The sequence below is a fragment of the Paramisgurnus dabryanus genome, chromosome 14 (genome assembly GCF_030506205.2).
Source record: "Paramisgurnus dabryanus chromosome 14, PD_genome_1.1, whole genome shotgun sequence".
Classification (NCBI taxonomy): domain Eukaryota; kingdom Metazoa; phylum Chordata; class Actinopteri; order Cypriniformes; family Cobitidae; genus Paramisgurnus; species Paramisgurnus dabryanus.
Window position 1 is genome coordinate 21,552,076 of NC_133350.1, and position 576,716 is coordinate 22,128,791.

The 576,716-nt window shown below is 37.7% G+C and overlaps 3 protein-coding genes and 1 long non-coding RNA gene across 7 annotated transcripts in view; 2 read left to right on the forward strand and 2 right to left on the reverse strand.

The window, feature by feature from the left end:
- Nucleotides 1-4,425: 4,425 nt before the first annotated feature.
- On the reverse strand, nucleotides 4,426-320,642 carry LOC135719047 (inactive N-acetylated-alpha-linked acidic dipeptidase-like protein 2). The gene is made up of 14 exons (XM_065241553.1): nucleotides 320,461-320,642; nucleotides 216,441-216,939; nucleotides 178,937-179,198; nucleotides 172,032-172,151; nucleotides 165,587-165,725; nucleotides 128,909-129,046; nucleotides 119,307-119,399; nucleotides 115,762-115,967; nucleotides 114,712-114,840; nucleotides 89,055-89,201; nucleotides 60,601-60,696; nucleotides 30,958-31,051; nucleotides 12,428-12,626; nucleotides 4,426-4,672 (listed from the first exon to the last, which is right to left on the reverse strand). The coding sequence occupies exons 1-14, from the start codon at nucleotides 320,501-320,503 to the stop codon at nucleotides 4,492-4,494; spliced, it is 2,346 nt and encodes a 781-aa protein (XP_065097625.1). The 5' UTR covers nucleotides 320,504-320,642; the 3' UTR covers nucleotides 4,426-4,491.
- On the forward strand, nucleotides 74,501-76,914 carry LOC135719048 (uncharacterized). Its single transcript, XR_010521004.2, has 5 exons — nucleotides 74,501-75,090; nucleotides 75,404-75,492; nucleotides 75,755-75,805; nucleotides 76,171-76,238; nucleotides 76,366-76,914. It is a non-coding gene; the product is annotated as an uncharacterized lncRNA (long non-coding RNA).
- Nucleotides 285,301-290,071, forward strand: LOC141280738 (uncharacterized). The gene is made up of 6 exons (XM_073811843.1): nucleotides 285,301-285,429; nucleotides 287,690-287,798; nucleotides 287,904-287,963; nucleotides 288,046-288,105; nucleotides 288,223-288,414; nucleotides 288,497-290,071. The coding sequence occupies exons 1-6, from the start codon at nucleotides 285,301-285,303 to the stop codon at nucleotides 289,078-289,080; spliced, it is 1,134 nt and encodes a 377-aa protein (XP_073667944.1). The 3' UTR covers nucleotides 289,081-290,071.
- A 42,083-nt stretch (nucleotides 320,643-362,725) lies between the features above and the next one.
- The window catches only part of nlgn1 (neuroligin 1), a 329,969-nt gene continuing 115,978 nt past the window's right edge, over nucleotides 362,726-576,716 (reverse strand). For 3 of the 4 annotated variants that reach the window (XM_065241555.2, XM_065241560.2, XM_065241554.2), the window contains 5 exons: nucleotides 524,297-524,356; nucleotides 517,857-518,009; nucleotides 372,322-372,534; nucleotides 367,925-368,714; nucleotides 362,726-367,217 (listed from right to left, as the gene is read on the reverse strand). In XM_065241555.2, the coding sequence (XP_065097627.1) occupies nucleotides 366,383-367,217; nucleotides 367,925-368,714; nucleotides 372,322-372,534; nucleotides 517,857-518,009; nucleotides 524,297-524,356 (2,051 nt within the window). In that variant the 3' untranslated portion in view covers nucleotides 362,726-366,382. The remainder of the gene's footprint in view (nucleotides 367,218-367,924; nucleotides 368,715-372,321; nucleotides 372,535-517,856; nucleotides 518,010-524,296; nucleotides 524,357-576,716) is intronic. The other variant, XM_065241562.2, reaches the window with a different exon arrangement.

Below are 576,716 nucleotides of genomic sequence, written 5' to 3' on the forward strand. Positions count from 1 at the left end.
CAACCTCTGAAGTCCATTGAGACAAAACATAAATGTCATTTTGCTGTAGCGTTAGGACAATTGATGCACTAAAATGTCATTTAGTATGTGTCATCAAACACACTGAAATGATTTATCATCCAGCACATAAGGTCTCCACACTGTGTGCTTTTCACATAGACATATAAAAGGAATGCTTTTAACATGCTTTGCATTCACATGAATTGGCCTACCCATTCAGTATAGTAAGCGCAGTATCCAAACAGTACTGCGATAAACAGTTTACAGATCAAGTATTTAAGATAATATAGCTGGGTCCCAATTTGAAGCCTGCATTCCAAGACCAGCTGCATTATAGCAGCACGACTAAAGGCCATGCAAATTCAAAAGGTTGTTTAAAATTCAGCCTCAAAATGCTCTATCTTTTCTCAAGCCGCAAGGATAGAACGAATGGATCCTTAACAGCCTCAGCTATCCTGAGATTCATTGCATGCATGACTGGATATTTTAAAATAAATTTTTAAAACTTTACTTTTATAAAAGTGTATTTTGCAGAAAAGGCCTTTGTTTTAGGGGTCCTTGGTCCAATGTTTTAGTATTAAAAATTATGTTTTGGTTGGAGCCAATGGTGTAGTCGGCAGTGCTCTGATATATGGTGCAGACACGGTCCTTTGCCGATCCCGTACTCCCAAAAAGCTAATAAAGTTTCTGGCTCATATTTGTTTACAAAGTCAGACATGTCTCTGTGGGCAGGAACAGCAGGTGTCACAAGTATGGATCCTTTATAGACCATCGCAAGTATGCATCGTCCGTTGTAGTCCTCGCCTTCAAATTGGGATGCAGCTTATATGTGTATCTTTGCTTGCATGTATTTTCTCAGCGTTTCTGTTGTGTTATCACACTGAGAAACAATTACTTGTGCACTTTTAGTCCAAAACTAAATCTATTCTATACATACTAAATCTAAAAGCTCAATCATTTCTATTCTAATCTGAAGAAAAAAACTTCATGCAACTTGGAGCTGCAGTTCACATGGTATAAAATGTATACAATCTATACAGTACAAATGCTCCACAATACAAAAGCTTGCAATTCAGAGATTTAACCTGAACATGGATCAGAAAAAGTCTGATTAAATTAACAGTATATACATATATTTAGGAAATACAATAAATAAATACATTTAAAACACATGGGCATTGTGAAATTCCAACGGTTCATACAGTGCAATGCAAAAAGAGTTGAAGTGGGTTTAGTGTAGTACGCTTGCAGGAGGGAGTCCACAGGATTCTGTTCAAGTGCAGTGTATTTGATGTAGTTTGTTAATTACTCAGTTGATGACTCAATAGGAATGACACAAAAACAGCATTCTGCTTTAAAGTCTGAAAATATGTCAAAGTGAGATAAATAAAAAAGCTCAACTATCCATCAAAAAGAAAGAAAGCCTTTTACAAAAGTTTGTTGTTTAACTTTGCAAACCTTTGAAATAACAACATACAACTTTCTACAGAAAGTTAAAAATATGTGTATACCAAAATAGAAAATGTTTTGGTAAATGTTTGTCTTTGAGTGCAAATTTCTGCTTTGATAGCATGTATGACTCACTGAAAGGCACATAAATAAATTAAAGCTCAAACTAGACTCCCTGAATCTTGCGTTCCTAATTGAGTTGTTTTCATATTTAAAAGGCAAGTGAAGTCTTTAGTATCTAGTGAAGTAAAAGGGAAGCTATTAAATGCAACTCCAAAACCCTTATTAAAAACTTACCAGAGAAACAACATTAGTGCAAATGCTGAACAAATACACTGCATGTTAGAATCAAATTCAAGATATTGTTCCTCAGCTGCAACGCAAACAATGCAAGTATATGACATCACAAACCTGTATGAGTTACTTAAAGCTGCAATCTGCTACTTTGGGGGCAAAAATGATTAAAAACTATTTATTAATCTTTGCCCGATTCACAACTGAAAGCTAATAATAATGTTTTGTAATTTCATCAGTTTTTTTGTGGGGGTTAATGAGCATTCCGCCTTTCATCGTTGCATCATTACGTCCCATCCTTAAACAGAAATAAGATATCCTGGCTACTATATCGCACATGGATGAGAAAGAAAAAACCCACTTTTTTGAAAATATGCTCATTTTCCAGCTCCCCTAGAGTTAAACATTTAATTTTACCATTTTGGAATCCAGTCAGCTGATCTCCAGGTCTGGCGTTACCACTTTGGGACACAGTTGCGTCCCAACTTTTAATTTTAAGTTGGTCTTAGTACACAATGTAACTACAGAAGAGTCAAGTTTTAAATAGGAAAAATATTGAAACTCTTTGGTCATTTTTAGCACAATGCTAATGGTCTAATCGGATTCAATTGATTATGCTAAGCTATGCTAAAAGATGTACCGTCAGACCCAGAGATCGGCTGAATAAATTCCAAAACGATAATAATCAATTGTTTGACTCTATCTTTTCCTTTGACATCAGCAAGATGATTTAAGTCGAAACATTTGGGTTTTCGTTTAGTCAGAACAAACGTGGCAAAGATGTTACTTGTTCAGATTATCTATAATTTTCTATAAATAGTTTTCTGTGTACTTTTTTGTTTAATTTTATGTATTGTTTTCTCACTCTTTTTTCCTGTTTCCTTATCATTGTCGCTCTGGGTTGGGGTTAGAATCACTTTCTGTTACATTTTTAGACATCCTAACCCAAACCCAAACTCTAACCCCAACTCCAGGCTAGAACAGTTTTAAAAGCGGAAGAAAAACATGTAGAAACCAATACATAAAGGTACATCCTAACCCAAAACCCAAATCTAACCCCAACCTCAAGCGAAAAAAAATAGGGGAAAAAATTAGAAAACAATGTCGGAGCAGATGGTGTAGTGGACGGTGCTCCGACACATGGTGCAGACGCACTTCTGGCGACCCGAGTTCGAATCCTGGCTCGAGGTTCTTTGCCAATCCCATACCCCTCTCTTCACCCTATAATTTCCTGTCGTTTCCTTAATTACTATCCAATAAAGGCAAAAATGAAGAAAAAAAGAGACAACAATACATAAAATGACACGAAAAAGAAAGTCGTGCCACGGACACAAGAAACTATATATAGAAATTTGTGCGAGTGTCACGAAAAAGACATATGTGCTTAAAGCACAAAAAAGCTTAATTGTGCGTAAATAACATAACTTTCCATGAGATCTTGTTGAAAAAATTGCTCTGCAAGCAATTGCAATTTTGTGTTTCAAACAGAGATGGCGATAGAGAGGCAAAAGTTACAGATTGCAGCTTTAAGGGAGCCCATCTATCCACATCTACAACTTTCTACTTCACCTCTCATTGGTGGAATGTCGCACATTTAAAACAGCAGACTAATTAGCAAATAATAATAATAATATATGTTACATTTATATAGTGCTTTTCTGCAGACCTCAAAACGCTTTACATATGAATGGGGGAATCTCCTCGACCACCACCAATGTGCAGCATCCACTTGGATGATGCGACGGCAGCCATATTGCGCCAGAACGCCCACAACACACCAGCTTATTAGTGGAGAGGAGACTGAGTGATATAGCCAATTAGTAGATATGTAACACCTCTTAAAGATTAACCCCCAATTTGCATTCACACTCTTGCCTTATAAACTAACCCTAACCCTGTTCTATGACTATATTTACTGTACTAATTAACTCTGCTGTATTGTCAGTACAGTCTTTTTTTTTGCAGAAAAAATTATAACTTGACCTGACTCAACCTGTTTTTTTATCTGTATGTATATATATTATAGGTTTTCCTATTCCAAGACTACAAATGTACCTATTTCACAACACAGAAATATTTCTTTCCATTTTATTATCATACAAATTTCTGAAACACAAGGCCCTGAGAGACTGGCACAGATGTGCTAGCTTTCTTTTCACTCAATCACCACTTTGAATAACTTGTGCATTATGAAGTCTGGCTCCATATTGATTGCAAGTCACAGGAAGACTAAAAAATTGAACCGCAATGAAATTTCATTTCCACTTATCCAAAGGTCATTGCTTGAGGTTGTCACCTAGAACTTATGTTAACCGGAAATGTCTTAGCTTTAAGATTAATTTTGCAATCCTAAAGATTGTGAACTTTTAGTATTGCTCAGCAAATAAAATCCGAAAAGTATTTTAAAATCTGTTCAAATGTTTCGTTTCACAAATCTTCATCACGAAACATTAGTTAAAAACCTGCTGATGTTTATATCCATGAAAAAATGTCTTGTATTGCTCCATGGCTCTTTTTTCTTTTCTTCCAGCTAGGTGTAAGGAACCAAAAGTGTTGAACCATTTTTGGAACATTGCCATTCTGCAGTAACTTTGCATTTACCTGATGAAACATACTTCAGATACCTTAGGTTGTGAGAACCTCAGGTTAATAGTGCACTTAAGTATGTGTCCACCAGAATATCCCAGAGGTTGTGCCATATTGAGACATCGAGATACCATGGGGTGAGGTTGGTTCAAGATGTTTTTCTTAAATTACATTGTCATTCTCGAAGAGGTCAAGTCCACTCTGTACAAGTTTCTCAGCTGAACTGATGGCACGGGACACCAGTGTCAGAGGCTGGTTGACACTGCCGTGCCAGGGTATGTCTTGAGCATCCTTTAGGATAGAGAATTGTGGAGTTTGTTTGTTGAAACCGTAGAGAATGTTCCTGTGAGAAATACATAAATATTTAGATTATAACATACGTAATATAAAGCAAAGGCAACATTATTCCTAAAGAGTCACCCACTAGATATGTTGTGCACTGTCCCATTGTGCTTAAAACACAGAGCATATACACCCAGGGTGCACTTGAGTCACAAAAATCAATACCACTGTGTCTTAGGGCAACCTCAAAAATGTTTTCAATGTTTGAAACTTCAATATCACCAGACTTTGGGACATTTCTGCATGGTTCAGGGTCATGCATTGATTTAGATTTTTGGAGCTTATGTGTTGTTCAAACCAGTTTCACTAACCTAAGCAAAATGAATGAGCCCATTCTTTATCTGTAAACAGGTCAGGTGAAGTTTACAATAAGCCTGTGACCTTCAGAAAGCCCTTTTTATATGAAATCGTATTTAATAAACTCTCTCCTTGTAACAGGGCCATAGCTAAACTTTACAGGGCCAAGGACCGACTTTTATGAGCGGACTCTCTCTCCACTAGGCCCAATAAGTTTAAACTCCTAAAAAGTGCTGCTTCAACCCATAAAAATATGGACAAACCCAACTGTTGGGTTAAATTAACTTAGAAAATGTCCATATTTGACAAGACCACAGGTTGAAACAACCAAGCATTTATAGAGCATTAGTGAGCCATCCCTTATCACTGATATAAAATCAGACACAATTTTATGCAATTAAATTAATATCAAATATTTTAAAATGAATAGCATTGATCACACTCATGCATTTCACTACACTAAAAATATAATTCACAGCATTTATACTTAGAAAATGGATTATTATCTGTGGTTTGAGCCTGTGAGTCAAGGCAAAAGTAATATCACATGAAAAGTGGCTCTACTGTATCATTGTTAGCACTGCTCTATCAACTCTAATGCCATAAAATCGAATCACACTTTGCCAAAAGCACAACCTCGCACATCACACTTTCCATTTTTAGATGCAAAGACCTGTAAAGCCAGTAAATCTGTCCAACTGTTGTGCAGTTGTGCAGGTTATTAAATCACATTCATTTTTTTCCACAAAGTGCCCCCTTTATATGATTCCAGTCTTTATGTGTGTTGTTGCTGGAGGTCATTTTATAGAAATCTCCAGGAAACCTTGATGTAGGATTCATGGTAAACCATTTAAACCATTAAAAGTGCTTGACCAATCAGAATCCAGCATTACGGAGAGACATGTAATGAAGCAATATCCTCCATCTGTGAGCATTCAGTGGCTGCAATTTCCTTTACTTTTCCAATCCATTATGATTATATAACGCCAATGCATTGGATAAAACTGATTATTAAATAGAGAGTCAAGTGTATACAACACTGAGTGAAAAAGTGCAAATCAATGGGATTTAATTCTGCCGGGCCAGGACCCAAAGAGAGATAATGAGCAGGTACCCGACAAGACTCTCAGCGTTTCATCTGTTCCCTTCCTCTTCTGTTAATTTAATAAAACCCACTCCAGGACTGCTGATTACTACTGATTACAATTGCATGTGGCTTTGATAATAACAGGGCCCTCTTTCAGTGCAGATTAACCAAACCAACAGTGCCACAAAGAGAGAAGGTTTTGTCAAAGCAAGTGGTCCTTGTGGATCGATGGAAGATCAAACTAGTATTCACCCAAACACAATGGGAAGAAATAATCGGAGGTACTGTATAAGGGGGCAGCATCTATTTTGAATGGACGTCGTCTAGCCGCTCCATTATAGATCCAGCTGTACCGCAGTTCTCATCAACAACGGAGGCACATCTGTAAATCCCTGCGGTTGAGTGGGAGTGTGTGAGGACACTTTGCTGAAAAGCTCTCAGCTTTATTCTGCTGAGCTGAGAACTGAATGACAGTCGGTTGAGGGATTTACAGCAGCTCTATTCCCTAAAAGCTGATGTATGTGCTTGTTAGTGTACCTGCAATAGTTTTATATCACATCATTCTGGCCAAAGTCCTATAGTTTTGAAATCGAAATCTCTTTTCTTGAGAAGGTCATAGGACGCAGGGAATATTATCTCTGTAATACTGTCATTCACTTTGTAATACAGTATTGAGCTTGAGCGTTTTCCAATAATGTGAATATAGGAGATGACATTTTTTTTAATTAAGTGTGCTATTCTTTAGAGGCTTTAGATACATGTGATGATTTCGGCTTCATGTTCTGCTGTGCATTATTGAAACATGCAACTCTTTCTCTCATAGGGCAAAAGGTGATGACATCAGCACAATTGCTTCGGTCAATCGACCTACAAACCCGCCTTAGGGAAACCACAGGACTATAGGCCAATAAATTCTTATAGACTCCTATTATCACCTTGTGATAATTATGTCATTTCACTATGAAATAAAATGTATCTTATTAACTTTTTATTAACTAATATGACTTGAAGGCATTTTTATAAAGTACTTTTTTGCAATACAAATATAAAAACTGAAATGACACAGCAGCCTTTTTATAAATGCAATTTGATTGTAAAATGAACAAAATTATCATTTCCACAATGCATATTGCTCTTAATATTTAATATTACATTTTTACCCCTTATATCAATTATAATTATTAAGAATTATATGTGGATATTTCCTGTCTTACAGAAAATCCTTGTGTGATCACATAACACATGCTCTTTCTGCTAATCTCAGGTTAATAGAGCACCTATATAGTAGTCTTTAGTTTTATCAGATTTATAAAATACAAATCAGCTGTAGGCTACTACTACTTTCCGAAAAAAGCCGAGCTCCTGGAGTCGTACAACGGGCAAAGCGGGCACAACCAAGTTACACACACAAAACATTATCCCAGTACTTCTGGATAACTTATGATTCACTACATGTTCATGTTGTTTACATTATATGCACTTAGGTGCTGATTGCCAACAAAACAGACATCTGATGCAGTTTTGCTTACCGCCTGCGACTCATGACCCGGTTGGGACCGCCCCATTTTAACGAAATCCACATGCACAACTCCACTGCTACGCCAAATAAACAAACTATATACATTGTTCTCATAATGCTGGGTTCTTTGGGAAGATGCACAAGCAAAAAATTTCCTCACAAACAACAACACACTTCTTTGATGATTTTCATTTTGTGTCGGCTTTTGGTTGGTGTAACAAATTCTGTCGATAATAAAATGTTCCGTAACAAACCCAGACCAAGTGCATTCAGCACAGAAATACTCTGTCATACGTCCAAATGTTTCTTTGAAGCCTAGCCCATGTTCAGCATGAGGATTCCAACTCTTTAATTGTGACCCGTCAAGGAAACCAGTGACACAAGTCGGCAGCACAACTTTCGAGATAAGGAGAAAGTTTTTTTTTGTAGTTTTTTCATTATTTTGCATAATCTGTTAGTTGAGATCACGAAGAAGCCTCTCCATGTTTGAGATAGCAGTTTTTATATATTTAAAAGCGTACATTTTGTGGTTGAAATCGGCTTCTCTGTTTTCTGGAGATTTTAGCGAGCAGCGAGGGGCGTCATTGTATGTGTTTATTTACATACTTGATAAGCGGCTTTTGTTTGTTTTGTTTTTGCCCCCGCCCCCAAAGGAAACAGTGCGGCTACTTAATAGGGATAGTTCAACCAAAAATGTAAATAATGTCATTAATGACTCGGAAGACCTCCGTTCATCTTCGGAACACAGTTTAAGAGGTTTTAACGTTAGATTTAGTCCGAGAACTTTGAAGGCAGGTTCATGTGTTTAACGGGACGTAAATTACCGGAGTGTAATCTCATATAGTGTTACGACGTAAATAGTCCTCAGATTGTATATTATATACTATTACCAGACGTTCATGCGAAATCTGATGTAAACAATAGACTATATATCTATATTTCACGGATTATACGCATTTATGGACAAAAATGGTCATTGGATGATTCACACATCTGAAACAGACTGGATTTGACTTGTGATCAACACAAAGGTAAAAAGTCCTGTTTATTTTTTGCATGTTGTCATCCGGACTTCTGTCACAAAATACTGCATATGATGCTAGAACATCTGTATTTCAAAATGGCTTTACAGGGGGTATGGCTTAAATGAGATGTAAATGAGCCCTATTGTCACTCTCAGCAGGAGAAAGGTGTAACTTCTAGAAATCTTATCAGATTTCCATGTGTTACACATCGTTGGAAAGCTTAGAGACTACACTTTCAGAATCTGTGAATAACACAAAATGCCCCAGATCCGACTTGTGTCCCTTCTTTCCGTGATAAGCAGTGTTGGGTGTAACTAGTTACAAAGTAACTAGTTACTGTAATAATATTACTTTTTTCAGTAACTAGTTGTCACGGTGATCTGTGTCATGTTTTGTGTCTGTTCTATATTATCATCACCTGGACACTTGTTAATTATCACATCATTCATTCCACCTGTGTGTCATTAGTCTTTGTGTATTTATACCAGTGTTTGTGTCACACTCATTGCCGGATGATTGTCATTACCACCTTGTCTGTTCCTGTGTCACATTTTGATGTTCCTGTGTTTTGCTACCTGTTACTCCTCGTATTATTATTTCCAGTTTTATCATTAAATGTTATTTATTTTCCGAACTCTGCGTTTGTGTCCTCCCTCCACTCCCGCGTAATGACAGAATCATCCGGCCAGCATTGGACACAGCGAGTTCACGGAGGGCGGCTCCCCCAGGAGTTTCGTCGAGGGGGAGTAGTGACATCGGGGTTCATTCCCCATCAGCCCCGATGTCTCTTGGGGACCACCGTGAGCGATCGCTCGCTCCTGCGGGAGGAGGATCGGCCCAGGCGGTCCCCCAACGGTTGAGTCGTCGTCGACGGTCCCTCGGAGGACCACCATCCTGCTCGCAGGGGGATCCGGAACGGACCACGCCCGATCATTTCCCCGGGGTGGCTACCGAGCGAGGGTCTCCATTTCCGCGAGGGGATGGGAGATGATTTCCGGGGGCATCTGATCGTCGACGATTCCCAGGAGGGGGGTAATTCGTCTGCCTCGGTTCTCGGAGCGATCGCTCCGGTTCTCCTGGCGCAGTCCGGCCAACCGTCCTGTTGGTCTCATCCCGGCGGCTGCCGGCTTCGCAAGGGTCCCCAAGCCCTCCACCCCTCCCTTGGACTCTCGCTACCAGACTTTGTTTTTGTTTTGTGTTTATGTGAGTGTCTGGTAGCCACTCGTAGAGGGAGGGGTTATGTCACGGTGATCCATGTCATGTTTTGTGTCTGTTCTATATTGTCATCACCTGGACACTTGTTAATTATCACATCATTCATTCCACCTGTGTGTCATTAGTCTTTGTGTATTTATACCAGTGTTTGTGTCACACTCATTGCCGGATCATTGTCATTACCACCTTGTCTGTTCCTGTGTCACATTTTGATGTTCCTGTGTTTTGCTACCTGTTACTCCTTGTATTATTATTTCCAGTTTTATCATTAAATGTTATTTATTTTCCAAACTCTGCGTTTGTGTCCTCCCTGCACTCCCGCGTCGTGACACTAGTAGTGTAAGGCATTACCCGTCTGAAAATGGTAATATTATTACAGTTTTCCCGAGCTAGTTACTTAAGTTACATTCGCCAGTAGCACCTTCATCACACAAGGCACAAAACACAGAGAACAAAAGGGAAGGGGAGGAGGGCGTGAATGGAACAGTGATTGGTCTAAGTTTGGCACGAGGTATCATTTACCATCATCGCTTGGTTAACACCCGGCAGCCAGCAGCACAGAGCGGCAGCGGCACACTCAAAGACAGATCGGGTAAATGGAAGCGTCAACAACGGCAAGCTCTTCTTCAGAGGAAGGTTCCCAGCAACAGAAAGCTTGTTTCAACGGGTGGAGATTCAAGTCATATTTTATTATGTTCAACGGAAGGAAAATAACTTGACGGTGAAGTGCACACTCTTTAATGTTTCTCCAAACGCTGTGCCCCGCGTCCAGTAGCGGGTAAGGAAGCCAGCATTTTCTTGGCCGTGGCTTGCCCAAATAAACATTCTTTTCCAGAAAAAAATGTAACTAGTAATATAACTAGTTACTTTCTCCAGGGAGTAATAAAGTAAAGTAAGGCATTACTATTTTTGAGAGTAATATGTAATACGTAATATATTACTTTTTTGAGTAACTAGCCCCAACACTGGTGATAAGTCACAATTGTAGTCAGAATGCATGAAATACAATTAGACCCCTCTCCTGTTAAGGTCAGTGGTAAAGCATTGCATTAGCAGTGCAAAACACCATGGGTTCGAACCCAGGGAACACACATACTTGTTATGCACTGTTAGTAACTTTTAATAAAAGCATCTGTCAAATGAATTAAGATGTATAAACAAAAATGCCAGCAGAATTTGGGGTGTTAAAAAACCATGTATCAATGTTTCAAAATGGTATTTCAATTACTTCCAATTTATTTGCAACAAAGAACAAAACGTTATGTTAAATGGCAGTGTCTGTGTAGCACAAAGCTAAGCTTTTTTGTCAAATCCTTATGGAAACTGTCAGAATCCTGCCAGATCCTTGTTGGTATTTAGATCTAGTTTAGCATGGCAGGGTTCTGACAGTACATATGTTCTATGTGGGAAATGTGTGGTTTTAGTATTGGTTTATTCTGACCACGCATTTCCCGGGTCTCGTCACTTTTTCCCCGATCCCTTACTTGTGATTATTTTCCAGGTGTATGTAATTTACTTTGTCCCTATTTATTGTCCACCTGTTTGCTGTTCTTTGCACGTTCGTATCCTGTTGGTTTGCTTGTAAGTAACTTGTGAAGTCTTAGTCTTAGTCTGTTTAATGTTTTGGAAAAGTTTATTGTTAGTTGTGTTAAGTTTAGTGTTAGTTTAGTGTTGTGTTTTCCTTGTCCTGTTTTGCCCCCTCGTGGGTTTTGTTTTTCTGTTTACCCTGTTTTGTTTAATAAATTCCTTTATCGTCTACGTCTGCATTTGGGTTCGTGTCTTGTGTATAAATCCTGACAGAAACAAGTAGGATAATCAATAACATATATTGAAGGAACAGGCCTTTGCGCATCATTTGCCACTTTAATGTTTTCATTAAACACTTCAACAAAGTGTCAAGTTTTCCACGTACCCTCCTATCTGTTCGCAATACAAGCCTTTAATTCAGTTTCTGTGCGCTTCACACACTTAATAATTGATATCCCTCTGTTTCCAAGTATATCAAAGTGCTCTTTACATTTTTCCCACCACTTTTTGCTCACTTTGAAGCATAAGGACTCATGAATATATCATGCTTTGTATGAAAGACAGGTGTCGATTCATCAAATGTTCAGCAGCTACGCTCATGAAGTTCCATATTTGTGATTTTTTTTAAAATGGGACATATCATGAAAATCTGACTTTTCATGATTAAGTGCTATAATTGGGTCCCCATGGCTTTTATCAACCTAGAAAATGTGATAAAGTCAAGCTAGCAACTTAGTTATGGTAAACCACTCTCCACAAACATGTGAAAAAATAGGTCATTGAAATTTGGCTCCCCCTGTGATGTCAGAAGGGGATAATACCGCCCCTTAATCTGCACTATCCAACCATATACTGCCATTAACTGCAGAGATCAGCTCATTTGCATTTTAAATGACACACCCAAAACAGCACATTTTTGCTCACACCTACCAAGTGGCAATTTTAACATGCTATTATAAATTCTCTGTGGGGTATTTTGAGTTAGAACCTCATATATGTACTATAGGGACACCAAAGATTTATTTGATATCTTAAAAAGTCTTGTGAAATGTCCTGTTTAAGGCACAGGTAAAGAGTCAGTGTTACCTGTACAAGCCAGGTGGTGGGTGTGGTATAAGGAAGCTCTTTTCTAGATCTCGGAGGACATCATTAAGCATTCGCACGTGGGCTGGATCTCTCTCTTTTGGGTCATTGGCAGGACGCATGACCTCCGATTGAAAGAATGCTGAGTTCTCCCTCAAAGAGGCGGCCACCGTCAGCAGATCTGGCTGGCTTAATGGGTCATCTGAATTGAAAAGGACATATAACATCGAAATGAAGTAATTTTTTACATTGTTAAAAACCTTCTGTAGTCTATAGCAGTATATATTTATATACACTTGTTATTGTCACATTCACTTGTTATTGAAATCCAGCCTGATCTCATGAGACTTCGTACATATTTTTTGAGTTTGCTAATTCGTATGAATTCAAACGAAGTTAATCGTGCAAAAGCGTAAGATTCTCAAGAAAAATACAACAATGAAACCGAACCCCTAACCCCGCACCTAACCCCAACGTCACCGAGGTCAAGGCAAACTGTACAAAAACGTATGAATGTGGTTGTATGAATTAATAAGAATTAGTCAACTCGTAAAATAAGTACAAATTCTCCTGAGATAGCGTTGGGATATCTGAACATTCAGACAGTTGAAAGCGTTTATATCTTTTGACTTGTATGTGTAAGTGTAACTGTGTGAGTAAATAATAACGTCATTGTTAGTTTATAATTTCATGTCTTGAATGTTTAACTTAAAAGATTTAAGTTAAGGTTACACTCCTCAATATTTAGGGTTGCTATGAGGTTTTTTATCGCTCCATAAACATCCACAAAATCTTTCTGTTGCTTAAAAGCTTTATAACAAAAAAGACAGTCTGTAAAAATGTAGGAACGGTAAGAAGTGGTATTTTTAAGAATCTTTGACTTAAAGCAACACTATGTAGTTTTTTTACCTTTAAATAATGTCTCTAAAATTATTTCAGTGATAGAACAACTTTTAACTGGACAAATTGTACTGTTGCTGCAACCTGAGCAGCCTCCTAGCTGCTACAAGCACACTCTGAAAATGGCGGTGGAGGGTAGGAAACACAGCCCCGCCCCTCCCCCTGCCTGCAGAAGAGTGTCTGATACCAGGCACTGTTGCGCTTTTCAACCACATGGGGGAGCTGTAAGTCATTTTTACATGGAAACTACATAGTGTTGCTTTAACCTTTGACTTTCTTTTATGGCATTACAGTACTGTGAGGAACCTATTTAGAAAATGTATTTTTAGGAATCTGACTATGTTTGGTAACTGCAACAAAGAAGGTTAATCCAAGAACACATCTAAAGTGATATTCCCCTTTAACCTTTATAATATTTGTACACAGTTTCTTTAGAAACACTGAACATTATAATTCATATCATTGAAAATTTGTAGCTGGCACAACGCAGTTGCCCAATATGGGCTTAATGCATTGCAACTACTATTGACCTTACCTACCTGCCACTCAAAGCAGCTATTAATACAATTTCACTTCATCCTCATGGTCCTAATCGTCTCAGACACACCTCCTTGGCAATGCAATTGACATGTTGGCTTGTAGTTAGCAGCAACTGTTTTGACAGCCTAAAAGCAACCCTCAAACTCAAGGAAAGCACCGGCCCTCAAAATTAAACAGTCGAGAATGCTGTGGGCTAAATAAAGATAAACCTACCTACAGTACATCTGCCAACAAATGCCCCAAATCTCATCCATTTTAGAAGGTAAGTGTTGAAAAGTGTGCTGTGACTGTGAATACAAATGAGTGAGTACAACATGAAATTCAACCACACCACTGTATGATGTAGTGGGTTCATTTGATCCTTCGTTTCATGATTTGAACACATGAAATGAGAACTTACAAAAGTGCTCACAGTTTTAAAATACTGTGTAAAAATACATTTATGACCGTCTGTGAAATCCAGGCTAAAGTCTGAGATTTGAAGCATCAAAGTTTAAATTCAGTCATAGATAAGGCCACAATATTAAAGATATCAAGGTTATATTTTGACACAATGTTCTTTACATTATGTAGGATGATCACAAAATGACTTCAGTTGTGTTTTTACAGGGAGGGTCACATTTGTGTTCTGACTGTTTACTTACAGTAGGTAGGGCTGAGATACAGTATGGCACCCACCTGACCTGTTACAGGTGGGTATTCATTTTCAAAGTCCAGCTCACTTTGTTTCACATGGCTTCAAACAGGACAGGAAATATGTGAAATTTTGTTGCCATCCAATTTTGAAAACCGTAACTTTATTGACAAATAGCAGTACTGCGGTTTTAGTGTTACACTATCACATGGAAAAAGACAGACATTTAGCTCCATTTCAAAACCTATTGAGCTGCCTTATGCTTCGTTTACAGCAGCCGTGGTAGAGGCGTCAAGCGCAAGTGATTTCAATGTTAAGACGCGTTGATGCACTTCTAGAGGTCTTGGGACGCGGATGAGGCATTTGGTGCAGTAGACGCAATTACGCCTCGTTCGCGCGAATTGAGCGTCTGGCGCGGTAGAGGGAATGGTGCTTTTTGTGCATTTTGTGTTAACCAATCAGGAGCCTGCTTGCTGCTGTGGCGGCAGCCCGCCCGGAGTCATGAAGGAACGCTTGATATTGTCCATAAGCAGTCACCCGGAGCTATACGACACAAGTTCTTGTTTCTATAGAGACAGGAATAAATAGGACCTCGCTAGGAAGAGTGTCAGTGAGGACATTGGGCAACCTGGTAAGTTGTAAATACACATTTCACTTTTGAGTCACATGACGTTTATTGACCCACGCCGTTTATTTTCCCCCTTTAGTAAGGTGACCAAATACAAACCGGTTACTCTCTCTAAAAATGCACAATCAACCTCAGCCATCTTGCAAACAGACAACTGCATAGCACTTGCCCCTCCCACAAGAAGTGGTTTTTGCCTCTGACGCGTGTCAAATGCTTGCTTTTTCCACGCGTTAGGCTCTAGACGCGCGAATGCATTCAAACTGTTCAAGCGGCAAACTAGGCGCGGTAGACACGATATTGACACATCAAACGTGGTTGGTGTAAACGCAGCATACAGGTACTACCTGTATGCTGCTTTTATTCTGAGGCTAGTTGTCATGCTAATGGTATAACAACACACACACACACACACACACACACACACACACACACACACACACACACACACACACACACACACACACACACACACACACACACACACACACACACACACACACACACACACATTCTGGTTTTCATGTTTTGTGGGGACATTCCATATACGTAATGCATTTTATACTGTACAAACTGTATATTCTATTCTCTTCCCCTAACCCCAGACATCACAGAAAACTTTCAGCTACTTTCTGCTACTTCAAGAAACCTCAAAATGTCCCCATAAGGCCAAAAAATACTGGTATTCCTATCTTTGTGGGGACAATTGGTCCGCAAGATTCTTCTATTTATTGAAATGATGTAAAATTCAAGACTCAAATTTGATCTGAACTTGAGGAACTCGTGTTACTTCACTTTCTGACTCAACAATAACAATTTCTATGAGATACTTCTAAAGCTTCAGGACTGAACGTTGCCCAGGGCTTTGAAAATGATAAATGTGCCCATGAGCATTGGGTATCATTGGAAATTATGCACTCAGTTCTGCCCTGGAGGACACACAGAACTTTTTGTAAACAAGAGAGAGTGATTAAGAGAGAGAGAGAGAAAGAGAAAGAGAGAAAGAGAGAGAGAGAGATTGTGCCACTTTTCTACACACTGTAAAAAATAAATTGTTGGCTCAATGAATTATTTTTTAGTAACTAGTTCCACAGAAATTTTACGTTGACTCAATTTCTGTCTCCAAAGTGTTACCTGGATTGATGTTTTTTAGTTGGCCCAAATTTGACTCAAATATAAAAAAGTATGTTGGCTCAATTAGCTTTATAGTTCATTCAACTAAAATGTTTTAATCAGTTGAATCTTTAAAAACTTACAGCAAAGACTCTGTCAATTAAAATTTAAGTATTCACTCAATGTTTTATGTGTTACTTCAATTAATATTTATTATTTTGGATTTTTTTAATAACATTTTTAAATTATTTATCAAATAATTTATGCTGGTGTTGTAAACAAAATAATTAACTTCAGTCACATAAAAACAAAAGCTTTTTATTCACTTATCATACAGACTGAACATACAGAATTAAGTCTTCATTAAATAGAGGGCATAAAACAGTCCAAAAAGCCTCCAAAGTCAGTCAGAACATCTCCAGGGCCATTTAGGAGACTTTTCTCAGCCAGTCCAAGCGGAGACTGTCTCGCTATGTATCCTTCTGGTCTGCCCCTCACATCATCTCCGCTCTGGTTTGATAAACAGAGGACTATAAACACACACACATACATAAATAACATGTTTAATATAATAAAGTTTGACGGTGAAAGACTTTATTCCCTAAATAACGTTAATGTTAGGCCAAATTTCCCTCAGACATCACACATAATTAAACACTATTGGGCGGTTTTCTCGGACAGGGCTTTTCACTGACTAAAATAACTTACTGACATCTCCTAAAATATGAGTGCTATTGTTGTTTTGTCTCAAAATGCACGCCAGTATTGTATTATATAAGGTTTGTTTGTAAAAATGTCCCAATTATAATAAAGACCGAGTTCTAAACTTTGTCCGGTAAACCAACTTTTCCAGGCTTTTTATCTTAACTAAAATAGCTCCACTTTACTTCGGTCACGTAACATAACACACTTCTAATGTATCTTTACAAAAATATAATTACAAAAACGTCGAGTATTTGCGTCTTTGCCAATTAATATATTCTAAAATTAACATTTAATTACAAACACTTACCTGACGTGAACTTCAGGAAACGGCTGACTTGTGTCCTCCCTTGTGTGAATCAGTAAGTGATTCCAGCTGTTGCGTGCGGATTGATCTCAGATGAAATGACCTGTGATCCAGAGATCCTTCCGAGTTAAAACATTTTAAATTCAAAATACACAGACGCACGCGCATACATACATACATACATGCACACGCGCGAGCACGCGCGCGCGCACACACGCACGCACACGGGTACACACACGGGTATATTTAGAACTTTTAAGATTGTTATGATATTGGGACTATTTCTCCACTCGCACCTTCAGCTCTGAAGTTCAAAATCGCAGGCAGTACGCAGCCCAGTTATAACAAATGTGAAAGATATGAAATATCATTCAACAGCGATATCATTTAAGTGCAATCCTAAAATATGATTTAAAACATACCGGTAAACCTTTTATTATTAAGTATAAGAAATTAAAATGAATTAAATCGCATGTTTAAACGCCACAGAGATATCAGAGCCAGCAGTCGGTTTCTGATGGGCTTGCCGAGGCGAGGCTGCGCTGGGCGGGGTGTGAGCGCTTAAGTGTCTGTGATTTTCTGGAGCTCTTCTGGAGCTCATCTCCGCCCGAAAGTGTCCGAGCACATTTTTAAATAGACGCTATCTATATTAACCGACCGCATATTTAAACTTAAAGCACATACATTCACGCCTGAACAACTCTTAAAATTACATTTTGTTACCAAATAACAGTAATATTATGAGCATTTTGTTGTCAGGAAACATAGCTGTCATAAGTCCACATATTGACCAGATTTGTCTTAATTAGTTCAGTCAACATAACCATTCTTGATGTTGACTGAATTTGGAAATAACCATTCACTTAATGTTTTAAACACAGATTTATCTAGACTTAAAATAATATGTCTACTCAACTAAGCCCAAACAAGAAAATTGGTTTAACTTATATATTTTTGCCCTTCCAACATTTCATTAATTGGATTTTTTACAGTGCAGTATTTCACAAACTTCTGTTATTTATCACTCATTGTGACAGAGACAGGAGAAGCCCAGTGATGCTGTCATGAAACAGAGAGAGGTATAGATCTGGGGCTCTTACGATTAATCGTGCAAATGCGCGTTTTCTCAATGAATAAATTTGAATGAATTACGGTGAAATGCCGCCACATCCAAAAGCCAGAGGGCGCTCTCGTGTAGAAACGCCATTTGTGCCACAGAAGAAGTAGCATAACAAACTCTATTCCAGCAAATGTCTATAGGGATATTTACATCCGTGTTCTTTAGATTATTTCAGGTATTTTCATGATAATAAAAATATTTTGAATGATTGTGTTTGACGAGTATTGCTTTTTTAAATTCACTTTATAAACGACTCAAACTCATAGTGATTTTAGATTGATAAGGACTTCCTACTGAGAAACACAGAATCGGAGCCTTGCGATTCAGAATCGATTTCAGGCAGGTCTTTTTAATGGGGAATGCGATGAATCGTCACAGCCCTATTTAGATAATTACAAATAAAAAGAAAACTTTGCATATCACATCATTAGAGTGTTCCTGTGTGTTTGTGCCTAAAGATGTACTGAATAGGTAAAGCAAGAGTTTACCATAAAAAAGTCATCAAATTCACCCTCTTACCTTAAAAGGTAGATTTTTAGGAGTCTTTTGGATATTCTTTTACAAATAATGAAAATAAATAGTGACTGAGACTGTCAAACTTCTAGTCTTCTGAAGTCATAATATAACTTTAGGTGATGAACAGTTTAATAAAAGAAAAACTGTCCTTGATACATGCAGAAACGTTAATGGGAGAAGTAGTGATGTATAGTTTATTAGCAGATGTTGTCAGATCTTTTCCAATGAATGGTTTAATCTTCTACACAAAACCTTTCAGATTATTTGTTTATAAATCAGATTGATCCGCTCCTCAAGTTCAACTCACCATTTAACTCTTTTAAAGGGATACTTCACCGATTTAGCATTCAGCTTTGTATCTGTAGAAACCCGGCAGTATTACTGAATGACCATGTTTCCCTCCCTCATTTCCCCCTGAGAGGAGAGATATCTGCACTGTAAAAAATTTCCCTGTAAAATAACAGTAAAGAGCTGGCAGCAGAGACGCCAGCAGTATACTGTTATTTTTACGGTATTTATACGTAAAATGACTTTACGGTAGTAGTCTGTAAACCAGAAAAACTGTATTGTTCTGTATTTATATAATTTACAGTAAAGAGCTGGCAGCAGAGACGCCAGCAGTATACCGTTATTTTTACAGTATTCATATGTAAAATTCATTTACGGTAGTAGTCTGTAAACCAGAAATACAGAATACTTCTGTAGTCACACTGTTAAATAATTTCACAGTCTAATACAGTAAAAAATAAATGCATTTTTCTGTGATTTATTTAGAAACTAAAATAATATTGTTTAGGTTTAAAGTAACAACCTAAACAATATTATTGTAATTTCCAAATAATCACAGAAATATGCAGCATTTTTGAAATAACATAAATTTAGTCTCTAAAAATTCTTCATTGATATTTAAAATATCAGTCTCCCATGAACTTGCCCAATGAATTCCCAGGGCTAAAGACAACTGCTTAAGATATGCATTATTGTGAATATTATGCAAAATAAGCAACAAAAACTTTCAAATCAAACACCTTTATTTCAAAGAGAAATGTCAATGTCAACATGAATACAAAAAAGGAAAGAAAATAAATCCTGTTGGACAATGCTGAAAAAGCTTTCTAGTAGTAAACAGAAACAGTAGTTTCTTGCTTTAGACTATGGCAATAAACGTACGTTCTTAAATTGCTTGTCAGAGACTGCCCCTAATCCTAACCAAATGTGAAGGGCATAACCTATAGTTTACTTTTTGAAAACATACCTAAGGCCATTTTGAAACTATTATAGTACAGTAGAACATTTTGTCAGGATGTATCAATAATAAGCATAAAAAACATTTAGGATGAAACCGTATAGGCACATGTGCCACTGCAAGCTAGACTTGCAGGTTACCTCTTAAAATTGTCCTGTGAGGTAGGTTTGTGTTTTTACATCTTAGTTCTTGTGGATCCAGAAGAGACGATCATCCCTTTAGTAGCCGCTGTTCCTCTCTGCAGCATTATTCCAGTGCTGCCACTGTCAAAGAACAAAAAACAATCATACTCATAAATAAACTAAACAATCACGAATGTAAAGTATAAACTCCAAGAGAATGCTTATGAAGTAAAAAATACCAGTATAATTGTTGCAATGCCAGACTGTCAAAAAAATGAGAGAAAGATTATATACTCACCGATCTATGAAGTTCCATTAAAAAGTCAAGGAGATTCTTCAGTATGGCCACGTGTGTATTTAACTGCAGAAGACGACTTCTGGACGATCACACCTTTCTTCTTAGAGACAATCTTGTCTGATGATTTTGGCATTTGTTCCTCTCTCTTGATTTATATCAATGAAGTGCCTAAATCAAAAGCAATTATTAATAACATAGTTTAATATGGCAAAAGGGTAGACTATTCCTTTAATGACATCAAATGGAATTATAATAAAGTCTATACCCTGTGTGTGTGTGTGTGTGTGTGTGTGTGTGTGTGTGTGTGTGTGTGTGTGTGTGTGTGTGTGTGTGTGTGTGTGTGTGTGTGTGTGTGTGTGTGTGTGTGTGTGTGTGTGTGTGTGTGTGTAGAGGCTTGAAATGTACAGTACTAATTCCATTTTATGCATAAAATACAAACACATTCATTTAATTGTATATATCTATATAATGATGGCAGGGATTGAAGGGGTTTACCTCTGAATGAATTCCAGAGGGCAGGCTGTCTCATCTTGATACTGAAGGCTGAAAATGTAGTAGGTTGCAAACATAGCAGCAAGTCCAATTGCAAATGTTGGTGTGATGCCCTCAGAGCCCTTAAAGGTGATCATCCAACCCTTAATTGTGACTTGCCTTGTTGCACTTGAAACTTAACAACATGGAAATACTTGTTACCTTGTGTAAACATTTGTAAACTCAAGATGAATGGATAAAATATACAATGTGTCTATCAATGATTCTAAATTAAATGTATATTACCAGGTATCAGGCGAGGACTTGCAGGAAGACTGAGAGATGTCTCAACGTCAGCTGCAGTGGCAGACACCTGAAGGGAACAAATACATTATCCTTACCATAATAAGATTTTTAAGAAGAAAATTTATAAAAAGGACAATAATTAGTAAACACTAGGTGGAATGTAACCAAGACGTGAACGAGGTATCTACAATCAAACTTCTAAATAGATTTGACATTCAAAATTTTAAGGGTAACAATTTATCTTTTTAACTCCATGTTGTCACACGTAGCTTACATGTAGCTTCCTTTGAGCCAAAAAAATATTTACACCTCTCTTTTTACATATGTAGTAGTACTCCCACAAACTAGTACACACATTGCATTCACAAAGAGTCCAGAAGGACAATATTTTCACACCAATTTGGCGTTTAAAAAGAAAAATGCAAAGCCTTGACTATTCAACTTTAACCAAACTACAATTAGCTTTATTTTCTTGTTAACTGTTTGTAAAACACTTTTCATTAAAAGTCGACACAAACAAAATAAAACTCACCAAAACCATCTTGGATAGTCGATGTTCAAATAATCCTATGGTTTGGATAAAGTACATTTTTTAATAAGTGTTGTTTCTCAAATTCAGAAGTAGCCTACGGCTAACTTTACCAAAATTAAATAAAATACCACTCAAAAGTAATATTGTTTTGGCTATTCAAATCTAAGCCTCACTGTTCAATGACATGTTTAAATCCCTAGCAAGAGAAGCTTCTATCAGTTGATATCAAGCATTTTTGGCAATATGAATAAGATTTGAATTACCGTTTCATTTGTAGATGCAAGACCCGATGAATTTGATGAAGAACACTTGAGAATGTGCAGCACGTCACCTAAATTGTACGTCCTCTTCTGGAAAATCTCCAATCCAAATAATGGTTCCCGAAATTCCATCCAGGGGTTAATGACAAATTACTTCTGTATTTTTTTTAAAGAAAATTGACCAAAAGCAAAAGGCTAGCCTCAATTTATAAAACTAATATTGCTTCTGACCGTGCTCCAAATTCCCCAGTCAACATGCATTTTCGAGAAAATACTGTATTGTCCTGTAATTTAAAACATCAACTTACTGTTGAGGGCCTCTGTCTTGTTGCTCCAATTTAAGCAGCCCACAATGCATTGCTAATTACAGTACTAAACTGTTTAACATGAAAACAGTATTTTAGTGTTGAAAATTGGCTGTAAATTTACGGCAATTGCTTACAGTGTGCATTTTGGTTCTGCAAAAAAGTCCTCCGATGATGTAATATGACGATTTTTGCATCATCGGAGGACTTTTTTGCAGAACCAAAATGCAGATATCTCTCCTCTCAGGGGGAAATGATGGAGGGAAACATGGTCATTCAGTAATACTGCCGGGTTTCTACAGATACAAAGCTGAATGCTAAATCGGTGAAGTATCCCTTTAAGTTGCACATGTAAATAATGTCAATTATTATTGTAAAATAATGTAATAATGTAAAAAATCACATTATTGTTCCACAGAAGAAAGTAAAATCGACATAAAGATGATTAAATGACGATGTTATAGTTATGTTTGAATACTTGACATAGATATTGACTGCATTTCTTTCTCTTCTCCCTTTTCAGTAAAAGGTACAGTATTGTTTCATAATAGTGAAAACTTGTATCTTGTTATAAGCACCTTTTGTACTATTGCTTTCCTGTGACACCTTGCTTTTATTGTTTCCTAATCTTTGTAAGTCGCTAAGGATAAAAGCGTCTGCTAAATGCCTAAATTAGTAAACTCCCCCTTTACCATAATGGGAATCTACAGGACACAAATGTAAGCATGAAATTGGTTTATTATAATAAAAAGTATTCTGTTCAACTAAACCTAATTTAAATGATTTACTGTAACTTTCTCTTGCAGTGACTAAGTAACTTTTAGATGTCTTTATTCTCACAGTGCTGAGCCTCTCTAAAATAATCTGAACATCAATGAGCTGTTTAAATCAGAAGGGAACACTTCTCTAAGGTTTCAATTAGACGTGACTCTTTGATCTCACACCATTCATTACATTTCTCATGAATGCTGTCATTTCCATGTGTCCCTGTAAAACTCAGCGAGAGAGTGAGAGCGTGTGAGAGAGAGAGAGACAGAGAGAGAGAGAGATTGTGAGATTGTGCCACATTAAAATTATTATAATGGGGCGGTTTCCCGGACAGGGATTAGACTAGTCCTGGACTAAAATAAATGTAAGAGCTGTCCAAACTGAAAACATCTTGCACTGACATATCTTTTTAATACATCAATGCTTTTTAGTAAGGCATGTTTGTTAAAGGTGTAGTGTGTTATTTTTAGAAGGATCTCTTGACAGAAATGCAAAATAATATACAAAACTATATTATCAGGGGTGTATAAAGACCTTTCATAATGAACTGTTACGTGTTTATTACCTTAGAATGAGACCTTTTTATCCACATACACCAATGGTCCCCTTACATGGAAGTCGCCATTTTGTGCTGCCATTTTTCTACAGAAGCCCTTAACAGACATTTTTTTTTCCGACGATGACATGTTTATCCGGTGCCGGCTACCTTAGCTTCTATATGTGTTTCAAAAGTGAGGGGTGGACTAAGCCGTTGGTTGCCATTCCCAACCTCACCACTAGATGCCGCTAAAATGTACACACTGCACCTTTAAAATTAACTACCATAATCATTTAGAAAAAAAAATACATTGAGTGGAGGGTTTTGAGATTTGAGCATTTGCTATTTCAATAAAAGTTACTGGTTGCATAAGGATTATAAAATAAATGTAAATAATTGTTTCAGTGGCATATTGAACTTCTTAAAGCTGCTCTAAGCGAATTCACCTGTTTTAGGCCATATTTTTTGTTTTGTTTCATACAGTAAACATCTGCTCACTATCTGCTAGCTGCCTGTCCTCTGAACACACTGTAAAAAAAAACGGCCAGGCTTCGCAAACTGCAACAAAAACAAAGTGGTCAAACCTACCACCACAAAACAAAATAATAAATGTGTTCCCGCCATGACTCGTTCAGAAATCACGGAAGGGAAGGGGTAGAAAGGAGTTAGCTACGCTCTGTTTTGTTTGACAACACTTTGAATGTCAACAAGAAGTGACACAGTCAAACAGATTCGCTTAGAGCGCCTTTAATTCAAATTATCCTAAAAAAAAAATCATACATTTGAACTATTTGTTATTATTTATATACTGGTATTGTCAGTTCCAGGATTTTGGATATAATTTTTATGTTGTACTATCCCTTTAAAACTAAAAGTTGGGCACTTAAAATGAGTCTAGGGGCCTTTTTACGCCTGGTCACTTCATAGGTTTTTTTCTGATTGGATAGCTATCTGATTTGTTACAACTGTTCCATTTACTTTTGGCCACATAACGGCAAACATTATGAATCCGATCTTCTACTCCCGCGCAAAATGTAAATACACTATTCATTACTCCCCCTTAAAAAACTTAAGACGACGTTTATGCAACAAAAGCCAGACCTTACTGTATGTTGGGCAGGTGAAGCGCGTCTCCTTGCTCGGCATTAACTGGAGCGTGCAGTACAGAGCAGCATAAAAGTTTTAATATATACATACCTATCTTTTTTCAATGCGTGCACTTTTAATCTTTGTACAGCACTTCTTAACTCTTTCACCGCCAGCGTTTAAAAAAAAAAGTTGCCAGCCAGCGCCAGCGTTTTTCATGATTTTCACCAAAGTTTAATGCCTTCCAGAAAATGTTCTCCTTTAAATATATAAACATACAATATACCAAATGAAAGAACAGACCCTCTGCTTTCAAACAAAAAACCGTTTCATCCTACCTTCAGTGGTTCTTTTGTAATCAGCTTTTGAATATGGGTAGGTTTCTGCAAAAACACTAGCCTAGAAATCTAGACGCACCCTAGCGGCCGCAAAATATATTTGCTGCCAGGGTTTAGTCTAGGCACTCACAATACACTTAACAGCTCCAAAAACCAAAATTTGGTCAGGCCAATCACATCGTGTGTAGCGTCTGTGGGGCGGGCTTAACATGATGACGACAGAGCTGCGACGGTTCCTACTTGAAAACTTCGTTCTTCGTTGCTCTGATTGGTCATAGCGCTATCCTATTGCGTGCAGAGGCATTTTGAGGGACAACCTTATATCCCGCCCCTTGCATTGAGCCGTTTGTGTGAAGAGTTGCCAGACCTTACATCTTGATGTAGGTCTGGCTAACCAGGCTACAAAAACACCACATTATGAGCAAAAAGCAGAGATAATTAAATTTTTGTGACGGACTTTTCATAGAGATCCCATTCAGAGCGATCTTTAAAACAGACACGGACATGCAGCCGCTTGCCATAGGGAAATACTTCCGGGTTTAAAAAGTTGCGGAACTGCGGAAAGACGGAAAATCTCGTCATTGGCGGGAAAGCGTTTTCTCTTAATTGAAGAGATATCTCGTCAATGGCAGTGAAAGAGTTAAATGTTTTAGCATTTAGCCTAGCCCCATTCATTCTTATGGCTACAAACAAAAGTTTTATTTGGTGCCATAATACTTACTCATGTAACTAGGGAAAACATGGAAGTGTTTGGGGGCTTCTAAATTCATCCCTGTTTGGAGCCATAGGAATTAATGGGGCTAGGCTAAATGCTAACGCATTCACAAGGCGCTTTACAAATATTAAAAGTGCACGCATTGATAAAAGACAGGTATGTATTCATTTGTCTAATTTGAGGTAAGAACATAGTAAAATATTGAAAAATTGTGCTGTTTTTCTTTAATGTCCTTCGAGTTTGTCATTGGACTCTTTTATTGGTTCTAGGAAGCGTTTTTACCCCCTGTCGTCGCTCCATAAAGCAATAAGCATTTCGTCTTTGTTTGTTTGCCTCTTTGCCGTCTAACTTCCGGGTGGCGTGTTTACTTTTGGGTGGAGTTATGCACTGACACGTGGTTTCATCAACCATATGTATTTACACTTTTCTAGTTTCGTCAGAAATGCATCCCAGACCACCTCCTGAAGTAGTTTGAGCGAATGGATTTAAATCCGTCTCAAAAACATTTCAGAGGGCATTTATGATCGGATAGCTATCTGATTAGAGAAAACGCATGAAGTGACCAGGTGTAAAAAGCCCCTAAGTTTGAATACTGAACACTGGCCATCAATATCAAGCCATCAAAGCTTTGTACCGTACATCAGTCTGCTACACCTGCACAAGCACTACATTTACCTGACAAATAAACAGATCAGAATGACAAAGTTCTGGTAGCGCACATGTTTTACCCTAACTGTGGCAATTTGAGCAGTATTCATTCCCTCTGTCTGAAAGCTTTCCATTCAAACTTTAAATTACACAGCACCGACTTCCCATAGGAGATATCTGTCAGGAAACAGCTGGGGATGCCAATCGCCAACACATGAACATAAGAGATCAGACATGTTTGGGACAGTTTCCTTTGCAAAAAGTGACAACAAAGTTACTTCGCGAAGCATTTGTAGGGATTTTCACATGGTCTTGCAAGGGAGGCATATCTGTGGGATATCTTTGAAGAAATATCACTACCATGCAGCATTACAGGTTTTGCTGTTTGTGTGCATTATGCAGGATTATATCGCAATTACATTTGTCACCTGTTCTGTTTCATGTCTTCATGAATATTTAAACACAAAGGGAATGTCGCTCCGACAATACTCCTGCTCGCTCCGCGGAATGAAGGGTGACAACTGGGTGTACCTGCAAGCCACTATGTAATAATTTAATGTTATTTGAACCTCTGAAATTCAATTCAGCAAGTCTTTGAAAATACAGAGAACATTTAGAAATGAAAGCTTGTCAAAAGCTCATTACTTCCCATGGGTTTCGTAACTACGATCAAGAGAAAAGAATAAACGGTTGCCTCTCACGAGAACATTCAGCCCCTGTCTAGCCCTCTACGGTTCGTTCTCTTCGTGAAAAGACCTAAAATGATGGCCAATTCCTTCTGAAGATAAAATCCCATTTGATCTAAGCACGGGTTGAGCCTGAGAAGTGGCTCGCACCGATCTGAATTTTACAAATGCAGAAATCAAGGTCATTCTCTCAGCGGCCCTGTACGGTGTGATGGAAAGATCAATACATCCACCCAAACAGATGATCTCTCCATAAATAATCTTTATGGGTGTAGGAGGGGCTGACACAGAGCCGATCCAGGCTGTAACGTTGAGTTACATCCTCAGACTCACAAACTTCCAGCAAAATCCTGCCCTATATTGTCATTTGCTATAAATTGATCAGCTTTTCTGTAGCTCTGGTAGACCTTGGGTTCAATTTCCAACAGATTTTCATTATTCATTAAATATACAGTTTCAGACAAAAAGGTAAAAAAATATCCCTAGCTGTCACTGGGCTGGCACCCTTTCTAAAAGTATACCTTTGCACCTACACTCTCAGAAATAAAGGTACAAACGTTGTCACTGGGACAGTAACCTTTTTAAAAAGTTACACCTTTGTACCCAAAGAGTGCATATTAGTACTTCAAAGGTACATATTGGCAGTTCAAAGATACATGTTTGTACCTAAATGGTACATATTAGGCCCTTTTTTTAAAGGGTACTGCCTCAGTGACAGCTTTGTACCTTTATTTTGACAGTGTAAAGAGTTCATATTGGTACCTCAGAGGTGCATATTGGTACCAAAGAGGTCATATTAGTACCTGAAAAGGCATATTGGTATCAAATGTATACTGTTTGTGTACCTAAATGGTACATATTTGAACCTTTTTAAAGAATACAGCCCCACTGACATTTAGGGACCATTTTTTGACAAAGGCAATTTATCTCACCGAAACGTTGGTAACTAATAAATTATGCTTCAGTGAGTGTGCAGTTAGACTCTCTCTTTATTTGTAGAGATCATTTTTTCTTACAGTGTACAGTTTGAATGCACTGTAGATTGCTTTGGATTAGGTATGCATGTATAGCCTGACGTTGCCATACTCAATTCTAGTCAGAATTTGAGTCTGATACCGCTCCATTGAGCTATAATTATGAGGCGTGTCTCAACCGAAAAATGCCTCTGCACTCAATTGGATAGACCTACGACCAATCAGAGCAACGGAGTGTGACGTATGTTGAAATTACGTCTTTGCAGCCTGACCGAACTGCTAGTTATTTCGCTACAATGACACTAACATTGTGATTATACTGAGTTAGCGAATGTACATCAACACCTATTATGTTTACAACATTTCGTTTATATCACAACATGAAGTATTTACTAAGTCAAGGAGTAAGACTATCTCTTACCATTTGTACGTTAGGTGCACTTCATCCACGACGATACCCATTACGTTGGCTTGAAAATATTAGAGCCTAGCATGTCCCTCCACTTATTCAGCAACTACGATTCCGAGCTTCCGAAAAGAAGCTGGCAACGATCGCTAATAATATCCATCTCGTCGTGCACGCTGAGTTGCATCGCCGTGATAACGTTACCCATTTCAGTTGCGACCAACTTTTGTCGAATAGGAAGGAGGGCAAAAACATCAACAAATGCCCTGCTCGCGTTTCTCTGTTCCTTTTTTAAAATCAATGCTCTGTCGATATCTTTTAGAACAGACTCAATGTCAGAATCCACACATCTGAACTCTACAGCGGCAGCCATTCAACACACGCGCTCTTTGGTGACGTGGTTCATTACGTTACTGTTGATTATCTGTCCATCATCGTATAAAGCCCGCCCTGACAATTTGATTGGTTCGAACAGCATTTGGTCTAGCATAGTAGCTCCTCAACGAAAAAACCCCAGACCGATCTTCCCGTTTTCAAAATCTTGTGGGCGGGGCTAAGATCGGCTGGCACCCAGGCTAATGCATGTACACCAAACTGTTTAAAAACGCGGCTGAAAACCCCAGGCGGATGCCAACTGTGGGCGATTGCCAGCATTTCAGCGCTTTGGTTGCTATGATACTTCTGTTTTGTTTATCAGTCGTTGTCAATGCGCAGGTTGGTCGTTGTGGTATTTGTCCCACCCCACCTCCACTGTTATTGGATGGTTGAGTGAAAAGTGACATTGAGAAGATAAGCACTTCACCCAAAGTAGAATTATTTTAACACTGGGCCCTCAGTGCTGGGTGTGGAAAAAACGCAGAGCGCCAGTGCTCAGCGCAGACAAAAAAACATCAGCTGCTGTCGTTTTTGAATAGCGCAGCATTTCAATTGGAAACAATTGAAACACGACTTGATGTACATGCCCCCTAACTCCTCTGCTGTAATAATTATCAAGTAGGCTACACTTTCTTTCAGTTTTTATATATATATATTTTCATTAAAATAGAAAGTCAAGCAGTCTAATTAGTTATTTTGCTGGTAAACGTCTTAGAGACCGGTTTAACCAGAGTCGGTTTTTGCATGGAGATTTAGGGGCCGATCACACCAAACACGTTCATGGCAGTTGCAGACACCTTTTTGAATAATTTTCTATGGGCAGTGAATGTTATGCGCATTGTTTATGAGCGCCGAATGCCTTGCGGTTTTTGCCACAGCGCTGACGGCCGATTCACACTGGATGCGTGGCGTGAGCGGTTCAGCTGCGTGGTGTGTCTGTTTATTTAGGGTCCCATGTTAGCAGGTTTGACCGTGCACACCGCCTGCGTGACACGCACATCTCAGGTGCTGCTCGTGCCGCGCCAAAAAAAGCGTTATATAAATAAAATTGAATTGAATTGAAAATTTGACACGACGTTAAGACATGTAAATAAAAAAAGATTAAAAATGATCTATTTCCAACTATTGAATCTGTCAACAGGCTACAGAACGAAAGTCTTTGTGTAATCAAATCAGTATAAGTATGTTTAACATTAAGTAGCCTATTGTAGGTAGTTCATTTCCACACGTCTCCCCATACGTCGAACAAGGGCGATCCAAATCACGTGACGTTTTTGTAGTTGAAACCGGAAACTTTCAGGTCAGTTTATCAATAGGAAACATACATGTATACAGAATAGGCTAGCAGCAGCAGCGCCGCGTCAAAAACACTTCTGGTAAGCAAGGGCATAGAAAACGCCACGCAGGCGCCATGCCACGCATCCGGTGTGAATCGGCCCTAAGAGCGGAAAAGAGCCCCACGTCATCCGCGTTCATTTTAATTCATTATTTTCTCTGACGCTTTTATCCAAAGCAACCAACAATTGCTATATATGTCAGAGGTCGCATGCCTCTGGAGCAAATAGGGGTTAAGTGTCTTGCTCAGGGACACATTGGTGAATTTGAACCCAGGTCTCTCACACCAAAGGCGTGTGTCTTATCCACTGCGCCATCCCATCCCCATCCCTGTTCATCAGTTGTCCTGTTGAATTAGGTGAGAGGCGGGCTTTCCGTTGTGGTGACGGAAGTTTACAGTTGCTTGTTTGTGCATCTTTCACCCTCGATTAAGGTCAGAACAAGCGTCCTCTTTTTTGAGGTTCCGGAAAATATAACTGTTAATAGCAAAAGAGCACTCGTACTTCGATATTTGATTGAAAGAAAAGCTGTATCGGTGGTTACCTAACAATATTAAAAACTGCCTTGCGTTTCCAAGCGTTTAAAACACGTTTAGTGTGACTGTCCCCTTACTGAGTCTTTTCACTTGGGTTATAACATGAACTGTCAATCAAACAGACATTCTTACCTTTGAGTTTGTTCTGCACATCCAGAGCAATATCCAAAGGGTAAAATGGAAGAACCGGATCAGTAGCGAGTCTCAGGATGACCTCGGCTGTTATCTACATAGATACAAACAAAAAATTCCATTAAAATTTTCAATCAAATTTGCGGGCACGTCGATTTCTTCTGTAACATTGAAGGGAATAAAAAACGTATGGCACTGAAACAAGGTTAACATCAATGACAGAGCACAACCAATTTTATTTTAACAAAAACAACTCCCATTTACAGTAACATTTATTCTTTGGCACACTTGCTCACAAATGCATACCTTACTTAGCCACAGTGGACATAGTGGATTTTTAAGAAAAGCTGCTGTTTAATGCTGAATATGTGCATCCAATGTGCTGCTTTTTGACTGACTCACATACTGTATTAAAGAGCACTTATTTTATTGCTAAAAACAACATTATTTTGTACATTTGGTATAATGAAACGTGTTCGCGTGGTTTATGGTTATAAAAACACATTATTTTCAACATACCATACATTTTTGTAGCTTCAGATTTTACTCTCTTCCTGAAACGTACGGATTTGAAAAGCTCTGTGTCCCTGATTGGCCAGCTAATCTGTACGTTGAGATTGGTCTGAATTCCTCTGACGTCAGCCGGAAACGTGACGCTCCATACAATGTTTGAAAGATTTGCGCGCAATGCTAACAGGAGTTAACTTACAGGCTATGAGTCCAAGCGGGAGGAATTATGATAATGTCGGTCTTTGCTACATCACCAATCCCAGGAAGTAAACTGTTGCCTACAATCCATGTGTTTGTTGCAGTCCAAGAAAAGAGATTTACGTTGGAGAAGATAACTCGCGTCATTGTTTACTTTGGGGTTTGTACCTTTTGCATATCGTTAACATGTACTAATACAAACTTACACACCAAAGGAAAGTTAAAAACGTAAATCGGCCAATCAGTGCTCTTTAAGTACTCTGTCAGGAAGCCAAACCTGAAACACTCTACTACAGTATATACGTTTGTTGGTTGTATTTAGTCATCTTATCTTTGCAAATCTTTTTTATTAACTTTTTTTTAATATAAAAGAGTTTTCCATCGCTATCTGCTGAGTGACCATAACCAAGCAGCTTGTAATATATGTGCTTATCCTTTATCCATAGCGCCCATGAAACACCACAGTCTGTTATATCACCCAGTGGGGCATCTTTCAGCACCTCTCATATCCTTGTTGCCCTTTCTTTCTCTGGTATTGCTGATCAAACACTATTGATTCACCTGAGGTCCCTTCAAATTCTGCATGAGGTTATTGTCCAGGCCAAGGGACTGCACAGCGTGAACTCTTATCGACTGCGGTTTTATTATATGGTAAGTGTCTTAATCTGCCTGACCTCTTCTGACTTCTGGAAACCGCAGTTTGCTGGCGATCCTGCTCTTGGGACGGGTGAAATCATGACCTGTGAGGGGGCACCGTGACACTTTCCCCAAAGGAGGATTTGGTGTTTGATCACTGACCCTACCTAAATGAATTAGACCCAGGGCTGGACGCTCACAATAGCTCTTTTTTATACGAAACAGTAAAGTGTACATTAAAGATTGAGCTCAGTTTTATTTATAATATTATATAAATATTTTTATAAGATCATGCAGTGCACAGAAAACAGGAAATGGTGGGAAAGAGGATGAAAAACATGAAGACTGACATTTCCCACATAAGATTAAGACCAAACTGAATTTTTTTTAAATATGCTTTTATCAAATGCAACTTTTAGTGCTTTCAAACTTTAAATATAATTTAATGAAAAAAATTTTTATTAAATCAAATAGCCTTCCTCAGTCCATATTAAAGATACCAAGGTGATATTTTCACCAAATGTTATTTATATAGAATTATTTTATTTATTTAAAAAAAACGAATAAATGACCAAATGACTTTAGCTGTGTTTTCACAGGCAGGGTCACATACAGTATATTATTTATAGCGTGTGTTTATACATTTTTATTTTTAAGATGATAAGTGGACCAAACTTATATGTTGTAAGCGCAACATCAGTGTAACAGTCTCTATCACTGTTTGAAATTAAGTATAGGTATATAAAACTTCCGATTTTAAAATAATATTATAGAATAAACAGTATACAGTGCAAATGATTTAGTATATAGCTTTCCATACAGCTAATATAAGTACTCTGCACAAATGCATACATTTATCTGCAATACATCAATGACTATTTCTTGTTGTCATATTGTTTTCTGCATCTATTTTTGGCTTCTTAATAAAACAATTATTGCAAAGTTGAGCAAGATGTGCCTTTAAAGATGGAGATATTGTAGCATTGTTTTAAGTAGTGAGCATTAAACAGCACCACTAAATGTGTCTGAACTGAAAAGTTGAATTTTTTATATATCACGGTTTCATCTGTTGCCAAAAGATGAGAGATGTACATGAAATCTGTTAGGAAACTAATCATCCACAACATCAACCACCTTCTGTCAACCCAGGTGACAAACATATGCATGATGAATGACATGTATTGTATGGTTGCTATCCGTGCGTTCATCTGACACAAGACAAGATGGTGCCATTCAGTTGAGTATTATTGACTAAATTCATTAAAATTATAAACTAAAACCATATGTTTTTTATCATGTCTGCACTAATATGCAGCTGATGAACATGAACAGTCACAAATCTTAAACAAATTCTTCTTAAAATACCACTAAAACATTATTTTTACCTTATCTAGTTTTGTTTTGCCTTCTGGCATTTACAAATAGGGTGGATGTGTGAGTACATATATGCATACTCTTGTTTTTCTTGACTTGTCTCATGCTCCAGGACATATGAGTACTGCAGGGTGTTGTTGTGGGGGAAATATATTTGTATATATTAGAGAAAAGAGGGTGCGTGGATGGGTGGGGTGTACTGACAGCAGAGGGCTCCCTCTGAGCGGCTCAAATGCCGAACACTGATTAAGACAGGCCTGCATGTGATCTCTAGACTAGAGGATATTCATGTCCTGTGATGCATTGTAGTGGGTTGAGTATTAGAAATTGGGTCAGGCATGTTGTGATTGCTATTTGGACATGTACTGTACTGTGGGATTTGAATCAGATTTGACTAGCTGATTGAAGCAGAAATGCACTCGGACTTGAAGAAATCACAAACAAGTACAGAACTTTGTAGAAGAACAGATTGCAGTCTGTGACATCAGCAAGGATCTTTGCACAACCAGATCCACATCTGAAGAAATGACTCAGTTTACTGCACACGTCATACACAAAAAAATAAAGGTGCTTCAAGATGCCATACAAGAACTATTTTTGGCTAAATGAGCCCTTGGCATTTAAAGAACCTTTCTGTTTTACTAAAAAGTTATTTTTTTGAAGGGGTTTTGAAACTTTTTACTCAGACGAACTCCCTTGACCTAAATTATCTACTTGAAGTACCCCCTGAGATTTTAGGTAAAATTTTATAAAATAAATAGTTGTGTAATAGTCACATAGCATACAGATTAAACAAATAATACATCATTTTTGTTAGTAATGGAGAGCAGGGCGAAAGTAAAATTTTAAAAGATAATGGGTCTTGTTCACTAATAACTGCATACGTTTTTCGTATTTATATGCACACTTGAACTTCTCAAAAAAACGTTCCGCCTAATTCACAACAAGTGCATACGCACATGAATTTATTTTTTATACTTGTTCTTACGTTAGTGAATTTGGAGTGTTCTACATGAGCGTTTGCGCGCACAAGGTTGGTAATTTGCATAAAACATACCCAAACCAGCTCCATATAAGGGCTTTCCACAGCGCAGCACTGGTCCAAAGAAAATTTTAGAAAAGTTTTTCTTAGAAGCAAAAGAGCTCAAAAAAGAAATGCATGATGGTTACGTCTTGCTTTGCATTTTTTATTTGGGAGGTTTTGCTGTCGCTGGAGGAAGCCAGTGCTGTCCACCGACAGGACTAATATTAAAGAAGTATTGGATGCGTTAACAAATATGACATTTAATTAATATAACAGAGACGCGCATCTGTATCTAAAATAAAACAGACAGGAGATCAAGTGATTGACGTTTGGAATTATCCGTACATTTACATGACGTTTACATTAGGCATTAAGAAGACGCTTTCATATAGAGATTTAAAAAGTGAGGAGGGAAAGCGTGTAATTTTGTCATTACTTGCATCTTCTTTATATGTGTAGAAAAAAATAAGTAGGCTATAATAATATATAATATAATGTATATAATATAGATCATGTATAATAATATAGAATACAGAAAATATTATAATATAAAATATTAAACACAAAAATTTGTAAGAAAAAAATGACGGCTTTAGGAATTTACTTATTATGATTTCACCTTTCTGGATCTACACATGGAAAACGATGAGTAATTAACTTGATATTTGTCAGCTGTGTCAAGGGTTGTGTGCTAAAGATGCTGTCATAGCGTGTGTCTCGATCAGCTCCCATGTTCAGTAGTCAGGGCACTGATCAGGGAGTCGGCCATTTTAAGGGCTGTCTCAATCGCAAAATCCATTCAGTGCACTGGAACGTTCGTTCCCTAAAAATTCCCACAATGCAACGCAAAAACCAGTGAGCATCGATGGTCCCTATGTTCCCTAACCGGAAATCACGTGACCTTTTTTGAAGCTCGCCAACCGAACATCACGTGATCCAACTCAATAAACTTTATGAAATGTTACAGAACTTTTATAAAGACAAACGTTTGTTTTAGTTGTAAATATAAACACACATTGCTTACACAGTAAGGGACCACAATCTACTCAATATTTAAAATAATAATATTTATTTAAAATTGTAAATATATTTATTACATTTAAAATGTAATTATATGCCTCCAATTTTATGCACAGACATCTAAGAGAATAATGACAGCATTTTTCACAATGTACTGTTTTTAAAATTAAGTCAGAGAGATGTTGGTTTTGCCGGTTATTGATGAGTAACAGCTGTGAGTGATTACAACGCGCTTAAGCAGCCACGTGACAGAAAAATAAGTGAACATTGTCCCAATGTGAAGTGAGCTAGGGTCCTTACCAGTGCCCGAACCTGTGTACACGATATACTGATTCACGACCTCGGGAGCTAGGGAACGAATTGAGACACACGGATAGTTTGGAATGCAAATGTTATCAGGGTTCTGAGAAAATCGATTTGTTACTTTTGTCCCAAGTTACTTTTGCACGGGTTCTCCATAAGTGTTCGTTCGTGAATCCCAGGAAAACCTGTTTTATGGCATCACCATTTTAACATTTTAAGCACCTAAAATTCTATCATCATTGCCTAAATTACTTTGTTCTGCTAATCACTAGTGTTGTAGTTCTCCAGACCGGTCTCAAGACCACTTTTTAAAGGCCTTGGTCTCGTCTCGGTCTCAGACAAAGAGGACTCGGAATTTTATTTCAAGACCGGTCAAGACCACAACTGATGGCACATCACAAATTTATTTTTTATCATTAATTTTATGCCGTTTATTCAGGTTTGGCATATGATGTTGGCATTGCTTATGCATTGTTTAAGTTTCTCCCAATGACAATTTTTCTAATTTTATTACTTATTGTGTTAAGTGGGTGGCAAGCCATGGAAAGACAGTTCAGAATAAATGGTTACGTTGATATAATTTAATAACAATTAATTTAATAACAATTTATTTGATATGGACATAGCAATTACATTGGACAAACCAGATGCATTGTTTAAGTGTTTTAGCACGAGTGCTAATTCGCAACACTTAGAGCAATTAAAGGAACAGTATGTAGGATTGTGGCCAAAACTGGTATTGCAATCACATAGCTGGTGGCCAATATACCAAACGACAACATAAACATCAGTTGAGGGCTGCAACTCCACTTTTTAAATGACAATATCCTGGCCGGACCGCTGTTGTGAGTGATAGAAGTATTTGAAATGAAAATGATTTCTTAATGTCTAGTGACATTTCAGGGCCATTTAATGATTAATTGATATAAATTTCTTACATACTGTTCCTTTAAAATACCAAAAAAGAAGACAAAGAGAGAGAAAATAAATAAAAATAAATGATAAATGCAAGCCTTTTCAATATAAATAACTCTTTCAATAAATTTCATCTCTTTAGTGTTTTTTCACTTTTATTTGCTTATAGACAAAGATAAATTCCCACATATCTGCAATGCCTTTGATAATTTTATCAACTTCTCTGATGGCACACACACACACACACACAAGCACACACACAGACAAGGGGCCCTATTTTAACGATCTGAAACGCAAGTGCGAAGCGCAAAGCGCAAGTGACTTTGTGGGCGGATTTTGGGCGCTGTTGCTATTTTCCCAGCGGGAGAAATAACTCTTTCGCCAGGCACAAATCAATAAGGGGTTGGTCTGAAGTAGGTTCATTATTCATAGGTGTGGTTTGGGCATAACGTCAAATAAACCAATCAGAACGTCATCCAACATTCCCTTTAAACGCAAGTGCGCAAGTTCCATGGCGGGTTACTATTATTATGACGGATTTACCAGTCGCACCCCAGGAGCGGTTCACAGCCGAGGAGACCGACGTTCTTGTAAGAGCAGTCAAAGACACAGAAGTTGTTTTGTATGGGGATAGGAGAAACCCGCCCAAATCAGCGTCGGTTAAACAGGCGTGGGAGAAAATAGCCACAACTGTCTCATCAGCTGGCATCCCCAGGACGTTGTGCCGCAAGCGCTACAATGATGTCAGTTCACCGCTGAAAGCCAAAAAACGCAAGCAGTCCAACCCCAAAGTACACTTACAAATCAAGTTCATATACATTAAGGTTTCTTATGAAAACATTTTAATTATTATTTACATAAAATAAACATAATACAGCCACACAACAAACTTATGAAAATATTTTAATTGTTATTTGCATGAGAATTTTTTAACGCAGCCACACAAAATAAATAAAAACTATCACCACAATGCTCAACACAATGCTCACCACAATTATCTCATGTGTTAATATTTTTTATTGTAACAATTTATGATTTCCAAAAATAACTGTTGCATCTGTGTAGATTAGATAAGCAAAGTGTGTGCGCGTTGTGCACGCTATACATTATGGTCAAGCATGCGCCCTTAAAATAGCATAATGAACAACGCGCCACTGACTTTAAACTTTTTTTTCTGGTCAGTGGCGCAATTGTTTTTTGAAACTGCAAAATAGCATCAGGGATGGTTTGCGCCGGAACACGCCTCCTTTTTTTGCGCTGAACTGCCCAGGGAGTGCAAGTTCATTCCCTAATTTGCCGACGTGCGTCTGTGGAGGGAAAAAACGTTGTGCGCCGGTGCAAAATACGAATGATACATGCGTCACTGACAAACTTAATTGCGCTGGGTGCAAGATAGGGCCAAAGAAGTGTCTAATCATATGCATATTCCACATTTTATCGTAAGTGTTTTAATGCAGTGACTTGCAATGGTCTTGGTCTTGACTTGGTCTCAGCTTGTCTTGGTCTTGACTTGGTCTCGACCCTTCAAAGTCTTGGTCTTGTCTCGGTCTCGGCCTGTCTTGGTCATGACTTGGTCTTGGTTTAGGTGGTCTTGACTACAACACTACTAATCACAAAGGTAGCTATTTTAAAGAATGTTTATAACCAAACAGAACAGGAGCACCATTCACTTTCATGGTATTATTTTTTCCTACCATAGAAAAAATGGTGCCCTTGATCTGCTTTGTTAGAAACATCCTTCAAAATATATTTCTCTGTGTTCAGCAAAACAAAGTCATTCATACAGATTTGGAACAACTTGAGGGTGAGAAAAAGATGACGGAATTATTATTTTAGGGTGAACTAACCCCTTAATCATACTTAGACTTACCTAAAGTACCAAAACTACTTTATAAAGCAATAATTATGAAGCAAAAGTCATAGTCTGAATAACAGTGGAAACAATTGTGAACTTTTAATATAGTGGACAGAAGATCTAGTAAATCTCAAAATCAAATCAGCTTTGGCTGATCAGTTTACAATCTGCTGGAGGAACTACATTATTTTAATAGCACTAGACTCTAATGACAGCCAAGTTAAGACATTATTTTAATTAGATTTATAAAGTATTTCAAGGTAAGATACCTCAAGGTAATGAGGTCACTAGGTTTGAATGTCTGATAAGTAAAGATCTGTCCAAGGTTCAATTAACGTGAAAACTAATTTTAGAAAAAATCCACTTGTTCATTTCATAAAACTCAAGGAAAGAAATGCAGCAAATTAATTTTAAATGAACGGCTATTCTTTGACATAACTGCAGTTACAAAGAGGCATCATTTTAATGAACACATTCATTAGCAAACAAGAATAAAATAAATCTATCATGAGAGATCCTTGTTCAGACTCGCTTTGAAAGAACTTTATACTGACATACAGAAGTGCACTGAGGTCCTCGAACACACGGCTGACCACATGGTGTTTAATGATTCAATGTCTTATTGACCACTGTCTGTCAAATGTATTCCTTCAATGTGTCAGGCAAGACAAATTTCTTGCCAAGCATCCTTCTGCCTCTGCCATTAAGCTTCCAGATGCTATTGTGAGTCAAGAGTTAACGGCAAAACATAAAACATAGATAAACAAAAAGGTAGGTCCCTAGTTAAAATATTATAATTAACATATAGTAACATTCTAAAAAGCAAATACAAAGGCTGTCACAAAAACACATTAAAGTTCATGTTAGTACCTCAAAGGTATTGGTACCAAATGTATACATTTCTGTGCTTAATTGGTTCATATAATGACCTTTTAAAGGGTACTGCCCCAGTAACCATGGTGGTGGCCACACAAAGGTCATGGGTTTTATTCAAGTGATTGCACATACTATTAAAAATGCATAGCTTGCAAGTACCATATAAGTTTAGATCAGAATTCACAAAATGCATAAATGTAAATTTAACAGTAAACACCATTTTGAGGAAAAATCATTAGTAAAAACAGAATATTTCAGTGTGTGTGTGTGTGTGTGTGTGTGTGTGTGTGTGTGTGTGTGTGTGTGCATGTGTGTGTGTTTATTGCTTGGGTGTAGATTAAATCACAGCAAACATCTGCCAAATGCTGTGACCAATTAAACTTCCAGCTTGGAAAGTTTCACTTAAACATACAAGCTGGCAATTTTCCCATTCTGCAAGCACGTTTCTCATTATTAAACATTAATTAGAGTCTTGCACATGCTCAGTGTGTGCTATGTTAGGATTCAGAGCATGTAAATGCAATAAATTTTGCTAATTCAGTGTGATCAATACACATTATGGGCACCGGCTATTAAAATTAACCTTTTTATGAACATTATGTCAATCCCAGAGGTGACTAAAAAGATCAGGAATAATAAAAGTTACTATACCAGAACTGACTCATTTGGGTTCATGATGTCTAATTGATGGTTGGCTGCAGCGGCATAACATCGGCAGTGTATACATGTGCATATGGGCTCGGGTTGAATGGGTCCCGTCACTCCCGTGTCCATAAAGGTTATGATGTCATGCACTTTAATTTATTGCGTGTTTAAAACAATTGGCGTCTAGTGCTCCCCTGGCTCTAAAGTTATATACTGTATCATTCTGTTGTTTAAAGCAATAAAAAAAAACAATTGGCGTCTTGTGTCAGCAATGATCCACAAGTTATTCACTTTTCGACAGTCACTTCGACTGGAACCGAGTCAATGTTTCTAGGTCCTATAATGAGCATTAGTGTTTCAAGCAGTACACATTTATGAGTAAAAAAGTTTTTCTAAAAAAATAAAACTTACTGTAAATTTGCATGGCACAACTGGCATTGCATGGTACAATTTGCATGGTACAACTTCATTAAAACTGCTCAGTCAAGACATTTACAAAAATTTTATATAGATATATACATATTTATATAGATTGCATTTTAAGCTGTTATGAACTTGATCATGGTTCCTGTTAAAGGTTATTTAAGACTTGTTCATTTAAGGCACTATTTAAATGTCAAGAAGGCATTACTGCAGCGCAAAAGTACTAAATATAATGCACGAGCATGAACGCGCATGAATCTCTGGTTGGCTGGCTCTGATCGCTGTCTGGGAAGCACACGTAGTTATATGTCTATGCATGTAAACATGCACTTAGCAGTGAAAATTTACAGTGTTAATGTAAACATAGTCTGTTATATCCTAATCACACGTAAATAGACAGGACCTCTGTGCTCATTTTAATTTGGCCTCAAGCCTGCCCTTTACTCTAACTGCATTAAATATGTCATGAATTATTATGCGTTGTAGACTAATAATAATTTGAAGTAGTTTAATTTTAAATGTATTCTGTTTTTAAATATTTTATTATTATTGATTATTCAAGCACTGCGTACTTTGTACTATGTACTCTGCCAGAAAACAAATGGTTAAAAAATGGTCCAAAGCTATCACTGGGGCAGTACCCTTTAAATAGTTTCTAATATGTACCATTTAGGTACAAAAATATATATTGGTACCAATATGTACCTTTGAGGTCCTAATATACATCTCTCAGGTACTAATATGCACTCTTTGGTACCAATATGTACCTCTGATTTACTAATATGAAGTGAATTTTTTCCAGTTTTTTTCTGACAGTGTACATCTTTGTTTTATTTCAAAACGTGTAAGTATACTGAAAAATGTAAAGCCATGTTAACTTACTTACATTTTTATTGTTATTTCGATTTTGGTATTGGAAATAGTGAAGTATTTTACTGATGTTCATACTGACTATTTTGATATACTGTAGCATTATAAACATATAATAGAATAAAATAATATTAAAAACTATACTTAAAAAAAAAAATGTAAACACAGTTGAATATCCTGGCATTCAGTTATCAGCAATAAAACTCTAAAGTAATGTAAGTGCATACATCAATAGAAAGTGGTGGTGAAACAATGTTTTCAGAGAATTGAAACCTCTGTTAAATGCTATGATGGCTCAAGAAAAGGCAATGGGTTTAATGCCAGAGCTGTGATTCAACTCTCATTTCTCTCTCTTCTAAAATGTAAAATAAAAAGGATAAAATGCACTTTGAGGTTTTCTGAGAAACATACGTTCAAGTTGCTTCTTGGAACAGAAAGACAAGGCTGCAATCCTGCAGGACAGATGACAGCACTGGGTCACAGCCACAGGCAGGTTAATGCCTCTGAATGCTGACAGAGGTGAATAAAAGGCACCACAGGCTTTAAAAATGAGACCCTTACGCTAAAGGCCACTGAAAATGACAGCAGTGAAATCGTGGCTTGGCTCTATTGTATCTGTAAGAGCTCCAACACTATAATAATGCAGCTATTAAACTGAATTGACAAAAATAATATTGTTCACTATTATTCAATCTTAAGTATTTATATTAATATTTCTCCCTCAAAGTTTGAGATTTTGGTTTTGTACTACAAAACGGTCTTCTTTAGCAAACTCTCTCAGATATGACTTTCTTTGTTGTGTGAAACAAAAGACATGCTATCTTCTATATAAGGAAATTGGATAAGGATTTGGGACAGACAAAGTCAACATTCAGTGTTATTTTATTGTGAAAAAAATGACTTTTTGAAACTATCAACTTTGATTTGAAAACTAATGAAGGTTGTGACTGACATTAGGTTGAATAAATGATAACAACACCCCAAGAAAATTATTGGGTTTAACTATTTAATTTTTGTCTGTACAACATAAACAAAATACTACAATATATTTGTCGATATTTAGGCAACATGTTAAGTTCATGTATCTGTTTCTCTGAGAAGTAATGCTGTAGCCAGTTATTCTCTTTTGGAAAGAATCTTTGCTTTTGTTTTGGTCTGTATGATCCTGCCCACAGCCAATTTACCCAATAGTGTCAACAACTCGATTGCCAGTTATCATGGTTGCTTAAAGGGATAGTTCACCCAAAAATGAAAATAATGTCATTAATGACACCCTCATGTCGTTCCAAACTCGTAAGACCTCTGTTCATCTTTGGAAACACCGTTTAAGATGTTTTAGATTTAGTCCGAGAGCTTTCTTGACCCTTCATTGAAAATCTATGTACGGTATACTGTCCATGTCCAGAAAGGTAATAAAAATATCATCAAAGTGTTCCATGTGACATCAGTGGGTCAGTTAGAATGTATTGAAGCATTGAAAATACATTTTGGTGCAAAAAGAACAAAAATTACGATAAAATAACAAAAAAAAATTTCAGCATTGTCTTCTCTTCCAGGGGTGCGTTTCCCAAAAGCATCGTTAGCCAACGAACATCGTAAGTTCCATCGTTACTAACATCGTTCAACGTTTTGAACCATCGTTCAAACGAACATTCGCAAACTGCATCGCTAACTTGTGTCATTGGAACGACAGCCTTTGACCTGTCGTTAGAAGCATAGTTCCTTGTTATTATCATATGTAAACTTACATTTATCATGCTTTTGAACAAAATAAGCAAAAAACATGTAGTACAGTCTATATCCATCAATCAAAATATATTACAATTTTATTTTACGTCTTTAAATTTGTAAACAGAATGAAAGCGCTGCATTTGAAAACTGCGCATGTGCGCAGCCCTACGAGCTTTAAGACCCTGGGGAATCCCTGGGAGGAGTGACGTAAGAGGGAACTTGCGCGTGAATTAAATATCTTAAAAATAAACAAGAGATAACTAAATCACAAAATTAGTCTTCTGATGCAATATATGTTATTTACAGCAATAATCTGATATTAAATCGATTTACACAGATTAATTAGTACTTCACCTCCCACGTGACATCATCAACTATTTTGTTAAACCAACATCATTCAAACGACGAATGTGCGAAAAAGTTACTATGCTTTCGGGAAAAAGTCATGACAAGGTAGCTCCAACGATGCATCGTACTATGGTCATTCAGCAACGAGTTACGTCGTTGTTTGGGAAACGCACCCCAGGTCTGTTGTGAACCGCGTGCACAGTGATGCTGCTGACGTACGACGCTGCTGACGTGTTATCTGGTGCGCCCCAGTTTTTTTTGCGCCCGATCTTCATTTACTGTTATTAAATCTTCATATTCAATTACTGAAGGAGATGCCCGTAAGTTTGACATTTTTTTCACAAACATGTCTGAAGATAACACATCAGCAGCGTCGTACGTCAGCAGTGTCACCGTGCATGTGCATTCGCAACAGACAATGCTTAAACTATTTTTCCAAAGATGGATTTGCAACAAAATTATGGTGAGTCATTAATGACATTATTTTCATTTTTGGGTGAACTATCCCTTTAAATGGCACATAAATGTGACCTCCAGTGGACAGATTGAGTTATACAAACCCACATGAGTGGGTTTGTTATTGGCAGATAACGTAAAACATTGCAAACATAAAAATGAGCAGATAAACATATGCTTCCCATTTTCAGTTGCGCTCCTGTACAGTATGTGCCTGGAAATACGAGTGGGGGCAGGGATTATTTTCCATATTTTCAATATTTAGACTGCGATACCAAGTTTAACTGCTGTTCTTTAAAGAACATACAACAAATTATTAGACCAACAAAACCAAAAGATAAAGCTACATGCCTGCAGTCTCCCAAGCAAAAAGCTTAGATCAATAGACATAAATATCGCAACAAGGTCAAAACTTTAATCATAAAATTTAATTGATTTCATCGTAAAAATATTATAAACTTAAATGGACCATTATCAAAAACACAGATGTAGGAACAATTAGTAAAGTGTATGGCGGCACACTAAGGCATATGGCTCTTAAACAACATATAATGCTCTTAATAATAATTTTCATAAAGTGAAACCCCAACCCCCTCGGTTATATGGATTTCTAAGCTCCTTTTTAAATCATTATATTTATAATGTATGAGATAGCATGCAAAGTACACAGTTGGAGCAGGGGCCTCAGCAGGCTAGAAAAGATAAACATGATAACCGTGACACCAAAAACAATAACTCCGATTTATGTAAGGTTACAAATGCACCGATTAAGTGACTTGGCGTGTTATGATGTGTTAATTTTTAATTACTGATGTTTTCAGAAACTGTGCATACCTCACAGCTGTGTAGACATTAAGAAAACACTTTCCCTACGGAGTACACAAATAGTCTATACTCATGACTGCATCTTAGATTTGCATTTGTTTCCTAACACTTTCACATTACATGCCATTTCCTTCATTATAGATGCACATCAAATACTTTTAATTGGTTTTTGTGGGACTTCAAAACAAAAACACTGCAGGGTCCATCTCAGAAATCACTAACAGAAAAGTAAAAACAGGACAGCAGGAAACATATCTGTAAAAGAGATTGCTTGGTTTAAAGAGTTTCCGTGCTCAGAAATTATTCATAAAGGACGAACAACATATTGTTAATCCTGAAATAAATACGAGATGCAGTGCCATGTGGTTTCATTCAAAATGAAAAAGTTAAAAATGACATTTAAAACAGAAATACTCGAACTGAAGGTCAAATGAGGTTTCCTAAGTATATTCTTGTAAACAGAGCTGAATCCGAACTTGCCTGTCAACAGCAATGAAATTATTATGCTAACAAATGTTGAGGTCCCTCTGGCCAGGACTGTACACCAACACTGCCTGCTATTGTTTGAATTGTTACTTTCTCCTAATGATGAAATGTCACTTTTCATTTTTCCTTCCAGTTTGGAAAATTTACTATAGACAGCAAATTATTATTAATAGAGGAAAATGTTCCAGTTATTTGCCACATTAGGTTTGTAGTTTCTCAAAGAAATCATGAAAACTATAAGAGAAGGGTGACTGTTATAACACCATCAGTTTAGACTTTGGCTACAGATGAGATGTTGCCAGAATGTTTAAGACCCTCCCAAGGTGACAGTGGAAGTTAATACGGAAGGAAATTAAATTTTTTCATAATAATTTTGATTTGCGGTTCTGTTGCGCAATTTGATTTACAACAAAATAGTTCAAGGTAGTATAACAAATAATAACAGGTTTTTAGGGTATTAGATACTGTGTTTTATATATGAAGAGGTCAGATGTCGCTAAACGCCAGAGATGGGACCAAGTCACAAATGTGCAAGTCTCAAGTAAGTCTCAAGTCTGAACCTTCAAGTCTCAAGTAAGTCCCAAGTTTTTTTTCTTGGGCAAGTCAAGTCGAGTCACAGGCTATGTCAAGTCAAGTCAAGTTAAGTCCTGTAGTAGGTTAAGTCAAGTCCAAGTCAAGTCACCTTATTATTGTAATTTTACCTGCAAAATCTGATCTTAATAAAGTGACCTGATATACAGTAAGTAACTATCAGTAAATTACAATAATTTGGATTTGCATTGTAAATTCTCATGTTCAGTAAAATACATCTTGGAATCAAACAAAATTGTAACTTCATAAATTATTTATTTTTCACTTCTGCCAACCGTGTTTGAAATTTTCCACATTGAGTCCATAAAACAAATAACAGCTTAACATCCATCAGACCCCTCTCTGAACACCTCCCTCTCTCTCAAACACAGTTTACTTACAACATTAAACTTTGTTACATTTCTCCCCTCGCTGTCTCTCTCTCTCTCATACATGTGCCCAGAAAAAACGAGCGCGTCGCACCTCTTCCGTTCGCGCGCATAAATTTGAAATAACAAACTTGAGCGCGCAAAAGACGCGACATGTGAACCGCCCCTAACATTGTAAAATCAAGTAATTTTTCTCTGTGTGTGTGTTCAGTTGGCAAACTTGAAAAAGAAGTATTCAAAAATAAAAATAAGTATTTTAAAAAATAAATCAAAATTATTTTGCCCACATTTGTCCCCAACACAGTGTGATGAGGGCTACATTAGCTATTATTACATTAGCTAACTACCAACTAAACAGATATTAACAAATTGACAAGCACTTACTGGGCATAATGGCTCTTTAAATGACGACCAAAATTAGAGGTTGCTGTCTGGCTGCCTGTGATTTTAATGTTGCATGTCTTGCAACGCAATGTTCGTCTTTTGCCATCTTGTTGAAGCCAAAAGCGATGACCCTCCGTACCCCTCCGGCTGAAATGTTAATATCTGATCTAAGTGGGCGTGGTGTGCGTAAGGTACGAGAGGGCATGGCAAATGATAGTGTCGTGATTCAGTCATGACAACGCCATTCTCAGCCTGCGCTCCAGCTGGGTCGACTTTATTTTTTAAAATAATTTATATATTTTATATTTAAACTGAAAACATGATGTGATTAACACTCAAGTCATTCAAGTCATCGTGTCTCAAGTCAAGTGAAGTCCCGAGTCTTTAACTTCCAAGTCCGAGTCAAGTCTCAAGTATTTTATTTTTTGTCAAGTCACAAGTCACAAAAATAGTGACTCGAGTCGACTCGAGTCCAAGTCACCAAGTCACAAGTCCCCATGTCTGCTAAACGCCACCTCTGTCAAAAATAAGATGATGATATTGACCAAATGTTTTGACATGTTCATTAAATACTTTCACTTTAAATCCACTTAATCCCGGTTTTAGTCCATTCAGAAATACAACTTTAGTGGCCGAATCTGTTAAACGCCACGTTGATTTTTCAGCAAAATGCACCGAAAAAATACTGAATGAACGAGTGCGCGTGCATCGAGTTGCAATAGTTTTGTAGGAGTTTATTTACTTATTTTATTTAAGTTTATTTGTATAGGGACATATACAATAAACATAGATGCACTGAAAAGACAGTCATCCTATGCATGCATCATAATGCTTGTAGCTTAAGCTAATTTGCAACACTTTTCCCTAGAAAGGCTTTTTAAACTATAATAATAACACGACAATCAAGAATAATTTAAAGGTAAAAGATTCATATCAGGACATACTTAAAGAAGATCATTATGGCTGCGTTTACATTTTGCATTAACATGCGATCTCGGTGATCCGTTCACGCAGATCCGATCATCCGTATATCAGGACACGGCGCGTTTACATTTGTCACATAAATGTGGCTTCTGTATCTGCATGTGTGATCGGATCCCGTGCGGGGAGACGCGCGCTGGGTGGATAGCTGTCAATCAAAATGGGTACAGCTGTCTTTAGCCACATGATTTAGGGTTTTCGCGCTAACCGCAATCCCGTATTGTACAGTGCTACTGAACAGCAGAGAATAACTAGCAACCCCAACAACCGTGATGTCCACATTTTAAGCGTTATATTTTTTTGCTTTAAAAGCCTTATCTTTAAAAGCCTTATAGCGTCCGCACCGCGGATGAATGTCCTGTTTAACTTTACCTGAACTTGACTTCCACCCGCATGCTTTAAATCAACAACAAAATCCGTGTGAAACATCACCGACTCCACTGTTTTATTCTGCCCTTATAACGGGCTTTTGCCTCTGCCTAAACTTATATGTATATTTATATTTTAACCATAAACTGTTGTTAGTTATGTTTCCTGGTAATTTTAATATGATTTAATTAAAAGAGCTAACAATTTCCTAAATTTCCTGTTCATAGTGCGTAAGAAGTAATGTAATTTACAAACACATATAAGTAACCTTGCATAAAACCAACACTGAATAAATGTATTTGGCTAATGTTATTATGGTTTGTACGTGTTTTAAAGTAACTTAAAATGTGTTAAATGAGAAAGAAACAGCCGATTGACCAGAAACAAGCGCAACATTCACGTTGATATGTCGCCATGGACACTCAAACATTATAACGATCCTGAATTCTGCTATTAAATCTCTCTATGAATAGGAACATATAACATATGCCTGAATAACTTAAATACAGTCAGCAGTGTTAAAATGCTTTTGAATATCGATTTATTAAGATACTTTTAAGCGTAGCTTTCATTGCTCCACAAATATGAATGTATGCGTCTCTCACCTGCGCTCCATGACCTAACGTCCTTTATTTTTGACAGTTGTCAGTGAGAGGAGATGATAGTGGGCGGGGTTTTTTGTGACGTTGACCTGTAAATGCAGATACGATGGCTGGATTGCGTTTACATTACACTGAGATCCGATCACAAAGCGTCCTCGACTACCTCTGCATCAGGACACACAGATCGGATAACATTCCGATCACAGACGCGTTTACACTTGTCTTTTCAATGTGTATGTGGACAACATCCGGATACAGGTCGCATGTTAATGCCAAGTGTAAACGCAGCCTAATATAAATACTAAAAAGGACAGGGCCCGGTTGCATAAAGCACCTTAAGTTTTTCCCTTAAGTATGACACTTAAGGGGTAAATTACCCTTAACTACTGTAAGAGAATAATTAAAGTGTTTTGCATATAATCCCTTAAATGGTTTTCTTAGGTAAAGGTAATCGTAAAGTGTTTCATGACAGCGACCCCGGTTTGTTGTTATAAAATACTACTGTTGCCATGGAGATGCAACAGAAAAAACTTAAGGGTTTTTCTGCAACACCCTTAATTTTAAGGGAAACATAAGGGTGAACTTAAGGGAAAATTACACTTAAGGTGCTTTATGCAACCGGGCCCAGGACCTAAGACGGTTCCCTGAGGGATTCCCATTTTATTTTTTTAGAGGATGACCTAATATTGTTAAAAACTAACTACACTGTAAAAAATTACAGTATTACTGGGTATTACTGGCATTTAGCTGCCAGTAACTTACTGTAGATTTTACATTTATGTTATTTACTGGCAACAGTTTGTTCAAAGTGTCAGGACTCTGCCTTGAAGTCTTATTATATTTGTATTTTGTCATGGTGGCAGAGTTCTGGCAGTCCCTGGCCTTGTGTGGAGGTTCATGCCTTGTTTTTGTGTTTGGCATGTGCCTCCGGTGTCTTGTCCTGTGACCCCGCCCCCTCGTTCTCCTGCTTATTAGTAATCATTGGTTTTCTCCCATCACCTTTTCCCGCTCGTTATCTTGTTTGCTTTCTTCTATTTAATGTCAGTGTATCTTTAGTTCTGTGCAGGATCATTGTGTTGTGTTGAGTTCTCGTGTTGCATGTAAGGGATAATGTAGAGGCAGCCGGTAGTTATGTAAGGGATAATGTAGAGGCAGCCGGTAGTTATCGGGAAATAAGCCCCGACAGTGTGATCAGGACCCGACGCGAAGCGGAGGGTCTTGTATCACACTGAAGGGGCTTATTTCCCGATAACTACCGGCTGACTCTACATTATCCCGCTTATTACACGGCTACTTGTCACATAAGAAAAAAAACTGGACATGAATATGAATTTGAAACATTTTATTGGCATATTTGTTTTAAATTAACATTTTTATCCTTCCGCGAAACTTTGCACAGATGCATAAAATGATCGTAATACCTTATTAAGATCCTCTGCTTCATACTTGTCTGTCTCCATTTTTTCTCTTTTAGCCAGTCTTTGAGAAGTTTTAATGCCCATTCTGTATTTTTTTGTGTGTTGGCTTCGTAGCTGTCATGCTCTATTTTGTCAAGTTCAGTCTCAGTAAGCTCTCTGTGTCTTGTCGTGGTTGTCGAGTGTTTGTCACAAGATGGCGCCAAACAGACAGTAATCTTTATTGATCTTTATTGGCGCGGAGCGATCTTACTCGTAAAGTAGTACCGGCTATGCGTTATTATTTTGGAGCGGTTATTATTCGAAAAGAACGAACCTGCAAATGTCTCAACTGACCAATCAGAATCAAGCATTCCAGAGAGCCGTGTAATAAAGTAGTTTAATTTTTAAAATATGACAACAACTTGGTTTCTCAGACTTTTAAGTAGCAGTAAATCGGTTTCGTGTCTGGCTTTGAAAAACTTTTTTAAAGCAAAATCTCTCAGTTTCATAAATTGACGTAGGGTGTGATTTATCCAAGAAAGTTGTATTTTTCTTTGTGATTATTTACTGCATTTAGTGAATAATCTACAATACGACCAATATAACCCATAAGTGCATCCCAACACTCATTTGCTTGATCATATTGTAAAACTTCATTCCAAATTTTTGCCATTAATTCCTTCTCAAATTCGCACTGGTCCTCACGAGGAATCTCAAACTTAACTGATCTATTGTGATTAATAGAATACCTTACTAAACGAGTTTTTGAAAGTTTTCTCTAACAATAAATATCAAGCTAAATTATAAATTTTTGTAAATCGATCCGGTTTGTTTGTAAATATCAATTCTATCAATGTTTGAGTAGATTTTTTTTACAGTGCTTATCTGACAAATTTATGTTTCAATCTCTGAAAACCAATACTTTGCAGTTACGCTTAAAACTCTTAAATAATTATTCTAAGTTATCATAAAATGTGACCGCACAGCCTGAAAGGGGGATAATACAGTACTACAACATTAAATTCCATACGTGGGAAAAGAGACACCTTTATACACAAACATTCGAATGAAACATTGTCAGCTAATGAGATTTCTGCCTTGACTGAAGTGCAACTAAAGAGCTAAATACCAATGAAATGACTAAAGTGACATGTATAAAAATAAGGCATTTTAATTGCTGCCTATTAACCTTTTCATTGCATTAATGTGAAAAAACACACTCTAAACTTAAGTAATATCTCATTTACAAAGAAACAAGTCAGTTTAGTTATAAAAGTTATTTATATAAAGCAATTTGAGAGAAATTTCTAAGGGAGCAAAACACTAAAACATAAACAGTAAGCCTGTGACCTAGTTAGTCATTAGTTAGTTATTAAATTTTTATGTAATCATTGACAACAACTCTGACTACATCAAAAGCATCCATAAGCCAATGTTTGGAAGTCAGAAGATGAGGACTACATGGGGGCAGTCAAGACAATATTATGCTCTGAAATGAGCAAATTTGTCCTAAAAAAAAGTGCTCGGCTGACTCCCAGATGTCATGTTTCCTCGTTTTTAAGTTTTCAACCTTAAAGCCAAAATGGCCTCGAACGTACAGAATTCAGTTTAATCACTAGCAGTGATGGATGAGGCATGAATCTTCACCACGCTTGAGATGAACCAGTGAACGTGAACCAGATTCCCGGACAGCCTTCGCTCTGTGGACAAATTACACGTCCTTGGTACAATGTGTGTCGAACGACACTCGTGTCAGCTCTCGTACAATGAGACGCCAATTGTGTTAGCCAGGTGATAAAGAAGAATTGCTGGGAGAGCTCCATCTAAACACTGACTTAAACCCAGGAGTGTCTGGGAAAATTACTCCTTGACGTCTCGTCATGTTATGTATTAGGCCCCAATAAATTCCTCCTGATATGCTGCCAGCACTGACGTAGAGCAGGTGAAAGAAACCCATCACACACCTCAGTTATATAAAGTGTTATATAAAGGAAATATAAAGTGGAAATATCTATGGTTTGCTAATTCTTTAGCTTAAAAAATTTAGATTTTTATGATTGTCTGAACTACTGTAAAACCACAGAGAGAATTTTATTTCTTGGCTTGGGGGGATGAGAAGCGCTGACAGAAGCAACATCTATCGAGGGGCAAAAATGACTTTTACTACACTTTACAATAACGGCTACATTGAAAAATTATTTCACTGTCTAAGTTAACTATAGATGCAATAGTTCGGCTATGCATAACCAACTTCTAGCAAAAATAAAACTTTAAATTGTTTACATGTCGTTTTTGCGTAAACAACTTGTGAAATATATGATATTCCACCATGTAAGCGAAGTCAACATTGATTAAAAAGTGTTCGGTTTCATTTATTTATTTACTTTATTTTAATTTACTGTTAAATATTCACCAACAGCACAGATTTTGCCTTGTTTTAGCCTAGATGGCTGTGTTTGGACAGCTATTAGACGTCTATTAAATGCAAATTTGCTTGCTGGGTTATTTCTTACTGGCCATTAAAGAAACAATATGTTCCATCATTTGTATTAAAATTGCTTAAATACTGTAGCTTTGTATTAAATATTTAAACCATGCATGTTGTTTTGTTTAAAGCTAACAAGCAAAATGTAACTTTGATGAATGTTTGCACCCTCGGCATATACAATGCTGCACACAGAGTTTTCAATGCACATATAGGTGACATGCACTTACACAATGGAAAGAAAATATAAAAAAAACAACACTAATTGAGAAGTGAAAAGTTATTCTGTGTACACATACAGTATAGGTAGATTACTGTTATTAATATAGTGTCACGTTTAAATGATGATAAAAATGAAAAATCCAAGGAAGAAATCTGTGTTCATAACCGAATGTTTAACACGTACTGTACACCTCATTTGCAGGTTAACACTTTCTTTGAATGCACTGAGGAGGGCAAAAGCACATCCAAGTGTGAAATTCACCCTGTGTTCAAACTACTTTTAGACAAAAAAAACTTTAAAATGTGCTCGGTTGTATGTTAACAGCATTAAAAAATACAACAAGTATAACGTATTTCACAGTCAGTGTGAAACTGAAAGTAAATTCATTTTGACAAAGCGATGATGATTTATTATTAAACAACCTGAAGATGATGTGAAAATAATTAGTTCCATACTCTGTCATACACAAATCTTTTGCCATTGTTTAGAAGTTGCTCATTTAAACGTAAATGTTTAACTAAAAAGGAAAAGTTATAATTATAATAATGTCAGTTCTGTCATCATTTACACCTTTATGTCAATTCAAAAGCTATTTGTCCTAAAAAACACAACTGCGGATGTTTGGCAGCATGCTACTTCATGGTGCTTTTAATACTTTTTTTGAGTGCCTCAGTACCCATTAGAAAAAAAACCCACTTTATATAAATGTTTTGAGGCGAACTCTCTTTAAAATTGAATCAATTACTCTCCCTACATAATTTATTTTATAAAACACTGTTGATATATGTATTCTAGAGGCTTAGACCTTTCCAACAATATATAGTTTGTTGTGATATACATCAAATTTATATGGAAAATATTGACGTAAACGTAGGTGTCCCGTGAGCGGGACAGCGCCACTTAAGGAGTGTTAAACATTCAGTTGGACTATCACTGTGTCCCAGTTTGCAAATTATTTATCCTAAATAGTATCTGAAATTAGAATTAGTGTGTCCCTTATCGTGCTATGTTATAATGAGTATCCCTAAAATACCCGATGGTTCACTATTTCTGGTTAAATTTCAAAGTGCGGATCGATGCAGACCTTAATGGATAATATTACTTACAACTGGATAAAGCATTTATACCGCAATTAACACATTGAACAGAAGCGACTTAAGGTGCATTTAAGATTTTATACATATTATCAATATATGTGTTTACTAGGATTCGAACACATACCATTTGTTCTGCTAACAACTTGGTCTACCAACTGAGCTACATACAGGTAATGACATTAAATATGCTCATTTTCCAGCTCCCCTAGAGTTAAACATTTGATTCTTACCACTTTGGAATCCATTCAGCTGATCTCTGGATCTTGTGCTAGCACTTTTAACATAGCTTAGCACAATCCATTGAATCTGATTAGACCATTAGCAATGCGCAAAAAATAACCAAAGTGTTTCGATATTTTCCCTATTTAAAACTTGACCCTTCTGTAATTACATCGTGTACTAAAACAGACAGAAAATTAAAAGTTGCTATTTTCTAGGCAGATATGGCTAAGAACTATACTCTCATTCTGGTGTAATAATCAAGGACTTTGCTGATGTAACACGGCTGCAGCAGGCGTAGTGATATTACGCACTGCCTGAAAATAGCCCCTTGGTTACTTTCAATAGCAGGGAACTATTTTCGGGCAGTATGACTATCACTACGCCTGCTGCAGCCGTGTTACATCAGCAAAGTCCTTGATTATAACACCAGAATGAGAGTATAGTTCCTAGCCATATCTGCCTAGAAAATCACAACTTTTAATTATCCGTCGGTCTTAGTACACGGTGGAACTACAGAAGAGTCAAATTTTAAATAAGAAAAATATTGAAACTCTTTGGTTATTTTTTAGCGCGATGCTAATGGTCTAATCAGATTCTATGGATTATGCTAAGCTGAATGGATTCCAAAATGGTAAAAATCAAATGTTTAACTCAAGGGGAGCTGGAAAATGAGCATATTTTCAAAAAGTGGAGTGTCCCTTTAATAAGAAAAACAACAGATCATCTCACCTTTTCTTCGTCTCAATGGACAAACAGTTACCTTGACACAGTGTTTGCAGCTTTAAGGCGGCAGCTTCATCGAGGCCTAATACAAAGAGCTGGTGTGTTATCCTTTGAGATTAAACCACCTGAGTGAGCTTTGACAAGTTATGTGCTGGAGAAGCTCTTTAAAGCATTATCTAGATAGTCTTCCTAAAAGCAATTCATCAAGTTCATCAAGTTTATAGAGAGAGAGAGAGAGAGAGAGAGAGAGAGAGAGAGAGAGAGAGACAGACAGACAGATGAACATCTATTTCTTTGTATTCTTTACTACTGATGTTAAATCTCACGAACACTTGGTAACTGCATTTTTATTCCGATTTTTTCTTTGTCCATCTATTGTTTTGCATTTTAATTGAAGCTCACTTCAAAATCTTTTACGAGTCTATTTCTATGCGATACGTCAAAGGCTGTAATTTCTGGGAAATTAGAGCTATCTTATCGGTTCAGACTTCATTTTAGGAAAATGGGAGCTTTCTCAAGCAATTCTTCTGCAATCCTTTATCCTCCAAATTGTGAATTCATATTAATACAACTGCTTTGAGCAGATGGTCCATTTAAGCAATTAAAAGACTAAAACATTAAGAACTCAAATGAGGGTGAATTTCAACAATGGACAGCCAGTGCTTTTGAGTAATCACATTAGCTCTGATGGAGACGGAACAATAATATCCGAACATCATTCCGAAATCAAATCTGCAATGGCCTGACACTCATTTATGTGAAAGCTCTCCGGACAGGAATCTTTTAATGAAGAAGCGAGTGTATATAAGGAAAGCAAATAGAGATGCTTCTCAGGTAGACGTTCCCAACGGAGTCCATCAGAAGATTCCAGCCCCTTCCAGTGCCATGTAAGCAGAGCTGGCAGAATCTTCCGTTCACGCTTCTTCTCCCGCCCGGCTAGCGTCACTCAGGCTGTCAGAGAACAATACAGACCTTTCACTCTTCCCCGCCACCACTGTTTCCATCTGACACATAACAATGGCTGTCCTGGGACATTCAATCACCACCGGCAGCTGCTCTCAACCTCACAGTCTCTCGAGCTGGCAGATCCCGATCTCTCAGGCTTCCAACTTCACCGCAGTTTCTGGCTGGCTGAGTCCCAGGGCAAGCGATGCATGGCAGGTTAATTTTGAAAGAACTTGGGGTGCGATAACTCTATCTCTCCGGTAAGTTCTGAGAGTTGAAAGCTGCCTAAAAAGACTCTTTCCACCTGCCAACGCTCCACTGGTTGCAATACTTGAAGGTATGTTCTAACACCAAACTTCCCTTGAGACACAATCGCGGGTGACATCATGCATTGCACACATATGAGCCTATCAATTACAGTATGACCCGGTGTCCTATTCTGAGATGGAAGCTTAAATCTTTCTCCATATCTTCTTTAGTCAGTCTAATTTCACTGAATCATCCGATCATGACAGTTTCTCATTACACTAAACGCTGATTTAGACTCTGATGGTGCCATTTGCATAGAGGTCACCGACTGTCAAGTTTAGTTGCAACAGTTATTAAAAATAAATGACCAGTTGCTTGGTTTGTTAAACAAATGTATATATTAAGTTGCCCTTGCACACTACAGTATGCAATCTCAAATAAGCAGTAGTGCTGTTATATTATCAGCAGGGCTGTGATTCACACTGCAGGTAATCATAGCTGTGCTGATATTCACCAGTACATAACTGCGATGTGATATTGCTTTCACAGTAGTTAATACTGAGCTAATAGTTTCTGTGAAATCCAAGATAAGGTTTCATGATCTAATTATGAGATTAGATGCTTAATTTCAATCACTGATTCCATTTTGACTTCAATCTTTGACATGACCTTACTCGGTCAATATTAAAGATTTCACCTGAACTGATATAGGATTATAATAAAAAAGCATCAACCTTAAGAAAATCCAAAACTAATTTCTCACTAGAAATGCAATTAAAAGGTGTAAAAAGTGACAATATAACTTTCTTTACACTAAATTAGTGCTCCAGCTGCTTTCTTTGCCGCCATTTTATTTTTTCGAACTCGACCAGGCTCCACCAATCACATTCTCCGTGCACACCCACGCACGGAATTGTGGGACAGGACAATAACGCTATCTCAGGAGACAGGAAGTAAACCTAACATTGGATTCGGATGTGCCTTCATGCCTCGGAATAAGGGCGTACTCACATTATCCAAACCAAACCATGCCCCAGCGCGATTGTCACGCCTCCCTACTCCCCCAGGTAAACACACTCACACTGTACTTTTATCGATCCGAGTCCGGGCGTGCTTTCGTCATTAAGATGCGATTGTTTTGAAAAAAAAAGCAGGAAGTAAAGCTCTCTCTTAACACTGAAACCCACCGTAATGATCAGTCTGTGTTTTTTATTCGGAGTCGTTTGGTGCGCGATTACAGACATCCCTCTCACATGTACTCATATTGCTTAGTTGATCCGTCACGTGTGCAGCTCGGACATTCACGTAACCCCGCTGCTCGCATAAAAAGGTTTTTACGAAGGCAGATGAAGGTGAGTGGTCGCGCAACTGACGTCTTCACCTTTTGAATCGCGCTCAGGCGCGATTGCGCTCACACCACAGCCTTCCGCGCCTGAGCCCAAGTGAACCGCGCTCCGGCCCACCTCTGCAACCCAGCCACGGCGCGATTAACCAATCCGCGCCCGGGCGCGGAACAGAGCGATCACACTAGTCCAACAAACCAGGCTTTGGGGGTCAAACGTGCCCGAGCGCGGTTTGGTTTGGATAGTGTGAGTGCGCCCTTAGAGCTTTCGGACACAGCCCTTGTGTCTTTTAGTGGTTAGCTGCTGTTTATACGTAGTAGAGCAATAATATTTTATAATATAGTATAAAACTGAAAAGCAGACCAATTATCCTGTAGGGAATAAGTGACTTTAGATGTAGATTTAAAAGCTAAGCATGGGAAACAGAGGCTTCAGAGTTGGTATGCCGCATACAACCCCGTGAGGGTGATGAAGTGTGCTTGTACCTGCGGCTCAAATGATCGATGCCAGCATCCTGTGCCAGGCTGAGTGGAACCAACTCACCTCGCACTGCTCGGCCCCTCTGTCCCCCCGTCAACCCACCCCAGCTGTGGTTGTAAAGGTGGGGTGAAAAATGAGCAGGGAGCGTTACAAGCCACGGTGACAGAACTCCCAAAGCACCTCAGCCCGCAGAAAAAGAGAGTTCGGCTCGGGCCTGAGATCCTCCGGGACCCGCAGGTGTAAGGAAGCCTGATGTTCACCGTAGCTAGACAGCAATGAGACTCAACTCTCCCACCCCCATCAATTCACGTCTGCCTCCGCCGATTTAAGCTGGCATCGAGGGGCTACTTGATTTTAGTTTCCCTAAGAAATCTAGATCACCAAGTTAACAACATCCACAGATGTTATTTTGGTCGGATGCTAAAGCGTACCGGAGCGGCAGCCTGCCGGTGACTACAGGTCATGTGATGTAGAAGAAATCCTCAGGAGGCATTAACATACATTAATATTGACTTTTATGGTCATAAAGTGCACACAGGCAGAAAATGGCAACCCTTACAGCATCATTACAGGGCCAGTGTGACTATAAACTTAGAAAGTAGGACATATTTACACAAGGCGACCCCTAGAGGTTACCGCAGGCGTGAAAAGTGGGTACTGAACATTGGGAGAATAAATCAAATTTTACGCTCCACAACATACACGACAAAGTTATGAATTACGAATGGTTCACAATCATGCATGAGGCACTTTTGTATTTATCAACGAACACTTGACTGCGTCAGCAAATCACGGCCTGTGGTTACACAATACTTCATTAAAGACACATAAGTGTAGGCGCACACATTGTGAGTAAATTATCAAAATCATGTCGACTTGAAAAATTATGCCACTTATTGATGAAGCACTAATTTTAAAGCACCAAACGTATGGGAGACCGGAGGCAACCCACATTTTCTTCATAACTGACAGACTTACAAATCTACCAACCATCTTTGGTAAACGAAGCATAAGCAGTGGTACCATTATTAGACTTATAATGAAACAAACTGGGTCATGACATCGAATTTAATACATTATAATTAGCATATTCATTATACGGTAATTAAGATAATTTACTGTATGAAGTCAGACAGATACAATATCAGTATGGAAGTATTTGGCACCGACATGCCTGGAAAAAAAGGTTGCCACGAATGTTTGCATGTCGAGACCATGCATGTCGCAAATTTGAGCGCCCTTGCCATGCATTTACATTTGAAATAATGTAATTGTGCCTGCAAAACATGCAAAATACGAATACTAATATTAACTAATATAAATGTACATTACACATCTATCAGTTTTGTAGCTTCCAGCTGTAATTCATATTTAGTTTTAACAGACATCAAATAATTTTAATATTTCTTTTAATACATTTTGGCATTGTCATTTTGCATTGTAAGTGTCAACGTTCATAATAACCCTTTCTGACAGCATATCCCATTCTGTCATCTCAATGGATTCAGGTCAATTCATGGTGGGAAAATACCCACTCCAGTGTGCGTGTTTGAACGTTCTTACAGCCCGAGATCTTACCCTCTATGTCTTGATTTATTATTCATGAAACTTTTCCAACCTTTTTGCCCATTGTGCTGAAAAATATGATATTTTGACACATGCAATTCTGCTCGGTGAATTCAAAACCACACTCAAGATTTGCCTCCTCAGCTTCTGCAGACTGTGGCTGTATCTAAAGTCTCTTGCATATAATGTTTGAGGAGACTGAACAATAAGGGGACAATTTGTAAGCATCTCATCTGCTGTATCGTTCGCTGTTGTTCCACGTGACTTTTTTGTCATTGCCAATCTGTCTTCAAGGGTCCTGAATATTTCATGGTGCAGAACAATATCTACTTGACTGTGATGAGGAACTTTAATGACCATCGTATTTCTTGTTGCAGTTAGGAGAGAAAAAGTAGTTTATTAAAGCTGCATCCTGTTTCATCTTTATTTCATAGCACTTATGCGGGGTTTGCGGTCTGAGCATGCCTGCTGCTCCTTAAAAGGCAACTGGTGTGAGAACATGCTGGCCGATGTCAGGTTCTGGCCAAGCAATCATTGTCGGTGGATTGCACATAGTGAGCCCTACTGTACATGTTTTGGATGACATTTCATTATTTTGACCAAAACTCTGCTGTACGTAAAACTGCATGCACATTATGACATAACTTAAATTATGTTAACTGTAAACTGAAATTGATATGGGAATTGATGGGACATGAGCCACTCCAACAAATATCCCATCTTTGCTCTACCAAAATCTGAACAGCAATCTCAGGTTGAAAAAAATTCTCATAAAACATGAGAACAGAATGCCTTAAATTACTCAATACCAACAATTTAGACATTTTAAAATAAGAAGAAAATAGAGGACTAAAAGAAGACTGAAAAGTTCAGCCATTACTGGCAAAACACTCAGCATTAATGAAGCCATTACTGTGAATATGAAGTTATTCACTTTCTTTCCTGCTTTGTGTACTGTAGTGCAATTAATTGTAAAAGGTGATTAAGAAAGCTACAGTATTCTTCCTTTTTTTTGATCAATTTACAGACATAAAAGATTCTGACAAACCAAGACCATCTGACAAACCAACAAACAAACAAAAAAATCCCCAATGCTGGACTGGATGGAAAGTTAGACTTTTACCTTGGCAACAGTCTCATGGAGTGTGAAAGCTGGATCCAAGGTCTCTCTTAATGAAGACTCGGGAGGGTAAAAGGCCTCAGAGAGAAAGTAACCTCCCTAGGGTCAAAAAAGAATACAAAATTAAACACACACCAAAACAATAGTTTCCAAAACTGGTGCAAATAATTCATTATTTAAAGGAAAAAACAAACAAAAATTGTCAAAATTTTACTATGTTCTTACCTCAATTTAGATGAATTAAAGCAACACCAAAGAGATTTTTTTACCTTAAAATAACAGTTCCAAAAAAGTTTCAGTGGTTCATCCACTCAAAACAGGGTGAATGGCACTTTCACATTCGCTTTGCAGCCCTCTATCAGCCAAAACCGCACTAAAAAAGTTTCCAACCGTAGGGTAGTGGTCCTGTAGTTCGAGTGAAAACGTCTCGGTTACGGATGTAACCCTCATTCCCTGAAGGAGGGAACGGAGACTTCACGTCGTGACCGACGAATTGGGAACTCGCTTAGAGAGACCAATCTGCTTCGAATACTACTAAAACGCCAATGAACTTGGCATTGAGATATTTGCATAATGCTGGCGCCGCCCCGCCAGGTGCGTATATAAGCAGCAGGTGCAAATAAGGAAATTAGCTTCTTTTTCGCTGAGAAAGCCGGAAAGTGTGACCGGCCGTAACAGCAGGTGGCAGCACCTGTGGCGACGGGACGTGACGTCTCCGTTCCCTCCTTCAGGGAACGAGGGTTACATCCGTAACCGAGACGTTCCCTTTCAGTCGGTCACTACGACGTCACGTCGTGACCGACGAATTGGGAATCCCTATCAAAACGCCACTAGGGGCTGACCTCTTCCAGTGACTGCGTAAAAGCCCTCCGGTTCCACTTAAGGAGGAGGAGGTAGGTTTTAAGGCAGAAGGCCGGGCACTAGATGTTCCTTTAACCCCACAGAAGTGCCAGCGACTGGGAAGCGCCCTACCTGAGCGGGATAGGAACGCTGCGGAAGCCACCACCCGTCTTAAGGGTTAATGGTGGGCGAAGTCAACCGTAGTTGAGGAATAAAGACAGCCGTGGCTGTGTAAGCAAAGCAGTGCTCTGCTAAGGGAAACGTGGGCTGGTAGGATTAACCCCACGGAAAAATACTCACAAAGGAACCCGGTGGGACACAATGTGGAGCCCGAGCCAGACACGTAGGTTCGCGAGGATACAGCTAGTGAAAGGCTGACAGCCAATGCTCCGCAACAAAGGCTGCCAGGGCAGCGGAGGAAGAACAATTCAAACCATTACGCATTTTTGTTCTGAAGGCCTTCCATACTGACACAGTTATGAAGCATCAGTTGGAGGCTGCAAGCCGACCTGTGAGACTGCTCTCCGTGCTCCCCCTGGTGAGGAAAGAACACGAGAGGATACAGGCTCAATACGAACACTGTAAAATCTAATGAACGTATTAGGTGTCGCCCAACCAGCAGCTCTACAGATGTCTGTTAGCGAGGAACCACGAGCTAGAGCCCAAGATGAGGCAACGCTCCGTGTGGAGTGCGCTCTCAAATTAAAGGGGCAAGGAATACCCTGAAGATTATAAGCCAGGGCGATAGTATCAACTATCCAATGAGACATCCTCTGCTTAGTGACAGCTTTCCCTTTCTGCTGGCCACCATAACAAACAAAGAGCTGGTCTGAGGTCCTGAGGCTTTGCGTGCGATCCACGTAGAGTCGCAGTGCGCGTACGGGGCACAACAAAGCCATGGTTGGGTCTGCGTCCTCCGGAGGCAGCGCTTGCAAGCTCACCACTTGATCTCTGAAAGGAGTAGTGGGAACTTTGGGCACGTAGCCTGGTCTGGGCCTCAATGTTACGCTTAAGGCAGCAGGACCAAACTGAAGGCACGAGTCGTCAACAGAGAATGCATGTAAATCCCCTACTCTCTTCACTGAGGCCAATGCTAGCAGGGTCAGAGCTTTCATTGATAAAAGCTTCAGACTCACAGACTGCAAAGGCTCGAACGGGGGGGCCTGAAGGGCTTTCAGCACCATGGACAGGTCCCAGGGAGGAATAGAAGGAGGGCGCGAGGGGTTTAGCCTACGAGCGCCTCTTAGAAATCTAACAACCAAATCATGCTGGCCAACTGTTCTGCCGTTAATAAGTGAGTGATGAGCAGAAATAGCAGCGATATCAACTTTAATGGTGGAGGGTGACAGCCTACCGTCTAACCTATGTTGAAGATATAAAAGCACGGTGTTAATAGGGCATTCTCTGGGGTCCTCGCGTTGCGAAGAGCACCAGGTGACGAAAAGGTTCCATTTAAACGCGTAAGCCCGTCTCGTAGACGGAGCTCGTGCCGCGTTGATTGTGTTAGATACCGCTTGCGGTAAATCACCTAAACCTTGCGCGCGCTCAACGACCACACATGGAGATCCCACAGGTCGGGGCGCGGGTGCCATAATGTGCCCCCTCCTTGAGAAAGAAGGTCCTTCCTCAGGGGAATCCGCCAGGGAGGGGCTGTCGCGAGGAGCATTAACTCTGGAAACCAATTCTTGCTCGTCCAATATGGGGCGATCAGTAAAAGGCTCTCCTCGTCCTGCCTGACCTTGCACAGTGTCTGTGCGATTAAGCTCACTGGGGGGAATGCGTATTTGCGCATCCCCCGAGGCCAGCTGTGTGCCAATGCGTCCACGCCGAGGCTGCCCTCGGTTAGTGAATAAAATAGGCGACAGTGGGTATCGTCCGGCGACGCAAAGAGATCTATCTGCGCACGACCGAACTTCTTCCAAATTAGCTGGACCGTCTGGGGGTGGAGTCGCCATTCGCCGGGGCGCGCAGCTCGAGAAAGCGCGTCCGCTGCTGTATTGAGCGAGCCCGGAATGTGAATGGCACGAAGGGACCTCAGATGCTTCTGACTCCAAAGGAGGAGATGACGAGCGAGATGCGACAGGTGACGGGAGCGCAAACCGCCTTGACGGTTGATATACGCAACGGTCGCAGTGTTGTCGGTGCGTACTAGTACATCCTTCCCTCGCAGCTCCGTAGCGAAGCGTACAAGTCCCAGATATACTGCCCACAACTCTCGGCAATTGATATGCCAGTGCAACTGGGGTGCTGTCCACACCCCTGAAGCCGTAAGCTCGTCGTACGTGGCACCCCAGCCCGTGTCGGACGCATCTGTGTGTACAACAGCATGCTGAGCGATCTGTCTCATGGACACACCGGACCTGAGAAACGCGGGGTCCGACCACGGGGGGAATGTTAGGCGACACGCAGGTGTAATGGTTACACGATGGATGCCGGCGCGCCACGCTCTCCTCGGGACTCGATCGTGAAGCCAACGCTGAAGCGGTCTCATATGGAGCAGTCCGAGCGGTGTCACGGCCGCTGCTGCAGCCATATGCCCCAGGAGCTTTTGAAATTGTTTCAGCGGGACCGCATTCTTCCCTCGGAATGAACCGAGGCAAGTCAGAATTGACTGGACGCGCTCTTCTGTCAAACGCGCCGATAAATCGATCGAGTCCAGTTCCATCCCGAGAAAAGAGATCCTCTGCGTGGGGCAGAGTTTGCTCTTTTCCCAGTTGACCCGAAGACCCAAACGGGCGAGATGCCGAAGCGTTAAATCTCTGTGCTCGCACAGCGTCCGTCGAGAATGCGCTATTATAAGCCAATCGTCGAGGTAAGCCAATATGCGAACGCCGCTCTCTCTGAGGGGTTTTAACGCCGCCTCCACTACTTTCGTGAACACACGGGGAGAGAGGGATAGCCCGAACGGTAAAACTTTGTACTGGTATGCCCGTCCCTCGAATGCAAACCGGAGAAACGGTCTGTGACGAGGGAGAATGGACTCATGGAAGTACGCGTCTTTCAGGTCTATTGCCGCAAACCAATCTTGGGGGCGAATTGAATTGAATATTTGCTTCGGTGTTATCATCCTGAAGGACCTCTTCTGCAGAGATTTGTTCAGAACGCGCAAATCCAAGATCGGTCGCAACCCACCGCCTTTTTTGGGTACTATAAAATACGGGCTGTAGAAGCCCGATCTCATCTCGGTTGGAGGGACCGGCTCGATCGCGTCCTTCGCCAGCAGGACTTCGACCTCTGCACGCAGTACGTGTGCATCGGACGCTTTCACCGTGGTGAAACGAATGCCCGAGAATTTGGGTGTGTGCCGGATGAATTGAATTTCGTAACCGAGGCGAACAGTGCGTAAAACCCAACGAGACGGGCTGGGAAGCTGAAGCCACGCCCCCAGGGACCGTACGAGGGGAATTAACGGCACTGTCGGGGTACCCGCGGTGGGGCGGCTGAGCGGGACAGGTGGTACTGCCGGTACGTCTGCTGGGACAGCATAAGTATTTACAGTATGTGTGTGTGTGACACTGACCTGAGCCCGCTGAGGGTGACGGTCGTCTGGTCTCCTCAGCGGAGAGCACAGACTCCGAGGAGGGTGCTGGTGGTCCCGTCTCCTCAGCGGAGAGCTGGAACTCCTCAGAACACCCGCTGGCGATAGAGGAGAGGGAGGAAGAGCATGTGAATGCCCGCTCACATCTCTCTCGATCCTCTGAAGACCTGGAGAAGGAATAGGAATGCACTCTTTTTGTGGTTTTGTGGGTGCCGGCTGAGAAGCCGGCGGAACAGAAACAAAAGGAAACCAAAGATTCTCCACCCGGCCCTCTACCGGTGGAGGGAGCGATGCCATCACCGTCTCCCGTAGAGTGATCCCATCCAAATCCAGGTCGCCCGTCTCAGGGCCGCTTCGATTTCCGTTTACCACGGGAAGCGGGTGGGGCGGGCGGGGCGGGCTGTCGACGGCTGTTCCCCCTCCGTGGCCTGGAAGATGTTCTAGTGGGGGGGGCGGAGGCAGCCGCCGCAGGGCGCCCTCGGCGAGGAGCAGACGGGCCCGCCGGCGCTGGAGGGCGAGATGCAGGTCGCTTGCGCCGGGGCATGATCTGTGCGATCGCCTCTGTCTGCTTCTGGGCGGCGGAGAACTGCTGGGCAAAAGACTCCACCGACTCACCGAAGAGGCCAGCCTGCGACACTGGAGCGTCCAAGAACTTGTTCTTCTCCGCATCCGACATGTCAGCCAGACATAGCCATAAGTGGCGTTCCTGGACCACCATCGTGGACATGGCACGACCAATCGCCTGCGCTGTCACCTTCGTAGCGCGAAGAGCCAGGTCAGTGGCAGCCCGGAGCTCCGAAAGGACAGGCGAGTCGTGTCCTCCCTCGTGCAGATCCCTCAAGGCTTTGGCTTGGTGAACCTGCAGCAACGCCATTGCGTGCAGGGCTGAGGCCGCCTCTCCACATGCCTGGTGGGCAGCGCCCGTTAAACCGGAGGACTGTCTGCAGGCACGAGAGGGGAGGGTTGGGCGGTCCTTCCAAGAGGGAGCGTGTGCCGGACACAGCTGCATCGCGACAGCACGCTCCACGGGAGGGATCCCCGTATAACCCTTAGCGGCTCCGCTGGTGAGGGAGGTGAGGGGGGAGGGCTGAAACGGCCGTAATCTCGTGGAAAACGGCGACTTCCAGGTTCTAGTCAGCTCCTCGTGCACCTCGGGGAAGAAAGGCACCGGTGGAGAGGGTTGTGAAACCCGGGCAGCTCCAAAGAACCAATCATCCAGGCGGGACGGTTCGGGCTGAGGGGGGGGACCCACTCTAACCCTACGGTCTCCGCCGCTCGAGCGAGCACGGCCACCATCTCTGGATCGAACTCCGGCGTCCCAACCCGACCAGAGGGAGGAAGGGCGTCGGGGTCCACGTCAGGGGGAGGAGGCCCACCCTCGGATGCTGCGGCGTCGGTGGACCCGGAGGGCGGCACGATGGATTCTAGAGACATCGTAGAACACGACGCTGAAGTCTCCATCGGCACATCAACCGGCTGTGGATGAGGAGGCTGAGAGCCTGAGGACGAATCCCCCGCTCGGCTCAGCACAGTGATGCGCAGGTCGTCCTTTGAGAGCTTCACAGCCGCACCGTGGCGGCGTTCAGCACTCGCATGACGAGGGTTGCGTTTTTCCCGGAGGAAAGACAACCGTCTGCGCAAATCCACAAGGGACATGTTCTCGCAGTGAGAACACTTACCCCCAGCGAACGCTGCCTCTGCGTGCTCGATGCCCAAACACGAAAGACAACGCTCGTGACCGTCCTTCGGACCCATGTATTTGCCGCACCCAAGATCGCACGGACGAAAAGCCATCCTGAAAAGGACGCTGATGTCCGGATATACGAGAGAGTGGCTGCCTTTAACAAGGCACAAAGCTCTCTCGTATCACTCTTTTAGGGAAATTCACTCAGATGCTTAGTTGATGAGCGCACAGGAAGGCAACGCACACACTAAGTCGTGGAATTAAGCGAAGCGTCCGCTGTGGTACTGCTAGTCCAACCAACTTCAGCAATCGAATCCCACCAGAGTAGAGTAGCTTCTCAGTAGCAGATACTGCCGGCTTTCGAAGCGATAAAAAGCTAATTTCCTTATTTGCACCTGCTGCTTATATACGCACCTGGCGGGGCGGCGCCAGCATTATGCAAATATCTCAATGCCAAGTTCATTGGCGTTTTAGTAGTATTCGAAGCAGATTGGTCTCTCTAAGCGAGTTCCCAATTCGTCGGTCACGACGTGACGTCGTAGTGACCGACTGAAAGGGAACTACAAAAACTTGCTTTACGGCAGACCTACAATCCAATCAGAGCCAGCTATGCTGCAGTATTTACGACAGTGCTAATGAACAATTACGCGTCTAACCTGTAGGGGGAGCAAAGAGCTATAACTCTTTAGTGTTGGTTTAATAGATCCCTATCTTTTTTCAATGCATGCACTTATTCTTTGTACAGCTCTTCGTGACTGTGTTAGCATTTAGCCTAGCTTTCATTCATTCCTTAGGATCCAAACAGGGATAAATTTACACTGTAGAAGCCACCAAACATTTCCATGTGTTCCTTATTTTAAGACTGTTACATGAGTAGTTACACGAGTAAGTGTGGTGGCACAAAATAAAATGTGGTGATTTTTTAAGCGGATAAAAAAATTTGAATTATATTGTATGGCGGAAGAGCACTTAGTTTGCAGCACTTCGACCTCGAGGGCAGTAATATTGATGGAAACATGAGTGAGAGGAGGAGTCTGATGATGTTACTGCGTGCTGAGGTTGAAGTGCTGCAAACTAAGTGCTCTTCCGCCATACAATATAGTTCTCATTTTTTTCTGCTTAAAAAATCGTCATGTTTTATTTTGTGCCACCATACTTACTCGTGTAACTACTCATGTAACAGTCTTTAAATAGTGAAAACATTTATGCCTGTTTGGATCCTAAGGAATAAATGGGGCTAGGCTAAATGCTAACACATTCAAGACGTGCCGTACAAAGATTAAGTGCATGCATTGAAAAAAGATAAGTATGTATTAATTTGTCTAAGTTGAGTTAAGAACATAGTAAAATATAAAAAAACAGTGGTGTTTTCCTTTAACAAGAAATACATGTATTGTAGAATTTTGGCATGTCTTGAGTATCACATGGGTGATTTTAAAACTCACAGGTGGTGTTATGCAACATCCTTGTTATGTGATGGGCACAATAATTTAAAGGTATTATGTGTGTAAATCTAAAAAAACACTATTTAACGGTAAAACTTTACAATTAGGTTGTATTAGTAAACATTACATGCATTAACTTAAATGTACAAACAATAAACAATATAGTTTTTTTGCCTGTATTAATTCTTCCTAATGTTAGTTAATTTGTTAGTTAATGTTAGTCATTATATTTATTCATGTTAGTTTATGGTGCATTAACTAATGTTAACAGTAACAACGCTTAATTTTATAAATGTATTAATAAATGCAGAAAATAACATGGCCTAAGATTAATAAATGCTGTAGAAGCATCGTCCATTGTTTGTTTATTTTCAGCTAATGCATTAAGTGTTACAGATTTAACTGTCTAAAAAAGTTTGCACAGTATTTTTATTTTTGGTATATTATATATTGGGGCCAAAAAGGTTAATCCAAAAATCTGTCAATTTTTTAATTAAAATGTATACTTAGTACAAAAGTTTGCCTGCTTATTCAGTCTAATAGTTAATTGTAACTTGCTTTTCTGTCTTCAAAGTGGGCTTGAACACGAGGCTCAGCTCGAGCTCCAAGCTCAAACCCCCCATGAAATTGCATGGAAGAAAAAGGACCAAAGATGGAGGAGATGGAGAGAAGGAATGCCGGAAGAACTGTCACTGGGAAAGCTGCTGCTTATATGCTTGTATTGATGATTGAATGTTTAGGCTCCTCCCAAACCTACATTTAGTACTATAAATAAAATTTAATATATTTCATTTATGTTTTATAAACTATATTTAGTAATGAGAAGACATGTCACCCCCTGCTTGTAAAAAGTGTGTCCTAAACTAAACGGACGTATAAACAGGAAGCCGCATTTATCACTGCTGGGCAAATGTTGTTTCACCTAATTAATATTCATGACCATATTCATAAATTTGTATAATGTGCAAACAATTCTGAAGGCTTTGATTGCTCTCCTTGCTGTTTTGTATAAATTCACAAAGCGTGGCTGAAGAAAAGAAGTTTAAGGGCATTGTGAAAAAATAAAACTGGGAAAAAATTATGCATGCATGGTTTTGGCATGACACTCGTCGAAATGAAGCATCTACAAGTTAATGGTCGCTGTTTGCATCATTCTCTTTGTAGTATCCATGCAGAGAGACACAACAAAGACTGATTCACATGGAAGATTAGAGGCATTAGACCCAGCGTCCATCTTCCCACACAGCTTTTCATCTCACTTGAGAGCAAACCTTGATGTTCTGAAGTACAGAAGCCTCGGCAGGGTTATTACTACCTTCATTGTGTAGCGACATGTTCGATAAGTTGGTTCAGGTGATCTCTCGCAAGCAAATGCAGTTTTCGGCTGTATCCCTCCACTCTTCACCAGCCTTACAAACGTAAGTTGTTTTCCTCACAAAGTGGGTGATAGGCTATGAGAGGAGGAGCCCGGCCCTTCAGAATGATTCGCTCCAAAGATCTGACAGGAGATTGGTGCTCAAGAAAAATAAACACACTGCACTCCGAAAAATAACCGAACCTCTGGATCATGGATACATGTGAGCAGGGCCGCGTTTGGGTTACTCAAGAATGATTTATTGGGCAGGTGAATTGGTTCCTCTTGACTGAGCAAGTAAAAGACCTCGAGGTTCAGCTCAGGGCTAAAGTGTGATCGTAGTCAGTCGCGGTCAAACCCCGACCAGCTGAAACTATGACGGGACAACAGTTCCTGTTTATTCTATGCACACAAAATTGCCTTGTTATGACTGGAGTGGCCAGTCTGCGGCAAACAATTAAAATTCAACAGCTGCATATTACTGTTTAGAGACCCAATAAAATGTAATTTGCAATACAAAATGCTTTTCTCACAAATAAGATAATAAAAAATCCTGGATATCTTTATTCAGTCGTTAAACCTAAACTGCTATAAATATGTAAACAGGATCTATTTTAATCTCCAGTAAAATACCAAAACCTCAAAAATAATGAGCATAGCTTTTCGTGGGCAGCATTAAATGTGCTTGAGTTAGATTTTGTTAGATCTTATTGCATTTCTAAACAAAGATAAAAACACTGTTCAAGCACTAAATTTATCATATTAGGACTACAGTATATAAAGTACAACAAAAAACTATACAATAACTGATATACTGATGAAATGAAAAAACTTCTGTTTATTTGTTGCTTATTTTCATTGATCTGTCCATCCATTGATTCATCCTATTGAAGTCTTTTAATTGAACTAGTTGCATGCAGGGTCACATCACAGCACTTAAACAACTACCAGCTTTTAAGCTATTTCAGCTTGAACCGCTTGTAAGGATGTAACACGATTAAACATAATTTCTGACCAAAAATTAACGTGCCCCTATTTCATTGCTAAAAATAAATAAAAGGTTATTTTGTGAATTTGGTATAAGACAATGTGTTCGCATGGTTTATGGTTCAAAAAACACATTATTTTCCAGATACCATACATTTTTGTCTCCCTGAAACACATGGATTTTTTACAAAACTCATCGATTTGAAAAGCGATGTGTCCCTGATTGGCCAGCTAACCTGTACACTAAAAAAAATAATACGCTGGATTTACAAAAAAAATCATAATTTTTGCATGCAAGTTTTAAAATTCCATGTAAAAAAAAGTGGATGCAAAAATGATGCACTAGATTTTTAAGTAAATACAGCCTTTTATTTTTAGTCCATTGCCTAGTTAGTTATATTTACTAAAATAACTCAAGTAGTTTCAACCAAAAATTATTCATTTAATTTCCTTCTTACAAATTTTACATGATCAAATTTAGTTGAATCTAATAAATAATGTGCTCATTTAGAATTACTCACATTTTTGTGTTATTTTTACTTTAATTTGGTTAAAACAAGAATTATTATTCTTTTATAGAATTTACTAATTTTATTTAGTTAAATTTACTAAGCCACAAACTCATTTTTTACACTGTACGTTGTGATTAGCCTGAATACCTCTAACGTCAGCCGGAAATTGTCACGGTCTTGTCAGACATCTGTGCTAGATGTAGGTCTGAGTGCATCTGACAGGACCGTGGCAGTATCATGTTCTGTGTGGGGACATGTGGAATCACATTCTGTGTGTGGCTTCCACATGTTCCCGGTGTCTTGTTGCTGTCGTGATCTTGCCAGGCTTTGGTTATAGTCCAGGTCGGATGTTGGCAAGATTATGGCAGCATTGTGTTTATGTGGGAACACGTGTGTTTTCACATCATGTATGTGTGACACGTGTTCCCAGTGTCTTGTCACTTTTAACCTACTCCCTTATGTACTCGTGTCTTAAGTGATTAATTATGTTCACCTGTTCCCCATTGATGTGCTGTCTATTTAATGCCCTCGTGTTCTCTGTGTGGTGTGCGTGCGTTGTTGTAAGTCAGAGTTTCATGTCCTTCGTGTGCTCTCATTACTAGTTTCAGTTTTTGTTCCAGTGTCTAGTTTATGTTCTGTTTTACCCCCTCGTGGGTATTTATGTTCCGTTCAAATAAAAATCATAGTTTATTTTTGTAGTTTGGGTCTGCGTTTGGGTTCTTCTTTGTTTTCCACTTCCCGGTATTTAACCGGTCGTGACAGAAATGTGATGCTCCTTACCATGTTTGAAAGATTCGCCTACAATCCAATGCTAACAAGAGTTCCAAAGCGGGAGGAATTACTGTATGATAATGTCGGTCTTGTCTACATCACCAATCCCAGGAAGTAAACTGTTGCCTATAAGCCGTGTGTTTGTTGTATTCCAAGAAAAGAGATTTACATTAAAGACGACAACTTGTGTCACAAACTTTGGGGTTTGTTCCTTTGCATATCGTTAGCATGTACTAATACACACCTATAGGTGGCCTTTAAACCTGACATGTACCATTACTTTTGTTTCTTAAGCTCAAATTGCGCAAAAAACACCTTTCTTCAAAGCCATTCATCTACTGTGCATGTGGACAGGCTGGGAAGTGCTTCATGCAACTCTGCACACAGCCCCTCTCCCAGAATTTCTTCAGTCATTATTCACTGATTATTGGTTCTTTAATCTGGAAGGTGGGACTTTTGAATTGAGCATTGCGTTGTTCCCCTATAGACGCTTTCTTTGTGCCTGGCCCCAAGTTAACTTCCAGTCTGTGCTTGTTTATCATTCTGGCTAGTGACAAAACTGACCTCTGGAATAAATACCTTGTTGAAAATAAAAATGTTTGGGTTTCCAAAAGACGAGGGGAGACGGTTAAAAGCTGTTTGTTTATGCTGTTGCCGCTGAAACCGCCTACAGTATACCAGTGCTCAATCTTGTTATTTTCAATATCTTTGAGTTTACTGAAAAAAATCATTTCAGTTTCAAAATATAAACAAACTAAATAATTCAAACAATATCTAAATGAAAGGACTAATCTGTTGTGAGTGAAAATACATCCACAACATAAACCACAAGTCATTCAAATTTTAGACAGAGCATTTTGCAATCAAATGCATCTAATCGTGTAAGCTATAAAGGATAGATGGAAGATCTGGCAACACTGTGATGTGTGCAGAAGCGTAAATGAGGAAACTCTCAGAGGAAAAGAGGAAGATTACCCCAACAAACGTGTTTGTGTGTTGCACTGAGATTGCTAAAGGCTTGCTAGAGGCTTTCTAAATTGAAATGGTTTAAAATCTGATAGATAACATTTGATCAGTTGCGATTAAGTTAACATGATACATTTTGAAACGCAGGAGGGTAAGAAAAAAAATTGACTGTATTCTCATTTTTGGGTGAACTAGCCCTTTATGAGCTCATTCAGAAAACTCATTCTCAACACTTTGCAATACGGATATTTGGTTGTGGTGACTTCATGACCCGACAGGTGCAAGTGAAAAGGCAGAGAAACTGAAATAATTAAATAATTCAACCACAGGAAGCCATCAAATATGACTATTAACTAATCAATAAAATCAAGAGTGTGTTTCTATTTCAGAGGATTTTAACCAATATACCAAACTGTCATTATTGAATAAACAAGGTTCGTACTTTAGATTCGTACATCTGATTCCAAATTAAATGGTGTTTGGTCACACTACTTGTATAAACAAGCTGCTACATGAACCTGATCCCATTTATTTTATGGGTAACTGTGCATTTAAACTTGTAATGTCAAGTGTGTAATACAATCAAGGTATTGACCCATGCTAAAAATTTATAAAAACCATCACAGAAATTCTAATGGTTTCTACTGTACTAGTGTGTTTTGAGCATTATTTCAGTAAGATTTAATGGTACCACCAATAAAACCCATAAAGACCCACAGAGACCATTAGTCTTCACAATATTAACAATAAACACAATAATATTTTAATCACGAAAGCCTGGATTCACATTACTGTATTTTTTGTTGTATCAAGTCAAGGTGGCACATAAAAGTTTATGAATCCTTTGAGGTTTATAGAATATTAAATTCATAGGTTTACTTTATTGTGTTTAGATCCAACATGTTTGACACCATTACACTTCTTTAACAGAGTAATGCATTTACCTAATTCAACATTATAATGGTTTTATTCTGTTCCATTAATGTTACACCGTATCTATTCATAATGATAATTCATCCGTTCAAAGAGAGCAAATCACTTAACTTTAATTAGTCCCATCTGGATTCAATTTTAAATACAGCTGCCGTGTTATAAAGGCCTTTCACTGGCATCATCTACTGAGTTTCAGAATTTAGCCAATTCCAACCAGCATAAAATGGACTCATAAAAACTACTTTTCTGAAGTTAAACATTATCCGAACTGTTAAGCTGATGTAATATGTCCATTTTGTATATTCCGGTGTCCATTCACAAGTCCAAGAATGTGCGTTTACACTTAAAGTGTGAATATGTGAATAGAAGCAAACTGGCTACATTGGATTTATGAGGTGAAAACCCAGATAGCAGACGGAGTCGGCCCGAATGTGGCCTCATGATGGCACTGCTGGCGTGCTGCCGGCAACGGCATGCAACATGTCAGCCAAGTATGGGCCAGGTGTGGCAATGATGGCACTGGATCCATGATGGCAGATACCATTTGGGCCAGTTGTGGGTGGGAGGTATGTGGCCCAGATCAGTGTAGTGATTGTATGCCACATTTGAAATACTGTGATTAACTAAGAATTGAAGGATTTTCAGGCTATCTTAATCTTAATGTTAATTTAAACTTTATTAAATAAAATGTTAGTTTTGTATTAAAAGAAGCTAATATATTTGGACATGTTTGTCTACATTTTAATCACATAAACATGCCTTCAGATCATGTCAAGATTATTTTGTTCAAATGACCCTGAACTTCCAGAATATTTTTTTTCTGAATTTAAAATTTTTGATAACGTTGCTTTGAGAAGCACGCCATGGATCGATTCGATTTAAACTTGCTTTTGCGCGAATTTCATTGTAGCAGGAGTTTATTCCTGCTGAAGATTTCTGACTTCAATGACTGAGTAAAACTATCATTGTGTACAATCAGATGTTAGAAATACACGATATGTTTCACTGTGCTTTTGCCTGCCGAAGTGTTAAAAAATATCAAATCATTGTGTCAGTTAAATTTCGCGTTACGTTAAGGATGCGCAGTTTATTTATGCAGTGCAACAACAACCTACACGTGGATGACATCAAAGTACTGCGAGAGCGACTCGAATGATCATGGGCAAGATTCTGATTTCAAATCGCTCTCGCGGTATTTTAACGTCATCTGTTTGTCAGTTCCTCCAACGCAGCATTATGTCGAACACCTTGTCAAAAATGATTGAGATGGCCAATCAAATCAAAAAAGGCGAGTGTCACTGGCCAATCACATAACAGAAGACGAGCTTTCCTGTTAACACAAGCAAAGCGGCGGCCAATCAAATTAACCAATAGGCGGGGTTAACCCCAGGAGCAGCAGTTACACCGCGTCAATCAATCATAACGGACACAGATTTCAAAGGCAGCAGGATGAGAGTTAACTAGTAAGTACCTGAACTTAAATATTTAAACTTTTTCAATCATAAAATTTTTTTTGTTTAAATGTCTAACAAACGTATAAAGGGATGCAAACGTTTACGTGATTCATGTGTAATGTAGTGCGTTACATTGTCCGTGTGACATAAATTGATATTAAATTAGCTGTTTTCTATAAAGTTAAGAATAACTGTGACCATATTATAATGAAGTAATCGAACTTGGTTATCTGGTCTTCCTGATGTTAGAAGAACATTTATTTAAAAAATATATATATTTAAAATGTATTTCTGTAATGTTTAATTGTATTTTTTGTGAAAGTGTATCAGGTCTGTGTTCATCAAGACATGAAGACTCTGGAGTGGGACAAGAGAAGGATGATGGGGTGTTATTCCAATAGACACATTAAGGTAAATTCAATGTTGAGGCTCATGTTTGCATCTTTGTGTTTATATATCAAAAGATTGTTCTGTGATTTCAATGAAAGCTGATAAATACAGAGGGCTGGACAGTGGTTTCATTGATTAAGTAAGAACTGACCATAGCCTAACATTAATTTAGTTACCCGAATTGCATTGTTGAATACAAAGGAAAATGGTAAAAATACAAATATTTTGAATATGGAATACTGTCTAATTATTTTCTGTTAATCATCTGCTTTGTTTGCTTCAGGTAAAGAGGTGGGACAATGATGCTGACAGGACAGGAGGAGGTGACATTCAGGTTAGTGACAGTACATCAGGGCCACCATTTAATTTAATGTTAATTTGTTTGCTTCCAAAATCAATACTTGACAAATCTTTAAAATTATATTTGCAAAGCTGAATTTCTCATAGGTGGATAAAGTATGACAGCAATTGTGAAGATCTTAGACGTGCAGTATATGGTTCTTCTCATAAATTGATGTTTACTCACTCCTCTTTCATTTATATTGATTTGACTTAATTTTCATGGTAAATAATAATGGGGATATTATTAATATAATATATATTAAGTACATGCTTAGAACGTATCTCATTTGCTCATTTGCTTTGTATCTAAATGAAAAGTACGTCTTTAAGGTCTAAGCTATGTTTAATTTTATTTAGACATTCAGCACAGACATTTTCATCCAAAGCAACTTGAGGAAGATAACAGAAGCAGTTCATCCTAAAAGGTTAATCTTCTAATTCTCTATCTAAATGTTTGTTTTAAAGTATACCATTATGCTTTTAATTACTTTATTATATGGCTTTTGCTTCATAACAATTATTGATTTGCATCTGTTTTCTTTTATATAACAGTGGGCTGCTGTAATGTTTACATCTATGGAAAGAGGAGCTGAGAAGAAAAGAGAGGCTGGAAAGCAGTACTTCTTGTTGAGGACAATCCTGAATAGGAACACTTTCTCATATACACATAGATTATTAGTAGTGTTTGATTAACTGGAACTTGTATCTTTGCGTGAAGCTGGCTGTAGAGTTGGTTTCACATACACATGAAGTTTCTAATTAACTAACTTTTAAGTTCAGTTTGGTTTAAACTTGTATTTACCCATGGTAATTCATTTAAATTTCAATTCATGCTAATATATTAATTTCAATGAAAACTTCTGTATTTGTGTATAGCTGGTAATTTGGGCAAACTACATTTCACACACCAATGTAACTGTCACAAAGTTTTTTTATTATCAGTTTGTTCTAAACTTTTGTATGTTTACTAAGGATGAAATTGCTTTTTAATTTAAGTTGTTGGTAGATTCATGCCAATAATGTATTTGAACAAACTAGTATTTTTGTTTATTGCTGGCAGTTTATACTAGAAGAGTTTTAACACATACAATATTGACTTGTGTGTTATTGATTAATAAAAGGCAAACAATTTGAAAGTAATTTTTCGTGTGATTTATTTATTAATATAATTTGGGCAATATTAGGCTGAGTTATGGCTCAGTTTTGGAAGTTCTGGTTAAATGCTGGTTTTAATATGGTTGACCTATGGCTGAGAACTGGTACCGATGTTAGAACCTGTTCTGGCCCAGGTTTGGGCCGATTATGGGCTATTATCTGGCAGAGACATGGGCCAGTTATGGCCCATGTGTGGCCCTTGTCTGTAATTCAGAACTGGGCCACTGTAGGGCCGTCATTCTTCGTTGTATGTGGGCCGAGGAAAAACTGGTTGTGTGGGCCGGAGCTGGGCCGGAACAAAATTGCTATCTGGGAAGGGAGTTAACTGAAGCACTGCAGGGAAGCACAAACCAAGTGAGAGTTCCACTTGGGACACACCACGATCCCAAGTCAACAGCATTCCGAAGCGATTAGCATCCAGCCAGGAGCGATTTTCCTCAGCAGATGTTTAAATGCAGTCTGGTAGGGGAAAGCAACAGCATTTTCTTTCTATCTAAACAGATGCCTGAGCTTCTGATGAGACTGGATCCAGTAGAAATGGATAACAGATTCAATGCCGGTCCACCAACAAGCTTACTTTATATATATATATATATATATATATATATATATATATATATATATATATATATATATATATATATATATATATATATATATATATATTAAAGGGGACATATCATGAAAATCTGATTTTTTCCATGTTTAGGTGCTATAATTGGGTCCCGGTGCTTCTATCAATGTAGATTTGAAAAATAATAACCCAGTAACTTAGTTTAGGTAAACCATTCTCTGCAAACATGTGAAAAAATAGGTCTTTGAAATTTGTCTCCCCTAGTGATGTCGGAAGGGGATAATACCGCCCCTTAATATGCACTTACCAACCACAGCACTGCCATTTAGTGCAGAGATCAGCTCATTTGCATATTAAAGGACGCACCCAAAACCGCACATTTTTGATCACACCTACAAAGTGGCAATTTTAACATGCTATAATAAATTATCTATATTGTGTTTTGAGCTAAAACTGTACATACGTGTTCAGGGGACACCAAATATTAATTTTTTATCTAAAAAAGTCTTGTGAAATGTCTCCTTGCAATGAGTTCTAGTCAACCTGTACGTTCTATCAATACCACAAAAACTAATTTTATTCAAAATAACCAACCTGATCTCACGAATTTCCGTGGCATAGTCACGGAATTTTGTGCTCATTTTTCCGTGGCATTCTCACGGATCTCCGCATTTTTCCGTGGCCCTGCTACGGACTGTCTTTTTCCATGGCATTCTCACGGATTGGTTACTCAACTGTTTTGTCCTATTTTCTTACCATTTTCGCTTCGGTTTAGGGTTAGATTTACATAAAATGACATCCCTACCCAAACCCAACTCTAACCCCAACGCCAGGCGACAATTGTTTAAAGTTTAGAAAATATTAAAGAATAAATCAGAAAAAATAGTATAAAAAAAAAATACTTAAAGTGACATACTAACGCAAACACCAAATTTAACCCTAAACCGAAGCGAAAATGGTTTGAAAATAGGAAAAAGCAGTTGAGTAACCAATCCGTGAGAATGCCACGGAAAAAGACAGTCCGTAGCAGGGCCACGGAAAAATGCGGAGATCCGTGAGAATGCCAAGGAAAAATGAGCACAAAATTCCGTGACTATCCCACGGAACTTTGTGAGAACATGTTGCAACAACCTGTACAAATGTATGTGAAGTCAAATTAAAGAACAATTTCCATTCTAGGTCTCTATATGAAGCGTGTTTTTCCACCATAATAAATAACCAATGTCCAACTTCTGATTATAACATGTTTGCATGTTTTTTTTTTATTACAACAGAGTCATCATCATTTGCAGTAAGCAGATGGAAGGCTGTTACAAGCTAAGACAAGCCTAACGTCGCTGTCAGTTGTCAGCAGTGAGCCACTATAGCTAGCAAAGGGAACTGCCATATGATTTTAAAGCGCAGAGACCCTACGGATCTAACACATGCAGCTGCCTCTGCGTCACACTGCTAATTAGATTACTTGTGCAGACACTAATACATCACCTCAGGCAAAATAACTTGCACATGCTGTCTGTTCACAGCCAACAAAACCTATGACTTTCTAGGATATGAGGAAAATGGCAATTCTAAGTGGGGAAGGGTCCAGATTTTTGCATGGTTAGAATGATTTTTGGGTTGGCTATCGTATTAAGCAAGGTTCAAAGACAGAATCAAGAAATGTAGACCATCTTAAGAAGTCACATTTGCATGGGAGATACTGTAGATTTGTCACTCTGTATTAAACTACAATCTTGGGTGTGAGAGACCAGAAGATGTGAAGCGTATAAATGAGATTTGTAGTAAGTGTGTGTTTTCTGCAGTTGATTCTATCTAAAATCTAAATTAGTCTACTTCTCTATTTAGGTCATCTTGACAGAATATGGATTTGTCTATTTGTCTATGACATCTCACACATTAAGCTTAATTTCAAATACTGTGGAAAAACAAATAAATCGTACAGTAAATTCCTGTCAGTACAATTCAACATCCTGTGGGGGGTGGCAAACCTATTCAAATTTCAATTCAAAGGGCACATATTATGTCAATTTTACAAGATGTAATTTAAGTCTCAGGTGTGCATAGAATGTGTCTATGAAGTTTCAGCTTAAAATATCCCACAGATCATTTGCTATAATCATGTCCAAAATGACCTTATTTGGGTGGGAGCAAAAACGTGCTGTTTTCATGTGTGTACCTTTAAATGCAAATTAGCTACTCACTCCCTAACCAACAGACAGTGAGTGTTTTCAGTTAAAATAGAACTGAACACTTTATTTTAGGGGTCCATAATTAGGCATTAATAAGGCAATAATTAACTCTTTCCCCGCCATTGACGAGATATCTCGTCAATTAAGAGAAAACGCTTCCCCGCCAATGACGAGATTTTCCGTCTTTCCGCAATACCGCTATTATCCACCAGGATAGTCCCTTCCGCAACTTTTTAAACCCGGAAGTATTGCCCTATGGCAAGCGGCTGCATGTCCGTCTCTGTTTTAAAGATCGCTCTGAATGGGATCTCTATGAAAAGTCAGTCACAAAAATGGAATTATCTCTGCTTTTTGCTCAAAATGTGGTGTTTTTGCAGAAACCTACCCATATTCAAAAGCTGATTGCAAAAGAACCACTGAAGGTAGGATGAAACGTTTTTTTTTTGTTTGAAAGCAGAGGGTCTGTTCTTTCTTTTGGTATATTGTATGTTTATATATTTAAAGAAAAACATTTTCTGGAAGGCATTAAACTTTGGTGAAAATCATGAAAAACGCTGGCGCTGGCTGGCAACTTTTTTTAAAAACGCTGGCGGTGAAAGAGTTAAGGATTAATTAAGCATAGTTATACTATTTTAACAATAAATGACAGCTAATTAACCATTAATAAGACAGTAATAAATGAATAACTGAAAATATAGTAAGACTTATTTCCCATTTCTAATTAACTTATAATAATTTATACCTTAAAAGAAAATTGTTCTATCTGAATAAATAGTATTGCTATGTTAGCAAATATTTACTAAATGAACTTAATAACAAATGTTTTAATTATGTCTACTAAGTAAAGTATATAATGCTATATTGGTGAAATTTTAGATTCAAAGGAATATTGAGAGCAATAATGGCTTCTTACTATTTGAACTGCCACCAATACATTACTAATATCTTTTAATAAAGACTATTTGACCCCCTGTTCTGAAGTAAATCTTTTACTTTCAATTATTGAGTGGTATTTACATTTATTGATCCTTATTAAGTCAACAATTATTTAAGATTTGTATCGCTTTGACAAAATTGTTAGTAATAAATGGCTAATAATCTTTAGGGCTTGACATTAACGCTAGTCCGCTTGTGAAGGTTTTCGATGGGTAAGTTCTAATAAGCCATAATTGCTCTCAATATTGCTAAAATCTCAAATTGTACTAATATAGCTGATTAGTTAGCTAGTAATGGTTAATATAGTCTAACTATATTTTCAGTTAATCAATAATTACTGTCTTTTTCATAGTTAATTAGCTGTAATTTATTGTTAATATAGTATAACTAGATAGTTAATTAATCCTTAATAAATGCTTTATTAAGGCATTATTATGTGCCCCTATAAGCCACATAAGAGCTACAATGTGCTAATAAACACATTTAGAAAAGCTTCTGGGTAAAATTAACTTACTGTGTCAGTCACTCGCTGTGGGCGGGGCTTTATCAGTGTGACATCACATTAACAAGATAATCAAAACAGCATGTCTAATGAAACTGCTTTGGTTTAACGGAGATTGATAAAGAAGGAGAGAGTGGATTTTTTCATTGTAGGGTTGATGTGTTCACACACTGCCAAGACCCATTTATGTCCAAACACACTGGATTTTGCATAATGTGTTCCCTTAAACATCTTTTTGGGCATGGTATAATAAACTCAAATTATGAGAGAACATCCAATGGGGTATGGTCAAAACAATTCATATTTCTATTCAACATCATGTTGGGCGTAGTCAAATCAATTCAATTCAGCATCCTCTGGGGTGTAGCTGAAACAATTCATATTTCAATTCGACATCCCGTGGGGTGGGATCTAATTCAACTTTTAATTCAATACACCATTTGCCCATCCATGAAACACACAAATGCTATACCCTAGTTCTACATCCACCACAACTCCTACAAGAGCAAACAAATACAAGAAAAAAGCTACAGCATACAGTATACAGGCTCGGAGGCAGTATGTCATTTTGATTTTGCTATGTGGGAAAGGGACGGCTCCTGGGGCACAAACACACGGCAGAAACCAGAAGCAGAGAGGCTGTGAGCTGTGTCACAGCACAGACAGCGCTGTTTCCCAACACAGCAGCCACCTACAGTGCTAATGCAGCCTGATGGCCTGAATGCCAGGAAAAGGTTACTCTCACAGTTTAAGACACACCAGTATTGCACCGCAAATGCTTAGCCAGGCATGAGTGCTGGATGAGACAGATGTACAAGCCAACATGCAGAAAGTGTCAAGCACAACAGTGGGGGAGAGAGAAACCGAGAGAGATGCCACAAGACCTGCAAAAAAGCAGTGACTTTGTGATATGTGTGAAATGTTTTAACTCCTGCATGTCCTACATTTTGAGTACATGCCATTCCTAATATACAGTACAGTATGGGTCCTATGACCATCCCTATATTGCCTGGCGAACCAATGAGGTCAGGAGGTCACGGCATGAACTTCTAGTCCCAACAAGGAAAATACATTTTTGAATAAAGTTGTAATTTTTGTTTTCTTTGCAAACAAAAGTGTTCTCGTCGCTTCATAATATTCTGATTGAACCACTGATGGCATATGGACTTTTTTGGCGATGTCCTATTGAATAGCGGGACAGTCACAAGCCTCCCTGTTTTCATCAAAATATCTTAAAATGTATTCCAGAAACGATCGACTTTGAATCGGTCTGGAACGACACGGTGGTAAGTGATTTATGATAACATTTTCATTTCAGAGTGAACTATTCCTTTAGGTATCATTTTTCCCTGATGTTTCTTTAAATGCGTTTAGGAGACATAAAAATATGCACATAATAGTGAGAGTGTAGAGCTGTAAAATTAATATTTATAAAATAACAAAATGGTCTGGCTTGCAGACAATACTTTCATTTTTGCATTTGGCTTTTGCTTTTATGCAAAGTGACTTACAGTGCATTCAAGCTATACACACTGCAAAAAAAAATATTTTCAAAAAAAGAAATTCTTAGTATTTTTGTCTTGTTTTCAGTAAAAAATATCTAAAAAATGTTCTTGATGAGCAAAACGACCCAAGCAAATAAGTCTAGTTTTCAGACCCAAAATAGAAAATATGATTTTGTGCATAAAACAAGCAAAACAATCTGCCAATGGGGTAAGCAAAAAAATCTTGAACATTTTTCTTAAACACTAAATTCACTAAATTTATGCACAAATTCATTTAAATTGTATAGTTTTTGTCTAAAAACTGGACTTATTTTCTTAGGGCATTTTGCTTATCAAGAAAATACATATTAATTTAAGAATTTTTAGATATTTTTACTCAAAACAAGACAAAATACTAAGTAAGAAAGTCATTTTTTGCAGTGTATGCATGTTATTTGGGATTTGAACCCATATCCTTTTGTGCTGCTAATGCACTGCTAATGCTATACCATTTGAGCTACAGAAACACTCCAAATGTTTAATATCACTGTACGCTGTACATTTTAAGATTTATGCTTTCTGGTTTACTGAGAGATGGTTTTAAGAGTAAAGAGATCTTTCTATAGAGGAGAGATTGAGGCAGTGTGACTGGTTTCTCCTGGGATACTCTTACACGGGTCATGTAAATGGACACCACAGATACAACACAATCATCAGGGCTGGGACAGATGGAATGCAATGTCGACTGCACTTGTGAAGGAGTCTTGGGGTTTGACTGTGCTACTGTGACTGGAGACTCAGTGGTACATGCAAGATGATTTGAAAAGACAGGAAACAGTTCCTTATGTTCCTCGTGTATCATAAAGAAGGAATGAGGACGCAGGGGATGTGACAGGCTGAGCTGAGCCGAAAAATTCACAGTGTATGAGGCACTTTACAAGGACAGGGTACAAAACATGAAGTAAATTCTTCAAAGTATTTTGTTCTTTTTTAACACACAATTTTACTTAGTGAAAGTTTATTGCTATTTACAGGAAGTTAAACTAAGTATTAATCTGTTTATTATTTGAAGTTTGCACTCTTAAAAATAAAGGTGCTTCACAATGTCATTGAAGAACTTTTTCTGTTTACAGTTCTTAAAAGCATTTTAAACATCTTCAGATTATAAAAAAATTATAAAAGTAATGGTTCTTAAAAAAAAACTTTTACTAAATGTTTTTTTTTTTTTTGTGGAACAAACAAAGGTCCTTAAAGCACCTAAATTTGCGAAATTTTCATAATTTCTACAAATAAAAAATTGGCCCATAATGGAAATATAGTTGAAAAATAGCTCACAATCAACTCTTGGCCTTGTTTTGTTAATGTTTTTTTTATCTCTGTCCTTGTACCTTACATTGTTTCTTTGCCTCTCCCACCTTGTTTCCCCCACTATTGGTTTTAGCAGACCTTTTCAGATTGATAGTTAAAGGAATATTCCATTTTCTTAAAAGAAAAATCCAGATAATTTACTCACCACCATGTCATCCAAAATGTTGATGTCTTTCTTTGTTCAGTCCAGAAGAAATTGTGTTTTTTGAGGAAAACATTGCAGGATTTTTCTAATTTTAATGGACTTTAATAGAGCCCAACATTTAATACTTAACTGAACACTTAACAGTTTTTTTCAACGGAGTTTCAAAGGTCTATAAATGATCCCAAACAAAGCATAAGGGTCTTATCTAGCAATACGATTGTCATTTTTGACAAAAAAAATAAAAAAATATGCTCTTTTAAACCACAACTTTTCGTCTAGGTGAAGTCCAGCGCGACCTAATGTAAATGCGTAGTGACGTAGGGAGGTCACGTGTTACATATATAAAACGCACATTTGCGGACCATTTTAAACAATAAACTGACACAAAGACATTAATTAGTATCAGTTGACATACAACAACGTAGGAACGGTCCTCTTTCAAGACGCTTGTAAACACTGGGGCGGAGTTTCGCGTTCGTCCTCTGTGACCTCTTGACGTCATGACATATTGCATGGGGTCACGCTGACGCATCACGACCGGATTTAAACGAGAAGTTGTGGTTTAAAAGTGTTGTGGTTTTTATTGTCAAAAATGACAATCGTTTTGCTAGATAAGACCCTTATGCCTCGTTTGGGATCGTTTATTGTCCTTTGAAACTCCGTTGAAAAAAACCGTTAAGTTTTGAGTTAAGTAAAATGTTGGGCTCTATTAAAGTCCATTAAAATTACAAAAATCCTGCAATGTTTTCCTCAAAAAACATAATTTCTTCTCGACTGAACAAAGAAAGACATCAACATTTTGGATGACATGGTGGTGAGTAAATTATATGTATAAATTATATGGATTTTTCTTTTAAGAAAATGGACTAATCCTTTAATGTTCCCACCTGTTCCCCATTGTCTTTAATAGTGATGCACCAAAATGAAAATTCAGGGTCGAAACAGATACCAAAAATTGTGGATGAACTTGGCTGAAAACCGAAACCCCAAAATTACTTTATTATATATTTAAATATATATATTTTGTGGGGGGCAAAAATTTATTGTGGTTAATGTGCATAATATGTGTGTGTTTTGTGTGTAATTATTATGTGTATACAATCACAAACACATACACATACATGTATACAGTTCAGAAATGTTAAACTTATATATAATATATAATATAATATAATATAAATAAATATAAATACACAGGTACAAGTTTCTTAAATTAACAAACCAATACCCACAAGTCAAATGAAATAATCAAACATCTTTGAAAGTAACACATCAAAATTGATTAAAAATATTCCTTATTAAAATATATGCAATAGAATCAAATTTTATCTACAAAAATGTAAAGTTCTAGAAAACTATATGCAAAATGAGTTACTGAAAGCTGTGCAGTTACTGACAAACCCGATGAACACTAACTACTATATTTGATAACCTGTTGTGTTTTAAAAAAGGACTTGAACTTGAAACTCGAATTTGTGTGATCTCTGACGCAAGAGACATATGATGGAACTTGTGTGTCAATTTATACATTTGCACACTGCTGCCACGATCGATTTGTTGTGTAGGGCTGTGATAACTGCACTGTAAAAAAATTCCGTAGAAATTGCAGCTGGGTTGCCGGTAATTTACCGTAGATTTACATTTATGTTACTTACTGGCAAGATTTTGTTCAAAGTTAAATGAACATTAAACATTTACAAGTCTTTGTCTTTACAGAGTAAAACTAAAAAAACAGTATCAAGCAAAACATTCTGGGAAACAAAATCTGAAGCAAAAAACAGAAAAAGCTTGATGATGATTTCTGGTTCCCAGAATGCTTTGCATGAGGCTGTAATTGTATAGTTTTATTCTGTAAAGATAAAGACTTGTTAATATAAAAAATTTATTTAACTTTGAACAAATTCTTGCCAGTAAATAACATAAATGTAAATCTACGGTAAATTACCGGCAACCCAGCTGCAATAACATTGAAATTTCTACGGATTTTTTTTGCAGTGTGTGAGAGCTTTGTTGAGAGACAGCGACGTTTATTTGAGGTTTATATTTTCTGCCGTTTTTTTCTTTAGGCTGAAAACCAATAATGCCATTTTCAGCCAATAGTGTTCAGTGGCCGAAATTTCAGTTCATCCCTATTCTTTAGTCAATTTCTACGTGCCCTATTTCTGTTGTTTCTTGTCTGCATTTTGCATTAGACCAGTGTTCGAATTGAAGGGGGTCTGGGGGGGTCCCGGACCTCCTATAAGCCTTAAGGGACCCCCCATAAAGCACAAAAATATAAATTAGGGGGGTCCCATGGTTTTTATTAAAATTAAAATACTACATAAATTTAAAATCCTCATTTTGCGTGTCACAAAGCGATACTGTCCATTATTTGTCCCAATTTCGCAATAAAATAATTCAAATGACTTCTGTCCGAAATAAAGAAACTCGCAAGTGCGCCTCATGCTGTTTTCTGGAGGAATTGACAGACGAGTGTCTCTATCTGCATGTGGAGTATTTTTTACCTCAGTTGCGGTGAGAATCTTAAGTAATCTTTAGGTTTAAGGGTTTTTTAAAAAATCTTCTCAAACAATTATTTCATAACAGTGGCAAAGCTATCCACTCAGACTGACGGCTGGTCAACCCAGTCACACAAAATATTTTATTAGGAAAGCAAAAGAAATCACGCTTAAATGATAATAAATGATAGCCTCTTAAATACTTAGCCTGTCACTCAACTACGCATCTTTCAGAAATAAATAATTATTTGTAGAAAGTATCTTTTGCATGTGTTTTTTAAACCTTGGAAAAATGTAACATGCAGGGCCGAAGTGGGACTCATTTTCAGCCCTGGGGTTTCATGTCTTAGACCGGCCCACTTCACCACTGACTATATTAAAATAATATAATTAAATCCTCACTGCACTATTCTTTGCAGCCTTGCAATTAATATATTTTCCAAAAATATCGTTTCCAATTCAATGCAAATAGTCTAAAAACAGTTATGTTTTTGCCATAATCATGCAGCCCTACCATAAGGTATTTTAATATTATTCAATTAAACTTATTCAAAAACTGCTGAAAAGGATCAAATGTTTTCCCCTATATTTTTTCCCCTAGCGTTTTGCATGAAATAGATGAAGAATAACTATTAATAGATTAATCATTGTTACATATATAACTTACCGGTAGATATAAAAAATACGACATTTACCTTTTATCAAGTTATCAACTGCTGAAAAGGAAAAAATGTTTTCCCCTATATTTTTTCCCCTAGCGTTTGCATGAAATAGATGAAGAATAACTATTAATAGATTAATCATTGTTACATATATAACTTACCGGTAGATTTTTACCTTTTTTTTTTACATTTACCTTTTATCAAGGTATCAAGTTGCGCTCAAGTTTATTTTAAATCTAAACGTGCAGCAAGTGCACTCAAATAGACGCGTCTAAAACAAAACTTGTGTTCACAGGCGACCGCTTTGAAAAGCAGAAGGCGGCGGCGCGTCATGCGTTGTACATGCGTTTTAAATGAATATGGACCCTAATTATGATTATGAACGCAAGAATTACTTCGTGGTCGGAAGTTGGGGCACAATCAACTTGGTCATAAAGCGGTGGGGACGTATACCACCCGCAAATTACGCGAATGGGGCTGCTGTGAGTGCTGGGGACAGAGACCTTCAACCTGGTGGCATGATTACTATCCTTAAAATTATGTATCTTTAAAAAGATTAATTATATGTAATTTATACAGTGAAGAAGACAGTGTTATTATTCATTTGATTCTATTTATGTACCTAAATACTACTGTTAGATCTTGCTTTATTTGTAACTTTGTTCTTTTCTATTTTTATATGCTCATACGTTTTGCTGATCCGAAAATTATTCAATCTATGACTCAAAAAACGCAATGTAATCATTCATTTTACCACTACTATATAGTAAAATTATGTAATTTAAGAATGAGTCCACCCTATTTCACCCCTATTCTGTTTTAAAGTTCTGCCCTTGCCAGTGTTTCACACTAATTTGAGGGGTAAACTTTTTTTAGAGTTTGAGTTAAGGGTAATTTGGGTTTTTTTGATTAAAACCAGGATCAGATGATTGTTGATCAAGGACGATCACATCTTACGTTGTGAAATCACAGCGACCCTATAATGAGGGGGGTGGAGCTTGGCCGGGGGGTGGGGCTTAGCTAGGGGACCCCCCATAAGCTTTGACATAATTCGAACACTGCATTAGACAGTTTATTCTGCAATAAACCTGATGAATATTTTTGGTTTCTGCATATGTGTGTTACTTTAAATTCAAATGGGCTGCACTGAACACTTGTACACTTTTAGCCTGAAGCCTTACAGAACTTTTTAAACCTACTGAATTTTATATTTTTTTTTTGCATTCAGCTGTGGTCTTGCGATTATAATTCTGCTTTGCTGAAGCACTTCATTCTCAGAGTCTGAAGTGAGAAAAAGAAGTGGAAAGAGGTAGACAATAGCAGCCAAGGAGAGAGAAAATAAGCAGGTAGAAGCTTTAAAGGCATATGCCAGAGCAACGGACCAGATCCATGTGGAACAGAAACATATGGTTGGGTTCTGACCGCCAAGACATTTTCTAGGAATCTGGGAAAGTGTCCATAAATGTCTTCAAATTGCATTTCTGATTTTTCTCTCTTGCTGTCACACAGTGCTTTGTGTAATGGTTGATTCTGATCGGCCAATGGTGAAACTAATAACACAGCCGCATTCGGGAATTGTGAGTAATCTTGACAGGTACAATATAATGCTTACAAATAAATTGAATATAAATATGCAGAATTAATAACACAAGCGTTTATTTCAAATAAATGGAACCCACCGCATGTTTGTCTCTTGGTAAAGAGCTTGATAATTGTGTTTGTGTGTACCTCTGTTTTGGGAATTTCCGAATATGTGAACTCCACTGTGGGGATACCGAGCTGGTTGGAGAAGAAAGCCGAATCTCCAGGTGTCTGCAGTGAGCTAACATCTGGCCCTGGACAACCACCACCTCTACTGCAACTCATTAAGTGTTTCTGAAATACAAACAAACAGAAAGGTGGAGACATTTTGACATTGCTACACATATAAAACATGCAGACTCTAAATGACAATAATTGGCTGGTTCTTGGTGAAATAAGTTGGACCTACAGTATATTCTATAGTGCTTCGTATTAAATACACTTTTCATATCATTCATAATTTTTTATGATACATTCCCCCAGTAACTGAAGAAATCTATCTTTGTACAACGCGTCTGTGTCAACGTCATCTCATGAGAATATTTGTATTTTTAAAGAATACATAGGTATTCCTATTCATAAATATTCAAATCATGGGCATTGGCGTTTTTTACTTGAAAGTTTACTCATTTACCTAATGAAATGTTCATGACTTTCAGAGAATTACATATTAAACAAAACCACACTTTAAAACTTAAAAATGTATAACATTTCGCTAATCATTTAACCATTTTGCAAATTTACTTTGTTTCTTGTGACACACAAAAGGCGTTTTTCCTATGCAACACGCATTACAAAAAAACATTTATTCCTTCGATGTAATACACATCTTAAACATGTATATGACGAAGAATAGATCCAAATTCAGCCCTTCATTCAACTATCCTGATCCCAGGTCTCATCAGCGACTGTAAACGTCAAATCTCAAGTCTGTTATGAATTTAAATTGAAATATTGCACTTCAAGAAGCTTTACGACACATTGCTTTACAGCAGTGATATCAAAAACTAATTTGCTCTTGCATGCCAAGTCACAGATTTGCGACCTTGCAGTCTTTCAACAATACTTTTGAAATTTGAAACGTGCACCTTTGCAGAGAGAAGCTGTATTAACGTTTTCGTGGATTAATAACTTTAATACGTCTCTGTATTTCATATACTCCAGAGAGGACTGTGGCTGCAGCACATCGTCATTTTACTTTACTGTTACTGTTTTTGGAATGTCACAATAAACAAATTACTGTGATTACACTTGACTGTTATGCTTTTTATTTCTAACAGTAAAGTTACATGATTTTAATAAATCGGTTTGGGTAGGTTAGGGGTAGGACTGTATACTGTAAGCGGCTTAAGAAATCTTTTAAATGCTATATTGTTACTAATGTTACAAAAATTCCTAGGCATCACAGTGCATAATATATAAAAAATAGATTTAATTTTTTGGTAAAAAAAAGGGCAGGGTTAGGGTGGTAACATACTCAATAAGATGGTTAAAGAGAAATAATACAGCAAACTTTATGGTATGAAAGATTTGTAAATGTTTTACGTTTTGTAGCTGTAAAAACTTCATAATGCTACGATTATACATTGTATGCTTTGGGATTTATTTAAAGGTACATAAAATATGTTTTGTGTTTTTGAAAGTTATGTATTAATACTACGTATTAATAATAAGACCTGGTTGCTGTGCTGCTGAAGGCTGGACCCCATGTGCATCATAATCATAATGAAAATGAGAGAAATTACAGTGTAATGTTTTACTGTTTACATCCAGTATTTGTATTGATGCCTCTTGAGATATATGCCATGCATTCAATTTACCAGTACTTAGATTTCTTGTGTTCTTATTGCTTTAAGGACTCTGCGCGTCAGGTTTACTGTTATATAAATAAAGGATATTGTTTCACTGCCCTGCAGAGATAAATGAGTAATGAAATGAAAACAATATTCTTCTAATGATCCATGCATTCTCACTGGGATAGTCTACAGTATGTTATTAGTATGAGAAATTCACTCCAAAATGCGCAGTGGGCCATTTTTCTGTGTGGTCCGCTGGACGGTGCTTTGTGACTACTGAAAAATAAATAGCTTTATTTATTTAACTATGCTTTTAAAGTATTAAAGAATTGTGTGTGGATTTTCTGCTTACCAGGAACCCGATCCCTTGAACAGTTTAAATTATTAATCGCTTGTTATTAATGGCCTCAATGTTTCAATGAAACACTAAATAGTGTTTTATAGCATAGTTCCTGTAATTGAAATGCATAAAATCTACACCATAAAATCTCCAGAAACCCTAATCCTAATATTGATTTTTCATTTAGTAATGGTTTTGAATTGCCTACAGCAAGTTGATAAACTACAGTTTTAACTGTATTGACTGTATAGCTGCTGGAAAATGAACATATTCTCCTATGCGGTACAGCTCCTCTAATATGACCTGATGTAATATTCGTCAAAACATACAGAAATATATGCAGCTACATAATCCTCAAACCAGTACTGTATACCAATGATCCTAGGAGGATCAATGTAGATCCAAAGAAGTATAGTTTGAAAGCAAAAACCTGATATTAAAAATAAATAAACACGGACTGCAGTGAATTGTGAATTGAAATCGGGCAGGCTCTGAAAAACAAATAATAACAAACCTCAGCTGTTTACTGATGACTAAAACACACACTTTTAACGTCTTTGAAAACGTCTTTGTTTTCATACTACAAATGATGAAAGTCAGAATTCAAAATATAAACATGAAGAAACTGAAGCACATATGGGGGCACAGTGATGCTTATGGCTGCCACATTCAGGTTGTATTCAGGTCCAATTGCTTACAAGGGACACAAGTTTAAATGTGATCTATGCTCATTTCACATTTGTCTTCCGAGCACTTTGCTGAAAAATCAATGTGGCGTTTAATAGATTCTGCCAACAAACCAGTAGTCTATTTCTGAATGGCCTGTGGCTGGATTAAACAGATTTGAAGTGAAACTATTTGATAAACATATTGTACAGTAGGTGCAGAGAGCATTCACCAAATATCATTATCTCATTTTTGACAAGACGCTTTTGCATCTGAGCTCTTTATTTTCAATCTAACTTTTGGCTAAACATCTACAAAACAAAAGCACACACTGGCATTGCTTTACACAAAGGTCAACTATATAACAAAAGATTTTGCAGATTACAACTTATATTTTAGATGAAACCTATTCATAAGTTGAAACAATGGTTTCACATGGTTTATGTTATACAATATCCTTTGGATATTTTTGAGGTAATTGTCTTCAAAAACATAAAAAATTAGCTTAGCACAGAAATAGTTAGTTATTAGACAAACATTTATGGGGTATTCAGCACAGCATTGTTACATTTTGCCCTTGTGGAGGCCAATTAGTTCAGCCTAAATAATCTAATCTGTTCATTATTTATAATTAATTTCTATAAACATTTCAATGGTTGGGTTACTCTACTGTGCAGAATGTGCCAACCCTCATATAATATTCATGCATAAGCATCATGCAATTATGAAGGAGTCTGATTGATATTATCCTAATGAAGAGTTTTCCCATCACTTTAGCATGCCTCATTAATAGTCAACAAACCACAAAAAATAAACAAACAAGCAAAATATTCTAACGGCAAGCAGAAAGGTATGAACACGCTGAGACAATCCAGTCATGTAGCTCTATTGTTCCAGGAAAAACAAAATACATTTAATACCGCTCTGTATTCAAACAATTTGTACATTTTATGAGCTCCCATCCTTGCAAATTAATAAGCATTTAAAATACATGGGCCATATGAAAAAAAAGTGTGTCCACACTAATCATCACAGCTTTTTAGTGTATATGAACATGAATTTTATTGTATAGGTAGCTCTCACACAGTAATTGCAGGCAAATTACTGATATACATTTTTAAACTAGCAGTATTGAAAAGTTGCTTATAATTGATATTTGCATCCATGCGCAAAGGTGGAGCAACACAGAAATGCAGCATTATGGTTAAAAATAAGCATAATTTTTAAGATCATCAAGGGCCCCTCACATGCCAGGGCCCACATGTACTTAGTCAACCATTTCAAAGCACTTAAAACACCCCTGAATTCCAGCATGAATCATAATATATACAGTACAAGCTTTCATGAAAGTGTTACACTGATAGGTAATTATGACAAAATTAATTTGGTCACAAAGTGTAGTTTTAAGATTAGTTCAGTTGAGAATATATATGTATATATCCAAATATGCAGTTGATTAGTAAAGATAACGCCTATTTGAACATTTGCTTAAATAGATTCAGATGTGAGAACCAGACGCATCAGCGGACGTCAGTGTTCGCTCACCCTGCTGATCAATGCCTGATCTGGGCTACATCCCTGACAGGGATTCCCTGGCTCTGATGTAGGCCTATCTGTGTTTGATGGTCAAAAATGAGATCAAACCAGAAGTATGTCTCTTTAAACTTTTACTTGGTTTTTTTTTTCATATTTTGTGTCTTTTGTGTTATTGTTTTGGCGCGGTGTAAAAGTTAATAAAACTATATTTATATACTGCTTTTCCATTTAATCTTAACGCGGTACGAGCACTCGCTTTATTGGACTTTGTTCTTCTCAGTACTACATAAATCAGTGGTGATGTCTCACAACATGTTTTAATAGTCACGTCACGCGAAAATAAATCATTACCCTTATGTGCAGTACGCTGATCTTCGACGGGCAGAGGTAACATTACACTTCCGATTCACGAGCTTGAGATACACGGAAAGTGTTTAAAAACAGTATTTTTTGTCCATATTGACCAGTCAGAACCCTTTGCAGAGTCTCATTTCTGTACGAACAACAACTTTACTAGAAAAAAACTGTGGCACCAGTATATGACAACGCTGCAACCAGAGTTTATGAAAATCTTTACCCTGCCAGGAGTTAACATAAAGGTTCGGTTTCAGTCACCTAATACTGCGTTTGGGTGTGGATGAACGACAAAAAAAGTTTACATGTTTTTTTATATAAAATTGTAACATGTATTAGAGTTGTATTAAATTATCTGTCTTACTATAGTTCGCTGGTTAGCTAACTTGGTGACGTATTGAAGGTCTCCTAAAGAGTGACATATGAAGAGGCATTGGGAGGTAGCTGAAAGAAGAGAAGGGTTTCCTCAAATAATCCTTATCTTGTTAATTGTTTTTTTTATAAAAATGCTATAGTATTTATAAGATATAATTTTAGGTCTACACTGTATAAAAACAAATAAATGTCACTCTTTGATTTGGATTTGCTGAAAGAACAAGAAAACTAAATAGTTGGGGTTAACAATACAAAAAGCAATATTCACAATGGTAATAATTTGCTTAATTTCATGTACATTAAATGATATTACATTAAGGATACCTCCACAAGCCAAATCAATACATTACACGCATTTACAATCATGATAAGGAATAATTGACGATGGGCCGTTGAATTATAAGAAATAATGCACACCCAAGATGGTAATGCGGCACGACCAGCCAAATATGTACATATTTTACAAGTTTGCTTATTCGTATGCATTCATACAAAGTTAATTGTGCAAAAACGTACGATTCCAATAAAAAACCATAAAGAAACCCAACCCCTAACCCAAACGTCACAGCGGTCAAGGCAAATCATACAAGAATCTACAAATGCAGTCGTATGAATTAATACGAATTAGCCAACTCATAAAATATGTACGAATTCTTGTGAGATAGCGTTGGCACGATGCAAAGTGCTCTGGTGCTATTTTTAAGACAGGTTAGGTGTGCGGTTTACAGAAAAATAATCAACACCCATCGAACGTTTCTCAGCCAATTAGAATAAAGCATTCAACAACCCTGTGGTATAAAAATTATAATTATCTAAGTTTTTGTGTTTTATATATATGAAAAGTTGGCAGATTCCCAATTTACTCGCATTGTGACGTATCACAGCAGCTGACCAAATCGGCCAACACGCGGCCTACTTATTTCTTTAAAGATGCAATTTGTATTTATGCGCCACTAGATGTCGCCAGATCAAATCAATAACAATGGCGTTGTTTAATGACGCCCTGAAGCAGCGTGGAATTATGGGATTTGTAGTCTTTAACTCAACCGCTGATGGCCATCAATCAGACGCGAACATGAAATCACGTTGATGGATGAGGTAATCAAGTCTTATAAATGTTGCGTTTGATGACATCGTTTATTTCATTATGTAAGTTTAAATGTGATGTTCAAAACGAAATTTGTAGTCATAGATGTTACACTATTAGTCCAAATTCGATGGTTAACACAGCACAGAATTAAGTTTTCAACTTACAATCTACAATGATTTTTCACATAATGTATTGACAGTACAAATCTTATTTTGAAGCGTCTTCAAATGACAATTTATATTGCTGTACAAATCTTGATGTGCATATCGTCCGCGGGAATACGCGCTGATTACAATCTACACACTAATGTTGTGATCAATATAATAGCATACGTTTTTTGAAGGGTTACGAATCAAAACAACTCACCCATCGCGTAAAACACAAGCAGGATCAGAATATCGGTCTAGTTAAATGTTGTCGTGAAGCTCTCTCCATCCAGATAATGCAACAACAAATTGATCCTCTCTCGTTTTGTTCCAAACTCTTCTTGGGTCGTTTGGTTGGCCCGTATGCTAACGGGAGCTGTCTTTGCTCACACAACGAGCGGCAGACGGTAAAAAGTAATCTATAAGTCCATAAGCAAGCGTGTAGCCCGACAGGCGCTAACGCATAGTTCCACATTTGTCCACGACACTGGCTCGCTGCGTCTGAAAACTCAAGGCAGTGACTTGTTGCCTCGCTGCCTCATGAGGCCATGACTTCGGAGGCATGAACGCAGCTCAGAGAAAGGCTTTCCGACGCACTTCAAAGGCAGCGTGTTTGAAATATAAACAGAGAGCGCCTTTGTGATAACTAATCACATATTTGAAAACTACAATACTAATTTCTCGCTAGAAATGCAATTAAAATGTGTAAAAAGTTAAAATATACGTTTATTTACACTAAATTTGTGCTCCAGTCGCTTCCCTTGGCCGCCATTTTATTTTTCGAACTCGACCACTGTTTTCATGTGGTTTTTACGTCAGTAAAGGCGGTGACAAAGGGTCACATGGATATTGACGTCATTGACAGGAGACTACACTGCCCCGTGTCAATGTTTTGAATGGAAATTTTCTCACGATTTACAAGTAGTTGAAAACATTTCAGATATTGATAGTAATCAGCTGGACAAAATATATAACACTGGCCTAGTGGTTTTTGGACATTTAACTGCAAATATTTTACAAATTGCACCTTTAATGTCTATGGTAACAAGCAGTACCAACTTCCCTTCAAAGTTACTATAAAAAAACTGTGCTTTACCCAGGGTTAAAAGCGATCTTAGCCTGAGGTTTATAAAGGTTTACAGGTTTAAAAAAGATGACAGGGCAGGGTTAAGTGCACTGTAAAAAGCCATTGTTTGTACTGTGCAAAGCTTACTATCTATGTATCTTTATCCTGAAAAAAGTGGACTGCTTTATCTTCATAGGCAGCAAAAGCCATTAAAGTCAAAATTAGCCACAAATTCCTGAGGTAAAATGTGACAGTGGAAACTGCTCTGTAGTGGAGAATGAGGGAGAATAGGTAATTTCTGCCCAGCAATTCCTTTTCCCCGTGAGGAGAATCAATATTTAATTTCTCTGTCTGCAATGATAACGAGATGGCAAATCATTGTTTATATATTTGAGCTTGAGTAGACCTGTGTGTAGTGAGGAGAGAGAAGGAGAGACTGGCAGACAGCCACACCAAATAAAGCTGGTCATCCACTCAGCTCATGCGAAACAATGCTACCTGCTGAAGACCATTAGCAAATGAGCAGCCTTTACTATTGTGATCAGTCTGATCATGTGACCCGAAAACTTTCACATCCTATTAAATATATCCTACAGGCTGAGCCAAGAGACTCTTTTAATCCTCAAAGCTTCTTATTATATAGTCAAGTTGTTTTATTATTGTCTCAGGTGGTGTTTACGAGACAATGGCATTTTGTGGTCCTGAAAATGCAAACTTTTGAAAACAGATTTTAAAGGATTAGTCAATTTTCTTAAAAAGAAAATCCAGATAATTTACTCACCGCCATGTCATCCAAAATGTTGATGTCTTTCTTTGTTCAGTCAAGAAGAAATAATATTTTTTTAGGAAAACATTTGAGGATTTTTCTCATTTTAAATGGACTTTAATGGACCCCAACACTTAATACTTAACTCAACACTTAACAGTTTTTTTCAACGGAGTTTCAAAAGATAAGATAAGACCCTTATGCCTCGTTTGAGATCGTTTAGAGTCCTTTGAAACTCAGTTGAAAAAAACTGTTAAGTGTTGAGTTAAGTATTAAATGTTGGGCTCTATTAAAGTCCATTAAAATGAGAAAAATCCTGCAAAAAACATAATTTCTTCTCGACTGAACAAAGAAAGACATCAACATTTTGGATGACATCAGTGCTCGTATTGAATCAAGTCTGATGGGGGGTCCCCCACCATGACATAGCAGCAAACCCCAAATGGCAACACATTACTACAGTACCTTTAAACACAAACTTATGATTTATGTAACATCGACACAAGGAAAAGCAATCAAAATTTACAGAGTTAACCTAGATCAGAATTTACCTTCACAACAAAAAAAAAAAATATGGGTTTGGTGGCATTATCTTTACTAAGATACCAATATCTAAGGGGATCCTCCATAAGTATAATTTTGAGTTCTTATAGGGGGTCCCTAATGCCTTATTGGGGGCTCCAGGATCCCCCAGCCCCCCCTCAATTCAAGCACTAGATGACATGGTGGTAAGTAAATTATCTGGAATTTTTTTTTTCCTGTTTCTTTCTGGCATGCACAAAACAGCTTTTTTTTTTTTGCGGATTCATGCAAATACACATCAAAACAGACAAATGAGACTTTGGTGTCTTGACAAATCTAGGCATTTTCTGAAAAGAAAAAATCTGGAAAATATACACTGGGATCTAGAAGGAACAATTAATGGTGCTTTTGCATTGCAGAGTAACCCACGGTTTGGTTTGGATCAGGTCGGGTCAGCTCACTTCACTTTGGCTTGGTTAGCTTTTCCATAGAGTTTAGTAACACTTTGGAGTGGGAGGGATTATAGGCGTGTCATTATATTTACGCTGCCTACTGCTGTGACATGATACAAGTGAGTGCGTTGTTGTACATTCCCATAAATGCATTTATTTCTCAGTCTGCCACAAAATTAAAATTGACCACCACAAATAAATGTTTGCACTTCGCATTTATCACTACCTCTGTCTCACATGACAGTTTCTATACAAACACCCATAGCATCAGTCGACGCGGTCCGCTGAGACTCATTTAAGTTGCATTTAGACATATATGTGAACGTGCGTGTCGCGAATGTGCCGCCACAAACTGCAAGTCTGGAAAAAAAACTAGTATGGTGTTTCTTATTCTTAACCTGTCAATGTTTCATCACTAAAAGGGAGTTTGGGAACTTAGTGCAAAGCACAGATGAACATGTTTGCGTAAGACAGCACAAGCTAACATAAAAGTATTTTTTACATTTTACATAATCTTTTACTACATACTGCACCCGGTGGAAAAGCCCCCAAAAGTAAATTGACCCAACCCGACTTAAACCAAACCGTGGGGTACTATGCAATGGAAAAGTGCCATAAGACAAAGATCTCAGCTGGATTATGGTTTGCCTGTGTAGAGAGCAATTTGAGAAAGCATATATAATATAATATTAAGATCAATCCTTGCCTCGCATTTCTCATTGTTCGTTGAATACGTGTACTTCTAGAGCTAAATTTATTTAGCAAAAAATTGGAAAATCTATTCAAACAGTTACAGGTACACAAGCTAATTCAGAGTTGGAAAATGAGTTTGATGAAAAATGCCATCAAGCTGAAAATTCACAGAGTACAAAGGGAACAGGATGTGAACAGAGTGGGTGCGTGGGAAAGAAAGAGAAGGGAAAAGAAGACCTGGCAAATCTCCGAACAAAACTGTTATCTGGTTGTGAATGCGCTGGAGACGGAAAATGACCTTGCATTGTGAAGATAATTTATTCTCACAGAAGGTGACCTTTGGAAATTACATTTGCAGAGAAATGGAATTGGAACTGCTGATACATTCATAAAAGAAAGAAAAAAATGTGTGAATACGGCTAAGATTATTTAAAAAACAACAAGAAGGGAGTCCCTTTGCATCGCTCGAAAAGGTCTGTCGCTGCACAGTTGGTGGCGCACCCGAGCCTTAGAAAATGAGGATGGACGCATGTCCTTGCTTGTCTAATGCAACCACTGGAACTGAAATACTGTAATCATGTGATGGTGTGTGTTAAAGGTGTGTTTTTATCAATGTGAAGTTTTGAAACGCTAGAACTGCGTCTAAAAAGCTAGTTATTAACTTTGAATAACACAAATTTAAATCATTGGTTTCAACGTGAAACCCACTCAGTAATTATTAGCTTTTAGCGTCCGCCTTGTTCCTCGCACAAAGCATGTTGTGCTCTCCGAAAGGACCTCCGAAACAATACAGTACCATTAAAAGGCCATCCATTTGACCGGTTTAAAGGGCTGCTCATACAACATTTAATTAAACACACGGATTCACACGGCTTAACTTTTCATTTTAAGTGCAGTGGAACAGGTTAGATTCCCCATGATAAAAAGTTCCCAGAATAAACAAGTGTGGTGCAAGCAAAGGGAGGCTGCTAATTTGTTGCCTGTTGGCCGGTGAGAGGCTATTGATTGGGAACTAACTGATTGCCAGCAGAGGTGATAAACCATGTGCTTGTGCAGACAGCATCACTAATACAAGGTGGGAGTGCCTGAAATCACATTGTGGCCTCCAGTGTGTGAGCGGATCTTGGCCGGTCCACACACGCAACGGTGATGAATGATCTCCAACATTTGTGATCGGAGTATGCGAGACCCTGCGCTGTGTGCTCTTTATTCGATCGATGAGATCGCTGTGCAGTTAAGCACAAATCTGAGACGAAGACGACACGTTAATACGAGGAAATGATTTAATCTTGTGAAAGGCACTGCAGTCTAGTGTGGGACGTTTGGCTGTAAAATGCTCCTTACCCGGTTGCATACAAATGTTTCTAGAATGCAGAAACTAAAAACTCATTACAGAAGTAAAGCGGGAGAATTTTTGTATGGCCATGATTACGGTGAAGCAATCATATCTGTGTGAATGCTTGACTGATGTGACACAATGTGAGATTTTTTTATGTTTTTCTGCCATTTCTACCAAGTTTTGCTACACTTTAAAAATGCTGGTTCATTCAAAAAGGGACGAACCCAGTTTTTGGGTTAAATGAACTCAGAAAATGTTTATATATTGACTTAAAGGGGACATTTTCCATGTTTAAGTGCTATAATTGGGTCCCCAGTGTTTATATCAACCTAGAAAATGTGGAAAAAGATCAACCCAGTAACTTAGTTTTGATAAACCATTCTCTGCCAGCATGTGAAGGTCATTGAAATTTGGCTCCCCTTGTGATGTCAGAAGGGGATATAATTTTATAATAATACCGCCCCTTAATCTGCACTATCCAACCACGGCACTGCCATTTAGTGCAGAGATCAGCTCGTTTGCATTTAAAAGGACACACACAAAAATGAAACATATTTGCTCAAACTTAAAAAGTGGCAATTTTAACATGTTATAATAAATTATCTATATGGTATTTTGTGGTAGAACTTCACATACGTACTCTGGGGACACCAAAGATTTATTTTATATCTTAAAAAATTCTTGTGAAATGTCCCTTTTAACAATGGGTCAAAACAACCCAACATTTTAGGTTGAAACAACCCAGTATTTTTAACTTGAATTAGTGTGTAATGTGGCTGTTTGGGCATAAACAACATCTTCAAAGTTACAATGCTCCAAGTTCAATGCAAAAGAAGATATTTCCTTTAACAGAAATCCAACATGATCTCACGGAAAGTCGTGTTATAGTCACGCAAAATTGTATTAATTTATTCATGTTCAAGGCACGAAATTCAGCTTTTTTTCGTGCCTTGAGCACGAATGTGTTTTTTGTGACACTCGCACAAATTTCTATAGATTTTTGTCCCCGTTGCATAACTTTCTTTTTCATGCCATTTTATGTAATGTTTTTACGAAAGAGGATTAGGGCCACTGGTGAAAAAAATATTTGAATTCTGACTTTAATCTCAGAATTCTGACTTTAATCTCAGAATTCTGAGATTAAAGTCAGAATTCTGAGAATAAAGTCAGAATTCTGAGTTTAAAGTCAGAATTCTGAGTTTAAAGTCAGAATTCTGAGATTAAAGTCAGAATTCTGAGTTTAAAGTCAGAATTCTGAGTTTAAAGTCAGAATTCTGAGATTAAAGTCAGAATTATGAGAATAAAGTCAGAATTCTGAGAATAAAGTCAGAATTCTGAATTCTGAGATTATAGTCAGAATTCTGAGATTAAAATCAGAATTCTGAGATTAAAGTCAGAATTCTGAGATTAAAGTCAGAATTCTGAATTCTGAGATTATAGTCAGAATTCTGAGATTAAAATCAGAATTCTGAGATTAAAGTCAGAATTCTGAGATTAAAGTCAGAATTCTGAGAATACAGTCAGAATTCTGAGAATAAAGTCAGAATTCTGAGATTAAAGTCAGAATTCTGAGAATAAAGTCAGAATTCTGAGATTAAAGTCAGAATTCAAATTCTGAGATTAAAGTCAGAATTATGAGAATAAAGTCAGAATTCTGAGATAAAAGTCAGAATTCTGAATTCTGAGATTATAGTCAGAATTCTGAGATTAAAATCAGAATTCTGAGATTAAAGTCAGAATTCTGAGAATACAGTCAGAATTCTGAGAATAAAGTCAGAATTCTGAGATTAAAGTCAGAATTCTGAGAATAAAGTCAGAATTCTGAGATTAAAGTCAGAATTCAAATTCTGAGATTAAAGTCAGAATTCTGAGATTAAAGTCAGAATTATGAGAATAAAGTCAGAATTCTGAGATAAAAGTCAGAATTCTGAGATTATAGTCAGAATTCTGAGATTAAAATCAGAATTCTGAGATTAAAGTCAGAATTCTGAGATTAAAGTCAGAATTCTGAGAATACAGTCAGAATTCTGAGAATAATGTCAGAATTCTGAGAATAAAGTCAGAATTCTGAGATTAAAGTCAGAATTCTGAGAATAAAGTCAGAATTCTGAGATTAAAGTCAGAATTCTGAGATTAAAGTCAGAATTCTGAGAATACAGTCAGAATTCTGAATTCTGAGATTATAGTCAGAATTCTGAGATTAAAATCAGAATTCTGAGATTAAAGTCAGAATTCTGAGATTAAAGTCAGAATTCTGAATTCTGAGATTATAGTCAGAATTCTGAGATTAAAGTCAGAATTCTGAGTTTAAAGTCAGAATTCTGAGTTTAAAGTCAGAATTCTGAGATTAAAGTCAGAATTCTGAGATTAAAGTCAGAATTCTGAGATTAAAGTCAAAATTCTGAATTCTGAGATTATAGTCAGAATTCTGAAATCTCGCTTGTGTTTTTGCCTCCGCCCCCACAGGGAACAGCGTGACTACTGAATAAGGATAGTTCGCCCAAAACTGAAAATAATGTCTTTAATGACTTACCCTTATGTCGTTCTAAACTCGGAAGACCTCCGTTCATCTTCGGAACACAGTTTAAGATGTTTTAACTTTAGATTTAGTCCGAGAGCTTCTGTTTCCTCCATTGAAAATCTATGTACGGTTTCCATGTCCAGAAAGGTAATAAAAACATCATCAAAGTAGTCCATGTGACATCAGTGGGTCAGTAAGATTGTGTTGAAGCATTGAAAATACAGTTTGGTCCAAAAATAGCAAGAATTACGACTTTATTCAGCATTGTCTTCTCTTCCGGCTCGAGAGTGAAGTCACGTGACTTGTAGTGACGCCGCTGCCCTGTTCCTCAGACATGTTTGCTTAGTTTTATTTATTTTTTTCAAACTTATAGTGTGCGTCTCCCCAGACTGTAAATGAAGCTCGGGCGCTCAAAACAAAAGAAAGATAAAAGAAGCTGGGGCGGAACAAATAACAGTCAGGCAACAGGCAGTTCTCAGCATTCTCCTTCTTGAATGTGTTACATTCAAATGGCCACAACTTCTCCAAATCTTATCAGATTTCCATGTGTTACACATCGTTAGAAAGCTTAGAAACTGCACTTTCAGAATCTATGAATAACTCAAAATGCCCCAGATCCGACTTGTGTCCCTACTTTCCGTGACTGGTCACAATTGTTAATGCATACTCCCTTATGCAAAATTAACATGGTTGCTGTAGTAAAACGATGGCTACCACAAAATAACCATGGTTTGTAAACCATTGTTTTCAAAAAACATAGTTAAACCATGGTTTTGCTATTAGTAATCAATGCACCAATAAAACATGGTTACTACACTTTTACAAAAAAATGCATGGTTAGTTTTCACAAGGGCTTAACAACAAAAGCCTACAAACAACTGCAAACCCACCAGTGAACCTTAAATGTTGGTGTTTGTGATCAGTGAGAATTTTTCTTTGATTAGAGCTTTTATGTAGTGTTTACTTACATGCTCCTGTAGCTACAGGCAGGCTAAGCATGGTTCTGTGTTTTGTTTGGCCACTGTAGTAAAGTCATGGTTTATTTTCGTAAAGGGCTCATACTGAAGTTCTAGCAAAAGAAATTTGGCTACACTCATTTAATAAAGACAAAACTAACGTTCCTATACAGTCAGTAGTGATCACTGAAGATACAATCTAAAAAAGTATGAGACAACTACAAACAAATACACATATCATTCTGAAACGTCCTATAAGATCCATGCTTGCACAGGTTCTGCTCGATCCTCCTCCGCAATATTAACGGCATTGTTAACAATACACCAAAGCACATGATGTAACTACCCGTAATGGTAAGGAGCGTGATATTTCTGGACAACGTGCGGTAGGTGGTTAGCGAATCACATCAAACTTGGCCAGCTAACCAATCAAGCATATTGCATTTTACATAGAATCAGGAACTCAACTGCTCGCTTGAGGAAAATGGGTAAAATATATGAAAAATAATGCATGTGAACACACGTTACAGTGCCTCCCATAAACACAATAAACCTTTATTACCAGCTGGTTTAAAATACAACCCAATGGGCTGGGCTTGTTCTTTTTGACCCAATGCTGGGTCGAAAATTACCCAACATTTTTTTTGAGTAAAGTCATGTTATTTTACCATACGCAAAAATAAATAAGATATTCTGTTACTTAATGTGAAATGGACACTGGATCGTGTTTGGACATAGAAAGGCATAAATGTTGCATATTGTTATAAATTATGCATCGACGTGGTTGATTTTTTTTTCCTGAGAAATACTCAAAAATACACAATTCCATTTGCCATGATGCCCTTTATTAACCACAAAAGAGTAATCCATGTCTATATTCAAAACTGAATGCACGGAAACACAATCATGGGTAAAATAAAGATTCATTTGTGCTGAAAAGAGCATGGTGACAATGAACTAACTGACACAGAAATCTAAGACTGTATGCAGAAGACGCATTCCTTCGAAGGCTGCCAAATGCTTTCACTAATGGCTTGCAATTAGCGTGTCACGGCACGCACACAAAACATGCATTATCTTGATGAAATCCCCGTGAAAAGGGTCTAATCTAGAGAATGGCAGATGATGTTATCGTGCTGCGGACCCAACCAGGCTTTTATGAAGTGCTGACTGACAGCTCTGCGGAGCCACGGGATGAAGAGTTACAACCCTTTAGGGGGCAACAGGGGCTTCACTTCTGCCACATGATTTCAATGGAAGAGGCTGCCCTTGGCGACCATACCTTCTGTTCATGAGTGTGCATGTGACCATCTATACTGGTTGATTTATTCAAGTGTGTGAGGAATTCTGGGTAATAGTATGTGTGACAAAAGGGTGCATTATCAGATGAAGGGGTTATCGCATGCGGATACAGCGCAACACCCACCTGCGTTCGGCTCTTTCAGTTCATTTTTACGGTATTGATCATGTTTCCGCTAAGGTCAGGAATCTATCATTCACAGGGCTTCCAAAAATGTCACATTTTCATGTTTTGTACAGGTTACTTATGCCGAGACTGAGGCAAAGCTGAACATTTTTAAACTGCTTCAAGCACGAGTGTGCCGTAAATGCACAATGTTTTCATCTTGATAGAAAGTCTTTTAGAGAGTATTTCATTAGTTGGAAAGCCAGCTGCAGAAACAAGGACAGAAAATAAAATGAAACTAGATGTGTTTAGAATTCTGTGGACGTAAAATGCGATTATATTGCTGGTGTATTACGACCGAGTCAGACAATTACTCTCTAAAACAGAAGAAATGTGAGGATTCAAGGGCATTTCACAAATTGGTGTTTTTTATTTTTTTAAATCTTTGTTTATTCAATACGAATAAAGGAACAGTAAGATGAATTTAAGGTACATTGAAAGAGCCAGGATAGTTTTCAGTCAAATGAGAATAATAACAATTTGGATTTACAGCTGCCTCTTAAAGGGGACGTTTCACAAGACTTTTTTAAGATGTCAAATAAATATTTGGTGTCCCCAGAGTACATATGCGAAGTTTTAGCTTAAATACCATATAGATAATTTATTATGGGATGTTAAAATTGGCACTTTGTAGGTGTGAGCAAAAATGTGCCGTGTTTAGATATGTCCTTTAAAATGCAAATGAGTTGATCTCTCCACTTAATGGCAGTGGCATGGTTGGATTGTGCAAATTAAGGGGCGGTATTATCCCCTTCTGACATCACAAGGGGAGCCATATTTCAATTATCTATTTTTTCACATGTTTGCAGAGAATGGTTTACCAAAACTAAGTTACCGGGTTGATCTTTTTCACATTTTCTAGGTTGATAGAAGCACTTGGGACCCAATTCTAGCACTTAAAAAGTAAGATTTTCATGATATGTCCCCTTAAATGGATGTGTTTATTTTTTAGTTGCAATTGAAAAGCTCAAATGCAAAACCCTCCAAGTGCATCTGACATGTTTTCTTGTAAATTAGCATTTTTTATTAGTCTCTTATATTCAGATTCACTTTAGTGAAAAGGTTATTAATCAGTAACTGACATGTCTTATACGTAGGTCACTTTAGTCATTTCATTGGTATTTAACAAATCTGCAAAACCAATCTCCACTTATAAAAAAGTCTCCAGTCACTATTCACTGTCATTTTTGAATTTGGATAAATAGCTCAAAAATCATTAATCATAATATATTTAATATAATAGATTCAATATCATAATATATTCGGTAAACCTTCTTTAATTGAGTAAAAACATACTGCACTGTAACGTACATGCCCCGTTTAATTCTTCTTTAGTGCACTTAAAAACAGTGTGCTTGGTGTTTAGCAGATTCTCTTCTCCCCAACAAAAATGTATTTCTGAATGGTCTTCAAATATGTATTTAGCTTTAGATAACATTTTAGTTTTTATCTTATCTTATAGATTTTAGTTGTATCTTTTACTTTAATTTGCATTCATGGTATACCTTAAATATTTTGCACAGTCTATAGAGCTGGACAGATTTAATTTCATTGCAAGTTGTATACTTCAATATATGGCTGAATGACAATTAAAAGTCTTAAATCTCTTGAATCTTGAATCTCATTGACACAGCATGAATAGTGTGCAGATGCCCTCAATCCCAAACCTCACTGGCGGTGCCTGGCATTGATAAACAGATTCAGATTGCTTGTGTAGCAATCTGCATTTGGTTTTAATCAAAATGGAATTATTTCTGAGAGGATTACATGTTACACTCATTTTCTTTACCTGTAAATGTTTTTTAAAAGAATACAATTCTTTCAGGTTTAATACAGGTCAGATGTCTGTGTGCACTAGTATGACATACAAATCTGCACAGGCACAAGCAAATCTGAAGGTTATTACTAAGAGCACAAGATGTAATGTTCTTTATCTGACAGAGATAAGAGTGTGTGTTGAAAAATAATGCTCAGGGCACTTCAGAAGAAAAACTTTGTAGCTCACCTTTTAGGTCATATTAAAACCTGATTTAATCTGAAGATAATAATATTTGAACAATGTTTTGCGGCTAACACTGTCAAAATGTGACCTACATTCAGAGTTTCACAAACCGTGCCATCTGCATAAATTATTCTATGAAAGCGCCTACTGTCTTAGTCGGGTGCAAGAGACATGGATTTTGGAAAGGATTACTAAAAGCTTAACAGGTTTTAAAACACCTAATCTAAAATGAAAAGCTTACATAAGGGTTGGTTATATGAGCGCTTTGGCAGGTCTGGGTACGAGATCAAATGAAATGATCACTAGTACTGTATGTTATATTGATATAATGCTTTATGAATTAAACAAACAAAGAACAAAGAAGATATTTTGATAAATTATGGTATAAGCACACCATATACTATGGAAATGGTGCAAATACTATGGAAGTTAATGGGTACCGTCAACTGTGTGCATCACTTAAAGGAAAACACCAACGTTTTTCAATATTTTACTATGTTTTTACCTATCTTTTTTCAATGTGTGTACTTTTGATATTTGTACAGCGCTTCTTGAATGTGTTAGCATTTAGCCTAGCCCCATTCATTCCTATGGCTCCAAACAAAAGTTTATTTTGTGCCACCATACTTACTCGTGTAACTACTCATGTAACAGTCTTAAACATTGAAGTGTTTAGTGGCTTCTAAATTCATCCCTGTTTGGAGCCATAGGAATAAATGGGGCTAGGCTAAATGCTAACACATTCACAAGGCGCTGTACAAAGATTAAAAATGCACACTTTGATAAAAGATAGGTATGTATTCATTCGTCTAAGTTGAGGTAAGAACATAGTAAAATATTGATTAACAATGGTGTTTTCCTTTAACATAATATCTGTTTTCATTATGTGTTCAACAAAATAAAGAAACAACATGAGATTAAAAGATGACAGAATTTTCATTAACTAATGATACACACTTCAATATCTTCAATATCAAGTTATGCCAATTCAAATCACACAAGCAAACCTATATAAAACAAAAAAACTTTATATTCTATACAGTTTGTTTAATTTCAGTCTTAAACAAACTAAATTACTCACATGAAAACCCAATTAAACAATGAGAAGTCTCTCAATTGAATTTGTATGTTTCACTTCATAATCCCAAAAGAAGTACTTGCGTTATCATAATTGGTTCCAGAGCACCCATTCAAACATCACTTCAATGGCATCTCTATTCCAAAGACAGCTGCAAAGCAAGATAAGTGGAGAGTATTACCTGCATAGCTGTAACGTGATTTATAGCGCTGTTAAAATGTCTCAAAATATTGATAATGTTAAGGATACCCGGTGCTTTCCTAAGAGCATATTCCGAAGATAAATTGCACAATTGCGACATTTTAAGACGAGTGCAAAAAACTAAATATACAATTAAAGCGAGTAACAAAAGCAAACAAGAGATTTCATGACACATCGGACCATTGGAGACGACTGCAATGAAAACACCTCACAGAATATATGTGGTCCCATCATCTATGAACTGCTAATAACACAGCTCTGAGACTCAGGGATTTAAAGTCCTCTGGTATTGATTTGGCGAGAATAAAAGCCGCAATAAAACGGTTTTAATAGTAACTATGTAATCAGTCAAAGTTCAACAAAGCAAACCAAAAAAAAAAAAACAAGAAGATTCATTTCATAAAAACTAAATGAACTTTCGGTTGAAGTTATCGCAGCGGATAATTTGAACTCATTCATCCAAGTCAAACCGCAAACAGACCTTCCTCTTTGATTGGATGCTATTTCATTCAATTAGCATGTTAATGAGGGCATCTTGTGTCTCATTGCATCCAAGTCTCTGACAGGACAACAGCAATTAGCATAAGCCATTATCAGTTTAGTGAGAGACAGAAAACCATTGGTGGAGGAGATGTGTAGAGCTGCGCTCTCTTGTTGTCAATGCAGACTAAAGTCGCAAAAAGTGCTGATGTTGAACCGTTTTTCTTCTTTGCTGTGATCACAATACAGGTAGGATAAGCACATTTTAAAGGCCTGAGCTTTCTGCTCAAACACATTCAACCAAATAAGCGTCTATAACACAGATGCAATCTGATTGAAGGTGTTTTCAACTACATCTGAATGTGGTCTAAAGTGGACAAGCTTAAAGTGTTTTAAGACAATGTTTACATCAGTATTTGCATCGTCAACGTGTGATCCGATCGACCAAAGTGCATCTAAATACCAGGTGTAAACTAGTCCTATAAAGGCCAAACTATGGTCCATTTTTTACACTTACACAAGGGTTCGCGTATCAGAGAGAGTTTAAAAACTCATTTTGGTTTAGATTTCACAGGTCACAAAATATAAATCATTACTATACGTTTACCGATGTAAATTAGAGTATGCTGAGAAGACATTTTTAAATGCTTTTGACATTGATATTTTATGTACTTGCTTAAAGCAGACATATCATGCTTTTAAATCTGTCCTTTTTACATATAAATCATCTATTTGTGGTCTATATAAAGCGAAACTGCAATGCTTGGGTCTGAATTCCTCATTATTATAGCCCCACAGGCCCCCTTTCTACCCCTTTTCTGATGTGCATCTGAGAGCAACTCGTTTTGGTACTGTCTTTTTAAATGCACGTCATACCCTGCCCCCTCTCCAGGTTGCAGAGGTGACACTCGGTTAAACTCCACCCCGTTCGGCCATTTTTGTAGTTTTATAGCAGAGATACGATTATCTAGCGGCACAGAAACTTTTTATTTAGTCGTTATTCACAAAATGTCAACAACGGAAGACTTGTCCATCCAGCCTTATATGTTCGCGCCAGAGTCGGAAATGGAGCGAGATGAAAATGAAGACGACGAACCTGCAGAACAACGTCTTCATATGGAGGTATCGCAATGGTGTGTTAATGCCGGCTGTCTTATTTCAGAATATTAACAATTATATAGTTGACTATCATTCTTAGTTAATTGTAAGTTGTTGTAATATGCTATAACTTAATCCCGGGTTGATGACCACATGCGACATCCGCAGGCTGCAGCCTTCGGATTGAGAAACAGCACTGCTAAACCATGACCACCGTGTACTTTACTGTTTTTAAAGTTATTTACAGCTTACCGAAGTGCTTTGCTCGTCGTCTCCAAAGATATAAGTAATTGACCCCTCAATCAGACGAAGTCTATCGGCAAATCCTACTTTATACTGGTGGAGGTTGGTGAAATAGTTTTCCTTGAAGTGCTTCGCGCACTAAAAAATGACATTTCCGTGAAACATAAAACTCAACCAGGCACAGGTTCAACAACCGAACATTTTGATTTACTCTCTCGTAACTTCTGCATCCTTGAGCTTGGACTACAATATCGCAGCGAGAAATAGAAAATGGCGGATTGCTCGTAGTGTTGGGCTGGAAGTCGATGTCCTTATTTAGCAGTTCCGCTTCAAATACTGTGACGTAATTGTTCAAAAAACGTAATAGATAATAGAAAAATCAGAACCGGTTGGAAAATATGACCAAAACAGAATATAAAGATATCAACAAAGCACCTGAAGAGACTAATTTCAACTTTTATGTACTTCTAAAGACTACAAATATACAACAAAATGCATTTAAGAGCCAAGAAAGTGGATTTAGCATGATATGTCTCCTTTAATATCTGATTTTTTTATCTGAAGAAGTTACAGAGTGCAGCTTTAAGAGCCAGGTCTGAATCTTGTACGAGCAACGAAAGGTAAAATAGTGAGGCTGAGAATACACTGTCCACCTATTCATTTGTTATGCACTTTCACATTTCACAATAAAGAACCTTAACCCTAAACCTCATCCCCCCATTTTATAATATACATGTTCCATCTCTAACTGTTCGGAGGTTTTTAAATACTTTTCAAATGTGTGCTCGATGTTATGCAAAGCGTACCGAACCCATTTGGCAAAACTCATTCCTGAATCTTCTCTGCCTATTCAAATCAAATCACAGCCTCATCAATTCTTCTCTTCCATCATAAACTACTTTACAAACATTATGCCCGGACTGCCGGTGATAAAAGGAAATAATTATTTCAGTGAACCCGCCGCATTTCCCTCCTAGAAGTTTTTACGAAGAGATTTAGATAGTGGCTGTAGTCTGGGTCACAGCTTTACTTTATTAGGCTGAAATGTCACAGGTGGACTGGCATTTAGGTTAATGAACAAAATGATTGTCTGGTTAAATATAATAGGGCACGCTGTCATTAGATCAGGGCCTGTGACGTACCTGCACAGTGTGCTTTGCAAACCAGGTTCTGGTCCGAATCCCTCAGGACTTTTGCTGTTAATCAACTCTTGTCAGGTAAAATTAACTGATGGCTGTCGGATTGAGTTCAAACTCATAAAAGTTATGATCAAATTAAAGCAAGTGTTAATAACTGTGGAGATTTGTTGTGATTTCAGATGTTTAACCACAGTTTATTTTCCTAAATCAAAAATGAACCTGTCAGCTTGAGTAAGTCATTCTATATGGAGATAAACACTGTATATTAGAGATGCTTCACATCAAATTACATGGGTAGTTTACTCCCAAATGAAGTTTAGACCATATTTTACTCACCTCAAACCATAGGTGTAACTTTCTTTTCCTAGTCGAACACAATCAGAGTTATATTAAATAATATTCTGGCTTTTTTAAACATTTTTAAAGGTTCATCTCAGAAGACATTCAGTAACTTTATGGATTAGTATTTGATGGATGGATGTGCTTTTTCAGGCTTTGAAAATGGGGAACTAGGGCTGGGCGATATGACTCAAAAAATTATCGAGAAAATGTTTTCCATATCAGTCGATATCGATAATTATCATGATAAATAACAAATCTTTACTCCTGTCAAATTTAAAGGCAGATTTTTGCTCCTGAATGAAAATTGTAAAGACCAGACAGTTAATAATGGTTTTAAACTACTTTTTATTCAGAACATGACAAATAAAAAAACTAAAATCTTGTTTTAATGCATCTGTATTAAATGTAAATCTATTTGTTATGAAATCAACACATTTCTGACACAAAAGCAGCAGACTACTGTCCCTTTAAGACCCAAGACAGACTGCTTTAAGTTTCAATATACTGAGTAACAGCTGTTTATGTTCACTTAAACAAGAAAGAAAACTTAGTTCAGTGATCACGCGTGTGTTATACATATACGAGCTATACACGCTGATAAATGGATGTCAAGGGTGTCACTTTGCTGTGGGAGCGCACATACCCAAACACTATATTCACTGCAGTGGTGGATCTGCTGCTTTTCCTCAGTTTCCTGAATTTGTGAATGTCCTGTAAATATACTTTTAAAGCTGGGCGGACGTGTGCGTGCGCAAGGCGGACGCTGAATGAAAGTAAAGTATACTGCACGCACCTGTGTCTGCTGTGTTTGACGAACCCTGTTTGCGCGTCCAACATTACACACAAGAAAATGTTTCCGCGCATTTGGATTCCGTGATTTCGTCCGCGTTATCCGCATCGCGAAAATCATAGGTCTCTACTAATAAATAAATAACTTGCCTCATCTTCCACTCCTTCAAGTCTGACTGTGATTGTAAACCAAGAGCGCGTGCCGCATCCGGAAGTGCTCGCGCAACATTACGCACAGTGCTTAAACATTATCGATCACTTATCGAACTGTCCTTATCGTTTTATCGAAAAGTTTATATCGGTAAAATTATCGTTATCGAATTATCGCCCAGCCCTATGGGGAACTATCCAATTATTTAATGACTCTGACTGTGTTTGGCTAAAAGAGTTAGATTTTTTTATTGTAGACAACACCCACAAAATCCATGATCCATTAACCATGATGTATTATAATATACTACCATGATCTCACAATCTAGATGGCACCTTTGGGGGGGGGGGGTTAACGGTATATAATGCATTCTGACTTATTAAGACAGTTTAAGAGTTGTAATCCTCATGCTAAACAAATGCAAAGTGTCAAGAAAGCAGTTGAGCTTATGATAAAGTATTTCTGGGCCGAGGGTCAACCTTATGATCTCTCTGATGAAGCCAATACGGAAGTGACTTAAACTACTAATCCATTGAATGACCGCTTGAGGCTGGCTCCAAAAGGGAGTCAATTCCCATAGACTCCCAGGTTAAAAATGCCCAACTTTACAGTAGAAAATATTATGCATACAGCCTGGTACAAAAAGTGTTTTTGGTCTATATAGCTACTTTTGCCCTTCATGACAACTGTGAGGGGGGTGAATTTTTTTGTAACTCGTTCGTTTAAATTAAATTAAGCCTTAAACTTCTGCATAATTAAGGGCGTGGCCGCTTGAGTGATGGTTGAACAGCCACTGCTGTCACTAGAATCAAGCTAGGTGGGCGCGGTTTCGGCAACCAGCTTCACCCATGTCTCGCCTCTTTACCCATTTTTGGTTAAATGATGCATGGTCAAGATGGCGATGGCAGGCAACGCCTACTTTAAGCTTAAAAAACACTCTTCACAAACCAATGGGTGTCGTCACGGACACTACGGCCATATTTTTTTACAGTCTATTTTCTGGACCAAACTCACGCCTCCAAGATTCAGAAAGTTTTTTCGGTCACACTTTATGTTACGGTATCACTGTTACAGTGTAATTATACATTTAAGTACTAAGTAATAATCATTAATAACATGTACTTACTATAGGGTTGGGGTTAGGATTAGGGTTTGGTTTAGGGTTAGTTGCGTGTAATTATGCATAATTAACTGTTATTACTATAATAATTAAATGTAACATGTGTAACAAAGACACCGTAAAATAAAGTGTTACCGTTTTTTCTAACATGGCTGCATTTTACGTATCATTGGTAGACGTTACATATCATATTCCTTTTTGGGCACTTCCCCCGGAAAATCACGCCCACACGTCAATCAGCGTGAGAGTGAGAACGAAGCTAGAAGTCACAGGCATCACTTCACCCGACAGCTTTGTTTTATATTTACGGTACATTCACACGGGGCATAAGCTTTAACGCTTGAAGGAAAGCTTATCTGAAGTGGCCAATCACAGTGGCCGCAACATATGCTCTGGTCTTCCATAAACGTAATTGGCTGGTTTTGCCTAGGTTAATTGCATAAGGCAAACAGATTGGCTGACGCATGCGTTGCTGCTTGAAATGTTAAGAAATGTTCAACTTCTGCCATGAGCGGTGCCGACGGATCCACAATTTAGTTTGGCAACGCTTGACGTCACCCATTAAAAGTGAATGGGAAGCGTTAACGTTTACGCCCTGTATGGACGTACCGTTAGCTTTCCAAGTAAGCCAGCCTTATGGAAACAATGTATTGCGTGTGTGTTTGTTTAACGCTGGATTTCGTTGAAAAGTCCCAAATGGGTAATGAATTGCATGCGGTAAGTAGTGTTTTAAATCGGTGCGTAAGTGCATATAATGTAAACCACACGAACGTTTAGTGGATCATAATCTCCTCCCGCTGTATGCCCAAGGAAGTTGTGTTTTCCAGAAACATTAATAAGAGCTGATCTGTCTAAAGACTCTTCTTTATGTATGAAGTATGTAATACTACTCTATACTACTCTAGGTAATCAAGATTAACATGAGATAAGCAGAAACAGCGTGTGTTATGGGAGCTTTGAAAAACTCTTTAACTTGCAGAAAGTCTGCTTGCATTTTTGCTCCAAAACTGCCAGTCAAATGTATTCAACTGTTTAATACATAACAGTGGTTAATAATAGGCAAGAAGCAGGTTTGTACCTTCTGGATGTCAGATGCCAGTTGTTGAAGGGAAGGTGATGCTATAGACTGCAAGGACCCGGAGGTTTTGACTGGACTATGGATGCTGACATAGCCCACCGCCCGGCTCTGAAGCACCACCGCATTCTCCTGTACAAACACACAGCACATCCGTCTGCTGCCAGTTGGCAAAGTAATGAAATGTCATAGCGTGGATTGATATTTTGGCATAAAAGCAAAAATAACCTCCAGGGAGACACTATTGTGGGAAATGAGCGACATGAATAATAAGAATGGTTATTGCTTTCTTTATGTTCAAAAGTAACAATTTATTTTGACATCATTGGGCTCCTTAAGACTGATGATGAAGTATGAATTAGTTATTAGGATAAACTGTTCAGTCAGAATAATTTCATTAACACTAAGTTAAAAATAAGTCTGAGTGAATCTTCATGGCTTGTTGATCATATTGCTTAAGGGTACTGTGTACTTTTTTTCATTTGCTTTTGTTATCAAAGTGAAGAAAACACAAGAAGAGGTTCTGACCCCCTACTACTGTAAATCTTCTCATGTTAGTTCACACAGCACTGATTTCCTACTCATTTTGTTTATGCACATGATTTACTGAAGCGATGTCATGTGTTAACAGGTTGATTTCCATGTTGATACTTGTTTGGGGAACATTTAAGTACCTGAGGGAGGAATAGTTTTTTATTCTTGTTATGTAGTACATTTTTATGCCTCCATTACACTCAATATGTCTAAATATACTGAATGAACTATAAAAATAACAAACTCAAAATTTTAATTGCTGTTGCGTATAATAAAAAAGGCTTTAAGTGTCTGAGTTTGACCAAAATGTATTTCAATAAGTTTTTGAAATATCCATAAACAACAGTTAGTTAGCAGAGGCTTTTATCCAAAGTGTTTTATCCAAAGTTGGATAACTGTACGTTATTGTATTTTTTGGGAATTAAACTCATGACACTGCCAAGCAATGCTCTACCAACTGAGCTACAAGATGTAGCTTAAAAAATACTGCACAACAGAAATAACCCTATAGCATATTACCTTTCCCCATTCAAATGAGCCGATGTTTCCCAATGAGGTTCCTCCCCAGGAGCAGAAGACGATGGTGCGGTCGGGCTGCCAGCCCGCTCGGGTCTGAGCCGTCATGGAGGCGATGATCTGTGTCAGGACTGCAGCGCCGTTCCCCCAATCCGCCAACGCACCATCGTACCAGCTGCCATGACGACTGCCAACCAGTACATATCGATCTGTAAGGAGAAACAAGAACAAGACTAAACAAGAAACAAAAACACAAACAAACATGTAACACATGCAGCGAACAAAATCTCTCCTCAGGCTTGCACTGTGAGTATATGAATAAATCTGCCCTGTGTTTTGGCTCTCTGTCAACTATTTGTTCAATACGAAGCAACTTTTTCGGTAACTACTGTTTTAGTACCTACTGTTTTATTACCTGTGCTACACTAAAATATGGTCACACATAAATGTGACCCTGAATGTGATATCAAAGATAAGGTCTCATAATCTTATAATTAGCAGCATCAAAGTTTGATTTCAATCATTGATTTTACATTCATTTCAATCTTTGACATGACCTTACTCAGTCAATATTAAAGGGACATTCCACTTTTTTGTAAAAAATATGCTTATTTTCCTGCTCCCCTAGAGTTAAATTTTTGATTCTTATAATTTTGGAATCCATTCAGCTGATCTCCGGGTCTGGCGCTGGCACTTTTAGCATAGCTTAGCACAATCCATTGAATCTGATTAGACCATTAGCATCGCGCAAAAATATAACCAAAGAGTTTTCATATTTTTTGTATTTAAAACTTGACCCGAAAATAGTCCTCTGCTATTGAAAGTAACCAAGGGGACTATTTTCGGGCACTACGTAATATCATTACGCCTGCTGCAGCCATGTTACAGCAGCAAACTCCTTGATTATTACGCCAGAATAAGAGTATAGTTCCTAGCCATATCTGCCTAGAAAATCACACATTTTAATTTTCCGTCGGTCTTAGTACACGATGTAACTACAGAAGATTCAAGTTTAAAATAGGAAAAATATCGAAACCCTTTGGTTATTTTTATCGCGATGCTAATGGTCTACTCAGATTCACTGCATTGTGCTAAGCTATGCTAAAAGTGCTAGCGCCAGACCCAGGGATCAGCTGAATGGATTCCAAAACGGTAAAAATAAAATGTTTAACTCTAGGGGAGCTGGAAAATGAACATATTTTCAAAAAAGTTGAATGTCCCTTTAAAGACCCTTTTTTCTGGATGGGTATACAAATCAACAAAACACTCATGTAATCAGCCGCAGGCTATATGCTTCACTTACGGCAGATGATGAACTCAGCATGGCATTGGGCCCCTTTTTTTACTGACAGCGAGAGACAAATAACGATAAATATTTTACCCACTCGGGTGGGCTGGTGCAGTATTTGAGGAAGTTATTAAAATGACATCAAATCATAAATAAGACTGCCAGAGAAATTAAAGGTAAACACACTATCAAAAAAAGCTAAAGTCAAGAGAAGAACACATCATATGATTTGTGATACATAATTAGTGACTGAACAACCATTCTGACAGATAAAGCACAGTAAATCATGAAGGTAAATCACAAAGGGCTAAAATACACATACGCGGTGACGTTTAGAGTCTCGGGGGCGGGGGTGAGAGATTAAACTCTTTCATTACATCAGACGTACGACTAAATCATTCTGAAGGTGAAAATAGAAGTCTGTAATTAAAAGCCTATTTTCGTCAGCCAAGTGACCTGCGTTTGGACAGTGGTGGCAGGTTTTGTTTTAGGAGATTAGTTTGTCATGGTGCAAAAAGAGCTGTTTCAGCACTCGGGGTCAAATTTGGCTTTATTCTCCTCTGGACTCTCACTACTTTTGATGTAAAGAATGCTTAGATTGCACTCTTGTTTCAGGTAACAATTGCTTTGGTATTATGAACACAATACAATACAATACAATACAGCGACCAAGTGCTATGTCTTTGTTACTGTACTATGTCACACCGAAGACCAGTGAGGTTTAATGGTCACGCATGGGAAATGTTCTCATTGCATGTGAGGTTAGTATGAATTCAAAGAAATATCTCTGCATTAATTACAACATGGATCTCATTATGTATTTGTTGAGTTCTCAGAACTGTACAAATAAATCATTCAGTCCATTTACTGTTAGGGGTGGGGGAAAATCCATGATTAGATGTATCGTGATGTGGACGTGCATGATTCTGAATCAATTGACAAATGTAAAAAAAAAAGAGTTTAAAAGTTAGTACAAAATAATACCGTAACATTATCAGAACCAAAAGAGGAAAACTGTGGGAGTGATGCAGCTCACCGAGAGTTAAGAGAGCGCATGCACACCTATGGTGAAGCTTACCCCAGCAGTAGAGAAAGAAAAAATAAAAACATCTAGCCCCATGTGACCGTTTTTTTTTTTTTTTAATGCATTTAAACTAAATACATTTTTGGGATGGTCATCCTCCGCCTTTACTCCGTTCAGTGAGCGTCTCCTGACGCTCACTGAACGGAGTAAAGGCGGAGGATGACCATTTTACTCTTCCCCCCCATTGACAAGTTATCTTGTCAATTAAGAAAAAAACATTTGCATAAAAAAACGTGTTCCTGGTGAGTTTTTATGTTAATCTGTAACACCGCGATATCTACTAGATTGCTAGAGTACATAATTTATTAAAATTAAGCAAAAAAAGACTAATTTTAAACTCTGTGTATGCTTTGATTATAATTCTGAATCTGATCTCTAACAAAATTCCTTCACAAAAATGCAATTATTTCAGCTTTTTGCTTTTTTTTTTTTTTTTAGGAAAAATACATTTTATTTTAAAAATATGTTTTGTTTTTTTATTGTTTGTTTGAAAGCATGGGGTCTGTTTTCTCATTTTATATATTTGTATGTTTATATATTTTTTAGAAGAAAATTTTCTTGGAAGGAATTTTGTGAAACTTTTGACAAAAATGCTGGCGGGGAATGAGTTCATTCAACGTACCGCAACTTGTCAATAAATCAGTAAAAATAACGTTGGCCAAAATCTGTCGCTGACTGTTTAGATATAAGAATATAAACATACATCTGTAAAATTAGGCACACGGTTTGTTATCCAGACGGAGGGTGCGCTGCATTAGCCAAATGCAGTTATGTTCCCAAAACACTTTTCATTAACATAGGTGTTAGCATAATGATTCTGAAGATCAGATGATGAAGCAGTTCATGGATGTTTAACATGTAACCAGTTAACATGTAGAATTGATGTGTCGCATTTAAATACTATTTTATACTTGTTTAAATGTCTGAAAAGAGAAACAGAACATTTGTGTAAATGCAAATGGCTTTATTGAGCTCTTAGTTGCATTCAAATACAGTATATGACAGTTTAGTAACTAGTAGCAAAAGTGCCAACACTAGCCTGACTTTGAGCTCAAATGTGACGCAATGATGTCACAAATATGCTAATTGGTGTGTCGAGAATCTATTCTGAATCGAATCATGACGATTCACACCCCTATTTCCTTTAACCTTTGTCTTGTTTTTGTGCAAACCTACCTGGATTGGTTTTGCCTTTGAGATATCCGATGACATTGTGCACTGTTTTGAAGGATGCTTGGTTTTCAATTGTGAGATTAATGATTTTTCTCGCTGAAGGGGAAACAGAAATTGAAAACAGAATTAGTCAGGGACATCTGCAGATAATACCTTAAGTTAAAACCACATCTAAGAAAACAGCACACAATGCAGTACACTGTCAGAATAAATGCTACAAATGCTGTCATTGAGATGGTGTACTTTTTAAAAGGGTACTGCCCCAGTGACAGCGTTTGTACCTTTATTTCTGAGAGTACAGGCTGTAAAATGTTAAAATCACTTATTTTAGTTTAACATGCAAATAAAAAAAAAGAGGGTCCGTCAATTCCGTACTGTAAATCGATTCCTGCGATAATATGTAAACACAATGGCGCCATCAAGCTTTTGCTCTATTTGTTTGTTTCTACCCAACCTGACCCAGCAACATTAACTGGTATCTGTCATCTCGGATATCAACCTCAATGTGATCACTGATCTACAATCATCTCAGAAGAGGCCCTCGCTTAACTTGGGTCCCTGAGGGAATACTATTTTTCCAGTGGCACCAATATAGCCTCCGCATGCAAACGAGAGCATTTTCTTAGCACACCGCCTCCCATTAAATCCTCTCCATCACATGCACAGAACTGAGAACAGAGAGCCTTCGTTCCAAGCGTCCGTTTGCATGTCACAAGGAAACAGGAGGTATGAAAACAAACGCTATCAGAGCTCTAGATTCGCAGCATCGCTACCGCTTGCTGACAGTCTTACCAATTACACATAAAGGCTCAGTGTGTTGGGATGAATTTAAATAAGGCTGATATCTCGGAAGATAAAAAGAGACACATGGTGCTGGAAGACGTCCCAGGCCTCTCCATCTCCTTGTCTCTCTCTTAAAGCATCACCACTGAACGAAAGTGGAGATGCAAAAATCCTGCAGTGGACATGGGGACTTTTTTTAAGAAAAGCCCTGAATCCTAGGCAGATGTGCTGGCCTTGGGGTATGGTGCAAGAGTTTTATATTAGATCCTGGAGATGTGAATATTAGAGGGAAATAAAGATGAGATTTGGTACCACAGATGCACTTAGACACAAACGCCACCAACGCCGGGACCGCGTGTACACAGCTCTCTAACGTACATTTTTTAACACTTTGAAAGTAATCAAATTCACTCTAAAAATGCAGCTGGCTTCACACTGCACACGGACCCCATTTATCACATCTGACAACGGCACAAATGACTTTGGGTAAGGAGCACAAGATGTATATGCAGTTCTAAGGGAGTGTTTAAAAGTGCTGGCGTGCACACGGGTCGCCGTGTGACAGATTTGCCCATTAATCACCTATGGGTATGAGAGGTTACTGTGTATTGAGAGAGGTGAGCCGAGCTCCCTGTGAGAAAGTAGAAAAGAATGAAATTGTAGACAACTCAGGTGTTTACAAATGATTCAGAATACGTTTTTTTTTTTTTTTAAGTAAATTAGTTTGAAGTATACAATAAAAACGTGATTTGACATATTAATAAACAAAAGTTAAGTTTTTGAAGGTAGAATTTCGAAACCGTCCTCCAAAATATAACTACCTCATATGTCGTTGGTGCATGGACCTTATTACCGTAAAGTGACGTATTAAGGGATTAGTGTTCTCTAGCGGCAGTAGCTTTTACAACCTGTCGTTACGTTTTAAGGTTTTTGCTTTATACATCAGATTAGACACATTTAATTGTATAAATTTGTAAATGTAGAAGCGGTTTCATAAACATTTATGGTTTTAAAAATATTTTGAAGCATCTAACCCCACCCTCACCCTTACCCTAAACCCAACCACTTCTGAACCATTTAAAACACAACACGCAAGTAAAAGTACAGTCAGGTATTTATTGCATAAAACAGTATAAAAGTATTACAAACCATTCGCTTTGCAAACCTTGCGAACTGAAGCCATACGATTACTTTATATGAAGAACGCACAGTCAGACCTCATTCAAACATAAACCAGCATGACGTAGTCGGTCACAAGAGCCAAAAGCGCTTCACATTCTTAGCTGACATAATGATGCGATTGGTCACGAGACACACGAGAGCCAGTGCTTTTTTACAATCATAAATGAAGTATCATCGCTTCTTCTGGCGGCGGTTTTTGAATCAGTCTACATCGGATCTGATATTTACAGCAGATTGTCATCACTTTTACATCTTTTCTTCAAATAAATCGATTGTTTGACCTCTGTGGACTTGGTATATTTTAACTACATTTTTTAAAAGTTGTGACTGTTTTGTGTGCTGTGTTTATATAATAAATAAATGGGTACTTTGTTTTCCCTTAATGCCTGAATAGTTTAATGTGTAATAAAATAAAATTAATCCTGGCGGTTTAAATTGAAAATCTTATACCTGTACATAGCAAAATGATACCCCAAAATATAATTTTATACCCTAATATATTAAGTTTCACCTGCTGCCGTAAGAGGCACTAATTTACTAAATGCATCTATTGGTCGTATTTGGTGAAATGGACAAATGACCAAAGCAAACGTATGGGTTGGAGGATATGTTGAAAATGTTTGCCCTACTACCGGTGTTGGGGAGTAGTTAACTACAAGTAGTTAGGCTACATACTTAACTAGCCTACATTTTTCCATAGCTTGACGGTAGTTCAGTTACTTTTAAAACAGTCTAGTTTTAATAGTAGTTAAAGGTGCAGTGTGTAACTTTTAGGAGGATTTCTTGACAGAAATGCAATAGAATATACATAACTATATTATCAGGGGTGTATAAAGACCTTTCATAATGAACCGTTATGTTTTTATTACCTTAGAATGAGACGTTTTTATCTACATACAGTGAAGGTCCGCTTACATGGACGTCGCCATTTTGTGCCGCCATGTTACTACAAAAGCCCTTGGCGGACAACCTTTTGTCTCCGACGATGACATGTTTGTCCTGTGGGGCTAGCTTAGCTTTTCTATGACTTTGAAAAGTGAGTGGTGAGCCGTGGACTGAAGCGTTAGTTGCGATTCGCAACCTCACCAATGCCGCTATAATTAACAAACTGCACCTTTAAATACTTTTGCCAACAAGTAGCGGTGCGTATTGCAAGTAAACCTGGGTTGAATAAAATAGTTGAACAATTATTCTAACAATGAAAAATCTGTAAAAAACATATTTTAATGCAGATGGGTATTTGAGGGATTAGCTTGCATTCTAACAGTATGTTATGACAAGTTTCATAAAATAACAGCGTAATTCAGAGTACAGGGCAATGTGCTGGGTTGTTTTATTTCCCATGTGGTTTAAAACGAGGTGTGAAAAGGAATGAAAGCGATACGGGACAGGTTACCTTCGCTCGCAATCAATATCATAATAATTAAAGGAGCGGGTGTGTTTCGATAAAGCTATTCCACACAGTTTTCTGCCAGCGAGCTGTAATTGCATAGAAATTTATTATAGTATGAGTTTTCATCCGAGCAGAGCAGAACAGAAGCCCAGAGCTGCACAGCGCAGACGTTCATAGAAAATACTAATGTATTTGGGCCCCATTCGTCCTCTTTCTCCATTACGTTCCTTTACGGTGAATAAATGGATGATGAATCTGACCGCCTGATCCACTGGCACAAAACACACACAAACACAATACCGTACAAATACCATTTAGGGCTATACAGGCACATACGTGCCCATTACAAAGCCATGGACAATAAACGATCAGCCTCCTAAACATGGGAGGCACAACGTGAGAGTGTTTAATACGTCCGTGAGGGAGAGTTTGTCTCCAGGCTTGATGGGCTCACATACTTTTTTGCGGCTAACGTCTCATTTCCCTGGGCAGGGAGACACGGGCGCAATTAGAGCACATCTGAGCGATACAGTGAGGTTTAATTGAAAGGGAATGGAATGAGAAAGAGGAGACAGATGGAAACAAATGATTTGAAACCTCAGAAGTGGTCAAAGCCCGGCACAATCAATAGTGCACAGATTACTAGCTTCGAAGCGTTTGATCCGGTTAATGGAAGAGATGTGCCGGCTTGGGACAGGGCCGGAGCGGTTCACGGCTGGGAGCTTTCAGAGCATGAGGGGAAAGGGGGTGAAGAGAGATTGTCGATGGAGGCTGCCCTCCCTCTCCACAGGATCGATGGCGTCTGTGTTGCCACTGCAGGTTTTGGCGGACATTGATTGCTGTACATTGGCAGTCAAGTCTCATCAAATTTCATGCTATAGTCACTTACATTTTTAAAAATTTAAAAATTATAACTGGTAATGCAGCCTAAGTTGCTTTATAAAAGCATCTGCCAAATGCATACTGTAAATGTAGTAAAAAAGGCAGCATTGCATGTATCCTTCATGGAAATGGCAATCCCAGAAGTACAGTTTAAAACACATCTAAGATGTATAAGAGAAAAATGCTATGTATATTTAAATTAATTTAAATTTCAAAATGTGTGTTTGTTTGGGAATCAAACCCAATACTTTTTGGATTGGTAGCACAATGTTAGCCAGTTGTGGTACAGCAACACAGTCACATGAAGAGTTGTGAGTCTATGTGAAGTGTACAGTTGCCGCCTCTGAGTTTCAAATCATCACCAGAGATTGTGAGATTGAAAGGCGGCCCAATCTTGCAAACCAAAACAGCGAGCTAATAGCCAGTAATAGCCTCAATATTGAGCCTCTTAAACAGCTGCATTTAAATTGTGGCTGAGGATTTTCTATAAAGCCTATTTCCTTTCGCTTTGTCACTGGGCCGTAAATCCTTGACTGCCTATCAAGCCAAGACGACTGCTCCGCCCCGGCAACGGGGTCTCCAAGACGACATGATAAAGATAAGAAGAGATTTTCACTCAATAGTGAGAATTAAACGCTAATAACCCCCATCAAAATCTGCAACAGGCATCTTCCCCCACACGCACAGCTGGGGAAGAGACCAAAAGCTGACTCAGAAGTCAGCGTGTTTATGTGTGAACACATGTGGGAGAGGGGGATGTCTGCTGTGCACATGTGCTTGTGTGCATATGCATGCTCCATATGGACAGAATGGCAGGTTTTTGACACCTATTAGCATGCACGATAAGCCTAACACACACACACACACACACACACACACACAAGCGACTGCTGTTGTAAACAAACATCAGGAAACATCGCAGGTGCACAACGGCTCGTGGCATGCAGGTAACTCATAACTCCAACAGTGACAAACACCAGTGGTGAGAAAACTTTTCTTTTATGACAGGACAGACAAAAACATCACCCTTTACCCGCTGCTGTGAAAAAGTGATGCAGTGTCAAGTTTACTTCAGTTTTCTTAGGTGACTTTATTTAATACATGATACAAATCAAACATGGTAAAATGGGAACTGATTTGCCCAGGATAATATGTAGGCAGAATTTGGGATCAAAAAGCTACATATTCCTAATTTTGGAAATAATGATTCTTTGTATTTTAAAAACAAACAAAAACTATATATTGCGTTTAATTAAACTTTTCCCAGGCCAATGGCCTCTTAATGGGCAGGGACCCCAGTACACACAATGGTGTACCTTTTAGCAGGGCTCAAAATTAACTATTTTATTTGGTAGCACTGCTGCTCCCAACTTTAAAGTTAGGAGCACCAGCAAAAATTTAGGCTCACTCATCCAAAAAGTATGAATCACCACAACTACAATGTTTAAGTTAATAGATATATTTTATTAAAAATTAAACACCACAACTGGGCTTTACACATCCTATGGCCAGGATTTGAAATTTGATCTTTTTTGCTGCATAGATTCCTAAAATAATGCTGTTTAAATAATATAACAGCAATAATAATTTTACAAATATTGGTAACGTAATTATGATTACAATGGAAAATCTAGCAAACACGTAAAACACTGATTAATTGTGAAATTACAAAAGTGACCTTAATATAGAAGGCTAATACATATTGGTATTGATAACTGCATTACCAGGATCCTATTACTACTAAATAGGCAATGTTTTTAAAAACATACCATGTCGTTTTTTACCTCAACATGGAATACAAGGATGTCTGTCGGATGTCCCTCAAGCAGGATGCGCACATACATCATCAAACACTATTTGATAGACAGGTCGGTGTCTCCATCAATAATGAACACATTTGTCACAACACTTCTTGTGTTTTTGGCACTTTCGCCATGTTTAAGCAAGGTCTCGCACTAAAAATGTGTGGATTCCACCACCAACGCCGTTTTACCTGCAACCTCCGTTTCACAGGATTTACAGTAAACACAGTAACATCGAGCCATTTTCATAGTGGAGCCACTCGTAATCTTTAAGCCACTCTCTCCGAAAGGTTTAACGTTAAGCCTTATTTTCCAGCGGTGAAGTTTAAATCAGGACCGTCATTATGAACTAATAAAGTAGTAACATTGGCTGTAGTCGGCTCGTTCTCTTCATGCTCGCGGTTCGTTTTTTCACATTTTCGCGCTTTATGTACCAACGTAGCATGGCAACAAGGAATGCTTGACATTCATATTAGCCAATCTGCGGTCTTCATTAAACGCAAAAACTTAATGGTGAAATTGAATTGGTTATGTAATGTTGGAGAGAACACTGAACCTGAAACAGCACACAGCATACACAATCTAAATCAAGTCACACCACAACAAAAAAAGCAGTCGCAAAAATGCTCCCAAATATATTTTAAGGTCGCACAGATTAAATTTCGTTCACATATGCGACCAAAACAGTCGCAATTTCAAACCCTGTATTGTCACGTAAATTTGTGAGTCTTTTCCGTGACACCCACACGTTTTTCCGCCTTTTTGCGCGAACATTTCACATTATTGTTACTCAACTTCTATTTTAAACCATTGATGTTTCAGTTTAGGGCTAGATTTGGTGTTTGCGTTAGTATGTCACTTTAAGTATTGGTTTATACCTTTTTCATGTTTTTTTTTTTTTAAATATTTTATGATTTTTAAACCATTGTCGCCTGGCATTAAGGGGATCGCACACCGGCCGCGCTGCTCAGCACCACGCAGCACCGCGCCATTCTAAAAAAATCAAACACATTGTTTTCCATGAGTATACGCACACCGGCGCCGCCAGGTGGCGCCTGTCCGGGCCGCCCAGCTGTGACTCAGGAAGTTGCTCAAATCCCTGTCGCGCCACACAGCGCCACTTACATAGTTTAACACTAAATAACATCATATTTGTCCCAAATCATTAACGATTAACATTGGCTGCTAACGTATATTTTGCATTTTTAAGTAGACGCTATCTGACGAAGCTCGCGCTATTTAATGTGCACTTCCGGTTTACAATACGTCCGAGTTGCCCTAGACACGACGCGACGCGACGCTGAGCTGCACGGCCGGTGTGCGATCCCCTGTAGGGTTAGAGTTGGGTTTGGATAAGGATGTAATTTTATGTAAAACCAAAGTGACAATGGTAAAAAAATAGGACAAAACAGTTGAGTAAAACATACGTGACAATGACACGTAAACAGAAATACGTGACATGTTCACGCAAAAAGGCAGAAAAACGTGTCAGTGTCATGGAAAAGACTCATTTCGGGATACTGGGTTGCAGTACATGCATCAAATTTTGACTGGATTTACATATTTTGTTATGATGTTTACAAGATATTAAAATAATAATTTAAGTAACAGTCACATACATTTAACATACTATATAACATTTTACATTTACTGAATAGATTTTAATGTTGAAACCTTATTTTTATTTTTTTATTTTTTTATTATTCCTAGTCTATTAATGCATTATTAAAAGAAAAAAAACATTTTGAATTCAAACAATATTTGGAGGACCCCCTGGCCTACTGTAAGAAAAAAAACTACACTGTCAGAAAAATGGTCAAAATATCTACCCAGCTGTCACTGGGGCTGTACCCTTTCAAAAAACAAAAGAGGTCAAATTTGTTCCCCAGAGATACATATTGGTATCTTAAAGGTACATATTTGTACCAAATGTACATATTAGGACCTTTTCAAAGGGTTTTGCCCCAGTGACAGTTGGGGTACACATTCTGACCATTTTTTTTCTAACGGTGTACAGTATGAACTACTTCCAGGTCACTACCCCTTTTGACAATGACCATGTTCCACGTTTCCAAGTAAAATAATGGAAGTAAACTAGAAAAATGCTGATTAGAAGAAACAGAAATAAACCGTAGAAATAAACTCTAATATGGTTACACACTTCATCGTTCATTCATAACATCTGCTCATTAGCCGAAAGGTCACTGTTGTAAAACATAACTGAATTAATTATTTGGTCATCCTTACATACTAAAACAAATTTTACAATACACCGAAGTCTTCCATGGACTAGGCCTACTTTATTATACAAAGGTCAATGTGCAAAACTACATTTTGTACATTGCATGTCAATCGATGAAAAACATCACACTGCACGGACCTTTCCCTGTGGGTCATCTTACTTAAATCAAATTACATCCCGATGCATGTCAGCTCCTCCTGTCTGTCATTTTAATATCGAACGTGGCTGCCCTGACCGCATTCTGTGTTGCATCTAAAAGCCCCCCGTGAGAGCGCCGTAAGGTGGCTGACCTCTAGAGGTTTCATTTAGGTCCCATAGGCCCCTCTGACTGTAATGGCCTTGGATATGGGCGACCGCAGTGATGGTCACTTTAAGATGATGTATAGACCCTGTGTAATTCACCAGCATTACACCACGTTCAATAGCTACACTCGCACCGCGGAGCATAATCTAGGTAGGCAATGCCTTCTTAACACATGACCCCGCTCGACAGTAATACAGGGTGTTATGCAATCTGCAGCCAGGAGGTGGACCGGTGCGGTAATGTGCACAGAAAGCTGCTTTTGATGGTTAAATCTCCAGTGGCGGCATGAGCTCGATATGACTAATGAAGATTTCAAACATAAAAGATTCAGTGTGACATCTCAGAGCAGATATAAGGATTAGCACAATGAAAATAGGAAAGGATAAACTGCTATGATTTCCTAAATATTATACACGTGGGGAACGTGCAGTCTGGTCTTTTACAGATAAGTCACTAACTTGAGTATTAACTTTCATAAATATGCCATTACCAAGCATTGAGAAAGATTAACACATTCATAGTGTATGCACATTTAAATATTAATGAAACATTAAATGTATACGTGGGATATGCACAGTCAGACGGTCATTATTGCAGCATTATTGCCGCATTATTGTGTCTGCTACTTACAAATACAAATAAAAAAGACATAAAATGTTGATTTAAGTAAAAATGATTCTATCATGTGACAAGAAAGAGTGTTATGAGAGGTATTAATACAGTGTAGGAGATCGTGGACAACAGATAAATATACCGTATAGTGGCCATTATACAGTACAAACAGATTTAAGCACCAACCAATCGGCATCAAGTATTTCAGGGAGCCATGTAATAAAATGTAGCAAAACTGAAGCATCCCTGAAACATTTAACGCTACATAGTCTTAATCTGCATTCATGGTTAGTTGAAAACAAAATGATCTACAGTAAAAGTCAAGAGCAGTGTTAATAGACAAGGAGAAGAGGTTGTCTTTTGACAGTTCAGGGCAACGGGAGTAGTTTCTGGCCTGGGGCTTACCTGAGGCTGAGTGCATGGCTATGGGGATGCAGGGTCTCCCCTGCCCCATGGCAGTATCAGAAAGCAGGAGTTTTGCTAAGGAGGCAGAGATGGGTTGAACCAGCAATGATGTCAGATTATGGCGCTTGTCTATTCCAGCTGTGGAGCAGAAATTGAAAAAAAAAATAGCACATATTATTTTCAAAGAGAAATCATCAGTGCTGTTATAAAACATTTGCCAGTTTTAAAAAGACTTAAAGGTGCCAAAGAATGCATTGAAATAATATGTTAAATTGTTCTTTGATATTTAAATAGAAGGTATGTGACTTTATTACTTGCAAAAATTATCCATAAACGTTTCACATGTTCATTTACAATTTCCTTTGAATAAAATTGTCATGACTGGTTACGGAAGTGAGGACGCAAGTGCAGAGTTCTGGATGAATAAATAACATTTAATGATATAAACAAGAAACAAAATGTGAGAAACTAAGTAGACACAGGAACACTAAAACTGAGAACAGGTACAAACAAGGAATCAGTGACGATGGCTGTTTCTCAATTCTAAGAACGCAAAGAACGGACTTGCGTTCTCGTGGAGACTGGTCTTGCAAGAATGAACTCAGAAGGTCGCGAGAACACAGAACGCACTTGTGAGAACTGAGATGTGTTCGATCTTCCTGCTGGTCACGTGACCTCCCCAGATTTTAACGCGCAAGTCTGCACTCGATGCATCCTCGATATCAAGAACACATCTGGGTATTTTCACGCGTCCTCTTTACTTGCGTTCTTGAGAATTGGAATTGAACTTCGACTGTTAATGATGACGTAGAGCGAGGACACAAGGACACAAGATCGCTTAAGAACGCATATTGAGAAACAGCCAATGATCCGGCGACGAGTGTAACACAGACAGGGGTATAAATATACACAGACTAAGTGATAACAGGAGTGATGTGACAAGGAATCAGTTAATGAATGTCCAGGTGACAACAATCGGAACAGACACAAAAACATGACACGGATCGACCTTGACATTACCTCCCCCTTGGAGCCTTGGGCTTGGATACCACGGCGGATAGGGCAGAACAAGAGGCAGGGTGAATCCTGACATCACCAGCACGGCAATCACAGGTACAGTCTGTGGTGAGTTAACCATCATAGGATCCAACTTAGAAAGTTCAACCATCCAGGAACTGACTCAGAAAGTTCAACCATCATGGGAATCGACTCAGAAGATTCAACCATCACAGGAATCGACTTAGAAGATTCAACCAATAAGGGAACCGACTCAGACGACTCGTCCCTCACAGGAACTGACGAGGATTCGAGCATCCCAGGAACCAACTCCACCCGTCTCTGGCCGATCCAAGAACCGCATCAACTCCAAAGATTCGACCATGAGAGGAACCACTACAGCAGACTCGAGCCTCCTAGAAACCGGCTCATATGTTGCGACAACCACCCCAGGGAATAAATCGAGTGTGGCTGCCGCTAACTTGGGCCAATCATGGAGACCTGATCGTTCCCTCTCCGATAGCTCCAGTGGGCGTCGAGACCCCCTCAAAACAATACTTCTCCTTGAACTCGCTGGCCGAATCATACTGTCCTTTACTGGCCGAATCATACTGTTGTTACTTCCATGTCTGTTTCTGTGTTGCTTGTATTTAGTGTTCCTGTGTGACTTACCTGCCGTTACTCCCCGTTCTTTTAATAAATGTTATCCTTTTTGTATGAACTCTGCGATTGCGTCCTTACTCCTGTATCCAGTCATGACAAAAATTATCTATTTTTGCCCTATTTGGAAGGGTCATGAATAATAATGTTGAGCTCTGCTCGGATTGCTCTGCGGCACATGCCAGTAGAGTTGTTCCGATTCCGATACCAGTATCGGAAATGCGGCCGATACCACAAAAAATTCTGGCATCGGAATCGGTGAGTACTTGAACCCATGTACCGATCCGATACCATTTTCCTAATAAACCTAGTTATGCCCGTTATAGCTAACACTAAAGCTAACGCTGCAAAGCGAAACTCATTTCTTCTCACTGCTCTAATGCGAACACCAGGAAGTTACCACACGTGTGACGCAACCATTGTTTACTTAGAGCGGCGAAGGAATGAAAGCATGCAGCCGTATGTCCGCTGTTTGTTAGTATTTCAGACTAATAAAACATCGACATGTCTCAACGGAATCCGCGCCCGCAGATTTCCACGGAAAACTCAGCAGATTTAATGCCCGTGATTGGCAAGCACACATACCCCGCGCTTGAGATTTGACATGTCATTGACAACAAGCACACATACCCTCGTGCGTTTGTGAGCAGCATTGACAAGTACATGAACCCTGCGCGTGCTGTTCGCTGTGATTGTTTTTAATGATAAGAGTATGAACCGTTTGATATATGAGATGAAATAAAACTTACCACTGAGTTTAACCGCAGATCTTACTTGTCTCTGTCGTCTAAGTGACGCGAAAGTCAGCACACATCATCATTTCAAATCAGTTTACAAGACGAATGCTCTTGTTATGTTTAATATAAAGTTTACATTGCGTTGTAAAAATTATGAAATTATCTTCATACGTGCTTAATTCATAATAAGAACGTAGTAACACAAGCTTTTATTTTGCTATAATATATATTAACAATAATATATGTCATTTTAGGCTACAAACTATAATTCTATATTGACAAGCACATTATCTGGTTCATGTTGGTCCAGTTTAATTCAGAGGACTCATTGGTTTGGTGTATTCATTTTAATTGTAAGCCTTTAAAAAGTAATTATTTTAGATGCAATTTTGTACTATTTAATAGCTTAAATTCTTTAATTTAAAACCATCCCGAAGAATTCCACAGATTTTTCCAATTATTCTAAAACTAAAACAGCCTTTCAGTTTACAGTGTTAGATTTGTGGCTGATTTTCTCATAAGAAAAATAAATATTACTGTTAAATGTCTTTCAGATAATACAAATACTGTAGTTCACTGTATGTATTTGTTAATGTTTTATAAAGGAATAAGTCTGAAGCACACCATAAAACAGTTATATCCATTCATACAGGGCTAGTAGTATGTACAGCTGTATATTATACAGAGACACACCCAGGTACTGTATCGGATCGGTACTCGGTATCGGCCGATACCCTGAGCCCATGTATCGGAATCGGTATCGGGAAGAGAAAAATGGTATCGGAACATCTCTACATGCCAGTAGCTCACATTAGTAAACAGACCTTTTATGTTTGAGCCTGTATCAGACGAAAATACAGATTTTTAGGAACAACTAATTGTCTGAGTGGTAAGTTTGTATTTTTTTCAGTATGGACCTGTAAAACGTAACTGTAATGTCAATAGTAGAACTTCAGCCTACACGTTAGCATATAGCATTTAATAGCATGTAACGCTAATTCAGCAGTCACAATTGTTTTTGGCATATCAACAACTTTGTAATTAATTAATATGTAATTTTGGGGACGTACATCTCAACTGTGACGTCACAGTTGGTGTTTTGATGAGATTGGCCTGTTTTCCTCTGGTCTTTTGTGTAAAAATGAGGAACAAACTTGTTGGAGGATCACAGCATGTCATTACCATGTACAGAGCTTTTATTATCCATCTATGCCTAGGTAAATGCATTTGTCTATTCTATGGCACCTTTAAAAAACAAACTGACAATTCATTTAGTAAATCATTTGCTGGCACAGACAGACAATAAGCGGCATTATCAATGGCTGCAATTTAATCTTAGTGAATTCTCCCCTAAGCTCTCTTAAAATCTTTTACAGAGTAATAAAAACACAGATAACTTTAAGATTTTTACCCTAGAGTGTCATCGGCATTGATCTTGATTTTCTGGGAGCATTAGAGCATATCAGAGGTCTCTTAACACCACATATAAGCAAACCAATTGAACATTAAATGAACATTACAGTTCAGTACCTGCTGTATAAATACAGTTATATATTGGAGCTGGGCAGAAACGCGTTTGGGTAGGTAGAGTGAGTGAGACGGAGAGGGTGAGAAGGGTCATAATGTGCTATAAATCAGACAGAGAAAATAAAATAACAGAGAAATCTGCACAACCAGGCAGGGATGTCTCGAAGCTGTTCCTCAGCACTGATTGCAGCTCTCGGGCGGCAGACTAATAGGCGCAAAGATTTTAAGTTTAAAGAAACGGTTTCTAGCAAGCCAGTGGGGATTTATACGGACGAAATGCTCCATTGATTCAGCCTCATTAAAACAGAAAAACGGTGGGTCTAATCCGGCTCTAGGAGCAAATTTATTTACGAGTCCTCATTTTCCAGCAAAGATTCTGCACCGGTGGAATATGAAAAACATTTTTAAACAACACTTTATTACCTTCCACGGATACACGTATTAACAAGGCAAAATTATTTTACAGCAGTTACTCGAGAAGAAGGTCCCCCTCAAAATTACCTTTCTTGTCCTGGTCACGAGGGGATATGGGAAGTGATTATTGGGTTTGGAGTAGGTCTCTTGAAGTACGCTGTACGTGCAATTATCCGCTCAGAAAGGTCATAGGGTCATAAGTTGTGTTTAGAGAGAGGAGATTATCTGAACTCATTATCTTTAACCTTCTAAATGTGATTCACCGTAATGATTATGTGTGTGACTCAACAAATCCACATTGACAAACCAAATTGCCTCAAATAAGTGTCTGGTGGGCTATGAACAGGGTTGCCAGGTTTTCACAGCATAACTAGTGGGCTAGCCAAAAGTGCATTGTGAGGGAAGTCCCCTGGTAAACATGTTCCAGGGGTAAAATCTGTGTTTTTGTCAGGGTCCATCTGCTAAAATTTGCAATTCCGGGGCTAAATATCACATTATTGGGGCCACTTTACACCGTGGACATGAAAAACAGCCTGCGGCAACAATGTTGAACAATTCAAATTCCGTGGGAAAAAAACAGACTTGGCAACCCTGGCTATAAAGTAGCATAATTTCAGTTAAAGCAACTGATACTAAAATTTAGAGTTTTCTGCATGACTTCAGAAAAAAATAAAAAGAATCCTACCAAGCAGGGCCGGGTTTCCCGATAACGATTGAACTTAGCTCTTAAGAGCGCTTTCTATGAGCTACTTAACGAACATTCGTTGTTCATTTACGTGCGTTTCCCAAAGATGCACGTTAAACGATCGCTCGCAGCTGGGTTTTAAGTGCTACTTACGAGTCGCTATCTCTTTGTCAAGTGCTGAAATGTCACATATAGAATGACTCAAATTTGTAGCAGAAGCTTGTTTAGGCTAATGATCTTCAGCTGATGTGCACTAATGTTTTTTTATAATATTTTTCATTATTGCTTAATGACTAAATATTTTAAAATTTAGTCATTAAACAATTATTTGTTAAAAATTATTTAAATGTTTTAATAATTTGTGCATAATGAAATATTATTTTCCGTATTTAGTTAGGACTCGTCCCACTGCGAAATGCCTTCTGCATTTTATGTAATAGTTTAGATTATTATTATTATTGATTTTTATTATCTATGTTTATTTATTATTATGGATTATTGCATTGTACCGTACATATTTATTTGGTTTCCTTAATCTAATAATTATTATTTTTAGATAATTATTTAAATAATTATTTTTACTGTAGATTAATTATAGAAGCAATTGGTAGGAACCATTTAAGAATAGAATAGAATAGAGAATAGAATAGAATAGATGTGTACCAAATATGTTTTCCTTCTTTATTAATTTATGTTTAGTAATTTAAATTTGATTTCTCATTTTAATTTTAAATATATTATATTAAAGTAATTTAAACAAATAAACAAAGAAGAACCCAATAAATATATACATTTAAAACATTACATTATCGTAATTTCTGGAGTGCAATTTGCTGATTGTCCTGCAGGTGACCTTGTAACTCTGTTGTCTTACGATGCACTTATGAATGAACGATTACCAGGGACGTGCACAGACATTTTGAAGGGCAGGGGCTCAAGTGAAATAAAGGGCAATTCTCATAATTATGTTTTTTTTTTTTTTTTTTAAACAAAAAAGTATATTAACGAAATTCTGACTTCCTTAAAATTTATTAAAAAAGTTAATTAATTTTATCTTCCTCAAACTCACGCAATCGTTTCATTTTCAAAAGAGGTCTACAAAATAATCAGTTCATACAGACACCATGGTCTCCTTAGTATTCTAGGTTTATAGAGCAGCAAAGGAAACCATTACACAATGTGCATGTTTTGAAAACATTAAATTACACATTAATTACAAATTTGTTAAAATGCTAAAAACAAAATTGTGACTGCTGAGTAGTGCTACATGCCAATAAATGCTATATCATATGCTAGCGTTTAGCTGAAGTTCTATTAGTTTGCAATTAGTTGTTAATCAAAATCTGTATTTTTGTCTGATAAGGGCTCAAAATATCTGTTTACTAATGTGAGCTTCTGGCATGAGCCTCAGAGGAGAGCTCAACATTATTATTCATGACCCTTTCAAATTGGGCAAAAATAGACCATTTCATTAAAATGACAAATTCTAGGCTTGTAAATGGACATGTAAAAACGTTTCTGGATAATTTTTGCACTTAATAAAGTGCCTTCTTTGTCAAAGAACAATTTAACATATTATGGCAACACCTCCTATGGCACCTTTAATCTTAGGTTTCATATTTATTAGGGTTACACATGTCAGAAACAACAAATATAGATTAGGCCTATTTTATATTTTACTTTTTGGTGATGTCAGTAAAAATTCAGACTGGGCAAGTAAAATACTGAACCATCAGATTTCTCCCCAATCTACTACATCACTCCAGTTTAACACATTATAGCCTACTTATTTAACAGCCATTACAAAAAACGCAAACAAAAAAAGCTTACTACTGTAGTTAGCAATTATTTTATTGTTTGTGCTTTCTTATTTTATGAGCAGTCTGTTTAAACTACATACATACTGTCAGAATCCTGCCGGATCCTGTTGGTATTTTAGTCTAGTTTAGCATGGCAGGGTTCTGACAGTACATATGTTCTATGTGGGAAGTGTGTGGTTGTAGTATTGGTTTATTTCGACCACGCATTTCCCGGGTCTCGTCACTTTTTCCCCGATCCCTTACTCGTGATTATTTTCAGCTGTATGTAATTTACTTTCTCCCTATTTAAGAGTCCTTGTGTTTGTTGTCCAGTGCACGTTCGTCTTGTTTCATGCCTTGTCCCATGCTTGTTTCTTGCCCTGTTGGTTCCAGTAAGTTTTGTATATATTTAAGTCTTGTTCTGTTTAATGTATTGAAAGTTATTGTTAGTTTTTGTTAAGTTTAGTGTTAGTTTAGTGTTGTCTTCCCTTGTCTTGTTTTGCCCCCTCGTGGGTTTTGTTTTCCTGGTATTTCCCCTGTTTTGTAATAAATTCCCTTTTTGTTACGTCCGCATCTGGGTTCGTGTTTTGTGTTACCCCGATTCCTGACACATACACTATACTGTTGCAAGTTTGCAACTCTTCAGGTTAATATGGGATTGTCGTGGAAAACAATGTCCCTGAATCGGTATGTGTAACAACGTGTCCCATATTTTGTGCATAAAATTGTTAATATAAGAATGCTTTCTTCCTCACACACTTACCGGTAGCTGCCTGCATAATCATGCACATCGCGTCTCGTTCAGGCTGAGATTTGGCGCTTCTTTACAAGCGCGAATGCAGCATACACGAGTAAAGACAAGACCAATCATAAAGCGAAGTAGGTTAGAGAGGCGGGACTTAGGAAAGGTAAAGCCAATCATATTAGCGATGTGCGTTTTGGAGGCGGGACTCATCGTTAACCGTTTGTGTACCACAAATAGCGCTATTTTTCTTTATATAAGAGTTTAAATCTCATTTAAATGATTCCTGAATAAATTAATGTTAAATTAAAACAATAAACAGACAGACATCAGTTGTTATATGAATAAAGATCATATTATTTAAAAAAAAAGCACCCCAAGCCCCCTTTGATGTCTATGTGTGCACGTGCTTGACGATTACTCCAGATCACTCGTAGATCTACGATGATTTTCAAGTGCTAGTTAAGTTAAGAAGCTTTTGGGAAATGCCCCGTAATTTTAAGATGATTCGTACGATCGTTTTTACGATCAACTTAGCCTTACAATGTTTTTGGGAAACCCGGCCCTGGTGAGTAAACTACAGTTTAAATTTAGCATTTTTTTTTAACTAAAATTAACATAACAAATTTTAATATTTTATTAATTTAAAAGTGTATGTATTTGCACCAGGAGAACAACAATAGTAAACAGAATTATTCACCTACATATATTTAAAAAAAACATGTTACCCCATACAGCAAAAAATATATAAAATATATTTTTAAATATATTTTTAAATATACAATTCAAAAAGCCGAAAAATATATTTGCTGAAATATATTTTGGAATATGTTTTCAAAAATATATTTTCCACTGATACATTTTTTGGCCATTTTTATATTTTAAAATATAAGCATTAAAAAATATATTTAGCCCTCCATATATTTCAATCCAAGGAAATATATTCACGTCGCATTGGAAGAAAAACTTTATGTTATGACCCTTTAAACATAACAGTTTTAGATTTTTTTTATTAAATATATTTTCAACTTCAAAAATATAATTTATATAATTAACTTTTATTTAGCATATATTTAAAATATATTTTTAGCAGGAGAAATGTATTTTTTTGCCATATGGGACTATAAGAAAGTATAGGGAAACTTTGGTAAACATAAGTAAATTAAGTGTTCATTGAAATGGACCCTTTGAAATCATCCAACAGTACATAATGTAAAGAACATTCTGTAAAAATATAACCTTGATATTTTTAATACTGACTAAGTAAAGTCATGCCAAAGATTAAAATCAAAGTGAAATCAATAAATTAAATAAAATTTTAATGGTCCTGATCCCATAATTAGGTTATGAGAGTAGCCTACAAACCTGCAACAACAAACTCACCAGGAAACTTAATGCCTATGACCAAAAACATTCATTATTACCTCAATTAAATAGATATTAATGTTTTACACCAGTCCTTTTAAATCTATGTAGATTTTCAATACATGGCCCAGATGCAAAGAGTTGGGTCACACACCTGGATCTGATAATGGCTGCTTAGTGAATTGAACGAAAATGGGGTTTTGTGAAACAAAGTAAACCCTTTCAGTCTAATACTTTGGGGACACGACTAAAGCATTCACTGATTCTTTTATAAGCCTAAGAGTATTTTCATTTGTCTTGATAAATAATATACAAACAGGGTTATGGCAAATAGCTCTCATCCTTTTCTTTTAGCACAGCTAAAAATGAACCAATACAAGTTTAAAAGTACACGCTGACCCCAAAAACCATCAGGTTGTGTTGCAGCTGAACATATGTACTGGAAGTAGTATGAACTTGATGAACTGTAACATAGAGCGTTGCAGTGAAATAGCTGTGTGTCTCCAATGTTTCTGTGCTGGAATCACTTACCGTAGATGTTTCACACAAGGAAATGTTGCTGTCTTTTATATATGTTAACATTTATGGTGTATGCACATCATGCTTAAACAGATGAACTGATAACATGTATACACTGAATCCATTGTAGAGTGCTTTGGATAAAAGCATTCCCCAGATGCATAATTGTGAAAGCTGCTAACACAATATAGTGTATAAAAATAAAAAATCCCTATTTTGCTGATATAAAGCTTTAAAATATGCATGGTACACACTGACTTAAATAAATCTCTTTAAGATGCTTCCAGATTTTTTTTTAAAGTAAAGTTTCAAGTGTCTTTCATGCTTTATTTCAGTCAGCACAAACTAAGCCTTATTTCCACAGGGAATTACTGACCTAAGCTCCTCGTGAACTTTGTGCAGTACACAGATTCACATTACACATCCAGTACTGTATTCACACAGAGTTATGTGCTATTGATGCACCCCTGCTGATGTAATGCAATGTTATTGCTATCTGATTATAAGACAAGATTAATACATATAAAGCTTAGACACACTTCACTGTCAAAACATAAAAACGTCCAAAAAATAACATTTACTGCAATATAATTCAAAATAATTCTCCGAACATCATTTTTTCAAGCAAACAAGCCCCACAGGAAGAGTTATTTGCTGAAGTGTGATTACCCACAGGGCTTAAATTCATTCCCTGCACACAGCGAAGCTCATGAGATATATATTACACGCCTGTGGTGGAGACATATGCGCACTCTTCGAGTCTTATGCATGTAGTGTTTATGTGTTACTAATGAAATCTGGGATAAAGGTTGCAACCATGTCACTTTAGTATGCAGTTTATAGTGTGCATATTATTAGGATGCAAGCTTGTGCCAAAGGAAAAATAAAAAATAATACTAAGAATTAAGAATGAAACTATCTTATTTTTTTGTGCTTAAAGATATGGCACACAAATAATAGACATGCAAATTAATTTTCAAATAATTTCCATACGAATAACAGCAGCAGTCTTCATGTTAGGAATTCATTCGTCTCTCTTGAGTTCAAGTGTTTATGCAGTCCGGTTTACATCACTTTAAGTCTTTCATCTGCTATGGTTACACAACTACATACAGTATAAATGTGATGCATATTGTTCTTAGCAGCACAATGCATCGAGTACAGCATCTCTGACAACAACACATCATACAAGCTCAAGATCATTGGCGATATTATACTGGATATACTTACAATCAGACACAACACTGCGTTGAAGCAGAGGGTGCTTAACACTTAATACCCATCCTATTTAGTTATTCTAAGGTTTTATTTAGTACATCAAAGATCTTTTATGGTAATGAACTGCAGACACAACCTACTTGTGTTTTTATTGATAATCTGAATATATTACTCATATCACAGCATAATTAGATCAGTGGGCATGTTTGTGGTCAACAGATGGTACACTCTTAAAAATAAAGTGGGTTCTTTACAGCGATGCAATAGAAGAACCATTCTAAATTTAAGGAAAAGTGCAACTGTGTTTATTCCTATGGCATTAACTATTGATAATAGTGCAATTAAACTTTTTAAATAAAGGGCTAAATGGGTTTTACAGCAATGCAAGATTTTTCCAAAAATGGTTCCCCAAATAAACTTTCAGTCTAAGGGAGCTGTCACATTAGATTTTGAGTATGCAAATATTTAGGGAAATTGCTGCTAATATAGTTGGGGAGCATTTAGTCTATAGCAGTGGTTCCCAAAGTAGAGATGATTATCGCAAGATAATTTTCAAAAGTCAAATAATTTTTTTATCATTAGAAATAGCATTTTTTTACAACAAATAAAAATAGTAGTTTAATTAAAAATGAAAGGCCATCAGTCTCTCTATTTACATACCCTCAATCATGACCCACATTTGCAGCAGATCAGTTTACATCACCATTACATTCCAACATGTGTGCTTAAGTCATATTTCTGCTTTAAGTTTCTGCTATTATTTTTGTTGAAATATAACGTTGGTTAATATCGACCAATAACAATGGAGGAAGGCCAGTAGAGAGGCCAGTGGGGGAGAGAGAAGCAGCAGCAGCATAGTCAGAAAGGCCATTTACGTGCCAAACTCAAGCCAATCTGCTTGTATTCATCAAATAAAGTTTGCTTAGTTTGTGTGTGCCATTGCGCGCAATTGTAACAAGAATGAACTTGCTGTGCTCATACACTGTAAAAAAAGATGGACGTAGTGTCCATGACATCACCCATTGGTTTCTTAAGATCGTTTTTGAAGCTTAAAGTAGGTGTTGCCTGCCGTCGCCATCTTGGCAGCGCGTCATCGTGCATCATTCGTGGATATCTGAAAATGGGTAAAGAGGAGGGACGTGGGTGAAGCTGAGGTGACTGGTTGCTGAAACCATGCCCGCCTAGCTCGATTCTAGTGACTGCAGTGGCAGTTCACCCGTCACTCAAGTGGCCACGCCCCTAATTATGCAGAACTTTAAAGCTTAATGTAATTTAAACGGAGGAGTTAAAAAAAAATCACCCCCTCACAGTTGTCATGAAGGGCAAACTTAGCTATACAGACCAAAAACTATTTTTGTACCAGGCTGTAAACATATTATTTTCTACTGTAAAGTCGGGCATTTTAAACATGGGGGTCTATGGGAATTGACTCGCTTTTGGAGCCTGCCTCTAGCGGCCAGTCAATGAATTGCAGTTTAAGTCACTTCCGTATGGGAAGGTTGCCCCTCGACTGTGCTCCATGCATTGTGTCTACCCATCTCATTAAGTGAGATTAATGTTGAAATGAAAGTAAATATGTACATTTATATAATTTTTTTTTATTGTAGTTAGACTGTTGTGTTCTTTTGTGTTGTAATTATGCTTGTGTCTGTACAGTATATGCCTATTAGTGTGCCGTTGCCCACAATGTTTGTATACTTTAACCACATCTAAAGATTGGGGGTTGCAAACCGCTGGTATCGTTATTTTGGGGGTCGTGAGCTGAAAAGTTTAAGAAGCGTTGGTTTAGAGAAAGATCACGTCATGATGTACAGATTTTCTACTGGTTGCATGTCTTCACGTCAAACAAATTCAGAATTCACCAGACTTGAACTTTGATACGCAACGAAATGCAAAATATCTTTACACAAGCTTGCGTTTCCGGTCTGACACATTTTGCGTATGAATGGAAGTCAATGAAATGAAATATGAAGTTTGACCGCCCCCCCCCCTTAAGAAGAACAATTTTTTCTTTCTATACACTCTAAAAACAAACTGTGCTAAATACTGTAGCATTAAAGGAGTAGTCCACTCTATAGATGGGGCCCATTGACTTACCATAGTATTTTTTTTCCTACTATAAAAAGTCAATGGACCCCATCTTTAAAGTGGACTACTCCTTTTAAAGTGGTTCACTGGCTCATAATCATAGGGGAACCATTTTAAGTGCCATATAGCACCTGTGCAGCACCCTATTGTGCTACTCTATAGAACCATATCTGGTGCTATAGTGGTGCTATATCACCTCCGGATGGTTCTTCATAGGTGCTTTATATTTGCTATACAGCTCTAAAAATGGTTCCCCTATGATTTCAAGCTTTCCGTGCTGTTTAGCACCAATTTTGAGTCTGTAGAACCCTTTTCCTCTATAAAAAAATATATTGTGCAACAGAAAGGCTCTGTAGATATTACAGGGTTTTTAATGGAGAACTTTAATGCAGAACCTTTATTATGAAGGGTGTAGATAATCAGTTCAATTCAGGTTTTACAAACCTTTTGAGATGTCTAGTCTAGTTTATATCATTCAAAATACTGATATGAGTCCTTTCTGAAGTGATTCACTACAGGCAGTCTCATACATTAAGGCTATTATGAGCCTCCTATAATGACCTTTTCAATAAACAGTATTTGCTTTGATGCATTTCAGAAAATGTATAAAGCTTTGATCATTGAATTATTACCTCTTCTTCATAGATGCCTCAGCAATCTTCTATTCTGCACTCTCATTCTTTTGTTTTAGCCAACCTTTTATTCTGAGATCAGCATCTTTAATGCAAAATTCCCAGAAATGTAATATAATAAATATAATATAAATGTTGTGTCTGGTCTCTGCTCCTCTTTAAGATGGATTGACACCTTTATTTTTCACTAACAACTAGGGCTGCACGATTTGGATAATTTTTCCCATTGCGGTTATTGCTGCTAATATTGCGGTGTGCGGTTGCGATTATAATAGATGGTATCTTGAGTCAACTTGATGGGTTTTAAGGAAAATCCACACACAGTTTAGTGATAATGCGTGTATTTGTAAAACTAGAAATGTTTTCGTATTGCCACGTGATGTAGCAACTGCTCAGTGTCAGTAATCCTAAATCCAAAATACCGCCATACAACAGATGTAGTTTTTTTTTTAGCTACCAGATCACTGTCAATCTCCTCTGCATCCATCTTCGCTCTGGTATTTCCGCACTGCGCACACACAAGTGACGACGCACGCCACACACGTGCATGCCACACGTCCACTGCCTTTTTTGTTCGTTTTTCTGCAACATTTTGCAATTAATAAAAGTTTTCAGATTATACAAAGGTACGAAAGAAATTGTTGTTGTAACGTGGAGCTGCTTAAACAAGCGAGAGAGAGAGACGAATCCAAATGCAAAAGAGGTTTTATTAAATAATCCCAAAAGGGCAGGCAAACGAATCCAAAGGGCAATCCAAAAGAGTAATCCAAATAACAGGCGTAGGTCAAAATCCAAAACATCCAAAACAAGAACAGGAATACAAAACAGACTAGGAACAGAAACAGGACAAAACTATGATACGCTCGGTATGCAGTTGTTACGCTGGCAATACTTCGCAGTGATATGAACTCAATGAATCAGATTTATACGGAACAAACAGGAAGTACAAGTTGAAGTGTGACATGACAAGATTTCAAAATAAAAGACTGGAAACAGAACATGATATCAAAGACCTAATAACAAAACAAACAGAACACAAGACAAAACCCTTACAGTTGTTTAAAGCATCTGTGACTAAATGGTTCTCTGGTGAACCAAAAATTACATTTTCCTCTGACGTATGTATCAATATATTGTATTATAATACTAAGAACTGTCTCAATATTTCTAAATACAACATAATTGTATAGTAAACAGTTTCATATCCTTGAAAAAAAGAGTGAAAGAGAAAGGACAGATAATAGGCTGCGCTGGTTTGACTAATGTGTCTTCATTGTTAAGAAACAGGCAACAAGCATTTACAACTCCACCCTCACTTAACAACCATTCACCAGTGACCCAAAGAGAGACAAACACAGCAAGTGAAACATCGCAAAACAATGCATTCTGTCAGAATACCACTGCAACTAGGCTGTCAAACATTAGCCTCTTTCCCTCAGTAATTTCTGTAAATTAAGATGAATTTACCAGTAAATACAAAAATGTGCTGTTCACAGCCGTAGTGACATTCAATTTTTTTTACCATTAGTGCATCATTTACACATCAGTACCAAATTACTGGTAAACTCTGTGAGAAAGCTCAGTGTTGTATTTGTAAACAATGACGAGTGATGACTCGATATTCACAGTTTGTATTTTGTTGTTTTCACTTCTGTGTCGCAAAGCTGACAGTCGCGCAGCTGCTCGTGACCAAACAACATTGCATAAGGTGACTTCAAGCACATTAGGTTTCACAGATGATGTACTAAGGACCTGGACTATTCGACATACAGATGGTAAGCTGTTTTAAACAACTTTGGTGAAGAAATGTGGAAGTTAACTTAAAGCCGCATTTAGACAGCCATCGATGTTATCGCTGTGTGTCGCCCATCTCTTTCAATGAGGGTTTTTAAATCTGCGTGTCATAAACAAATGAGTACCATCAAGTAACTGACAAGAGAAAGATGACGTGAACTCCACTGCTTGTTCTCATTGGTAGTCGCTCCTGAAATCCACTCGATATTTGCATAAAGTTAAACTTTTCTTAAAGGTATAGCGGAAGATTTTCCCAAATTATTTAAAAGAACCGCCCCTCGATATTTTTTAAAAAATGCTCCCGAGAGGGAACGCCTGTTAAACGCGTGCACGAGACAGAGAGAGAGCGTGCAGGAGCTCAGTTCTTCTCTTCGCTCTGTTTACAAGTTTCTGTCGGCATGTTTACCGTGTCTGTGCGGTTCGTGACTTGTGCCAGGGCTAGCATCACAAATCATAGCTGACATCAACTTTTACCAGCAGTGATTTTAAATGCATTTCTCCAAATAGCATGACAAAATGTACCTTTCCAGTTGAAACTTCGCGTGGGAAGCCCAACCTGTCCTTTTAGCTCACGCCAGCGTGTGAAATAGTCTCCCATAAACATCTGGTCTTGTTTCTTTGTTTATAGTCCTTTCTCTTCTTGTCATACAATTCGTAGACACTTTTTCTCTTGCGACCCTCAGACATTTCGAAAAAAATACAGTGAGAACGCGACCTTCAATGAATGGTTGAAACCATAGCACAACACACATACACGTGAAAGTGCGCATGTGCAGAAAGGGAACGTAGAGGCGAGCACGTGCGACGGTTATACGTCAACATATAATCAGAATGATTGACATCTGGGATGACCAATAACAGTGGTGATCCACCCGGAAAACGAAAATCTTCCGCTATACCTTTAACTTTCTCGCGTCGCTGGACACACCCATACTCGTGCCGCAGGAAGTCGCCCGGTTTCCATTGAAATGAATGAGATCGCATCGCTCTGCTACTGCTGGTCGCTGGCTATCTGAATGGGGTGTAAGGAGTGCTCGACCTTATTAAGCTGCGTGTGTGTGGAAGCATCCGTAAACTGTGCGAATGGGAAAAAACATAATCTGTTTTAAAAGGTTATGGTTGGCCAGATACTGTCGCCTTCTGACGTTGGCTGTTCTAAATACCGGTAATCCTTATTCTCCGTTTACACATAGTGCTTATTAATAAATTACTGGGAATCTTACTACCTCTCTTATTGGTAGGGGAGAGTGGGGTAAAGTGAGACATTTTTTACATTTGCTCCCCTCTAAGCGAGCTAAAATGATATATCAGTCAAATTTACACATTTCCCATTAATTCAGGATGTTTCCTAGCTATGGAAATTACCAGAATGTATTCAGGACGAAGAGCAGTGAAAATATGATTGTTTTAAAAAAAGTGGTCTTGTGTCTCACTTTACCCCAGCTTAGGGGTAAACTGAGACAGACCAGAAAAATCAAGGGGGTAAAGTGAACCAGCTCGGGGTAAACTGATCCACTTACTTTTTACACTCTGAAACTACCATAACAGCACATATTGTAACAGATAAAATCCTGATGGCTAGCTTGACAACCACACATTCCAGAACTAATGTTGGACTAGTAACAGAATCAAGGGGATTGGTCAATTAAGAACATTATTTTTCTAAACACTTGAAAGTACAGTAACTCTGAACCAAAATCAAATACAACATAACATAATTCAAAAGTTATATTTTCTGGCCAGTTTTTGCCTTTATTTAACAGTGAGTTTTGGAGAGGACAGGAAAGTACAGGGAGGAGAGAAGGGTATTGGATCGGCAAATGACCACGAACCGGGAATCGAACTCCCAGAAAGTGTGAAAGCACCACATGTCGGAGCGCTGCCCACTGTAGACCATTGGCTCCGACAATTCAATTTTTTTTAATTAACATTCAAATGACATATAGAACCAGTTAGATTAAAACGCAGTCTGGGGGTCAGAACAAAGGACCCTTAGAGCCAGCTAGTGTCTGCGGGTCAGCGCAAAAGACAATCAGAACCATCTATCAATATTTCTATCCCTTGCAGCTGCTCTTACTGTGGGTTCACACCAGACGTGAGTTCAACGATTTGTGCAAGTAGATTAAATTCAAAGTTAATGCAAAGACACGATCAGACGCATCCTCGCTTGGGGCGATGCGAATGACGCCATATGAGCGGAGCATTTGCCGCGAAAACACGCACTATTCACCTCAAACATGTCTTCGCCCAAGTTGAAAATATTTATCTCGAACGAAAAATTTGCATGACACAATGTTAAATCCCGTGAGTAATCTAGAGTAAATAATGCTACGTACACACCAAATGCGGGGCAGTGCGTTACTTGATCTAGATTACTCGCAGGATTTAACATTGTGTAATGGAATTTTTCGCTCAAGTTGAATATTTTCAAATTGGGCGAAGACATGTTTGCGGCGAATAGCGCGTGTTTTCGTGGAAAACGCGCCACCCATATCACATCATTCGCATCGCCACATGCGAGGACGTGTCTGATTGCGTCTTTGCATTGACTTTGTATGTAATCTACTTGCGCAAATTGTTGAACTTGTGTCTGGTGTGAACCCACAGTACCATGATGCCTCGCGTTTGGTGTGTACATAGCATTAGAGAATTCTTTCCTTCCTTGACCTAAGCAGCTGCACTCTCCATCTCCTCAAGGGGTGTTTTTCCCCAGGCTGTCTTCCTGGTGTATTGACTAGGCATAATGGTTTTTCTGCAATGTTTATAACATTAAAAATAAAACATATGTAATGTAATATTACATTAAAATATGTTTTAGACTAAACTGAACTTGTGCCTCATGTCTCACTTTACCCCACATCATTTGTCTCACTTTACCCCACCACCACATTTTGGAAAAAAACTCTCTCTCTTGGAAATTCAGGCTAATCTTCAGCTAGCATCAACACAAGGTTTTATATGTTGGTAGTTCATAAACATGTGTGATATAAGTTTTTCTACCTGAATCAATTTGCTTTGACACAACAGTTGATTAAGTTGACAGCAAGAAAATTTACTTTTACAAGCAAAAAATATATTTTTGTGAAAAAAACATGTCAACCACAGCAGCATGAGGTCCTGTCCTTCATGGCCAAGGGGAAATTTGAGGGGCTTAAAAACATAATGGTCATAGGACCACAAATGTGTTCAGTTTCCTAGATACAGGGGGTGTCTCACTTTACCCGATGTCTCACTTTACCCCACTCTCCCCTACAGTAAATTGGCAGCAATGATTTACCAGAAAGATTCTGTTCACACAAAACTTTACTTGAAGGGCTGTGCATAAGACACCTTCATAATAATGACATGACACGTGTCATGAACATGAAGAAAACTTTATGCACATTCATGACAACTGTCATTAAGGGTCATTTGTTCAATTATGTAATTTTTTTATACAAAGATGACATTGCTTGAGATGTTTTTCTTATAACAACTTGACATAAACCAATACATCATAACTTGTCAGAAATCTGTCATAAACATGACATAGCAGAATAATGATCAAACTTAAGAAACTATCTAGCTTTATGGGTAAACATTACATCAAACTGTCATTTAAATGTCACTAAGTGTTAATACTCTGTCAAATAGTTTTATAACAGCATCATGAATATTTTTCTTGACCTCAGCTACAGTGGTACAAATTGAACTTGTCATTAAAATGTGTTAATACTCTGTCAAATAATTTTAAATACTTTAACAAAATGCAGCAGACATGTCAAAAGATTAAACTTTACATAAAAATTGACAACTAACAGAACTTGTTCTTCTTCACACAGAGGGTTCTGAAATTTTCTATAATAGAAGAAATAACTAACAAAATAATTATTTAATTAATTGGACCCAACGCCACATGGCTTAACCCATTATTGTACTGTTTTCATTTAATTTTAGGTGAATCTGTCTCCAAATGCAATAAAATATAATTTTATAAATTTTAATTATTATTATTATTGGATGATTGATTTTATTTCTTAAACACCTGGAGGAAACTTAATATATCATGAACTGAAGAATATTCATGGCGCCATTATAAAATGATTTGACAGAGTATTAACACTTAATGACATTTTAATGACAAATTATATTTGTACCACTGTAGTTGAGGTAAAGAAAAATATTCACGACCCTGTTATAAAACTATATGTATCGTATCGGTGGTAAAAAGTGGTCAGTTATGTTGTCTTTATAATCTTAAGTTGTCATGACAAGTTATGATGTATTAATTGTCATAACAAAGAAATCTCAAACAATGTCATCTTTGCATTAAAAATGACATAATTGAATGAATGACACTTAATGATAGTTGTCATAAATGTGCATAAAATCTCCTTTATGCTCATGGCACATGTCATGTAATGATTATGAAGGTGTCATGTCAGTCTTATGAACACCTCCTAAAGTAAACTATTACCCAATTTACCAGTAATTTACCAGTAAAGACTGTATGTGTGAATGAGACTAGTGAGTGACCCGTCTAAAAATCAGAGGCAAGCGTGTGTTGTTTGTATGTTTGCCGTGCACGTGAGTTTGCGTGAGTTGTGTGGATTTATGCTGAACTTACGACGGTCCTTGACATTCACTTCTGCGCCTAATAGAGAAGCTTGGAATTGAAAACCGCAGGGTTTTTAGTCGGAATTAAGACCCGACAAGAAAGAAATCTGTTATCCGGTCACGCCGTTCAAATCTCACCGGACCTACCGGTCACTTCCATGAAGGAAAATAGCTGATCTGACACAAAAATACATTGCAGAATAAGGCAGTTTCAAAACAACCACAAACCTTCTGTGACTGAAATCTTGTTTCTGTCTGTTAGATGAATGTGTGTTCGCGCAAGCGTATTTGTTCAGATCTTTCTCTAGATTGCAGCGCTGAAACAAAATCACACTCTAGATATGACCAAACCAATTTATCATCTGTTATCCATTAGGCACTATTCAGTGAATGCGTATAGCTCCATTGCTTTGGCTCAGATTAAAAAAAGGAAAAACATACGAAACAGACGACGTCCGTGCAGACGAAAATTGCACCAACTCGCTGTGGATGTCTGAGCCATAAAATGGATGAGGGCCTCTGGTCCTAAGTGTGGCATCCAAGGTGTTTAAAATGACATAGTTTTTTAATTGACCTTTATTATGTTTTTATGATTGGTTGCCGGAGTATGAGCAGACCTGCGGGACAGCAAATTCTCATTTAATGATGATTAGGTTTTAATGATAGCTTAATGGTTTCTCCCCATATTCTCACCTGCAGGAGCCACACACAATATACAGATCATTACATGCCCTCAAAGTCACATATTTCCTTACAAACATACTGTAAGAAAAGTAAATATGCAAGTTTATCACATTACCAAAAAGTTACTTTTCCCAAATTCTTTTCTCAGTAGGGAATGCATGCTAGCTGCTTAAGTGAGATTGAAATCTGTGAAGATCTCTGTTAAGTTCACCCCAGGACAGAATGATTCATATGAAAGCATGCTTACAGTAAGTGTTTGAGGCAAGAAAGTACAGGACAAGCCGTGAATCTGTAATGGATCTTCTTTTCCCAAACGCTGTTAAATCAATGAGGCTAAAGAATCAGACCCTTGGATGATACTGACTTATTCAAGCATGCGGGAAAAAAACTTGGTTTTGCATGTAAATTCAATGTACTATTTTAAGTTTTGACCCATGAATAGTTGACTTAAAAACAAGTTAAAATTATTTAAATATTTTTTTTAAGTTAAAGTTTTTCCATTGGGAGTTGTTTATATTAATTAAAATATTTCTGTAAGGAATAATTGACGACGGGCCGTTGAATTATAAGAAAATAATGCCCACCAAAGGTGGTAATGCGGCACTATGAAGCGGAGTTACACCGTGGATGTGCATTATTTTTGAATAATTCAAAGGACCGGAGTCAATTATTGCACTTATACCATGGTTACCGCAAACATTGCCAATATTTTTAATACATTTGACAGGTTAGGTGTGCGGTTTACAGAAAAATAATCAACACCCATGGAACATTTCTCAACCAATCAGAATAAAGCATTCAACAGGCCTGTGGTATAAGTATTTTAAAGGAGTCAAATTGTCAGATTGCATGTTTTCCTTTGTTTTTAGAGTGTTAAATGATGTCTGTGAACATAAAAGATGTGTAAATTTGCAAAAATTAAAGTTTCAAATACAAAGAGATATTCTTTTTAAACGTGAAGCCTCATCCACGGCCACCTAAAACGGCTCGTTTAACACGCCCATGCAGTTAGACGTCATACTGGTTTGAACATTTTCATAACACCGCCCTCATATACGCAAAGATAGAGGGTATAACTTTCAATCACGCTGTAGTATTGTTGTTTCCGCCATGTCGAGCAGACGCTGTGTTTCGTTGCAAAACTACTTTGGTTGGCATTCCAACAGAGTAAACATTAAGAAACCAGTGGTTAGGTTTTATTTACAACACTGTTTCAGAACAGTACAGCCCAAATGTTCAATTGTGTGCTGCACATTTTAAGGAGGATTACTTTCTAAACATCGCGGAGTACAACTGCTGGATGTACACAAAGGCTTCGTCTAAAAAGTGGAGCAAATGTAACTTTGCAACTACACTGACATCCTGTAAGTAGCCGATGTTTTCATATTTAATAAATTTCCTCACTGATGATTCAAAGATGAGTTTGGTGCAGAAACGCGCCTGTGTTTTAATGCATTTCCTAATGATGATCCAAATGTGAGATTTGAGAAGTGCAGATTAGTGCTTGTTTGTTGTTTCTACGTTCACAAATGCAAACATGGTTTATGTTTTAGTATCCTTACCTTACCATCTGTTACGTTCTGCTCACATCGCGCTGGTAAAGTTGATCGATTAGCTTAGCCATCCGTGTTTTCTGGGTCCGATTCAGGCTTGTGTTGATAAGGTAGTAGTAAATATGATAGTATCTCGTGGCTTTCACTATTGTTTTGGGAGCTCATATTCCAAAACTTTGCAAGGAGCGTCATATTTCCGATTACGTTAATGAGGTATTCGGCCAATCACAACGCACTGGACAGCTGGCCAATCAGTTCAAACCCGTTGACACTGCGCTTTCTCACAACGATGAGCTTTGTACCAAACGACCTGTTTCAGATGGGCGGGACTTAGAGGTGCTAAAAAAATTTATGGTATATGGAAAATAATGATTTTTTTTAACCATAAACCACACAAACACATTGTATTACACCAAATACACAAAGTAATGTGCTTTTTAGCCCTATAATATGACCCCTTTAAATATACCGGTCATATGATCGCTTATTTTTTTGTTATTATTGCATCATTTTTGAAAATCAGTAAAAAAAAAATCAAATCACTTTTATACACTAACATATACACAACATTTTAAACACTTGACTACCACAGGTGTTGATTATTTTTCTGTAAAATACACACCTAACCTGTCAAATGTCTTAAAATAACCACAAGAGTAATGTTTGTGGTAACAGTAGTATAAGTGGAATAATTGACTATGGTCAATGCAGATCTTCTGTGAGAAAAACCCACTTACTTTTGGTTTTAAGATAAGACAAGACGTTTAAATGTCACAAACACACTATTTGCTTTAATTGATAACTATCTTTTTTCAGTACATGCACTTTATCTTTGTACAACTCCTCGTGAATGTGTTAGCATTTAGCATAGCCCCATTCGTTCCTCAGGATCCAAACAGGGATGAATTTAGAAGCCACCAAACACTTCCATGTTTTCCCTATTTAAAGACTCTTACATGAGTAGTTACACGAGTAAGTAGGTGGCACAAAATAGGTTTAGGGTTACAGGGCGCAGTAACATCATCACTCCTAATAGCTCCCCCTCTTGCTCAAACTTCCAAAGTCAGAAGTGATGATGTTACTGCGCCTGAGGTCGAAGTGCTGCAAACTAAGAGCTCTTCCGCCATACAATATAGTTCTCATTTTTTATCTGCTTAAAAAAAATCGCCACATTTTATTTTATGCAACCTTATTTACTTGTGTACTCATGTAACAGTCTTTAAATAGTGAAAACATGGAAGTGTTTGGTGGCTTCTAAATTCATCCCTGTTTGGATCCTAAGGAATGAATGGGGCTAGGCTAAATGCTAACACGTTCACTACGCGCTGTAGGACGATTAAGTGCACACATTGAAAAATATGTATTACTTTGTCTAAGTTGAGGGAAGAACACAGTAAAATATACATACAAAATATACAATACATATTTATATTTAATCCTTGTGCAATATTTAACTGTACCTGTCAAAATGATTTGCAGCATTCGGTTTATCATATGTTATTCGTTTTGAGCGGTTGTGGAAATCTGGGAATAACAAACCTGCGAATGTCACGACTGGTCAATAAGAATCAAGCATTCCAACGAGCCGTGTAATAAGATCCCATAATAGATGGGAACTGCTTGAATATTGGGTAAAGTATGAGACCTCAAGAAGATAAAATGTCAAACGTACACTTTTGCAAATTCTAAGCAAAGGCTGAAGAGGTTAAAATATTAAATAGTTTTGATTTATTTTAGATGCTTTTAGTCACAACATAATTCAAGTGGTTACATTTATGTTTTGATGAGTTTACCATTATGCTAAAATGTGGATAAAATATAAAGAATGAGGACGTGTTTCTAAACTTTTTAATCATAGTGTATATACATGCACATTATGAAAAAATTATATTATAAATAAAAATATGTATAAGAAAAGTGTATTTTTAATCAAATATTTAAAATATATAGACATTATTCAGTTGCTCTTGTATAAAAAAACCTTCATTCATATACTCTGAAAAAAAGGTACAAGAAGGTACAAACAATTTCAAATACCTTTTCAAAAAGTACACTTTTACCTAAAAGGGGCATATTGGTACCTCAAAATGGTACATCCCAGTGACAACGTGTGAACCTTTTTTTCTGAGAGTGTACATATACTCTAAAATGTTAGTAGGTGGAAAAAACAGCTACTCTGCAGGGGTAAAATAACCACTTACAGTTGTTTGAAGTAAAAAAGTGTGTTTAAGACACACCTGAGGGCTCCAAAACAGAAGGTTGCAGCCATAGCCTCTCACACCTCGCTTTATATCTTCCAGTGTTGTGAAAATACACACACACACAAACACTGTACCCCTGCTCAGAGCATGCATGCTGCCTTCATCATTGCTGCCTATTTGTGAGGTGGAGGCATGTGTAAATAGTGCTAGTGGCTAAAGCCATAATCGCCGCTCAGTATGCTTAGAGAGGGATGGATCCAGGGCCAGAGGGCTCGCACAGAGGCACAACTGTAAATTCTTGTCTGGTAAAATTATTCCCTCTTTGCTGAGGCTAAACTGTGGCCATGTCTCTCAGGATATATGGCAAGGGCCGGGCCCTGCAGGGGACGTTCATGAGTGGGGAGGGTGAGTCGACAGCAGCAGGGCTGGACAAAGGTAAATAACATTATCACTCTTAGAAATAAAGGTTCATAGACGGTTCTTTGTCAGGCTGTATGGCTCCATAAAGAACCTTTAACATCCACAGATCTTTTCTGTTGTTTTTCTGTTTTTGTAGTGGATAAAGGTTCAGACTAGGCATGGGCCAGTTACCGGTTTCAAGGTATACCGAGGTTTTAAACATTCAAGGTTTCAAAACCATTAAAATGTTATGTGATACCGTCTTCAAAATTCATTAAATCATTAAGTAATGTGATTGATTTGATGTTCAAATTTAATATACATTAAGAAAATATTATATTTTTTAAAGCATATTATAATTTAAAGGCTTTATTTTTACCTGGCATTTTCAAAATAACACATTGTAGTGTTGCAATGGCAATACCACAACACTGTGAAACCGTGGTATTTTTGCTAAAGGTTATCATACCGCCATAATCCGGCCCATGCCTGGTTCAGACTATAAAAAAGGTCGATTTTTGTAAGAACTTTGACTGAAAGTTTCTGTAGGGAACCAAAAATAGTTCTTCTATGGCTTCTTTTATTTTTAATAGCGTAGAAGTAGGTTCTGCTCTAAATGGATAAATTAGCGTTTTCAAGGTTTTCAGACCACACAAAAGCTTTTTCTGTTTGACAACCCCTGTTAAGCAACCTTATTACCATAACTACCACAGCTTCAATATGGTATTAGCCTGAGGCAAACAGTAGTTGGCCATTTAAGGTACATGCCAGTCAGCGGGTCTCTTTCTTTGCAGGCTGCTCTTGGCCAGAAAAAAGCTGCAAACTTGAACAGACTAACTAATAAAAATGTATAACATCAGGTAGCCTATGTCAAACAGGTTATTATTATTTCTGTCAATGCAAATGTGTCAAAACAAACCCCCAGAACATCACAGTTTGGATTTGCTTCAGTTTATGATTTCTTTGTTTAATTCATCTTTATATACTTGCTCAATATACATTGAGCAAGGGCACATCTTTGGCCCAGTGTTAAACAGCACGGTCCGATCAACAGAACAGACCAAAATACGACAAGCAGAGCGTCCCTCCCTCCCTCTGTTGATGAGATAAGTCAAAGTCCCAGTCAGTCCAGGCAGGGGGCAGCCCCGACCTTCTGAAAGAGATGGCAGAAAGCTTAGCCTGCAGTGCTTTTACCTACCCGCCTGCCATCAAGAGCACATCTAAACCATTAAAATCTCATGCTCATATTTCTATATGTTGTGATTGAGTCTTTGTTTCCAGTAGGATGAGGGAAGTATGGCATGATGTAAATGAATTTCATAATGCAAAAAAGTATTTTAGAAACCACATGCGGTGTTGTGTCACGGGGGTGGAATTTAATTAAAACGTACAGATTTCAACTTTTCTTTTGGATATGCAAAGGTCACATTATGGAAGCTATTTATTTTTCAAAATGTATTTTATGCACAGATTTTATTGTTTTACCCATCTCTCGGCCTCAATTTTTAATCGTAACCTTTAAATCCATATTCGGGTTTTAGAGACCCAGAATGTCATTAGTGAAGAATTTAAAATTTTATTTTTTAGCATCTGTTTAATAACAAATGAAATGTTAAAACATGATGACACATGCTTTATTTTATCATTTTGTAATAGTTAAATAAAATATTAGAACATATTCATTTTATACTAAGGAATGAAGTTTAGAGATCATTGTTATGTAAACATTCTGTATCACTGAAGACCTAAATTTGTAATAATGAATGGTATAACTTTCAGCTGTGCCTAAAATGTGTATGCGAAGTTCAGCTTAAAATACCCCACAGATCTTTGTAATAGCATGACTAAAATGCCCCAATTTGGGTACGAGCAAAAAAGCAATGTTCTCATAGCAGTGAGCACTATGGGTCAAGATAGATCGGATTCCTGTAAATACAGTTTGAGACAACAGTATCTTTAGCCACATTAATGCTACAATGTGCTAACAAACATACTGTATTTAGAAAAGCTTTTGGGTAAAGTTAACCAATCAGTCAGTTGTTGTGGGCTAGGCTTTGATTTTGTGATAAAAAAAAGGAGAGGGTGGATTTTTACTATTATAGGGTGGTTGTGTTCACTCACAGCCAACACACATTTATTTCCAAACACCTTGTAAAAGTGGATTTTAACCATTTAAGGGTTAAAATAAAATAAAAATGTAACCTAAAACAAGAGTGAAATAATCACAGATGGTTTCAATAGTGGCAGGGTTCACAAAACCCTCGGTTCGGTTCGTATCACGGTTCTATGGTCACGGTTCTCGGTTCAGTACGGTTCTTGTTGTTATTTTTTCTTTTAATTTTTAACACTCCAGAAATGTATTATCTTATTAATGTATTAATTATCCATAATTTAGGATACAGTATTAAAAAAAGTTATATCATGTAATCATGCACAAACTGAATTTGACTTTAAGCACATTATTGGGACCATCCCTGAGGAAAGCCAGATGAGATTTTGATACAGCAAGAGGGAAGACATTGATGATTTCAACATGCTTTTCATTTATTTGGCAAAAAAGAGAATGTGTATTGCCATCTACATGAACTTTGTGTGCATTTTTAGCACACAAAGATAACTTGCATTTATTAAAATGCCAACTTCAGTGTAGCTCTTAGATTTATCACTGAGAGGCTGCTTTAATACTGAGAGTTTATGTGGACGAGAGAGAAACATAACCTTTACACCTGTAATATTTAAATCCGTCTCTTTTGTCCACTTTTGACCACTTCTGTCTTGATTACTTTGAGGGGCAATTTATGAAATAAGATTGCGCAACTTTCACACGCTAGCAAAATGAAACTACGCGGAAAGCAACCGCTTTAATTTTATCAATGAAAGGCTAAAAATAGCGCTGAATATGAAAAGTTGTGTTCAGTACCTCAGATTAGATAAATGGTCGGAGAGAAGGCGGTCTCCTGGGGCTGTTCGAACACATTTAACCCATAGACTGCAGTTCTATCTATTGTTTTATTTCCGCTGTCATCATAGGTAACATGAAATAAAAATGTTTTCACACACCAAACTTATGCGACGCTGGCGCATCCTCCAACTGCGGGCAGACTTCCTCTTCTCTCCCACTTGCCATTTCTACACGTAACATAAACTGCAGTTACTTATTCTCCAAACCAGTCACCTCTTCTTTCGCGTGAAAGGAAAACATGCTATCTGAGGTCACATACAGGGCATGAATCTACATTGCGCATGCCATGAACCGTTGAACCGTGCGACACACACGCGCTCCGAACCGAGACAAGCGAACCGAACGGTTTGGATTTTTTTCATGAACCGTGCCACCCCTATTCAATAGTGTGTCATTTTCAATTATTGCTGTTATTTTGTCATATTATTTTAAGTTAAAATATTTTTTTAAATTATAGTGGAATTATGATGTTTCAAAATAATAAATAAAAAAAGCATGTGAATGATGCATGACATTCACAGTTGGACATTGCCATGGAAAAAAATTATATAAACAAATATTGGTATAAAAAGTTTTAATTTTCAATAAACACAAACGTGTCTGTAGCACCTATTTCATTGCTATAAAACAACACTATTTTGTGTATTTGGTATAATACAATGTGTTTGCATGGTTTATAGTTAAAAAAATCACATTATTTTCCACATACCATACATTTTTGTAGCCCTTCCTCAAACACATTGATTTTGTACAAAACTCATCTGAAAAGCGCTGTGTCCCTGATTTTATTGAATAAATAAAAACCTCATCAGCATGAACACTTCAAAATTAATTGCGGTAAATAGTTTGCCACCATTTGCCACTGAACCTGCATTAACAACGACAGTGGGGCCTCTGGCCTTAGTCAAACGGGTTTGCACGTATGGTCTGGTTGCCATTTTGGCGTTTTCTTGTGGTCTTGTGAATAGTATGCCATACAGACCCGTTTGCCACTGAACCTGCATTAACGATGACAGTGGGGCTTCTGGCCTTAGGCAAACGGGTCAGCATGTTTCATTTTCTTTTAAAGATCGGATAGGGACCCATACAGTAGATACCATAGATACCTTTGCCTTGGGCCCCCAATTTGCTAAATCCCCAACTGTGGGTAACATACTTATGCCGCAATAGTTAGCCTGTATGGAACCAAGCTGATTTAAACCACATCACTGTGTGACACTTGCATTACATGTGAACAGCCCCTACGCTAATAGGATTTTGTTTCTCTCTCCCTGTCTTTTCCTCGACCCTGAGGACAATGAGACAAACAGACCCAGTTCCGGTAAATGTGAAGGTCGGCACACCTCTGATCTACTGTCCGTCCTTCAACGTGATACCCAGCTGATGCCTGACCAACGACCACCGACAGAACCAGCTTAATCTCCTTATCCGTTTACATGTGTATTATATCTCCCACAGGTTTTTTCCTCCTGGGACTTTTTTTCCCCGGCTAAAAAGTCCGGGTTTTTTGCCTATAATGTTGATTCATAGCCGCAGCAAATTTAGCTGCTTATGCTATCTGTATTATGTTATGCTATCTGTCGATTTTCTGTGCTTTTCAATGCTTCTATTAATGTAAAGCTGCTTTGAAACAATTACCAATTGTGAAAAGCGCTACATAAATAAAATTGAATTGAATTGAAATTGGCCAGCTAATATGTACATTGTGATTGCCCTGAATACCTCTGACATCAGCCGGAAATGTGACGCTCCTTAAAAATATTCGCTCACTGACAGGAGTTAACTTACAGGCTGTGAGGAATAATGATAATGTCACCTACATCACCAATCTCAGGAAGTAAACTCTTGCCTACAATCCGTGTGTTTGTTGTAGTCCAAGAAAAGAGATTTACCTTGAAGAGGGTACCTTTTGCATATCGTTAACATACTAATACACACTGACACACCAAACAGAATGTAAAATCATGAATCGGACAATAGGTGCTCTTTAAAAAAGCAGAATGACCATAATAAGGGAAATCAAATTTTCCTAGCTTCACCTCTGAAGAGTTCAGCTTGAAATATATAATAAAACACTTCTCACAAATGCATTACATCCTGAATGACAGTGAACGTGCGGTTCGGCATGAGACTGACATATTAATCAAGGCCAATGGACAGAAATACCGCTATTGAGAAAATGTTCAGGAGCGAAGGCAGCCGATAGACTGAGTAATTTCTTCAACTTAAGGCCCTTGTGCACTTTGGCAGTGGTTCCATCATACTCAAACAAAGAGTCGAAGAAGCAGAAGCAACATTTCCATAATGTTATTGACCAAGTGCCACATTTCTGTCTGGAGTGCAATGCACCCTGTGTTTTATTTGCATGTCTATTAGTTGGAATACCAATCAAATGATAGCCGTGGCAGAAAAGGCAATTTTCAGCCTGAATGCCTTCCAAATGCTCATAGGTTTTAAGGGCAGAAAGTAAAAAGAACAAGTTGGGTTCGACTAGATGTGGGAAAGAGCTGGCACGGGTGTCTCTGCAGTAAAACATTCCTTTAATGAAGAGCGCCTCAAAACATGCCTTGTGCTCCAGCAATCACGCCAGGCTCATCAGGAAAAGCAAGCACAGCTCGAAGGATAGTCAAAATACAAAAAAGCTTCCTTAAATGTAATCAGAAGTTGTAACAGTTTATTCTCATTCGGTTGTTATGCTCTTTGTGTCTTTTGGTGTTAATAGTTAAAAGTTCCTATCGTAGCAAGCCGGCAGATGTAAATAATCAAACGCAGTCCCTGCAGTTAAAGGGGACATTTCACAAGACTTTTTTAAGATGTTAAATAAATCTTTGGTGTCCCCAGAGTACATTTATGAAGTTTTAGCTTAAAATACCATAATTTATTATAACATGTTAAAATTGCCACTTTGTAGGTGTGAGCAAAAATGTGCTGTTTTGGGTAGGGCTGGGTATTGGCAAGGGATATACAATGCAATACTTTTTCTTTTTTTTTCATATCAAAAATGTAAAAAAAAAAATAGAGCTGACTTTTTAAAAGTTTTTTCTAAAAGCCAAAGTGCTTCCACACTTCGACTTTAAAAGTTGCAGGTATTTTCTGCCATTTTATTACTCCCGCTAACTTCTGGGACATTGGCCGAATGGCCGTATATGACAGAGAACTGGACAGCGACAACTACAGCAGCGGCTGAGGAGCTTGTTTGTGTATGAATTAACAAATTAGATCAACTTGTTGGATTAACAAATTAATCCACACACAAGTTGATCTACTTACAAGTTTGAGGAAAGACAATTTTGCATCTCCAATCTACCAAGTCTCAGCCTCAGACGTCACGCCCACATAATGTTGGCTAAACGTCTGATGTGTATTGTACACTTAACTGAAAACCCTGTGAGAATGTCAAAGTCGTCTTCTGATTTGTTGAAATAAACTGGAATTCCGGGAGACGCGAGTGTCGCGATTATTCTTGGTCTCTTAGGAAACAAAGCTCTGATGTTCATACGAGGAAGAGAATTTGTTGTGTTTACGTGGCTAATAATGAGCAGTTATCATGATCAGCTAAACTGTGCATTCTCAAAAATATTAAAGTTCCTGGTATAGACTCTCTAAAAGACGTCCAAGAGTTTTGCTTGAGGCAGTTAGTGAAGTCAAAAAGATCGCAGCTGGCGTTTGGTTCTCCCGAATTGCTTGTAGGTGTTAAAAAGTGGAGATATATGCTTCAAACAGATGTTTACCGGGAGCGTCTCATTGGAGTGGCTGTTGATAAAGTGCACACCGTTGTTCTATAGTGAGTAATGATGTTTATTTAGATGCTATTTGGTTGCGGCTGGTTATTTCAATGGCTGACTTGTTGTCAACCAGTTCGTTATTGCTGGGACATTTCCACACTCCGAAACATGATGCTAGATGAAACAAACTCGATTGGTTGTTTGACATGTCGGTCAAACGGCCTCGTGGGGGGCCATTGGCCAAAAAAAGCAGCGAAAAACACAATATTGAAGGTCTGGCTACGCAAGATTACAATCTACCTAACCTGCATGTTCTTAGATTGTGTGAGGAACCGGAGTACCCGGAGACAACCCGCGCTGACACAGGGAGAACATGCAAACGCCACCAGAAAGGTCTCCCAACAAAGCAAAGAGTCTCAAACCGGGGGCCTTGTTGCTATGAGGCAACAGTGCCACCCAGTCGAACTATAGTAACTCACTATAGTAAAACATTTTTATATTATTTATTCCTAAATTAGATATAATTATTATTAAAAGTATTTATTTATTAAAACATTTTTTCCAGTTGTTATTAACGATTTCATGGTAATTAACTCTTTCACCGCCAGCGTTTTTTTTAAAAAGTTGCCAGCCAGCGCCAGCGTTTTTCATGATTTTCACCAAAGTTTAATGCCTTCCAGAAAATGTTCTTCTTTAAATATATAAACATACAATATACCAAATGAAAGAACAGACCCTCTGCTTTCAAACAAAAAAACGTTTCATCCTACCTTCAGTGGTTCTTTTGTAATCAGCTTTTGAATATGGGTAGGTTTCTGCAAAAACAACAAATTTTGAGCAAAAAGCAGAGATAATTCAATTTTTGTGACAGACTTTTCATAGAGATCCCATTTAGAGCGATCTTTAAAACAGACACGGACATGCACCCGCTTGCCATAGGGCAATACTTCCGGGTTTAAAAAGTTGCGGAAGATAATAGCGGTATTGCGGAAAGATGGAAAATCTCGTCATTGGCGGGGAAGCGTTTTCTCTTAATTGACGAGATATCTCGTCAATGGCGGTGAAAGAGTTAAGCAATGTTTTACATCATACCTGCAGTAAGAAGACCCGTTATCCAAAATTATGCACAACATTAGATGGCTGTTTTCATTTATTTTTCGAATATACAAGGCAAAAAGCCACTTAATAAGACCAAAAAGTGCATTTTGTGCACTTCCTCTGCCTGTTTGAGTGACGTTGCTTGTGTTTCATTTCAAAAGGTCATGTGTAGAATGGCATTCTTTGCTTACATCCATTGATTTTTAGGTTGTGACCCCTCATAAAAAGAACCAAAATCAAAATGACAAAAGAGGGGGTTGGAGGAGAGAGAGAGAGGGTAACCTGGTGGACAAATCCGACCAAGGTGAGACACATTGTGACACCTTTGAGTGACATTGCACAGAGGACGTCTCACTTCATGACAGCAGTGTTAAGCATTTGTTCATTAAAAGGCTCCTACATGGGTCCCATAGCTGTGGCGTATTTAAATAAATATGCAAATGACTACATTTCTATTCAAAGGCTTCTGTTCACTTCAACAAGGTTTCTAAATAACACATGGGACAAAATTCTTTCCGTGTGAATAAAACCACCTGTCAGCGATTTCAAATTAACACGTAAAAATCGTTTGAAGTTACACGCACACTTTTCCTTATCTCTTCCTCAGATATGCGCCTGCCTTTAAAGGTTAACAAAATTATGCAATTCAACAAGCAAAAGATTCAGAAGAGCAGAAGGCTAATAAAGCAAGCCGTGCTTTTATATGCCAGGATTGCGTTTATGTCCTCTAGCGCCTCACTGACTCATTTCCCAACCAGGAAGACAGGGAGAATTTATCCAAAAGAAACAAAATAAATAAGATCGAGTCATGGCTCAATAAAACCCGCACAGCACGTGTTCTCCAGAGGCTACAATTCAGGTACACAAACTATTTCCTTGGATTGAATCAATGCGGTTATCCTCCTCTTTTGGTGTTAGAGACAGAAGAAATGTTTCTATGTGAGCCTTTAGGGCATCGCATTATTTGTTTCGTGTCATTCATAAGCAAACGAGATCCTGGAATGCATCCGATGTATAAAGCTGTACAAACAATAAAGCAGAGAAGAGACAAAATGGGGAGAGGAAAAGACTGGGAAGAAGCGCATTCAAGGCAAAATAACAAGTAAGACTGTCAATTAACAATTCTGGCGTTTTTGCAGATCTGATTCTTCTCACTGTTTGAAAGTATCTACAGTGATTTCTTTTAACAGGAAATAAGTAGAAACATGTTTTCAAAGATCTCTGCTTTGATTTAACATAATCTGTATTAGCAGGTAGTGCGCCAGTACAACAAAGACATGAATTCAAATGAACCTTATTATATTAAGTCAAAAACAAAAGTACCTTTTGCACAAAACTTGTGGAAAAAATACCTTGAAAAACATTCATCACTCTTTTCATCAGCTTGGTCTGATCAATATGTGTTTACCAGCAGCGGGTTTGAATGACCATTATTCATAATTCATTTACATTGGGTGAAAGACCAAGAAAACAATATTTCAAAACCAATACTTCACAATTTTCTTGCCAACTTCTCTGATGAAATATTTGTTTTGACTACATCTATCATATATTCAGACCTCAGCTGTTGATCATGTCAACACAAGAGTATTCTGTTTATGCACACACAGGCACACACAAATATTTAAGGGATAACGTATAGGCAGCTGGTCATTAGCATCAATCAGCCTAGCAACAGGACAAACAATATTAATTGAATCTGCAATCCACATAACAGAAACAAATAACATTTGTTTGTCCATCCTGACACTGCAACACTGGCACAACCTGTCTATTCAATCACCAAAAGAAATTGCGAGAAGAGTAATCGTTTTCCCTAACAATCCATCTGTCTGCCGTTAGTCTGCCATGCAATAACATGGCACAGAAATAACATTTCATCTTAGCCTACTGTATGTTATATGGCTGATAAGTTCAAGTGTAACGTACAGTCATCAGAGAGCACTGTAATACTGTTCAGTTATTGATTCACCAGAACACATTGCAAACATACAATGCCAAACAAAACAAACACAAGGACGATTTACCAGCTGAATTATTTATTCTCCTTTGAACCACCACCCAGCATCCAGCGACTTCACTGGGCTCTTGCTGAGCAGTTTGACAAAGGCCTTTACCAAAGAGGGAACGTGCACAAAACATCTGCTAAGACATCTGTTTGCAGGCTCCGTCGTGCCCTGACTCCACGACCTGCTGTAAGCCCATGCCATCACTCCAGTAATGACACGTCCCAGTGATCCTACACTGTAGCCAGCCAGGGTCAGCCACGGTTGCACTAAGGTCTTCTGTCATGGACGGCACTCTTAAATACAGTAGATTCGTTTTCAGCACTATGGACAGCAGCAGAGCAGCACAAACTTGGCCTGTGATCAGGACCATGGACAGCTCTCACCGCAGATTTAAAGGGATGTATGATAGGATACCGTACCGTTTTCAGTGGATGTTTAATAAATAGTTTACCCAAAACATTTAAATTGTTATTATCAGATAGTCACTCCTATGTATACTTTTATTTTTCAGAAGCGAATGCCTCTAAAGGAAACCTCTGTCAAAAATAATATAATGATATTAACCAAATGCTTTCAACACGTATAATGCGTTCATCAAATATTTTACATTTTAAAAATGCTTAATCCGAACCTCACACCATTCAGAAATACAGTTTTTTTGGCAGAATCCATGAAGAGTCTGATTAAAAAAATGCTTGTTTACAAGAAACATGTCATTTCTTTTAAAACAACATCATGTTGTTATCAGTAAAAATGTGCTCTTTCAGAGCTATTTGTGCTGTTTTCTCTTTCATAAACTTTGGGGTTACATGACCAAGGACAGTGATTTCCGTATGCAAGACTAACTTTGAGATGAAAAGACTATAACTGTAATTAAGGCGATGCTTTTCCTTATTAAAATTATTTTGATTTTCGGAAAGGGAATGTTAACAGTTAGCAAATATTTTTTTCAAGGACATTAAGTCATAATTTTTTCTAGAAGTTGTAAACATAATCACTCTCACTGATGCTTTGTGTTTTTTAATTGTTTAAAACAGTGAAAGATATTTGCAATGAAAGTACAATAATGAGTGACCAGCTGATAGAAACAGTCATGCTACATTATCGACATCTATCGAAGGACTGTTCCAATGTTGAAGATCCTCAGAGTTGCAACCAAGAACCGAGTCCTTCGTTCTGAAAAATGTCCCATATACAGGAAAGGATGCATATGTGTAACCTTTGCAATCTCAAATCACCCACAATCCTATGCGTGCAGCGCCGAAAGCACGCCTCTTTACTGACGTAATGACACAATGACGTGCCCTTGCTAGCCTGTTCCATTTACGTGTTCTCCAAATTCTAAAGAGGAGCCTCGCCTCGTCTAGCCTCTGAAGGAATTGACTTTGAAAGACCAGTCCTGCCAAGGAAGTATCCTTAACATTGAGAAACAGCCATTAACACAGTTTAAGAGTTGGTTTCCTCATGCTTAACAAATGCAAAGTGTCAAAAAAGCAGTTGGACATGTTACTGAGTATTTCTGTGCTGAATGCACTTCGCCAGGGTTCGTACAAGTTTCGGGAATTTTATTTTTCTGAATACGGGTCCAGCTGACCACTCCCACACGCCAATCAGCGGGAGAGCGAGAACTGAGGACACAAACATGTGGTGAATCATAAGTTATCCAGTGTGTTCCATGACTCGTGACTCGCTCCTCCCGCGGTTCGTAACTCCTCCTTTTCAATTTTTTCATACGTTATCAGAAAGAATCCGTAAAGCTAATCTATCTGTTATAAATCTGATAAAACTACAGTAACGGCTCTTCGGAGGTGTAAAGGATGTAATACTACTCTATAGGTAATCCAGATTAACATCAGATACGCAGAAACAGCTTGTGTTATGGACGCTTTAAAGTTTTTAAAGAGTTATTTTTTCTTAATTAAGAGAGGATTCGTCTTTAAAAGAGAATTCAACAGAAAAATTAAAATGAAAATCTTTTATTGATTTCTGAGTGTGACTCTATAACCACTCTGGAAATGAGTTTACAACCTTACTGTCAAGCAAAGTAATGTAGAACAATGATCTCTTTCTAACAGCATTTCTAATCGAAATGCCCTATGTCTTGAAGGGCAACTTCTTCATTAGATTCTGCAGACTCACAGATTACTTTTTGAATGCTAGTCTAAATCAAATTTCAGTAAGAATATAGTGTACAGCGGAGAAAGCGTAATATGTCTGATGACAGTGAAAAAAGATCAGGAATATTAGTCTCTGCGAGAATTTGAGTGAAACTTACTGGTTTTGGGGGCTTCTTGAGAAGATGGATTTCCACCTGGGTTTAGAGTCACACCAAAGGTCTTCTGCCCAAAAGGGGCATCACATGGATCCACATACAGGAGAGATCCACCAAACCCCAGCTGTTGCAGGAGAGAGAGCTGTGGAGATAAAAGATGAACAAGATCCTAAAACAAAACAAACAATCAAACTCCAGACAAACCACAATGTGTTGTGATTTTCTAGGCCGATATGGCTAGGAACTATACTCTCATTCTGGGTAATAATTAAAGACTTTGCTGCTGTACATGGCTGCAACAGGCGCAATGATATTACGCACTGCCGAAAATAGTCCCATTGGTTACTTTCAATAGCAGGAGACTATTTTCGGGCACTGCGTTGACAGGATCCTGTCAGAATCTTGTCTTGAATTATCTAGTCTTTGTGTCAGGGTTGTTACAGTGCCATGTTTTGTGTGGGAAAAAATGTATAATTTATAATTTAAAAAAAATTAAATTATATATATATATATATATATAATATTTTTATTAATTCATACATAAGCAACAGTAAATAAATATGACAAGCAGTTGTTTTGTTTTCTTTATTCATAACTAATATAATAAACATGACCAATGATGTGACAAACAAAGTAAACTTTACCATTTCACAGTACAATCAATAAAGCCACACAGGTGTAAGGGTTTATCTCAACGACAGCTCTCCGACGCATGGCATTTACGTCAGTGTCTAAAATCGTTCACAATTGTTCCAATTGTCATTTGCTATACAGGGAATAGGGAATGAGTGAACGAGGGAGCAGTTTCGGACGCGGCTCTTGTGTTTACTGTTTTGTTCATTTTCGTTTTGTTATATTGTGTCCTTGACTTGTGTCCATGCCCGTTGTACATCTTGTTGTAAGTAGTTAGTCCAGTGTATTCCTTGTCTAGTCTGTTATTGTTACTTGTAAGTGCATTGTTAGCTTTTACATCTAGTTTAGTGTCAGTTTAGTGTTGTGTACATCCTGTCTTGTTTTCCCCCTCGTGGTTTTTGTGTTTTCCTGTTTTCTTTGAATAAAGTCCTGTATTGTTCACTCCTGTCTGCGCTTGGGTTCATCTGCCCCAAGTCCTCACAATGCGTAATAGCATTGCGCCTGCTGCAGCCATGTTACAGCAGCAAAGTCCTTGATTATTAGTCAAGTTTTAAATAGGAAAAATATTGAAACTCTTTGGCTATTTTGTAGCACAATGCTAATGGTCTAATCAGATTTTATGAATTATGCTAAAAGTGGTACCGCCAGACCCGGAGATCGGCTGAATGGATTCCAAAATGGGAAAAATCAAATGTACTGCTTTTGTACTGCTAACACAATGCTCTACCACTGAGCTACAGGGGCACTTAAAATCTACACTTTCAGAAAAAATGGTATGTTCCCTCAGCTGTCACTGGGGCTGTACCCTTTAAAACTGTCCTAATATGTACCATTTAGGTACAGATGTGTATACACTTGGTATCAATATGTACATTTGAGATACTAACTGAGGACATTTTTTAAATAGTGATAGATGGGTTATTTTTTTATTTTTTGTTGAGAGTGTATACTTAAACCAAGGGTTTTGGATTAAATAAAAAAGAAAGCATTACAATAAGAGAGTTTTTTATTTAAGTAATTATTTTAACTCTTATTGCTATGCTGATAATATGATGCATAATATAAACATCACAGTATACAGTATGTATGTACCATGTATTCATTGTAATTCTCCCAGAAATAGCATGCAATTGAAATAGTCTGTAAGGGTTAGGGAGCATCTTGAGTTCAATGTTCCCTCTGGATCACACGTGGGAGGAAAAAAGCCCAATAACAGCACTAATTAATGAATATCTCATGTCACCCCAGTGTGTGTGTTTCAAATGAGAACACTGGGAACACAGCTTTGTGCTTTCAACAGCTAAGCCAAATCAACTAAACCACAATATGGCTCTCTACTGGTTACAGATGTAATAAAAAGAAATTTTCAACTATATAGCGTCAAAAACACAACATAACATTTTAAATATAACATAACAATATAACAAAATTTTAATACATTTTATTATATTACTTTGGTCATGCAGAAAAACATCAGACACCCTATAGTTATATGTTCTTGCAGAAATCATATAGATTCTGAAGATACAAGCAGCTGCATGACACTACTGTCACGCTACATTTAACCATTTAGCTATTTTGACACATTTGGTCACACTTCAAAGCCCCTACATCTAGTCAACAATACAATTTTGACTGCTAATGACATGTATACTACAGTGGCGAGATAACTGTGCTCATCGTGTCAGCTATGCCGGCAGTTAAGCCTGTGTGTCAAACAGACGGGCACATTTGGTGTGATGGCACATGCACCGCTGGGTGTTGTGTGACTGAACCTCCCTCGCACCTGACACCAACATGAAAGCCAGCCAGAACCTTCTCCACAGGATGAAGATAAACAGGCTTGTAATAAGTTGAAAATAAGACCTGGAACCGATTGTCTTACAGCATGGGAGTTGTTCTCAGATTGAAATCAACACCTTGTTGGTTTTGTTGTTGTGATGAATGATCATGGGTCACCATGGCTAACGGTTCAAGTTAAATGTCAACAAAAGCAACACCTTGTGCTTTGCAGAAACACAGAGTACAACTAAACATACAGCACTTGACATTTACTTACTGGCTCCAATACAAACATGCTCTCATGAAGGATGAGGCGAAATTTAGTGACTCACATATGGAGTGCTATTTTAATGAGAAATCGTTGGGTTCATTTTGAATGAACTTCAACAATAATGACTTGTGATTGCAGACTTGGCATATCAAATCTTAGTTTAAAATGCTGTTGAGATCTTTACCGAAACTCAGTGTGCATTTTGAGATTACAAACTGCATGTGAGATTTCTGGGTCTTTTTAACAACAATAATATTATTTTAACAAATAATAAATTTATAACAATAATATAAAAAATCTGATATTTGATTTTATTATAAAGTCCTTGATCTCAAATCCAGAGTTTCGCGTCGCGAATGTGCAGCCACAAACCGCAAGTCTGGAAAACATTGGTATTGTGCTGCTGCGCATCCATGTGTGTGATAAGCAAACCCCCGTTGTCGTCCTGTTTATATGCGCATATTTCTAACGCGCTCATTAAATAAAAAAAAAACACTATTGCGCCATTGACTTTAGACCAAGTTTTTGTTGGTCAATGGCGTAGTCTATTTTAGTTGCCTCAAAATAACAATGCACCTGAACACACCTCTTTTTTAGTTCAGAACGCCCATGGACGCAAAATGGGCGCAAATGCATTTGCTATTTAAACAACGTGGCGCTAAACGTGAAAATTATAATTGCACCAGGTTAAAACTAGCATAAGACACATGTGTCACGCATTGCACTGCATTGTGCCGGGTATGATGGAGTCCTGAGTGTTAATGCATTATATTACAATTTTCAATGACACAACATTGTATAGGCTACAAAAACTATGCACTTACAGCATCAAAAAACGTTTAGTTGAGTGTGTGCTTATCATTCACGACTCTTCAGTTGCTTTCCGCCATTTTGAAAAGGTCAAAGGTTATCTCATCTCAGCAACTCGGGCATCAAAATATTCTATGAGTTGCCCAGTGGAAAATACTACATGATGGGGTGTTCAAGTGCATTTTCCACTTCGGCTTTTGGTATTTACCATAATTACCATAGCACGTGAAGGCAGCATTAGAACAAAGCACAGATGACAATAGGTTCGCTCGAGACAGCACAAGCAGGAAGGTAAAGCTCTCTAAGACCAATCAGTGATCATCAAGGTTTTTACATCACGTTTTAGTATCAGCTTAGCTCGCGTGGAACCCCAACCGAGGTGGTACTAAATATGTATTGGGTATCCAGTGGAAAAGCCCCCAAAAGTAAGCCAACCTGACCCAAACCGTGGGGTACTATGCAATGGGAAAGCACCATTAGTCATTGTACTAAGAATCTGTTTTAGGTTTTGTGTCAACGATGGCTTATTTGAAACCTGCATACACAAACGTTCCAGCAAATCATTCATTAAAGTCTCTGTTAAGGTCTCCCCAATGATTTCGAGGCTATACAAGAAAATACAGTGTCCTACCCATTTAAAAGCCCAAGACTGAATATCAGCATTTTTAAAACCCAGGTACCTCAGAAATGGTTATGGTGTGCTGTTTGTTATGATTTTCTCATGCAGCGAAGCATAAAATCATGAGTAATAATTCTTGTTTTACTGTGAAGGGAGATGCGAACAAGTAGCCTATAAACCTTTCAAAATCGTATAAAATTGTTTGTCTCGAAACTGAGCAAAATGTTGCTTGTCGAATTTGCTTTATTATCTACATTGGGTGCTGACACGGTGGGACGGTGTACGGTATTGCGACAAAGATGCTAGATCAAGATCAAACGTGCCATCATTCTGTGGGCTTAATTGTCTGAGGAGGAGCAGTCAAAAAGCTTGATCCTCACAGACTAAGCATAATCACTCACTTTAAAGAAAATCAATAACTCTTCCCAAACAAATGATAGCTGAAAGTGCCTGGCACAGGGCTGGAATACAAATCAAGTGTAGTAGTCCCAAAGGTCAGCATTACCTTTAACATAAAGGGATAACAGCTGGTACTATGGTGATCATGAAATTAAATGACTTTTACTAGGATGTAGGGTTCCTGTGAACATAGACAATTATTCATACAAACAGCATAAATAAGTGATTCATTTTTGAAAAGGCTAATAGAAATTATGGAGTTTTTGCCTTGATTTGAACTCGAATAACAGGACAAATGAACGCTTTAACTAAAGTGTTTCTTATTTATGCTAAAACCAATTGCAATTGTATCTAGGGTATGTTTTTTAAAAAGGAATACATTTGCATTCATTTTGTTCTTTCGTTAAGCTATTTAGATTTTATGCATTCAACCGCACACTTACATAGGGTTCAATATTGCATTCACTATTAACTATTAAATATTTCTATAAAGATTTCACTGTTAAACTGTAAGCTATGAATCTTTAGTATATTGCGTTCTCGTTTACAAATAAAAATGAAAAATCATTGAATGTCAGCAGTAAAAAAATCATCTTCAAAATCATACATATAGCATGAAAAGTGTACGTGCAGTTTAAAACTATGTCTGTCCTTGAGGATTTATGGTACATTGAATACTTCAGCAGAAATGTAAAGCCAGACATTTATATTAATCACAAATCTACTGAATAGCTAAAGTCTTATGAAATATAAAAGCATACATTTTAACCACAACCACTTTTAACCCTTTAAATGTTCATTGAAATTAAAAAGTATAAAATGATACAAAAAGATGTTTCTGATGGGTCAGAGTTTTTACTATACTTACTATAGGAAGAACATCTTATTGTAAGCATGAAGGACATTTAGACAACAAACCAGCAGGTTCACATCATTCATCCGTGTTTTACCCACTTATAAATGTCAGGGACAGAGATGCCAATTACTCTAATGACAGAAAGCAGCTAAAATCAATCAAACGCCTCCGTTTAAAGTAAATGCCGGTCATGGGTTTACATTGTAAATAGTGATAAAATAAATAAGACTTAGAGAGAGATATATACTCAATGTTATCACATGTAACAAATCTATTTCGTTACAAAAAATAGCTTGATAAAATGTCTGTCATTATTAAAGCAACTTTAATGATCATGATTTGTTGGTCTAATGAGATTCTAATTTCATCATTAATATACGATTAGCATCTTTATGAATGGAACTATTTTTTTTACATTACAATGTCACACAATTTTTTATTACAAGTACAAAAGTAATAATTTTGTGACATCTATAAAGCAAATAATGTTATACTGTTATTTATACATTTGGCAAAACCTTTTATCCAAAGCCTCTGTGCATTATCAGTTTGTGTCTTCCTGGGATTTAAATTCATGACCTTGGTGTTGCAAATGCGTTATTGCTTACCAATTTACTGTATATACACTGAAAAAATAAAACACTGGTTGCATTTTAAGTTTGATTCATGGTTGAATAAAATTTTCTTAAAATGAAATGAATGTTAATTAATGGTATTTTAAGAAATTTAATTCATCATGTGCAACTGATGTACTCAAGTTTTTTTTTTCAGTGTACATAAGCAATAATACAATTCACAAACACAATTGAATAATAAGTGACTAATATCAAAACAATCTCATGGAATATTTTACGAGGTGGCTAATTCGTATTAATTTGTACGGCCACATTTCTACATTTTGCCATCGCCCCTGTGATGTTGGGGTTTAGTGGAAGGGTTTCATTGTTGCTTTCTTCTAATAATACACTTTTGTACGATTTACGTCGTATGAAATGATACAAATAAGCCACTTGTAAATATGTACACATTCACCTGAGATCAGGCTGCTAATATGAGTACTGTAAATTTTTTAATTTACCTTGTAAATCAAAGGTGCTTGTCCGAGTTTCAGTAGTGCAATTTTATTGGTCACATTTGTACTGGTTTGGACACGTCTCAGATCTTCTGGGCTTCCATACTGAACATCCACAACCTCTGCCTAAAAAGGGAGGAAATCAATTTTAAAACATTTTTAAAATAGTCAATATCCGCCATTGTTTTACACTCTCGCTGTCAGTGTCTAAGGAATAACAAGTGTCTGATTTGTAACTTTGTTACCCCATTAAGTTTGTTGTCACACAGATAGCATAGCAAAAAAACAATGTGAACGTCTCAGGCTCTGTGTAAACGCAGGAGGAGTACATATATTCGTTTCCATCCCATAAATCACATCGTTGCACGGATGTTAAAGCCCTGAAGGAATTCAAGCCAGATTCCCAGCAGCCAGGGGGCCAAGACACTGATTCGTCATTTAGTTTGTACTATTACACCAAAATCTGGTTTTGCGAGTTTAGGGAAAGCGGCTGATGAGGGCTGATGAGGTGGGGGTCAAATGAAATGCTTTTTAAGGCCCAGAGAAACACCAAATGGAAATGCATTACCTGAACTCAATTTATTTAACATTAGGCCGAGGGGAAATGAAACAGATTCCGGGCAGGGAAGTGCATGTCGCTGGTATCAAGAAACCAGGAGACGACTAAAAGATTTATCACTATTGCCTACATTTGCATTATAAAGGTGTTCAGTCAATGCCCAAAGAAGATGAATAAAATTGGGAATGGAAGGGAGTTGTACTGAGAGGCTGTCATCAAGGTAATGAAATTATCGAGGGCATCCGTTGTGGAGACTCCACATTGTCCCTTTAGACAAATAGCGTCTCCTTTCACAGGTCATCTCACTGCCGGGCGGCTAGAGAAAAATAACAATTGCTTCACATCTAAGGTATGTGACTAAAGAGTGGAGAGGAATGTCATTAAACATTATTTTGAGAAGAAGAATAAAATACAGTATCAAAAAATCTGCAATATTACAATCCAGAAGCATGGAGACACGTTATTTCTAATTATTACACGGCTCTCTGGAATGCTTGATTCTGATTGGTCAGTTGAGACATTTGCAGGTTCGTTCTTTTCGAATAATAACCGCTCCAAAATAATAACGCATAGCCGGTACTACTTTTACGAGTAAGATCGCTCCGCGCCAATAAAGATCAATAAAGATTACTGTTTGTTTGGCGCCATCTTGTGACAAACACTGGACAACCACGACAAGACACAGAGAGCTTACTGAGACTGAACTTGACAAAATAGAGCATGACAGCTACGAAGCCAACACACAAAAAAATACAGAATGGGCATTAAAACTTCTCAAAGACTGGCTAAAAGAGAAAAAAATGGAGACAGACAAGTATGAAGCAGAGGATCTTAATAAGGTATTACGATCATTTTATGCATCTGTGCAAAGTTTCGCGGAAGGATAAAAATGTTAATTTAAAACAAATATGCCAATAAAATGTTTCAAATTCATATTCATGTCCAGTTTTTTTTTTCTTATGTGACAAGTAGCCGTGTAATAAGCGGGATAATGTAGAGTCAGCCGGTAGTTATCGGGAAATAAGCCCCTTCAGTGTGATACAAGACCCTCCGCTTCGCGTCGGGTCCTGATCACACTGTCGGGGCTTATTTCCCGATAACTACCGGCTGCCTCTACATTATCCCTTACTTATTTACTATAATCTTTATTCATTGTTAGGTTAACATACTAATTTTGAAGTGATTTGACTTATTATTTGTAGTGTAATATTTGTTGTGTAAAAATATTGTGTCAACTAATATTTGTGAGTTTAATTAACTAAAAAAAAGGCAACCATGTAACTTGCTTCTTTAAGTTGAACCAACAATTTGTGTTTTACCAACGCTATCTCACGAGAAATTGTACATATTTTACGAGTTGGCTAATTCATATCAATTAATAAGAGTTGGCAAGTTTTGGTACGATTTGCCTTGACCCCTGTGATGTTGGGGTTAGGTGCGGGGTTATGGGTTTGGTTTCGTTGTGTTTTTTTTCTTTTTTCATTAAAATCATATGATTTTGCACGATTAACATCGTATAAAATTATACGAATTAGTCAACTGTTAAAATATGTACGATTTCTTGTGAGATCAGGTTGGTTTTACAGTATATTGAAAAGCAGTAAAGCATTTAAGCAACTTGAAATTTCCAACAGATTTAAAACATCCGTTTCTGTGTATCTAATTCAACTTTTGGTAAATATAAATGTATGTGGTTATGCTAACACACCAGTTTCGTCTTTCTTGTTGAGTTGCAGACGTATTTCATCACCTTAGCACTCTATTTCATTATATACCAAAATCAATGTTAAATGAATACAAATGACCGCTCTCAACAGCACAGCAAGCATCAAAGAAAATCAAATTTCATGAAGTGTATAACCAAACCATTGGGATGGGGTACAGTAAGTTCTAAATACACATTAAATCTTCAAAACTGTTTAGTACTTTAAACAACATCCATGTGGATTTTCAAAATTGACTTTTTGATCCATTTTGTTCTTTAAAGGTGCAGTGTGTAACTTTTAGGAGCATCTCTGGACAGAAATGCAATATGATACACAAAACTATATTATCAGTGATGTATAAAGACTTTTCATAAAGAACCGTTATGTTTTTATTACATTAGAATGATACATGAGAATTTTTATACACATACACCGCGGGTCCCCTTACATGGAAGCCACCATTTTGTGCCCCCATGTTTCTACAGAAGCCCTTAACAGACAAACATTTTTTACTAAGTTGTCTCCGACGATGACATGTTTGTCCTGTGGCGGCTACTGTAGCTTCTCTATGTTTTTCGAAAGCGGGGAATGAGCCGTGGACTGAGACGTTGGTTGCAATTTGCAATCTTACCACTAGATGCCGCTAGAATTTACAAACTGCACCTTTAACCTAAAGCAAGCCCCTCTACAGTAAGTGACCCCAGTGACCCACAAAGACCCTGTGGCAGTACTGCAAAGAAAAAGAGTAACTTTAAGTTTCGTTGCCTGACATATCATTCCTCTTATTACAATAAAAAGGCAGTGATAGCCCGACGTGTGCACCTGATCAACACTTATATGTGTGAAGAGAAGGAGCCGTGGAGCAGAGAGGATTTAACTCATTAAAACGAATTACCCTCGGGAGTCCCTCAAATGTGTTACTGACCTGAGGTAATGCCTGCACAGAAATGAGCCCAAGCCATCTAATTACTTGCCTGGGTTTGTTGTGTTTGAATTTTTAATCTTTAAATGGTTTGGCCATTTGAGTTGGTAATAAATGCTGAGGGCCATAATGACACTTCAAAATTGCTGCTGCTCAGAAATGTCTAAACCAAATAAACATGGAAAATGTTTGTTTTTTGAACTTTGTACAGTACAAAATTACTTTTTATTTTATAATTTACAATTACAAGGCGCTAAACAACACCTCTTTCAAAAATTAGATGATAGTATTAAATGAATGCTCTGAAGGCACATCAAACACATTTGCTCAGTCCTGGTCTCAGCCCATACATATTTATATGATGTCTCATAATATATATATATATATATATATATATATATATATATATATATATATATATATATATATATATATATATATATATATATATATATATATATATATATAATTATTGCATGTGGTATGTGATAACCATCCAACCCATTCTCGTGAAGTGTGTATAAATAGCATGCAGTGTGAAAAGTGGTGCAAAACAAATCTTTTCATGTCGTTTTATGTATTGGTCGCTTGGCTTTGGGGTTAAATTTGGGATTTGCTTTAGGATATCATTTAATAAAGGTTTCTCCATGTTTTTTTTTCTATTTTTACACTATGTTCGCATGGAGTTGGGGTTAGAATTGGGGTTTGGGTTAGGATGTCATTTTATGTAAACAAAACATTGTTCAAACCCCAAACCCAAGCAACATGGTAAAAAAACAGAAACCAATACATAAAACGACATGAAAAGATGTGTTGTATTAAGTAAACGGCAAGGCATATAAGTATATTTATGCGTTTATGCACGCAAAATTGAAATTTGGCCAACAATCATTACAATGTCCTGAACCACCAGTGTGTCTTCAGTGGGAAAGGAGGTGAATTTTTGGGCCCAGCTGTGAAGCACAGAGTTTGCCTAGTGACCCTAGCACAGCTGAAGATTTGCCTCAGCACAAGATCCCCGGGCGTTTCATCCATCAAGAGAGTCATATTTGTTTTTCCCCACTGATTTTTAGACACTGCAAATGCACTTTAATTTACATCTGAGCCTTGACTATCGTATGTGCAGCATTATGATGGATGACTTTGACCCACCTTACCGAGGACGACATCAAAGACAGACTGTTACTAACCACAGGAACTTTTTACTACACTTGTTTCGACACCAGCATCTGGTTTGAAAGGGAAAATGGCATTGCGGCTTCCTCCGACATTTCCTGTTTCCTTCAGAGACAGAAAGTATAACCTCTAAAATAGATGGAGGATATATCACACGTGTGTGTGAAATGGGTTCAGTCTTGCATAATGGATTTGTTTTAACCTTCCAGTGGGAGGAAGTGTTCAGGGCTGTGGAAGTGCGCGTGTGTTTGCATGATTTTTCATAGAGTAATTCAGCAATAGCTGCCGACAGCACATGACTTAATCTGGGGTGCAGTCAACATTTTAAAGTCCATTAAAATTTTGATCTGTATCTGAAATCACTCCCTATTTACTACATAGTACACACTATACACCGAAAATTTTCCCTAGCTTTCAGTATGATGTTACCGTTTCAAGGTCATGATAACCAAGGAGTGTATATTTAACACCTCAAAGGTACATATTGGTACCAATTGTATTCATATCTGTATATTTATGCTTTTTTAAAGGATAATACCCCAGTGATAGCTTTTAAGTCACTTATATACATAAAGTGTAGGGTATAAGCCATTTTGTAGTATTGTCCAAAAATTAGGGAAAATATGATTATCCTAAAATTAAAACTCCACCCATAACTCACGATCATACGAAAAAAAGGAAATTGTACGATTTAGGAATTTAATATAAATAATATTAATGGTACATGTTGCCATCAGATTGTAATTGGGCATTCCCTATTTAAGAAAAAGTGAAAGATTTCAGGCACAGGATTTGTGATCTGTGGTTCTGTACTTTCCTACTGTATATACATAGACTGTAAAAAGATAGGTGACACATCTCTATAGACTTCCACTGTAAAAATGAAGCCAAAAAATAGTCACTGACATTCAGATTTTACGCAGTAGTAATTGTGAGGTGGGGCCATGGTATCAAAACCCCATCCATTATCCTGTTTTACTCAATCTCAACACAAATCAAGTCATCACACCCATTTTTATTAGCATCTAATTAACTTAAACCAATTTATTAGAAACTTAAGTAAATCAACATGATACCAAATAACTAAAATAATAGAAATTATCATTGGTAAAATTTTATTTGACGCATTTCCTTTATTTACATTTAGGGAGTTTATGACCTATACTCAGGGTTGCCAGGTTTGCGGTTTTCCCGCACAATTGGGCTATTTTGAAAATACAGTTGCGGGAAAAATTTCGGAGCTGCGGGTTGGGGTTTTTTGGTCTAGTTTTATAATGTGCCGCGGCCACGAAAATGTTTATCTGTAGACTTATAAAATGAACGTTTTTGCATTTATCCCATAAGCATTTCATGTCAACCCAAGGACAGCTGCAGCGTTAGGAAGTCAGTGGAAAAGTTAGGGGAGGGGCGCGTTTTGCTCTTAATATCACGTCAGAACCAAGAAATTCCCTTACGTAAGGGGTTACGTCTATACTGAGAGGATATTTACAGACCACGTGAACCCATCTTTGTATGATCTTTTCAAGTTAAATAGAACATTTTAAATACGTAGATAGTATGTTAAAAGGGCAGAGCTCATACTGTCTCAAAATGGCACGGTTGGGTACACTTAGATGTACTTAAGTTAATCTTAAGAAGTACTAAAGTAGATTTTTTTGTTTAGAACAGAATAGTGTGTGAAAATAGAGCACCTTAAGTGCATTAAGAAAATTTTCATCTGCATGGAAAGTACATTAAAAGCAATAGTAAGAGTTTATTTTAGAGCCTTTGTTGTAATCCCGGAGTTTTCAACTGTGATTGGACAAATATAAAAATTGGGCTAGTTTTCATTCCTTTTGGGCGGGTTTTACGTTGTCATTGGGCTGGAAATTTTTCTTGGACCTGGCAACCCTGCCTATACTGCAGTCAGCAACCATGGAGGAGAAATGCTTTAGTTTCACTTTTCAGGACGTCTGTGGCAAACCTTGCTATACATAATAAGTATAAGCAAGTGTCAACATAATGGTGCTTAAAGGGAGACTCCACTTTGAAAATATACTAATTTTCAAGCTCCCCTAGAGTTAAACATTTGATTTTTATCGTTTTGGAATCCATTCAGCTGATCTACGGGTCTGGCGCTAACACTTTTAGCATAGCTTAGCATAATCCACTGAATCTGATTAGATCATTAGCATCACGCTAAAAAACAAACAAAGTATCGATATTTTTCCTATTTAATACTTGACCCTTTAGTTACATTGTGTACTAAGACCGACAGAAAATTAAAAGTTGCGATTTTCTATGCAGATATGTCTAGGAACTATACTCTCATTCTGGCGTAATAATCAAGGACTTTTCTGCCGTAAAATGACTGCAGGAGGCGCAATGATATTACGCAGTGCCTGAAAATAGTCCCCTGCTATTGAAAGTTACAAAGGGGACTATTTTCGGCTGCTGTGTAAAAATCAAATATTTACCTCTAGGGGAGCTGGAAAATGAGATTTTTTTTTAACAAAGTGGAGTGCCCCTTTAAGTATAAGCATAAATATAATGGTTCAACACAACTCACCTCTAGAGTTCCCACAGCTGAATAGGCAGCAAATCCAAGCAGTTCAGTTGCAGCTGTGGATGGCTGGTCACACCTCGCTCCGCTGGGTACGTAACACTGCTTACTGCCCTTAATAACAATCGTGCTGAGGGCGGGTCCAGGATAGCTCAACAGAGCTGTGTGATTGGTCACCTGATTGACTTTTAACCCAAGCTCCTCCCACCGTTGAGAGATGTACTTCACTTTGGAAATCTCATTGAGCTCGGACAAGCTGTCAAAGTCCCTGCATCGAGGGAAAGACAAAAAAGGAAAGGAACATCAATAAACGTGTTAAAGACAACGCTTAAATAGAGGTGATGAATATGCGTAAGTCTCATTATCATTAGCGTAATTAGTACGTTGTTGACTTTAGGTTAACATTTGTTTTCCTCCGAGGTATTTACATGGTCTATTGATGTGAAACTGCGGGTAGGATCCTACAGTAGGACAGAAATGCAGAGAAGGCCTCCATAATTCATATTCTGGACAAGCTTCAGTTAATGTAACTGATGAATATGGCAGAGCAGGGAATCAATTGTCTCCTGAACAAACGGATGCGCTATTAAAAAAGGATTGCCGTAAGAGAAAGTAAATTAGCAACAGACGGTTAACCATGAGAGGAAGAAATGAAGCACGGCTAAGGTGCTCTGGCAGCTCGGCTCTGCTTATTTTCTCACCCGTCACGGCACATGGAAGGCACAAAGAGAAACACAGTGTTATCCTGTAACTTTTAAACTTTGCGAGCTCTCGGGCATATCAGCATGCTGAAGCTCGCTCTGTGATTTTATAAGGTAGCACCACGGCAGGCCTGCCCATTCTTTCAATCTTCAAAACAAAATTAATTGAAGTGTAAAAGAAAGCCAGGAGCCTCCAGAGACTATAAATCATTTTACTGCTTTTTTGTTTCAAGCCGCTATGATGAATATGCGGACGGTAACAACCTTGATCATTGCCACATGACATTAATGATATCCGTTACCTAAATGCATATTGTGACAGACTGTTCCTCTACCTTAATAACAAAGAGATTTTTGTTCTAATTTTTTTTTTTAGGTTAGAGAGGTTCATTCTTTTGAAATTTTTGAGTCGTCAGACTTCAAGCTGTGAGCATTTATTCCAAACATTCAGTTCTGTTTTGCATGCGTCCTGCTTTTTAAAACTGGGTATATATAGCTTCACAATCAGATATGAACGAATGACAAAGTATCTTCCACAGAATGAAAACAAAAACCCTTGATTTCGATTGCATCTCCCAGACATTTATTATAGCCATTTAGCATCCTCAAATACTCACACAATTGTGCAGTGAGAATCAACATTATTGTCTAGATGCAGTAAACAAAGCCAATGTAATTCAATAGCTTTTGTTCTTACAGGTAAGAGACAAGTTGCGAAATTCTCATGTTGTAGTAGAGTTTAAGCAGCAGGTTGATCTTAGAGTTTGCCTCTATAGCCTCTTGAGCACCAGACTCATCCAATAATTCAGGAGAGCGGACAAGCGGCCCGGCCCCACGTTCAGGCTGTGTGACCTGACTGAGTGTGTCCAATCCCTCGTGGCTGTGCATGGGTGCCTGGGTAATCTAATTAAAAGTGTGCTCTGCATGAGTGAAGAGGATGAATCCTGACCTCTCTCAGGTAAAGCTTCTTCACCCACACTGCAGCTGCCGCAGGACCTAAAGAGTAACCCCACATATTATTCATTGAGAAAGTGTTCCTCCAATGATTGTGTGACCGATTGAAAAACAACCAATCTGAAACAAATTTGACTTTTTTGTGGCTACACATCTCTTTTGAAAGCTTTAGGTTGTGGAAAGAAAGTGATACAAAATAAAATAAATATGGAATCACTTATATACAAAAATGTATGTCTAACAAATCAGTGGATAAATATTAAATTGTGAATTTGTATAAGTTTAATTACATTGCTAGCAAGTGTTTTAACTAATGATCTGTTAATTGTTTCATAATGAAATCATTTTGTTAATGGCATGATAATTCCAGTAATGTAAATCAAAGTTACATTTTTAAACATTTATTAAAAGTATGGTGTGTAAAATATGAACCTACACTGAAAACAACAGTTTGTTCAATTAGCTTAATTTAATTAGAAAAACTTTTCCATGCAATGAGTTTAGGTCTATACAACAAGAATAGAATAAGTTAACGAGGACATTTCACAAGACTTTTTTAAGATGTGAAAAAATCTTTGGTGTCCCCAAAGTATGTAAATACCTTTTTTAAAATGGGCAGTTCTGGTCCTTTATTCTGATTGGTGTGAAACGCGTTCTAAGCTGTGATAAATACCCTGGTAACCCCACAGTTCAGATCGCATTATATAGCTTAAGTATCACTGCGCCAATGTTGCAAGTACTGATGAAAATAAACACCAGTCTTTAATCCTATTTTTTATTACAGTTGCACAATAATTGGCGATATCCAGATAAATGTCAATAAATATTGTTGAATTTTCTCGTCAATTAAGAGAAAACGCTTCCATGAGGAGTTTTTACCTCAAATCTATATTTCTGCTATTGTTCAATAGGTGGCGATATTACCCAACTTAAACACTGATGCATTCACTCAACACTAAAAACACTATGTAAGTTTTGATCATGGCTCTGAATCTGATCTCTAACAAAAGTCCTTAACAAAAATGGAATTAGCTCAGATTTTAGCTGAAAATTTGAGAGATAATAAGAGAACAGATGAATGTAGGATGACATTTTTTTTTTTTTTAAGCGGATGGTCTGTTCTTTCATTTGATATATTTTATGTTTATTTTAAAAAGTTTTATTTAAAGAAACTTTTTTTAAACACTGACGGGAAAAGAGTTAATACATTAACTAATGTTAATTAATAAAAGTTGTTGTAAAGTGTTACCATTTTTTGTTACACCAACTTAATACCTTAAATTTCTTGGTCATAAAAAATGTGTTCAATAAACTTAATAATCTCAGTTAAGGAAACCTTTTCCACACAATTAGTTCTGGTCTGTTCAACAGGGACAAAACAAGTTAATTCAAACAAAAAAACAACTTAATAAATGTCAGTTTCTATATCGAATTAATTAGAATAAGCACATGTTAGCATACTAATGATAATATTAACATGATACATAGGATGAGGATGTAAAAAGAGACTGATCTCCAGACAGGCATTAACATAGCTACAATAGTGTTCATTGACCTTCCACAACCTAACCACAAGCGTCACTCTTCTGCACAATGGTAACCAGGGACGGACTGGGGCTAAAAAACAGCCCTGGACTTTTTCCCAAATAGGCCCATCATCCGGCCATTCGCCCCTAGCCTTGCGCAACAGACACAAGGATGTCCTGATACTATGCCACAATACTGTCAGACTATTAGACAAGGATATTTAATATTTTGTCCATGTCATATTAAACTTTGATGTATAATAAGGCTGTGAAATAATGAAAATAGCTAGGTCTATTAATTTTGTCTGTACAGCTTTCACAAACAACCACCAGGTCTTTGCCAATTCCACAATACTAAACACAAATATGAAAGACAAGGAAAAACTGCACTCTGATGGAAGACAGACAGAAAGTGCAAGCTAGGATTTTTTGGTTAAACTAATATTTGGTCAATTATTTAGCCCCCTTTCTTATTAGCACGTTTAGAGTGGTTGCAATGCATGCCTGATATTTACCTGTTTAATTCAATACTAGTCTTCATTGTAGCAGAAAATGTGAGCTCACTACAACCTCTCATATACAATAAAGTCAATGAAAGAAATGAAAACCAATGCAATACGATGAATGTCCACCCACAGACTGTTTTTAAACGGGGTTTGATAAATATTTTTTGCTTTGATGTGTGTGATTTTGGTTAGATGACAGTTGTAGGTTACAGTTTGACAAGAGTTTACAGTTTGACAAAAGCAAAATGTTTTGTTTTATTGCGACTGTATACAAATATAAGCAAACACTTTGCCTTTGAATTATGTCCCATATGAACAAAATGACGGAGTATGTATTGTTTTTATGTTTCCACTGTTCAATCGCGCCCGCGCCTCTCTCTCTCTCTCACACACGCGCGTGCGCACACACTCACATCACGTCTTTCTCTAACACTAGTTGCGCATTACGTTAATTTTCACGCGAGTTTTATTTATTTTTATATCGTGTATATTATATTATAATGTCACGTGTCCTGCTACTTCTGGCACTTAGCTCTTGCTGATGTGAAGTTAACTCGGTCTGTCCCTCATCATGACCAGGCTGTGGATGCTCAGGCTCGCAAACATAGACGCTCGCGAATTCCGGGAATCCGTGGACCAATCACGGCTAGTAGGCCGACTCTTCTTCCTTGTTTTTTTTTACACGTAGCAGCATATAAGTGATCGTATTAGTGCCTCTGCTGATGGCTGTTCATATTGCGTTATTAGAATTTTTTTTTTTGCCATCGGCCGGGCGACGGCCCTCCGTTGAACGGCCGTTCTGGACTTTTCCAGAACGCACAGATTGCCAATCCGTCCCTGATGGTAACCAAACAATTATAACACAAAAAAATATAACACACAGACAACCATTGTTGTTTTGGTTGCACTCGCATACGCCTATTGAATGAATCAGCACTTTATTGAGACGTTTTCAAAAGCACTTTGAAATGTGTCTTCAAAAGTTTGTTTTCAGGGCCCCAAGGTGCTGTTGTTGTTTAAACAAACAGCCAAACTGCATAAACACTTTACCGGGTTTGGTTGAAAAAGGCGTTGTGTAAACTGGCATTAAACATTACAGGTGAAACAAATCAGGCAGTGTGTTAGTAATGTATGCTGATATCTCATTACTCAGTCACTCAATAACATCAATACTGTGCCAGTAGGGTCAAAGGAGATCGGAGTTGAACGTCTAAAGCGAATTGCTATGCATGAAAGCCACCGGACACAGCTCAAGCAACTTCGACCCCTTGTCAAGCAACCCTTGTGGACTGTGGCACTCTGAACGGCATGACCCGATGACAAATGCTTCCTCTTGAGTCTAAAGTGAAGATCAGTCACTCCCTCGCACAGGCCCGGCTAGCTGGCACTACTGGCTTGGAAACAGAAGAGCATCCGAACCATCGCAAACTGCAGATCCTTTACTTGGCACCATCTGTTTCTGAGACTAATATAGACATCGGAAGAGTAGCCCTGTTCTCCTGTCAAGCAGCAAGAATCAGCTATTTCACACAGGAAGCCTGTCAACAAAGCAAACAGATGAAGTCTCATCTCTCCGAGCTTCAAAGCAATTATCTTATCAGACTGAATATACCGATGTCAGACAACTGCATGCACTGTAATTGCCTTTGTTAGGAATTTGCCGCTGAATGCTGCTTTTGCGGAAGCAATTCCTCATCTTTTTGTTGAGCAAATATGTGTGGAATTGAAGAAGTCTTTTTAATTTCAGGCCTTTAATTAAATACGGTTGAGTGGAGATGACTGACAGGCGGATGGATCTTACAGGTGGTCATTTGGGCTTTGCTGAAGTGAGGCTAGTACTGTGTGCTTGACACAGGCTGCCTGGGTGGCTACTGAAGTGTGGCAGTGCTATTATGGATGATAATTCCGGTGCCAGCGAATCCCACACTAGATAAAAGTGGTTGGCTTTTTGTTCCCATGGGGTCTGGAATGGCCCGTAGTGTGTTAGAGCGAAGAAAGATAGAGGATATATGTGGAAGCTTTATTTCTATAGAAAAATGTCTGACCCTTCCATCTTTTAGAGCAACATTTGAAAGCCCAAGATCTCCTTTTGGGCCCGGTACAAAAAAATGTGAAATAATTTGATGTGATGTGTCAGCTCCTATTATCACCACAGCTTAATAAGTGTGACCCTGGACCACAAAACCTTAGCAAAAGAAATAGCATTGAATAGGGCAAAATTATAATTTTTTGGCACCAACAACCATGCCACGCTCAAAATTGCTTAAATCACCTTTCTTTAACATTCAGTTTGGAGTTCAGGAGATTGTCTTGACCAGGACCACACCCCTAAATGCATTGAAGCAACTGCCATGTGATCGGTTGATTAGATAATTGCATTTATGGGAAATTAAACAGGTGTTCCTAATAATCCTTTAGGTGAGTGTGTATGTGTATATATATATATATATATATATATATATATATATATATATATATATATATAATTATATATATATAATTTATTTATATTTATTTATATAGTTAATACCAAGTGGTCTACAAAGCACTTACAATTGTTTTAAAGTGTTCAAAGAAAGCATTTATTTTAATTGCCCAGATGTGTTTGTATCGCATGTAAATGGCTTCACCATTCATTCAGTGATGGGCGATATGGAAAGCATCCAGACAGCAATCTACCACTAATACAAAGCTATTGTGGTCAAAATATATATTCAGAATATTTGCATAATGTAGGTACATCAACAATGTTTGCAAATAGCTAATGTAAATATGGGACACATGAGTGGAAGACAGCAGCCTACTGTGGATCACAGACGACAGGTGGAGGAAAACACGACCCCCAAAACAATAGCACAAGGCTGTAAAACACTAAACTTATTAGCTGCATGACAAGTTTAATACGCTTCTTGATCAATATAATACATGGTAAACTTGATAGTTTGTAAACAAAAACGCACTGGGACTGCTCATGGGCCTTGTTTGCCTTAACAGGCGATTTAAGGCGATATTGATTTATCTCAATATCTATAATATTTTCTCAATTATGCACCCTGAGATTCCAGATTTTCAAATAGTTGTATCTCGGCCAAATATAGTACTATCCTAACAAACCATATGTCAATGGAAAGTGTATTTATTCAGTTTCATATGATGTATACATCTCAATTTCGAAAAATTAACCCCTATCACTGAAAAAATGATTCATTCAATTTACTTAATTTTTTTAAGGTAAGCGGTTGCAATCTATTTATTTAAGCTACATTTAAACATACAAAGTAAAATAAAATAAAACAAAAAAAATTAGTTTAAACGTAGGTTAAATTAATTGATTGCATAAATAAATAAATTGAAGTAAATTGTATATTAGTAAATTGAATGAATCATTTTTTCAGTGTGATTTTGTGGTCCAGGGTCACATTTCAGCTTCACCAACACAAATTCGTAACTATTTTATGAGGTGACTAATTCATATGACTTTTTACAATCTTATTTTTTATGTTTTAGTATGATCTGCTTTTGCACCAGGGACATTGGGTTTAAGGTTGGGGCTTCTTTGCAGTCTCTGTAATAATTACAGTACTGTGCAAAAGTCTTGGGCCACCATAGCCAGCTTTGTTGTTTTAGCAAAGTTTTAATGTCCATCCATATTTATTTTCACTTTTTTTAAGATATAAACAGAAAATACAGAAAATATGTACACAAAATTAAAAAACAATTTTCAGAACTAAATGTATTTTTCAGGCATCAGTCAGTATTAAGTGTGACGTCTTTTGGCACAAAACACATCTTGAGCTTTTTTGAGGAGAATTAGAAATTAGGATTTTATTTTATTTATGTTTAAGAGATCCTGCAGCTGCCTGCCATTGTTCAAGTGGAAGGGGAGTTTACCCTAAATACTTGACACTTCAGATTATACTTTTATACTGTTTTTAAGACTACATACACATGTCCTATTTTCTGGTTGTATTCTAATAAAGTGATAGACTGATAAATAATTATATATGATCACTATACAATTGCAAAAACTACTAATCTAATGGTGGCCTGAGACTTTTGCACAGTACTGTATATGTTTTTGTATGACATCAAAGGAATTCATGAATTAGCTTGCTTAGAAAATTGTTGTGAGGTCAGACCAGCTTAATACAAATCCTATAAATGTCAGCTTGAAATAAATGTTAAAAGTGTTTGCATATTCTACAGTGTTGGTGCAAAAATGAAAATCATTGGTTCCTGGCTATATTCCGTAATTGAAACAATTGTATGAAATGTATTGCAGGAAATATTGTATGATGCAAATTCATTTTCATGGCTTTTGTTATTCAGTACCTGTAGCGGGGCACTAAAGCAAAGTAGAGAAAAATAAAGATATGCAAATACGGTTTGAATGTTTCATAAAGCAAAAAGAAAGCATGAAATTTTAATAACATGGATATGCTTTAACAAAATCTACTGTTATTTACACTTGCGGCCAAGTCAATGAACATCCTGTTCAGCTGCGCTCTCATCTAAAACAAGAAAAAATAGATATCACATTCTAATAACGCAAAAGCAAGATCATATTTTTTTACCTTTAAACCCATTGTGTTGTGTGAATCATTTCAATACTCTCCTCCCATAAATGTTGGATTTTTTTTACTTTTCAGTACTTATTTTTCAATGCTTGTCTTATGTAAAGCCAGACTGTATTTTTTATTAACAACAAGAAATGGTTTGCGTTGGCGCAAGCTGTTAGCAAATTAAGCCCTAAGTGCATTCTTATGTAAACACCTAGCAGTTTAGACATTTAGTTAAATTACTTACTTTTTATATAAAATGTTGTTGTTTGCTACAAATTGTACAAGTAATGTGAAACAGCGCAAAGTGTTTGTCACCTTGACATAGTCCTTTATAAACAATTAAAATGTGTTTATAGTATTTTTGTACAAAAGTTTTTATATGGAAATTCTCAGCACATCTTAGCGTGTCCGCTTGTATATAGCTCAGTGGAAGAGCATTGGGTTAATAGTGCAAAAGATCATGGGTTCGAATCTGGGGGACATGGATGTTGATAAAAATATATACCTTGTCACTGTAGGTCACTTTGGAAAGAACTGTCTGCCAAATGCATTACAAACACTATTTGGACACTTCACAAAGAAGCTTTTTATCAAAGCCCCCTACAGCCCCCTAAAGAAAAACTGGCAAGGAGATACAACGCTAAAGATGTGTACAGACAGTGAGAGAGAGATTTTATAGTTTGTTGTAATGTTGACCCTCTACTCCATACCATCATTACACAGCTGTCGAACAGCAGGGGTCTTTAAATGAAATCCAACATATGGAAAATGAGAGCAGGGCCGTGCTGAATCACACATAGTAAAGTATGCTAACGTTAAAATGCACATGAAATTACAATGCAGGCAACTGATTTAAATAAATATTTTCTTAAGAAATATTCAGTCTTTTATTTTAAGTATCATTCTTACATTGAAATGTAACGCTTGTTTTTCTGCCTCGAATGAAGTATGTGGTCAACTAATGCGACTTCTGGAAGAAGCACCCAAAATCCTCGTCCCGGAATGGTCACCCTACTTACATAACATTTGATAAATAAATATTGTGTTATCTATTGTAAGTTCCTGTTAACTAATATAGTTACCTAATGTTACCAAATGGAACCGTAGTAAAGTGTTACTGTAAAAGTAAGTAATTTAAAGTAAGCCAGTGTTGCTGGTTGGTGTGCTCAAAAACTAACAGCAGTAGAGAGTTTACACTTTTCAGGGGATTTGACCTTCGAATGGCTTTCTTACAGTGGTGCAGTTCTGCACAACACGTTGGGATGGGGAAAGAATTTTAACTACAAAAAATTACACGCATCACTTTGCAGTATCTCATGCTACCCAGCCCTCTGAACAAATTCCTTTTGGCACAACTACGATGTTTCAGTGAGACGATGCTGGCCTTTGACACTCATCTCACTACAACTCAAAGAACATCCAGTGTGTGAAAGGAAGAGGAGTTTCACTTTCGAATCTAGGGATTACTGGAGCTTCTGCCCTTTGGCCAAGCTTTGGCTCAATGATTTACTTGCGCTCTCTCTCTTTCTCTCACTTACTTTTTCTGGGTTTGTCATTTGGCATGGTTACAGTTTTTACTTACACTAAGAAACTTACATGGGTACTTTTGAATCTAGTCGACTGTGTATCGGTATAGGCTGTAAAACTACTTTCTGTGGCAGTGTATCATACAGACTAGTGATGCACATAGGTTCACATGACGTGGCGAACACATAATTTGAACTGATGAGCAACACATATGATGGCCTAAATACGATTTGACAACCTTTGCATTGTGCGCCCTTGAAAAAGAAGTCACTGATCGCTACTAAGCTACAGATCCTTGAATTCATGCCTGGCTGCCAGTGCCAAACCTCTCTGCACAGTTGTGATTTACGTCATCACCTCTCGTTTTTAGCAAACCAAAACATTTGATTTTTAACCCGGTATTTGTTTTAGAGATCAGTTTAGCCACTAGCTAGACCGATAACTAAATACAGACCGGAAGTTCATGTTGTTTAAGCTGTGTCCGATGAAACCGTCTAAATAGGGCTCAACTTTGTGAAGTTCCAAAAAGCACATACTGTACATCAATCATTAAAGTAATCCCATTCCAATCCATCACACTTAATATATCTAATTCGGTCAATATATGTCTTCTGAAGCGCCGAAAGGCCTGAAATAAATACATTTGCCATACAGCCAGTGTTTGGGTAAGGTACTCAAAAAAAGTAATTAATTACTAGTTACTAATTACAGCATCAATCATGTAATTAGTTTAAAGTACAAATTACTTTTTTTCCAAAAAGTAATTACTTATTACTAATTACTTTTTAAATCCTATTTAGTTTATTATATAGCTTGAAACGACTCGAATAAATCATATAAAAGTACATAAATTATTCCAGTCACACTTTTTAAGGTCTATATTGCCTCTATATAGTCATAAATACTGCTTATTAATACTTAGTACGGCAGTTTTTAAGTTTAAGTATTTATAGGAATTGGGTAGGATTAAGGATGTAAAATAAGGTTTTGCAGAATCAGGCATTAATATGCTGATTTTAATGCTTTTAAAGTATTAATAAACAGCCAATCTCAGTAATTTTTATGTTAATAATCAGTTAATAGTGAGAATTGGAAACAAGTGTTACCATTATTATTATTATTATTATTATTATTAACTCACCAAAGTATTTAAAATGAGAAGGATACATAACAAATATGCATTTAAAAGTTAGACTTAACATTTTGATGTTAAATCCCTTATTATATATAATTGTTCTATAGTCCATTCACATTATTAAGTTAAATTATATTAGAAGTAACTGTAATTAAATTACTGGAAAAATAAAAGTAATCCCTTACTTTACTTTTCAAGGGAAAAATTATTAAATCACAATAACTAATTACATAGTAACTAGTTACACCCTGCATACAGCATGTGTGTTTCATCACAAGACATGCAGGAACCAATTATGAGATTCAGCATTATCGGGTGACCAACGCTATCTCACGAAAATTCGTACATATTTTATGAGCTGGCTAATTCGTATAAATTCATACGACCACATTCGTAAGTTTTGGTACTATTTGCCTTGACCCCTGTGACGTTGGGGTAAGGAGCAGGGTTAGGGGTTTGGTTTTGTTCTCACGAAATTTCGTTATATAGTCACGTATTTTTTTAAATTCTTTTTTCGTGATATCATGAATTTTCACGTTTTTTCGTGATCGAATAACAAATTCCTGTTTTCGTGTGATTATCACGTACTGGTTACTCAACTGTTTTGTCCTATTTTCTGACCATTGTCGCTTCGGTTTAGGGTTAGATTTACATAAAATGACGTCCCTACCCAAACCCAACTCTAACCCTAACGCCAGGCCACATATAAAAAAATAAATCAGAAAAAATAGTATAAAACAATGTATAAAGTGACATTCCAATGCAAGCACCAAATCTAACCCTAAACCGAAGCGACAATGGTTTAAAAATAGGAAAAAAACTGTTGAGAAACAATACGTGATAATCACACGAAAACAGGAATTCGTTATACGATCACCAAAAAAAAAAAAAAAAAACGCGAAAATTCGTGATAATATCACGAAAAAAGAATAAAAAAATACGTGACTATATCACGAAACTTTGTGAGACTGGGTAGCAGCTTTTCATGAAAATCGCATGTTTTTGTACAATTAACTTTGTATGAATTCATACGAATTAGCCGACTCATAAAATATGTACAAATTCTCGTGAGATCAAGCTGGTGTGCCACCATATCTAGCATACCCCACTGATCTGTACAGTATATTTCCATGGATAGATTCACAAAATATGTACGTTGTATGCTGCAATGTGATCACTAAAAAAGCTCAAAATATGTATTGCGTTTTGTCCCACGAACATATTTCACTTTAGATTACATTTATTAACCAATTGGATTACTTTAATGATGGTAGTTTGTGTTTTTTGAAGCATCATCAGCTTTACCACCATATAAGGCAAGAAGATAATATGGTGGTATTTTAATATAAAATTATTAATTTATGCACTGTCAGAAGAAAAGATACTAAAGCTGTCACGGAGATGGTAAAGGTTCTAATATGTACCCATTTAGGTACATATATGTACATTTAAGGTACACTGTAAAAAACTTGCCAGTAACTTACTGTAGAAGACAAAGACTGAAAATGTTTCATGTTCATTTAACTTTGAACAAACTGTTGTCAGTAAATAACATAAAATCTACAGTAAGTTACTGGCAGCTAGTTGCCAGTAACACCCAGTAATACTGTAACTTCTACAGAATTTTTTTTACAGTATACTAATACAATATGCATCCCTTAGATACCAAAATGTATTTTTTGATATAAAGGTTCTGTACTATTATTTTCTGAAAGTGTGTTCAGCCAAACAAAGACAATAAAATACATCTGGGATGGCATGAGGTTGAGTAAATTACAAAAGACTTTTCACATTTGGGAGAATTGCCTCTAAAACGCCATAGTGTGATCTATCACATGCCTTGATACATACTGCAGATGTTCCCTTCTAACGTGAAGTATGGATAAATAATTCACCCTTTGTTTTCAACGCATTCCAGGCAAACATCCAGAACCCCGAACGCTCTAAGTCTTTTCTTAGATCGGATATCTGGCACACCTTCATCCACAATGATCAGACCCAACGATCCCTAGACTCCCAGGTGCAGCTCTCGCCAGAAACACATGCAGATCAATAAAACAACAGTCAACCCGGTAAAACTTTTGGGGCTCTAATTACCATTATAAATCAATTGTTCATACGCATAAACTCTCTCCACGGTGGGTCCATTCGGTGCTCCCACATCTCTATTCATCTTTATGAGAAAACTGTAATTGGTTTAATTCCGGAGCAACTTTTTGTAGGAGGTTTAATCACTAAACACACAAAGCTGTAATGCGGGGATGGAGGGCGGGCTGCAGGTTACTGAAAGAGTTGAGATCTTCACGGATTACATCACGAGAAGCTTCTCAGCATTTTCTAGCTATGAGGAAGCTGACGGGGTGATGAGAATCCAATGTATAGATTCAGGAGCACTGCTATGAATAAATGAAATCATGCAATTTCCTTGAAAATAAGTAGCGTGTGATCGATCGTAGAGCTACAGTAAAAAGAAAAGAAAAAAAACGTATTAATGGTATGATTATGTACTAATTTCCCAAACAAAACTGGGGGAAATTCTTAAAATTGACTGATGTAAGAAGAGCGACGATGGTTGCATGCTGATGTTTCCCTTAGCCCTGACTGAATGTTAATGTGGGTAGATGTAAAGGAGGAGTCGAGTGTGTATGTTTGTGTGTGCGTAGGTGATTGATGGTCTCAAAACCATAGCCCTGCGCGTAATGCCCCGGGGACCTGGTCGTAAACACATAGCCTCAGCTCTGCAATGCATCTGAGCCTCTGACAACCCTCTTTCCCAATATCTCCACCTATTCTCGTTTTCAAGCATATACAGTAGATCTCCAGCATACTTAACCAGTAACTTTCTTTCGTCTGCGTCTGTATCACATACTGTAAAACCAAATGCCTAAGTGTGGGGGATTACCAAAAAAGCATTATGGATCAATGAATGCACAAGGGGATTAGAGACTATTAGCACTTCAAACGGGCAAACATAGGAGCTACGGCACCGTGTGAACATAAAATGGCGGCAAAGATTAGACGAGCAGGTGAGGAAGAGGTGAGCGGCTTCCTGTTTGAGGAGTCACTGTTATCACTGGCTGACACACATCGACTGTCTGCATGATCTGTATAAAGGCTTTCACAAAAAAATGGTAATGTAAATTAACACTATATGGGGACTGTCCATGAACAGTAGTGTACAAACTGATGTCTTATGCTGTTTAGAGATAAAAGGAATGAAAGTAGAAACTTTTACAAAACCAAATCTAAGTTAGATATTTATATAATAATTACTGTTAGAAAAGTAAAAAAAATTAGATATATAAGATTCTGACAAAAAACATTTTAGGCCCTATTCTCATAGTCCTCATAGAAAGTGTGAACAACTTTTAGTTAAAGACATCAAAAGAGATACATTGGCCCCAAAACCAGCGCCTCAAGAGGTTTTCTGGCAGTAAATGCACTTAAAAGGAAGCTATGAGCATTGTATATCATGTACGAATTTACCCAAGCAGACATTTATGTCACAGTTTGGTGTGAAATCTTCCATAATGTTATTATTCCTATCACTGCATACGACTTGGAGGTTTGGGGTCGACACTGACAGATTACTCCAGTTGAGACAAACACCCCATAAATCCCCGCAGCATGCTGAATTCTGTACAAACATTTTAAGAGTTCATAGAAGAACACCTATACCACTTATACTAATGCATGCAGGGCTGAGTTAGGCACATACTCCCTAATGACTCACATACAAAAACACTCGCTTAAATTCTGGACATCCCTTAATTCAAGTTCCCTAAACAAGAAACGCGTAAAAGCTGAGGCTTGACAATCCTGTCTGTAAGCTGTCTCAGAAAAATCTGTTTTAGACCAGCACTTCTGCAGGTAAACTGAAAGGTCATATAATCTGATAGAATCTCTACACCAATAGAGACACCTGAAAGACCAAACCCTTACCAAATCCTGCCTCTGTTAGTTCTTACAGCAAAATGCAGCAGACAGAGAAACATGGCTTTCAAAGGAAGGGCCAGTCTGTTGTGACACTTGTGAGGTCGAGACACACTAATTCGTCTGAACGAATGCTCATAAAAAAGTACCTAGAGCACCCTTTTCAAAAAACATTAAGGAAAATACACAGGAAATGCATCTGGGATGTGTCTGGAATTGTTTTTTGTTTCTTCACACTGCCAATGATTATTAGCTAGAATCTGTGTGGGTTCACCCAGGATATATCCGAAGAGAAGTTTGCTTATTATCCATTATTTCTCTCTCCAGAAACCACTCCACCATTTTTGTTTATGATAAGACTATCAAGAAGCTGAATAATCTCAGATTCAGAGTTGGATATTTGACGAGCTCCTTTCAGTCCAGTTTGCAGACATTTGTCATTGTGAATGTAAGTGTGCATTTAAAAAACCCTGTTTGGAAGAACTGAATGATATCCTGTTGCGATGACGCTCAGGCATTTTTGTTTATTATAATAAATATCGCAAAGAGTGACGAGCTACCTGATATCTGATTCAGTCCAGTTTGCAGACAATTCTCGTCAAAAATGTTAATCATGTAAACCCCACGTTTTAAAAAGCTGAACCATAACTTCATGTTGCCATGACACATAATGTCCCTTAAAGCAACACTAAAGAGTTTTTGCTCTTTGCTCCCCCTACAGGTTAGAAGCGTAATTGTTCATTAGCACTGTCGTTTTCAGAGTGAATACGACGCAGCGCCATCTATGGGAATACTAAGATAAACTCATTTCAGGACAATAGTAACACGGCATAAAAAAAAATGAATCGATTTTTGGAATGCTATGAATCGATTCTGAATCCGCAAAGCTTGAATCGCGATTCAAATGTGAATCGATTTTTTTGCACACCCCTAGAAACTGACACTCTGTTTAAACTCCGCTGTGTTTAGTGTGAGTAAATCTCAGTGGTCATTTTTAGAATCCATATAAAAATATATATATTTCCAAGATTCGCTTCTGTCATAAAACTTTATTTACACCTGTGTCATTACAACAAAATGCAGCAGAAACTCATCTTAACATTTTCTATAAATCTCTTATCCTGCCCAATTAAAACATAAACTTTGCAATTAACATCAGAAGTAACAATTAATCTACGTATACATGTCCTAAAAATGTATTTTGTGTGACTCCCTCTGCTGGATGGGCATAGCAAGATGGCGCCTCGAACTCTGCGATGGCTTCACCTCTCGCTGTTACGTTAAGCGCTCTATGCGCAATCCAGTCATTTATATAAATCAGTGGTTACAACCCAGACAGCAAAAGACTCGTGCCAAAATCAGCAGCTCTGGTGCGGATTCGGTGTAGATCCGGCCTGGAGTCATCTGCTGTCTGGGAAGCAGAGATTAGGTAGAAGCCAAGCAGATGTAACTTGAATTTTAGGTATGTCTCAGTTTTGTCTCCAATCAGTAAATGGAATGTTGATGGTGGTTTATCATCCCTGCAACAAGTATTTGCTTTTTCAAAAGTAAAACATGAAAATTCCTTGATAAATGTCCATTTGATACAGAAAGCGTTTGGTATTTGTTTCATTATGCCGCAACACCTAGTTTCCGATATTGTGTGCTAATCTCTTCATCATTTTAAAGGAACTCATTTGGCCGGGTTCGAAGCGTGCTACAATTGCTCAGAACCCTCTGGGAACCAGTTTCAGCACTGCAGAGGATAAATCAATGCCATCATCAGGGAAGCAATTAAAACCCAAGGCTATAAAGGTAACTGTGTAGCCCAGATGCAAAGAGATAAGAAATATAAACTAGAGCTTCCCAAAGGTTCACCTTGTTTAGTAATGTACACACATCATGCTTTTTTTAAAAATACATCTCAAATATCACAAAAATAATCTATATTGTACGGAGTGTTTTCGAAAACACACGACCCCAGCAGGTATCCAAGCTGAAGCACCAATGATCAAGAAAGACCCTGCATGCTTATTATAACTTCTCCCAGCCAATGAAATAGCAGATATAAGCTAAGGAGGTCATACTTGGCAAACAGGACTACATCTACAATCACCACATGCTCTTTCATCTTCTTGCCTGCTTGGACTTAAGCAACCTGCCCATGTTCTTCATGCACGCTCCATCATAAATGTGTTTTTCCATTAAAATAAAGGTCATGTGGTCTCTTAAAAGATATACTCATGTTATAGTTTAGAAAAGTGGGTATGGCATGCTTTATGCAATGCACCAATGCACGAACGCAGAGTACTCGCAGAAGGTTCTGTTCTGAACAAGGGTGACAAAACGTCCGCTTGCTAATACAACAAAATCTAGTGAGCAAAAAACTTCCACTAACTGAGACAGACTTTTTAAATATGACTGTTTTCTTACTTTAAAATGCATACTTTTCTGGCTCATTATAAGACGGAGAACACTTTGTCTTTATGGAGAGCTACTAAAAGTGGCACTTTAAATAAAGGACTTAATAAATGCACAAGAAAAAGCTCGTCTGTATCTTTCAATAATCAGATGAAACTCACACAAGAGTTCAATAGTTCAAAATGATTCATGTTCCATTATGTAAATCGAAATGATATACCATATCTCCTGTAAACAGGTTTTCAAGCATGCTTACAACCTTTATCTTTCTCAAGATGAGCGACGCTGGCCTTTTTTGACAAGATAAGCCTGAGAATACTTCCCGTCTTGATGGCCTAGATAGATATTTTTTTGTGTGGCAATCGCTATCAATCTCCATAGCCCTTAAGCTATGCACACTTCAAAAGAGAGCACTGCATGGGGTTTGTCATTGCAGGAGCGTAGAGGATGTTCAGGCCCTGCGGTGAAGGTTGCTTCTCTAGAAGCAAAAGAACAAGCAAGATGCTCTTTTGCTTCAGGCAGACACCTTAACATTATCTAGAGACCCAACCGTCCACACACGCATTTACACGCATGTGGGCGAATGCCTCTGCTGTTATGTTATGAAGAATCTGTTGGCAGGAGTTGAATTTGCAGATTTGAAATCAGTAAATTCATTGTTGTGAGAAGCTTCAAAAAAATCTTGTACATTTAATTTAGTGTTAATATGTTAAACAATTACTAGTTTATTTTGCATATATATTTAGACATTTGGCAGCTGATTTTTTCCAAACCCAGACAGCAGATGACTCTGGGCCAGATCCTCACCTGAGCTGCTTATAATTTGGCGTGGCTCCAGTATGGATCTGGCCCAGAGTCGTCTGCTAAGCGGCTTACAGTGCATTTACTGTAAGGTACATTTTATTTTTATGTTTGTTTCCTGGCAATTGAACACATGCCATGTGTGCTGCTAATGCAATGCTCCGCCAATTGAGCTACACATTTTGCTTTACTTTTTCTCATTTTTAACATTTAAAAATATTTTTTTTGCTGTGAATGGTTCTTGCTCCTCCCCCCCCCAAAATTGCAATGACACAGAGGCTATAACATGAATGTAATGCGACATAATCACACTTCTACAGTTTTTTTTTTAATACTGATTCACACCTGAGCTTTAGGGAAAAGCCAATCTAGCACTGTTCTGAGGAAACACCTACATTCTATTATTTTGTCCACCGCAAATAGAAAGTACACCTGGATTCCACTGAAGCACTCCAAAGGAAATTTATTATGTAGCCTGCAATGCATTACCACAAGCATTTTTTCGAAAGTCAGCACTTCTGGTCTTCCAAGTTGCCAAAACTAAGATTGCAATGCTAATTCAGGCCTACTGGAAACACAACCATTGGAAAACTACAAGAATTGCAGATCCTTAATGCCCAGGAGCAAATATTAATACTGCTGCTTAAATGAGCCAGCACTGGAACCTCGTGAGGGTTGAGTAAATCTCATGTGTTTGTTAAAATTGGCCTGAGAGCTGTGTGCATTTGTGACACATTGAGAGAAAGAGAGAGAGAGAGAGAGAGAGACCAATACCTTATGTAAAATTCTGCATGCTACATTCTGCATGCTTATGGTTTGTATATAACACATTGTCTATTGTACAAGACCATGCATGCACACCTGTAAACACAATGAGATCTGTTTAGACTTTAAGAAGCTTAGGCTCAGAGGCACACTGGAACCAACATAAAAACAACTAACTAGTTCTGATCTCTTTGTTGTTCAGCCTCTGCCTGGATTCACCACAGCGCCCTCTAGTGAGATTTTCAATTTATGTCCAGTGCAATAATAGAAACCCTCCTACAGTAAGCAGAATGAGTCAATCAGTAAACATATGCAACACAATGGAAAACAGCATGTTCTGTGGGAAAATATATATTTAGATATAAAGCCTTCAGGTCACAGGCCACTATAAGATATGTAGGACTTGAAAAATAGGCATTAATGAGATGCTCAGAATGTGCCTTTGAGAATGCTTTATTATAAAAAAGTAACATATAGCTTTTTTGCTAAAATCTATGAAATGATTTCTTCGGCTGTGTCTTTGTAAGATCTAATGATCAGAGCCCTGCGGCTTTACAGACACAACTTTAATAAAGATGATTAAAACTGCACCCTGCCAGGAGACTGCTGTCTGATGAATAAATAACGTTTAACGTACCTGGGATTTTTCTGTAGAACAAATTCTCCAAAATCATTTTAGTTTGGTCCAGAGGGTTGTGCCGACTTAACTCAATATTACAATTATAGTTACATAAGAAGCACAGAAATACTTGTTACTAGTTTAGTTTCATAATCATTTCTAAAAAAAAAAAAAAATTTGGAGAATATTTTAAGTTTTGAAAATAATGACAAAACAAATGAGCAGGAAATATCATTTTGTATGCAAATCTACCTATTTAAAGCTTAACAGTGAAAACAAGAAAATAGATTACAGGACACAACATCGCCATGTTGCCAGGGATGGGCAGTATTTCAAATACATGTATTTAAAATAGGTATTTGAAATACAAAATAGTATTTTGTATTTTGTATTTTAAAGCCTTTGAAAAAAATGAAATGTAATTTGTATTTAAATACATTTAAGATGAGTATTTTTGTATTTTTTAAATACTCAAAATACTTTGAGCCAGTCAACCAGTCAGGGTGCTGTTTTCATGCATCAACTAGTTCATGAATATATAACTATCTATTTTCAATGCATGGAGGAAGAGCACTTAGTTTGCAGCATTTCGACCTCAGTGCGCAGTAACATCTTAACAGGAGTGATGATGTTACTGCGCCAAACTAAGTGCTCTTCCGCCATACAATATAGTTATCATTTTTTATCCACTTAAAAATCACTACGTTTTATTTTCTGTCACCATACTTACGCGTGTAACTACTCGCTTAACAGTCTTTAAATAGGGAAAACATGGAAGTGTTTGGTGGCTTCTAAATTCTTCCCTGTTTGGATCCTAAGGAATAAATGTTTACTAGGCAAAATGCTAACACATTCATGACACGCTGTGCAAAGATGAAGTGCACGTATTGAAAAAAGATAGGCATGTATTCATTCATCTAAGTTGAGGTAAGAACATAGTAAAATATTGAAAAACGGTGGTGCTTTCCTTTAAAGGCCCTTTCACACGTGACACAGCAAGTGGTGGAATCAGCACACAGTTGCTGATTTCTTTTTAGCTTTGTGCAGTTGAAGCCTTGTTTACACAGTTTTGCAATTCGCATGGCTCTACTCTACGGCGTGAACCTGCTGAACCTGCGGGCTCCTCAGTAAACCTACAAGGCTTTTATGCTTGACGTGCTCTCCATTGTATAATTCTGTGAAATGACAGAGGGCGACTATTGAGTAATTGTTCTCAAAACCATCAAAAAGCAGCGATGAGAGGAAGTAGTTTGCCGAATAATTTATCAAACACTCGTCTCAAGTTTGTAAATACGTGGATTTCTTCACATAAAAACTGATTAGGTTGTGGGTCATTTCGAATGAAAAAGTTTTTATGATGTTTTTATAAAACATCACTTTACTTGAATGGGTGTTCATAAGGCTGACATGACATCTTCATAACCATGACATGACACATGTCATGAATATGAAGGAGATTTTATTGACATTTCTGTCATTAAGTGTCATTTGTTCAATTATGTCATTTTTATTGCAAAGATGACATTGTTTGAGATGTCTTTGTTATGACAACTTGACATTAACCAAGACAACATAATTACCAGTGATACAAACTGAATTTGTCATTAAAATGTCATTAAGTGTTAATACTCTGTAAAATAGTTTTATAACAGCATCATGAATATTCTTCAGTTCATAATGTTTATTTGACCGAGTATTAATAATATTTGACAAAGTATTAACACTTAATGACATTTAAATCACAGTTTAATGTAATGTTAACCCACAAAGCTAGGAAGTTTATTAAGTTTGATAATTATTGTTTATGATTTATATCAAGTTGTGTTGTATGTCAAGTTGTCATAATAAAGATATCTCAAACAATGAGGTATGTAAAATAAAACGAAACTTTCTAAGCAGTTGCACACATCTAAATGCTTTTCGGCATTCAGAAATAGACCCAGATAGATTTCAGCATAATAGGGATACTTGCACTGAATCACCAATTTCACATGTATTTTGTGTATTTTCAAAATACAAAATACTGTATTTGTATTCAAATACATTTTTCCACACAGTATTTTGTATTTGTATTTAAATACATTTTTCAACACAGTATTTTGTATTTGTATTTGAAATACATTTCCATGTATATGCCCATCTCTGCATGTTGCTACAGTAGCCCTAAATGGACAAACTGCTTTACAGAGTGTGTTTTGTCACTACTGAGTGTTGTTTCAGGCGTGGTCCTGTGGTGGATACCATACGTTCTCTATGCGTTTCGAAAAGGGAGGGGTGAGTTGTGTTCGTGAGCCATTGGTTGCAAATCATAATCTCACCCCTAGATGCGGCTAAATTCTACACAATGGACCTTTAAAGTCGCCATGAAACTGAAGTAGAGATTGCCCTTTTTCCCCGTGGTGATGTATATCCGAGTGAAACAGCTTCCGAAATTAAATAAGGATGGGCTGGATTTGAATTTGTCCATTGAGATCTGATTGGATCTTCTCCCGGACCCCACCCACCTGCTATACCATATGACTGAAAGTAAAGAGAAATAGTTTTGAGGAAAGGAGGAGATTTGCGTTTTTGATTAAAGATTATGAGTGCACATGAATTTAAAAAAAATAATGAAGCTCACTGATAAGTCATTTGTAAAAAAAAATACAACAATATTCCAAAATAAAATTACAGTTTTTAATTTTATTTTCATGGTGATTTTAAAGTTTATAGTCAAATCCACAAATTGCATCCCATTTTCTAACTCTCATTTTGATTTATGGGAACTTTTCTCAGATCCAAAAGCTGCTTAAACGCCACCTCTGTCAAAAATGTGATAAAGACGTTGATTTTTATGAATTCGATGAGGGACAGCGTGCAAAATGACCGTGGATCACATTTAACTAGTGTCTTTTGTAGGTAGCCTACTTAGACATGAATACAACCCTTATGTGGCAGTCACATGGATCACAGTGGCCCCTAATGTGTTTCAGTTTCTTCATTTTTATAATCTGACTTTTATAATTTACAATGTTTCTAGTTGCATCTTCTAGTCAGCATTTTAATTTCTTATCCAAAAGATGGTTTTGCCAAAACAGCTTGCAGCACTTTAGAGGGTTTTGCAATGAAGTGACTAAAGTGACATTTGTAAAAAATATTGCATATCAGTTGTTGACTTATAGGGCCCTATTTTAACGATCTAAGCGCATTGTCTAAAGCGCACAGCGCAACGTCTAAATGGGCGTGTCCGAATCCACTTTTGCTAATTTAACGACGGGAAAAATGTTTTTTCGCCGAGCGCATGGTCGAAAAGGGTTGGTCCTATTGTAATGGGAGTATTTTGGGCGTAACGTGCAGTAAACCAATGAGAGTCACAGCTCTCATCCCCTTTAAAAGCCAGTTGCTCTGGCGCTATGTCTAATCCCTATTTAGATGACGGACTTTGTAAACTGAAAAACTAAGCGGAGGAAGAAGATCCCCAGTTTAAGATTAATGTTAAATAATTGTGTTGTTTTTCCACTTGTATTGAAATTGTTATTTTTTTATTAAAACCTTTAAAACCCGTTTTCTTTTAGTCATGGAAGTAAAAAGCAGGCTTGTAATTGCTTTAAATGTATGGCTATCCAATATCATCAAAACATAATTTACAAGTATGTAAGATAAGGTTTGTACTCTAAAAATACTTTATTTGTAACAAACAGGAGATAAAGAATTTACAAACGACTCTCCTCACGTTTCAGCACTTTGGACAGCGTTTTTTTAGCAAAGAGTTTTTTTAGCAAAGAGTTTTTTTAAGCATTACTTAAAAATGTTTCTCATCTCACCATATCCACAGGTACAGAGTCATCATATACAATAAATCCGTGAGGTAGCATAAAAAAAACCATTTAAAAACAGATGCATTTGTTTAAAGCAAAGCATTTATTTACTTATCAGGCTGCAGGTGAAGCAGCTCTTTGCGCCTTCTAACGTCTCATAATTAGTCCTCATTTATGTCCAAGAGACTCAGTAATAATCTTTTACATTCAATCCTTTAATCTTTCATATTTAAAAGCATTTTTGTGCTGCTGCGCATTCATGTACCTTGTGATAAGCAAACCCGCGTTGTCCTCCCGTGTATAGGCGCATTTTACTAATGCGCTCTTTAAATAACATAAAACACATTGCGCCATTGACTTTAGACTTTAGAGCAGGTTTTTGTTGGTCAATGGCGTAGTCTATTTTAGTTGCCTCAAAATAGCAACGCGCCAACAATGCGCCTGAACACACCTCGTTTTCAGACCAGAACGCCCATGGGCGCAAAAAGGGGCACAAATGCATTTGCTATTTAAACAACGCGACGCTAAACGTGAAAATTAGGGTGGAAACTAGCGAAAGACACTTGCGTCGCGCATTGCGCTGCATTGCGCCGGGTGTAAGATAGAGCCCATAATCTTTTCATTGCCATTAAATTGAAATTACTGAACCTAAACATAAGCTAATTTACAAAAAACAAAAAAAACATGTCAGATGCACATAGAGGGTTTTGCACCTAAACTATATTCACACGACATTCACTGCACATCACAGCATCAACCACAAAACTATAATAAAGGGATGAGTAACGCCATTTAAAAAGGCTTTACTGTGTGTTCTTAATACCAGCACATATGAAAGCAGAGATACTTTGTTCATGTCAACCCACTAAATGGCAGTTGGCCTGAAACATGTTGGCTGGGTGCAGTTCCTCGGCATTGGTTAATATGACAAGCCAGTGATTCGCCTGACATGGAAGAGCAATGAAAAATGGATACACAATCTGTTTGTCGCTGGCAGAGCTCCACCAGTCTCCCTTGTTTCCTTCGTGTCTGTGAGGACTCACTGTCCTGCTCTCTTGCACATCAGGGAGTGAGACTGGGGTTGACAAAACATTAAATATGAAATGCTGTGTCCAGAATGCATGAGGATCCTGCACAGTATACTGCATACTGTCAGCTAAAATAGTATTCAAAACCGAATGCATTATAAAATGATAAATATTTTAAACAGCAGCAATCAAATCCTGGCAAATGGATGTCAGATAGAATAACAAATGGTTTTGACAAATAACAATTGAGTATATTTATTTATTATGTGCATTGTTTATTTGTTTTTTGCTTTGTGTGAATGTGACTTTGCTTCAGATAATTAAATGTGATGCCTGATTTCTAATTTTGGTTTACTATAAATCATTGCTTTTGCTTGGCAAAGCCATGTCCGCCTTATTAATACTACACCAGAAAATACTTGTAGCAAACTCGGAGTGCGGCGTGGATGTGATGAAGGGAGAGGAAGGGAGTGATGATTTTATTACACCAATCTTTGACCTGTGTTTCCTCTGTCGGGTATAAATCCAAAGAGGATAATGGGCCATGAATCTGTCATCTCTCAATCCGCCAGTTAGTACGTAATGGGGGAATGTGATTATTACCATATGAGGTCTTTGTGGTTAGACAAGAAATGCCTAACTGGGGAAAACCGTATAGAGTTAATTTGCTGTTAAAGTCTCATTATGACAATCAGCAAGCCTATTTAGTGATGCTTACTAAGGGAAACTATTATTACTTTGCTTATACTAGAATCATCCGAACAAACAATAAGTAATAATCTGTAATAAAAACCAAATTAGAGCATGAAATGTGAACAGAAACAATAATAAACATTTTAAAACTATTTTAAATACCTCCAACCACACTAAACTGCAACTAATACATTTTCATGACCTTAAAACAACTAAAGTAAAATAAAAATGTGCCTCAAATACTTACTAAAGCTTGAAACCCTTAAAGGGACACTCCACTTTTTTGAAAATAGGCTCATTTTCCAGCTCTCCTAGAGTTAAACATTTGATTTTTTACGGTTTTGGAATCCATTCAGCTGATCTCCAGGTCTGGCAATATCACTTTTAGTATAGCTTAGCATAATCCATTGAATCTGATTAGACCATTAGCATCACGCTAAAAAATAACCAAAGAGTTTCGATATTTTTCCTATTCAAAACTTGACTCTTCTGGCTAGGAACTATACTCTCATTCTGGCGTAATAATCAAGGACTTTGCTGTCTTAACATGGCTGCAACAAGCGCAATGATATTACGCAGTGCCAGAAAATAGTCCCCTTGGTTATTTCAATAGTATGGGACTATTTTTGGGCACTGCGTAATATCACGTTTTAATGGGAAAAATATCGAAACTTATTGGTTATTTTTTGTGTGATGCTAACGGTCTAATCAGATTCAATGCATTGTGCTAAGCTATGCTAAAAGTGTTACCGCCAGACACGGAGATCGGCTGAATGGTAAAAAAATCTAATGATTAACTCTAGAGGGGCTGGAAAATGAGCCTATTTTCAAAAAAAAGTGTTGTGTCCCTTTAAAATTCATATATATTGAACCAAAAAATGCATAGAAATACCCCTAGACATAAAGAATGTCCTTACTATAGTTCATAGGGCAAAACTGAAATAAATTGATATTTTACTGTGGTTTAGATAAGTGTATTTAAGCCATTGGTATCAATGTCTCATTCAGAGCCATCTGCAGGACACCTGACATCCATTCAGCTGTGTGCTGCCCCTTCATTCTGACCTTTCTCTGAGAACTGTCAATCTTGTCAAGATGTAACAGTTTAAAGAACAGGGGCTATATGTGGTTTAACCTGACAGGAATGAAGACTTGTAATGTATGTGTGTGAATATACGTATGTGTGTGCAACTGGTAAGTGTACCGTATACGTATAGGGAAAGATTTTGCAGTCATTTTTGCTGCTTAATTTCTCAAACCAGACTAAAAGGGTCTGCTAAATGATTAAATGTAAATGTAAACCAATAAAAAGTCTCATCTCCCATCCCATTAAAAAATCAGTTGCGCTCACGCCAGGGCAGATTCACTATTTACATGATGGAATTTGCAAGCGAAAAAACTGTAAGCGGAAGATTTTCCCGAATTATTTAAAAGAACCGCCCCTCGATATTTTTAAAAAAATGCTCCCGAGAGGGAACGCCTGTTAAACGCGTGCACGAGACAGAGAGAGAGCGTGCAGGAGCTCAGTTCTTCTCTTCGCTCTGTTTACAAGTTTCTGTCGGCATGTTTACCGTGTCTGTGCGGTTCGTGACTTGTGCCAGGGCTAGCATCGCAAATCATAGCTTACATCAACTTTTACCAGCAGTGATTTTAAATGGATTTCTCCAAATAGCATGACAAAATGTACCTTTCCAGTTGAAACTTCGCGTGGGAAGCCCAACCTGTCCTTTTAGCTCACGCCAGCGTGTGAAATAGTCTCCCATAAACATCTGGTCTTGTTTCTTTATTTATAGTCCTCTCTCTTCTTGTCATACAATTCGTAGACACTTTTTCTCTTGCGACCCTCAGACATTTCGAAAAAAACACAGTGAGAACGCGACCTTCAATGAATGGTTGAAACCGTAGCACAACACACATACACGTGAAAGTGCGCATGTGCAGAAAGCGAACGTAGAGGCGAGCACGTGCGACGGTTATACGTCAACATATAATCAGAATGATTGACATCTGGGATGACCAATAACAGTGGTGATCCACCCGGAAAACGAAAATCTTCCGCTATACCTTTAAGACTGATGTTAAAACAATTGCATTTTTTTATGTATTGAAATAGTTATTTTTGTGATAAAAGCTTTGGTTCTCTTTAAAAGTTTTTTTCAGTCATGGAAGTAAATCAGCAGGGTTTAATTGCTGATAAAGAATGGATAGCCTGCATGTTCAGTGTAATCTCAAAAAGTATTTTTACAAGAAGTTTTTGCACTCTAAAACTACTTTATTGAAAGCAATAATTTCAGTTAACTATATCAGAGGCAGGTTGTAAGTAAAGCAGCTCATCACGCCTTCTAAAGTCCTGTAATCAGTCATCATTTATGTCCAATAAACATGTACACAATAATAATCTTTTACATTTTAATCCTTACATTTTTCATATTTACATTTTTTTATGTGCTGCTGTGCGTGTCTGTAATAAGCAAAGTATACGCATGCTGTCGTCCCATTTATATGCACATATTACTAACATGCTCTTTAAATAACAAAAACAATACTCTGCTCTTGACTTTAGACTAGGTCTTTGCTGGTCAATGGTGTAGTCTATTTCAGTTGCCTTAAAATAGCAACATACATCGTTTTCAGACCAGTATGCCCATGCATTTGCTATTTAAACAATGTGGCACAGGACATAAAAGTGATAACTGCGTCAGGTTGAAACTAGCAAAAAACACTTTGCGCTACATTTCACCGGGTATATGATAAGGCTCTGGGAGTGACTGGTGTCTTATGGTTTATGTGAAGAGTATTTTTTAACTGAGGTGCACCAAAATGTGAGTAAATTTGCTTTGGAATTAATTTATTGTAATAAACACATATATACTTTGTTTTTAATTGAAAACCTTTCTCGGCAACATCGGGTAGCGGAAAATATTATAAATATTATATTTGCATGCGATTTAGCACATAAAAGGACTTTTTTTTTTTGAAAGCATGTTTTCATTACCATACCAGACAGACAGATTTTCCTAAATGCGTGTAAATCATGAAAACATACATCTGCTTATATTTCCAGTAAATGTTGTGTTTGTTAACATTTGTTTATGCAGTAGCAAGAACAAACAATGAACAATACTTCTACAGCATTTATTAATCTTTGTTTATGTTAATGTTATCATTTACTAATACATTTTTCAAAATCAAAAGATATTGCAAGAATTTGTTAATGCACACTAACATGAATAATTGTATTACAGTAATAAAAAGATTAAGAAATGCTGAAAACTTTATTGCTTATTGTAAGTTCATTTTATCTAATGCATTTATTGATGTTAACAAAACATCCTTACTGTACCTTGTTTCAAAGACATCTATTCTGATTTAAACACTGTAGTACCCAACACATGCACTTTTTGGTGCACGGCTATAGTATATCACTGCATACTGTACACAAATGCTGCCAAACTTTACATCTAATTCACATTACACAGACAAGACACAAATTCACCAACACACAGACAAACACCTGTGTAAACAGATGTTTCACAGCACGGGAACTTGGGAAGTTATTTTTGAAAAACTCCACTCACAAACAAGGATGTCTCCGTTTCTATCGAGCTTTTCAGTTTAACATAGCTGGGGGTTGAAGTATCAAAAAGGCATCCATTTATTTCATACAAATAATTCACAGAGCATCTATTGAGACATCTCAAGGATTCATACAGTATTCAGTACATTCCAACAGACAAACATTCAGAGTCTGCCAGAAACTGACAGAAAACATGTCGCATGATTCTCGAATCAGACTGGCGTTAATTTGATATGAAGGTCGTTAAAGCAGAAGAGATAACTTCACCGCGTTGAAAACATTATGCTGTTATCTGGATGCTGTAACCCGCGCTCATCTCTTTATCTGAGATCTGTGGGCATGCTAAATAAAGAGGTAAGTATCCAGATGACATTGCCCCTGGGCAGATCTGGGGACGCTCTCCTTATCAGCACACTGCATATCTGATCTCTTTTTCTAGCTGCTGGAAAGCCATAAAAACAAATATTAAAAAGAAAATGAAAAACACAGGGAGAATTTAAGATGTTATGTTTGTTGGATTTCCCAAGAGTCCAACGTGAAAAGATGGTATTGATATTCAATATTTAGACTTAAATTAAATCAGTAACTCCAAGGTTAACCTGACCTACAGTACAGGGTTGCAACCCAAACCACCTTAAAGTTAGTCTCTTATCAAGTCAGACTTTACTAGCCATGTACTGTAACATGATAATGGGGTATTTGCACTTTATAAGGGTCATGGTGGATGCAGCACCACTGGAGGCCACCATGAATTATGGGATTTTTGTCTGCACGCGGCAACCATTTGGAGCTTGGATGTCAACCTACTCCTTAATAACTCCCATGACCTGGAGAGAGTCACTTTGGTAATCCTCTGATAAATCAATGTCTGTGTTAAATGTCACTGGCCTTAAAATGAGAGGGTAGGTGGGAGGGACTTCCGATACTTGACTTCCTTACAGTGTCACAAAAAAAACATTTAATAATTTTTAGATCTAGAAAGGCTCTGGCGTGAGCACCATGCTGCGATTCACTGCTACATACTAAAATAAGTTCATTACGTAAATTAGCCTTTCCCCTAGGCGGGCAGCCATCAGGATATAGAGGAAATCAGCGACAGAGATGTGATGTAATGTGAGACCGTTTGGGTTATTAATTAATTTAATAAGTGTAGAAAGGCACAATAAAGATAATTTCTGTTTTCTTGGGTTGTTTCTGATTTACGAAAACATTTTGATTCATTCAGAGCAATTTAACAAATTAGTTCAAATGTTCCATCCCTCTTAAGATGACTTTTCTTATTAACCTAGCACTCGGGCATCTTGTTTTTATTACTTCCTGCAACAAAAATTTGGTTCATTGTTTCTGAACTAAATTATAAGGCGAAAAAATATTTGTGAAATTCATGTAAAAGTCTCATAAATCTAATTTGGAGCATCAAAGTTTGATTTCACTTATTTGACTATAATTTCAATCTTTGACATAACCTTAGTCAATATTAAAGATATCAAGGTTATATATTCACAGAATGATCCTTATCTCATGTAGGGTGATTTAATGTAGAAAGCAGTAAATCACTAAAAATGTCTTTTCACTGGGTTTTCAGCAGACTGGGTCACAAATATTGTTCATACCAAGACTTCATTCCATCATTGACAACGTACAATTTCCTGTGGTTTCACTGTGACTGGTCACATAGCATTTATGAATGATAATCGGCTCACAAGATTCTTGAGCAAAGATGGCAGATTTCTGATATAACTGCCATTGAGATAAATGGCATAACTTTCTTAATGTATTATAGACCCAGTTCTCTCAGGAAATTGAAAGGTCAGAATTCCTAGAATTCCGTTTATAAAGACAAAAAAAGATTTGTTGGCCTTCCAAGAATCCTAAGAAGCAGAGAGCTGATGGTTGTGCTCTATATAAAGACTTGCGAACACTGTGGACCATTATTATTTCAAAGCCATCTATATTTGAGAAAGTATTAAATATGAAATGTGGAAAAGTGTAAAGGCACAACTATGAAGCATAATTCAGCTGTCTGATTCAGTTTAACTCTTCCTTAAGCAGAGGGAGAGACCAGCATCCTTTTTTTCTGGAACTGTCAATGCGAAGAGGTTACAGAGCTTCAGTACTTATTAGATGGCTGTTGTACGGCACAGTTATTAATATTGATTTCCTCCTCAGGGAATATCAATTCTGTATCCTAATGATGGGACTTAGCCTTCAAAGAAAAGCCCACTGCAGATTCAACAAACCACAGGGACTCTCCGAGAAAGAGTTATACTCTTTTATAAACCAGATATGATGTTGCAGCGAGGTCGTCCAGCCTCATACACATTCACATCGGTTTTGACAAATTCACGCCGGCCATATCCGCATGTTCTCTTATTGCATTTCCTCTTCACACGCAATCATTCGCAGCAGCGAACATGCAATTATTGATACTTCTGTCACACAATAATAGCATTGTTCTGTCTCCAGAATGGAACGTGTTGACACCCAATTGTATCATTATTCAATTCCCACAGTGTTTCCAGACAGAAGCAATGCAGGCAGCAGCAATTCTTAAAGTTGGGCGCAATATTCCCAGGATGGTATGCCGTGCTATTTATTCCGAAGCATTCAATCATAATGTCACGGGAGTTATAGTACGCGTTATATCTCGATCTTTCCGGTCTGTGTTACAATGAGAGGTATTCCATATTTTCCTTACAGATGAGGACACTTTATCTCACTTTATGAAAGTCGTTCTGAGGAGAGAATTTTATCATATCGCGGAAAGGTGATAACCGCTCTGGGGAGGCTGGAGGTTATGATTAGCTGGGGTATTTTTGACACTTACTGCTATGTATCTGTGTTTATTTAACTGGCTTTTGATTCAAAAACAATGGGATGAATAAAGGACAAAAGTTGGTTCAAAATGTAATTATGAAAAATAAATGACTGGTGCAGTTTCTTGTTCTTGAAAGAATGCAGAAAACAAATTTTTAAGCATTTTGTTTATATGTGAACTAATTATGACATAAGGAGCATCAACGTTTGATTTCAGTCATTAGCTGAGTTTCCATTCAAACGTGAAGCGAATCTTTTCAAAATTCACAAAAAAAGAAAAACAAACAAATACTAATTAGCTGCATTTCCATCCAAGTTCCATCCAAGTTGTTAGAACGAATGACAGTGGTATTGGTAACTTAGTAACCAATGGTATACAAAACAAGGCACACTTTAAAAATACTTGTTCTTATGGACGTATTTCATTATTTGGTGCCGTGATGAAGACAGAAATATTACGACAGTGCCTGTAAAGGTTTTATACGCTGCTGAGCAGTTTCTGAATAAAGGAAGACTGTATTGGTTTATGTCAAGTTGTCATAACAAAGACATCTCAAACAATTTCATCTTTGCATTAAAAATGACATAACTGAATGAATGACACTTAATGACAGTTGTCATAAACATGCATAAAATCTACTTGATTCATGATTAGGAAGGTGTCATGTCAGTCTTATGAACACCTGACAAATACCCAAAAGAACTTCAGTTAGTGCAGAAAAAATGTGATTAAAGTGTCTACATGTACATAGCTGCATACTGCGATTATACTTGTTGCGATTATGAGCTTAATTGCATAATTTTATCGAAGTATTGTGTTTACATAATAGCAAATATTGTTTAAATCCCATTATAATCGCATTATGACGGTGCATGTAAACGTGCTCATTGATTTCACATTGATAATCATTGACATGATCTTACTCAGTCAATATAAAAGATATCAAAGTTATATTTTTAAAGAATGTTCAGGGTTTCCACAGCACTTTGTGGCTCGCCTAAGCTGGGGAACCCTATTGCCTTAATGCTTTCCCCAACTCGTCAATCCACAATACCGCTATTATCGGTGGCTATTATCCACCGCAACTTATAAAACCCAGAAGTATTGCCCTAGGGCAAACAGATGTATGTCCGTCGCAGTTTTGAGGATCGCTCTGCATATGATCTCTATCAAAAGTAATGTACAAAAATTTAATTATCTCAGCTTGTTGCTAAAAAAAATTGTGTTTTTGAAGAAACCTAGCCATATTCGAGAGATGGTAAAAAGGTGCAAATAAAATCTGCTGCACAAAAGGCCGTCAAGTGCATCTCGGAGAATAGCGCAGACACGCGCCACACGACCGAAATGAGAGAAAGAAAGAAACGTGGTCCACCGTCGCTGTCTGAAGGACATGGGCGGATTCACCATCTGGCAATTCTGGCAAATGCCAGAGGGGCCGAGCCATTTTATGTGAGATTTTTTTACATATAGAGGTTACGTGGACGCAGTAGCGAACTGGTCATCTGGAGCACCGAGAGTTTTCCCAGTGGGCCGCATGGCAATGTGGAGCGGTTTGCTTTAATGCAGGTAAGCTATAGAGTAATGACAATAACGATTACAACACTGTGTTTTTATTTGGACCCACTTATAACTCGCTGCTGTGATTGCTGCCTCCTTCAAAACACACAGTCGCTTAGTGCAGCGATCTAACAGCGCATATCAGTTTCAAAATGTTGACAAATCAAAATGAAAGTTTCTGTTCACAGAAGCCGCAGTGAACGAATCCAAGCCAATCGAATTACATGACCGAGCAAGAATGTTACGTTTTAAGAATTCAGTGTTTCTTTAGACAAATGGGAATTCCAGCCAATGACATTACAGAGCTGAGAAGCATTCCGAGTTGGTAACACTTTATTTTGATAGTCCACTTTAGACATTTTACTAATTATAAGTAACTTTGCAACTACTTGTCAACTACCAATCTTTAGAGAATTAGTAAACTGTCTGCTTAATATCTACTAACACTTTATTGTGATGATATCTCAACAGACATTCAACTGACTATAAGTATCTTTGCAGGTGCATGTCAACTTATTCCACTAACCCAAACCTCTTCCTTAACCCCAACCCTTACAGTCTACTAATACTGTAATGACAGTTAGTTGATGTATAGTTGCAAATTATTGAAAGTTAGTTGACATGTAGTTGCAAAGTTATTAATAGTTAGTAGAATGTCTAAAGTGGACTATCAAAATAAAGTGTAACCCCAACGAATTAAATGAAAGAAGGCGGGAGTTTATGTTCACTATGTTTGAGCGTTTGTATAGTGCTTTAAACATAAATGCATATTGTTTCAAAGCTTTGTTTTTAAAAATTATATAAAAAATACAGATATTAGCAAACCCAGAGATGCAAACTACTTAAGTTTAGGTGAATTTTGCAGGGTCACGTATTATAAATCCATAGTACCATTACAGGGCTGGCCCGAGGCATACAGTAAGCGAACTAAGCGGCTGCTTGGGGCCCCGTGGCCACCAGGGGGCCCCCAATCGTTTTTTTACAATTAAATAACTTAAACAAGTAATATAAATGAATGAATACGAATGAATAAATGAATAATTAAAGACAAAAAATCTTATTTGCAGACAACTGCTGTGTGTATGCATTGCTAGCGTTTGAGTCATGCACAATATAGACACCTCGCATGGATTGACATTTCACATCGGCGTGCAAGTGCGCGTAACTGTAATAAATGATAACCCATGTCACAAAAAAATTTGTGTCCCTCTGGTGCCGAAAAGAGAAAGAAGAAAGTGACGGAGGAGGAGAAAAAAGAGCAAGATAAAGGTGTGTTTGCATGATTATTTACAGTATAAGTTGTGCAGCAGGAGCTAGTGGTGTGACAGATCGCAGTTGATCCATGATCGACCCACGGTTCGCTCGCATGCGATTTGTGGATTAATACCCAAATTTAAATAGAGAAAGTTTATCATTTCACATTTTTCTAAGGCTTGCAAATGTTAAACGTTTCAAGTGATTTTAAACAATTTAACTCCCAAAAAGGCGCTAAAGTGAGCAGCTCTCTGGACGCACATACAGTTGAATGTGTCCGGTCCAGCTCCAGCCAGACGTGAACCTTACTATGCCCTTCAGAGATCAGAACACTTGATGTTTAAACTTTAGAGACAGTTACGCTACTGTGTGTCATACTGTAGTCCATTAACATAAATTTGAAGAATAGAGCACAAAACAACATAACGTTTTTATGCGGCACCGTTTGTAATTCGTCCTCCGTCTGTGTGTGTGTGTGCATGTGTGTGTGTGTGTGCATGCATGTGTGCGTGCGCATTTAAGGGCACTCAGTAATGCACACATGGAGACGCGTTTCAGAAAGCAAGCGAACATAAAATCTTTCTGTTCTTAACAGGGCACATACAAACAAAATTATCTCCACAGTATTCTTTTTCCAATAAAAACATTTGTTTATGTCTTAGGTTTATGTATATATAAGGCAGAAACCAAGTCCGTGCTTCTCTTAAAGAGACAGTAACCTCAATTAACTTACTCAAATCTGTGTCATATATGTTAATCAAACAATCCAAGACAAAGATAAAATCTCTAAACAAATAATAATTATATTTAATTCATACAATAAAGACAGTGTTATGATTTATTTGATTTGTTTTCTGTACCTAATGCTAATTTTAGACCTTACTTAATGTGCAGCTTGTTCTTTTTATAAATGTTTGTAATTTCTTTATTTTTAAATAAAAATTGGTGTGAGGGGCGCCCCCCAAATAAATTCTGCTTAGGGCCCCTAAGAGGCTTGGGCCGGCACTGTACCATTAAATGAAAAACACATTAGTCTGATATTTTGACACTTCAGAAAGTTGGTTCTCTTTAATAGCCAGTAAATGTTCTGCTTAGGATGCAATTTCAACTTCATCCAGTATGAATTTCTTTATGATTTAAGACGTTCTCTAAGTGCAGACACTAATACTGTGCACTTATGACCTCACCCCTAGTGTTTATGATTGAGTGCACTCCACATTTTAGAATGATATAATGATTTCTAAAAGCAGCCCTTCGTTCTCTGATATCAATGATTGGCACCCCACCAGCAAGGTTAATATGACTTGAGCTGCACTGATTAATGGATGATTGTGTATATAAATTCAATTTGGCCGGGACCCAAAACAGATTCTACTCTCCAGTGACTGTGTTAGGACTGTCGACGTTCTGCGACAAGAGAAGAAGGACATAATGTGCTTCCTCCTAGCGATGACAAAAACAGAAAGACGTTCAAGGACCAGCGATTTTTTCTTTTCCGGCTTCATTACGCAAATCACAAAGAATATTAACCAGTCTTCCTTTATCATTTATAATTCATGTTTTCTCTATACCCACAATGGCCTGCCTGTTCTACCACTGTGCTCTCATCCCTAATGACTGGTGTTAGGATTAAGAAAGATGAATCTGAGCCGTGCGCAGAGGGACCCATCACTGTCCTCTCTCTGAAAACCCAGCGGGCTCCCATCAGGTCCAGGTGGCCGGCTGTTTAATGGAGCCCTCTGCGTCGCGCTTCTGAATCTGACCTCGAACCCTACATCTAACTAGCCCTTGATAAAGAATGTGTAACATGAGCCTTGCTCCATCAATTACATCCAGTAATTAAGAATGAGCATCAACAAGAGATAAAGAGCACCATTAGACATCCGCAAACAGTGGGAAACACACTTTTTCTTCACGGGATTTTAGGCTAATCTCATTTTACCGGAACTGCACTCACCTTTGATGTGCAAATTAGGACAGAATCGAAGAAATAAACACCATCAAAAGCCAAGAGAAAATGGAGGCTTTGGCACAGCATTTTTTGGAGGGGGTGGGGGGATAACACAATGGCATGAGTACAGAAATTCTGCTTCATCATGATCGAAAGATACTAAAAAGATTTGGCATCAAATCTATGCAGACTCATGTGCTGGAGCGCATCTACAATTATTTTTCACTCCCAAGTAATGCCGCCGGCCAAAATTTAGGTCAAAAACTAATATAAGCAAAACAAAAGAAGCATCGCAGTCTGCACTTCAGACCTGGTTAGAGAAAATCTGCACTGATGCTGGTTAAAGTGTCCTGAATTGTTTTTTTATCGAGCTTATTAGCATCTGTTTTGGAAAGGTCTCCAAAAGCTTTTCCAGGATGCGTTCAAGAATCTCAAACATGGTGAATGGAGACCTCACCTTAGCATTAGTCTCTAAAAGATTTACAATGAGATTTGTAGTATAATTTAACCGCTACATAGCTTCTTCCCACTAGGAAGCCATTTCCCCGGTAGATTGTAACTATTTCAGCTTCATCTAAACAGCAAATAATTGAATTATCCTCACACATTTGCTTATTTCTTCAGGCCGCACGGTGAATATTAAGAAGCTGTGTGAATGCGAGGTAAATAAAGCCATCAAAATGTTTTGACTCCCCACATTGTAACCCGCCTGCTCTTCCCTGCTTGAAAAATAGGACCTGAGATGAGCTGTTGGCGCTTGCAGCCTGAAATATAAATGGGACAAAATAAATTATAAATTGACAATGCCGCAAAGTCTGAATCGCAAGTCGGGCGTTTTTGGTTCGGGGGAAAATCAAGTTATCTTTTTGACGTGAAAATTACATGCTCGCCGTGATCCCTGGCTCCAAAAACAATGTGTTATCACTTGAGGTTTGTCTGCATTTAATTTTAACATCAGTACCTGCTTTCGACTTTAGTCTGCCTGTCAGGGAACACACAGCTGGGCTCATAGCAAGCATGACAGCTTTGTCACTAGTGGGAATATGCTTTACAGAACTTTGGCTGTAGGATTGGTTTTGTAAGAGACATGATGGTCCCAAAGAGCCTGTCTCAAGAAAGACGGTCCCTGCATCTGTTCCTCGCCTTCCTTCACTGACCAGAATGCCCTTGAAGAAACAGTGTCTGTATTCCTTACGTCACATTCGGAATACTGTTATAAGTTTCAGGACTTGATAGCAATGTCGATGGCCTGACCCACCTTCTTTGAAAGTACTCCATAAACTGATCTACTTACCAGCTACACTCTTAAAAGTAAAAACATCCAACCCAAACCCTTTTGTAGCACCTTTAAGAGTGTAATCAGTAGACAAATTAAATAAACTGTTAAATTTAAGTTGCTTTATTACCTCTGCAGTGCTTGTATCTTCTCTGCTGTGATTCCCTGAACAATCTTCTCCAACACATCTGTGTCTGCACTCGGCTCTACCGTCACTTGCTCCTTGCTGAAAGTGTAACGTCCAATGAGCAGTCCCAAAACAAACACACCCAGCCCCGCCAGGAGATATTTGGCCAGACAGGTCCAACTCTGCCTCTGACCCTTGGGTACCGCCCGGCTGAAACGAGTTACGTAATTTGGATCCTCCTGGAGACGCTCAAAGCGTCCGTGAGGAGATACAGAGGGCTGAATTGGCTCCAGATCCGGGTCCATAGCGCCGCCAGAAGAGTTGCTCACAGGTTGATGCTCCACACACTCCAGCTGAAAGCGGTCCAATGCCGGTTCCTCCAGTTCCTTTTCCATGTCCCATTCCAAGTCCAGAGACGGGGCATGCAGCTCCTCACTCTCCAGATCTCGCACACGAAGAGATCCATGGCCGGCACGCACCTTCCTGTATGCCATGTTTATTACTGTCAGACACAAATACAGACAAACGTAATTAGATTTTAGAGACATGAATATGTTATTAGCTTGTTAAATTGATAGTATTATATGAAATTTTACATAAAGTGTAACTAGTTTATTTAACAATATTATGTACTTGTTAAGTACAAGTTGTTCAAAATATTATTCAGTTATTTTAATCTGCTTTCACACAAATTCGTACGTATTTTACACGCTGGCCAGTTTGTGTGAATTTGTACAAAGTGAATCATAAACCCCTAAACCCAACGTCACAGGGCAAAAGGAAATTTGGTTGCATGAATTCAAACGAATTAGCATCTCTAAAAAAATGTACGAATTGTCATGAGATTGTGTTGGTTATTAATCTAATTACATTGTACAGTACTACATTGTAAAGAAAGACCGCCAACCATTTAAACTATTTAAACTACTTTAAATATTAATTTGTTGCTTCAGTAAAATCACGATCATAGACTTCAAATCTAATCTGAGATGACAGAAAAAGTTGTAAGTCTGTGTTTGGCAAGTAAGTAAAATTTCATGTCTTGATTAAATTGAATGCTACATATTTAATAATTTTGTCAATGCATCTGTTAGCAAAGCATTTTTGAAAAACTTGAAAAGCCAAATAGGTCATTATAGGCACTTTAATCTAAAGGGTTAATGAATGTATAATTCAAGTTATACATTTTAGGCAACAAATACTACTAAATATCGACACATGAGATGTCAGTATTTTGTGGCATCACACCGCATTTTAACTCTTTCCCCGCCATTGACGAGTTATCTCGTCAATTAAAAGAAAACGCTTCCCTGCCAATGATGAGTTTTTACGGATTTTCATTTTAGCGCTATTATGCACCAGGTGGCGCTTTTTTTCCAAACATGGAAACTACCACTAAGGCCAAAAACTGTAAAAACTCTATGTATGTTTTGACCATCAAGTCCATCTATCTATCTGTTTATTTCGTAAATTTAACATTCATCAGTCAGGACTGCTATTGTTTTGAGCAGTCTGTCAAGTTGAATATAAGAGATGAAGACAAAAAAAAACATTTTATAAGCAAAACACCCTAGCAGTATCCTAGCAGCAATAAAAGCCTACAACACTATTTTAAAACATGTCTGTGGATTCACAAACAAAAGAGCACAAACGAATAGATGTGTTTGTTGATACAGTATAATTCTATTATGCTGGGATACTGTATGTGTTGAATGTTTATGTGTGGAAAAGTCTGATTAAATAGAGAAGAAAAATCTTAGTCTAATTTATTTAAAATCATTATGGTATGATTTATTGATAAGCAATGCTATTCTTTGTTTATGGCAAATTTACATAAGTCAATCCTATAAATTAAAGTTTCTTGAGAAGTCAACTTGTTCATTTACTCTTAAAATGGATGCGTTAAAACAACACATTTTGTTCTGTTTTATGATTGGAACAGCACACTTTGTGTTGTTTTAATATCTTGTGTGTTGTCTCTTTTATTTATTTGAACACAAAATCAACACATACCCCTATTCACAGACAATGCTTAAGGCTAGTGTAAGACTAAACACATGTTTGAGCTTTCAAAACTGAAAATAACTTTCATGTACAGATATTAAATATGCCAGTACCATTGATTGTCTTAAGATACACACCAGTAACATATTTTACTAAGGCATATTTATAAAAAATGCTTAAACGTCTTATTTTAACGAAGGGCTAGTCCTGGCTAGTCCTGGCTTTAGCTAAGCCTAGTCTTTGAAACCGAGCCATAATGTGTTAAAATAACACATCATTTGTTAAATTGTGTTGAAATTCACCAAATTAAAAATGCCTATGGAAAATTATCTAAATATACCACTTAAAGGTGACATATCATGAAAATCTGACCTTTTCCATGTTTTAGTGATACAATTTGGTCCCCAGTGCCTTAGTAACTTAGTTTTGGTAAACCATTCTCTGCAAGCATGTGGAAAATAGGTCATTGAAATCTGGCTCCCCTTGTGATGTCAGAAGGGGATAATACCGCCCCTTAATCTGCACTACCCAACAACGGCACTGCCATTTAGTGCAGAGATCAGCTCATTTGCATTTAAAAGGACACACACAAAACTGCACATTTATGCTTACACCAACAAAGTGGCAATTTGAACATGCTATAATACATTATCTGTATAGTATTTTGAACTAAAATTTCACATGTACTCTGGGGACACCAAAAATATATTTTACATTTTTATAAAGTCTTGTGAAATGTCCCCTTGTATTCAACATAATTTGTTCAGATTTCTCACACAGTGGCATATAATGTAAATATAATATTATTATAGCAAAGTTTGAGGTACACAAACAAGACTTCCTAGTTTTCCCTATTCTATTTTCTAGTACAGTGTCAAATATATCTTGACTTTTCAAAAAATATATTATTGACATCATGCACTCTTTGGCAAAGCATTAAACTCTGCTGCTACAGGGTTGGTTTTACCAGGGTTATAGTACTTTTCCGATTTCCAGTCTAACTAGCATGTACTCCTTATCCTGAACACAAAGCATTTCACAGACAGGGAACAGTCTCAAGGAGGGATGTTCAAGCTCACATTATGACTGTTACTGCTAAAAGATCATTAAAGGTGATGACTTGGTTGGTTCAGATTCATAAAAGAGAACTGAATGTCTGGGTGTACCATCAAATTTAACTATCCCTTTAACAGACACTGCCATCAAACTCAGAACAGCCCAATCGATAATAGCGCAACTCCAAACTACCCAGAAATTCCAGACCTCACACGAGCCCATCATGCAGTCCAAGTGAGTTCCTCAAATAGGTTTGCTTTTAAAAATTACAGAGAAAAATATCTGTGCCGGCACTAGGCTGAGAGTCTGAGAAACCTTTGATAGTCAGACTTAAAATAGTAATTTAAAGGTAGAGAGAAATCTCTTATGATAGAAGGAAATAACTTGGCAATCACTAAACATTCAACACACGTTCTTTCAAAAATGGCACTGAGGTTTTTACAACACGTATTGTGCATTCACTTTGAGCGTGTTTCGTTCCTCCACCTTTCATATCATTTGCAGGGTAGAATTTTTCTGTTCTCAGTCCTTTATGGGAATAAAAGGATATGAATGATTTTTTTTTTCGCTTTTAAATAGGCACCGCAGAATATGAGAAGAGAAACCCGAGGTGGAAATGATGTGCTTTTGTCTTTGAACATCAATCTTCGGTGGCCCACAAAACTTCCATTATTCCAAGAAGGCGTTCAGAGGAGAAATCCACACGGGAGCTTCATTTCCACTCTGACCCTGGCAATGATATGGGTTGTCAAACTCTCAGGACAGTGCTAACCCTCATCTTCTCATCTCACCTCGGTTCCTTCTAGCCCCTCGTGCTCGGCTCTTCGCTCACAGACTGACAGATGACGCTCGATCATAAGAAACGCGGGTAATTTAACGCCTTTCGACTACCCAACAGGGCCATCAATTAAAGTGGTGGCGAATGCAGCATCTTTGACTTTTCTCTGTGATTAATGTTGCTGGGAAACTGGAAAGATGCTTCTTCATATGCTGCGTTTCCAGCCTGCTAGATCCGATCTGCACCTTCTGATAATGCAATGAAAGAAATTCATAGAAAATCAATTGCGCATGCTATGGCATCGTATATTTGCATGCGCCGTATGCGTTGTTTTAGCACCAAATTCACTAAAGCAATTATGCGTATCGGGCAACAGCACAAACACGGCCAAAACATCTGTGCTGAATGCAGTTCAGATGGTGCAGTTCCTCGTCTTGCAGGCTGAGTATTACAGTAGGATTTGGCAAATTAATTTTGCATACTTTTCACTTCTTACTTTTACAGTAAAAAACAACGAAGCACCAGTTAGGATAAATTGTTTATTTGTGTCCCTGAAATATCACTGTTTAGTGAATTCAACTTAATGGAAGGAAATAAAAAGTTTTATTTATGCTACTGTAGTATCATCTGTTACAGTTTGATTTAAGCAACCAACTGCAGTGATACTCCGTGAACCATGGACAGCAGATAGGAAACGGCTTGTGTTTTTGGATTTATCTTATCAATATTTATGAAAGCCGTCAAGACTGCATTTATGTTTTCCAGGAACAGGTATAGACAGGCTGAGTAGATCATGTCAGCCCCAGTGGTGGAAGGCTCAGGTACCGCTTGGGGCGGGCGAGACATCATGCGGGAAAAAGCAAGAGTAATGGCATCTATCAGGAGATGCTGGAAGTTTCCTGGCCTGAATCCCACAAGAATTGTCCGGCCTAGGCTACACTGCCCTCTCTATAACCCCCCCCCCCCCCCCTTAATATAAAATAGGCACCTACAGTAAATAGCCTACTTTTGTGACCCTGCCTTTGAAAACCAAGCTGAAGTCATTTTTTGTGATTTACTGTTTTCGATATAAAACCATCCTATTAAATGTAAAGAACATTCAGTGAAGATTTAACCTTGATCTCTTATATTGGCCATGATATGTGAAATAAATGATTGAAATCAAATTTTGATCCTCCTCTAATGTTATATTTAGATTATGAGACTTTATAAAGCAGATAGGATCACATATTGCATATTTTATAATACCTGACTGTATTATAACAAGTTTTAAATAAGATTGATCTCAGAATCTTAACTTTTTTATTTACATTTACACATTTGGTGGCCACTTTTATCCAAAGCCACTTACAGTGCATTCAAGCTATACATTCTATCAGTCTGTGTGTTTGTTGCCTGGGATTGAACCCCATAAACTTTTGTACAGCTAACGCAAAACTGCACCGACTGAGCAACACAGAGTTATTTTATTCAAATAAATGCAATGAATGCTGACAAAAGCTGCCAGATGAAAATCCTTTCAAATGTATTGCATTGTTGTGTTAAAGAGATTACAAAAAGTTTTTTTTACCCTATATTTCAATTTAAAGAAAAATAAACAGGGTCTAGTTTTCATAGCGACATGAAATATACAAAAATGGCAACAATAAACTACTCTCATGCGCATGCATAGTGTATCTGCAATTTTTTCGTTGGGTTATTTGGGTTAATTCACAAGTAATACAGTATATATTGTATCATTTCTAACAAAACCAGCCTTTTGTAAAAGTAAGGCGTAAAGAGAAAGCATTATTCTTATTCTTTTGTCCTTGCATGAGGTGAAAAGAAAAATTGAAGAAAAGAATAAGAAAAAAGAAACGACATCTCAGCGTTGTCCCGCTTACCTGTCATCACATTTGACACGACCTTGTCAGTTGCCTTAGTTAGAAAGCATGAAACTAGCTGTCAATCATGCCAGTAGCTGCTTGTGTCACACGGGCCAAAGCAAACACAGGTCCAAAAGAATAAGTTAAGTTTAATAAGAAAATATATTTTCTATCCTCACCCAGCCAGGTACCTACAAAACATTCCCTTTGAAAACAGTTTCACAATGGGAATATCTAGATTACCAGAGTATTTCTTAAACATGTCAAAGTAAGTCTGTATACACTATCTACACTAACATTTATTTTCAATTCTGACAGTTCATATAAGGACAATGATTTTGCAGTGTCACAGATGATGGATTTCTACTCTGAAGGTTCCCAGCATGCTCTCATAGAGCTAGACATCTGCCAAATTTATAAAGACACGTGTTGTCGTTTCCCTACAAAGATATTTCTGTATTCATACAAGGTGAAACACAACATAAGCCCTTGGCAGAAATGGGCCATGCAACAGGAAGCATCTTCATGCCCAAGATACCATAGAGAAGCACTATTTTCATATGACACATGAATAAAGTATGCATCCTCAGGGGTACAAGGCTTCACCCACATTAAATTCTAAAATATACAGCCATTTACCAGAAGGTCAGACAAGAACACAGTGTTTTTTTTTTCAAACCGCATGGCAAACCTAAAGGATTATTAGGAACACATGTTTAATTTCTCATTAATGCAATTATCTAATCAACCAATCACATGGCAGTTGCTTCAATGCATTTAGGGGTGTGGTCCTGGTCAAGACAATCTCCTGAACTCCAAACTGAATGTCAGAATGCACTGTAAAAAATAAATTGTTGGCTCAATGAATTATTTTTTAGTAACTAGTTCCACAGAAATTTTACGTTCACTCAATTTCTGACTCCAAAGTGTTACCTGGATTGATGTTTTTTAGTTGGCCCAATTTTGACTCAAATATAAAAAAGTATGTTTGCTCAACTAGCTTTATAGTTCATTCAACTAAAATGTTTTAATCAGTTGAATCTTTAAAAACTTACAGCAAAGACTCTGTCAATTAAATTTTAAGTATTTACTCAATGTTTTATGTGTTACTTCAATTAATATTTATTATTTGGGAATTTTTAATAAACTTTTTAAAATTATTTATCAAATAATTTATGCTGGTGTTGTTAACAAATAATTAACTTCAGTCACATAAAAACAAAAGCTTTTTATTCACTTATCATACAGACTGAACATACAGAATTAAGTCTTCTCTTAATAGAGGGCATAAAACAGTCCAAAAGCACTCCAAAGTCACTCAGAACATCTGAAGGGCCATTTAGCAGAACTTCTTTCGCCATGTAACCCTGGTCTGCCTCTCTCCACATCATCACCGCTCTGGTTTGATAAACAGAGGAATATAAATACATACATAAATAGATGTTTAATATTATAAAGCTTGACGGTGAAAGACTTTATACCCTAAAATTGCCAAATTTCCCTCAGACATCACACGTAATTGAATTAAACACTATTGGGCGGTTTTCTCGGGCAGGACTTATCACTGACTAAAATACTGACATCTCTTAACATATGAGTGCTATTGTTTTGTCTCAAAATGCACGCCAGTATTGTATTTTATAAGGTTTGTTTGTAAAAATGTCCCAATTATAATTAAGACGGAGTAATAAACCCTGTCCGGTAATCTTAACTAAAATAGCTCCACTTTAACTCGGACACATAACATAACACACCTTTATATAACTTATATCTTTACAAAAACGTTGAGTATTTGCGTCTTTGACAATTAATATAGTCTAAAATTAACATTTATTTACAAACACTTACCTGACGTGAACTTGAGGAAACGGCTGATGACTTGTGTCCTTTTGTAAAACAGTGAGTGATTCCTGCTGTTAGGTGCGGATTAATCTCAGATGAAATGACCTGTGATCCAGATCCTTCCGAGTTAAGACATTTTAAATTAAAAACTCACGCACATACTGTACATACACACGTGCGCGTGAGCGGGTCGGGCGCAAGCGCGCGCGCACGCACACACGGGTACACACACGGGTATATTTAGAAGTTTTATTTAAGATTGTTATGATATTGGGACTATTTCTCCAACCGCTCCTTCAGCTCTGAAGTTCAAATTCGCATGCAGTCCAGTTATAAAGTAAAAGATATGAAACATCACTCAACAGCCATATCAATTAAGTGCAATCCTAAAATATGATTTAAAACATAACCCTTTCATTGTTAAGTATGAGAAATTAAAATGAATTAAATCACGTTTAAACGCCACAGAGATATCTGAGCCAGCAGTCGTTTTCTGATGCGCTTGCCGAGGCGAGGCTGCGCTGGGCGGGGTGTGAGCACTTAAGCTCCGGTGATTTTCTGGAGCTCATATTGAGCTCATATGGAGCTCCGTCCGAAAGTGTCAGAGCACATTTTTAAATAGACGCTATCTTTATTAACCGACCACATATTAAAACTTTAAGCACATACATTCACGCCTGAACAACTCTTACAATTACATTTTGTGACCAAATAACAGTAATATTAGGAGCATTTTGTTGTCAGGAAACATAGCTGTCATAAGTCCACATATTTACCTGATTTGTCTTAATTAGTTCAGTCAACACTAGCCCTTCTGAATGTTGACTGGATTTGAAAATAACCATTCATTTAATGTTTAAACACAGATTTATCTAGACTTAAAATAATGTCTTCTCAACTAGCTCAAACAAAAAAATTGGTTTAACTTATATATTTTTGCCCGTCCAACATTCATTAATTAATTGGATTTTTTACAGTGTGGGAAATAAAGGTGATTTAAGCAATTTTGAGCATGGCATGGTTGTTGGTTCCAGACGGGCCGGTCTGAGTATTTCACAATCTGCTCAGTTACTGGGATTTTGACGCACAACCATTTCTAGGGTTTACAAAGAATGGTGTGAAAAGGGAAAAACATCCAGTATGCGGCTGTCCTGTGGGCGAAAATGCTTCATTGATGCTAGAGGTCAGAGAAGAATGGGCCGACCGATTCAAGCTGATAGAAGAGCAACTTTGACTGAAATAACCACTCGTTACAACCGAGGTATGCAGCAAAGCATTTGTGAAGCCACAACCTTAAGGCGTATGGGCTACAACAGCAGAAAACCCACCGGGTACCACTCATCTCCACTACAAAAAGGAAAAAGAGGCTACAATTTGCACAAGCTCACCAAAATTGGACAGTTGAAGAATGGAAAAATGTTGCCTGGTCTGATGAGTCTCGATATCTGTTGAGACATTCAGATGGTAGAGTCAGATTAGGCGTAAACAGAATAAGAACATGGATCCATCATGCCTTGTTTCCACTGTGCAGGCTGGTGGTGGTGGTGTAATGGTGTGGGGGATGTTTTCTTGTCACACTTTAGGCCCCTTAGTGCCAATTGGGCAGCGTTTAAATGCCACTGCCTACCTAAGCATTGTTTCTGACCATGTCCATCCCTTTATGACCACCATGTACCCATCCTCATTGGCTATTTCCAGCAGCATAATGCACCATGTCACAGAGCTCGAATCATTTCAAATTGGTTTCTTGAAGATGACAATGAGTTCCCTGTACTAAAATGGCCCCCACAGTCACCAGATCTCAACCCAATAGAGCATCTTTGCGATGTGGTGGAATGGGAGCTTCGTCCCCTGGATGTGCATCCTACAAATCTCCATCAACTGCAAGATGCTATTCTATCAATGGGGGCCAACATTTCTAAAGAATGCTTTTAGCATCTTGTTGAATCAATACCATGTAGAATTAAGGCAGTTCTGAAGGTGAAAGGGGGGTCAAACACAGTATTAGGATATTGTTCCTAAAAATCCTTTAGATGAGAATATATATATATATACAGTATATATATATATATATATATATATATATATATATATATATATATATTCCCATAAGATTTAAATTAGGCAAATTATGTATACCGATTTTATTTAAATAGCGCTAACTTTAACCAAGTTTTAAGTAACATGGTGCAATACCAGCACAGGGAGTTCCTGCTTAAGGATGGTTAAAAATGGTTCAGCTTTTTAGTGAATTGGCCCCTGAAGTGAAATTAGATTTTGTTTGTAGTATCGAGGGAGGATTTTTTATAGCACATCCCACAATAAAATAGCACATCAAAACAGCTCCACGTGGTTAAAATGGCACAATATAAGATTAAATTGTTGTTGTGGAATTCACAGTTCCTCATTTATTAACAAGAGGAAACTACCGGTGAAACTTATGCCACCCGGCAGTGAGTCTGTGAATAATGTTTCATTTGTGCATTCAGATCGATACAGGCTGCAGGTGAGACAGATACAGTACCACAGCGATGAAGATAAAGGCAAATCAAAAGACAAATCACTCGTTGCAAAAACACATCAGCCCGAGCATCCGATCAATTACCTACGTCCATTACGTTCAACGTGAAAGAGAGTAAAACAGACAGTGAGTCAGAGGAAACATTCTTTTGAACGACTCTAAAGCAACACCGGGGTTATTGAGTACATCTATCACCCTAAATTGCACGGGGAGATATTGTACCAACTTGCATTGGCTAAAAATGTTGGATAAAAAAAACAAAAGGTATGCAATACAGTGCATGCTATTTAAAATTAAGGCTAGAACTCACACCATTAAAGCTGAAATTAGACTTAACAATTGTTCATAAAAATTCCATGAAATGCAGAAGGCAGAAATAGGTCACTTTTACTGGGGCCATTCACGGCTAATGGCAGGGGCCGAACGACCAGAATTTATTTCAGTTAAAGTTGCAAATCAATTGCATGGTAAACCGGGGTATGAGACATAACGGCCATCTAAAGCCAGGTGATCCACTTTTTTCAGTCCCACAGGTCCTTATTATAAACAGACACTTAAATTGGGAATTTGGCGAGACGCACTTCTGGGCTTAGGTTTTATAAGATATTGCCAACTTCGAGTGTACCTGGAAAACAAGCAGTAAAAAGCCATTGTTTAGCTAATTAGTATCAAGGGGCATAGAAGGACGAGAACTGGATTTAAAACACCTCATCCAGCCAAAGCAAAGAAATGAAGACGCATGTACATGACTTCAAAGAAACAATTTAAACTATTTAGTCTGTGTGTTTATTATTTGGTGATGTGCAATTGCTAAACATAATAATTACTCAAGGCTAAGAAATGTACAAGGTCGACTACAAAACTCTCTGAAAGCCTTTTGCTGTTTGAAGTGCTCAAAGCCTTTGAGTTAACAGCTGCAGGAATGTATAGGCATGTTTTAAACCCTGTTTACAGGGATCTGGGAATTCCTCCAGAATTGATTGTGTTTATATTGTAATGCATTATACTTCAGAACCTTGTACTAATGATTGCATTCTGATACTGTAACGTTATATGCTCATAGATGTGAAAAAAATGTGTATTCATTTGAAAGCTGGTTTTAAAATATTATATTTGTATATGCACTCTTCTGACCAGTTTTATCCAGTTACAAGACAAAGATCATGGGCTATCCCAGCGAATGCATCTGATCGTTATTGTTTACTTATTTAATGTAAAAGATTGAACTTAACACAACAAACAATACATACATCATAAAAAGTTCTAAGGCTCCAGCATTTGTATTTGACCTTTATTGTATTTAGAAAATCTTATATTGAAAGTAATGCTTTGATTTGTCCCAGAGTTATGAAAAGGAAAATCGGGGTTCATACCTGTAAAATTAACACTACGTATGACAAATTCGGAGGGAGGGGGCACAGAGCAGCAGCAGAGTAGCCTCGTAGGCTGCGTAAAGCTCTGATCTTGAATGCGGACGCGACTAAGATGCCGGCGCTACCGGAAGGTAGTTATTTTCGTTAATAAAGTTTTAAATATGGATATTTCTACAACAACACGCGCGGATTACCCTCAGAAGACCTTTGTTTATCATCCTGGAGCCGTTTGGATTTAATTTGTGAAGGACGGACGCACTTTTTTTGGACTTGAAGGTTGTGGACCCCGTAACATTACATTTAATCAACTGAAAGATCTAAAACATTTTCTAAAATATCCGAAAATGTGTTCGTCTAAAAAACTATGGACATATGCAACTTGGACAGCTTGGGGGTGAGTAAATCATGGGTTTAATATCATTTTTGGCCGAACTATCTTTAAGTTAATAACCAATACAGTATAGTTATTATATTGCAACGCTTATAGCTTTAGCACTGTAGAATACAATAACTTTATATTATAATTTTATTTAACGATCCAAAGCTAAGTTACACCAGCTCACATATGGTTATTCAAAACACTCAACTTATAAAGTGAGTTTGTAGCAAAACATGGTTTTAATCCCACTATTTGTTGTGTTTTGATGGTGTGCTAATGTGCACCTGCGTCGTGTTATAGATATGAAAAATAAGTTTTAGGAATGATTTCGATTCGTAAAGCTCATTAAAAAAAATTTGTTTAGGAAGAAAGGCATTTGAAACAAAGTCAAATAAAGTGAAGTGATACATTTAATCAATGAAAAGAGGGATTAAAACTGATGGTTGTCAGTAATTATAATAATTACAAAAGAATTATATAGATAGCCATAATACGTCATTTTGGCAGATGTGAATGTTTATTTCCCTTGACATTCTTACTAAATGGGTCAGTCTGACACACTAAATAATAGACCAATACATTGAAATAATGCAATGCAAAGATGTGAGTAAATAAATGTTACCATTTCCGAGATTTCTCTAAAAAAATACCTACTGACATAGTTTAAAAAAAACTTTATAAAATTTACCTGTGGCTTTAGCTGCAGTGCATTTCTAGATTCTTTTAGGGATAATTTTAATTAGTTTTTGATAAAGATGTATCAAATGTATTTTGTAAATTTATTTGAATTTTTTTTTAGCTTTTCATAACCAGTGTTTTCATTATCACACAAAAAATCTTTACAATAAACTTCCAAGTGTCTGCTTTGAAATGAAACCAAACTTACTGTATGCTTTTAGTGCAAAAGCTTAATGAACTGTATCTAATTTTGGTTTGGGTATGACTTTTTTGGGGTTTTCAAAAGAGGGGGTTGACGTTTAACTTGATTTATACATAGAGGAGAACAAAATGAAAGGGATTTTAATGTCAAATAATATTACATTTTGCGTATTTAACTATTTAAATGCTTGCTTTTATAATAAATACTAATTAAATCAATCTATGATTTTGATAGTTTATCAACCAAAAAATTTAATTTGTAGACAATTGTACACCTCTAATTTAACAAAATTGGTCTCTGAAGTATTTGCAACATTTACAGTAGACCATGCAAAATGTCTAGAAAAAACTTGTAATGTCCAGTTAATGACCTAAATAAATTAAACAAGCGCTACTTGTTTGGTATTTTTAACACATTTATAGTTTTTATGCCAAATACATTTAAATATGTATCAATGATTATCCAAAAATAATTAAACAATAAATAAACTTAACTATGATTTCCGACAAATACTAATGAGAGCAGTTTCATATTGTAAATGATGCAGCCTGTGTAACAAAAAATGAATACAGAATATAATGAAACCTTCACAAAGAAAACACGCGCTTTTGATGTGGGCCGTATGTCTAGCCATCAGAGAGCACAAGCCACCATCCGTTCCAATTTGCAGAGTAAAAGAACTCAAACATGTTTTAGCAAACAATGAAACCGTGACCTCGGGTCCCATTTAATTTGAAGGCTGTATTCTCCGACCAGTCAACCAGCAAGGAACGGCCCGCAGTCACCTCGCGCCGTGATTTAGAGAGTGTTTGATCTTTGCCATTCGTAACAAATCGACACTGCCATATTAAATGCCAATACAGAACACGACAGTGGGCTTCAAATTGAATACATGCGAATCAATGTGAGGAGACACACATTCACCTTAATATTTTCAGCAGCTTCATAAGTTGATATCAACCTATAATCAGGTATCCCTGGGTTGTTCAAAGCTGAGTAATGAAGGTTTCTCTGCCTAATTCTGCATCCAGGGTGTTTATCAAGCAGTTTTGGTTTATTTGTTGATTTGTAAAGCCTACCTAGGTTTGATGTAGAGGCAATTATAATGACAAGCTTAACAATTCTTTCAGCCCAAACAACCCCAATTTGCCAATTCACACTATCCCTATATATAATTTTGTCCTTACATACATATATATATATATATATATATATATATATATATATATATATATATATATATATATATATATATATATATATATAAAGAGAGAGAGAGACAGCCCTGTGCTGCCTCTATCCAGACAGATCAGTCATTAGCTTCCAACACTGTCACACATAGAATGTCACCTTTTGGTGTAAATGAGGTCTTTCCCATCTGCAACACGCTGATGGATGGACACAAGGCCTGTCAAACATCACAGGCAAACATACAGAAATAATGAAGGAGCTTTTGATCCAGCAAGTCCAACCTCTAGGGCTTTTCTTACAATACAAAGATATTATACACCCAGGCAATCATGCACAAAGACAGTAACACACACACACACAGACTTTACAGTACATGACATACAGAGTGTTGACTCAACTGCGATGTGCCGGGCAGGTGTAATTGGCCGTCATCTTGTGCTGCTAACCAGTGACTGGTGTTTCAAGGGGTCGGATGAAGAGATCAGCCGAGCCCATGTGTCATCCAGTCAGCACATACCTGTACAGTACATGTCTTAAAATTCTCTGAGGCTAACCAGAGCAGCGGGGACAGCTTTGCCCATCGCATCACTGCCATCATAATGTCTCACGAAACATTGAGTTTTAAGGCAATGTCATGCACATTTCTAATAGGTTTTGTCTTTTTATATTTTTAAAGGGATAGTTCACTCATAAATGAAATTTTGTCATTTACTCATCCTTGAGTTGTTTTAAACCTGTATTATGTATTTTGTATGATGTTGAACTTAAAATAAGATTAAAAAACAGTCGAGGGCACCCATTGACTTCCATAGTTGGAAAAATAACGTATGGATGTTAAAGGTTTTGTAGAAGATTTTCTTATTCCGGGTGGATCATCGAGACTATTGGTCATCCTAGTTGTCAATCATTCTGGTGATATGTTTACGTAAAGCCGTCGTACATGCTCGTGCATTTTCTTTAAAAAACGTAGAGGGGCGATCTTTTCAAAAATTGGGGAAAATCTTCCGCTATACCTTTAATGTGTGCCGTAAAGAGCATTAATGTGTGAATGAATGTGTGAATTTTTATTTTTGTGTTAACTGTCCCTTTAAAGGTGGGGTGCACAATCTTTGAAAGCCAATGTTGACATTTGAATTCACCTTAACAAACAAACGCCCCTAACCCCCTAGCTAATAGAATCTTGACCTTCTTTTAATAGAACCGCCCCACACATTGCCCTTACTGCTGATTGGCTACCATTATGTTCTGGTACTCAATTCCCTTTTCCGAAGGGTTTTTAAAAAATCGTGCACCCCGCCTTTAAAGGTGCTGTAAGTAAATTCAGCTGTAAGTTTCTTTTTATCAAAGGAATTGTTTACACATTATGAGAAAAAATATGCAGGGCCAATCGCATGACCCTAAGGAAGCCCATTTCCGCCACATAAGAAAAAAAATCATGCTCTGATAAATCATAATTATGAGATAAAAAGTTAAAACTATGACACACTCAAAAAAAAAAAAAAAAAATGCTGGGTGATATTCAACACAGCATTGGCCTCAAATATGGAAAACCCAATCATTGGATTTAATTCGACAATCAAATTTCCCAATCTGTAGAAAAGAATCCAGAATTGTTTAGAGTGCACCAAAGCCGATACAAAGTTTAGCTCCTTAAAAAGCAAACTGTCCCTCTAAAACCTCTATAAAATCCAGAACATGTTAACGTCAGAAAGCAATCCTCTGATTGGCCTAGAAAGGTTGGGCCACACCCCCAAACCTCTTATAAAAACTTGTATTTTATGGATAGAAAGTATCTGATGCCTTTCCCTAAAATTCTCATGAGCTTTGACGTTAATGCAATAAAAGTTGCATCCTTCCCCCCAAAAATGATCATCAAAACTTCTCCTTAAATAGACTGAACAGTTTATTTATATTTTGAGAGGGTACACTTAAATATGTTCAGGGCCATTTGGCAATGTGAGGCGGCTGGCATCTCTGGCCATCTGGTTTTTGGTTCTCCCCCTCCCTCTTCTACTCTGGCCCTGCATTACAGACCCCTGCGTTTCAATCCACTTCAGTGATCCGCTACCTGGCAGCCGTCTCTCTCAGTCCTTGCCAACAGATGGCTCTGCAGCAGGTAATAATGACCCAAGACAAACTCTTAAATTGATTATGCCATCGTTAGGGCATAAATACAAAGCATCGGCCCTGCAGAGTGGAAAGATGGCTGTGAGTCAACAGGCACTCACATGAGAGGCTGATACAGGATGAAGGGTACAGGAGGGGGGATGCAGAATGACCTAAAGCATGCAAGGGGTCCACTGAGTAATCCAGTAAGGGAACAATTAGTAAAAATTCACAAGCAAACTTCAATTGAATATAAAAGACCTTGAAATTGGATATTAATCGAAAGCCGCTTGAGAGATTCACATGGGCATAAGGTGCGGTCCACAGCGTCCCCTCCTGTGAGACCAACTGTGCCCTTGAGCGAAGTATTTTGACCTTAGTTGTCAAAATGTACTGCTGTGTTCCCTGTAAGCAACCACACAGTACTGAGCATCTTTGCATTTCCTGCAAGACACTACACATTGGTTTAAAATAGTGCCAAGAGTAGAAACACATTTGTCTATTACTCTCTTGAGAGCTGTAGGTTTTCCATGCTTACTTCCACCTTAAACTGGATCTTACCAGGAAAGAGAGAGAAGTGGCCAGTCCCGATACACGAAAACAAGAGTACATCACAGTCCACAGATTTAGAAACAGACCCTCAGCTGTACTCAGCTGGAGGCTCCATGAACAATTTACACTAAACACTACTGAAGAGAAGATGCTGCTGGCCGTATAAACAGACTTACTAAAAAAACTTTGACACTGACAAATGAGAAAACAATGGTATAAGTGGCAAAAGAACTGGACAGGTAACATTATTGGAAATGTCCAACAAGCAAATAATACCTATGGAAAGTGCTACAGGAAAAACAATGGCCTTGTACACACTGCAAACTTTCAGGAGCGACAACCACATTTACATTAATGATTAACACGGAGGTAACCATAGCAATTTCTGCCGTCTTGCCTGCTTATCATTTACAGCTTTGACCAAAATAATATCACAGCGTTATGTTTTTCTAACACAGTCTCACCCCATTTCGTCAATATTTGACGACACTTGACCATTCGTCATATGTTGACGTGAAGGGTATACCTTTCGCGTCATTTTTTGACGAACTGGGGACTTCAATACTATTACGTCCGTTGCATTCTCTTTCCTATTTTATTACCATTTGCGCGTCGGTTTAGGGTTAGATTACGCAAAATTAAACAGTGTACGCGAAATTAAACAGTGTACGCGAAATTAAACAGTTGTCACCTGGCGTTGGGGTTAGAAACAGTTGTCACCTGGCGTTGGGGTTAGAGTTAGGTTTGGGTAGGGATGTCATTATGTAAATCTAACCCTAAACCGACGCGCAAATGGTAATAAAATAGGAAAGAGAATGCAACGGACGTAATAGTATTGAAGTCCCCAGTTCGTCAAAAAATGACGCGAAAGGTATACCCTTCACGTCAACATATGACGAATGGTCAAGTGTCGTCAAATATTGACGAAATGGGGTGAGACTGTTTTTCAATAAAAATCTGTCTTGGCATTGTGTGTTTTACGCATTTGTGAGACTGCTCCACAGAGCACTGTCTTGCAGTGTTGCCAGGTCCTTGTCTTTTTTGTACTTACATACTGTTGTGGCACTAAACCGTTTATAGGTTTTGGCTCACAAAGCGATCAAGTTTTTAGTGTTATTAAAGTTTAAAAGTGCCGGTCCCAATATTTTTGATCTTTGATATTTGATCTTTTTTTGTGCAATACCTGGCAACACTAGTAAGCAAACGCTTGTCATTTTCTGCACCGCGCATACAGAAGACTTTTTCGCCTTCTAGGCATATATTTCTTAAGAAGAGAGAACTGTCATGTGCATGATGCACGTTTAGGTACTTCATCAACAACTAGTTGTTCAGTTCAGTCATGTACACACCATGCAAATTTTCTGTAAATGCGGTTGTCACTACAGTTAATTCGATTGTAGAATGAGGTTGTCACTCCCAAAATTACTGAACCGTGTGTGTACAAAAGAAGATTAACCATTAAAAGGTGTAGTGACAACCAAATTTATATTCAGTGTGTATGAGGCCAATAAGAAACTTCACTTATCATTGTAAACCAACTAAATGAAATTAGCATGTTAAGTAGCAACACATTCTCACTCCCATCTCATCATCACATATTGACATTCGGTCAGTGCACATGGTACCCCTTTGGTGTTGTTTATTGACGTGCAGGGTATTGCAATGCGTTCAATGAGAAATCTTTGCCGTCAATATTATGAAATTATAAAATTTTGGTATAATTTTGCTATTATGACATACACCGATCAGCCATAACATTATGACCATCTGCCTAATATTGTGTAGGCCGCCTTTTGCCACCAAAGCCACCCGAACTCGTTGAGGCATGGACTCCACTAGACATTTCTATCAGATCCAGCATTCACTTTTTAGCAATTTTCAGCTACAGTAGCTCGTCTGTTGGATGGGACCACACGGGCCACACTAACCACCATTTTCCTGCTTATAACACATCAACTACACTTGTCCTCAAAGTTGATGTGCTAGAAGCAGGAAAATGACCAAGTATAAGGATCTGAGCGACTTTGACAAGGGCCAAATTGTGATGGCTAGACGTCAGGGTCAGAGCATCTCCAAAACTGCAGCTCTTGTGGGGTGTTCCCGGGCTGCAGTGGTCAGTACCTATTAAATCAAATGCTGGTTCTGATAGAAAGGTCTAGTGGAGTCCATGCCTAGATGAGTCAGGGTTGTTTTTGTGGCAAAAGGGGGACCTACACAATATTAGCCAGGTGGTCCTAATGTTATGGCTGATCGGTGTGTGTGTTGGGGCATGATTTTTTTATTTAACCCTCTGGGGTCCGACCATTTTGGGACACTGGCAGAGGTTCTGACATGCTCTTACGTTTGGTCTTTTTTTAGTTGCTTTAAAACATAATAATGGCAAAAGTCTCACAACACTGCGTTCAGCACAAATTGGGCTACAATATTATATGAGCTACATGTATGTACATGTTTGTATTTTTGAGAGAAAAATTTTATGTGTGATTTTTGAAAAAGCTAAATTTTGAAGTCACTGATGTAAGTCCACAAAACCCATACTAAACATGTTTTCACAAGACTTTTCTAAACAGAATCTAGTAGTCTAGAGATTTTTCTGCACAAAGGAATGATTGACAGCTGAGGAAACAAAAGACTTGCATAATGAGCCAGTATAACTGTATTTACATTACTTTATTTACACCTAACCGTTTGTATATGAAATAAAACACAGGATACTATACAATAAAGTCACAATTTATTTAAAAAGCGGTATTTCTTAATGTTCTAAAGACATGATTAAATGGTTTTGAAGCAAATATATTTGGGTCAGTGATAAAAACGGTTTGACAAGATGAGAAATTCAAAAATATATATATTTTTAAAACTAGTTTTAAAAGCATGCACCAGGTATATTGCAATGCACATAGTGTATTTATGTTGATTTTAGGCAATACAAAATTACATTTGCACCATTTTATGAAGTTAAAACTGAATGGACCTGTCAAATGGTGTAACCACCAATTGCGCCAAAGAATGAGAAATACTAAATATTTTATCCATCTTAATGGCATGTAAGCGTAATCATCAAAAAAAAAAAAAATTGTAATATTTGTCCAAACATATGCTGAAAACAGCTCTGTTTTCTAAATAATCTTTGACAAATTATGTAAAAATTTATTTTAATAAATCATATTACCCTAAACTAGATTATTATATTTTATTCCACATTTTTAAGAATATATTTATATAAAAAAAAAACAATTACACCAATTGACAAAGACCGGTTACACCACATTGACATTTTTGCAATTATCCCCTAAATAATTAAATAAAACCAGAAAATTTTAGACTTGGTCCTGAAAAAAGAGAATGTATGCAAGTAATCTGCAATTTTTTATTTTAACCCTTTTATATTTAACTGAACCATACGAACAAAAAATAATAACGTCAGGTCATTGACCCTTTTAATGAACATAACCAAATGCTCTCGGCATGTATTATAATCAGTGGCGGCTCGTGACTGCTCATCCGAGGGGAGCTAATTCAAAATATGTGTTTGGAGTGTCGTGTGTGTTTCCTTTTTTCAAAATATGTGTTCTGCGCTTTGAGAGATCCTGTGTGCATCACACGTTTGTCAAAATAAGTGCCTGCTGCACATGCATCAAAACTGTATATGATTAAAGAGACGCTCACGTTCACAAAACACACGCAAGACACTCCCTTAACAGTAAACTCTGATTACACATGAGATTATGCAAGTATCTGGCAAACGCGAGCATTTTTTTCATCAATAAACCTTTAGACACATCTGCAGCTGGCACTTATTTTGACAAGACACGTGATGCACACAGGATCTCTCAAAGCGCAGAACATATATTTTGAAATTACAAACCACACACATGACGGGCTACATACATGTTGTGACAAACTTCGGATCGAGCGCCCTCGAAAAAAGAAGTCACTGTTAATATCAACATTTTTTAATGGAGGTGGAATTTAGTGGTTTGCATATATATTTCAGACCTAATAGCAATAATTATCAATACGCCTCAATATTTCCACAACTACCTTGTATTACTACACTGTGACAAATTATTGTGGGATGAGAGGGACCTGTAGAGAACAGACAGCCTCTCATGTCACAGCTATCTTGCAATTCATGCTCCCCAAGATCAAGACCGATACAGAGGACAGTCATATTTCAGAGCACTAAACATGTCTTTAATCATGGAGAGAGTCCTCTGCTCAGAAAGCTGTGATTTGAAGCTCCTGTGTCAGCTGCAGCGAGAGCTGATGGCTCCTCTCTGGGTGAAGAGTGTTTAGAGGAATCTATATTCTCTGGTCATTCATTTTCCTGCAGGAATAAAGCATTTTCCCAGAGGGAGCGTGGCACAGCCGTCCCAGCAAACAGCCTCTTCTCAGACACTACCTGTGTCTTCAGGTGTTTAACTTCTTTTGTGAAGAGAGTGTTATTATGTTGATAATGTAACCTTAATGTGAGGTCAATCTAGGCTTCGAAAGTATCGGTGTAGTTACAACGAATATTGTATGTAATTGCAGACCATGTAGATTTTAAAAAGGGAAAGTTTGTGTCATGGACATCATGGAACTGAATAAAATGGCAAAGTCTAATGTGACCATCCCTTTATATATTCGTTGCTTTTCTAGCTGTACATTTCTACCTTTAAAAGCTTTGCTTGTGTCATCAAAATGTAAGAGAACTACAAAGCACATATACTGAAGGTATAAAAATAACCCAACATTTTTTGAGAAACACTTCTGTTGGGAGAGCATCTACTCCTCCTGGCTTCATTTCAGAGCATAGGATGCTTCCCTATCTGTTTATTACCCTCAAGCCCCACTTTGAAATGCAACTGCAGGGTCACCTCAAGTGGCTCTTCTTGCTACAGGCTCTGTGTCTGTAAAATAAGCTTTCTAGAAACTTTAAACCACCTTGTTCTCATTTTCACACTACGTATATACAACAACCACAACAAAGACCACTTTATCAGCAAGGCACCACCTACTCTATTAATTAATCTTGACAAATACTTAATCTCTATCTTTTCTTAATTCCCCCCGGGTACAAACACGACGCAAAGGTGGCTATGAACCCATGTTGAGCAAATGAAAATCGGCAGAAGGAATAAAAAGACGCCACGGGGCTCCACTGACCTTGCGCTTAGTCAGAAGTTTGTAATGCAATAATCACCTCCGCGTGCGTGATTGATTTTAGAAGACTTGCACCATTAATCATCGGCCGCGGATGGGAATAAATTGAATTAGCGCTACGAAAAGCTTACTCCGATCTTAACAATAAAAAACAATTAGTGTGTTTGAAAACGCGCTTGAAACTAATGCAATTGATTAACGGATTAATAAATATTTGAACTTGACTACCAACAGTGATTTTGTTCAGCACGGCTGTTTCATAATTAACCTCTGCGCTGGGATTATTACTAATGTGATAAATACCTTGGCTTTACATTGTACTAATGTACGGCTAGGGTGTTATTAAAAAAATTAGAGATTAATTGCGTCTGACTTCAGAGGAATTAGAGCATGAAGCATAACTTTCCCGTCATAAAAATGGGTTGCATGTCAAGGCGCTGTTCACATCGGGTTGATGTTTGACTGAAAAAGGCCACAAGTCTGAGGTACTGTATCACACAATATTGTGATTCAATCAGCCAGTCAGTGTAACTGTGACATCATTTTTTTGTCACATCACTTCCCTGTGACATCATTTGTCCTGTGAAATCATTTCTCTGTGACATCATTTTTTTTCTGTGACAGTGCCTGCATCAGATTCCATCAGATGAGGGAGACAGGAAGTAAACAAAACATTGCATTCATCAAGTAGTTTATGGCTTTCTACCTTAGAAATAGTTTCACAGCTTTCAGACTCTAACAATTTCGTGTTATATGACGTTTGTGACATATCATAACAGTTTTCTGTAATGACATTTTCATGTGACATCATTTTCCATGTGACATAATTTCCCCATGATGTCATTTTCTATGGGGTGGTATGATTGTGGCTAAAAGGGATACAGCAATGGCGAAATCTTATGAAATCTCCCCAGAAGTGGTGCCGTTTTTATCCCAATCCTTCTTTTAAACCCAACATCTCGTGAGATTTAGGCCGTAGCTGTATCCCATCTAGCCAAAACCGACGGGTAGCTGTTTCCAGGTATTCTAGATCACTTTTGAAAATGACCATTCAGGCAATTTATTGTGTTTTATATTGGTTAACCAAATAAGTGTGGTCTGCAGGAACATGAACCATAACTACTTGATGATTATTGACTAAAGAAAAAATATCACCTTTCATCTACCCGGTGTATAACACACGGCCATAAAACCGACATGGAACTCACCCAAGAATGTTTATTTTTAAAACTACTTTACATCATACTGTCATTCTTTATATCACCTTTTTAAGGCACAAAGCTTATGTATTTGCAAATACTGTGTGCGGCATCTGTCCCAATGAGCTGTGAATCTGGAGAGCAGACCATAGTCTTTAATTTCATGGCTCCTTAACTTTCATATAGCTAATTTTACCAGCACCTTGACATATTCCTGTCCTTTGTGTAAAATTTCACCAGAAATTAGAAGTTATTCAAAGTATAGCAAGAGTAAAGCATTTCATCAATCGGAGAGGATAGGAAATGTGGGACTTGTTTCTCTGGATATAAATTAACATGACAATAGTATCACACAAATTTCAATGAAAAAATAATGACTGGATTAAACATAAAAATTACTTGTGCCAACACCAAAACGTCCATTTGCAATACACAAAGAATTGAAAAGACATCCACAATAAAAGAAAGTATTGGGATAAATCAGCATTACTCTGTTTTTGCAATGTAGGGTTCAGAGTAGCAAATGCTCCCTATCTGGTACAGATGGTGATTTAGATATTCCTAGATCTATTTCTGATCATATTACTACATGTGAAATAGCAAGCAATACATTTTCAGCGATGATAATGAGATCTCAAAGAGCAAGAACACGGCGGAGAAAAAGTCTAATGACTCTTTCAGAGAGCAAATGAGAGACCTGTAAGGTGCAGATGATAATAAAAGCAATAAATACTACAGTCATGGACAATATATCTTCCAGCAACATCCCACATGCATTATTGAGTTCAACCTTTGGATATTAAAACGTTTTGTAGACGGTCAGTTGAGCTATTTGAGTATTTTGACAGCCAAACCAATTCAAGCATAACAATTTCTCCATCAAGAAAGACAGATGTATGAAACCTCTGGAGATGACAGTTATGGTTGGAATCTTGCTTGCTTATTTATTCATTTGAGAGAATGAATCAAAAAACATTTATAAATCTCAGTATGTTGACAGGCTAAGAAAATGTTTATATTGTTCTTTAAACAAAGTATATGCCACTGTATGCCACAATTTAAAACCTTTCACATTGAAATTTGAAAGCAAATGTATATACTGTATAGACGGTTTCATCGGACGCACGTGATACACGTCTGGATCCGAACCTTACTTCCGGTTTCGTTTTTTTAATGGTCTGACTATTTGCCAAACTGATCTCTTGAACAAATGCCTCGTCGAAAATAACAAATGTTTTGGATTCCTAGGTAATCTATGTGTTGTTTTTTTGCTTGTTATATAATTAAACTACGTTTAAAGTACTTTGTTGTTATTTATTCTTAGCGAGCTAACCAGAAGTTAAGTGCGGACCGCGACAGCCGCTTGTTTATGTTGTTACTGCTGAAACGTCTATATGAAGAGCTCAGATGCAAAACCCTTTAATGGTGCGTTCACACCAGACGTGGAAGAGGCGGCAAGCGCGAGCAATTTACATGTTAAGTTGTGAATAGGCAAAGAAGCGAATAGGGATTGTGCGGCGCGTGTTAAGTGTGAATAGCACAAAAAACGCACGGAAGGCGCAACTCTTTGAAAAATCGGATCTTTTGCGGATTTTCCCGCTGCGTTAACCAATCAGGAGCTTGCTCTAGCAGTGACGTGATAACAGGAAGTGAGCGGAGGCAAAAAAAACAAAACAACAATGGAGGACAATCATCGTCGCTACACGAGACATCTTCGTACTTTTACAGGAATTAAAAGGATCTTGTTTGGAAGAAAGTGAGTGAGGAGGTCGAACAATCTGGTAAGTTTACTCAATTTGAGCTGTATAAGCCCCTCCCATGATGCGAATTTACGCGTGAATTTCTCGAATGACTAGAATTTCACAAGCAAGTAGACTCAAAATGTTTAAGCGACCAACTACGCTCAACATCGCGTTTTTGCCACCTCTTCCGCTTCTGGTGTGAACGCTCAGTAAGTGCGCCTGACATGTTTTCTTGCAAATTAACACATAACACTGTCATGATTCTGCCACAAGGAGCAAAAACTATGACATGAAGGCAGGACCATGACATCACATACATCCAGTCCAATAAAACTCATGCTTTTCAGGCCTTCAAATACATTTGGCCACCAGTTGAAGCACTTCTCTCTTTTAATTCATGAGACGTAACCATCCTTTATTCATGTAGCCATATCTCCACATTCTTTCCACAGAAGAGGCCAGAAATGGCAGATCTGAAAGCAGGAAAAATCCTCCAAAATATGCTTTAGCTAATCTACATTTCTCAAAAGAGGAGCTGTGTCACATGAAGCGAATTCACAAATTGGTTCACTATCACTAAGCTGCAAACCTCAAAGAACCCAGCTCACTCCGACAGTGTAGGAGTTGAAAACGTTGTACGTGGCAGCCAGCCGTAGAAAGGACAGCGTATATGGCACTGCGGGAAGATTGCGATCTGGGGTGTATGCCCCAGGTACGGGAAAAGTAGAGCGTGATGTTTATAATACCTGACTGAAGCAGCCATGGCTAAGAGATTTTCACGGCTGTCTGCCTACAGCTGAGACCTGGTATCTGATATTCAACCATGGCCTGATGTTAAAGGATATTGAAGGGTAAAAAAAAAACATGAGAGAAAAGTTGGTTGAGAATCAATATCTGCTGAAAAATACATATTTAAAAGTCCATCTATTGAAAACGTTCAAATAATTAAACATAAGCCTACAGTAAGAAGCCTTTATTTGGTCAGTGTGTCTGATATAAACTTGCTGGCTGTGACATATACTTGCACTCTATACTAACATGTTAAAATCACAGCCCTAGTTTTTTTATCATCAAACAGGTCTTCTTCAACCTCTGAAAACCATCTGCTTTTAGAAACATCTACAGTACAGCTCTGTGTGAACAGATAACCATCTTTCCATCCAATATCTCATTCCACACATCTAGCAGAGGCATGTGCTTGACATTTACCAGCAATAAGTCAAGCATAGCATTTATGAGAGCTAAAAAAGTGGATCTAACAGGCTTCTGTGCTTCATGTCCTGTAATACAAGTGCCATTAAATACGTGCAGTTAATCACGCATCAACACTGCACTCTGTTTATTACCAATCACGGACAAATATCTTGGCGCTTCTGCGGTTGTAATTTAAATATTTCCCTTATTAACTTTATAGACAAAAGTAATGGCTCACTCGATTGGGTTTTGCTGATTCATGCAGAATACAAGGACCACTGGTTCACACCAGGGAACTCCTAACAGCAAACAATCAATTAACCGGCCAGGAGGGAATTAAAATATACTGGTGGGAGCACGGGCTATTTGAGAATTTTTCTCTCTCCTCTAACTTTCCCTTTCAGATAATCTGCGTTTCATTGCTATTCCTTATAAAAAATCTAAAGGGAAATTTATTTAAATGGATATTGGATAGACAGTAACTAGGAACACTTTGTTCCAGCAAATAAATATATGCGGAAGAATGAAGATGTATGATGGTAAAGAAATTAATACACATGGCAGGTAAAGTATGTTCTTTTTAAAGAAAGCTATGGAAAAATGGTGCTAAATAGCACTAAAAGTGGTATAATTGCCCGTAATCATGGGGAACCCATTTTTTTTTTACATATAGCACCTGTACCACCTGCTAGAACCACATTGTGATCTAAAGTACCATGGTTTCAGCAGTAACAACATAAACAAATGGCTTTCGTGAAACAAATGTAACTTCCGGTAAACTCTGCTAGGAATCAATAACAAAAAAAGTCCTTTTAGAGTATTTTATTTCTTATAGCAAGCAATATAAACAACACGTAGATTACCTTAGATCAAATCATAGCAAAAACTTACATTACTGTGTAAAATTTGTACTATATAATGTATGCAGTCTTAACTACAGATCGGCTGCCAAACCTCACACCAAATAGTGGTGATCCATGATCGCCGTCTTCCCTTGTCTTTAGGAAACCAAATATTGAATGAATCATTTTTCTCAGTGTACAACATACAATGAAATTCTTATTCTGCAAATCCTCCAGCAATCATAAACGAAAATGAATAAAATTCATGGATCAAGAGAAAGAAATAACTTCAACAGCCAGAATTGTGGCAACAAGGTGCTTGAAAACACTCTCAGAAAAAGGTACAAAAGTTGTCGTTATCTTTTAAAAACCTAATACAGCAGTGTTTCTCAACCCTGGTCCTCAAGGACCCCCTTCCAGAATGTTTTAGATGTCTCCTTAATTAACACACCTGATTTAAATTATTAGCTTTTTAGGGAGACATTCTGGAAGGAGGCTGATGAGTTAGTTCAGGTGTTTTAAATTGGGAGACATCGAAAACTTTCTGGAAGGGGGTCCTTGAGGACCAGGGTTGAGAAACACTGTAATACAGCATGTACCATTTTGGTACGAGTATGTACCTCTAATGGTGCTTTTCCATTGCATAGTACCCCAAGGTTTGGGTCAGGTCGTCTCAGCTCACTTCATTTTGGCTTGGTTAACCTTTCCATCAAGTTTAGTAACACTTCAGAGTGGGAGGGATTATAGGCGTGTCGTTATATTTGCTCTGCCTACTACTATGACATCATACAAGTGAGAGTGATGTTGCTATACATCCCCATACATTCATTTATTGTTATTACTTAGTCCGCCATCAAAATTTAAATTGGCCACCACAAATAGATGTTTACACATCGCGTTTATCACTCAGTCTCACATGACAGTTTCTGTACAAACACCTGTGACGTCAGTCGATGCACTCCGCTGAGCCTTATTTAAGTTGCATTTAAGAATAAATGCAGACATGGGTGTCGCGAATGTGACACAACAAACTGCAAGTCTGGTAAAAAAACTGGTATGGTGTTCCTAATTCTCAACCTGTGGATGTTTTTAATCGCTAAAAGGAAGTTTGGGAACTTATAGCAGAGCACAGATGACAACAGGTTTGCTTGAGACAGCACAACATAGCATGAAGGTAGGCTAATCCTTTACATTATAGCGATGACGCTGGTAGTGACGATTCTCTCTCTACAGTGTTTTCATGTCACGTATGGGTATCAGCTTTGGTCGCTTGGAACCCCAACCGAGGTGGTACTAAAAAATATTGGTACTACGTACTGCACACAGTGAAAAAGCCAAAGGTACCAATGTGTACCTCTGAGGTACCAATATGCACTTTTCAGGTACAAAAGTGTACTTTTTTAAAAGTTATGGCCCCAGTGACAAGTTTTGTACCTTCTTGTACCTTTATTTCTGTAAGTGTGCAAATAAGCCACCATTAAAATGGCATGCAGGTGTACCATACAGCAAAACTGTTTAAAATTTGGTATTGATTTGGTTAAAAGATACTGACTGACACAAAAATGTATTCTTTTCACAGTACTTTCCAGGTCGGTGGTGTCAAGCATACTGAAGATGTTGCTACAGTTCTTATTGATTTAGGTTGTCTCTGTTTCTTCATGTAATTCCTGGTTGACTCAATGACGGTGAGATTAGGTTTCTGTGTGTCTGATGTAGGCCTTACAAAGCAAAGAATGTTTGGAAATCTATATTGACATTTTCTGCGGACACACTATTGCAGTGTTTCTCAACCCTGGTCCTCAAGGACCCCCTTCCAGAATGTTTTAGATGTCTCCTTAATTAACACACCTGATTTAAATGATTAGCTTGATAGGGAGACATTCTGGAAGGAGGCTGATGAGTTGGTTCAGGTGTTTTAAATAAGGAGACATCTAAAACTTTCTGGAAGGGGGTCCTTGAGGACCAGGGTTGAGAAACACTGCACTATTGCAAACGAATGACATATTGTAGACATCTTTTTTTTGTAAAGCATCTAACCTGTGTAGGAGTTTTGCACAGTACTACTGTGTATACACAGCCCATATAGGGAATGCAATCCAGTTTCAGGAATAAAAATAAATATCATCTACAATATCATGGTTGGTAAATTACTGTACATTACAATCTTATGGTTGGCAATTTTTCTCAGTTCACCCTTCATTGGCGAAGTGCAATTTGCACCATGCCTGAAAGTTTCCTGCCATAGCTTTAACAAATAACTCACACGGATCATGTTTATTTATAAGCATCGTTTCACTGGAAGAAACCCAATATCCTTAAAATATGGTTTTAAAAAATTGATGTCGACCAGATGTAAAGCAAAGTAGTAAGAGTAAACACTTTGAATTAAATGGCAGAGAAGACAGGCGTGCATATATTCTCTTTCCCTTGCCTCAGAAGGAGACTTTATCCCATTTAAGACAAGTACATCCAACACACGTCACTGAATTAACCTGACCCATTGTCATAGCATCTTTTCACTTTAATTCTCAATTCCATTGCAGTGGGGCGAGAGACCACCAGGGCATCATGGAATGGGCCTGTTTTTACCATCCCCTTAGACAAACTGTTCACCTGGTAACCATCAATCACTGTTAACATCTACTGACTTTATTCACAGGAGACAAATGATGCACCAAAAACAAACAATGTACATAGACTGAAAAAAAAAATTCTCTGCGTGGCATTTGGTGGCCATGAGAAACTTTGCAAGACTTAATCTGTTGATGGATGGTACATGTGGGGAAATGCTAGTGTTGTGAACATTGGTACTTCTGTTTTAATGTTACCTAAAAGAGTCTCTCAGCTTATTAGATGTATTGATGTGTAGGAGTGAGTGGGACACAAACAAATAATTGTTATAATTGTAACACTGGTATTTACTGTAACATAGTTGCACAGGGCCGAACAATCTATGTTTTTGGTCTTTTTTCTCTGACTATCAGAAGACATTCTACTACAAATTTGTAAAAAGTTTTTATGTGTTTTCCTTACAGGTAAACACCACTGTTTTCAATATTTTACTATGTTCTTACCTCAGCTTAGACTAATTAATACATACCTATCTTTTTTCAATATGTGCACTTAATATTTGTACAGTGCGTCGTGATGTTAGCATTTAGCCTAGCCGTATTTATTCCTTAGGATCCAAACAGAGATGAATTCAGAAGCCACCAAACACCTCCATGTTTTCCCTATTTAAAGACTGTTACTTGAGTAGTTACACAAGTAAGTATGGTGGCACATAATAAAATGTGGCGATTTTTTAAACGGATAAAAATGAGAACTAAATTGTATGGTGGAAGAGCACTAGTTTGCAGCACTTCGACCTCGGCGTGCAGTAACATCATCACTCCCGACTACTCCCCCTCTCGCTCAAACTGTCATCAATATTATTGCGCCCAGGACAAACTATTAATACGTTTAATAATTGTAATACCAATATCAGGGAAAATAATTGACTAATAAGAATTTTTGTCTTGATTGAGCAGTCCTTTCAAAAATATTCCATACATGTATGATATATCCATATACATTGAAACATAATCGAAGAATTGTTAGATGAAGGATCATGGATGGATGGATCTGTGGATCATAACGTGGGCTTTGAACCAGATTTCTTTTCTCCAATTGGTTTGGTTTCCGGTTTCCGGTTCTAACCCTAAAATTGACGTTCCTGAACCGGTTAGAAAATTAAGTTTGCGAACTAGTTTATTACGTTCCATGTCAGCTGTGGGGAATTCAAATAAGTAAACTGATCATTAAGACATTAAACTTAAATTATTAGTATACATAATTTCCTTAAGTCTCTATCTTGTCATCAAACATTAAAAAAGGCTACATTATGTATGCGGCATAACTGTAATTCTGACATGCCTACATTTGTTGAGTGCATTTAAACACGCATGCACACACAAGCGGAGGACGAATTCCAAAGGGCGCTTCGAGAAGAAGATGCAGCATAAACAGTCGCTCCACATAAAGTGAAAATTACATTGTTTTTCAGTGCTTTAATCGCCAAATGTATTTTAATGGACTACAGTATGAGACACAGTAGCGCAACTCTCTCTCAAGTTTATAAATCAAGAGATCTGATCTTTGAAGGGCACAGGGATAATCATGTTTGATTGGAGATGGACTGGTGAGTCCGATAAGTCAACGACAACCAGAAGTGAACTTCACATAGAATTGCACAGAAATCTTGTCGAAGCACGAAACGGTTAACATTATTTTAAATAAATGATTTAGATAAATTAAACATATATATTTTTAAAGTTTCTGGTTTCATTTCTGTTCCTTGCAAAACATCAGAAGTTTCTGGTTTTCGTTTCGTGAACCGGTTCAAAGCCTTGATCTCAACGCTTTCTCATAGCATTTTGTACATATGTTACTAGGTGGCTAATTTGTATTCATTTGTATGACACATTTGTACAGTTTTTTATGATTGTGACATGGGGGATTATGAGTGGGGTTTCACTATAGTTTTTCTTATGATAATCATACATTTTTGCACGATTAACTTTGCACTTTCGCATTCATACAAATTAGCCAATTTGTAAAATATGTACAAATTCTCGTGAGATCAGGCTGGATATCTACAGATGTGCAAAAAATATCTACCTCAAGTATACACATATCGAATATTTGTACTAAATAGTACTGAATTATTAAAACGTATATTTTGTGATCCCATTTTTCAAACTTTAGTTGGGGTGAAAGGTTGCTGTTAGAGCATAAACAATACCTGCAAAAATGATAAAGCTCAAAGTTCAACGCCAAGCGATATATATTCTTTAACAGAATTAGCTTTTCAAGGACTACAGAGAACAGCCAGTTTGGACTACAGCCCTTTACTTCTTGGATATATGACGTCAAGGATTCTTTGACTAACCTCCGTCCACAGGAATATGCCAGTCGCCAGCTAAACTAAGCTGCTGTTGAATCACAACACACTAAACCAGCTACACAATCAGAACTTGTTACGTATTTCTGAAGGAGGGACTTCATAGAACAAGGAAGATATCAGCCCATTTTTTTGACAGTGAAAAACAGCTCTATGGAGTAAATTAAAGTAAATTATAAGAAAAATACTTTTAATACGTGTTATACTGTGCACCGTAAGCACAATCAAAGCTTCGAAAACACAGGAAAACAGGATCTTTAAGACTGTTCTCCAAAAACAACTACTTTGTTTGTTTGTTTGTTTGTGCAAGCACCTTATACAATATACAGTTATACGTGTTAGGGATAAATTTTCTCTATGGGCTCACAGTGTCACAGGTCGGAGCGGACCCGAGATAGCTAAAGGGTCAAGCCCCTTCCTAGTTTCCACCTCGAGGAGGTTCCCAAGACCACCCCAATGACCAGACAGACAAGCAGGGACGTGCACAGGATTTTTTAGGGGCAGTTGCTCTGACCTATATAAACGGCTCATGTTTTCTTACGTTGTCATGTCACGTGTGTTTTGTGAGAATCACTTACATCATACAGTACAGTATACAGCGAATCAGATGTCAATCATCGATGGATTTTCTTCAATCTGTGCTACAATGCTTCTGGAGGTTGCACGCGTTTAACTGTGTCTGACGACGAACAGGTCGCGTGTATGTAATGGCGGGTACATGTGTGAAGTTTTGATTTTAGTTAAAAGATTGGTAAATTCATTTCCACGTCACACAACACTGGTTATATTCTGCGTGTTTCTACATAGGTTACGAGCAGGGTTCTAAATTAACACCCGCCAACCCGCCAAATGCGGGTTAAAATTCATTTTGGCGGGTGTTCATAAAAACTTACTAGCCAGTTTGGCCGGTGATGCATGAGGCATTGCATGCATGATACATAATGCTCTGTTCTCGGACATTTATTCCTCTGGCAGTACTTCCTACATTTCCCATGAACACTGTACCGTAATGCTACGTGATGATGTTTCATACACCCATTGGCTGCGCGCAGTTTGCAGTGAAACAAGCGCGAGAAACCATGGAAATGAACGGAGCGCATCCACAATAACACACAAGGAAGGCGGCACATGCCATAGTTTAAATCTGTTGTGCCCCGGTGTAAATCTCAAGTTAAGATTTTAGCAGTTAACTAGTGTATTCCTTTACAAAGATAATAGCGGCAAAAACGGATCTATATGCGCTTGTAAAAGCGAATAAGCGATGCAGCAGGCGCACTGATGCATACACGCACAAAGCCATGTCGGCGCGTCATTGCGTTTATCCACGCACAACCGCATTCAACGTCACGCGATTATGTTAGCTTATAAAAACATGACGAAACTAAAGTAAGTTTCTAAATTATAATGTTAATCTTATTTTGACTCGATTACTATTGGCTTCTGTGGACGTCAGAAATGTTTTTTGCAAAGCAGGGAAAGGGAAGCAGAAAGGAAAGATGATGAGACTAAGGGAGGTAAGAGAAAACTACATCCTCACACCCTGTCAGGTCTCAAACATTAGAGGAAAACATTTCAGGAGAACCTCTTGTCAAGTCTATAGAATTGCATTGTTGCTGAGAAAATCAACACATGTATGAAATTAATATTTAGTTTACTAATGTTTAACTAGGATATACATAAACAGTTAGCAGTAACTATAACTGAGATTATTTTAGTATAGCAGTCATAAAATGACTGGTTTCTTAAAATATTGTACGAATATTCTTGTAAAAATAAGTTATTAATCATTGCTATCATTGTATAATGTTGAAAATATGCATGTACGTGAAAGAAAAAAACGAAACGAACAATTTGTGGTGGGAACAAATAATTTTAAAGTTGAGGCAGTAGGGCTAAAGGACCATGAGAGTGCCCAAAGTCATCAGAGAGTCTAACGTTAATTAAAACTGCCAAGACAGGTCGTATTGAAGAGAGCCTTGCTTGGAGAAGCCTCACTTTATGTGTGTTTTTCATACTCACAATGTTAATAAAATTATCAAATGCATTCATAATTTCTCTTTTTCACCAGAAAAAATTTGGCTAGTGGAAATGCTGATTGGCTGGTAACTTTAGAAAGTTACCAGCCACATTGGCTGGTGATCAAAAAAGTTAATTTAGAACCCTGGTTACGAGTAAAACAGCTTTGGACGATTCCGTTTTTGCAGCGATCTGAACAATTCAGTCAAACTGATTCGCGAACCAATTTAAAAAGTTTGGCCCATTCGCTTTGTAAAGAATCGATTTAAAAAGACTCATTTATTTTCAACACTTTGTAAAGAATCGACTCAAGTCATTAATTCGCGAATGCGCCAGAAACACAAGATAGCAATTTAAAAATAAAATACAAATTTCGTAATTAATTAAAATACAGTAACGAAGGAACGCTGCATAGTGTAAACGAAGTAAAAGTACAATTTATTTTTTTCCACCTCGGAAGGGCAACTTAGTCGAGAAGGGCATATGGGCAGTTGCCCGGGCAACCTGAGCAACCCCCCTGTGCACGTCCCTGCAGACAAGTATACTACAATTAAAAATACAACTTTATTAAATAACTAAAAGCAAGGGGAAAGGGGGAGGGCAGTTTAAAACAATCTTCTTCTTCTCGCCTCAAGGAGGATTTGGACCATGGAGCGGGGGCTAGGAATCTTTTCCAGTGGTTTTCTTCAATCCGTGGCGCCCTCCGCTTCTTCCTGGAGGCAAAACAGGGAGAACACAATTAATGGCTTGGTCCAGTACTGGGTCGCTACTTGCCTGATGTTTTCGTCTCTCTCTCCCCCTCTCGCCTTTAGGTCTCTCTGTTGGAACTTCGCTAGACACTTGGGGGTCTTCCACGTTCCACAGAGGCGAGTCAGTGACCAAAGGTAAGTATTCGCACTACTGAGGCTGTTCGTTCCTCTTCGGGGCGTTGCTGTAAGCAAAGGTAGGTCACCCACCACACAGGTAAGTTACTCACAAGACTTGGGTCTTTCATCCACTTCAGGGCATACGCTGGAACAAAGGCAAGGGGTTCTCACTTCTGACACTGTTCGTTCCTCGTCGGGGCGTGGCTGTAAGCAAAGGTAGGTTACACACCACACGGGTAAGTTACTCACAAGACTTGGGCTTTTCATCCACTTCAGGGCATACGCTGGAGCAAAGGTAAGGGGTTCTCACTACTGACACTGTTCGTTCCTCTTCGGGGTGTTGCTGTAAGCAAAGGTAGGTTACACACCACACAGGTAAGTCACTCACAAGACTTGGGCTTTTCATCCACTTCAGGGCGTACACTAGAGCAAAGGTAAGTGGTTCACACTACTGACACTGTTCGTTCCTCTTCGGGGCGTTGCTGTAAGCAAAGGTAGGTTACACACCACACAAGTAAGTTACTCACAAGACTTGGGTTTTTCATCCACTTCAGGGCATACACTGGAGCAAAGGCAAGGGGTTCTCACTACTGACACTGTTCGTTCCTCGTCGGGGCGTTGCTGTAAGCAAAGGTAGGTTACACACCACACAGGTAAGTTACTCACAAGACTTGGGCTTTTCATCCACGCTCCTCCAGGCAGCGGGCCTTCACAACAATGGCTGTACACCGTATACCTTCCCCCGTCTGCCTGAGCTTCGTAGGGGTCGTGGGGACTGATGGGTCGGGCGACGCGGAGCCGAACGCTTCCCTAGCTCCCCCTCTTCGCGATGACAGGGGTCTTAAGCTGGGGCGAACTCTCGACGAGGCTCCGCGCACACAGAAGGTTCTTCTAAACAGATCGAATCACAACAACGACCCTCCGTCCGTACAGTGCACTTTGGCCGTTACTCACTCCGATATACAGCTGGGCTGCACCACTGCCTGCTTTCCGAATTGGCGCGCGCTCTCACCAACACACAGGGGATTAAAGTTTTAGTTGCCTCCTCTCGTGGGGTTCAGGCCTCAACGTGCTGTTAACTTCTCACGATCTGCACGGGCCAGGGCGGCTTCCGTCACTATAAGCACAGCACACACAGCAAGCTTTAGTGAAAACACACAATGAAAGTCACAACTCACCCACAGCACTCTGCACACACACTTCGCGTGAATTAGGGACTTGGCCGGCTGGACTTAGGCTCCTCGTGAGGCTGGTTGGGCGTTGTTCTTGCCACAGAGAGAAAGGGTTGGCACGTAAATATGATCAGCAAAGCCCCTTTATGTTTCCTGGTTACCTCTTCGGCCTACCTACGTTTCTTTTATCCGCAGGGCCAGAACTACGAATGATGGAGGGTTTCCCCAGTGGATCTCCCGGCTCATGTTCCACGGTAAATACACGGCGCACCCACGTCTCCCTCCGTAGTGGGGCCGGTAACCTTTGACACACTCACAAAACACACCAGGTAACTCTTCTTCTGATTAGCTTATAATCACACTTCTGTCCTTTTCGCCTTTCTTGGCTGCCGCACTCTTTCCTCGCGCTATAAGCGCTTCCGTAGATCAACGGCGCCCTCCGGCTCCTCTAAGGACGGAGCGTGTGATCAGGTCTGCCCTAGGCAGTAATGGAGCTCGTGCCCGAAACAACTCTGCTTGTTTGTGCTTCCTTGGACCTTTTTATGTGTCTTGTCTCTATTCCCTCCTCCAATCATGAGTTGCCAGCTTAATTTGTCACACCTGTTGCTTGTTTGCCCCTAATCTGTGTTGCTAGGGAGACCAGGAAGTAATGTGGTGTCTTTAAAAATCGGAAACCATCTTCAGGCGGAACCTTTCTCCGCCACTTTTGGTTCCGCCCTATCATAGTCACCCGGTGACATCCCCCCCTGCCAAACCGTTCTAGTCCCGAGAACGGTCTGCGGGGCAACAGGTAAAAATAAGGTGGGGGCTTATTAAAAACTGCCATTGGGGGACCTTGGTCGCTCAACTCGAGGTGGAGCCCTGCCGACTACGCCAAATCCGTCTGGTCATTGGGGTGGTCTTGGGAACCTCCTCGAGGTGGAAACTAGAAAGGGGCGTGACCCTTTAGCTATCTCGGGTCCGCTCCGACCTGGGACAACAGCTTATAGTGGAACATTTTATGCATCCTTATTTGATCTCAAAGCATATTTTATCCAGCACCCCCCAACCACCCCCCTGAATGAAATCTGGCGCCCCAGATTGTGTGTTGCTTTTAATAAAATTTGATTCATCTAATTCAAATTTTTTTTAAATGATTGAGCCAAAACAAAAAATGTGTTGTGTGTGCATGTGGTATGTCTACATTTCATGCATTCAGTTATTAAGTCAGATTTAGTCATCTTTCAACCATCACTTTCTTCAGGTTCACTGTTCACAAAATTCCACCCAATGAGCGTCTCCTGATCAAACAAAGCTGAAAAAACTCACAAGCGCTCAGGGACGTTAAATGATGTTGACTGCAAACAAATATGTTAGGAACTCAATTCATCCATTCTGATAGGCAGACGTACACAATATGACATGAGCGAAACGACAAAATTAAGCGAAAAAGAAAGATGACAAACTTAAGGAAAAGACAGACGGAGGACACACGCAATCCTGCTTTAAATCAATGTAAGACATCAGTGAAGTGAAAAGAGGAGAAAGTGTTTATGAAATGACTTGAAAAGAAGTGTTTTGGAGGAATGGGAGGGATTGGATCAGATCTTTGCTAGCTTTAATATTTCACTGTGCTGATAAGGAACCTGTCATATCTCCTTTCTTGCCTCTCAGCAGCTGTTGCCATGACAATGGGTAGACGGCTGATCTGTGTGCGTGCATATGTGCGTATTTCTGAAGTATTAGCCAAATGGTGACTGGCAAAGACATTGACATCTGTGCAATATTGGGAAATGAGATACCAATTAATACGTGATGAAAATGGATACGGAGGAAAAACACAATATTTGAGAGATGAGTCTTACATCAAATAACACATTCCAAGATTTCCATTTATTTCCCAGACAAATGCTAGTCTCAAATCTGCCTACAAAAATAAATCTGTAATTTTGCAGTTCCGAGGAAATATCCCCAAACTGCAATCTCCGAAATCACATTAGCGCTATCAGCTGTACTTTATTAAACAGCCTTATGGTTTAATATCCAAGAGCTCAATAAAGACCTCTGGGAAGGTTTCTCCTAAAGCCCGGGCCTAATTCTGTGGTTCGCAAGCATCATGTACTCTTTCACTCTTCCTGGTCTTTGGCTCCTGGGTGTTTGTATCTTTCTCTGATGAGCTCCATCTAATTACAGGTTCTCCACCTCGCTTAAGTGTAATGGTATCCAAGGGCCCAAGATCAAATATCGGCAGTGCATCTTAAGAGGCCAGGGCTGAAATTATCACCTACAGTCGTCCGAGCAAACAACTGTATGTGATGCATACTGTAGCGGTTCGTATATGCGAAATCTTTAGCACTTAAATTGTTATTACCATGCTTGGGGTGGCCGCACCACAGACCTGACCTTGATTTGGACGCTTTAATCGCATGCAGTTATTGTCTTCTCCACCTGCCAGAACCTATTCACCAATTTTGCGAGCTATGTAATTATGGCAAAATATCGCAAGGAATTGATTTTCTTCGCCGTGCAAATGTAGAAGGTCCTCAACTCTGAGTGGACTGCAAAGTCAAGGTTAATAAAAGAGGAGTGGACATATTGGAGAGGTGAGGGAATCGTTTTATTCATTATGTAGCGAACATCTTCCCCTCCAAGCACGGTAGACGAATTCTTCGTAATCTCCCTGTGTCAACAATGAGGGCTTTCTTGACCTTAGTTTTGTCTTTTGTTATGCAGTGATTTTGAAAGAGTCACAGGCAGTGAAATAGCTAGTAAATCTAAATAATAAAATGCAGCTAAAATCATAATCACGCAACCAGTATAGCAATATAATTGGATCATCAATTTTATAAGAGGAGGAGAAAAAGTCCAATATCTTTTATTGTTGATGCCAAAGGCTCTGCTTTTAATCAAAATAGGTAAAAACAATGTTTTTTTGGCACAAATTCATCAAAGTCATTTTGTAGACGCTATACATTGCAGAAATTTAACAAGGTTGTATTACAGCACATGCTCTTTTCAATAATAGGAATAATTTGACCATTTTTATGTCCTTTTGCATGCATGATAAACTATTTTGTTATGCCACCACTTCCAGTTGTCCAGTCTACCTTTCTTTCCAACCAGACTTTAAGATTTACATGATTTACACAAATCACTCCAAACATCAACCAGTCATTGCTCTCTGACTTTACAGGTGGATCTGGGGCTATGATTGCTTCACAAAATGTCCATTTTGTGTAACTCATGTTATCCCTTAAACATACAGCATATCTCTAATGGTAGTGCAGTACAGCTCTGTATATGATAATGTGTGTCTTTATAAGAGAAGATAATGCAATTTCTATGCCAATCTTAGTAGGCTGCACCACCGCTGCCAATCTGAATCGAAAATCTGCCAGCATCTACGTAAAGCACATCATGCCTTTTTGTTGAGTCTTCTATCTTTTAAAGGCTAAAATATAGGATTTCCACTTAATGTAAATAATGAGCAGATGTTTGACCTATAAAAAGTGTTTGAAGTTACGATGTATGTAAATGTCAACCATGCAAGCTGATTTACATGTGAACTGCATGCTTTCCATCCAACGTCATATTTCACCGTACTGTGCGTTTATGTCCCACTTCATCTCTTTCGATATTTACTATCATTATCACCAGTTACACAGGGAGTTTGACATTTTTATGAGGTATGTTTATGTGTTTCAAATGAGGTCTGTACAAAAAAGAACACACAGAGATTTATGCTCACTAGCTCCCCTAGTGGCCTATAAAATATCTAATTTAACAGAATGGTGGTGCATCATTAAGGAAATCGTCAGGTTGCATGACTTTTCTAATATTTCCCAGTCCATCTTCTAATGATGCGAACCTAATGACTCCATTAGTCTCCTCTGAGGGACACAGAGCGTTTGCCAGATGTTCTTTGACATGAATAAACAGCATCTGCTCTCTCTTTACACTTCTGAACTTTTGGCTAAACTTGCACTGTTTTATTTAAAAGACCTAAACCTTGGACAGAAATTTATAGACAACCATGTTCTAATATACCCTGCATTAATGGAGACCCTTTCACCCTCAAGTGACTTTCTTATGTAAAACACAAAGATTTCAGGGAGGACATTATGGGATGACAGCCTCAGTCACCATTCACTTTCTTTATATAGGTAGAAAGATCAAAGTCAAACCCAAAAACCCTTCACAGAAAGTCTCCCTGCCATATTTGCGATGCCTCCAGGCAGCTCTTTCAGTCATTCAGTCCTATCTACTTTAATGGGGGAAGACTGATATCACTTAAATCACTGGCTAAGGTCACACTGAAACATCATATTTCTGAACAACAGTTAAACCTGACATCATCTGTACCAGAAACCGTGTTTCTAAAGCTAGCTTTTTCAGCAAATTTTCTTGTGAAATTTTATGAAACATGGCTGACCAGAGAGTGTTTTAACAGTGATTTCCAAATTACTTATGTTGGACTAACAAAAATGTCACAAAATTAGGGTAACCATACGTGCCATTCTTACCGGACGCGTCCTGGCCAGGATTTCGGGTGCTTCATATTTGTTGACCGCATACGTCATAGAGGATTATTATTATTATAACAGAAAAGCAACCGTTACATTTTAAGGTAAGACTAAAACTACAATTGTATGTTTTATGTTTTTAACTGAATGGTGTATGTGGTCAACAAATACAACTTCCGGAAGACGCACCGAAATTTCGTCCAGGACGCGTCCGGGAAGAATGGCACGTATGGTCACCCTAACAAAATGGCACAGTTGACACACAGGCAGTTTGTTAGCTTAGCAAGAGTCCAAGTATGAGTTATGTACTACAACCAGGCAAATAACTCACCATAGGTAGCCATATAACTCCATAATAGTCAAAGATAGGAAGATTGTGAAGGCCATTGTGAGTATACAAGAAATGCATTATTTAACTCTTTCGCCGCCATTGACGAGATATCTCATCAATCAAGAGAAAACGCTTCCCTGCCAATGACGAGATTTTCCGTCTTTCCGCAATACCGCTATTATCCACCAAGTGGCGCCCTTCCGCAACTTTTTAAACCCGGAAGTATTGCCCTATGTCAGCAGAGTTTTGTGTGTGTGTTTGTTTAAAGCTGAATTTCATTGAAAAGTCCCAACCGGGTCATGAGTTGCATGCGGTATGTAAGACTTCTGTGTTATGTTGGAAATAGGCGCATACGTGCATATTATATAAACGACACGAACATGCAGTGAATCATAAGTTATCCACTCAGTGTTGCATGACTCGTGACTTGCTCCTCCTGCAGCTCGTAACTCATCCTTACAAATTTTTTTGTACGTTATCAGAAAGATTCAGTAAAGTTAATCTGTCTTATAAATCTGATAAAACTAAAGACTCTTCAAAGATATGAAGGATGTAATGCTACTCTATAGGTACACCAGATTAACATCAGATACGCAGAAACAGTTTGTGTTATGGATGCTTTAAGGTTAAAAAATTAAAACCTTTTTTCCAATTTTTCATAAAAATGCATTGTTTGACCTTCATCCTCTATTTTCAGAGTTCTCAACAGTTCATGTTCTGTTCAAAGCACATCTACTCCCTGAATACAAATGTTCAATGTGTGAGCCATATGCATTTAAATCCCTCCAGACCAGCTGCTTAAGAAAGAAGAGCTTTGTGTTCTCATCATGTAGATGGAAATGGAGAACTGATATGCCTGTGCTGGAGTGAATCGCTATGACCGCATACAAACAGAGGTAGTTATATTCAAATGCCTCAGGGTGAGGTATTACAAAAACAACTGGCCACAACTTTTCAAAACAGAACAAGAAAATTAAACGAAGGAGGAAAAGAAAAGTACACTTCAACAATGAAATGCTGGTTGGAACATTGGTGCGTACTACCTAAATTTGTAAAGCATCAGTAGGATTAATGTCCCGAGTTTGTACAAGTATTTGTGGGTCAACCAGCAGAGTAATTTCAACAAATGTGTAAATCTTGATTCTCGAGCAATTATGACAAAACAGACAAAACATTTTGTCTGTCACACAGTTTCCAGATGCCCCTGTGGTGATGCTTCATTGATGAGTGGAAATCTCCGCCTATTACTCAAAGCCATCCAACACTCAATTAACAGTCCATTTGCATTCTGGCAGTGCTCTTCGTCCAGCTCCTGATAAATAACTCTTTCCCTCTCGTGCTAGTCAATCATGAATCATCCCCTCATCTGCTGCGTGGCAGCCGGAAGCCCACCGGGAGCGACTGATGGCTTTTTCTTAGCAGTGGCTCCAAGAAGCTACCTGTCATGATTTCATGTAACTGTGACCCGGGTGATCACATGCGTCTTTGCATGCACATTTTTAATTTATCATCACTCAAACATATATTAGGTTAAGTCATGCACACTCTGTATGGCTAAATGTACTTATCTAAAATCAAAAAGTATAAATTGTAAATCAACAGAAGCTGCCGCTATGAAAGAGGGAGGAGCCTTCTGATGCAATGTCTGCCTCTGAAATCGCAAACTGTGACAGTAGGAATGAGTTAAAGTAGGTACTGAATCCTGGTAGTATGAATGAGATTCAGATGTACTACATCCGCTATGTTGATACATCACGTGAGATACGTAATCATCACGTCATGTCATTCCAGCGCGAATAAGCTATGAACTACACCTGCATCGATCTGCGGAACAAAAAAGGGGCGTTTCCCGATTTTGGCGCATTTTCAAACTGGGATTAGGCGTTTTAACCATCCATACAAAAAAGTACAGAAGCTCTGAAAAGCCATAAATCATTATTTACACCTATTTCAGTTTAAAAAACGCCCCAAAATTGGGAAACGCCTCTTTCTGTTCCGCAGAGACCTTCTTTTCAAAAATGCATTTGGGAACCGCCCACTCAATTTGAGCCAATCAGACAAAGAGGTGGAAAAACACCTATTTCAGTTTGAAAATGCCCCAAAATTGGGAAACGCCTATTTTTGTTCTGTGGAAACCTCCCTTTTGCCGTTTTATGACACCTCTTCTTCTTCGTTGGATAACTCCTGTCCTGGGGCAGCACGGAATAGTAAAGTGTCCATCGTATGCACACAGCAAAATCTAACAGGAAGTAGTTCATCATCCGGCTTCTCTCCGCACTGTTTTTGTAATACTATGAATTCGGACATACGTCTCGCATCGCCTAATGCTTTTTGCCTGCTATATGGTATGGAAGTAGGCGGTTTCAAATGCAGCCAATGTCTCATTCCTGTCAAACAGGGAACCGCGGTTACCATAGTAACCAAAAACGTTGCCTTTCCAGAACAATCACTTGACATTGCGTCAGAAGCTTGACACGATGGGAGGCTCCTCCCATATCATAGACTCAATGTCTCGTATATATTTAAATAGTGATTAAACTACACTGGCTCATTGGAATTACGAACATTTCTGAATGCCCTTAAATACATTTCTTCTGGTACATATATTTCAATGTAGTTTCCACTAGAGTCACTTGTTTTTCTCTGTTTGATGCAGGTTCATTTATATTCTTCAGATCATGCTTGTGTGACTGTAGGGGATAAACTGTGGTCTGATGTCGTTACTGTCAGGATTGATAGTGTTCCCTCAAAGTATGTCAAGAACTTGTTGTTTAATGGGACATACAAAAGTTGTGACTTACAAAAGCAATAGTAATAATTGATCAGAATATATCTATATGTTTTAGTCGGCTGTGTTTTTATTAAAGAGCATTTCCTTTTGTCTGTAGTTGTGTATTAATACATGTTAACGATATGCAAAAGGTACAAACCCCAAAGTAAACGATGACGTGTTATCGTTTCCAACGTAAATCTTTTTTCTTGGACTACAACAAACACACAGATTGTAGGCAACAGTTTACTTCCTAGGATTGGTGATGTAGACAAAACCAACATTATCATAATTCCTCCCACTTCAGACTCACAACCTGTAAGTTAACTCCTGTTAGCATTGCATTGTGACTGAATCTTTTAAACAGGGTAAGGAGCGTCACATTTTCGGCTGATGTCAGTGGTACTCAGGCCAATCACAACATACAGATTAGCTAAACAATCAAGGACACAACGCTTTCCAGCTACAAAAATGTATGGTATGTGGAAAATAATGTGTTGTTAACCATAAACCATACACATTGAAATATACCAAATAGACAAAATAACATGTTTTTAGCAATGAAATAGCTGCACTTAAAAACTTTTAAACGAATATCATAAAAGGTAAATTCATTAAATGTGATTCTGTTCCAAAAATATCATATATAAATAATATCAATTCAGTACTTTATGTACCTTGAAGAATTCGTACAGTTGTATAAATGCGGTATGCGATTATTGCCTTTTGTGTGTGTGTGTCTGTTAACTATTTCTAAAGCACCCATATGTGACATCAGTGTGGTTGGTCGAGAAAAGAGTCAATGGTTGTTGATGAGAAATAAACATGATTAATGAGATGCATAAACAAAGCCCGCTAATTGAAAATGCAAAGCTCCCAAGGCTACACTTTTTTGGATAGCACATGCATGACGGCCATATGTCTGCGTCAAATCAATTGAAAAATGCATAAAAATGATGAAAGGCATGTCTTCAACACATATGCTATTGCTCTATATTTGTTTGCAAGATAAACAAATCATTTGAATGAAACGGTGGAAAAAAAGCAATAAAACCAAGTCGCACCTGTCCATTTACTACATATTCCATCTCATGAATTTTTCATCACTCCATCCCTTATAGCCTGTGAACATCCAGGTGGAAACCCCCAGGAGACTCCACAACAAATCCAATTGCACCAGACACTTGATTTTTGAACTCAACCTGTTTTTTCCCTCAAAACTTGGTGCCATTCCAAAGTTATATCTTTCAAATGGACAGTTTGTTAAAAATGTTCGGCACATCTGATCTCTAAAAGTCTTTAAAAGCCAACTCCAAAAAAATGAGCTGATATGAAAAATGGACTTTTGAATACAGTAAAAATGGATATTGCCACATCCAGAAGAGCAGTGGAAAACTAACACTGTAAATTAATTTGAAGATCCTGGCTCGTGGAGTTGAATTACCTACGGACCGTTTGGCTCTGTCACCTAATTGCTTTGAGCATTTTGGCCTTACATCCATTCAACTTGTTAAGAATTTCCAATCTAACATTTTTTTTCGGTGGTCGGGTGCTGAAGTAGACTTTTTCTGACACAGAGTAAATTGAAAACATTAATCTTGTAAAGTCATTATCAGGATTGTTGGGCAAAAAAACTGTTTATTTCAGTGCCCCGCCTTCTTTCCCTTACTTAAGGGACCTGTTCACAAATTAATGTTATAACATCAGAAATTGTGACACTATTTAATGAAACTGACTGTGCTTCAGAGGCATTCAAACCTTTTTTTAATAAGAAGTAAGCAAATTTATGCAAGATCACATGCTGAGTATGGTTATTTCCCGAAAACGTTCATGTGCAAGGCCTGCAGCTCTGTAAAGGACTGCCGTTGTAATTTTCTCATTTGAATGACAGACATGCAGACGTTAATGCTGGAAATAAGTCTGTTAAAAGTAAAGATTTTAATAACAGCAACTGTCACAGTTACAGCAGACTCTGATAAATTTACGAGCCAAGATTAATTTCCTTTTTGCTATTTTGATTCAAAAGTTTTATTAGATTTTTTTAGCTTGTTTATTTCGGCTGTAGTTTTGAAAGGTTCTGAACGCTTTAATTTGTAATCAAATCATGTAATTTTATTGCATTTCTCAACCAATTCCACATGTCAGTAGAGAAGGGAATTGATTCTGGACAGCAAATCTATGTAAAGCAGAACTGACACGGTTCCAAGCGAAATACATGACCATCAATCCCATTTCCAGTCATTTTTTGTAATATCCGACATGTTTCATCCTGACGGGATGGAACGTTAGAAGATAATCTTTGTTAATGAAAACCAAATAACCCTCAAGAGCCATTAAAAAAGAAACAAACGATAAACCCTCTCCTGTCGTGGGAGAGAAAGGATATTTAGGTTAACTTCAAGCATTAACCTCCCCTATAAAGTCCAACAGTAAAAGTTTCAACGATTTTAGATGACTTTCTAAGAGTTTCAGCAAAGCGATCAACATGCTTCAGGTCTGTAGTCATTGTAACTCCAAGCCTTTCTCACTAATGAAGACAAACCAGTTAGAAGAAGAAATTAGAATTGTAATTGCTGTCCTCGAGATCCCAATATGTTGCCTCTCACCCAGGGGTCTGCGATTAAGTGGGTAAACTGCATTCTGTATTGATGGCTCTGCGCTCTTCTGGATATTAATCCCTGCCATGTGCAAATCACCTCCATATTGTCATTTTGATGGCTCCACAAGGTGGATTATAATGTGTCTCCATATGGCTCGGCTTTGCTACCTAACGGTGAATGTGAGCTTGTGAATTATAAATATTCTGGAGGAAATCGACTTGATTCAGTCCACAAAGACACATTTGGGTGGTAATTATTGCAATTAACATGCATCAGCATGTCCTGCGGGACATCATGTAAAAGTCATGGTCCCTATAGTATTGTGCTTATGATTAGCATGAAATTGGGGGACAATCAAACCACCACTGAACAGATTTATGGCTTAAATTACTATCTGTCACATCTTTTAACCTAGCCCAAGAATAGACGATGCGTAAACTGTACGTTTTGAATAAATAAAAGCTTTGAACACCTGTTGACTTTGCTTACATGATGGAATATAGTACTTCTCCAATGTGTGTTTTTTTTTTTTTTGCAAAACGGCATGTAACCAAATTTAAGGTTATTTAGGGAACAAGTGGGTTACTCATAGCTGGACTATACTGGGTCTATAGTTAGTTGTCATTTTACCATCTGGTTTTTGCTTGATATTACCCAGTGACCGAAAATAGTTCCTCTGCTATTAAAAGTTACCAAGGGGACTATTTTCAGGGACTATTATCATTGCGCCTCCTGCAGCCATGTTAAGCAAAGCAGCAAAGTCCTTGATTATTACGCCAAAATAAGAGTATAGTTCCTAGCTATATCGGCCTAGAAAATCGCAACTTTTAATTTTCTGTCGGTTGTAGTTACACAATGTAACTACAAAATAGTCCAGTTTTAAATAGGAAAAATATCTAAACTCTTTTGTTGTTTTTGAACGCGATGCTAATGGTCCAATCAGATTCAATGGATTGTGCTAAGCTATGCTAAAAGTGGTACGCCAGACCCGGAGATCAGCTGAATGGATTCCAAAATGGTAAAAATCAAATGTTTAACTCTAGGGGAGCTGGAAAATGAGCATATTTTCTAAAAATTGGATTGTCAATTTAATGTTTAAGTTTAATAGATTTAAATTACAATTCATTTATACTTTCTTGACTAGTAAGGAGTTGCTATAAATTATGAAAAATAAAGTTGAAATAACTTAAGCTAATAATTTTTTTTATAATTTATAGCAACTCCTCACTAGTCAAGAAAGTTGAAACAAATTGTAATTTTAAATTGATTACATTTAAAGATTTTAGTGCAACAATAATTTTTTTTACAGTGGGGACCGCTTTTTGACCATATTTTCTGACAGTGCAGGCCAGGCTTACGGATAATGCTCACAGAAGGTGTAAAACTGATGTTGGTTTATGCTAGTCTGTCAAACAGAGTTTTCCTACCTAGAAGTGGACACTTAGGGGATGAGGTTTAACAGAAGAAAAATCAATTTGCCAAAGAAAAGATTTTCTCCCATTAAAACTGACCAATGAATAGAGAGAGAGCACAGCCAGCAAACCCTCCCTTTGAGCTGCAAAACACAATCTGTCATTTCTAGCAAGTGCATGATTCCAGATCAAAATGCAACCTGGAGATGAAACATACCAGGGCTCGTGCTCCCGTTAAAAACAGCAGAATCTGCTTCAGAGGGGAAACAAGCAGATCTTTAACAGATCACTTGCCGTGAACCGTGTTAAATTTGTCCACCACTGAAGGGCATCCTGAATAATTTCTGGCTTTTAGATGGACCGAGCGCACTCTTCACGCTCAGCTGGCCACACGCTATGGCGTGCGATCTCCACCCAAGCTGTCCGAGACGCATTTAAGCAGGGAGAGGCTCTAAAAGTTTTAAATCCCAGCGCATCTTCGAGCTAAAAAAAATATACGCTTGTGAATTTATGTGTGATAGACGGTATGAATAAGTAAGCAGGGAAGATGAGCGACCTCCAAAAACTCCCATGATTCTCCAGGCGCAATCTGATTGTAATACTTGAGGGAGCTGAAATGGAAGTCTGAAGCAAATGGCAGCATGGATTTTGTCTATAAGGGCACTGTGAGCCATATATAAAAAGGTTACAATTACTGCCATCCATGTGGAACAAATGAAGAGCTCAGATGCCAAAGCCGCTAAACGCCGCCTGTGTCAAGATGAGATAATGATATTGACTCAATGCTATGGGCACGTATTATATGTTCATCAAATACCTTTGCTTTAAATCCGCTTAAGAATCCCTCAGGATATATAAAAAAAAAGGTTTGTTGGCTGAATATATTAAACGCAATGCCGATTTTCAGCAAAGTCCTCTAATTGCACAGAAAATGAAACGACCGTGCACATTCAAACGTCTGTTCCTTGTCAGTACTTAAACCTGAATACAAGACAAATGTGGCAGTCACATGGATCACAGTGTGGTTCAGTTTCTTCACTTTTTACATTGTGACTGTCCTCATTTGCAGTGTTTAGTCTTGTCCACAGTTTTTGTCAAAAAAAGCTTGCATGCACTTAGAGGGTTTTGCTGCGAAAGATGGGTCAAATTGGTTAAATTCCAATGAAATTACGTAAACATAAGAGTCTGATAAAAATGTAAATTTACAAACATGTCCTCAAATATAATGTTCTGTTTCACACACAAAACAAACAAAACTCTAGTGAAGAGATTTTTCTTACTGTGTACGTTTCGGATGCACACTGGGACACATTGTAGATCTTTATATGGGGATGCTCAAGGTTCAAATGTCTATTCTGCAGTCAACAGTGAATTAACAGCATATGAATGGAAACTGTATATGGCTGCAAACAAGGAATTTGCAAACTTTATTATTTTCACTTTGTAAAACCATTCTTGCAAAACTTTCTTTTAAGGGTGTATTGCCAGAAACGTCACACATTTTTGCAAATCCAAAAATAATAATAAACTACCTCACTGCTGTTTTAGGCAATACTTTAATAAGTCCAGCAAACTATTTACATAACACTGTTATTAGTACACAATAATTCGATAACAAAAAGTCCAAATTCTTCAGTGTTTTTATTTTTCAACATCTCTCGTTATGAGATTAAAACTTTTGTAGGATATTTTAAGTTCACCATCAGTAATAAAATATTTATTTCATAAAAATAATATTGTATCCCATTTCAAAATTACATCAATAGAAAGCCTAAACACATCCAAGCCTTATAATTCACAAACCTAGAAGGAACCTGAGAAACAACAGCGTTATATCTGCAAGCTGCACAGGGCTCGAATCAATTTTAAGTGCTGCCTAATAACATGCACTTAAATTATAACAATATAAGTAGCTTTAAACAACAACTTCTTCCAGTTCCAGAAAACACATTTCTACTCTCACCACAAGCTCTTCAAAAACCTTACAGACTGAAGCTAGTGCTGGTGGGTATGTAATTGTTCTTGGCATAAAATAGCACTTAAACTTCTGGCTCTAAGCTGACAAAATAAGTTCATTACTCCGTTTGCTTCTCCCACCATCTCCCTTTGTCTTTCTCCCATCTTATGGACCGATCATGGTAATGAACTCCCGACATTAACAGAAAAGCCGACGGGAGGATGATGGTTTCAGGGTTGAGTTCACATACAGACAGCAAGTGTGGGTGATGATAACATTGCACATTGACAGCACTAAAGACTGATGAGAAAGAAAGAAAGAAAGAAAGAAAGAAGTCAAAGACCCTTTTAGAAGAACATTGCTTTATCCAGCTATATCTGGTCTAAGCAGGACTAGATGATCAAACTGGACTTCAGCAGACTTAGCTTGTTTATCCGCCAAACCAAGTAAGTAAGGCTGCAATCCAGCTTAGACTAGAAAAACACACCAATATAAGAAAGATAAGTTCTTTATGAGATGGTCCTCCAAAAATAACTACCTCATATGTCATTTGTGCAAGAATAGGTTGTTCTCTATGGTTGTTTTCCTTACGAAAATGAACCATGTTTTACTATACAAACTTTTTCCAACTATTGTACATCGGCCTATTGATTAAGTACAGCCAATGATCGGAGCAGATTATATCCTGGCAAACAAATATGGCAGAAAAACCCTTAAAGGGAACAGAGAATGAAAAATCATTTTTACCTTGTCTTTGTTGAATAATGGTAGTCTACCCACATTCACAAACATACAAAAAGTGCTAGACATGCTAAACATCTCAGTCTCATAGAAATTCCTCTTTTAGAAATGTCAGCCAGAAAACGGCCCAATCTGAAAAACTGATGCTTATGACATCACAGGCATCTCACTGCCCCTCCACTTTAAAATAATTGGCTACATTTTTTGAGTGGCAGCAAAATCAGCCAATCAGTAATGAGATTGCAAGTTAAGCCAGTAGGGGGAGCCAAATAGGTGCAAAACCACTTGTTTAAAATCCCCCACCCTAATAGAGCTATCTGAGAGAGGTTTTTAGGAAGCTTCTAAGGCATTACAGAACCAAAAATTTTTTTTGTCTACATGTCACATCACAGAACAAGGATAAATACTCCGTTCAATCATTCTATGTCACCTTTTAAGAACTCATGCTGTGTGATTATTTTGAATTGGGTGACAATGACAACAGATTTGACGTTCGTACGCTCTGATTTCATGAATTAAGGAGTAAAAAGCAAAACTATTGCTATCGGTAGATGTCACTCTAAGTAATAAAATATCGGTATTGGCACAGAAATTTAGTATCGTTTTTTTTCTATATGACTTGAAATAAAACCATATTACAATGAAGTTTAAAGCATGTCGCTTGGCTGGTGTATGACCCCCTTTATCATGTTTACATTTAAATGTAAGAAATTTGACAGCCGTTATCCGTTTCGACTGACTTTGCATTCAGTCCATAACAGTTGCTGATGTCCAGGTGTAAGCATAAATCCATGTACCACATTCAGCTACATGTCAAGAAATCTAAGTATCAGACTCTCAGAAAGAAAAACATTTACTGTGCACTGCAGTTCACCACAGTCCCTACTAGGCATGGGCCGGTATAAGATTCTGGCGGTATGATAACCTTTAGCAAAAATACCACGGTTTCACGGTGTTGCGTTTTTGCCATTGCAACACTAAAATGTGTTATTTTCAAAAGCCAGGTACAATAAAGCCTTTAAATTATAATATGCTTTCAACACATATAATATTTTCGTAATGTATATTAAATGTAAACATCAAATTAATCACATGACTTCATGATTTAATGAATTTTGTATAAGCACAGCTCATACCTTGGAGACGGTATCACAGAACATTTTAGTGGTTTTGAAACCTTGACCGTTTTAAACCTCGGTATACCTTGAAACCGGTAATCGGCCCATGCCTAGTCCCTACAGACTGAAGTGGACTGACTCCACTCCAGCACCCCATACACTTAAACTGTCTTAAGCGCATAAACGCAAACACACGGTGCGGAGGCCGAGGTGACGACACCTCCTAATACACAACCTTATGTGCAGGCCACGGCAGAGCAATCTAATCTCAGCGAGCTTTGCATCTCCGGCCAGGCCAGTATTGACTGTATTGGGGGCCATAAATCATGTGGGGGGACGTTGCGTTCGGCCCGGTAACTCAGATGTCGTGAGACTTCACTGGCTGCTCTCAGGCCACTGGTGCAGTGAAGCATGCTCAGATCAGATGCTAAAATAACCATCATGAACTCAACGCGCACACACACATATGCAGATGTTGTTCTGTAGGGCTACCCACACACACACACACACCAATCTCCCCAAAGCACTCTAATTCCACCTCTCCGTCAATCATTGGAGGTGAAGTGGGCTGGAGAGAGAGAAATAGAGCTGTTTACTGGAAGCCATTGACATTTCTTTGCATCACAACCGAATGGGGGACCTAAAGTAAGTCCTTCTGCCAGACAGTCTCTGCAATGCAGCCCAGTAAAACACTGCTATCCATCTACTTTGGCTCTATTGTGGATTACAATAATAAAGCTTTATAGTTAAAATGCATTTCCTTTGAAAATGCATAGATGGACATTGATAGATACACGTATAAAGTACTGCCGTTATTTATTTTACCAAATGCTGAACAAAAATCACAGAAACAAATGGCATGTGAAAAATAGGTGGAATGCAGTCCTTGCCTTTCAATTAAACTAAACATCTTATATCCAGCATAAACGCTATATATAAGTTAAAGCTGCAATCTGTAACTTTTGGGGGGTAAAAAATCCACTATTGAGCATGCACTTCTATGAACAGAATTTAAAAAAGTTTCCTTTGCCCAATTCACAACGGAAAGCAAATAATATTTTGTAATTTAATCAGCTTGGTCTGTTTTCCGCCATTCATCTTTACATCATTTCCTCATATCCGAAAGAGCACACGCAAAAAGAAGAGGTCCCGGCTACTATATCACAAGTGTACGCTGCTGTGAATGTTAACTCTTTCCCCGCCATTGACGAGATATCTCGTCAATTAAGAGAAAACGTTTCCCGCCAATGACGAGATTTTCCGTCTCTCCGCAATACCGCTATTATCCACCAGGTGGCGCCCTTCCGCAACTTTTTAAACCCGGAAGTATTGCCCTATGGCATGCTGCTGCATGTCCGTGTCTGTTTTAAAGATCGCTCTGAATGGGATCTCTATGAAAAGTCCGTCACAAAAATGGAATTATCTCTGCTTTTTGCTCAAAATGTGGTGTTTTTGCAGAAACCTACCCATATTAAAAAGCTGATTACAAAAGAACCACTAAAGGTAGGATGAAACGTTTTTTTTTTTTTTTGAAAGCAGAGGGTCTGTTCTTTCATCTGGTATATTGTATGTTTATATATTTAAAGAAGAACATTTTCTGGAAGGCATTAAACTTTGGTGAAAATCATGAAAAAACGCTGGCGCTGGCTGGCAACTTTTTTTAAAATTGCTGGCGGTGAAAGAGTTAAAGAGTATTACCTTGTTTAACAGTTGCTTACTGATTAAATTTGTCATCTAGATGTCGATTTTCAAAGTAGTGATGTCAATGTATACAATTTCCCATATTCGATTATCGTTTAAATTATCGATTTATCAAATATCTGTTAACAGTAAAAGTGCAAAAAGCCTTTTCAGCATTTCACAGCTTTTCCCAATGACATAAAAGTATGTGTAAAACGCCAGCTTTCTCACACAAATTAAGATATTTTATTTTGTCTAAATAACATGCTAGTGGGATTGCAAAAATAGTCAATGTAGTTAGTGTTTTGATAAAATCACCAATTGAAATTATTCTCGTAATGAAATATTTAGACACAGTATAACTCCGCCTCATAAGGGCACTCCACACAGTCAGATAAAAGTCTGTGCGTCTGTGACAAAATATAAGTTTCATTATCATCAAATGTTATTTTTCTAGTTGTTCACCTCGCTTTCCTAGTGTAGATGGAATGTAGATTATGTAGATGGAAACCTTCCATTAGAAAACACGCAACAGTCAACTTGGCTAGCATGTCAATAATGATCAGGTATGGCGTTCAGAATATAGCGACAGTCAGTTACAGTTTACATTTTACAGTTTCTTGCCAGAATTTAAGATTCATTCATTTTAATCTGTTAAGTAAAAACAGTTTCTGGTATCCTTCCCTGTGTATAGCAGCGTTAGCTGCGTTGCTTTGCTTATCTTGCAGGCTTCCCTGAAGATGGTCTTTGCTTTCAATATCCTAAACGTATTTGCATTTTCTGTATCGGACCCTATCAGATCCACTGCGGATGCCGTTTCGTTGTGTTGGCAGCCAGCCTTGTCTCACACGACATTAAAAGCCCAGGTGTGTGTTTGGTATTGACCATTGTTGTGATCATGGCTATTTTAACTTCGCTTATTTTTTTCTGTATGTGTTTTGCTCAGGCGCCATACACACGACAATTGTTAAGTTTTATCGATTTAATTATAATCGACAATTAATCAAAGATCGATTCGTTTAAAGTTTTAAGCGACGCTCAACTGGAAAATATAATGTAAAAAATTCAATGCATTACGTGCTTACATCTGGGAAATCATCTGTTAAAACAATGAAAGATTAAACTCAGAAGAGCGGTTGATCACAGATATCACATTCATCCGCACAGAGTAGCGAGGCAACTGAGATTGTGAAAATTAAAGAGGCAGAAATTACAGACTGCAGCTTTAATTAACATTCCAGATTTTCAAATTGTTATATCTCAGCCAAATATTCCAACAAACCATACACCAATGGAAAGCTTGTTCATTTAGCTTACGGGAGATATATACTGTAAATCTCAATTTCAAAAACTGACTTACATCTCGTTTTGTAGTCCAGGGTCACATTTACCATTTAAAAGTGATCTACACAACCATGCCCATCTTACCAGTCTGATTAAAGATCAACAGCATCTTTGTCCTTGTGTAGCATCAAGTGAAATGAGATGCTGAGATATTATGAGTGAGTGTGGGCATCAATGAAGATCTAAATCATGCACACGACAACCACGCATGTTAAGATGCTTGCAGACAACTGTGTGCACTAATGGCCAAAATAACAACATTAGTTACCCTCGAATGATCCAAAGAGAATAAGTCACATATGCTAATTTTACACTTTAGTGGCTCAGAGTGATTCACTAAAATGATCCAGTGATGGAGCTAATTGTACAAGTTAGTTTAGGTTCTCTCGGGGTTATTTTAATGGACTGCCATTGTTCCATGAGCTGTGATGATATATTATATAACCGTTTATCATCCCAACTATAGGCTGGTTGCAGTTGCTAAGCGAGAAACCTGCAAAAATGAGAAATGTGCAGTTATAGGTGCATTTACTGTATAGCACTCCATCCAGTCAGAATTTAAAGTCAAAATAAATTTTTGAGATTATTAAATTATAAAGACTAAAATGATCTATAAGAAGGACGGAATGCTGTCAGACACATACATACACTAACATGCAAGTAGGGCAGGTCATTTAGGCAGAGGACAGACAAAATGTAACACTCCATCACTGCCAAGGCCTAGTTACTCATTTTAGGCTCAGGGAGGACATCATTTACTTTAATAATTTTAGTCAGATAATGTTCAGGAAATTAAAGACACGGTCCTGTTACTTGCCTCTTGTGAATATGTCATATTTTATTAAAATAACTTTCAATACAAAGAGGAACATTTATTAGGGTGATATTATCTTCCAGCTTTACTTTCGAGCTACATATGGTTGCAGCAGCACAAACATAAACAAACGGCTTTCGTGCAACAAACTTAACTTCCGGTAAACTTCCACAAAGAATCAATAACAATAGTCCTTGTTCACACTGTCAGTCCAAATCCGACTGATTTTAATGCATATCCGATTGGATCATGTGAATGGCCAAAAACTACATGAAATCATTTCAGGCTGCATCCAGAGGTCGTTTGAAATCCCTTTGATCACATTTGTTTAGCTTTTTGGTTACGTCATGCTGTCGCGTCACGTAAAACTTAAACACATTAGACATTGAGGCAGATTGTCATGCCAACGCGACATCATTGCAATGGAAACAGTGCAGATAATCCAGAATGCGGCAAGACGATACAGGATGCACAGACCGGATCTAAACTGTTGTGATGCACAACGTGGACAGTGAGTCTGTCAAATCGGATATGCACCCAAATTGGATATGGACTGACAGTGTGAACAAGGTCATAGAGTCCTTTTAGAGTAGTTCATTTCTGATAAAAAGCAAAGTTAATAACAAGTAGATCACCTTGGTTAGTCATAGCCAGGGTCAGACATAATCTGCTGTCTTTTTCTGTGGAAATCTTTTGGAAAAATCTGCGGAATGATTTTAAATGACAAAAAATTGAGAATTTAAGCCGTAAATATTACAAATTGCATCTAAAATAATTACTTTTTAAAGGCTCATGATAAAAAAGAATACACCAAACCAATCCAAAGTCCAAAGTCCTCTGAAGTAAACTGGAGCAACATGAACCAGATAATGTGCATGTCAAGTTAGAATTATAGTTTGTATATACATTTCCATATATTATTGTTTATAGTGTTACATATATTATAGCAGAATAAAAAGCTTGTGTTAATACGTTCTCAAATTTAGCATGTATGAAGATAACTTCATCAATGTAAACAAAAACATTTGTCTTGTAAACGGATTTAAAATGATCATGTGCCACATAGATGACAGGGTCAAGTGAGATCTGCTTAAAGGAATAGTCTACTCATTTTCAATATTAAACTATGTTATTACCTTAACTAAGAAGAGTTGATACATCCCTCTATCATCTTAGTGCGTGCACGTAAGCGCTGGGGCGAGCTGCGACACTTCGATAGCATTTAGCTTAGCCCCATTCATTCAATGGTACCAAACAGAGATAACCATGAAATGACCAATCACATCAACGTTTTTCCTATTTAAGACGAGTAGTTATACGAGCAAGTTTGGTGGTCCAAAATAAAACGTAGCGCTTTTCTAAGCGTATTTAAAAGAGGAACTATATTGTAGGGCGGAATAGCACTTTTGGCAGTACTTCGACTCGGCGCAGTAACACACTCCCTCTCCCATTATGAGAGGGAGAAGGGGAGCGGAATTTTCAGGCGACTGTCAATGCAAAGTACTTGTCAATGACGGCTCATAAACGGCGGGATAGGCTATGTATGTGTGCTTGTTGTCTATGACAGCTACTGGTCACAAACACGCTCAAGTGCGGGGTAGTTGTGCTTGTCAATGATGGGCATTGAATCCGCAGAGTCCGTTTGAGCCTGGTCACCGAAACATATGTTATTTTCGACAAGGTGTTTCTTACAGAGTTCAGTTTAGCCACTAGCCAGACCATTAAACAAACAGAGACCAGAAGTTAATATCTGTCTAGACGGTTAAACGCGACAACATGAGTGCGTCCGGTGAAACTGTCTATATTATAAAAAGAAGGCATTAATGTGTTGCCTTTTTAAAGCAATTCTGATAGTAGGGGTATGACAGTTTTGATAAGTTTCAAACGTTTATGTCTTAGGAAGAAATTTCAGGAGAACAAATGCTTACTTGGGACAAACTCGCATTTAGCAAATTTGTCAAAATTTTGTTTGTTATTTTGGTAACCAGAAAATTTTATTTTGAATAAAAGCACACTAGTGCTTTTAGATAATAAATGTCAAAACTGAAAGTGGAAATCATTGTTCCACAGATAATATAAAAATGACTGTTATAAACAAAACTGTACGAAGCAAAACAAACCAGTAGACTACTCAAAGTGGAATTTGAGAAGACAGTTTACAAGTAATAAGGACTAGCAGAGCTCTTTAATACTTGCTGTTTGTACCGTAAAGTTTCGTGTGGCAACTGGCAAGGTCAAGTTCCTGAAGCTCATCAGATAAGTGTTTGTGTAAAAGTGAAGTCTGATCCGCCTTTCCGGGAGCAAGAAGAACTTTACATGGTCTTGTGTCTCTGCACAACCACAGATAAGGACAACATGCACTCTGTTTCTCTTTGTTTCTCTCTGTCTAATGGTCTCTAGGTATCCACTCTTCAACACATATCTATCCAAGAGTGTGTCTAGACCCCAGAGACACAAAATGGAGAGCCATTAAATATTTATATAGAATATTGTGAGACTGGATCTTGCACTGGGTACACCCCCTTTCCAACCACTTATTCTTCACAAGATGGCACAGTTTCTACATGGAAGAGACATGAAGAGAGAAGGGGGGGGTACATGCACAGTATCTAAAAATGAGGTAGTTATCTTTGCAATGGTGACAAATGATCTTTGAAATTGGGGGATCATTAGCTACGGAAGTCTCCTCCAATGCTAATTACAGCACATTTATGAAAGTCTGAGAAAAAAATGTACAGGGTTGCCAATGTTGGACCACTCTTGTGTAAGTGAGATAAACTGGAATGATATGAATATTATACTGCACTATACTACAGTATGCTATACAGTGTTATCCTATACTGTGTTATACTACGCTTTAAGGTGCGTTCATGCCATATTGCAATTACTGTTTTTACAATATTTCAATGTTTTGAATCCTTTCACGTCTTGGTAAAGTTCGTAATTACATCTTATAAACTTGTTGTTTTCTAAAAGCTACTATTTGGAAGGCCGCAAACTCATCCTCAATTGTTATTATTACTTGATGTGCATTTTGGGTTATGCAATATTTAGTAGCATTATAAAGTTATTTAGTGCTGTCAATATGGATTGCACAGCTGCCGGCAATATATTTTCACACAATTTATTTTAACGTTGCTACGGTTGCTGTCGAAATGCATAATTCCCAGTGGTGGCTCGTGACTTCTTTTCCGAGGAGCACGGATGAGGTAGTCTCAGCCTCAGAAATCACGCCCATAGACTGTTGGCTAAACGTCTGATGTTTTTCGTACACTTTTCTGGAAACCCTGTGGGAATGTTTAAAGTCGTCTTTTGATTGGTTGAAATAAACCGGATTTCCAGGAGACACGAGTGTCGCGATTAGTTTCGGTCCCTGGTAAACAAAGCTCTGACGTTCCATTGAGGAAGAGAATCAGTCGTGTTCACGTGGATAATAATGAGCAATTATCATGATCAGCTAAACATTGGATTCTCAAAAATATGCAACGTTCGCGGCATAGACTCCAAGAGTTTTGCTTGAGGCAGTTAGTGGAGTCAAAAAGTTTGGTTCTCCTGAATTGCTTGTAGGTGTTAGAAAGTGAAGAGATATGCTTCAAACAGATGTTTAACGGGAGCTTCGCACTGGTGTGCCTGTTGATGAAGTGCACAATGTTGTTCTATATACTATGCTATTGACGGTTTCATTGGAAACACGTGCGGTGACGCGCTTACGGACGGAATTTTACTTCCGGTTCCAGTTTTTTTAATGGTCTGACTAGTTGCTAAACTGAACTCTTGAACAAATACCTCGTCGAAAATAACAAATGTTTGGGGTTCCTATGTAATCTATGTGTTGTTTATTTAGCTTGTTATATAAATAAACTACTTTAAAATGACTTTGTTGTTATTTATTCTTAGGCGAGTTTACCGGAAGTTACCTGTTGACCATGAAAGCCACTCGTGTTACTGCTAAAACCGTCTATGCTATTCTATACGACAATGTACTATACAGTACAATATACCATACTGTACTCCAAGAAAACCTTAATGCGAGGTTTAAGTTGTTATTCGCTGATTGTTTGAAAACTCAAAAGAAAAACAAACAAAAGACATCCAAATCCTGTGGCAATTTGCATGCTTATTTTATATGTTGCTTTCATTTAAAAGACAGTGTTAGACATTCAGTGGGTGGTGTAAAGTTTTTTCACCGACATTTCTTTTGAAGAGAAAGAATATAGGCATTGCTTCATTTCAAAGCTTTCTTGAAGTCTATTACCCTTCAAGCTTTCTGTGAAGAGAGAGCAAATCGAATTCCCATAAAGTCACTCCTCAGAAATGCAAATTACCTCTCAGAAATGATGCTGTATATTGGTGATTATGTAGTTTGTAATTTATATAACTGCAAACTCTATCAAACGAACACAGTCTTATTGGTCAGTATTAGAGGAGCAATAATGTTTCACTGTATTTGTGCTGTAAGACACAAAGCAAGGGGTTGCCTTTGAATCACATTCCTAGGTCATCCCTGAGCCTGGTGACTTCTGTAGTCATGTGACTGCAGTTTTAATGATGCCAGTACTGTCTGATTCATAAAGGTCATTATGCATGTTGACTTCCTGTAACACGGACAAGGGCAGTGCACCTGCTGTGCGTGAAACATGCTTGTGACAGTTCCAAAGTCACTGAAAGTAATTCATGAGCGTGAATAAACTTATGGAAATGAGTGAGCTACTGTACATGTTAATACCTAATAGGATTTACTTGCTTATCTGTAGCTCAAAGTTTGTATAGTGGAGACAAGGAAAAGAATTGTAATGCAGTTAATATTTCTCAAAGTTCACCTTTTGTGACAACATGTCCCAAAAACTGCACATGCTTATAGTCATACATAGAATTCAAAGGGATACTCCAGCCAAAATCAGCCCACCATTTACTCACCCTAAAGCAATCCGAGATATATATGTCCATCATCTTTCAGACAAACACATTTGGAGTTATTTTAGTAATTGTCCTTGCTTTTCCAAGTTTTATAATGGTGGAAAACATGGATCAGTGAACAACATCTGACTTTTAACCCCCCAAAAATGCATTCATCCTTCACAGCAGTTATCCACACGGCTCTTAGGGGTTAATAAAGGTCTTCTGCAGGTAATCAGTGTGGTTTTATAAGAAAAATATCCATATTTCAAACTTAATAAACTATAATAACTACCTTCCAGTTACGATGCAATTTTGAACTTATACAATTTACCAAAGTGGTTATGGCAACAGACGCTTACTACGTAAAACTTTCTTGTGAATCATGTAGGTTCAAGATGCCGCTGTTACCGGCTACTGTATAGCCATATTTCCTACATCTGTGCATACAATACTATGGAATATACATCAACAGGACTAATGCAGTGTGGAAATGAAGGTGGACATCTGCAAGCTCTACAATTTTAATAAACCACGGAGCGTCCCAATAAACAGCCGAGGAGAGTGAGAATATTTTATCTTTTACAAGCAGCCACCACCTCTTCTGAATGTTAAATCAAACCCTCCGTGTCTAATTCACAACCATAAATCGCACACTATGATCTCCTTCTTAATCAAGCTAAGCACAAGCTTCCAATAAAAGATGATAGTGCTACAGTTTTGCAAAGTCAAGGTAAAATATTTTGCCTGTTAAGCAAGTGGGAAGGACACTTTGCATGTCATATAAAAATTTGTACCGTAGTGAAATAAATATTGCACAAACAATAAAGCCATTCACGCAGTCACAAAGGTACGTGGTGCTCTCAATCATTTTCCATCACTGGTGCAATAGTAAATTGGCCTGATGCAGTACATATACGGGAAGAGATTGGAACATATTGTGCCCTGCAGAAAGAGCATCAGTTTTCCCACGGTTGACATGCACGCAAATCAGCATCAACCACAAGATAGGGAACATAATAGAAAAATACTAACATACACACTTGTGCATAATTTTTCTGGACACACAAAGGGGAAGAATTCACTTTAAATTAATTGCCTTTGTTCTAATGATGATTTCTAAAAGAATTAAGCAAATAAAATATGTATTCTTTACAAACAAAATGCTTTATCTTGCAGGTAGTTTGTTAGCCTACGTTGTATCACTCCATTATTGTGATCAATGGACCTGAATCGGTAGTTTTAAATAGTGATGAAGCTGCATTTGACTACACTACACTCCTGTATATGCCTGATTATAATGCTTTTTTAGTTTTTTGATTACTATTTGATGGACTGTTGCCATGATCAGTATAAAATGTACATTTAAGCATACTGGCATAAAAAAATAAAAGTTTTGCTAAAATAGCATACTTGGAAAATATTAATAATGCAATGTTATGGGCGGATCACACAGAACCTGTTTATGGCATCTGCAGGGGCTTTTTTTTGAATAATTTTCTATGGGCAGTGAGCGCTATGCATATGTTTATGCACACAGAATGCTTAGCCTTTTTTGCCCCTGCTGCACCATCCAATGTCATTCATGTTTTTCCATTGTCCAATCGAATGCCGGGAAAGGCGGGCCTTCCGTTGTGGTGGGGGAAGTTTACAGTTGTTCGGAACAATCGGGCTCCACTCGCTCACTGTCTCCTGCGGGTTTGTGAATCTCTCACCCTCGATCAAGGTCAAAGCATGCGTCCTCTTTTAAAAAGTTTCTGCTATTATGACAGCAACATTTTCTAACAATATAAAAAACATGCCGCACTGCTCTTTTTTAAAGTGGCCAAATAAAGGCAGTCTGGCACGTCTTGCGTTTCCAAGTGTTTAAAATGCGTTTGGTGTGATTGGTCCCTTATGGTGCCTTTTGTTATACATGGATGTGCTAAAACTAGGTAGTTAGTAAAGTGTTGGGGTAACGCATTACAAGTAATGTGCATTACGTAATAATATTACTTTTCTAAAGTAACGAGTAAAGTAACGCATTACTTTTTAAATGTACACATTAATATTTGAGTTACTTAAAAAAAAAAAAAATTAAATAGATAAAAAATTTACTGAATTAAACTAAACGTAGTCACATTATGCACTCTATGCGTACATGCCTGTGTGAGAACAGTTTAAGTCAGAAACTGAGATGGCAGGTTCAAACTTTTTGTGATGAAATATGCAATTTCTAAATGCAGAACTTTTCAGTCATAATAAACACCTGCAAGGCCTGAAGGAGAACAAGCCTCAGCCAAGAAAAAGTAACGCAAAAGTAACTAAAAAGTAACTTAAGCATTACTTTCCATGAAAAGTAACTAATTAATGCAATTAGTTACTTTTTTGGGAGTTACTTAATATTGTAATGCATTACTTTTAAAAGTAACTTTCCCCAACACTGTTAGTAAATCAAATGCACAAATGTGGCTATTAATCTCCCAAAAGTATAAAGAGTCTTTCCCAACAAGCAATAGCGGTCATTTCACTGTCTAACTGTATATAATCCAGCTATGAGTAAACCAGTTCTAGCCTAAATAAACTTTAAATTACAGTAGTCCCATTTTGTGCCAAAGTAACTTGGGAGATGTATGATATTACAGCATGTAAGCAAAGTCAACAGTGATTACAAGGTGTTTGGTTTTCATTTTTTTTGGGGTAGACATCTATTAAAATGTAACTGACAGTTACATTTTGCATTGTTTTAGATATCTGGGCTGTGTTTGGAATATATGTTTCTATTAGAGGTCTTTTAAAAGGGAAATATCATGAAAATCTGACTTTTTTTAGGTTTTAACTGCTATAATTGGGTCCCCAGTGCTTCTATCAACTTAGAAAATGTGAAAAAGAACAACCCAGTAACTTAGTATTGGTAAACCATTCTCCGCAAGCATGTACAAAATAGGTCATTGATATTTGGCTCCCCTTGTGATGTCAGAAGGGGATAATACCACCCCTTAATCTGCACTATCCAACCACAGCATTGCCATTTAGTGCAGAGATCAGCTCATTTGCATTTAAAGGGACACACCCAAAAACAGTGCATTTTTGCTCAGGCCTACAAAGTGGCAATTATAACATGCTATAATACATTTTCTATATGGTATTTAGAGCTAAAACTTTACATATGTACTCTGGGGACACAAAATATATATATTACATCTTAAAAAAAATCTTTTAAACATAAAATGGCTTGCTGTGTTGTGTCTGCTCTTTCAGCTCTGACCTGCTGTGCTGAAACCACTTTCTTTAATGGGCTGCTTATACAACGTTTTTTATTTGTTTTGGCTGTTTGTTTACAAGATTGAGTTTTAGGGTTCTGAACAAACATACTTGTGAATTGCATACTTGCGATAGTGTTAACGTTTTTATGTAAACAAGAAAAGTGTGAATATGTGTAAATGGTGACATCAGGCAGGCGTGAGTACTCGGCATCCATAGAAACAATGACAACCTACAAGACTGTGTTTATGCTTTTATTAATGCTTCTCTAACAATTTTGCATTTTACACAATTTTGCTGCTTTGTTGTCAAATGTCACCTAGCTCATCATTTGCCCAAACAAAACTGCTTGATGCATTCCAGGTCTTGAATGTTTATATTTATCACACTGTAGAAGAATGCATATGTGCACAGGCGCAAACTGTTTCTTTACGAAGTAGCATCGCCATCTACTGGCCTGACACGCATAACACAAGAGTTTTGTCATTTTACGGATCCGTCTGAAATGTGGATTGTTTTAACAACAATGCCGTGTAATGAACTCTAAGACTGCATCTGCCAGTTACACCCCCTGCCAAAAAACGAAGTCATCTAAGCCAAGCTCTAGTAATTACCTCCACAGTTCACCGGAGGGGTCTAATATCCGTTGCCTCTTAACAATTTCTGGAGTGGTCGCTGTGCATGATTGATGGCTTATAAAACCTTTTTTACAGTTGTGACATTTCACTGAAACAAGCAGGGTATGAACTTTCCATCTGGTGCTACCTGCCTTCCGTCCACACCTTTCTCAAAGTCATCGACTGTCCTTGAGCCCCACCATCATGCTTTGATCAGAGCTCTTTCGGGAAAGGCCAGGAACCCACAAGATTAATGCTTTCCCAGGGCATATTACATCCTAATCACCATCAACAGCTTATTGGTGATGCAGGGGTTGTCCTTACCAATTAACTGCCACCAATGTCATATTTGTGCAGGGCACTTAGCGGCACAACTACTGAGTACATTAATGCTCGCGAGTCTGGCGAAAGCCGTAGGAAAGCAGAGAGGAAGAGAAGTTCTATCACTTCACATCGTGATATCTCTCGTCTGTAATTGAAGTAGCGCATAGTGTACATAATTCCCCAAATTAAGCCAATGATGAAACCGGGAGGTTTTCAGACCAATGTACTTTAGATCCTCTTCTCAGTAATTAAGTAATTACTCTGTTTGTTCTTTGTTTATTCGGCTAATAACTAATTTACATATAAATTGCGATAACTCACGGAGACCAAGCGAAAGACAAGTAACTCTGACAATCTTGGTGGAAAATTTGGTTAGTTTTGCATGTATCTCTTGCACTAGAAAGTTTTCTGTACAGCTGCTTTAAAACAATGCACCCTGGAAAATATGATATGGAAATTAAACTGAGTTATCATATAACAACAATACTTTATTATTATGGCTTTTGTTTATGATCATGGCAAGAAACATTTCAAAGATGAACATTTCTACACAGGCTCAAAAAAAGTTTATATATTTATTGAACAGATTCGACATCTGCAATACTTATAAAGCAAACCTTAACACAATCTACTGCTATATTATTAACAGTTATATAGATTAATGTATTTATCCGGTACTTATAGAAATTTTTCTATTAGCATTCTTAAAGGGGACATATTATGAAAATCAGACTTTTTCCATGTTTAAGTGCTATAATTGGGTCCCCATTTCGATTGTCAACCTATAAAAGTAAAAAAATTACTTAATATTAATATAAATATTTTCCTTAAAGGGATTCGATTAGAAGTTCTAATGGATGTATCCAAAAATTCAATCTCTAATATGCAGCATACAGGCAATTTTCACTGCCACTTTTCTCTTAGCTGGATATTTCTTATTTGCAGAAACAACTTTTATTTCCTGTTGATATGTGGCGTCAGTCTAAAATGAGTTACACACATAAAAGAGCCTTAATTTGTTTATATTCCTATTTTCGAATATCAAAAGAAGATCCTGCTGGCTGATGCAATGTTTACCAGTGCAAAACAAGACAGTAGTTTTTATAGAGAATGTGTTCATTTCATTTCTATGAATCTGGATTTTTTTATCATCTGCAATGTAAGATAATATATGTGAAGTTAAAAGCAATAGTAAAAAGCAACATAAAATGCATGATATCCCAAATGCTGTAAAATATAAGCTTTCTTTCTATATACTAAGGTGAAGGATCACATAGAGAATGTCCTGCCAAGGGACCATTAAAAAAAACATATTACTTTTTTACTGTCATTTGGTACACATCAATGCTTGAATTATCCCCAGACAGCATTCAATGTCAAATATCCAAGTCAAACTCGTAAAACCATGTTCTAACATGACATGTTTTAAAAGTTAAAGGCCCATGTAACAGCTTTTCGCAAAGAGATGCCAAGCCTGAGCGGAAAGTATTAACCTCTTTCATTTGCCAAAGAGCAAAATGCCAGCAAGTGCAGGAGATCGTGGAATGGTTAGGGTAAACACGGCGCTCGTGACAAAACATGCCATTTTTGGCAGAGCCAAGGTTACGTACAAGGGGATAAGAAGGAAACACTGAACGCGAGGGCAGCCAAGGATGAGAGGCTTTTATCCAACAGCCCCCCTTCCTCCCACTATAATCTCCCATGCTGATAGAGTGAATTAAACTTAGATTAGACCTCATGCTTGACCTAGTCGCTTTTCAAAGCCATAAAATGAGATTATGGTGACCAGATAAGGGATGCAGAAGGAGAGATGGAAAGGTTGGTGTGGATGCAGAGAGAAAAGAGAGCATTCACAAAGACAAATTCACTCCAGAGACAAACTTCCTGCCATGGATTAGGTAGAAGCCAGGATATAGGATGCACAAAGGCACACAAACAATAAGCATGACCAAAAACCTGTGTTTTACCAATTCAATGGGTCACGTCTGGAATCGCGATATTGTAGCTGTAATTTGCCATTCTGCATACTGTCTACTGATTTGGAACGGTCTATACAGCCAAAAAATGTTTGCCTTTGTAGGCATTTCACAGGATTTTGATTAGACTGAGAATCGTCACTTTCATCCTGAAATAGAACAATTTTCTTAAAGGTGAGGTGTGTCATTTTTAGATGGTAAAATATTTTCTCCTATCCCATCTTGATATCAAATTAGTTTATAATTATGTATTTGCATGACGCTTTCATAAAAAAATATCTGTATAAGTACCAGTGGCGACCAGCGTAATCTTTTTTCGATGGCGCTCGATGCGAAGTTCATCATAACATGTACAGTATGTAGCCCATCATACTGTATGCGTCTAAAGGGTTTATGATAAAAGAGACGCTCGTGTTTGCCAGAATCAGAGTTTACTGTTAAGGGAGTGTCTTGCGTGTATTTTGTGAACGTAAGCGTCTCTTTTATCATAAACGGTTTTGACGCGTGTACAGCAGGCATTTATTTTGACAAAACACGAGATGCACATGAAGAAAAATAATAATAATAATAAGAAACAATGAAACTGGAGTCCATGCATGCGTATGATGTCACCAAGTTGAAAGATATATATAATAAACAAAAGTGGACCCAGAACTGAACCTTGAGGAACACCCTGTGAGACTGGAGCAATGGTAGATTTATGCCCTTGTATAGTGATATAGTATTTTCTGTTACTAATATAGGAAATGAGCCAGGAAATGGCTGAGCCAGTGATACCGATATTAGAAAAGTGGGAGATAAGTATTTCATGACAGACTGTGTCAAAAGCAGAGCTTAGATTGAGACAAGCACATCGGACACATGATTCACATGATGCAACAAACACATATTTTGAAAAAATGAGCAGCACACATGACACTCAAAACACACATATATTTTGAATTTGTGCCCCTCGGATGAGCGGTCACGAGCCCCAACTGAAAAGTACACATTTTATCAGTATGTGTGTTCCCTGGGGTTTGAACCTATGACCTTTTGTACTGCTAACACAATTTTGAGGTACAGGAACTATCCTAGCTTATTGTGCACTAACACCTATTCACTCATGCGCTTTCAAGACAAAGAAACTTTACTTTACTTCTTAACATCTAACTAAGAAACCAGAGTGGGACACATTGCTTATCATATGGTGAATAATAACACATCAATATATTCCCTATGTCTATGCTCTGTTTGATGTCTTACCCTTACATTAAGGACACGCTCAGATATTTCACCAAGCCCTGTGACCCTCAGCCCAACCTGCACAGCGTTTATCCCCCACAAAAAACTGGAGGTGATGCCTAATGTACGTAAAATAAGCAGCGGGACAGATAAGCAGTCTTCTTTCAGGAGAGGAAATGGGTTGCAAATAAAATAAATAATAAAAGAAAAGTCAGACACAATGCCAAAGATGTTTATATCTGACCTCTTTACCAAGCTCTTAAAGCACAACAAATAGCATTGTCAAATATTTAGGTGTGAACCCCTGAATGCTAAAGTAGGCCATGCACAGGTGTTAGGGGAAGATAAGCTCTGTCCTTCCCCTGCATTTTAAAGAATCCAACTCAGAATATGAGGGGAGACATATTTCCCCACGCTGAGACTGTCAATCACCTTGGTTTCCCATAGCAGACGGTAGGTTCATGCAGGGCTGCCTTTTCGAAACTGCTGTTGCTTTAGACTTAAATAAAGAATAAAGATAGCTGACAGGCACATGCAGATTTGAGTCAGAGGTCACCTGTGATTCCTCTGGGATCTGCCATTTTCATTCCCTGCTCTTTACGGGATATGATACTTTGTAGAATGCATTACAAAGAAAGAACAAATGTGAAGAAATGACGGCCTCAGCCAATAGGAATCATGCGACTTTTATGCTGCATGTCTTTATTATGTTTGACTGTTGGTGGCTTCATTTGAATTCTATCCTCTTGTTGCGAAGGAGTTTGGATGAGAATGACAATTAGGTATGAGACGTATAGCAGATTTTAACGGGGTTAAACATCATTGCGGATAACTGTCGCGAGGACACACATCTACTTCGAAGGCTGTCACAAATAAGTGATGTTTTGTAATTCGAGGTATAAATGAATTTGACTTTTTGGTCAGTCAGTTGAATGCACACATCCAAAGGAATAATTTACAAAGGCTCTGAACCTCAAGACTAGGGAGAGTTAACAAACTGTCAGAGAGCGAGTCATTAGGGAGCGTCTACAAATTACAAAAACCTGCAGCTGGGATGTGAACAGTGCTGAAAATCTCTGTCATCTTTAATTATGGTCTGATGTCTGTTCTTAGTGCCAGACAATACAATCATGCAGCTTTTACTGAAATGTTCACAAAGTACAAAGACAATAACAGCTGACAGTTCACGAATCATCAGATGACAGCAAACCGCTGCGTTCAATAAGTTACTTTAAATGCAACGTGCACTGAGGAGCCAAAAAAATTCAATGGGTTGGTTGCAATCAATATCTGCATGAAGCTCATGTCAAGTTAAATGGAGTAGGAAGGAAAATGGAATGAAAGTTGTCAATTGTAGTCAGATTTCCAATCCTATTGCCATCTTATTCTTTTAGGCTTTGAATGCATATCAAAAGCAAACAAATGTAAAATTGTTAAAGTCACATTGGCTCATAGATATTTTTATGTTCTTGGAAGTGATATATGTAGTGCTAACATTCTGTTTTTAAAAGAACCAAAACAATGTTTATTAATTCAACCTGCAAAGGACACACAGTGACAACCAAATTCAGTTTAACTTATTACCTGTCAGGGAGCACGGGACATATATTCCTCCAAACGTCCTTTAAGACAAGATTGTGAAAATGCTTTTCAAAGAGGAGTGTGAGAACAGAAAGATTGAGAAACTGAGTGAGATGACCCATATTTTCATTATACAGACTGATATCAGAAAAGACTGTGGCTATGATGGTCACATTCATTTTTGTGCCAAGGTCTGTACCTTTTTTCTCCTTTGAAATATCAGCTAAATGTCTTTTTTCAGATGTATCACATTATTATTTTAGCTTCCAAGCATCTCCCACTGCAACCACCAATTTATGTCTATGACTGGCCTGACACATTTCTATCATATATATATAGAACATATAAAGAGTTTGGTTCCATAACGCAATAAATGCCATTTTACGCAAAATACAATATCCTCTGTGTTATTCTGTAATCTTTTCTCCCTTTTTTTCAAACCGCAACAAATGCCACTCAATCCGCTCAACAAATCACAGCGCACCATTCCACACATTGTAAACAATTAATGGAGGCGCCTTGAATACACACAGAATCCTAGTTTTCCTCATCTACTTTGTACTTTGTGATCAACAGAAGAAAATATGATGCACCATGTGTCAAAAAATTTGATTTATGACCTTGATTTACGACCTAACACCTAGGTGTGAAATTTGTCACCTTATGAGTTGTTTGCTTCCTGTAATAAAATTTTATGGCAGCAATTGATGTTTATACTCAGGAAGTTGTTCAGGAAATGATGTTTATCCAGGTGTCCTATAGTCTCTGTTGTTTCACGCCTCCCCTCTCATACGTGAGTGTTTAAAGAAATCAGAAGACAGTAAAAAGACAAGTTAGAAATATGTTTGTCAGAATGTTTTGGTTTTAAGCATAATGTCTGTGATTAAATTAATACACATGATTAAAGAAATAAGAAGACATGATGAAGAATCAATGTCAAATAAAATAAGTTGTAATAGTATTTAGGTTGGTTTTTTAAAAGAGGTACCGGTTAGGAGGTCAATTGAATAAGCTGTTGTCTTCCTGTCTTGAAAGTTGTAATGTAAATCTTTCCTTCCAAGCCCATCATCATCGTCTATCCGGGGTCTCACTCCAAGACCTCTGATACGTCGGTATAGTTCAATAGAATAAAAGTTTAGGATCTCGGGTTAGGTGTTAAGACATTTTCCCTGCAGACATGTAGTCTCTTGTCCCTGCATGATATTTAAATACAACCAATACAGTCTGTACCTTCTTCAGCCTGTATGGAAGCAAGGCGCTAGGTCGTTAGATCAATGTTTCAGAACGATGCTAGGGCGTGTAGACTTATGGGGCTACACATACCAAACGGCCCTTGCATGATATTTAAATACAGCCAATACAGTCGTCTTCATCCTGTATGGCTCGTTAGATCAACGTTTCAGAACAATGCTAGGTCCTGCAGACTTGACGACTGCACATAGCAATTGGCCCTTGCTTGATATTTAAATACAACCATACAGACGTCTTCATCCTGTATGGCTCGTTAGATCAACGTTTCAGAACAATGCTAGGGCCTGCAGACTTGATGACTGTACATACTAAACGGTCCTTGCTTGATATTTAAATACAACCAATACAGTCGTCTTCATCCTGTATGGATCGTTAGATCAATGTTTCAGAACAATGCTAGGGCGTGTAGACTTATGGGGCTACACATACCAAACGGTCCTTGCTTGATATTTAAATCATCCCTTTCATAAACACACACACACACACACACACACACACACACACACACACACACACACATAATTTTCTTGGGAAAAACAACTCTATTGATTTGTAGTGTTTAAATGTAATTTAATTAAAAAGTAGATTTAAGTATAGCATTGCTTATTCTTTTGTGCTTTAGATGTCTACACAAATAAAATTGTATACATATCGCTATAAGTATGTGAGGGTGAAATGTAATGTCATTTGTCTTATACTGTTTAAAATGTTAATATATTAAATGTATGATTAAAAATAAAATTATTCTTTTAACAGTGATGAGTAATTATACTTTTAACTACAGGCTTGTCTAGTTCATTCATTTTCCCATCGGTTTTCATGAAGATATGTTCTTTACATTATAAATGTATAAGTATTTACTAGAGAAGCTTATATTTATAGTTGATAACCTTATTTGTAAAAGGTTTAAAAAAATAACCAAATAAAATATAGGGCGGGTTTTGTGCCATGCAAATATGTGGGGTACGGCCTCCTGAGTATGGTAAGCCCCGCCTCCGTAGTTCAAAAGGCCGGATTCTCATTTGGACCCTTACAGCAGTAACTGATTTTCGCGAGGACATCTCTTTTCTCTCGGTTATTTTAAAGCGGCCTTGTTTTATTTTTCAAACAATGGACTCAGGACTCACCGGTAAGTAATTTTGCTTTATATGTTTATTTATCAAGTTTGATATACCAAGTTATCTTCATTTGTAAAAACAGTCTTATTTTATTTTAACATTTAACAGGCTTTTAAATGTATATGTATACGATGCAGGAATTTTTAAAAAGCAGCCCACATACCATCATTTTGACCAGATCGACCAACTTTGTAAGTGTTTTAAGTATATTTGCAAGGAATTTCCTGAATGATTATATAAATACATTTATATATTATATATGTATATTTTATTCTACACATTTTATTCCAAATTAGTGAATTCTACTTTGATAAATGTTGAAGAGCAAAGCGACACTAGGAACAGCGATCTACAAGGTAATACTGTTTTATTTTAATTATACATTCAGATTTTTTTCTGAAAATGTATTACTTACATTTTACACTTTCATACCAATAGTAAATGCCCCCGCAATAAATGAGGGTTCTCAAGGCGTTAATGAGGGCTGCGAACTGCAAGGTAACTATATTATGTGATCTTTACTTCTCTTTAATCTGTATTATTGAATGCTAAATGTGTATTAATTCTTTTTGAAAAACTTTTCTTTCTGTTTTATATATATATATATATATGTAGATGCAGCATTACTAGTTACACAGCCAGGGTTTGTAACACAGAATACCTCTACAAAATCTTCAAGACTTAGTCTTAGTCGGAAACGAAAGCAGTCCCGTTCTATTACCCGTGATAAAAGGGTATGCCCTGACAATGCACTAGTCTCTGATGTGCAACCTCGGGATACCACCACAGATTTCATTAAAACAGTTGGTAAGTGTGATTATGTAGCTAAATATTCGATGTTTAAATACTGTTGTGTTGTAGTATAATAATCTTACTGTATTTAAAACAGATTTCTATACAGAAAACCTGTTAGGAGCTGGTGATGTCACAAATTCATGGTCTGCAGCGTTGGCAAGTGTCTCAGAAGCTAACGGTGATGCGATAGTGCCGGTAGCTACTACCGTACTGACATCTTCTTTGGACTCGCAGACATCTGCGGCGGTTAATCTGCCACGTGTGGTTGGAGCCCGTGGCGAGGATGAATCTTCTATGATTTTTGAAACATCTCTACCTGCAAATCAGGAACATTTCAATAATGAGTTATTGCTGGAATTGATAGCGCAAGTGAGAAGACTGACTGAAGACGTCGCATCCATAAATTCAAGGTGTACAGCTCAAGAGGCATTGCTGAGAAGCCTGGCAGAAGGCATCGCTGCCATAATTTCATGGGCTAAAGATCAACAGGTGTTAACCAGACTTATATTTGAAGCTCACCAGAAGACTTCTGAAGAACAAAACTTGGTGAACAGAATGCTGCTTGATCGATTGGTGAACATTGAAAAAGTCCAGAGAAAGGAATTCGATCTACAGGGAGGTACGGTAATTCTACTTCAACAAGTTAAAGATGCTGTTTCACACAATAATGGTTTATAGTTGAAATAAGTGTTGTTTTTGCTGGGTTTTTCCTACCATTTTGCGGTGCTGTTTTTAAATGTGTTTTTTAAATATGTTTTGGTTATTTTTGTGATGCTGGTTTTTTTTTTTTTACTATTTTGCAATGCTGTTTTTAAATGTGTGTTTTTAAATATGTTTTGGTTATTTTGGTGATGCTGGTTTATAGTTGAAATACGTGTTGTTGATGGGTTTTTATACTATTTTGTGATACTGGTTTATTTTTTTTGGATTGCTAGTTTTATTATGGTTAAGAGAAATTTAAGTGTTTTATCTTTTTGTTTGGCTATATCGGCATTGGCTAACGTTAATTTGTAATGCTATTTTGGGCATAATCAGAGAATATATCTGTGTAATCCTGGAGAAGTTCTAAATATTATTGAAAATGGCTGGTAAAAGAGTGCGTTCAGATGATGATTTACATAGTTGTCCAGAAATACCTAATGTAAGGGCTAGGCATGAGGCTGAGACTGAAATGTTTGCTGCTGCACAAGACCAATTACTTGAAAGGGTAAACGAAATGATTCGGACATATCCACATCAGAGTTTAGAACCTGTGCCTGCGAGGGTAGACCAAACATACGAACAAATAAGTGAAAGGCAAAATGAAATGATTCGGACATATGAACAAAGATTTGAAACAAATTTGTCACAAACAGGTTATGGTGTAGTAAATCCTACCGATAATTCTAATACGGCAGACACCCTTACGGGTCTAAGTCAGAGTGACGTGGACACGCTAGTGCGTGATGGAGGGACAGTAAGTGATTACACAATAGTCCCGAGACCCTATTTTAACGGTCTAGAAATCCACAGAAATCTAAATTTGCGCGAGATCATAACCACAGATTTGGCAGCGTACACTATATTTGTCCAAAATATTCTGTCGGAAATGGTTTCATTCTCTAGAGATATAGGAGGTGAGGGATCCTACATTAATATCAGTCTTAAAGGCCCAAGTCTCAAATCTGACGTTAACACTATACTGTGTCCCGGTAACGACTATGATGAAAATCGTTTTATCGAACAGTTTGAATCGGTTGCACAAAGTAATGTACAGATGTTGGCGGATGACAGTTTGCAACTGCATGTATCAATAGCAAGAAGTATGAATGGAGGGGTTCGTAGGAAGATTACAGATATAGCCCATGATGAAGTGATTAAGAAAAAAAGGATGTGTTTGTTCTCACCTACCAACTTTACAAACAATCTGTGTTTTGCAATATGTTTAGCATACTTTCTTGAACCCCATGCAGAGTATGAGGAGTTAGAACGTATGGCTGTGGATATACAGACTGCTGCAGGTCTAACCCCTCAAGACTGTGTGGGCTTTAATCACATTACAAAGTTTGAGAGTGTGATGAAAGTGAAGATTGTGGTGTTTTACAGGTCAAGTGAGGGTGTGTTAGAGCATCATAAGACACATGATGAGCCCCATAAAAAGACAGTGTTTTTGTACTTGCATGATGCCCATTATCACTTGATAACTCGTATTAAGGCATTTGTTGGATCATCGTATGTCTGCGAGCACTGTTACAAGGGGTACACAAACAGACAGGGTCACGATTGCAAATATACATGTTCTGTATGTAATGACAGTAGGTGTTACAAACATGCTAAAAAGACAATACACTGTCCAGACTGTTTGAGAATTTGTAAATCGCAATATTGCTTTGATGCCCATAAAAAACCCTCTGCTGCTGCATTTGGGAGATCGCCCTGTGATATCACCAAATACTGCGTTAAATGCGGTAGACGGTACCATGTGGCAGCAAGTAAACCTGACCAGGAACATGAATGTCCCGCAGATTGTTGCTACTATTGTGGTGAGGATGTAAGTCACGATGGTGAACATGAATGTTTCATACATCCTATATCTGTTGAAGAGGTTGAGGATTGCTACATATTTTATGACTTTGAAACCCGTTGTGATAATGGTAAGCATGTTGCTAATTATGTCTGTGCCATGACCTTTAGCGGTGAGAAATTTGAAAGTGCAGGTGAAGGGTGTGTAGAGAACTTCGTTCGCAGATTCCGACAGCCAAGATATAAAAACCACACATTTGTGGCTCACAATGGGGCAGGTTTTGACAACTTCTTAGTCCTAGAGTATTTCTGCAGGGAGGGTCTCAAACTTAACATTATCATGCAAGGCTGTAGATTGACCTTCATGTACGATGAGACTTACAAACAACGATTCATTGACTCGTTCAGTTTTATGCCTATGGCATTGTCAAAGACACCTGCAGCCTTTAATTTGACCAGTACAGAGAAGGGTTACTTCCCCCATCTCTTCAATACATTGCAGAATCAAAACTATGTAGGACCATATCCCACAAAAAACTACTACGGCTATGCCACAATGACTGATAGTGCCAGGCTAAAGTTTGATCAATGGTATGACACACTTGAAGGGAAGGTTTTTGACTTCAGAAAAGAGATTGGATTGTACTGTATGAACGATGTTGTCTTACTTCGGGATGCATGTATTAAGTACAGGAAAGAGTTCATTGCATGTACAGAGATAGACCCCTTCAGATTTACGACTTTAGCATCATGTTGTATGGGTGTGTTCAAAACACACTTTCTAAAACCTGCTACTATAGCTCTGACCCATAACAATGCATACATACATCAGCACAAGACATTCTCGAATGCTTCGATTGAGTGGCTTGAATATGTGAAAAAGACACGTGATGTCGACATGCATCATGCTCTGAATCACGGTGAGATGAAAATTGGTAATCTCTTCCTCGATGGATTTTATGTCCAAAGCAATGGTGTGCAGAAAGGTTTGGAATATGCGGGATGCTGGTTCCACGGGTGTAAGTCTTGTTTTAAACCTGACAGCATAAATGAACAGTCCAAAATACCACATGGAGCCCTCTATCGTGCGTTTATCGACAGAAATGAGGTTTTGAAAAAATCCTACAATATTGACCTGGAGGTGATGTGGGAGTGTCAGTGGCGAAAGCTTAAACAGACCGACCCGGATGTGATGAGTTTTATGTCTACCTATTCTGCACCAGAAAGACTGAAACCACGTGATGCTCTGTTTGGTGGCCGTACAAATGCTTACAAGCTGTACCACAAAGCTGCAGAGGGGGAGAGAATTAGCTATGTTGATTTCACAAGTCTATATCCTTTTGTGCAGTCTCGAAAACCCTACCCCATTGGCCATCCTGAAATAATCTTCAAGGACTTTCAAGACCTTGAAAATTATTTCGGGCTTGTTAAGGCTACAGTCCTTCCTCCCAGAAAGTTGCTCCATCCTGTGTTACCATACAGGAGTTGTGGTAAGCTGATGTTTCCTTTATGTCGTACCTGTGTGGATGAGCAATGCAAAATCATGCCTTGTACACACACAGATGAGGAAAGAGCAATTTCTGGGACATGGGTGAGCCTTGAATTGTTAAAGGCCATTGAAAAGGGCTATGTAGTCGTGAAAATTGATGAGGTGTGGCATTTTCCTCAAACGTCTGACAAACTGTTTTGCGACTATGTGAAAACATTTTTACAGTTTAAACAGCAGGCCTCTGGTTATCCGTCACATGTAATCACAAAGGCAGATAAACAGGCATACATTGATGACTATTACCAGAAAGAGGATATTCAGCTCGATCCTGAAAAGATCTGCAACAATCCCGCCCGTCGCTCGATCAACAAATTGTTGCTTAATTCGTTGTGGGGGAGATTCTCTCTCAGAGAGAACATGCCTAATTGCAAGCTTTTGAAAAAAGCTCAAGATTTTTCTCAGTACATCTTTGGATGTCAGTACGAAGTAACATTTTTCAGGTTTGTGTCTGACACAATTGCATTGGTGCAATACAAACATGCAGAGGGGTCCTCTTACGAGACCCGAGATGTTAATGTGTTTATCGGTGCATTCACGACGGCACATGCACGGTTGGAGTTGTACAACCTTATGGATAGGTTGGGCGATAGACTCTTGTATGGGGATACAGATAGTGTTATCTATGTCTCAAGAGATGGAGATTGGGAACCTCCATTGGGACCTTATTTAGGGGATCTCACTAATGAACTTGATTCTGACGATACCATTACAGAGTTTTGTTCCGCAGGTCCTAAAACATATGGTTACCGGACTGCAAAACAACACATATGTCTCAAGGCTAAGGGCGTAACGCAAACAGCCGAGAACTCTAAAGTTATCACACTACAGTCTTTAATAGGCCTTGTTGACGATTTTGTAGCATCATCTGAAAGCACTCGGCAACTCCTGGCCCACACTGACACCATTGTCAGAAATAAAAAGAATTTCACACTGAAAAACAAGTCAGTTGTTAAGAAGTTTCGTGTCGTTTATGACAAAAGAATATTGATGAAAGATTACACGTCGAGACCGTTCGGATATTGATCATGACTTATGCTTATCGGGGTATGCAAGGTACAGAGGGGTTTGATTTCAGAATTCAACATCCTTTCTCCATGATAATTGCAGGGCCCTCATGCTCTGGAAAGACATTCTTTGTTAAAATGCTGTTACAAAACGCTGAGAAAATTGTTTCTAAAAATATTGAAAATATTGTGTTAATTTATGATTGTTGGCAGCCAATGTATGATGATTTGATGAAAATGTTTGACATTAAATTTATTGAAGGAATTCCACAGAATCTAAACGACGACTCTTTGTTTCCACCCAACAAAACAAATTTTTTAATTTTAGATGATGTTATGAAAGATGCCAGTGGTAATTCTGAAGTTGAAAGAGTGTTTACAAATTATGTACATCACAAAAATTTAAGTGCATTGTATATTGTTCAGAACTTGTTTTGTCAAGGTAAATCCAGCAGGACCATCAGCTTGAACACCAATTATATGGTTCTGTTTAAAACCCCCCGAGATAATACCCAAATTAACATGCTAGCCAGACAGATGTACCCTCGAAATACTAAATTTTTCATGGAATGTTATGAAGATGCTACCAGCAACCCCTTCGGCTACCTACTGATCGACTTTAAAGCTAAAACTCCGGAGCAATATCGGCTCAGAACAGATTTGCTCTCACAAAATCCTGTTGTATACATTCAGAAAAAGAAGCGCTGAATTTATCGAATATTTGAGAATGTCTGCTAGACTTTTAAGAAACCTATCTCTTTTAAAGCTATTATTAAAGGCTACACCTCGACAAAGACGTGTTATTTTAGAGGTTGCTACGGATGAGTTCATTGTTACATTGTGCGAAGTAGCTCTAAATGTTCTTCATGGCAATATACCTCTCACCCCGCTACAATATCGGAAACTGAAGAGAAGAAGTAGCGAAATCAAAATTGTTGCAGATAAGAAGGTCGGAGTTGGTAGAAAAAGAAGGTTAATCAATCAACAAGGAGGTTTTCTGTTACCTCTTTTAAGTGTTGCAATACCATTCATAACCAGTTTGATCACCTCTAAATAAGTATCTGCTGATGGAGTATGCTGAGAAAATGTTTTTAGTACCGCAGCATCAGCTGGACAAGTTGAAAACTGGTACCCCTCGTGAATCTATTCAACATACCGTGGAAAATGACTTGGACATGACCATAAGAAATATTCTCTACAGGTCTGATCTGGACACATATGAAAAAGCTAAGATGTATACAGGTGTTTTGCAGAGATTTTTAAACCTTTCTAGACAAGCGGACAGGGAAACCAACACATTAACATTAACTCTTCCACAGCCTGATCACATTGAAAATGAAAACCCTGTTGTGACGGGCCCTGTGAATCCGCCGGATACTTTGTCTAATGTTGCTGATGACATTTTAAAGAATGTTCCACAGAGAAGTGTTAAAAATGCTCGATACATTTTGGATAAATTATCTAAAACTAAGGATATCACATCATGGACTGATTCTGGAGAGTTTGTGTTTAAAGGTAGATTGATTCCTGGATCACACATGCTCGATTTAGTTAAAAGCGTCACAGCCCCTCAAAAGGTCGCTGATGAACGGAGACCTATTGGATGGAACGAGTTTCTGGAGGCATTTGCTATTTTAAATGTACCATTCTCTACTGTACCTAACCACTATGTCAGACATGTAATTAACTCTTTCAAAAACAAGTCTACTTCAGTTATTACAAACTCGTCTAAGAGGAGTAATAAAAGGAAAAAGAGTCATCAGGGTACACCTCCAGAAAAATCTAATTTTTCAGAGGGGCATGTATTTTCACCCCCTGTTCTTGACAGAGGTCAATGGCTAAATTTTTAAAAACACTGAGAATGTTTTATTGTTGTTGTTATCTGTAATGTTGAATGTCGTAAATAAAGACCCCAAAAGATGTAATACTTGTCATTGGTTGTTATTTATTAAGAAAATTCAGGCATAAACATTTCACCTGTTTGTACACACTGAATACATTTGAACACATTTTCATTACAGTTAGTTTGTTTTAATCTTTTCACAAAAGTTGATACTTTTTTATCATTTTTAATTAAATCATCACTATACATTTTCAGTACATAATCATAGTCAAATCCCTTTGTCATATGGTAAAGAAAAAATACACAATGCTGTCCGCATGTATCTGATGTAAAATCCTGTACTTGCACATTCGAATGTTGTATCTCCTTAGAATTGAGTTTTAAAAAGTTTTTGATAATTGATGGAAAACCTTGGTAATCTGGTTTATTGCCAAAACTGTCAAAGAAACATCCTACACCCTCTTCGTTTATGTAGATGGCTAACCAATGTTGACCAGGAAGTCCAGAAGGATGTGTGTTCAATATAACCATTGATGGTAATTTTTTTAAAGGCTCTTTCGGTAGATAATCACACGGTAGTACTCCGAGAAAATGGATGTTGCAGGAAATCCGGTCCATAACTGATGTAAGCTGTACAGTATTCATTTTGTGTATTAATAGTAGTCAACCAGGACCTGCCGACGATTTGATATTTCTATAACACTGTCAAAAGTAGCGTATAAAATTAAATTTACTGTCCGTGGGAGGGGTTGTCTAAAACGGGCTTCCAGTCTAATATTACCACTCTTAATAAGCGAAATGTGCTGCCCACACTCCTCATCTGGTGTTAGATTGAATGCGTAGAGTGTATAGCCGTGTAGGAACTCTTCTCTATCAATAGATAGTCCCTGATTTTTAAGATGTCTTCCAGAGGCCAGGGCTAACTGATAAAATTCCCTCACTGCAGAACCGCTTCCAAATTCAGGTTGCAATGGCTTTGAAGGAATCTGGACGCCATCGGCATAAATGGATAAAAATTCAAGGTCGTAGTTTTTAAATGCAAAGGGGTTTTTATCATACGCCCCCACAAAAGCATCATTATCAACCATCGCTACTACGATAGATTTTGGTAGAGTTCCTAAGAACAAGTTTTCTTGATTGCAGACACGCGATCCTGCAGGTAGTGAGAAATTCTTCAGACATACTCTATCGATAGGGTATTTGGCAGTGGTTGAAAGCAGTGCTTGTGCATGACCCAATCTCACAGCCGGTGATACTGTCACTTTTTTCACAAATAAAGATGCTGACAGGATGTTTAGCTTGTAGGCCGTAGCGTCGCTTCTCATCAAACAAAATTCATCTTTTCCTCTGGTCATACGAACTTTAATATCAACCCCATTAAGCATCAGTTTCTCTTGAAAGAAAATGTCACTGTGAACAGGTGAGAGAAGTTCGACCACATTACTGGCGTTGGTGAAGGCGGCCCTCTTTGTCAACCCTCGGTTTGCCCCCGCAGGATCCGTCACGTCCATATGCCCCGCTGTATCTTTGTAAAACAAAGCAGCGCTGAAGAGTGTTTCAAGAGCATCTTTCCCATAATTGGTAAGACATTCTATTATCCCCCGATAAGGGTATGTACTAGTACTTTGTGATATAAGTCGGTCCCCCAGCGACACATCAACCTGTCCAAAGATCGAACAGCTTGGATAGTTTGAAAGTCCCACAGGAGCACCATCTGCAATATCTGTGCCATCTGGATTTGTGATTTTGAGTCGTAAAAATAACAATGTATTGTTTAGATCCACATAATCCTCCCCCGTTCCGGCAATAAAAAATTCCAGAGGTGAAGAGTCTGAAATTGCTGATAATGGAGGTATTTCTATATATGTATTTTTCTCAATAGCCATCTGAGTCAGCGGTACTGTAAACAGATCCAGCTCTGATTTTAAACATTCTTCTGACATGCTGTGTAGTAAAGCCATGGTCTAAAATATTGTCTTTCTTCTCCTTTTTGATGCCGGACACTTTCCCGACTCCTTGCGCTTGCGTTTTACAACTGAAGTTTTTTTCAGATGTCGTTTTCTTTTCTTCTGCGTCTGGCCACTCCTCCGGGCACCTGGGGGTCTAGACACTCTTTTGCGTGCCATTACCATCAGTCCTGAACCTTCTTGACTATTATTGTTATTGTTAAATGACTGAGACATTGTATGGCTAACAACATCACTTATTATGTTCTTTGCAGCTGATTTAAGATGTGGTTTAGCTATGTTAAATCCACGTCTTAGTAATGGTATAGCCATTCTAAAGAGTCCACGAAAAAGGCCTCCCAACCCCGCACCATACATAACCCCTCCCCCTGCATAGCCAGGAAGGCCATTGCCTGCCTGATTCTGATAATAGGCTACGTAACGCATGGGGTCAGTATTATGATTGCTGTAATATGCCATTTTTCCCAAAACCCTTAAAAAAGACGTTGTTTCACAGGCCTAAAATGTAGTTTAGCACACACCTTACCGTAACTAAAACTTATGTCTTGATTTTGATCGTCTTTCACTTGTATACTTATCTCTGTGATAGAAGATTTATTCACCGGTACGTAATGTGGTCTGTCGTATCTAATATTAATAATCTTGTTGTTCTCACCGTCTATATGGACACACCTTAGTAGTGGTACATGATAATCACCAACTGATTGATATTCTATTATATCTGTGTATATATACATAGTGTAGAAACCTCCATTTATATCTGCTTGATGGGGCGCATACGTCACAGATGTGTGTCCGATACCATGACTATCATGAGTTGGAGGGATTGTCTCTATTGCAATCCCCGGTTTTAACCCTAAAATTATCGCCAACTTTCCGAAAAACTTTAGTGATGTCTTTGGGGGTCCTTTTAGAAACACCTTGTTTTTAACGTGATCAAATCCAAAACTCAGACCCGGTGGTAGATTTGCATTGATCTCCCTGATCAAGAAAACAATGTCGTCATAATATCCAGATTTTATTCTGTAAAGTACGTTCGATGTCTTTTGATCACCGTTGATGAAGATCTCAATCTCTTTGCCTGCAGCAGGGTGATCAGTGATATGTTTTATACCATTGTCGAGAATAAAGATAGCATCTTCCTCATTAAATGTATACCATGACGTAGGATATTCAAATTCGATCAAACCCACCTCCCATTCTCCTTTCAGATTCATAGTTTTTGCTAAGCTGGTTGTATAATTAGATATTTTATTTCCCGGAAAGGTTGCTAACGAAGCATTGCAGGGCAATGTAACATAAAAACCACCCTCAGCCATGGTAGGTTTTTGCATAAATGTATGCCATGTATGCTGGTCCTTTATTTTATTGAAGGCTGAACATCAACCAACTCTTTTTCATCGATCCATGATGCAAATTTCGCAGGCCATCCGAGCCATTGTACCAGCAATAATGTTTTGTTTCCTTTCTTCTTCTTGTCTAATATTTTTTCAACTTTAAACGCTTTGTTTTCACTTACAAGTATCTTTTGTAACTCTTCCTCGTAAAAAACACCTTCGATGACATCCCCATCATAATCACACAATCTGTAAACAGGTGGCTCTCTTGGTATACATGCTGATATAGTGAAAAACTCCTGCGTATAGTTTTCCTCATACCCTTTTGCAAAAGGACCTCTAACTTTAGAAATTCTAACTACGTCGCCAACTTTGTATCTAAATATGGGGTTTACACTGTGAGATTGGCTATCACCGTAAAGATTATGTAACACCTCGGATTTGTTTTCTTTGTTTACATCAATAGGCCTCATCTTGATGCTTCTATGATAGCTGACATTGTATCCACGTGTTATGTCTTGAAGTATATCGATATAGCGTTTTGAGTTTGTAGCCGTTAAATATCGCCACATCCTTCCTCGCAGAGTCCTGTTAAACCTCTCAATTACACTTGATTTTAATTCACTGGATGTTGCAAAATGCGTAATGTTGTACTTCTTCATAAGTTTTTGGAAATGTTTGTTAAAAAATTCCTTCCCCTTATCTGTTTGTATTTTCTCTGGTACACGTCCCTCTTCCAGTATTGATTCAAAGGCTTTAGCAACCTCTACTGCGGACTTGTTTTTTAACACACGTGTCCAAGCATATTTACTAAACAGATCTATACATGTCAACAGAAAATGATTGTTGTCATTTTCCTTAGCATATGTAGACATATCAACTAGATCAGCCTGGAACTGCATATCGATGCCATAGACAAATACCCGATTTCTTCTGTATTTTAAAGGCGCAGTTTTATGTAATGTGTAAGCATCTTCGCCGGAGAGCCATTCTGATACTTCATCATTGGTTAAGCGAACACCCGTTTCTTTCAAAACAGCATCTTTTAAACGTTGTTTACCACCTAAAGAACCGGGGTTTGAAGGCGTGTAATAAATCCTTTTCATTACTTCTTCAGACATATTGTAACACCAGTCTCCACAGATGAATAACACAGAGGTTCAAAGTGATACAGGTTTTTATTGTGAAAGATTTTACATCATAAGTCATCAATATAGTGTAGAAACTTTATACACATCACAATATTTTTGTCAATAAGGTAATCAACCAGTGTTTCAATAATTTCACAAACATAACCCTGATCATTACTAGACATTGTAAATACACATAAATCAGACACATAGGTACACATGCATAATATGTCTGTAATTCTGATACAGGTACCACCTTCAGTCATCAAGTCTAAAATTTTTTAATAGTTACAGAAATTGATTCACCCTTGTTAATGCATAAACGCATCAGTGCAGACCAATCATTAGAAATATTTCTTACAACAGACATTTGGTTCTCGAGATTTGTAAGGCGTTTAGCATCCACAACACAGCTGTTAACAGGTACAGTTACATCAGAGTTTTCATTAACAATTTTATAAAGCAAGCTGGTCATTTCACATCTAATACGATGTTTAAGTAGGCACTTCACCAATCCAGTCACAAAGCATGTATTCCCCATGGTTTTTTGTTAGACTCAGTCAATATGAATGATACCCTTCCAGCTGTCCACAGCGTCACGGACAATCCTTTCGTTGTCAGGGCCTCCAAGTTTTTCTCTGATCTCAGAAAGTTTTTCCACAATAAAAATTTCCTCACGCAGTTCGTGCAAGATGCTGTCAACTGACCCCTGAACCCTCAGAGGATGAATCCTTAATCCACAACGGCTCAATGCTTGAGAAATGATATGTTTGAGTTCAGGCTTGAACAGAGCACGTGACAGTTCCTCAAAGTAAAAGTCAAAGAAATAGGCATTAGGCTCAAAAATACAGCTGTGCCTAAGTTGACTAGGATGATTAACCTCACAACCGCTACAGATCTCTTTCAGCTTTTTGTCAACAAGATGCTGCAAAAGTGCCACGACGATTGTTTTAATGATCTTGAAGCCGTCAGTCCGGATACATCCGTCTGTGGAGTCGACCCCCGCAAAGTGTGCTGCTCCAGCTACTGAACCAGTACAACCATAAGGAGTCGTAAGGAAGGTCAGGTTGTGATATCCCAGATCCATACAAAATTTATCCAGCCAAGAGTTGTCAGAAACAGGTATTGTGATCTCCATTGGGGATGGCTCATCATCAGACTTTGCAGTATCCGTCTCAAGGCTGGGGTTGTAGGGCACTGGAACCTCATCAGGCATTGCCGGAGCAGTCCCAAGGATATTGTTGTAGCATGCTGGAACAACATCAGGCATTGTCGGGGCCGTCTCAAGAGGGTTGCTGCCGGTGTAGGGTGTTGCATTGTCATCAGGCATCGCCGGGGCCGGCTTGAGGGCACTGGTCCAGCTGTAGGTTCTTTCATCTTCATCAAGTCCTGGTACGGGGAGCGCAAAGGTACTGGTGTAGCATGGGGAAGCCATAGTTTCTTGAAGCCTGTTAAGCAAGTGTGTTGAATGATCCAAACTGGAGCCATTTTTAATGGCTGTAATAGGTAGGTGGGGATAGGAGGCCGGTCCTCGAGGCGGAGACACACCTCTCGGGGTGGAACAACTTCACTTTAACGGAAGTGTAGTGATCATAAAGTTGACACCATCTAAACAATTTGTCAATGCATGAAAAAATGTTGTCAAACATTCGCACATCTTTCCATTGAAACAGATATACCAAGTCATAGTACTTGTGATGCTCAGACTCTGGAATAGGCCAGGTATATTCCATGATCTTTGTCTTGTCGTTGCAGCGAAAAATATAAACAAAGTCATCTGGCAGCTTTCTACAATGGTCTCCAACCACCCGGTATCTTGTTTGAGGAACCTCACTGTCCCACTCTGCGATGTACAAGGGGGCGTCGCCACAGTTGTTCAAATCGTTCCAAACATAATTATAAAATATGAACCAGTCTTTAGCAGGGAACATCAGACAAGGATCATCAGTAGTGATTCCATCCCCAAGATCGCCCGTAAAGAGCCTGACGCACCGCGACTCCTTGTCAAACAGATATCTCCCCACGCGTCTATCAGACATTGTGAAATCATATCTCACAAATTTCTCATTTTCATGGAGAAACTTTGTCAAACTAACACTCTGTTTTTTCTTAGGAGCAAAAGTAATCCTTTCTTCCATTTCCACAGTACCTCTTGCCGGAGAAGTACACAACACTTGTCTCGCCCTTTTAGGAGTCTTTGGAGCAGCCATTGCAACACTAGAACTACACTGTCTTCTTGTTTAAAATACAAACTACCAGACCCTATTTAAACACTCACGTATGAGAGGGGAGGCGTGAAACAACAGAGACTATAGGACACCTGGATAAACATCATTTCCTGAACAACTTCCTGAGTATAAACATCAATTGCCGCCATAAAATTTTATTACAGGAAGCAAACAACTCATAAGGTGACAAATTTCACACCTAGGTGTTAGGTCGTAAATCAAGGTCATAAATCAAATTTTTTGACACATGGTGCATCATATTTTCTTCTATCAACAAACAAACAAAAACAAAATAATACTTTCAAAGCATTGATAAACCTGTGGTAGTTTTCTGTGGCAGGGAAGAAACGTAAGCCATCAAAAACAAATAATTTTACGTGAGAAGCACTCAGGAGACAGAAAAATGTTGGCTGTTGCTTGTTCTCACAGGACAGCATCAAGCTTCTGTCATGCTAACACATCACTGTTAGACATTTCCGTAATTTTTACAGTTATTTACTGTATATCACCCAGTATAATACTGTAAACTATTTATACAGTACATAACTGTAATTCGCGTTGCATTTTGGGAATTTGGGAACAGAAAATTGCTGTATGCTACTGTATATTTTCTAACAGTCTTTTGGCGGTATTCTCCTTATTCACACAAATCCTTATTTTATTTTTCTCAAAATCATCATTTTTGACAATTGTATACACACAGGCGTTGACTTATTTTAGCTAAGGAACCATGTAGCAGCTCAGGTGTTCAGAGGACCGATTTCAGGTGTGCACATAAACTGAAGAGTTTTCAAACAAGACTTTATGGACTTTTCCTGGGACAGCGGCGCTTTTCAGTTGAAGATACACGAGAGGAGAGAATGAAAAAAGACCAGCAAGGTAAAATAATCTATATAAGTTATTTATTATCAGACCCGCGGTTGTTGTTTACCCGAACGGGACATTTTCAAACAGTTAACCGGACGCGTTGCTTAACGTATAACGGTAATATTAGTTGACCAAAGTCAGTATAAACCTTATTAATAAATCATACTATGTGTATGCAAGCCTACGAGCACGCGCGGTGCGTTAAATTACACGCTAGTGTTTTCCTTTTATAAAACTATTATGAGAAATGCTTAACGTAGCCTAATGTATACGTCAATGATATGAAAAGATCAGATTTAGTATATAACGTTACCACAGAGAATAATTTATTAATATAAAAGCATATTTAAAAAAGTGTAAGTTACCACGTTGTGTTTATATTCTCATCCGCTTGGCTTTACCTGTTACATAAATTATGCGTTATTAATAAGGTGTATAACTAAATTTTATCTTTCAAATTCGTTAAACTACGTTTAGAAAGTTCCATGTGAACATAATAAGAGTTTCCTTAACATTTAGTTTTACAAACGACTTCAACGTATGAGCGTATGTTATGTGTGTGTTGTGGCCAATCGGAAAAACATTATATTTTCAATGTGAATATGTTTAAACATAAAGGCTGAAACCTAATTTGCATAAAATAAAGTTTTAAAATGTGTTTTTGTTTTGTATTAAATTGCTTTTGAGGCCAAGGTAGCTGTACAGTAAATATTCAGCCTCGATCAGAGAACCAGATCCCACTGTCCTAACACACAGACCTGTGGCAATGTGTAGTGATTTGAGTAGTGTACATCTACTCTGGTTATCATTTCAAAACAGTATTTACTGGAAAATATGAGTGTTTAGCATCATGTATTAAATGTGTTAAATATGTCCTTTTTCCCTGCATTTATTCTGCTCTCTAAAATTCTTTGGGAGGATAAATTAAGGAGGATGTAACAAAATACACTGCAAGAACTGGAATGAGAGACAAGTGAGGATGAAGAGGACAACAGAATATCCATCCTTTCTTCACCACCTCACAGAGTTTGAGTGAAACAACTTGTATTAGGTGAGACACTTCTCAATAAGATACAGTATGTGCTGCATATATGGGTTAGTTAGGTCTCCCTAATTAACTAGCAGCTGTAACAAACAGTACTGTAAAAAAACTGTGGTTCAAAATAATTATGACCATCTTTCTTTTGCTTACAGGACTCACAGGATTATTTTATAACAAGACTGATTATTTTATACCAGAAGTATGGTATTTTTTTGAAGCAACTGTATTATTTCTTATGACAATTCATTTTGATGTGCATTCAGAACTGTAAGTTGGTAAGTACATTTACTGTATTTACTGTAAGTAAAGGCTAAAGAGTGTTAGGAACTGCCCACCCAGTCGCTTTAGCATGACCGAGCGAGACAGCGGGGAACGAACCCAATCGCAGACGAGGTTGGGGAACATGAAACAAGACTTTATTAAATGACAAACTCAAAGCAAAAACCCACGATGGGAAAACAGTACCAGAAATAATACAGACTAGACAGGACTGACTCTTAACAAACGGAACTGGACTCGACCCAAACACGGACTGGACACAAACCGATCACCACGATCCGGGGAGACCTGACAGACAACATGATCAAATACATTTAAATACAAAACGCACGAGCACAGGATGTTAGACAACAGGGCATTATATAAGGGAACAAATCAAGAGGGAACAGTGGAAACTAATCAACCATTGATGGGAGAGCTAACGAGGAGACGAGGGGGTGGGAACACAAACGAGACACAGCAGCACACAGACCAAACAAAGGCCATGTGCTACAACACAAAACATGGATACTGCCACGATCCTGCCACATGACTAAACAACTATGAATAACTATGACAGGAGGGCAGGATCATAACAAAGAGTATATCTCCTCTAGTTCTAATTTCTAGTTCTAAGTTCTAACAACGTTCTCAATAATGTTAAGCCAACATAAAAGTGTCCAGTTTTTAAATTGTTTAGATTGTGCGAATGTTAGAGGAATGTTACATTTTATTTTCATACAATGTCATGTTTAAATGTACTCACAATGTTTAAAACACATGTTTAGTATATTTTATGAATGTTTACAGTATATGCAATATTTTAACAGAACATTAAGAAATTATGTTTTACAACAGTTTGTAAATAATAGAATGTAATGTTTTTTTTATCATTACAAGCAAAAACATTCATAACGTTATTGGGAACTTTGGAAACTTTCAAGGAACATTCTTAGAACCTTTCTCTGTGGTTGAGCATTGTGTTAGCATCATAAAATGCAATGGGTTCGAACAAGGGAATGCACATGCTGATAAAAAATGTATACTTTGCATTGCACTGTTATTTGCCTTTTTCTGTAAATGTGAAGATAAATGTAAAGACAGACAGTCATTGTTTAATTTTAAACCAGTTCTATTTTAAGATAACTTAACTAGACTAAATAAAAGGGTCACAAAAATTGTAATTTTGCTATTATGATGCTGATTTTATGGTGTTTTGGGTTTTCTGGTTACAGTGGTAGTGGATCATGATCACCTCTCTAGCTTCAAAAGTAGGATGCAAAATGTATAATAACACCAAATCATTATAGCATAACTCCATGTAACTTGACATAATTTAAAGTCGTCTAAAGGCAGACATGATTCCGTTTGAAGTCCTATGCCAAAGACTCTCCAAATACTGCATCTACACATTCTTCCTGATGTGTATATTTTGTTGGTATATCCTGGTTGTTGCAGACCTGACAGTAAACTTGACTGTGAGCATCCTATCCATCAGGTATAGCTGTTTACTTGCATTACTCATTTAGAGAAATGACGGGTCAAAATTTATTATATGGATTATATTTTCATCACCCCTTTTTGTATGTCTTTGGGACACTTGAAATATATAGCACGTATTATGTGGAGCCATTTTATAATGCGGTCACAGACTACTCCCATTGTAACTGGAAAACCAAAGAAAATCATTGTTTAAATTATAAAATTATAATTTTTGGATTAATTTAACCTGTAATCAGTGTTATATGTATGTATGTTTATAATTTGTGTTATTTTAAATGTATTACTGCAAATGATTTGAAATGTGTATGTTTTAAATGTAAATTCACACAACTTCTTAAAGTATTTGTATTGTTTTAAATAAAGGCTTCAATATTTGAAATGGTTTCTTTGAATTAAATGTTAGCAGTATCTGTAGGTTAAAATGTAAAAATTTATTTTATCTAAAAATTATAGCTAATTTAAATATAATAAAAATGAATGTATATAAAATAAAATAAAAATAGTAGTATAGTATAAAGTAGTATACTGTAAACCTGGGTTTTTTACGGTAGCACACTGTATTACATATTTACAGTAGCATTTAAATACTGTAAAATGGAAATACAGTTTAGAACTGTAAATCTTATTTACAGTAACCTACTGGCAACAGTGTTGCCAGTAGGTTACTGTAAAAATCCTTGAAAATGTCTAACAGTGAGGATTGAGGATTTTATAAAAAAAAAACTCCATTATTTTACTTGCAGTCAACAAAAGTCGAGCAGGACCAAAACATTTTCAGCTGATTGCTGTCAAAAAAGTTCAGTGACGACATCCCAAGGATGAAAGCAGCAATGACAGTGTTATTAATATGACAAAGTAATGCCATTAATGTTTATTTTTTAAATCAGTGTATACCACTAGTCAACTAACTGAATATAACATGGCAAAGATGAATGCATATTTATATATTAATTCAATAGATTTATAGAATTTTGAAAAAAAATGTCATGGATTTATTGCATTTTATGGAAAAAATAATTTGTTTTATAATAAATCTTTGAAAATCAAATTATGAATTTGAATGTTTAATGTTATTATAACCTGAAGATGCTATGTGAAAGTTTGTAACTTGAAAATAGTGTTTTTCATCTGGTCACTTTCTTGGAATAGAATACAATTTTTTACCGAAATTAGTCTAAATTTATTTATTGCATTTTGGAACCAAACTCTTCATATAAAACATGTATAGATATATGTTAAGATATGTCAGTACAAGGTGTTTTTAATTTAAGGCAGCTCAAGATGCATTTTAGTCTGGGACTAGAATTAGCCATGTCTGGGTAACCACCCCTAAATCTGTAGCATTTGTTAGCAAATGATATTAGAGCTTTCCATCAGAAGTAACATCACAATTTTTTGACATTATGTGCAATGATGTTTGACCGTCCCAAACATCCCAGTGTATATCATAGTAGTTAATTTCATTATCTATGGACATGTTCTATTATTTTTTTGTTAAGACAATGTTTAAAACTTTGACCATTTTAATAAAACTTCTGTTTTATAATCCAAAACTTAACAAATATCTTTACCAGGGATGTTTTGCTGTTTTTGTTATATTCCTTTTAAAGAAAAGCTACTTAGTATTTAATTTTGTTTTATAAATGAAAATGCATTTAGACAGCATGCATACAGTACATTTTCTATAAAAGCCTTCCACAAAGAGCTTAGATCAAACCATAAATCATATGCTATTTATTCTGAACAGCATTTTAATCACTTCTGATAATGTCAGACCAGGAACAAAAGACCAGATAAAAGGTAAAGGCTCTGTGGAATTAGTGAACATTTAAAGTAATTTTCTGCAAACATTAATATAGCTCCATCTTGTTTGTTCTCCACTTTATGGAATTTCACATTCAATCTCAAAGACATTTGGCAAAACGTCTGCAGCCAGGTAAGGATCTAAATCAAGTGTGAGTTGCACAACAAAGGCCTGATTTAAACGCTAAAAATTTCACCCCAGGATTTATGTACGAGACAACACAATGTGTTGCAATATTGTATGATATCCAGCACTGTAATGCAGTAAATATAAACCAGTGGCACATCCAAGGAGCATAATTCTCTCCTAATGACTCTTTATTGATGCCGAGAGAACATTTTTATTGAACTACTGTTTCACCATTTACAAGCAAACAACTGAAAGTAGGCAGGTCAGACATTGTACCCCATTGACAAATATTAATGAATTACTATAATTACATAGAAAACTGTTCATCCTAATTGTATGTGTTTAAAAGACAGGGTCTCAATGGCATGAACTGAAATTTAAGAAAGCCTAATAGAAGGTGAAAGAACAGAAGAAATTATGGTTCAGTTTGAAAGAGCTGCCTAGGATGATAATTATAGGCTAAAGGAAGCTTTTGGGGAGGATGAAGTTCGACAAACAAAAGCACATCTGCTACAAAAGAGGGGGATAAATAAGACTGGTTGATGGTCCCTCCGCTACAATGGAGCGAGAAGAAAAAAGGTCACCTGACACCAGAGCATTAGGTCGAGTGTGACTGGTATTTGTAGCGAAACTACCTTCATGAAACAGAAATAAAGTGATTGGATTCATTTTTTTAGGGTGAAAGAGTTCTGTCTTCGTCCACATGCTCTTTACCTTTCCAAATGTTTTTATCATAAAGCATATGACACAAAATTCAAATCAATCTCTAACCAACAGAGTATCAATTGACCTCCGTTCTGTTACGCACTCATAATTGGATAGATTTTCAAACTCAAGAGCTCATCATCTTATCATTTGATCAATATGAGCATAACCGGTGGCCATCGACCGCTTTAATCAAGAAATCTCTGTATCCTGAGATGCCCTCGAAAATGACATCATAACAAAGGGACATTGTGCACCTCTACAACCCATGACCCATTGGTCATGACATTTCACCATCAAGGTTCTTGTGTTCTGCTAAGAGCTGAATCTGTTCAGGGAGTGTTCCTCGGCCAAACTTTCAAACCTGCTTTCTGACAGGCCCGACACCTCCAGCTCTATTAGCAGTCAAGCATGTCATAGCCGGTGATGCACTCTTTCCTGACACATTCATAAATCTGTTAGTGGGAAGCCAAAGACAATCTGTCATCTCCAACATTTTACCATCCTAATAGAAGTCCATCCACACCTCATGCAGTAAATTTGAGGAGAAATTGTGTGTGATAATTATGGGTTGTGTGTTTGAATGTAAATGTGTGTTTATTTGGTAAGTGTTGGTGTGTGAGCCCTTTAAGTGTGTGTTAACGTCTGAATCACTAAGGGGCGGTTTCCCGGACAGGGATTAGACTAGTCCTAGACTAAAATAAATGTAAATGTAACTAAAAACAACTTGTATTGACATATCTTAAAATACATCATTGCCATTTGTTTTGCCTCAAAATGCCTCAAAGTAATGTTTTTAGTTATTGTTTGTTAAAACGGGTTATTTTCCTAATTAAACTAAGGACTAGTTCTGGCTTAAGCTAATCCCTGTCCGGAAAACCACCCTAGTATCACTAAATCATCAGATGAATTTAAATTTAAATAAAAACACACTTTTTATGGATAGTAGGGTGAAGTGCCCTAAAGTAGGACACTGCCTAATGTGGAATACCTAACGGTGCATTGACACGGGGCATAAGCGTTGACGCTTCCCATTCACTTTTAATGGGCGACGTCAAGCGTTGGCGAACTGAATTGTGGATCCGTCGGCGCCGCGTCACTGCCATTGCTCGCGGCAGAAGTTGAACATTTCTCAACTTTTCAAGCGGCAACGCGAGCGTCAGCCAATCAGATTGCCATATGCAAATAACCTAGGCATTCGCCCCGTGTGAATGCGCCCTAAATTCTGGTGTTTGTAGGGCCCCCAATAATACATGAATGCCAGTGAAACTATGGCATCACAAAAAAACAAACCTTACATGACCTCTCAAATGTCTAGGGTGGAGCAATCTTCAAATAGAAAGCACATTTAGGAATTTACCCTACATTAGGTTTATTAAGCCCTTTTTCACAGAGACATTACGGAAAATGCATCCAGGGTTTGTCTGGGATTGTTAGATTTTTGGTTAATTCACTCTGCCAATGATTTTCTGCAATCTGTGCGTGCATTCACACAAATGCCGTAAAGATCCCGTATAGACACGTGACTTGTTTAAAGTCCTGCACTTGGTAGGTTTTTTCTCTCAAGCATCTGAAGTTTGCTTATAATCTGTTATTTCTCTCTCCAGAAACCATTTGCGTGCATTTTTGTTTATGAAAAGATTATAAATAAGCATGTGATGCTATGCTGGCGAATGATCTCAGCTTCAGAGAGGATATTTGTCGAGCTCCCTGCAATCCAGTTTGAAGACATTTTTCATCATGAATGTTAATGTGCATTTGAAACCTTCGTTTTAACTAGCTGAATGATATTTCTAGTTGCGATGACAAAAATGACATGGGCGTCCTCACTACGGCACGTCTTTTACGGCATTGTTTGTGTGTCTTGTTCATACACAACGCTTTCCGCGTATTTTACGGCAATGTTACTAGGTCTTTTTCCGGCAGTGATCCCAGAACATTTACGGGACATGTTTATGTTGACACAGAAGCCTGTCTGCCAATTTTATGGATATTTTCTTGGACCAAAGTGCTGTGTGAATTAGTAAAACATTATTTCAATAGTTTAGACATTTTACTTTCACTGTACACTATTATACTGTAAGAACATTTGCAATGTCTTGCCAACTTTCAGTCAATACAGTATTAGTAGATTGTACGCTTAATATCTACTAAATCTACTTTTGTGATGAACCCTAAATGACAATCTTTTTTTTATTTTATTTTTTTATATAATTTTTCAGGCTTTTTGGCCTTTATTTAGACAGTATAGTGGAGTGTAGACAGGAAAGTGTTGGGTGGAGATAGGGGACCGGGATCGGCAAAGAACTCGAAAAAATCGAACTCGGGTCGCTGTGAGCAAACTGGTTCTATATGTCGACACACTAACCACGGGGCTATGGGCGGCAAACCCTAAATGACATTCTACCAGTGTTAGAAAAAATTGTCAAAAAACAGCTGTCAACGAGGCGGCACCTTTAAAAAAAATACAACTCTGCACCTAAAGAGGTCATATTAGTACCCCAGAAGCAGTGGCGGCCGGTGACTTTTTTTTTCGAGGGCGCTCGATGCGAAGTTCGTCACAACATGTATGTAGCCCGTCATGTGTGTGGTTCGTAATTTCAAAATATGTGTTCTGCGCATCAAGCGATCCTATATGCATCATGTGTTTTGTCAAAATAAGTGCCTGCTGCAGACGCGTCTAAAGCGTTTATGATAAAAGAGACGCTCGCGTTTGCAGATACTCGTATAATCGTATGCGTAATAAGAGTTTACTGTTAAGGGAGTGTCTTGCATGTATTTTGTAAACGTAAGCGTCTCTTTAATCATAAACGGTTTTGACGCATCTGCAGCGGGCACTTATTTTGACAAAACACATGATGCACATAGGATCCCTTGACGCACAGAACACATTTTGAAAACACCATTAACACACATGACACACATTTGGAATTTGCTCCCCTCGGATAAGCATTCACGAGCCGCCACTGCTCAGAAGTACATACTGGTACCAATGACTGCATATTTAGTACCTCATAGGTACATAGTGGAACTAAATGTACATATATTTACATAAATTGTAAATATAAGTAGCTTTTCAAAGGGTACTTCCCCAGTTACAGCTTGGGACCATTTTTTGACAATTTATTTCTGACTGTGTATTGACTATAAGCAACTACATGTTAAGCATAACCCTTCCCCTAGCAGTCTACTAGTACTCTAATTGACATGTAGTTGACAAGTTATTTATAGTAAGTAGAATGTCTAAAGTGGACTACCTTTTGTTCTAGCGCTTGTTGCAGTAGTCATTTATAAAATAATGATGGAATGGAAGTGGATTTTTTTTCCTTTTAAAGAGATGAATCACTATTGCAGTGATGAAGGGATGCTGTACCGCATCCTTAGAGTATTGCAAGAACAGGAATTGCTCAGTTTTAATTGGGCATCCCTCAAGAACGGAAATTGCGCCACACAAATTGCATTTCACACAGATTTTGTAGGCGTTGTTGTTTCCACAATTCCTTAGGTGGATTGGCTGCCGAACACAAACAGTGCTATCAGTGGTTGCAATTCGTCCTCTGTGAATTCCCCCATCTGCAGGTCCCATATTAAAAAAGACATCGTTGACGGAGCAATAACGCACACAGTGATACTCACGTAATAGTGACTCAGAGTTCTCAACCTGCTTGAGGATTAACTAGGTCACAAAGTAAGAACACAAATCAAATACGAATGCATCCACCAAAACGAAAATTACTATGCTCCATTCAACAGCCTGAGAGGAAGAGAATTGAATGTACGTATAGTCAAAACATAAAGAGATTTTATTTTAGCGCAATACTCCGTTGCGTTTATTAAGCTGACAAATTGAGCAGGGCCAAATCGCTCATTGCCTTCCTCTAAATGGGTGAGCTCAGGCATTTAAATGTCTATTTATTAAAACATCTCTGTGCTCTTTTCTGACATCCAGTAGAAAATGACCTCCGTGCTTCAGGCATTAAAACAGTGCAGGTGGGTTTCACGAATACAGATTATGTCTGAGACGATGAGAGCAGGAGGTCTAGTCGGCTGACTCCACTCCAGAGCCTGTAAAATCCAGCCAACTCTTCACATCTGTATCTGTTTAAATCATCACATTTAAAGAGACAGCACGTAACCCACTGGAAAAATAAAAAGAGGGCGGCCAAAACCGGTTAACCGTTCCTTTTCATAGACGAAAGAAAATAACTCAAAGATCGGTTTACGTTGTTGTCTCCTGGTAACTTTTACTGCCTTCAAAATCCATTACAGACCTGACAAATCCTCCCCATGGAGAGTTTTTCATCTGCAAAAACTACTATAGGAAGGCACATTATTTTTTCTTCTGACTGTTGAAGGAATATCATGAATAAATCAGCGTTCAAGACAACAGCTGGGGAGTGTCATGTGGAAGATTCATACAAAGACAATAGCTTAACTGTAACGCAACAAACAGCTATTTACAGCTGCTCTATTGAACTAGAAGACACCACCTCATTTGTCCTGCCAGGCCTGTCCCATCTCTAGCCTCCCTGAAGGGGATGTTTCCTCACTGTTTGATCCCCTGCAGCCGAGCGCACGGAGAAATGTGAGGTGACACGGTGTGAATTGAGTCAGGTTGTTTTGGGAGGCTTGTGGTGATCATGCAGAACTCTAAAAGTGATCTCTAACAGAGAAACGACTCACTGAGTGGAACAGGATTAGAGAAATACGGTGCCTCAGATGCCAAAACAGTGCTGAATAAAAATGAATAAATGTACTGCAGAAATGACCAAATTATGTGCGTTGTGTTTAAAGGCTTAGCTTGACCAAACATAATATTTCTGTCATCATGCATTAAAAATGCTGCTTTAACTCATAATGTTAAAATGATTATGGTTGGATTTGTTCATATTTGGCCCAGGTTGAAGCAAGATTATATGTGACCCTGCTTGTAATGTTTAAGTTATTTAACGTTTTCTACATAAAATCATCCTACATAATGTAAAGAACATTCTTTGAAATTATAATCTTGATATCTTTATTTCATGGCTTAAAAAACGTTATTTTGTGTATTTGGTATAATACTATGTGTTCGAGTGGTTTATGGTTAAAAAAAACACATTATTTTCCACATACCGTACATTTTTTCACCCTCTTCCTGAAACGCACAGATTTGAAAAGCTCTGTATCCTTGATTGGCCGGCTAATCTGTACGTTGTGATTGGTCTGAATACCCCTGACTTCAGCTGGAAATGTGACGCTCCTTACCATGTTTGAAAGATTTGCACACAATGCAATGCTAACAGGAGTTAACTTACAAGCTGTGAGGAATTATGATAATGTCGGTCTTGTCTACATCACCAATCACAGGAAGTAAACTGTTGCCTTCAATCCGTGTCAGTGGCGAAGCTACGGGTGGGCCTGGGCGGGCCTGGGCCCGCCTACTTTGAGTTTCGGCCCACCCAGTCAGAAGGCAATTTTCCAGACAAATGTATAAATAATTTAACAAAAATAAATTATAGTACTACGAATAGACGTCTTATCACACTATAATTTCATATATGTAATAAAATTATAAATATAATTAAAATATAAAATATAAAATATAAGTGCAAGTTTGCATGTTCAGGCAGTTTCGCAGTTTTCTATAGGTGCACACGCTTGTCAACATGAAACGTTGAATTTGATTCGTCAGTCATTGTTAGTTCCGCCTACGCGCGATTGAACTGAATTTGAAAATAGCGAGTCGCAAATCATCAAATTTATCAGCCTTTTCACGATGACATCTGCTGTTGTCTGTTTAATTTTGGATACAGAGACTTTACATCATCCATGGAAATGTTGGATTACTGAGGACATCTTTTCAAACGTCAACAAAATGAAACGAGCACTTATTACTTTGACAATGACTTCATGCTGTGTTGAAAGACTGTTCTTCACCACATATTGTATAAAAAACATAAAACGTTACGCTCATCGATGATCAATGCTCGTCTGAGAAATGTATTTCTGCTTTTCTTTGCGCGAAGGGACATTATGATCAAAGATATTGGACTTTATTGATCGAGACTTTCTCCATCTTTAACCAGAAGCCCCGTCTGAGGCTAATACAGTAGCTACATGTAAAGGTGAGTTCAAACATTTTCGTAATGTTTATAGTGGTGTCATTACTACAGTTTATATTACTCCAGTCAACTATTTAGGGGGGCAGACTTCTGTGTCGTGTCATAGCTGTATGGTTTACTGTTGTTGGAATAAAATTTACACGTAAATGACAACACATGCAATTTTGTATTGCGTCATGTTGTTTGATGGCCATTTTCTCATTAAATAACAATCTCTCAAATGTGTTCTTTAGTAAAATCAAATCACAACCTGTTGAATCTGTCATATCCTATGACGCTTTCACATCACTCATTTTGCTGACGAGGAATGACATATCATTGTTCGCAACTACGTTCACGTAACGTAAATAACGTAAAAACTAATTCCGTTAGTAATTCAGTTTATATTGAGCTCTGTGTTTTCAATTGGATTAATAATTTGGTGGGGCACTGCCCATAGACTGTATAAAACAGGCACAGCCCCACCTGCCCATATACTGTAGACAAGCTGGTTGGTTATTTAAGTTGTTTTATAATTTTCCCCTTGAAACATTATGCTGCCTGCATGGCATCAAGGTAACTTGGCTTAGGTAGCTTGCACCCCAAAGCTTTTAAACGCGGCTGAAAACGCCTGGAGGACGCCGAATGCCAGCTGATTTTTCAGCGGAGGGCTTTATTTGCTGTGATACTTTATCTGTGAGTTGGTTGGTTGTTGTGATATTTGTCCCGCCCATTGTCCACTGTGATTGGACGGCCGTGTGAGAACTTACATTGACGAGCTGAGCTTTTCACCCAAAGTTAAATATTTTTTGACCACAGCGCGGAAAAAACGGACAGCTGCTGGTTGTTTTGAAAAACGCCACGCTTCCATTGGGGGAAAAAAAACATATGTTGGCCACTTTGTTGTGCACGCCCCCAGTTTATGTACATTCTATGCTTTGCCCACCCTGTTTTATAAAGGCCCACCCACTTGAAAATTTCTGGCTTCGCCACTGATCCGTGTGTTTGTTTTAGTCCAAGAAAAGACATTTAAGTTGGAGACGATAACTCGTGTCATCGTTTACTTTGGGTTTATACCGTTTATATTGTTAACATGTACTAATACACACTTACACACCAAAGGATATTTAAAATCGTGAATCGGGGGTAGCACAGGGGCTCAGTGGGTAGCACTGTTGCCTCACAGCAAGAAGGTCGCTGGATTGAGCCCCGCCTAGAGCAGGTGGCCTTTCTGTGTGGAGTTTGCATGTTCTCCCTGTGTAAGCGTGGGTTTACTCTGTTTTCCTCCGACATGCAAATTGGAGATGCCAAATTGTCCATCCCCTAACCTGTGTATTGATCAACTGGTTCTCACCATGAGGCGTAGATTCTGGAATGGCATAAAGGAAGAAGAAGAAGGAAAGCGTGAATCGGACCATTGGTTTTCTTTAATTTTGACTGAGTAAGGTCATGTCAAAGATTTAAAACAATGACTGAAATTTAAAATAAGATTATGAGACCCGTGTTTCACAGACAGGGTCAAATTCTCGGTTTCCATTTGTGGTGAACAGGCTTGAATTTACTTGGCTTAGCTCCCAATTTAAATATGGTGCCATTATATATGCCATGTAAGGTTTGATTTGAATTACATAATGTACATTTTGTAAATTGTATACAATGTACACAATGATATTGTGCACGAGGGCATCAATTGTATGTACACAATGATATTGTAAGGCTTGCAACTTTTTTGGTCATTTAAAGCTTGGCAGCCGCAGTCGCTATTTACTTTCATTATTTAGAATAGCGTGGCCAATATTACAGGATGAGTTTTTTGTAAACTATTCCTTTAATGTTTGTTTAAGTATGTGTTTAATGTTTAATGAAGTGTTGGGTTTAATTAAAAATATTATGTCAACAGGTTCCAAGCAATTTGTTTAAGTAATCTCAACAAACAATATTTGAATTCATTTTACAAACGAAGATTAAGTAAACTCAACGAACCTTAGTAGAGTCAACAAATAAAAATGTAGTTAATTGTACATAAAACATTTAATTAATGATGACAATTATTTCAATAATTATTTAATCATTTAATAAATGCCAGCCCCTTTAAGTTGGATTTAATAAGTCCATAACACCCAATCAATCAATTGCTCATTAAAACTCATCATATAAACCTTTTTTTAATACAGTTTATCAAACATACAGAACAACAATTACCCATAATACACTGCAAAATCCTCAGCCAATGAGCTGCAAGTCTGTATTGGTTTTATTAATCTGTTACTTTTATGCAACAATGTTATTTTGGCTGAACAAATAAGTTTTAAGTAAAGCTAACAAGAAACACTTTTTGTTAAATGAATTAGATTAAATTAAGTTCACATTATTAAATTGATTTTTTTAAGTTATCACAACATGAGAGAATTAAGTAAAATTGGCAAAAGTGAAAGTTCATTTTTTTTGTTTCTTTTTACTTTTTAGAGGTCATCATCTCCCACCCAGCACCTAACCAGTCCATTTTTCCACTCTGTGTGCTGACCGAGGTGAAATGGGTGCAGAGGATGTGAGGTATATTTAGGTATCTGTCCGCTTTTGTAACCCGAAGGCACAGCTGTGGTCATCAATGACCAATGAAGAATCGTACTTAAGACCTGAAGACAGATAACAAAGGATGTCCCCCTGGGGTTTAAATACCAGGATGGAGCATTGGTTCCTTCTCTTCTTTTGAAATTCAAAAGATCATGTTTCAAAAGGAAGACAGACTGGGGGTGAAATGTAAAGAAATGATGATGTGGTCTTTTAAGCGATGTGTCAGGTAGCATTGCGTGAGAATAAAGGTCAGCGTTGGGTCATTACATCCCCACCAGCAGCACAATTCATACCATCCATTCCCCACTGCTTTTTCCCCAGATACATTCACACGGATGATTCAGATCTGAGAGTTGTTTTGTATTCCTTGTGCCTTTTCTGGGATACATGGCCACAGAGGAAATGAATATACTTGCTAAAACTGATCAGGCGTACGCCTATTGACCTGTAACCTTTGGGGCAGGACAGGAAGAGGAGTGTGTTTCATCAAAATAACAAGTGTGGACAAGGTGACCTGACTCTTAAACAGCACAGGTGAGACACACACAAGTACACGTGCACCTTCGCTGCTGTTGTCCACCTCTGAGATTAAAAGGGCTAAAATAATGAGCTGCCTGGATGGAATGCAAGTATGAATGAGAGGGGTAATAAAGAATGACTTACTTTACCATACAAACCCACACGTATGCAAGCCTGCACATGGTGCAGTGATCATACACACACATATTTTATACACACAGACCCTTTGAGCTCTTTACTGTAATTAGTAAAGACCTCTTATAGACACAAAGGTTTTCATACAAGGCCAAACTTATTTGTTATACACCAAACCTATACCTGCTCGTGTTTCTGGGTCAACTGTGGAACAACATTCCTGTCCAAAACATTTCTCCTAATTACTACCATAATACTACATAGCACTAAAAGTCGTTCATTGACCAGTGGCGGCTTGTGACTGCTCATGCGAGGGGCACAAATTCAAAATTAGTGTTTGGAGTGTCGTGTGTTGCCCGTGTTTTCAAAATATGTGTTTGTTGCGTCATGTGAACCATGTGCATCATGTGTTTTGTCAAAATAAGTGCCTGTGCACACGCGTCAAAACCGTTTATGATAAAAGAGACACTCAAGTTCACAAAATACAGGCAAGACACTCCCTTAACAATAAACTCTGATTATGCATGAGATTATGCGAGTATCTGGCAAAGGCAAGCATCTCTTTTATCAAAACCCTTTAGACACGTCTGCAGCAGACACTTACTTTGACAAGACATGTGATGCGCACAGGATCTCTCAAAACGCAGAACACATATTTTGAAATGACAAACCACACACATGACGGGCTACAAACATGTTGTGACGAACTTCGCATCATGCACCCTCGAAAAAAGAAGTCACCGGCCGCCACTGCTTGTGGTTCTATAGCTGCAATATAACATCTAATGATTACAAGCCAATAGACCACTTTGTGCCATTTGAGTGAGTACTTTAAAATATGGACAAAGCCAACCACTGAGTTTAAATTAACCTGTGCTGGGATGTTTAACTCATGATTGGGTCAAATATGGACATTTTTAGGCTAATTTAAAATAACAGTTAAGTTTGTCCATACTTCACCCAACTGGTTAAAATAATACAGCATTTTAGGCGTAGTGATAACAAAATTAGGCAAGAGCCGCTAATCCAGTCCAAAAACCATTACTCTAACATTAAAGGGGACATTTTGTAAGACTTTTTTAAAATGTAACATAAATCTAAGTCTCCAGAGTACGTATGTGAAGTTTTAGCTCAAAATACCCCATAAATAATTTATTATAGCATGTTTAAATTGACGCTTTGCAGGTGTGAGCAAAAATATGCCGTTTTTGGGTGTGTTCTTTAAAAAAAGCAAATGAGCTGATCTTTGCACTAAATGGCAGTGTTGTGGTTGGATAGTGCAGATTAAGGGGCAGTATTATCCCCTTTTGACATCACATGGAGAGCTGAATTTCAATGACCTATTTTTTCACATGCTTGCAGAGAATAGTTTACCAAAACTAAGTTACTGGGTTGATATTTTTCCACATTTTCTAGCTTGATAAAAGCATTGGCGACCCAATTATAGCACTTAAACATGGAAAAACTTGTCCCCTTTAAACCTCCTAAAATCTGATTGGTTTATAGAATGCTGTTCCAGGACAAGGATGTTGATCTGCAGTAGGAACATGTCCTACAGTATTTGGCAACATTACATGGCCCAGTAAAAACATTTTGTGTCAAGTACACATACAGAACACACGCATTTGCACTGTACAGTTGTAATGATTAAAATTCGCCAAGCACTGTACTGTATTTTTTTTTTAAAACATTTTTAATTCCACAGTAAATATTAACAGCTGGCATTTTGTTTGTGCAAGTTTGTTTAATATAACCAATAAACTAATCTAAAAAACCCACATCTCTTCTGAGAACAGTTTAACATGTTAAAAGCACTGCAAAAAAAAAAAAAAAAAAAAATTAAATGATAATCTTTGGTCTATCACAGATTGTGTTCAAATGATCGGTGATAATTTTGTAAGTTAAAAGTACGGCACGTCTCATGTTATTGCTTTCCTTTCTCAAATTGCTTGCTGTTTTTTCTCGCTTTTGTAAATACTTAAAGAAACACACATACACTCTTAGAACGAATGTGTTAAAAACAAAACATTAGTGTTGATTGTGGGACGACACACTAAATGCGTTGTCCCAGAATTCACCCATCACTGTGTTATTATTGAAACAACACATTTTGTGTTACTTTTAACACAACTTGTGTTATATTTTAACACAAAATCAACACAAAATGTGTTAAAATTACACATAATGTGTTAAAAGCTTAACGCACAAAGATGTGTAAAAAATTAACACATCCTTTCTAAGAGTATACAAACACAATCTTACAAATACACAGTCCCTAAAATACCAACCCTAGATCTGTTTCTAAAACAGTGTAGCACAATGTAGCACTTTTTCAACTGACTTAATTAAGGCCACAAAAGAGAGCAGTAACTTAATGTCCGCATGTGGCTGTTACAGGACTCCCCAGTATATCCACTCACATCCACAGCCTGCTCTAATAAATGTACTCCACAGCCACAAACACACAAGCCATCGCAAAGTGTATGTTGTCACAGCGCTTACTTTATGGAAACATTATGCTAATAAAAACACATTAGCCTTAACATTAAAATGCAAAATGACGATCCAAAGCCTGTACCTGCCCTTCCTAAACTTTAAAACCATTACACTTACCAAGTTACCAATGTGATAAACTATGCAAAATTACAGCATACGAAAAAATGTAAGTACAGCTGGTCTCTTGATTTATGTCCTGTACCAGCACACCTAATGAACATTACCTAAGAAAACCCAGGAGGCTCGCCAAAGCCATTGGAAACAGACTGTTCTCTGCGTGAGCCTAACATGCACCTGCACGAGTCCCTGTTCAAACAGACCAGCAAGCAAACCAGGCTCAGCGTTCATTACAGAGAAAAAGGGGTGGCAATATAAACATTTACCTTGCAGGGCTGGGTTTGAATGGAATTCCTGTGTGTCCACCATGGCAAGAACAATCTCTCTAACTTCCCCTCTTACTCGCTCACTCGCTCTCTCTCTCTCCCCCTGTGAGGTAGCTGACAATTGGTTATCTAATAGGTTCCCATGTAGCTCTGTCTACCTCTCCCAAACACGACTCGGAGGATTTCCCCTCATGTTGACAAATTAGCATAAACTGCTTCCTGGCTCACCTATACTTATCCAACCTGTTCTACACGCCTCCACCCCGCTGCGCTGCGTGCACCTGCTGAAACTGGACACACCAGCTCTGTTGCATGGTGAAACAGTTACTTAATGTGAAAACTGCTTCAGTTACACACCTGAGAAATACCTCATGGGATACTGAAATGCCCCCGGTCTTTATTGTTCAGTTTTTTAGGTTGTTTGTAAAGTAATTGCAACTTAAATGGCAATTTTAAGGAGTGAAGACAAAGAAACAGCGATAAACTAAAAGCTTCTTGTCCCCTAAGGGGAATACAAACCCCATTCAGACTTTATCTTTGCCTTGTAAGCAGATACGACAATGAAGCCAAGGAGGAGTGGAACTTCAGTAAATGACCCAACTTTATGAATCATCGATGTTATGCATTGTTTAGTTCTCAAATTTACTTTCATAAACAAAACGGCTGAAGCCACACAAATGATGACAAATGGATCTAAGAGAACAATGACAATCTGATATTAGAAAGCAATCTATTTTTTTTGTGCCGTCACAAGAGATGAATTTGGTTTCATAAATGCATAATGCAAGAGGATGAGAAATAACCTGGAAACATTGCGATGCAACAACAACTGCTTTGTCTGACATAATTGGACAGCTTAATTGATGCACTGCACCTTCTTTCAATAGAAAATCCAAACAAAACACAGGTGTTTATCATGACGGTCATTTGAATATTACTCATGCCTAAAAGAGATGCACCTTGTATGAAGTACAACAGTTCTTCACTGATGAGCAGAGAGTAATTTTATTGAGAGATGAATTAGGATACTGTAGCTTTAAGACGTGGGAGAGATCGTTCTCTTCACCTGCACTGATGACCGGCTGCAGTGTATGCGTACGGCGGGTGTCCGCAAACAAGAGCAGCTGTGAGGAAAATAGAAGTTTAACCCTCAAAACTTTAAAACGAATGCAAGTAATAAACTTTCGGCATGAGGATGCAATTGTCCGCGATAGACGCTGTTTGGTAGGGATGTGAAGACGCATCGCGCTGAGGACCGGAGGGCGTCCTCATAGAAAATACGCATATCTCTGTAAAGGCAGAGAGAGAGATCCAAATCTGCACGTCACACATGAGCAACGGGTTACAAAATGCTCGCACTGTCTAAAATGGTCTCAAAATTGCAGCCGCATCAGGAACGCTATGATGACAAAAGTAAACAGAAAGATCGGCTCATGAGATCGGCAAATTTAGCGAGTGCTGATCGCTTCATTTAATGCCATAATCGACCGATTATGATCGGCGGCCGATCGATCGGAGCATCCCTAGTTCCTGCATTTAAAAAAAGTCAAAATCACTTCTCAGATCCATGGAACCGTTTTTAACACTGAGGCTCTCCCAAAACTTAAATGAAACACAATGTTTTGCCTTTTTCACATCTGTGTAATGTTGTTTGCACATGTGATATCAGGAAGCAAGGTAACGTGCACGTGGCGACGAGAGAGGTGACGCACTGCTTAATCGTGTTATTCCTCCCACTTCTGATGTTTTACTGAGATTTCTAAGCCTGTGCAAATTGACCATCAATATTACAGACGTCCTGTGGTAAAATTACATTACACCATCTACCCCTGTAAAACTAATCCTGTCCGAATAGGGCTTTGATCTGAAATGTTTAATAAAACCAAGCAACATTGTAACAAAAATTCACATCTAGTAACCACTATGAATTTTATTTGTATGGAACAGAGCAGCCCTTTCATTTTGATAATAGCTATATTTCGTACAAAATTTAGACACATGCTCCCCCAGTTTCTTGTAAATAGGCATGATGCATCAGCTTGTATCATCACGCAACATGCAATTTTCTGGATAAGGCTGTATCTATAAATAAATTTTAATACTTGAGCAATACGTGCTCTTAAAAGTCCTGAGACAAAACTCTTTGGATCGTCTTCAGTGGGCAGCAACACGAATTGCAAAGCTGACATCGCGGTCCGCACACAGAACAGCTCATTAGAGACGAAGAGGAGGCGTTTACCCTTGACTATCTAAAACTAGACTGTATTTTGAGAATAATATGGAAATCTTTTGATCTGCTGAATGCAAATCGTATTGCCACCCAAATAAACAGACCAACCGTAAAGGGCTTTAACAAGAGGGTCCAAACCTCGACCCCTGTGTTTAATGAGACACAATGGCACCCGATCCCCCTTTCTGAGGACAGTGTTCTGCATGGCTAAGCCTTTCAAACATGCATTAGACTGATAGGTTACTACGATTCAATAAAGTGAAAAGGTTTCAGTTTACAGAGCTGCCCTTTATTTTCAAAATTCATCAGATTCTTGGAAAAAACTGCTGCATTAACTTATTGTGTATACACATTAACATCAAACCATTCAGTAAACATGTATGCCTACAGTATGATGTGTTACAAGAAGTAAAAATAAAGCAGTCATTGCTGTACAACATTGTTGTAGCCCCATTGTTCAATCCCTGATGAAAATCTCTGGGTTTGCTGAATAGAGATGCTGCCCTGGTCTCCTGTTACTTCCCAGTGATGGGGTCTTGGCTCACGTTCACTAGCTGCTTCTTAATGTTTAGATGCACCTGATAATAGTATCACCTGGGCCTCCTACTTGTCCTCATCCTATACAGGTCTTTGTATAACACTAACTCATTGAAAATAAATCAATAGAAGCTTAGAGACCACGACTCTTATTTCTGGCATTGTCTGTACTCCACTGAAAGAACACAAAAAGTGAATTCACCAAAGCCAAGTAATTATGATTAAGAGCTTACCACATAAAATGGAGCGGAGGGGAAGAATATTTTCTGCTGGCTCATCTTTGCAACCAGGGATCATTTTTATCCATCTTTTCATATGACTCCAGCATTCTTCACAAATCCTCATAAATGAAGAATACAATACAAACGCCTCATAGATGGGCTCTCGAAAGGGTTGGCTTTAGATTACAGACTATAACTTTGATTCGTGTGCCTCTTATGAAACTGGTGCCAAAGTGCTTTAATTGTAAAAGCAATACAATACGGAATCGTTTAAACTACGCCACAAATAACATATTTAATTTTTCAGCATTACACAAAAATTACCATGGTAATTGGTTTCTGACAAAGCACCATAGTAACTGCTTATTTATACTACTGTAAAATTATACTTCAACAAATTAATATCCCAAAACATTTACATCTATTTACATGTTTTTTATTGTGTATTGTTTGTTATTTATTTATTAAAGTTGTAGTTCATACCATAGATATGTATAATAAAGGCTAGATGTCTCGCCCGTGCTGCTGTGAACGTGACAGAAGATTATAAGGTGTATTGTGTAACTTTTAGAAGGATCTCTTGACAGAAAAGCAATATAATATACATAACTATATTATCAGTGATGTATAAAGGCTTTACATAATGACCTGTATTGTTTTTATTACCTTAGTATGAGCCATTTTATCTACATACACCTCAGGTCCCCTTACATGAAAGTCACTGTAATGTTTCTACATTAGCACTAAACCGAAAAACTGTTCAGAGCGCGTTTTGCCCTTATGTTATATCAGACGACAACATGTCCTGTGATGGCTACCATATGCGCTTTAAAATTGAGGGGTGAGCTGTTGGTTGCAATATCTAAACACTAGATTTCGCTAAAATGTGTACACACCACCTTTAAAATTACTATAGTAAATTATTTATTTATGATTAAAAATAGTTATTATGACAATTTTCTTCATGGGATAAGCATTACTGACTACTTTGAACATAATATGTAGTGTGCACCGTAATGTGTCAGCACTAAAAACATTGTAAGCCTTCATGAAGTCCTAAGCATGCAACAAACTGGATGCGAGCAGCCGTAAAACACTAAAGACGAAGATCATAGACCGTTAATATTAATACAGTCTAGTGCCCCGAATCTCTGCGGTGAGAGTGGTTGAGGTAAATGGCGGAAAACGTGATTGACGTTGTGGTTAGCTTGATAGGGCTGAGGTAAAAACGAAATAACTTAAGCGCGTACTCGTGAAGAGCACAGCCGGGAGAAGCGCGTGCAAAGGAGACAGTGCATATGACGCGAACACGAGTAAAATAAAGGGTTTAATTATACTTTTACTTCCTGACAGTTTCACTTGTTACGTGAGGATAGTAATGACTGACAGACGACGCCGAATTACATACAATATAATTTTTTTCCTCGCTATACTCAATGGGCAGGGAGGAGATACATTTTGGTAGCCCTCGGGGCTCGGGCTAGAGATTTTGCGAGCCCTGGATATCTTATAACAACAGTTATAAGCCACAAGGAGGTGCACTGAGAACGCAGGGTGCTATATTTCCCCTTACGAAAAAGGCTAACAAGGTATCCTACAGCTAAATATATATTTCCAAAAAATAAAAAATAAATTAAAGAACATAATTTAAGCATGTTAAATGCAAATTTACAGAGCCCCTGACTGTCATTACAGAGCAGCAGAGTCTGTATTTGTGTTTATCAGTTAGATTAAAGTAATTTTAAACTTTAAAACTGCATTTAAAGGCAGACAATGCCCATTCTGTAATTTAACTTTGCGTGCTCAGAATTTTTACACGTTCACTGTATGATTTAACGAAATACGAATAGCCTAGTATTATGGATGGAGAGGCATTTGCACTTCATTGCATATTTTGAAGGCCCAGCTGAAGTACCCACGGTTCGCCACTGCACGTCAGTACTACATTCACGGCATTATACCTTGTTTTTCTCTTTAATTGACATCAAGCTGCTAGCGTTAGCACGTTGTATCACAGCTAATAGTCTCAGCAGGAAGTGAGAGTGGAGGGGGGCAGAACTGTGATAATCCACTGTGATGTGATACACAATCTATGTTTCAAGATGCTTACACTTACAGACATGTGGACAAGTACGCTAGCAAGATTAGCATCTGGCACTACATTCGCTTCACACTCAAACAATACAAGAAAATGACAGTTCAGCAGGCCTGTGTGTCATTATACTGCACTGAGAGAGAGTAGCTCAGTTTGTGTTGTATAAGTTGTAGGAGAAGATGAAAACGTTTCATTTTTGGGTTAACTATTCCTTCGATGAAATGGAATCCCTCACTATTGTGCTCCTAAAAGTTGAAAGTATACCTATTTAGAAAGTGGTCTCTTCTCAGAAAGCATGGCAAAATACAAATTTTTGGTCAAATATTAAACCTAGATGGAGCGCCTGGATGTATATCAAAATTAGACTTATGAGGTGTAATGAAACATTTTGATAAAAAAGTTAATGGGCTCTATCTTACACCTGGCGCAATGCAGCGCAATGCGCAACGCAAGTGTCTTTTGCTAGTTTCCACCCTGCGCAATTATCATTTTCACGTTTAGCACCACGTTGTTTAAATAGCAAATGCATTTGTGCCCCCTTTTGCACCCATGGGCGTTCTGGTCTGAAAACGAGGTGTGTTCAGGCGCATTGTTTACGCGTTGCTATTTTGAGGCAACTAAAATAGACTACGCCATTGACCAACAAAAACCTGGTCTAAAGTCTAAAGTCAATGGCGCAATAGGGTTTTTTGTTATTTAAAGAGCGCATTAGTAATACAGTATGCGCATATAAACGGGACATACGGGACGACAACGCGGGTTTGCTTATCACATACATGAATGGGAGCAGCACAAAAACGCTTTTAAATGTGAAAGATGAAAGGATTGAATGTAAAAGATTATTATTGAGTCTTTTGGACATAAATGAGGACCGATTATGAGACGTTAGAAGGCACAAAGAGCTGCTTCACCTGCAGCCTGGTAAGTAAATAAATGCTTTGCTTTAAACCAATGCATCTGTTTTTAAATTTTTTTTTTTTTTAAATGCTACCTCAAAGATTTATTGTTTATGATGACTCTGTGGGTATGGTGGGATGAGAAACATTTGTAAGTGATGCTTAAAAAACTGACGCTGTCCAAGTGTTGAAACGTGCGGAGAGCCGTTTGTAAATTCTTTATCTCCTGTTTGTTACAAATAAAGTATTTTATTAGTACAAACCTCTTCTTACATACTTGTAAATTATTTTTGATGATATTGGATAGCCGTACATTTAAAGCAATTAAAAGCCTGCTTTTTACTTCCATGACTAAAAGAAAAGGTTTTAAAGGTTTTAATAAAAATTAACAATTTCAATACAAGTGAAAAACAACACAATTATTTAACATTAATCTTAAACTGGGGATCTTCTTCCTCCGCTTAGTTTTTCAGTTTACAACGTCATCTAAATAGATATTAGACATAGCGCCAGCGCAATTTGCTTTTAAAGGGGATGAGAGCTGCACTCTCCTTGGTTTATTGCACGTTACGCCCGAAATACTCCCATTACTCATTAAAAAAGAAGGACCAACCCTTTTCGACCATGCGCTCGGCGCACAAACCATTTTTCCCGTCGTTAAATTAGCAAAAGTGGATTTGGACACGCCCATTTAGACATTGCGCTGTGCGCTTTAGACAATGCGCTTAGATCGTTAAAATAGAGCCCTAAGTTATCAAACATCTCTTCATGCACATAATTTCAAATGACAACATACAAACCAATTTTGTTGTTTTATCCACATTTAAAGGGAACATTTTCATTACCGCAACCTTGTCCATGACTGGATTTGGGTTCTTTGAAATGGAAATATTTACTATTAAAAAATCTAAAAAAATAACAAGCTTCAGTGCATGTTATACTATAAACATTTACAGTAAAGAAACATGTGGTATTTGGTGATCATTGGTAAATGTAGAGACAGTAATAAGGAATATAAATGTGTTCAAGACCAATTTTCTCATCCTCCGCTACAAATTTAAATCATTTTTAAGCCCTCAAGGAACTACATTTTTTTATTAAATTGATGGAAGGGACATAATTGACTGTGACACTCAAGATGGCTACCAGGTAAACAGTTCTTATTTTTTTCTCTACAGATAAAAGTTGACATTTTATTTGTCATAGTACCTGTCATATATCTGTCTGTATATTCATCATGTTTTGAGTGTTGTGTCCTGTGCCCTAGTTTTCCTGTTAATTAGTTTCCACCTGTTTCCTATTAATTATCTTGTTTGCTCCTTTGTTAAGCTGTGTATATACTCTAGCTGTGTCCCAATTCAAGGGCTGCAACCTTATGAGCATTCGACCTTAAAAGGTGAGCACTCGGTCTTTCAAGGTGGAAGCCTCAGAAGTTCGCGAAGAGAAATGAAATGAGACGGTCTAACCTTCGGAGGACCCATAATTAGCGTCACCTGCTGCACGCGCCCACCTGCACGTTTCTGACTTATTAAAATAAATTTGACATCAGAAAAATTATTAATTTATTTTAGAAATATGACACGTTGATGTATATTAAACTTATCAACTATTACATGTACTATTAAATTAATCAACCTTATAAATATACGCAACATAAAAAGAATATTATTTACACAAAACATAACTAATAATACTAAAACAGTGACAAGAAAAAAAAAATTCTGATAAATACACTTTTATTTAATAAAGGTTTAAATTGTTTATTTTAGAATATCCACCCATTATATGCAGCCGTTGGAGACGCTCAATGACTCTTGGGATATCCTCGGCTGTTAAGGATCCATTCGTTCTATCCTTAACAGCGCGGAGAAATGAGGACTTTGAGGCTTCATTCTAAGCATCCTTTGAAATGGGACGGCCTTACTGGCCTTAAGTCGCGCTGCTGTGACGCAATCGGTCTTAAAATACATCCAGCTTCTGTCTTGAGATTCGTTTCTGGTCGGTTCTCGTTGATGTCTGCGTGTATCATTGTAAGTTTTTTTTCCCCCTTGTATTCAGTGAGTAATTATATTAAAGTGTATTTTGAGAATGTTTCCTTCGTCCTCATCAGTTCACCAACACGAGTCGCTGACCGTACCTAGACAACTTTTTAGTTCTCATTACCAAAACACGAGTTTGTAAATGCATATATTTAATGTAATATCATGTTGCGGTAATGATAATTTTTGATAATGATTATCTAAAAAATTTAAATAATTCTATAGGAAATATTTTTTTAAATCCTTTAAAAATAACAGTTATAGTAAGTTAAAAGCTTAATCTTATATGTGCAAAAAATTGGCTTCAAGGGATTTTTATAAATTCTGATGCTGGACACCTTCTTAATCTCTATATAATATGGTATAACAGTGAACATGCTAAAATCAAAACATGGTTCACCCCTCCAAGGAATAAATGTATGAACACACATCCTTTGCAAAACATCACAATCAGAAAACAAAACTAGGAAATTTAAGTAGAAAGAGTTTTTAAGATTATCACCATTCTGCACAGCTTGATATCCTTGTGTATAATAAATTACAATATAGAACCATATTGCATAGAATATGACATATTGAGCACACAGTTCATCTCTAACTTCAAAAACAATGAATTCAGGCATTACTCTGATCTTCAGTCACATTTCAAACATAAAATGACAAATATTATTTTTTGAAGACTGAAACAAGCGCTCATCCCCTTCCCATCCAGAACCCCCAGAGTAAAGCCTGTTTCTATTTGAGTAACGGGACCTACTTTCCAACTATCATGGGCCTTGTGTTTGATATCACGTTCATGGAGAATTTTTACAATTGAACTTACCAACACAGCTAAAAGACTGTAACACAAACATATTTGCGTGTTAAAAAAATGAACCTGGAACCACCAACACGCATAATACTCTTGACAAATGTATTTTGGCCCATCCGAAATTCTAGTGAGGAAAACAGAGATGAAGTATTCTTCACTGAAGCAGCCATCCGCTTCAGATAGGGATTGAAGATAAGAAGGGTGGCATGAATTCAGAGCAGTATGGATTCACTTTGTACATCAGTGGCAAGGTAACTTAAAACAGCGGCCTGCCCCGTCACAACGATCCATACCCTTCCATCTTCGGCTCAAAGATCTTTCTGTCACGATCCAATACAGCGCCTGCCCCGTCAAAACTAATATCAAAACCCTCTGAATTAATCTCTTCCCTGAGTCTTGGCTTTATAATGAGTCTCAGAGGGAATTATAGACTGAATTGGTATTAGGTCTTAGGAATGTTCTTCACATCCATTGTGTACCATCATAACAGAGGGCAACGATCGACATGAGCTCTCAAACATCGAACTACTAAGCACTCCGGTAAATGTCAATAGCAATGAAAAATGTATTCAAGATGCCTGACATTTCATAAGAACCAGAGCAATAAATTATAAATAATTGAAATGATGACTAAACATTTGAAGTAGCACTGATTGATGAACTACAAACTCGAAATGGAATAAATGGCAGATGAACAAGATGGACCCAACACTAAAGCTGTGGTATATACAGTATAGCATGTCTTAAATTTTGCCTTTTTCGTGGCCCTTTCTCAAAGTTTTCATAACTATGCAAAATTATAACACTGCTACCAAAATACATTTATTAATAAACGTCAGCAAATGTATTAATCTATTGACAAAAATGCAATATACTGTACTGTACAGTCCCTCCAGAAAAACGTGATTATGAGATCGCATGATTTAACTCGAAATCAGCTAAAGTCCGCATTTTTATGCGGGGACACATTTTTTCAAATACACTGCACTTTCTGATTTCCGTGCGCAAAATATGCGGGGGCTTGCATGATTTCATAATCCCCGCATTTTTGTATGAAAGATCACATATATCTTAGCATAAAGTTAAAAAAAATTGTTTTTCATCGCATAAAATTGCATAAATATCCCACATATTCCATCGCATTTTTGAAGAAAACATCCCGCAAGATCAAGACTTTTTGCCCGCAACAATCACAAAAAATCCCCCTTTTTCTGGAAGGACTGACTGTAATATACAGACAATAGCTATGTTTTCAGTGGTGTTTAAAGACGTTACATAGTTATGATGATTTGTTTTAATTATCTTAGAATGAGAAATTTGTATCTACATACACCACGAGTCCCCTTACACGGATGCCGCCATTTTGCGCATCCATGTTTCTACAGTACCTACTGTACTGTATGTTGTCTTATATGACAACTTGTTTGTCCTGTGGCGGCTACCGTAGCTTTTCTATGCATTTCGGGGGGGGGGGGGAGTGGTGGATTGAGCCCTTGATTGCAAATCGCAACCTCACCACTAGATGTCACTTAAATCTACACCATGCACCTTTAAAGAAATAGTACAGATGGAAACAACACAAGTTGTCCCTTGTCTCTAGGTATCTCTTTAACATGAATTTAATAACACATATTTTCACATATGTTTTCTCCACATATAAAAAAGGGATCTGCGATACTTTATTAATCCTGTTCACTTTCTAAGGAGAGTGACTTGTAAATGGTAAGCAACATTATCAATCACAAATGGGAGGCTTGCGATTTATCACAACATGTTTCCATTAAAGAGCCCCAGGAGAACATCTCTACTGTCCTGCATTACTTTCAATCGATACATGCAGCATGGATAGCCTTCTGCACAGCTCTGCGAAGATGCATTAAGGCATGTAAAATAAACAGGTAAAAGAATAACTCGCTCTAAAGGAGCTTCTTTGAAAAGTAGACACATACAAAGAAATATCAATCAATAGGAAACATTTCATAACGTTCCACTAACAACAAACGACAGATCATTTTGTTTTCGGTCTGTTTACCCGAACAGGATGAACAATATGGCAAGTTGCTTTGTTTGAAAATCAATCGCCTTTTACGAAAATGTAGATTATGTAGTACTACTCTAACAGGTTTCATACTTAAACTCCAAATGGTGCTTTATGTTTTCTAGTTTCGGTGAATAACACAACAGCATCACAAGTTAACTATTAGGAAATCTTTTTTGTTGTAAATAGCAGAATGCTTGATGTCCTCATAAAAATAATTTCCTATCCACTAAAAAAATTATTTTAGTCAAACATAAAAACAATTACCGGAAACCATATTTTACATATAATTTACTGAGGCGACTGAAGAACACAGTCACAAAAATAAAAATCTATTATGAAACTGAAATTGCTTAAAGCAAGGCTTTACAACTCCAATTGAGAGCGATTGTCTTGTAGTGTTTACATGAGCTTCAACCTTATCAAACACACAAACTATTTTTTTTAAGCAGTGTTCATGAAACTATACTACAGTATAGTTTATATAGTATAGTATACTGCATTATTAGAACTTTGTCTAAAAATGGCCTTTCAGAACCATTGTTGAATAATCGTGCCTTAACGTGTTTCGTCTAAAGGACAGTATGGTTTAACAGAACCGGGTTTGGGTTGACTTGATCACTAATAAAAGCATAATCTCTTCAAACAGTCAGAAAAGCTCCAATGTTGGCATTGTCTGCCTTTTTATCTTTCACTTATTTTCCCCCGAAAACCCTCTTCTTGTTCTACATAACACACAGGCCAGCAAATCCTCTTAGCATATAATCATTGGCTTTATTCATAATATAAACTCTTGGTGTATTGATGAAACTGAATCTCATTTTTCGAACTGTCTAAAAGGTTTAGTAGGACAGTATAATTCTTCATGCCTAGACACTTTTGTAGGGTTTTCATCATTGCCAAAAATCTAAGAAAACGAACTAAACTATCTACAACAAACAAAATCTGCATTAATAACAAAACCAAGATAGTTTATTTACGTGAAGTTATTTCCATGTGTCATTTGATTCTTCATGACAGCAGGTCTTGATTGTGATATTGGATAACTAAAGGGTCTGTCACATTAATTAGCTCTTGTTAGACTATCAGCAGTCTGTGTTCATTCATTAAGAAATCAGTCTCTGGAGCTGAGCCTTTACTAACAGCTGAAACACAACAACAATAAGCTTAATCTCTGATTTCAGTGGTTAAAACCTTTTCTACAGTATATAAGAATGAAGAGAGAAAGTTTTGTGTGTACAAATATATAATGAATGTCTAAGGAACATAAAATCGGATATACTGTAAGAGAGGTATGTCCAACTGATAAGCCCCGAAACACCCTAATGTGTGAAGCTCAGTTTTAAAGTCTGTATCAAGGGGTCGGGTTTTTTGCTGGTTAACGTTGTCCAGTTCATCCCTGCTGGAAGATGTCATATAAAGCGCAAAGTATAATCAATTTTTAACGTTAGGAAAGCGTAGTATGTAGCAGGAGATACATTGTATTTTGTGAAAATGTGCATGCATTGAGCGTCTGTGTACTCGTACAGCACAAGTCAAACAAACTATACTGTACTTTGCAAGGCTGTGCCTTTCATGTACACGTAAAAACACACTGTAAAAAATAATATGCTGAATTTACTTAAAAATATAGTGCATCATTTTTGCATTCACTTTTTTTAGTTTTACTTGAAATTTTGAGAAAATGCATAAATTGCTTAAAATTCCCTGTTTTACTTCAAAAAGTGGATGCAAAAATTATGCACTATATTTTTTATTAAATCTATCCTTTATTTTTTTGTGTATACTCTGGGCTTAAGATCACCATATGGTTCCAAAGACCATCTTTTTCCATTAAAAGCCATTGAAAAGATGCTTACTATTCTGCAAAATATACTGTATACAACATTTTTATTTTGGTAAATGAGTTTTATTTGCTTTTGAAAGGCATGAAATAAACATATAAGTTTATTTTAAATGGTCCCAAGCTGTCACTGGGGCAGTATTCTTTAAAGGGATAGTTCACTTTAAAATGAAAATTCTGTCAACATTAACTCATCTTCATGTTTTTCTTAACCTGTATGAATTTTTTTTCTGATGAACACAAAAAAGATATTTTGAGAAATGATGGTAAACACACAGCAGTAAGTGATCATTGACTTCCATAGTAGGAAAAAAATATTTTGGAAGTATTGTGATAAATGATAAAGAAAATATTTTGATAATTGATGATAAGCACACAGTTGACGGTACCCATTAAATTCCATCATATATTTTTTATTCCTACTATGGAAGTCTATGGTCACTTACTGCTGTGTGTTTACCATAATTTCTCAAAATATCTTCTTTTGTGTTTATCAGAAGAAAAAAATTCATGCAGGTTTAGAACAACATGAGGATGAGTAAATGATGACAGAATTTTCATTTTAAAGTGAACTATCCCTTTAAAAGGTCCTAATATGTATCATTGAGGTATAGATATGTATACATTTAGTACAGCTGAGGTACTAATATGCACTCTCTTTGGGTGAAAAGATGTACGTTTTGAAAAAGTACCATCCTAGTGACAGCTACCTGTATAGGGATCATTTTCTGACCATTTTTTCTGACAGTGTAGGTGTCCCTGAGCCAGCTGGAAACGCATAATTGAAATGAATGGGAATGCTAACAGTTGGCTTTCTCTATGTATTATAGCCCTCTTTGGTTTGTAGCTGTTCAGGCACTGAGCTATCTAAGCACAGAAAAATACAAAAGTCTCTTCTGTCTTCTATGACAGAAGCAGCTGTATTATTTGTTGTGCTGGGCGTGATAAGAGCCCGAGCGAGAGGTGTCTGCCGATTCCACCTGCAGATGCTCGCTGTTCATCAGTTGAAATGTCACATGTATTATAATGCAAAGCTAACATTTGTCACAAAGATTATTCTGCAAAGATTATCTCCGCTTGTCATAAAGAGTGAAAAAGGGACTTTGTAAGGCAATCTCTCCCTGTGGTGCACTAAAGCACTCAAACAGTTGTTGCTAAGAGATATCTGGAGAATTAATTCTCAAGTCATACATCGTCCATGTCAGGGTTTTTTTAAGACATGGAAAAAACAGAGAGACCTTCTGGAATGCCTTAAAAGAGGCCAAACTATAAAGCAAGATATTCCAGAAATTCTGAGGTTAATCTGTATACACTTTTGTTTGGTAATAATTTAAAGAGTTGTTTCAACTCAAAGTTGGGTCAAATGTGGACTCAACTGAATTGTAAAAAGAGCTGCTATGTTAAAACTTACTTAAAATTATTTTCAAAAATAGATCAAAATAAACGAAAGAAGGTAACAGTGTTTGCAAGGCAACAAAATAGATAAACATACAGTATAGGATGGAAAAGGACATTAAACAATTAAGTATGTAAATAGATAAAGAGCCAACCCAAACATTCAATCAGCGTTAGAATATAATTTAAACAAACCAATAATTCACCTTATCAGCTAAACAAAATCAAAGTGTGTTCACTAACCATCACTACCCAGAGAAAGTATCAACAGAAAAAGATGGATATCAACAATAGTGTCAACATATCAAAAATAAGATTGTGTTGTCTCTATGGGGCGGTTTCCTGGACCGGCCTTATCCTAGTCCCATACTAAGCTGCTATAATTTAAAAACACAGACATACCTTTAAATATATCAGTGCTATTTTGTCTCAAGATCCACACCAGTATTGTTTTTTACAAAGAAAATGACCTAAATGTCCCAATATAACTAAGGCCTAGTCCTGGCTTAATCTAAACCCTGTCTGGGAAACTGTCCCTATATGTCCTAATAAAACAGTGACACTTTCATTTCGTGAAAAATGCAGTGCTTTTTATTACGGGTCCAAAATTATACCCTTTACCTTTAGGAATACTTGAAAATAGTATTAAACATTCCTTTTATATTTCAGTGTGTAAATGTAAATTTTATTTTATTAGACTCATTGGAGTAATATTATTTCATACAGGCATTATTCTTATGCTGATACTTTTATAACCCAGTCTGTTCTCATGGCCGTTTCCCCCGTTTTCTTTCCCTGTGTCTCAATCCGTTCCCAAGCTCCCGAGGTCATGAATCAGTATATCGTGTACACAGGTTTTGCCACTTTTTTTAGCATTTGAGACAGCCCTTAAAATGGCCAACTCCCTGATCAGTGTCCTGACTACTTAACAAGGGAGCTGATTAAGGCTGCGTCCGAAAACTTAGGCAGGTGACTTGTTGCCTTGCTGCATCATGAGGCAATGGCATCAGACAGAGGCATGAAGGCAGCTCAGAGAAATGCTTTTGAACACTTTATAGGCAGCGTGTTTGAAATATAAACAGAGAGCGCATTTGTGATAACTTAAAACATATTTGAAAACTACAATACTAATTTCTCTCTAGAAATACAATTTAAAGTTGTAAAATGTGAACATTAACATTTATTTACACTACATTTGTCCTCCCTTTCCCATCATCTTCTGCACTACTGTATCTCACCTGTCCTGTGTGTGTAATCTTCCTCACCTGCCAGCCATCATCCTCTTTATCTCCACTCCATATGTACTTTATGCCCCTGTTCCTCTCATCCTTTGTCCATTATTAAGTGTATGTTCCATGCCTGTTTATCTGTTCCTAGTCTTCCAATTAAAGTTTATCATTTTGATTTTTTTTCTGAGTCTCCACACTGTAAAAAATACTTTGCTGCCTTAAAAATTTTAGTTGAATCAACTTGGATTTACAAGTCATTTCAACTTACTATTATTTATCTTGACTAGAGATGAGTTGTTATAACTACAGATGAGTTGTTATAACTTATAAATTTAAGTTGACTTTTCTCAACTATAGTTTATAAGTTGTGACAACTCATCTCTGTTGACATGACTTGTAAATCTGAGTTGATTTAACAAAAAAATTTTAGGCAGCAAAGTATATTTTACAGTGCAGTTTTTCTTTTTTCACACGCATGCCTGAAAATAATCTTTCTATATAGTGTCTTTTTAAATATTATGACTTTTAACTTGAATAGAAACTTGCAGATCTGAAAACTTGCAATCTGAGGGATGGGTAAGGACTGTTGTGGGACATCATTGTCATCCATTTGATAAACCGAGGCCTTACCATGACAAGATTGGCTTGAGCTAATTTGGCAATCTAAACGCTATTCTATATGTTACTTTTATAGTATAGACAGTATTCTTTGCTCTACTCCTAAGGTAAAAACAGTAGTATACACTGTATACATTACTCTTTTAGTATAGACAGTATGCTATGTTTTACTTTTACAATATAAACACTGTTCTATATGTTACTTTTATAATATAGACACTCTACTTTTACACTTTAAAAAATATTAAGTTGACAACTTAAATTTGCAAGGCAACTTGCTGCACAGCTTTTTTGAGTTTACTCAACTTTTGGATGATGTAGTTTACCTAATTCAATTTACTGAGTAATGTCAACTTAAACCAACAAGTTGAACCAACTTAAACTGATTAGGCAATAAGCACATTTTTGTGTTTACTCAACTAGTGACTCAAGTGTCCACAGAAAGGTCTCCTAAACAAAGTCCTTGTCTGACTTAGCGCTTTCTTGAATCACAGACCTTTTTGCTGTGAGGCCACAATGATGTGCGCTAACCGTCCTCTACACTGAACACACAGTTCTCGATCACGGTAACAATGAACAAACATCATTCCTTTAAAATAACCCTAAAACCAACATATAACTAACATTAACAACATAAATAAATCCAGCAAACATTAAAACAGTAATCATTTAGTAAATATTAAACAAAGAAGTGAACATGTCGCAATGCATGCTGGGAATCATTCTCATCATTGTTTTTTTTAAATTGCTTGTTCAGATTGCCTATTTGGGTAAACGAATTGGACAAAAACTTATATATCTAAGTTCAGTCAACAAAATAATATTTGTTAGCTGAATGATTATGCTTTTTTTCATTCAGTGAACACAAAATAATGAATTGAGGCACTTCAACAACAACAAAAAATATATTTGTTCAAGTTACTTAATTATCTTCTTTGAGAGAACATTTTGAAGTTGGATTTTTTTACAGTGTACGGTATAAATAATATTATATACATTACTCGTATAGTAAAGACAGTATGCTATGCTCGACTCCTACTTTATAAACACTATTCTATATGTTACTTTTATAGTACAGACAGTATGCTATGCTCGACTCCTACTATTTAAACACTATTCTAGATGTTACTTTTATAGTATAGATATGCTGTGCTCTACTTTTATAGTATGAATAATATTATACATGTTATTCTTATAGTATAGACAGTATGCTAGGTTCTACTCTTACAATATACAGTAAACACTATTCTATATGTTACTCTTATAGTATAGACAGATGCTTTACTCTACTCCTACGGTAAAAACCATATACACCTATACATTACTCTTTTAGTATAGACAGTATGCTTTGCTCTACTCCTACGGTGAAAACAGTAGTATATACATTACTCTTATAGTATAGAGAGTATGCTATGTTTTACTCTTACAATTTAAACAGTATTATATATGTTACTCTAGTATAGACAGTATGATTTGCTCTACTCTTATGTCACAAATAGTATACGATACTCTTACAATGCTATAGCTACTCTTACACTACAGTATAAACAGTATTCTATGTGTGACTCTTACAATATAATTAAATGCTATATTCTGTTTTTACAATAAAAACAATATTCTATACTCGCTTCCTACAATATAAAAACTATTATGTACATTATTCTACAGTATAGACATTATATTCTATAGTAGTCAACATTTGAAGTGGATCAAAACCTTAAAAGTTGTCTTAAAATTTTTTATACAATACCTGTTCTTGTCTTCAGACAACTTCAATGATTTTTTTGGGGGGATCCACTTTGAATGGTGACTATTGTAGAATTGACAGAAAACCTCTGACGGTGTCAGTAATCACACTTTCGAAATACACTTCTATAGATATTACTGGCATTATAGATACAAAGTTGACTTGATAATGTAATGTATTTGCTAGTGTGATGGCTTCCATTACAATACGGTATAATGAAATATCTCTAAGGGTGATTTGAACAATGTCTATCATTATTTGAAAATTGACCCTGGAAAGTATTCAAATACCCAAACTGATATATAAACGGTCAAACATCACTAGGATATATGATGTAATGCTGAAAATGTGTTGCATTCTGATTCCAAGACCTTAAAAGTATCCCTAGCTTCACCTTTATAGTCTCTGAAACAGTAAAGTTCAAAGAAGCTCAGATTAAGGGAGTAACTATCTCTAGGGCACCAGGTGTCAAGTATCAATCAAGTCTTTCAAAACTGTTTGTACATGCATGGTAAAATCTCTCAAAAATATTCTCAAAAAAATGTGACGGTAGAACATTAAAGTTTCTCAAAGGAAATCGTTTAGACTATTCAAACTGTACACTCTAAAAAAACAAACGGTGCTATATAGCACCAAAACTGTTGCTTTGGATCGTAACCATATAAGAACCATTTTTAGTGCCATATAGCACCACTATAGCACCACATTTGGTTCTACATAGCACTATATGGTTCTACACAGGTGCTTCACTGGTGCTTCACCGGTGCTATATGGCACTAAAAACGGTTCTTCTATGATTACGAGCAAAGAACCACTTTTGGTGCTATATAGCACCATTTGTTTTTAGAGTGTATAAGCATTCTTTACAGACTTTCCAAACCCAGTTATGGACCTAGTTTCATTCGCTAGGTCTCGGTCTTTACCACAACCCCCCCCCCCCCTCCATTTTGAAAGCTTTAGTTGTGTGATCTATGGAACAGAGCATTCCAAGCTGGCCTTGGTGAGATTTGATTCAGTGTCCATGTTTGAACAATGTCCAAAGAAGAAAGAATTAGCCTCTAATTCACTCGGCCCCATTCAGCCTTCTACTGTGATGCAGCAGGTGGGGAGAGGTCACAACAGGTGTCCCGTGGTGTCCCTTTTAAAGAGTGCTTGGGTCGGTTACATGGTTCACTCAATTGTTTCCATGCACCACTTCCACCCAATCGTACAAACACTGCAGATCTTTTCCCCCTCATTTTTCTTAATCCTTCCTCTATTTTCTCTCCCTGACCAAGGTCAGAGCAGGACAACAAGTGTGATGGAGGAACTAACTGTGCAGCGCTCCACGTTTGAACATGCAGGTATGTAAGATGTAAAGCAATATTACTTCTATAGATGTTAGATATTTATATTTTATAATCTACTTAAATCTTGTGAGACACAGCAGTCCGAATAGCCACAGTTTGTCAATGTTGTGTTCAAAGGTTTTGTACATTCTATACAATAGAAGGTTTAAGGGAGGTATATTGCGTCTGTAGCACATAATGTGTTACCACTGATGTCATGTGACAGGTGTTGAACTGACTATTAAGCCCTGACAAGGCTAGCATGTCAAATTTATATCTGCTTCATTGTCTGTTTTCAAATTAAGGATGAGAATGAAATGCAGTTTCCCTGGAATCACGAAGCGATACGCAACAATGACAGCTGGCCATAAGATGCCATAGTAAACCGGGTAATGATACGATAATAATAATATACACAATGCAGGGTAAGAAATGCTCTGCTTCCGACAAAGATGGATGTTGTAGTGTTGTTGCTAAGTGGCTGCAGGTGCACTTTGTGATTTACAATGTGGTATGTGTTATGAATAATCATTTTGGTCAAATTTAAGCTGTGTATATCGGTGAAATACGAAAATTGTTGTGCGCGATATTCATATTCTCATATTCTATATTATGTTTTTGCACATTAACATTAGCAAAAACACACAGAGAGTCGTTTCGTTTATATGTTGTTTCATTACGCGGAAAACACACAAAACAAAAAATGTTAAGAGAAAACGGGGCGAATTTAGGAGAATACATTTGGACAAAAATTACAAGTAAACAACAGCTATTTGCTCAAATTGTTGAATTGTTGTCGCGTTAAAAGTCTGATAAAATTGCCTTACAACAGATCCGACGGATAGTTAGATTGCAGAGAAACAATTGCAGTGAAGATTATACGCTTGGAATAACGGAAAAGCTTAGCAATCATGCAGCATGTCGGCACAATGGAAAACATTCCTGAAACACTACATGTATGGTCCTCTGCACCCAGCAGGAACCGATACAACCATTTAAGGATCCCATCAACAAAAGCAAAAGATCGCAGAGCATTTTTTGCATCTTAGGGTTAAAGCCACAGCTATCAAAATTGTGAAAATCTCTTGGAAAGGCAAGAAATGTCGCTTCAGCATGTTCTCATAATCCAGCAAAGCTTTCCAGACACGTTTCTCCGCAAGGGTTAAAAAGCGTAGCACGCTCACACCTCCATCAGCACGCCACGCCATTTTCCTGCTTTTTATCCCTGCGCTTCCATGCTTCCTGCTTAATCGTCCCCTCCTCGCCACTGATCAGTGAGGTATTTTCAGCCGGAGGACGAGACGCATAACACATTAAAGCAACGCAAATAAAAGGTCATTGTCTGAGGGCTTACCGGTGCTGAGGCGTAAAAGGGCCCGAACCAGTCAGTAACTATCGACCATGTGTGGGTGCCGGACCTGGAAGACGGAGAACAACAAAGACAGTTTGTGACAAAGCTGACACGCTGTAGTCTTGGAAGAGTAAAATCAATTGTGACATTTTTCATTTATTTGTAAATGCCTCTTTGGCGGCGGACTCACTCGAAACGACAGTCTGGCTCTTACAGATCGGAGAGGTGAGGGTAAAATAGAAGAATCTTGACAGTTGCCTTAATGAGATTCCGCATTAGGGCCGCTCTCACACACTTTTCCCTCTGCTAGGAGCACGCCCTTCACTTTCAATCTCACACACAAGTAATTTGGGAAACATTAACCCTATAAAAAACTAAATCCGGACAGCATCGCTGACACTTTTGCTGGAAGACTCGGATTTAATGCAAAACGAGAGCGTAATGCTGTAAACAGTTTGTTCCAATGATGATAAACGGAAAAAGCTGTAAACATGGAATTTCAAATCAATTATTAAGAAAATAGTGTTGGATTTGATGATTTGATGTGAAAGTCTGACATGAATTCGGAGAGAATTAGATTGTTGTAAGTACACAGACATGGTATAGCTTCAATTTTAGTGTGAAGTTACATGGTTTCATGTCTTTTAAAATATATCATCATTGAATAAGTATATCTTCCATTTCCGTAACCTAAACCATGAACTATACCCTTTTTGGTTGCACTTTATTTTACAGTACGTGTACTTACTTTGTACATACAGTATATGGCAAATATGTTGTACTTACAGACAAATGTGTTGTACACTATAAGGGGGCATGCACACCAAAGCTTTTACGCCCGTGGTTGGCGCATGTTTTCAATTGTTTCCAATGGAAGCTTGGCATTTTTCAAATAAGCCAGCAGCTAGCAGTTTTCTTTGCGCTAAAATCTGACGTTCTGCATTTTTTTCCGCGCTGAGCGTCGAGAGATGAAATAGATTCAACTTTGAGTGAAAACCTCTGCTCATCAATGTCAGTTCTTACACGGCTGTCCAATCACAGTGGAGGAGGGGCGGGACATTACCACAGCAACCAACCGTCTCACAGCTTAAGTATCACAGCTATCAAAGCGTTCAGCTGAAAAAACACCTGGCATTCAGCATTGTCCAGGCGTTTTTAGCTGCGTTTAAATGTTTTGGTGTGCACAACCCCTAAATGTGGTACACTATAAGTACCTGTCGTTGACCCATAGTTGCCTGTAAGTACTAAATACTTATATTATACATTCATTTGTAAGTACAGTAGTGTTTCTTGTTAGTTTCAGTATACCTACACTTTAAGATACTATATGTATCTGGTATTACCCAGTACTTGCCTAGAGTTACATAATAACTACCAAGTATGTACCAGTGGTAAGTACAGTAATGTATCTCCATTGGAAAAGCTTAGCAATCATGCAGCATGTCGGCACAATGGAAAACATTCCTGAAACACTACATGTATGGTCCTCTGCACCCAGCAGGAACCGTTACAACCATTACTATTTAGATACTCAAAAGTAAGTACCACACATGTTTCTGTAAGTACAACATATTTACCATATACGTACAAGGTAAGTACACGTACTGTGTACTAAAGTGCTACCCAGTTTTTTTTACAATGAAGCATTTTGTTCATATGCCATGACATTAATGTAACATTTCTAAATCGCATGCTCGTAATGTAATGTAATGACTCTGCACCAATGGATCTCTTATCTAATGGGTTACTATTACAGAAAAGATGAAACACATTCAGTAATTGGACTCGTAATCACCCATGTAAGCCAGATGACCCTAATATTTGTCCATTAATTCATCCATTCCTCCATCTTGAAGTCTGAGAGTAAAACATGCATACTCATCAATGTTGACATGAGTTCATCACAACCACTCATCCATGTATCCTATAAGAGACTTTCTTATGATATGCAGACTTATAATCTATACAAGCATCAAACAATAGGTAGATGAACATAAGATTAACCGTAAAATGAATGTTTATATCAAAATGTCCTAATTATTATTTTTATTTAAATAAAAATGTAATTTCAACAATTGTCACATTCATGTGCAATCATTTTCACTTGTTAGTTGGTAATTGGAGAGCATTCTTATTTTAAAAAAAAAATGATTTAAAACATTTGTGAGATCAAAGATCAGTCGTCGGTACTTTTTCTTTTTTTTTTCTGAAAGTGACTGAGGGTCAAACACTTAGAAGTTTTCTAGAACTAACAAAGAGACATGCTTTAAAAGCCTAAGGTTTCATTTTAGGGTTGTTAATTCAGGAATCATTACTAATGGATAAAGGGTTATTATTGTAACTTTTAGCACAGGTCAGTGGACTCCACTTAAATAAGGATTAAAAAGACTGTGGTCTTGATCTTTTGGAAACATCCCCCTTGTTCTCCTAAGTCGCTGCAATGTGCTGGCATAAACAAAACAGATGGCGTATATGAGTAAATCCTGCAGAGTACTGCAGCATTGTGCCAAAGACCACATCACATTCAGTGTCCAACACATCTGCTCATGCCACAAGTTTACTTGGCATGTGTTGTAATATGATTTGTGGGTCAAGAGAAAAGTATATTAGTAGTAAGAAACACAAAGGCTCCCACAACTTTGTTCTTATTTGGTTGGTTAACAAGCAGTGGATCAAAGTGGTGGAGTAGGGTTATGACACAAGCTTTGATACCCAGAGGCAGACTGGCTCACATTGGTAAGGAATAAAGCTACATCATTATAGAGACATTTATGAAACAAAACTGAGAATAATACAGCCTAAGTACACTTCAGTTGGTTACTACATGAATGTTAAATAACAATGAAACATTCATACTTCCAGGAAAAAACATTTTATCAAAGGCTCGATTAAGCTTTAGTTAAACAAAAATGTGTGTTGTGTGGACTTTTGACTATTGGTACTGAAATTTGATTAAGTGTGATTTGTGGAAAGATTTAAAGAGATTGGAGATCTGTGAGATTAAAGTTTTTTTTGCGAAAAATGTTGAATTGTACTTGTGCATGCTTATCTTAATAAGGGAACTTATATATATGTTGATTCTGAAAAGTTCTGTGAACTGGAAGTCGCAATTGACTTTACTTACATGTTTATGTAATTCTGAGTGAAACAGAATGTCAAGTGAGGAAAATAGTGGGCGTGGTTTCCCCTGTGCTTTGATTGGTTATAGAAATTCAAACGAAGATTCGCAAGCTGCATCGCAAACTTTTGTGGTTTGAACAACAGTGCTTCACCTGTCGTTAGACAACACATCCTCATCCCATGGCGTCAATATTTGACGCCACTTGACCATGCGTCAATATGTTACGCGGAGGGTATACCCTTCGCGTCATTTTTTGACGAACTGGGTACTTCAATACTATTAGGTACGCGAAATTAAACAGTTGTCGCCTGACATTGGGGTTAGGGATAGGTTTGGGTAGGGATGTCATTATGTAAATCTAACCCTAAACCGACGCGAAAATGGTAAGAAAATGGTACGAAAATAGGAAAGAGAATGCAACGGACTCAATAGTATTGAAGTCCCCAGTTCGTCAAAAAATGACGCGAAGGGTATACCCTCCGCGTAACATATTGACGCATGGTCAAGTGGCGTCAAATATTGACGCCACATATGTAGACTTACGTTGATCATGCTTTTGGACAAAATAAGCCAAAAACATGTAGTACATTCTATATCTATCATTCTAAATATATAAAACATTTATTTTACATCTTTAAGTTTGTAAACAGAATTAAAGAGCTGCATTTGAAAACTGCACATGTGCACAGTCATACGAGCTTAATGACCCTGGGGAATTCCTGGGAGGAGTGACGTAAGCGGGGACTTGCGCATGAATTAAATATCTTGATAATTAAATCACGTTAACAAAATCAGTCTTCCGATGCAATATATGTTATTTAAAGCAATAATCTAACATTAAATCGATTTGCACAGATTAATTAGTACTTCACCTCCCACGTGACATCATCAACTATGTTGTTAAACGAACATGGTTCAAACAACGAATGTGCAACAAAGTTACTATACTTTCGGGAAACAGTTGTGACAAGGTAGTGCATTTCTCCAACTATGCATTGTACTATGTTGGTTCAGCAGCAAGTTACGTTGTTGTTCGGGAAACGCACCCCAGACTAACAGTTGGAGGGGGCAAAGCTAGCTGACATAATTTTTTTTTTTAATATTCTTTTTTGGGCCATTTTGCCTTTATTTGATAGATAGTAATTAAGAGATGGCAGAACAGTACAGGGAGGCGAGAGAGGTATGGGGTCGGCAAAGGACCTCGAGCCGGGATTCTAACTCGGGTCGCCAGAAGTGCGTCGGAGCACTGTCCACTACACCATCGGCTCCGAAAGATCAACTTAATTTTGTTTTAGTTTAGAAAAGAATGGTGCAATTTTTATTTATGGTGGAAATTTGGGTGATCTCAACATAGAGAAAAAAAAGAAGCAGTTTAAAAGTTTAGGAAAATGTAAATAATGCAAGAAATTTAAATGGTTTAAAGCTATTAAAATATTTGTGACTCTTTCCCCACCATTGAGGAGTACGGAAGAGGATTAGGGCCACTGGTGAAAAAAATATTTGAATTCTGACTTTTTTCTCAGAATTCTGACTTTAATCTCAGAATTCTGAGATTAAAGTCAGAATTCTGAGAATAAAGTCAGAATTCAAATTTTGAGTTTAAAGTCAGAATTCTGAGAATAAAGTCAGAATTCAAATTTTGAGTTTAAAGTCAGAATTCTGAGAATAAAGTCAGAATTCAAATTCTGAGATTAAAGTCAGAATTCTAAATTTAAAGTCAGAATTCTAAGTTTAAAGTCAGAATTCTGAGAATAAAGTCAGAATTCAAATTTTGAGTTTAAAGTCAGAATTCTGAGAATAAAATCAGAATTCAAATTCTGAGATTAAAGTCAGAATTCTAAGTTTAAAGTCAGAATTCTGAGATTAAAGTCAGAATTCTAAGTTTAAAGTCAGAATTCTGAGATTAAAATCAGAATTCTGAGAATAAAGTCAGAATTCAAATTTTGAGTTTAAAGTCAGAATTCTGAGAATAAAGTCAGAATTCAAATTCTGAGATTAAAGTCAGAATTCTAAGTTTAAAGTCAGAATTCTGAGATTAAAGTCAGAATTCTGAGAATAAAGTCAGAATTCAAATTTTGAGTTTAAAGTCAGAATTCTGAGAATAAAGTCAGAATTCAAATTCTGAGATTAAAGTCAGAATTCTAAGTTTAAAGTCAGAATTCTGAGATTAAAGTCAGAATTCTGAGAATAAAGTCAGAATTCAAATTTTGAGTTTAAAGTCAGAATTCTGAGAATAAAGTCAGAATTCAAATTCTGAGATTAAAGTCAGAATTATAAATTTAAAGTCAGAATTCTGAGATTAAAGTCAGAATTCTGAGATTAAAGTCAGAATTCTGAGAATAAAGTCAGAATTCAAACTCTGAGATTAAAGTCAGAATTCTGAGAATAAAGTCAGAATTCAAATTTTGAGTTTAAAGTCAGAATTCTGAGAATAAAGTCAGAATTCAAATTCTGAGATTAAAGTCAGAATTCTGAGATTAAAGTCAGAATTCAAATTCTGAGATTAAAGTCAGAATTCTAAATTTAAAGTCAGAATTCTGAGATTAAAGTCAGAATTCTGAGATTAAAGTCAGAATTCTGAGAATAAAGTCAGAATTAAAAAAAAAAAAAATTCACCAGTGGCCCTAATCTTCCGTAGAGGAGTTATATCGTCAATTAAGAAAAAAAAATTCCCTGCCAATTATGCTTCCCTGACGAGTTTTTACGGTAATCTATATTTCCGCTAGTATCCACTAGGGGATGCTTTTACCTAATTTATAAAAAACTGAAGAATTAACTTATTCTACAACATTGCATACACAGTGTACACAGTGGGTTTTGCTTATAGTGCTGAATCTGATCTATAACAAAAGTCCTTTACAAAAATGCAATTATATCAGCTTTTTGCTCAAAATTTTGTATTTTTGGAAATAATTGTCAATAGCACCGTATTGATTGTTAATTTTCCTGATTATGGTCACATACAGTAATTCAGAAACAAAAACAGTATTTTTTTTCTATTTTTAATTAAGTTTATATGAAAATTTTTGAATATGATAATACATTCATCTAAGCTATGTTCAAATCCACACCCTATCCCTGTCTTGTTTACAATTATTTTCTGCTTTATAAAAATAAACAGATGAAATAAATGTGACAGTAACTTTTATTTTTAATGTAATATCTATGATGTGTTTGATCAAGTTTTATTTGTCTCACATGCTTACCTAAATTAAACTGAATTGTCTGTAACAAATATTTTACATTTTTTTAATATTGTTTTTAATTTTAAATACATAAATGTAACCGTAATGCATTTAAAGAAAAAAAAAATGCGGGTTTATTTTCAACCCATATGGTCAGAAAAGGGCAAATTTTTAATTTAATGCATTAACTAAACTCAACGGCTGGGTTTGTCCCTTTTTGACCCAACGCTGGGTTGAAAATAACCCAGCATTTTTTTTTAGAAAGTAGCATCTAGTAGGTATTGTCTTTGATCTCTGAATGCTAAACTGCTTCCATGTCTCTTTACCTCTACAGTCCTCCTGTGGCGTGCAGTGGATTTAGTTTCGGAGGTCAGCTCTCTCTCGCTATGCCTCTGGTGGGGTCAGGGCAGCCAGACTCCCGTACTGATGTGTGTGACCCGGCCCTCTGATCGGCCATCTATAATCTACAGAACTTTGGGAGTAGGCCAAGAATCTGTCTGTATGAGATAGTGGTTTCGGATATGGGACTGAGGATGCTATTATGAGAAACAAGGCAAACAGAATTTGTGCAGGATTTTTTTGTTTTACCCATATGATTTGCATTTTAAATTTGTTTTGTCAAAAAGTGTTTTATCTAATAAACAGTTATTAAAGTTAGAAGTTAAGTACTTGTACTGACATCAAAGCCTTTGTTCCAGCTCCAGCTTTATAGATTTGAAGGGTTTGTTGTGGGCTGTAAAAGTCTGAGACTTCATAAAAAAATTAAAGATTTTCCTTAAAATAATATTTGCAATTCTATACTAGTTTAGGTCACCCGGCCAATAAGCATAGTTGGCATTGAAATATTATCTACTCTTTCAGATAAAAAATGGTCCCAAGCTGTCACTTGGGCAGGACCCACTTTAAGGGCCGTTCACATTATAATGATAACGATAACGATACAAAATATAGTTTTAAAAATCTTTTATTTTAAAGAAAATACCAAAGTTTACACTAAAATGATAAAGATACAAGGAATCATATCGTTGGAATCACTTGCTGAGCATTTTTTTACCCAACTGATGAACGATAAACCAATGACAGTCAATCAAACCAATTTAAATTCAAAGTGCACACACATTTTAAATAAAAGATGACACTGTGGAGAAGTTCATTGCTGAGGTACATTACATAAAGGTACCTCAGGTATCTTGTGCTGATGCAGTGAAATTCACTTCATAATGTTTTTACTCTACTACACTAGCTATACCAAACTGTGAGATATTAGATTACACAAAGTAGTTTCACTGTTTAGAGATAAACGAAACGCAATGTGTTGAAGCAATCTGCTGGTTATAGCCGCTGTAAATGCAAAAAGAACAGCATATTGTTATTTGCTGGAGCAAATAAGCATAAAGTTATTGTTATTGTCGGGGGGTTTGGACGCTAATATAATTATCGTTATAGTTAACTATAGTTATCGTTATAATGTGAACAGCCCTTAGAAATGTCCTACCATTTAGGTACAGATATGTATACATATGGTGCCAACACGTACATACAGAGGTACTAATATAATTTCTTTAGTTGCAAAGGTGTACTTTTGGAAGCTAGGGATATTTCTGATAGTGTACTTCACACTCTTAAAAATAAAGGTACTACACAATGCCATAAAAAATAATTTAGCCTGGGTGGTTTTAACATTTTCTGTTTTTAACATTTTAGTTGTTTTACCTTTCCATTTCACAAAAGGGTGTTTGTAGTGGAAAACATAACAATCTAAAGAAAGACATTTTTATATTAAAACCTTTGATTGACTGGTGTCTCTATGGCATTGAGAGTGTAATGGTCAGATTTCCTTACTAAACAACTAAGGGACAGATTTGCTAAACGGCGCAAGAGCGCAATTCCCAAAAGCGCTGATGGGAGTCGTAATATCTCCGGGTTATTTACTAAAAAGGCGTAAATTAAGTAACACAGGCGCAACAGCAGATTTCCATAATGACCAACACAATCTACTAAGAGCAGCACAAATTGTTTAGGGTCGCAAATAGGCAGAGCTAATCTTGAGTTCAGCACCAAGGTCATTGCAGTGGAAAATTCGGGGGTGTAAAGTAATTTAAGACATGGGTTTTTTTGGCGTTAAGTAATGATGCAAATACCAGTCATATCAATCATACGCGCAAACATTAGTAAATCGAGTTGCGAGAATCATTTAAATAATCTCCTCTCAAAAATGTTGCGTCCGAAATAATCAGTGGCGGCTCGTGACTGCTCATCCGAGGGGTGCAAATTTAAAAGATGTGTTCGGAGTGTCATGTGTGTTGCTTGTGTTTTCAAAATATGTGTTTGTTGCATCATGTGAACCATGTGCATCACGTGTTTTGTCAAAATAAGTGCCTGCTGCACACGCGTCAAAACCATTTATGATAAAGGAGACGCTCACGTTCACAAAATACACGCAAGACACTCCCTTAACATTAAACTCTGATTACGCATGAGATTATGTGAGTATCTGGCAAAAGCGAGCGTCTTTTTTATCATAAACCCTTTAGAAGCATCTGAAGCAGGCACTTATTTTGACAAAACACATGATGCACACAGGATCTCTAGAAGTCCAGAACACTTATTTTGAAATTACAAACCACACACATGACGCATACAGTACATGTTCTGACGAATACATCGAGCGCCCTCGAAAAAAGAAGTCACGGCTGCCACTGGATCCTAATGTATATGCAATAAGGTCAGTCGCAAAAAAACTAGACCACACCTGTTCAGCGCTTATGATCCACTGTGCGTCTTTAGTAAATACTGACAGTCATTATTTAATGCCAAAATGATGGTTTGAGCTGACGCAAGCTGTTAGTAAATGTGGTCCTAAAACTCACGTTATGTTCTTTAAAACATTGTCAAATAATTTGGGGATTACAAACATCTGTAGCCACCTGGAACACCTGGCTCACATTACAACAAACAAATCTTGAAATGTTAATTTTCAGTTCATTTTGCTTCATACTGCATACTGTATAACCACTCACTCCCTCAATCTGACAATCTTACATTGAAAAAGAAATCATGGTCTATTGTCTTGAAATACCTGTGTGAGTCATGATCAGACCCCTCTAGTGTCGACTGAGCTCTCTCTGGAGACCACCGGCTCTAACCTCTCTTTTGCACTCTTTCAACTTCACTGTCACGAGTGACAGGCATCTCTTCTCACCAAACAGTGACACTGACTATCCCTGTCAATTATTTACGTCTAAATGGCCAGCCTTGAGCCGTATGCTCATCTCTATGAGACGCCTGCACTTTGTGCTACAGTTCTCATCTTTTAAAATATAAAAAGTAAAAAATCACTTGTCATATACACATAACAGCCAGAAATAACCAGGTGTGGTGATATTGTTCAAAAGCACATAGCTTTAGCCTTTATTCCTCAGTACTGCTTGGTATCTGTTAAAACATTCATGGGAACTCTATGTAATCCAAAATACGTATTGAAGATTGATATTTAATTTTACACTGAATGATGAACGAGTTCATCAGTTACAGGAGATCATTTTACTGTAAGTGTTTGGAAAGCATAGTGGGTTGGTATTTAGCCTTGTGTTAATGTACAGTCATTTCTCCTCTCATTTGTAAGTACAGTAATGGCCTTGTCACGGCATTGTAAAGGGTAAAACATTTATGTGAATAGAGGACAGTGCTCTGGCTGGTAGTTAGGCATGTGAGTCATCATCTGCATTAAGACAATATACATATTTAAAAAGTTTATGCCTTAAAAATCTTCATTTCCCATCAATGTGCCCCAGAGAAAAGTGCTGACATTGATAGAGGAAAAGTATTTGAAGCAAATATCTGATCCATTTTGGCACACTGTAAATCTTCACCTTAAAAGCCATTATTCTGAAATATTTCTATCAGGTGCTAGCAGCGGCCCATTACCTCCCGCCCTTTTGAAACAAAGTACATTCAGTTGAGTATAACAGCTCTCAGCCTCATAAAAACACCATAGGCTTGCGTTACAGATATAAATGTACCCCACTATCCATCATCCATCAATCATACAGCTTCATATTTACACAGAACAGCTTAATATTTATGTTACATTGCATTGTTTTGCAGTTACCTACAATCATATTATCTCTAAATGGCATTCAAAGAAAATTATCATCACAAAGGCACTTGTTTACACATGCATAATGCATCATTTTTAAAAAGCTCAGCTTGGCAAAACCGAAAGATAAAACCGTGTATAAATTTGTGCGGGTACATCGGTTCAAATTGTTTAATACATTTCACCTCTCAGACTAAATGAACATGCCGCCGTGTTCATGCTAAACCAATCAGTAAAGTGTTATTATCTAACAAAAACTGATAAAAGCATCCTTCAGCTCATAGGGAACGTGTAAATAGTGCTTTTTTTTATAAAAAAACAAACCCAAACAGTTATTTGAAAAGCTCTCATAAAAGCATTCATTTCATCTGCCGCCAGCATGTGCAATATGTCACACTTGACGATCTGTCAAAGGTTAAAGAACATTGGGAGGTTGAGGGGCGGTCGCACCTGAAGATGCGTCGCTCTCTCTCTCCCCCTCAGCTCGACCTTAACAAGGTGAGCAGAAAATCTCCACACTGCTGCTTTACAACCCCTGTGTCATTTCATCTGTCAGGCAACACGAGATCACAACACAATAAACTTGTCAACTTTCAAGAAATTACTGCAAGCGAGCTCACTCTGTGAAAGAGCGGATGACATTGGCTCTTTTATAAGACCATGTGGAGGTCAGAGAATCTACTGCTTCTGCGTGTGGAATTAAGGTTCCAGATCGCTCCTGATTTATGGCTGAGGAGTTCAAGGTCTTATTTAAACTGCTGATTAAGGTGGCCTGAGAAAGATTGATTGAAATTCGGTATGATTATATTCACTACGCAACATAGTCATAATTCTTCCATCAGGAGTTGCGCCGACGCCTACTAGAACAAGTATTTACTGATTGCAATTAAGAAGCAGGTAGTGGTGCTCTGAAATGACCTGTATTTAGCGATAGCAACGTTCAGCATGTATCAGTGAATGCAGATGGCACGTTAGAAATGTATTGTGGGATGAAGGTATTTTAAATTCCGGTTGTTTTAATGTTTTAAGCCAGTGGTTCTCAACTCCAGTTCTCGGGCCACCCCTCCCAGAACATTTTAGATGTCTCCATATATAAAACACCTTATTCAGTTTATCAGGAAAAGTTTGAAACATTCTGGAAGGAGCCTGATGAGTGGAGACATCTAAAAACATTCTAGGGGGGGGGGGGGGCGAGGACTGGTGTTGAGAACCATTGTTTTAAAGGGCACCTATGGTCCGATTCACCAATTTATATTTCCTTTGGTGTTTAAGTGTGTACTAGTACGTTAATGATATGCAAAAAGCACAAACCCCAAAGTAAGCAATGACGTTGAAGTTATCGTCTCCAACGAAAATGTCTTTTCTTGATTTACAACAAACACACGGATTGTAGGCAAAAGTTTATTTCCTGGGATTGGTGATGTAAACAAGACCGACATTCTCATAATTCCTCCCACTTGGACTCATAGCCTGTAATTTAACTCCTGTTAGCATTGTATCTTTCCGAATCTTTCAAACATGGTAAGGAGCGTCACATTTCCAGCTGACGTCAGAGGTATTCAGGCCAAATACCATTGTAGAGATTAGCTGGCCAATCAGGGACACAGCACTTTTCAAATCGATGAGATTTGTACAAAATCAGTGCGTTTCAGGAAGATAATGAAATCTGGAGCTACATAAATGTACGGTATGTGGAAAATAATGTGTTTTTGAATCATGAACCATTACCATTAACCATTTCCATTAAGGATGAAAGACATTTACTCTAAAACATGCTGGGTTGTTTAATCCCAGGTTTGGGAAAAATATGGACAAACCCAACCTTACAATGTCTATAAGGCCAGAACCATAGGCTGAAAGAAGCCCAGCATATATTAATGTTTACACAAATGAAGTAGCTAGTTTTGAGGTTTTTTACTCAAAGAAATAGTTATCAGGGACAATCAATTTCTATTATAAATGTAGGTTATTAATAACCCAACATTTGGGTTGTCCATAGTTAACCAAACCTTGGGTTTAAACAACAACTCAGAATTTTTTGTAAAAGCTATTTAACATATTTCCCATTATTAGTAACAGGATATTTCAATAACATTTACATGTTTACTGTGTTTGGGGTAAGTTGAGAAAATAAATTAAAAGATAATAAATAAAAGGCAAATAAAACCCATTGAAACTATTTACCATTTTACCATGGTAATACTATTTTTTATTACATTTACATGTTTATATAAAAAAGGAAGAAATTTAACCTATTAAATAAAATAAATAAAACATATATAATAAACAAAATGTAAATAAAGGCTATTGAACATATTCAACATTATTATCCAGGTAATAGCATTTTTTTGTCACATTTACATGTTTACTGTGTTTGGGGAAAGTTGAGAAAATAAATGAAAAGAAAATAAACAATAAATAAAAGGCAAAAAAATCTATTGAAAATATTTACAATTTTACCCCGGTAATAATATTTTTCATCACATTTACATCTTTATATTTGAAAAATATGAAAAAGCTATTAAATAAAATAAATTAAAAATATATAATAAACAAAATGTAAATAAAGGCTGAACATATTCAACATTATTATCCAGGTAATAGCATTTTTTTTTGTAACATTTACATGTTTACTGTGTTTGGGGAAAGTGTAGAAAATAAATGAAAAGAAAATAAACAATAAATAAAAGGCAAAAAATCTATTGAAAATATTTACAATTTTACCCCGGTAATAATATTTTTCATCACATTTACATGTTTATATTTGAAAAATATGAAAAAGCTATTAAATAAAATAAATTAAAAATATATAATAAACAAAATGTAAATAAAGGCTGAACATATTCAACATTATTATCCAGGTAATAGCATTTTTTTTTTTTTTGTAACATTTACATGTTTACTGTGTTTGGGGAAAGTTGAGAAAATAAATGAAAAGAAAATAAACAATAAATAAAAGGCAAAAAAAATCTATTGAAAATATTTACAATTTTACCCTGGTAATAATATTTTTCATCACATTTACATCTTTATATTTGAAAAATATGAAAAAGCTATTAAATAAAATAAATTAAAAATATATAATAAACAAAATGTAAATAAAGGCTGAACATATTCAACATTATTATCCAGGTAATAGCATTTTTTTTTTTTGTAACATTTACATGTTTACTGTGTTTGGGGAAAGTTGAGAAAATAAATGAAAAGAAAATAAACAATAAATAAAAGGCAAAAAATCTATTGAAAATATTTACAATTTTACCCCGGTAATAATATTTTTCATCACATTTACATGTTTATATTTGAAAAATATGAAAAAGCTATTAAATAAAATAAATTAAAAATATATAATAAACAAAATGTAAATAAAGGCTGAACATATTCAACATTATTATCCAGGTAATAGCATTTTTTTTTTGTAACATTTACATGTTTACTGTGTTTGGGGAAAGTTGAGAAAATAAATGAAAAGAAAATAAACAATAAATAAAAGGCAAAAAATATATTGAAAATATTTACAATTTTACCCCGGTAATAATATTTTTCATCACATTTACATGTTTATATTTGAAAAATATGAAAAAACTATTAAATAAAATAAATTAAAAATATATAATAAACAAAATGTAAATAAAGGCTGAACATATTCAACATTATTATCCAGGTAATAGCATTTTTTTTTTTGTAACATTTACATGTTTACTGTGTTTGGGGAAAGTTGAGAAAATAAATGAAAAGAAAATAAACAATAAATAAAAGGCAAAAAATCTATTGAAAATATTTAAAATTTTACCCCGGTAATAATATTTTTCATCACATTTACATGTTTATATTTGAAAAATATGAAAAAGCTATTAAATAAAATAAATTAAAAATATATAATAAACAAAAGGTAAATAAAGGCTATTGAACATTTATTTATTCACCATTATTACCCAGGTAATATTATTTTTTAATCACATGTTTACTTCTATTTAGGGAAGAATTTGGGGAAAAATCTATTTAAAAAAAAAACAAAACAAAAAACAATTGACAATATGAAGAGTTTCGTTGCAAAAAGAGATAACTCTGTTTTTTTTTTCAGAAATCTCGTTTTTTGGTTGTACATTCCAATTAATATCTATTCAACTGCAGTTGGTTTGTTTCGATTTAAACCTTCATAACTTAAAAAATACAGCTAAGTAGCACCATAAAACAAAATAATAACATGAAAACATACAGTAATAATAAACATGTTTTGACAAAAATTTTAAAAACGGAGTTATCTCGTTTTACAACGAAACTCTTCATATATTAAAGCTATTGATCATATTAACTATTATTTCCCACTATTATTTACATGTTTACTTAATATAGGGAAAGTTGCCCCAGTGGGAAAATGCTTTTGGAAATTTAACAGCTAATCAATAACAACACTCATGAAGTACAGGAAAAGAAAAGAAAAATATCAAACCACTGGCCAACAGAAAATGTAATTCATATATCACATATCATACCCTAATAAAATCCACTTGAGGGTGTTTTTAAATCCATTATACTGTATTGTTGTATGTACACAGTGTCTTAGGTTCAATAGGTTCAATTGTTTAGTCAAAACACTGGCTATTACAGAAATATGAACATTAGAACTGATGTACTTAATTGACAAAATGTGCACTAATTTACAAGTTTATTGAACTATATGTGTTTGACACCAACATTCAAAACATTTATGTGGAAGAAAATAAATGACAAGTGAATGAAAGTTTGCCCTTCATCAAAGCAGAATACAAAAGTATGGATAAGTCTCAGTTTTGTGTTATAAAGCCTATGCAGTGCATTCAAATCTTTCTTATTTATTAAAGCTAGGCTTTGTGCTGATTCTGTGTGCTTGTGTGTACATGAATTTTCTTCCTACATTATAAAGCTATTATTTACTCATATACATTTTGCCCTTCATCTGTCTGTTACAATATAAATATTTTCTGTTGAGTTGAGTATAAAACATTAGCTTTCATGGGGCGAAAATTGCTGATCTATCAGCATGCAGACTTACCTTCGAGCACCAGCGCTGGGTGCATCACACTGTTTTGCCCTCAGTTTAGCCTCAAATAGCTATTTCCCAGCATCAGCCCAGGTAAATGCGCTTCAAGCCCTGATCAGCCCAGCAGTATTACAGTATTAACAAAGACAAAACGGATTTCAGTGGTACATTACCGGGTAGTGAGGATTTTACTTTATAACAATCAGGTTTGCTCTATTAGCTTAAAATAGCATTGAATAATGTGTTCTGATGTTAGCTGTGACAAAAAGCCCTTGGGTCACATTTTACATAATAGTGTTTATAGTAATGAGTAACTACATGAAATAATTGTGTATTTACTAAATTAAGCTGCTTGCAATTATACATTGACACTACAATTATACATTGACACCATTATAGTAATTAACAATACATGTATACTGTATAATTTATGATCTTCGCATTCCTAACGCATTTATTGTGTTAAGAATCACTTTTATCTGTTGTAATCTCTGTGATTATTTGCATTATCAGTCAGTTTTGTCAAATAGATTTATTGGTGCTATATGCCGGCAATAAATAGTATATCTCAAAAGCACAGGCTTGCTAAACGGATCGCCTCAGCCTAACGTAGATCATCTCTTATCCAGTGTGGATACCTGATGTTTCAGTCTTCAGTCTTAAATGTCTTTCAGAAAGATGGCAGATAGGATGTCCTCTGGAGCCGTGGTCCAAGAAAGCCCAGTAATGAATGGCACTGCAGGTTAAATTTATAGTGAGGGATGGGGCTTGTCTTGTTACCCTGTTTAATGGAAAACAATGAGTCTTCTGCTGTGGAGTCTACAGGCTGACACATTCTTCTGGATGGACCTTTCTGTCTTTTATTATCCTAAAAGCAGGTTCTTTCTCTGCTTTCCTATGCACCAATGATACACTCTATATTACCAAATTACACACAACGGGCTGCTCACTGTAGAGAGCACACATACAGTAGTTTATAGGTAAATACTTTTACAAAACTTTCAAAATACTTTTCAGTAAACATGGATAGACAGACAGATAGACAGACAGAGAGAAAATTAGATAGAGAGACAGGCAGGCAGGCAGGCAGACAAACAGACAGATGGATAGAGAAATAGATTCAGGCAGGCAGACATATGTATTGATAGACAGACAGGCAAGCAGATAGGCAGACATATGCACAGACAGACAGACAGATTTATAGACAGATGGGACAGGTAGGCAGACAGGCGGACATACATACATATGTAGATAGATATTTAGATGGACAGACAAACCAGTTTATAGACAGACAAACAGGCAGGTAGGCAGGCAGCCGTGTAAGCAGGCCGACAGATTTATAGATGAGATATATATTTGGATGGACAGACAGACAGATTTATATACAGATAGATATACAGATAGAAAGACAGACGGACAGACAGACAGGCTGACATATTTATAAATAGATATATAGATATTTAGACAGACAGACAGACAGACTTATAGATAAGATATATATTTACATGGACAGACAGACAGATTTATAGATAGATAGATATTTAGACAGACAGACAAACAGACAGACTTATAGATAAGATATATATTTACATGGACAGACAGATTTATATACAGAGAGAGATACAGATGGAAAGACAGACAGGCATAAGATTTGTAGATAAATAGATATACAGAAAGACAGACTTATAGATAGGATATATATTTAGATGGACAGACAGACAGATTTATAAGGATACAGATAGAAAGGCAGACAGATTAATAGATATATAGTTATTTAGACAGACAATCAGACAGACAGACAGACAGACAGACAGGTATGCAGGCAGATTTATACACAGACGGACAGACAGACAGACAGGAAGATAGATAGATAGATAGATAGATAGATAGATAGATAGATAGATAGATAGATAGATAGATAGATAGATAGATAGATAGATAGAAAGAAAGAAAGAAAGAAAGAAAGAAAGAAAGAAAGAAAGAAAGAAAGACAGACAGACAGACAGACAGATAGAAAGGCAGACAGACAGATAGAAAGGCAGACAGACAGACAGACAGACAGACAGACAGACAGATATATAGATAGATTGATAGAAAGACAGAAAGGCAGACAGACAGACAGACAGACCGACAGAAAGATAGATAGATAGATAGATAGATAGATAGATAGATAGATAGATAGATAGATAGATAGACAGACAGACAGACAGACAGACAGACAGACAGACAGACAGACAGATAGAAAGGCAGATAGATTTATAGATATATAGATATTTGGACAGACAGACATATTTGGATAGAAAGACAGACTAGTAGACAGACAGACAGGCATGCAGGCAGATTTATACATAAACAGATAGACAGACAAAAAGACAGAAAGGCATATATTTATATAGATAGATAGATATTTAGACAGACAGACAGACAGACAGACATATATGGATACAAAGATAGACTGGTAGACAGACAGACAGACAGGCATGCAGGCAGATTTATACATAAACAGACAGACAGAAAGAAAGACAGAAAGGCAGATATATTTATAGATAGATACATATTTAGATAGACAGACAGATACACATATTTATATATAAACAGACATATCAACAAACAGACAGATAGACAGACAGATAGATAGATGGATCGATAGATATATATTTTTAGACATTAAATATTTTTGGGTAACAAAAATGCAAAACATCATGTAATATGAATATAACATCTCATATAATATGCAGCTCAATTTATAGAAAAAAAAACAATTTCCAGGCCCTGTTTATTTGGATACATTTGTGATGGATGGAAAAACCAGAGTCACCAAAAAACTATAAGACATAACAGAAGAGAAAGGAAACAACACTGAAGCATTTTCATTTAAAAAACATGAGCTAAAAGAAACAGCCCATCATGGATAACAATGCCACTGTGAGGTAAATATCATCAATGATAAATGATTTTACCTGAAGAAAACAGACCCCCTGCAATACCAGCCTTCCTCACTTTATATGACAGCAGACATCCTTTATCTGAATATCTCATGGGTTATCCAATCATCTGCTCTTCACGGCAGAAAATACAGAAAGTGCCCGGAGGTGCAGACAAATTAAGATGATTAGTTATGGTTCCTGTATAAAGTAGGTAAATTATTACATTAATTACGATTATATGAAATATGATGCTGTCAGATTCCCAGACAGTTTGACAGATTTGGGCCCAGTGTTGAGACAGGTGGTAGATCCAAATCCACTGAAGAAATTCCTGTCATTATCAACTTGTTATATTACAGTAAACTGTTACTTTTTTTAGCAGGACACAAAAATAATATTTATGAATAACCTTCACATAGACAATGAGGACAGAAAATAATTTCAGGGTGAACAAGAACCATGATAAAACACTATTGAATCTGCTCTTTGCTTTAATTTACTTACCTATGATTTAAAACAATTTACTTGTTGAAACTGCAACAAGCATTTAAATTGTAATTAAATTAAACCAACTGCTGATATACAGTACAGGGCCTTTTATAAATGTTTCAGAAGCACAGGGTTAGCATTTTCTATGCAAAGCTGGAAACACCATTGTGTGGAATCAAATAAACTTCATTTTACAACATCTTGTAAACATCTCGAACAAAACCACAATTTAAACTAAAGTCAAAAGCAACATTACTAGCTTTCAATTAAAGACCAGAAGTGATCTTCTTTAGAGTTATTGGTTTTTTAGTTAATAATAAACTTTTGTGTTTTTTTCTCAGAAAAGCTTTTCGAGTTGTACTTGCTAGTCTTTTTTGAAAAAATGCTAATTTTCCAGCTCCCCTAGAGTTAAAATTAGATTTTTACCGTTTTGGAATCCATTCAGCCGATCTTCAGGTCTGGTGGTACCTTTTTTAGCATAGCAAAATCATATCACAGGGCTTACAGCATGGTGCCACAAACATTTATAATTACACCCTCACATAACACAACTATCAAGAAAGCCGAACAGTAACATAGATGTGCAAAAATGCTTTAGACCAAAGCTTTGAAATACACCTGATGTATGGTCATTTGTCGTTTGGTAAAGTCAGTCCTATAGTTTTGATTCCAAACTTGTCAGCAGTTAAAAAACTTAATCAATATACAATGTAGAAATGCCTTAAAAATTGTGTAATTTAAATAGATCTGATCTTGGTGCACTGCTGCAATAACATCAATTAAGATGCACAACATTTACTGGGTCTACACAACCCTAACAAAAGTACTGTTTTATTTAAATGCTTTAAACAAATCTGAAAATAGATGCTTTATTTTTATACTTAAATTAAATATTGTGCATGAACACTAGTTTTTTTATTTATTTATTTATTTTAAGTTGAAACAACAAAACTTGTTTATACTGTAGTGTTTAGGACAATTTTTTATATTTCTGTCAAAACAAAAATTATTTCCCAGGCTTAAAATATAAAAGCATTTATTATTGTAAAATAAATCATTGTTTCAATTTTTAAATGAGTGGACCAGTGATGTTTAAAAAAAGAAATTAAAGCATGTGACAATTTCTTACACGCACCCTTCTGTATATAATACATGAATGAATCACGTTAATCATAAAAATAATTAAATAAGAAAAGCATTTTAACACCTCCACTGGGTGACACAATGGCATGAATAAAAGTGTAACAAACTAAAAAATTACTCTGTGACATTGAATCCATCTGTTTTCCTAGATCTGAAGCTTTCATTTGCACCTAGCTGGATTTTTTCCACCATGATACTCAGCAATGAATACGCCAACCAACACAATCTCCCCAACAGAAAATAAATTTGCTGGCATTAATATGCATTTGCTTTTCCAGTTGTGGTGTTGTCTTTGAGCAGCTAAAAAACTCTTCTATAAAATGCTTGGTCCTTGGTGTACTTAAAGAGATTAATTTAAAATGCAAGTACAGTCTAAAAATACAGTATATTTTATTTAAATAGGACATATCATGAAAATCTGATTTGTTCCATGCTTAAGTGCTATAATAGGGTCGCCAGTGTTTCTATCAACCTAGAAATTGTGAAAAAAGATCAACCCAGTAACTTAGTTTCTCCATAAGCATGTGAAAAAATAAGTAATTGAAATGTGGTTCCCCTTGTGATGTCAGAAGGGGATAATACCGCCCCTTAATCTGCACTATCCAATCACACCACTGCCATTTAGTGCAGATATCAGCTCATTTGCATTTAAACGGACACACCCAAAAACGACACATTTTTGCTCACACCTACAAAGTGGCAATTCTAACATGATATAATAAATTATCTAAGCTAAAACTACACATATGTACTCTGGCAACACAACAGATTTATTTGACATCTTAAAAAAGTCGTGTGACATGTTCCATTTAGTATCACTGTTTATCATTAAACAGCTAAATTTTTAATTTTCACAACTGTAAGTGAGAATAAAAGAGATGTCTTAATGAGTTACTGTTTTACTAAATTCCCTGTCAAATTAGTGGAAATTACACTAAAATGATCTTTTGTTACTGCAATGTCAAAATAACAGGCCCTCTGAAACAATCCTGGAATTTTTAATGTCACATTTAACATTAATCTATGTAGCCTGATACTGTACAAACTTCAGTATTTAAGCTTTAGGCTAAATTAACTTGACAGGGCCACTGCAGCAATGTGACAGCTCGGTAGTGGGTGACTGTCTCACGCCGGGGAAGCGCTGTGCCATTTTTTACATTTGGTGCTTGTCAGAAATGGTCAGATTGTACAATATGACCTCAATGATATCATAGGTCAAAGCGAACTCTGCAGCAACAACTGTCTCATAAGTCAAGCTGTATAATATGCACCTTAGCTATTAATATAGCTTTTTTGATGTGTTGTAATGGAGAAAAGAGGTTCTGCCTATTCTTCTGTATAGGTCATTTTGATGGTACAGTCCGATGTGGAAATGCTAATTATAATTATATGTAGATAACTGGTAACACTTCACAATAAGGTTGTATATGAAGAGCTCAGATGCAAAAGCCGCTAAACACCACCTCTGTCAAAAATGAGATAATGATAATGACAGAATGCTCTTGGCACAAATTATACATTCATCTTCGTCAGACCGATTATTTTTGTTCTTTATGTGCTATTATTTTGGTTTGTTTTTCAAATATATGGCAACACTGGGTGACCATGACATGAACTCCACGCTTCCCTCCCATTGATAGTCACTCATAATTTGCATAAAGTTTTTCACCTGTGTCGCATAGCTGTACAAATATGCAAACACTTGCTATGAATAAGGCTATGTTATTTTGTTGAATTTAGGAGTGAAACTTTAAGTTCTTGTTCATATTATATTTCATATTTTAAAAAATACAATAATAGCACTGTTGCATTAAAAATAAATGAATAATCGTCAGTAAAGTATCAACAGTAATGTATTAACAAATGGTGATCTAATAGGAGCTAATATAACAATGTCCATCACTCCAAACAAATGGACAGAGTGTGAAAATGGCAAAAATGTTCACACAAAATACCTTAGATTGCATTTGTTAACTCTTAACAGCCCACCCTGGACCTCACTTATTTTCAAACCTGGCTACGGCCATGCCTGTACATCAAAATACACAATCAAAAACAAACCAACAGTAAAGAAAGACTGATGTAAGTTGAGCTTGATAAAATCATTTATTGTGCTCCAGAAGATTAAATCCTATTTAACCAGAAAGAAAGACAAAATGACAAATAATCTACATCACAACAACCCTCTGTAGTTCTCATAAACAGCCATTTTGATCTTCTTCCAAGGTCAGCCAGTAGAAAATAAACACAATGAAATTTGGTTGCTGTTTGTAAGAAAATGGCCCTCGGTCTTGGATTACATTCAGTTACAAGGCTCATCCTGGCGTACGTATATGTTTGTGTGTTTATGTGCGTGAGACATACTGAACTATTGGAGATCTCCTCAATTACAGATGAATCCCAGTTCTCTCTCTCTCTCTGCTACATGTGCATGCACGAGATGAATCCTCAAAGCGGCTCGCCGGTATACGGTTCATTAAATTTTAATATCGATCAAAAGAGCTTTCTTTTGGAGGGGGACGCATAGGCAGGTTCACTTTGCATATGTATACCTGTAGATGGGGACTGGCACACAGAGAAAAGCTCTCTGTTGCCTGGTTTTACTTTGTATGGTTGTCATAGGTGAAGCCAAAACAGAGAGTGGACGTTCAGAGGATGTTGTGTATTGAATGGAAACATAATGTTGGGGATCAGGAAGTGAATTGCACAATTCATATCCCTCATTAGTTTTCTGTCACCAGGGCTCAGATATTCACTCCCACAAACTTGCGTTTTTCGCTCACTGTTGTACACACAACTATTATTTAATTACCTTGAGATGTGAGATGTTGTGTACCGCTACCAAACTGGCTTCTTTCGTGAGCTCTGTATCCTAGCCAACCATACCCATAATCCCAGACAACTTAAACACATTTTAATATGCAGGTATGTTGAGCAGGACCAATAAGATCTCGCTGTGGGCGGAGCTACCCAGCATGATGCTCCAGAAGTAGAAATCAAGCAACCAACAAATGATGTTGCTTGTTTGCAAAAATAAGGATGGGTGCTTTTGAATATGAGAAAATTATTAAAGGAACAGTATGTAGGATTGTGGCCAAAACTGGTATTGCAATCACAAAACGTGTGGCTAAAACTGGTACTGCAATCACACAACTGGTGGCCAATACACAAAATGACAACATAAACATTAGTTGAGGGCTGCAACTCCACTTTTTAAATGACAATATCCTGGCCGGACCGCTTTTGTGAGTGATGTAAGTATTTGAAATGAAAATTATTTCTTAATGTCTAGTGACATTTCAGGGCCATTTAATGATTAATTGATATAAATTTCTTACGTACTGTTCCTTTAATCAATGAATGTTGTATATATGATTTCAGGCTACATGCTGATAAGAGAGGTGTAATGAGATTTATAGGGACCTTTTTTATGTAAAAATACTTTTTTAACTCATAATGCAGGCCACTAAGATCAGAAAATCTTTTAGTGACTACAAGGAAAGTCCTTAAGCAACTATACTCAATGAAAGCTTACCGTAGGATCCATTTTATACCATGACGTATATTACGTAAAGTGGCTCTGAATAAAGTAATCAAGATTCTCTTTTTCTACCTTTTAAGTGTATGATCAAGGGCCTCTTAAGATCAGAAGACCCTCTCATTACAGGCCCTCCTGTTTTTAGTCTAGGATTCATTGGTGTTGATCATTAGCATGTACTGTAGTATGTTACACAACACAGCTTTGAGGAAAAATGTCAAAATAATTATAAACTCGATGTTTAATGAGGATTCGGATGTCACCTGGTTAAAACCGGCAATTACGGAGAGATGTGCAGGTGAAACCGGCTTGTTAAACTTTTAGCACTGGGGCTACTGAGTAGCAGCCACTGATCTGTGGGTAAGAACTGACAAAGTGGCTCTCGCACCAGCAGATCCATCTCTCGCCTTCAATTGCTCTCTTTTACCTCTTTTCATAGACATTCTCCATTTCTTTCTTTTATATAGCTAGCGTTAAGCAGTATGATCAAGGGCTTTGCAAGATAAGAAGGGCCCCTAATACACCCTTTCATCAGGGGCCGTCCTGTCTTCAGTGTGGGAATCGCTGGGGTTAATCATTCAGGAGAACCACAGAAAGTTCTGGATGAGGGGATACCAGCGCATGACTCCAGAGCTCTAAAGTTGTACCGCATAAATCCCTGCGTTGGTAAATAGTCGCTCGTAGTCGTGTACGGGAACTGCCTCAAAGCATAGCAACAAAAAAATAGGATGAGAATCAAACATTACAGGTAATAAATCTTATAAGGTAACATGGTTTGACTATTAGCAAGAGGTGAAAACGATAAAAATAAAATAAAACAATGTATTATAGCTGAGACCAATGAGCAAATCAAAAAGTACATTAATGTCCCACGTGTGGGGGCTCAAACAACAAGTGATTCACCACTATTAAAAAGTTTTACCAACACACAAGTACAAAACTAGTCCTCATAACCAGGTTCACTCGAGCTATTTGCGAATGCAATCTATTTAGCTTATCCCCACCCCTTTCCGTCACCCCATCCAATCAGAACCCCCAGTGTCCGCCCTCGTCACCAAATTCCTATTCCCGAGCCAATCAGAGCAGTATCTCCTCAAACGAATCCGAATGGGGAAGAAAATGATTTTTTCCGTTTTAAATAATGACTTAATCAGCAGAACAGCCACCAAGCAGATAAATTGTCATGCGCATCGTGCTAAAAATATCCAGCCTCCAGTCCACCAGTTCTCAGTATAGACAGCACTTGTGTGATGAAGCTGTATCTGCCAGGAAGCCAATAAATTCCCCGCTACGCTCTTGAGGCAGAATCCTCAGTATCCACGCCCCCAGCCAGGGCTTAAAGAGCATGGGTGCTTGTGTACATATCTAGATATGTAAATAGGTCCTATACAATAAAATGGTTCCCCCAAAAAATAAATTGACAAAAAGATTTCGAAGACATTCGGAGAATGTCTCTATTGTGCATATTCTTGAGGATTTCTCTTTTTTCCCTTATCGATGTATTCCGTATCTTACAATGCTACCACCAGGACAACACACACCTAAATTAGGTAAGCAGCATTTCCCCTCTGCTCAAAGAGCGTAATCTACAATCCAGCGCCTCGGGAAAACAATATGTTTCCTTGTGTTTACAAAGAGCCTCCCACACGTCACCTCTTCTCTGATTCCGCTGTTTCCTCTCCGGCTAACGAATCAAACCATTCCTCAAAGAATCCCAGACTGATAATTGTTTCCAAGAAATGGTCCTGGTTTTGTCACAATACAAGGTGTAAAAAATCATCTCTGTTTGTTTCTCATTAAATCAGAAATTGTTTTGCGCTGTTTTCGTCCGTTTTGTTTTCCCCTCTGATATAAAATGATAGTTTTGCTCTCGAGGAAAGAAGAAAAGTGGTTTCCTGTTCCTCTGAACTGGAGTAAAGATATTCCTCACCGGGTGATGTCACCTCTGGCCGTTGTCCACACTCGCACTCCACAGCTGCAGGAGTGTATGCGTGTATGTATGTTCGTATTTGGGTGTGGCTATACTCTAGTGGTGGAGTGTGAATGAGGGTGTGGATGGGGTAGGGTGTTATTTTGTCCACTGGAATAACTGTTATACGGGTGTAATGAGGTAAGGCCCGGCATGCTGTTGGGTATCATAGTGATGGTGTTCGGGGTCATGAGCGGGATGTCGTCCGGCGAACGGCGCATGGCGAGCGTGTAATCCGGTGGACAGGCAGTTCTCAGGACCACCTCGTGCGGGTGCATGGCCTCCCGACATTCCCGCTCCAGATCGCTGTGTTTCATTTGGAGAGACATGATCTCTTCCTCCTGCGTGTGGGGCAGCTCATTGGCCGTGGTCCTTTGTGGGCTGCAGCGTCGATGAACCTCGTGTCTCCGTTTGTCTTTCTTGTAGTAGAGTGCAGCGAAAGCCAAGATGTTGAGGAAGAGCAACGAAGCACCTACGGCAATCGTGACGCTTAGCTCTGTGGAATAGTCCCGCTGGTCCACCAGAAAAGGTTGGTTTTGGTTCTGGTTGTGGCTGTCCTGTGTTTCTGTGGGGAACGGTGTAGGGTAGGGCCTTTTGGTGTTGACTGAGATCTTCTTTGGCGTACGGGGAGTAACTTCGGGTGGAGGCAACTTAGTGGTGGTGGAAATGATTTGGGTGACTTCATTGAGGCTGTGGAGATGAGGCACCAGTTCCAACCACAGGTTGACCTTGTTGGCACGGTAATGTTCCTTGACACGGGGCTTCAAGCCAATGTGAAGGTATAGCTGATCCTTCTGGTTGTATCGTGTCCAGGCCACTTCTTCAAATCGGTTAGGTTTCGTGTGAATAAACTTGGTGTCTTGTGGAACTGGCTGGTTGGGATCACTGCAAAAAAGAAAAAAGAAAAATAAGTAGAGCAGGGCAACAAAACAGTGTTTCTTCAACAGCACATAGTTAGAAACACAAGTGCTCTAAGTCACCTTTAGACAAATTTCCCACAACCCATTATCGACACAGTACCATGTCTTAAAGGGGTGCCTAGAGACCCCTAATATTCTCCCAGAGCTCATTACTGTCTCCTGACAACTGCTCTTGCTTTTAAAATGAACGAGAATTAGTCAGAGAGAGGAAATGGCACATTTGCACACAAAAATTGATTTGTTGTCCTCCCTTGAGATGATACAGTAATAGATCCAAGCAGACATTTCATTTAAACTGCGGCGATGTCATATAAACACTAAACTCACTCTAAGTGATCATCGCGTTAATCACTGCATTACACCTAAATTGAAGCAAACTGAATTGTTGTTGCGTAAAAAGCAGTTGCGTAAATTTAATGTAGCATAAACTGGAGAATCTCAGCAAGTATCCCTGAATGAAAATGTTGTTAACAAACAATTAGGCAGTGATTAAACCTAAGGAACCCTTTTGCTCCCTGTTTCCTGGCAACAACCGAGTAATGTGCAGAAATTTGCCTCCTAAATTGTGATTAGCTTTATATGCTTAGGAAAAATATTCTACAAATATTCTTAATTCGTAGACATTGTTTAACCCAAGGCAAACTTCTTATTAATTGTTGCCCGGAGACTTACCCGGTCTTGGCAAAGTTGGTCCAGTATGTCATCACCACTGCACTGAGCATCACATCATTTTTGGAAAAGTTGCAAGGGAAGAGCTCGGTCGGACCCATCATGGGCAGCCCAAACACATAAGGGATCTCATCACCATGCGCGGCGTCTGCCCATGGAGGCACCTGCTCGGTTTGGCAGTGATGGTAGAAGGCGTAGAAATAAGTAGGGGAGCCAAAGCTTGAGTGAAGATCTGCTGTGGCCACTGCTGGTGCCACCCACTGATGATCTGTGAACAGTGCCAGCAGGGTCTTTCTCCTGGTCTCCGGGTTGTGACGATCTGCCCAATCGGTGTACATAAACTTAATAGTCTCCCGCAGAATGTCCTTCCCCTCGGGATAACCGTACAAATCATCAACGAAACTCGAAACTGCGTAGTCAAAATCATTGGCTTGGACCCCATTCTCGTTGTCCACAATGAGTTCTACAAATTTCAGCCCTTCACCTTGGTTGACCCCCAGCATGATGTCATAGTTGAGGAACTCCCCCTGTTCCATAAGGATCTGAGGGTCATCAGGGATGACATCGCCATCGATAACGGGTCCGAAGGCGATGTGATAGCGAGCGGGCTGGATGTCCTGCTCCACTAATTCTTTGTAGTGTTTTTTCTGTAGGCACTCTACCATCTCAACAGTATCTTTGAGGTTGCACCCCACTTTCTTAGCCAGCATGCGGGCATACTTGGCTGGCTGAAAGCTAACAGCCCAGCTGGACAATGCTGTGCCACTTTGGGCTATGGCCCGTTGGAAAAGACCTGTATGGATGAAAGAAAGCAGAATTACACAGAGAGCAACAGTAATATAATCCAAATGATTGAGATCACAAGTGACTTCTTGTTTTATTTCATTTCATAGCATAATTTTATTTACAAGTATACTACCTTCACAAAAATTCCTTTACATAGTGATATACGTCACTAAAGCTTACAAATATGTAAAAACTTTAATTTCTATATTCTAATAAAAGTAAAAATATGAAAAATCCCAGATAGTTAATGTGGTCTTGAATTTTTGAAGCCCACTTTTTACATACAAGAAGTGCTCATCAGGGTGCAAGCAGGAGGACATTAACATATTTTGGTTTGGTTGTTTCTTGTGCAAATCCTAAATGGTTTGGGGAAAAGGCCATGCAAGTTAACATCAAAATGCTGATGAACTTGCATTGCAAATAGAGCTTAACATCATTTCACTTTGTCATGAAATTTCAGGGGAAAACATGTCTTCAGACTTATTTCTAAATTTTGATTAAAGTGCATTAATGTTAATTAGCTGTTTGCACTCTGTGAACCCATCTTACTGTACATTAAGACGGCAACAAAATTGACCCATACCATCAAGAAATAGCAGATATCATGCACAAACATGAAAACCAAAAGCATGCGACTGAGCATGAGAGTGTGTGTCTGTGTATATGAGAGAGAAAGACAGACATAAAGAGCAAAAAAGAGGAAAATTGAGTTACTCTGTTACCATGACAACCCATGGGATCTCAGTCTTAGCAGTGCAGTTATGAGTAAAAACATGTTCTTACTGAAAAAGAAAAAAAACTACAAAAACACACACATGGAAATGAAATGGAGATAAGGGGATGCTTTAGTTTGCAATTCAACAAGGAGAACAGTTTTGTATGAACGGATGAATATGTTAGCAAATGAGGGATACAGTGCTAAACCAAAAAAATATCCGAAAATTATTCAGGATTAAACAACGCACGTTTAGCCTAAAGGCAAAGCAAACACGGCGAATGCTCACTAAAGGTTCACTGTGGGTTCATTTGAATGATAGTGACAACCTTGGAGCAGGTCTGTGCCAAGAGACCTCTTTACAAAGCAATCTTCCAAGCAGAGAGACTGAAAATGGAATTAATGTATTTAGCCTTTTTGTGCCAATGGAAGGTTAGAGCCGTATTTGGACAGGGCACTCATGGTGCATGGTGATGTGTATGGCCTCGACTAAATAAAGATGAGAACATGAAGCAAGCTCGGGAAATTTAATTTCCATAAACAAGTGCTATCAGGTTTGCTGCTTACAGCGTGCCAGTGAGTGACAAATAAGTTCGGCTAATGCTGGGTCCATGACGGAAACGCCTCGCAATTTTTTCTGCAGCTTTGTTGGTTTTACAATTTTTAGGGTCAGATTCTGTGAAATTAGGATTTTTTTTGTGCTCTTCAAATTGGGGTATGGGGACCCAGGGGTCCTCCAGAAGGGGTCCCCAGGAAATTTCATAAGGCAAAGCAATAATTTTAGAAGTCTACTGAGCATTATTACCTTTTCTAAGTGATCAAATGAATTTCTCTCTTCTGAAAAAATAAATGCCAAGAAGGGGAAAAAGGCTTCTGTATGCGCGGTTCAGAAAATGACACAAGCGTTTGCTGACTAGTGTTGCCAGATCTTGCACTAAAAAACAGCGAACAAGAAAAATCCAATAGTAAACCGAAATAAATCTAAATGCTTTACCTCAAAGATCAAAATATTGGGACCGGCCCCCTCACACTTTATTAACACCAAAAACTTGATTGCTTCATGAGCCAAAAGCCATAAACGGTTAAGCGCCAAAACGGTATTTACTCACAAAAAAGACGAGGACCTGGCAACACTGCAAGACCACGCGCTCTGCACTGTGAAGCAGCCTCACAAAAACGTAAAATACACAACGCCAAGACAGAGGTTTATTGAAAAACACAATGCTGTAATTATTTTGGTCAAGGCTGTGATTGATAAGCACGCAAGACGGCAGAATGTTGCTATGGTTATCTCTGTGTCAATCATCACATTTTCTGGAGTGAGTCTTGTTCCGTACAGACATGAAACAAACATTTAGGGGATTCCCGAAGGTTTGCAGTGTGTACCATATATACTTTCAGGAATTGTTTATATTTCTAATGTGTTTTTTTTTTCAATTACAGTGCCCTTTATCTCACTCACTTGTACGGCAGCACAACAATGTAAATATTTCTTTATACAGTCCCTTCGGAAAAACGCGATTATGCGATTGCATGATTCAATGCATAATCAGCCAATCAGCAATTTTTAAATACGCTGCAATTTCACCGCATAAATAGGCTTTATGCCCAGCTGCACTACTTCCTGAACTTCAGCCAGCTCCGTGTTTCCTGTCTGCCATTATTGGACAAACTGATTAATCCAGGTGTGCCTGACCTCAGTAGTCACAACAACAATAATCAGACACACCTGGATTAATCAGTTTGTCCAATAATGGCAGACAGGAAACAAGGAGCTGCCTGAGGTTCAGGAAGTACTGCAGCTTGGCATAAAGCCTATTGCAGATTTCTGCTTGCAAAATATGCGAGAATTGCATGATTTCATAATCCCCGCATTTTCGTACAGTTTTTGCAAGTTCCCGCAATTTCATCACATAAATATCCTGCATATTCCATCACATTTTTTTAAGAAAACGTGCCACAAGATCAAGGATTTTTACCCGCAACAATCACAAAAAAACTTTTTTTTTTGCGTTTTTCTGTTTATACATAAAATATACAACTAGATATATATTTTAGAAAGAGGTCCCTCGTGAAAAGTATATAATATTTGGGGTCATTGGCATCAAAATGTTTAAAACCTCTCTTCTATGCATTAATGAAATAGAGCTGGGTTTGTGTACCCCTAGTTGTCTGTGTCTTATAATTAAATCTGTCGTATAATTAAATCTATAGAATTAGTAAGTATAGGTATGCTTTAATTGTAAAATCCAGAACTTTAGACATTTAACTAATTGTAAAAGTAAATTTGCAACTTCTTGTCAACTATCAGTCATTACAGTATTAGTAGAGAGTCTGCTTAATATCGACATCCTCGCTGATGTTTCATAGAACAATAAAGTCATATGGGTTTGGTACAACACAATGGTCAGGAAATACGGTAAAAAAAAAGTTTTGTTTGGATTTAATATTCTTTCTAGGAATAGTGCACTTCTCCGGTTCAGTTCAGACTTGTCACACAAATAAAAAATAATAAATACATATTTTAAAAGTAGATCATTGCATTAACAGTGCAAAGGTTATAGTTTCAATGGAACACACACACACACACACACACACACACACACACACACACACACACACACACACACACACACACACACACACACACACACACACACACACACACACACACACACATATTGATAAAAAAAATGGTTTAGCATGAATGGACTATAAATCACTTTGGGTTAAAGCATCTGCAAAATGCATAAATGTAAATACACTAATAAATAAACAAAAAAGCACACAGATGTGAACTTTAGCCATTCCAAAAGACGAGACCTAAATGAGCTCATGACGCAAACAGCTGTGGCATGCAGACAAAACACTGTCAAAAGTTAAAACCTCTGCATTGTACCTTTGGTTGAATTGCTCCAACGGTTACCTTCAGAATAATGGGAAAGAGTCAGGAGGTTGACGCATGAGGCCCCGGCCCCAGACCCAAAAACAGTAATGCGTAAAGGGTCACCCCCAAAGAACGCAATGTTTTCGCTCGTCCAGCGCAGGGCCTGGATTTGATCGAGAAGTCCGTAGTTTCCCTTGGCCGCCTGGTCTCCCGTGCTCAAAAAACCTGCAAATAGAAAAAAAATAGTATTATGTGCATTGCTGTGCCAACTTAAAGCATTAAAATGATTGAGATGTTTGCATTATTCATAAGCAGATTGCAGTACAAGGGAACTAATAAGACGACAATGCAATAACAAATTTCTAAATAAGAGTGAAAACAGAAACGTCCTTGCCCTCATACAAACACACTTTTATTATCCATGGATTCTTTATCATCACGCTTGTTCAACTCAGGAATGGTTATGTAAACACTTTTAGTTATTATTTCTATTATTTATTTAGTGATATATAGGTATTTATTTTGCATCAAACGTTTAGCTTGACATCCCTTTACAGAATATTAACATCTGAGCTTCATGTAATCTTATTTTTTGGACTATCTTTATCACAATCTTGGCTCTGTACCAAAATCTAGTGAACTTTCTACTGTAAGTAGGCAGCTGCTTAAGGCATTTTATGTTACTGTATCTTAGAAAAGGTGTTGCTTATGTAAACCATTGCAATTTGGTCATATACAGATTAATTTCACTTATAAAGCTACCTATGCAATGTAACTCACTAGGTTTGGTCTTTGTTTCTGTATATTAGCAGTCTGCTGAAGTTTTAACTACTGTAGCTTTAAAGTACATTTATCTACATTACCCTTCTGTGTTTCACATTATCCCTGATTGTTCTCAGACAAATAAGTTTTGCTTTGGTTTGCTCTTTGTCTTAGGTTTGGTCAGGCAGTGGAACCGAAGCTCTCTGGGGTCGGTGCAGAATGCGGCTGATTTTTTACCCCTTGGCTTCCAATTAAGTGCACTCGAATTAACAACAAATCAGCTTGCGGTAATACATTATTGGTGTCAGTGAACATTTCGTGATTGCGAAGAACTAACCTAGTGTTGCATTTTAATAGAAATCGAGTCGCAGATTACTTCACTACAGCAACCTGGGAATAAACATCCTAGTTCTATTGTAATTGCCCACATGTTCCCAGAACATGTAAAATAATAGGCAATACAAAAACTACTGCAACTCTAATCAGTCCAAGAGAATCAAAGTTCAATATTTCTATATGTCACACACACACACACACACACACCGTTACATAATACAAGTTGCAATGACAATTAAATCTGGCATTAAACTTAATAAATCACAGATCACCTGCAAGTGTGCATACATACACTCACCTAAAGGATTATTAGGAACAACACGATACTTATACTGTGTTTCACCCATTTTCGCCTTCAGAACTGCCTTAATTTTATGTGGCATTGATTCAACAAGGTGCTGACAGCATTATTTAGAAATGTTGGCCCATTTTGATATGAGAGCATCTTGCAGTCGATGAAGATTTGTGGGATGCACATCCAGAGCACGAAGCTCCCACTCCACCACATCCCAAAGATGCTCTATTGGGTTGAGATCTGGTGACAGTGGGGGCCATTTTAGTACAGGGAGCTCATTGTCATGTTCAAGAAACCAATTTGAAATGATTCAGCTTTGTGACATGGTGCATTATCCTGCTGGAAGTAGCCATCAGAGGATGGGTACATGGTGGTCATAAAGGAATGCATATGGTCAGAAACAATGCTCAGGTAGGCTGTGGCATTGAAACGATGCCCAATTGGCACTAAGGGGCCTAAAGTGTGCCAAGAAAACATCCCCCACACCATTACACAACCACCACCAGCCTGCACAGTTGTAACAAGGCATGATGGATCCATGTTCTCATACTGTTTAAGCCAAATTCTGACTCTACCATCCGAATGTCTCAACAGAAACTGAGACTTATCAGACCAGGCAACATTTTTCCAGTCTTCAACTGTCCAATTTTGGTGACCTCGTGCAAATTCTAGCATCTTTTTCTTATTTGTAGTGGAGATGAGTGGTACCCGGCTGGGTCTTCTGCTATTGTAGCGAATCCGCCTCAAGGTTGTGCGTGTTGTGGTTTCACAAATGCTTTGCTGCATACACAGGGCTGCCGCATACTGGATGTTTTTCCTTTTTCACACCATTCTTTGTAAACCCTAGAAATGCTTGTGCGTGAAAATCCCAGTAACCGAGCAGATTGTGAAATACTCAGACCGGCCCGTATGGCACCAACAACCATGCCACTCTCAAAATTGTTGAAATCACCTTTCTTTCCCTTTCTGACATTCAGTTTGGAGTTCAGGATATTGTCTTGACCAGGACCACCGCCCTAAATGCATTGAAGCAACTGCCATGTGTTTGGTTGATTAGATAAATGCATTAATGAGAAATTGAACAGGTGTTCCCAATAATCCTTTAGGTGAGTGTAAATCATCCTCAGATCCCCCCCTCCATGCCCATTCTCTCTTTGAGTTTGTTTTTTTGTAGATCACAACCTTTGCGTGGGAACTGACATACTCCCATTTCCAGCCCCGTTTTGTGCGTGCACACACTTTATAAACGAGACCATGAAGCGCAAGTTCATGCAAAAAATGGTAAACTCTGACCTTCAAATTCCAATAATGTAAAAACCATTAGATAATCAATATGTCACAGCGTAATTTATTTAGGAGGTTAAAAAAACTAAAAGTACAACGATAACGAAAGCTACAATAACCCATTGATGTGTGAATAAAACAACAACAATTTAGCGCATGATATCATATTCAGTTGTTGCCCATGAACGCAAAGGTCTACGTCAAAATGATGCATACTGAAAATCTAGTGTGACAGTGGCACAGGAAACACTCAACAGCGGTGCAACTAATGCAATATTCTTATGTACAGAAAAAATATATATAAAAGTTGACATATTGATGCTCCAATTATATCAAAAATTTTATTGTGGACTCTGTTTGCCAACTTACATATATCTGGATGCTCCATTTGTGTTGATGTACGTGCTGTTGTTTTGTTATAAAGAAAATGAAATAACTTTTACTCTTAATAGAAAGCCTTCCCTCTCCCCGCTATCATCCTTTTGTTAATTGAGTCCTTTATTGGATTTAATTAATCTATTTGTGTTGCTACATCAAGAAGTTGATCTCCAGGAAGTGGCCGTCGAATACAAGCACGCATTTAATTGATTCCATTTAGCCAAGGCAGTGTGCAGTGCAAATCAAAAAGACCAGGCACAGACTCGAAAATGATTAGCAATCAAATGGCAGGCTGTCAGGTGCTCGCGCCCGCAGAGCGGAGCCGTGAGCGCATTTGGCTGCTGACACAGGCAGACAGTGACACGCTCTCCATCCGCACGCATGCAGAGAGGTGCAATCCAATCAAAAGGGAACAAAAGGGTCTCTTTTGGGCACTGAATGGTGGATGGTGAGTAGTCCAGGCCTGTAAATGGAGATGTAGTTGGTACAATGTGTAGCGAAAACAGATTCGCTGCAATGTGCATTAATGAGACAAGCAATAGTCATGGATTTCAGCCACAGAAATGAACGAAGGGTACATTTTAGATTCGCTGTGTAAGCTGTATTTGTGTTTTAGGCCCATTTGAGGGGTGGCCACGGGACACTTCGGAAAGCTGAAACAACATTAGTGATGACCATTATATCCCATTATATGGTCCTGTCGGCAGAGCATTGCAATGCAAACGCCAGTGGTTCTATTCCCAGGGTACACACGTTCTGATGAAATGTATAGCTTATAGTCACTTTGGATACAAGCATGCATTTGTCAAATATAAAAGTAAAATACAGATGCTGGTGCTTCCAGAATTCAAGACATTCATATTTCTTCCACAAATGATAATGAATATTAAACTGCTAAAGTGAAGGATAACACGTACAGAACATACAAACTTTTTATTTTATTTTATTGCAAGCACAAGGTTATCATCACTGAAGACAAAAAACCTGTGGCAAACCTTGGAATTTGTCAGGCTGAGATAACCAAGATCTGCGTCATAGACTTGCAACAGTACAAGTCTCATTTATAAGGTAAGTAATTAATTTCCTGTATTATAAAACATATAATTAAACCCAAGAGACTGTAGAAATACTTAAATCACAACATTAAAAAGGACACTTTGGAAAGCCACATGCACTTGAGGTTCTTTGCAGAAGGACACAGCGATTATATAGACTATCCTTTAATGAAGACTACCTACATTTTCAGACATGTAAAAGTCTGTACTGTGTGGTACCTGAGGTTAGCACAAGCAATTTTGAGATCAATCCCAATAGATGAATAAAATGGAATCAGATTGCAATCACTTGGCCTGCACACTGGAATTCAGAGCTATAGATGAGAAAGCCAGGGAGAGGATTACATCCAAGTGCCATGTACTTAAATCAATTCCTTTTGGAAGCCAAGCAGATGGCTTGGGATGTTAAATTAATCTGGATTTTGACTGGAAAGAACGGTGACAATGTGTGCAAAAAAGGAAAGTCAAAGCAATGCGAGAGATGTCAAACAGACGTTATTCTATGTTGCTTTCAGGGTCACGTATAAAGAAAAGCAGCATTACGACATTTGCTCTCCAAAAACAACATGTCGCAGCCAGGCCATTGCTGCCGTTGATTTGTCTGTTCTGTCTGCACTCACCCGGGAGTGAGACAAATTGGTCCTCCTGTTGTGTGGCTTCCCTAAAAATATTTATAGTGTGACAACACCTTCATACTTTTCCTTCCCATCACAGAATTATCATCTGTTTCCTACAACTTCAAGACTAAAAGCAGATGCCATCTGTTCCTACACAGCAGGCTGGCACTTGAGAATGTTTCTAAACTGCAAGACGCAACAAAATGAACTGCCAAAAGTTGGTCTGAAAAGGTTACAGTTACTAATAAAACGATTTTCTGGTAAGTTGTGGAGTTAGCGCCCCTGGTGGTAATCAGCTGTACTGCATAATGATAAATGTACTGTATAATGTACTGTACAGTGACCACAGATGGTATGAATTACTGTCTGTGAGCAGTGTCTCTGTCACAGGAGATTAATACACTTGAGGTTGGACAAGCTAACCGCGGCGAACCACTGCAGGATCCCGGCTGAATTTGACTTGACAGACCTTTTCCCGACTTTGCTGCTTTGATATACAGAATTTCGAACCTGAATACTGCTGCTGCAGGCAGAAGACATGGATTTTATTCTAACATTTTTTTTCTTAGGGATTTTACATTAAAGTAACCCACTTTCTTCTCGAAAAACCCATCTCCTTTAATTTCTCTCTAAGGGGGATCAGTGACATGCTGAATGCTTTCATGTGAATATATTTCACTAAAATAAACAGTAATAAAATATAAATGGCAGCAGAGTTTGCAGCATTAGTATAGGAAAAGTGGACTGCCAATGGAGGCCAAACAAAAGCTGAGAAACAGTAATCTTCTCAAGGTAAATATAGGTAATTAAAGTTTAATGTACATTTCAATAATTGAATGGATTATGGTGTTACACTTGAATACTGAAGTAGATGCATTAGTTAGCATACATTACAGCTGTCAGATTCAGTCTAACCTCCATGTCATATCCCATTTCAGTGGATTGAGTAAATGAAATTACCTCTGGATAAGACCTACAGTGTGTTGACAATGAATGAACACCAGTTCAGAAGACAAACATAACACAACACAAACATAACACATGAAACATAAAACACATAACATAACATAACATACTGTAACATAAGTAAGGAATAACTGACGATGGGCCATTGAATTATATGAAAATAATTCACAACAAGGTGCTGTACATTATTTTTGAATAATTCAAAGGACCAGATTCAATTATTCCGATTATACCACGGTTACCAAAAATATTGCTCTGGTGCCTATTTTTAAGACATTTTAAAGGTTAGGCGTGCAGTTATTGAAAAATAATCAACACCCATGGAACATTTCTTAACCAATCAGAAGAAAGCATTCAACAGACCTGTGGTATAACGTAACATAACGTAACGTAACGTAACATAACATATAACATACTGTAACATATAACATACGGTAACATACTGTAACATACCATAACATACTGAAACATAAAAAAACATACTGTAACATAACATAACATTTTGTAACATAACGTAACACTGTAACAAAACATACTGTAATATAACGTACTGAAACATAACAAACTGAAACATAAAATAACATACTGTAACATAACATTTTGTAACATAACGTAGCGTAGCGCAACGCAACGTAACACTGTAACATAACATACTGTAATATAACGTACTGAAACATAACATACTGTAATATAACGTACTGAAACATAACATACTGTAATATAACGTTCTGAAACATAACATACTGAAACATAAAATAACATACTGTAACATAACATTTTGTAACATAACGTAGCGTAACGCAACGCAATGTAACATACTTTAACATAACATACTGAAACATAACATACTGAAACATAAAATAACATACTGTAACATAACATAACATAACATTCTGTAACATAACGTAGCGTAACGCAACGTAACATACTGTAACATAACAAATTGAAACATAACATAACATTCTGTAACATATAACATAAATAATGTTACATAACATAACATATAACATACTGTAACAAAACATAACCTAACATAACATACTGTAACATAACATAACATACTGTAACATAACATAACGCAACGCAACGTAACGTAACGTAACATACTGTAACATAACATACTGAAACATAAAATAACATACTGTAACATAACATAACATTTTTTAACATAACGTAACACTGTAACATAACATACTGTAATATAACGTACTGAAACATAACAAACTGAAACATAAAATAACATACTGTAACATAACATTTTGTAACTTAACGTAGCGTAGCGCAACGCAACGCAACGCAACGCAACGCAACGCAACACTGTTACATAACATACTGTAATATAACGCACTGAAACATAAAATAACATACTGTAACATAACATTTTGTAACAATTAATCAATGAATCGGGTAAAAAACAAAAAACAAGAAAAGCATTCATTTCCAACCCCTTTATTCAAAACAGAACTAAAAGAGAAGAAATTGCACAAACATGTTGCTCCTTGAACACACCTGAGCTGTTACAATAATAATAAAATAAAATAAAAATGGACTAACAAAAAAAATACACATGTATGCTTTACATCTGCCAAATATATAGACTTTTTTGATGCATTTCCCATCAAGAAGCCTCTCTCAAAAAGATAGTATATGAGTACACTCTCAGAAATAAAAATACAAAAGTTGTCACTGGACAGTACCCTTTCAAAAAGGTACACCTTTGTACCCAAAAAGTGCATATTAGTACTTCAAAAGTACATATTGGCAGATCAAAGATACATATTTGTACCTAAATGGCACATATTAGGACCTTTTATAAAGGGTACTGCCCCAGTGACAGCTTTGTACCTTATATTTGACTTTATGTGTTTTCTCTGATCGGATAGCTATCTCATTTGTTAAAACTGTTACATTTACATTTGGCCACATAAATGCGTCTTGTGAAAACGGAAGATGCGTCTCCTACTCCCGCGCATAATGCAAATACACCATTCATTACTTCGCCTTAAAAAATGTATAGACGATGTTTATGCAACAACAGGCGGCACTTACTGTATGATGTACTGTATGTTGGGCCGGGCACGCGCGTCTCCTTGCTCGGCATGAGCTGGAGCGCGCAGTACAGAACAGTAGGAGAGTGACGGCGCAATGATTTAACATACAGGTCCATGACGGGGAAAAGCGTTCATACAACTCTCTCTCAACGTTTTATTTCTTTGTTTAATATCATTGGAGTTTTTTATTCGTTCTAGAAACTTTTTTTACTCGCTGTCGTCGCTCCATAAGGCATAAGCATGTCGTCTTTGTTTGTTTACCTCTTTGCCGGCTATAACTTCCAGGTGACGCGCTTACGTTTGGGAGGAGTAAAACACTGACATGTGGTTTTCCTCTACCTTTGCTGTTTTTTTTTCTTTTCTCCGCCGCCCTGTCTTTTCTCCGCCCTGTCTATGAAGCGCCGAACTCTGCAAGCGACAGTGCGCGAGAGAGACCGACGCTCCGTTCCAAGCCGCATACTTCCATACTATATAGTAGGCAAAAAGCACTACTTATCGTACTCTTTGCCTACTATATAGTATTGAATTAGGCGGTTTGGGACGCAATGCGAGTGTGTTCACTCGGCTCCGCGCTTAACTGAAGTTTTTTCTTTTTTTTATTAAACGTCTCTGCGTCACGCGACACAACGAATCGATTATGAAATTCGTTGCCAACACTTTTAGTAATCGATTTTTATCGATTTAATCGATTTGTTGTTGCAGCCCTACAATGCAATGTAACATACTGTAACATATCGTACTGAAACATAACATACTGAAACATAAAATAACATACTGTAACATAACATAACATTCTGTAACATAACGTAGCGTTACGCAACGTAACATACTGTAACATAACATACTGAAACATAACATAACACTGTAACATATAACATATGTAACATTTAACATAACACACTGAAACATAACATAACACTGTAACATATAACATAAATAATGTTACATAACATAACATAACATATAACATACTGTAACAAAACATAACATAACATACTGTAACATAACATACTGTAACATACTGTAACATAACATAACATAACATAACATAACATAACATAACATAACATAACATAACATAACATAACATAACATAACATTTGCTAGAGATTTGCTAGTTGCTTTAATTTTAATTTGCCCATGGGTCGCAAAACAAAATGTCTCTGTTTGCAAACCACCATTTCCAAGTTAAAGGAACATCAACAAGAAGCAATAATTGTTCTTAAAATACTATCATGCAACATGCATGAAAGCTTTAAACTACGGCACAGCTCTTTTTGAAATTTGCTTCTTGGTAGTTGCTTTGCTTCAAAACCTGATCTGAATTGTTAACCAGCTCCCCTTCCATAGAAAAGAACAACATTTGCATACAGATAACAGCCTACTGCGGTTTAACACACATACACACACACACACACAAGCGAGCTCTGAGAGTGTGTGTGTGTGGTGGGAGAATAAAACCTTTTCATAAGAAGTGAGAGTCTAAAGATAGCCCTCCATCTTTTTTCTCCTCTCCAGCGCACATCCTAGAAATATTCTTCTGCTGTGTGACGTGTGTGAGTGAGAGTACGTCCTTTTGCCGTTGTCTTACTGATTTTGGTGGACCTACCGCTACAAATAGCTGACCCTGAAACTACTCTTAAAGTATCTTACAGAGAACACCACATATTACACACGCCATTTTGATAATGATCGAAGGCTTTCGGGGGACATAGTAGAATGCTGGCTTTCCCTGCTCTGTAAGAGGTGTACGTGACCCCGCAAACCTGCAGAGAACCTGAAGGCAAGGTCTCGCTAATGAGCCTTGACGAGGAAGGGAATGATGCAGAGACGAGACCCATTTCGAGCTCCCTTCACTAACAAACACACAGCTTCTGCAATGTCATCTCCATTCTGCATGAGTGATAGTGGCATCTGCAGAGCACCATGAAGCCAGACAATGTGTTTAAAAGACAAAATAATGCCATGATACCAGGGTGTTGGGGGTGGTTGCTAGGGTGTTGTTACGGGGACATCATAGTACTGCGGGTGATTGCTAGGGTATTGTTATGGAACGAACAGTATGTTGCAAGTGGTTTGCTAGGATGTTTAATATGAGAACACCAAGGTGCTGCAGGTGGTTGGTAGGGTGATGTTATGGGGATACCAAGGTGTCGTGGATGGGTGGTTACTTTAAAACCAAAACGTCAGACACGCAAGTGCTTTGCCTCCGATGCATCTTTTGTAATAAGAAATAATTAGAAAAGTACACCCAGGGTGCTTTTATAGGGACATCAGGGTGTTGCAGGTGGTTGCTATGGTGTTATTATGGGAACACCAAGGTGCCACAGGTGGTTGGTAGGGTGATGTTATAGGGATACCAAGGTATTGTGGATGGGCGGTTGCTTTAAAACCAAAACGTCAGAAACACAAGTGCTTTGCCTTCGATGGACACGCATCCTTTGTAATAAGAAATAATTAGGAAGGTACACCTTGGGTGCTTTTATGGGAACATCAGGGTGTTTTCTATGGTGTTGTTCCGGGGACCCCATGGTATTGCGGGAGGTTGCTAGGGTGTTGTTATGGGAACACCAAGGGTCACATGTGGTTGCTAGTGTGTTGTTTTGGGGGTACCAAGGTGTCGCATATGGTTGGTTGCTTTAAAACCAAAAGTGCCTTCAATGGACAAGCATCTTTTGTAATAAGAAAGATTGAGGAAGGCAAGGTACAAGAAAAGAAAAGGTACAAGATACAAAAGATAATTTAATTACTACATAAAGAATTGGGTCTTAATGTCAAATTTGAACAAAATCCTTTTACCTGCAGCTCAAAATTAGACCACACGCAGTTCAGACTTATTAAGGGGCGGTTCACATTTTGCATCTTTTGCATGTGCAAATAGGTTATTTTGAATGTAGACGTGATGAAATAGAGAGCGGTGTCCAGGCGGGCCGGCACCATAGCCAGTTGAAAATACTTTTCAGAATGCCGCTTCTGAAAGCAGGTTGGAAAACATTCTGAAAGCGCCGCAGTCACGATTTCCATGTGGTTTTAGACAGCACGGTCACACTAAAGCATGTTGCTATGTCTATATCTGATCATTCAGAAGTTCATTAATAGAAAAGAATGTCCATGTCTTACCAAACAGCACTTAAAAGTACAAAGTGTCTCAGAAGAAAACCTGAGCCATAAAAGTTAGCTTGGATATTGAAAACACTTCCATAACACCTGTAATTATCAACAAACAGTAAAGTTTGGTTTTGGGAGAAACAAACATAAGCTTTTCAGAAAGAGAGAGAGAGAGATAGAGAGTCTTTAAGTTTACAACCATTGCAGAACTGCAACAGGGGAGAATCAGTCCTCATGGCTTCATGCTGATGGGCATAAAAGAAAAAAGTGGACATCACAAAATTGTGTTTCTGAAAGAAATTCTCTGTTTGAATTAATATTCTCAAGTTTTACGTTAAAATACTTGATAAGACTTTTTTTAAATATACTGTAACATACAGTCAGCTGGGCATTATCGCAAAATAAATCCGAGAAGTTTATCCCACGACAGCACATCAAATTAATAAATAAACATACATGAAATATTGATTATGGTGTAATGAATTTATTATGTGAGAAGAAAGAGACCACGCAGTGATGTAAGAGACTATTTAGGAGATTTGATACCTGAGATAACAGTTAATAATAATAATAATCTTACTGTCGTTATATAAATATATTTGCCTGCAGAATCCTGCAGCTCACCAATCAGAATCAAGTATTCCACATATATACATTTGTGAAAATTGCTGAAACCTTATAACATTGTATTGGCAGTAAAGAAAGTCGTTTTCTTTAATATAGCCGACAAAAAAATTTAGTCCGAATTAACTTTAACTGGAGGCTTGCATCAACTCGTGAAAGCCAACCAGACCAAATCTGTCTGCAGAGTGACGAGGGATGATGCCTTATTATTTGTAAAGCACCACGCACGAAATGCCAGAACTTCAAACTTCCGCCCCCACTGTTTGGCAAACTGAAGTTTGCTGAGAACCTCCTGTCTGTCAGTTTTGTCAGAGACTTTTGGTGAAAGAGCAGAAAAACATGAGATGAGGTGTCAGAGAGGGCATGCAAGACGTTAAGGGAACAGTATTGAATGCTATCTCAGGGGCCACAGCGGTTAACCATGTTTGACAGCTGCAGCGTCTCAAACCGCTACCTGAGCTGCTCTGACCAATCAGAGCCCTCGCGGCAATGTCTGAACCTGCGGCCGGTGAAGCACCGAAAAAGTGTGTAAGTGCATTCTGACACCCTCGCAGATTAAATGTCATAGGGTGATACTAGGTCCTAAAGCCCCTCAGATCTCGCTCATGGGTTGGATGTGACTATCGACCCGTCACTGCTGTGTCAGAGATGGATCATAATTGTTGTTGTTTTTTGCACCCTTGTTTCAAGAAACAGACAATCATGAGGTTCAGATTTATACACTAGAAAGAACAAATTCCATAAAAAAGACTTGCAAACTGCATGCAAACGTTTTTATTTGCTGGTGTTTTTATTTAACCTGTTAGTTACTGTAACTTACGAACATGGAACAGTCATATGAGCCAAAAGGACATATAAATTTAAATAAATTTATAATACTAAAAGCTTATAAATGGTTGCTTTGTGCTAGACAGCAATGAGATAAAGTTGAGAACAAATTAGACTATTTTAAAGCACACATAGCACACGCTGTTTCTGCTCATCTCATGCTAATCTTGATACCAATAGAGTAGTATTGCATCCTTCATATATCCAAAGAGCCTTTAGTTTTATCATATTCATAAAAGACAGATCACCTGTACCCATTCTTTCTGAAAAAGCCCAAATAAGTACAGCCGGCAGAGCGGTAAAAAGTCACGAGCAGGAAAAAAAGATTCCAATATCTCTGGATAACTTATGATCCCCTACATGTTCGTGTTGTTTACATAACATGCACTTATGCACCGATTGCCAACATTTGATGCAGTTTTACTTACTGCCTGGGACTCACTTACTGTTTGGGACCTCCCCATTTTAACGAAATCCATCATTAAACAAACACACATGAACACGCTGATAGCCCAGATGAACAAACTACGAATTGTTTCCATAATGCTGGCTTTTTGGGAAGCTGAACATGCTTAAATTCCCTCAGAAACAAAAACACACTTCTTTGGTGTTGCTGATTTCGTGTCAGCTCTTGGTTGGTGTGTGTGCCCTATTCCAGTTAAACGGCCATATAAGGACATCCCAACTCCCAATAATCGTTACGCAACAGATTCAGAAGTTGGAAAAAATTCAGAAACTTGTAGGAAAGAGGAAGTCACACATCCAACTGCTTATTTGATCCTTTGGGGTTACAATATAAACATGCAGATTTAACAACATACCAAAATCTAAAATTAAAAAGTTAAGGGTATCTGATCACATTCATTTAAGAGATCCAATTATGGGCACTATTCGATTCACATTACAGTTTATTAACTATAATAATTTTATAGATCTACATTCTTACTGTATTTCAACAATTGCGTCATTTGCATAAAAAAAATTATATCAATAAAATTTGTGAATTAAAGGCGGGGTGCATGATTTTTGAAAAACACTTTGGAAAAGGGAGTCGGGTCGACTACCAATACACACTTGTAGGCAATCAGCAGTAAGGGGCGTGTCTACTAACTGACAGCGTGTCTGGGTTTTGTATGTGTGGGGCGGGTCTATCAAAAGAAGGTCCAAATTCTATTGGGGTAGGGGGGTGTTTGTTTAGGTGATTTCAAATGTCAACATTGGCTTTCAGAGATCATGCGCCCCACCTTTAACATTATTTTTTTAAAGTATTGTTCAATCAAACACAACATTAAATAGCATTAATGTTTGCAAGCTATTAAAGATAGATCCTCACAATAATTTTCCTTTGAGTAAAACTACTAAACAGACGGATGCTGTCGGATCTGTGCTGTATCAACCATTATGACAATGCAAATTGCTGTTCAAGAACACATCTACAGAATAACTCTATTCATAAGAAAAATCAATCAATATATAACAGACAAAGTCTTGTAAATGACAAACGTCTTCCATAACGCACTTCAGGACTCATTACCGTAATCGATGCTGAACCTCAACGTCCTGAAACTCGCCTTCACAGACTCCCACTTCTTTCTCCTATCTGTTGCCACACAAAACAAACAGAGACAGTTCTTCTATAGATCTGGAACTGATAAGGGCAAAATAATAGCGTATCGCTGCCAAAACAAATCTCTGTCGGAAAACAACGTCAATGGAAGACTTAGTCATGCCAAACAAGTATCAGTTTAGTATCTGCGGCGAATACCTAAACAGGCGAACTCACCGGCTGCCATCAGCAAGATAAAGACTTTGACAAGTTAACAGCTTTGTTCTGTCGATCAACTGTCTCCACAAAGGAAATATACGTCTGTAAAATACACAATTATATTTTGATCCTGCAGTCCTTTTTAACGGTTACAAATCACCATCCGGAGCATATTAGGTAGACAAACAAGCATGTAAAGCTGTAAACAGGGTTTCGCCTCCTCCACAATCACAGCCTGAAGGAACAGTCACATAGTAAGAAACATCATCTATCAATTAAGCATGCTTTCTCCTGCCACTCTTTGAAGATGTATCATAAATTCACATCGGTGGTGTGCATGCACCATAAATGAATCATAAGGCAGCCATTCTCGTTTGATTGTATTAGTATTGCAAAAATCCTGATGGATTCTCTTGCTTCAAAGGTGCCCAACTAAAAGACTTCAGGCTTGGAAACGCACAAATCTAGCAGGCTCTTAAAAAATTAAACAAAGACAGACCACCTTCTGGGACCGGCTGTCAAACCTGTCCTAATATGTGAGTAACACAAACAGCTCGCAATGCGGCACGTACTAAAGGCTTGCCTCGAAGAGTAAGAGAACAGCGAGTGTCGGCTTTATTACCTCTGTAAGCGTAGATAAACACACAGATACTTCATACAAACATAAACAGATACTACAGTATAGTCATCTAAACATGATAGAGATAAACACAGATTCAAATGTTTATAACTTGGTTATGGTTAGTCATATTCATTTTCTGAAAATAATGAATTATGGTGATTTGGTACTACACTTCTTAGGTGAAATACCATTTGACAGCTTGGGGATTCAGGTAAAATCTTGCTATTTGTATTAGTTGACATTTGGCATGTTTTGCGGGAACACTTCGCACCACACAAGTGTCGTGTCTGAGACATTTCTGGATGCCTCGCTGTTCACGCTTCCAACCCTCATCAAATTTCTTTAATGAGTGAAAAAATTATATTACAATGCATCCTTTTCGCATCCAAATGAGGGGAATGGCTTCAATGATTTAATCTTTATTCACACAAGCTCATTTAAAAAGAAAACAAACATAAAATCCTGAACCAAAGAGGCATAATTTTACAAAAGCAGATGCCTCATTAGTTGGGTGGTATTTTTACTATGGCTGTAAAACAGCAGGCTGACCGGGTGAATATGTGCCGGGGTGGGTCATGAGGGGACCATTAACATTGACTGTTAGATTCAGCTCATGGCTTTCATTGAGCGTGACAGAATCTTTGTAAGAATGAGAATGCTGACAGGCTGATGGCGTGTGGGAACCAAATGTACAGCTGTGAGGCTGGCATCTTTCAATGATGCTCCGGTGCCACAAAATCTTCCAGGAGCACTTAAAAGTACTGTATCCGCCCAGGATTACACGGAAAGCTGAAATAAGGTTGATGTCATTTGAGTTAACAAGCCTTAAAATTACTTGATTGATGAAAATGACACAGAAAAAGGTCAGCGATCTTCACACATTTTGTGGTGAACTTTCGAGGATGCTAAAGCGACGGTGGGTGGGATTTATTCCCGGGACACATTCTCAAATTCGCAAAGCCTCAGAAGCATGTAGTGTCCATACGGACAAAGTAAACTAAAGGCTCTGCAGCCAAACACGGAGCCAGGCCACTGAACGACTAGAGGATTTATCCAGCACCCTGCTTGGCAACAAACCGATGTATGGGAAACCGGCTGGGCAATATTTGCCTGTTGCAAAGAAACTCAAGCCAGGTATTCCACTGCCTGCACTAAGTACATTCGGACACTTCCTGGACTGACCAGATTGGCGGCTTGATTTCCATTAGCTTCCTAAAAACAGCTACTTGGGTTTAGCCAAAGACGTGAGGATGTCAAATATATCCCCCAGATAAACAAGATTATCCAAACTCACTGCAGGCAAAGCTTTAAATTAACTTCAATTAGCATCCCCTAATGAAATATTTAGAAACATTTTATATTCCTACAGAGAAGTGGTAAAGGGTAGATAGCAAACAGCTCTAGGCAAAACTCACATCTCTCCAGGCTATAAGCGGAAAGATTAATGTTTATGAGGAAATAAAGCGCAATCCAAAGGCAGTGTGAGTATGTAACAGATAAAGCCAAGTTCAAAGAGTTAACATTCATATTTATTTATTAAGATGGATTGCACACTCAACCTGTATGACAGTAGCTGCGTTTACATGGACAACTGCAATCGGTTTAAATGTTCAATCCGAATGAAAATGCTCAATGTAAACACCTCAATCGGAATAAAAAGAGCCAAACCGATTAAACATCTAGGAGGATAGATTTTAAGAAAATGGCTTGTATGCTTATCTTCAACTATATTTGTGCAATGTGCGCATGTCAAATGATCAAATCTGATTTATCTGATTCATGTGACTGTTTATGACAACTGTCATTAAGTGTAATTTGTTCAATTATGTCATTTTTAAAGCAAAGATGACATTAACACTTAATGACATTTTAATGACAAATTATATTTAGTAGTTGAGGTCAAGAAAAATATTAATGAGGCTGTTATACCACTATTTGACCGAGTATTAACACTTAATGACATTTTAATGACAAATTATATTTAGTAGTTGAGGTCAAGAAAAATATTAATGAGGCTGTTATACCACTATTTGACCGAGTATTAACACTTAATGACATTTTAATGATAAATTATATTTGTATTTGTGAACACTGTAGCTGAGGTCAAGAAAAATATTCACAACCCTGTTACACTGCAAAAAATGACTTTCTTACTTAGTATTTTTGTCTTGTTTTCAGTAGAAATATCTAAAAATTCTTAAATTAAGATGCTTTTTCTTGATGAGCAAAATGACCTAAGTAAATAAGTCTAGTTTTAAGACAAATAATATACAATTTAAGTGAAATTGTCCTTAAAACAAGCAAAATTATCTGCCAATGGGGTGAGGAAAAAAATGTGAAATAAGATATCTTTTTTTTAAAACACTTAATTCAAGTAAAATTTTCTCACCCCATTGGCAGATATTTTTGTTTGTTTTAAGCACAAATTCACTTAAATTCTATAATTTTGTCTAAAAACGAGTATTATTTTCTTAGGTCATTTTGCTCATCAAGAAAATACATCTTGATTTAAGAATTTTTTGATATTTCTACTGAAAACAGGACAAAAATATTAAGTAAGAACGTAATTTTTTGCATTGTATATGACTATTTGACAGAGTATTTACACTTAATGACACTTTAATGATAAATTATATTTGTATTACTGTAGTTGAGGTCAAGAAAAATATTCACGATGTTGTTATACAACTATTTGACCGAATATTAACACTTAATGACATTTTATTGATAAATTATATTTGTACCACTGTAGTTGAGGTCAAGAAAAATATTCATGACGCTGTTATAAAACAATTTGACTGAGTATTAACACTTAATGACACTTTAATGATAAATTATATTTGTATTACTGTAGTTGAGGTCAAGAAAAATATTCACGACGTTGTTATACAACTATTTGACCGAGTATTAACATGTAATGACATTTTAATGATAAATTATATTTGTACCACTGTAGTTGAGGTCAAGAAAAATATTCACGACGTTGTTATACAACTATTTGACAGAATATTAACATGTAATGACATTTTAATGATAAATTATATTTGTACCACTGTAGTTGAGGTCAAGAAAAATATTCACGACGTTGTTATACAACTATTTGACAGAATATTAACATGTAATGACATTTTAATGATAAATTATATTTGTACCACTGTAGTTGAGGTCAAGAAAAATATTCACGACACTGTTATAAAGCTATTTGACAGAGTATTAACACTTAATTACATTTTAATGACAAATTATATTTGTACCACTGTAGTTTATGTCAAGAAAAATATTCACAATGCTGTTATAAAACTATTTGAAAGAGTATTAACATTTAATGACATTTTAATGAAAAATTCACTGGTAAAAAGTGGTCAGTTATGTTGTCTTGGTAATTTCAATTTGTCATGACAAGTTATGATGTATTGGTTAATGTCAAGTTGTCATAACAAAGACATCTCAAACAATGTCATCTTTGCATTAAAATGACATAATTGAACAAATGACACTTAATGACAGTTATCATAACTTTGCTTATTACACGGCTCTCTGGAATGCTTGATTCTGATTGGTCAGTTGAGACATTTGCAGGTTCGTTCTTTTCAAATAATAACCGCTCCAAATTAATAACGCATAGCCGGACTACTTGCAAGAGTAAAATAGCTCCGCGCCAATAAAGATCAATAAGATCTTTATCTGTTTGGCGCCATCTTGTGACAAACACTGCACAACCACGACAAGACACAGACAGCTTACTGAGACTGAACTTGACAAAATAGAGCATGACAGCTACGAAGCCAACACACAAAAAATACAAAATGGGGATTAAAACTTCTCAAAGACTGGCTAAAGAGAAAAAATGGAGACAGACAAGTATGAAGCAGAGGATCTTAATAAGGTATTACGATCATTTTATGCATCTGTGCAAAGTTTCGCGGAAGGATAAAAATGTTAATTTAAAACAAATATGCCAATAAAATGTTTAAAATTCATATTCATGTCCAGTTTTTTTCTTATGTGGCAAGTAGCCGTGTAATAAGCGGGATAATGTAGAGGCAGCCGGTAGTTATTGGGAAATAAGCCCCTTCAGTGTGATACAAGACCCTCCGCTTCGCGTCGGGTCCTGATCACACTGTCGGGGCTTATTTCCCAATAACTACCGGCTGCCTCTACATTATCCCCTACATAACATCTCCTTCATGTTCATAGCACGTTTCGTGTCATGATTATGAAGGTTTCATGTCAGTCTTATGAACACCCCATTCAAGTAAATTGTTACCAAAGCTTGTGCCTTATAAATATGCACATCAATCCGATCACATTAAGAAGTGTTCATGTAAACGCTATGATAGGATTTATCAATCAGAATGATTTTCTAACGATTGATGCAAAAGGTGTCCATGTAAATGTAGCTATTGTTACATAAATGTGTATAAAGCATTGAGAAGAGAAAATGACATTCTTTATTTAGGGCTATTGGATGAAAATGGGTCAATCCAGGTATAACACATGGAGGTTGTTGCTAAAAAGGCTTTTATACTCTGGGAGAGGTTTTCTTCATAGACATGAATGAACTAAATCGTATCATTAGAGTTCATGTTGAAGAATAAATGAGATAGAGATGACACATTGAGTTATCTTCAGCTGCAAAATAACCAATACTCTTAACATTCACCAGTTACCAATGAAAATTATTATTTTGAAGTGTTTTCTTTATTGACTTGTATTTTAATAAGACATCTATGAGTCATTTTTTCACATCTGGCCATAAAGGATCAACACTCTCAAATGAATCATCTGAGTTAATTGTTCACTCGCTCATAACACAAAAAAGACCAGTTACAACCTAATGAGTCACTAAACATTATTTTTTTGTGAACACATTCAAAAGATTTAAGGCACTGTAATGAATCAAAGAACTACCAAATAAATTAAAATGCTGCAAAAGTCCTTTCTTTAATGTTCAACTAATGCTGTTTTCTGAAAAGCTGCATTGAAAAACAGTGTATGTTCTCAGAAAACCACAATGACCTCCCTCATTCAAGCTTTACAAAATGGATGCTGAGTGACCGGGGCGACTACAGCTTGGAATGGTGGCCTGGCCCGGCTCATTGCCAGCCAAGGTTTTGTGTGGTTTGCGGTGTAAAGGAAACGCCACAGCATGATGATTTAGAGGTGTAGAGGACAGAGAGAGAGAGAGATAGAGAGAGAGAGAGAGAGAGAGAGAGAGAGAGAGAGAGAGAGAGAGAGAGAGAGAGAGAGAGAGAAATAGTGAGATAACTGTCACCCATATGCGCTTCTTGATTGTTGCCAATATTTCACGATCACCAGCTTTGTTGTCTTAGCAAAGGTTTAATGTCCATCCACTCTTTTTTAAGATACAAACAGAAAATACAGGAAATATGTACACAAAATTAAAAACAAATCAACTTTCAGAACTAAATGTTCTTCAGGCATCAGTCAGTATTTAGTGTGACCTCTCTTGGCACGAAACACATCTTGAGCTTTTTTGAGGATATATAGCACATGCACACACTCAAATAACAGCTATAAACAGCCAAGTTTATTCGGTCTTCTAACTATGGGTATAGAGATTCTTGACAACTTGGCAACAAACAATACGGAGGATGGACTTGTGGATGTTTCGCTATTATAAATGTGTTCTTAAGTTAAACACACAATTAACAGTGGACTGCCTATTTATACTTTATGAATTAACATATTACAAAATGAAGAAGCTGTTACCTTGGACCTATATACTGTTGAAAAAAATTGTCAAAATATTTACCCCAGCTGTCACTGAGGCAGTACCTTTTAAAATGGTCCTAATGTGTACCATTAGGTACAGATTTATATACTTTTGGTACCAATAGATCCCTTAATCGCCTACGTCACTGTGACGTCACCGCTCTAGCTGGAAGAACTCATAGCAGGCGTGCTAAAAGTTTGAGGTTTTGACTTCAGAATGTTCTTCTTGTTGTGTTTTTGGGTGCCAGAATAGAAGGAACAGCACTTTTGGCTCAAAACTAAAGTTTTACCGGATCCCGGCAGACATTCCTTCACAGAAATCAAGAAGACAATTGATGCAAAACTATGTACAGACTGGATAGAGACGATCGTAAATAATGCTCGTGTTGCAAGTGCACACTTCATATCAAGTAAAATAATTTTGTATATGTACTGGTGTGTTGTTTTATCTAGTACAACTCAAGTTTCTGTTTTATAGGTGATAAGTCACCAACCTTCAGTGCACTAGCTAGCTTAAATGTTTAACAAACATACAGCGAAAGATCTGTGTGCCATCCTTTGAATGGTCTCTAAAAATAATCCACATTGCTAATCATAGTTAGCCCAGCGATAGGTTACATTAGACAATAAGCCTTTACAAAACTTCCCAAACCACCCGAAAGTAATTCATATGTTGTCTAGGAAATATCCAAAACCTGGTTAAATGTTTCCAATTAGAACAAGATACAAGAAGTACACAAGACTTAGCTAAAAGAAGTAGGCTTCTGTAATGTTATCCACTCGTCATTATATTTTATAATAAATCCCTCCTAAAACGTGCAAGATTACGCTTGTCAACATTGTATCCGCGCCTCTTTTTGCCGCCAACTAAACCCCGCCCACCCGGAGACATTGCAATGTTTACAAACTTTTAAGGGGTCTATACGTGAGGTACTAATATGAACTTTTTAGATGCAAAGCTGTGCTTTTTAAATATTTTGACCGTAGACTGAAACAAGATATGTGACCATGCCTGTAAAATCCTAACTACAGTATGAGATTATGAGAATTAAAGTTTTATTTTATTCATTGATTTCAATCTTTGACATGTCGTTACTGATTCAATATTAAAGATATCAAGGTTATTTTTCACAGAATGTTCTTTACATTATGTAGGATGATTTTATGTAGAAAACTATAAATAAATAAATAAATCACTTGATCTGGGTCACATATTGTCTATCACAAAACCGTCACATGGAAAAAGATTTTCAGACTCAGGAACAAACTACACAGATGCTCATCTCAATTGTTCCATCCAGATCTCCAGTCACTGACCTAAACCCACTCGTACAGCATGTAGATTTCACAGCAAGCCAATTTAAAGCCAGTGTATTCCAGTCTGGTTGCCATATCCCCCGCTTTCATTATCTGGCTACTTAATTTTGTTCAATATTAACACAGTACTTCCTGTGGGAATCGTGACAACAGTCACACACATTGAAAGTACACTGTGTGCCTAACCGAACACAGAGATGCAGTGAGATGCCTTTTTTTTTGCTAAACACCTGCTGCTGTTGAAGGTGACGAATTTGTGTGAGGGTGAACAAACCATTTCATTTCCGTGACAGTCTGTACAAAGTATAAAAACACCATCGGCTGAAAACGCGCCTCACCGCTGTGAATAAACATTATTAGCGGTTTTGCAAAGCATAAATGTTCAGTCTGCTGTGGTCATCTTAATTGAAAACTTTGTAGCACAGGGACTAAAAAATATATGAAAAAACACAGAATATATTTACTGACCTTTCATTTCCAAAAAACAACACGCAGAGAGCAGCAAGAGCACATGCACTTTCACTACAGGCTATAAGTAATAAACAAGACTGGTTGCTTTTGGGTGCCGTCTATCTAAAATCCCAAATGATAGATATGAGATCATTTTACAAATTAGGCAATATGTCTGGATTAACCCACAATGCTTACAAACATCTCCCCCGGACATATAATCCTTTCTCGGAGGTCATTTGTTCATGTGAGCTTAAATATTCTGCTTATGTAATTACGTCCAGCTGTGGCAAAACTATCTGGTCCATTTATTTAATGCTAATAAACAATGGCGTGAAACATACAAGTGGACACGCTGAGCCGGCTGCCATTACATTTAAGCTAGAATGATGTAATGCGGCTATCTTAAAAGCTTAAGCAATGTTTGGCCTAACGTGAATAGATTTTAATAGCCAGAGCAAATTTACCCTCCACGAACAAGTGCTTGTTATGCTAACATGTGACAACTTTGATAGATGATCTGTACGTGGATATTTTGAGTTTAATATTTCCAGAATATTACATAAATTAAGAGGTAATTGTTTAGTTAGAAACAAAATGTGTTGTTCAAAATCTGTAAGCGAGAAGCTTGACACCGACTCTCGAAATGTTAGTGAGGTCAACAAGCTGGCAGGGGAAAATAAACACCATTCATGTTGCATCTCTATCTTATACTGGAGATGTTTTCCTGAAAGCATGGCATCAGGGATACAGTGTTTAAATGCGAAACATACAACAGAAAGACATTAAACCAGAGCATTTCTGTCAAATTACAGCACGACTTTCGGTCTGAAGGGGTATGGGGGAGACTTGAAGACGGGTGTGCTGTTGTTATTAGTGTTGGCACAGCCAAGAGTTCAGCTGTGAGGATCAACATTACATGGCAGGGGAGCATCTGCTGGCAATTAAACAATAACAAAGAGGAAAAGAAAAATTTGCTGCTTAGAGGTTCATGTAGCTCAAATACAGCATGATGCTAGCAAAGCCAATATAATTGGTTTAATTCCCACAGAACACACATAGTGATAAAACGGAAATCTTGCTATAGACATAAAAACTTTAGTAACACAGAAACTCACTTTTTTTATTGAAGGCCACCTTGACTATGAAGACTTTATTCATTTGCCTTTTACTACTAAAGACAGCATGACTATGGAGGCCGCCATTATGTTTTGCACATACAGTAGTGCATTCTGGGTCGATGACATGTAATGGATGTTGCAAAATGTTAATACTGCACAGTTTACTTTGGCAAATACTATGATATTACATGTTTTACTAACCTCTACAACCTTCTTGTCTTTATTTTGATCATCTTTCATGTTTTTGAAATTGTTATGTTAGTCTCCGGTTCATATTGAAAGGGCTGAACAGAAGACAATGAAGACAAGAAGACAAGGCAATGATTTCGGCGACATGTAGGCATCTCTGGGAAATGCATTCAGACAAAATGCATATTTTTAATATATTTAAACAGAGAGCACCTGAGAATTAATCCCATATTTGAAAACGAATAATTTCTCGCTAGAAATGCAATCAAAATGTGTAAAACGTGAAAATATAACCTTATTTACACAATTTGAGCTCCAGCCGCTGGCCACCGTTTATTTTTTTTAACTCAACCAGGCTCGACCAATCACATTCCCAGCACACACACACATACATGGAATTTTGGGACAAGACGATAAAGGTATCTAAAAGTCGGGAAGTAAAGCACACATTAGATTCGGACGTGCCTTCGAATGTTGGCTCCGAAGGCAGTATTTTAGAGATTTCGGATGCAGCCCTTGCATTTTTAATTGCATTCAGAAGTCAAGACCACATCTGACATCATTTTACAATCGACTGATTTTAGACTTGTTTACCATGGCTGTGTCTCAATCAGCTCCCTTGTTCAGTAGTCTGGGCACTGATCAGGGAGTCAGCCATTTTAAGGGCTGCCTCATTCGCAAAATCCTTTCAGTGCACTGTAAAATTCGTTCCCTAAAAATTCCTACAATGCAATGCAAAACCCAGTGAGCATCGATGCTCCCTATGCTCCCTTACCGGAAATCAGGTGACCTTTTCTGAAGCTCTCCAAATGAAAATCGTGTGAGCCAACTCAACAAACTTCATGAAATGTGACATAACTTTTATAAAGACAAACGTTTGTTCTAGTCTTAAATATAAACATACATCGCTAGACAGTACACAAACTACTCAATATTTAAAATAATAATATTAATTTAAAATTGTAAAATATTTCTTATATTTACACTTTAATTATATTCCTCCAATTTTATGCATGGATATTTAAGAGAATAATTACAATGTTTTCGCAATTTACTGTTTAAAATTTAAGTCAAAGAGATGTTGGTCTGATGATTAACAGCTGTGAATGATCACAACGCACTGAAGCAGCCACGTGACAGGAGAATAAGTTAACAGTGTCCCAATGTCAAGTGAGCTAGGGTCCTTACCAGTGCCACCTCGGGAGCTAGGGACGAATTGAGACACACTCACTTAAGCATTAATAGATTGGGTTTTGATCGCAAGCATGGCGGCAAACCTGAAGACAGCTTAAAAAGTCCAAACAGATCATAGGTATCAATTTACTGTAGCCTTATAAATGTAAAAAAGAAACTGATGAGATATTTGTGACATCATAAGTGGACAATTTGAATAAACTACTGCGAATATAAAAGTGTTTAGGAGTTTTCTAAAAGTGTGCAGGGTTAAAAATGCTCATTGTTGAAGGAACGGTTCCAGTAACAAATATAAGCTTCTGAGAAAACACAAGTTTCCATCTATGCACACTCTTTCGGTCCCAATAACTTAAAAAAAATCATGATTTCTCTGACGTGACCGAGCGTAATAGATTAACACACGCATTCTGACCTACGCAGAAGAAAGGAGCCAGTTCCCGGTCAGTTATTATAAATCATCTTGGCAGACAAAAGCAACAGTTTAATAGATAATCTTGCTGGGTTTCTCCGAGTTTTCCATCGTTCCTGCTCTGAAAGGTTAATTGGGACTGGGAGAGAGAAGTGAGTCATCCACAAGGCAAGATTTCAGGCGGCAGTGACATTCTTGCCCGTTATGAAAGAGCCGAGTATGTGTTGAGAAGACGTCGCCGCGGTGTGGAGGGAGAAAGAGAGAGAGCAAGAGCAAATGGTAGAGAAATGCGCACACAATAAACTATTATTTTCCCAGACAACATTCCTCCAGAGAGAAGGAATGAGACAAATACAAGAAAGACATGGGAGGGACTCTGTGGAAAGATGGGCAGCGGGCTTGAAAGCAGATGATGTAATAATGTGGAAAAAACAGACTGTCAGGCAATTCTCTGGAATCTGACCGTTGCTTTATCTCTCACACAGAGCTGTATGATTAGTTGCCACAGCGCTTTGGCTCCCGGTCTGATAGTCAAGAACCTTCTCACAGAAGGACAGCTGGCTTGGAGGAGACAGCTCATAGGTGAAAAGGACACACATATGGCTTTAAGCAAGCTTTATATGGCATAGCTTAAACATGCCTGCAGGTTTAGTAGAGAATGACAGGGTGACTCAGGGCAACCATGATGACCTTTAAACTATTGTTGTGGTCATGTATGGGTATAAAGAGAGGTCATATTCTACACTTATGTAATGTTGGTAATAGGTTCTTCATTGTGTTTGGTTACATATGGCATTTATGCATGTTGCAGATGGTTTTATCCAAAGTGACTTGCATGCATTTAAGCTATACATTTGATCTGTGTGTGTATGTCCCACATCCACTGCGGTGACTCTTTGGGGACGCCTCCAGGGGTAAGTGCGTCTGAATGCCTATATCAAATTTAACCAATGGTGAGGCTTAACGACAAAGACAGGGTGAAGCCGGGGAGAGGAGGTATATCGCTATCTGAAATATTGCCAAAGACGGGGTTACAGGGATGCAGGAAGTATGGCAAGAGAGACGCAGCGTCTCGTTCCCTTCTTGGGAAACAAGAGTTAAATACATAACCCCAGACATTTTTTACACAACTATGCAAATAAGCATTTTGGTATGAATCAACATTCCCATACAGAAGATATAAGAATTTAAAGCAAAGATGTTAGCATGTGTGCTTAAAAAGTCTAGAATTTTTATGATATTATCCTACACTACACAGGGAATAATATGGATTTTTTTCAAGAAAACTTCTTGCATAAAATAGATTCAAGCACTTTCAATGACCTGTGTATCTATGTATGTATATTTTCAAAAACGTCACAGGGCCTTGATTCACAAACTTTCAAGGACCCGTGGGAACCCTGGATGATGGATAGTGCATAAATGTCTACAGAAATAGAAATGGGTTATAAAAAATTATTAAATACATCAAAGAAATATACATAATTTGCATATAAAGAATGCACAAATGGATCAGTGTGTATTTCTTGGTACAAATTGTTGAAAATGACAGAAACTTAAAGGCCCCCAACCTAAAAACTGCACTTTTGTGTTTCTATCTCTTCTTCTTTGTGTAATCTCCTTTAAACTGCAACAGTCACACAAAACAGGCTGTTGAGGATCCCCTATCAATGTGATGTCACATTGCTATGGCCCCAACCATCACTGCTCACAGACTCCGTCTTTAGTTCAGCCTTCTGCCAGAGACACAAGTTTTGATGTAGTGCAAAGCACATGTGAAAGCACTCTACCCCATACTTTGCATACAGGAAGGATAACAGAAGCTGCCTTTGGATTGAAAGAGACACATACAGCATGCAAAGGCTAGGGCTGCACGATTCGAAGAAAAAATCTAATTGCGATTTTTCTGATAAAAATTGCGATTCGCGATTTAAAGTGCGATTCATTAGTATATAATAAAAGAGCTACATCCAGGCTTGTTGTGGTGGTTTTAATAGCACCAAAGAAAGATGCTGTGCTACTGTTTATTTAAAACCTCTTAAACATTGTACCAAGTTGTCTGCAGGACTTTGCTCTTCTGCAGACAAACTTTTTTTTATCTAAGAACATTAAAATACAATTTAACAAAAATTTATTGAAAGTTTTATTTAAAATAACATATAGGCCAATGTATTTTGGCTGTCACTACAACAATGCTTCTGACAAGCAAATGTTTAGTTTTTTCTTTTAATCATAAGACTATACTCATCTTGTTTTACTTTTCAGGCATCTGTAATAAATGTAAATATATTAGTTATTAGAATCTATGATTTAACATAAGCAAAAAATACAAATAAAACACTGCACAGTCCTCACTGTACGATTTTAAATGTGGAGCTGCAGAAGCTTGTTCAGTTAAGATTAAGGAGTGATTTTAATTTTTGGTGTGTAATAAACATTTCTGACACAGAAAGCACCAGGTTACTGTCTGTCACTTTAAGACACAAGACAGCTTTAAAACTGCTCTGCTTCAATATACTGATAAACATCCAGCTGTTTATGTTCACTTAGACAAGAAAGAAAACTTAAGTTTAGTGATCACGCGTGTGCTGACTGCTCTCTGTGTGCGCGCTTCATGAACCCACGTGCCTGTAAATATTCAAAGTGGTGCAGATGTGCGTGTGCAAGAAAGTATACTGTACCTCTTTCGTCTGCTGTGTACCGGGCTTTAATGAAACCTGCTTATAGTCTGATGAGGCGCTTGTCATTGTTTGCGATGCATGACGAGAAACGGACGTATATACCTTTCTTTAAGTCCAACATTACACAAAAGGGAAATGTTTTCGCGCATTTCTGTCCTTTCATTTGCCGGTTAATGAGTTATAATGGGTTTTTAAAATGACTGAATCCAAAACCTGCCAACTTCATGACATTCCGCGTTGTGCAGTTAATTCCATTAGTATGCATTTCGCGATTCTGTTCGTGTTTTCCGCATCGCGGAAATCATATGGCCGTACACTTTGTTGAGGAGTTGAACTGCTGCTCGCTCCTGTTTTCCAAATGGCGTTATCTGACGTGTAGTCAGCACCTCAGTGTTAATGCACTCTATTGGTTTAAACTGCATCAAACGTAAAATGCGCATGAAGCGAACTGTCAAAAACTGCGTACTAGATGATTGTTATATTTGATAGTTTTGAATCGAAAAAAAATCGCAGCTCTTGCGATTCGAAAATCGCATCCATTCACATCGCGATTTCGGTTCAAAAACGATTAATCGTGCAGTCCTACCAAAGGCCATGTTCAACATCATATAATGAAAGATCTGTGGTGTATTTTGAGCTGAAACTTTACAGACACTGACAGATTGGGGGGATACCAGAGACTGTTTAAATTTATTGCTGAAAACAAAGAGGTTTGGGGCCCTTTGAGATGGGATTGAGTGATTTAAAAGAGAATTCGTTTTTAGTGCATGTTAGCGCCCCCTTGAGGAAGACTCATTTGAATAAAGTGCTTTTGCGACTGGTATTTTGTATTGCAAAGCTACCTAGCGCATCCATCTTCTTTATTTAGGCAGAGAAAAGAAAGTCATGTTTTTCATAATATGGCAAATAACAAAGCATTTTAACTGACACATTATACAGTTCAGTCTTATTCATTGTACTATCAATGACAAAAAAAGACCTTTATGCATCTCTCCATCCAATCACTCTCTCTATCGCTCGCACGCGCTCAGACAGCGGCAGCTTTCATTCCAGAAGGTCAAGAGCAGCTCCTCAGTTCTACTTGCATGCAGAGGGTCATAAATTAAGAACAGGCGCGAGTGCCACAATCAGCCAATTAACTCAGAATCCAGAAAGGCCAATGCAATTTCATCTCTGCACAACTGCTCTGGCACTGACCACAGATTCATTAAAGCTGACTGACCGGCTTTTCCCAGCAAACCGACTCTACTCTCTCTCTTTCTCTCTACTTGCTCACCACACCCTCTTTTATAAACATTTACTTTTCATCTTTACTTACAAGTTCAAAGTTCATCTTGAGAAATCACTAATGCACTAACTACTGTGTCAAGAATGAGAAAGTTCAGGTGGAAAATACTGTACTGAACAAGAGATTGAACCAGACGCTTACGTCATTAAAGTGCCATTATATCTCAGATAATGGTGTAGGGCTGGCTCTTCAAAAAACATATTTTTTTTCATTTACATGTTCGTGTGTGCATTTATGAGGAAAAACAACATTATGGATGGGACATTTCTCTCTTATGAATGGGGCGTTTCTCACCTAATATATAAAAAATAAACTTAAACAGTGCGTTGGTATTTAAGCCACCAAATATTGACATATGAGATGTCAGTATGGGTAAACCCATTTGATTTAGCTGTATACGTAAAAAAAATGATTGAATCTGTTTTTCATCCAGACAGTTCCAGCGTTTTGGGAACCTGAATCCAATATTTTTTTTAAACCGGGTCCCAGAGTGGATAAATCCGAAACTGACACCCCCACTCCATATGTACAGCCAATCTATATGTTTAGCTTTTTTTACACGGATTAAGGAAAATACACAGAATTTTTTTTACATTTGCTTATCATCTGCTATTTCTCTATGGAGAAAGCACATGCATGCATTTTTTTCTGATCTGATCATGAAGTTGCACGTGACACGCTGTTTTATGAAGCTAACAATCAATCTCAGTTTCAGCATGGATAGTGAGGAGCTGCATTTTAAACTCCCTTGTCAAAGAGCTGAATGGTAACTTGTTGCGATGACGTGCATCCTCACACGCATCTTAATGCATTGTTTTTTGCCATTTGTCCTCACCTCACACATTTCTTGGGACGACTCTGTGTTTATGGTGAGAAAAAGATCGGATTAAAAGAAGGTTGGATAGGGGAAGCACTGGCTTTGTGTGATTGTGGCCTTAAAGGGGCTCTAAGCGAATTGACACGTTTTAGACCATATCCTCACTATCTGCTTGCTGCCTGTCCGCTGATCAAACTGTAAAAAAACGCGATCTCTGTAGACAGCCCAGGCTCTACAAACTTCAATATAAACACAGTGGCCAAACCTGCACCACGAAACAAAACAAAGTGTTCCAGCCAATAAACGCCAAGAAGGATTTGGGGGTTGGGTTTGGGCGCATTCATGAAAGCACTGAAGGGAGGGGGAGGAGTTAACTACGCTCAGTTTGTTTGAAAACACATTTCAAAAATCAACACACAGATTCGCTTAGAACCCCTTTAAACTTTAATTTTATGTTAAGGTTAAAATGGCATGCAATTGCTCGTATGCCAAAGCATACACACATATCACTATTCGCTAAGCTAAAAGTACTTAAAAGACAATGGGCAAAATTTTATCCTAATCCCTTGGCTTTAATGTCTAATCCCCTCCACATCTCGGGCTCTCTTCCAGTTTAACTCGTAATTGGCTTCAAAATAGGCTTAAGAAATGTAGGTGCGGAGCCAGGCTTGATTTAGAGCCGGCCTAACGTCCATTAGCTCAGGTCAGCGAATGAATAAACAAGATTACAGGTCCATCGATAAAACTAGAAGCAGCGCGCACACATTTGATGCATTTTAACAAAGTATCTTGAGGGCTTGCGGCCGAGGTAAAATTATAGACCGATAAGGTACAGCAACATGTTTTAAAGTCTGACTTTCTGCCAACGTGCTGGCCCCACAGATAAAAAGGTAACTGTACCTAAGGCAACTGAAGAATTGAAATCATATTTTCCAATGGTATAGTAGTGCATCAGAGCAGCAACCATCGAGATGAATAGAAATGCTAATGGATTCAGGTATTGCTTCTTGGTCTATACCGGAGAAATACTTTTAATATGAAACAACAGACGTACACAATTTAATACCAGCATATGAGCTTACTAAAAGCATAAAAGGGCACTCATCTGCTAATATAAAAGTGTGCACTGATACTCTTGTTTGAAGAACAAACCTACAGAAAGACTTAAATTCACTATGCAATATGCACTCACCAACCCACACAGAGCAGATACAAACATACCATGGAGGGCTTTCAAAGCATTCATCCTGAATCACAATCCCTGGACAACAAAGTGAGCAAATAAAGCAGTCCGGATAAACTCCACAAATGAAACATCAACATAAATTAAGAAGTGATGCTTAAAGGAGGGGTGCACGATTTTTGAGTAACGCTTTGGGAAAGGAAGTCGGGCCGTGTACCAAACACACTTGTAGCCAATCAGCAGTAAGGGGCATGTCTACCAACCGATATCATTGCGTTGGTTGCTTTCAGAGATCGTGCACTACGCCTTTAAGCATGAAGTGATCCAAAGTTTTCAAATACACGAGATAAAAAGTAAACTGTGGTTTAAGACCAAACTCAATCATGCCGCTAATAATTTAATACCAACATGATTTAGTTTGGAAATAAGTGGTTTTGTAAAACAATATAGATATGAGTGCCTCATTGATTTTTATTTAAATGAGTTTTTTCTCTTACGGGAAAGCTGTAGTGCACCGTTCTTTATTTACCAGCATCTCATAATAACCTTTATTCCATAAAAGTGTGAATTATTAGGAAGAGGCAATATTTTTCTCTGGGGGAGAGGAGATACATCAGTCACATACAGGTATCATAACCCACACAAATAAATGAAAAATAAAAGTCAAAATGATTGAAGTAAAAAGCAAACAACTGAATTTACCAAATTCCCCATAGCTATAAAAAAAATCATTCAACAGAAGCACAAGGAAAACACAGAAGGGTAAAACCCCTGCATTTGAATTTGGCACAACACTGCACAAATTTAATTGAATAATCTCCCGTTTCCCTAAACAACAACACTTGGATACAAATGAATTGAATTAAAAAAACAAACTGGTGTGAGTTTGCGTTTGGGAAAGAGAGGTTTTCCGAGCCTTCTTGTTTTTCCTCAAGCTCATGTTTTATCATCTCTGTGTTTTAAGTTTAGCATTGCCTCTATCCAAACGGCTGTCTTATAAATTACCATTACCATGTATATGGCATGTGGTTGCGTTTTATTTCCTCTCCGAACACTCGAATTCATCAATAATTCTCTAAGAACATCTCCATGTTAAATGCACGCAGTGTGTTTTTATTTGCCATGCTTTCTTTTACACTTAATGCTTTCGGTCACTATGTGAGACGTGAGCGGGATACTTGTAGGATTGGCTTCTCATTTAAAAGGCCAAGGTCCGTGTTGAAATTTTCCCGGTCAATTTCAGTGCATCAGTGTGCAGTTTTTAAATGCGTATATTTCCCATCATGCCTTGCAGCTACACTTCCAGGTCCATTACGTTTGATATGGACTGACAGATTCTTGTAATTTTATGTAAAGTGTAACTTCAGTTTGCATGAATGTATTCTACTGTATTATTTATTTAAATGCCTTTAAAATATGATTTTAAAACAAATGCCTTTTTAATACAATATCACAAGCATGCATTAAGCATTGTTACTGTTTAAAACCTTATGAGATGAAATCTGGTGCTGGATGGTTAGTTGAATATTAAGTTCGGAGTCATGCTGTTCAAAGTGAGCCACCGTGTCACATAATACCATGTTTAATAGTGTTTAATGCCCTATGCTGTAATGGTTCGCCGGCAGGAACACAAAGCGTGAAGGGAGTTTGAGCCACATAAAGCCGTCCTAACTGACTGTAATATCCACAATAAACGCAACAGCTAGTCTCAATCCTCAAGCACCACCGCTCACACAAGTCTGATCTCCGAATGATTTTCATGAGCTGAGATAAACACAAGCATGTTATGGGAGGGTTGGTGGGGAGGGATGATAAACAAAATTTCTTTGAAAGATAAAAGCGAGTTTTTAGCTTTTCTTCAAGTTTTCACAGAAGACGTTTGATCAAAGCACAATTGCTTTAGAAAACGCGTGATTACAAAAGATGAGAAAATGACTTAAAAAATTCAGAAGGGTGTCAAAGTTGACTGATGCTCGAGGAACATTTGGTGCAGATCCATTTAGAGAAATCCCCCTTAAGCAATGACAATGTACTGCCTTAAAACAGCATTAAATGCTACAGCCTGCATGCGAACATTTGCTATGCATCATTTCAACCCTACTGAGATTCCATCAAAATCGAAAAATGCGACATTCCAATTTTTTCCAGAGCCCGGGCCCTAGAGAAAGTTGAGCAGGTGGCACAGGCTGGCATAAGACCCGTTCAGAAAGCACATCCTTCCCTGTCTCTCGTTTTTGAGATGCCGGAAATGGTTCAGAGAGCCGGGGAGGAGCCAGGGGGCACCTCTTAATATTTCAACACAAGTTTCACTGTACAGGCCTGACAGGTAGAGGGCCAGGTGTTGGCAGGCTCTGCCGGTGAAGCTCTATGAAGGCGTCTCTGGAGCTTAGCCAGATATACGCATGCAAAGCGAACAGGCTTTTTGTGTGTGGCAACTCGAGAGAAACGGGGTAAAAAGAAAAGAAGACATAAAATTCCTTTAAAGATAGTCTGCATGTGCTTGTTTTTTTTTTTCAATAATGATGTGGGATGGAGAATGGTAGGTGATATAAGCTTTTACGGCTGCTATTAATCTTGTATTAGGGAGGCACATTGCCGGGAACAAGTGACATGCATTTCATTTGTGGCATAAATGTCACTGCTTCCAGCCCCTGGTATCTGGGGAAAATAAGACTTTCTACAGTAAGAATAAAGCACATTCATATTGTAAATGCTGACTGTTGGGCCAACCTAACTTTCAGTGAAGAAAAACTACAGATCAGTCCTGAACAATCCAAGGTTAAGATGCATCGATTCTGCATCAATTCCGTGTGATACTTTTTATTTGCTATGTTCATACATTGTCCATGTTTGCTGTTTAGTAATCCTAGACATAAGTACTATATATATATTTATAATGGTGTTAAAAGCTCGTTATCATTATGGGAACCTTTTTTAGCACCTATGAAGAATCATCCAGGGGTGATATAGCACCACTATAGCACCAAAAATGGTTCTATAAACCATAATAAGGTTCTACATAGGTGCTATATAGCACTTAAAATGGTTCCCCTATGATTACGAGGCCAGTGAACCACTTTTAGTGCTATTTAGCACAGTTTGTTTTGTCAACTTATCACAAGTCAAAACTTGAAACAGTAGGTTGAATTGATTTGCATAATTACGTTAAAGTTTTTTTCAAATAATATAATTTTTACAGGGCTGATATTGCCTGGCTGAAGGATCTTTTTTGTTGTGTGTTCGTTTTTGTCATTTGTACGAGAGACTGTAAAATGTGATAAGTTGGATTAAAATAAATTACTTCAATTGGTAACAATAAAATTTCACTTAAAAAAATAAACAAAAAATTAAGTTAAGTATTTTTTTCATTCAATCCAACTTTTCACTTTTTAAAGTGTATGTCCTGGAAGCATAGGTGGCGCAACTATAGCGATAAGTCTATAATCCCACTCACTTTGATGAGGTATTAAACTACAGTACAGTGGCAAAAAATCAAACCAAGCCAAAGTAAAGCGAGCCAAGCCGTATCGTACCAAGCTGTGAAAAACGCTAAAACATTACACAGTCACTCAGGGGCGTACTGTAGCACAAGGTCCTGGGCCCTATGCATAGGCAGTCCTAATGCCCTACATGAATAAACTGTATCATAACCAAACAAGACTTAAATCAATCCAAAAAATAAAAATAAAAATAAAAAAATAAACAAGGCAAAATTCTTTTTATTATGCATTATTACATAAATATAATGTTGACATGATATGTAGCTAAGCTACCGACGAGCTACCAAGTTGCCTATGACACTGATTAGCCTATTATTGCTAATTTCAGATACTATAGCCTATTTGTTTAAAATTAAATATGTTTCAAATTAGGCTATTATAACCTTTTATGTAATGTGTTTTGTATGCAAACAGCATTGTTAGTACACAGTTTATTTAGCATTTCACCTCAAATTGCATTTAGCCTATAACCAAATGATCATCTGAAAGTGTATCTTCTGCTTTTTTAATGGGTTGTCTCAGTTCATTTTTGCATGAACAATCTCTGGGATATTCAAACAGTTTAGCACTATAGATTTTGTGTTCTAGTTTGTGCTCACCTTTCTTTGAAAATAAGTCAGTCACAAACTGTTTCCCCTCGTTTAGTGTTTTTCCTTCGCCTGTCTTTCCTTTCTTTTTTGGTGGCCTGATTTAGCTTTCTTTAAGAAAGACATTTCAACCACACAGCAGAAGTTTGGGCTTTACCAGACGCTAAACTAATATAAACAAAATACACGTGCGGTCAAAATGATTTTGCCAAGTGGTTGATGTCCTCAGGGCAACATATTGTGTTGACCCAAGGACAACATTTTTCTAAATAAAACCTAAACCAACCCCAAACCCCAACCATAACCAAACCCTATAATCAGAGGGACATGATAAGTGAAAAACAATTGTCTAGAAACAGCTAATCCTGGTTGTAATCTTAAACTTAAAACAAACTATAAACTTATTTCTGAATTCTGATTGGTTGATTGAACTGTTGTCCCAGGGTCAACATAATGTTGACCTGAGGACATCAACCACTTGGCAAATTTAATTAGGAAATGAAAATATCCAGGTAAAATAAAATATATTCCAGACTTTTCAAGGGCCCTCTCTTCCCTTGGGGCCCTGGTAATCAGTACAGGTTTTACCCCCAGTCTGACTCCCATGCAGTCACTCTTTCATAGACTTGCCTTAATTACCACATTCATACAGTAGATAACAGACCTTTGCCCATCAAAATTAACATCCTTGCTTGACTAAACGTGCTTGTAACAAGACAGGTCCTAACACTTACTGTATGGTCACAGAAGCATAAACTCAAACCCCCCATTTGCATATTTATACAGTATATGCAAATGTACAAAAGCTGAGGGTAGATTCTCTACGGAGGAAATGCAGAGATTAGGCAATGAACGCATGAGTGAAACTTTCTAATTTGATCACGTAACTGAGGTGAGAGAGATAAGAGGGCTGTTATGTAACACTCGGATGCCTGTAACAATATTTCCTTCAAGACTGCAGAATTCACTACACAGATGTCCTACCAGGTCATCCCGTCACTACCCTTAAGCCCGAACCTGTCACTGCATGTGATATGGATCGCCGTCTCTGCTGTTACTTCTGACATCTACAGCAAGTCACAAAAGATCGCCTCGCCTGGGGATGCTCCGTGATGTTTAGCAAAAAGCGATCTGACGAGGCAAAATCCACACACTGTTTAAGGGAGAACATTAGCGTGGGCATCTCCAACAAAGATGTGTGCCAAGCACATCTGCACATGAATAAGGTGAAATGTACAGGCATCTGTCAGTGAATGAGATGCCTCTTACTGAGCTAGAGTCTTCTTTCTGTATTCCATGAGGAATAGGAACCTCAGAGGTTTTTTATGTGAGCCAGATGGTGTCACATTCAGTGCATTCTTTTTCTACTGTCCTCATTTCAACCTCTGTGTAACAAAAGTGTGGAGCAAAACTTGGCAGGGGAACAGAAATGATAACTTTACAGCTAAGAAACCTGAGTGCCAATGTATTTGAATTGCAACAACACGAATTAGCCAAGTAGGACATGCTCCTGGATCAACCTTTTATTTAACCACAATAAGTCAAATATTGCTAAAGATAAGATGAGACGGAAATGGCAGCAATGTTCTAAAAGCCTTTAACCTTGCGTTTAAACCTAAAATGTAATTGCTTGAGAGTAATGTTGTTCCACAACTGAAACTAAAAAAAGGAAAGTGATCTAGGAGCATGCCCTACTTGGTTAAATCATACTAAATCTGTCAATTTCTATTTAATGAATCTGGTCCAGAACACTCAATACAATTATTCTTGAATCTTTACACAAATATTGAGGTTGTACTTGCATTAATTCTCACTTACTGCAGCTTATTCTGGCCATGAACTTTCCACTTTATAAGTTATTGTTTTATGTGCTGTTAAGAGGTGGGGTTCATACAGGTATACAGTAAATATGCCATGCCACAATAGTAAATAAGACAAATAAGAACAAATCTGATTATTTCACATACGTAAGGTAAAAAACAACAAAAGCTCAATTCTGCTTATGTATTTTCAATTAACTATTTAGAGCCTCAAACAGAAAGCTTAATTTTTTTTCAAAATGTTACATTTTATGACAATAACCTGCCAAATTTTGGCAACCTTAGACCAGCTTATAATTAGCGGCGACCAGTGACTTCTTTTTGAGGGCGCACAATGCGAAACTCTTCCAAACATGTATTTAGCTCCTCATGTGTGTGGCTCGTCGTGTCAAAATAAGTGCCTGCTGCAGACACTTCGAAGAGGTTTATGATAAAAGAGATGCTTGTGTTTGCCAGATACTCACTTAATCTCATGTGTAATCTGAGTTTAGTGTTAAGTGAGTGCCTTGCAAGTATTTTGTGAACATGAGCGTCTTCGTGTTCATAAACCTTTTCGACGCGTGTGCAGCAGGGATATATTTTGACATGACGCATGATGCACATAGGTTCACATGACATGAAGAAAATGGTCAGTTGTCACGGAGGGAGTCCCCTTTAAATATGCCCTAATAAGTACCATTATGTACAGATATGTATACATTTAGTACCAATATGTACATTTCAGATACAAATATGCATCTTTGAGCTACAAATAAGCTTTCTTTGGTACCAATATGTACCTCTGAGGGACTAATATGAACTTTTTAGGTGCAAAGCTGTATTTTTTAAGGGTACAGTCCCAGTGACAGCTGGAGTACATATTTTGACAAGTTTTTTTTTTACAATATACTACGCATTTAAAGGGATGGTTGGGCTAGAGTGCAGATCGGGCTGCATTTTTCTGTCCGAGCCCGGCCCGCGTCCGAACGGACAGTAACCGAACCCGACCGTAACCCGGCAGGCATTAAGATATTTATGTCCGAGCCCGAAACAGTTAATAATTGCATTGTCACAGCAACATAAACACATTTCCGCACACATGAAGATGGATGGCGATAGTTCATCTTAAAATGAAACTTTTAAGTTTATCAGCTTACCCCCAGACCACCCAAGAGGTAGGTGACTATGTTTCTTCAGTAGAACACAAATGTAGACTTTTAACTTCAACCGTTTCAGTCTGTCAGTTGTATAATGGAAGTGGATGGTAACAAAATCCGATAGAGAGAAAAAACATGCACAGACAAATCCAAATTAAACCCTGCGGCTCGTGACGACACATCGATGTCCTAAGACACGAAAAGATCAGTTTGTGCGAGAAACCGAACATTATTTATATAATTTTTTACCTCTAATACAACACTATCCACAGAGAAACGGGAGCCCCGTATACGCTTTCATGTTGTGCACCCGATACAGTAGGCGGCAGTATGCACCTATGAAGTTGTTCCGCAACCTGCTATTAAACATTAGATGAATAAGAAGGTGATGTGAACGCGCGTGTTTCGTTTTAAGATGAATTGCTTTAAACAGGCTCATTGGCTACCTACATATTATAATAAGCTGTTTTAAATTTCAAATGTTCAATGCCTTATTGCGTCGAGCCCAACCCGAACCCGAACATAATTTCTAAATATCTATCCGAACCCGGCCCGGCCCGTTGGGTACCGCCGGGTCCCGTCGGGCTCGGTTCGGGTATCCATCCTCTAGCTTGGGCCAAACCCATGATTTACTCACCCCCAAGCCGTCCGAGAGAGTAATCCTTGCGGTGTTGTTGTTGAAATATCTATATTTAAAACTTTATAAACGAAAATAACTAGCTTTTGGTAATGCCGCCATCTGAAAAATTATGGACATATGCATCTTGGACGGCTTGGGGGTGAATGAATCATGGCTTTAATATCACTTTTGGCCGAACTATCCCTTTAAACTATATGCTCAACTGTATGTAGTTTAGAAGAGTAGTATCATCCCAAAAAGAATACTTAACATGTTTTTACTAACCACAAGTATAAGCGCTTCCCCAGATGAGGGCACATGATGGTCAAACGCATAACACGATGCCAATGAAAATCAAAATGTTCGTACTTTTGATATAAGTGTAATTTATTTCGGCCAACATGACCAAAATCATTGTCAGACTAAAGTGTAATCATCTCAATGGGTGATCTTTGCTTGCACAGCATCTGGCTCCGGTCTTCCTCCACTACGAAATCAAAATCAACCGATTGTGTGACGTTTCCAATGTTTCACACATGAACTTTCTGGTTAAATGTGTGCATCATCTAAAAACTTTTTAGAGATTTGAATGTGAACACAACTCTATTTACACCAGGGGTAAAGGTCAAACCTTTTGCATCCAGGGAACCCTTACAAGGGAGAATCGATTCAAAGGACCCCCTTAAAATCGTAACAGTTACTAAACATATTCGAACCTTAAGGCATGATTTTACACTTGTTTGATAAACCAAATCACATTCTCTCTCGAATCATGTCAATTCAGCTTGTGTTTTTAAGAGTGTTAGTCTATTCAAATAACATTTGGAATCAAAAGTTAAACTTTTAAATTATCTTAAAAGCTTTCATAAAATTAACAGTAGCAAGACTAACAGATGGTAAGATGGTCCTGACAGGTTCTTAGATGGTCCCCATATGTAAATATCGCCTTCTTAATAACACAAAAACACAATTATATAATTTATAACAAATTATCCTCGGATCCCACTTTGAGAATCCCTGATTTACAAAATGGTGCAGAATAGTGCATTAGATATGATTTGGGATGCACATTACATACACCTCCATAACACCTTCCAACCAGGCACAGAAGAAAACCTTAAGCCTACCAGTAATTCACTGATGAAGAGGTTTAGTGATCTACCAGCATTGTCTTCTGCACTGAGAGCTTCATGAATGGCTGAATCTTCTCAGTTTAGCATGATTTCTCTCTCCATCACTATCTCAGAGATTTCTGCAGGACACATTGGTCTTCGCTTTATTAGGAAGATGCTGGTCAAGAATGAAAGAGAAACAAGGCAGAGAAAGAGACAGCGGAGCTCAAGCAGCGGTCTTCCTTATCCCTTTCCCTTCCTGTGCCATGTCCTGCCCTGTCGACTCTAATAGACTATTGATTTTCCATCCGCCGTAGGATCAGTCTCCACTTTTACCATTCACTCATGATATTAGCTGTCCATTAGGTGCAGAGCTCTAAGCTCTAACAACTTGTCAGCACAGAGGCAACACTCCACCTCCAGCACAATACAATCTGCTGATTAGGTCCGAGACCCAAGCAGAAGAGAAGCCCTTCAACATGCTACAAGAGACGTCTTTAAGCTGATAACATAAAGGTGAGTAGCTGAGGGTCAAAGGTGAACTCTAACACCTGAAAGTACATCAGACAGAGTGGGGAGATGTGCTAAGTGGATTAAAGCGGACCGGTCGTGCCGGTACCGTCTTTGTTCTCGGTTTATTACACGACGCATTGTTTTTTAAAATTTGGAAAACTGCCACGCAAGCCTTCTTGAAAGCTCTGGCAAGATTTCCGAACGTAGTCTCTCAAGATGGCACGCTCGTGCCCGGAGACAATTTTATGGAGATGATTTGTGTTGGCTCATATGTTCAGATTGGCTGGGATTAAATAAAAACAAACAAAAGTCCAAATCAAACAAAATACAAGGACAGAAAAAAACACCTTCTGTTTGGGATATCTGGCTTACTGGTCAGAAAACTTGCTTGAATACATTCAAAAATGCTGCTCATGTGGGCAACACAACTTTGCATCTGGCTTGCAACACTTCATGGATAAAGGTGCTAAACAATGCCATAAAACAACTTTTTTGCTGTACGGTTCATAAAGTTTTAACATCCATTGAAAAAGTCCTTTGTACGAATAAATAATCTATAGCTTATAGAGAGGCAAAAAAAATTGACTCTTTTTCTTTGACCTATAAAGGCCAAAGTATGGTCCATTTTTGCGCGTACATAAGGGTTCACGTACAATGCGCGTGACGCAACTTTTGTCATCAGAAGAGTGCGCAAAAATGCATGCTCATAAGGGTGAATGCACAGTAGTATTTAACCCAGGAGATACATTGCATTTCATGTGTCACATTTGCATAGACATAAGAGTCAAACTATGCTGGCAAAGCTTTGTGTTCGACATATGCGTACACATACAAACAGACTATATATCAGGCTTAAGGTTCTTGGCATCACTACCAAGAACCCTTACTAGAACCACTTTTATTCCTGCCATCTTTAAATATGCTGTGACTAAAGATGGCAATAAATAAAGAAGTCATAAGTAAGACAGATGCTTAAAAATCATCATCTGCTGTGCTTCACATACTGTAGTCGGCATTCTGTGTGACAAATCTATATTAGTTAATTGTGAAGCAGAAATTTTAAGCTTGGGTGATTCATCTTGCACCACAAGGGGCTGTAATTACGATCCTGGGAGGATAACAAGAGTTTATATTTGACTGTCGAATGTTAGTGGGAAAAAAGCCATGAGGACAGACAGTCCACAATGATCCATCAGCAATGTCACGCAAAAACAGACAGGCGCTCTTGTGTTTGACTCTGACTCTTTCACTTCCTGTTTTTATTTTTAGAAAGAGAATGACGGCATATAAGACACTGAAATACCCTTCCTCCCCTGACTCCTGCTTCCACACATCTGTAGGGTCAGTGTGTGAGCTCATGCACATGTCACTTCCCAGAGGAAGTCTTTGGCTCAGGAAGTTGACACTGTTAATTGCACAGAGACATTTAACAGGGAGTAGGACAAACTGTCCTGCAGCGATGCTCTGAAACGGTGTTGCTCAACCTGTGGTCCGGGATCCACTAGGGGGCCTCAACAAAGTTCCAATGGGGCACATTCCGGCGCTAACGGAAGGTATTTATTTTCGTTAATAAAGTTTTAAATATGGATATTTCTACAACAACACAGCGCGGATTACTCTCAGAAGACCTTTGTTTATCATCCTGGAGCCGTTTGGATTTAATTTGTGAAGGATGGACGCACTTTTTTTGGACTTGAAGGTCGTGGACTATGGGTGGACCCCGTAACATTACATTTAATCAACTGAAAGATCTAAAACATTTTCTAAAATATCCGAAAATGTGTTTGTCTGAAAAACGATGGACATATGCAACTCGGACAGCTTGGGGGTAAGTAATGAATGGGTATCCTTTAAACCTAAATAAAATTAAATCCTAATTTCAAATTTTAACGAAAATTTTATTTTTAGTTCATTTTGCTCAAAAAGATGTGTTTAGTGCCAAGAGAGGTCACACCAGGGGCGATTCCAGGATTTTATAAATGGGGGGGCACAGGGGGGACCAAGAACCAGTCAGGGGGGGCCAATCAAAAAATTCAAATGAAAATAAATACTGGTTTAGAAAATATTAAGCATGGTTCTTGTGCAATGCCACGTGCTCTAATATAGATGGTATTAATTTTTTGTATTTTGCGTGGATTAAACAACAGTTCTGTTCCAGAATAGTTCACTTTAAATAAATTGTCATAATTTACTCATCCTAAAGTTATTTCACACCTGTATGAGTTTTTCTTCTGCTGAACACAAAATAAAATATTTTGAAGAATCTTAGTAGCCAGAAAGTTGATGAACCCCATTGACTGCATGTTATTTTGTTCCTACATATGAAGTCAATGGAATCCATCAACTGATTTTGGTTACAGACATTCTTAACTCTTTTCTTTTTTGTGTTCAGCAGAAGAAAGAAACTCATACAGGTTTGAAACAAGTTTATGTATATGACCATTTAAATTAAGTGAACTGTTCCTTTAAGTACATTGCGTGTAGCTGGTATTAGTTAACATTCTGACATATCAGGATTTTGTTTTTCTACTCTGTCTGATCTGACTTTCATTGTTTATTAGCCTATATTGTATTTTAACACAACTGAATGCTATTTTTTACATATTATCTGTTCTGTTGTCAGACAACAAGAAAGAGTTTAAGCTAGTGACTAACACGACCCAATAACACCTCGTGTTTAATCCAACCAGCTGTTACTTTATACTGCTAAAATCCTAATTTAAATGTGACATTGTCTGATACAATTTACATTGAAGAGCTGATACGAGGTGATTTCGGATTACCTGTGTGTCTCATGCAAGGTTGCTCTTCTCATCTGATTGTGTTTATGAGCGCTTTTAATTTTAAATGCGAGTGATAGTTTTAATGTAGATCGCGCATAGCAATTCAGCGCAAATTCAAAAATATCAGAGAATACTGTTAAGCGTGCGCGCGCATACCGCACCATAGGGAGGGAGAGAGAGAGCTCGTACACAGAGAACTGGTGTTTGTGTGTGTGGGGGAAAACACTAACCTTTCGTTAAGTCATAATACTCGATCAACCGTATTCTCTGTCAGTAACATCTGTTGGCTGTTAACTTTTACGTGAAAAGACAACAGAGGAACCCAGGTGGAAACACCGCCAACTTTTAACTCCTTCACTCAGTTTTAGAGAGGCACTGTCGAGGTTCCGCACGCAGCAGTGAGAAAGCGTGCACGCGAGAGAGAGAGAGAGAGAGAGAGAGAGAGAGAGAGAGAGAGAGGCGCTGCTGAGCGCTTGCAAAAGCACATGAAGCCGTTTTAAATAGTAAAATAAAATGTAAATGGTAATCATGGAAAATCTTTTTGATTTGTGCCAGTGTTGAGTCTGTGGCGGCTGTTGAGTCTGTGGCGGGGCGCCCTCCTTCTCGTTTGCACGAGTCTCAAATCAAACAGTGATTGACAACTGGTCCAATTGTGCGGTGGGTGTCGTGGTGTCTTTTTCCTCTTGTTTTAAAAACGCGCAACTACTGTGCTCGCTTCGCCTTCGCGTTCGAACGAGTCAAATCAAACAGTGATTGACAATTGGTCCAATGGTATGGTGGGTGTCTGACAACTGGTCCAATGGTGTGATGGGTGTCATGGTATCTCTTTCCTCCTGTTTTAAAAACGAGCAACTACTCTGCTCGCTTCGTCTTCGCGTTCGCACGAGTCTCAAATCAAACAGTGATTGACAGCTCTCTGGTCCAATGGTGCGGTGGGAATTTTCAGGTTGACAGTAAATCTAGCTGGCCCAATGAGATTGGAGGGGGGGCACCAGGGGGGGCCAATCATATTCCAAGGGGGGGCGGTGCCACCCCATGCCCCCCCTCTAGACACGCCCCTGGGTCACACTAAACACCGACAAGTCTAAAAAAGACATTTAGTCCTGAAAATATTTTTTGTGTGTACATATTTCCTGTATTTTCTGTTTGTATCTTAATGAAATGGATTGAAAAATAAATATGGATGGACATTAAAACTTCTAAAACAACAAGTCTGGTGGTGGTGGCCTAATGCTACATACACACCAAACATGTAGCATCGCGTTGCTCGCTCTAGACTAGAGGTCTACACGGTCTATATTTTAAATGATCAGCCGGGTCCGGGTCGGGTCTCAATCTATTACTTCGGGTCCCGGGTCTGTTTAACATTGTGGGTAATACCCAAGGTCAATCGGACTCGGAGAACACACACTCACATTTAAATAAAATATTTCAAAATCAGCAACAAAAACTTAGATGAACTGTCGCATACATTTTTTCTATGACGCTATGAATTGCGTTAAAAAGTTTATATTTGGTTGCTCCAACCAGGCAGCTAACGCGCATGTGCTCTTTTAATGTTTCTCTGGCTACCAGTCAGGAGCTTCTGCAGTGAGACGCAATGACTTTACCTTTGACAATTGGCTCTTTTATTTAGAAGGCGGGACCTATTCCGCCATACCGTTCATTTTGCACTGACTTCTCTAATTTTTATAATAATATTATAAATTGACCGTCTTGCTGTTATATCTAAAGTTTTCGCGACTCAAAGAGCTCAGAGATGATAGCAAAGAAGCAAAGCTGAACGAAAGCAGCCATGGCACTGAACGAGCAATCGTTATTATAATCCAAATGGGCAAACATTATTAAGAAAGTTGACCCGATGTAAAACTGCGTTATTAATCACCATGACTGTAAAGTGGACTTTAAAAGCTGGAATAAGCATTAAACATTTCAATCGTCAAGAGAGGAATAACATGGATGGAACTTTCTTGGAAATAAGGATTGTGCATCACACAGACAGGTACAAGGAGGGAGAAGACTAACTTCTATGGGTAAGACAAAAATTGTAATTTTCACTACTTGTTTATTGACTTATTAATACATTTAGCTAAGAATATTTGCCGGTTGGGTCTGTGTCTTCCCGGACGGGTTCGGGTCCAGATTATAAATAATAGACGGTTCTTCGTCGGATCCGGGTCCAGCTTTTAAATAATAGACGGGTCCGGGTCCAGCTTTCAAAACAACAGACGGGTCCGGGTTGGTTCAGTGTAGCACATTTGCGGGTCTGATCGGGTTCGGGTAGGAATTTTTGGACCCGTGTAGACCTCTACTCTAGACTACTCGCAGGATTTAACTTTGTGTCATGCTAATTTTTGCTTGAGTTATATATTTTCAACTACCGGGAACATGCGTTTGAGGCGAATAGCGCGTGTTTTTGAGGCAATCACCCCGCCCAATTCGAGTCATTCGCATCGCCTTGCCCGAGGACGCGTCTGCTCACGTCTTTGCATTGACTTTGTATGTACGGTAATCCCATTGTATTACTGTTCACCCACAGTGAGACTTTTGCACAGTACCGTACATGGGAAATAAAAAAATTAACCTAGTCAGATTAGTCAACTAGTCATTCAGGTGTCCCACAAAATAGCTGATCTTAAAAAAGTGTAGTTTTGCACATTCACAATGCTGGGAGATTTTATAAAAGACATCCTGTATTCTATGCATTCACAAAAGGCTGCCAAATTCATGTCTGGCTGTTAATATAACTTGGATAACAGCTTCATGTTACTCCTGTCTTCCTGTTCCAGTGAAGCCTTGCTGCATTGGCTCAGGAGATGGATTCAGACACAAGCTCTCACTGAGGAGATCTTGGACAGCACCAGACAGACTTTGAGATGTCATTCAGATTCACCTTCAGACTGTCAGTAAACCATGTGCCTGACAAGGAGCCATTTTTCAAGTAAGATAATTTTATTTTTATGGGTGGCAGCCACCAAAAAATGGAAATAGAGAATTATGCCAAAAAGGGAATTAAAAATTAATGCTATCATGAGACATACTCACAAAAACACTACTTATACTCCTGGGGAATAAATGCTAATGTATTCTGTTAAAGATTATCCGGAAAGTGTTTAGTGCAAGACTGTCGGTTCTTAGTAGATCGAGCGTATACATAAATCTTGCAATGACAGTGTCAAATCCACTTCCATTTCTATCCCATGTCCGATAATATATCTGACCTTGTGTCCAACTGCACCTCTACAGAAATGCAATGATGCTGCCCATTGATTTTTCAGGATGCCCCCCCTCTCCGTTTTTTTCAGCTCTTCTCTGAATGAGTGTCAAGTATGTCCTCAGCTTAACCTTAATCTTGTGCCAGAATGAAACAAAAGAGTCCTGCTATGCCAAAGACACAAATCATACTCCTAATGCAAAGACTAGGGGCGTCATCAGTAGTCTCCCCAAAATTCGGAATGCTGATTGGCCAATCCCAAATCAGAAGCCGGATCTTCAATTAAACCATATAATGTCACTTGTTAAAGAGTACCAATTGTCTGATTCATGATTTCCTTTGGTGTGTAGGTGTGTGTTAGTACATGTTAATGATATGCAATAGGTAGATACGCCAAAGTAAATGATGACGCGGGTTATCGCCTTCAATGTGAATCTCTTTTCTTGGACTACAACAAACACACGTAAGTAACAGTTTACTTCCTGGGATTGGTGATGTAGTAAAGACTGACATTATCATAACTCCTCACGCTTCCATCCATTACGAGTCAGCTCTTTTGTTCTTTAATTCTCACATTTAAGAAGACTAGTAGAGCCTTTAAAACTATCAAATAACTAATTAACTCTTTCACCGCCATTGACGAGATATCTCGTCAATTAAGAGAAAACGCTTCCCCGCCAATTTTCCGTCTTTCCGCAATACCGCTATTATCCACCCTTCCACAACTTTTTAAACCCGGAAGTATTTCCCTATGGCAAGCGGCTGCATGTCCGTGTCTGTTTTAAAGATCGCTCTGAATGGGATCTCTATGAAAAGTCCGTCACAAAAATGGAATTATCTCTGCTTTTTGCTCAAAATGTGGGTTTTTTGCAGAAACCTACCCATATTCAAAAGCTGATTACAAAAGAACCACTGAAGGTAGGATGAAACGTTTGTTTTTTGTTTTTTTGAAAGCATAGGGTCTGTTCTTTCATTTGGTATATTGTATGTTTATATATTTAAAGAAGAACATTTTCTGGAAGGCATTAAACTTTGGTGAAAATCATGAAAAACGCTGGCAACTTTTTTTTTAAAACGGCTGTGAAAGAGTTAATAGAGATACACTGATAAAAAAATCCACTGATAGCGATTATTCAGAGTGATATCTTCTGCTAGTTAGTTTATATGATAGTTTGGTGGTTATATTAAATTGCATGTTTAATGTATTGACATATCCTGAAGATAGATCCTAAACTTTACAGACATATCCGCACAAACATCTTGGATTCCTTCATGTGCTTCAAATCAGTGTTTTGTATGAAAAGGAAGCATTAATAGATGATTTTCTATTTAAACCGATTTACCAACCTGCATATTTCCTCAAATGCATTCATTTGGGTTTATCCAGTACATTGGAGTGACACGCCAAAAGCATTAATCAGATGATCTCTGATTAGAGTCGAAACCAAAGCGGTCTAATCCGCAACCTTTGAAAGTCTCCCTCTGTCCCATCTCTAGCTTAGCAGACATGATGGCGTTCTTTTCCAAACGTCACTTTACAACCCAGGACAAAGCAGCATTAAGCTAAAATGGATCTTATCAATCTTTTCTTCCTGGCAGCCAGTGGAGGGGAAAAAACAGGGCAGTCTGTCACACTGACAGAGCAACTTCATTTATAACGCAGCTGATTGGGCGATGCCAGGTAGGCATCACGTAACCGTGAAAGAAAAGAGAAGACTTTAAGGCTCTGGTTCTCTATCTCGCCGTTCGGTTTCCACGCAAGGCAAAAGCTGCAAAAAGCTCACGAAAAACAAAAGCCACCTCGTCGTTTTGCAAATCGCCTTCCTCATTAATTATCCCCCTATCCTGGGAAGAGGAGGCATGTGCTTGTCTAGGCGTTCAAATGTGATCAGCTGATAAATGGCTTGCTTAACGGACCCAGTCCATCCAACCCCCAGCACATAAAACACTTCGCATACTGCCTGTGTTGTTGTCATCCCTCATGGAGAAAACCAAAACAGCCTTCTGTTTTGCAACATTAGCTGGGAAGGGAGTCCATGCAGCTGCTCTCTGTGTTTACAGGTGGCTAAAGAGGAACTAATGCTGTGATGCTGAGCATGTATTCACCTCAAATATCTCCCAGTGCAGGTTGTTGTTTGATTCTAAATAACCAACTAGTGTGTCAGTGGGATTATTTTATATAGATTTATTCTAATAAGCTTCAATGGTATGCACGACGGAGGACAATTTTATGACCATTGTTTTTTAGATATGTCCACTAAAATGCTTTCTGCTAAATTGCTGCAGCACTATCGAAACAAATTGAAAAAACCATCAACAATAAATTTCAATATTTTTGACAGATTTCAAATTGCCTCCATTGTTTTGCAACAAGTCTTATGCAACATAAAGTTAGAGATTCATATTTCTTGTCAAAGTCTCTCAAAACACGTACTGCGTTTTTAAGACAGTGTCAAGATAAAAACTTTTACACACGTCCACTTTGTTATGTTTAATTTTGTTCAATCAAAGTGAATGATATGTGTGAATAGACCATCATAAACGCATTAAGACTGGAGTGTGGTTTACATGATGCTAAATCAGCCTTCACTGTAATTATGCATCAATTTCACCACTCATTCAGATAAGCCATTAAATGATACGAGTTCATCCAAACATGATACTTCTCTCAGAAATTACTGGTCCTCATGCCATTCCAAATTTATATTACATCATTTCTTTAAATAAATAAACAATTTTATATTAAAATGGCATTATGTTATCTTCTCATACACTCTCCAAAAAAATAAAATGGTCCCTAGTTGTCACTGGGGTGCTACCCTTTCAAAAAGTACACCTATGCACCTCCAGAGTTCATATTAGTTTCTTATATTGGTACCTAGAAGTCATTTTAGTACCTGAAAGATACATGTTGGTACCAAATAGGCTTGGTTAGCGAGTATCAATTGGAACCGGGACTAGCTTTGCGATTTTCCTGGAATCGTTGAAAAGTTAACATTTCGATTCCTAGTTTCGATTCACAGTCCGCAGACCGGAAAAACAAACAGCTGAACACCAACGAAGAAGCACTCCCAGAAGTGGATTGCATGCGTCGACGGTCCAAAGTGCGACTAAACAGACACGAAATCTCGGTAAAATGCAACAATTGCGGCAAGATTGTTTCGTGCATAGGAGGGTGTACGTCGAACATGATGATGCGCTGCGCTGACCGTCCTCCGCTGCCTCTTCCTCTGACTCCGACCCCCAGACTGGCAACGCAATGTTGCATACCAAATCCGGTATGTAAAACAATACATATACAATAAATAATATGTCTTGCGCCAACATTGAGGCTGCTAACAATTTAGCCAACGTATGTTTTCATAGACAATTTATGAACTGAGATTGCTAACGTTAGCCAGGCTGGTGACTCCACAACTCCGCAATGTGCTGAGCGAACGTGTTTTCTCCACAGCAGGAGATACTATCTGTCTAAAACACTCACGCATACTGCCAGAAAAGGCATATATGATCATTTTTCTAAACAATAACTGTTTCTGATTTTATATTGTACCTACTACTAATCTGGACTGGGTTTGTTTCTTATTGTTTCTATTCTGCACCAGGTTAGCCCATCAGTGGGAGAGCATGGTAACATACCTGCAGAATCATACACTCATGTGTAAATGTGTTTTCATGAGGTTTTCAAAAATAAAGCTCTCATGAGGAAAGTGTACCCCTGTGAAAATATATTCATAATTTATCATTTTTATATTCAAGTTCATAGATTTGATATTTATATTGTAGTTGAAAACAGCCCTGTGAGAAATTCATAGTAAAGTTCACAAAAGTAAAACGTTCATATTCAAATTGATGGAGAAAGTCAAACTATTTCCTTCAATAAGACCATTGGATAGCTAGCTAATTTAAAATATCCTAAACTTTTTTGACCCTGCTTCTTATCGGAATCGTTAGGAACCAGAATCGAAACAAGGAATCGAAATCGGAACCGGAATCGTTCAAATAGAAACGATACCCAACCCTAGTACCAAATGTATACATATACCTACTGTAAATGGTATAAAAATTTACTTATTTTAGGGGACTTCTCCGGTGACAGCTTGGGACCAATTTTTGACAATATCCATTTTTTGAGCGTGTATGTCAATGTGATGAAACAAATAAAAAACACATACAGTGCATCCATCATTAAAGGGACATTCCACTTTTTTATTTTTTGCTCATTTCCAACTCCCCTAGAGATAAACATTTGATTTTACCATTTTGGAATCAATTCAGCCGATCTCTAGGTCTGGCGGTACCACTTTTAGCATAGCTTAATGCAATCCATTGAATCTGATTAGACCATTAGCATCACGCTCAAAAATAACCAATGAGTTTCGATATTTTTCCTATTTAAAACTAAAACTGACTCTTCTGTAGTTACATTTTGTACTAAGACAGACAGAAAATTAAAAGTTGTGATTTTTTAGGCCGATATTGCTAGGAACTATACTCTCATTCTGGCGTAATAATCAGGGACTTTGCTGCTGAACCATGGATGCAGCAGTGGTATTACACACTGCCCGAAAATAGTCCCCTGCTATTGAAAGTTACCAAAGGGACTATTTTCGAGTGCTGTGTAATATCATTGCGCCTGCTGTATGTTACGGCAGCAAAGTCCTTGATTATTACGCCAGAATGAGAGTATAGTTCCTAGTTATATCAGCCTAGAAAATAGCATTTTAATTTTCTGTTGGTCTTAGTACACGATGTAACTATAGAAGAGTCAAGTTTTATATAGAAAGTCATTTTTTAACATGATGCTAATGGTCTAATCAGATTCAGTGAATTACGCTAAGCTATGCTAAAAGTGGTTCCGCCAGACCCGGAGATCAGCTGAATGGATTCCAAAGCGGTAAAAATCAAATGTTTAACCCTAGGGGCTGGAAAATGAGCCTATTTTCAAAAAAGCTTAGTGTCCCTTTAAAGTAATCCAAATGACTCCAGTGGTCTTGTGAAGAATTTATCTCGAAACCTGCATATGACAACTAGTGAGATTCAACATTACTGATGTGCCTCCAATTATAAAAATAATGTTGAACTAAACATTCTGAATCAAAACCTCTGCCTAGGTCGGTTAATAAAGACCTTGAAAAACACTTATGAGTGGTGAGACTGGGCTCAACCCCGTGCCAAACCTTATTAGGTGCACATCAGAGGGTTGGTATAAAAGAGCAGGTCCTTTCCCTCCACACCAATGAAAGCACAGGGCCCAGGAGACAGGCACTAACACAAAACACAATCTGGCCGAAACTGACGCTGTGTCCAAGAGTGTAGCCAACCCACACAACAAACCGGGCAAGAAGCAGAGCTGCCAGTCTCGGCCAAGTCTATTAGTCCACAGTTCACCAGAATCACAGACACAGAAGGTGACCGAAAGGTGGAAGGTATTAGCCGTTTAAAAGTGAGCAGGGACGACAAACAGCAACTGGCAGGTCAAATAGTTTCTCCTGCCCAAAACTGCTATCAAAACTAGCAAATTCAGGCCATGCTTCAGTACACACCCATCTGCACACCACTCCGAAAGCTCAAATTCTGACCTTGGTCTGAAATACAGCTTTAAGCCATATTCAGGGATAGAAAGTACACGTTAACACTTTATTTTACAGTACGTTTACTTACCTTGTACATATATGGTAAATATGTTGTACTTACAGACAAATGTGTGGTACTTACTTTTGAGTTTCTACATGGTGATAAATGCTATCATTACTGTACTTACCAGTGGTACATACTTGGTAGTTAATATTTTACTCTAGATAAGTACTGGGTAATACCAGATACATACTTACAATGTAGGTATACTGTAACTAACAAGAAACACTACTGTACTTATATGGAGGTACAATATAAGTTATAGACAACAATGTATCATATTTTATGGTTTTACTACTTAATTCAACACACAGTGGCATATGTATACTATGCTATATATCTTAGGTTGTAGGTCCTATGTAATAACTATGCTATATGCAGCACTTTATTTAACAGTCCTGTTTCCATGTCATTACTATGGACCTACTATGTACCCACTAGGTAATGTGTTCGGTATTGAATGGTTGGGGTTGCCTCACAGTGGCATGTATATTATGCTAAAACTTAGGTGGTAGTTCCTGTGTAATAAATATGTTAAGTGCAACACTTTATTTTACAATCCTGTTGCCATGCAGTTACTATGGACATACTAGTGAATGTACCCAGTAGGTTATGTGTAGGGCATTTAATGCTGGGGTTTTGCTAGTATTACCCAGTTATTTTCTAGAGTTATATAATAACTACCAAGTATGTACCACTGGTAAGTACAGTAATGATACCATTCAATTACCATGTAGATACTCAAAAGTAAGTACCACACATTTGTCTGTAAGTACAACATATTTACCATATATGTAAAATGTAAGTAAACGGATTGAAAAATAATGTGCTACCAAGTACATTTTATTGTATCTAGTTATAACACAAACAAAAATATACTAAAAAGAAAAATGTTAATACCATGTTTTTTGGCAATGACATGGTGTTCTTTATTATTATTATTATCATTATTAGTAGTAGTAGTAGTAGTAGTAGTAGTAGTAGTAGTAGTAGTAGTAGTAGTAGTAGTATTGGAATACTGTTATTATTGGGCAATTAATATTATTATTATTATTATTAGGCTACTTTTATTATTGTTATTTAATAATAATAATAATGATGATGATAATAATAATAATAATAATGATAATGATAATAATGCATACATATATACATACATACATACTTATTATTACTATTATTATTATTATTCCGAATTTTCTGTTTTATATAAGCATATAGTACAACCACAAAACATATGTGACCAATTCTGTGACATCCCTGTTAAAAAGTTTTTGTGATTTACTGTTTTTTTTTCTGTTTTTTTTTACATAAAATTATCCTACATAATTTAAAATTCACTCTGTAAAAATATAACCTTGATATCTTTAACCGTGACTAAGTAAGCTTATGTCAAAGACTGAAATCAGTGACTGAAATCCAACTTTGATGCTCCCTACCTTATAATTGAATTAAGAGACTTAAACTTGGATTTCACAGACAAGGTCACATTTTATAAAGGTAGAATGAATTGTCACTAGATGCTGTAGTTATAGCTCATTTCAAGTATGTCATTTCAAAATAAATAAAAATGAGGAAAGCGTCTAGCTCCGATTCCTTCAAGCTCACTGAAAATCCATGGTGAAGTCTAAGAAGAATTCCTAAGGACAAACAGGAGAGAACAAAGACTCATCCAATGCCAACATGACTGTATCCATCCTTACAGCCTCTGTAACATAAACTGAGTGCTTTACACTTTTCAAATCCTTTGCTGAAGCATTCCAGTCCCTCCTACTCAACATGCCTCCTAATAAACTAAAGCAAACCAAAAATGCACCACTTCTAACCACAAACACAGGCTTTAGAAATCCCTAGATTAAACACACTTCGCACTTATGCATAACACATATAATTACCGTTCGGAAAAAAGCAACATGATGAGACGCCCATGTGTTGGTTGAGTGTTATTTTGCTCTCAGTCTCTGTGGGGGAGAAATGGCAGAAACTCTGGTCGTCCAACAGATATCCAAAGAAACTCGCACACGCAAACACAAACACACACACACTCGTAGGACACAAATGCAATTTATGGCAGGAATCAGAGCGTTTGCAGCTCAGTGCTCAGGCAGGAGAGATGAGGTTATCACCTCTATCTCCACGCTGGTGGAGGCCGCAATAAAATCATACCTCAGCAACAGGCCCCGGCAATGAGATTTGCAGGACAGTTGTAAATGTTCCAGAGTGCTTTCTCTCTCTCTCTCTTTCTTCCTGACACAAGGGCACCCTGGTATTTCACCCCACTTCCCACTAGCAGACGTGGCTTTAAGGCACGTATATTTGGAAAGGTTTCATACTCAAATAAAATATTTAGGGCACAACAGTTTGGCGCCAAACCAACCTACAGGGGCTTTGGACAGTGATATGGTACACTCTGAAAAAATGCTGGGTTATTTTCAACCCAGCGTTGAGTAAAAAAGGGAGGAGCCCAGTAGCTGGGTTTAAATTAACTCAGAAAATGTTTCTATTTGACCCAGCAATGGGTTAAAGCAACCCAGCATTTTAGGTTGAAACAACCCAGCATGGTTTAAATTACAACCCATAAGTCTGGGCTCATCCCTTTTTGACCCAATGCTGGGTTGAAAATAACCCAGCTTTCTAAAGAGTGTACAATATAATTGTACGATTACCTTGGTTCTCCGAGAATACCAAGGTTCTAAGTTGGATGCAAATGTAAGCAAATATGTACAAAACATATAGAATATGGATGAGTGCAAATATAAGCAAGTATGTTTATGTCAGAAGTAGGGGTGCGCGGGGGAAAAACTAATGCGGGGTTAGTTGTAACACGGACTGTTTACATTTTTGCACAAGGTTGAGCGTTTTATTTTTCCGGTATTTTTTCATGCTGCCAAATGACGATCTCCCGCAAATTGTTGGAAAAATGAGCGTTTTGGTGGCATGTAAGGCATGTTCATTTTTTCATCATATGTTTCTTTCGGTTTCAAAGTTGGGTGTGTAAGATACCAAATCCAATGCTATGTCATATTAATCAGTGTCTTGTTGACTAAAACATAGCATTGTTTTAAAAAATATGTCTGCAGCTCTTAGCAACTTTTTTGGTGGGCTTGAAATTTTTTTGACCCAGCGGGGTTAATTGTAATGCTGTGTTACAACTAACCCCTCAAAACTTACGATATGAAAAAAATGCTTACGTTAGCGTAATTCTTGCCGTTGTTTTAAATAGGCTACACACAAATGATTGCTGGCTGCCAACAAAATAAATGTGCCTGTCTTATCAAAATACGTGTATCAAATTTATTTTTGTTCATATCTTTAATATTGATTGAATAAGGCCACGTCAAAGATTGAAATCATAATGAAATGAAGGACTAAAATCAGACTTTGATGCTCATTATCTTAGAATTTGATTTTGAATCTGTAGTATGATTATTACAGACTGGGTCACATATAAAAAAATGTTTTGTCATAATTGTGCTGCTTTTTCTCACATATTTAGACATTTGTATCCATTTATAATTGAACTATTGTTAGAAGAGGGCTGGATGAATGAATACAGTGTGGATACCTGTCTATTATAGACAGATATATAAACAATATCCACATTAAGTATATAGACAAAATAGTATTGAAATATTTGCCTGCAAACTTAATTTTTAGCAAGTGTTACAACTAACCCCCTGCCTGTTACAATTAACCCCACCTATGGGGTAAGTTGTAACGTTTGCATTTCTGTCACGTTTGGTGTAATTGTCCAAAAATGTTTGTTGAATGTCACATAAAGAAACCGGAAAACAGATCCCATTGCTTCATTCAACATTTGTCAAAAAACCTTAAGAATGCAAAATGAAATCATTGCAATATCTATAAACTTTTAAAGTATTTAGCTATCCTGGCAATTTGTTGCATTTATTAATTTATAAACTTTAAAATATCAAAATGTATAGCCTATGTGGTGGACATCGGTTGTGCTTAGCTTTGGTAGCTTCTTTAAAGGCATCTTGAATAAAAATATTTATATTTAATGGAAAAGACCTGAACCGTGTTTTTTGTTTTGTTTTTTTGTTTTTGCAAAACCCCCATTGAGCATCCAGTATCTTATAATGGTCTTACATTTACATTTATTCATTCAGCAGACGCTTTTGTCCAAAACGACTTACAAATGAGGTAAACAATAGAAGCAATTAAAGCAACACAAGAACAGCAATACATAAGTGCACTGGAAATAGTCTCATCGAGTCCAACACAGTATACATAGCCAAGGGTTGTTTAGTATTTTTTTTTTTAAGAAATGTATCGAGAAAGGGAAAAATAGAGAAAGATAGTAAGTCCTATATTAGGAAGTGAGGTAATGGCGGAAGAGATGGGTTTTAAGCCGAGTCTTAAAGACAGCTACAGAAGCAGCAGATCGTGTCACGACCGGCAGATCAACCACAGATGTGGAAGAGCTCCTGAGAAGGTACGCCCTAATGTTTTTCCTTTTTGAGATGGTCTTAATAGTGTGTATGGTATAATTCTTAAGTGAATTGCACAACAACTGAAGTTTATACTGTAATTATATCCATAAACATGACATTTTCATGGGAGCATGTCCAACAATCCAGTGGTAACCCAGTTTTTGATAAACTGCTCTGAAAACACTGGAGAAATTCTCTGTGTGTAGACTACAACAACAAAAGTTTTCCATCAGAAGGCTAATGTACAAAAGAAACGGCCTAAAACCACATCTTACAACTTTATTGTGTGCATCTGATGCATTACAGAAGTGCATAAAGGCAGACAGATGTGGTTTATTGTCCGAAGTCTCAAGCCGATACATTGCAGCTAGAATAAGCTGATGGTATCACTTGAATAACAGGCCGAAGTATCTCTCTCACTTTCTCATCCTCTGCGCATGCAGTTTGCAAGTACAGAGCATTTTATCTTTGGTAAATGGCTTTATGATACCTCCTAGCTTAAGTGGAAGACTAAGAGGAAAGTCTTTAAAAATCACAACTGAACTTCAACAAGCTCGCAGAAGCAATTGAGCCATCTATCAGCGGCCGGGTCCTGCTTGGTTATATCACCTCAAGTGAGGAGGGGACTTCATCTCAATAAAAGGCCTGCTTTTGTGACTGCATCGGAAGAGGGATGAGTATTGCGATGCATTTGGAGGGGATATGTATTATTTTATCGCTGTGGTAACTCGACGCCAACTGTGCCACTGACAACCCTCCCGCCAGCCCCCGTACAGGAATAATGAAAATATGTACAAAACGCATCACTCGGCATCTTAGAAATGTCAATGCATAAATAATGCAGAGATTCCCCGTTTGCATCCTAAGGGTCTATATAACGCATGGCACAAAATGGATGGCGCTCCAGCACAACAAGGTCTGGTCGTCATAAAAAGCTTTCAGACAAATGGCGCACCGTCCTCCCCAATAAATTATAAGATGCAAAGAGAAATGAAACAACGCTGCTTGGCTAAATAAATGTACCGAGACATGAGTGAACGAAAAGAACAATAATTCATCCTATACTGAGTAACACAAGCTCCGCCCCCCGGCCTGTTCTCGAGTTTATAGAAAGATTTTCAGTATTGAATGTTATAACCATATGCAGATTTCCCATGCCACTGAATATCCCGAATAAGCATTTGTTTATTTGTGTGTGTGGTCGACAGCTGCCGAACTGTTTCGTTTTTTTTTTTAGGATTTTTCCGAAATCACTCACTGGCACTGTGTGGGAAGACAGGGGGAGCTCTGGTTGTCTCGCTCAATGATGTACCATGTTCTGACATCTCCCAGCCCTCAGGACCTCAGCAAGCTGCCAAAGTCCCACAAGGCTGTATTTCTGGCAGCAGGGAGTTCAGCAAATACCTGCCTTTGGTCCCTCACTGATGGTTCAAACGGTACAACGTTTTCTTGTTAGTGGTGCGTATTACCGTTTCGCTCAAACACATCCGCTTTGTTCCATTGCATTAGCCATACAAAATGTCATGAGTTCAATCCCACGAATCGCACATACTGATGAAATGTAAAGCTTGAATGCACTTCTAAAGCAGCATCTGCCAGATTCATAAATGTAAATGCATAATTGCACTTTAACACCTGTCATATATATCTAAACTGCAATGTGGCAGATGTTTTATGTTGTTTATAGTTTTATACAAACTAAATTACTTTATATACAGTACTTAAATGCATTGCAGTTAGCATGCTGATAAGATAATGACACTATAATGAGCATAAAAATAGAATAGAGAAACATTGGATTAAAAAGTTAATTTAAATAAGACTGACCTATTTCTATCGACAGTGTGCATTAAAAAATATGGTCAACAATTTCCTTTCTGGGATTGATCTCAATTTTTCATAATCGAGAAATCATAGACGGCAGCATAAATGCTACCTTTACGTATAATAATTATTATTACTTCGTATTATATAATCTGCCTGCGGTCCTGAAAAATGCTGTCTACTAGGTTATGCAGCTCACAACAGTACAGAACTACAGCTATGATGTGCAGTATAAAACAAGCCTAAACCCGAACAGACAAATATTTATTCCACACAAGCAGAGGCCACAGGTGTTAGAGTCTGAGATATATTTTGTCACGGCCGGATGGGGTCTCCACTAGCGCAGGTGAAGGGGTTTTGTCTCTACAGCTGAGTAAGAGAGAGAGTCTGTGGAGCGGATGATCAGAACAGACAGAGAACGTTTGACCAGCTCGGTGTGGAAGAGTCCTAATCTTATTTGCCCAGTAATCCACACGCGACTCCCCCACACAGCCAAGACTGCCGCACCTACACAAGCTTCAGCGTGCCAGCGCGCGTGTAATGCTGACAGCACTATCACAGTGCCATCTTCAACAGCAGGCACAGCCTAGCAAATCAGGCCAGAGGAAGGGCTTATGGGCCGGCTGGATTCAGCAGATGTGACATTTCGAAGTACTTAAACGACTGCGCTGATGTCACCGAACTCTGACCCGCATAAACACTTGGGTTGATTATCATAATATCTCATCATTTAAATGGTCATGAGGTTCTTGGGGTTTTCTAGGAAGGTTTAAAACCAACATGAAGACCATTTCGGCCCTGTTTACTTTCCTGATACACGCAATGTTAGGTGCACATCATAAAAAAATCACAATCGTGGTGTTTGTTTAAAGAGCACCTATTTTATTGCAAAAAACAACGTTATTTTGTCTATTTGGTATAATGCGTGTTCGCAAGGTTTATGGTGAAAATTTTTTTTTGTACAAAACTCATTGATTTGAAAAGCACTGTACCCTGATTGGCTAGCAAATCTCTACGTTGTGATTGGCCTGAATACCCCTGACGTTAGCCGGAAATGTGACGCTTCTTACCATGTTTGAAAGATTTGGTCACAATGCAATGCTAACAGGAGTTAACTTACAGGCTGAAGCAAGAGAAATTATGATAATGTTGGTCTTTACTACATCACCAATCCAACAAAGTAAACTGTTGCATACAATCCGTGTGTTTGTTGTAGTCCAAGAAAATATATTTTTGGAGACGATAACTCGCATCATCGTTTACTTTGGGGTTTGTACCTTTTGCATACGTTTTGCATACCAGTGCCACACTTACACACCAAAGGACATCTAAAATTGTGAATCGGACCATAGGTGCTCTTTAAATCATTCTTCAGCTGCTTGATGTCTGCCACAGAATCAGACTTAGCCATTTAAGCTTATGTAAAATAAAAATCACTATAAGCGTCCATTTAACCAAAAGTTACAGGTTGCAGCTTGCCGCTGTCCGATGAAAACCACGTATGTCCATTTTGCAGATTTTGAGATTTTTCGATGGATTGAACGTCCAGGTTCATTTCTGTATACAGTCTGCTTCACATATCTAAATGGCCAATGAAAAGTTGTGAAATCATTTCATCTGATTTTCATGTATATCCATTTGGTGTCAAAGCTGTCAATCACACCGCGTATCTCCTGCCCTGTGGAAGCATCTCGCCGGTCTTGTGAAGTTTCATCGAAGCTCAGCACTGGATAGCCGAATAAACATAGCCTGGTGAGACAATGACTTTCCTTCATCGAGGTAAACGTTTCCCCCCTGACGCCAGACGTACGTCTAGGAGTGACAAAATTATGGTAGGACTGTGCAAACAAAGTATCTGTGCAGCATTACCATGTCAGTGTATTGATTCATTGTCCATTCATAGTTTGCAAGAGACATTTAATACATTTCTAATTAATATTTAATAAACAAAGCGTATTTAATAAATTAAGACGTAGGCTATTTAATAAACTGAGCATCTGTCAATATGAAACGGGACTTGGCCATTCCAATTAATGATCGGAATAACGCTTATGGACCACCGTTACAGTAAAATGTGCACGTATGTCCATTTAAACTCAATTTTGGTCAAATGTGGATTATATCATTACACTGGCAAGAATATGGTTACATGTAAAGATGTCGTACCAAGTATGACAACGCTACATGAAATACTGTGTTTTTTCACTTCCTGAAAAGTAACCGTTTTGGACATACGTCAATGTCAAGTTCTGCATCAGTCAAACAGTTGCCATTAAGATTAATAAAATACAGATGGAAAGGTTTCTCAAGGTATTGTTTGAAGAAACTCTCATACAGGTCTGACTATATTCTGCTATAAAATCAGTACTAGCATTCAACATTTAAATAAAAAAAGAATCCTCATTACAAGAGTTGAATGGGTTGCATGTGCTTTCTTGTTGACTTTGTACAAGCAGTTCACTAAAATAAACCACATAACACTGCTGGAAAACTTAACATTCAATCTTATTTCAGTCACATGATGTCGAAGATAACCACACATTTTTGCCCCAAATGGAAATGTTTCCCAGAATGCACTGCTGCTTCACAGTAAGCCAACTTTGAATCAATTCCAGTAGAAGCGGGAGATGCCCAGCAGGATTAAACAGTAGTCTGGGCCTCAGCCAATTAATCAAAGCAGAACATTTTCAGGGGGAAAAAGATTTTATTTAGACTCCCAATGCACACCGAAAATAAGCACAGGTCTTTCCTGGAACCTCCACCATGTTTTAAAAGCAGAAGGTCAGGTTGATAATGCTTCTCTGAGCTGAATGGTGCTCTCTGGAAGCAAACAGCTCTTGGCCAGATCCTGAAGGGGCTTCTGGACCACCAAAACCTAACATGGGACCCGGGCTAAAACAAGACCAGAATAATCAAGCGGCAATATCGTCATTACACAGCCTGCTGCAGCCCTAGCTTCTGAACCCGGGCATGCTAAGCTGATCCTTACTGCCAGACCTTGGCTTACAGAGTCAGCCATGTGTTACACCCGGTTTAGAGTCGCACACATTTATGAAGACCCTTTAGAGAATTTAGGATAAATGCATAATTAAATAGGTGCTATCTTTGGTGCTGACACAGATGAACTAGATTATTGTTGCTCACCTGGTATGCTGTATAGGACCAATCAGCATTGACCAATGCTGCTATGAAGCTGAGCCTGCACATCTTTGAAAAGAAAAAAAAGAACAAATTCATACTGATCAAAGAGGATCTTCTTTGGACGGGGTCTTAGGCTAAGGCTAAAGGCTTAATTTGCGTTTTGGAAAAGTGCTCAGTGATATCTTTTTTATTCTAGAAGGACTTTTGCACATATTAGCAGAAGCTGACCAGCTGGATAAATACAGTGGCATATTTTATGAGAGGACTGCATTCATGGGACTTGTTATACATTTATCTCTTTGATTTGCTGAGCATCTTGTCAACCTCAATGCAAAAAAATGACTTTCTTACTTAATATTTTTGTCTTGTTTTCAGTAAAAATATCTAAAAATTCTTAAATCAAGATGTATTTTCTTGATGAGCAAAATGACGTAGTAAAATAATTATAGTTTATAGATAAAAAAAATATATAAAATGTAAGCAAATTTGTGCTTAAAACAAGCAAAAAATCTGCCAATGGAGTAAGAAATTTTTCATTGAATTAGGTGTTTAAGAAAAATGTAAAACTTATTTCAATATATTTTTTCTTACCTCATTGTTTTGCTTGTTTTAAGCACTAATTCACTTAAAGTTTACATGTTATGTCTAAAAACTAGACTTATTTTCCTACGTCATTTTGCTTATCAAGAAAATACATCTTAGTTTAAGAATTTTTAGATATTTTTTACTGAAAACAAGACAAAAATACTAAGAAAGTAATTTTTTGCAGTGTTGCGATGCTTTACTGTAAAAAATACTTTGCTGCCTTAAAATTTTTTGTTGAATTAACTCAGATTTTCAAGTCATTTTAACTTACTATTGTCACGATCCTGGCAGCTTTCATGTATTTTGTGTCTTGTTTATTGTGACAGGATCGTGGCATTGCTACCTCTCTGTTATGATGTCTTGTGGGGGAGCTGTATGACGTCAGTTGTGTGTTCTATGTGTTTCCCAGTTTTGAGTGTGGCCCCGCCCCCTTGTTATCTAATGATTCATTATTAGTTACCTTGATTAGTTTCCCTATTTAATGTCCTGGTGTTTTCAGTCTTGTGCTCGTTCATTGTCTTCAGTGTGTTTGATATTTTGGTTATGTTAGTCATGTTAAGTTTTGTCTTGTTTGCTCCCTCGAGGGCTTTTTGTTATTTATTAAAACTCATTTTTGTTGAGAGCTGCCTGCGTTTGGGTTCTGTCTTTGAAAATCATGACAACTATTATTTATCTTGACTAGAGATGAGTTGTTATAACTAATAAAATTAAGTTGACTTTTCTCAACTATATTTTATAAGTTGTGATAACTCATTTCTGTTGACATGACTTGTAAATCTGAGTTGATTTAACAAAAAATGTTAAGGCAGCAAAGTATTTTTTTACAGTGTTACAAAGAAACCGTGAAGTGATACAAACAGAGCTGCTGACCCAACGTTCTAATGGCATTTCGTCTGTATTTTGCAAGGTAGCTAATTCGTACGACCACATTCGTACATTTATGAAGAATTTTCCTTTGCCCCTGTGACGCTGGGGTTAGGGGTGTTATTTTGTCTTTTTTTTATTGGCACATTTTTGCATGATTAACTTTGTACGAATTCATATAATTTAGCGGAATTGTAAAATATGTACAAATTCTCATGATATCAGGCTGCACATTCTTTATACTACTAAAGCTAATGAATAAACCACTGCTATATAAAACAACCAATGTCATGAAGAGTAACTAAACTCTTCGGTTTGTGGCTGGTGGTCTTCAGCATGACCGACAGAGCCATGGCTAAAGCAAGACTTTATTACATGTCTGTCTACCTGTTTAATGACTCAGGACAGATGCTTGCAGACTTGTTGATTGTGCTTTTCTAATGATAACAAAACAGAAGAAATAATAATTTTATTTTATCTCCAAACAGGTAAATAATAAAAACCCTGTTTTAAGAACAATACATACAAATTTACAATCATGAGAGAAGAATTCCTAGTTATGATACTTATTTTTGATATATAAAGTCACAGCTGGTTCAGAGATTACAAAGTTAAGTTTAAGGTGAACTCTATATTCAACCCATTGGCATTTACAGTACTGTAAGTCCAGCTCTCTATGCAAAACAAGTTTTTCTTGCAGAAGGAGAATGATAACAAAAATGACAATTCGCTACTTTTTCTCCTGGATAAAACCACTTTTTGTTGACTTTTCGATGAGCTTTTGATGTGATCATGAACTGAGCATTGTGTATGGACAATAAAAACCCTCCGCTCAAGTTAAACATGATAATATCTCTGACCTTGACTGTGGTTATGGTTTGAAGAGCAGCCAGCAGCAAGTACTAAAAATCTTCGATTTTATTCTGTATGAAATCTTTCTTCTTATCCTCAGATTGAATCCGTTTGCATTTATTATTGGCATTTCTTGCTCTGTTTGATGGCGATTCTGTAGGGCAAGATTTGAAATAATACCCTTATAGCGTTATCTTTCAGCAAGTAGCTAGTGCAGGATACAGTATGTTCAGACGCCTAAACACACCAAAATACAAACAGCAAAACATCAATACAGGCCAAAAAATCATAAACAATCCCATTAGAAAAAATAATTCCGTAGTTCTGCCCTAAAAGCATCAATATACTTGCAACTGATGTTAACATACATAAAAGAAGCCAAGCTAATATAAAAAATTTAATAAATAAATATTAAAATTGTGGCTATTAATAGAATGTGCTTTGGTGGGCAACCGACAGACTCTGGTTAAAAACAGCAAAGCTTTTTAAAACAAAACCATCTGAATTCTGGTCCATTTCATTGCACTTTAAAATAAGAATTCATTGTTTGTTACAAACGCTGCACTGTAAAAAATATATATAAAATTAACATATTATATAAAATCCTAACCCCAAATAGCTGCAAGACATCTTTAATGCAGACAAAACAGAAGCTCAGGTCTTAGGACGTTTAACAAGTCAAAACTTAAAATAGTAGGTTACATTGACTTTTAACTTTATGTTGCATTTTTTTTACAGTGTGGACACATTTTTCCTTTTGCCTCTTTATGTTACTATTTTGGTTAGTACAAGCCACTACATGCTCTTTAGTTCCCAATGCTTTGTACTATATGTGCTTTAAATCTTGTTAATGCTGTTGTGTTTGGTCTACAGAGAATGCGTAATGTGCATTAATTAGCACTACAGTGGTTACACATGGCAACAAACCTCTTGAACCTTTACAAGCACCAATTATGCACACCACAAAAAGACACACCAAGTCCTTCTGATACATTATATTCGCATTAGAATTGATATTTCCATTGATTCCCTGTTTTTGTTAATGCGCTACGCATGACGTTTCATTCCTCAGCAGTTGCTTTGTCTCAACGTGCATCTGCGTAAAAGTATCTGCTGGCTAACACGTTAATTACACCTTCATTCCTAACACGATTGGGTGACTTGGGTTTCTGTACCAGAGAAAAATCACATTACTCAACTAATTAATAACTTAATTAAAGCTTCTCGCACGTCAGGCGTGGCTGCTTACATAATAATTAAAAGTAAATGGGTGACTTATTTAATGGCACCTTGAGAGCTGATAGAGGTGAATCACTGTGATTAAGCTGCTGCTGATCAACGGTCCTTTTCCTTCTATTTCTGCCAATCTCTGCTCGCACAAACCGCACATCTGCTCTTTACGGCCAATCACGTGAGTTATAGATATCATGTGACTGATCAATCTAACCAGGAAAATAACTGACTGACTGATGGTTCTCCAATAATAATAATAATAATAATAATAATAATAATAATAATAATAATAATAATAATAATAATAATAATAATAATTATAATAATGCTTTGCTAGAATCTGGGCTGTGATGTGAAAGGCAGAATACAGACCATTTATATATAAGTCATGCTTTAAAGGGTCATTCAAAAATTAAACATGGGTAAAATTTCTAGTACAGGGGGTGCAGGGACTTTAAGGTGATATTACTGGTGGTCTTCTTAATAGTGTTTGAATGCAAAAAACTTTTTGGAAAAAATGTAATTAGGCATGTAAAAAAATGCTTATGTAGTATGTCAAAAAATATTATTTTAATATCTTTGTAATGTAACCATCATAACAAAGTATGCAAATCCAGTCTTAATTTGATAGATGTACTAGGGGTCCCTGCTTCTCCTCTTTTTCCATTTAAGGGGTTCTTGGCAGTCTTGCCAGGTCTTGCGAGACAAATACACAAGCCCAAAACAAGCCCAATTATTATTTATTATTATTATCATCATTAATTGTCATAAATTATTTGTTAGTAAATGAGCCTAAGTTTACATGTTACATTACAAAAAAATCATCAAATTCTAACAAAGCAGGCAGACATAGCTATGTACAGATAAATATCTATCTGTAGGCAGATATTTATAACAAATATTTATTTAGTTCAGTTTCTCTTTAGTGCTGTTGTCTTTTTCAGTCTTATTTTTATCACATTTGAGCAAAATAAGACTGAAAAAGACAACAGCACTAAAGAGAAACTGAACTAAATAAATATTTGATATAAATATCTGCCTACAGATAAATATTTAAAACAAGAAGTAATTATTTGAGAGATCCTTAAAATATTTTTATAACATATTAAACATTGGGCTTGTTTAATAAAATGCATTCTAATAGTAGCAGATGCTTATGGTTAAAATTTATTATATTAGCTTATTCCCCACCAGCTTTTTTGTGATTTTCACAAAAGTTTCACAAAATGCCTGCAGGAAAATGTTCTTTTAATAAATATATAAACATACAAATATATCAAATGAACGAACAGACCCTCTGCTTTCAAACAAACTAAAAAAAAAAAAAAACTTTCATCCAATCTTCATTTGTTCTCTTTTTTTTTAAATACTCATTTTAAACAAAAAGCTGACATAATTGCATTTTTGTAAAGGATTTTTTTTTTGAAATCTGATTCAAAAAGATTATCAAAACATACACAAGTTTAATATTAATTAAATTCATTTTGTTTTAGTTTTTTTATAAATCGGGTGAGAAAATTGTGAATAATAGTGGAATTACAGATTACAGTTAAAACTCGTCAGGAAAGCGACATTGGCAGGGCAATGTTTTCTCTAAATTGACAAGATAACTCATCATTGGCAGGGAAAGAGTTACAAAATATTTATAACTGTTAGTTGTATTTTTATTATTATGTCCAGTTTTGAATATATTGCAAATATATTTTTAAAATCTCTATACATCCCAAAATAATATAGTGCTGCAACATATCCTGGCTTGGGACCTTGCAGCAAATCCTCAGTCTTCTACGGCCATACAGTATAGTGAATGCATAATACAATATGTACTAACTATCATCACTTGGATAACAATGCACGTTTGCATGTCAGACCCGGCGCCAGACACAAATTCACAGACGGGCATTTAATTTTTTCAGGGGGGGGGCACACATGAGATCAACCTCACTGCAATGCATAATATTATTAATTATGAATTAAATGGGAAAAAAGCGAGGAAGAAATAACATACCTCTCCATTAACGCAATACAACGGAGAAGTCGTAAAGATTGGACCTAGCCTACTGAAGCAGTCTAAACGCAAATTAAACACGTCGCAGGGCTCGACATCAACGCTTGTCCGCTTAATATCAGAGACAAGTGGATTTTTTAAAAGGCCAAGTGAAAGAGAATTTTACTTGCTCGACCGAAGAAGTAGCCTATTAAAACGCCAATAACAATCACCAAAACACGATAATGATTCTGCATTCTTTAGTCTCAATGGCGACCGAAAGTGCATAATGTAATAACGCAAAGTTAAACAAATAAGCGCAGCAAACACAAAAGTGAGTTAACAAAGTGTGTTAAACATACTGCTGTAAAAATGTGGAGTTTTTAATAACATGATACAGTTAAGCAGCATCACATCACGGTTGAAAATGTGACAGATTTCATGACAGTTCACCAAACAAGTAATTAATATTAAGCCACTTACATTTTAGACGCAATTTATGTTTTGTTGTTTCAGCAGCGAAAAAAGTTGAGATAACAGCAGAACCATAACGTGTCAGTCTCACTGCAGCACCACTCAATCGTGTCTTAACGTTAAGCGGTGGCACGCTTAGCAAACAACCAAACATTTCCGCGCTCACTATTGACAAACCAATCAAATACGTTTAAAATATATATATTTTTTAAATCAGACCAAACACATTTTTATTTTTATTCAGGAGTTTTATATGTACAAAACAATAACTTTAACAATAATAAAACATGGAGCTGGTGAACAGGTGAAAGCTCGTCCAGGGCGGGCACTGGTGGCTCACAGGGCGGGCCCGGCCCCCTAAAGCCCGCCCATGGCGCCGTGACTGAAAGGTCCTAATGAGCAACCAGAGTTTTTAAATAAGCCCAACAACCAGCGACTCATGTTTTTTTCTCGCGATTAAATAAAAAGAAGCCCAAAGCAGCGTATTATATTGGCAACTATATGGTCCTTGGCCTTAAAAAGCTTGATGACCTGTGTTCTAGTGTAATATAAAAACATTTTGCCATTCCAGTGGAAAATATTCAGTATTTGCTCTTTCATAGTTCAGGAGATTTGTCAAATCAGTTTCAGTGTCCTTTTTTTCTCCAAAAAAATGGTAAAATAATAAAGATAAAATAATCTGGATTTGAGTACATTTTATGAGAAAAGTTTATATTGAAATGTTCCAAATGTCTGACTTTTGACTGATGACTTGAGAAATCTGAGCTCAGTTTGTGATATTGTCAAAAACTTTACTAAAACTTTAATGGAGACATTTGTGAAATCTCTGGGTCTTTATCTCAGGATAAACTTGAGCAGTTACGCACTTAAGTTACCATTAGCTCTCCATTTAATCCCATTGATGTCTATAAAACAATATTGAGATATTAAGGAGACCTCATCTGTGATATTTCTTTTTTATGGGATTGTAAAACAGTTAAGCGAAAGTTTAGGTGTACTGTAGTTACAACATCTATTAGTAGGGGCGAACTAAGTCAAGCTAATAGCCAAACGTGGACATGGACCATATTTAAAATGTATGTAGTGTTATTTTCCACCCTAAGAACAAAAAATGTCACAGATGTGTCCTAATTTTGTTTTATACCACCATTTTCAAAGTCTCCCTTGCCACTTTGAATTTAAACAGGCTGTTGTATTGTACATTTAAAATGTTTATATGTAAAGTACCTGGTTTTGACTGGCTTACCTCCACATTGCTGTGATGGTAATGTGGTCATGGATCTTACATCAATGTCACATGCTTAGATTATATAAATGATCTCGATGGACTGACAAGGGAGCTTTGCATGTTGTTAATGCTTGAGCATTTACATAACATCCATTTTTTATGCCAAAGTCCCCAATGCCTCCAATAAAACATATATCAGCCTTCTCCTAAATACACAATGGGCAAACCTTCAATTTACTGTACTGTATGTTCTCAAGTACAATTAGCAAGATAAAGAGCCAGTATGCCAATTACTTCTTGATCTCATAATGTATTGTCTGCCAAAGCAGCTCCTCCATTCCTGACATACGGCAGACTGTGCTCATCACCTGCCCATTATTTCTGAGCCAGATTAGCGAAGTCCGATTGGCTTGGACCTTTATCTATCGACGTGGTGATTATGCACTGACAATGTTAATGAAATTAGTCTCCTAATGCTTTTCGGACTTATTAAAAATGTGCAGATCCTCAATCCCCGAGAAGTCTTTCAAGAGACTCTATTTTCCCAAAGACTAATAGAATTTCAAACAAATCCGGAGAATTCGAATAAACGCCCGTGATGGAGAGGGAAAGCAGCCATTATAAATCATGAACACGGTCTTTTGTTTTTCATTGGAAGCGAAGAGGCCCGGGCCTGCAACGCAGAGCTGAAACACGGCCAGGGAGAAGGCGGCAATATGTGTGATTGAGATTTGGAAGAGGTGCAATTGTATCAGAGCACATTCATAGAAATTTAAACGTAGCCCGACCATAAAAATTAGCATTTGTGAGGGTGAGCGCTAATACAAAAATAATCCTTTACAAATTTATATGGACATCTCGAATACAGTAATGGCTTTCTTTTATGAAAGTTCATTCAATTAGATTCCTTTGCCGAAGAATCCGACGTCTAGGTCGGAATTATAACGAACAAACTGCCTTTGTGCCGCAAGGCTTTTGGCTGTAGTAATGGCAACGGCTTTCTAAAAAACAAGCCGTGGAAAAACATATTTGTGAAGATAACAATGCACAGTTTTCATATCCACTGGGGTGACATCCCAACCTCTGGGAAAAAATAGGCATCATTCACTATGTTAAAGAACGTATGTCAAGGGAAATACATAGCTCACCACCTATGTATTCTTGACACCATTTCAGACATTAGATGGGCTGTGAGTCTAATTAAGAGGGCTTGTCAGAGTCGTTCGTTGCAAAGCTTTTTTCGCCCTGGGATGGCGGTCTAACAACAGATAAAAATCAGAGAAGTGTGAGAAAGAGAAGTGTAATAAAAATAAATAGCCCCAGGCTAAATGAATCTTAAAACCTTTTCAATTTCACTGCCACAACATGGCAAAAGGTCAATCTTGTATGAATGAAGTATCATTTACGATGCTCCAGAATGCCGTCATGCGGTTAAAAAATGAAAGAAAGATTGCGTGGGAGGCATCCGCTTTCCTCTTGACCATTCAAGCCTGCTTCAATCTCATCACATGTGTTCTTCTTTTTTCTCTGTTAACTTCTCTCCAAAAAAATCAGTGAGCACCAACAATGACTTTATTCTCTTGGTTTTACGGATGAACAGCGTACTCCTTGATAAAATCCTTTTTCATTTGAACTTGTCAGACGATCATGTTTTAGCTCTTTTGTCTCTGATCTTAAATGAAATCATATTTGGGGAAACTCAAAGAGAGGTGTGATGGTTCCTGGCGCACAGTCGAGCAGTTATTCTTTTCATCCACCAAAGGCCTGTGTATTACAAATGGAAATCTCAATTTTCCACAGCAGGGGCGGTTATGCAAACAACCATTTGAGCATGAAAAGGGCCCTAAATTACATTTTGATGTGAATTAAAGATCGAGATGGTCCGTGTGTGGAGAATAAAAGAAAAAATAGTTGATTTAAAGAGCTATGGCTGACGAAAAGAGCCTGTTGAACCTTCATTGATTTCTACAAACCATAAAAACTTCGAATCTGAGTTGCGTTGAGGTATTCACAAAGATTGTCTGTAAAATTCGTCATTTTACTTTAAATAATGAATAATCGGTCTGAAATATGAAAGCTTTCCAAAAACCGATAGATCAATTGTTCTCAACAAACAGAAATGGTATTTAGTAATCGTTCTTTGGAGTCAATTGTGCATTGCCTGGATACAAGGAAAAGGTCCAGCTGCTTCATACGTTCGCAGACTTTCACATTGAGATGAGATGCTTCTCTATACTGTAACACAAACCAAACAGCATTTGAGGCAAAGCTCTGATTTAACATAACACATTCTGACAACCACCTGAGGATATAAGCAAATCGAGTCTGGTTTACAGGCGTAACAACGCAAACTAACCAACCTGACGTCCTCCCACTACAGACCATTCTCTAAGCTGACAATGGATTTCCATTAGCCTAAAGTGAGACTAATTGATCTCCTTTACGAATGCGTATTCACCCACAAATATCTGAACGAAAGGGTCTCAGCTTTAAAAGACAGGACTGGAACGCACGCGCCCGCAGACCTTGCGATCAATGCTAATATGGCTCACTTGAGTAACATCAAGAAAATAGTCCCAATCCTCTGATTTTACAATGATGCACCTAAAGCACTGAGAGAAAAAGAGGGGGGAGGTTTGTTTGTGCTCTTATAATGCTGAAAATAAGCGGTTCTGGCTAAAGGATTAATTTACGTTGAAGTGGAGACCAATGGATGCCACCCACCACACTTCTTCTTTTGGAAAGCTATCCTGTTTATTAACCTGACACATGTAGAGAGCTATTAGGATCAAATTTCAACAGCGCTAATATGTCAGAGAGGTTTGAATCTGGAGAAAAAAAGAAAACAAATGAGAAAGATGCTGGTTGGGTGACATTTTAGCGCGCAGGTCATTGCTGGCTCTTGGACACGCTTGCTGTCAAGGATCATCCACTCATGATGGGTCTCATTCACTAATGATTCAGTACTTGTGTAAGTGAACCTACTAGCGAGCATAGAAGAGATCTACATTTAGACCTGATTCACCAGATGTGTACACGTGTGTTTGTTGTCACACAATTCTAATCTTGATGAATCTATGATTTTATCCGTTCATCACTCTCTGCAAACATTTTCTAAACATGAGCTCTCATCTGCGAGTTTAAGCCCAAAGATCTTCAAATAAACCCAAGTGTGCTATTCTTCAAACCAACTGATGCACAATAAAAACCTTTGAAATTGCAGTGAGACTGGTTATGTTTTAATGCAGAATGTAGTTTAGATCTCAAGCTATAATGCCATATTTTCTAAGTTTAAATTGTTGGTGTAAATTGTTGGGACACTATTCGATTTCAATTAGAGATGCACTAATATTTTTCCACCGATACCGATTATTCAGACTGATATCTGCCAATACCAATAGTTTGGTGGTTATATTAATTTGCATTGACTAAATTCTGAAGATTAACTTTTTGGAATGTTATTTATTTATAAAATGATCATTAATATTAAACATTAACTCATTCCCCACCAGTCATTTTTGAAAAGATGCCCGCCAGCATTTGTTGTGATTTTTACAAAAGTTTCATGAAATGCCTTCCAGGAACATGTTCTTCTAAAAATATAAAAACATACAAATATCAAATGAAAGAACAGACCCACTGCTTTCAAACAACAATAAACTAACAAAACGGGGGAAAACGGTTTTATCCTTTATATATTTTTTCTCTGCTGAAAAAGTCTTAAATAAGGGTATTTGTCTTTAAAAATATATATATTTTCAAGCAAAAGCTGAAATAATAGAATTTTTGTGAAGGAATTTTGTCAGAGATCAGATTCAGAATGATTACGAAAACATACACGGAGTGTAAAAATAATAAATATTTTTTTTGCTTCAGTTTTGTATAAATTGGGCTATCTAGTGGATTATCGCAGTATTGCAGATTAACATAAAAAATAATCAGAAACACTTTTTATAATGCAAATTTTTTCTCTTAATTGACAAGATAACTCATCACTGGTGAGAAAGAGTTAAATGTTTCTTTACATTTTCTATACACAGAGATCAAATTAATTGCGTTTACATGTTCTGCATTTTTCTGTTTTAAAACTATTGGCTGATAGCAGTAGTGTGAAATGTGCTTTTATCAACCGATATCGATTATTAACCCCTATACAGGGGTGCAAATAACTGGTGCACAAGTGTGCATGCGCGATTAAAATACAAAATGCACAACAGACGCTGCTCTAAAAAGGCGCTTTTGTGTACCAGCGTTGCTGGAATTTTGCTACACAGTTACCCAATTTACTGCAACATTTTTATAAACGTTTTAAAATTAACTATTTCCCTGCCATTGACGAGTTTTCTTGTCAATTAAGATAAAACATTTGCATGGAAAAACCGTGTTCCTGCTGAGTTTTTATGGTGATCTGTAATATTGCGATATCAACTTTTTATAAATAAATTAAGCAAAAATTATTTGTTAATTTTACACTCCATGTCTGTTTTGATAATTGTTCTGAATCTGATTTCTAATAAAATTCCTTAACAAAAATACAATTATTCAGCTTTTTGCAAAAAAAAATATTTTGAAGAAACCTACACATATTTAAAGGTGACATAGAATGATTGAACGGGGTATTTATCCTTGTTCTGTGATGTGACATGTAGACAAACATTTTTTTGTTTGGGTCTGTAATGCCTTAGAAGCTTCCTAAAAACCTCTCTCAGATAGCTCTATAAGGGTGGGGGATTTTAAACAAGTGGTTTTGCACCTATTTGGCTCCCCCTACTGGCTTAACTTGCAATCTCATTACTAATTGGCTGACCTTGCTGCCACTCAAAAAATGTAGCCAATTATTTTAAAGTGGAGGGGCAGTTAGATGCCTGTGGTGTCATAAGCATCAGTTTTTCAGATTGGGTCGTTTTCTGGCTGGCATTTCTAAAAGAGGAATTTCTATGAGACTGAGATGTTTAGCATGTCTAGCACTTTTTGTATGTTCGTGAATGCGGGTAGACTACCATTATTCAACAAAGACAAGGTAAAAATTGTTTTTCATTCTCTGTCCCCTTTAAGTACTTTATACTTTTTCTCAATACTACGCGTTATTTAATACGTTTTGTTTGCACGCACCTCTAAAGCACGGGCCCAATCCACATCTCAAGGCTTCAGAAAGCACGCCAATACAAGAAAAATGGTAAAGACAGCGCACAAATACCAACTGAGTTCATGTTTTCTTGCACTTGAGCGGACATTTTAACACAAAATTATAAAAAAATGCGGTTATTAAAGTAAATCACAGTCAAATCTGCTTGTGTAATAATATATTGAATTTGTGCACTTAAAGTGACAGTACTCTACAACCCAGAGTGTATAAACTTGATGCTGTTTTAATGTTATTCAAACCATATAGAAAGATAATCATAATTTCCTTGTCTTGACTGAATAACTTTTGTAACTTTAATAAGGATGCATCTTTTTTAAACAGTAAAGACTATGCAGTATTATCTGACTACTTTATTTAGTTTCTGTACTCTACCTGAAAACTGCAGACCAACCTTAAAATAGCACTGTTTATGTTATTTGTATGCTTTAGGCTAGTAGTTATTATTTATGAAGGTTACATGGGTTAAAAACAATAACCAGGTATATTTTAGTTTATGTACATCATTGTCTACTATGCTCAAACTAAAGAAATGGTGAAGAGAGAAGTAAGGAGATTAGTGCTGATGACAGAATGGATAAAGGCATCTGCCAGATGGATAGGATATTTGTAAATATGTATACATAGAAAATATGGAGATGTTTCTACATTATGAAAAAATCTATTTATAACAAATCACGATTTCTACATTTTACAAACATGTTTGTGATAAAAGACCCAATGTGAGTGTCAAGAAAGAGTCAAGATTTCATCCCTACATTTCTGCTCATGGTACATAAACTTATCAAAGATCCCCCTTGCAGACATGCGGCAGTAAAACAGTGCCACTGTGTTGACGGATCTAAGCTATCAGGGAATGTTCCCTAGTAGCGAGTTAAGAGGAAAAAAAATGTAAACTTGTAACCTTAGAAACAGTTCCCTAGGAAACAAGGAGCGAGAAATGGAACTGTAAGCTCTTAAAAGATAGACAAAAGCAGAACAGTCATGAAATTATTAATAACTCTTATGACTGATTATTGTAAAAAGCGCCAGAACTGGAACGTGATATTAAACACATCAGACCAGCTCCGGATGCATAATACTCTACTTTAAATGAATGGCGGATGATCCGGTCTCAGCAAATGAGTGATATTCCCAGTCACCGAGATGTCATTTCAGTGATAAACACGTGGGCCTAACAAGACTATTTTTAGCGTGGCACGTGTTAATGATGCCATCCAACCTCGCGTGCCCTGGCGCAGGCCCAGACATCTGCCACTGCGTCGCATCTTTCACGGGGGAGCGACGCCACGTTTAATCACCCAGCCAGGTTGATTATCCCCTGTAGCTTCTACACTCGCGCACGTCTGCAACACATTGTCATTTTGCATGTGTACATGTCTGTCAGACAGTGTGCTTTATTACTAAAACACCACCTTAAGGACTTTTATTGTGCGGGAACCGAAACCAAATGAAGCATAAAGAACTGCTTAAATATCCTCAGATGCTTCTTGCATGAACATTTATCAGATGAAGAAAACCCCTCGCATTTCCTAAATGCTTAACTTGCACTTTCATTGTCTTTATTTGCTGCAACAAATGAATTTTAAGACATGCAAATGCGCCTGAACAAGTTACTAAATAAACCAATTTCACAGTTTAACAGCTGGGAATTGTTTTTGTAATCGTTCATTTTAAATGTGATGACACCGATGCGCACGTACAGTATTTGGGCTGTGCATCTTCGAGGAGGATTAATCAAATCACACGCTACGCAAATGTGTTCCCACTTACAGCGCCAGAAACAACCTAGCTAATATTTCATTGGCAAGGGTTCTGGTCCTAACACAAGCGCGTGTATGCTCGCAATCTGTGCAGGCTTCATACAGTATGTCTGAATTTGCTGAACTTCTTCCAATTTATCAATATAACAAATGTTGCTCAAGATACTCTCAAACTAGAAAAGTAGTTAGCTACACAAAGTTAAAAAGCATCTACTGTGCCTAAATTGGTATAATATAATACCATAAATCTATATTTTTTAGACAACGGTTCTGTCTGGTTCTCAAATCTACTGTAATTGGCTGAGAGAGGCTTTTCCAGCTATGCAGTATTTCACCAGCATCAAACATTTTGCAAGACGTAAACAACCCTTTCTGTCCAGAAGCACTTCCTCAATCATTTTTTTTTTTTTTTAGTTTTTTTATTAACATATAAGTTTGTTTCACACTTTGGTTAAGTTTTAAATGTTCTGTAGCAGGGGTTACCAACCTTTTTGTGAGTAAGAGCTACCACAATGGATAAAACAATCTGGAGGGTTACTTTTTTAAAAAGTCTACTCAAAAAGTTTTTCTTTTAAGTTTTATTATGTTTTATCATTGTTTAAAATGTTAATATACATGAAAGAAGCCAAGTTAATATAAAACATATGTAATTAATAAATATTAAAATTGCCCCTTGGCGGGCAACTCACAGGGCCCTATTTTAACGATCTGAAACGCAAGTGCGAAGCGCAAAGCGCAAGTGAGTTTGTGGGCGGATCTTGGGCGCTGTTGCTATTTTCCCGGCGGGAGAAATAACTCTTGCGCCAGGCGCAAATCAATAAGGGGTTGGTCTGAAGTAGGTTCATTATTCATAGGTGTGGTTTGGGCGTAACGTCAAATAAACCAATCAGAACGCTATCCAACATTCCCTTTAAATGCAAGTGCGCAAGTTTCATGGCGGGTTGCTATTATTATGACGGATTTACCAGGCGCACGCCAGGAGCGGTTCATAGCCGAGGAGACCGACGTTCTTGTAAGAGCAGTCAAAGGCAGAGAAGTTGTTTTGTATGGGGATGGGAGAAACCCGCCCAAATCAGCGTCGGTTAAACAGGCGTGGGAGGAAATAGCCACAATTGTCTCATCAGCTGGCATCCCCAGGACGTTGCGCCGCAAGCGCTACAATGATGTCAGGAGACGGGGGAATCCCAAGCTTGCCAGCATAAATCGGGCACGCCGTGTAACGGTAGGTGGATCTGCCTCTACACAGTACCTGACGCCAGCAGAGGACATCGCTGCGTCCACAATGCTCACCTCAATGATTTCCCTTATCTCATGTGTATTTTTTATTGTAACAATTTATGATTTCCAAAAATAACTGTTGCATCTGTGTAGATTAGAAAAGCAAAGTGTGTGCGAGTTGTGCACGCTATACATTATGGTCAAGCATGTGCCCTTCAAATAGCATAATGAACAACTTGCAACGCGTCACTGACTTTAGACTATTTTTTTCTGGTAAGTGGCGCAATTGTTTTTTTAAACTGCAAAATAGCATCAGGGATGCCTCATTTTTTGCGCTGAACCGCTCAGGGAGCGCAAGTTCATTCCCTAGTTTGCCGACGTGCGTCTGTGGAGGGAAAACCTGCTGTGCGCCGGTGCAAAATACGAATGATACATGCGTCACTGACAAAGTCAATTGCCAAATGTTCACACACACACACACACATATGTGGCAGGCGTAATATATTTCTGTTTAACCGTAAATCCATGTCAACATAGGATAGAAGCTCATTTCAGCGCAAGAGCCGTTAACTCAAGAGTTTTGCTCAAAATTTTGCATTTTTGAAGAAACCTACCCATATTTGGGAGGCGATAAAAAGAGAAGAAATGAAGGTTGGAAGATTTTTGTTTTGTTTGAAAGCAGAGGGTCTGTTCTTTCATTTGATATATGTTTATATACTGTAGAACATTTTTTGAAAGGCATTAAACTTTTGTGAAAATCATAAAAAATGCTGGCCCTACACATTTGGTGTAGTGACACAAGTTTATTTTATATTAATGCATCCAAAGCTCAAATTGGTTCCAATAATTACGCAACGCAGTCGCAGATGGTTGGCACCCCACGCAGCGCCGTTCCGTCTTTCCTTCCGTTTTATTGGCCGTCATTTGTCATGTACAGTGGAAAGGTAAAAGTAACCACTCTGATTTTAAATCAGACAAAGATGGGCGGCGGGCGGGATTTGGCACGTGGGCCCACAGTTGACTAGCCCTGGTCTACAGAAATAAATAGTTTGTTACATGACAAGCACCTGTTAGTTACACCCATACATTGACCTACTCCCTGTGCAATGCCACCTCAGGTAATGTAAGGCTCTGCTGAAGACTGTGAAGTCTTTCAAGCTATATCCAATGACTGGAATCATGCCACACTTTCACATCGTCTGTTGCAGGCTATAATGACTGTGTCAAGAGACCGATAACAAGAACTCTCAGTGATATTTGAGTCCATTAATAACAGCTGTATTTATGCAAGCATGTAAAGATGCCTGTAGAATGATGTTAGCTGGATGAGGTGCTGGAGGAGCTCAGACTGAATGGTGAAAAATGGGGGAAATATAAGATACTTATAAGAGATTAATAAGAGAGTTTTCCCTCTGGCTAAGAAAAAGGCGATTTTATGTCATTTAGTAAGAAAACAAAATAGGATTTCTAAGCATAAATGTAATTTATAATAGTCTTAAAATCTGAAATAAAAAGTTTATTACGAAGTTCACATGAAAGACAAATGCTTACCAATCTTGCCAACACTATATCTCATGGCAATTTGTGTGTATTTTACGAGGAGGCTAATTCGTATTAATTTGTACGACCACATTCGTTCATTTTTGTACGATTTACCCTGTGATATTGTTGGTTAGGGGCAGGGTTAGGGGTGTGGTTAAATTTTTTTATGATGATCGTACGTTTTTGAACTATTTTATTTGTATGAATTCAAACGATTTAGCCAACTCATAAAACATGTAGAAATTCTCACAATATACAGAAAATAATTTTATTTTTGAATAAAGCTAAAACAAAAAACTCATGAAATGCACATGCATTTAGAAAGCATGCAATCTAATATCAACTGATCTTGCAGTACTGTTTTGAATGCCATCTGAGGTCTTTTTTGTTTTAAAAAGCAGGTGAGACAGCTGCGGCAAAATCATGCGTTCATCCTGTCTCTCTCTCTCTCTCTCTCATCTACAGAGACCGCTATCCTTGCACAACTCCAGATTATCATTAAATTATTGATTAACCTTTTCCTTTTTTCTCTTGCTAACCAATTGTCCTCATATTCTGTGACCTAAATCCAGGATCCTGTGATCAGTCTGCTGCTGGAGACACAGAGAGATTTGCTCCTCCGGCTCACTCCCACCTCTCCGACGCTCTGCCCTGGCCCAATCAGGCCCCCATTTCGGCCCGGTGGGTGTTTGGCTCAGCTCAGGATTAAGAGTGACACTCAAAGGAAACCGAGCTTCAGCCAGTGGCCTGACACTTCAGCAACAAACCTACTGTGGCACTTTCTGTCTTATCTGAGCAAGCTGACAGTAAAACCACCTTCCTACATCTATAAGAAGGTCTGCTGTGTGTTGCCGCTTGCTCTCCTGTAAATCTGGCTAGCTGAGAAGAGCAATTACTGTGTACGATACAAAACCACTCTCTCGAGTCCCGAAAGTTGAAACCGGGCTGTCAGTCATTCAAAACTGCAGTCAGATGAACTTGACTGGGGCGCATGTGAAACCAGTCCCTTGAGGTTATGCGTTGAGGTTATGTGTAAGGGTAGATGTTTTGCCCTAAATTCAGTTCATTTAAAAAGACAAGATGTATAAAATATTCACTTGTGTTTCCTGTACATGTGACAATAAACTATTGAATCTTAACATCTTGAATCTTCAAGAGACCTTTAATACCAAAGCTACAGTACTGTATATTCAACATTACTCCTTAAAGAGACATTTTACTTCTGAATCCTCAAGGCAAAAAGCAGCCTGACTTTTCAAAACACTGAGAAACAAAGGTAAAGATGAATAAAGAAAGATCCTATCTAATATTCACTACAACACTTACTGTTTCTTAGCAACTGCTTTCTGCATGTGTGTATATAGTCTGAAAAGAAAGGCTTCAAAATGGACTCCATATTGCTTGTTGAGCCCATTGAGGACTGATTCAGGTTCTTAATTACTACTACCGCTTGATATATTGATTTGACTATTGTGCTTTATCCCAAGGACCATCACCTCCCCACACATCTCCTACATTAATGACTTTATTGTGCAAAACCTCAAGTGTTCTTGCCATTCAATGTACAGCAGGTCCTGCAGAACTTTAGAAAATATTAGCAGACGTCCACAAATACTCATCAAACACGACCATCTTGCTTAAATGAAAGTAGAGAGCTTGTTTACAAGATCATGCAGCAAAATAAAAATAAAATAAGGTGGATATATGCTTGATTTTTCGATATTGCATTGAATATTGTCTTTAAAGAGACAGTTCAGTCAAAAATGAAAATTAACCCATGATTTACTCATCCTCAAGCCATTTGAGAGATATATTATCATCTTTCTTCAGACAACACAATCGGAGTTATGTTAGAAAATGTTCTGGCTGTTCAAAGCTTTATAATGGTAGTGAATGGTGCTTTTGATTTGAAGAACATAAATAATCCACATAGCTTCAGTGGGTTAATAAAAGCCTTTTTTAGAGCAATCGATGCGATTTTGTACGAAAAATATAATTATCTAAAACTTTACAAATTAAAAATTAATAGCTTCAGGTACAACCCTGTATCACGAAACATTTTTCCACCTTTTTGCGTGAACATGTCACTTATTTCTGTTTATGTGTCATTGTCACGTATTTGTTACTCAACTGTTTTGTCCTGTTTTCAAACCATTGACGCTTCGGTTTAGGGTTAGATTTGGTGTTTGCGTTAGGATGTCACTTAGTGTTTTTTTTTCCATTATTTATTTTTTATATTTTTAAACATATATGATTTTAAAACATTGTCGCCTGGCATTAGGGTTAGAGTTGGGTTTGGGTAAGGATGTCATTTTATGTAAATCTAACCCTAAACAAAAATGACAATGGTAAGACAATAGGACAGAACAGTTGAGTAACCAATACGTGACAATGACACGTAAACAGAAATACGTGACATGTTCACGCCAAAAAGGAAAAGAAAAAACTCACAAATTTACGTGACTATAGGTATGTAATTTCGTGATACTGGGTTGTCAGGTTATGAACTGGAATCCGGTTTTCTTGTAAATGAGAATTTTTATCAGACTCTGAGATCAGGATTAAGCGAAATTTAAAAAAAATTATATTTGATGAACCTATAATACGTGCCAAGTAACACAGTCTCACCCCATGTCGTCAATATTTGACGACACTTGACCATTCGTCAATATGTGACGCGGAGGGTATACCTTTCGCGTCATTTTTTGACGAACTGGGGACTTCAATACTATTACGTCCGTTGCATTCTCTTCTCCTATTTTCTTACCAATTTCGCGTCGGTTTAGGGTTAGATTACGCAAAATTAAACAGTGTACGCGAAATTAAACAGTGTACGCGAAATTAAACAGTTGTCACCTGGCGTTGGGGTTAGAAACAGTTGTCACCTGGCGTTGGGGTTAGAGTTAGGTTTGGGTAGGGATGTCATTATGTAAATCTAACCCTAAACCGACGCGAAATTGGTAAGAAAATAGGAGAAGAGAATGCAACGGACGTAATAGTATTGAAGTCCCCAGTTCGTCAAAAAATGACGCGAAAGGTATACCCTCCGCGTCACATATTGACGAATGGTGAGACATGGGGTGAGACTGGGTTGTGCCAAGAGCATTAAGTAAATATCATTATCTTACTTTTGACGGAGTTGGTGTTTAGATGCATTTGAGCTCTTAATATAATGATGCTAAATAACTCAATAATTAAATAAATAAATAAATAAACTCATTACATTTACTTATAATGTACTGTTTAATGCTATATGTGAGATGTTGCACCACACAACAATCATTTCAATCCTATGGATCATGGCTTTCATTTGGCTGACACAGGCTCAAAAGAAAATGCTTTTGAAGATTGAAAATACCTGCATGACTTCAGATTTGTAATACTTGAAGTACAGTGAATTGCCTCTCAGCTGTAATGAAAATCACAGGCAGTCTGTCAAAGCACTTTACAGAGCATGACATGAAACTAACAGCAATGATCAAAAGATGAAGAAGTACCTGATACCTCGTTTCTTATTTTATAAATGTGCTATTACAGTATTTATCAGTATATTGTTACTCTGGGTAAGGTTAATGTGGGTCTAAGAAATAAATGAATTGGTAAACACTGAACAAGACTACGCTATCGACAGTAACTTTTAGTTGTGTTCTTGCAGCGTGGCTCAGTTGGTAGAGCACTGCATTAGAGGTGCAGAGGTCACGGGTTTGATTTACAGGAAATCAAACTCATTAAAAATTTAAAATAACTTAAATGGACTGTATGTCAGTTTGGATAAAAGCGTCTGCCAGATGCATAAATGTAAATGTAGCAGTAACAAGTAAAGCTATTACAAATGAAACAATTTAACGTAGCTTTATTCACAGGAATGGTCATCAAAACCTGCACCTGCTCTCTCTCTCTCTCTCTCTCTCTCTCTCTCTCTCTCTCTCTCTCTCTCTCTCTCTCTCTCTCTGGAATTATTCATAACTACACTTTTGAAAATCAAGGTGAGCGAGTTGTTTTCACCAGAGCAAGCGAGCAATCACACCTATAGCCTGTGTTCTGTTTTTAACCGTACCTTCTTTAAGGGTGAGAATAGAAAAGGAAAAAAACACCTTGAATGACCCTGATTTCAAACGCATTTCCCGACTAGCTGCATTCATCTGGGAAAAATCTGAGTGCCTGTCCTACAGTCACGACCAGATGAGCTCCCCCTCCACCTCCTGTCCCTCTATCTGACAAAAGACAACATCTCACTGATGACATGACGCTATACATACCAGCTGGACATCTCCAAACATATGGAATAGGGGTGATGAAAAACTGATATTTCAAAGTAAAGGGATATTTTACTTTGTGATACTAGGGCATTCTCAGGGCAAAATTCCCTACTGTTTTCTATCCCTATTAACTCTTTCCCCGCCACTGATGAGTTATCTCTTCAATTAAGACGAGAATTTCTGGCTTTCCGCAAAACCGCTATCATCCACTTCCACAACTTTTACAACCTGGAAGTAGCGCCTCACGTGAAAGAGAAAGAATTCAATGTATGTTTAAAAGATCGCTTTGCATCTGGTCTTTCCAGCCTGATCTTACAAATTTCCGTGGGATAGTCACAGAATTTTTTGCTCATTTTTCCGTGGCATTCTCACGGATCTCCGCATTTTTCCCTGGCCCTGCTACGGACTGTCTTTTTCCGTGGCATTGGTTCATCCGGATTGGTTACTCAACCATTTTCCAACTCTAACCCCAACGCCAAGTGACAATTGTTTAAAGTTTAGAAAATATAAAAGAATAAATCAGAAAAAATAGCATAAACCAATAGTTAAGGTGACATACTAACGCAAACGCAAAATTTTGTATTTTTGAAGAAACCTCCACATATTTGAGAGGTGATAAAAAGAGAACTAATGAAGGTAGGATGAAACGTTTACGTATAGCGTTTGTTTATATATTTAAAAAATAACATTTTCTAGAAGGCATTAAACTTTTGTGAAAATCATGAAAAATGCTGGCGCTGGCTGGCAACTTTTTTTTTTAAACGCTGGCGGGGAAAGAGTTAAGGAACACAATGAAAGTAACTCAAAACAAAGCTGCAATATAATGAAAAAAAGTTAAAGGAGCTCATTAAAAAACAAAAGCAACTGAGACTGTTGTCATTAATTTTTTTGTCTGTTTTGAGCTCTCTGAAGCCTCAAGACCACAACAAATACATTAATTAAACAAAACGATACAAGAAATTAATAAAAAAACACCAAATAAATAAAAAGGAAAAAATATGTCAAGCTGATTTGAACAAAGAGTAAGAGGAAGTGAGTGGCAGAGAGAGAGAGAGAGAGAGCAGTGAGAGCAGTGAGAGAGAGAGAGATAATGAATACATACACTGAATACATAAGCCCTGCTTTTCCCCACAGATTTACATATTTGATCAAATATAGATTTACAGATTAGTACCACCTCATTGATTCCAGGAAATTATGCCATATCATGCAAGATCTTATTAGCAAACATAAAATCTAGATAATTAATTCATGTGAAATTGTATGACAAAGAGAAACGTAACATAAAAGAACCTGATAGATGGACAGAAATATTTAAAACATGAGCAAAATCTGCACAGAAGTCATTTCGTGTGAATCAAAGTAGATGCTTAGGTGAAGTTCAATGAATTGCATGAACTTCATTTGTGCACTTAAAGTTAACGTGAAACTGCATTTACAAGGCACTTTACTTGCTTAATCACGTCTGAGAGATTTTAGCGAGACCGTAAAGGTTGAACGCTGCACATGAATGTGCTAAACAATCACCCTGGTCCACCAAAACAAATCCCTCCAAATAAAATTTGCAACAACTGATACTAAAATACTGGAGATCTCAGGGTTTGGCTCATTCTTTATTCGTGTGGTGGAAAGATGCGACTGCCTCAACTGCCTCTCTTAGTGTCTCATTCCTGCTTGCAGAAGACGTTTACATAAATGATGACGCTGGGTCTCAGGGACACATGCATGGAAGGCTTTTGAGATAAAAGCAAAAATGGAGAAATGCAACTGTGCTCTTGTTATTTTTTCCCTCTGTCCATTTTGAGAGAGAGAATGACAGAGAGGCTCCTAAAGTACGACTTGAGAGGACTATGTGAGACCTCTCATAAATAAAAAAGCATTCTTTCATCTCCAGACACATTACAACAGATATCACACACAGCTGTCATGACTAATTCATATTGCAACACTAAAATAGCCACATATGAAGTTCCGCTGCCTTTCCTTGCATCTTTGCCTGTTTAATATTCTGTTGCACATGGTCAAATTATTTAAATTGCATACACATATGCTAAAATTCTGAAAACACAAAGCTTGTGCGAATTATGGTTATGCATGCATTTCAGAACAGTCACCCGAGGTGAGGGGACGCTCCAAACCCTCTCCTGTTCTCTGGTCAGATTCAGAGTACAATCCCATGCTGGGCCGAGTCCGACTCCATCTGGTGGTCACTTGGGTAAATGTTACAAAAATGGAGCAAGCAAGCATCACATAAACCTTATGAGCCTGGCTCGTGAATATTAATTAGGCGACGCCCAATCACCCTACAATTCTTTTTCTGGGCACTGCCACCAAGCAAAATAAAGCTCTTAAAAATAATGACCGTTCCCCATGACGTCGTAATTTATGTGCAATAATGGTCGCTGCACCCGCTGACGCACGCACACGCACAAATTTACGCTCTCAACCACACACAAGGACGCAGGCAAACAAGCGGCCTACAGTATGAGCAAATGAGGCCAATTATACGCAATTAAAGCCGTAATAACAGCATGAATCAATACCTCTCAGTGGCTCTTATTTCCCATCATGGTAAATAATCCCATCCAGGGGTGCATGAGTGGAGCATTCGACACGAGGACCTGACACTGCCGACATCGGATGCAGGCCGTACACCGGCTCACCGTTCCAGCCGATGGCCTTAATACACAAACCCCCTTTTTTGTCTCAAATGCTCTGACATTTAGGTCCATGAATACCCGCTGGGTGGGAGGGGCTGCATCTAAAGGCAGCCGCTAATTTGCTTTTAAAATGGGTTGGCTGAACGACGGCGGAGCGAGGGTCCTGCTAATGGAGACCCCTGCAGATGCTCACCCGTATGCTCCTGGCTCTCCAGCGTATCCCGGGCACCCAAACAAGTGGCTTATTCACTCAGCACAGTTTGACAGCTCCAGCTGCCACAGTCCACACACAGACATACGCACGTACGCACACAAACAGAAATATTGTGCCGCAACTGTGCATTGATGCATTGATGTTATTAGTATTTGCAATCTTTTTTTCTTCTGAAAGCGTCCTATTTCTTGTAAGTGCCAATTATTAGGGTCCACATGGAAAAGCAGAACACAAACAATGATAACACAAGCTTACCTAATGAATACCCAGCAAGCATAGGCGTCATTTCACCGTCCTAAGGTTAACTATAGATCTGACACAGTCAAGCTATGAGTAACCCACTTCTAACCAAAATAACCTTAACTCGTTCCCCATCAGCCTTTTTTGTGATTTTCACAAAAGTTTCATAAAATTCCTTCCAGAAAAGTCTTCTTCTATAAATATATAAGCATACAATATATTTAAACTGAAAGAGCAGACCCTCTGCTTTTAAACCAATAAACAAACAAAACAGAAATAAAATTAATCCTATCTTCATTTTTTCTCTTTTTATCACTTCTCAAATATGGGTAGGTTTTTCAAAAATACCGAATTTTGAGCAAAAAGCTGAATACAGTAATTGCATTTTTGTAAAGGAGATTCGATTCAGCACAAAGATCCAAACATACAAGGAGTTTACAATGTTGTAGAATTAGCTAATGCAGATTTTTATAAATTGGGTAAGAGTGCCACCTGGTGGATAATAGCAAAATTATAAATAACCGTAAAAACTCGTCAGGGAAGTGTTTTATCTTAACTGACAAGATAACTAATCAATGGCGAGGAAAGAGTTAAATTTGATAACACATTGTTTTGGCCAAAATAACTTAAGATATATGATATTTCATCACGTAAGCAAAGTCAATGCTTACGCTTAAAGGCGAGGTGCATGATTTTTGAAAAACACTTTGGAAAAGGGAGTCGGGCCGACTACTAAAAAACACTTGTAGCCAATCAGCAGTAAGGGGCGTGTCTACTAACCAACAGGTTTGAGATCATCCGGCGCTGCACAGACCGATCAGCGAGGTTTGCCGCTTGCAGTCGAGGGAGGAACTGAAAACGGAGCCGTCAAGCCGGACACCTGCTGCTTGCCGTAATGACGTGTGCACCGTGTTTCCTTGTTTTTAATCGCAAATTAAGTGAATTATATGCTGAATTTGATAAAAACAAATGTTTTAATAAAAAGTTGCAACCAGAAACATTTTACATCGAATATTTTAATTGCTGCTTACTTTATACCCGAAAATAACGGGAAACAAGCCTATATTATTAAAATCCCAATAGAGTTTGTTATTTTCATTTTTATTTTATTACACAACACAATATAACATATTTATGCATATTAACGTGTTTTTTCCTGTTTTAAAACATGAATTTATAATGTTTATTAGTGGAACTAAAGGTTGGATTAAACTTGAAACGCACGTGATCGTTGTCATCAGTGAGGCGACCAATCACGAAAAGCTGTTACGTCATCACAACTCCGTGCAGCCGCTATGGAGAGGCTGAGCTAGCCGGCTACTCTCGAAACGCTCTCGCGGTACTTTAAAATCATATGACACAGTCACGTGCCTGCAGCGCCAGCTGAAGTCGTGGGGCGGGTCTTTAAAAAGAAGGTCCAGATTCTATTGGTGTAGGGGCGTGTTTGTTTAGGTGATGTCAAATGTCAACATTGGCTTTCAGAGACCATGCACCCACCTTTAAGTTGATTTAATTTATTTTTGCGCAATGGTTAGACGTCTAATAATGTTTCAATGACAAACCACATTTTTTCTTAATTTAGACGTCTGATAGTTGCTGACATGTAAACTAAGGTACTCAGTTAACATCTTCCAGTTGGAAAAATAAAACCTTTATCAAACCGCTGGGTTTGCTGGACTCCAGCTAAGGCTGCTTTTAGCTGTAGGTTATAAGTTTTGTGCAGTACACACTATTTAGATGAAAAGGTGTTTTGCATTTTAACACAGCTGTAAATATTGTATGTACTGTATTCAAACCCTGAAAAGGCTGACAGTCTTTTCTGTAGCTTAACTGGCTCTAATAATGCCAAGGTTATAGGTTTGCTTTTGTAAATGAAATGCACCATCAAAAGCTAAAAATTTTTTTTATTATTGTAGCCCACCCCTCCATCGCAAAACTTAGATTCATTTTTATTCAAATTAAAATTTAATTTAAAGGAAAACATTGCCATTTTTCAATATGTTACTATGTTCTTACCTCAACTTCGGTGCGCAGTAACATCATCACTCCTGACTACTCCCCCTCTCGCTCAAACTTTCTTCATTATAACTGCGCCCGAGGTCGAAGTGCTGCAAACTAAGTTCTCCTCCGCCATACAATATTTGTATCCCCTTAAAAAAATCATCACATTTTATTTTTTTGCCACCATACTTACTCGTGTAACTACTCATGTAACGGTCTTTAAATAGGGAAAACATGGAAGTGTTTGGTGGCTTCTAAATTCTTCCCTGTTTGGATCCTAAGGAATGAATGGGGCTTGGCTAAATGTTAACACATTCACAACAAGCTGATCAGATTAAAAGTGCACACATTGAAAAAAGATAGGTATGTATTCATTAATCTAAGTTGAGGTAAGAACATAGTAAAATATTAAAAAACGGTGGTGTTTTCCTTTAATTTTTTATTTGTATAGGTATACAATAAACATGGAACTAAAACAGCAATCCAATGCATGTATCATAGTGCTTGTAGCTAAAGCTAATTTGGCCCTAGAATGGATTTAATATAACAGACTACAAAAGTTGGTGAACAAAAAGTAACCATGACAGAGTTGCGTAAACATCTTTATGTCCTCAGCGCGGTGCACACATCCGATTTTTCAATCGGCTTAATCGTTGAATTTTTCCGAAAAGTGTCTTAATTATATTAAGGAACAAAAACACCAAGCTGCCTGTGCAGAGAGGCGAAGCCGAAACAAGAAAACAAATAATTAGAAATAGAGACAGAGAAATAAGACAAAACAAAGTTTGAGAGTAAATGAGTCTGGCTATCAGTCTGGTCTCCGGATCGTGTTAGGGGTTAGAATGAGACACAGACTTGACGCCTCAGTCGAAAGCGGTTACTGCATTAGCAGGCGTAGCTCCAAGCTACTGCATGACAATTACAGCCGAAGTGGAATCTCTCGTGCGGCGGCCTCAGTGCATTCATCATCTCCGACACCCTACCAGGACACACACGGAGGGAAAAAAATCACCTCGCCTCTGCCCTCCATTTTACAGGTCTGGGAGTGAAGAATGAACTGTGTTTGGCCATAGCTGCCCACCAGTGGCCAGTTGATGTGTGTTCTCTGGAAATGAAAGTCAACTTGAAGTCAATGAATGGGCCAATTCATCTAAGGAGCCTGTGAGACTTCCTTTAACTACAGACCATAGAGCTAAGACAAGATGATGACCTATGAAGCAGAACGGCCATTTCTTTAAAACGTTTTTTCTTTAGATGTAATGGCAAGTCGGAAGTAATGTGAAAAAGAGAAAATGAGAGAGAGAGAATTGTAATAAGATGCATTTTCCCTATATGTGATCCTGCCTGTGTAATCCAGCTAAAGTCATTTTGTTTGGGATTTATGGTTTTAAAATCATCCATGTAAAGAACATTTTGTAAAAAAAACTTGATTTCTTTCATATTTACTGAGGAAGATTGAAATCCATGACTGAAATCAAACTAAGATGCTCCTTATCTCAAAATTTGATTATGAATCTTATGAAACCCTGAAATTTACAGGCAGGTTCACATACAGTATAAAGATTGTGATCAAAGTCATTGCAAAAATAAGTTGTGCTTAAAGCTCACATAACACATGCTGTTTCTGCTTATCTCATGTTTATCTTAACTCTTTCACCGCCAGCGTTTTTAAAAAAAGTTGAAAGCCAGCGTTTTTCATGATTTTCACCAAAGTTTAATGCCTTCCAGAAAATGTTCTTCTTTAAATATATAAACATACAATATACCAAATGAAAGACTAGACCCTCTGCTTTCAAACAAAAAAAAACGTTTCATCCTACCTTTAGTGGTTCTTTTGCAATCAGCTTTTGAATATGGGTAGCTTTTTGCAAACACACCATATTTTGAGCAAAAAGCAGAGATAATTCCATATTTGTGACGGACTTTTCATAGAGATCCCATTCAGAGCGATCTTTAAAACAGACACGGACATGCAGCAGCTTGCCATAGGGCAATAATTCCGGGTTTAAAAAGTTGCGGAAGGGCGCCACCTGGTGGATAATAGCGGTATTGCGGAAAGACGGAAAATCTCGTCATTGGCGGAGAAGCGTTTTCTCTTAATTGACGAGATATCTCGTCAATGGCGGGGAAAGAGTTAAGTAGGCCCACCTATAGGGAAGTATTACAAACGGTATATCTCTGAAGAGTTTTATAAGATTTATAAAGGACAGATTAGCTGTAACGATTCTTTCCAAATAAGCTTGAGTTCATGGAGGCGTACAGCGGCCGGAGTGGGCCACGAGCAAGCAACACACACAAAACATTATCCCACTATCTCTGGACAACTTATGATTCCATACATGTTTGTGTCGTTTACATTATATGCTGTTTCACGCTGACTGCAAACAAAAAACAGACATTTGATGCAGTTTTACTTACCGCCTGCGACTCATGACCCGGTTGGGATCGCCCCTTTCCAATAAAATCGCAACACACGCACAACTCCGCTGCTACATAAACAAACTATATCCTGTTTTTAAAATGCTGGGCTCTTTGGGAAGCTGAACAAACTTACATTTTCGTGTCAGCTCTTGATTGGAGTGTGTGTGTGTGAGCTAACCCGCTAATATGGTGCCCATATAAGGACTTTCACTATACTTCCTGCACTGAAATTGCCCATAAAAAATTAAGCCGAATTGTTATGTATGAATCTATCATGTTCAATTTTTTTTTACAAAACTTTCGAAGTACATTCGGCACAGAAATACTCTGTCACATGTCCAACTGCTTTTTGACACATTGCCTATGTTTAGCATGAGGAATCCAACTCTATGTTGAAAAAACACCTGTATAAATGTTTTTAATTTTTTTATCTATCACTATTGACATTACATACGATTAAAAGTTATGCATTGTTAAAGGAATATTTCTTAGTTTCAAAGGACTCTAAATGATCCCAAACGAGGCATAAGGGTCTTATCTAGCAAAACGATTGTCATTTTTGACAAGAAAAATAACAAATATACACTTTTAAAGCACAACTTCTCGTTTAAATCCGGTCGTGATGGGCCAACGTGACCCCACGCAATACGTCATGACGTCAAGAGGTCACAGAGGACGAACGCGAAACTCCGCCCCAGTGTTTACAAGCGTCTTGAAAGAGAACCGTTCCTACGTTGTTGTATGTCAACTGATAATAATTAATGTCTTTGTGTCAGTTTATTGTTTACAATGGTCTGCAAATGTGCGTTTTATATATGTAACACGTGACCTCCCTACGTCACTACGCATTTACGTTAGGTTGCGCTGGAACGGATTTAGACACGAAGTTGTGCTTTAAAAGTGTATATTTGTTATTTTTCTTGTCAAAAATGACAATCGTTTCGCTAGATAAGACCCTTATGCCTCGTTTGGGATCGTTTAGAGTCCTTTGAAACTCCGTTGAAAAAACTGTTAAGTGTTGAGTTAAGCATTAAATGTTGGGCTCTATTAAAGTCCATTAAAATGAGAAAAATCCTGCAATGTTTTCCTCAAAAAACATAATTTCTTCTCGACTGAACAAAGAAAGACATCAACATTTTGGATGACATGGTGGTGAGTAAATTATCTGGATTTTTCTTTGAAGAAAATGGAATATTCCTTGGCATCATGTTTGTTTTAAGTAACCTTACATGCATCTTTGCACTTGCCAGTCCTTCCGACAAGCATGGCTTGTCTTCAATGTTGGACTGATCTCCACCCCAACAGGCATTAAATTAAAGGTTTATTTGTCTGAAATTACCAGGTCCCAGACCACAGGAGACTGAAGTGACAATGACCTACTAGAGAGTTTAATAACATTGAAGTCTCTGACTGAAAGCAAAGCCTTGCAGAATGTCAAGTGAGGGCCGTGTATTTAAAAGAAATCCCTTTTAGACTCTCTCCTCATGTCGGTGCGAAACAAATCCCCCTGATAGAGATAGAAAAGCCTTTATTTCGCTGTCGTCCATTTCAAATTGACCTTTCAGTACACCGAAAAGCTAAAATTGCGGGAGGCAGGTTTAAATTCCTCTTTTTAAAAATCGCCAAAATAAGTCTTAATGGAAGCAGACACCGCTGATATCGTCCGCGGCACCGTTTTACAGCATCGCACGGCTGTAACATTTCAACGCAACTGGGGCAGCACTCTGTCCCCTTTTAATATTCGACTCAAACCAGAAATGAGATTGTGTGTTACTGTCGTAATAAAAATGCTTATTCCCATAGATGTGTCATGGTCACACTGTGCATTACAATTATGATGGTCAATCCCAGTCACCAATGGAGCAAAGCGCCCTGTCTATATCTATTCAGGCAGCATAGGAGAAGACACAAGAATACAATCGTTCTCATTAGAATATACCTGCAGGGCGGTGACTGATTCTCTATGTCCGGTACTGCTGAAGAGAAGCCCTGTCAGTATAAGTCAGTCAAGGCCCTGACGACAATTTATTATTGTCACTATATTCTTCATAGAGACGAATGTACCTCTCTTTTGATATTAATACATCGCTCTCCTCTGTGTTCGACCTATATAAAAACAAATGAGATGGAGACAAAGAGATATAGAGGGAAATATAGAGGTGTCCCTTCTGAGAATACATTTCTTTTCTGTGGAAATGAAACGGGTAGCGTTTGAATTCATCTTGGCATATTTTCTGCACTGCGACACACTAGCGAATAACTTTGTCTTGTCCTCCACTATTTCTGTCCTTAATGTGAATAGAAAGGTGAGGAATAGTGATGTTTCAATTGAATACTGAACATTATTATTGAATATTAAAGGGGCCATGGAATGAAAATCAGACTTTTTCCATGTTTAAGTGTTATGATTGGGTCCCCAGTGCTTCTATCAACCTAGAAAATGTGAAAAAGATCAACCCAGTAACTTAGTTTTGGTAAACCATTCTCTATAAGCACATGACAAAAAAGGTCATTGAAATGTGGCTCTCCTTATGATGTCATAAGGAGCTCTTATTATAATAATACCACCCCTTAATCTGCACTATACAACCACATCACTGTCATTTAGTGAAGAGAAAAAGAGAGATAGAGAAAAGAATTCACAGCACAATTGAGTTTCAAATGCAACAAACCACCATCATTGTGATCAGTGTTTGCACTTCATCAGTTCATTTGCATTTTAGGACACACCCAAAACAGCACATTTTTTTGCACACACCTACAAAGTGGCAATTTTAACAGGCTATAATAAATTATTTATATGGTATTTTGAGCTAAAACTTCACATATGTGCTCTAGGGACACCAACGATTTATATGACATTTTAAAAAGTCTTGTGCCCCTTAAAAGCTAAAATATATAAATAAAATAAATAAAAATCAGCTATTCTAATGTTAACAATCCATACCCAATTTCAACAAAACTGCCCTTTTTGAAACTTTTGCCCTTTGGTATTTCATGTCTGTCTCCTGTCTATTCAATTCACTCCTGTGACATGAATCCTTTATAGAGCTCTTTCCAATGTTCTTTGACAGCAGGGATTCCCAATTTATTATCCGGTGTCCTGCATGGCTCCAGGATCTTTGAGTAATTGATATGCCAGTTAAAAGCCTCTGTTTAGTATCATTACATCCCCTGACTCACACAGCTCATTTCGAGATCAGACAATTTCATAGAAAAAAGCAAATAATGCACTTTAACAAATATATGAGCCATTTTTACTCGGATAGGTAATTACAGGTAATTACAAAAAAAAAGACAAACCTGCTTGGAATATGTTTCACAAATCACCCATCCAAACCTACATTCAAGGTCACAGACACTACTGATCGTTGTGTACCTGTAGCCAGAGCCGATCCTGGCCTTCTGGGGGCCCTAAGCAACTTTGTGAGGGGGCCCTGTCATCACATTCATAAAAAAACATTCACTGTCTCTGCTTAAATGTAGCTATAAACAAAATGCTAACTTAAATACGTTTAATCTTATATCTTAAAATTTTTGCCACATGTACATTACTGTGATGCTCATCAGAATACTTCCTAATTATAACATTGACACATGAAAAGCCCTTAATCTGTTACATTAGTACTTAGAAAATAAGGTCTACTGCCAAATATATAATTTTTAAGAGATGTAGATTATCGGAAACAAATGAAAAATTATGATTAAAATAAAACCAAAATAGCTGTCAGATATACTATAACAAATAACTCAACAGATTTTCCAATTTATTTAAAAATTAAGGCATGATCAGACTCCACAGACAAACACACCAAAATACATAAATCATTCTCTAAATATGCAAACATTAGACATATAATGTGCATTGTTTTAAAATGCTAACAGAAGTCACACAACATCTAACATTAATAAATGTGTTGTTTTTTAACACGTATGAAAGATTTTGATTATTGAGGTGTACAAGCATTTTTACAGTAACTGCATAGATGGACTGACAACTGGAATTAAAGTATCGTAAGATCAGACTGCTTTTTATAATTTCGAATGGCTCCCGTGGCACAATGATGTCACTCGCCAGCTGGTCTGTGCAGGGCTGCATGAAGTTAAGAACAAGGGGCCCCCATAGTGGTGAGGGGCCCTACACAGCTTGCGTAGCCTGCGAATAGGGACGATCGGCTCTGCCTGTAGCTCAACTGGTAAAACATTGCATTAACATTGCAAAGGGTCAGGTTCAATCCCAAGGAAACACACATATATACACATAGAGATTGAGTGCTCTACAAGTCACTTGGATAAAAGTGTAAATGTTAATGCCAGAAGGAGCTCTTTAGATTTAATAGACAACATTACAAAGCTGGCCCTCATATATTCAGGAAATATTTAGTCGGCTCCATAAGTCTCAGGTCTTGAGATAAAATTGCGAAAATGTTGTGTGCCTGACTTGAGTGGGATGAAACCTTTGAAAGATATTGAAAGTTTTTGTATAGGGCTCTTTGTAACCTAGATAAGCAAAAAATGTTCTGCATAGTTTTCCGAATTACATTTTTGACATAATAGGCATTTATTACTCTATTTGATATTCAGATTTTGCTTCCTAGTTATTTGGCACATAAAATAGTACAGAATTCACAGTAGTATATTCATTACAGGAATAGCTCATCTGCAGCCATGTCTTTCTCTAAGGCCTAACTGTGATTATTCTCATTCCTATAGTTATCTAGCTTAATTGTTTTCTGTTTACTTTTTTCCTTACACACAGACAATGTATAACGTAATGGCTTTATAATGTGACATGCACACCTCCATTTAACCTCAGGGATAATGCCTATAAAGCAGCTGGCCAAAGAAACTCCAACATTTCGGAAGCAGGTGCAGGCATTCAGCTTAGCAAGTTATCCAAAAGCCACTGAGCAGTAATCAATTTGACCCTCTTGTCTTTTAAATGAAGCTTGCATTCTGTGGTTTGCAGAAAAATCCCTCTGCCATTTCTCCCCGTGATTGGCTGTAGCCTCCGAAAGTGGCCCTTAATGAAAATGAGGGCTGCTCTCACCCATCCATATTGATTTTGCAGGGCTTGAAATATGCACAAAATCAAAATCGAATCTGTGTAAGTTACTTTGTGCCGCAAAACTTGTTATACTAACGAACCACGCTCGGAGCACACACCTGAGTTCGGCCCTAAGACAAACACCTGGGGGGCTCCTCAAAAGCCGCACTTGTCACTGCGCTGAGACCCGGAGCAGCCGAGGCATTATGATTTCATCCTTTCTGCATAATAACATCAGATTAAAACTTCATCCCCAACCTTAATGGACACATCCACAGATAATTACAGCTAACCCAAAGCTATTTGTGTTGTGTGAAATTGAAGAGGCTGTATGTCAGCCCTCATCTCTTATTCATCTAATTCTAGCAACCTGCTTTGCGGTAAAGTGCAGGCATTCTCTGTTGTATGGCTTTTAATTAACTGAGGTGAAAAGGAGCTTACAAATTACAAGCCTGGTGTCGCATAGAGACTCGGATTTTGTTCTTGTTGTTGCCACAATGCTTTGAAACAGCTTGTCTGGTAACATTTAGCATGCCGATTCTGCACGCTGATAACGGTAAACCTTTCACTGTGACCTGCAATCGGGCTCCCTGGATTTAATTTTCACTGAAAATGATTAGGTCCACAATCATTCAAACTATACAAAAAGATGCTGGCAATTTATGCATATCAGCTGTGAAGTCACAGAAAAACACCTGTTGTGCTTTTGATAAAAGCTTGTTTCAAATCAATTCTGCATTCGTGTCGTTTATTGTCATGTTTTTGTTTTTTTATTTGTCAGACACTGTCTGTCCAACCACTGCCACTTAATTGTCTGAGATTTTATACTCGTCCAGGTGACAGAGTCTAAAAACACTTTTTTCTTTATCTCCTTGTATTATTAACGGGTGAGCATCAAGCAAAGGTCATCCTCAGCAGAGACGGGGAAGTTGACTAAAATAATTAACATATCCTCTGATTGCAGTTTTCAAAAAGAAAGCCATCAGAAAGTCAAATAAGCTTATGGGGAGAATTATTGTCATGCAGACCCTGCAGGTGATTTTTGAACAAGCGGTTAATCAAAAAATGTGTATATTATTCTATATTAAAAAAAATTTAATCGTGAGAAAGGTACGGAAGTAAGAAGATTTGGCCGTTTTCTTCCTATAATGGCTGCTGGGCTTGAATATAAAATGTACGTTTTTGCAAGTTTCTAATCATTCTCAAGAGATGCTTAAAGGCTTTAATAAGATTTTATAATTAACCATATCACCTAATCGGCTCTAAAGCAATTCACAGGACAGATAAATCATGTACGAAAGAAGCAAATTATTAAACTACGATAAACTCGAAAAATCTGGTTTGCCCAATATAAGCTGCTTTGAAAATGTGTTGCAAATGAGAGCTTGTAATGCATTTAAAGTATTTTATGAATGGATGTGAAGAGAATAATCAATGGTTGCTCTACTCTAGGTGTCTGCTTAGTCGAAATGACCAATTATCAAAATAGGCTGAGCTACAAAAATTATCTACAACCTTGTGATTCAGTTACACTGTTCAAATACATAATGAGCAGTACTTGAGATCTACAGTAGGTTGATACATGGTGTCCTATCCAAACCCCTCCAGTGGCCCAAATGCATCATGGTCTAGTGCCTCATAAACCATCTGCTAATTGAAGGAACTTTGAATAGCTTCCTCTCCCTCCAGGAGTCTTTTGTCATGCTTTTTCTTTCTTTCTTTCTTTCTTTCTTTGTTTGTATTTTTCTGTGTTTCTCAATCCTCTTTCCTGGTCCAGGTTTGTTTAGCCAGTAGAGCTCCAGAGAGAATCTCTTCTCTTCTCTGGCACAGCAGAGAAGAGCGGCCCGGCTCTCTCAGGATGCCCATGCAAGACTGATTAATGTCGGGCCAGCATAAACCCAGATTACACCTGCAGCTTTGAGCTGCAGCTGTAGAATCTAACCCAATTAAAACATCCAATTACACCCCACAGTGAACAAGAAACACAGACAGAGAGGAAATAAACATATGTAATGAAGATCAGCACCTAAAGGACAAAATACACTCTAGCATACAGAATACACCTTGGATACATGTATGCCACTGCTTACATGCAATACAACATTTTTAGGCAATGTAAACCTTAAAATAAAGTGCACCTACTATGGCCTTCTTACAATTTGTAATATAAGTCTCAGATGTGTCCAGAATGTGTCTGTGACGTTTTAGCTCATAATACCCCACAGATTATTTATTATATCATGTCCAAAATGTCCCATTTGGGTGGGAGCAAAAATGCGCTGTTTTAAGGTCTGTACCTTTAAAGTGTAACTAAACCCTAAACCAACTTTTTTAAAGGGGACAGAGAATGAAAAAACATTTTTACCTTGTCTTTGTTGAATAATGGTAGTCTACCATCATTCACGAACATAGAAAAAGTGCTAGACATGCTAAACAGCTCAGCCTCATAGAAATTCCTCTTTTAGAAATGTCAGCCAGAAAACGGCCCAATCTGAAAAAACTGATGCTTATGACATCACAGGCATCTCACTGCCCCTCCACTTTAACATAATTGCCATTTTTTGAGTGGCAGCAAAGTCAGCCAATAAGTAATGAGATTGCAAGTTAAGCCAGTATGGGGGGGGGAAATAGGTGCAAAACCACTTGTTTAAAATCCCCCACCCTAATAGAGCTATCTGAGAGAGGTTTTTAGGAATCTTCTAAGGCATTACAGACCCAAACAAAAACTTTTTTGTCTACATGTCACATCACAGAACAAGGATAAATACCCTGTTCAATCATTCTATGTCACCTTTAATTAATGTTCTGTAAGAATGGGGCTTTATTAGTGCTGTTCATTGATTTGAGTAACTTTTTTGACATTTGGGTATAAAGTGTTTCAATGCTACAATATATGGTGTAAAAACGTCTAAGTTCTGCCCTCTTCAGGTTGAACAGTGGCTACTGCAGTTGAATTTTCCTATTGGATGTTGCGGTAATGCGTGACATAAGCGGTACAATCCTACGTAAGCAGGTTCAAGCTCACCACGCCCTTGTTAAGATCTCACCACACACTTGGTACGAGCTCAGTTCGTCCCCTATATCTCCATTGGGGTCTTCCCACTTTCTTGCATTTTTCAAATATTGCCAGTGGGTGTAGTCAGGCTCTGACCAGGGGTCTAGTTATGCTTTAAATGCAAATGAGCTACTGCTCCTCACTTCCTTATAAACAGACAGGGAGCGTGTCAGTTTTAATGGATCTGATTTAAACTGTCTTGAGACAATAGTATACAGTGGGTGGAAACTATGGTAATGCAGGACTGTTAGTGGGCTGGGCTTTATCAGTGTGACCTCACATTGATAAGAGAATCAAAACGGCATGTCTAATGAGACTGCTATGGTTTAATCGTAGGATGACTGCCAACACACATCGGGCCCTATTTTGACAATCTAAGCGCATGGTCCAAAGCACACGGCACACAGTCTAAAAGGGCAAGTTCGAATCCACTTTTGCTCATTTAACTACAAGAAAAATGGTTTGTGGGCCTAGTGCACATTCTAAACTGTTGTTCCTATTCTTGTAATGAGTAATGGGTGTGTTTTGGGCATATTGTGCCATAAACCAACGAAAGTCTCATCCTCCATCCACTTAAAAAGCCAGTTGCACTCGCGCCATACCGATTCCCTATTTAGATGATGGAATTTCTAAACTGAAAAACTAAGCGGAAGAAGACCATCATTTTTATTGATTTTTTTTAAAAACCTTTAAAGGTCGTTTTCTTTCAGTTATGGAAGTAATTAGCAGGCTTTTAATTGCTATACATGGATAGACAGCCTACATGATCAGTGCCATTGGAAATAATAATTTACAAATATGCAAGAAAAGGTTTGCACTCTAAAAATACTCTGTTTGCAACAAACAGGAGAATTTACAAAATTTTGGAAACGTTTCAGCACTCGGACAGCGCCATTGTTGTATTAAGTAGCATTACTTTAAAACGGTTGTTTGATAAAAACGCGGGTTGAGATCCCATTTATAGGTGCATATTACTAACATGCTTTTTAAATAAAAAAACAATATTGCGCCATTGACTTTAGACCAAGTTTAGTTGGTCAATGGTGTAGTCTATTTAGTTGCCTCAAAATAGCAACATGCCAACAATGCGCCTGAACACACATCGTTTTTAGACCAGAATGCACATGGAATGGGCACAAATGTTTTTGCTATTTAAACAACGTGGGGCTGAACTAGAAAAAAACACTTGCGTTACGCTTTGCACTGCATTGCACCAGGTGTATGATAGGGCCCTTTATGTCCAAACACCCTGCAAAATTGGATTTTGCATAATAGGTGCCCTTTAAGTGCAATTATTTTAAGTTTTTTTAAAAGTGTAAATAAAGATAAGTTTTCAAAAGCTGACCAAAAATCTTATCACTAGAAGCCAAAGTGTTGACACATACACTGTTAAAAAAGTTGGTTGAACTCAAAAAGTAACTTCCCTGATGGCCTTACCATTTTGAGTTCATTCAACTTAAAGCTCCACTGTGTAAGATCTACTCCCATCTAGCGGTGAAAGTCTATATGACAAGCAACTGAATAATACTTTCTAGCCCCCCCCCATTCGGAACGCGTTTTAACTCGTACGGTGGCCCGGCCGTGTCATGCCAAGGTTAACATGGCTTCCAGTAGCTACAAAGCAAAAGCAATGAGAAAAAAATGAACAATTTGCAATGTCCTTTGCCTGTGATCCATCAAAGCACACCGATTTATGTTTAACATGAAAAAAGTCTGATTGTCATGATATGTCCGCTTAAAATCACATACCAAAAGCAACCATGACGGGTTTAAATGGACGCGAATTAATATTATGTCAAAGTACAATGCATATGTTTTAAGTAAACGTTACATGTCCGTGTATATGTAAGAGCTTTCTCTCATATTGGTGAGAAAAAAGATCACGCAACTTTCACACGCTTGTAAAATGAAACGAAAGACGCGCAGATCAGACGCTTTTATCAGAGTATTATGTCAGACATTATGTCAGAGTACAATGCTTATGTTTTAAGTAAACGTTACATGTCCGTGTATATGTAAGAGCTTTCTCTCATATTGGTGAAAAAAGATCGCGCAACTTTCACACGCTTGTAAAATGAAACGAAAGACGCGCAGATCAGACGCTTTTATCAATGAAAGGCTAAAAATAGCGCTGTCACCGTGTGTTTGTGCTAGAGGTCAGAAAAGATGAAAAACATTTATCTCAGTACCTCAGATTACATAAATGGGCGGAGAGACGGCGTGTGTCTGTTCGGACACATTAAACCACATGCATGTTTACACTAACAAGTGTTATGCATAATCATGCTAAAGTTAGCCAAGGAACTATAAAACTTCAAGTTTACAACATGGACTGTATAGATGTAAACGAATATGCTGAATTACCTGTGGAGAATATAGAAAGTGCAACTTCAGTGTCCCTTGAGCCCCCTCTTGGAAAACTAACTCCAATAGTGACTTTGGTCTTGATGTTTTTCCTGTCGCGTTGTCGTTTAAAATCCCCGTTTCGCTTCCTTGGCGATTTGTTTTAATGTCCTCGAGAATATGTCTTCAACAGGCTTTCAAATCAAAGCATTAGATCGCAGGTTCATCACGGTGTGCGGTTGTTGTAAAATCCGAAGGATTCAGCTACGCAGGTCACAGGCTGGATACGATACGTCATCAAGCCTGGTTTATTTAAATCAACTGAGCATTACATTCGCAAGTCATACGCATATTACATCAATTTACAATTAACTAAAAATAATTGTCAGCTTTATAATTGTTAATATTCTGAAATAAGACTGTCTTGATGACGTATACCGCCTACACATGCAACCTCCGGAGGCTTCAGCTATCGGCCAGCATGAGTGTAGAGTGAAAGCGCGAAAGGCGGAGCTTGAATTTCAGGAATGTCCCTCGTCGGCGAATGTATTTCAAAGATGGAGGCACAACATGGATTCAGCCAGAGAGCGCTTCGACGGTATGCATTTTAAATAGCAGATTCTACACTTACGAGAATACTTTCATTAGTGGGTGGGAAGTAATTACACATGAATGAGCACATACTTTTGAAAGAAAACATGGGTTTTTGTTAAGAATTAACTCAATAAAGTACACAGTAGAGCTTTAAAAATATGACTTGACACAACACTTTTTTTTAAACTCACTAACATTTTTTAGGTCTGGTTAACTAAATATTTTTAAGTTTAGGCAATAAATATTTTTTAGAGTGTATCTCCCTTCTGTATGTTTAAAAAAGAGAAATAAATACTAAAGGTGTTGGCTTTTTATTCACCTACCTAATAATACAAGCGTCAACACCTTGAAGAAACAATTGTTCATTTTTATGAACCATTTTATAACTTACACAGTGCCGTGCCATAAAAATAACGAAACACGCTCAAAGCAACAAATCACCCACCCCACTCCAAAAAAATATGTAATTCCTTGCATCAATCAACAAATTTTAGTCTGGTCCTCAATCATAGTGTATGACTTTAAGAGTCTTACATATAAATACAGCCCATAAGTCATTTGGATGACTTTTATGATACTTTTATGGTGCTTTTTGAGTTTTGACTAGCCCTAGTCCCCATTTACATCCATTAGAGAGAAAGTCATACAGGTTTGAAACAACATGAAGGTGAGTAAATGATATCAGAACTTATTTTGTGTGTGTGTGTGTGTGTGTGTGTGTGTATACTGTTATCTTAAGGACGGCGATAAAAAAATAATATTGGTACAAATATCTTCAATAAATCTGAATTTATAAGCTTGTAAACTTTACGTATATTTTGCTTTTTATTCAGCAGTGTTCAAAAACCAGTCACAACTACATAAATGTATTGGACATAATGAACTGTTTAACGTTGTATTCAGTGTGTTACATCAATGTGTAAAAGGTTTATTTTATAAGGCTTTCCATTGATTTGCCAACATTTACACCAGGAGAAGAGAGCATCAGATTCTTTGTTTCCTCTAGGCGAGCCCTTATAAAACCCCTCACTATGTAGCGTAATGCACACAGAGATAAATAATGCTCTTTCAGGCTCCTCGCCACCTCTCCGGATTACAGACCTGCAGAGGCTGAAAGCGGTCTGTTTTGGGCTCTGTAGAGTAAGCCACTTAAGTTGCACTTCGGGTCAAAGAGGGCTGCGATCTCGCTGTGCTTCTCGCTGTAGGGTGGGATAAAGGAGAGGGGCATCTTTATGGTTATGTGTCTTACACAGTTTTGAATTTTGAATAGCCATGCATGGGATGATCGTGTTGTAACAGTACAGGATCCCTGCAGGAGCCACCTTAACAAGCCAATAATGACAATATTCTGCAGTTTCAGTGCAAATGAAGCAGTGATTTCTGCAATCCTGCTCTTACAGCATAGAGACGCTTACAGCACCCTGAATTTTTCTTTTAACAATGCTACTTTATATTCCAGAGGATGGGAGTTTCTGCTTTAAATTTAAAAAAAAAAACATTTTTATTTTATGTGATATTACACACTGAATGACGACCTAATAGTTAGTTTGTGCAAGCACCTTATTACAGTGTCAAGGTATGAATAAAATGCCCTCTAGAGGCCAGTAGTTTATACAACCTGTGAAAAAAAGAGCAGCAAAAAAGATCACATAATAGTTGGAAATTTGATGGAAATCTTAATAAAATGCAAGATTTTTCTTATTCTAAACGGGTGTGCACACCACAGCTTTTACGCCGGCGGCCGGCGGATGTTTTCACTTGTTTCCAATGGAAGCGCAGCGCTTTTTAAAAAGCCAGCAGATGCCGATTTTTGGGGGGGATTTTTTCGAGAGTTGATAAATATTCAACTTTGGATGAAAAACGTAGCTAGTCAATGTCAGTTCTCACTCAGCCGTCCAATCACAGTGGTTGAGGGGTGGGATAAACAACCGCATAGTTCAACGACTGATAAAGCAGAAGTATCATAGAAACAAAAAGCGCTCAGCTGAAAAAAGCTGGCAGTCTGCGTCCGCCTGCCATTTTCAGACGTGTTTAAACACTCTGGCATTAACTCGTAACATAGTTCCCGTAGTTACATTTGTGTTACTCTGTAGTTTAAATGAGCTAACTATTATTCTTCAATGTGGGAAAAATATAAAGAATAAGTGCTTATAAACTATTTAACGGTAGTGTATATTTAATCTTTAAGTTAATGCTGTTCTTGAACAGTTTTATCCAAAGGATTATAGGGACAGGTCACCCAAAAATGAAAATGATGTCATTAATGACTCACCCTCATCTAATTCCAAACCCGTAAGACCTCTGTTCATCTTCGAAACACAGTTTAAGATATTTACAGTTTCTGACCCTCCATTGAAAACCTATGTACGGTATACTTTCCATGCATGTCCAGAAAGTTAATAAAAACATCATCAAAGTAGTCCATGTGACATCAGTGGGTCAGTAAGAATGTGTTGAAGCATCGAAAATACATTTTGGTCCAAAAATTACGACTTTATTCAGCATTGTCTTCTCTTCTGGGTCTGTATACCATACAAAGCTTTTCAATGAAGGGTCAGAAAGCTCTCGGACTAAATATAAAACATCTAAAACTGTGTTCTGAAAAAGAACAGAGGTCTTACGGGTTTGGAACGGCATGAGGGTGAGTCATTAATGACATTATTTTCATTTTTGGGTGAACTATCCCTTTAAATTGTTGTACACCCATGTATTCTAAAACAGATTTATATTAATGTTTTTACACAAATTAATTTTTTTCTGAATTACGCACAATTTGCTGAATATTATGTAAACATTTGTTTTAAAAAATTCCATTAAATAAACAAGTCCATTTGAACAGTATTAGAAATACTAACATTGCTCAAGCCAAAAGTGGGGCCAGTTAAAGAGACATGAACAGAAACAGTGTGAGGATGGAGTTATGGCGAGGCCATGAAACAGACAGGACAGCAGGCTGCTTTATGGCACATCTCGGAAACGCTGCCACTCCTGCAGCCTGTCTGCAATATAAATTCTGTAAATCCTGCAAATGAGCTGAGCTCATCTCACACGGGCTGTCAGCAGGGGTAACAGAGGGACTCCAGCACCGCGTATCCGCAGGAATTCTGGCTGCAGTGCCTGCGCTCCCCGGCCCTTCCGTCATTAGATGTGTCGCCTGCGAGCGTGTAAATGACAGCCGGCCGGCGTGTCACAAAGAGAAAGTGTTGCTCGGCGGCGACACGTCATTTAAATTCATCAGCGGCCAACAGGCAAACACACACACGCGCGCATCCAGACAAACAAACTGCACATAGCAAACAAACAAGCCTGCATTCGTTTGATGGGCTGAATTAAGTGGAAAGGATGAATGTTTTGTGTAGCTATCACAACACTACAGAGGAAACTGCAAACAGTCATACAGAAACTGCGGCTCCAGCTGTCGCGTTCTGTCAGCCGAGCGACGGTTGATTATTATGAGGAATGTCAGCTTTTCTCTCTTGTGCCCTCTCAACACAGGAAGCCTTTCTTCAGACCAGAGTCACTCTCCGCTAACCACCAGTACACTGCCCGGGGATCACATGATTCCAAAGAAGTCGAGTTGCCCTGGCAACAGGACAATGATAAATTAGCCTGTCGGAGCGCAGCATTCTGCTCACACAGTCGTCCTGCGAGGTGCCTGCTCCAACGTTCCATATTTGGATCTAGTTCCTGCTCCTCGCAGCGACGATCTCCCAGGTACCTGGCACATAATTCCTCTTATAAGCACAGTTTAACTGCTCGATGCTGTTTAATTAGGGGCCGCGTACTCGTCTTGAGAAAGCTTGGGATATTTATAACCGATTACTTAGCGCCACGCGCAGTGTGAACAACAGGTGAGGGCTCTACAAGGGAGACACCTGTTCTGAGAGCAATGCTCGTTGATTTGTGAAACAAGACTAAGGTGCAAAGCGTAGCAACCGTGTCCCGTTCATGTTGGCTGACCTCCCTGTCCTCCATTTCAGCTTCGAGGCATAAAGAGACGGGAAGTGCTCGGGGGTTCAGGCCATGTTATAAAATGTGCCTATTTAGAGCTATATTTTGATAACATGAAACCAGCTCCATGACACTATATAGCGTGTAATGGCCAGGCACAGATGGTGGACATTTGGTTTAATGGTCCGTCGTACTGTGACAAACACTGGAAAGATAACCAGCGCAGTGCTGTTAAAATCTCACCCGAGAAGCGAGGATCGTTACATTTCTTAAAAACGCAGGATTTTGGAGGATTTCTGTGACGTTTGGTTTCGCTAATGGTCCCTGAATGACAATGTTCCCAGCACGGCTACCGAATCAAATGGGTTTTGGTGCAGAGTTAAATGTGATGGCAGAACGGGCTTGCTGATAGACTGGACATGGTGAGATAAAAAATGGAGGAATATAACAACAAATATACTGTATAGCACTGTGAGGCTGAAATCTAAAAAGTTGTTCATGTATAAAAGTTTGGCTATAATAAATGACTTACTGTAATTGCAATTAATTCCCTACATATATAAACAAAAAGTGTCTAACCATAACTAACCAGCCGATACAGAGACTAAATAACTGCACGGCTAAAAAACCCTGTCTTGTGTCGATTACTGGATCTTCATAATTCGAGTGTCTATGTAACCCGATGTGGGCATGAATAGGGAATGAGGCGGTGCTGGTTTTTAATAAAGAATGTGTCTTGGCGTAGATAGCTTGAAGTTATGAATTCATGGAGTATTCGGCATGGTGAGGCCAGGGCTCGAAATCCCCGCAGTGCATCAGCGCTGTCGAGTCTTAAACCGACCAATCCGTCTTCTGTCCTCCCGGCTGTCACAGCGTGAACCTGAGGCTCAGAGCGGCTGCCTGCACACTTTTAATACACGATTCACTCCAAGGGGCGACAGCAGAACAGATTCAGTTTTCTGTCTGTATCTTTATAATTAAATCACATTCATCAAGATTCGAATCTAGATTATCCAGACAGCATGCAATGTGCTAAACAATGACAACATGTTTCCAAACGTCTCTTCGGTGCCCCTAGTGGCGGAGAGATGAAACACTTGACCTTTATAATAATGTAGTAGAGTGGTTAGCAAGTCCAGTTTAATCTGTTGACCTCTGTGTATTATCAATAAAAATGGTCTAAAAAGATTGAATAAGATGTATGATTTACACTTTGACCGATGTTAGACGTACCTGTTTAGGACACCACGCTATCCTGCTCCTCATCCGTCTTTCCCATGACAGAAACACTCTGTAAACGTCACATTGAGGGGTGAGGTCATGCGTGTAACCTCGGGCTCAGCGCGTCTGACGTGTATCACCCCGAGCTTTGCCTGTCACTTTAAAGCCACAGTACAAGCACAGTCTGCCCGCTCTGATTCACATTCAGTGGACCAAACCTGTTACTGGTTATAAAGCTCGCACTATAACACACAATACACAGCCCCAACCTGTCCACACTGACCTGGGATCAGTAAATTATAGACTGCAATTACAAACCAGGCTGCTTCTCTGGTACACAACGCACTGCCCATGGGCAAACTCCTACAAAGCAAAAACTGATAGATTAGGGATAGAGATGCTATTTGAGATGGTTCTCTCTTTCACTCGAGTCTGGACACGGCTGATGAGCCTCAGGGCCAGTCGTGTCCGGTTCACCCCCGTTGCGCAGTTCGGCTAATTCTTCGCTAATCACTGTGACACACGTGTCAACATTGGTAATCTTCACCCCTTCTCCAGCGCACCATCGCCCCCGCAACAACCTCTGTGACAGCAAGAATTACACAGTAAGATATGCAGGGTGCTAAGTTCAGAGCAACACAAGCAAAGCTGCAGGGTGTCAACGATTCGGGCTATAACCAAAGCACTGGCTGCAAATGATGCATTGAATGCATGGAAATAAAAGAAAGTAGTTTGAGTGTAAATAAAAGAAAGGAAAAAACACTGTTCTTCTTCTGTTCCCCAGAGAGCTCTTTTCCTTAATGAAGGCTGCTCGCTCTCCTCTCGAATACCGTGAGAACCTGCCGGATTTAGACTACAGATTTGTATATCTGCTCAATCAATAAAGACAGAGTGTCCTATCTCTAAGACTAAACAATTAGCAAAAGGTAGCTAGGTAAAGGAAAACTTTACTTAAAAAATTGCATCATCATTTAAATACTTGAAACCGCATTTATGTTTGTTGTTGCTTGGAACACTGCAGGAGAAAATTAGCAGAATGTAAAATAAAAAATAGCGACTATTTGAAGGGCACGAATAAATTAGATCTGGTCTTAATAGGGTGAAGCTGATGGTTTCATAGATGGTTGAATTTGGTAATAAGAATAAAATCTGAAATTACAATTACGCCTGATCTGTGGAATGAAACTCTTTAAAGCATTATTTAAGTGTTCTTCGTTTATTGCAAAATCTTGACTGCAGATGAGAAATCTGAATATATTCCCTCAAAGCTCACATAACACATGCTGCTTCTGCTCATCTCATGTTAAAGGACCTATATAGTAGTATTGCATCTTTCATATCTCGTGTTCATGTTCGTGTTGTGGACATTATATGCACTTACGTGCCGATTGCCAACAAAACACAAACATTTCATGCAGTTACCGCCTACGACTCATGACCCGGTTGGGGACCGCCTCATTTCAACGAAATCCATCGTTAAACAAATACATACGCAATCACTACTACCCCGAATAAACAAACTATACCTATTGTTTCCATAATGCTGGGATCTTTGGGAAGCTGAACAAGCAACAAACAACAACACGTTGTTGATCTCGTGTCAGCCCTTAGTTGGTGTTTGTGGTTGCATTATTCTGGTTAAAGTGCCCATATAAGGACTTCCACTGTACTTCCTGCACTAAAAGTGCCCATAAAAAGAAATAAAGCAAGATTTGTTTTGTATGAACCTTTCATGTTGGATAAAAACTTTATGTCATGATTCACAGGATGAACGGGACCCAAGTGCAAGTAATGTTAAACTCAAATGTGGTTTAATAAAAACAAAAGCCCACGTGGGGGGGCATAAACAGATAACAATGACAGACAAGATTATGACGGCCACAAACTATCACAATACTATACAGAACTAGACTAACTTGATTTGCCTATGTCTATGCCTAAGCCTATGCGTTTGCCTATGCCTATGCGTTTGCCTATGCCTATGCGTTTGCCTATGCCTATGCCTATGCCTTTGCCTATGCCTTTGCCTTTGCCTTTGCCTTTGCCTTTGCCTTTGCCTATGCCTATGCCTATGCCTTTGCCTTTGCCTTTGCCTTTGCCTATGCCTTTGCCTTTGCCTTTGCCTTTGCCTATGCCTTTGCCTTTGCCTTTGCCTATGCCTATGCCTTTGCCTTTGCCTATGCCTATGCCTATGCCTATGCCTATGCCTATGCCTTTGCCTATGCCTTTGCCTTTGCCTTTGCCTTTGCCTTTGCCTTTGCCTATGCCTTTGCCTTTGCCTTTGCCTTTGCCTTTGCCTATGCCTATGCCTATGCCTATGCCTATGCCTATGCCTATGCCTTTGCCTTTGCCTTTGCCTATGCCTATGCCTATGCCTTTGCCTTTGCCTTTGCCTTTGCCTATGCCTATGCCTACGCCTACTTTCACTACACTCAAACATAGCAAACAAACCAAAACGATTCAGCACAGGACAGAACACACTGGGGCCTCAAATAGGGAAAACTAACCAACATAACGAGGGAAGGTTAGGTGAGAGAAGTTAACCAATTATGAATAATTAACGAGGAGACAAGGGGGCAGGGCAGAGACAAGACACGGCAGCACGCAGCCCAAACAAAGGCCACGTGCTACAACACAAAACATGGGGACCGCCACAATCCTGCCACATGAACTATGAATTACTGTGACAGACTGGCAGGATCATGACAACTTGAACCCCGGCGAAGTGCATTCGGCACAGAAATACTCTGTCACACGTCCAACTGCTTTTTTGATACCTTGCTTATGTTTAGCATGAGTGTTAATAAGTTAGAATGCATGAAATTGCTTTATATCCCCCCCTTAAGTATTCTTGTTGTCATTGACTCTTTACTTGAAGCACACTACAGTGTGTGCTAAAAGAAAAGGGATTATAACTGTAATGCAAAAAAATATTCACAAGTTACGCCAACCGTATATCAACTATAAATCTGTGCCATCTCGTTTTGTTGCTCCCCTTGTAATCTGTTTATTATCCACTGCCCTAAAATGCATAATGAACGGATCCGATCCGGCCCAGGAATTATCATATCGGCCACTCAGCCGTTTATGTGTAAAAACCAGTGATGCTTCTCCTGAACAATCAGTATCAGTCAATGATCGAACGCTCTGTCTGTGTTTCATTGCTGGTGGTCCCAGGCATTAAATCAAACTCTAAGAGTGATTTGCTTTACGAACCAGCACACCAAAACAAGAACACACCGCATGTGTCAGTGTTTGTTCTGTAATTGCTTTTAAACCACAGGATTTTCCAGACGAACTCAAAAAGAAAGGTTTCATAACCGCTGTGGGTACGTCTGGCTATTCACGACAGAAACCTCTCATATATGGCCAGTCAAGTGCACTGGCTCTCCGGAGAGATCAGCAATTTAGACCCCCTGAAATAGTCACAGGTCTGTAATTCAATTCATTAGCACCAGGAACATCACTGATGCATGTTGAGACCCTTGTGCTGCTTTTAGCAATAGTTCAGGCATAATTGTATGCCGCTCTCTGCAACTGTATGAATGCAAAGCCTCTTTAATTGCACTCTAATAACACACTGGGTCTGATTCCAACCTTACTGGGCTGCTGGGAATCCATTAGCAAAGGGAAGCTCTCACAAGGTCTGGATGAACCAGCCACTGACCATGTGTTTCTTTTCGTTTAATACTTCATTCCATAGGGAGGAAGAAAAAAATCTGAAATAAGTTTACTTTTTTCTTAAACACTTAATTCAAGAAACAGTTCTTACACCATTAGCAGATAATTTTGCTTGTTTAAAGCACAAATTCACTTAAATTTATATTTTTGTCTAACAACTAGACTTATTTTCTTAGGTCATTTTTGCTCATCAAGGAAATGCATCTTGATTCAAGAATTTTAAGAAAACAAGACAAAAATACTAAGAATTTTTTTTTTGTAGTGCAGGTTTAAGTTAGCCTGAATTAAAAACGAGGGTGCACAATTTAATTGCTATTTGATTTTTAGGTGGATTTTTAAAGAACACTATGTCACCCAATAGCTCTAAATAACCCCATAAATAAATTGTAAGATTTTTATTACTCAAATATTTGCATTAAATACAGTATACGCTGCAAAATGTTATTTTCAAGAAAAAATGTCTTAGTATTTTTGTCTTGTTTTCAGTAAAAATATAATGTTAAGTGTTTTTTTGCATAAAACAAGAAAAAAAATCTGTCAATGGGGTAAGCAAAACAATTGAAGAAAAAATTGCTTACCCCATTGGCAGATTTTTTTTTTGCTTGTTTTATGCACAAAATTACTTACATTTGATATTTTTGGTCTAAAAACTAGACTTATTTTCTTAATTTAAAAAACTTAATTTAAGCAAGTTTCTCATCCCATTGGCAGATACTTTTTCCTGTTTTAAGCACAAATTCACTTAAATTGTATAGTTTTTAGACTTATTTTCTCATTCTCATTATTTTCTCATCAAAAAATACATCTTGATTTAAGAATTTTTTGATATTTCTACTGAAAACAAGACAAAAATACTAAGAAAGAAAGTCATTTTTTGCAGTGTAAGTATGACTAGAAATCTTAAATCTAATTTTGTGCGCAAAGCAACAGAAAACAAATGGAAATAGTGTTCCTGTAGCTCAGTGATTCTCAAGCTTTTTGGCTACGCCCCCTTGTGTAGGGTGCATCCCTTTGCTGCCCCCAAAAGAAAACTCATGACATAAAACAATCTCAAACTTAGAATTTAAATAAACAAAACAAAACATTAAATGAAACATTGTAGTGCAGTTGGTTAGAAGTCTTTTTCTGAGGTTTAATTGCACAGAATTTATGATGAATTCATGTGTTTTAAAAAATGTCATAAAAATGGCGACCTGTTTTTTGTTGTTTTGTCTTCCACAAACCCACAACAATAAAAAGACGAAAGCATTCAAAAAGGTTTGGCGAATGTTTTTTACTTCATAGCTAAACTCTAAAAAAATGCTGGGTTATTTTCAACCCAGCGTTTGGTCAAAAAGGAACAAGCCCAGCCTACTGGATTGGAATTGAACCCATGCTGGGTTGTTTTAAGCCAAAATACTGGGTTGTTGGGTCAAATATAAACATTTTATGGGTTAATTTGGGAAAAATCCAGCATCAAACCAGCATGGGAATTATGCTGGTCTATGCTGGTTTAGCTGGTGGTCACCAGCATACCAGCACCAAAACACAACACATGCTGTTACTTGCTGGTAGGACCAGCATGGGATGCTGGTGCTAATGGTGGTTTGGTGCTGGTTTGGCTGGTGCTAATGCTGGTGCTGATGCTGGTTTGGTGCTGGTTTAGCTGGTGTTCACTAGCAAACCAGCACCAAAACACAACATATGCTGGTCTTGCTGGTATGCTGTTTTTTTCAGCAGGCTTGACCCAATGCTGGGTTGAAAATAACCCAGATTTAACCATTGAACTAGGAAATACCCCCGCTTTTGATTTAAAAAATCTGGTCACCTTCCCTGGCACCATCTCACGCTCCCAGTTTATTTACCACTGCTGTAGCTCAACTGTTAAGGCATTACATTAATAGTGTAAAGTTTATGGGTTTAGTCCTCACGAAACACACATACTGACAAAATGCATATCTTGCAATGCATTGTAAGTCGCCTTGAATAAAAATGTCTTCCAACTGCATTAATATTAATGTAAAAATAAGTCATCAATCAAAACCTACAGGTTTATGACGTGGTCCTGTTTCTACTGCATTACTAATGCAAATATAATGTCTATGTTATTAAGGAAGGCAACAGATTGATGTGACAGCATAAAGTAGTGCTACAACAGAAAGATGACAATTAAATCAATAAAAATACAGCAGCAGGAGTTGGGAGGGTGGCGGCTCCATGAAAACATTGTCAGCGACAGGAGAGCATTGATTTCCATTACTGCCAAAATATCTGCCTGACAGTCTCTCCACCGCACGCATGACATCACAACGGGGTCCACTAACAAGCATAATGCAACTCTAATAAAGTGTGTACTGTATACCTGTGAGCAGGTGCGAGTCTGAAAACCCTTCATTTTCCTCGCACACCAAGCCAGAGTTTTCTGTTGTGGCCTACTTCAGATACATTAGGAGAGACGGGACATCAATAATTTAGCATTATATCATTATTTCAATGAAGCTGAATATCAGTCAGGATATGGGAGCCCTTCCTTTGACGACAGTGCTAGTTTTAAAGCAAGTCTTGAGATAAATCAGAGTTGAGACCAATCAAAATGATCTTATACCTGTATGTGTCAGTGTGTGGGTATATAGTACAGTACAGTATGTTATCTATGGTGTATTTAGGAATACCTTTCTGTACATATTTCCTGCACACATTTCTATACAGCTTCCTTTAGATCTCACTGTATCTACTGCAACCCCGTATAGTGCATGAAAGTGCTACAGGAAATCTCCTGAAATCCCCTGCATGGATTTCACACCAATCCTTAAATCAGGATTTAATCACACAGTTCACATCATGAGCAAATGTCTTTTTACCCTTCAATAAAAGCCACAGAGTGACTCTGCTGTGAGCTCCATACATGATTATACAGTAACCTCCCTGAACAATACTTACACCTAAAGCTGCCTGGGAAAAACTATTCACAGATATGAAGGGGGGGGTACTCCCCACGCTGGGTTATTTAAGCTTAGCCCCCTCCCCAAATCCTCCCTGCTCAGGTTATCTTCAGATGCACCTCTGCGAGAGATATTCACGGTTTTAGGAGCGGGGAAATATCTGAGCCCATTACCCTGAAAGGTCCCTTCCTGGGTCAAGAAGAAGATGAATGCAGCATGGCAGAATTTTGTCATCTGTCACAGGGAATTGATGTCAAACTGTCGGTTGTGAGAGGTTACACAGAGAGAGAACTAAACGGTGAGGAGATCGATCTAAACGACACAGAGAAAGCCGCCACTGAGAAACACAAAGTTCAGTGAGGTTGGGAAAATAAAAAACATTTGGCAAAAATACTCATCTCTGGACACCCTTCAGTGTTAATATCATAATATAGATATGCGAGAGGCAAATACGATGGAATATCTCAGTCGGATTTATTTGCTAAGAGCTGTACAAATATAAACAGCTTGCTCTCTATGGCACGATTTTTATTTTGCTTGCTACTTACTGTGTAATGCTTTGGGAATTTGGTAGACAGACGCTACTGAATATGAGATTGCTTTTCATTACAAGTAGCATTTCATTATCAAACACATTTGTGACCTGGTTTACAGTGATGTCCGAATCTTTTCCAGGAATCTGAAACTGCTCTCTCAGAAAAAAATGTCCAAAAGGTGTCACCGTGACGGTACCCTTTAAAAAAGGTCCTAATATGTATTATTTACACTAGTCAACATTTGAAGTGAATCAAAACCTTTCATAAAAGTTATTTTAAAACCTTCTTGTCTTATTTTTTTTATCCACTTCAAATGTTGACTAGCGTATGTTGTACATTTGGTAACAATATGTACCTTTGAGGTCCTAAAATGGACTTTTTACGTATAAATGTGTACTTTTTGAAAGGGTAACAACCCAGTGACAACTTTTGTACCTTTATTTCAGATCAATCCGTAGTTATTTAACTAAATCATACACTTTCTTCCTTGACATCCTGCCGTGGCATATTAAATACTCTGAAATGTCCCAATAAAGCTACGCACACGTCCCTGTTTATTACATTTTATTAATGTAGGTTTTATTGTAATTTCACGCATCTCAGTTCAGTCTATTGCAGTCACGATTCAGCTCATAAAAACAAAGTCATTTAAAACCTAAATATTTTAAATTTACATTGAAGCATTTGACAGACGCTATTGTGTTTCCTGGGACTCAACCCATTACTTTTCCATTGCTAACTACTACTTTACATCTATTGATTCAAATGTGTTTTAAGCGGTGTAGAGTAGTGCTTGTTGTTCGTCGTTTCTACGATCACAAATGCAGACATGGTTTACGTTTTAGTATCCTTATCTTACCAATCTGTTACGTTCTGCTCAAGTCGCACTAGCAAAGTTGATCGATCACCTTGGTTATCTGCATTTTATGGATCAGATTCGTCTCGTATTGATAAGGTAGTAAAGAAGATAGTATCTCCTATCAGTATTGCAATGGGAGCTGATCTTCTAAACATGGTAAGGAGCGTCACATTTCCGGCTAATGTATGAATAAATGGTTTGCTGGCCAATCACAGCACATCGTGCCTTTCAGAACGATGAGCTTTGTACAAAATGTATGCGCTTTTTTAATGGCGCTTTTTATTGCATAGTACTGCTTGGTACAGTTTTCCACTGTGTATGATAGGTACTTTTTTTAGTCCCACCTTGGTTGATGTTCCAAGTGAGCCGCACCAATATTAAAATGTGACGTGTATCACTACAGATCACTGATTGGTCGGAGGGGATCATCATTACCAGCGTCACTGGCAAATGCAAGATTAGCTTATACCCTCGTACGTCATCGAGCAAAACAAGTGATGTCATACCCTGAAGAAGGCTATCTGTGCCACTATGCATGGGTTGCTGCCCAGTTTAATGTTTTTTATGTTATATAGCCATGTCTAAATAAAGGCTTTTTCTAATATTTTTTTAAATACGAAGAGTGCCTTGGATTCCCTTTTTTCACGTTTTGTATACCCTATACCCGGTCTATTCAAATCTTACCCTGGAGGGTCGAGCACTACAGAGTTTAGCTCCAACCCTAATCAAACTTAACTACCTGTAATTGTCTAGTGATAATGAAGACCATGATTAGCTTGCTCAGGTGTGTTTGATCAGGGTTGGAGTTAAACTATGGCCCTGTCCCAAATGGCACATTCCAGACTTGTGGTCCTCCTCAGAGTACACACTTGATGACATCACGTAGTCCAGACTTTAGGAACCCTTGATGTGAGTCCACGTTGGTGCACCGGAGTCGTATTTTGGGACAGACTCGAGCATCACACCGGAAATAGGTAGAGAAGTTGCCCGTCAGTGTGAACTCCCTTCCGTCGCCTGATTGGTCTGATTGTCCTTTTGCAAGGACTTCTGGGTTGGTAAAGTGCGGGAAGCCTGCTGCAGTGCGGGCTATGCTGAGGACCACATCAATGGGGCAAAGAAAGTTGGGACACCCTACGGACTCGGAGACTAAGCGAGAACGCGCAATTTAAGGCCACAAGACCGAAAGTCCACATGAAGTGCGCCATTTGGGACAGGGCCTATGCAGTGCTCTGGCCCTCCAGGGTAAGATTTGAAGAGCCCTGCCCTATACCAAAGAGCCCCTTCAATTTTTTCTAAATAATTTCTTCAGCTATTTTTGTGCAATTTTTTCTGATTTCATGAAACAAGTGATGTCTTCATCTGTCCTTTGTTGTACGAGTTCATAAACTCCCTTTAAGCTGTGAAAACATCCATATGCCGAGAATCAAGAATACCATTTCATCGATATGCTCCATTGCTCCTGTGTTTGTTTGTGTTGCTTTTACAATGATGTCACGGCGGTGGATGTGGCCCAACTAGAGAAGTAAGTCTATAATCCCACCCACTTTGAAGCGGTACCAAACTGCACTGGAAAAGCAAACTAAGTAAAGCGAGCTGAGCTACATCATGTTGAGCCTAGTCGTACTATGCAATAGAAAAGCACAATAAGTGGTTGATTCAAGAATAGTACAGATTCACCCAATAAGTCAAGCGATTGGACTCAAACTAGACGTAGATGTTACTACTATAGGCCTTGGACTGGATCAACAGGGCACTTAGCACACGCCTGGCACACTTTCACACCCACAGAGACACATATAAAACCGTCACACACTTTTCCCAGAATGGGGACCCATGGGGCACAACACATCCATGACTTTGCCAAAAGGGAAAGAGCCAAAGAGAAAGACAAAAGAAAAAGCGAATCTGAGCTAAAGAGATTAATGAGCCCAAACACTGTTTTTCTTTCCCGTTTAAACAGGAGCACCTTACATTTGTTAGGATAAACTTAGGTTAAAGCTATCCCACAGGCCCTGATTCTCTGAGGGCAGAGGTTAGTGGTTTGGTTCAGGTGTTGGATTCAAACACGTGGGAGCATTGAGCTGTCAAGACCCAGCAGCATTTCCTATGGGGCAACAGCAGACTTATTAAACAGAACTGGCCCTTGCCCTTTCAACCTATCCCGTGGCCCCTGGAGAACAGAGTCACCTCTAACGCTCATTGTGAAGGCCGATGTTTTAGGCTAAACCAAGAGGGATTACAGGGAATTTGAGATTTAAGGAACAGGAAAAATACTAGCAATGTAGAGTACCGGCTGGGAGAATTAACACACATAATCACAATGACTTAAGATGTGCAAAACATCCCTACAGGCGTATGAGTCCAATATATTAACACATCTGATTTAACAGCAGATGTTGTCCTTCGTTTAGGGTAGTGACTGTAGGGTTGGTGTTTGGGCTCCAAGATATATCAGTGTATTGCAATAATTTGCAATAAATTATTGTTTTAATAAAAAATTAAATACCAAAGGTTAAAGTTACAGCAGAGAGACTGAAAAGACGGGGTGAGTGATGCTTGTATAATTTTCAGTTTTTTTTACATAATTTAAAGGCAGGGTCCATGATCCCTGAAAGCCAGTGTTGATATTTGAAATCACCTAAACAAACATGCCCCTACCCCAACAGAATCTGGACCTTCTGTTGATAGACCCGTCCCACACATACGCAACCCAGGCAACGATGTCGGTTAGTAGACACGCCCCTTACTGCTGATTGGCTACAAGTGTGTTTTGGTACTCGGCCCGGTTCTCTTTTCCAAAGTGTCCATTGTGCAATCCGCTTTAATTTAATTTTATTGTAAGCCTTATAATATTACATTATTTAACAAGTTATTGCATATATTACATTTGTGCACCCCTAATTGGTGTAGGTCAACATTTACGGTCATTGAAGAAGTTTTACAAACATACCTTACAAAAAACACTACAGGTGTGCATCTTAAGTAAAAACAATGTCACAGGTATATGTTAAAATTAAATTCGACAAGGTGTTTTTAAATGAAAGCAGCTCAAACATGCATTTTGGTCTGGGAATAGGATAAGCCCTGTCCGGGAAACCGCCCCTATATGTTCAAGATGATTTTTGGTGCAAGCCCGGTCAGGAGCAGTTGCCATAGCGACAACCCAACTTACGACCCCTGTGGATGACATGATGAAGAAAATCCAAGTAAACAATCCAGGGCTAAAAGAAATTGGGTTATGCTGAACACTGTTTGTACATTAGGGACTTAATAACAAGGGGTCATTTATTAATGTGAAATGAGATATAACACTGATGTATTGATTATTTTTATTGGTAGGAAAGGATCTAAATTAACGAACCAGAAGCCATTAAAATGTAAGCACGGATGAGTCAATTTATTTTGATTGTGTTTTACTAAAACAGCCCTAAGTGTTTATATTGTAGTGTAGTCATAAATATGGTTTGGGCTTGTGAACTAAGATTGACCTTGAGGTGGACTAAAGTCAATATTTTCCTCTACAGTTAAAAGCCACATCCATGATCCACTCCACATCCATCAAAGAGAGTTTCAAGATGAGACTAATGCATTAAAGGTTATGAATATGGCGCTTCACTGTTTTACTGCCGCATCTCTTTGCAGGTGCACGTTGGGTGGATGTGCAGTCAGCAAAAGCAGAGTTTCTTTCGGTACAGAGTCACCCTGTGGACCTGAAGCTTAATCAATGTGAAAGACCTGTCACACAAACACACATGTTACAGGCTCTAGCTGTGCCGGTGATGTTGATAAATGGACATAATCACCTGCCTTTCAAAGAGGACAATTCTTGGCTCTGTCGGCAGCAAGCACCAAAACAGAGACGTTTGACATTATTCTTTTTTTTTTGGGGTGGGGGGGTTGGACGACTGGTGGACTCGTTTAACCCACACCTACACCAAAACAAACATTTAGTCAACAAGCTATGCGTGGTCCACAAAACCATTTCTATTTATTATTCGTATGTGTGTACAGGGAAATGTAAATCAACATGTACAACCTAAGGGGTTGTGCTGTGCGCAAAACACAAAATGAATCGTTCAAGCCATCATGAGATCCAAATTTGTCTAGCCACAAGGTATCTGTGGGGCGTCTGTGCTCCGACTGAGCCTTTTGGCAATTCGACCCCACTATGCCCAAAGGGAACCGACTGAAAGAAATGCTCGCTCGCCGCTCCAAGCACGTACGTAAGCCAATCTCATCAGTCTGGTTATCTGTGCGGCACATCCAAATAGTCTAGAACTGTCTCTGTGATGTTACCCGTCTGCCCCCAAACATTTCACACAGTTACTTTATTGTCAACAACAACAAAGGGCAAAGCACAAGGGAGAGAACTTGAGACCAACAACCAAAAAACAAAGACCCACTGAACAAAACAACCAGGTCTGTCTGGAAAATAGCAACATCTCTTGAAACCGAATATTGCCTTAGTCGGCTCAAAGGTTATGTGCTTGAGAATAATCATACAAAGTCAAAATTTTGGCATGAAAGTCACCCTTTAAAATATAACTAATTTTGAAACAGTATTATGTTGCACGTTTTTGAATTGTTTCAATGTGAAATAATTTCTTCTGTTATCCAAATGCATGTCAAAGAATAACCACAGTGTTCATAAATCGAATCATTAGTTAAATCATAATGAATCAGTGTAAACAGGCATCGGGATTTTTTGGAGTGATGTCTGTGACATGAGACAATTAGCATAGTCCGCTTTTCATGAGGTTGCTTTTTATTTGCCATTAAACTGATCTCATGTCAGGAGAAGGGGACTGGGATGTCTCCTCGGGGCTGTAAACAAGAATTACATACTGTACAGTTAAAGTTAAATCTACATACAAAAGTTTCCACTGATTCACCATTAAGACAGCAGTTTAAAGTGCTTGAATAAATACTATAGGTTAAAATCCCAGGGAACACGCTGAATAAAATAAAATGTATATGGTGAATGCACTGTAAGTCTATTTTTGGATAAAGTGTCATTTAAGTGCATATATGTGAACAGTACTTCAGTGCAATGTGATAAGTATTTGATTTGAGAGGCAATTAAAAACATATTTTATCCGTCTTACTGATCTTAAAACTCAGAAAATTCTCATGTTACTGTAGAATCACATCAGATTATACAGTAATCAGTGTAATTCAAGTGTAAAACAGCTATAAAATAAGATGATCTGAAACATAAAATAGCAAGTCACATATGTCAAAATGCATCAAAGAGCCTATGTATATAAGGGATCGACTGATATGGATTCTTTTTTAGTGGCGATGCCGATACCGATTTTTGTTTCATCAGCCTTAGCCGATGACCAGGCTGCCGATTTTCTTGAGCCGGCATTTGGAGCCGATACTGCTTTTGCTCACTCAATTTACATGATAAAAATGACACGATGGTGACAAATGTTACAAGTCTCAATTTAAGAAAGTAACATTTATTGAACTTTAAAAAATATATATTTAACAAATAGTAAAAACAGGTGAGGGTGCTATGGAACCATGAACTGCACGCTCCTCAATGACAAGGAACTATCAGCAAAGGATATTGATTTCTAGCACTTTACTACTACAAATATATATATATACATGAGAAATAAAAACCTGCTTTGTGCAGCTATGATCAGCTGTTAGGCCAAGCATTCGATGTTGTCATGGAAAGGTTGGTTGTTTTTAGTCACATGACAATGTATATATATATATATAACTTAGATTAACATAACTTAGATTTGTCATTAAGTGTCATTCGTTTAATTATGTTATTTTGGATGCAAAGATGACTTGTTTAAGATGTCTTTGTTATGACAACTTGACATTACCCAAAACATCATAGCTTGTCAAGACAACCTAACTGACCACTTTTTACCAGTGATACGAATTAAATGTGGCATTAAGTGTCTGTCAAATAGTTTTATAACAGCGTCATGGATATTTTTCTTGACCTCAACTACAGTGATACAAATATAATTTATCATTAAAATGTCATTACGTGTTAATACTCTCACATATAGTTTTATACAAGCATCATGAATATTTTTCTTGACCTCAACTACAGTGATACAAATATAATTTGTCATTAAAATGTCATTAAGTGTTAATACTCTGTCAAATAGTTTTATAACAACATCATATATATATTCTTCAGTTCATAATGTCTTTTTAATTTTCCTCCAGGTGTTTAAGAAATAAAATCCAATAATCCAATAATAATATTATAAAGTGATAAAATTATATTAGTGCATTTGGAGACCGATTTACCTAAAGTTAAATGAAAACAGTACAATAATGGGTTAAGCCATGCAGGTAGGGTCCTTATTTCTGAAAAAAAAAACAGTTAATTACATTAAATTAATTAAATGTTTTGTTAGTTTGTCAGAAAATTTCAGAACCCTCTGTGTGAGGAAGAACAGGTTCTGTTAGTTGTCAGTTTTTTATGTATTGTGCACATACATAAAGTTAAGTATAATCTTTTGACGTGTCTGTTGCATTTTGTTAAGGTGTTTAAAATGATTTTACAGTATTAACGCTTAATGACATTTAAATGACGGTTTAATGTAATGTCAACCTATAACGCTAGGTAGTTTCTTAAGTTTGATCACTATTCTGCTCATGTTTATGACATTTTTTGCATTAAAAATGACATAATTGAACAAATGCACATGCATAAAATCTCTTTCATGTTCATGACACGTGTCATTTCATATGTCAGTCTTATACACACTCCTTAAGTAAAGTGTTATCAAATATCTTAATGGAACATGGTCTTTACATAATATACTAATGATTTTTGGCATAAAAGAAAAAAATTATCATTTTAACCCATGCAATGTATTTTTGTATTTTTTTTTTTTTTTTTGTACAAATATACCTGTGCAACTAACAACTAGTTTTGTGGTCCATTGTCACCAATGTGACTTGACTCTTCACTTTCAATGGAGTAAAATTATGAGACAGTATTAATACCCCCACATACAAATTCTCAATACATTTAACACTCCTACCAGACAGAAATCCCCTCACAATCAAACCCACATTCCAGTGTTGTGCAGCACAGGAACTTAGGGCCCATAACTAAATAGCACCACAGTATTCATTTACAGACTACATGGGACCATATAATAAGAATTAAAATCCGCAAGGACGGGTGGCAGACAATCGTCTTTGCCATAAACGCTAGCCACGGTACTCCATAACAGGATTCCCACGGCCACAATGGGGAAGTCAGTTGCTACGGTTACACTGTGAAACCTGGCCTGGGGCAACGACATAGAAAAAAGAAATAAAAACGAAAAAGAGAGAGTGCTGTATTAGTGGTCACCCCATAATCCTTAAGTACTGCTGTCACTATCTCAATGACAGAGGAAAGGAACAGCTAACGTAAAACTATTCAGCAAAAAATGACACTTTTGTTTTGATAAGAGCCACCCCACTGTGTAATCGTAATGGGAAAATAATTAGCGCGTATAATTAAGTTAAGTAATGGGAAATGGCAAGCATTCAGCTCGCATGGTGGTGGGTGTGAACAGCACTAGTTAACCTGAGAGACTATTATTACAAGTGCATTACTGATCTGAGAACAGTTTGTAAGTCAGATTTTTAGGAAAACACAGAAAAAGGAGCCAAAACATAAGGTAACGTGCTTCTTACCTGTCATTCTCCATAATTGGTTTTGTTTTCAATCTTAAACCAATTATGGTGTTTCAGCAGCAACTTAAGTTTTGACAGTTGAACAAATACTGAGTAAAACCTGCCGCAATATAACGAATATACGATATTAAATCTTGCCGGGCAAGCAATGCTTACAGTTTCTATGTACAGTAGTTATGACAACCATCTGTTCGCTCAAACCACCACGTGAATAATTAAAAATAAACATTTGTGGAACAGAGAAGAGTATCGCAGTCGTCCTTTTGAGGATGATCTACTCTCATGGCCTCAATCCAATGAAGTCACTTGTGGGGCAGATTCATCCGTCAACTGGTGTCAGGACATTACACTGCCAACCCTGGATTGTTGCATTTGTATTGATTTACCCCGAAAAGGTCCTCTGATAATTGCAAGCGCAATCTCTTCAAGTCAAGAGCATGAATTTAGAGTATGTCCTACCCTTACCCAACCACAGACAGAGTCCACACAGTCAGGCAGACGTTAATGGGCTCACTGGCGTCCTCTGTTTTATAGCAGGCCGGTAATGATGGAGGGAGGAAGACTACAGACAAGCGCAAATGCACACAAAACGACCTCTTAGAAACTAGACATCATTGTGTGTAAGACAGAAAAGGGTATTCTTGGATAATCACAACTTCCATTGTGCAATCCCACTGTTGTCATTTCCTGTACGGTGGGCTAAAAGTTGGATAATGAGATAAAGTCAGCATGATCCGATTGCCGTGAACTGTAAAGCCAAACATACAAGGCAAGGGTCCAGCTTTGGACTCGGATCTGATCAATGCCGCCACCTTGGAATAAACAAGGATTGTGTGACATGGTATCCAACATACATAATCCATAAGCGCCTTCAACCTCTACTGGACAATTTCTGCTTGGAAGTACTCAGAAGTCGTAACCTTTATGCGATGTGACATCTATACGGAATACTTTTATGATGGAAAGTTGAATATTCCTTTTTTATTTTTACCTAGTAAATTTCCAGGCCTTTTAATACTATTTCCATAAAATGTGTGGGAAATAATGTGCATAAGGTGTGTAATTGATGCTTTAACTATGTGTTTTATGAATTTACGTCACCCGGAATGATAAAAAGTAGTTTTGCTGTGCAAGCTTGGTAGATCGTAAACCAAAACGTGTGCAAACTAAATTATACAGTCAATATTCTCCAACTTGATTTACACCAATATCAATACCATTCACTTTAATTTCTATAACACACAAATCAGCAACGTAGAAAATGATTAGCTGTGTCTGTAATCACCCTATCCCCTATTTAGTGCACTATATATGGTGTCTGCCATTTTGTAGTGTTGTCTGAATACTGAGGGCGAATTCCAATCAAAGTGATCATTCCTATGTCCTATTCCCTCTGAAGATCAACGCTCCTGATGTGTAAAATATACATGGAGTAGCGCAATTGTTTGTCACTGTGTGGCCGATTAAAATACACTTAAAAACAACACAATTTACTATGGTAGGACTTTCCATGTGGCATTCCCTTTTCCACAAAAACAGATTAGCAGTATTTTCTAGACTATTAAAAAGGGTGTGTGAATTTTTTTACACATCTTTTTGTGTTAAGATTTTACACATTATGTGTAGTTTTAACACATTATTTGTCATTTTGTGTTGATTTTGTGTTAAAATAAAATACAAGTTGTGTTAAAGGCACACAAGGCAAGTCTGAGTATTATTTCTCTACTAGCTCCCCCTAGTGTCTGGGAGTAAATGCGTTCTATATCTAAGACTATACGAGACTGAAGGACACCGAGTCGGATACAGCGAACTTGCAAGTGGGGTATTCTTCCTACAGACGGTAGGGGCGGGCGAGAGAGTCTTCATTCGTCATGTAATGAGTCATTTAACCATATACCGACTTACGAAGATGATTTATTAACATAAAAATGCTGCCTTGTGTCCCTTTAAAAGTAAATGTGTTGTTTCAATAATAACACAGAGACAGTTGGATTCTGGGACAAAGCATTTAGTGTGGTTTGTCCCAGAATCAACACTAATATCCATTCTAAGAGTGTACATTTCAAAAATAAATAGATGAATGACTGTGATAGACAGTAATATTTTTTGTAGGAGTCATATGATGCGATTTCATGTTTTCCACTGTCTTTGAAGTTTTAAAAGCTGTGCGTGCATATAGAAGATCTGTTAAGTCAAAAAGATTGAAGTCTTAAACAAGTCTTAAGCAATATTCTTTCTAAAAGATAAAAGCTCATCCATGCCTTCCTAAAACGCCTCATTCAAACGCGCCCCCCCATATCTACGTCAATGTGTGGGAAGATTTTCATATTATCGCCAAAATGTATACATAACGAAAGGTGACGTAGCTTTTATTTGTAACGCTGTAGTATTGTTGCCGCCGCCATGTCGTGGAGACACTGTGCTTTGGTAGCTAATATTCCAAATATGGTAAGGGGCGTACCGTATTTTCCGGACTATAAGGTGCTTCCGTAGTATAAGTCAGATCAGTCAAAAATGCGTTTTGAAGAGGAGAAAAAATATATAAGTTGCACTGGGCTATACATAGCATTTATGTAGAAAATGATTTCGCAAACTCCAAGCTCAAGAACAGACATTTAATCTGGAAAGGAAAGTTATTCAATTAAACAATAGCACAGAACAGCAGGCTGAATAGGTGTCTGTACATGTTAACGTAACATTAACATTTATTCAACTAACACAATAGCATACAGAACATACTTGGGAGTCTGAATAGGATAAATTACCATTACAAGCCAAATCAAGTTCAAAAAGGTCCTGAAGTCATTCCGCATCACTGAATCCATTGAATTACATAAATACAGGAGCAGCATAGAGCGGACTCTCACGGAGGTAGACGATAATGGTTTCTCTTGGTTCATATGTATTTTGAAATACAAGTTGCAACTGACTAGAAGTCGCAGGACCAGCCAAACTATGAAAAAAGTGCGACTTATAAACGGTTTCATCGGACGCAAGTGTGGTGATGTGACACGCGTCTGGTATGAACTTTACTTCCGGTTCTGTTTGTTTAATGGTCTGACTAGTTGCTAAACTGAACTCTTGAACAAATACCTCGTCGAAAATAACAAATGTTTTGGTTTCCTGGGTAATCTACATGTTGTTTATGTTGCTTCTTATATAAATAAACTACATTTAAAGTACTTTGTAATTATTTATTCTTAGTGGAGTTTACCACAAGTTACGTGTTGACCACGAAAGCTGCTGTTTATTTTGTTACTGCTGAAACCGTCAATAGTCCGGAAAATACGGTAAAATTTCTGTCACATGTTGAGGTATTCGTCCAATCACAAACCACATAGCACTGGATAGCTGACCAATCAGAGCACACCAAGCTTTTCAGAACAATGAGCTTTGTAAAAACCAACACATTTCAGAAAGGTGGGGCATAGATAGGAGCAAAAATAATGTACAAAGCAAAAATAATCTGATTTTTTAACCTTAACTCTTTCACCGCCAGCGTTTTTAAAAAAAAGTTGCCAGCCAGCGCCAGCGTTTTTCATGATTTTCACCAAAGTTTAATGCCTTCCAGAAAATGTTCTTCTTTAAATAAATAAACATACAATATACCAAATGAAAGAACAGACCCTCTGCTTTCAAACAAAAAAAAACGTTTCATCCTACCTTCAGTGGTTCTTTTGCAATCAGCTTTTGAATATGGGTAGGTTTTTGCAAAAACACCATATTTTGAGCAAAAAGCAAAAATAATTCCATTTTTGTGACGGACTTTTCAGAGAGATCCCATTCAGAGCGATCTTTAAAACAGACACGGACATGCAGCCGCTTGCCATAGGGCAATACTTCCGGTTTTAAAAAGTTGCGGAAGGGCGGAAATAGCGGTATTGCGGAAAGACGGAAAATCTCGTCATTGGCGGGGAAGCGTTTTCTCTTAATTGACGAGATATCTCGTCAATGGCGGGGAAAGAGTTAAAAAACATGAACACATTGCCTCACACCAAATACACAAAATAATGTTCTTTTTAGCAAAATCACATGACCCCCTTAAATGTAATAACTATATTTACTAAATTGAATATATAAACATAGGAGTAAATAAACCTGAGAAGCAGATGTTTTTGTTCTTTATTTTTTGCACAACAGAAACCAAAAGTTTATCATTTAATAATCATTAATATAAGCTTTATGTTTATGACCAAACTGTCCGTGACAGTACTGTCCTGCACATGATTTTACATCAATGTCCGAAATCGCTCACCCATTTTCGTTCACTTTTTATCCATATAGTGCGATCCAAACAATTTTAGTTTTTCTTAAAAATCACTGCGTTAGGAAACAAATGAGTGTCTGTAAGATCTTTATCTCTAAAGTGATAAACTGAGTTCTAGTAAACATGGTCATCAGCTGCCAGACCACTGGGCCCTACATCTGAATATAATGATCCAGTCACCATCAGCAGACAGCTAAACCCACTTGGGTGTAAACTAAATTAAAAGAGCAATTCTGGCTGTACTTGCAGGGGATTATGGGACGGCCAACACTGCCTTAGTGGCTCATCTCCACTGGACTCTCTAATACAGCGGCCTGTTTACTCTAGGCTTTGGAGATATTCCCTTGGAATTAAGCCCTGGTGCCCACCTGTCAATCACCCAGGCCCTGCTTTTCCCCAACGGAGGGCCCAAATGGGCACAGAAAAGCTCTTTTTGGCTGGCTGGGGAGGTCCCTGTGCCATGTCAGCAAGCTCGAAAAAGAGTTGTGCTCCATGGACCATAATTTCCTGCACTTCCAAGTTCTCTATGGCTAGAGACGGCACACAAACACTGGAGAGGCTCTGGCAGCAAATATTACATCTCTATCCAATGCCATAAGCCTGTAGAAGCAACCTGTAAATATGTACATTGATATTAGTATTTGTGCTCTTGCCCTGCAGTGTTTGATCTGAGATGTTGTCAGGAAATACGGCAGTGGACACACACGCACCCGTCCCTAAAGGACTTATCCGCCGGTGGGTGATTAATGAGCGGTTGGATAGGCTCTCTGGTAATTAGGTGGGAGGTATGAAAATCGGATGTACCTGTTAATATTAGTTTTGACTAATAATTCCAAGCTCAAAAAGGGTCTAATGAGGGTGACGTCTGGTTATTAATGAAGCAATACAATGTTTATCATGCACCGAATTGCCGGCAAATGAATGGGTGTGAAATTTGATCTATTCCATTGTAATTGAGGCACATCTATCTTTAGATTGTGTTCTTGGAGTTGGAATGAAGGGTTAGAAAGAGAGACGGTGATCGGCTGATTAGTCTCGCTGGGTTACGATGGAAAGACCGTGCGTCTAATTCACCTTTCGTTCATTACAACTCTATCTATCATGCTTAAAGCCATCAGCATTCGAAATCCAGCCCGTGAAAAGAAATCACAAACTTGTCACCAGTGTTGGGAACGTTACTTTAAAAAAGTAATTAGTTATAGTTACTAATTACTTCTCAAAAATAGTAACTGAGTTAGTAACTGCGTTACATTATTATAAAAGTAATTAATTACCAGGAAAAGTAATTATTGCGTTACTTAAAAAAATCTAATATTTCAAATAACTTGAATACCCCTTACAAATGAAATATGTTAAATGACTAAAATGAATACTAAAGAGAAATCACTAATTTTTTGGCAGCATGTGACGATTTGAGGTGCTTTATTAGATCAGAATTACTTGCCACAGACGTGGAGAGACTTTTTCTTCATGGGCATAAGTTGCACATTACACAAACATTCTTGCGTTTCACATCAAAAATGGAAAAGTAGTGCTTTATACTTCGTGTTTGCGATCGCTACCTTTGAGCTTGTTGTACTTGCCATCACCCTGTCGCCTGTGTTTTCCGAGTGATTGATTGCGCGATGACCGGGCTGCATGTCAGTGCTTTGAGATGGGCCACAGCAGCAGCACGCACCGCTGCTCGTTGAGAAGAGAAAACGACGCGTATTTTCATGTCAGTCTACAAAAGTCTCCAACCACGTCAGAAAAGATCGCTAGATTAGTCCTATAAAGTCGCTAAAGTGATAGAAAGTTGCTAAATCTAGCGACAAAGTGACTCAGTTGCTCAGACTATTTTACACTGCTCGCTCGCTCAGACTCGGACTGTGCGAGTGGGCGTGCCTGTTTGTGAACTCTGCCTCTGGTTGGCTAACGTTGGAAACTAAGCCAATCACCATCAGCTATGTGGTTCTCCCACCCCCTCTAACACAGAGACACACCAATCATCATTAGTTATGTTTCTCCCAACACACACACAAGAGAACAACAGTGTTTGGCTGAGAGAGTGAGCATACGCGGCTGAAAATCACTTCAGTGAGATCAATTTTAGTAACGCGCAGCATTTTAATATCAGTAACGATAACGGCGTTATAACGGGGGAAACAGTAATTTATTTGATTACTCGTTATTGAAAAAAATAACGCAGTTACTAACGCCAATTACTTATAACGCCGTTATTCCCATCACTGCTTGTCACACCTTCCCTGCCCTTAATTTGTCACCGGCGCAAATATAGAAATGCACATGCAGCCGTTCAAATAACAAGGATATTGGACACGTGGCGATTATACTGCAGTCAACTATAAATTCATTTACGGGTACACAAATTGAAGCATCCATTAATTAATTTCCACATGCTGATAAACTAATACACCCAAGACATCAGTCTTACAAACATGGCATCTTATCTGCATACCTCATTACATTCAGAGCCAAACATCTGGCAATGCTTACACGACATCACAGATATAGATATGTTTTTACTTTTTTGGTAAATGATGGTAAGCACACAGATGACGGTTTCCACTGACTTCCATAGTATGTGTTTTTCCTACTATGGAAGTCAATGGGCTCAGTCAAATGTGTGCTTACCATAATTTATCGAACTGTTTTCTTTTGTGTTCAACAGAATAAAGAAACTCAGAATTTTCATTTTTGGGTGAACTGTTGTTTAAACCTTTTTATTTAAACATAAACCTGGCTTATTTTCAAGTAAAATATTATTCTTCATGTAAGCTTCATGTAAACCCCACTGTATATTAATAATATAAAAAACAGAGCTCTCCAAGTATTTGTTCGCACATTTTAATGAAAAGTTTAAATCCCTCGATTTGGCATCATTGTATTATTCTGTTTCAGTGACAAGGGTATGAAATTGTAACCCGGTACACTGTTCAAATATCAAAGTTATTGTTAGACGGTTATAAAAACAATCTTTCACAATAACATTTTCTGGGAAAATGACATTAAAACCAAAGAGTCCGGAAATACGCAAGTTAACTGCATCGCTGCCAACAACTTTGCAGTGTTGTCTTCACATGTAGAATCAGACCGGGTCCGAGTTTCTTCCTACCGGCAAAAAACAACTCTGTTTTGCTTGCCTTCTCTTTCTGATGAATTCTGTTAATGGCAATGAATTGCGAACACATATCCATGGCAAAACAACCCCCGCTTCAATGATTATACTCCTCAGCTCAGTACATTTGTTAATCGTATCATTTTACCAGAAGGTGTTATCCTTTACAAAAAAGCCTTTAAGCTGACATTAAAAAGACAGAGTACCAGAAATACAAAGAAAAGGAAGTATGATGCAAGTATGCCTGATAAATACATCTTATTTAGCATAAAGTGGATGAAAGCTTTATATGTCAAAGACTTTATGTGATAAAACATGATGTATATGATAAACATCACTAGTAGCTTGTGTACAACTAACTTTAAAGGGATAGTTCACCCAAAATTTTTTGATTATTTTACTCTTTTTTTAATCTATTGTTTGAACCCCTTATAGCTCACGTTGTTCCTCAGAACCCAAATGCAGATTTTCTTAAAAAGTGTATCAGTGCACAACATTCTCTGTGTCTGAACTGTTGTTTAGTCCAGTGGTTCTCAAACTGGGGCCCGGCCCGGGAGATGGTGCCAGGGGGGGCCCAGATTTATGACATTTTATAAAATACATTCATTTATCATGAATTCTGTGTAATTAAACCTAAAAAATAAGGCTACTAGCCAAAAACACTACTTTGTAAAACTTAATATGTTTTGTTTAATTAAAATGTTACATTTTTTAAAGGTTTTTTGTCATACATTTTCTTTGGGGGGCCTCAAAAGAATGCACCGTACACAAGGGGGGCCGCACGCAGAAAAAGTTTGAGAACCACTGGTTAAGTCAGTTTACTTTTCAATAATGTTTAAGAACTGAAACAACAGCGATGTTCACAAAAAGATGAGTAAATGTCTTCAGGAACCTTAACTCATTCCCCGCCAGCCATTTCTTGAAAAGTTGCTTGGCAGCATTTTTTGTGATTTTCACAAAGTTTCACAAAATGCCTTTCAGGAATATTTTCTTCTAAAAATATAACATCATAAACAATATATTAAATGAAAGAACAGACCCTCTGCTTTTAAACAAACAATAAACAAAGAAAACGAGAAAAAAATTCTCTGCTTATAAACTCTTAAATATGGATATTTTTCTTAAAAAATATTTTTTTAGTAAAAAGCTAAAACAATTTAATTTTTTTATAAATTGGGAAATCGTGGTATTGCATAATTCTTCAGAAACACGTTTTTTTAAGCAAATGTTTTTTTTTCTTAATTGACGAGATAACTTTAAATATATGACACAAATTAACACTTTTGGGTCATTCTAAAGCTTGAAAGCTTTGCTGGTTACTATGGTAGTGGAGGGTGTTCGAGGTGGTCACCATCCACTCCCATAGTAACAGAAAACCCTAAACAACATTTTTTTTTAATCTGTGGTTGAATTCTGAAAAAAAGAAAGGCATTGGGGGTTCATACTGTACAACATGAGAGTGAGTGAAAACTTTTAATTTTTAAGTGAACTATCCCTTTAACTCCTTCCTTGCCAGCATTTTTCAAAATGTTGCCAGCCAGCGCCAGCATTTTTTTTAAATAATTTTCACAAAAGTTTAATGCCTTCTAGAAAATGTTCTTCTTTAAATATATAAACATACAATATCAGTAAAAGAACAGACATTCAGCTTTTAAACCAACAAATCATTTTATCATATCTTCGTTTGAAATGTTTTTGATCACCTCTCAAATATGGGTAGGTTTCTTCCAAAAAATGTACAAAAAGCTGAAATAATTGCATGTTTTTAAAGCACTTTTAAGATAAGATTCAGAACAATGATCCAAACATACACACCATACTTACTGCTTATGGATCTGTATATACCATAGTGTTTTATAAGGTGGGTAAGAGCGCCACCTCGTGCATAAAATCAGAAATATGGATTGCCGTAAAAACTCATATTTAGCAGGGAAGCGTTATCTCTTAATTGACGACATAACTTGTCAATGACAGGAAAAGAGTTAAGTGCTTAACATGGCTCTCTGTGTCGACAGGTCTCTGTACACATTGTGTTTTCACCACAGACCCGCTGTTAGGAGCCAGCTTTGCTACAAGTGTCACTATATTCATAATGTTGCCCTCTGAAAACAAACCCAACTTTTAACAGCAACCTTTACAGTGTCCAAGTTTGTTAGCCTTACTACCACCACGAGAATATGCAGAAGAGAAAATAATAGATCAAGTTAAAGATCTGGCAAACAAAATCAGCACAATTTTCCTCACCAGTGGCGATGCCAAGAGACAAAAAGCCAAATGTAGTAAATCATGTGGGTAAGCCATATTATTTGAATGAACTTGTGAGCTATTCAGGTGTGGAAATCAATTAATTTTCCAGCAGCGGATTTGACTCCTGAGGTGAGGAACGTGCAGGAATTTGCACGTAAATGAATTACCAAGAAATTAATACAATGTGCTGTTAGCTGTACCGCCTGAATCATACGCACACATTTACATTGTACAGTGTATAATGTCTCACATATACATTTGCATTTCTTAACTCACTCAGCTAACTTTAAAACTTATTTTTAAAAGCTGATTTCTGTTTTGTTGAAACTGGCAACATTTTGGCTTACGTATTGAGAACAGCAATTCACATGTCAACAATCACAGTACACATACACAATCAGAAAAACACTGACGGCTGACAAATTACGGAGTAACTTGTTTTCAAATGCGTGGAACTTCATAAACAGAACGCGACACGAGATCCGCCACATGAAAATAATCTAGTATGTGTCAGAAGGAGCCCGAAGGGATGTCTCAGCATATTATCTACACAAACAACAGACAACGCCGATGACATATCCATGTCTGCCTTCGCAAACTGGCAAGAAAATAATATGTTTGACAAACAAAATGATGACTGGCAGATAACTGGCCCGTTCTTGTATGTAGGCAGAAGAAATTTCTGTGCTGTCTTGTTTCATATTAACCTCAAAAAGGACACAACGTGTCCTAACAACAGTGCTTTGCTCATGTTCATCTCAGAAATCATGGATGACTGACAGAATGATTGACACAGGCAATGCCGGATCGACCGCATGGAGGATTGCCGATGTCAAAATCATTGTGATCGTATTTTGGCACGAAACAACCTACATTGTGAGAAATTACGATAATGAGAAAAGACTGCCAGGACAAAGCAGACAATATAAAGATTCCTTCTTTTCAATGTGCACAGGCAAAATTCCAATTCATCTGCCGAAACACGCAGCAGGGAAAAGCTCTTATTCTTTACACGTTCAGTGCTGGAGAGCCACACAAGGGGATGCAGGGAAATCTGTGGAGAGCGTTAACATCTGGCCTGACGTCCTGCCTGCCAAGGGCTTCGTTTCCTACCGTACTAGAAGTGTCTGCCACTGACAATCCCGCAAGGAACCTCAGCGGTCCAAACCTTTCAACTCGCCCATGTCCTTGAGATGTTCTTCATCCACTTAACTACCAATGGCTTAGCCTGACACTGAGGTGACTTAAAGCAATACTCCAGCCAAATATGAAAATTGTCTCATGATTTACTCACCCTCAAGCTATCCGAGCTACATATGTCCATCATCTTTCAGACTAACAAATTTGGAGTTATTTTAGTAAATGTCCTTGCTTTTCCAAGCTTAAGACGGTAGAAAACAGGGATTAGCGAACAACTTTTGACTTGGAGGCTGCATTTATCCTTTACAGAAGTAATCCACACGGCTCCAATGGGTTATAAAGGTCTTCGGTGGGTAATCAATGCAATTTTGTAAGAAAAATATCCATATTTCAAACTTTATAAACTTGAGTAACCAGCTTCTGGTAATGACACCATCTTGGACTCACGCGATTCACTGTGCAACGTACCCATGGCAACCAACGCTCACTATGCTAAAACTCTGTCCATTCAAGTGAGTCCAAGATGCTGTCATTATCGGATGCTAATAATCACAGTTTATAAAGTTTGGAATATGGATGTTTTTCTTACAAAAATGCATAGATTTCCCGCAACAGACCTTTATTAACCCCTTGGAGCCATGTGGATTACCTTTGTGAAGGATGAATGGACTTTTTGGGGTCAAAAGTTCCCTGATCCCTGTTTTCTATCATTAACTCTTTCGCCACCAGCATTTTTAAAAAAAAGTTGCCAGCCAGCCCCAGCATTTTTCATGATTTTCACAAAAGTTTAAGGCCTTCCAGAAAATGTTCTTCTTTAAATATATAAACATACAATATACCAAATAAAAAACAGACCCATTTTCTTAAAAAAAAAAAAAAAACGTTTCATCCTACCTTCAGTAGTTCTTTTGTAATCAGCTCTTGAATATGGGTAGGTTTTTGTGACTGACTTTTCATAGAGATGCCGCTTGCCATAGAGCAATACTTCCGTGTTTAAAAAGTTGCGAAAGGGCGCCACCAGATGAATAATAGCCGTATTGGGGAAAGCCAGAAATACTCGTCATTGGCAGGGAAGCGTTTTCTTTTGATTGACGAGATATCTCGTCAAATGCGGCGAAAGAGTTAAGCTTGGAAAAGCAAGGACATTTACTACAAAAACTCCAAATGTGCTCTTCTGAATGATTATAAACTAAGGTAACTCAGATTGCTTGAGGGTGAGTAAATCATTGGATAATTTTGAGCATTTTATTCGGCTAAAGTATCTGTTTAATAGTCACTAATGAGGATTAAAGAACTACTAAGGACATGGACTAAAGATAAATATTTTTGATAATAACTGATAAATGGTATAAACTGGTAAGTTTAATCCAGACTGATTTCACAGAATGTCGTGTTATAGTTAAAAATTAGATACATTTTTTTGTGTCCATGGCACGAAATTCAGCTTTTTCGTCTCTTGAGCATTAATGTCTTTGTCATGTCACTAATTTTTATAAATAGTTTTTCGTGTCCGTTGCACGACTTTCGTTTTGTTTCATTTTATGTATTGTTTTTTTATAGTTTTTTTTCCTATTTTCTTACCATTGTCACTTGGGGTTGGGGTTAGAATCACTTTCTGTTATATTTTTAGACATCCTAAACCAAACCCCAACTCCAGGTGAGAATAGTTTTAAAAGCAGAAGAAAAACATGTAGAAACCAATACATAAAGGTACATCCTAACCCAAACCCCAAATTTAACCCCAACCCCAAGCGACAATGATTTAAAAATAGAGGAAAAAAAGAGAAAACAATACATAAAAGGACACGAAAAAGAAAGTCATGCCACGGACACAAACTATTTATAGAAATTTGTGCGAGTGACACAAAAAAAGACATTCATGCTCAAGGCACAAAAAAGTTGAATTTCGTGCCATGGACACAAATAAATTAATCCAATTTTTTATGACTATAACACGACTTTCATGTTGGTTTGATCAATAGGTCCACATACGCGCAGCTCAGAGCTGCAGCAGTAAGCATGTGACTATTGCTATCCCATGTCAGCACTCTTTTAAAGTAATGGTTACTATACATATGAGGATACAACTCTCAGAAGGAACATAAAACAGTTTTCAAATCTCCATCACATCTGGCCCCTGACCCAGCGGAGGCACTTATGAGACTCCATGGTCGGTGTGTGTAAACTCCTGCTTGCCCTGGGAAGAGTAAAGACTTAAACAGGTATTTTAGACCCAGTCTTCGGCTCTTCCTCAGAATGATTGAATCGGCCACAAAGCCAGGCTGTGCTACGGATTCGCCCGGCTGCGGGAATGAAGATAGATGTCGATGTGCAGCACGTTCCTGTGTGGATGCAGGGAAGGAGAAAGAGTAATAATCACAGAGATTAATATCAATGATCCAGCGTCCCTATTCATGATGATTCTTGTAATTAAAATCAGCAGGGCAGAATGTAAAGCAGCTGTAGTTTTTACAACACCTGCGTGGCTAGTTGTTGCATTTTATATGTTAAACCTTAAGCGTATTGCTGGGTTATTAGCATCTCATGTTTATGTTTTTCCACTGGTGGGGTGGCTGGCACTGTTTTCAATTCCCCGACTCCACTCCTTTCATAATCCTGCATAGTTCTCTTTTTCTAGTGGGTTTGACTAATAATCTGCGTGCCGCAAGGGAAAGAGATTGACCTTCAAAGGGATTTCTGGATTTTCAAAGGTATTAGACAATACCGGATGCCTTTACTAAAATAACGCATAAGGACTACAGTCAAAATATTTGTAATAGAAAGAGAAGCATGCACAAGAACTCAAGGGCAATCAGGTCATCTTATCCACAGCAAATGCAATGCAGACATGATCCGCGTGTATTTAGTGTAAAATATTCAGTCTACTGATGACAGACTGCCTGAATTTTTCAGGCTTAAAGGGCACAAATACTTTTTGTATCCACTTTTACAAGGTGTTTGGACGTAATTGTATGTTGTCAGTGTGTGAACACAACAACCCTACAATGTAAAAAATCCACCCACTCCTTATTTTTTAATCCCCATTAAACCAAAGCAGTCTTATTAGACATGCAGTTTTGATTCTCTTGTTAATGTGATGTCACACTGATAAAGTCCCACCCACAGCCCCTGACAGACACTGGGTTCATTTTACCCAAAAGCTGTTTGTTAGCACTAATGCACTTAAGATTAAGAAAAAAATGATCAGACTGCATTCAAAGGAATCAGATCTATTTGAACTGAAAGCGCTCACTGTCTGTTTCTAAAGGAGTGAGGAGCTCATTTGCATTTAAAGGTATACACATTAAACAGCCCTTTTTTCTCCCACCCAAATAGAAGCATTTTGGACTATAACAAATGATCTGTGGGGTTTTTGAGCTGAAACTTCACAGACAAATTCATGGCACACATGAGATTAAATTTTTAAAATGGGCATAATATGTTAGCCTGGCTCTGCCCTCCTACGTGTGTCCGCTTAATTTTCATTTCGCTTCACTACTACGTCTGGGACTGCTCTGTAGAGTTTCGTTTTCTCCTGCAAAAATCTGCAGGTCCAATCAGCGAACAGAGGGGGGTGGCTATGAACGATGACGTTGAGGTCGTGCGTCAGTTTGAGTTGTAGTTCAGTAATGGCAGCGGAGAAAGACGTGAGAAAAGCTATTCGGTCCGTTGTTGCAAAACTGCCGAATATACAGAAGTTAAAGCCGGAGCAAGAACCAGGTTTGCTAAGTTTTGTTCATCTGATTATTCGTACTTGTTGTTTCCGGACGGTTTCGGCGCATGATATACGTCACGACCACACGTTAGCGATCGCCTATGGCAGATCCTAAGTGACTCTGGGCAGATCCAATAGATTTAAACTTCAACAGAAGACCCTCCTTAATGGAAGTAACGCTTTGCAATGGAGCGTGGCCAGACTCTCTGTACAAATTAAATGAATGTACAAAAGTCTGGTTGGACCAAACTAATAATATGTGCCCTTTAAAGGAAAACACCACCGTTTTTCAATATTTTACTATGTTCTTACTTCAACTTTTTTCAATGCGTGCACTTTTAATCTTTGTATAGCGCCTCGTGAATGTGTTAGCATTTAGCCTAGCCCCATTCATTCCTTGGATCCAAACAGGGATGAATTTAGAAGCCACCAAACATTTTCATGTTTTCCCTATTTAAAGACTGTTACATGAGTAGTTACACAAGTAAGTATGGTGGCACAAAATAAAACTTTAGTTTGGAGCCATAGGAATGAATAGGCTAGGCTAAATGCTAACACATTCACAAAGCGCTGTCTAAAGATTAAAAGTGCATGCATTGAAATAGGTAGGTATGTATTAATTCATCTAAGTTGAGGTAAGAACATAGTAAAATATAAAAAACTGTAGTGTTTTCCTTTAAAGACAAACTACAAAATCTCTTTCCTGTTGCTCAACTCACAGAGCACAACACTAGCAAGGCCAAGGTCACAGGTTTGAGTCTCAGGGAATGCAAATGCTGATAAGTCACATGTGTGAATGCACTATAAATCACTTTGGATAAGCATCTGCTTAATGTAAATGTATTATTATTCAGTTGTTATCCACTAGATACATACAAAAAATTTCATTTGAAGCCTACAAACAACCAGAGCTAAGAATCCAGGGAAGTAAATAAGACTTTGGCCAAACATTATAAACTGAATTAGAAGAGCCTAAAGCTTAAGTGTAATGACTAAAAAATAAATCTTTATCTGCTGGGGTACAGACTAACTTCTGATTAACTGCATTTGTGGGACATTTACAACTGTGAATCTCCTGTGTAACAAATCATAAATTAATCTTACCAGGGGACTGAAGAAAGTTACAACGACCAGGATAAATTACTTCAAGGTTTTTGTGTAGTGATGTTTATCTAAAACCGAGCATTTTCTCAGGCAGATAAAGGTACGGCTTTAAAAAAAAAAAAAATCACACACGGATAATTTTATACTCAGTTAACCTACCGAACAGGAGACAGAAGGAATCTGACCAGAGGCTTTTCGCTCAGATCCATGTGCGGTGTTTTATAAGTAGAAAAAACTCATTTCACTTATCTCTTACCTCCAGCGCATATAGGACTCATAATATCAAAGCCAAAAAAGTGTCACGTCCCTCATCGCTTCTTACAAATGTGCCTTATCCCATCCTGCCCTATAGCATTCTTACACCTGAATGAATTTTAGATAAAAGTACACCTAAAAATCTTTTCCAGGTAGATGATGTTCGGACTTTTAAATATGAGCTGTGTTAAAACACAATATGGTGAATCAATATGCAGTGCCTGGCATTAACCGGACCTACGGCAACATTTGGTTTACACCACTGCTTTAGGGGCTTTTAAAGTGGTCTGCCAGTCGGCCAAAAGCAGGAAACAATTCCTATGGAATCTCTATGGGAATCGTAATTGAATGTACTACACGGAAAGCATCTAACCAAAGATTTGTTCCACCTTCAGAGGTTTACATGCAATCCATCCTCTTCCCCACATGGCCTCAGAGGGATCCCTGGCTTTGGTCCTGCAGTGTAGTTCATTTCTAAGGTGTTAAACACGTCCATCTGTTTTCTTCCTGCAAAAGCAACAGCACCATGTGAAAGCGGCGGTCGGTCCCTGCAGAAAAGCCTACGAGCGAACCTGGCTAATCTCTGGCTTTATGGCAGAGATGGATGTGTCCTTGCGCCTTCATCCATCTGTTGGTACCCTCTCGCCTGTTCGCCCATAGTAACTGCTGTTGCCCAGCAAAATGGACGCAGCGGTGCGGCTGGTGGTGACCACGGTCATCATGACAGGAAGTCCCTGTAGTGGGAGCCGACTCCTGCCTGGGCCAGGCTGTAAATTACCAAAATCCATGTGCGACTCAGTCTGAGTTCAATTTACCACCCTGATACAGTAAATACAAAACCCAGGGGTGCAAGCAGTTATTCAACCTCAAACCATTCTGAGGGTGCATATGATGACAGAACACACAAATAAAAATGTGTTTTCATGGTGTGGACACAAATTCTCATTGGTCAGTGGATTCATAAATGGCAATGTCACAAAAAATGCTTGGTCACATGAGATAGCATCACATAAATGTCTCTTTTAAGCACCCCCCCCCCTCCTGAAATTAATGCATTCATAGCAGTAACATAAAGTTAAACACAAAAAGCCAAAAGCCACATCATTATCATAAACTATGTCAATGTTTTATCCTCAGAAAGTCCAGGAATCGTGATTTGACCTATTAATATCCAACATTTGGTATAGCCTGTGGCTATACATGCCAGTGCAACTAAGCCAAAAGTAAGCAAGGCAGAAAGAAAGAGAGAGAGAAAGAGAGAGTGAAAGAGAGAAAAAAGAGATGTATGAAGAAAAGGAGGAGGAACTGTAAGTAAATGGGCCCAGATGGACATCTGCTGCGCTCTTGCAGGCTGAACTAATCCCTTCGGTTAGCAGCGCTCGCAGGGCAAAGCCCCTGTGATGGCAGATGTCCTCTGTCCTCTGGTACTTGCCTTTTTGCCCTCTACCAAAGCAGACACCAGTCACAACCAATGGAGCTCATCACTTAGGCTTACGCCCCCTTAACCGCAGACTGTTAAAATGACAGAGTGAAGCTATTAAATCTATAGGGTAGCATGAAAGCAGGGTCAGGACAAGTCCCCTCAAGGCAACTCGGTGCACACGGCAGCCATTTTGGCAAGACTTATAAGCAGTTGTTTTCTACAAAAGTAAGAAACATGCACAGCTCTTTCACTTTAACAAAGAAAGACCAACATTTCCAAAATGTTTGTTAAGATATGTTTCAATCACAGAGAATGAGATTTACATTAGGAATATGGGATTTAACATGTACCAGTGGCATCTCTTCCGGAGAGGTTTGTATGTGTTGTGTGTGGATCTTCATGTCAAAATGTGTGTTCGCCGCATCACGTGAACCTGTGCATCATGTGATATGTCAAAATACGGGCCTGTTGCAGACACATCATAGGGGGTTTATGATAAAAGAGATGCTTGCATTTGCTACAGTAGATACTTTTTGCTAGATAATCAGAGTGTTAAGCGAGTGTCTGGAACGCAAGAGTGTCTTGTATCATAAACCTTTTCGACGCGTAAGCAGCAAGGCATGTTGACACGATGTGCAATGCACAGGTTCACATGATGCACCGTACACAATTTTTTTATTAAAATAACAAGCCACACACAATACGCCGAGCACATATTTTGCATTCCAGCAGCAGGCATGTTGACACGATGTGCAATGCACAGGTTCACATGATGCACCGAACACAATTTTTTTATTAAAATTACAAGCCACACACAATACGCCGAGCACATATTTTGCATTCCTGTCTCCCCGGAGGAAAAGTCACCACATGCCAATGACGTGTGCATAAATGACTATTTATTATAATTAATAATACCAAATAAGACAAGTATTCTGAAATGCATAAGAAATTATATCAATAGGAAATATTAAAGTCTGCAAAACTTGTTTAATGACCATTTTAACTCTTTGGCACAAAAGGTCACTTTATTTCACTTCCATTGATCCACATGAGATGATCTTTTGAAGATAGTCAGATCACGTTGGGATAACACGGATCATCAGAGTTTGCAAAAACTTGTAAGGTCAAATATGCCAGCTTAAATGTATGAGTAAGGAAGTTTCATACAGATACATATTTAAATTCAAACTACTGAAATTAGAAACGTGCAAAACAGAATAAAATAATTACATTTTCTAATAGTCTTATACTTTTGTACTCCGACAACAATGGCATTATTCATAGTCTTCATTAGATTAAAATACAGCACTGTTTTAGGCTGTTTAAGAAAACATTTATTAAATATTAACCCCTTAGGCGTCACCCCACCCTATTAAGTTAAATCTACACTCTTGATACAGTTTGTCATGAATAGATAAGAATTCACATGCAAAACATTGAAATAAACTTTGGCGTCTTGCTGGCGGGACAGTGACATTTAGCAGGATATAAATGTTTTTAGGCATACTCTCTTCATAAATGAAGCAATTACTCTCCATACATAATGTATTTACATAAAACACTGTTGAAATGTCTATTCTAGAGGCTTAGACCTTTCCAACAATATATAGTTTGTAGTGATAGATTAAAATTTACAATTTTAAAATTAACAATATTGATATAAACTTAGGTTTCCCGTATTCAGAATGGCGATGCTTAACAATTTTTAAAAAAGATGCCTCAGTCAAAAAGTGTTATTGGGTCTTTTAATTATAAAGCAGGACTTCCTTTCATACATCTGCCAAATTCCGTCTCACCAAAAAAAAACTAAAATTAGACATACAGAGACTACACTTATTTTCAACACAGCATTGCGTCAAAAAGAAAGCACAGCTATTAAATTAAAATATTTTTATTTGACCCAACATTGGGTAAAAACAACCCAGTTAAATTCCAAACCAAGGGGCTGGGTTCATCCCTTTTTGACCCAACACTGGGTTAATAAAAATCACCCAGCATTTATTAGAGAGCACATATTTAAAAGTTGAAACCTAACTAAACAAAGGAAATCTACATTTGGGATGGCATTATGGTAAGCAAATGATAGAAGAAACTATTCCTTTAAGTGTTAAGATTATCAACGATTTCCACCTCTTTCCAGCAACGATTTTTCACCAAGGAAATATACATACATTATCATCAACATAATTTGTGTATGAAGATCAATGTAGGACCAATACGCAGCTGCTGTACAGTCTCTAAAGATATTCTTTATATTGTCCACCCATTTAAACAAGAGTTTCTTACAGCCAGCAGTGGAGAGGCAAAATAATGGATGAGCAACAATCCTGTAGAGTTGTTAAATGCTTGTTAAGATTAATAAACACCCTCCAATGCAGCATCTCCCCTGACACACTGCTTACTGAACAGGGTCAGACATCACATGTGGTGAGCTCACGTTGAAACAAGCATATGGTTGAGAGACAGAAGAGCAAAAGAGAACTAGAGAGAAAGAAAAAGTGAGAGAGAGCAAAAAAGACAAAGTGAAAAGAACTGGGAGAGAGAGAGAGAGAGAGAGAGAGAGAGAGAGAGAGAGAGAGAGAGAGAGAGAGAGAGAGAGAGAGAGTGATAGCATGTTATATAAAAGGCAACACTTGAGGCAAAAACGAGAACGAGAAGGCAAATGAGTTGGGGGTTATAGAAACCAAAAGACTAATGAAACTAAAGCATTGTGGGTATTTATTTCACAAGAGAGAAAATTAATAAGCATGAAAAATAATAATCCTCAACACCGGGCCACATAGAATGATTAAAGCAAAGCAGCAAAGCAATTATTACAGGGTGAGCAACGTGGTGAAGATTTGACAAACGGCTAAACAACCGAGCAAATGGCCCGCGAGCGCACACTGTGTACAAGCTTATACGCTGCCTGCATCTGGCAAAGCTCACACACGCTGACTAACAAGTGTGCGCTGGACATTGACTAAACTCACCACCCGTTTGGATCCATTTAACAGTTTTACTGTAACGTAGTCATTCTGGAAGTAAACAATCGTTCTGAACAAGAAATGGAAGACTGAAGACTGAAGATGACGAGAAGTGATGAAGTCAATAGCTGTGTCCCAATTTGAAGGCTGGGTCCTTCCAAGGATGCGTCCTTGAAAGTGAGTACTAGTTCTTTGAAGGTCGCAGCTTTCGAAGTTCCCAAGGAGAACTGAAATGAGACGGTCTAGCCTTTGGAGGATCTCTAAGTTGCGTCAACTGGAAGTCGCAGCCTTTGAATTAATGTTTGGTCTTTTTGGCGAAAATCTGGTGGGATTGTTCCCTGGAACAATTCTAGAATTACAGCTGCAGTCTGTAACGTTTGCCTCTTTATCGCCATCTTTGTTTAAAATATAAAATTGCAGGTTACTTAAAATTTTTCTTTACGTGGGTTAAATGTAGAATAAAATCAAATTGACCTGTAAATTCTTACCTGACAGCCCTACTTATAAATCATTATTATAAGCTTTCTGTTGCAAATCAGGGTAAGGTCATAACATAATATGATTGGATCATTTGAATCATTTTTTTTACTTTTTTGTGTGTTTGTTTCCTCAAAACGTTACTCAAATTGTTTTTGTTAATTTAGCAAATGTGTCACTTTGCCTTCATTATCTTTTAAGGGACACTCCACTTTTTAGAAAATATGCTCATTTTCCAGCTCCCCTAAAGTTAAACATTTGATTTTTACCATTTTGGAATCCATTCAGCTGATCTCCAGGTTTGGCGGTACCACTTTTAGCATAGCTTAGCATAATCCATTGAACCTTATTAGACCAATAGCATCTCGCTAAAAAAAATATCAAAGAGTTTCGATATTTTTCCTATTTAAAACTTGACTCTTCTGTAGTTACATCGTGTACTGAAAATTAAGACCGACAGAAAATTAAAAGTTGCGATTTTCTAGGCAGATTTGTCTAGGAACTATACTCTCATTGTTACGTAATAATCAAGGACTTTGCTGCCGTAACATGGCTGCAGGAGGCGCAATGATATTACGCAGCAGCCAAAAAAAATTCCACTTTTTTTCGGGCTCTACGTAATATCATTGCACCTTCTGCAGCCATGTTACGGCAGCAAAGTCCTTGATTATTATGCCAGAATGAGAGTATAGTTCCTAACCATGTCTGCCTTACATAAAACACAACTTTTAATTTTCCGTCGGTGTTAGTACACGATGTAACTACAGAAGAGTCAAGTTTCAAATAGGTAAAATATTGAAACGCTTTGGTTATTTTTAGTGCGATGCTATTGGTCTAATAAGATTCAATGGATTATGCTAAGCTATGCTAAAAGTGTTACCGCCAGACCTGGAAATCGACTGAATGGATTTCAAAATGGTAAAAATCAAATGTTTAACTCTAGGGGAGCTGGAAAATGAGCATATTTTCAAAAAAAGTGGAGTGTCCCTTTAAGGGCCGTTCACACTTTGGGCGATAACGGTAACTAAATATAGTTTTAAAAATTGTTTTATATTAAAATTGAATAGCGGAGTTCACACCACAACTACTGTATAACGTGAACGATCCTTTACCTTTCATCCACAAACATTTCATTCATTAAATGATAATGTAAAACTGCTTATTTCTCTTATTTGCACAGGTATACGTTTAAGATACACTATTAGCTGGAGTGAAAGAAAACCAGGCTTGTTTTTAACCAGCTAAAGAATGCCAGTACACAGCAGCATTACCAAAAAAAAAAAAAAAAAAAAATGATGGCAGCAGTCGGTAAAACAGGCCCTTATGGCGGCTGATTAGCTGTCGGAGAGCAGTTTTAGTCAGGTGGCCATGACGAGCGCGACTCGCTCCATAAATCTACAACAGTTCTGATAATGACACTCAGACTGTGTGCCGCGCTACAATCCATTAGGCCCTCTCGCCATCGCAACACCTTTTCTCTGAGTTTAGCCGAACCCCAGACAGCCATGAGAAAAACACAGCAACAATAAATTAAGGCTTGTGGCATGCGGGCACATGCTTAAACCCCTAATGGATCTGTGTGCCCTAGCCAGACAGAAAAAAAACAGTCATCAGTGGTGGAGCTGTTACGAAGGGAAGATGGCTGCTAGTGGCATCATTAGATGAGAAAGATCATGTTGAGCCTCATTTACTAATGCTGCCAATGTGATGATGACATGTGACGATTTGAAAATAATTTCTGAAGCCAATTTTACAAATTCCTTTTTGAATATTTTGCTGAAGCGCAGGCCAGCAATACGAATAAATCATGTCACCAATGTAAGCCGCTTTAACTGGTCAAAATGGTGATATATAGAGTAGATGGAGAAATGTTTTGTAGGATCGGTTGCAACTGCTCATGTTTATTTAACAAGTGAAATAAAAAATGAGCCACTTCATCATTCATTCACTTTTTAATTTGCTTGATCGATGTATGATTTAGAGTTGATGGTTTTCTTACAAATATGCATGCATGAATAAGTTGCTATATTATGTTCAAATAAAACAAGGGTTCCGATATTGTGATTCGAAATAATAATTGTGTTTATCACTGAACAGTGACCGCCATTTGCATATAAGGACAACAATGACGGATGCTGTTGTTCCAAGAACACAATGATCCATTAGCATAAGAACCTCGCAGACTAATATTGATGAAGCAATCTGAGTAAAAAAGCCGTGCCATAAGATAATCCATCTTTGCGATCCTAAAAAGATGACTTTTCTGTGTGGCCCTAAACAGGAAATAGCATTTGTATATAGCTTAAATAACAGGTGTTGAAACAAAAGCTTCATATCTACAAAGCTCAGATCTGTCAAATCTTTTTCTCCAAGCTTAATGAATGCAATGCCATTCGCTTGAGGCGATCTCAATTCGTGTATCATTAACTAAAAATATCCAATTATATCTCTATCCATGCATCTGCTGCATTGAAAAAGCGTGACAGACTGAAGAAGAGAAACAGTGGAGACAGAAAAGAGAGAGAGAGAGAGGAGAGAATATCTGGCTGTGATTGAAGCTGGAAGGTCATAAAGCTTTGATAGCATCAGTATTTACTATCACCTTAAATCATGGACAACTACAGCAAACTTTTCTATAACAAGTTTTCATGCTTGCATGCCGCTGCCACTTCCCGTTTTATGCTTATGAGCTAGAGGCTATTCACAAGCGACTAAATCATCTTTCACCAGAGTGTGAATCGCACATCAGCGAACAGAAACAATGCAAGTGCGAGCCGTTTGGAAATGTCACAGGGCCCACAGACCGCAGCCCTGATCATAGGATAAAAAAAGTTAAGGTGAACTGCTTACCGAGCACACCAAGCCGATAGTTTACGGTTATGACGATGACGTTGCCGTAACTAGCCAAGATGCTTCCGTCGAACATATTCGCCGTGCCTTCCATGTACGATCCTCCGTGTATGAATACCATCACGGGTTTAGGGCTCCCGCTCTCACGGATGTCTGGAAAAGGGAGGATAGAAGCGATTAAATGACAAATTACTGCAGACAGCTGGATATGCATTCATGGCTGAAGGCCTGCATTTTGCTCAAATTGGCCACATTGGCTTTATTTTTCAGTTTTAGAAATGAGCTCATTAATTTCCTAGGCAATATGAATGTCATGTTCCTGGTGATCGGAAAAAAATCCTGTTACGTTTTACAGGGTTGCCTTTTGTGCCTTTTCCCTCTCTCGCTCTCTCTTTTAAAGGGCCTGTCAGCAGCAAAACTAGAAATTAAAATAGTCACTTTAATATATAAACTAAATGTTTTAAATGACTGAAAAGTTGACACCACAAGGTGTCAAAACTTCAAGCAAACTTGCAGAGAGTAGAATGTGACTGCTACATCAATAAGCTGTGTTTATTTCACCTCATCCTCTCAGATCTCATCTTTTAAAAATGTCCTTTCATTGCTTAGGCAAAGTAATCCTCTTTGTCCAAAAGGGAGATATTTTCAAAACATAAATGCGATGCAGATGATAACTTTTGTCTTGCTTGAGGGAGACAGCCATTTCATTATGGTTGAAAAGACTCCACATAAATCTCTGTTATTTTATTGGGTAGGCATGGACCTGCTTCCGGGAGGTTTAGGGCAAGCTAAAAAATAAATGCATTTTTCCAAAACAATTTCCTTACGGACGCTAATCCAAAGCCCCTCTTGCCAAATGCTCAGAAATGTGCACTTTATGGTTCTTCATCAGGCGACGTAATGTCTCATCTCTCCTCTTCTTTTCAGTTGTGGCTTCTTTGTATTTCTGGCCACTTACAGTATATATTACGGGCAATTTCACATAAGGGCCATGCTGCTCAAATCCATTCAGAAGAATTCTGAAGATTCAAAATCTGTGCAGAAAATGCAAAACGACTCTGTTTGGGCTCAAGCGTGGCTCAGTACGTATATCAGTGTCCAGCAGGAGAAAAATGACATGGGGTGATTTCTCAACCAAATAAATACTCCATTGATCTTAGTTCTCCTCGGTCATGCTGACAGAAATGTTCTTCATCACCAGACAATGTGGTAAAACAGTGTGCATGTGCACACTGGCCTGTTTGTCTTCTCTTCATCCTTTAAAAATGTCTTATGGCAAATGTCAATGATAAGTCCAGTGTATCGTGGCCTTTCTTCAGAACGCCTCTAAGCGATAGCATGAACTTACTGAAAAAGCACCTGTGACACACACACACACACACACATTCACAAAGCTGTGATTGAGAGCACTATGTCAAGGTCACCAGAGACCCATACATGCATGACACTTATCCAAATATTTTACTAAAAGCTTTTAACTTAATGCAATTATAGACTTTAAAGTGAATTGTGCAATTTTGCAGCACTTGTAGCACCGAACCGAAACCATAAAAAAGGTTTTGATCCCTGCAGAGGTCACAATGTAATGTTTAAGTGTTTCTATGTATTTTATTTAGAATTTTTTATTGTTATATTGTCACTTCCTGTTGTAGTTTTGTCCATGTTCTTCTGTAGTTCTTTCACTCATGATGTGGTCACATTAGACTTTCAGCATGAGTAATTCTACACAGACCCTTGCATATATGGTCAGCAACCTTAAAAATGTTGTTTTAATAATTAATTAATCATGGATTCCCACATGCTTTCACTGTTATGGTAGCTTTTGTTATATTTTATGAAATATAATTGTGCGATACTGTTATTTTTTGGTTGCACCTGAAAAGATCATGATTGGACTTGTTGAATCTCTGTTCGTCACGTTTTCACAAAATCACAAGTCTGATACAAAAGCCTGAGTTGACCAACTTGAAATTTGGAACGTGCCATTTTTTTTTTATAAGCCTGCATTTCTGGTCTGCAGCATTCAAATGCGTATTTAGAAAAAGTCACTGGAACGGAAAGTCAGGTGTGACCACAACTGTATCCATTTGTGTCTTAACCCTATCACTGTTTGTACACTGTCAGAAAATAATGGTCAAAAATGCTCCCCAGCTGTCACAGGGGTGGTACCCTTTCAAAAAGTACACCTTTGCACCTAAAGAGTTCATATGAGTACACCAGCGATGCATATTGGTACCAAAGAGAGCATGTTAGTACATAAAAAGTACATATTGGTAACAAATGTCTATATATGTTTACTGGAATGGTACATATTAAGACCTTTTTAAAATAGGCGTGGGGATCCTTGTCATGGAGGGCCACAGTCCTGCAAAGTTAGGTTCCACCCTAATCACACCCATGTCATTTGCAAGTAATACTAAAGACTTTGATTATATTTTATGTGTGTTTGGGTTGGAACTAAAGCCTGCAGGACTGTGGCCCTCCAGGAGCATCAATGCCCACCCCTGTTTTAAAGTGTATGCGCAGTGACATCTTGGGACCATTTTTTTTCTGACAGTGTATATACCTCTGTATTTCCAGTGTGTTTAAATGTATTGTTTACATTCTGCAATACAATTTAATGCAGGGGTTTTCAATATAGGTTCCGGGATCCCCCAGGGGGTCTCCAAGAGTTACTGGGGGTCCCCAGAAAATTTCAGAGAAAATAATTATTTATTAGGTATTTATCTCTCATTTCTTGCTGTAGTACATACATTCCAGAATAATTCATATTTGCTTTGTATCTTTCTACTGTGTTTTTCTTATTAGGGTCCCCTTTATCTTACCAGGGTTTGTAAGGCAGAATTTTTGTAAAGCTGCTATAAAACAGGATTTATTGTCAAAGTTGCTGCAGTACAAATAAAGTTGAATTTAAAATATACTTCCATCTTCACTCTGGTGTAGCCAGTCACGTATATATTATTTGTTATAAATATAAATATGTAAATTGTTATTTGGGTCAATGACGTGACGTTAATTATTTTGTGTCCGTATGGTTCATTTAAATGTAAAAGGGTTAAAATTTCTAAATAAATTAGCAGATTACTTCACATTTTCTTTTTTGGGGACCAAGTCTAAAATTTCTGGTTTTATTTCATTTTGAAAAAATATTTGAGGGATAATTACAAAAAGTCAATGTGGTGTAACCAGTCTGTGTCAATAGGTGTAACTAGTATTTTTTAATGAAAATTTAAATATATTCATAAAAAATGTGAAATAAAATATAATCATCTAGTTTAGTGTAATATGATTTTTATAAATTTTTACATAATTTGTCAAAGATTATTTAGAAAACAGAGCTGTTTTCAGCATATGTTCAGACAAATATTATAAAAATGCATTAAAATGTACATTTAGTAATAACTAATAAAATGTATTTTCATGTGATATTATTATTTTTTTTTATTACCCTTCCATGCCATCAAGGTGGATAAAATATTTCATATTTCTCATTCTTTGGCGCAATTGGCGGTTACAACATTTGACATTTTCAGGTCCATTTAGTCTTTTCAGGTCCATTCAGTAACTTTCATAAAAATGGTGCAAATGTAATTTTTAAATAATTTAATATTTTATTTTTTATAAATACACTATGTGCATTGAAATGATGCATTCTTTTCAAACAAGTTTTTTGAATTTCTCATCTTGCCAAACTGTTTTTTTTTTTCATTGACCCATTTACATTTTAGGAAGGAGGTCCCTAACAAAAGGGTCATCATATTTCGAGCGTCATAAAGTTTGAAACGATTTACGGTGATTTAATGTGTCTCACTTACAAGCGGTACCTTTCAAATTTGGAATCATTAAACCCTTCAGCATATTCATGAATATCAGCTGATGTCACTCACATCCCAAACTTGTCTCCCGCCATTATGAGTGCTTGAAGTGGTCGCAAAAGAAGCTATGCCTTCAATATGTTGTGAGCATCAAAATCGCTATGTTTACAACACTAAGAATGCTCAACACAACATGATAAGTTTCTTTTCATGACAGTCGAGGTGCGACATGTTGTCTTTCGTAGCCATTTCCTGTATCTATAAAAAACATAGACAGTAAAAGATAAGCAATCCGTAAATCGTAGCAAGCTAGCCAATGCTTGTCAATAGCCTACTGGTACTCGGTAGGTACTCAAGATGGCGGCAGGCAACTGGAATGACCTAAAAGGTCACTTGACTGATATTCATCAATATATACAGCTTTTTCATTTTTGCTTAGACCGCAAGTTAAACATATCACATTCTTGCTTCTTTTTTCTTCTTAAAATTACTTATTTTAGGGCCACCGTGTAGGTTTGATAACAGTCATGATTTTTGGTATTCTGTTCGGTGTCCCCGCGGTGACGGTATTTACAAACTCCACCTTAAGTAGTTTATTCAAGCAACCAATTCACACTGTTTTTATTTTGGTACGTTCTATTTTTTCAAGTTTTTGACCTGACATAAAGGCCACACAGTGCTATATCGTCTCTAGGGCCTATTGTTACTGATTACTTCAAAAAGTCAATAAATGTTTGTACCCTTCGTACCAAAGCAGCAGATTAATGAACGTGTCAAGAGTGCCTATTGATTTTGGTGATAGTTTGCTTTAGTAAATCTCCAGCAAATAGTCATATCTGGAGAATCCCTTGGCATTTGGAGTTGTTGCATATGATTGATGATCACGAGATATCTCTGTGCAGTGGCCCGTGAGCTGCTTCTATATCAAAAACAAAAGTGTAAACTAATTAGAATGGATATTAATATCCGTAAGTGGGCCGGTGATGTGATCAAGCCAATTACAGGATCTATGAAATAAAATCAGAGGAGCCGGTTGGCGAGAACTGTCGCTGGTGTCGCGGCAGCTGGTATTAGCAGTGTGCACTAATAAGGTAGCGTTATGTCTACATAATTAATGTGCCCTCCGTGTCTCTTCTCAGCTCGATCACATGATGCTGTCTGAGAAGACCGGCAGACCTTTCCCAATGTACAGACAGGTTTTTTTATGAATGTTTGATTAAACTTGACTGACAAGCTCGAGACTAAATGGGATAAACTGGTTGGTGTTTGTTAGTCAAGGTATCTCTAGGTAATGGTTTCCAAGTAGAAGGATCTTCTTTGATCTTCGCTTGTTAAGAACTGAAGTCTAGGAGGATGTGTGATGATAGCAGACCTTATGTCGACCTTGGAGGGGTGTTAGTCTGCCGGTCCTTTTGATCAATGTCCAGATCTTCTCGAACTGATTTGTTGAAAGTCCCATTGTGAATTTGGGCAGATCCTCCTAAAAATAGCAATGGTGACTCAAGGCTTTCCTCACATATGCAGGTGCCGATCACTGGAGACCTCATAACAGATCATGTACTTAACGGTGCCATTCAGGTACAGTAGGCAATCCCAGGAACCTTGATATCGCAGGGATCGTCTAGGCTTTTGAGGCGGTTTATTTATTGTAACCGGATAGAAAGCATTCAGAGGTAAGACGGTACACCTGATTTGTTTTCTGTGTCCTGGATGTAATTCAGAGCAGCTTTCTCTCCCGTTTTCCCAGTATACAGTCTGGTCTGTTCAAGAGGATTAAGTTTCCAAGAGAGTTGATGTGAAATACTCTCACTTTATATTTGTGCTGCTGTAATCTTTTGATGTGCAGATCAAAGCGAGCAGCCTCTTTCCTGGTTTTAGCCTCCTCTAATTGGTTCTTATTTCATTTGATTATACACGAGACTTCATTGGGTTTCTGTTCTGACATGAACAAGAAAGGAAGTGCTGTTATCACACAGTCGCTCAGGGATTATTATCATTACTTTTTGTAGCACTTTAACAATTTACAGTCCAGGCACTTAATCAATGTGTTAATTTGCTGCGCATCTCTAGATTTTTGCACAGCCTCTAAACATCGGGCAGATTAAACAGCTCGACTGTAATGGCTATTGATGCACGCAGGCTGACAGAAATGCAGACGTGGCGGTATGGATTCCAGGAACATACAATGTTGCATAGGAAATTTTTGAAGAGGGCTTCCAGTATAATATTGGAAGCCAGTGGGATTGTTTTAGAGGAATAAATTGTTTTCACAAAAAGAAGGGTTGAAAATCATGCAAAAATTGTTAAGAATTGATATTAGGATTATTAGTTTGTTTTGTTTGCTTGTTTTCGTTTTGTTTAGGTGAGATGCAACAAATAAACTCAAAAGGAAATGATAATCAAAATACTCAATCAAAAACCTATGAAAGGTTATTAACAAGTACGTGTCTAAAATGACGGGAGACAGGTCACAATCAAGCAAAAACGACAAAACACATCCAGCGAAAAACGAGCAAGAAAAAAACTCTCCACTCTCAAAAAGGACAAGAAATTTAAGAAAAACAAAGAGGAAAAATATCGGAGGGTTCCTTGTCATGCATATCAGTTTGGCATCAAAAAAAATACCTTCATCCTCAGCACCGTCATTATCAGCTAAATCATCATTCTGTTTCTTTGAAAGAGGACCTAGGATCAAGAATGGAGAAGATGGAGTACAGAGAAAATACAAGAGCAAACAAGTCTTCAAAAAGTGCTTCAAAGACATAAAGAACTTGCATTGAAATCCTTGGGTTTAAAAGTGATACGGTATTTAAAAAATAGGAAAGTTAGTAGGGAAGATCCAAGTAAAAAATGAATTAAACATTTTTTTTATGAATCTACAAGATAATAAAGAAATTAGTTTTTTTTAACAACCCAAAATATTTAAATACAAAATGTTTCTTGTTTATTAATCATGAGGGGTGGTCTTGTTTTAAACAGGGTAAACTACTTCAAAAATTTTTCCATCTTACAAGGCAAATACATATCTGGCAACCACATTTAAAATATTATTACATCCGAGCAGCCAATGCAAAGCGTTGTTATTTACCTTAAATTGAGTTTATCTAGAAGACGCTTTATCCAAAGCCACTTCCGTTTTAATACAGTGATCATGATCTCCTTGTGATAATTTAAAGTCCCCATGAAATCAAAACTCAATATTCTTATTTTTAATGGAACATTGCAGTGTTCATTATGAACAAAATGTAATCATTTTTTAATTCATGTGCCTTCATAAACTTTAATCTGAAAATGTTCTTCCGCCTGATTCCTTCTCTGATGAGAGGGCGGAGCATCCGTTAACCCCGCCCCCTCCAACTGTCAGCCTGCTGTGAGAATAGATATGTATAAAGGCTAGATGTCTCGCCCGTTAAGATGCATTTGGCGGCCATCTTACCACAGGCAGCTCACTCACTTGTAGCATTGAGTTTTAATAGTGCAAGTACTTTTAAATGACCATAACTTGCTTAATTTTTACAGATTTTGGTTTGTTATAAACGTCAAAGATGTACCTATGACACTGCATACTTAAACAAACAAAAAAAATCATGAAACATGTTAAAGCAGAATTATAGCCATGTTTATAACGTTTGTAAGAAACCAAACCGTTTGAAAATTTGTAGAAAATTGAGCAAGTTATGGTCATTTAAAAGTACCTGCACCATTAAAACTCAATGCTACGAGTGAGTGAGCTGCCTGTGGTAAGATGGCCGCCAGGTGATGACGTTAGAGACTCCGCCGTAACACATCTAGCCTTTATTATACATATCTTTGGCTGTGTGTACCATTTCTGAATGAAATGGTTACTTTTTTAATATCCAGTCAGTTCACAGTGTAAAACATAAGCCACGTCCAGTAGTTTCCTCGTGTGATATTTGGCTTCACTTGGAAATAGATCATAATACGCAATTTCCTGTTTAAGGGGACTTTAAACACTCACTTTTGGATGATACCTTTTCGCCAGTACCATAAATTAAAAAATATAATTACAGAATTATAATATTACAGAAAATTTTATGTAAATGATCCAAGTAGGCTTCAACACCTGTGAAATAACAACGCAATGGCAGAGGCTTGTGCGGGTTAATACTGCTTGTCTGATCGTTTTTAGACACAAGAACGCAGGAAACACACACGCTCACACATATGAACTCATGCACACAAAGAGCATATTTTAAATGACCAAACACAAGGCCAGGTTTCCAGAACGCATGCAGGTGTGTCAGAGAAAGAGGTGATGATGTACAGGAAAGAAAGATTGGGGGATGAAGCAGCACTAGCCAAAAGTCAATCTGTCCGTTCAAACAGACTGCTGGGACCAAAACTCATGTCCCACACATTTGAATAAATAAACACAGGGAAGGAATTGGGCTGTGTGCTGCACTGCATCCATTTTATTTTTGGCAAAGCTGTATGTATTTTGGTGTTGGTCAAGTCCTTTCTAACTCCAAACATGAGTGTAAGACAGCTGCTGTTTCGAGTAGGAAGCAAAAACTGTTAATATTATAGTGCCGCTCCAAGCAAAGTTTCTCTGGAAAATGAATTAATATGCATACATTAACAGCAGTCTATATTTAAACACAACACAGATTCAGTCTGATGAATCGGGTCATCCGATGTCCTTCAGTATATAAGAAGAATAACGAATGATGATTTAATGAGAGTCTAAAAGAAACATTGATTAGATTTGAAGGTGCGGTGTGTACATTTTAGGAGGATGCAATATAATACATAACTTTGTTTTTTTTCAGTGGTGTATAAAGACCTAACATAATGAACGTTATGTTTTTATTACCTTAGAATGAGTCGTTTCTATCAACATACAGTACACCACGGGTCCCCTTAGATGGAAGACATCATCTATACACTAAAATCTACACACCGCACCTTTGACAGTGATTTTATAGTCATCACGGAGAGCTACAACTTAGGATAAATGTTAAGAAATAATATTTAAAAAATACAAAAATTTTGTTGCAATAAAACAAAGTTTAGGCTATAAACCAAACATTAACCAACAAATATTTGTTCATATATAATATGTATTTAACATTTGTACATAAATAGATTTGTGGAAATGATACAATTGGTCTTGTTTCCTATGATACATACAGTCTCAACCTCTCTAAAACAAAATTGAAGACACAAAATCATAAACAAAATTTGATTTTAGAGAATATGTGTTTTATATTTTACATTATATAACATTATACAGTATTCTATAATTATTATATATACTTTTTAGTATTTTATTATTACAGTTTTTCTCCATTGGTTTGGCTCATTTCTTGAAACAGAAAATACATTCTCAAAACTCTAAGATAATTTGGCAAAACAGTCTTACAGTTCAGCTCAACACTATAGCTTGCTTGCAAAAGCTCATATATTTCCCAAAACTGTTCACTCATGCTTCAAAACTAAATTCCTTTCCCATATAAAGAGTCAGTGCCACAAAAATGGCAAATATCCTTCTCAACTGCTTTGGCTCATTTCTTGAAACAGACTGGACGTTCTCAACACTCTTGGTGCTTTTGTCAAAATAAAGTGGATGGTTCGGCACAACACCATGGTTCACCTGCAAAAGCTCATACCTCTCACAAAACAGTTCACTCGTGTGTCAAAACTAAATATCCTTCTCAGTTTAACAGTCAGTGCCCCCAAAATGCATCGTCCCTTTGCCATTGTGTAAGCACTGCAAGTCGAAATGTTTAGATGTTTTGTCACTATGGCAGGGGACCATTGAAATATCTCTTATGTCCACCTTTCAGTCTTATCCCTTTATTGACAATGGTTACTGTACTGTTTTTTGTCTAGCTAACAGAATACAATTGTGTATAAAACTGAAAAAAAATATATGATTTTAGGGAAGAGTAGCCTCCAAGGTTTGACACCACACATTGCACTCACACTGCCAAGGAAATTGTAACGACTTTTATTCACACACAAAGTAACTTCCATACACCAGACCAAAATAAAATATATAAAGCATAATATACTCTAATATAAACACAAAAAACAATGAAAATTATATGCAGCCTGCTGTAAATAATGCGGGAGTTTCAGAACTAACATTTCTTCACTTGTCGCTGTCCTCACCCTTCCTCTCCTGGCCACCATCCTCACCCTCCTGACCATCCACACGCTGCTGTCTGTCTGGCCACAGATTCTCATCCACATCACAGTGTATTATTCTCCCTTGCGATGCAACGAGGGAACAAAACGGCGTGCCTGTCGCAACCATCCCCTACACTGATCTCCTGTAATATCCTAACACGCAGCGTTCATCATGGAGCAGGGACCTTTGATTTTGAGCCCTATGCTCATATATCTCCACCTCCTAGATGAGAAAAACTCAATAGGATTGAGGAAAGGAGAGTAAGGTGGTAGGAACACCATGACCATCCTTGGGTGAGTAGTGAACCAGTCCCTGATTAGCAGGCCACTGTAGAAATTCACATTGTCCCATACAATGACATATTGTGGTAGGTGAGGCCCGACGAGACCTTTCTCATTTTGAGGGATCAAATCAAAATGAAGGCGGTCCAAGAAGATGAGGAGCATCTGTGTATAGTATGGGCCAAGACTGGGGATGTGAGTGGCCACACCATTCTCAGATATGGCATCAAACATAGTAATATTGCCCCCTCACTGGCCTCGGACATCCACCGTGGCCCGGTGGGCAATAATTTTATGGCCACGTCTTCGGCCTTGGCCAGGTTGAAGCCAGCTTCATCCACAAACACGAGGATGTGAGGGGCCTCGTTTCCTTCAAATGCCATTATTCTCTACAAAAGCGTAAACTCCTACTTTGTTAGTCAAGTTTTAGTTTTACCTGTCAATTGCTGTAATAAATTCATCAAATGTTCAAAGCATTCATATATGTTATTCATGGTATTATGTTCTTGACAAATTTTGCCAATTGAACAGACTGTTGTGCAAGTGATGACTTATACAATGAAATGATGCTGACACATTTTGGAGTGAACAACCATTAGACTGAGAATCAACCAATCAGTTTAGATCAAAAAGATCTATTCACTTGGAAATTGTGCTAAATGTAGGCTACCTGTACATAATCAGTTGCAAATATGTACTGAGCTATTGAGACATATACTTAGATATTTGCAATTTGATGAAATGAATGAGAAATTCAATTCTGTTGTGAACACTTGCCAAGTGGTTTGGAGGTTTGTCCATGTTGTTTTGAGAATGTAATTTCTGTTTCAAGAAATGAGCCAAACCAATGGAGAAAAACTGTAATATATATTATAGTTATTCCACATAATTATATATTTTTAAGTTTGCTTATGCTTAAACAATAAAAAAACATTTCTTATTAGGTTACAAAAACCTGTTCAAGATATTCTCTGAAAACAAACTTTAAATCTTTTCCTGCACTGTAAAAGTAAAAGTCGGATCAACTTAAAAATTACTTCTGATTGTAATTCAACTTGTTTTATCTTACATGTTTAAGTGAAAGACACTTTAAATGAAAAATTTAAGTTGAAATAACTTACTATTTCTAAGTGTTACCGATTAAAGTAAGTTGATACAACTTTTCACTTTTAACAGTGTGAAATTTTACATGGTGACATTTTACCAGAAAGGAAGTTAATACTAACTTTAAAAATTCTTATTCTTATTTCTGTGAAAAAAAATATGACTCAAATTACAAAAAATAATTTTACTGATCAGGCCCATAATAATGCATTTGAAGTTAGAAAAAATTAGCAATTCGTGAGTTAATTTTACTAGGACATATTTCCTTTAAAGCCATTGTTTCGCCAACAGAAGCCTACAAAGGAAACATCTGAAATATTTAAATAGCATTCACCAAGATTAGACTAAATTGTGTCCGATAACACAGCTAGCACAAATAAGCTCACACAATAACATCAACTATAATGAAAATGACCTCAATATCCCTGCTTTGCAGTCTCATAGTTCCACAGCTTATTACACAGAACGATTTTTATCAGTAGATAATTGCTTTGAGAGCCGTCTTCATTATATGGTACGGAGAATCCCAGCGCCGCCTGAGCTCTGCCTGACACGAGGGCCCGTGGTGAACCGAGCCAGCAGACAGTGAAACGCAGAGATCAGGCCTGACCAAGGCCTGGCTTATACTTAATCTCTCCATCAGTACAAAACACGTTTGCCAAGACTGACTTTCTCTAGATCTTGAAAATGTTCACTGACGACTGTCAGAACAAGAAAACTAAGATGTCTTCTTTCTCACTGTAGCATCTGTTGCTATTTCATTTACTAACTAGATTTGCACAACCTGAAGGAAATGTCAGTGATTGCAAGACAGCAAATATCGGTTTAGGTGCGATTGAAGTCTTTGAAGGGATAAGAGCCGATCTGTTGATGCCAAAACACTCAGTACACTCAGTACACAATGTGAATGTATATATTGTCGCTGTCCGATGAAAACCACGTATGTCCATTTTGCCGATTTTGAGATTTTTCGACAGATTGAATTTCCAGGTACATTTCCGTATACAGTATGATTCACATATTTAAATGGCCAATGAAAAGTTGTGAAATCATGTCATCTGATTTTCACCTATATCCATTTGGTGTCAAAGCTGTCAATTATGCCGCATATCTCCCGCCCTGTGGAAGCATCTCGCCGGTCTCATGAAGTTTCATCGAAGCTCAGCACTAGATAGCCGAATAAACATAGCCTGGTGAGACAATGACAAAATTACGGTGGGATTGTGCAAACAAAGTATCTGTCTAGCATTACCATGTCAGTGTATTGATTCATTGTCCCTTCATAGTTTGCAAGAGACATTTAATAAATGTATAATAAATATTAAATAAAAGAAGCGTATTTAATAAACTAAAACGTATGGTATTTAATAAACTGAGCGTATTCATCTGTCAATATGAAACGGGACTTGGCCATTCAAATGAATGATCGGAAGAACGCGTATCGACCACCGATACTGTAAAATATGCACGTTTGTCCATTTAAACTCAATTTTGGACAAATTTGGATTATATCATTACACTGGCAAGAATATGGTTACATGTAAAGATGCCGTACCAAGTATGACAACGCTACATTCAACTGCTTTTGAAATACAGTGTTTTTTTTTCACTTCCTGAAAAGTAACCGTTTTGGACATACGTGAGTTTCATCGGGAAGCGACGATATGCAAGGATGACAAAACCAATCACAATTGGTAATGCAATCAATTGTAATTAAAAAAAAAATGCAAATATTATGATGACCTTATTTTATCAGTACCAGTCAACAAAAACTTTTTGGAATGTAATATTATGAAAATTGTTAATAGGAAAGAGATGTATCAATGTTATCCTCCTTAAACATGCTTTTAAATAAAAAGTTTTTCGAAAATATTCTCGTCCTAAAAAGCAATCATCTCACCATGTAAAAGCCGGTCTGATTCTGTAATAACAGGTTGTCTAAATGTATTTCTCACCAAGGCAATCCATAACAAGACAACCTTACATTTAAAAAACACATGTTTATGTTTGTATCTGTTTTTTTGAAGCCCAAAAGTGTTTAGAGGAACTGAAGGGCATTTATTCTCGTCCCCAGCCTGTCATGTAATCCCTGAGAGGGGTCATAGGCTCCTCTGGAGCCCCCGTGTGACCTCCACAGCTGGTTTCACCTGTCTCTCTCTCTCTTTTTCTCTCTATTTATCTATCTCTCATCCAGGTCCAGTCTGTTGATCAAAGGCACCAGAGTTCACAACTACTACACTGCAGGAGATCAGCAACTGCAAAGAGATCAAGGCTGTGTTCCAATTCACATTCTCTATGCTGTGTTGATAGATAGATAGATAGATAGATAGATAGATAGATAGATAGATAGATAGATAGATAGATAGATAGATAGATAGATAGATAGATAGATAGATAGATAGATAGATAGATAGATAGATAGATAGATAGATAGATGCCAATATGTGCAACTTTACACACATGCGCTCTTTCACTGTCATAACATGCTAGATTGATTTATCATCACTCGACTCGCTGGCTCTGCCTACAAAAGCATTTCCATCTCCCCCCTTATGCCGTCATCGATTGGTATTCACCTCTGACTGATAAACTGCTACTTCATGCCCGGCCACTGTTTAATGCAGCGCGTCGGTAGGATACACCCGACTGCCGGGACTCCGGGATGCTGACTGAGTAATCGATGCACGGAGGTGGACCGAGTTCAGATCGAGCCTATTGACATCCGCAGCATTTGTCAAGAAGCCCCCTCTTAAACTCTCTGTTAAGCAATCACAGGCTTAAACAGTCATTAACACAAGCCATAAGGACACACCAGAATCTGAAGAGCTGGTTTTGATGTTGAATCCATTGTAAATGTTATAGGAGAGGATAACCAAAGCACATTAGTATCATGAGCCTTGACTGTGGCCTGCTCGGCAGAACACAATAAGCGCTGATGAGTATAATCACATACTCAGCCCGAGATCTTAGCGAGATCTATGTGCGCTTTGCCGGGAGCGCATTTAACTCTATGAGCCTGGGTAATTTACGCCTGGGAAAGCTATGGATTTTCTGGATAAATAACTACAGAGCTGGCTACACCTGCACGACTGATGCTGTTACCTGAAACGTGCTTATGCGTGAAAGCAATCCAATTTTTGACGTTTGATGCGTTTGACGGTGTGAACCTTGTGGATTGTGAAAAAAAAGATTTGTTACACTTAAATTATGGTCACACGTCACAGTAAAATCTCACCCATTAACATTAGTGATTACACGGCTTGTTGGAATGCTTGATTCTGATTGGCCAGTCCCGACATTTGCAGATTTGTTATCTATTGTTAATATTACACAAACATTTTATATAAATAGGTATTTTAATAACATATATGACATTATATTTACAAATTATTAAATCAAATAGTGTACTCTTGACATTTGATCATCTTGTCTTTTCTTAAAACCAAAAGAAAACAGCTTTTTCTCGTGGAAGGTCTGCATTTGATAATAATGAGCAAATAAAATATTTCAAATCAATATTTAATGTTCCTTTCCTGTATTAGTAAATGCTGCAATTGACATAGACTAAGTTTAATAAAAGCTGTTGAAGTTTTATTTATTGTTAGTTCATGTTAACTAGGTCAAGGTCAAGGTAAGTTTATATGTGAAGCACCTTTCTAATAGCCCTAAGGCTAGCCAAAGAGCTTCACATAAAGGAAAATACAATCTACAGAAAAACTCATTATAATGAAAATTTATAAAATGCTTCACATAAAAAAGAAATATGAAATGCAACATAACACGATAAGTAAAAATAACAAAGAAAATAAAAAAGCTAGGGAAAATAAAAAATCTTTAACTCTTTCGCCGACAGCGTTTTAAAAAAGTTGCCAAAAAATAAATGTGCCAACATAATCGTTTATTAAAAACGCTAATCCCCTCCCCTCCTTGGAATGGCGAGGAGGCGGGGTTATTAAAGAATTGTTTCTGCCTGGGAAAAATTGCAATTAGCATTATGACCCAACATCCAATAATCCAATCAGTTGTTGATAAATGAGATCAAGTCCCGCCCTACATTTTGTTTGCATTTCATAAGCCATTTTACTCAGATATATGTCACGATATTGAAAAGAAGACTGACTTTTAAGGAATTTTTTTGCATATTTTAATCATTTCTGGTTATTTCCATACTTCATAATACAGTATGAACTTTTGCTGTTATGGTAAAAAAGTCCTAAAGTTCTTAAAAAATATGGTTTTATTTTCTTTGAGCAAAATACAATGGATTTTTGGTTTGGGGTGAAAAATCCCTCAGACATGTTGTTGACAGTTTCCATAAGAATCACCCAGGGCATGTCAAGTCGTGAGATCGGTAATGATAGTCTCGCCACTGAAACTGACTCGTCGATGTCCACAGGCCAAAACATCTTAAACATCGGTGTAAACAAACAAATTCATGCCAAAAAAGCTGAGCTGCCTTGCTGTTCTGCTCTGAGTTGTTCATTGATGCTGTTTCTGCTGGTTGCAGCACCATCTGATATCTCTTTCTGTGTAACGCAAACAGTCCAAATGGAAGGGTTACCAGAAGACTCTCTCAAAAGAAAACATCCTCCAGTCACACTCGAGGATGTATCCTAGCGCTGCAGCGCACAGAGAAATATAAGTGCCTTTCCCTATTGCTGCCTAGTACAAGGATTTTCACAAATCCCGGCTAAACAAGCCCCAGGCTAGCAAACATGCATCATGTAGCTAAAAGCTTCAGCAGCGTTGTGAATATAATTCAGAGAAAGAGAGAGAACTGATGGTCAGAAGAAAATAAACACAGAAAAATCATGCGTAAACAAAGAAAATATTGCATGTCTTATATATGTATCTGTTATTGCTCCCAGCTCTCTCATGCAATGTGCAGCTGTCCCATTGTGTGCTCTGTTAAATCAATATGAGATGCGAAAGATTCATTTGATGCTTATTACTGTGATTTCTTCATTTTAAGTTGTAAGTTGACATAACTTGATATTGATATGATATCAGTTTTTTACCTTAGGTATGGCTTCTTGTCAATAATTTCAATATTTGACATGGCGTATATTCCATTTTCACAGCATGTTTTTTCCTTATGTAGGATTTTAACAGTAAATTCAAAGTAATTGCATTACAATGCATATTTTTTATATTAAAGCACACAATGCATCCCTGCAGGATTTAATGTTTGTTTACAATGCGTTCAGCTGTCACCTGCCACTAATGGTTTACTTTGATCTCAAACAGCACATGCATAGAAAATGAAGAGTGCCTCTTGTTGTCCTAAGGAGAAAACTGAATGTCCCATTTTCCTCTGGCAAATCTGGCAGCCAAGGCATCTGCACTGTTTATTTATTCATCCATCTACTCTGACGGCTTCTATTATTGCATTAGGGGAGTTTCTCTGTGAAGAATTACACTGTGTTTCCTGCAGGCGCTTGTCAGGCAGTGCAGTCGTCAGCTTCCCATGCGCCGGCTGTGTCAAACCAGCATCCGCCCCAGTCGCACAACACCACTGTACTACTGTACATGACAGCATGCATGCATCCCCCCACCCATGTTTTTGCTCTGTTTACTCATCCAGCTGAAAGAAGAGGAAAGCAGTAAAGATCATTCCGATTACAAAAATGATCCCAGCACTATTCCAACAGTATGAATATTTCATAACACAACAACAAAAGCTGATAAGCAAGAATATGCCTTTTTACAGTATATGTAACATTTAGATGCAAAAGCCGCTAAATGCCACCTCAGATAAAAATGAGATAAAGATAGGCTGTCATCACGTTTATACGTAAATCAAATACTTTTTTTTTTAAATCTGCTTAATCCTGGCATCAGGCCATTTAGAAATACAGCTTTTTTTGGCAGAATCCATTAAACGCCACATTAAACTCCCTTTTTAAGCAATGTCCTCTATGTGCATGGAAGACGAATTGGATGAAAGATGGCGAGAGTACGTCAGATTTCAATTGTTAGACTGCAAAAAAAAATTTTTTAACCGGTTAAAGGAGGTTTACTGAATATGGATGTTGACTGAATTTATGAACCTTTTACACGTATTTAATAAGAACTGTTTTTTCCAAAACCACATGCAGTGCATAGTACAGTATGTGCTGAAATATGTGAACCCACAACATCTACAAATTGAGTTACAGAAACACAGTGTTCCCGTATCATCATCACATTTATACATAAATCAAATACCGGTGCTTAAAATCTGCTTAATCCCTCATTTAGAAATACAGCTTCGTTGGCAGAATCCATTAAATGCCTCAATTTTTTAGCAAAGTCCTCTAAGTGCACAGAAGACGAATTGGATGAAAGACAGTGACAGTACGTCAGATTTCAATTGTTTCACTGCAAGATTTTTTTACCCGGATTGAGGAGGTTTACTGAATATATATGAATATTGACTGAATGTATTAACCTTTTACATGTAGGGGTGCACAGGGCAAAAACTAATGCAGGGTTAGTTGTAAAACAAACTATTTACATTGTTCCACAAGGTTGAGCGTTTTGTATTTATGGTAATTTTTTATGGTATTTGTTTTGGTGGCATGTAAGGACATTTTTTCATTATATGTTTTTTTTTCTAAGTTGGGTGTGTTAGATACCAAATCCAATGCTATGTCACATTAATCAGTGTCTTGTTGATTAAAACATAGCATCATTTTGAAATATGTCTGCAGCACTTAGCAACTTTTTTGGTGGGCTTGAAAATATTTTGACCCAGCAGGGTTAATTGTAACACTGTGTTACAACTAACCCCTCAGCACTTACGATATGAAAACCGCTAACGTTAGCATAATTCTTGTGGTTGTTTTAAATAGGCTACACACGAATGATTGCTGGCTGCCAACAAAATAAATGTTCCTATCTTATCAAAAATCGTGTGTCAAATTTATTTTTGTTCATATCTTTAATATTGATTGAATAAGGTCACGTCAAAGATTAAATTCATAATGAAAGTAATGGCTAAAATCAGACTTTGATGCTCATTTTCTCAGAATTTGATTTTTAAACTGTAGTATGGATATTACAGACTGGGTCACAAATAAAAAATATTTTGTCATAATTGTGCTGCTTTTTTTCACATATTTAGACATTTGTATCCATTTATAATTGAACTATTGTTAGAAAAGGGCTGTATGAATGAATACAGTGTGGATACCTGTCGATTATAGACAGATATATAAACAATATCCACTTCAAGTATATAGACAAAATAGTTTTAAAATATTTGCCTGCAAACTTAATTTTTAGCAAGTGTTACAACTAACCCCCTGCCTGTTACAATTAACCCCACCTATGGACTTTTTTCCAAGGCCAGATGCAGTGCATACAGTAGTATGTGCTCTAATATGAACTAACTGAGTTACAGAAATACAGTGTTCCCGTGTCATCAACATGTAAAAACAATTAATATCTCCACAGGTCTATTTGATATCACTTCTATAAGAAGCAGTTGTGGATATTTGTTCCCTTGGCTAGCATAGCTTAACATGGTTGTCATTTCTCATTTTTGTAAAGGAACAAAGTGGCCATTTGATTGCAGTGAGCACTGAGCCAAAACTACTGTATGAAATATCAATATCCAGTCTTAGGATGATTTTTTCCGGGAGCCCTCGCTGAGAGCAGGGGGAAATGGCAGCGACCAAAATGTCACTGCGGCCCTTAGATTGTAAGGTGCTGCTCATTAGAGAGGCAGAGTGACAGGACATAAAGGCAGGTAACATTTGAGAGGAAAGATTTCATTAGGAACTGTCAAAGCCATAAGAGTCGACATGGAGAGATGACAAACCTTGTAATGAGCCAGCTACCCATCAGGGAGTAGAGAGGATCCACGGGAGAAATATGATCCTAGATGGACTCAGATCCACCACATTCGGCTTGATAGATTAGAGTTTCTATTGTGTTTGTATACACAAATTCACATATCAAAGCTGTTGGATCGAAACCTTGTATCTACAAAACCAATACTTTTCAGAAAATGAATAATATATAAATAATACAAAACAAAGACTTCTGGGTTGGTAAAGTGCGTGGAGCCGTGCGGCCTCACCCAAGACTGCATCAAAGGTGCAAAAGGGGCACTGAAGAGCACACTTTGGAGCTTAAAAATGACAGATAGGATACCCTACGAACTCGTAGACTAAGCAAGCATGCGTAATTCAAGGCCACAAGATCGAAAGTGTGCCAATTGGGACAGGGCCTATAACTTATTGTCATAGTTTTGCTCCTTGTGGCAGGATCATGACAGCCCCACGTGTTTTGTGTGGTAGCACATGGCCTTTGTTTGTGCTGTGTGCTTCCCTGTCTCATCTCCTGACCCCACCCCCTCGTCTACTTGTTAATTACCCTATTATTGTTTCATTCATGTGCACCCTCATCATTTACTCCCCTATTAAGTGTCCTTGTGTTCTGTCCCTTGAGTTCTGTCAGTTGTTTTGCCCCCTTGCGGGTCTTTTTATTATTGTAAATAGAGTTTTGTGTGAAAACGTCTACATCTGGGTTCTCCGCCTTGTGATACATGACAATTTTACCAAAATGTTGATATGATAATCTGTTTTTGACCAGCGGATGATGGAGATTCGTGACATGTCTGTTATAAAATAACAGTATATAGCATTCAAAATACATTATATAGTAAGTGTTTACATTATAGACAATGGGCCCTATTTTAACGATCTAAGCGCATTGTCTAAAGCGCACGGTGCATGGATTAAATGGGCGTGTCCAATGCCACTTTTGCTAATTTGACGACGGGAAAAATGGTTTGTGCGGCGAACACACAGTCGAAAAGGGTTGTTCATATTCTCCTAATGAGTAATGGGTGTGTTTTGGGCGTAACGTGCAATAAACCAATGAGAGTCTCAGCTCTCATCCCCTTTAAAAGCCAGTTGCGCTGGCGCTATGTTTAATCCCTATTTAGATGATGGACTTTGTAAACTGAAAAACTAAGCGGAGGAAGAAGATCCCCAGTTTAAGATTAATGTTAAATAATTATGTTGTTTTTCACTTGTATTGAAATTGTTATTTTTTTATTAAAACCTTTAAAAGCTATTTTCTTTCAGTCATAGAAGTAAAAATAGCAGGCTTTTAATTGCTGTAAATGTATTGATAGCCTACATAATCATTGTAATAAAATACAATGTTTGTACTCTAAAAATACAAACAAGAGAAAAAGAATTTACAAACGTGCAGAGAGCCGAAGCGTTTCAGCACTAGAACAGCGCCAGGGATTTTTTACAAAGCATTACTTAAAAATGTTTCTCATCTTATCATATCCACAGGTACAGAGTCATCATTTACAATAAATCCGTAGGGTAGCATTTAAAAAACATTTGAAAATAGATGCATTTGTTTAAAGCAAAGAGTTTCTTTTCTTACCAGGTTATGGGTGAAGCAGCTCTTTACGCCTTCTAACGTCTCATAATCGGTCCTCATTTATGTCCAAGAGACTCAATAATAATATTTTACATTTCAATCCTTTAATCTTTCATATTTAAAAGCGTTTTTGTGCTGCTGCGCATTCATGTATGTTGTCGTCCCGTTTATAGGCGCATATTGCTAACGCGCTCTTTAGACTTTAGACCAGGTTTTTGTTGGTCAATGGCGTAGTCTGTTTTAGTTGCCTCAAAATAGCAACGCACCAACAATGCACCTGAACACACCTCGTTTTCAGAATTGGGTGCAAATGCATTTGCTATTCAAACAACGTGGCGCTAAACGTGAAAATTATCATTGCGCGGGATTGAAACTAGCAGAAGACACTTGCGTCGCGCATTGCGCTGCATTGCGCCTGGTGTATGATAGAGCCCAATACGTTACTTGGCGTAGGCTTAAGGTACTGTATTTAGACAGTTCTACTAAAAGACAAAATTTAGTACACACCTTAAAAAAAGGATACTATGTACAGGCAAGCAGATGAGCCCATGAAATATGAAAGCAAGGTTTAAGTTAAGTGTTTTCCTCTTCTACTGTATAAAATCATTATAAGCAAAGCTTCCATTATAAAAAGCATACATTATAAATGTCCTGATGATTCCCATTATGTTTTCATCCACTTAAAGGTTATAAAGTTTATTGTAGCTATTTAGGCACTCAGGTTTTCCTGTCATTTGGCCAAAATCTTACGTTATAAAAAATAAAGTGATACACACAGACTATAAGACTCGATGACATATAGACAACTCAAACACATGAAACATTAGCCTTCAGTGTTTGTTGAGTATATTCATATAGCATTACAAAATGATGCTTCAAAATGTGTATGGTACTTCACAATAGTGGATAGTTGGAGTTTTAAGGTTTGAACGACAGTTTCAGGATCAAAATGAGCTACAAGGCTTCGTTACAACCTTAGAATTTGTTCAATATTTGGAAAACTCGCAGGCAGACGTAAAGAGGGATCAATAGCAATGATTTATGCAAAAAAGTACAAGGTTTCTGTCCAACAGTAAGAATATGATGATGTATAACTCTCATGTGTCTAATTCACATGTTCATCCGTTTAGATTCGGGCTGGCAGGGTAGCAAGTTTGAGTCGTGGAGGGATCTCTAAGCTACTATCAATCTGTTTCAAACTTTTCTGGGGATGGCAACCATAAACAGGGACACACTGTTTAGTTATAACCCTCCTTCAACACACCTGCCTGTCATTTTCAAGTATTCATGAAGACCTTGATTAGATGGTGAACTCTACAGGACTGCAGTCCTCCAAGAGCCGGTTTGCAAATGCCCCATCAAACCAGGGACCCCTATGTAGTTGAGTCCCATAATGGGACTTAAATGCTTTATTTGTACCTGCCGCATACAGGTGAATCTGAAAGTTGTCTTCCACAGTTGGTGCCTGTCAGTTATAATTGAAAGTAGGCATAGAGTTTCAAACACTGGGCTATGCCTTTCAGACTGCCACGAGAGAGGTGACTTCATGGTAACTAGCCTATGGGTGACTGACAGATTTAAATTTGGAGAAAAGGGGGGTAAGAGTAATAAAATATCACCATGCAGAATTAATTCATATCATCACAGGTCCAGGGAGTCAGAAACAGTGACCCAGAGTCAACAGGAAGAGCAGAGTGGAGGGAAAGGTAGCAAGATTTGATTAAGGCTATTCAAAATGTACCCTTGACGTGGGCCCCAGAGGATTGTGGGTGAATAAAGTCGGCCTATGAAAGCTTGAAGGCCTCTTCTCTGCAGAGGAGCTGAAAGGCTTAAAAGTCATTATTCATTCGGAGAGCATGCACAGAGAGAACACGGTCATGTTCAACTTTTTATGAAGGAGACTATTTAAAGCAAACATTTCTCTAAGAAAACCAACACGAGCAGCATCCTATGACCAATAAATTTCATCAGAATACTTATGCTGTGGCCGGAAAAGTGTTCAACATTACCGGCCTCACGGTCTGTGTAATGAATCAGATTTTAGCTGTCCTGCTTCACCCGTTAAATGAAAGATAATTTATGCTCAATTTTATCTTGCAGACAGTCCTCAGACCTTTCTTTGGCATCTATGATATGATCCGATGAAATGAATTGCTTTCTTTTGCTGTAAAAAGCAGCCTGGATGTTAACAGCGGGATTTAGCCGAAGCATCCGAATTGGTCATCTTTTGATTTTGCTTCTTTATTTCTTTCTAGCGGGGGGCAAATGATTGATGACTCTAAACAGACTATGTTGCTTTTTGTTGTATTCCTGTGTTTAGAGAAGTTATGTGAGAGAGAAAGAGAGAGGAAGAACCTGTAAGGTGGCAGCAACATGCTACAACCGGAAAATACCAAATTATCACTTATGTAGGCTTATGTCACTGGGCCAAGCAGAACGAATTAAGAGTTTGGTTCCAAAACGCGAAAAACACGATTTAAAAAAAAAATTGTTACCGCCAAAATCAGTATTGTATCAGGTCAGAATTAAAAAATAAATTCTTAATTTTACACAAAATCCGTTATTCTGTCATATTTTCTCCCTTTTGTCCCAAAACGCAATAAATGCCACTCCTCCTTCTCTCCAAAATGCAATAAATCCACTTAACCAATCACAGCGCACCATTCCACGCATTGTAAACAACAATAGTGGGGCTTTGAATACACACAGAATCCTAGTTTTCCTCATCTACTTTGTTCTTTGTGATCAACAAACAAACAAAAACAAAATAATAATTTTGTTGGTCTGTGACGGGGAAGAAACGTAAGCCATCAAAATCGAATAATTTACGCGAGAGGCACCCGGAAGACAGAAAAATGCCGGTGATGTTGCTTGTTCTCCCGACAGTATCAAGCTTCTGTCATGCTAACACACTGACGCCAGGGGATCTTATAACAAAACTTTCCATTATTTTACTTGAAGTCAATGAAAATCGAGCAGGACCAAAACATTTTACATCTGATCGCTGTCAAAAAAATTCAACGACGACCCCCAAGGATGACAGCAGCAATGACAGTGTCCTTAATATGATAAAGTAAGTGTTTTGATTAATGTCATTAATGTTTATTTTTTAAATATACTACTAGTCAACTAAATGATTGATGACTTAATGACTAAATGACCTAAAGGTGCTATGTGAAAGTTTGTAAAAAAAATAGTGGTTTTCATCCTGTCACTTTCTTGGTATAGAAAACCAATTAATTTTGAAATTAGTCAAAATGGATTTATTCAAATAAACACTCCACATTAACTGGAGGATATATTGTACATTGTATAATCCCTAACTGGTCTCTTTATCATATAACAATCAGATACAGTAGCATTTATAAACCATGTCTAAACCCCAAAGCAAATCTATCTATAGATATCTACTTTTAATCACACAGGAGACACAATAATGCACATATGTAATGCAGCTTTATCGGTTGAATGACACTATAGCCAGTAGCTTGCATACTGTCTTTGTGATCATAGCTGACAATCTTACATATTCTGTTCTTCTCTATTATTTCTTCATTCTTTTTAGCCAATAAGCAGATGTGTGTATTCAGTGTTAGCAGATTTTAAGTGAACTACTATCTACAGAACTAGCTAGATATTTTTAAGTAAGCAAAAAGTTACCAGAGGCTGTGGTGTATCGTAAAATAAGTCACGGCTGAAGGGCCCGCCGCTGGCGAGAGCATCAAAGTGTCCGAAAGTCATTCATTTTCAATGATAGCCGGTGGCGAGCTCCAGTGAGTGTCTTGGATGGTGTGAGCGTCGAGGGGAGTTGAAATCAGCTCAACTTTATGGTAATGACGCGGTTCGGCGGCAACCAATTGGAAGGCGGAAACCAACAAAGTCCTCCGCGTCTTGCCACATGAGAGGATCCCAGAGAATGCATTTGAGCATTGGAGCACCTACTTCTTTTTTTAATAGCGTCATTGGCAGGGTAGCCGGAGCATTTTTTTACGCTTTCACCGGCGTTGTGAACGTACAGTTAGGAACCTTTCGCTAGAAAATAGTCCCAAAACCGACCTCAACAGAATGTTTCACATGTTTATGTTGCTAAGGGGGCTATGTAGTGATAAACACGCTTTGTCTGAAATAGCCCCCTATAAACTCATTCACAAAAATATTAGTGAATGAAAACAAGTGAGTTAATTCGGACACTAAGGGGTGGTTTCCAGGACAGGGATTAGACTAGTCCTAGATTAAAATAAATGTAAGAGCTGTCCAAACTAAAAACAACTTGCACTGACATATCTTCAAATACATCAGTGCCTTTTATTTTGCCTCACAATACATACAAGTAATGTTTTTAGTTAAGCATGTTTGTTAAAACTAGTTATATTTCATAATTAAACTAAGGCCTAGTCCTGGTTTAAGATAATCCCTGTCCAGGAAACCACCCCTAAGTGCCGGAGGTGCTATAGGAGACATCTCAACACGTCGACACATCGATTTTTTTGCAAGCGTCTGACAGTAAATGAGTAGCGGATTGTCGCTGAGTGTACATTGGTTGCACACTTATAACTTTTGTGCATTATGGGATTGAATAAGTGCACTCAATAATGTCTGCTATAATTTCGTAAACCACTATAAACATTTTTCTTTTACTTATTGATTTTATTTTATTTTATTTAACGTGTTTTATCACTGTATAAACTGTTAATAAAAATATAAAAGAACCCAAGCTAATATAAAAATATGTTATAAATAAATATTATTTCTATGTTGGAGACCACTGTTTTAGAAGGATAGTTCACCCAAAAATGTTGTTACAAACCTAATGTCTTTGTTCTGATAAACAAAAAGGAAGATTTTTGAGGAATGTTTGAAACAAAATGGGTTTGTAACCAAATAGGTTTGTAACCAAACCCATTGACTTCCATAGTAGGAAAAAAATATTATAAAAGTCAATGGCACCTCTTAGTTAAATATCTTCCTTTGTGTTGATCAGAACAAAGAAATGTATACAGGTAGAGAGTGAGTAAAGTTTTTGGGTGAACTATCCCTTTAAGAGTATATGGAGCTATTTCGGACACAGCCACAGAATCATTGGGTGCAGCTGTCACGGCTGTGTTTTATAGTAAATAAAACATAGCTATTGACCAATCAAAATCAAGGACTGGACACTGGTTTACAATGCCCAAAAACAATCTGATGCTTTTTCCAAGGCAAACAGGTTTATTATGCCATAAGAGACTGCAACAAAAAGCATCTGATCAGGATTTAAAATGACACATAGCCTACTGTTGTCTAGTCCGGCCATTCCCAAACTGTGGTCCGCGGACCACTAGTGGTCCGTGAGGGTACTGCAGGTGGTCCGTGAAAAGGCAAAATAAGAATATGTATATTTTAATATACAAACTCATTCATATTTTGCAATACCTGCGAGTTGTCATACACGCAATGCCTCGCAGCGCTTCTCGCCCGGGGTGCGACCCCCACCCAGCTAGCCTTTCAAGGTATGTGTAAGCAAATAAAAAAATTAAAAGACAGTCAATGCTAATGTAAACCCTGATTGGATAAGGATTTAAAGTTGGACATGAAGATGAAATCTGAAGCATTTAGCTTCAGTGTTAAAACTGATAAAATAATTGCTGTCTGTGGTTCTATATGGGCTATAATGGCAATCATTAAAAAAAATAATATGGGAAAAAATAACTATAAATTAGTTCATTTTTGGAACTGTGACCTAGTTTAACATTTTCAAATATGAACTATGAATTGAACTAGTTCATTTTAAAATTTGTGAACTGTGAACTAAACTAGTTCATGTAGAAAATGAACTTTCCCAACACTGAGAATATGTATATAAATAATTATGATATAAGGTTAAGAAACCTGTTGTACTGATGTGATGACCAGTTATAGTTTTAGTTTAGTGCTAGTAAGACTATTTAGATGTGCAGATTAATTCAGGACTTTGTGTAGACATATTTTATAATAAGTATTATGAGGTGGTCCGCGAAAATTCTTGATTACAAATAGTGGTCCACACACACAAAAAGTTTGAAAACCCCTGGTCTAGTCAGTATTTATCTTTGCTTCATATTAATCAACTGTATTAATCAAAGACTCACAATGAATCTGCAATTTACACCAAGAAAACAGATAAACATTACTGACACATTTGATAAAACTGTTCGAAGCTTCCAATGCAATTCCCACTTAAAGAATTAAAGCAATTCCCACTGCCTAATTAGCTCTTCATTGACTAAATAACTCAGTCCATAAGCTAACAATTTCTGTTAAAATGATAAAAAAAATGAATACAGGCTTCAAACACAGACCAGCAGAAAACTGTCAGTACTTTAAGCAAACCGGGCCCTGATCTCATTTCCATGCATTACACATGGCAGTTGACATCTTATAAGTGAACAGTGATGTGATCTATGTGTTAATAGGGTCAAAGAACAAACCGTACATGACTGAGACGAACAAAGAGGCTAAAAATACCTAAAGCTACGCCAGTGAGTATACCCGAAACCCAAATGAAAAACACTGATCTTCTGAAAGTGGTGGCAGAAGTTTTAAAGCTTGAGGCCTGTGGTTTAGGTGTCGAGCGCGTGTGTATTTGCGAGTGCTGTTCAAAGAAGTTCCAGCGCGAGCGAGGCAGCAAACGGGCTAATTTGCGACTGTATTATATTTCCCCATCATTTCAATTTCAAAGTGCTGCATTAGTGAGCAGCAGGGATGAAAGGCTCGGAGAGCATTCTCCTCGCCGACACCGCCATCAACATCCTTCAAGCCCGTGCTCCTCATCAACCGCAGCGTGTCAGCAGAATTATACAGCGTCTCTTTACACAAACCAACTCAAACGCTGCCCGCTATCCCCCGTGTGCGTCCAGGGGCGCCTTTGATAGCAACCAGCAAATTACAAATTTTGTTTTTAATCAATAATTCATTTTCCGCCTTTTTCTACACAAGGCTGGAGAAAACTCGTGAAACGGCTAGTAGATAAACTCCCCAAACACGTTATGTATTCAAATCCTTTCGAATGGAGTTTGCACGAATACATAGTGAAGAAAAATATCTCGCTTTTAAATGAACAACGATAGACAGGAGTGTTTGTTATGTAACGGGTGTAATGTTTACCAGTTACCGGAGAGAAACACGATTCATACATAAATCAGTTTGACTGACACAGGCAGAGATTTGTATCACCTATAACCTTTTATTGATGGCAGAAAACAGTGTTTAGATTTTTTCGTCAACACCTTCTCAGAGTTCAATCTTGTCTTTATATTTATGTTTGACAGACGTCTTATCCTAAAGGATACAATTTATCAGGATGTGTGTTCGTAGGATTTAACCCACAACCGGCTGAGCTACCGGATCACATGTTTTATTAAAGTTTATTATCATCAACATGGTTGCCAGATCTCTTGTTTTTTTCTGCAGAATTGGGCTACTTTAATACGACTAAATAATGTGATATTTACTGTAACCTCAGATAAACCCTGCCAAAAACACAAATTGTGACTTTTCCCCTCGAAATTAAATTGGGTTTAAGTAGCCATTGGAAGGGTTTGCTATGAAAACCTGGCAACCTTGGTCATCAACTTGAAAGCCCAACTAGGATGAATTGCAAATAACAGAAGATTATTTTTAGCCAGACAGACAAGATCATTAGTAAAACAGAAGAAAACTCACTAAGCTGATTTATATCTAAATCTACAGTCGGGTGAATAAAAGCACATTCGACGTTTGTTTGTCTTGCCCAAGCTAGAAATTCAATCCCTCTGCAAGTTTCTCTGAAGAAAACTCAAATGTAACAGAGTAGGAGCTGAAGAATATGTAAAAACATCCACGAGAAAGCCAAGAAAAATCAAAGGCTGAATCGATTGCACCTACGGTGAAGTTACCATGGTTTCGCAAGGTCCAGACAGCTCAACACATGATCGATGAAGAAAAACTAGAGACTGGTTTCTGTGCTGAAATGGGCACCTCCACGTCTTCAAATCATTCTTTATCTTTCTGTTTTGGGTCAATGAAGATTCATGTGTTTAAATGAGCCAAACCTGACTGTTCATTTCCAAAAGAAATGACAAACAAAACTATTCCACTTACGGAATTCCACTTATTTCACTTATTAAGTCAATAGTGCTTAATACTATTCTAGATGACATTTATACAAAAAGGCCAATAATGAATTAGTATTGTTTTGTAAATATCAACAATAGTAATTGAGCTATAGCACAGTTGGTAGAGCATTGCAGTAGCGGCCCAAAAGGTCATGGGTTCGATTCCCAAGGAACACACATATATAAAATAAGTAAGCCTAAATGCACTAAAAGTGCATCCAAAGTCACTTTGGATAAAAATGTATACCAATGTGATATTATTGCATTTTAATACAATTAATACTATTATTAAAGCTAATAATAATAATAATAATAATATGTTTGTATTAGTACAATACTGTTTTATATTTGTATTTATTCAAATATACAGTACTATGCCAAAGACCTGTGCCAAGATTTGTTGTTTTTGCAATGTTGAACTGTTTTCGAACTACAAGGAAAAGTTTTTGTTTATCTGTCAGCATGGTGTCAAATTGTGGAATTAATTGAATAATGAGTTAAAGCAATGTACAAACCTATTACATTTTTATATTTCAGAGGTATAAAGAAACATAGTGTTAACAAAAATTTGAGTGTATATGGAATAACTTATTATGTGTATAAATAATGTTATGTATGTGTAATATATGTATGTGAGTAGAACTTTTGAATATGGAGATTTATAGATTATAAATTGAAACATTAAGTAGAGTAGGAGTTTGAAGGGGTAGGAGTACATAAGTTTGACTTATTTCTGCTCAAAAACGCTCAAGATGTGTTTAGTGCCAAGAGAGCCCACACTTAACACAGACGATGCCTAAAAAGAAATTTTTTTTGTACATATTTCCTGTATTTCTGTTTGTATCTTAATAAAATAGATTGAAAAATAAATATGGATACACATTAAAACTTATAAAACAACAAGTCTGGTGATGGTGGCCCAGAGATGGGGACTCGAGTTTGAGACTCGGACTCGAGTGCGACTTAAGTCGCAAACACAGTGACTTCAGACTCGACTTGAGACTCGACCCTCAAAGACTTCAGACTCGACTCGGACTCGAGCCGCGCGACTCGTGAACAATGTTTATTTTTAGGAAACGTCTGATGAGCTCGCTGTCATACCCCTCCCTCCGTTACCTACAACTTGCCCACGACGTAACACGTGACGCAGGCGCGGAGCCAGATTGACAGCTGGCCCGCCCAATCAGAAATGTAAAAAAATACTACTGTGTATAGTTAGACATGTATACTACTTTATGTGTTGTATTTTATCTATTGCATGTTATGTTAAAAACAGTAAAATTATAAATAAGCCTGATAACTATTTAAAAACTATTAAAGCAGTTGAATGTTGCGTTATAATGAGAAAAATATTCCCGAGCAGCTTTCAGCCATGATCACTTTGAGAACTTTTTTTGCAAGCAAGTGGAAAACGTATTTTGAATATCAACACGTTATAAATATGTGCTGCGCGCTTTCCTCTCAATAACATAAACACACAACAAATATGACAGCGGGGTAAAAAATAGAAAGAAAACATCTGATCGATGTTGTTTGATGTAGCGATATAGCAGCACTATAAGTCACGCCACGGAGACTGGGTAGCTTATTGCTACACTTTATACAATATAGCCTATTGCTTTTAAGCAACAATTAGCCTATCATAACAACCTATAAATTGAGACATTAATTTAAGAAATGCATTAAAAGCAGAAAGACGTGTAGGCTGCGGAAATATAGTGGGTTCACTTCAATCCACACCACAGACGTTCTTGGTTTGCTTCTTATTTATTAAATCGAGGCAATTGTTTGATCAAACATTGATTAATATTAAGATACAATTTATACAAAATGAAATTCACTTTAAAGAAAGTCTTTCTACAAAACAAACCTCGCAAAATCGCTTGCCCGACGTCCATTACGGGCTATGGCGAATTCCTGTCGGGCTACAAAAATGTATCTGCGCCTTGGCCGTCGGGCGGAGGAAAAAATATTGTAATGTGTTTGCATTCTCTCAGATTTAGTTAGGTAATTATGTTGTATGTAATTCGGCGTCATCTTGTTAGCCATTATACTATCCTCACTAACAAGTGAAACTGTCAGGAAATGAAGTGAAAGCATTAAATCCATTATTCCTTTCGTTCACGTCTGATATGCGCGCTCCTCGGCTCCGCTCTTCACGAGTAGGCTTGCTCTTGTGCTCATCAAAAAGTATATTAAATGTTTCTTTATTTGTCATTTCGTTTAACCTCGCAGTCTAACATTATTCTAGCAATTCCCTTTTCTTTTTTTATTTAGTAAGTTAACTTAAATATGTGAGAACGAAAATATATTTTTAGTGATTTGCATGAAGAGAATATGATGTTAGAAGCTTCATTTTAAGCATTTAGTAGCCGTATTTATTTAAACACTTTAATAGGCTATTTAAAAAAGTATAAGTTTTTTTTGGGTTCATTTATATTTCCTGTCTGTCACTGTGTGCAGGTTCTTTTTTGTAGGCTATGACCAAAAAGGCTTAATAAATGTCACGTTGCATTACAATTTAAAGTATCAATAATGTCAAAAATGTGACGTGCAGTTCGGGTGTGTGTGTATGCTGTTTAAATTAGTGTTCTGAAGTTTTGACGAATTTTATAGACTTGTTATAGTTTTTTATTCAAAAGTGACACCCATAGATTCAGGCCCACCCGTATGTCACGTTCTGCATCCGCCACTGACGTGACGTATCTGCTCCGCGCGCGCGGCCGCGAACATACATGTCGACTGCACCGGCTGCTGCTGTGCCATTCATCTGAAGCTTTGGGTAGTGCTGTGACGGATCCGCGTTTCGGCTCGCATGCGATTCGCGGATTAATATGCAATTTAAATAGGGTAAGTTGATCATTAATGTGTTTCTAAGGCTTGCAATGGTTTAAATGGTTAAACAATTTAACCGCAAAAAGGCGCTCAATTGAGCAGATTTCTGTACGCACATGCGTTTAAATGTGTCCGGTCCAGCTCCAGTCAGGTCCAGAGTTGCGCTACTTTGTACTGTAGTGTAGTCCATTAACATACATTGTCTGAATAGAGCAATGAAAAACAACGTAAAGTTTTTATGTGAAGCGACTGCTGCATCTTCTTCCTGAAGCGCTGTTTGGAATTCGCACTCTGCCTGTGTTTGAGCACGCGTTTAAGTGCCCTCAGTAGTGCACATACAGAGAGAAGTGTTTCAAAAGTTAAGCCAACATAAAATCTTTCTTTTCTTGACAGGGCACATACACACAAAATGATCTCACAGTATTATTTTTCTAATAAAAACATTTTTGTTTATGTCTTAAGAAACCAGTCAGAAACCAGTCTTGGCTTATTTGTTCTTAATAAAGAGACAGTAACCTCAATTAACTTAAGTCTGTGTCATTTATGTTAATCAAACAACCCAAGACAAACAGAAAATCCCTTCTATTGCTCAAAAATAATAATAATAATATTTCATTTGTACAATAAAGTTATTATCCATTTAATTTAATTTCTGTACCTAATGCTAATTTAAGACCTTACTTAATGTGCAACTTTGTTCTTTTTTATAAATGTTTATAATTTCTTTATTTGTTATTAGAGTTTTACTTGTTACAACGAGAGTTGAGACTTGACTTGGACTCGAGCCCAGAGACTTCAGACTTGACTTCGATTCAAGCTCAAAGACTTCAGACTTGACTCGGACTCGAGCTCAGAGACTTGTGAGCATCTCTGTGGTGGCCTTAGACTTTTGCACAGTACTGTATGTATTTATTATTAAATAAACATTTTACAAGAGCAGCTTACAATGTTGTACATGTATATATGCATTTCAGTATACATTTTCTTTTGTGTAGCTTTCTTTTGTTATTATCATTATATGTTAAAGAGAATTAAATATTTTTTCACTGTAAAACTGCACACAATTGCATACAAAATGCAGATTGCCTTTTCTAAGAAAAGTATGACGTGCAAAAATGTTGACAGATATTTAGAAGAATAGAGTGCACATAAACAGAGAGTTGGGTCAATATACATAACACTGCCATTTATATTAACATACAGTATTATATCTAAACAAAGTGTGTTTAAATAAATCTGCACTATTAGGTTTCAAGGACATAATAGTGAAATCATGGCTGGAGGATAAAAGCTTTGATGAGTAGTGTTGCATTGTGGGCCAGAAGAGTTGTGCTTTTGAGCTGTTCCAGCATTTACTTTAGGATTAATAACAGGCTCGGGAATGAGCTCTCTAACTGACGCATGCTTTTTATAGTGAATCAGCTTTGAGGAAAAATACCATCAGTTATATCCTATTCCTAACTGAGCTCTCAAAAACACACACAGACACACTAGCAGAAACTGCAATACAAATAAGTCATCCAGATTGAAATTCAGCGCAAAACCAGTTGGTGTTTGTATGCAGACGGTATGAATGTACATTATGGCAACCTTTACGTTGATAAACCCAATTTGTAGTGCCTTATAAAGAGAATGAGATAGGCGGACGATAGAACATGACATAAAGCATGTAATTAGAAGAGATGTGCTTTACACCTGGCTGCGCAGCCGCTCTCTGTGAAGAGAAATCACAAAATGCAATGCAACTAAATGCATTTGTTTTTGTTTCTGATTCATAAAGTAAAAGTTAAATACATTGGCACGTTTCGAACCTGAGACCACTAAAGTCTTAAAGGCCACCTACAATGCCCATTTTTGTAAGTCTCATGTGTGCCCAAAATGTGTCTGTGAAGTTTTAGCTCAAATTTTCCCACAAATTATTTATTATAGCATGTCCAAAAGGCCCCTATTCGGGTTTGAGCAAAAATGCACTGTTTTTTGTGTGTACCTTTAAATGCAAATGAGCTCCTCACTCCCTTACCAAAAGAGACAGTGAGCCCTTTTAGTTAAAATAGATTTTATTTCTATTAAATACAGTCTGAGACAATAATAGCTCACTTTTGAGATATGGTGAACAGTGTACAACGCTCTTAGGGTGGAAACTATGGTAATGCAGGACTGTCAGTCAGTGGCAGTGGGTGGGGATTTATTAGTGTGACAGGAAAATCACAAAATGCAATTCAACTAAATGCATTTGTTTCTGATTAATTAAGTTAAATACATTGGCAGATTTTGAACCTAAGACCACTTATAAGGGTACCTTTGATGCCCATTTTTACAAGATCAATGTGATATCACATTGATAAGAAAATTAAAATAGCGTGTTTAATGAGACTGCTTTGGTTTAATAGGGTTTTTTTTCCCCCATTTTGGGGTGGTTGTGTTCACACACCGTCAATACACATTTATGTCCAAACACCGTGTAAAATGAGATGTTGCATAATAGGTGCTGTTTAACTATAAATCCACACAAAAGCTTTACTGATATTTGAATTTTGCACTCTGTATTTTGCCCATTTATTAACTTTTAGCAACTATTTAGTATGTATATAATAGCATCACAAAGATTTCAAACAGTAATTATCATAACCAAGAGGTGACATGGCACCAAAACAGCCATCAGTTTTAAAGTGCCATCCACCATTTAACCTCTAGATAAAGGAAACAAAAAGCACCAATAAACGTCCCCTCCCAAAACGCTTTGTTTAAAGATCCTGCAGTCTTGACTCTCATTGGCAATTTACCGAGGTAAACGCCCACACCCAGCTATCCAGTGAAGGCTAATGAACTAGTAAATTAGACCCAGAAAGCTTTAATTAGTATCAAAGTATGCCAAACTGAAGTCTGGCCATTTATCTGTTAACCTCTAACCTCATCTTTTTGATGACTTGAATAGAGTGGGCCAATAAAAGACAAAAGGAAAATGAATATAGATTTTCACACTCAAGTGGCCAAAGCAAATGATTAAGTAGTTCATCACAAGAAAATATAGAATTCTTCCCACGGAGGAATCGACCTGTCCTATAGATACATTAAAAAGCTGGCAGGAAATCGTTAAGCATACGCGTAGCTATGGATTGCGCGGATGTCGAACAATTGATCATAATTCCTAAGAGCTCTTACCGATGAGGGGGAGGAACTGCAGCCGTGCATCCGCAGATACAACAGGAAAACAACATCTGAATGTTATGTGCGGTGCTACATCAACCGTGTGTGATTTCACATCTGCCCTTATTACACACAATTGAACACATCTACACTGTGTTACGTCCTGGGACTTAAAGTTGAGGGAGGTGATGTGTTTGTAAAATTGCCTTTTCTATATGTGTTTCTCTCCCCTCCCTTGTTTTCTCATTATCCCTGGCAGTGTCGCGTGATTGGAAGCACCTGCAGCTAATGAGTGAGAACTGGATAAAGCACGAGAGAAGACCGTGTGTGGGAGCTTCGGTAGAGCGCGTTGCGGAGCTCACGTTCGGTCGTTCTACCCTCCAGCTCCTGTCTCCTCTTTTAGGGTCTATTGTGACTCATGTGTGGGCTAGCAACTGTCGGTTATTAGCTTTAAGAGTTGGATCTCTTTATAGAGCCTCTAAGATCGGCTCCTGTTGAAATCAGAGTTTTGTAAATATTTTTCTATTTGTTTTTTATTCTTGTTAATGTGTCATTTCATTCAATTATTGTTTCCTCTGTTAAATTAATTACTTTACGAGCTGTAGGTCTGGGATGGCCGTTTTAGTTTGTACTACTTTTTCTCATGGTTTTGCTTAGTTAGGGAGTGAGGGAAGAAGAGTGTTATTCTTTTGTATTGTTTTATTTATTTTTGTAGGTAAGTTAATAATCTAAAATTAAGTTAGATTCCTGTTATGTTTGTTATTTTGGCCTTTATCCCTTTCCGAAGAGATGCTCCTCACAGAGTAAATAAAACTCTTGAACGTATTCTTGTGTTTTGTGGTGAGATGGGACAGGAGCGGGAGGGAGAAACTAATATTTAGCTTCTTAATATTTTGTCATCGGACCTTTCCCACCCTAGACGTGATGGGTTCGTGACAATTGGGGGCTCGTTCGTCCGTTTTGCGATAATTTTTGCTTGGCTGTTTTGAATTTTGGCAAGGGAGGAAATATACAGGGTTTAATATGGAATTTGACTTGGTAAAGTTTAGTCTTTCGCCAACAGTGGAAGAATTTGATCGTTGCCGAAAGAAGGATTTGATTGTGATAGCGGAGTTTTTTAATGTAGCTATTTCTAAAGAGCAAAAGAAGCAAGTTATTAGAGATAAGCTATATAGTAAGTTGGTAGAGATGAGCATTTTTCCTGAGTGCGCTGCAACGGAAGATTTTGAGGCAGGGGCTGAAGAAGAAATGGCTGATGATGTGGAGTCAGTAAGTGAGATGAAGCCCATTCCGTTAGTGGATCCGTTGGTTACCGTTCGCTTAAAGGAATTAGATCTAGAGATGAAAAAGCAGGAGCACGAAACACAGTTACTCCGATTAAAAGAGCTGGAGATAACTGCGGAACGCGATATTAAGTTACAACAACTGGAGCTGGAGGCCCAGCGACTGCGTTACAGTCCAGCTCCAGAGCTGCCCGCCGGGTTCCCTTCTGGTGGTTCCGATCCTGATCCTCCTGTTTTTGATGTAAGTAAGTACCTTAGACTTGTACCTCCCTTTCGTGAAACAGAGGTGGATTCGTACTTTGTGGCCTTCGAACGGGTAGCGACTAAGTTAAAATGGCCCAAGGATATGTGGGCATTATTGTTGCAGTGTAATCTCGTTGGCAAAGCCCAAGAGGTTTGTGTGGCTTTGCCAATTGAGGATTCATTAGATTATGACACTGTAAAATTGGCCGTCTTGCGAGCATATGAATTAGTGCCGGAGGCGTATCGGCAAAAGTTCAGGGCTTGTTCAAAAACAGCCAAGCAAACGTTCGTGGAGTTTGCGCGAGAAAAAAAAGCTTTGTTTGAGAAATGGTGTCTTTCAACTAAAATTACTTCTCTTGAGGAGTTACAGGAATTGATCTTACTTGAAGATTTTAAGACATGTGTGCCTGAGAGTATTGTAGTACATTTAAATGAGCAGAAAGCTTCTAAATTATTTGATGCTGCAATTTTAGCCGACGAATTTGTGCTTACACACAAAACCGTTTTTTCTCCCGTGCGCGCTCCTAAACCTGCGTCCGTTGTGGATATGGGTAGAGATCATAAATCACATAATCCATCGAGGTCTTATAGTGAGTCGAAAACCGCGTTGAAACGACCTGATAAAAAAAGGGTATGTTTTTACTGCCTTGACTCTGATCATTTGATTTCAAATTGTAAAGCTTGGCAGCAGAAATTTAATAAACCTAAAGGGGTAGCATTTATTTCTACTTCTGAAGGTGTAAATTTACCATCAAATTCTTCCGGCTTTGAGAAGTTTATGCAAAAATGTACTGTATCGCTCGAGGGTTTCGAACCTAAATCTATAGTGATGTTGCGAGATACCGGGTCCGCGCAGTCGTTGATACTGGAAAGCGCGTTACCGTTTTCATCAGAATCGTTCACGGGAAATAATGTGCTTATCCGTGGTGTTGAAATGGGTTGTGTTTCAGTACCATTGCATACAGTTTGTTTGCGATCTGACCTTATGTCGGGCACCGTGAGTGTCGGGGTTTCCTCGCAACTACCCGTGGATGGTGTGAGTTTAATCCTGGGTAATGATTTGGCTGGGACAAAGGTTTTCCCGTATCCGATTGTGTCTGAAAAGCCTGATGTTAGCGACCAGATAGCGGCTTCACAGTCCTCCTTTGTTTTTCCGTCATGTGCCGTGACGCGGGCACAAGCAAAAAAATTCAGTGACGTGATTGATCTGTCCGCCTCTTTTTTGGGTTCATCTCCAAATAGTGTAGAATGTGAATTGTCTGTCCCACTACCACCACTACTGGATGGTGAGCACCTTGGACATAATTTGCCTCCTTTAAAAGCAACTAGGGAACAGTTAATTGAGGCTCAAAAATCTGACGAAACATTGAATAAATGTGTTAGTGCTGCTGGTGATAATGCACAAGTTACAGATACGCCAGTAGGATATTTTTGGGATGACGGCGTTTTGATGCGTTGGTGGAAGTCATCCGGTGCTGTGCGTGAGTGTGTTCGTCAGATCGTTCTTCCCTCCGGTTACCGTACTCAAATAATGAAGCTGGCCCATGAACACGTTTGTTCTGGACATCTTGGTGTTACAAAGACACATGATCGGATTGTTAAACATTTTTTCTGGCCGAACATTAAGTCTTCTGTGTCTGCTTTCGTTCGTGCATGCCCTGTTTGCCAACTTGCGGGTAAACCAAATCAGGTGATCCCTCCAGCGCCACTTCAACCAATTCCGGTGATGGGAGAGCCTTTTGAAAGACTCATCCTTGATTGTGTAGGTCCTTTACCTAAATCTAAATCTGGCCATCAATATCTCCTCACGATAATGTGTGCGTCCACTCGTTATCCAGAGGCTGTTCCTCTGCGTTCAATTACTACGAAAACTGTTGTTAAAGAGTTGGTTAAGTTTTGTTCAATGTTCGGGTTACCTAAAGTAATTCAAACAGATCGTGGAACAAACTTTACATCCCATTTGTTTGAACAGTTAGCGAAAGAGTTGCAAGTTGAACACCAAATGTCAAGTGCGTACCACCCGGAGTCACAGGGTGCGCTCGAGCGTTTCCACCAGACATTAAAATCAATGTTACGAACATATTGTGTGGAAACTGGTCGAGAGTGGGTGGATGGCTTACCTTTGTTAATGTTGGCTGTGCGGAGTACAATGCAGGAGTCATTAGGTTTTAGTCCTGCCGAACTAGTGTTCGGGCACGCAGTTCGGGGTCCGCTTAAGTTACTCAGTGAACAATTCCTCTCTAAAAATATTCACCGTAAACCAGTTCTGGAGTACGTAAGTACGTTTCATGAGCATCTTCAGAAAGCGTGGGAAATTGCTAGACAGCATCTTTGCAACACTCAGTCTAAAATGAAGGTGCGTTATGACAAAAAGAGTGTTGCTCGCAGTTTCCAACCTGGGGATTTAGTGCTTGTTTTGCTGTCTGTACCTAATTCACCCATGCATGCTCGATTTTCTGGTCCTTACCAGATAGAACGTAAATTGAGTGACACGAATTACATGGTCCTGACGCCTGATCGACGTAATAAAAGCCGAGTTTGTCATGTTAACATGCTCAAAGCGTATGTTGCTCGGGGAAAGCCTGGGGAAAACTCTGCTGTTACATGTATGTCGGTCGTGCAGAATGTTGGTATGCCTGTCGGTGATGTGTCTGTAGAGGATAGTATGTTTGACAAGGATGATCCGGGTGTCTCAGGACGACTGTCAAACTCGACTATTTTAGCTACATTACCATCGTATCTTTCCTATTTGTCGGAACAACAGCAATATGATATCACTGAGTTGATTAATAGGTATTTAATACTTTTTAATGATGTTCCTTCCCAAACCAACGTGCTAATGCATGATATTGATGTGGGTCAAAATCGACCTATTAAACAACATGCTTACAGGGTTAACCCCCGCAAACGTCAAGCCTTGCGCGAGGAAGTCGAGTATCTGGTGCGTAATGGTTTTGCTGTGGCAAGCCAGAGTCCATGGAGTTCGCCCTGCATACTTGTTCCCAAATCTGATGGTTCCTTTCGGTTTTGTACCGATTTCCGTAAAGTGAATAGTGTAACGCAAGCTGACTCTTTCCCCCTTCCAAGAATAGACGATTGCATTGATCGGGTGGGTTCTTCCCGTTATGTTACCAAACTTGACCTCTTAAAGGGTTATTGGCAGGTGCCGTTGACATCACGCGCTTCCGAGGTTTCCGCCTTTGTTACGCCCGATGCATTTATGCAGTATTCGGTGATGGCTTTCGGAATGCGCAACGCACCTGCCACATTCCAAAGATTAATGCAGACTGTGTTGTCTGGTGTACAAAATTGCGAAGTGTATCTCGATGATGTCGTGGTTTATTCCATGACGTGGGAAGATCATTTACAGACACTTGAGGTAGTTTTTAAACGTTTGGCTGCTGCCTCTTTGACATTAAATCTCAGTAAATGTGAGTTTGCTAAAGCAATGGTGACATACCTTGGGAAACTGGTCGGGCAGGGCCAGGTGAAGTCTGTAAGCGGTAAGGTTGAAGCCATTGTTGAATTTCCTACCCCTGTTAATAAACGTGAGTTACGACGTTTTTTGGGAATGACAGGATATTACCGAGGGTTTTGTAAGAACTTTGCAACGGTTGTTGCACCCCTCACAGATCTCCTTAGTACAGTTCGAAAATTTTTGTGGGACGATGAGTGTGAATCCGCATTTTGCTCTGCTAAGGACCTGTTATGTAATGCTCCAGTCCTGTCTGCTCCGAATTTTGATGTGCCTTTTAGCTTGCAAGTTGATGCAAGTGCTCGTGGTGCTGGTGCGGTACTGATGCAAGCTGATGCTGCTGGCATTGAACATCCTGTCAGTTACTTTTCCAAAAAGTTTTCAAAATGTCAGCAAAATTATAGTACCATTGAAAAGGAAGCTTTAGCATTGCTGTTGGCCATTAAACATTTTGAAGTATACCTAAATTCTGGGGAACCAATTGTGGTGTACACTGACCATAACCCGCTGATATTTTTGTCACGGATGTCAAACTCTAATCAGCGTCTGATGAGATGGGCACTGTTTTTGCAAGAGTTTAATTTGGACATACGGCATAAGAAAGGGGTAGATAACATCATAGCTGATGCACTGTCTAGAGTGCATACTGCGGATTAAACTCTGAATTGCAATTTAAAGGTCATGTGGTGTAACAAAACTTTAATTTATTTGAATTAGGTTTTGTAAGTAAGTGTGGGGGTGTTACGTCCTGGGACTTAAAGTTGAGGGAGGTGATGTGTTTGTAAAATTGCCTTTTCTATATGTGTTTCTCTCCCCTCCCTTGTTTTCTCATTATCCCTGGCAGTGTCGCGTGATTGGAAGCACCTGCAGCTAATGAGTGAGAACTGGATAAAGCACGAGAGAAGACCGTGTGTGGGAGCTTCGGTAGAGCGCGTTGCGGAGCTCACGTTCGGTCGTTCTACCCTCCAGCTCCTGTCTCCTCTTTTAGGGTCTATTGTGACTCATGTGTGGGCTAGCAACTGTCGGTTATTAGCTTTAAGAGTTGGATCTCTTTATAGAGCCTCTAAGATCGGCTCCTGTTGAAATCAGAGTTTTGTAAATATTTTTCTATTTGTTTTTTATTCTTGTTAATGTGTCATTTCATTCAATTATTGTTTCCTCTGTTAAATTAATTACTTTACGAGCTGTAGGTCTGGGATGGCCGTTTTAGTTTGTACTACTTTTTCTCATGGTTTTGCTTAGTTAGGGAGTGAGGGAAGAAGAGTGTTATTCTTTTGTATTGTTTTATTTATTTTTGTAGGTAAGTTAATAATCTAAAATTAAGTTAGATTCCTGTTATGTTTGTTATTTTGGCCTTTATCCCTTTCCGAAGAGATGCTCCTCACAGAGTAAATAAAACTCTTGAACGTATTCTTGTGTTTTGTGGTGAGATGGGACAGGAGCGGGAGGGAGAAACTAATATTTAGCTTCTTAATATTTTGTCATCGGACCTTTCCCACCCTAGACGTGATGGGTTCGTGACAACTGTAAAGTACAACTCTCCTCCTGTTAAATGTTCGTCTGTGATCTGGGTACCACCTAGTACACCTCTACGTTTAATCAAGAATCAACATAAAATCATAATATAAAATATATGTTATATGGACACAACAAAATGCATAGGAAATGTAAAAGCATGATTCCACACATATTCCCCGATAATGTAACCAGTCTTCATGCATTCAGTTATTGAATAGTAGAAAACGTGGCACATTCAGTCACAATGCCCGGCATTTGAGCAGTGTACTCAACACCCCTTGTCTGTTTTCCTTCTACGTTTTCTCCTAAACATTAGAGAAAACCATCTCCCCAAGAGACCTGCAGCCATCACTCCATACACAGCTCCCACACAGAAGAACAGGTGAGTTCATGGTTGCCATGGTAACGCACTTCACCTGCCCACTCTCCATAACCCCTTTCATTTTCCTTTTTGGTTAATGTACCAGGTCAGAAAAGTGCAGGTAGATGGACAAAGTAACTAGTTATCTGAGCTCTAAATCCCATCTGGGTATTTACAGTCCCAGTGTTGGGTGATATCCGGAAAACAAACAAAGAAAAAATAGCGGAGAACAAAATGCAGAAAACAAAGAAGAAAATGGAGAGTGAAATGGTCAACATAGGTCACCCCTCGGGATGTGCTTTAGTACATGCTGACCATGTGAAACCGTGACCAGTGGAGGGGTTTACGCTTCAGCGCGTTCTACATTTGTCTGAAAGTGTAGCTGAGCCAGCAACCCATCTAAACGCCTCCGTTCTGCAACACACACAGCACTGTGACTACCACACAACAACACAACTATTACACAGCAATTACCACACAACTACTATTCACCAGCGCATGGGTTTCTTACACCACAGACTGCTGACACTAATAACATACAAATACAAATTACCCACAAAAAATACAAATTGCTTAAAAATAAGGTCTGTATTTGGACAGGGACTTTTAATATATATGAGAATTTTCACTGAGCACATTTTAAACTTAAATTTATATTATCGTAATGCATCTTGACTTTTTTTTCATAATTTCCATTATTATCAATGGTGATTTAGTTACATTATGTTAAAATAAATGATATAGGGGTGCTTTGCCGAACAGGGTTTAGATTAATCCAAGACTAGGCTTTAGCTACAGTACCCAGTCTCACAAAGTTTCGTGATATAGTCAGATTTTTTTTTTTATTCTTTTTTCGTGATATTATCACGAATTTCCTCGTTTTTTCATGATCGTATAACGAATTCCTGTTTTCGTGTATTGGTTACTCAACTGCTTTTTCCTATTTTTAAACCATTGGTGCATCAGTTTAGGGTTAGATTTGGTGCTTGCATTAGAATGTCACTTTATACATTGGTTTATACAAATTTTTCTGATTTATTATTTTAAATGTCGCCTGGCGTTAGGGTTAGAGTTGGGTTTGGGTAGGGATGTCATTTTATGTAAATCTAACCCCTAAACCAAAGTGACAATTGTAAGAAAATAGGACAAAACAGTTGAGTAACCAATACGTGATAATCACACGAAAACAGGTATTCGTTATACGATCACGAAAAAACGCGGAAATTCGTGATAATATCACGAAAAAAGAATCAAAAAAATACGTGACTATATAACGAAATTTTGTGAGACTGGGCTGGCTTTAGTTATAATAGGACATTTACTTGTAAGAAGTGGCGGCCAGTGACTTCTTTTTCCGAGGGCGCACAATGCGAAGTTGTAGGCCGTCATTTGTGTGGTTCGTAATTTCAAAATATGTGTTCTGCTCGTCGAGGATCCTTTGTGCATTACGTGTCTTGTCAAAATAAGTGCCTGCTGCAGACATGTCTAGGGCTGGACCAGAATATTCAAATATCCGTTCCGTGGGTTGACATTCGATTTTCAGTTTTGAGATTCTAATATATATATATTATTTTTTACAGCGTTAGAGCTTTTGCCAAGCAGGAAGTGCGCTTCACGCTCCAGCTCTATAGGTGGCGCAGAGAGACCAACATCCATAGCCAATAGCCACCAAACGCCACCAGTAGATCGCCTAAAATGTAAAGCGCGCTTCCTGCTTTGGCATTCACGCTAAAAGTGTTGTAAATAACACTCAGTTTCTTGCAAAAAAACTGATTGATTTGCTTCACAAGACGTCAATATGTCACACAGAGTTATGGGGGATTACTTTTGTATTGGATATATATGCTTCAGCTGTCAAAGTGGCGTATCGGTTGACTTGCATGACGGAGCACTGGGGTTTCTGCGAAATATCTTCTTTATTGTTCTACTGATGAAAAAAATATTGGATGGTGTAAGTGTTAGTAAATAAACTTGATTTTGAAAGTATGCGTTTTATTACAGTTTGTTGAACTTCATTCATTCGTTTATTTATTTTCGTTGTTTTATTTAAATAGCCTACCCTTTACGTTGTCAGTAATTACTGTGCTGCTAATTTCTGATACGGGAGTGTTTGTTTGTTAGAAAAATGTTAGGCTACCTTATAAAAAGTATTGCTCGTGTTTTGTTTCACTAATGCCGTTCTCGCAGGACGCGTGACTGGCACACTGCTTCCGGCTTGCGCTGTTCTGTAGTTTATTAAAAGTTTATCAATTCTAAACGTGTCATATGTCCATATTGCACAAAAAAAGGCACTACACTGCCTTGGGTCCGCAGCAACACATCCGCCACATCATAAAACTGTAGACAGACAGACGCACAGAGATTCCTGCCTTTATTAAAGAGAAAAATATGTTCAGCCCCTCCTTCCGAAGCTTCGAATATTCAATTTGATTTCTACTAGAGCTTCGAAGCTCAAAAAATGGTATTCGGAACAGCCCTAGACATGTCTAAAGCGTTTATGATAAAAGAGACACTCGCGTTTGCCAGATACTCACATAATCTCATGCGTAATCAGAGTTTAGTGTTAAGGGAGTGTCTTGCATGCATTTTGTGAACATGAGCGTCCTTTTAATCATAAACGGTTTTGACGCTTGTGCAGCAGGCACTTATTTTGAGAAAACACGTGATGTACATGGTTCAGAATATGCAACAAACACATATTTTGAAAACACAAGCAACACACATGACACTCTGAATACATTGAATTTGCACCCCTAGGAAGAGCAGTCACGAGCCGCCACTGCATTTAAGTAGTTTTTACAAACAAGCCTTACAAAAACAACAGTGGTGTGCATCTTGAGACATAATAATGGCACTTATATGTTTTAAGATAAGTTAATAAAAGGTGGTTTGTCTTTATTAAGTCTGGGAACGCCCTGTAAAATAAAATACCACATAAAATAATAATACCACATAAAATAACCACATAAAATGCCACAAGTAATAGGCTATAACTACACAAAAAAGGTTTGTTTACACAATAATAATGTACTAAAAATGGCCAGGTTTTTTGTGTACAGACGACAATGTTGTAAAAATAATCTCACAGATCTGTGAAAACAACAAAGGCGCTATTTTATGCACACCAGGCCAGTAGTTGCCGATGTCACATGATGTCTGAATACATGATGTGAATGTGCATAACAGCCAAAAGGGATAAAAAGTAGGCCTGTGCAATTAAATGTTTTTGATTTTCAATTTCGATTCAAACGATTACAAAAACAAGAAAATCTAGGTAAAATTATTAATATGCCTTATTCGGTCTCTGTTGTTTTGTCTTGTAATATAAACCCAGCGCGTCATGATCAGCGTGAGTGAATCAGCTGCTTCGCACTTGTGTGTAAATAATCAGGATTATGATTTTTACCAAAACAATCTGAATCATTCTTTTTCCCACAATCGAGCAGCCGTAATAAAAAGATGTTTTAGATGAAAAATGTCCCTTATCTTGTACTATCCCTAAATATTACAATACAGTATCACATTACAGTATTAACAGTGATATTTCTTTCATTATGGTATTGACAAATCACTGTAAATATATAATAATTATTGGCGGTAAAATATGACCTAAGAAAATTCCTGAGGCATTGTGACAGTCACCCACTTTTTCACATGACTAAAACTGTTTGTACTTCTTATATCTTTTTGTTTGACCTCCCTAGAGGTTTAATATAGGCATGCTGAGGTACCTCTGGTTCACAGGCTAACAAGCCTCCCTCACTATCTCGCACGAGAGCTGGCTTTACTGAAATTCCCAATTAACTGGTATGGACGTCTGTCTCCGGAGACCAGAGTCTGTGCTGCTCTCAGCGCCCACTTCCCAAATTGAACTGCTTAGAAATCTTAAGCAACTTAATGTAGATCAGCTCCCACTGGACCTAAAGGGCAATGTCAAACTTATTCACTCTCTATATTCATACATGTCGCTGTTACTGTATAGTTCCTGTCCTCTACTCTGTGGTGACAAAACTTAAAGGATTAGTCAATTTTCTTAAAAAAATCCAGATAATTTACTCACCACCATGTCATCCAAAATGTTGATGTCTTTCTTTGTTCAGTCGAGAAGAAATTATGGTTTTTGAAGAAAACATTCCAGGATTTTTCTCCTTTTAATGGACTTTAATAGAACCCAACACGTAACAGTTTTAATGCAGTTTAAAATTGCAGTTTCAAAAGGACTCTAAACGATCCCAAAGAGGCATAAGGGTCTTATCCAGCAAAATGATTGTCATTTTGGCAAGAAAAATAAAAAAATATGCACTTTTAAATCACAACTTCTCGTCTTCCTCCGGTCCTGTGACGCGCCAGCGCGACCTCACGTAATTGCGTAATGATGTGGAAAGGTCACGTGTTACATATATGAAATGCACATTTGCGGACCATTTTAAACAATGAATTGACACAAAGACATTAATTAGTATCATTCGACATACAACAACGTCGAAACGGTCCTCTTTCTCCACACTTGTAAACACTGGGACGTTGTTTCGCATTTGTCATCCGTGACCTCTTGACGTGATGACGTATTGCGTGAGGTCGCGCTGGCGAGAAGTTGTGATTTAAAAGTGCATATTTTTTTATTTTTCTTGTCAAAAATGACAATCGTTTTGCTACATAAGACCCTTTTGCCTCTTTGGGATCATTTAGAGTCCTTTGAAACTCTGTTGAATTTTAAATTGCTAAAAACTGTTACGTGTTGGGGTCCATTAAAGTCCATTAAAATGAGAAAAATCTTGGAATGTTTTCCTCAAAAAAACATAATTCTTCTCGATTGAACAAAGAAAGACATCAACATTTTGGATGACATGGTGGTGAGTAAATTATCTGGATTTTTTTTAAGAAAATTGACTAATCCTTTTAGTAGATGTCCCTATAATAATCTGTATTTATATCAGCAGAAATGGAAAATTTCCATTTTACATTATTGACAAAAATCTGTTGTTGGTAAAACATTTACTATGACAAAATGACATAATTTCTGCAAATGATGTAGTTACAACATCTACCAGCAGGGTCCAAATCTTGCCCCATTCTTTTAAATACAACTAGAAAATGCAGCACAGCACACTGTAAACAAGTAGTGTAAACACTTTACACAAAATTGCACGCCTTAGTGTTATTTTGAACAAGAATAAAAAGACGATCCTAGTGACATTTGTCATTTTTATCCCTTTTCACAAGTGCCTGGCACATACTATTTGATAAACATGGAAAATTCACATGAACAGCCTCAACATGACATATACTGCACAGTAGATTTTCAAACACATCCACATGAAGTGTAGTCCCTGCATCCCAATTTAAAGATTATGTGTTTAGACCAATGCTCTTAAAGCTTGATGGGTTGAGTATTGATTTAGCGACGTAAAAGTCACGTGCTCGATCCCCATGAAACAAACATACTGTCGCACAGACATTGGGTTATGCTTTTTTGTAAATGCATGCATGTTTGAATTCTTGTGGTGTGTGTGAATATATCTGAAATGCAAGTCTTCTTAAATCTAGACAAATTGCTTGTCAAGTTCACAGCGGTAGAAAAGCCTTTAGTACACAGTTTATAATTGTACATGACATGTATTTGACAAACATTCGCAAGTTGTACATGTTACTCTCAACACTGGTCCACACAGCCATTACTCCTTCACTCCGTTTCTGGATTTATCTGATCCTATCTGATCATGAGCAGCACCAAAGACAAGAGCAAACTCGAAATGAGCCTGAAATTGCCATTAAATGCTAATCTCTTTCCAGACACTCTGGCCTTGGCCCCTCATACAGACTCGCAGACAAAGAAGTCTGAAAGCAGAATAAATTGCAGCGCATACCCAGAGCAATCCGAACTTTAATAAGAAGTACATTTAGGCCAATATTACACATTATAAGTGAGTGTCTAACGGCATTGCCATGCAAATTATGCAAGGGCCACTCAAATTGGGAAGTGTCGATAAAACAAATTATGAAAATTGTAATTCGGTTAATGAAATTTCAAAACAATACAGATGCACGGCGGCGGTGCGAACAGCACAAGTTAAAAAAAAAAGCAAAGAGTCGATTTGGGTGGTGGGTACTATTGATAAATAGTTAACAAAGCTATTTTAATGAGAAAAGCGCAAAATCACTAACTCGCAAATCCAACAGTAATTCCAAACTTCAAAACCATTTAACAACACAATAAGAGATCCACAAAATCATGTTTGATTCTGATTTGTGTTTAAAGCTCTGAAAAAGCCTATTGTTTAATATTTAGGCCCTGGATGCAAATGCAAATCTGTGTTGGGTGAAGCTCGGTGTGCAGAGCACTGAAATAAGAAAGGGCATTTGAATGAATACAAGTATAGGTTAAGATATAGGTGGATAGTAAATCATTGAGACATCTGTGCAAGATTTGCTACAAAGCATTGTTTTTGTATTAAACATCTTATAATAAGTAGATTTATAATTCTTAGTTAAGTCATACAGGTGCTAGGTGTCTCTTAACATACTGCAAATGTGCAAATGGTCTAAAAATAACATCACATATATAAAATCATGAATTCAAGAGGAAGGCAATATGCATGTGCTGTTAAAGGTATATTTAAGGTATAATTATGGTCATTAGTATAGATAAGAATGAGATTAGAAGATATTTCTCCATTTCCACTTTCTTTCATTTTAAAGTTATTTTTGGTCTTTTTTAGACAAAATGGTGAAGGCACGAAATAAAATTATATGGGGTGAGAGTGGGAACAGAAGATGGTAAATTACCATAAGCAGGCACGCCTGAATGTCGAAGCTCATAGCGCTTCTTTCATAAACAAATAAAAAGACATTGTAATTCTAACATATTCTCATCTCATTAAAGGTGCGTTGTGTAGCTTTTTGAAGATTTTTTTGTGTAACTATATTATCAGTGGTGTATAAAGACCTAACATAATGAACTGTATTGTTTTTATAACCCTAGAATGAGCTGTTTTTATCTACAGTGGGTCTCCTTACATGAAAATTGCTGCCATGTTTCTACAATAGCCCTTAGAGACAAACTGTTCTACAGAGCGTGTTTCATCCCTACGTTGTCCCAAACGACGACATGTTTGTCCTGTGGCAGCTACCGTAGCTTCTAATTGTGTTTCGAAATTGAGGTTGGTTGCAATTAACAATCTCACCACTAGATGCCGCTAAAACCCCCATACTATACCTATAAACTATTCTAGGTGAGTGGATTAATTTTTGTTTAGCAATCTGTCCATGTTTAGGTGCTATAATTGGGTCCCCAGTGCTTCTATCAACCTAGAAAATATGAAAAAGATTAATCCAATAACTTAGTTTTGGTAAACCATTCCCTGCAAGCATGTGAAAAAATAGGTCATTTTAATTTAGCTCTCCTTGTGATGTCAGAAGGGGATCTCATTATAATAATACCGACCCTTAATCTGCACTATCCAACCGCGGCACTGCCATTTAGTGCAGAGATCAGCTCATTTGCATTTTAAAGGCCCCCCTCTCAAAAACGGCACATTTTTTATCACACCTACAAAGTGGCACTTTTTAACATGTCATAATTTTCTACACTGAAAAAACTGATTCATTGAATTTAATCAATTTTTTAAGGTAAATGGTTGCAATCTATTTATTTAAGCTACATTTAAACAAACAAACAAAAAAATTATCAAAGTAAAATAAAATATAAAACTTTTGTTTAAATGTAGCTTAAATAAATTGATTGCAACCACTTACCTTAAAAAAAAAAAATTAAATTAAATGAATAATTTTTTTCAGTGTATATGGTATTATGAGCTAAAACTTCACGTACATACCCTGGGGACACCAAATACTTATTTGACATCTCAAAAAAAGTAAAATAAAAAGTTAGTTACCTGGTTGTCCTAAAATTTTGAGCTAAAAATATCACTTATTTCACTTAAAAATATTAAGAATTAATATTACGTTGAATTAACTCAAAATGTTAAGTAAAACAGGTAACTTACTTTTTTAGTTGAACCAACAATTCTTTTTACATTGTTTACAAAGCATGTCACTGTGTTTTTTAAAAAGTATTTAATAAGAAAAAAATATTTTAATAAAACCTTAGTATTGGGATCACTTTTAATTAGTCGTCTATAGTTTGCATATTATTAGGATATTTGCTGTTTTTTAGTAGGCCTACATATTAGATAGATCACTTGTCCTACCCATAGACAGTAAAAAAAGATGGATGACGCCTGTTCGCTCTCTTCCATTGGTGAAAAGTGAAGCCGCCAGTGTCCCGATACGGCGCTGACATCTTGGGTCCTGAGTCTGCACAGTAGTGATTTCGGGACCAGTCCTGTGCAGTAGTGAGCAGGAAAGTAAAGCTGCAAAATCAAGGCCCCGCCCTCGCAGAATGTGCATATCACAGCTGTCAATCATGACGTGACACCTCCGTGTTTATAACATTAAATAACTAACTAAAAACAAACTTATTTTAAAAACAAACACTTGAATTTACATCACCGTGATAAAAACTACAATAAATGACAGAAACCAGCTTCTGAGAAAAGATAATTGAAGTGTAATTACATTGTTTAGTTGGTCCCAATGAATAACATGGCGGAGGCGGGGTTTATGACCTATACTGGGACCAGTCACTGGGGGGCGAGCAAGACGTTTTGGCTTCACTTTTCAGGGCTTGTGCGGCATGCTTGGTCCTACCCCATTCACTTAAACTCTACAACACTAGTCTTACTAAGTATTAATAAGCAGTAAATTAGGAGTTTATTGGGGCAATTAGTAGTAGTGAATATATGTGTTCCCATTACTAAAGTGTTACCATCATTTAAAGTGGGCAAATATCCCAGGTATTTTTTGACACTAGTACATACTGTACTTGTAATGTACAGTACCAAACACTGCATGGGCCTAAGGGACTATGTTAGGAAAAAGGTTTCAATTTGTGCTTGTCAGTAAATAAATAAATAAACAAAATAAATAGAAAAGTCAGGTCCTTTACCTGCTAGTAAAATATAACAGGCTATGATACTGTAGCCATTACATCCCAAAAGGTAATCAGATTGCACAACACACTTCTTACCCCAACACTGTTCCTGACAACTGAAACAAGTTTCTTTTTTCAATCGAGCCCCATCAGTGCAAAGCTATGAAACTGCTCTCTGAAAGCTATTGAAAGTGCTATAGTGGTACTGTGACATCATCACAGAGGCTCGGAGGAAAGCAGCTACCTGCTGTGTTTGAATCAAAAAACAAACACCAACAAGGTTGTTAAACTACAAGCCTTTTGTAAATGTTGTGTATGCGAGTTTTGGACTTTTTACAGCACTGTCAAATCATAAACCACAAACATTATATTATTTTATATAAACACTCCCACTCAGGCAAAAACAATGTGATCTTTGTGTTTTATAGTGGGTTGTTTTGTAATTAATTCTGAGTTTAAACATTATTTAATATACTTATTATTTTTGTAAAATGGATTGCAACAAAACCTTTCAAATGTGATTCAATTCACAATACAGCACATCATCTTGTAGCTTATTGCTTGTCCAAGAATGTGTTTGTAAAGACTTTTACAAAGTGATATTCAGATATAGATAATATGCATACAGTTATACTATTTGCATACTTCACCCATATACCTAAATACATTCACGCATATTGTAGTAAACTAAAAACTGCCAGGCGCCACAAGTGGGGGCAAAGGGGGGCATGGCCCCCCAGAAAGAATTTGTGCCCCCACAGTTTTCTTATCAGACATAAATTAAATTGGAGAGCTAGTTTTAGTCATATACTTTGAAATAACAACTGGTTTAATAATGTGTATAACTGAATTCATCCAATGTCTGCAACTACCTAATCTCAGGCGAATGGCGTGCAAATAAAAATAACAAGCTGGCCAACATGAAGGCACAGTACAATTCAGCGACCTAGGTGGCGTTTCCTTGATGTTTTAGTCTGTGAAGTTTTAAACATTGGTTTCTTAAATGCAACTCACATGAGCTAGTAATATCACTGTGACTATCATCCTCAAAGCTAACTGTGTAGATAAATCAGACCTTATTAAAGAAGCTGAACAACGGGCTAACAACTTCAGGAGGGCAGAGAAACGAGGATAGTTTGCTATTTGGGGAGTCCAACCAGAACAGGGAACAATCCAAAGATAAGAGCAGGGGAGGAGTCAGATGGACAGCAGAAAGGTCAAACAGACATTCAGGACCACAGACAGCGTAGAGAGTGACAAAGCAAGCGTCATCAATGCCGAAAGAAGATAAATATGATAAATATTTTTCTTCTAAAAAAATATAAACTTACAAATATATCAAATGAAAGAACAGAACCTCTGCTTTCAAACAAACAACAAACAAACAAAACAAACAAAAAAACATCCAATCTATATTTTTTCTCTGCTTCTAAACTCACAAATATGGGTATTTTTCTTTAAAAATATTTTTTTAGCAAAAAGCTGAAATAATTGCATTTATGTGAAAGAATTTTGTTAGAGATCAGATTCAGGACAATTATCAAAACATACACAGAGTTTTAAATTAGTAAATAATGTTTTGGCTTTAGTTTTTTTTTTCATAAATTTTAAAATTCATCTAGAATTTCATAATTCTTTTTTCAAAATCTAGTGGATAATCGCGGTATTGCAGATGAACATAAAAATTAATCAGGAACACATTTTTTATGCAAATGTTTTCTCATTAAAAGAGTTGTGAATTTTTAGATGCTGTGCTTCTGTTTATTCAATGTATTTATTTTTGTAGCAATTAAAGCTCACGTAACACACACTGTTTCTGCATTTCTGATGTTAGTCTGGAGTACCTATAGAGTAGCATGACATCCTTTATATCTCCGAAAAGTATTTAGTTTAATCAGATTTATAAAAGACAGTTTAGCTTTACAGAATCTTTCCGATAACTTACGAAAAAATGAAGAAGGAGGAGTTATACCGCAGGAGGAGCGAATACGAGTCATGCAACACTATACAAACTTATGATTCACTACATGTTCGTGTCATTTATATAATATGCACGCGACTATTTCCAACATAAGACAGAAGTCTTACTTACCGCGTGCAACTCGTGACCCACCGCATCAAACACACACGCAAAACTCCGCTGCTACCCCGGATAATAAACTATATCCACGTTTTCATAAGGCTGGATGTCTTCTTACATCCAAAAACATACTTCATCTTTCGTGCCATTGTTGACTTTTGAAATTAAACAAAGCTGAGTGGCGTGATAAGATGTTTACGTCTCCCGCTGATTGACGGGTGGGCGGGGTTTTCCGGGGGAAGTGCCCATATAAAGAAGTGATACGTATAGAAAACCCCTGAAACGTCAGTTGGACCTGTAATTGAAAAAAACTTTCCGAAACTTGTACGAACCCTGGCAAAGTGCATTCGGCACAGAAATACTCTGTAACATGTCCAACTGCTTTTTTGACACTTTGCCTACGTTTAGCATGAGGAAACAACTCTATAACTGTGTTAATAAGTCAGAATGCTTGAAATATCATTGAACCCCCCTTTAAGTAAAATTTTTGTCATAGTTTTGTCATTTAGTTTTATACTTACCTATAATACTTACGTTTATTTCATAATAATTATATTAGTTATGTTTAAGTTTTTAATTAAGTTTAAAAAAAATTTCCAGTCAATTCAGTGCTTCAACTTAAACTTATTCCAGTCACTTCATTTTCGTTGCATTTCGTTTATTTTATTTTTTTGTTAGCCCAGACGAACGGCAGTCCTGGGGCCTCATTTATAAAATGCTGTGCAGAAAACAGCCAAAATTTGATCTTACGATGATTTCTCAAAAGTCTGTACGTGTGATTTATAAAAAAAAACGCGCACAGAACATGTGCATATACTGTAGATGTGAAATCTATAAATCCCAAATGATCTTGAAATTGTGCGCAGCTAAATAGTTAAAAATCCTCGCATTTAAATGATGCCTAATTAATGTAATTGACATATAAAAAACACCTGCCAATGTTTACTTCTTTTACGAGCAGCAATAAAGACTTATTTTTCCAAAAACCTGCAGCACAATCGGACAAGCAAAAGTGCATACGTCTGCTCAGACCCTGACATGATGCTTAGCACTTTTCCACGTCAAAGACAGTTTTTATAAATATGGACTTTGTCGTGAATTTTAGCATACGCACACTTTACGATTAAATCTGTGCATACTCACACTTTATAAATGAGGCCCCTTAGGGGGCACTGTTTACACTGTTTAGGTCGGCCAAAATGATGTGTCGCTCCGAGTACGGTTCGTTTGGGTCAGTTTGAACACAACAGTCGCACTCGGGTGCGCACTAAACCGCCGCTCCGAGACAGCTCTAAACAGGTGGTCTCGGAGCGGCTGTCGCCGAACTCTGGGACGACCCACCTGTGGTGTGAACACTGCTGGACCTCGGGCTGAAACCAAATACAGGAAGTTCTCCACATGTTTGAGCCACTGGGCTTCCGTCGTGACGTGAGCCGGGTGTTATATTGTGGGTTAACAACAAACAAGCCAATCCTGAGTCCGTTGCAGAGATTCGCAGTCTCCTTTACGTTTGAGCTGATGATTTTATAAATGCATAGCTGTCCTCCACACACAAATAGTGACATTTTTAGCAAACGGCTCCGTGAGAAAGGCTTTAATAGAACAGCTACACAATTTCGCATTAAAGCAAAGAAACTTTGCAAAGACGTAAATCGCTTATCTCCACATCTTAATCGCTGCGCTCTCCCTGTCAGGCTGGTTGTCGTGGAAACGTGGGGGTGGTCATGAGACGGTAAGAGCTGTCAGAGACCAATGACAGTGCTGACCGTTGTCACATGGTGTACGGTGCGGCATTTCGAGTACAGTAAAAAAAAATGTGAACACGGACCGCACTAACTGAAAAATGATACAATGTATTTTGGTGCGCTCCGAGGCCGCACCACGGTGCGCACCAACATATGTGAAAACACTCTTATGTTCCAAAGTCGGATTTATTTTCGCAGTTCGCTTTTGTGCCATCTTTTAGAAACAACAGCATTAGAAACAAAACAACAGCACCAGTTTAATATAATGGTTCAGGTTCATAGCCATCACCTACAGTAACAGTGACATCTACATGTGCCTAATGCTTTCAGCCCACTCTACAACATCATTAAGATCTTCTAGATGAAAAATGCCTTCTTAAACACCGAGCGGCCCAGTCAGGTGTAATGGAAATATTGTCTACTCATCCTTTATTACATCTCATTGAATTCAGATGGGTAATTATTACAACCAATCCCACACTGATGGCGCTTGCTACAGAAGATAAATCCACCATTGTGCAAAACACAAGGTCTTAGAAATTAGCTGAAAGAGCTCAGTCATTGCTTCAGTTTGAGATTTCCATACAATAGCAAGTATATCAGCCAAATCATCTAATATCGCAAAGCTATGAAAGCTTTCTATGATCTTGTCGAGGCAGTCTGTCAGATTCAGGGACATCTGGTTTGGTCACAGGGAGGAAAATTTGCTTGAGATGTTTTGGCATGTGCGCCTTCAGGGTTTGTTGTTAAGGTCACCTTTTCAAGCTTCTCATTGCATAACCTTTTGAAGATACTCATCTCTTGTGACTGTTTCTCATGAAAGCCTCCTGCAACATGCATGTTGTGCAAATGTGCAAACCGGTATTGCTGGGGGGTTAAGGGAACTATCACGCAAAAATGAAAATGCTGTTATCGTTTATTCTCATGTGGATCCAAACTGTATGACTTTCTCTCTTCTCTAAGATGTTCAAGGTCAATTTCAAGACTATCCTACATGTTGTTTATCCACAGTATATAATAAAAATGAACAGGCTGTCAAGCTCCAATGCTCATGCAGTATATAGTTTTATAACTGTGATATCTTCTGAAAGAAAAATACTAAAATTCAAGTCACTAATCACAGATAATGTTTACCTCCAATGAACCTAGAAAAATGGATATAAAAACTACAAAACTAGACAAAAAACATTGCAGGTAAACACCATCTGACACCAAACGCCTATTCTTGCCTGCCTTATTACCAAACGTTAATGCCATATATACACCCACCTAAAGTACTAATACTGCGTTGGACCCGTTTTCGCCTTCAGAACTGCCTTAAATCTACGTGGCATTGATTCAACAAGGTGCTGAATGCATTCTTTAGAAATGTTGTCCCATATTGATAGGATAGCATCTTGCAGTTGATGGAGATTTCTGGGATGCACATCCAGGGCACGAAGCTCCCGTTCCACCACATCCCAAAGATGCTCTATTGGGTTGAGATCTGGTGACTGTGGGGGCCATTTTAGTACAGTGAAACATTGTCATGTTCAAGAAACCAATTGGAAATGATTCGAGTTTTGTGACATGATGCATTATCCTGCTGGAAGTAGTCATCGGAGGATGGGTACATGGTGATCATAAAGGGATGCACATGGTCAGAAACAATGCTCAGGTAGGCCGTGGCATTTAAACGATGCCCAATTGGCACTAAGGGGCCTAAAGTGTGCCAAGAAAACATCCCCCACACCATTACACCACCACCAGCAGCCTATACGGTGGCAACGAGGCATGATGGATCGATGTTATCATTCTGTTTACGCCAAATTCTGACTCTACCATCTGAATGTCTCAACAGAAATCGAGACTCATCAGACCAGGCAAAATTTTTCCAGTCTTCAACTGTCCAATTTTGGTGAGCTCGTGCAAATTGTAGCCACATTTTCCTATTTGTAGTGGAGATGAGTGGTACCCGGTGGGGCTTTTTGCTGTTGTAGCCCATCCGCCTCAAGGTTGTGCGTGTTGTGGCTTCACAAATGCTTTGCTGCATACCTCGGTTGTAACGAGTGGTTATTTCAGTCAAAGTTGCTTTTCTATCAGCTTGAATCAGTCGCCCATTCTCCTCTGACCTCTAGCATCAACAAGGCATTTTCACCCACATGACTGCCGCATACTGGATGTTTTTCCCTTTTCACACCATTCTTCGTAAACCCTAGAAATGGTTGTGTGTGAAAATCCCAGTTACTGAGCAGATTGTGAAATACTCAGACCGGCCCATCTGGCACCAACAACCATGCCACACTCAAAATTGCTTAAATCACCTTTCTTTCCCATTCTGACATTCAGTTTTGAGTTCAGGAGATTGTCTTGACCACGATCACACCCCTTAATGCATTTTTGCAAGCTTTTACAGAAACCGCAGATGCATCAAGGATCCCCATCGCAGCTTTTAAAATCCATACTTAAGTCCATACTTGACCGGGCAGTTGGGGCAGCTTCTGTACTAACATTTTAGCATTACAGCCATGACTTTCACACAGTATGCATACAATTTTATCATTCTCCTACTGCCTGAATCCTCAAAACCATCCTGTCAAGAGACCCTCCACAGATCAAGGTCACCGTTTTTGTCGTGAGACAGAATAATGTCGAGTGACGGTAAATAAGAAGACTCCAGTGAGCATAAAGATTCCTTTTATGTATCCTTTGGGTTTGAATGTGAGCATTAACTTTGTGTCACACTGTATCTCTCACACAAACCTTAGCACTAGCATCCTTGAAATATTTCATTTTCATGGACTGAAAGGTCTACGGTAGTGGGAAAATGAGAGGCACTGGAGATTTAGACCATGTAGTGTATTACTGGTGCCATGTACTGAATGTCCCCTTGAGATCTAAAAGTACAGTATAATCATATGAAATAGACTTCAATTTTGAAAATAGAGAAATGGTTAGTGAAAGTAAGGCGCATATTCTACAAATGATATTAAAGATCTATGCGGTGGTGAACTGTATCTAAGAGCAGTCGGTTTCACATTCAAGTCACACTTAGTGAGGTTTGTTAGGATCGATTAATTAGTTTAAGGAGAAAGAAGAAAAGCATCAGTTTCACACAAACTACTCGACAACTCCCAACAATCATTCAAACAATTGCTTCATTAAAAAGACTAAAATGTTTTTTTTATATCTGAAACTGTCAGCCAACAACATCCATCAATAGACAAATTAATTAATGTTTATAGAAGAACTGACAAGTGAAAAACAATCACAAAAGATGATCTTGACAGGGGAATTTCAAAGTACGTGATCAATTCTACTTAAACAAATTGCTAATGTGCTTACACAGACAAAAGGCCTGATCTTAGGATCCTGAAAAGCAAATTGTCCTTGTAGTCTGACCCAAGAGAAATTATGGATTGTTTACAGATTTCCTGTTTAATGAAACAACTTAATGACATTTTATTAAGTGTGCAATTGCTGCGTATACACCGAAAACAATTACAACATATAGAGCATATCACACAGAAATATCAGCCTTGCAGTTTGACTGATCCCAGCAACCAATAGCCATCATTTTACTGTCAAGGTTATCTATAGACCCAATATAGTCCAGCTATGAATGACCTACTCAAACAGTGGTGTTTGGTTTCATTTTTTTTTTTCATTTATTCTTTGCCTATGGCCGTTCACATTATAACGATAACTATAATGTTAACTATAATGATAACTATACAGAGGCGGCCTTAGCTATGTTTCAACCGTTTCAATTGAAACGGGCCCCGCCCTAAAGGAGGGCCCCAGCCCGGCGCAAGAATGTTTGAACGTGGGGCTATGATTCCTGCACGGGGGAGCTCACATTGTCAGTGCCTGTGGATGTTAAGCAATCACTATCTTTCATTTTAAATCAATTAATTTCTGCTCTTTATTTTCTCTCGGACGTTCATACGCGCTTTAGCCTGTAGAAATCGGATTATTAATATGAAATGAATGTATTTTATAAAAAAAATATAGAATTGCATTAATATTTATTATATGTCATTTAAATTATTTTTAAAAGTAATTTCTTTCATTTTTATAAATCAATGTAGAATCGTTTACAGCAGCATCACAGTGCTTCATAAAAACTCTAAGAAAACGTGCACATGTGGATAATTCTAGAGGTTTAATTATTCTTTAGCATCGGGATCACTAGACGAGAGCTTAATAGCCTTATTTTTGTGAAAACCGACATTTCTTAAATGAGTTACCTGTCGTATTCATTCCGACAAATTTTCCGTCACAAATGGAGAGAATATCAATTTGAAGTACTCATCGCTATATGCCCTATTTATTCCCTTCAAATAT

Excerpts from the sequence above, each read along its gene's own strand:
- LOC141280738 (XM_073811843.1), top strand. The coding sequence starts at position 285,301 with ATGCTTTTCAAAGAGGAGTGTGAGAACAGAAAGATTGAGAAACTGAGT. Across the intron at positions 287,799-287,903 it reads TGACCAGATCGACCAACTTT|TGAATTCTACTTTGATAAAT; the intron begins GTAAGTGTTTTA and ends ATTCCAAATTAG. Across the intron at positions 287,964-288,045 it reads TAGGAACAGCGATCTACAAG|TAAATGCCCCCGCAATAAAT; the intron begins GTAATACTGTTT and ends TCATACCAATAG.
- LOC135719047 (XM_065241553.1), bottom strand. The coding sequence starts at position 320,503 with ATGGTGGACACACAGGAATTCCATTCAAACCCAGCCCTGCAAG. Across the intron at positions 179,199-216,440 it reads AAGATACAAGCACTGCAGAG|GGACTTTGACAGCTTGTCCG; the intron begins GTAATAAAGCAA and ends CCCTCGATGCAG. Across the intron at positions 115,968-119,306 it reads CAAAGGCAAAACCAATCCAG|ATCGATATGTACTGGTTGGC; the intron begins GTAGGTTTGCAC and ends TTCTCCTTACAG.